This window comes from Balaenoptera acutorostrata, chromosome 2 (assembly GCF_949987535.1).
Source record: "Balaenoptera acutorostrata chromosome 2, mBalAcu1.1, whole genome shotgun sequence".
Classification (NCBI taxonomy): Eukaryota; Metazoa; Chordata; class Mammalia; order Artiodactyla; family Balaenopteridae; genus Balaenoptera; species Balaenoptera acutorostrata.
The window spans coordinates 70,275,470-70,852,185 of NC_080065.1; the positions used below are offsets into that span (position 1 = coordinate 70,275,470).

The 576,716-nt window shown below is 35.9% G+C and overlaps 1 protein-coding gene across 2 annotated transcripts; it reads right to left on the reverse strand.

Annotated features, from left to right (window-relative positions):
• Positions 1-3,458: 3,458 nt before the first annotated feature.
• EDIL3 (EGF like repeats and discoidin domains 3) lies at positions 3,459-441,069 on the reverse strand. 2 transcript variants are annotated; one of them, XM_007193038.2, is made up of 11 exons: positions 440,560-440,696; positions 305,904-306,032; positions 279,932-279,961; positions 232,986-233,114; positions 195,447-195,560; positions 161,600-161,781; positions 129,190-129,345; positions 127,625-127,769; positions 115,264-115,448; positions 41,752-41,907; positions 3,459-6,505 (listed from the first exon to the last, which is right to left on the reverse strand). In XM_007193038.2, exons 1-11 carry the CDS (start codon positions 440,624-440,626, stop codon positions 6,356-6,358), a joined length of 1,443 nt encoding a protein of 480 aa, XP_007193100.1. In that variant the 5' UTR covers positions 440,627-440,696; the 3' UTR covers positions 3,459-6,355. The 2 variants fall into 2 exon arrangements, with proteins under 2 accessions (XP_007193100.1, XP_007193101.1); XM_007193039.2 differs by lacking the exon at positions 279,932-279,961 and having other exon boundaries at positions 440,560-441,069.
• Between the last annotated feature and the right edge of the window lie 135,647 nt (positions 441,070-576,716).

A 576,716-nucleotide genomic window follows, 5' to 3' on the forward strand; every position in this document is an offset into this window, starting at 1 on the left:
GCTTTGCCCACCACAAAGAAAAACTTCACACAATTCTCTGTGTAGTATGTTTATTTGTTTTCTTAAAGTCTCTTAGACCTCCAACACCACATGCCTCCTCTGTCCCCATCCAGCCTCTAAAAGGCTCCTATTAAGAGGATCCCTCCAATTCTGGCTCTAAACTCACATTGGGCCACCAGCATACCTGTCAGCCAGGAGGTGCCATGTGTTTGGAAAACTGTTCAGGGACCATATTGCAGTGGCTTTCAAACTTTTAATGGCTGTTTCAGAGTAAGAAGAATAATTTGCATGGTGATCAAGAATACATATATACACAGGAATATAAGTGAAATAAAAATGTTTCGTGAAAGAACTTTTACAGTGGACTTATTCCTCCCTTCCCTTCCCCTCTGCTCTTCTCCTTTCGTAATATATTTAATTAAACAAAGAAATATTAGTCCTAACCCACCAATTTCTCTCCACTGGAAATTTGAAAAACATTTTACTATTGTTTAAAAGTCCACATCCCGAGCAACTTATCAAGGTATTTATACCACTAAAAACAGATTCCTTTCTGGGATGTGTCTTAGTCTATTAGGGCTGCTATAACAAAATACTATAGGCTGGCTAACTTATAAGCAACAGAAATTCATGGCTTACAGTTCTCGAAGCTGGGAAGTCGAAGTTCAAGATACCAGCATGGTTGCTTTCTGATGAGGGTCAGCTTGCAGGTTCATAGCTAATGTTTCACTGGGTAGAAGGGGCTGAGGAGCTCTAAGGGTGCTCTGTTATGAGAGCACTAATCCCATTCATGAGGGTCTCACTCTCATGAACTAATCCCCTACACCATAGTACCATCACATTTGGGGGTTAGGATTTCAACATATGAATTTGTGGGAGGACATAACTTCAGATCATAGCAGGATGCTTCTACTGTTAAAAAAAAAAAAAAATCCCTATCATTACCTAAAACTTGAGAACTGAGGAAGTTAAACTCTTGGAGTTGATTATTTAGTGCTTCCTTTGTGATATACCATTTTTAACCTTGGAGTTGATTATTTAGTGCTTCCTTTGTGATATACCATTTTTAACCTTGGAGTTGATTATTTAGTGCTTCCTTTGTGATACACCATTTTTAACCTTGGAGTTGATTATTTAGTGCTTCCTTTGTGATATACCATATTTAACCTCTCTGTTCAATTCTTTCCCAGGTCCAGGTGGAAGATGCCATTGGCCTTGAGAAGTGCTGTACTAATTATCTCTTCCAGAGCTGCTGGCCCGCTATGGTTCTCTTCCTGAAAGGCAAGTCCTTTTTATTATTTTTTTCTTTACATTTCTAAAAAGTGGGAATATTATAAAATATGTGTAAATCTGTTTAATTTGTCATTTAAGTCATTTATCACTGAAAATATTCCTTCTGTGTCATATTCATGAAGCCTACTCCCAGTAGTCTTCCTGTTAATCCTCTACAGTGTTTTGGCCTGATGCCTAGGGAAGTTCTCTCAAAGCTGTTTCCACACTGGTCGTGGGGGATGTATTGTTTGAATGCACCATCAGTCTCACTACCACTACTTCTTTCCCAGGTGGCAGCAGGTTGAGCTTATGTCACCATTCATCATCATTATTAACATATTTATATGTGGGCATATGAATGGTACTATGGGGATTTTACATAAATATGGAAAATATGGAAGAGTGTGGTTCATGCCCTTGAGGACGTTAAAATTAAAATTAAATTAGAGGCAGTCACCTATGCAATGCTTAATCATGTCATGTGGTGACCATTTGCTGATGCTCCTATGCCGTATTTCCACAGCATTAGTGTTTTCAAAATGGCTCAGTCAAGTCCTGCCAAGATATGCAAAAACAACTAAATGAGGAGCTTTTTCCAAAATTTTTTTCCTATTTCTGCTACCAAATTCGTCTAACAGAAATAAGTCTTTGAGTAAGTGCCACTTGCCTACTGTGGAAAATACTTTATTTGGTGGCAATGTTGAAATATCCAATATGGATTATAGCTACTTACTGCAGTAGAATCAAGGAATCCTGTTTCCCCCTTCAAAACCAATGGAAAAGTTGCTACTTACCCTAGGTATTCTTTCTTTGTCAGGACAATGACAATGCATTCTCTTGCAGGGTAGTTCAGATAGTTCTCAACCAGCAAAGTGGTTTAATCCACCACTTTAACTGCTCAGGTGAGAGGGTCCTTTTGCATCTCAAAGAAACCTTTGTGGCAATATTTTTCACAAATAAGTAACACACTAACTCTATTGTTAATATTGTTTTAAACTAGTCTTTGGGAAGAGAGAGAGCAAGGCATTTCTAACAGTAAAAATTAATGTTTATTTATCATCAAAATCTCCACTTAAAATCATGTACTCAAAGCTGAAGTGCTGTATGTTTTAAAATTTTAGGTTATATAGAGAGAATATTTTCTATTCATGAAGTTACCCTTAGTAGATTTTTAAAGTCAGACTTCCACAGGATCAGACTTTCCTCCTTGGAAATGTTCTTGAACCAGTAATTTTAAAAGTCTCATAGTTGAAAATTTTCTGTTGAATAATTATTCTGTTATCACAATGACTTTTTATCCTGTATAGATGTTGTCATAATTCTTTATTGGCCTTATTGAAAAAAGATATATATACAATTGCTTGTATTTAATATAAACACATTTGTGTGTGCTTGTGTGTGAAAATTAGGCCAACAATGGAACCCTGTTGAACCATTCACATTAAAATTCAGAAAAAAAAAATTCAGTTAAATAGGAACATGTATGAATACATAAACATATATAAGTTAGTATGAGAACTATCAGAGATTCACTGAAGCACAACTGAGTCAACATTTAATATCTCAAGTTTTTTTCCTAAATTTTTTGAATCTTAAGACAATATCTTAAAAGTGGGAAGTACTCAGACTCAATATTTTACTAGTGACTCTCAGAGAGGCTGAAACAGGGTTTATGAAGAAGCCAAGTGTTATGATTTTCTTTAAGCAGCTGCTAAAGTTACATGGATAAATATACTATTAGTGTTTGTGTTATTGCTTACTATTGACTAGATCTCTTCATTATACTCCTGAGAATCATGTACTTAAACAATAGAAATAACAGCAATAGCATCTGTTTACCAATAAGCAAATCAATCCTGGAGCACAAGACTTTAAATATGCATGAGGCAAAAAAATGACTGACTGGGTTATTAGTATTCCAATAAAATGTCCACAGCTAAAAGCAGGAGAAATGCACACATTTTAAAAAGTAAGTAAGTAAGTTTGGAAAGGCCAATTTGGCTATGTCAATGTACATTTGAAGGCTATTGTGAATTCCTTTTTTTTTTCTGTGCTTGTTTCATTTTTCTGTATAAAGAAAAAGTAAAACAGCATGTAATTAAGAGGAGTAGTGGGTATTGACATTCAGACAATTTGTGTGTTCTTACAAATGTGTTTGATTACAACTGCTTCAAAAGTAAAGTATCCCAGATTTTCAAAAGTTTATTTTAACTTTGAAGACTAGACAAGGTCATACTGATTTTACAACATCCTACATGATTTAAGTATATATACAAAGAAAAAATCCAACATTAGAATCTTACACAGCTTGAAAGTTTGCAAAGGTTATTTGTGTCTTAGTTATTTCTGTACTTACTGACACATCAGACGCCAGCAGTGAATATTATATTTCATAATTTGTTGACTAGTAAAGATACAATCATTAGTACCCTAAGTCTTCAAAATTCACATAAACAAACCCTTACAAAGCCATTCAGAAAGAGAAAGTCAACCCTAAAATTAGAATTAGTGATTATGATAAATGCTTTTAATAAGACATAGATAAACTGGATATGTTTAAAATTGTAATTTCATAGATTAGCATATTATAGTTACTCAATATGGTGAAGGCTAGGTGATTCTTCTGTGCCTTGTTCTTATGAGATTTTCCTTGTTTTACTGTGAATTTAAATAAAATAAATTTGCTTCACTTTGTCATTGATACAAATGACACAAAAGCTACATACTATTTCACAATAATTATTAACATTTCCACATGTGGGAATCCCTTTGTTGTTATTAATTTGGGGCATCATGGGATAAAGAGATATCCCATGATATGTCATGTTGGTGAAAAACATATAGAGCAGAGAGAAAATGCACACGCAACAGAAGGCCATTTGTATGTATTTCTAAAAGGTAACAAAATTTTAACAAACTCCCTTTGAAAATATTTTTTTGAAAAACTACCAATAAAATAAAATTTAAAACAAACATCGTAAGAAGCCATGAGTAATTTTGAGAAAGTAAATCATTACAAAAAATTACTCATAATTTTAAAAACTCACTCTGAAAAGAATCAAGAATTGTGCATAACCTGCAAGAGAAAATGGCTAGAAATTCAGTGGGACAGTAAATCTTTAAAGAAATAAGGGCCATTGGCTACATAGTGAGTGTGTGTATAGTAGCTTTGGACCTAAGCAATTATTTGTAACATGACCTTAAAATTTTTAGCAAATTAAAAATACTTAAATTCCTAATTTAAAGTTATCTTAAAAAGATGATATTGATGACATGGCAATTTCGTTTTTGAAAGAAAGATGCTAAAAACTGATCACCATTTCAGATGCTTCAAATCAACAATTTTATAATAAGAGCCTGAAGTAGAAAGCATATGGGCATAGGACAAATACATGGCCAGCCAGTCCTAATTTTGTTCTTATTAAAAATGCCATTATGATTGATTGATTGATTGACTTTCTCTTTAAATTCTTCACTATGATTGAAGACCACTCCATATATACATCATCAAGAAATGCTGTTAACACATTGACAGACAAGACAGTGGCTTCTGTTATGCAGCACAAATAATTAAAAAGGAAAAAAAGAACTTAGCAGTGTTGCACAGGATGTCAATGTTTTGTACACATACCATACTTTCTTTTTCAGGACACAATTTAAAACCCCAGTAATTCTGTATCTAAGCCTTATAAAACAAATACTTGTAAAGCTTATAAATTAGATGTTGAGGACTTTCATGGAGGCAGTGTGAGCCTTAATTTGAGAGAATGGCAATGAAACCTCCATTATCAATAACAAATTATGATAACTGCTTATTATTTTTTCAGGACCTTTGAAGCAAAATAGATAGAAATCAATTTTCACCCTGAAAATGGTTTACTACTTTGTCATTAGTAAACACTTCTCTTCTCACAAATGTCTATGCACTGTGCTTTCCTGAGAAACCACCACTAATTTCAAACCTCAATAAAATTCTAGTTTCACAGGAAGTGCAGAGGTGAACAAAGAAATGATGACTATGCTTGGCCAAGTTATGCAGCACTGTCAATATTTGCTAAAAACAAAAAAATTAAGTAGACAAATAATTCTTCTATTATTTTAAAGTAAAGATAAGGCTATGGAAATACCATCAAAACAAAGGTTTAAATTTTGTCTTGAAACAATGTGATTTTGTTGTTAATTTTGCAAAATGGTAGTCTTCAGGTCTTTATAAAGGAATTATTTGGAGATTACATAGTTATAGCTTCCTTCAAAAACAAGAGAATTGCAGGTTCAATCTACTGATACTAAATATGCTCAATCTACTGATAATCATGTTTCATATATATATGTATATATGTGTATATATATGTGCGTGTGTGTATATATATACACACACACACACACACACAAACATGATGAGGCTTTTAGGCAAGTAATAGGACAAAAGTCAATTGGGAAAAGTATGAACTTATTCAGGCAATATATAATATATAGAATATAGAATAGCACAAAGAGAAAGATCACATAATCTCTGATTAGAAATAAAAGTAAAATGAGAATTATAATTTCAGTTAGTACTGCATGTTACAGATTCTTCTTCAAATTTTGGTTATAAACACTGACAGTGTTTGTCAGGCACAGGGAAATAATTAGGATAATATAGACTCATTACAGAAGGGAAAAAAAACTTATTGCTAACATTGCAGTATTCTTTTTATAAGAATAAGTTGAGTATTGATTACGAAAGCTCTAACAACTCTTGCTTTTATTTGATAACTATGAGATTTTTTTTACCCTTGCTATCAAGAGTGCTACTTTCTTTGCCTAATATATTTCAACCAGTATGAAGAAGTCAGAAAACAATGAGAAAAGTAATTCACAGCTAATGTGATGTTGCTTAAGAAATGTAAATGATAAAAATCAAATTAAACCTTTGAAAAGGCAGGCTTAGACCTCCTTAAGAAGACAGTTAGTGGCCTACCGTAATTTGATCACTTTTTCATGAAAAATTCCATTCAGTTTCCAATAGATTTTGCAGAGTTCATTCCGTGGAGATACTTTTAGGGAAATAGAGAGGAGGGTTGTGGGCTGTGGGATCTCCTCACTCCTCCTCTGTGCAGCCCAGCAGCTCTGATCGCAGCGTGATCCTCCCATACCAGGACCAAGGAAGGATCCTTATGTGCCGTGCATAGATGGGAGGGTCGATGACGTTTTTTCTGTGGGTATCATTGTCAAAATTGCCCTGGAAAACCTAGTAAAGACGAACAGACTATCAATCATATGGCTTTCTTTTTCTTGGGAATTATTTTTATTATTTTCTTGTTTGGATCATTTCTCCCATATGTGAGATTTGATAACTAATCATGTTATGTTTTTCGAGACATATTGCAGCTTCTTTTTAATGATCATTTTTAAATTGACTAGCCAATGAATGTTTAAAGACTTAAATAAGTTGAAAATGTATTTTAACTGTCTGAGGCAGGAATACATAGATTTATCATTTTTATGTTTTTTTTTTAAAGGTCAGGTTTGGTTTTTTTTTAATGCAACATATCTATTTTTTGCTTCTGTCACAGGCTGCTGTTGGTTAGGCAGCTTGCTGAAGGTGGTCTCTTCTAAGGAGTGATCAGAGATCCAGGCTGTTGCAAATTACCACCATTTCTGAAAAATGTGGCATCCACATTCATAAGGGGCAACGAGAGAGAAAGCTGTTAGATTACACAGGATGTTTTAAAAAACCAGGTATGGAAGCAGCTTAAATCATTTCTGGATACATCTCATTGACCTTAACTAATTATATGACCTCAGCCCAACTGCAAAGGAGGCTGGGAAATGGAGAGGACCATGTGGATATCTGGTGAGCATAACGGTCTCTATCACAATGTCTTTGGCTTACTTCTCACATAGAGAACAAAATTAACCCATTATCAAGAGAGACAACCACAATCAATGCTAGTAACTACTTTTTTCTTGCCTTGTCTATTAATTCCTGGATCCATACAATACTCTTGTGACCATTGTGACCTATAATATCCTGACATGTTGGCATCCCATGACTTCTTCATACTTCTTTTGTTTCAAAGCTTTTTTGAGGTGTTTATGTCCATTTTTCTCCCAAGAGGCTTTTACAGTAAACTTTGAGAAGTGTTTGCTTTAGAAAGAAATAAAACAAAATCGGCAGTTGGCTGTTGGTACAGTGTGGAGTAGTGGCGTGTGGTCTGAATGACTGAGTTTTTCATATGTGCTTACTTTTGCTGTGAACACTTGGACTGCACCTAGACCCAGACTAAAAGGTACACCATCTCCCCTCCTTCAAAGAATCATCATCCAAGGACCTACCAGAGACCACAAGAAAACATGGGGAGAAGCTATCAGCATACATTTGACCAAAATTGAAGTTAATAAGGATGGAGACAAGATGGCGGAGTAGAAGGATGTGAGCTCACCTCTTCTTATGAAAACACCAAAATCACAGCTAACTGCTAAACAACAACTGACAAAAACCAAAAAACAAACAAAAAAAAACCCTGCTGGAACCTACCAAGATGGATATCCTACATCCGAAGACAAAGAAGAAGCCACAATGTGAGGAGGAGCCCATGAGAATCTGGTTTTGAAGGCCAGCAGGGTTTGACTACAGGAATTCCATAGGACTGGGGTAAACAGAAACTCCACTCTTGGAGGATGCACACGAGGTCTCATGCACACAAGGACTCGGAAAAAGGAGTGACCTCCAAAGAGACTGGGCCAGACCTACCTGCTAGTATTGGAGGGTCTCCTATGGAGGCAGAGGGCGACTGTGGCTCATTGCCAGGACAAAGACACTGGCAGTGGCAGCTCTGATGAGTACTCATTGTGTGAGCCCTCCTGGAGGCTGCCATTTCCTCCCCACACCTAGCCTTACCCAACAGTCTGTAGGCTCCAGTGCTGGGTCACCTCAGGCCAACCAACCAACAGGGTGGAAACACAGCTCCACCCATCAGCAGACAGTTTGCTTAAAGTCTTCCTAAGCACAGCCCTGCCAACCCACCAGTGATCAGGATACAGTCCCTCACACCAGGAAGCCTGCACAAGCCTCTTAGAAAGCCTCATCCACCAGGGGGCAGAGAGCAGAAACGAAAATGCAATCAAAGAAAATTAGACAAAATGAGATGGCAGAGGGATATGTCCCAGATGAAGGAACAAGATAAAACCCCAGAAGAACAACTAAGTGAAGTGCAGATAGGCAATCTACCCAAAAAAGAATTCAGAGTAATGATCGTAAAGATAATCCAAGGTCTCAGAAAAAGAATGGAGGTACAGATTGAAAAAGATGCAAGAAATGTTTAACAAAGACCTAGAAACAAACAGAGATGAATAATAGAATAACTGAAATGAAGAATATACTAGGGACTTCCCTGGTGGCACAGTGGTTAAGAATCCGCCTGCCAGTGCAGGGGACATGGGTTCAAGCCCTGGTCCGGGAAGATCCCACATGCTGTGGAGCAACTAAGCCCGTGCGCCACACCCACTGAGCCTGTGCTGTAGAGCCCAAGAGCCACAACTACTGAAGCCCGTGCTTCGCAACAAGAGAAGCCACCGCAATGAGAAGCCCGCACACTGCAACGAAGAGTATCCCCCGCTCACCACAAGTAGAGAAAGCCTGCACGCAGCAACGAAGACCAAACACAGCCAAAAATAAATAAAATAAATTAGTTGTTTAAAAAATAAATACCGTTTAAAAAAAAAAGAATATACTAGAAGGAATCAATAGCAGAATAACTGAAGCAGAAGAATGGATAAGTGAGCTGATTGATAGACAGAATGGTGGAAATCACTGCTGCAGAACAGAATAAAGAAAAAAGAATGAAAAGAAATGAAACAGCCTGAGAGACCTCTGGGACAACATAAACACACCAACATTCATATTATAAGGGTCCCAGAAGGAGAAGAGAGAGAGAAAGGACCTGAGAAAATATTTGAAGAGATAATAGCTGAAAAACTCCCTGACATGGGAAAGGAAATAGTCACCCAAGTCCAGGAAGCACAGAGAGTCCCAGGCAGGATACACCTAAGGAGGAACACACCAAGACACATAGTAATCAAATTGACAAAAATTAAAGACAAAGAAAAAAATAATAAAAGCAACAAGGGAAAAGCAACAGATAACACACAAGGGAATTCTCATAAGGTAATCAGCTGATCTCTCAGCAAAAACTCTACAAGCTAGAAGGGAGTGGCACTATATATATATAAAGTGAGGAAAGGGAAGAACCTACAACCAAGAATACTCTATCCAGCAGGGCTCTCATTCAGATTCAACAGAGAAGTCAAAAGCTTTACAGACAAGCAAAGCTAAGATTATTTAGCATCACCAGACCAGCTTTGCAACAAATGCTAAAGGAAATTCTCTAGGTGGAAAAGAAAAGGCCACAACTACAAATGAGAAAATTATAAATGGAAAAGCTCAGAGGTAAAGGCAAACATACAGTAGAAGTAGGAAATCATCCACACACAAATATGATATCAAAGCCAGCAATCGTGAGAAGAGGAGAGTACAAATGCAGGATACTGGAAATGTACTTGAAATTAAAAGACCAGCAACTTAAAACAATCTTGTTGGGGGCTTCCCTGGTGGTGCAGTGGTTGAGAATCTGCCTGCTAATGCAGGGGACACGGGTTCGAGCCCTGGTCTGGGAAGATCCCACATGCTGCAGAGCAACTAGGCCTGTGCGCTACAACTACTGAGCCTGCATGTCTGGAGCCTGTGTTCCTCAATAAGAGAGGCCGCTATAGTGAGAGGCCCACACACCGCGATGAAGAGTGGCCCCCACTTGCCACAACTAGAGAAAGCCCTCGCACAGAAACGAAGACCCAACACAGCCAAAAATAAATAAATAAATTAAAACAAAAAGCCCCACAGACTACCTTTATCAAAACCTCATGGTCACTGCAAACTGAAAATCCACAATAGGTACACACACAAAAGAAAAATGAATCTAAACACAACACTAAAGTCAGTCATCAGATGACAAAAGAAGAGAACAAACGAGGAAGGGAAGAAAAAAGACCTACAAAAAGAAATCCAAAACAATTAACAAAATGGCAGTAAGAACATACATATCAATAATTACCTTAAACATAAACAGATCAAATGCTCCAACTAAAAGACATAGACTGGCTGGATGGATACAAAAACAAGACCACTGTCTAAAAGAGATCCACTTCAGATCTAGGGACACATACAGACTGACAGTGAGGAGATGGAAAAAGGTATTCCATGCAAATGGAAATCAAAAGAAAGCTGGAGTAGCAATACTCATATCAGACAAAATAGACTTTAAAATAAAGACTATTGCAAGAGACAAAGAAGGACAATACATAATGATGAAGGAATCAATCCAAGAAGAAGATATAACAATTGTAAATACATGTGCCCCAAACATAGGAGCACTCAATATATAAGGCAAATGCTAAAATCTATAAAAGGAGAAATCAACAGTAACACAATAATAGTGGGGAACTTTAATACCCCACTTTCATCAATGGACAGATCATCCAGATAGAAAATCAATAAGGAAACAGAAGCCTTAAGTGACACATTAGACCAGATAGACTTAATTGATATTTATAGGACATTCCATCTGAAAGCAGCAGAATATACTTACTTCTCACATGTACATGGAACATTCTCCAGGATAGATCACATACTGAGACACAAATAAAGCATTGGTAAATTAAAGAAAATTGAAATCATATCAAGCATCTTTTCCAACTACAAAGGTATAAGATTAGAAATCAATTACAGGAAAAAAAACCTAAAAAACACGAACACCTGGAGGTTAAATTTGGTAAAGTTACAGGATACAAAATTAATACACAGAAATCTGTTGTATTTCTATACACTAACAATGAAAGATCAGAAAGAGTAATTAAGGAAATAATACCATTTACTATTGCTTCAAAAAGAATAAAATACCTAGGAATAAACCTACCTAAGGAGGCAAAAGACCTGTATTCCAAAAACTATAAGATGCTGATGAAAGAAATAGAAGATGACAGAAACAAATGGAAAGATAAACCATGTTCTAGGATTGGAAGAATCAAAATTGTGAAAATGACTACACTACCCAAGGCAATCTATAGATTCACTGCAATCCCTATCAAATTACTAATGGTATTTTTCACAAAACTAGAACAAAAAAATTTTTAAATATGTATGGAAACATAAAAGACCCTGAATAGGCAAAGCAATTTTGAGAAAGAAAAACAGACCTGGAGGAATGAGGCGCCCTGACTTCGGACTATACTACAAAGGTACAGTCATCAAAACAGTATGGTACTGGCATAAAAAACAGAAATATAGATCAATGGAATAGAATAGAAAGCCTAGAAATAAACCCATGCACCTACAGTCAATTAATCTGTGACAAAGGAGGCAAGAATATACAGTGCAGTGGAGAAAAGACAGTCTCTTCAATAAATGGTGCTGGGATAAATGGACAGCTACAAGTAAAAAAATGAAATTAGAACATTCTTTAACACCATGCATAAAAATAAACTCAAAATGGATTAAGGACCTAAATGTAAGACTGGATACTATAAAACTCTTAGGGGAGAACCTAGGCAGAGCACTCTTTGACATAAATCGCAGCAGTATCTTTTTTGATCCATCTCCTAGCATAATGAAAATAAAAACAAAAATAAACAACTGGGACCTAATTAATCTTAAAAGCTTTTGCACAGCAAAGGAAACCATAAACAGAATGAAAATACAGCCCACGGAATGGGAGAAAATATTTGCAAATGCTGTGACAGAAAAGGGATTAATCTCCAAAATTTACAAAGAGCTCATGTAGCTCGATGTCAAAAAAACAAACAACCCATTCAAAAAATGGGCAGAAGACTTAAACAGACATTTCTCCAAAGAAGGCATACAGGTGACCAAGAGGCACATGAAAAGATGCTCAACATCACTAATTATTAGAGAAATGCCAATCAAATCTACAATGAGGTATCACCTCACACCAGTCAGAATGGCCATCATCAAAATGTCTGCAAACAATAAGTGCTGGAGAGGGTGTGGAGAAAAGGGAACCCTCCTACACTGCTGGTGGGAATGTAAACTGTCACAGCTACTACGGAGAACAGCATGGAGGTTCCTTAGAAAAACTAAAATTAGAGCTACCATGTGATCCAGCAATCTCACTCCTGGGCTTATATCCAGAGAAAACCATGGTTTGAAAGGATACATGCACCCCAATGTTCACTGCAGCACTGTTTACAATCACCACAACATGGAAGCAACCTAAATGTCCATTGACAGAGGAATGGCTAAAGAAGATGTGGTACATATATACAATGGAATATTACTTAGCTATGAAAAAGAATGAAATAATGCCATTTGCAGCAACAGAGATGGACCTGGAGATTATCATACTAAGTGAAGTAAGTCAGACAAAGACAAATATCATATGATATTACTTATATATGGAACCTGAAAAAAAATGTTACAAATGAACTTATTTACAACACAGAGACTCACAGACTTAGAGAACGAACTTACTTATGGTTACCAGGGGGTAAGGGTGGTAGGGAGGGATAAATTGGGAGTTTGGGATTGACATATACACACGGCTATATTTAAAATAGATAATCAACAAGGACCTACTGTATAGCACTGGAAACTTTGCTCATTATTCTGTAATAACCTAAATGGGAAAAGAACTTGAAGAAGAATAAATACATGTATATGTATAACTAAATCACTTTGCTGTACACCTGAAACTAACACAACATTGTATACTCCAATATAAAATTAAATTAAAAAACTGAAGCTAGTAAATGTAAGCATATAAGGTATGGTAAAAAAGAAGGAAAATAAAAGAAACAAAACCAAAACACTGGGATCCTGATAGGAATGGCATTAAATTTTAAATTACTTTGAGAGAAATTAATGTATTTATAATATTTAAACTTGAACATTTTACCACTTTTAACCTATAGATTCTGAACATTTATTATTCATTTCTAACTATTTTATATTTATATTTTTTCTTTGTTCAGCTAGGATAGTGAAAATCTCTTCAAAGTTTTCTCTTTTAGCTTTATGAGGCATCTTACAATTGGAAGATAATTTTTAGCTTGCTTGAGATCGAAACATGCCTACCTAGTCAAAGAGAAACCTGAAAATAAAATTCGCCAAAGGGGAAAAAAGAAAAGAAACTCCATTATCTCATGACAGAATATTTAACCCATATCATTGAACATTCTGAAATTAAGGGGAATGTTTTAAAAATGGCCTTCTTCAGTTGGTTCAGTCTCACATGATCACAAAAAGTCCTCTGGAAAGACAAAAATAAAGATATTCTTCTCTAAAGCACTAGAGAGTATGACACATTAATAGACACAACAGACAAGATGCGGTAATCTTTCTGCTGGTTCCATGGAAAGATTATGAGCCATTGAGGGTGAATGCAAAGTGCCATCCCCATCTGTGGGGGAATAATTTTTCAACTTGACACAAAATATATCTCAAAGGCTGTTTCTGAATAAATATTTGAAGAAGGGAATACTGAACTGTGCCAAGTCTAGAATTCATCATCCTGGCATAACTGAATCTATGTTCTTTTAATACGAATTTTACCGTCAGCAATGTTCTGGCTTGCACTGACCAAAAAGGAACTAGTTTTGGACTGAAATGTGTTAGTAAATAACAATGTCTCTATTAGCAAAAGCTCACATGTACAGGATATACCATGCACACACTCACCAAAAATCTTGAGAGATGTTGTCATTGCAACAGCAGAAAATAAGAGAGTACATTCTATGGTTTCCAGACAATCTCTCTGACGTATGGGTTCAAATGCTTCACTGAGACTGTGGTGTTAACAATTTAATAGAGAATCTAAAATCCAATTTCATAGCCCGGCTAGAGAACTTAATGTATATGTTTGGCATAATAGAGTTTAAATTCATTAACTTTCATTGCAAATCTGCAACAGTTCAAAATATAGTGTTTTACCACTTTTGGGGAAGGAAATACAGGAAGAAATAATTTTCTTTTAAATCACTGGTCTTCAGCACAAGTTTCAATATGGAACTATCAATCCCCAAAGCAGTAGTTGAATTATTAGTTATACCTATCTCTTTACACATAATGGAGAATACACAGAGGGAAAGTACAGCAGCTCTGAAACTACATACAGCTACGACATTTCTGATTTAATGTGTGAAATTTATAGATATTTGAGTGCTCATTAAAAAAATTAAATGAAGTTTCATAAAACAGGATAATTAAAAAACCAAAAATGCCCACGGAAGAACAGCCTAAATCTGTATTGGAATCAACCAAACCAGGATCTAAAAGTACTAAAACTATACTTTCATTTTTGGAGGTCTCTCAGTGATGATACAGCAGAGAACACAAGGCACACATTTGCAAATTCTAGCATGACATCTTGTGCTTGCTGTGCAAACATGTGGCACATGTGCTGTTTCTTGTCTCCAACACTAGGAAGATCCTGCTAAAGCATGCTATTTCAATGCTTTACCTGGCAAAGGAATGCAAACTCAGTATTTTTAGTTAACTTTATAAAATCTGTAAAAATTCTGGAAAAGTGCTTTCACGTACACATTTTAGAGATTTAAGCACCTAGATTGAATTCAAAGTCTGAAAAGACTGATGGAGAACATTAAATCTCCATATAGAAGGTAAAACAGTGAACCTGAGAAAGAGTTGGGAAGTTTTTAGAAAGAGTATGCCCCTGTTTACAATAGCCAAGACATGGAAGCAACCTAAATGTCCATCGACAGAGGAATGGATAAAGAAGATGTGGTACATATATACAATGGAATAGTACTCAGCCATAAAAAAGAATGAAGTAATGCCATTTGCATCAACATGGATGGACCTGGTGATTATCATACTAAGAGAAGTAAGTCAGAGAAAGACAAATATCATATGATATTGCTTATATGCAGAGTCTAATAAAAAAAAGATACAAATGAACTTATTTACAAAACAGAAACAGACTCACAGACATAGGAAACAAACTTATGGTTACCAAAGGGGAAAGGAGGGTGGAGGAGGGATAAATTAGGCATTTTGGATTAACACATACACACTACTATATATAAAATAGATAACCAACAAGGACCTACTATATAGCAGAAGAAACTATACTCAATATCTTGTAATAACCTATAAGGGAAAAGAATCTGAAAAAAAGTTTTATATATATGTATGACTGAATCACTTTGCAGTACACCAGAAACTAACACAACATTATAACTCAACTATATTTCAATTAAAAAAAAAAAGAGTATGCACAAGTTTCAGTTTTAGGAGGAGGCTTAGCTAATTAGCTGGTAACAAGTTTGCTGAGATACTCAAACATGATACGCTTAGGAGTCTCTCAGGTTTTTCCCAACACATGGGACCTGGACAAAAAGGCATTCAAGGTACTTTGGAGAGGCTTCTACAGTTACAAACCAGGAGAAGATAAGAGAGCGGATAATGAAACTGCTTCAATGTGATTGAGATCTTGGATTTGGTTTTCTTATGTCAATTCTCCTGTGATACTAGATAAAATTCAAATCAGATTGTAGTGAGGATTCAGATCTCAACACAGAGAGACTATCAGATAAAATAAAACAATTAAACGTTGCTAGAAGCAATATTTTTTGTAAGATGAAGCTTGTCATTCTTCGGTAGGGACAATGGTCTGTTCAGGCCGGAGTAGCCATCGTCAGTAGCAAGCTCCCAGGCATCAGGGAGGAAGGCGAGCTTATCCTCCATGCCTCAGTCAGAGGGCTGGGGCACATCCCCCGTTCTTTTAGCGGTCATGTGCTATGACTCTGCCTTTCACAAGTACTGAGAAATCCTTTGGGGATTTCTTGCACATACTACTTATTTACTAAGTCATCAGGTTTGTAAAGATGTACTTCTTTCTAATATTTGTCTTAAACTTAACTCATTAAAATATTTTTTTAATTTAATTAATTAATTTATTTTTGGCTGCATTGGGTCTTCGTTGCTGCGTGCGGGCTCTCTCTAGTTGCGGCGAGATGGGGCTACTCTTCGTTGTGGTGCGCGGGCTTCTCATTTTGGTGGCTTCTCTTGTTGCGGAGCACGGGCTCTAGGCGCGTGGGCTTCAGTAGTTGTGGCTCGCGGGCTCTAGAGCACAGGCTCAGTAGTTGTGGCGCACAGGCTTGGTTGCTCCGTGGCATGTGGAATCTTCCCGGACCAGGGCTCGAACCCGTGTCCCCTGAATTGGCAGGCGGATTCTTAACCACCACGCCACCAGGGAAGCCCCTCATTAAAAATTTTAAAGAGATTCACATTGTTCTAACCTTTTGGAATTTATGTTCACATCATCCAAATAGCCAAGTGGTTTTAAGCATTTTTCTATAGTCTCCCTGAGCTCTTCAAGGCTAACAGGTCATTATTTTAGCAAGGTCTCAAGGTGACATTGCTTTATCCCTGTGGCCTTCTGGTCGTCCCCTTCTAGATTTCATTATTTCTCTTCTGATATGTAGAGACTAGAACCATATTTGGGATTCCAGATATTGTGGAAATAAAAAGGTTGAATCAAGCTATCTCAAGTTTCCTCTATTACTTGCATTTGCATTGTTAATGGTGTCAAACATAGCATTGGCTTTATTGAGTATACCTGTACACAGACCTGAGGTCCTTAATGGAGAAAGGACAGAGATAAAACCCATTTCCCTAGGGCAACATGTGTGTGTGTACTGGGAGGGGGTGCAAAAGCTAAGAATTATTTACTTAGCATATATAATTTCAATTATTTGTCCTTTCATCCAGAGTGCATATAAAGAAGTTAGAAAAAAAAGTCTTTTCTAGCTCTCATCCCTGAAACACTGTTTTTGTGGAATTCTGTCCATACAGTGGAAGAATCTGAGACTTGGAAGAGAAGGCATAGATCTGCTAGTGCCAACTTCCCTCTCTAACATTTCTGACACGGAACTTTCAGCTTATCTGTGGCAAGCCTCAGTATAACAAAGCAGGTATGTATTTAGACACTTTGAAATTCTACCTTCTTATTAGGTTGAAATATGCCTCTTTCTAACGTCCATCTATCAATCTAGAGCTTTATTCTCAACAAGCATAGAAGTCTAGCTATCAAAAGAAAAACACCACTGACATATTTAACAATAACACAAACCTTTCAAACTCAAATTCAATGTTTTAGGCTAATCATTCATGGCTCCTTAAAAAAGTCCACAAGTTAGGTGATTTTCAGACTTATCTTGATTTCATTTCATTGGATACCCTCTGGTTTAACTGTGGTTCTATTAAAGTGTGGTATTTGCTTGGACATAGTACCTAGTTATTATAGCAATGGCTCAAAAAATAAAGCATACCTTTGTTGTAGATACAATGCTTCTTTCAAAACAGTCTAAGATTTAAAACTATTATATTACATTTTGGGTCATGGTTGATTGATTTATGGTCAAATAAACTCTGAATTTTTTCATAAAATTTTTCCAAAGCCAGAATTTCCCCAATTTCTTGCTTGTAAAATGGATTTATAGGGCATGTAGAAATTTACATTTATCCCAATTTCATTTCATTGAATTCGTGGCATTTTAAAATTAGCAATTCCTAGTTAAAATTATGATCTCTTTTAAAAATAGTGGAAATTTGGTAGATATTAGGATTTAAGTATCTATTTCATAAAGTAACCATTTATATATTATGTGAGCATGAAATCTGATTTTTGTGGTTGATATAAAGGACTTACACTTACTAGTTTATGGTTCAGCATCACTACTTGAAGTTTTTGGACTGTTAAAAATTTCAGAGTTACAACTTGAATCAATGTGCTGATTTAAAGTCTTATGAAAAATTTCACAGAATTAGTATGCACAAATGACTTTAAACATAATATTTATCCATATGAATAGTGTTTATAAGAGGCTTCATTTGTTTCTGATGCTATGACTAGATTATTAATTTGCTTTAGGCTAAGCTGCATTTTAAGTTATATCCTGCTTTGCCTTATATTGGAGCATTCCGAAAATCAAAACTTTTCATTAAAAAAGCAAAATAAAAATTGTTTTAAAATGTACAGAAAATTGTTTTTTAAAAGTTTCAGTGAGTGGTGTAAATCTACATCGCGTTTAAAAAAACTTATTGGAAGTTTTGCACTTTGTGAAACTTCTGTTAGTGATTGGATATAAAAAGTTTGAACCTAAAGTTTGATTCTTTTATCCGACATAGACTCAGGCTATTATTCAGTGAATTCAATTTTCTAGGAAAATTTACCAGTACCCTGAAACCATTTCATGATTGAATGGCTGGTATATCATTCTTGATGGTTTTCTCTGCGATCAATTCCACTAAGCCAATGAAAATCTGTAACAAAATTAGCCTAAATATAAGTACATTCTTTCAGATGTAATAAGGAAACAAGAAACAAGTATCCAGGCAAATTCCAATATTCTAGGAAACGTTCCTTGGAAAATAGTGCATATTGAGAATCACATTCTAAAAAGTACACCAAAGCGGGGGAAAAGGCTTTTGTTGGAAAGAGTAGATTGTTAACAAGAGTCTGCATTGGTGATCAGTCTGCAGAAGAATAAGCTGGGGGAGAGTCCTCACTATAGTACATCCCAGCAGTGCTGCAGCAAAAATCCTCATTGGCAGAAAGGAATAGGAAGCTGTCAAAATGTCTTCTAACCCAAAGCATCTTGAATAAAACGATTGCCCTCCAAAAGTGCAGATGAGGTAAGGCCATAGCCAACAGAAACAATTCATCAGCAGGAGAACATTTCTGTATAGTTCAGGACTGTTGAATCTAGTATAGTCATAGTGTTTGCACATACACGTCATTCCAGTAAGGGTTGTACAGTTCATACAACTTTGTGTAATATGAGTGTGCAGTGAAAGATTAACTTTATCCAAGGTGGGGGGGGGGTGTTTAATCTTTGCCCTCAGCTCCTGGGCTGATAATCTCTATAAACCCTTGGAAAATCCTGCATGATAAGAGTGTCTTTGTGTACGTGAGGGTCTTGGGTCACACAAGATAGCCCATGATGACAATGTGATGTATGGTGGGGGCTATAAGCCACCTTGACCCACTGGAGGGCTGGAGATTAACTCAGCCATGCAGGTGGTCCACCATGTCTATATGATTAAGCGTCAATAAAAACTCTGACCATCAAGGCTGAGGTGAGCTTCCCTGGTTGGCGATACACGATTGCTGAGAGGAGTTACCACTGTCCAAGCCTCCACTGAGAGAGCAACTGAAAGCTCATGTTTGCAATTCTCCCGGATTTTGCCCCAAATGCCTCTTCTCTTGGCTGACTTTTATCTGTACCCTTTCACTGCCATAAACTGTAACTACGAATATAATAGTTTTAAGTGAATTTGGTGAGTCTGTCTAGTGAATTATCAAATTGGAGGTGGTTTTGGAGATCTTGCAACTCTCAACTGATGTAAGGAGCGAGGGTGGATTGGGAACTCCCAACTTTGCACTGAGTAATTAATGTTGAAATGTTATGGGTTCCACAGGGCTTTTTGATATTTGCAACATTCGTTTGTCTGAAAGAATTGTGTCCAGCACTTCCTCTACATCATATACCAGGCCTGTGACAGATACTCAGGCTTCAAAATTAATTGTGAACTTTTTTTTTTCTGATTCTTTGAATAAATCCTGACATAACAAGCTATTAAAATGTATTTATCGTGGTCCTGCATACACTTTCTAAATCCTCCACTCTTAGTTTCTACTCTCTATTTTACTCACTTTTCTTAATTTCTAGATGATATTTAATTCTTATGGACATAATATTATAAATACAGCAAACAACTGTATTTCTTTAATATTGTATCTCCAAAGGTTTATACGTTCTTTGGAGAACATTACTTTGGCCTTCTATGGGGATTAATTTGAAATCCCCTGAGAAACTACAGTCAGGTTTTCTGAAAGCTACAGAGCATGGTGACATATATAAATAATTCTGTACCATATTTCATACTGGCTACCAATTTTTATCTCTTTCAAAATATTGTTTTGTTCCATAAGCCCTTTTAAAAATCTGGTTTGAGATTTCTTTGCTTCCTAAAGCCCTCAATGAAATTATATGAGGCTTTCAAACTGCCTAACTGAAGATTTAACTTTAAAGGTCCAATTATAGAACACTTTTGTTTGATGGGGGAAGTGAAAAGAGAAACGTGGGGACAAGTTCCATGTCTTTCTTCCACCAGTGCATGAATCATTTTAAGCCATTAAAATGAATATATGCATTCCCTGAGAAAATTATTTCCACCCCGTGGTTGCTCTCAGGAGATTTCCTGTGGCTCTGAAGTTTGCTCTCTTTTGTAATTATGTTCTAGTAGGTCTTTGGCTTCAAGGAATGCTACGTTCCACTGAACCAATCCTGCCTTGCTTCATGCTCCTGGTATATGTAGCTCTCTGATTATATCCCAAGAAATTTTTTACTACACCACCTAGAATTTGATGTTCACTTAGAATTCTTGCTGCATTATTTGCCATCTATTGTTCTTTCTGTTTGTTAGGCATTTTTTTCAAAAGGCACCAATGTGAGATTCTAATAATAATTACCTCAAAATGCAAGTATGTTGTCTTTTTTTTTCCCCTACCCTGGCAGTAAAGGGCCTTTTATTGCTTTTCAAATTGTTATACATTCTCCTTCATTTTTCTGTAATTGATGTGAATGCTGGTTGGCTGATATTTAATTCTTGATTGGGAAAGAGAGCTGTGATATCTTTCTAAACTTCCTTGTTTCCTGCGTACTCTGGGGGTTGCAAGTGTTGGGAAAGAAGAGGAAATGGCACAACTTTGGGAGTATTTTTGAGAACATTTAACTGCTGGCCTCTCATAGATGCACTCAAATGATCCAAACTGGTATGAGATTAAGGGATATTACACCTCACTGTACCATCAACCTCTCTATAACTGACAAACAAGCATGGGTTATCCTGTGATTCCCTAGTCCACTATGAGAATGACAAGTTGAGCTAAAGAATTGCTAAGAAAATAAATAAATGGGAGCTAACCAAATTCAAAAGCTTTTGCACAGCAAAGGAAACCATAAACAAAATGAAAACACAACCTATGGAATGGGAGCAAATATTTGCAAGTCATGCCACCAGTAAGGGATTAATTTTCAAAATATACAAACAGCTCATACAGCTCAATATCAAAAATACCCCAAACAACCCAATAAAAAATGGGCAGAAGACCTAAATAGACATTTCTCCAAAGAAGACATACAGCTGGCCAACAGGCACATGAAAAGATGCTCAACATTGCTACTTATTAGAGAAAACAAATCAAAACTACAATGAGGTACCACCTCACATCGGTCAGAATGGCCATCACCAAAAGTCTACAAACAATAAATGTTTGAGAGAGTATGGAGAAAAGGCAACACTCCTATGCTGTTGGTGGGAATGTAAATTAGTGCAGCCACTACGGAGGACAGTGTGGAGGTTCCTTAAAAAACTAAAAATAGAGCTACCATATGATCCATCAATCCCACTCCTGGGCATATATCCAGACAAAACTCTAATTCAAAAAGATACATGCACCCCAATGTTCATAGCAGCACTATTTACAATAGCCAAGACATGGAAGCAACCTAAATGTCCATCGACAGAGGAATAGATAAAAACGATGTGATGTATATATACAATGGAATATTAACCATAAAAAATAATGAAATAATGCCATTCGCAGCAACATGGATGGACCTAGAGATTATCATACTAAGTGAAGTAAGTCACACAGAGAAAGGCAAATATCATATGATATCACTTCTATGTGGAATCTAAAAAAGTGATACAAATGAACTTAGTTACAAAACAGAAACAGACTCACAGACATAGAAAACAAATTTACGGTTACCAAAGGAGGGAGGTGGGGGAGGGATAAATTAGGAGTTTGGGATTAGCAGGTACACACTACTATACACAAAATAGATAACCAACAAGATCCTACTGTATACCACAGGGAGCCATACTCAATATCTTGTTATTAACTATAATGGAGAAGAAAAAGGAACTGCTAAGATTCAACCCAACCAGAGGAGAGGGGGAAGGGGACTGGGGACCGAGTTCCACCTCCATTCCTTCTGTGGTTTTCTAGCATAACCTTTGCACCAAGTAGCTGGAGACCTGGCAGCTTGAAAAGAGCCAGAAGAACTCCTCTGAGAAATTCATATGACTTTTGTTAATAGGTCTTGACCCTGGAAAAAGACCCAGAGAAAAATCAAAGCAAAAGTTTCTAACTCTGTCGACTGTTATCTTCCTTCCCTGCAACATGCTGGTATCACTCTAAAAGTCAGTAGGTAGAACACACTACCATATTTAAATTCTTTTATGATGAAAGTCTCCTTAAGTAACAAGAATATCCTAGGAAATATATCACATAGGATGATTGCCTATAAAGATTTATGAAACATAAAATATGCCATTCTAAACTGTGGCTATATATTTAAACTATCTGCTTCCTAGCCACTCAGATTTTGACTGCCATAAGAAATATTCCCACAGAAAAAATAGAACTGGAAAAAAAATCTCTGATTTTCAAAGATATCTCCAGGAGATATTACCAAGAGTAGTCAGAGAGTAAGGCCATCTAATTTTTCTTTTTATTCTAACATCAGAAATGTGGAAATGTCTTTCCCCTTTTCTATAAAAGTACAGAACATCCTCCTTCTCTACTGAAGCTCAATGCTCATCTTTCAGAATTTCCTAAATCATACCAGGCATTTTGCATTTTATCAGAACAATATGTGGTGTGACTTTAACCCCTTTATAGTAGCCATCTAAATGACATGGCAGTAGAGAAATTGGTATCTGATAATTTCCACCCCACATTAGGAACCTCTTCATCACTGTAAGTCTCTATGAAAAGCTTCACCCTATCTTGGTCAGAAATGACTTAGTACAGAGCTACATGTATGAGCACAGCAGTGATTTAAGCATTCAGCCACGTGTCTTCTAAGATAAAATGGTACTGAGGAGAAAGGAGTGTTAGGGAGTGGGAGAAGATAATCCTGGAGATGCATGAGGAGGTGGCAGAGGGGAAACTCAGAGCCTAAGCAGAGTGAGTGTGTGTGTGTGTGTGTGTGTGTGTGTGTGTGTGTGTGTGTGTGTCTAGGCATAGAAATAAGGCATTTTCCTTTCTCCTCTCCCCTGTGCATTCTCAGGAGACCAGCTGATCCAGCTGAGAAACTGGGGAGATCTTTAATGGAGATAGGGCTGTAAGATATAAGATATGGGATATACATATACTAAAAAAATTCACTGTTTATCTGAAATTCTAATTAACAGGTGTCCTGTATTTTATTTGCTAAATCTGACAACCCTAAGTGAAGAGCACAGGGAATCCTGGCCCTGAGCTGAGCAGGTGCAAACTCTGCTTTGGTCTGAGCTGAATCCTGAGTCTTGTTGTCTCAATGAGCTAAGGGTATACTGATTATTAAAATATACTTGATATCAGGAGGGAAAAGTCAACTTTGCTGTTACTTATAGATATTGATGAACTACCAAAAAGAAGAAGAAAATAAAGTACAATATTGTATGTAAAAGTAACATTTTCACTCATTCAGGAGGAATGCCTCCCTTTATTATTAATGTTTCATTTATCTGTGCAAAATTAATTTTGTTTCTAGTTTTATTGGAAAGTAGGAAATTAATTTCTATGTTCGGTCTTCTGGGGTTTGGTAATTTGTTCACAGTTGCAGAAAAACTGGGAGGAATGCCCTTTCATGCAGGTATAATTTCTGTATTCATCTTCTATTTTTTAAAGTTATCTTTTAATCAGCTTTGTGTTTCAAATTACACCAGAAGCTTTATAATGATGAGAAATGCGTTGCCTCTTTAATAAGGGCCCCAAGAGGTTTTGTACAGATGTGTATCTCAAGAGTGCACCATACATATTAATATGTTTTTTCTTTGAGTTCTAACAAAAGGAAGTACATGAGAATCACTGCCAAATGAGTCATTTTATAGGGTGGGGCAGATTCAGAAATCCTTTTATGGTTTCCAGTAAACATGGAACTGTGACAGGTATCTTTTATTCTTTTTCGGATTTAAACTATGAAAGAGTAGACATGAATATTAATTCTTTTTTTTAATTAAAGTTAGCCTTTATTATTTCCTTAAAGGAAAAAATATGCATATGTGTGTATAAATTCTCAATAGAGAGTGTACTTTAAAAGATATCACTTTGGCTGAAGTTAATGAGGGCAAATATCCTTCCTTGTTTTAAAACTTTGGTATTTTACTGTTTCATTTTAAAAGTATTAAAGTAAAGACTTAATTGCTCATGTATTGCAGCTGATGGTGTGATGGTGGACAGGAAAATTGGCATGTGTACCATGGACGATGTCCTTGAGGAATTTTTTATCTTCAAAATATATTAAACAGTAAAAATATTCATTGTTTGGTAATTATTTAGAAATGAAATGGATTCATATTTTTTGCTGTATTCTAGCCAAAAGTCAGTGCATAGTTCCAACAACCAAAATAATGACATGGTTTCTGTCTTAGACTGATTAAGTACTCATTTTCATAGTAGGAATGATAACTACCAGATTCACATTAAATAATATTTTGTAATTCTTCTAGTAAAAATAATAAAAATTTTTCTCAGCTAAGTTCTCCTGCTTTAATCAGCTTCATCAGTACCTTTTAATGAATAATAACATACTTGAATTTTCAACAATTTATTAAAGTTTGATAGCCTTGACCATTCTACTGGGGGCCTATCACCATTCAATATAGATATTTTTTACTTTTGTTGAAACTTTTGTAAATTCACAGCACTCAAAGTTGGCCTTTTGCCTGTCCTCCAAACAATACTTTTTATATCTTACAAATAACAGTGAAAACACAGCCATACAAAATCTATGGGATGCAGCAAAAGCAGTTTCTTAGAGGGAAGTTCATAGAAATACAGGCCTTCCTCAAAAAACAAGAAAAATCTCAAATAAACAACCTAATATACCACCTAAAAGAATTAGAAAAAGAAGAACAAACAAAATCTAAAGTCAGCAGAAAGAAGGAAATAATAAAGATCAGAGAGGAAATAAATAAAATAAAGATTTAAAAAACAATAGAAAAAAATCAATAAAACCAAGAGCCAGTTCCTTGAAGGGGTAAACAAAATTGACAAACCTCTGGCCAGGCTCACCAAGAAATGAGAGGACCCAGATAAACAAAATAAGAAAAAAAAAAGGAGAAATAACAACTGATACCACAGAAATGCAAAAAAAAACCCCAAAAAGAATACTATGAACAATTCATATGCCAACAAATTTGACAACCTAGAAGAAATGCACAAGTTTCTAGAAACATACAGCCCATCAAAATTGAATCAAGAAGAAACAGATAATTTGAACAGACTGATAACTAGAAGTAAAATAGAATCTGTAATTAAACATCTTCCTACAAAAAAAAGTCCAGGACCAGATGGCTTCACAGGCAAATTCTACCAAACATACAAAGAAGAATTTACACTGATCCTTCTCAAAAGTCTTCCAAAAGACCAAAGAGGAGGGAACACTCCCAAAGACATTCTATGAAGCCACCATCACCCTGATACCAAAACCAGACAAAGACACTACCAAAAAAGAAAATTACGTGCCAATATCTTTCTTTGATGAATATAGATGCAAAAATTCTCAACAAAATATTAGCAAACTGAATCCAACAACACATGAAAAGATCATACACCATGACCAAGTTGGATTGATCCCAGGTTCACAGGGATGGTTCAACATATACAAATCAATTAATGTGATACACCACATCAACAAAAGAAAAAACAAAAACCACATTATCATCCCAATAGACACAGAAAAAGCATTTGATAAAATTCAATATCCATTCATTATAAAAACTCATACCAGAGTGGGTATAGAGGGAACATATCTCAACATAATAAAAGCTATTTATGACAAACCCACAGCCAATATAATACTCAATGGTGAAAAGCTGAAAGCCTTCCTGCTAAAATCTTGAACAGGACAAGGATGCTCACTCTCACCACTTCTATTCAACATAGTATTGGAAGTCCTAGCCACAGCAATCAGGGAAGAAAAAGAAATAGAGGGATCTAAATTGGAAGGGAAGAGGTAAAAGTGTCATTATATGCAGATGACATGATACTACATATAGAAAACCCTAAAGACTCCACACAAAAACTACTAGAATTGATAAATGAATTCAGCAAGAGAGCAGGATACAAGATTAACATACAGCAATAAGTTGCATTTCCTTACACTAATGAGAAAGGGGATGTAGAAAAACAATCCCTTTTAAAAATCATATGCAAAAAAATAAAATCCTTAGGAATAAACCTGACCAAGGAGGTGAAAGACTTATATGCCGAGAAATATAAAACATTAATAAAGGAAACTGAAGATGATTCAAAGAAATGGAAAGATATCCTATGCTCTTGGATTGGAAGAATTAATTTTATTAAAATGGCTGTACTATCCAAAACTATCTACAAATTTAATGTGATCCCTATCAAATTACCCATGACATTTTTCACTAGAACTAGAACAAATAATCCTAAAATATATATGGAACCAATAAAAGACCCAGAATTGCCAAAGCAATCCTGAGGAAACAGAACAAAGCAGGAGGCATAACCCTCCCAGACTTCAGACAATACTGCAATGCTACAGTAATCAAAACAGCATGGTGTTGACACAAAAACTAACATATGGGTCAATGGAATAGAATAGAGAGCCCAGAAATAAACTCACACACCCTCTTCAACAAAGGAGGCAAGAATATACAGTGGAGAAAAGACAGTGTCTTCAGCAAGTGGTTTTGGGAAAGTTGGACAGCCACATGTAAATCAATGAAGTTAGAACAGACCCTCACACCATACACAAAAATAAACTCAAAATGACTTAAAGACTTAAATATAAGACATGACACCAGAAAACTCCTAGCAGAGAATATAGGCAAAACATTCTCTGACATAAATTGTACCAATGTTTTTCTTAGGTCAGTCTTCCAAGGCAATAGAAATAAAAACAAAAATAAACAAATGGGACCTAATCAAACTTTAAAACTTTTGCACAGAAAGGAAACCATAAACAAAATGAAAAGACAACCTATGGACTGGGAGAAAATATTTACAAATGATGCGACCAACAAGGGAGTAATTTCCAAAATATACAAATAACCCATATAACTCAATAACAAAATCCAAACAACCCAATCAAAAAATGGGTAGAAGACCTAAATAGACATTTTTCCAAAGAAGACATACATATGGCCAGCAGGCACATGAAAAGATGTTCAACATCACTAATTATTAGAGAGATGCAAATCAAAACTATAATGAGGTACTACCTCACACCGGTCAGAATGGCCATCATTAAAATGTCTACAAATAACAAATGCTAGAGAGGGTGTGGAGAAAAGGGAACCCTCCTATGCTGTTGGTGGGAATGTAAGTTGGTGCAGCCACTATGGAGGACACTATGGAGATTCCTCAAAAAACTAAAAATAGAGTTGCAATATCCAACAATCCCACTCCTGGGCATATATCTGGACAAAACTATAATTCAAAAAGTTACATGCACCCCTATGTTCATAGAAACACTATTCACAATAGCCAAGACATGGAAACAACCTAAGTATCCATCGACAGATGAATGGATAAAGAAGATGTGGTATATATATATACAATAGAATACTACTCAGCCATAAAAAAGAATGAAATAATGCCATTTGCAGTAACATGGATGGGCCTAGAGATTATCATACTAAGTGAAGTAAGTCAGAAAGAGAAAGACAAATACCATATGATATCAGTATATGTGGAATCTAAAATATGACACAAATGAACCTATCTATAAGACAGAAACAGACAAACAGACATAGAGAACAGACTTGTGGTTGCCAAGGGGGAGGGGGCTGAAGGAGGGGTGGATTGGGAGTTTGGTATTAGCAGATGCAAACCATCATATCAATATGTAGAATGGATAAACAACAAGGTCCTACTGCATAGCATAGGGAACTATATTCAATATCCCGTGATAGACCATAATGGAAAAGAATGTAAAAAAGAATGTGTGTGTGTATATATATATGTAAAAAAAATTTTTTTAATAGGATACAAAGATATATTGTACAGCACAGGGAATATAGCCAATATTTTTAATTACTTTAAATGGAGTATAATCTATAAAAATATCAAATCACTATGTGGTACACCTAAAACTAAAAAATATATATATTTTTATGTTTTAATATTTTTAATCGATGCATAGGGTCATAGTTGGTCTGACACTTGATAGTCCTCACAGTAGTAATACAAGCATGAACTAAAGAAAAAGTAATTCTTTTCCACTGAGGAATATTCTCATTATGCAACTGTGTCTCAAAATACGGAAGTCAAACATAAACATTAGATATCCAGAATTTTCAGTAAGGAAATTTTTATTAATTTTTGATGAGTGATGGTGGTTTAGAAAGGCAAAAATTAGGAAACTTTAAGGTTTCTGGTATTTGAGTATTGGAAAAAGTAAGGCCATAAAGCAGGCAATAATAAAAAAAAATATTTTGTACTTATGAACATTTCACTTGAATAACTATGTAACATATTCCTTGTGTTTTCCACATATATTTTTTCATTCATGCAGAAACATCTGTTAACTAGAAAGACTATATTGTTTCAAATTTTAAGGTAGTTTATCAAATTTTTTGAAAATAAAGAAGTTGAGTTTTCAAGACATATATAATTAACACAAAGAACAAACATATATTCGTTCCTCATTACTGCACTTCTCTGTATTGTTTTCTCTTTTCTGCATAAACTTCGATCTTACTGAGAATGATGTTTCATAGCATCTGTGCTGGATGTTATCTGTCACTAAATATGAGTCATAGTGGCAGGGATGTTTTTCTTCCTCCAACCCACCCCCAAATTGGTGAGTTTTATGGATTTTGTGCCTGATGTTTGATTTTTCTTTTTACTACCTGATGATATGTCCTTAGACAAGCACTCTGCTTTTGCTTTTTGTTTTAAATAAAGATTAAAAAAATCCAAATTCCTTCTAAGAAATTTAAACGCTTCATTGGCCAGAATGAACCATATATTTTACATTGCTAGTTTTAATATTATAGAATGTGAACTGACATACAAAAGAATTTTCTTTGCAACTTCAAAACTGATCCTTGAAGAAAGGCAACTAGGTTTCTAATTCTGTCTCCAAATAAACCTCATGTCTTTTTTAAATTAATGAGCTCCTTCAGATACATTGGCTTCTGATGGTTCCTGTGGCTAGTCTGTCACTCTAGCTTGTCTTTTGTTTCTAGCATGCAGATAGTTACTTGATTCTACACTTGTAGTTCTTTAAGTTAAATACTAACTATCTCCCTGCTCAACTCCATCCCATAAGCTCCATTTCCTGTTCCTCTTCCTTTCCTGCTCTGAAACCCTTCTTCACCCTAGGTTCAGGAACAAACATCTTTGGGTAGGCAGGCCGTTTGGAGGTCATGTTAAACACGGAAATGGAAATACAGGTCTCCTTATAGCTGATCCAGCCCTGTTTGCCTCTAGACTTGCATCCAGTCTTCTGCCTTGTTTCTGACCCAAAGCCCCCACTTCACAACTGACTCTAAGTAAGTCCCCATTATGTCCTTTGTGCACCTTACCAACTGCTTTCACACTACTTACTGGTGACAATTTGCTGCTTTCCGAATTTAAATGTGTTCAATGTGCCTGCCCTTTCCCAATCCAGCAGGCAGATCTAGGTCTGCAAACAACATTTGATGAATCAATTCTTCTCTGCTGGAATATTTCTTGAGATGCAGCCTTCTTGGTCAGAGGCCTTAGCAAAATTTACAGGGATCCCATTCTATTTTTGGCAAGATCATGCAGTATAAAAGCTATATAAGGAACTACAGGATTTCCTTGAATTTTGCAGTTGGTGTATATATTGAAATAACTGAACTTATTTTCTTTTAATCCCTGAATTCCATGATTTACCTCTGTCTATCTACTCCTGGGCAGAGCTATTTCATACAATTTAAAATTTAAAAGGGTGAGCTCATCATTGAACTTTATATTCTGCCAAAATGGAAATATTCTCAGGTGGTGTCCTAAGTTCCAAAATCCAATAACACCCACATTTATGTGACCATAGGCAATTTTGTATTCTTTACACCAACTGTATCCTAGTCAGGTCCCGTAATATTGAATTACGACAAGGAAGAAAGCAGATAAAATTGTAAGTAACAGTTGATACCAGATGGCGTTTTTTTTTTTTTTAAATAACACTGTCCTTATTTTTAGACAACGCTGAAACTATAGCCTTGTTTCTTTAACTTCCAATTAAGTCACTCACCAGATCCCTAAGTAAGTACACTACTGTGACTACATTACAAATCTCTAGCAAATAGAGGCACAACTCACTTGCTATTTTTGAATTTGAGTGTTTTGTGTAAAGTCAATTAGTTCTTGGAAATTGCTTTCAGAAAAGCAGCTCCTTTTCTTTCCCTCCCTGCCTTACTGGAAAACAGCAAGAGGACTCTGAGTGGATGAGACTAAGGGTCTCCATGCAAGATTGAGAGATCTGTCCTTGATCTTGCTATTCAGAAACATGTGGCTGGTCCTCCTTGAAAGACTAATTCACCCCCTTTCATTTTCCCCTCCTAGCATCCTCCTCACCAATTGCCACTGAGGATCACATTTATTTACTGCCTAGAGCATTCTTCAGGTTCTAAATTTCTGATCCAGATCAAATTTCAAAACAACAGCATGGGTATTGACTACCGGACTGATGTCTCTTTCAGTCTGCTTCACTGATGAGCTGGACTTTTAAGGCTTTAAATATTCAAATTTAATTTCAGCTACCTGAGAGTGCTAGCATCAGCAGGAAGGACAGCATGCCCTGTGGCATCTATAATTACTCTTGGATTTGAATATATCCTCCAATACAGATTTGGAGGCTTTATTAAGGAGGGTTATGCTGCTGTTTCTCTTTTTCACACTGATGTTGAGAAAAAAAGAAGTAGAGAAGGACCAGGAATTCTTTTTTTTCTATTGGAGAGTCACGAACTTTTTGAAACAGACATCTATGTGCTACTTCTTTCCTAGAATTGTTTTATCAAATGATACATTGGGTAAATATTTTGATTCTTCAAAACAAGCTGACTGAATCAGTTTTTCCACCTTTCCTGAGCTCCTTATTAGACTGGGAGTTCTTTGAGCCACTATGTCATATTCAGACTCCCCCCTGCCTCTGCCCCATACATCTAGCATAGAGTAGACAATAACTGCTGAACACAAATGTCACATTCTCCTAGATGCTTTCCCACATAATCTGTGTTCCTAACTACTTAAATCTATTTAAATTTAAAATTTGTTTAAAGCTAATACCTGTTTACTTTCTGATGTTCATAAGAGAATTGGCAAGCATATTAAATCTAAACTTACTTTTGGAAACACTGATTCATGTTGACTTCTACTGACAAATTAGAGGCCAACCAAAGTCCTAAAGAATTATAATAAATTCCACTCTCACTAGAAAAATACAAAACTACATTTAGTTTCAAAAGCTTAATTTGAGTTTTGGTATCAATTAGAATCATCTTTCCCACACTTATTATTTACATTAGCTGGGGTTTCTGTAAACATTTAAATTCCCAGTTCCTACCCAGAGAGTCTGAAGCAGGGCCCAGAAATCTGTATTTCTTTCTTTTTCTTTAAATATTTATTTATTTATCTGGTTGCATTGGGTCTTAGTTGTGGCACGCAGGATCTTTCACTGCAGCACGTGGGCTTAGTTGCCCTGCAGCATGTGGGAATCTTAGTTCCCCAACCAGGGATCAAACCTGTGTTCCCTGCATTGGAAGGCAGATTCTCAACCACTGGACCACCAGGAAAGTCCCTGTATTTCTTAACTAGCTCCCCCATGAGTCTGTTACGATCAGACAATTTTGGTAACCACTGAATTAGAGAGTTCCAAGATGTTGCAGAATAGTTCTTGATGAATATGTGGAATTCATCTTATTAAGAATCAATAAAAAACAGGGTTTGGGATTTTCTTTTACAGAAAACCCAGAGTAAAGTTGTAATTTTTTGACTTATGCTTTTAAAAAACCTGGGTAATTTCAGGGGGAGAGACAAAATAGACTATTACCAGCATTTTTTCTCTTCTCCCAAAGAAGAAAGCTCCAATGGTGTAAACTCAGGTTTACTTAAACACCATGACATTATGACTAATATATTGGTTGGGAAAACCCAATTTCATTTCTAATTTTTCCATATAAGTACTTTTCCTGAAATTTATTATTGTTTTACTTTGGCTTCTAACCTTAAAAAATAAATGCAGAAAGTGTCTATCAAATTTTGCAATTTTCCTGCTAACTGCAGTGAAACAGCCCCAAGAGTATAAAAACAAATATCACTTTCATGAGAGCAAAGGAACATTTGGCTTTTAAATAAAAATGTATCTGAATCCATGTTGTAGAGAAATACAGAAGTTAGTTAAATGTTAGAAAATATTGTAGACTAGAAAGAGAAAAATAAGAATGCAGGGATTGTATTGAGACAGTATCATCACATGCTCAATAACAAAAGATTTAATGGGGAATTTTGTCCAAAAATAGAATACTAAAGTAAATTACAATTCTTATGAAAGCTTGGAGAGAGTAATATCTCAATGAAGAGAACAAGGCACCTTTTTTTCTGCAAGTGACTTCTGGTGTGTATGTACACATACACATACACACACACATATATACATGTGCATTCATACATATGTATAGATACTCCTATGTATGTATATAATTTTTCCCTGTCATTGCTTTCTTGACATTAATCTTGTTTCTGGATCTATTGATACATTAGACTTCCACATACATACCCCCAAAATCAATTAAAACAAAGAAGTCAATAAAAACAGAAAGGCATAAAAAAGGAGTTAGAAAACTCTGTGAGAGGGCAGACAGCAGAAGCAAGAAGAACTACAATTTTGCAGCCTGTGGAACAAAAACCACATTCACAGAAAGAGAGACAAAATGAAAAGGCAGAGGACTATGTACTAGATGAAGGAACAAGATAAAACCCCAGAAAAACAACTAAATGAAGTGCAGATAGGCAACCTTTCAGAAAAAGAATTCAGAATAATGAAAATGAAGATGATCCAGGACCTCAGAAAAAGAATGGAGACAAAGATCAAGAAGATGCAAGAAATGTTTAACAAAGATCTAGAAGAATTAAAGAACAAACACCTAGAAGAATTAAAGAACAAACAAATAGAGATGAACAATACAATAACTGAAATAAAAAATACACTAGAAGGAATCAATAGCAGAATAACTGAGGCAGAAGAACAGATAAGAAAACTAGAAGACAGAATGGTGGAATTCACTGCCATGGAACAGAATAAAGAAAAAAGAATGAAAAGAAATGAATACAGCCTAAGAGACCTCTGGGACAACATTAAATGCAACAATATTCACATTTTAGGGGTCCCAGAAGGAGAAGAGAGAGAGAAAGGACCCAAGAAAATATTTGAAGAGATTATAGTCGAAAATTTCTCTAACATGGAAAGGAAAATAGCCACCCAAGTCCAGAAAGTTCAGAGAGTTCCGGGCAGGATAAACCCAAGGAGAAACATGCCAAGACACATAGTAAGCAAATTGACAAAAATTAAAGCCAAAGAAAAATTATTAAAAGCAACAAGGGAAAAACGAAAAATAACATACAAGGGATCTCCTATAAGGTTAACAGCTGATTTCTCAGCAGAAACTCTACAAGCCAGAAGGGAGTGGCATGATATGTTTAAAGTGATGAAAGGGAAGAACATACAACCAAGATTACTCTACCTGGCAAGGATCTCATTCAGATTCGACAGAGAAATCCAAAGCTTTACAGACAAGCAAAAGCTAAGAGAATTCAGCAACAGCTCTACAACAAATGCTAAATGAGCTTCTCTAAGTAGGAAACACAAGAGAAGAAAAGGACCTACAAAAACAAACCCAAAACAATTAAGAAAATGGTCATAGGAACATACATATCTATAATTACCTTAAATTTGAATGGATTAAATGCTCCAACCAAAAGAAACAGGCTTGCTGAATGGATACAAAAACAAGACCCATATATATGCTGTCTACAAGAGACCCACTTCAGATCCAGGGAAACATACAGACTGAAAGTGAGGGGATGGAAAAAGATATTCCATGCAAATGGAAATCAAAAGAAAGCTGGAGTAACAATACTCATATCAGACAAAATAGACTTTAAAATAAAGACTGTTACAAGAGACAAGGAAGGACAGAACATAGTGATCAAGGGATCAATCCAAGAAGAAGATATAACAATTATGAATATATATGCATTTAACATAGGAGCACCTCAATACATAAGGCAAATGCTAACAGCTATAAAAGAGAAAATTGACAGTAACACAATAATATTGAGGGACTTTAATCTCTTACTTACACCAATGGACAGATCACCCAGACAGAAAATTAATAAGGAAACACAAGCTTTAAATGACACAATAGACCAAGTAGATTTAATTGATATTTATAGGACATTCCATCCGAAAACAACAGATTACACTTTCTTCTCAAGTGCTCATGGAACATTCTCCAGGATAGATCACATCTTTGGTCACAAAACAAGCCTCAGAAAATTTAAGAAAATTGAAATCATATCAAGCATCTTTTCCGACCACAAAGCTATGAGATTAGAAATCAATTACAGGGGAAAAAAACGTAAAAAACACAAACACATGGAGGCTAAACAATACGTTACTAAATAACCAAGATATCACTGAAGAAATCAAAGAGGAAATCAAAAAATACTTAGAGAAAAATGACAATGAAAACATGACAATCCAAAACCTATGGGATGCAGCAACAGCAGTTCTAAGAGCGAAGTTTATAGCAGTACAATCCTACCTCAAGAAACAAGAAAAATCTCAAATAAACAATCTAACCTTACACCTAAAGCAATTAGAGAATGAAGAACAAAAAAACCCCAAAGTTAGCAGAAGGAAAGAAATCATAAGATTCAGATCAGAAATAAATGAAAAAGAAATGAAGGAAACAATAGCAAAGATCAATAAAACTAAAAGCTGGTTCTTTGAGAAGATAAGAAAAATTGATAAACCATTAGCCAGACTCATCAAGAAATCAACAGAAATCAGAATTAGAAATGAAAAAGGAGAAGTTACAATGGACACTGCAGAAATACAAAGGATCATAAGAGACTACTACAAGCAACCCTATGCCAATAAAATGGACAACCTGGAAGAAATGGACAAATTCTTAGAAAGGTATAACGTTACAAGACTGAACCAGGAAGAAATAGAAAATATGAACAGACCAATCATAAGTAATGAAATTGAAACTGTGATTTAAAAATCTTCCAACAAACAAAAGTCCAGGACCAGAAGGCTTCACAGGTGAATTCTATCAAACATTTAGAGAAGAGCTAACACCTATCCTTCTCAAACTCTTCCAAAAATTGCAGAGGGAGGAACACTCCCAAACTCATTCTGTGAGGCCACCATCACCCTGATACCAAAACCAGACAGAGATACTACAAAAAAAAATTACAGGCCAATATCACTGATGAATATAGGTGCAAAAATCCTCAATAAAATACTAGCAAACAGAATCCAACAACACATTAAAAGGATCATACACCATGATCAAGTGGGATTTATCCCAGGGATGCAAGGATTCTTCAATACATGCAAATCAATCAATGTGATACACCATCTTAACAAATTGAAGAAGAAAAACCATATGATCATCTCAATAGATGCAGAAAAAGCTTTTGACAAAATTCAACACCCATTTATGATAAAAACTCTCCAGAAAGTGGGCATAGAGGGAACCTACCTCAACATAATACAGGCCATATATGACCAACCCGCAGCAAACATCATTCTCAATGGTGAAAAACTGAAAACATTTCCTTGAAGATCAGGAACAAGACAAGGATGTCCACTCTCACCACTATTATTCAACATAGTTTTGGAAGTCCTAGCCACGGCAATCAGAGAAGAAAAAGAAATAAAAGGAATACAAATTGGAAAAGAAGAAGTAAAACTGTCACTGTTTGCAGATGACATGATACTATACATAGAGAATCCTAAAGATGCCACCAGAAAACTACTAGAGCTAATCAATGAATTTGGTAAAGTTGCAGGATACAAAATTAATGCACAGAAATCTCTTGCATTCCTATACACTAACAATGAAAGATTAGAAAGAGAAATTAAGGAAACAATCCCATTCACCATTGCAACAAAAAGAATAAAATACCTAGGAATAAACCTACCTAAGGAGGTAAAAGACCTGTACTCAGAAAACTATAAGACACTGATGAAAGAAATCAAAGATGACACAGATGGAGGGATATATCATGTTCTTGGATTGGAGGAATCAATATTGTGAAAATTACTATACTACCCAAAGTAATCTACAGATTCAATGCAATCCCTATCAAATTACCAATGGCAGTTTTTATAGAACTAGAAGAAAAAATCTTAAAGTTTGTGTGGAGACAGAAAAGACCCCAAATAGCCAAAGCAATCTTGAGGGAAAAAAAACGGAGCTGGAGGAATCAGACTCCTGAACTTCAGACTATACTACAAAGCTACAGTCATCAAGACAATATGGTACTGGCGCAGAAACAGAAATATAGATCAATGGAATAGGATAGAAAGCCCAGAGGTAAACCCACGCACCTATGGTCAACTAATCTATGACAAAGGAAGCACGGACATACAATGGAGAAAAGACAGCTTCTTCAAAAAGTAGTGCTGGGAAAACTGGACAGCTACATGTAAAAGAATGAAATTAGAACACTCCCTAACACCATACACAAAAATAAACTCAAAATGGATTACAGACCTAAATGTAAGACCAGACACTATAAAACTCTTAGAGGAAAACATAGGAAGAACACTCTATGACATAAATCACAGCAAGATATTTTTTGACCCACCTCCTAGCGTAATGGAAATAAAAACAAAAATAAACAAATGGGACCTAATGAAACTTAAAAGCTTTTGCACAGGAAAGGAAACTATAAACAAGACAAAATTACAACCCTCAGAATGTGAGAAAATATTTGCAAACAAATCAATGGACAAAGGATTAATCTCCAAAATATATAAACAGCTCATGCATCTTAATATTAAAAAAACAAACAACCCAATTCAATAATGGGCTGAAGACCTGTATAGACATCTCTCCAAAGAAGACATAAAGATGGCCAAGAGGCAAATGAAAAGCTGCTCAACATCACTAATTATTAGAGAAATGCAAATCAAAACTACAATGAGGTATCACCTCACAGCAGTTAGAATGGGCATCACCAAAAAATCTACAAACAATAAATGCTGGAGAGGGTGTGGAGAAAAGGGAACCCTCTTGCACTGTTGGTGGGAATGTAAATTGATACAGCCACTATGGAGTACAGTATGGACGTTCCTTAAAAAACTAAAAATAGAATTACCATATGACCCAGCAATCCCACTACTGGGCATATACCCAGAGAAAACCATAATTCCAAAAGACACATGCACCCCTATGTTCACTGCAGCACTATTTACAATAGACAGGTCATGGAAGCAACCTAAATGCCCATCGACAGATAAATGGATAAAGAAGGTGTGGTACATATATACAATGGGATATTACTCAGCCATTAAAAGGAACAAAATTGGGACATTTGTAGAGACGTGGATGGATCTAGAGACTGTCATACAGAGTGAAGTAAGTCAGAAAGAGAAAAACAAGTGTCGTATATTAACGCATATATGTGGAATCTAGATAAATAGTACAGATGAACCAGTTTGCAAGGCAGAAATAGAGACGCAGATGTAGAGAACAAATATATGGACACCAAGGGGGAAAGTGGCGGGAGGTGGTGGTTGTGGTGGGACGCATTGGACATATATACACTAATTATGTATAAATAGATAACTAATAAGAACCTGCTGTATAAAAAATAAATAAAATTCAAAGAAAAGAAAATCATAAGGAAACAGATGAAACCACACTGTGAGATCCTGTGCAAGACATCTGGCCTAGACTCTTAAAAATGTCCATGTTTTGGAAGAAAAAAATGACAAGAGAATTACTCTAAAGGAGACTAAAGAGATACGATAAATACATCATGTGAATCTTAATTGGATCCTCGATCAAAAACAGAAAGCTCCAAAGGGCATTTGGAGGACATTGGGTGTTTTAAAAAAAAAAGAAAGAAAGAAAAGAAAACTTTGTAAATATTTCCTTTTGAAATGTGCATATATAAAATATCTCACAGGCATATATTTTCCCCTGAAACACTCAATTCATTTATTATATTTATCTCCATGAAAGCTTGTAGTTGAATTACACTTTTAAATATCGAAGACTTTTTTTCCCTTGTGGAAAGCAACCATGGAAAACAAGACACAAATAATACTAAGAATGAATAGAAGATGGCTTATTCAACTTCAGAAAAATTAATTAATGAGTTGTGTAGGACCTCTCGAAAGAAGAGCACTTCTATAAAGAATATATGAAATGATACCTAAATTCCTAGTAATAATAGTAATAATAAAAACAAAGCACAATAATTACTTGGATATATATATAAACATATTTTTATTGGGATATATATGTGTATATACGTGTGTGTATGTAAAATGCCTGTATTTCCAAGTGCTGAAAGAACTCATGCAATCCATTTTCTCATTTAGTTTATAAAATTCCCTTCTCTGTAGGAATGGAGATGTTTATGTCCTGCATTTCCTTCTTATACATAAAGTATTTCTTTATTATAATAGCAACTACAGCGTTCTATGTATTGTTTATTGGTGTTAGTTGTTTCCTTTGGTAATAAATAGTAAACTTATTAAGGCTTTTCTTCAATGTACCAAACTAATTATAATATTAAAAACAGACTGGATAAATTTAATTTTAAAACTACCAGTTATAGTGACTGAGTTTAGCCAACTGTCATATTTATAATTCTAAAATGGTTTATTTTTTCAGAAATTTTACATTGGATAGGTGACGTGACATTGTCTCGCATGAGGATTCCGGCTTACATCCTTTTCACTGAACGTGTCAGTTTACTCTCATGACTTTCCAACTTGCCTAGTGGGAGTCTTTTTCTTTCTTTACAATAAGACTTATTTGGGGAATGGCAAAATCATGTGTTATAGTAAGTGTGGCTCCTAAGTACGTGGATTTATAACTATATTTTGCTTGTGCTTATGGAGGTATGTTTCCGGGGCTCTACATTAATTTGAAGGTAGACTGTGTAAGTTTAAAATGTATATTACAAAACCTAAAGCAGTGACTAAAATAACAAAAAAAGTTATAGCAAATAAGTCAACAAATGAAGCACAATGGAATCACTAAAAAATTCTATTAATTCAAAAGAAGGCTGAAAATAGGAAAAAATGAAAGAAAAGATAAGACATATAGGAAATAAATAGCAACATGATAGATTTATACCCAATTATGTCAATACTCATATAAATATAAATGGTCTAAGTGCTCCAGTTAAAAAGCAGAGATAGTTGAATTGGAAAAAAGGAAACAACTATATGCTGCATAGAAAAAATGCATTTTAAATATAAAGTAGAAATAGTTAGAAGTAAAAGGATGGAGAAAACATATACCAATGTAGTACTAATCAAAAGGAAGCTAGAGTACCTCTATGAATAGCAGCAAAGTAGGTTTCAGAGCAAAAATACCACCAGGAATAAAGAAGGTCATTTTCTAATGATAAAAGAGTTATCTGATTAAGAGGACATTACAACCCTAATCATTCATATATCTTTAAACAGACTTTCAAAATACATGAAGCAAATACCAATAACTGCCAGGAGAAATAGAGAAATCAATGGTTAGAGTTGGATTTTCCACATTGCTCTCTCTGGAATTTTTAGTACAAGTAGCTAGAAAATCAGGGAGGATATAGAAACCCTGAACAACACTATCTAATCACTTGGCCAACTTGACACAAAAGTTTTATGTACATTTCAGACTGAGATAATGAAATAAAATGCATAAATAACAATGTCCAGTCTATCAATTAGGGAAATTTTAAAAATGATTCACAAATAATCATTAAATCATATGCTTAATATAAATGGAGACAAGAAGTATTTCACCAGCACAATGGTTTACACCTCTTCCCTAAATCAACTTATATAAGGATTTAAATATTACAAATGTGCTTTTCAGTGAATATTGCACATGGATTATAGATGAGAATACTTATCTTAAAATTAATTTCAAGAACTGTATAATTTATGAAGTTTAGAAAATTTCATCTTATGGAATATATTTGCATTCTTTACACATCAAAATGCCTACTGTAAAAGGTGAAAACAAGAACTGAAATAGTTATTTGATATAAATCATAGCAGACATTTGTCTACACCTCAAAAAATTTGAAGACATTCTTACAAAATACCCAATATTCATTCAATCTAAGAGGCCACTGATTATAAAACATGCCATTATTTTACATTCTTCTAGAATATAGTAAGGGCTATTAGATTGTGACATTGAGATACACCAATTTCTGAGATGTTAAAACGCAGAATGTGTGTGTGTTCTGAGGTGTTAAGTGAATATGTCTGTCCTGAGATGCTAAATGGGCATATTCTGAGACATTAAAAGATAAAGAGTTGTGGTTTTATAATCTTAACCTAAAACACATCTCCCCTAAAATAAATTTTGTGTGAACTGAATTCATAATTTATAGTCTCATTGAAATAGTCACTCCAGTCTTAGTATTTCTGGGAAAATTAAATTCTCTACCTTGCATACTTGAAGAAAGAAAGATATTCCCAACCTTTCTATTGGTTAATAATACAACAACAGTAAGGAACTAAAGGGGTTACATAAAATGGAAAAATCATTATTAACTCAGAAATGCTTAACATGTATGAAAGTGTATTATATTTTCCCCAAAATCACTGAAATAAGAGATTACGTTTCTACTGATGTCTTCAGAAAGGTACAGTTCTTTGCACAGACTCTAAGCAACAAATTAATTCAATTTCATTAATCTAAGGCCATATTTTAACATCTGATCCAATTAGTTATTGATATTACCCTTGAGCACTTTCATTCTCCAGAATCCCACAGACATTCAGACCAGTAGCTACCAGTAGATACAAAGATGTTCAACATAGTAAGAACTTTTAGCAAAACAATTAGAGATCATATGGTGTAGAAGTTTAAGTGCATCAATATATACTGATCATTATAATATTAAAACACAGATTTTACAGGTCAAAATATTACTATGAATTAAAACACAATCAAGGAAACTGAGCAGAGAAACATCCCTATTTTAATTTCAATGAACTAGTATAATCATCAAATCTGTTCACTTCTATAATTATAATTCTACAATTCCTAATTATCAAAATAATCAAGGAAATAAAAAATGTTAGACAAATTGATCCTCTACTTCTGTATGTCATCAAACCACCAGAATGACTTACCTTATCTTTTCTTTGCTTTTCATCCTGGTATACTGTCCAGTGTTCTCCATCATTGCTGTAAGCTAGTTTGTAGGAGCCTACAAACTGCACATGACCAAAATCTTTAGCTCCTTGTGTAATAATGCCAGTCACTTTGGTAGGGACCAGAAGATCCACCTACAAAAAGGAAAAGACATACTTCAAATGCCACGATAGAGTCCATTATAAATTTGCAATTCTTTTGAACTCAGGAGATTAAGAAATATATATCCTAAAGCCAAAAATCCACTTGATTATTTGTATTTTGAAATAGAAGACTGAGTTTATTATTGGCTTGTGATTTTGATTATGCCACTGGGTAAACCTGGCTGAAAATTTGAACAACCATTTTGAGCATTTTTAAATAAAGTGGTGGTCTTTTCAGTCTACCAGTCAATTTTATATTAAACTGACTCATCTAGCATGTGGTTTTTGTGTAACTGAGATAGTACAAAACTGGCAAGGCTGATCTTCTTGAGACTGATCATCATCTCCCAGAGTTTGTGCTTATAAATCAATTTTCTGACTTTACTGGTCAATTTTATAGTAATAAAAATTATAGCTGTGTACATATCAGGAACAAAAAAATTTGATGTTTCCTAATTAAGCATTAAAAAGTCAACCCTGTTTCCATGAATTTTAATCAGTTCAGTAATATATAATTGAGTAATAGTAATCATTGTCCAATGAAAATCATCTTTCAGAAAACTACAACCCTAAAACTGTTGAGGAGGAAGTCAAGTATTCTTCAAAAATGAGAGAGAATTAAAATATGCATCCATGACTTGTGGGATCTGTGCTCACAATGTGCTCATTGTTGCAAAATATATATGAAAGGGCATAAGACCCACGGTGATTTAGTAAGCATTAAATTCATCAACTGCAACACTGAAATGCAAAAGATAGGAATGATTTTCATCAAAGAAGAATACATAACATTGAATAGTATTTCCCCTCTTTGTTCTCTAATTCATGCATCTTTTCTTATATCTTATGATGCTAATTAAAAGAAAAATTATAGGAAACTTTGTTTTCCATGTGGACAATTCTTATTAAGACCTTTACCATTTGTTGTATTAATGTTCCTTGATCTATAGCTTCCTCTCTCCTCCCACAATAGCCACCTACTTCTTCCTACTTCCTATGACTAAGTGCACTGCTACATCCTTGATCTTATCATCTTCAACTGTCATGATCTCATGTGTGACCTTAGTGGCTTTCAACCACTATGACCTTTTGTTTCTATTTCAGGCTCTCCATCCTGAGAGATGTTTGTAGCTACAAATAGACAGTCATGGGTCAGACACAGGTCATCAATGAGAAGAGAGGACTAGGGAGACTGCATTAAATAGACCATATTAAGTGACATAGATGCTCATCAATAAAGATATGAAAACGTTACCAATGTTTCATGGCATAGGATTATATTTCTTAAAAAATTCACATGGGCTTTTTGCCCTCTTTTTGTAACATTCATCAAAGACATTAGGCTCAAGCTGGACAATGGATTAAGACAGAAAACCACCCTTAATACTTTATTAAAACATTCTAGAAAGTTTATAAAAAATTATAAAATATAATGTTGTTACTACTTTCCAAACATGTATTATGTCACTTAAAATATCTTGCGTGTCCAGTGGCAATGCAGGATGGCAAAGTTATGATATCCTGGGAAGGAAACTGTTGCTGCCTCACATAATGCTAAATGCTTTGTGGTAAGTCTTCAGTGACTCCTCTTAATACTGCTTTCTGGTAGGATATCATCTCCACTTTAGAGGGAACAGTTGCTAGGGAGGTAACATAACATGACATGTGACCGAAAGATCAACAGTCAGTAAAGGAAGGATCCCAGATTCAAATCCATGTCTTTCTGATTCAAAGTTCCGCATATGGATTCTAACTCAATGATTTCTTCCCATTCTCTGTGACTATTTCAGAAATTTCTGAAGAATCTCAAAGCTTTCTCACCACACTCATCAAACGTACAGCCACTCTAAGCCCCAAACAAAAGCAATCCAGGCTTTACAATATTATGAGAGCACTGTCTTTAAACATGAATTTCCTCTCTGTTCTTTAGCTGTCTGGGCTTAAAAATGTGGATTGCTGTTGCTGTACTAAATCCAAATCTAATTGCGCAGAAACATCTAGGCCTAGCCACTGCTCTTCAAAGTGCTCTTAATGTTGCTGACACTCAATAAATGGAAAAAAAGTCTTACAGTACTCTGAGTCACTGTGTTGTCATCAAGGCTGTAAACATACAGGAACTCAAACTGACACCAAGAATACCTCCAGTGGATTCTTCAGTGCCTAAATGTCTATAAATCCTAAGCTAAGAAGATGCAGTGAGGAGTCTTGGAGCATCTCTCTTTCAGTGGTATTTCTTAAAGTCAGGGTTTCCTGCTGGGTGGAGATGTTTTCTCCTTAAGTTGTGTGTCTTGGCTCTTTCGAACAGATCTGTTTTTCTCCCACTTTAACGGCTCCCCTTCTCCAGCTTTTTTTTTTTTTTTTTTTTGATCCAGAAATGTTTTTCTTTTTTGTTCCAGTTAAGTCAACTCCTCGATTTAAATAGTCAGCAATCTGTTTCAAGCTGGATTTGGTCCTAAAATTTGCTACATTATAAACTTAGAATACCAGGCCTAAGCAAACCTTCTTTCAGTATAAAAATAATCAGCATCCCACACTTAACATGAGGTTGCTACAAGAGGGGTGTACAGATCTCACTCTGCGACACACTGAAAGGACACATCTCTCATGTTCATCATGCAAGATGATCCCAGAAAAGCCCACTCTTCTGGACCTATGCCTACCCCTGGCCCAGGACCACTCTGTCCTCTTGCAGATTTTCTGAGTTAAAGTTGTACTGCAAATATGAGTCTGCTATTTTAGACCCTCACCTCCCAAGGTTTGGCTCAGATAGAGCAGGTTATTTAGGGCACTAAGCTGGGACATGGGTAGACATTTGGCTTAATGCACTGCACTTCATGTCCGGATCTGTATTAAAAGTACCTAACATGTAACTGTCCTCAATAAAGGTTTTGCTGGATTACGCTGGAGCTACTTCCTAAGTATGTTCTGCAGACAAAACCAACCCGTGGCTAAGGATACTGCAGTGTATCACAGCGGAAAATGCTAGCTGCTTTCTTCTTGTTTCTCTACGTGGCATTACTGGTTAAGGAAACATCGTCATAGTTGTACCAACAATTTTTATTGGGAAGGCAACTAGTTTAAAATCCTCTCCAATCTTCAGGAATGTGATTGTGAAAGCCAGCCTATTCTAGTGAAGCTGAATGGTCTGGGTTCACAAACTGGCTCTACCCTTACTAGCTATATGCCTTTGGGCAAGCTACTTTACCTCTCTACAGCTCAATATCCTCATTTGAAAAAATGAGAATAGTCCCTTTATTAGGATTTTAAGGATTTTATGAGGATTAAATGAGTTAATATATGTGTGTAAAACAATATATAGGAGTATTAAAACTTTGTTAACAGTAAAACAATAAGTAAATCTGGGGGAAGAATCTAATATTGGTCTCAGAGTACCTTTTAGAAACACAAATATGGAAACAGGGAAATCAGGTGGCCAGATTGTCCTAGAAGCAACTTCTTGATCATAGCATATTTTGGCCACCTTCTCAGGATGTACACAAAGACAGTCATTTCATCTTTACTGGAAGTAGAGAAAATATTGAGCAACTAAAATTCACATTTATGGGTGAAATGGTTAATTAAGAATATAATTAATTTTATGGAATGTTGTGCATCTCTATTTAAATATTAAGATTATATTACAATAGGGAAATGGTCTCACTCTTTGCAGATGACATGATAGTATACATAGAAAATCCTAAAGATGCTATCAGAAAACTACTAGAGCCCATCAATTAACTCAGTAAAGTTGCAGGATACAAAAGTAATACACAGAAATCTGTTGCATTTCTATATACTAACAACCAAAGATCAGAAAGCGAAATTAAGGAAACAATACCATTTACCATCGCATCAAAAAGAATAAAATACTTAGGAATAAACCTACTTAAGGAGGCGAAAGACCCGTACTCTGAAAACTAAGATGCTGATGAAATAAATCGAAGATGACACAAACAGATGGAAAGATATACCATGTTCTTGGATTGGAAGAATCAATATTGTGAAAATGACTCTACTCCCCAATACAATCAACATATGCAATGCAATCCCTATCAAATTACCAATGGCATCTTTCACAGACCTAGAACAAAAATTTTAAATTTGTGTGGAAACAGAAAAGACCTCATATAGCCAAAGCAATCCTAAGAAAGAAAAATGGAGCTGGAGTAATCAGGCTCCCTGACTTCAGACTATACTACAAAGCTACAGTCATCAAAACAGTGTGGTACTGGCAGAAAAAGAGAAATATAGATCAATGGAACAGGATAGAAGGCCCAGAAATAAACCCAGGCACCTATGGTCAATTAATCTACAACAAAGGAGGCAAGAATATACAATGGAGCAGAGACAGTCTCTTCAATAAGTGGTGCTGGGAAAACTGGACAGCTACATGTAAAAGAATGAAATTAGCATATTCTCTAACACCTTACATAAAAATAAACTCAAAATGGATTAAGGACCTAAATGTAAGACTGGATACTATAAAATTCTTAAAGGAACACACAGGCAGAACACTCTTTGACATAAATTGCAGCAATATCTTCTTTGATCTGTCTCCTAGAGTATGAAAATAAAAACAAAAATAAACAAATGGGACCTAATTAAACTTAAAAGCTTTTGCACATCAAAGGAAACCATCAACAAAATTAAAGGACAACCCACAGAATGGGAGAAAATATTTGCAAATGATGCGACCAAAAAGTGCTTAATCTCCAAAATATATAAACAGCTCATGCAGCTCAATATCAAAACAACAAACACCAAATCAAAAAAATGGGCAGAAGAGCTAAATAGACATTTCTCCAAAGAAGACATACAGGTGGCCAAAAAGCACATGAAAAGATGCTCAACATCGCTAATTGTTAGAGAGATGCGAATCAAAAATACAATGAGGTATCACCTCACATTGGTCAGAATGGCCATCATCAAAAAGTCTTCAAATAATAAATGCTGGAGAGGCTGTGGAGAAAAAGGAAACATCCTACACTGTTAGTGGGAATGTAAACTGGTACAGCCACTATGCAGAACAGTATTGAGTGTTCTTAAAAAACTGAAAATAGAGTTACCATATGATCCATCAATCCCATTCCTGGGTATATCTGGAGAAAACTCCAATTTGAAAAGATACATGCACCCCAATGTTCAGGGCAGCACTATTTACAATAGCCAAGACATGGAAGCAACATAAATGTCCATTGATAGAGGAATGAATAAAGATGTGGTACATATATACAATGGAATATTACTCAACCATAAAAAAGAATGAAACAATGCCATTTGCAGCAACATGGATGGACCTGGAGATTATCATACTGAATGAAGTAAGTCAGACAAAGACAAATATCTTATGATATCACTTACATGTGAAATCCAAAAGAAATGATACAAAGGAACTTATTTACAAAACAGAAACAGACAGACTTCTAAAACAAACTTATGGTTATCAAAGTGGAAAGGTGGGGGGAGGGATAAATTAGGAGTTTGGGATTAACATATACACACTACTATATATAAAATAGATAATCAGCAAGGACCTACTGTATAGCACAGGGAACTCAATATTCTCTAAAAACCTATATAGGCAATGAATCTGAGAAAGAATGGATATGTGTATATTTATAACTGAATCACTTTGTGGTACACCTGAAACTAACACAACATTGTAAATCAACTATACTACAATATAAAATAAAAATTAAATTAAAAAATATTAAGAGAAAATTAGACTCCAAATTATAGTGGGTGATTTGTTTTCCTTTAATTATAAGAGTGAAAAAAGAAGATCTATATAGAAAGAGGCTTAAATGATATATAAGTAAAGAAAAAAGTATTGCATGAGTGTTATGTAGGAATATACCTTTTTTTGTTGTAAAACATCCTACAATGTTTTAGCAAAGCATACATATTTTTAGAGTGTCTAACTTAGAAAAACAGTGTAGAAAAACTAAGAGCATTTGTTTGAAAAAGGTCAAGATGAACTACATTTCAGATTATCTGCATAACACCCTGACAGATGGCTCCCTGGGAGGAGACGAGGCAGACCAAGGAAAGTCTGATGATTTTCATGGAGATGTTCTTAGAGGGGTGAAGAAAATGAAAAGTGATATAGATAAATAGGTGTTCAAAAAAAGTGAACAAAAAGACCAAAGAGATTTACCACAGAAATATGGTGCTCTGCTGCATCTACAATGCTCTAGTTTTTGCTTTTATGTTATATCAGTTATTTTGGATTACGTATTTTATAACTTCAAGGAACTTTGTAAAATTAATTCATTAAGCAGAAATAACTTTGAAGCTAATATAATTATCTATACTTAATAATTAAATTATAGGCAAAATATTTAGACTTTTTGGTTTCAATATAGAAGTTTTTACCTTAACATTATATGAAAAATTCTATATAATTGTAGCTACATTTAAAGCACATAAAGGCATACTTTGTTTTACTGCACTTCGCAAATATCGTGTTTCTTACATACTGAAGGTTTGTGGTAACCCTGTGTCCAGCAAGTCTATCGCACCATTTCTCCAACAGCATTTGCTCACTTTGTGTTTCTGTGTCACATTTTGGTACTTCTTGCAATATTTCAAACTTTTCATTGTCATATTTATTATGGTGATCTGTGATCAGTGATCTTTGATGTTACTATTATGACTCACTAAAGTCTCAGAAGATTGGTATTTTTTAGCAATATTTTTTAACTAAGGTATGTCATGTTATATTTTTAGACATAATGTTATCACATGCTTAATAGACTACAGTATATAAACATAACTTTTTTAAAAAAATTAATTTATTTATTATTTATGGCTGTGTTGGGTCTTTGTTTCTGTGCGAGGGCTTTCTCTAGTTGTGGCAAGCGGGGGCCACTCTTCATCGCGGTGCGCGGGCCTCTCACTATTGCGGCCTCTCTTGTTGCGGAGCACAGGCTCCAGACTCGCAGGCTCCTAGTCCTTTCATTTGGCCACATAATCTCATGTGGCTCACGGGCCTAGTTGCTTCGCGGCATGTGGGATCTTCCCAGACCAGGGCTCGAACCCGTGTCCCCTGCATTGGCAGGCAGACTCTCAACCACTGCGCCACCAGGGAAGCCCCATAACTTTTATATGCACTGGAAAGCCGAAAAATTCACGTGACTTGCTTTATTGCAGAGCTCTGGAATTGATCCCACAATATCTCCAAGGTATGCCTGTAATTAACTATACTTGACATTTGGACAACATTTTTGGTTATCAGATACTGGTCATACTTTTATTCCATATTTGCAGGCTAACTAGTTAATGTGATCAACTTATGATGAAATATTATCCAGTCTCTGTATCTCATACAATTTAGTAGCTCTAAGGTTATGGATTTAGAATCCTTAAAATACTATGGAGGCCTCATAATACACTCATTCCAGCACCCATGATTGCATTCCCCCTCTTACTAAAAAAAGTTTTAGTTTCCAATAATATTTAAAAACATTTAATAAAGCAATTGCTTTTCCTATATTGCATTTTAAAATTATGAACACTAATACAAAAAATATATACTATAAAATAACCTTTCAAAGAGAGCGGGAATGTTCTGTTTTATTGATGTTTTCTAGTGTGCCTTTTACATGTAAAACCAAGCATGATACATGTTTGATGCCATAAACAAACTTTTTATGCTCAAGAACGTGTTTTGTAGCATATCAGTCATATTGTAGACATTCCAAATATCCAGGAATCATCTGCCCTGGATTCAAAATTGAGATAATTCCATATTTAACAATTATCTACAATTATAACATAAACAACTGCATATGTCAACCTGAGCTGCACCCCATGATTGCTGTCAGCTCATGACTATGAACTTTTTAAAAGAGTTTGTTTAGAGTCATGCAGGTAGTTCAACTGCTTATCTTAACTAAGGATGGGAGGCAGCATAATTATGAACATTTTATATTTAATATTGTTATTTTAATAATCTTTCTCAATATAAAATACATGCTAAGAATAAAAATTGAGAAATACAGAGAATATTAAAAAACAGCTCTGTCTTACCATCAGATACAATCAATGATTTTCATACCCCTTAAATGTGGATATTTTAGACAAATTTGTTGTATTTATTTGGCATTTGAACAATATTATTGGTTACCAGGTGTTGGTTGCACTTTTAGTCCACATTTGCAGGTCAATTTATTCTTTTTTTTCCTTAATATTTCACTAGTAATTCTCTATGTCAATAAAATATTTTTAAGACTTTTTTTCTATCCTAACAAGTCATTTCAAGAGTCTATCACAATCATTTATTTACTGTAAAACATTTGCGCCTCCCTGTATCCTTAAATTTTCTATTAAAATTAAAACTTTCATAAAATCCTAGTCCTTTCATTTGGCCACATAATCTCATTTATTGGGTTGGCCAAAAAGTTCGTTTGGGTTTTTACATAACATCTTACGGAAAAATCCAAATGAACTTTTTGTCTAACCCAATACATAGGATAAATTCATAGAATTTGGTCAGAGAATATGGAAAATAGGTTTATTGCCCTAAACATAAAAGTAATAAACAGTTGTGATTATTTTAGATGGTATGAAGAGATATAAGGAATCCAGATAAAATAACCAAAACTCTATTATCTAGAGCTAATTATTGTTGACCTCTTAATATTCATATTTGCAGACATTTCCTATTCCCATATATCTATCTTCATGAAAATAAGCTCACAGTATGAATGTGGTTTTGTAATTTGCGTGTGTATATTTTTGTATGTAAGTAATACTTTGTAATGGCTGTGTAACAGTCTCACAGATACAGAAATAAATATGAAAATTATTTAACCAGTCCACTACTGATATTTTAAAAATTCTTGTTTCTAATTCTTCTTCATTGGTAAAAACCTAAAATGAACTCCTATGTGTATTTATCTTTGCTCATTGGCGCAACTGTTTCCTTATCGTCATAAAGGACCTGTCATTTGAAATGTGGTATGTACATTGTTTCATTTGTTTCTGGAAAAATTATACACTTCCAACTGTGGTATATGATAATTTTTTCTCTACATACTCACTAGTCCTATGTTTTATATAATTCTATATTTTTTACAGTTTGAAAAATGGCATTTTTATATTTAATGTATATAAATGGTGAAAAGTGGCATTTCATTTACATTCTCCTAATTGTTCAGTCTCATTAATAATGTATATTATTATTAATGTCTCTTTAGTATCCTTTATCACTTCTGGGATTAGAGATTTTCTTGTTGCTTTTAAAGAATTATATAGCATCAATATTGGCTTCTGTTATATTTATTGCATTTTTTCCTAATTTGCTATGTCATTTAATTTTTTTGACACGAAAGTTTTTAATTTTCCTGTACTCAAGTCTATCAGTCACTCCATTTGCAATTACATATTTTCGTATGCCTAAAAAGACCTTCTACTTAATTAGATTGGTGAAAAATGATTTACATGTTCCCTTATAATTTCCTCTGGGTTTTCTTTATAAGTTTTCTTCTTTACCTCCCTCCCTTCCTTCCCTCCTCCCTTCCTTTTAACATCTAAATCATCTTGGCTTTCTGTGTACATATGATGTGACATAAGGTTCATACTTTATTTTTTATAAAGATGTAATTCGGGCTTCCCTGGTGGTGCAGTGGTTGAGAATCTGCCTGCTGATGCAGGGGACACGAGTGCGAGCCCTGGTCTGGGAAGATCCCACATGCCGCAGAGCAACTGGGCCCGTGAGCCACAGTTACTGAGCCTGCGTGTCTGGAGCCTGTGCTCCGCAACAAGAGAGGCCGCAATAGTGAGAGGACCGCACACCGCGATGAAGAGTGGCCCCCGCTTGCCAAAACTAGAGAAAGCCCTCGCAGAGAAACGAAGACCCAACACAGCCATAAATAAAATTAAAAAAAAAAAAAAAGATGTAATTTTCTCAACACTTTTTCTTGAATAATCCATTTTTAAAATTGTTTTTTCCCCACTATCTGGGTGATAGTTATAAGGTCTGCTCTTTATTCTTGAAATCAGTACTATAAATTATCATTGTCATCATCATCATATACCAGGATATTCCTTGGTGAGAGTCTCTTTTATTGCTTTTGTATAGAATAAAGTGTATTCATTCAAGCTGTAGACTTGTTCCTGGGGGAGGGAAGTGTGCTCAAAAGGTTTTCTGGTCTTATATTTTAAAATGTTGCTTCTGCTTCTTTTAGTGTCTCCCACTAGAAGGTCAATTTTCCAAAGACGAGCTCTTTACTTCTAATTTTTCCTATTTATAATATTTTCTCACCCATCATTTTAAAATATTATTCTCCTTTGTATTTTCAGAGTTTCTCCACTTTATCCTCAATATTACGGATTTTTTTAAAAACATAAATTTATTTTTATTTTTGGCTGCATTGGGTCTTCGTTGCTGCACGTGGCTTTCTCTAGTTGCAGTGAGCGGGGGCTACTCTTCGTTGCAGTGCATTGGCTTCTCATTGCTGTGGCTTCTCTTGCTGCTGAGCTCTGGCTCTAGGCGCATGGGCTCAGTAGTTGTGGCTCGCAGGCTCTAGAGTGCAGGCTCAGTAGTTGTGGCACACGGGCTTAGTTGCTCTGTGACATGTGGGATCTTCCTGGACCAGGGCTTGAATCCGTGTCCCCTGCATTGGCAGGCGGATTCTTAACCACTGAGCCACCAGGGAAGCCCTGCATTTTATTTTTCTTAATGGAATTTCCACTGCTAAATTTTTAAATTTCCTTGAAATACATAATTTAAGATCCCTCCCTCATCATCTCAACTTTTGTCTCATTCTATTACTCAAGGAAAAAATATCTTTATATATATTCTACTAATCATTTGTTTCTGTAAAAAAATTTCTACTTTTACAGTTTTCTTCATAGCTTTTGAGTAATTTCTATCCTTTTCTTGTTCTGCATATTAAAAAATAAGCCTGATATAATCTTGTATTATTTTCCCTTACTTGAACAGAGAGAGAATAGTCCTGGTGTTTGGCAGCACACTGGTCATAAGCATTCCCCATTGTCTCTCACCATCTATCAGGCTGTTTTATGAATTCTTTCTGACCTTCAGATATAAACACTGCCAAAGGTGTTATTAACAAGGCCCAGCAGACATTTAGGCAGTATAGCTTAGCTGGTCTGAAGGATGAACCTCTCCTACTCTTGCTGTTTATCCTCTACATACAGGAAGGATAACCTATTTTCTTGATAATACAAAATCCAAAGCATTCTCCTATCACAAGTAAAATCACAGTGGCAGGCAACTTCGTCCCTGTTGTTCACTGTACACCTGGCATACACAAGGTATTTCAGTAAGTATATAATGAATGAATGGCTTCATATTTTAGGATTCAGTGAGCTAACATGTAGCCAACATGTACTCTATTCCACTTTTCCAGGTTTGCATTATGGGGTAAATGGGTGTGATGGGACACTGGGAAGTAGAGTGCTGACCACAGCTTGCAGTCTCTGGCTGTAGTAAAGTGACCTCAGGTCCCTCGGTCCACAGGGCAGCCTCTGGGTCTTGGCCACCCCTGTTCTGATTCAGATGTTGGAATCCTCACACTGTAGTTACAGGAAACTCTGCCCAGAGCCTGGAAAGTCACCGACTGGCTTATATTTGTATGCATACTATATGGATGATGGTAAGGGAATCAAAGGATGTGGCAGTCACAATTGAGAAGTTGAATGTAATAAAATAATGTAAGTGATTTCTTGATAAGCTCAACATAGGAACATTTAAAATCAAGTCTGCTTTTGCAGCTCTAGAGGAACCTTCCAAATGTGGTTCTTACAAAAATGTTTGAGAAAATTCATTCAGGCTTCACTAAAACTCTCTATGTAAAAATAGTTCTAAATGAAAGTCCAACTATGATGGTTTTCTCACTAAATCTCAAAGAAATTTAAAAGATAAAACAAAGAAATTGAAGACCACCCAAACAGGTTTAAAGATATACCATTTTCTTGGATTGGAAGAATCAATATTGCCAAAATGACCATAGAACCCAAGGCAATCTACAAATTTAATGTAATCTCTCTCAAATTACCAATTGCATTTTTCACAGAACTAGAACAAATAATTTAAAAATTTGTATGGAAACACAAATGACCCCGAATAGCCAAAACAATCTTGAGAAGGAAGAACAGAGCTGGAGGAATTATGCACCCTGATTTCAGACTATACTACAAAGCTACAGTGATCAAAACAGTATGGTACTGGCACAAAAACAGACACATAGATCAATGGAACAGGATAGAGAGCCCAGAAATAAACCCATGCACTTATGGTCAATTGTGGTCAATTAATCTATGACACAGGAGGCAAGAATATACAATGGAGAAAGGACAGTCTCTTCAAAAAGCAGTGCTGGGAAAACTGGACAGCTACATGTAAAAGAATGAAATTAGAACATTCTCTAAAACCCCATACAAAAATCAACTCAAAATGGACTAAAGACCTACATGTAAGACCGACTACTATTAAACTCCTAGAGGAAAACATAGACAGAACACTCTTTGACATAAATCACAGCAACAGTTTTTTGGATCCCTCTCCTGGAGTAAAGGAAATAAAAGCAAAAATAAGCAAATGGGACCTAATTAAACTTGAAAGCTTTTGCACAGAATAAGAAACCACAAATAAAACAAAAAGACAACCTACGGAATGGGAGAAAAATACTTGCAAACGATGCACCCAACAAGGGATTAATTTCGAAAATATACAAACAGCTCATACAGCTCAATATCAAAAACCAAACAACCCAATCAACAAATGGACAGAACAACTAAACAGACATTTTTCCAAAGAAGACATACAGATGGTCAACAGGCACATGAAAAGATGCTCAACATTGCTAATTGTTAGAGAAATGTGAATCAAAACTACAATGAAGTACCACCTCATAACAGAATGAGGCATCATCAAGAAGTCTAAAAATAATAAATGCTAGAGAGGGTATGGAGAAAAGGGAACACTCCCACACCATTGGTGGGAGTGTAAGTTGGTGGTGAACAGTGTGGAAGTTCCTTAAAAAACTAAAGATAGAGTTACCATATGATCCAGCAATCCCACTCCTGGGCATATATCTGAAAAAGACAAAAACTCTAATTTGAAAAGATACATGCACCCCAGTGTTCATAGTGGTACTATTTACAATAGCCAAGACATGGAAGCAACCTAAATGTCCATTGACAGATGAATGGATAAAGAAGATGTGGTGTGTATATAGAATGGAATATTATTCAGCCATAATAAAGAATGAAATAATGCCATTTGCAGCAACATGGATGGACCTAGAGATTATCATACTAAGCAAAGTTAGAGACAAATGTCATTTGATATCACTTATATGTGGAATTTTAAGAAATGATACAAATGAACTTATTTACAAAACAGAAACAGACTCACAGACAGAAAACAAACTTATGGTTACCAAAGGGAAAAGGAAGGGGGGTGGGATAAATTGGTAATTTGGGATTAACATACACACACTACTGTATACAAAATAGATAAACAACAAGGACCTACTGTATAGCACAGGGAACTATATTCAATATCTTGTAATAACTTATAATGGAAAAGAATCTGAAAAAGCATATATACATATATATGTAAATATATATATATATATAAAACTGAATCAACTTGCTGTACACCTGAAACATTGTAAATCAACTATACTTAAATTAAAAAAATATAAAAACAACCAAAATTATAAACATTTAGAGTTAATAAAATACTATTATAAGGATTGAATCTAATGCCCTTATATTAATTTACTTAAATCATGATATATAAAGAGAAATTAAAATAACTTGATTTTTTCTTTTTTAATGAGCAGATTTTTGTAATATTCTATACAAATTTTGTTTTGAAAAAATATTCTCAAACAATTATAGTTACAAGTAACTAAAATTGACATCAAATTAACAGGTAAGCTATTACCCAATTTCTCCAAAACCTATATCAGAAACACTAAAACATATGTGAAGAAAAATATGAAACTTAGAAAATTTTTAAGGAAAAGAATCATACTTTTCTCATTAGGCTACTGAAAGTGATTTTCTGCTGAGTTCATCAAAAGTAAGATCACCCTGAGAAAGTAGAACTAACATATCTTCTTTATTTACCTTTCAAGCCCGATTTTGATTAGGCTGGGAACTTTGATTTATTCCACAAACAATAATTCAGGGTGGTGACTAATTGAATTAGTCTGTAATTGATAGAGTAATTATTAATAGGTTAATGGAGACTTAATACAAGTCTTTGATAAAACAGCATGATAATATCCAATAAATGTTATTTAGGTACTTTAATTATAGCAGTGCCAAAGCCCAAATGAAGTAGAAAACAAAGAAAATTACTGGTAAATTTATGCATGTAATTTAGAAAATAATAACATAACTTTTAAGTAGGAATTGAAATAGTTTTTTATTTAGTGGTTTTGAAAGCACAGTGAGAGGAGAGCCTACGTAGAAACTGTGTCAGCATCTCTTTGTAAAGCTAAAGATTCATTGAACTGGCATACACTTCAGTAGCCAGAATTTGATTGGTTGTTGACTTGAAAGAGCTGTTGACAACTACTTCACTGAATAATAAGTTTATCAAAGGCATTTGTGTTTTGTATAACCATTATATATCTTATAGACTGACATTTACAAGCACAAAACATCTATACACAAATATGTGTATCAATATGCATATTTACATAAATCTTGTTCTGTGACAAATAAATGAAAATCATGAGAACTCTCAAAAGAAAACATCCACAGCATACAGTATACTGCAACGGCAAATCACATTGCATATCTTAAATATTTAGAGGCCCATGAAAGGTAGGAAAGTTGACAAGAACACACAACATATTTTTATGTACCATGCTTGCTTGAGGGAGCTGCGCATTTTATGTTGATATAAAGCTTTGCAATTCCCACAATTTGTAAATCATCTGTAGAGTCCTGTACATCATTTTGTTTCATCAGATCATGCGAGCCTTAATTCTAGATTTTTCAGTCTTTTTTTTTTTTTTTTAATGAATTTATTTATTTATTTTTGGCTGCGTTGGGTCTTCGTTGCTGCGCGCAGGCTTCCTCTAGTTGCAGCGAGCGGGGGCTACTCTTCGTTGTGGTGCGCGGGCTTCTCATTGCAGTGGCTTCTCTTGTTGTGTAGCACGGGCTCTAAGTGCGTGGCCTTCAGTAGTTGTGGCTCGCGGGCTCCAGAGCACAGGCCTTCAGTAGTTGTGGCGCACGGGCTTAGTTGCTGTGCGGCATGTGGGATCTTCCCGGATCAGGGCTCAAGCCCGTGCCCCCTGCATTGGCAGGCGGATTCTTAACCACTGCGCCACCAGGCGATTTTTCAGTCTTAACTGGAGCTGTGCACGTTTTATAGTGATTGATTTTTAGGCTAAAACAACAATGTAAAGAAACATAGATGTAATTTTTCTCCCCTTGTCCTTGCAAAAGAAAGTAGAAAGGGGCATGGCCTCTCAGGAATCAGGATGGTTTGGGAAAATGGACCATCAATGTCAACAGTTGAAAAACAGCCCGTTAGCACATTGCTCTGAAGTGATTGGAAAGGAAAGGGTGGGAGATGGCTCAGCAGGAAGAGAACTGACTGTAGATTACAGGGTTAAGAGCCATTGACACGGAAAGTGGACTGCCTTAAAGAGCTACTTATTAAAAAAATATTCTGTCCAGAGTGTACATATAGTATGGACAACAAGGATACAAATTATTTTCATTCAAATACATAGTAACACTGTCAGCATTTTATTTGTATAAGAAGGACAAGCCCGACTCTGGTGGAAATGGCAGGCAGGGCTATCTAGCCCATCACAACTCCAGTCACCACAAATTATAACTGTCATCTTAGAGAGCCTCATTAGAAGCCACAGTTAGAGTCCCTCATTGAATATGCATAAAGCCAACATGTTTTATTTCTTTATATTAATTTATTTATGGTAAAATATCTTTATCTATATTCTTCACCGTTATTGACATTAATTTCCATTTGTTTTGTTCCCAAGTGGAAATAAGGAACAGCTGTTGTATACTTGAAATCCCAATCTTATCAAGATTTTCCTTTAGGTCCCAATGTTAATTTCCTACTTATTCTCCTTAACACCGTATCCAAGGTCTTTTGAGCTTATTAAGTGGAAAAATATAAAACTGGGTGCTGAATGCTGATAAAATCTGAATAGTATCTGATGAACATATTTTAATTAAGCCCCACAGTACAATATGGCCTGGATATATCTTTAATGAAGGCCCCAATAGGTATATGCCTAACAGTTATAATGATATGGCTCAAGTTATAGGGTATACAACTTTCAAAAAATATGTTTTTTTTTGAATTTTTGCATTTTATTTATATTTTTATATAGCAGGTTCTTATTAGTTATCCATTTTCTACATATTAGTGTATATATGTCAATCCCAGTCTCCCAATTCATCACACAAAAAATATGTTCTTCTTGATTGCATGTGAACAAGATGCTCACACTCTCCTTCTTTCTAGAAGTGGCACTTTATTTAAGGGACTCTCGTATATATTCCTGTCTCAGAAAAAGGGTTCATTTCTTTGTGCAGTCAGCTCCAAACAATCTCATAGTTTTAAAATCACATTCTTTAACTCTAAAACTATTCATGCACTATATTTTCTATTACTGTAAAATAGCTTATAAACCACAGTGTTAAATTAGGTATGGAATTAATAAATCACTTGAAACAAACTCATCATATTAAACTTACTTATTTTTTTTGCATATGTAGTCAAGATTTTTAAAACTCTCCAAGTTATACCTCACTTCACTGAAGGCCCAGTTATAGATTTAAGTGAAGAATTTCATGAGACATCCCCCAATGGTTGAACATCTTTGCAATAACTATCTTTGATTTCCCATCTGAGACTTCAGGTGCAAAGCTTCTGACATTTTAAACATAATTTGAAAAAAAAAAAGAAGTGAAAGAAACAGAAAATTGAAGTATAACTCCCTTTTATTTGATATAAGTGCTTAAGGATCCTGAAATCCAAAGATATTTTAATGAAATTCAAACACTGATTTAAAGAAAAGAGGTATCATGTAGAAATTATTAGATAGAATAACACTAAAAGTATAATTTTAGAAAGTTATTTACAGTGGAACCAGTCAGCAGGGAAGTATAAAAACAAAAACAAAAATTAAAAAAAGGTTCATCCTCAAACAGCTCACAAGATTTGTCTCTTATCTTGTGGCTTGTCGTACCTAAACAGGTTATTTTGACATGTTTTTCCCGTCATGGAAAAATCTGGTACATTTTAAGAAATGCTGAAATACCTGTTAGTTTATAAATCAGAAAATAAGCTTTGACACATCTATATGGTAAACAGAATCACTATTCACCCAACACAAATGACTTTTAGAGCACTCTCTGCTCTAAAATGTCTTGCTCATTCCTGAAAAGTGCTGCACCAGAGGTCATCTGTTCCTCTACCTGTTCCCTGGCATAAATGCAACCCATTCACAACCAGACAGCTTCTGCCTATGACAGACTGGATATTATGATGAATGGAGGCTTACCCACATGGGTAACACATCACAGTACTAAGCAAAGATGTGCACGTGCGCACACACACGCTGAACGAGTATGGTTTCTACAATTTTTAAATTACATTGATTTGCTCCTCAAACATTTCCTTGCTTCTCTCTTCTTCCATCCCAGACTAAGTAAAAGGAAGAATGAAGAAGAGTTAGGAAGGCTCTTTCTGCTTGGTGTCTGTAGATTCTTTTTCATGCTAACTGAATGTTATATTCCCTGGTATGCTGATTACTCCAGAGAAAAATAATCAGAAATAAATATAATCAAAATCTCTCATAATCAATATAGGGCACTGCCCTAGTTTTCTGTTCTGGCATAATGATTTCTATAGTTTACCAAGACTTGGTATGGCATACCCACTAGGAAAAATGGAAGGTATTCTTTTGATTGGACAAAATATTCCTTAAGAATCCTCATTTTTTTCTTTACTCTTGGTTATAAATATGAAGTGTGGGCTTTTAGTGACAGGATTTAATTGAATTTAATTGTAACATCTGTATGTTGGTGCTGTGTCCAGAAAGCTTTGGGAAATGGATAATTTTTGTATACCAGCGTAGTAAATAAGGGCCATACACTCTCTGCTCTAAAATGTCTTGCTCATTCTTGTTCCTGAAATCAAGTTTTGGTTAAAAGAGAGAAAAAAAAAACAACAACAAACCTTATCTTTTTGAAATGAGTAAACTGGCCTTGATTTTACGTTTGCTTGAACTCTCTTGACGATTGCTTTATGTACTTTACCTGTCTAGTGCTAGGTAAAATTTTTTTTTAATTCATTACTTTACAATTCAGTAAATTAATTCATGCAATTTGAAATCTGCCTTTCATAGCTGTGTGTATAGTTTTGTATTATTATCTTAAGTACTAAGATCTGACTTGTTTTCTGTCACCCTGATGTTAGAATTGATGCATTTAAAAACTTTTAGGGTCAACTAAAGTTTACAGTGAAACATAAAACTTCATATTAAAAAGTATAGGGTTGCAATGCAGAACATGAAAATAAAAACTGGAAACATTATTAATGCTTATTGAAAAAAATGGAGAGGCTCATAAGTGCCCTGGTTTAAAAATATGCATATATTATAAAATGCTCAGTACCACTTCTTTTGATCTAAAAAATAACAAAGATATAATCAGCAAACCACTCCAATGATTAAAAAAAAAGAAAACAATCATTTGCATAAAAGATCAGTCATCAAGTGCTCACTAATACTTGCAAATATTTTTATATTTTTATGAACTGGTACAATTCCAAATAACCAAGACATAGTTTATATAACGAAGTTTTTTCATCAGATGGTTTATGATATAAAATTAAAACTAGACGACATGGATTTAAACCTTGAATCTGTTGTATACTAGCTTGGTAACCTGAAGTAAGTGAATTAACCTCCTTGAACACACTTGTAAAATGAGACACATAGTTTGCAGCAGTCCCCAACCTTTTTGACACCAGGGACTTGTTTCGTGGAAGACAATTTTTCCACGATGGGGGTGGGGGTGAGGGGATGGTTCAGGTGGTAATGCGAGCGATGGGGAGAGGCAGATGAAGCTTCACTTGCTCGCCCGCCATTCACCTCCTGCTGTGCGGCGCGGTTCCTAACAGACCGCAGACCGGTACCGGTCCATGGCCCAGGGGTTGGGGACCCCTGGTGTAGAGGATTTTCAAGTTTCCTTTGTATTTGAAAATCTCTGACTCCCTAAGCTAAATGTTAATCGATAATAACCCTATTACATTTCCTCTTCTACTCTATTTATCCAAACATTAATCCAATACTTACTGAGTGCCTACTGTGTGCTAAGCCCTCAGGTGACTAAAATTCCCTGTGGAGCTCTGGTGTCAGGGGAGAAGCAGACCCCAGTCTGCACAGGTTACAGCAGTGGTATAGACCCTTGAGGCATAGGAACAAAGTGCCTGCAGGGTATAGATTACAGCAGGGGAATGGACCCCTTGAGGCATAGGAACAAAGAGCCAGCAGAGCCCAGGTGAGCCTGAATGTTGAATGATTATTCTGAGTTGGACAGTGAAAAAAAGAGGGAGGGACATTCCAGACCAGGAGAAGTGTGCTTGCAAATGTACAGTATCTTTAAAGAGCTTTCTGTGTTTAGAGAAGGAGGAGAATTTTCTTGTGGCTGGAATGTATGACAGAAGAATTTCGGAGAATGAGGCTGGAATGGAAGGTTTGAACAACTTGTAAAGGGCTTTTCTTAGTCACTAGCCATAGGTAGTAAATGAAGAAATTTACGGCCTAAGGAATTTAGATTTTAACTTAAATGTGCTGTTTTAAAAGGAAACAGTTAGGTTCTTATCATGTACTCTACTTGAACAAATCCTTTAACATCTCTAGATTTTAGGTTCTTTGTCAAATGCCTAAGCCCACCCTTCAACACTATGTTTCTGGTTTTCAGTCTTCTTAGGTTTATCTCTCAATTTGGGGAGTCCCCAGCTATCAATTTTTATATAAACCACCCCATTTGCAAATGGCTTGGTTTCTTCTTGTTTCAGTGTTCAATAGCATAAAAGTCTACTGCCAACACATAACTTGTGAGTCCAGTGTGCAATTCAGTAGCATTATATGCCTTTTAAGAAAAGTACCATGTATTCACATGGTATGATGTAAATTTAAATCTTTTGACTTAGCCAGGCTACCAAATAGTATTCTATCTTTAATTTCTGGTGACATTAGTATGCTGACTTTTTAATGTTTACTATTTGTCAAAGTATATAGCCAATTTTTCATCTAGGGAGACATTTCCTACATCACCTTTTAGGTGTGCTAGAAAAAAGGAAGCTGCTAAAAATCAATTTTCCATTTCTGAAAAGTGCAGATCCTTTGTGTATCTGCAGCTTATATCTCAAAGTGTTTCTTCTTACAGCTTAATCTTTTAAATGGTCACTGCAACTTTGCCTCATTAACTATATATATGTCCAGTATATGCAGACTCATCACTTGTGTCCAAACCTCCACATTTTTCTTATAGTCTCTGAGGAGGGAAGATTACATATTTAACAAAGAGTCTGAAAAGAATAATGTAACACATTCTTTTTCATATTTCTTTGGGTTAAAAAATTTTGTTTTACAGATCCTATCAGGGAATATATGTCTAGATATCGCTATATATATCACGTAGAGTTTATTATATATAACATAGTAATTAACTATGTATCATATATTTAGTTTATTAAGAAAAATCTCAAATAACATTTGTTATAATATAACCAATGTCTATTTTGCTAGAAAGCAAAATAGAACTGGGGCTGGGGCCCCACCCTGGAACATGGTGAACATCTCCAGACCTCTCTTAGATATGGTATTTTCTTCTGACTATACAGGATACACTTGCCTGCAACTTGCTTTTTCCCACTGAAAATGACTCTCCTTGTTTAGATATTACCATTTCAAATCTACACTAAAATTTGTCATAAAGGTATCTTTGTAAGTTCTTTCTCATATTTGAGGAGAAACGTAACGGCAGCATTAAGGCAGCCAAAATCAACACATTTGTGTGTTGACATTTCAAGTGATTTATGTGCTTATCAGACTGCTCAATAAAATAATGCATAATTACCAAATCTACTGACACATAAAAGAACTAATCATATTTTCCTGACTTAGGCAATTTCTTTTTAAAAGGTAAATGAAATTCAGTCAGTTTTATGTTTATTAAATTCAAATGTATTTTCCTCTGAAATTAAAAAAAAAAAGATCAATTAAAACTGTGCTCCCACAAGAGCAAGAGGAAAACAGCCCTTCTTTAATGTTTTCCTCTAGATTTGGTATCTGTCCCATTTTGCACAGAGCTCATCTGTTCTAGCCAGGAAGTACATGGAAGAGCTTTCTCTGTAGAGCTGGCAGCCTGGATTCACTGGGACCTCAGTCCTTTTTGGCCTGGGTATCCCTGGACAATCATGTATCCTTTCTGAGACTGTTTCCTATAAAGTGGATTCATATCAGCTGTCACTAACCTCTTCATATAATTGTTCTCTGGGTCAAGTGAGATATGAAAATATTTCTATAAAAGTAAAATGCTATACAAAGATATATTTTTAAATGATTTTCCTTTATATTTATTTAGAAACATGTTTGTTCCTAAAGAGCAATATAAGCTGAGTTTCCTAAAAATAAAATGACACCAATTTAAAACCCAACATAAAGATGTAATAAAAAGCAATAGCAGCTATATTATGACCACCAAGGATGACATTTCTTAACCCTAGATCAAGAGCAAATATCACTACTTGTAGAAGTGGTCAGCTTTTTAAGTTGAGAATCCTTTGAGAGGGAGTATTTTTAAGTTGTGGGAAGATGATTTTAAGATAAAACTAAATCAAATATTAAGGCTTTTATTCACAAATTGATTTAGGGTTACGGAGTAAACTTCAGATTGCTTACTTTCACTTCATGAGGTTCAGGATAATTGAATCCCTAGCTGTGGAGTTACCAGTTCTTCCTTAGGTGCTTAAACACTATGAACTGAGCTTGTGGAGAAATATAATTTCTCTTACGTTTTAACAAATGTTAAGCAGAGAGAAGCAGCAGCTCCTCTCCATCTGCTCTGCCTCTTCCAGATACAAGAACAGATTAGTCCCATTAGATAAAGATCTGGAATCTCACTAACTTCCTTTTTGCTCCTCTCCCCCACCCCATGTGCGAGGGTTGCCTCTGTTCCCACTGTCCAAACGTGAGGCTTTGCTAACAGCTCTGCAGAATGGAGATGGCTCCCAGACAGAGGAGATATATTGCCAAGAGAAATGTTCTGATTTTTCTCCCTTGCTGATGCTATCTTGAAATATGTATTACTCTTTATTTTGGGGGAAGGGGAGATGGAATGTTCCTGATGGTTATTTTGAGCCTTTAGAGAGTGTGCTTTGGGATCAGTCCTTTGAGTGAAAGGGGACAAAGGACACAAGGGGATACAGGATGGCTAAAGAGAGAAATGGATCTTCTAAGAGGTATCTGACGAAAGTATAGACTTTAGGTGTGGCCCGTGGGCTTTTGGGTGGCCGCATGATTTCACCCTCCCTGCTGTCCACACTGTTGTATATTCCCCTCCACCGAGTGCAGGCAAGACCTGTGACGTGCCTCTAACCAATAGAAAATGACAAAGATAATGGGATTTCAGTTCCTGTTCACATCACATTGTATAAGACCCTTAGCAGATGGCAGCTAGAGTTTCTTCTAGTGGCTTTCTAAATTCAGAGACCATGTTGAGAAATCCACGTGGCAGGAAACTGTGGGCTACCTCTAGAACATGGCCTCTAGCAACTAAATGTGTCCTCTAGCACATGAGGGCAGCCTCCAGCTGGCAGGCAGCAAAAACAGCTGGGCACTCACACAGCAACAAGGAAATGAAGTCTGACAACAATCTGAATTAGCCTGGAAGCAGATTTTTCCCCAATCAAGCTTCCAGATGTGAATACAGCCCAATTGACACCTCGACTGCATCATTCTGAGTCCCTGAACAGAGGACCCACTTACTAGACCCCCTGACCCACAGAAATATGACAAAATAAACATGCATTGTCTTAGCTTGTAATAATTTGTTATTTGGCAACAGAAAACTAATATACCAGATAACAGGAAGAAGTCAGAAAGATGATGAAATGATTAGATGTCAAGTAATAGAGAAAAGGATGAAGGCAACAGATTAAGTGAAGAGCACAGGGGAATGGATAGCATAAGAGTGTTCTGTATTATTTACGAAGAGTAAAGACCTGTATTTGTGAATGTAATGTGAAGCATTGCTGTTCAGCATACCTTTAGAATGCAAAGTCATTTCAACTTATCCTGTATTTTTCAGATTCTGAATCTTTTCTTCCTATTAAACATTTATGTTGCTTACTTCTTAAATGCTGTCCCTGTATTGCATATTTCATTTCACAGCTTTGCTCAGAATCCCAATAGCAACTGGTCTACTCCCACTTTCTTTCCTTACCCAGTTGAACTGCAAAAATTCTACTTTTCCTAATAGCATAAACAGTGACTTTTGACATTGTAAAAGTCTCTTTTATTAAGGCTAAGAGTACAATGAAGTCGTTAAATCTTTTTTTGATTAGAAAAAGCTAGATGTACTTTCTGGTAACCAATCACTCTATCTTACTGTATTTGCCTCATCGATTCACCATCTGCTTCCAAATTTCATCCAACAACATGTTTTTTCTTCTTTGATCACAACTCTTATTTTCTCACTTTTATTTAAATTCACATGAACCTTATGAAAGTTAACATGTTCAGTGTTCTCAACACTGCACATACGATCAGAGTCTCTTGGCCACTCACTACCAATTAATCTTGGCCATGAGTTAAACAGCACAGGGAACACGGTATCTGGACAACTTGGTGTTGATGGCACTGGGTAAGGGGGTGAGGGGAAACGGGGTTGTATGTAATTGCACTCACAGTTACAAATAGCATCTCTTAGGCTTTGGCAAGATGCTGACATATACTTTGACTATCTGCCACCCTTATCATAGACAGAATGTGGGTTTTCCTTACTGCTATCCTTCCCCCTGATGTCTTGGCCAAAGGAGCCTATCTCCCCAGAGTTCCCCATGTCAAATTGTGAGTATACTCACATCCCCTGCTTCAGTGAATCTATTTGTCGTCCACATTTGGCAAACTTGTAAATTCAGATATGCTCTGCAATCTATTAGTAGGCCTTTGCAGGTTTCACAAAGCTTAGCAGGTGCAACACATAAGGATTCAATGATGCAAGAATGATGGTAGATAGGAAGTGCTATTGTTACAGTGCTACATTTCTAGATGGCAGTTCACAGCATGGACCTATAAAAGCACCGAAAGGTAGATTTTGTGTAACTCCAAGCCAGTTCATAGCAGCAAAGAATTGAAAGAATATGATAACTGTGTTCAGAAGTCCACTTTATAAATTCTTTAGTTAAAAAAATCCACATTTGTTCCATAGACACAAAATCATGATGCTCAGCTGTTCAGAGAAACCAGAAAGAATCCAGCCTCGGGGGGTCATCTGGAAGTGAGAGAGCCCTACTGCCATCAGTGTGGATTTCCAGGCTGCCTTGGGCTGTGTCTGCTGCTGCAAAGTCTTTTAAAGATACTCATTACAAAGAAACAAGCAACAAAAAAAAAAACTGATTTGACCATTATCAGGTCAATTTAGACAATATGCTTCATGAGCATTCATAATCAAGACTAAACACACTCTTAATCCTCAAAACTATCTTCATAATACATGGTCTTACAATCACTATTTCAATCAAAGATTCAAGACATTGCCATCTAGACACTAGTTAACAAAGTAGCAAGGAAGAGACGGAGGCAAGTAAATAAATAGCAAATTTTGCAAGCATCTAATACTGAAAATATGTTTATATTCAAGTTATTAAGTTCATAGCCAATTCCAGTTTTAAGGTACTTTATCAATGAAGACACTGTGATATATGCATGTATTTCAGGTTTTTTTTTTTTTTTTTTTCACTGTTCAATTATCTTAAAGTGTAGCCTGGGAAAATGGAAGATGTTTTATTATACATAAATTCATTTTTAATGGTACAGAAATATTATTGTTGGCTAATATTTTATTATCACATTCTGAAAGTTATGAGTATCAAACTATTTTTAAAATGATATTGTTTGATTACTTAGTTAATGATTATTTAGTTTTGTTTTCTGGGTCAGTAATATACAAACATAAAGCTTTAAAATTTTGGTCCAGATTAAGTGCCTACCCAAATCAACTACTGCTGAAGTATCTGTGGAATTACCAGTTGCTGTTTTAGAAGATTCAATTTACCTAAATAAGAGAATATCTTAAAATAGTCACTAATATGAAACATTAGGATGAATAATTCCATTGAGGAAGGAATAAAAGAGCCCAAGTGGTAATAAACGTCCCTAAAAGCAAAACCTTAATTATAGTAAAGCAATATTTCTTGCCTTTATAAAAGGCATGCTTCCCTTTGTTGAACATAAAGATTTCACAACCTTGTTAATATTATTTGAAATTTTTTTTTAAATCCATGAATAAAACAAAATCAAAGTAATGTGACAAATGGTGTTTTATTATAAACCACACATATTCTCCTCCATTTCCCTTTAAATTAAGAAACCCTAGAGGTGCACTACTTTCTCCTATCTGCATCCTTACCCTTCCATTCTGTAAATGATATCCTTTAATCATATTAAAGGGAAGAGTGGAGAGAATCTTCAGATCATTTCTATTGAATCCCCTCATCCACCTGCCATAGACCTTCTTAAATTCTAAACCAGTGGTATTCAAGCATGCTGAATTTTAAAGTAATCCCAACAGGAAACAAATTTCTTTGAAAAACAAAATGAGGAATGATTTATTTGCATATAATTTAGGTTACACCTTATTTTTGCAAACATAATCTTCCATGGAACCTGAGTCTGCAACTGGACTATTCAGAGTGAGTGAGGAGGGGAGCAAGGCTTCCCTAAACTCACTTTTGAGTCCTTCCTTTGCCCTCTAGCACCCACTTTGCACCCTCTAAGGCAGTCTGGAGTTCTGAGGTATATAACTAGAAAACTACCAATTTAAAATAGTTCTGACATCTTCTGTTATTGCTCATATTGTACCCTTCCTCTTCTGATTCAATTCTTGGCCACTCTACTCCCTAAGGCTCTCCAGAACTATGTGCAGTTCCCTCAAGGGGAATGTGGTAACACTGTTTCATAACATGGTTACTTTAAATTAGGACATAACTGGAAACCTTGCAAATTATATATCACCATCATTTTTGTATTTAAGCATTTTGTGCTTCCTTTATGGTGCAAATAGTCTTAGATCATCCCACAGAGCTAGGGGTATGAAACAATTTATAAGATCCTTTCAGATAATAGATTCTTTTTCAATAACTATATACCTGCTATACTTATATCATCAGCAGACTACGTTAAATAGAAGAGATTTTGATTACCAAGTTACTTTTTGGAAGAGTATTTGAAACTGAACTTACAGAAATCCACTGGGGACAATTTCACAACACTTTTTTCCCCCCATTTCATTTATTCTACCATTTCAGGCTATCCTGCAAAGGTTTTTATTCAGCAAAAAATAGTTTGTTTTAAAAGTTTCATTTTTTTCTCTATACTCAAACAAATGTAAATTGCATCAAAAGCACCCATTTAATAACTTTTTTTCCTATACTGGCTGACGGAAAGAAAGATCCGAATAAAGTCTTAAATTTGGAGTTTGGTAATTGTTATAGATTCCCTTTTTGGCTGGCATTTTATGAGAAAAAACACTGTTTACCAACACCACATTGCTTAGTTCTTTCCAAATCACTTATTGGCTGGAGAGAAAACCTGGATCTACTGGATGTATTTCCACCTAAATAATGTGCAGAGAAAAACATTTCTCATTTTGTTTTTCAAGGAAACTTGTTTCTCATTGGAATTACTTAAAATTTGGCCAAATTAGAAAATACAGTTATGTGTAAAACTCTTTCCACAATTTCTAACCCCTTCCTTCCTTCCTTCCTTCCTCTCTCCCTCCCTCCCTCCCTTTATATCTTATTTATCTGGACTGTTGGTAAGTGAAAAATACTGTCTCTTCCATAGCAGGAACAATTGGGATTAAACATATACACACACACACACACACACACACACACACACATGCACAGTTTGAGTTGTCTTTTCCCTTTCTTTATAGTGGTAATTTTACTTACAATACCTGTTTATTGATAAAAGACATAATGTGAAAATAAGCACTTAAGAATCCAGTGACACTTTTAAATGCATTTTAATTTAATTCCTAACCGCAATACCTATACACATTTTTAAAAATCCTGGCGACAACACTCAATATGTTAGGAATCCAAAGTACCCTAGCAAACCCTCCAGCCCTCCTCTCTCCTCTCCTGCTCCCTAATAACAGGTTTACAGGACTCTGGCTGGGAGTCACTACATTTGTATATAGGGGAGAAGGGTGAGGAGCTAAGGGAAGGCATTTATTCCACAGATGTCATTTTCTACAGTGTCCCTGCACCAGTATCTGGCATATAACTGATGAACAATTTGCAAAGTTATTTCTACAGCAGTCTAAAGAGTAGAATTATCTGGCAATAATAATTAAAACTGCTGAGCTGTTACATGCTAAAAATAAATGTCAGATCTAGGAAGTTGAAATTTTAATCCATTTTCATATACTCTTAACATTTTTAATAAAATCCAAACTCTGTAACGCATCACGTAGTCACTTTAGGGATTAAAAATATCATAATCTTGCCTGATGAGTCATTTTAATGGTCAGTGAAATTTGTATGCTATCTGTGATCTTACTTAGTGGATATGTTTCAATTTCTGCTTTATTACATTCCATTACCATGTTTTATTCATGTGCCTATTCCTCTCCTGCTCAAAATTTCCAGCTGAGAACAGAAAATGCCTTAACTTTTATGAAGGCTCATTCTCCCTCTTACCCAGTAAGCAAGGCTGTGAGTCTGATTATGTTCTTGACAGACGTATTTTTATCCATAATGAGCTAAGACAATGTGTACCTTAAATTTACCTTGGCTTCTGTAATTGATCAATTAGGAAGCATAAAGTATAGCTACTATGTTCATATTTTCCCCTGACCTGTTTATGAGTAATCTTAAGCTTCTCTCATTTCAGTAGTAAAATTTAATGATCCCGGGTAAACCTAAAGATATTTTGAGATGAATAATCTAGACGAAAAGAGGGCAAGGTAGCTCTGATTGACTTTAGCTGTTCCTACAAGCACGCCGGCCAACATATTATGTAAGTGCCGTCGGACAAGTGTAAACCTTTCTAATAATATTGGACACAGACTGATTAAGTAGTAAAATCTCACATTACGTTATTGAACAAGAATGTTCATGATGACTGTATTTCTGGATAACTATAGCTGTGCCTTCTACTTTGGTATTCAAGCAGAATGTACTCTGACTGAAAGGAATGCAAGTACCCCTTCTCTCACCCCGACATGTGGAAGGATATAGAACAGGAGAGAGAACATGGCTTCCAGAGCAGCACAAAACACTGATGGTACCAGAAAATGCACTCACCATAGAAAATGTGAGTATTCTCCAACTGAGAGCCAGCACTGCAGGTGATGAAGGAACAAAAGCAGGCAGAGCAGCAGTAACGGCAAGGACCAGTATCAGTGTGGGACACACTGTAGCAGATCCAGAGTGTTCTGGGCATACTGTGGGTCAGGAAGACTGAAACGGAAGTAGGCTTGTTCAGGCTTCAGAGGCGCTATTAGGTCTCTAACCGACTCGTGACCTTGCCTGCTAGTGAGCCTGCTGCCAGCGAGTACGGCGGCACCGAAGAAAAAGAAGGGAGTGGATGGTGGAATTTCTTGAGCCTCGGGGACCTGGCCAGTTCCCAGGGGTCTAGAAACTCTTATGATACACGAAATGAGATAAACAGCATTGTTGAAGAAACCTAGAGCTGCATATTTGCACGCAAACTGACGATATCAGTTTGCGGCCTGGTATTATAAGCGAGACTCCCCTAAACTGCAACTTGAAGTCTCACTCGCGGAGTGGACGCACTGCCTGGGACCTTTCCCGACTGGGACTCCAGATTGCTGTTTTCGGGACTTCCCAGCGCTGTCTGAGTCTGGATGTAGGTGTCGGCCCAATTTGGTGATGTACATGCTTTTACTTTTCTTTCCCTTTTCATTTCTGTTTCTCTCTTTTGAATGATTTTCTATTGAAGTTAAGTTGAAATTGTCTATTTGTGTGACGAGTCGTGTCTTTTTGCTAACAAATTCTTCGAACCCAAAACAAAAGTAAAACCTTCGGCAAAACGCTGTGATGGGGCTTCCCTGGTGGCGCAGTGTTTGAGAATCTGCCTGCTGATGTACGGGACACGGGTTCGATCCCTGGTCTGGGAAGATCCCACATGCCGCGGAGCAACTGGGTCCGTGAGCCACAACTACTGAGCCTGCACGTCTGGAGCCTGTGCTCCGCAACAAGAGAGGCCGCGATAGTGAGAGGCCCGCACACCGCGATGAAGAGTGGCCCCCACTTGCTGCAACTGGAGAAAGCCCTCGCACAGAAATGAAGACCCAACACAGCTAAAAATAAATAAATAAATAATTAATTAATTAATTAAAAACAAAAAAACCCCCCAAAAAAACACTGTGATGTACAAGGATGTTGCTGGTCCATTAGACTGAGGTAACATCACAATAAACAGGCAGTAACAACACAAGGTCATGAGTGCTGTGATATGTGGGAATACTCCACATGTTATAATAAAAGCAGCTTTCTAACCTAAAAGGTCAGGGAAGTCTTCCCAGAATGAGTGATATCTGAAGTGAGTTCTGGAACTTTCCTAGTCGGAGTGTCACCTACCAGACTGTTGCCATCATCTGGAAGCAATTTTTAGAAATACAGAATCTTGTGCCCAGTCTGGACCCATTGAAACAAATCTGTATTTTAACCAGACCTCCAGGTGATTTGTATGTATAGGAAAGCTTGAGAAGCACTGTTCTGGAAGACAACTTGTAAGCAGCCAAGTGAACAGGCAGGAAGACAGCCTTCCAGGCAGAGGAAACAACGTGGGCAAAGGGCTGGAGGGAGGACGGATCTGTCCTGTACCAGGAACTGCAGGCACATACTGGTTAGTATGGGCAGAAGGCAGAGTTTAATGTCCCATTAAATGACACTGGAAATGAGGCATGAGAAATGTGCAGAGGTTGGATACTGATAGGTAGATAATGCTATATAAAGGAGTTGGGCCTTCTACAAGATAATGATGAAGAGCATTGGTTTTGTATTTTAGTATGATCCCCTCAGCTGTTATATGGAGAAATTTTTGGCAGAGAGCAAGTATTGAAGCAGGGAGACCACTTAGAAGCCTACTGTAGCAGTTAAAGGGAAAAAGGATGATTACTTAAACTAGACAGTGGCAATGAGGGTGGGGAAAAGTACACACATATATGGGATAGTAATATGAAAAATGTGAACAGATTTAGTGACTAAGTGAATACAGAGAACCAAGAGGGTGTAGGTATGAGAGAAGGAGAAATCTCAGATACTCTTAAATTTCTGGCTTGGGCATTTGGGTAGTTGGTGGACCCAATCCCTGAAAATAAGGATTGAATTTGGATAGAAAAGGTAAGCAACTGGTCGAGCATGTTGAATTTAAAATATCTGAGGACATACAAGTGATATTATCTAGTGGTATTTGGATATGTGGGTCTACAGCTAGAAATTTGGGAGTCATCAAAATAGAGTTTACAAAGGATTAAGAGTGGATTATGTTACCCCAGGGGAAGCATGTAATTTGAATGGCAGAGAAGGCAGAAGGAGTGAGTATTGGGCAACAGAGAGAATATCCCTAAAAACATACCAGAAAGGATTAGCCAAAAGGTTAGAAGAAAGAGAACATATTATTATTTCCACAACAAGAAGGCACTTCCTACGTCAAATGTAAAATCTTGATTGCTGATATGATCTCGCTGAAAGTTTCAAAGTGATGGGGCAGAAGAGTGAGCAGGAGATGAGAGGAATGTGAAAAAATGAAGGTAATGAATAGTTGGTTGACTATTAATGGCAAGGCAGAGAGGGGATAACTTGGAGTCTCACGTTAAAAAGCTGCATCTGGGATTGTTAAATATACATATCTGAACTCGGTGGGCCCCCTCAGGTTGTCTGTTTTCTTTTTGTTTCATTTTAAACTTTTGGCCAAAATAGGAAAAATAAAGACAGCCATTTTCTTGATAAAAATCTGCTTAATGAGGCTTATTTCCATTTGACTTTGTTCATATTATACAAATATCGTAACTGGGAAATTATGGAAGTGACAATCAATAACCTGATGATCATTTGATTTAGGGCCAAGAACAGAAGGAGCCAGTGGGATCTCCTGACATTCTTTCTGAACTTGGAAGACTCAGACTATAATATGAAGAGTTGGTGTTTTCCCTCCCTGGGCCTTATTAAGCCTTTGTTTTGAATAACAAATATCTTTAACACATCAAAGTCACTATCAACCTGTGATATGATCATCTGTAGAAATAATCTGAGCATGCTAACATTATTGTCAGGTTATTAAGCAAAATTATAAGTAGATGAATATTTCATTTAATGAGGCTAACATTTGAGTTAAGAACTTGTGAGATTAATGACATTGAGAAATGTCAAGAGTAAAAAACACTGTCATGAATAGGCTGCTGCACACACATCGAAGTGAACCTTTATAAAAACACACGCGCCTTTATAAAGGGGAATTAGATGGCTGGAAACTGGAAGGTCTCTAGGAATTGCTGAAAACTACAACTGGAATCAGATACCTGAAGTGATGAGAAGGGAGAACTTTTCCGCTGACCAGGCAGGATGGTCATCAATGCCACATGCAGTCTTTCTTTTCACCACATTGGCCCTGACCCTGACCCTGACCCTGACCCTGGCGCTGGCCCTGACCCTGACCCTGACCCTGGCGCTGGCCCTGGCCCAGATGGCAGCCCACTACCACCAATTCAGGCACAGGGTCAAGTTCTATCCTGTTATTTATTTCACGAACAACAATTCGTTAGGTCAGGCATAATTATCCCTATTCCAAAAAGGTGGGAACTGAGCATAGTGAGGTTAGGCAGCTCCCTCAAGTCACACAGCAAGCAGGTGGCCTACCTGGGACTCAGTCTGTCAGATGCCAAGACTCATGCTTGTAACAGCGAGGTCCCTGCCTCCCAGGAACTCACTGAGTACTTATTTTCACGTGCATGGTTGGGTTGCGTTTGAAATACAAGTTTCACATCCGAACTTCCCATTTCTTCCTCTTTCTTAATAGTAGGGTATGCCTTTCTGAGTAATTTCTATATCAAATTAACCTTTTCCTACAATTACCTCACATGCATTTCTTTTTTTTTTTTAATTGGGGTATAGTTGCTTTTACAATGTTGTGTTAGTTTCTGCTGTACAACAAAGTGAATCAGCTATATGTATACATATACCCCCTCCCTCTTGGACCTCCCTCCCCCCCATCCCACCCATCTAGGTCATCATAGAGCACCAAACTGAGCTCCCTGCAGAAATCTGGGGACTTTATAACAATCATTCTTTCTACTCATATAATCTCATTCTTTGTAACATTTTGCTTGTACTTTTCACTCATACTATGTCAGGCTGTTCATTTTCTCCGGCTTTGTCTTCGTTTACTGTACTACGTTGTCCTCTCCTTCAAACATATTAATTCTTCCAGATTACCTTTCCAGGACAGGTTCTATTTCCTTCAAAATTTAAATGTGTGGTTGTAGTTGCTTTTACAAGTGTAAGGTACAGTTTCTTTCATATTCTTGTCTAGTTTCACAGGTATTATTTAATGTTAGTAATGCTGTATACTGTTTTGTGCTTCTCAGTTTACAAAGCATAGGCATTCTCTTGAGTAAGTATTCTTTTTCATTTACATATATAATATCCCTCATTGTATTGCTAATTCTATCATGTTCTTCATGCATTGACTATATCTGGGATCTGCTAGCACTGGGGGTTTTATAAATGCATGTCTAAGAGGCAATTCACACTTACATTCAATCACATTCTCCCCTACGGGAGAGAATTTCAGCTACACTTGAAGCCTGAGGCAGCCAGGAGTGCTTCTGGGAAACAGACCTAGACTTCAGTCAAAAGTAAATCTACCCCTGTGAGAAGGTGGCACATAACGAGAGTCTCCAGAACAGGGTGGGGGGGTCATGTGTGCAATGGGAGTCAGCAAGCCCCCCAGAAAATGGCTTCATATCGCATCTCAGTGTGGAAGGTTTCATCTATGCCCCAGGAAGAACCCTGGGGCACTGGCAGAGCCAAGTCTCTTGACTGTAGCCTGCTGTGCTACCAACTGCTTTATGTAACATTGCCTTTGCCTTTAATGATATTTCACATCATCTGCGTCCTTACACTTCTTTAGTCAGCTACATCACCATCCACTACAGACCCACAAAATGCTAAACTTGCTCTTCTCCTAATCTTCCCTATCTTGGTAATCGGCCAAAAACCTAGAAATCATACTTGATCTCTCTTTGCTCTCAAACCCTACATTCATTCACTCTATCAAGGCTTTAGAAATCCACCTTCAAAACTTAATCTGAGTCTCTCTACTTCTTATCTCCACTGCTGTCACCCAAGTTCAAAATCCTCTCTCATTTGAATACTGTACTGTTCTCTTAGATGATCCTAACTGGTCTCACTGCTTTTATTCTTGCCCTTCTATAGTCAGTCCTCTTCATAGTTGCCAACATCATCTTTTTTTTTTTTTTTTTTTTTTTTTAAAGTTTTACTTGATTTATTTATTTATTTATTTATTTATTTTATTTTTGGCTGTGTTGGGTCTTCGGTTCGTGCGAGGGCTTTCTCCAGTTGCGGCAAGCGGGGGCCACTCTTCATCGCGGTGCGGGGACCGCTCTTCATCGCGGTGCGCGGGCCTTTCTCTATCGCGGCCCCTCCCGTCGCGGGGCACAGGCTCCAGACGCGCAGGCTCAGCAATTGTGGCTCACGGGCCCAGCTGCTCCGTGGCATGTGGGATCTTCCCAGACCAGGGCTCGAACCCGTGTCCCCTGCATTAGCAGGCAGATTCTCAACCACTGCGCCACCAGGGAAGCCCGCCAACATCATCTTTAAAAACCATACATGGCTCAGATTCCTTCCTCCTGGTTTAGAGTCTCCAGTGACTTCTCATCACACACAAAGCAAAGCGGGTGGCCTTGTGTGGTATGCGCCCTGCCCACCTTTCCAACCTCAACTACACGTGTGTCTGACTTGCTTACACTGCTCTGACCATGGTGTTCTTCTTCTGTTTTCTCTAGTACACCAGTTTATTCCTGCCTTAGAGCCTTAGCTTTTGCCTTTCTCACCAAGAACTTACTTTGCAAGCCTTGCTTCCTCACTTCATTCAAGTACCTATTCTAACCTCAAGTCTTTAAAGAGGTGGCCCCTCTGACTATCCTACTAAAATAGCAACCCCACATCTATGCACGCACACATATGCACATGCACCCTTACTCAATTTTACCAGTTTTGCCCTGTTTGGGATTTACTTTATGGCATTTTTCACTACCTGGCATTATCATTAATTTAAACTCTTTGTTGATTGATTGGCATCCTCTCTGCTAGAGTGTAAGTTCCATGAGGGTAGGGATTTGGTGCATCTGAGTCTTCCCTTTATTCCCAGTGCTTAGCAGGATGCCCAGCACATGGAATGTACTCAGTAAATGTTGGTTGAATAAACTGTAATTATTCATATCCATCCTTTCAGGAAGAATTGAAAAAGGAAGGCCTGACAGGTAGGGTTCCCTTAAGAACCAGCATGATAGATGAGGGAAGAGGATGTGATCTGAAATTAGACAGACTATGACTTGGACTGGCTAGAATAGCAAGTCTGCCCTTAATTAGCTAACTGTGTGATCTTAGGCAAGCTACTTACCTCTCCAAACCTGTGGGGTTTTTTTAATTTTTCTTTGTTGACTTGTAAATAGTGATGATGAGACTTACTTTTCGTAGTTTTTGTGGAGATCAAGATAACGTCTACGGAAATCCTAGCATTCTGCCTACCACTGCAATTGGTTAATTCCTGCAGGACTGTCACCAGACAGGGTACAGTCCAGGTGTCACAACATTGACCTCATTCTGAGTTCAAGTGACAAATATCAATTCAATAAAACAAACTGTTTGGATTTAAACAAATGTTCATGCTCACATTAGAAATATAGTCCAATGGCATTTGGAATAATGCCTGTTTAATATTGACTGTACCAAGCCTTCTTTTTTTTTTTTTAATTGCATTTTAAAAAATTACACAGATTTTGAGCATAGTGGACCAGCTTCCCACTGAATTGAAAACATTCCATTTGTAACTGTAAACACAGTTTCTCAATTTGCTGTTCTCCATGGTTTAAGGCATATTTTAAAATTATAATTACTCTATCCTAACCTACTGAAAGAAATGATAAAGTAATCAAAGAAATTCCAAATCCTTCCAGATATGATTTAATTTTTTTCCCAACTGAAGAAGCCAAGCTCATTACTCTACAAATAGCTTTCATTTTCCGTGACTCTAACTGAATATATAAAATCTATTAGGTACATTTCCATTTATATGAAGATTTTTACTGTGTTCAGATAAAATGTGCACTTCCAATCTTACTAGAGTTTCCTCCTAATTAAAGAACATATGGCTGGCAGATTTAAAGAATTTAAAAACGTTTTAAATTGCTTTACAAATATAATTTTTAAATGATAAGAAAACCTTTTCAGGGAAGGATTTTTAACCTATTATGCTTATTTTATTTCTAAGAACAGAAGCTTAAAAAGTACATCTTCCATTTTAATGTAGTCTCATATACCAGTATAATATACATTAAGGGAACTTCAAAATTAAATTTCAAACCTTTAATCTAAAAACAATAAGGGGTATTGTTCATTACAAAAAGGAACCATTCTATTATGAAATCGCAGTTGAAGTGCTAAGCATGGTTTGTGATTTACAGCAGGGCTGATTAAGAGCTGGAATGGCTGATAGTTTAGTTTTTTTAAAAGAATTCTTTAAACATGAAGACTGAAACGATCTGATATTTATCAAAAGCCTTCAGGAATATTATGCTGCCAAGCACAGAGATTCTTCTTTGTGGGTCGTGATTGTTAATATATTAAATGAAGAAATGTTGAAGTATATCAGATAAACACATGATTCACTTATTCATTCTTTCTTTCATTCATTTAACACATATTTACTGAATGCTGACCACATGGTAAGCATGGTTCTGAATTTTGGGATTCATCAATGAAGAAAGAAGAATGTGGTGTATAGGAGAAGTTTAAAGTACATGCTCAACCCAAGTCAAATGATGCAAAATATACAAATATTTCTTCTAGAACAAAATATTTTGTAAATCTAACCCGTTTTCTGGGGCATAACTCTTAAATGGAATTAACAAAATGCTGAAGTACTGAATCAATTTGGTTGAAAAGTTAGCCAATCCAATGATGTTACATCATACAGATTGAATTGTAATAAACTGAAAGCTATTTTGTTCTTTCTCTGTTTTTAATGAGACATGATGCACCTTAAAATCAGCCACATCTACAGATATTGTTTTTGACTTTCTAAGCTTCAAAATCTGGAACCCTAATAATTGGACAGCTCTATACCTACTCTGTACGATAATATTTCATTTGGTTAAAAAAAATCTTGACTCCATTATGCTTAACAGGATTTTTCAATGTGCTACTTTCACTATTCTTCCGAGAGCACATAACTGTCATATCAGTTGTCTAGAACAGTTAAGTCACTTTAGAAAAGTCTTTGATCACATTTGTGACTAAAACTTAGACTCTCTAATGAAGTATAATGTGAAATGAAAAGCTGCTTTAACAAGAATCAAAGAGAAAAAAAGAAAAAGAAAAGGAAAGAAAAACTAGCTAACTACCTAACTAACCAAGGAAACTACTTTTCTCTGTCTGTGGGTCAGCTGGCTGTGGGTTTGGCTAACTGAAGAACAGATAAGGAGCTCTGGATAACCAAATAATACCAGAAATCGTTGTGTCCTGCATCTTGGCTACAATAAGATTTGCAGTTAAAAACAGAAGGAGGCACGGCAGAGTGCATAGTGACCTCTGTACCATAGAGCAGTTTTGTAGACCTGCTACTTCTGATGATTACAAAATGTACTGTTCTTCTTTTATAGATGAATGACCTAGGTCACTTCGATGAGCTGAAGAGTGATTTTAGTATGTGGTACACTTGGGACCCAACAGGGTAGAGCTAGTGACTGCTTCGTAAGCATGGCTTTCTGAGAAGTAGAAAACACTCTTTGTGAGTGAAGCACTTCTGAAGGGAAAAAAATCTAAGTTGAAGAGAAAAGCAGGTACATCACAATAATACAGTGGCATGTTAGAGCTGGATAAATGGTACAACTCATCTACTCCAAAGGGGAAGTGAGTAAGACTACTCCCTAACAGGTGGCATAGCTCAGACTGAAATGCTAGACTCTGGTTCTTAGGTCAGTATTTTAGCACAGACCCATACCTTCATTCTAGAATTTACTCCTAAGTTTCTTTTCTAGGTATAGGTCATCCATTTTTTTCCCCAAAGGTTGCAAATAAGAACTTGGAATCAATTAATAAAAGTATTTGATTCCTAAATTGAAAATTAAAAAAAAAATAAGATTATTTTTATACCAAAAATGCATGTTTTCCTAACAAAACTCTCAGTATGGTATGAAGAAAATCCCTTGGCTTAGATGAAGCAAATAATAATGTATATCATCAATTTATAGTGAGAAATATCACAAGAGCATAGGAACATGGCTGGCTGGTGTTGAAATAGGGTGAGGAAAATATGGTTTTCATCAGCACAAAAAACTCATGGAACTTCTATTAAAAAAATGAACCAGGCTGAGAAGCCTTTAAGAAATGAAAAGATTCATATGAATAGCAGAAGTTCTCTTAAGAAGTAAATGTTAAAATTGTGGCACAGCCTTGAGAGTTTTCATTTAGAAGTACAGCTTTTCTAGAGAACTACTTTTCTTCTATACTTTTGTCATCTGTTAAATCTGTTTATTACTGTGTGTGTTACAGTTCATACAGCAAATTTGCTCTAAACGGTGTGTGATGAGGTTTGTAGCCAAAGGAGAATGTTTAAGCCAAAGTTGAGCATAAGTCTAGTTTATCTTCATGCACACCAAAACCCTGGTTAGCTCTAATAAAGCTTATCTCATTTATTTCCCTTCTTCCTCTAAAGCCTTTTCTGATCCCAGTGTTGTGAAATGTGTGGAAATTAATGTTCTGAATTTATATTCCGTATTGTATTTCATATTTGACAGGTGCTGTAATTCATGTAGTTCAACAGATATTAATTGAGTGTAAAGGCTTTGTGTTAAGAATATATGAGATAACAGATGATTTAAAAGTCCTAAGATTATTAGAGCTGAAAAGGTTTCAGATTATTTGTCCAACCTTCTTATTTAAAAAAATACAGAAATTGAGAAACTGCCGAAGATTTCTGTACTTGTTGGTAGGGCTGAGACTAAAATGGAGGCCCCTTGAATTCTGATCTACTTTGCTTTATACTACACTTCAGGAGGCCAGAATCCCTGAACTTCTGAAGCTTATTATTTTGCAAGGATAATAAATAAACATTTTTATAGTTGGCTTAAGGAAAGGTAGAAATACAGGATGCTATAGGGGCTCAAAATATTATGTTGGAAACAAAGAGAACTTCAAACAAACAAGAGCATTATGGAATTTATTACAGTAAAGGTGTGATACCTGTAGTCTCTGCTGTCTGGACACATGTAATCCATTTGCAGTAAAGTTATTTCCTCCACTTGGATTGCTATACTTCTTGCTGAAGGCTACCCAACTGCTGCTATAGAAACAAAGTGTGAGTCAAGATGGGTGGTGGTCATAGAGAGAACTAACAACAGGAGTCTTGAAACTACCCTAAACTCTTCTCTTATATAAAAAGCCAAATTTAATCCTCTGAAGGATCCTCTGAAGGAGCTAGCAGATATCTTCTTTACAAAATTATAAATAAAGAGATGAGGAAACATTACCTAAATGAGATTAATCTGGCTATTTGGAGTTAAAGTTTTTGTGGAAGAATGTGAATTCATACCCAGACCTTACTGTTCAAAACTATATGCCCTTCTTTCACAGAACTAGAAAAAAAAATTTCACAATTTGTATGGAAACACAAAAGGCCCCGAATAGCCAAAGCGGTCTTCAGAAAGAAAAATGGAGCTGGAGGAATCAGGCTCCCTGACTTCAGACCATACTACAAAGCTACAGTAATCAAGACAGTATGGTACTGACACAAAAACAGAAATATAGATCAAGGGAACAGGATAGAAAGCCCAGAGATAAACCCACGCACGTATGGTCATCTTATCTTTGATACAGGGGGCAAGAGTATACAGTGGAGAAAAGACAGCCTCTTCAATAAGTGGTGCTGGGAAAACTGGACAGCTACATGTAAAAGAATGAAATTAAAACACTTCCTAACACCATACACAAAAATAAACTCAAAATGGATTAAAGACCTAAATGTAAGACCAGACACTATAAAACTCTTAGAGGGAAACATAAGAAGAACACTCTATGACATAAGTCACAGCAAGATCCTTTTTGACCCACCTCCTAGAGAAATGGAAATAAAAACAAAAATAAACAAATGGGACCTAATGAAACTTAAAAGCTTTTGCACAGCAAAGGAAAACATAAACAAGACGAAAAGACAACCCTCAGAACGGGAGAAAATATTTGCAAATGAAGCAACAGACAAAGGATTAATCTTCAAAATATACAAGCAGCTCATGCAGCTCAATATCAAAAAAACAAACAACCCAATCCACAAGTGGGCAGAAGACCTAAATCGACATTTCTCCAAAGAAGATATACAGATTGCCAGCAAACACAGGAAAGGGTCCTCAACACCACTAATCATTAGAGAAATGCAAATAAAAACTACAATGAGGTATCACCTCACACTGGTCAGAATGGCCATGATCAAAAAATCTACAAACAATAAATGCTGGAGAGGGTGTGGAGAAAAGGGAACCCTCTTGCACTGTTGTTGGGAATGTAAATGGATACAGCCACTATGGAGAAGAGTATGGAGGCTCCTTAAGAAACTAAAAATAGAACTACCGTACGACCCAGTAATCCCACTACAGGGCATATATCTGAAAAAGACAAAAACTCTAATTTGAAAAGATACATGCACCCCAATGTTCATAGTGGCACTATTTACAATAGCCAAGACAGGGAAGCAACCTAAATGTCCATTGACAGATGAATGGATAGAGAAGATGTGGTATATATATAGAATGAAATATTATTCAGCCATAAAAAAGAATGAAATAATGCCATTTGCAGCAACATGATATGAGACTCTTACATCTGATATTTTTCTAAAACCTTTGCCTCGGTGCAGCATCTGCTTTATTAGGCAACCATACAAATCCTTGTTGAGATTCATGAAGCAATGATGGCTAAGAAAACTTCCTGATATTTTTAACCCCTATTTCCCCAAGCTGACTAATTCCCTTAATGACAAGAGGGATGTCTGGTTCTTCTAATCTCTCTGAGTTTAACAAACTGGTAGGCAAGAGGGGCATGAATGAAATGCTCAGTGAATCTCTCTACTGCTGTCCTGACTCTCACATTTGTCCTTACACTCAACCTTGTTCTATTCCCGAGAATCACAAGGTACCATCAGTACCTGGCTTCTCTCACTCACTCCTTATGATGTCCTCTACCTTCAGCTGGAGTAACTGGGGAAGCTCATAAGTTTCCCCATTCAAAGAACTGTTCAGGTCTTCTGAGGCAAGCCTTTCTCCAGTGGTGTTAGAAAGTTATTAATTTTGGAATTACAAAATTTCAAATCTCCAAAAGGTAAAGGGAAACTCTGCCCCTGGGGCTGGTTGTAATGTATATCGCAAAGACTCATTCCTCTCTTAAAATGCAGAAGAGGGATATAACACAGGGAGTCTAACACACCTTTCTTGGGTTTTTAAGTAATTACAAGTGAAGGGTTGGATATGCAAGACCTATTTTCATCTGATTTGCTAGCAACATAAATTTGAAAAAGAAGCCCAAAGTAGGCTAATCATGCTGGTTCTAGCTGAATCTTTGGTTCTGTTCCTGAGTCCTTGGAACTTGTGTTCTAATTTAGTCTAGTTTTCTGGTAAGACTTTCTTGGGAGGTCCTGGGGCTACTCCACAGAGCAATGGGCTGGCAAAAGTGCTTTGCACCCAAAGGGCTCCTTGGCTAAATCAGCGTGGGGAACACTACAATTAATGGCCCTTCCCCGATATTCATGTGTATTAGTGTATTAAACTGTAGATTTAACTTTGTGCAGGAAAAAAAGGCTTTCCTTTTATAATCTCATGTATTTCCTTCAGTATTAGCTTTCTAAACATAATGCTTTGTAAAATGCTGTTTTGGTACAATATACAATATACCTTTTACATATACAGAGAGGTACTTCTTAGATGCTTACAACAGATTTCACCCTCATCTGAGCCTTATACTCAGCTATTAATTCCTTTAATAATTTAGGATACTTGAATGGATCGGGAATGACTCAAATTTATATTCACCCAAAGGAAATATGGATTAAGAAGATTGCTTTCTCATGGGCCATTTCTCCAGAGATAGTTTGCTGAATTAAGGAATAAAATGTCAGGTCAAACTCATTTCTTATTACAATCTAGCAATCTAAATGGCAGCCATTGAGATAAGTCCAGAGGGGGTTACATTTACAAGGGAACGGGTTTATTGACTATTTAAAATCAATCCTTCTTTGCATCTCTTCGACTTTTAGAGGAATAATTTTTACAGGGTTAAAGTGGTCATTCTCTTTTAAAGAAATCTTGGCCCTCGATATGGTTAACTTTGCAATGGGATGTAACAAGTTGGTTACACACATATACACACACACAAACACACACATACACAGACACACGCACACACAAACACATACCCCATGTAATGACATCTGTCCCAGTGATTCATCTATCTATATAACTAGCTGCTTCTCTCAACAAGAACAGTAATATTTGATGGGAAAGGTCTAAATATATACATAAATCATCTTCCCCTGTAGAACAATTGTATTAGAGAAATATCTTTCTAATTCTTCTACATTTCTTTACTAAAAGACTACATAAGTATACCAGTAAACAGTCACGGTGTACATGCTAACAGTTTCTACTTTTAGGTAGAATAAGGAAAAAAATTACTTGTATTTTTAAAAAGAGTTAAAAGTAAATCAAGGAGAAAAAAATGTTATTATGGGATTATATGAAATCATGTGTATGAAACTTTTGAAAATTGTAAAGCACTATGGAGTTTAAAGACTCATTCAATAAAAATACATTGAAATATTTTAAAAATTTTAAAAAAGGAGAAAAATGTCCAATGCAAAAGAAGTGCATTAAAACTAAAGATAAATAATAATAAATTTGGAAGAGAAAATGAGTGGATTTTAAAAATGAGCTAAAGAAATGACTGACAAATTCATTCTTTATATTCTAAGACTTAGTAAATTGTGGAAATTATTTATGCTCTTTATATCATACAGTAATGTATGGAGTGGAACATTAAGTACCTTTTGTAAATATTTAAGTTTATTTTAGTCCTATATGAGTTCAAGAACAAATAGATATTGGATAGCACAAATTTAGTCCAAGTACTAGTAACATATCATAAAATCTTGTCCTTTGGAATAAGATAGCTATTAAGCAATATTTTGATGTGAATGTTTCTAATGATTTAACAATTTCAAGATTGCACAAAAAGTTTAAGTATAGGCTATTTGCCTGAATACTGCCTCACACACCCTGTAATAACATGTTAAATGTAAATGCAAAAAATGTATTTGACTATTTAGATTGTATTCAAATTTGAAGCTGAAGAGATGTGTTCTTTATAAGAAACAGTTGGGTGTCAAGGTTCCTATTAACCTGTCTCATTAGGCCTTTCTTCTTTAGTGTATACTCTGGACCCAGTTACTAGCTAACATAGGGCAAAATGACAAATCATCCCATTATCAACCAAAAAAGACAAAACCTGAAAAATTATTTCAATATTTAAATCACTTGCAAGATTACAGTTCAAATGACACAATAGCATTGCTCAATTTAAACTTACATCTTTCTGTAAAGCTGAAAAGCAGATTAAATTTGAATAATTAATTTTAATGTTTTCATTTATATGAAGTACATTAAAATTTTACTTGCTCTGAGCTGTCAATGATGGCCTATAACCCAATTTCCAGGATTTAGAGATTATTTCCACACAGATTAGCCTTGGTGTTTATACCAGGCAAACCTTCTAAGAGGCAATGCAAAATCTGTAACTGTACTTCACTCCTAATTGGCCTGACTCAGGCATGCTATAACTAAGACTCTTCACGGTATACGATTCTCAAAGGTATTGTAGCTATTTTCTGGGAAATATCCTCTGTTAATTAATTTTCAATCACTTTTAAAGTACAATATAGTCCTTTAACATTATTCTTAACAGTCTACTTTAAATCAAACATTATTTCGTATAGCCAAGAAAAATGTTTTAATAAACTCTCCTTAGCATCAGTGTTTCATTTGCTTTTTCCTTCTGTCCTGTAATACCTCAAATTTTCAATCACTATTCATTCATTTAATGTCTGTGTGCTAAGCACCCACCATACCTAATGCCCTGAGCCAGGCACTTTTCAGAGTATAGATGTTTAAGTTCAGAACCTGGTCACTTTGTAGTTTATCACTTAGGCAGCGTGGCAAAACCTGGAGTAGGAAGAAAGGGACTGAACAGGGAGTCATAATCTATGGGTTTTGATCATGAACCTGCTACCTTCTAGCTGTGTGATGCTTTGAGCTCTAAGTAGCTGAAAAACTTAATCCATCATGGCTTAACTATATCGTGAAATTTATTATTTCACATAACACGAAGTCTTAAAATCGGGTTGCTCCAGGATTGGTTAATTGAGGGGCTCATTAGCCTCCCCAAAGACACAAGTTCTTCCTACTTTTGTCACCCTACGATCTTGAGAATGTTGATTTTATCCCTTCAACTGGCTTCCTTCAATATCCCAAGATGGCTGCCACAACTACATACCATATTACACGCCAACACAACATTCAACATTCAGTATTCAGCAAAACCATGTTTATTAAAGTAAAGGAGTTGTCCCTTCCTTTGTAAACTATATGCAAAAGACTGGGCTTTTGCCACCATGAGTTTACTATGTGTCCTTTGTACCCTTTGCCGCTTCACTCAAACTGCGTTAATCAGATTTTCTCAAAAAAATTGGGACTGAGCAATGGCTTATTAGTTTGGTCTAGTTGCCTGATGAAGATATAAATTCGATTCCATGAGAAATCCTAGTACCTTTCTACTCAAAGGGAGGTCCCTAGTCCCCTTCTACTCAAAGTGGCATCACCTGAGAGCTGGTTAGAACTGCAGCGTATCCGGCCTCTCTCCAAGATGTACTGACTCAGAATCTGCCTTTTAACATGATGCGCAGGTGATTCATATGCACACTAAATTTTGCATGGTATCACTCTTGTAGAATACAAGATTCCTGTTTTGATCCCACAGATGTTTTGAATCCAGATATTTCATCAGAATTATGCTAACATTGATGCTTTCATAAGAAAGCATTTTCTGCAGTAAATTGCTTTGAGCCAGTTTAATTCTTTAATCAGTTTTCTTTTCAGAGAAAATGTTTCTCTTTTTTATTTTCTTCAAATTATTTTATTGGATCAATTCTTCTTTAAATAAATTTTACAACATTCAATTCACTTATCTTTTATTTTTCATATAAAATTATAGTGTTTAACCTGCTGCCACTGTGTCTTTTTTTGGGGGGGGCATTTCTACTAAATCCAATTTTCCTGGCTTAAATTTATCAGTTCTAACATTTTTTTCAGAAATATTTGATTACTCTATTAATATTTAGACAATACAGATTTTACTATATTTGGTTTTAGCCACAGCTAATTTTATTTTTATTTGATTATTCTAACTGTAATTTTCTTTATGAATTAGAAAAAAATCATCTCCAAATACTTATCTTAAAACCAATTAAACAGCTGCAGCTATCCTGATATGTTGTCTACTAAGCACTTAAATGAATAAAAGGTCTTAATATTTAGGTTCAAAATGACTCATGTGAGAGCATCTTGCTTTAGCTCTGGTATCATTTGAACTCAAGCTAGATTATATTAGTTTATGTTTGTACAATATAAAGACATTATCATATAGAATAGTATGTGTTGGTTACTATATGAGTATCCACAAATAAAGATCCTACTGGATTATAAACTCCTAAAGAGTAAGGTCTATGTCTCTCATGTTTATTCCCCTAGAAGAATCTGTGGTACAAGTGTTCAAAACAATTGTTGAATTAGAGAGAAATAATAAATACACCAATCTTCAAACACATGTTATAAGAATTCAGAGAAGGAAAACTTGCTCCTATCTGGGTTATAAGAAGTTTTTATGGAGTAGTTGGTATCCTTCCAAAAGATAAAGCATAATCCAAACATGGAGATGGAAAATGCCCAGAGATTTTTTCTGGGACACTGTCCATTTTGAGTAAGTGTAAAACACTCATGAACTAGCATTAGAATGTAAATTTGGACAGGTGGGAAGACTTTGAAAGAGAGTCTGAACATTCTGATGAGTGAGATAATTAATCTGATAGTCAAGTGCATACTAGATGGAGATAGAGAGTGGAGCAGGATGAGAAGAAAGTAGTAAAAAACTGGAGAAATTAATGCATAGGAGATTGCACGGGTAATATGAGCCTGTACCTAGAAAATAGGAACTGGAGTGGAATAAAAGGGATAGATCCTGAAGACGCTTTGTAGCACTGGTGTCCATTGCCTTTGACCCTCTTCTCTTTCCATGCTGTACATTCTTCTTGAGGAATTTAATCCTCTGTGAAGTTATTTGCTAGGAACTTTCAAATTCTAGTTTGCTTTCCCCTAACTGTAGACAACATTTTAATCACTTCAGTCTACCTGCTGGGCATTTCTTCTACCATGTTTTATATGAACTTTGGTGTCCCAAGAATAATCCTCCATGTTCTTTTCCAAATTAAGATTTGCCTTCTCGGAAACTACCTGGTGACATGTAAGAACAATCTTATATACGACTGGTCATGCAGGGCTACTAATTATACCTCTTAATCTGCTCTTCCAGTTTTCTCCCTGCCAATTCCCACTCCTACTGCCCCTACTACACTCAGGGCCTTATTATCTTCCACTTACCTTTACAGTTTTTTTTTCCTAACTTGTCTTCCTGTCTTATGTCTCTATCCTCCCAGTTCATCCTTCACACAGCTAACAGACTAATCATTCTGATATGCAAATATAACATGTCACTCTTTGACTTAAAATCTGTCAATGGTTCCTAAATCTTGTCTTTGGGAAATGTAGTGAGTTATAATGGAAAGGGCAATATGATTTAGAATCGGACATGTAAATCTGAATCTTAATTCTACTATATATTAGTCGTGTGGCCTTGAGCAAGTTATTTATCTGGTCCTCAGTTTCAAAAAACTTTCCTTATAAGACTATTTTGAAAATTAAATGAAATTGTATACATAAAGTGCTTAGCACAGCACATAACGGGCATTGATTAAATACATATGTAAGAAAATTACCATTGAAAAATAGACAATAATAAATTGTAAAATATTCTGGGCAAAATCAAGATTGAATATTTTCTTATCCTAATATGGCTAAATATCATCAATTACCTAATGAGGAAGCAATGAAGTTAATATTAGGATCAGTGTTAATTGTTTAGGAAAACACAATTCAATTTAACTGTAGAATTACCTATTTTTGGTGAATCTTGGCTTATATCATAATAAAGTCATACATAAAGAAACCCTCTTTGTTATGTTGGTTATTGGTCTCTGAACCAAGTAAACCCAAGTAATATGTCTTGAAAATATCCTGGTGTCCTATATAAGCACATTAGGTTGGCTCTACTGCTTTTGGATTTGTGTCCAAGTTAAGTACCATTTCTGTCTGGGCATGCCACATGGTAACTGATGGGGAGAGAAGTGGCAAGATGTGGTCACCTTTGGAAGGAAAGAGAATTAGCAGTGATGGAAGTTGAGGAAGTGAATGGGATGAAATTTATCTTTTGGTCGTGGAGGGAAAAGAAATATAGGATTATGCTTTGAGTTATATTTTTCTAGAATTAAGAGATACCTAACCTTCTTTGTAGATAATGAGTAGGAAGAAGTGAGAGACTCAACCTGTCTCTCAGATTGCATATAACTGAAGAATCAGATGAGGTAGGGGGTGTAATCAGAGGTATACTTGATAAAGGATCCTTGATTTAAAAAAAAAAGGATATTTGATAAAGGTAATCCTTGATAAAGTTAAGTCTTGATAAGAAGGAAGAGTCCTATTCTATTGAAATAGAAAGAAAGGGGTCAAAGATTCTTGTAGTCGAAATAAATTTGTGACCATGAGTGATTTCCAGCCTTGTTTGCACATTAGCATGACTGAGGGAGCTTCAATAAAATGACATTAACGGGACACCATTCCGGGATTCTGATCTAATACATCTGGACAGAGGTTGGGCATGGGAATTTTTTTAAGCCCCCAGGTGACTTTAATGTGCAGCCAGGGCTGAGGACTACAGAGTTGCTTTGAGGTAGAGGAGATAAAATGGAAGGGAAATGATATTAGGAGATGATCTCAGTAGCTATGAGGAAAGTAGTGTTTTGCAGGATGAGGGAAGTGTTTATGGGATGGGGGCAGGGAAATTGTTGAAGGTTGTGAAAAAGCTTGCATTTCTTGTCGTACTCCTTCTGCCTACATCTGTATGTGCTAAGTAATGCTTAAAGACATCAAGAACACACCCTACAACGAAGAGGAGCTTCATGGAACCATCCATCCATCAAATTCCCAAGGTGACGTTTAGTGGAAATGGGGGTGGCTGATTTAGAAAGAGGTGGCACAAGGAGTGGCTTAGTGGCATATTTTTCTTATCCACATTAGAGGAAAACCCAAGAAAAAAAAATTAGAGGAAAACCCAAGAGAAAAATTTGCATAAAGAAATCCCAAAACAAAACAAGGGCACTGTTAAGAATGTGTATGTGTGTAGATTATACTTGCAGTATGTATTATGAATTTATACTTTTATTCAACAACTTATAATTCTGCCACATAAAACATCTAATATAGGAGAGCCCAATTAGGCAAACCTGATACATGAAAATAGACACAAAAAATCAATGGAGAGTTTACTGGAAATTTTAAACTTCAAAAAATATTTCCAAAGGTTTTTAATAGTCCTATATGTACATATGTAAGTATGTATATACATGTATGCATATATATAGTTATACCTATATATTCACACACAGTCTTTAGATATATATATAATATTGTTTATGTATAATTTTAAATTAGCATATATAATATCCATCTGTATTGAAGTTCTAAACAGAGACTTATATATTTATATTTCATGAAAAATAATAGAAATAAAAGCATAGAAATAAGCTACCTTAATGCTTTCACCAAAAGGGAGTATTCAACTTTCCTAAGGCTAAGGTGATCTTTATCACAGGTGTATCTTTGAGAATTGCCTTGGCAGCCTGCAGTTAGTTGGAATAGGAAACAAAATCTTAAAATTTTATGCTGAGGGACTTCCCTGGCGTTCCAGTGGTTAAGACTGCGCTCCCAGTGCAGGGGACACAGGTTCGATCCCTGGTTGGGGAACTAAGATCCCGCATGCTGCAAGGTGCAAAAATAAATAAATAAACAAACAAACAAAAACAAAATTTTATGCTGGGGTATACTAACAACATGCAATAACTTCTCTCATCTCTTTCCTGTAAGAAATGTAATATATACCAAAAGTGTGATAATACTGAAAGAACAATAAGAAAACCTTCCCTAGTGCTGGGCTGCATTAATTCAAGTCCGTGTCTAGAAACTCAGAGGCAGGGACACCCTCACAGGGCACTCTGCCCATCTCACTCCGCATTGATTAGAACAGTTACGGAACACTGTGATCAGTTCTGAGGACCACATTTTAAAAGAGCTAATATCTTGTATCTTGTAATAATCTATAATGGAAGAGAATGTAAAAAAAGAATATATATACACACACACACACACACACACACACATATATATATATATATCCGAATCACTTTGCTGTACACCTGAAACCAACACAACATTGTAAATCAACTATATTTCAATAAAAATTTAAAAAAAATAAAAATAAATAAAAGAGCTATTAAATAAAAAAAAAATTGTATGGAGAGAAAGACAAATGAGTTGGCTAGGATTACCATACTTTATTTACAATGTAAAGGTCAGAAAGTGGCTAGAAACTCAGGGAAGTTTTTTTTAAAGGAAGGGCAACTTATCAATTATAAAAACCCAGCAATGGATGGAGTTTCCTGTAACTGGAATTATCTAGGCACAGGCTCAATGCTTATATGTCTATAAAGTCTATGTTCAAAGGATTCTAAACATCAGGTCTGACTCATCACATCTGATTTTTGATCTGGATGACCTTAAAGTCTCTTTCTAAATCTACAATGCAATTATTAGGAAAAGAGACACATGCAGGAGACAACCAGTTAATGGTATAAAGGTGTTTGGGTTTTTCTTGTCTAAGTATTTTAAATATCTTATATGTGAAATACTTGATGTATATATATGTATTTGCATATCTAAATGCAAGTAATATTCTTTAAAAAATTACATTTGTCAGAAAGCTCAAACCATGTGTCTACAATTTTGTTATTTTTTTAACTTCCAACCTTGTAACCTCTACTTCATAAGCATTAGACATGAGGTTAAATGGCTTTCCCTAAGGAGCAGATGCATCAAGAGCTCTAAAAATATCTACTAAGCAAAGCAATTTTCTAAGATATAGCTGGGATATGATAAGTAGCCCAAGAGCATGTATATTGGATTTCTGTTTATTCTTAGGTCATATTTATATATTCATAATATAGAAGGGCTTAAAGGATATTCAGTTAAACATGTATCTTGAAGCACCTGACAGATTGTTGCGATGTTGTGGATTGCCAGTTTCTGGGATCTGGTTTTATCATGAACGAGGCAGCATTTTCTGTCCTCTCTAGGTTATGTCCAGGGAGGAATGCTAGGGCACCAATTCTGATTTCTAGAGTAGCAGAGTCACAGGCAACTTAACAAGTAGGGCGCAGCCGGGGCCCATGAGCTGTGGCAGCCTGCACTTCCGGACCGTGCCTTCCTTGAGTTTCTCACACAACCCCAACCATCGTTCTACTTCTCCCAGACCTCATCACTTCAAAAAATCCTGCCACAGACTGACTAGTTTCAGTAATTGTATTCGTTTGGTAGGGCTGTCATAACCAAGTACCACAGACTAGTGGCATAAACAACAGAAATTTATCTTCTTACAGTCCTGGAGGCCAGAAGTCTGAGACCAAGGTGTCAGCGGATCGCTGACTTTTCCCTGTGTCTTTACATGGTTTTTCCTCTGTGTATGTCTGTGTCCTAATTTCCTCTTCTTATAAAGACACCAGTTATATTTGATTAGGGCTTTCACATATGACCTCATTTCACTTTAATTACCTTTTTAGAGTCCCCGTCTCCAAATAGAGTCACATTCTAAGGTACTAGAGGTTAGGACTTCAACATACCAATTTGATGGTGGGGTAGACACAATTCAGTACATAACAACAATTTTAAAAAGTAGTAATACACTAAGCTGATTTTTTATGTGAAATACTTGTTTGACACCCTTTTTTTTCAAGCTTTGATCAGATGTTTTTGCCGTATGGAATCTTGGTAAATTAAAGAAGATAACTGCACTTTCAGGCAAAAGTCTGGATACTATTTTGAAGTTGTGACTTAGTTGATAATTCTACCTGTTCATTACTTATTACCAGAGAAGCTCTAACTAAAGATGACACAAAACCTTTTTAATAACTTAAAATATTACAGAGGAATTTCAGATTTGCCGGACTTATTAGCACAAAACTTCTTTAAAGTTTGTTAACACGCCCCATGAACCATAAGAGAGAGAAGTGCAAAGTGGTATTTGAAAAGTGTACTTCTTCTTTACATATGGAGAAATCAGTGTTTCCTTTTTCCTATGAAAGAACTTCTCAGAAAAGAATTCATGCAAGATTGCTAAGTGCCTTTCTTATTTAATTAAAAATAAAGTTTTATCTGAAGTGGATTAAACATAACTACTGTTTAATTAAACCAAAAACCTTTAAGAGGATCATTCCAATAAGATCAATTAGCATTCTGTTCCATATTGAACATAATAAGAAAGGCAATTCTTGTAATCCACTGGCATAACCTTTAAAATATGCTTGGCCTTTACGACATATCTATATGGCATTTCTTTAAAAATCCACATAGTTAAACAGAAAAAATTATATACTAAGTTTAATGTTAGTGCTCATTTAAAATGAAAGTTATTCAAAAAACAGAACTAATAAATCTTATTTGAGAACCGGTACTTCTGATTAACTTGAGAATTCTCCTTGAAAAATATATTCCCATAGGTGAAAAAGAAAAGAGATTTAAACCTTAGATTAGGGAACTGGAATACTGAACAAATACAAGAAGAATTTGAGTTTACATATTCCTTTTTAAATCTGAAGAGTTTTGAGTCAGGGTTTTTGAAATATTTGCTTTAAATTTCTGAGTCACACAGCTTAAATATACATAGCAAGATTTTATTAATGCCAATAGCAATTTGAAAAGAAAGCTTATATTTTCAAGTATTTGTATGAAACAGCGAGGAAAACTTCAAGAAACAAAAAAAGTATCAAAGTGACCTCTGACCACTGTTGCTTTGTGGTACAGTGATTATTAATGGAAATTTTAAAGTATGCCCTACACTTTAAGAAATATACATGACACTGTTTGCTGCCAAATATATGCAGTTATATTTTTCCATTGAAAGTATTTTGAAATGTGCTCTAAGACAACTAGGTGAGTGGTTGAGAAGATGTTTGAGTGTAACATTCAACAATGCTCGGGTGGGCTAAGTGACCCTTCAGAGGGATCTGGCCTTGGGCATGCTCACCAGGGAAAGCCAAGCCACTTGACAGGGTAGAGCTTCAGAATGCTCAGGTTTGAGCAGCTCCTTAGTTCCGAAGGTCATATTTTCAGGCCTTGTAGGGCATCAGCCCCAGCAGGTGCACCCATTAAGAAGCTGCCAGGGGTTGCCCTCAGGCTCTTTTTACATAATTAGCTTCTCTGATCCACTATTCCAGTATAGGATGTTTCTCTGGAGAGATGGTGCCTAACTCCTACACTTTCTTTACTACCTGCATATTGCACTGCTATGTCCCTTGCTATTTTGGTGATTCAACTTAATTATTTCCTGGCCAACACCCAAATTTGCATTTGAAAACTCCAATCACTTGACCAGTAAGAATTAGTAACGGGTCTTCTTCATCTTTTCCATACTTTCTTAAAAATTTTTTTTTCTTGTCTTGTTTCAAAATTGATCTAAAGCAACCTACAAGATACAATTAATTCAAAATTATTAAAATATTAATCCGTTGGCATGTGACACCTAGAGAAATAAGATTTGGGGAAAAAAAATGTATCTAGAGCTCTAATACACTTTCCTGTGAGCCACGAGTTACCTCTAGACAGTTGTACTCTGTGGGATACACTAAGTTAGTGATCTGGACTCTGAATTGTACTGGGACGACATTTTAACATGGTAGTCAGACAAAAAAGGGTCTGTTCTCTTAACCCCCATGGCTATTTTTCTGACACAGGAACAAAAGTTCCCTCTCTCCCTGAACAGTCCTTTCTGGAGGGGAGGCTCTTTTGGGAGGGAAGAGGGGGCACTGGCTGGCTTGTTGCCACTCTCAACTCAGCAAAATACAGGGCAAGATTCTGAACGCACTGGAAAGAGTCCAGGCTGTCCTGTTGGATATAAAAGCTGTGTGCAGCTACTGCATGAAATTAGAAGACCAGAAATTTGATAGTTATAAAGTCTCCAGCATTTAAATTTACTCATTTAAAAAGAGTAATTTGTTATGTATTTTCTAAATAATCAATTTTACTAAAATTAGAAGAGCTGCACATCGCAGGTGCATAATTACAATTGCCGTTAAACACAAACACAGATGCTCGCAACAAAATTAGATGCGATCATTTCATTGAGAAAAGAATGGCACTTGTTTCCCATTTTTCATTTTTGATTCAAAAAAAATTAAACTAAGCTTTGGTTTTTCTCAAAGACCAAAGGATATGTTGTATCCAGTATTTTAATTTTTTTCCCCACATTTTACTGGGAATTAATGATCAGGTCATTCTAGAAGTAACAGAAAGAAACTTTATCAGACTGTAGGCTAGGCCTCCTTTACTATAGTCATGATAATCATCACCACGTCATAATCAACTCTACAAGATAGGCATCACAAAAAGCAAATGTGCCTTCAACCAATCTAGAATGGCCCTTGTTATAATTTTGTCTACTGTATCCATGTGGGGAAAAGACATTGCTTATGTGACAGGCAGTGTGGTAACAACTTTCATGGATGTCCTTTCATTTCAGCTCCACAAAAATCCCTTGAGAAGCCCTGGGGTGGTGAATTCATTTGCCCTGCTGATAAAGACAGTAAGAAGCAGAGCTAGAATTGAACCACAGTAATTGGAATCTATCCTGGCATTTCATCTCCTCACTAGTCAATAAATCCTCAGAAGACCAAGCCTTCTCTAGCCTTGGTAAGACTAGCCACACCACTGTTATCAAATCTCAGCATATAGGTCCTGTAGGCAGAGTGAGTGACCCCTCTCTGCACTTGACCTATTGGAAGACAAAAGTCATGGAGATTTACTTTTATTTTCCTGTGATTTTGCTTTTTATCATAGACTGTAAGACCATACTGATGTTTCTAAATTGGGCTTATGAAATTAGAATGAATTTCTCAAACCAACATGACCTTAGGAATGATTAAACTGAATCGCACATCAGAATTCTCATCTATTCATTTAAGCATCTGTATAAATAGAGCTTTTTATTTTAGACTTCATGCAACTTTAGGGGCAACAGGGAGCAAAGTTCACCCTCATGTTGATATAATGTCTAAGTCTCAACAAAGCTATGCTGATTAATTTAGCTTTCTTATGCTAGAATCATAATCTCAATTCTCTTCTCCAACTCTTATTATAGAAACTTTTCAGTTTTAATATTAAATGATGTGGTTTAAAATTTTCTTAGCTAGAGGATTAAGAAATAAATCAGTTACATTTTAAAAAATGATGCTCCCTTAAAATTAGATTAATTTAATTCATAATAAATATTTATTAGTTACAACTAACTCCTGCTTATAGTCTAGGTCTCAGCTCAAACATCACGTTCACAGAATGTCTTCCCTGATCCACAGGCCAGATCAAATTTCTATTATATGTTCTAATAGAGTCTTCTCTATTCCCAGGATATCATTTTTCTTCTCTTTCTTGTTTACAGTTCTGCCTTTATGAGCAATAAACTTCATAAGGGCAGGAACCTTGTCTTTCTTCTTCACCTCTGCATCCCCAGAGTTTGGAGCTAGAATTCATTCAGTAAATATCTGCTGAATGAGTGAGTGATACTGAGTACTCTTGCAAAAATGTGCAAATTTTGTTTAAAAATCTCATAGGATAGCATAATAAAAAGTATTGAAATGAGAACCAATAATCACTCTTTGTGTCATTCCCTCCTGAGTAGCCTGAATTGAAGGTTCAGGATAAATAATGATAAACACCTAGGAGACCTCTATCCTGGGGATGGCAACTGGGAACACGACATGTGGCTCCTGGGGTAGGTACGTGTAGAGTCAGGGCAATCAAATCTGTGCTTTTGTGGAGGATCATTCTGGGTTCGGTCTGTATCAGATAGGGTCTTAAGGCACAACTGTAGACATGATACTTTTCCTCCTTGGATACCAGGCAGGTATCAGTAAGAAAGATAGGCATTTTTATTTCCATTTCTGGGATGATAGCCCATCTACTTTAGAAGTAAGGAAGCTGGACTTCAGAAGAGGCAGGTCAACTGCCAAGGGGCTTCTCTACTTTTTCATACATTGTAAGGCTAACCTTTCTAAACGCCTCATTTTAAGACATTACTTTGGAGTCATACTTTATTGCCAAGGCCAACAAATCTTAGACAGGTAGGGATTTTAAGGAGACATGCATTCAACATCGATAAGGGGATGACTCTAAAAGCCACTAAAGACTTAAGGGATTACAGTACAATGCGATTGCAAAAGTATAAAATCTTAGTCCTGTGAGAGAACTTATCTCATTTAGAGCTGCTTGAGAGCTAACAGTTTCTTCACTCCTCTTAAAGTACATCTTTCTCTTTCTGATGTTTAGTCTCTGCTTGTCAGGAAAAGATCCATGTCTTTCATTGAGAAGGTAAGGGGCTTGGCCAAACTTATAAGACCTTGCTTTCCCCAGCTCCCCTAGCTGAACCCCATCTCATTCAAAACTAGACCAAGCCTGACTTGAAGCAGGAGGTATTACACACCTTCTCTCCCTATCTGTCGGGTCACCTCAGGTTTGCAGTGTATCACTGTACAGGTTGTGTCCACACAGGGCATTCAGCTGAGGGGGCTGGGTTCTGCTCACCAAGTGCCTGGCCTCACTGGTCCACTCAGAGGAAGGGGCACTTTCACACAAACATACCTTATGGGCATGCAGTGGCCCGAGTTTACTCTTATTCTAGGGCTGTGATGTTCCCTTGTTTTCCCCCACCAGGCTCCTGTTCTGTCCTCATGTGTCAGCTCCCAGTGTCAGGCCAGTTCTACTGAACTTCGGTATCACTCTTGAGACAAGAAGTGGTTCTGCTTCAGGAACCGTGGTTTCACAGCTGAGGTCCTGCTCGGGACACATCTCTCCTACTGAACACTTCTCTCTTATTACACTACAAAACTGCTACAAGTGGTGCTGTAGTCACGGTGCCGATTCTTTGCTGGTACCTGGGCTACTTTGTGTGTGTGTGTGTGTGTGTGTGTGTGTGTGTGTGTGTATCATCATTCACATGTTATTTGCCTGATGTTTACATTTTGTTTACCATTCTTTGTTTTCCTCCTCACCTGAACGTGCTTAGTCATTTTCCAGAGCTGGGCAAGGCTCTGCAACAACCCCTAGTCCCAAGCCCCCAGCCTCAGCTTTTCAGCCATTCAGCACCTCTCTCTCTGCCCTCTGTTTTCAAATAGGACAGAATGACAAAAGCAAATTACAAATTAAAGAGCTTTGTTTTCTCTAAGTCATATCTCAAGACTGGAAAAAGCTGGGGCACTATCTCTTCCTTGAGGTACTTAATTTAAAATCAACTGAAATAAAAGCCCTTTTGGTTGTCTTGAGCAAATGAAATGTCTCCACGGGCCTGCAGAGAATGAATCAAATGACAATTTTGGATCAAAAAAGTAAAATCAAGTGGTGGATTGTGGTGAATGAGTGGGCATATGCTCCATTTAGGCCATTCAAATTAGAGATTAAAAAGGACCCAGTGCCATCTGAAAAAAATTAGGCTGAATTTGAATCCAGCCCACTGCTACTGGTCTGCAATCTGTGTCTAAACATTCTTTGCAAAGCTAGCTAATTTTGTGCAATTATTATCATTACTACTATAAAATGTTTGCTTTCTCACCTGGTTCTTATCAATTCTACTTCATTGACAAATATCTCCATCTGGGTGAGGTCCAGAGTAGCACTGCTGTGATGATCACTATCTGCATTCTCCTTATCATAAACTATTTAATGAGGGTTTACTAGGAACAAGCCATTTTGCTGAGTATTATACCTGAATTATATATTTTAATGCTTAGAACAGCCCTATAAATTAGTAAATACTATTACTCTTATTTTGTACATTCTCTCCCCTCTGGCTTCCAGACGTTTAAAGAATTTTATGGTTGACTTCGTTTTGGCTTCATGAGAAGCTGTAGCTGTCAGATGAATCTATGTGACAGTGATATGCTCCTGTGCCTAGTTTGATAATGTAAATCAGGACCCACTTTTTTTTTCTTTTCATTTCCAAAATTTTCCACTCAGAAAAAAAGAAGCATTACTTTGCTACCATTCATTGGCTAAGATTAAGTCACATGACAAAGCATGAAGTTAGTGGTTGAAAAGTTTTATACTTTTTCAGAAAGGAGAACTTCAGGGAAGAGCAGCAGCAAATCTTTTGAACAACAGTATAATCTTTCATGCTTTACCTCTTCAATAGGTATCATGTGTCTAGATAATCATGGGCTAGATTCGGTACTTGGCCTCAGTAGTTGTGGCTCGCAGGCTCTAGAGTGAAGGCTCAGTAGGTGTGGTGCACGGGCTTAGTTGCTCCACGGCATGTGGGATCCTCCAGGACCAGGGCTCGAACCCATGTCCCCTGCATTGGCGGGCGGTTTCTTAACCACTGCGCCACCAAGGAAGTCCCCTAATTAGCATTTTAATTCACGATATTATTTACAGATAAAAATTTTTCAAGTGCTGTATTTTTCAGTTGCATTTTTTCCCAAGACCTAATAGGTAGAATAATGTCTTCTACTACTATGTTCCCATAGAACTTCAAAGCCAAAAAACAAACAAAAACAACCCCAAAACAATCTAGTGGATAGACTTTTCTACTTAAGGTCTTTCACCACAAATTTTTCTTAAATACTGGCCATCCTCTTGTTGGTTACTATGGCCTGGCGGATAGAAGAAAAAAAAAAAAAAAAGGTGTCAATTGATATGAACAGTGAGCTCAAGAAAGAGCAAAGCATGTCGGGATTCTCTTCTCCACTAAACACTACTGGAGTGGCTCTCTGCATGTGGCAGGTTGGGAACAGTCAGTACCTATCCTGTCTCTCAATTTCACACTTGAGGGTGGAGTGGGCGCTCCAAGGAGTTGGTGGCCCCAAGGTGGCTGGGAGTTTTTAGTTTCTCCTTCAGCTCTCCATAAAGCCTCTCTAATAATCATTTTGTCATAAATTATGGTGTGCTTGCTCTACAAGGGCAGCTTAAAGAAATGTCTCCTACTTCTGTTTTTACCTTCTCTGTGACAGCTCCAACAAGATGCTTCCCTTTTACCAGGAAGTTCTGGGCTCTCCCCTGAAGAAAGCTGTGGTGAGTGAATACATGACTCTGTTGGCAGATCCTATTACAAATACCAGGTTAGACTGGCATTGTTCCCCAAAGGGAGTAACTTTCCAGAAGGAAAGATGGGCTGATAAAACAATGGATAATCTCACAAAGGGGGTGAGGGAGAGGAGTTTTATAGCATTTTCCAGATAGTTAAGTAGAACTATTGTGGGAAAATTCAGGAGTCTAGGCAACTTTTGAAATATATGAAATAATCCGACTGAAAGCTAGAGACACAAAGTAGCCTATGTTACCTCCTTACTTTGTCTTGTGATTAAATATAATATAGCCACAGGATTTGGGGTCAAAATTGGTTCCACTACTGCTAATCTCTAAATGTTCTGCCTTAATGCTAAAGAAGAGGCAGGGAAGAGAACTCATACAGGGCACTTAGCCTGTTCCAAGAACCCTGAATTATGGTTTTTTTGGTTTTTTTTTTTTAACATCTTTATTGAGGTATAATTGCTTTACATTGTTGTGTTAGTTGCTGCTGTATAACAAAGTGAATCAGCTATATGTATACATATATCCCCATATCCTCTCCCTCTTGTGCCTCCCTCCCACCCTCCCTATCCCACCGCTCTAGGTGGTCACAAAGCACGGAGCTGATCTCCCTGTCCTACGCGGCTGCTTCCCACTAGCTATCTATTTTACATTTGGTAGTGTATATATGTCCATGCCACTCTCACTTCGTCCCAGCTTACCCTTCCCCCTCCCCATGTCCTCAAGTCCGTTCTCTACGTCTGCGTCTAGTATCTCATGGTCATTGTTAGCAATATCTATTATTGTGCTGTACAAATCAAAGGACTAATTAACAAAAATCCATGATAATTTAAATTCCATAATTCCACTAGAGCTATATATATTTCACACCGAGAGAATTCAGTCTTCCAACAGCCCTGTGGAATGGGCATTTACTAAATTTCTCAGATGAACAAACTGATGATGGAGGTTGGGAGGGATACCATCTCCAGTGTCATTCAGGAGATCAAGGGTCAGGTCCTAAGGACTGTGTCTTTTTATAACATGAACTCAACTGAGCCAAGAATCTTTGAGGATCCTAAACGCCACCTAGTGGTAATTTCTACAAACTGTAGACACAATATCCCAAATGTCATTGAGAGTCACTTAGGGGCATTCCTGGCAACTTCAACACATTCACATGATGGAAAATATTATACTGAGTCCCTTTATATTGAAAGAGACTGACTTCCAGCATAGATTTCCTTGCTCTATGTGTGGATCTCAAAGGGTTCATCTTACCCCCATAAATCCACTAGACACAGAAGAGTCAGAATAAAGACTAGCTTCTTTTTTTTCCAGAACAAAATAGGGATTAATAATTTTGAAGTGGAGGACAATTTAAGCATATTTGTCCGGGAGTTAACAAACTATTAGATTTCTAATATCTATTCATCTGGAATATAGGCACAGTATAAAATAATTATAGGTGAGCAATTTATTAAAACCATTATCTATTGACTAAATCATCACTATATCACCATGATAGCTTAGTTCAGTTGGAGATTCCAGGGGAAAGAAAGCAAACTAGACAGTGTGAAAATAGGGTTGCTGGATTTAGCAAAATAAAATATAGGATGCCCAGTTAAATTTGAATTTCAGATTAACAACATTTGTGTATGTGTGTGTGTGTGTGTGTAAGTATGTCCCTTGTAATATTTGGGACACCCTTATATTAAACAGTAGTTCATTATTTATTCTTAACTAAAAATTCTAGATTTTTTATTTGGCAACCTTAAATTAAAGAAAGTGCTATATATAGTTTCACTGGTAACTGATTCATTCTGATTAATAAAATAATAGTAACACATTTTTATAGTAATTTTTTAAAGCACTTAACTATGTTAATTCATTTTGTCCTTAACACAACCCTATAAGATACTACTGTTACCATTTAGAAAATGAGACTATTGAGACACTAATGTGTAGAATTGCTCTTCCATAGTCCCCCAACTGGTTAGTGGCAGAGAAAGGGTCTGAACCCAGACAGTTCTGCTATAGAGTTTACCATCCTAACATTACAAAATACCTTTTCTTATCAAATATACCAATTAATTTAAAATTAACTCTATAAACTGCACATATATCAACACGTTTTGAAAACATTATTCAACAGGCTTTCAATAAGCATCTACTTTAAACAAAGCCTCTGTATGAGACAAAAACAGTAAACTTAATACTCTATTTTCACTGAACATATTTTACTCTCTTCAAATGTTACTTCAGAAATTGGTAGTATCTCACGGTAATTGTTAGGAATATCTGTTATTGCACTACACATATCAAAGGACCAATTAACAAAAATCTGTGATAATTCCATAATAACTCCATAATTCCATACACTAGACCTTAATTCTATCTATCTATCTATCTATCTATCTATCTATCTATCTACCTACCTACCTACCTACCTACCCACCCACCCAGCTACTTTTCATAGCCAGAGGATACTAGAGATACAGAAACCAACACAGATCCTCTTTCTCAGATTTCAGATCTGGTTCTATGTGAGTATGCTCGATATAACTTATTTCCTATAGAATTAGGAGAAACTAAAGATTTGTTGTTGGATTCATTCATTTAATAAAAGTCAGATCCATATAAGGCTGAAATTTTTGAATTCTGCCTACTGGTATAATGACATTTCCTTAATTTGAAGTATCTGATACTCTACTCCTAAGGTGCAGTTAGATACACACTCAAATAATTTTCAATTCAACATATCTAAGCAAGTCCCATTAAAATGGTAGCCTCTAAATGAATATATTTATCAGTCAAGCCATAAATTACCAATTCCTTTCTCTCCAATTTCACACAGTGCAAGAATCCCTCAATATATATCCAGAAATGTACATTCCTATGCCCATTCTAGACCCAAAAACATCAGAGTCTTTGGGAATGGCATTTGGGGCATCCACATTTTCAGCCAGCTCATGCCAGCTGATTCTGAAGCAGGAGGTCTCTAAACCACACTTTGAGAAAATGACTTTGACACCAACATGCAAAAAGATACAAGCAGCTGGTGGTGTGCTTTTTCCCAGTGAGGGCGTTAAAGTTGCTTTATTTTTAGAATTTCCCCTATTTCCCATTATGGAGCTTTGAGGCGGGTGTAGAGACATACATATATATACTTAGTGTTACATTCTAAGTACTCTTAGATCCATTACCTTGTATATACAGCTCCTTCCACATCACCAGGCATATACCTAACAGAACAGATGGGTCCTGTGGTACTCATGAAGGGCCATCAAACCCTACAGCTTTGGGATTAAAATCCATAGTGCTTCTCATGAAAGAAACAAAAGCTGAGCCTCAAATAGTTGGTAGCATGTTGGGAGAAGGGAAAAAGGTGACTCAGAATTTAACTGGAATGACAGTTATTCAATTACCCTTGCTTTTATTTTATTCATTTACTTTCAGCCCTCTTAACCATATTTGGTTTTGTCAGCTATGTTGCCTATAAAATGGTAATAATAATCATTATACAGTGCCACAATGATAATTAATACAATTTTGAATACAATCTACAAAATTTAATTTTAATTTTAAAACTATAGATATCATATAAATAGGTACTAATTAATAATTATTATAGGTAAATATCTCGATTTCTCTCTTACATTGGATAACCTTGGATAAAATGCTTTTTATCTGCTCTTAGCTTTCTCTATCAAAAGCTACTGAGCACGTAGAAGAGAAAATGTATGGGGCAACAGAAATCATATTCAGAGACTGCAGTCTGACTTAAGTGAGGAAAACCTGCAAGGAACGTATCTGTAAAATAATGATGCGTTCACAGTTCTGAGCTTGCTTTGCTCAACAGACGGATGCTACAAAATGTCCGTTGCATGTGTTTAGTGTCCTACTTTACTGTAAAACAGTAACTATCCTAATATGAATTCTATGTTAAAGTTTAATGCATGTCAGTTACAAAAGCTTCCATCATTGGAATGAAGAGAGAGACCTTTACACCGTGAACACAGAGAAGGCAAAGCCAAAGGGTATGAACATTTGCAGGAAGGCCAACTTTACAGTTTATTTAAAGATAAGTTCCAATGAAAATCTGTCATTTTAAATGAGAGGGAAACAGTTTTAAAGAAAATTATCAGATGCACTTTTCAACAAGTGGGAGAGAATATTTTTTACCACTTGAGTTGACAAACATTTGTGTGCTGTTGTGAACTTCTCTAGCTAATAAGCGCGTTAGCTTATAGGAACTGTTTCTTAAGAGGCAAAACTGTTCACATGTTACTTTCTGTGCTTAGCGTGGTCAAGGTACAGAGCCCATTTTATTCATGACATGGGTTGACTATGCTTCAGGCACACCTGGGCTAACTTTAGCTTATGTGCAACGTTCTTTCTGAAGAGGAAATGAAAATAATGCTTTGAATGCACTTAGGCAATTTTAAGTGCTTGGTTTGTACATATATGGACATAGAATTGATGAAATTGTTTGTGATATTGAGTAGGTCTATCACAAAAATAGAAGAATGAAGTGAATTGGAAAACCATATTTCCAAATACACATATTTTGCATATATTTTGCTGTACTGAAAAAAAAAACATGAAAATCACGAACAAAATTCACAAAAAAAAAAAGGCTACTAAGGTTAGACTTCTTCCTACATGATGTCAGATGCAAACAGCCATGAAAAACGGCACTCAATGGAAAAGAGAGAAACCGGAATTTTGAGTCAAGTTCTGATACTTACAGGATTAAGTCCTATAACCTCTATAAATTGTTTTTTCCTATTTTGGGACAGAACACTTTACATAAATAATTATATGTCTCCAGATTATTATAAAGATACAGATTATTAGAAAAGCCTTTTGAAAACAACAAAGTGCTACAGAAATGCAAATTAATTAATACAGAATATTCTAAAGTGGTTTCTGGAGATGTTAAGGTAGTTATTTTTATTTTTATTTAATTAATTAATTTATTTAAATATATAGTTGTTTATTTTTTTTAAAGATATTTTGATGTGGACCATTTTTAAAGTCTTTATTGAATTTGTTACAATATTGCTTCTGTTTTATGTTTTGGTTTTTTGGCTGTGAGGCATGTGGGATCTTAGCTCCCCGACCAGGGATCTAAGCTGCACCCCCAGCACTGGAAAGCGAAGTCTTAACCACTGGACCGCCAGGCAAGTCCCTTGGTAGTTATTTTTAAAAAGCACTCTGTGACCAAATAAGTTTGAAAAAATCACCAAATAAAACAAATCTCTTTCCTATAGGATTCTTAAGCATCCTATGTTAATATTCATCTGAATCAGTAAGAACAGAGAAGAGGATATAGACTTTACTAAATATATTTCAGCATAGAATCTTTTTTTTTTTTTTTTTTTTTTTTTGTGGAGAACCTTATAAGAAACAGTGTTTTTCAGGGTACATTTTGAAAAATGCTGATAAAAATGACCATTGGGGGAGAAAGGGAATCTAATTCGTTTTAAAGAACACACACCTTCAGGATGAAAGAGTGATATACGTTATCCTAATTTCATCAGTTCATAATCAGACTGAGAAAGAGAGGACCTTTTAGAAACTCTGGGTCTGCAGTCAGGGGGACTGGATTCCGCTGGTAGAACTATGTGAAGAAAAGATGTATCTGGAAAAATAGAAATTTTGAGTGCCAGGACCAGGAGCTAAGAGAGCTAAGACTGAGGTCAGCTATGGCCCTGTGAGAGCCAGAGCAGGGCTGAAACTCCACAAAGATGAAAATGAGCTGATGATAAATAGGCAATGAGCCTTCAGAGGGCAGGCTGGAGCCCTAATGCAAGACCAAAGAGGAGATAAACCAAAGAACAAGGACCCAGGAAAGCTCAGATGAGAAGAGGGCACAAGGGGAGGGCAGTCAAATGTGCACCAGGTTTTGCAGGGAGTAGCGGGCAGGCCAAATGGAGCGAGCCGCATTGGATGTCTAGACAGACCTAGGCAAGGAGCTTAAGTCATGAGTTAAGAAGTCAAAACTCTGGTTGGCCTTGATATTGAACCCACAGTCTGTCCTGGCCAAGGAAATTGATATCTATTTTCCTCTGAAATATATACTAATTCCAGAAAGTGATTAAAATATATACAAATTCCAGAAAGTGATTAATTGGTAGGCAGCTATGTCCTTAGGCGCATCATAAAGGATATGAGAGAATATTCTAACCAAGGGCTAAATACGGAAATGGGCAAGGGTAGATGGACCTACACTTTCCAGTAGACATACTATGCGAAAGAAATACAATAGCAGCATAAAACGGAGACACAAGAAACTTAAAAGTCATTTCACTGAGGCATGTTTTCCTCACAGAAATGCTAATTTAATAGTGAAAGAGAAAATGAATGCAATATTGCTATAAATAAATTTATTTTATGTCGACATTAGCTGGCAAATAAATACTTCACAAATGAAAGACACCTTACTCATAAATGTAAATGAAAACTGAATGACCTATTCATCATAGCACCATTGGCTTTGAAGAAAAATTACAAAGACCTCTAGTATAAACCAAAGTAAGCAGGCCAGGTGAGCTTAACTACAACCAAGAGTGTTGGGCCAAGAAGCGCTGTCTAAAATGTGGTGTGTGCACAAAGGACACACCATCGAGTTGTAGGAAGAAAGCTAGAATTTTCATCATATTTCCTATTTGTTTTATCTTAAACCAAAAAAATAGATATTATATTTTCTAAATATTTAACTTGTGTGTGTTCAATGTTTAACACCGTAAGGGGTATACAATTTTTACAGTGTAGAAGCACAGATTTAGAGGGCAAGCTGGATCCAAAGAGGTACCAGAAGCTCTCCTTCAAGAAAGGTATGGCCAGAGCTATGCTATGCACTGGACCCTGGAAGAGCTTCCGAATCCAACAAACATTCCCTGAAAAAAGGAATCCCCTCACTCACTAAATGGTTTACAAAATACTGTGGTAAAAATCATTGCGTGATGTGCTTTGTGACCACCTAGAGGGGTGGGATAGGGAGGGTGGGAGGGAGAGATATGCAAGAGGGAAGAGATATGGGAACATATGTATATGTATAACTGATTCACTTTGTTATAAAGCAGAAACTAACACACCACTGTAAAGCAATTATACTCCAATAAAGATGTTAAAAAAATAAAAAAATAAAAATCATTGCGTTGAGTTTCCTGGTGTATTGACTTCCCCTTGTACTGCTAATTGGCTGTGCAATCTTTAGCAAATCTCTCAGACTCTCTGTAGCCTCCTAAAACAGAAATAACTTAGTCACTGAGAGGGCCGCTTTCAAGACAAAATGAGATCACTGATTAAAGTTGATTCCCATTTTATTTGAAAGCCTTCACAAATGCTCATCTTACTTGAAACAGTATTCCCAAGTTCTAAATTTTACTCATTGGCATATTTTCGGTTCATATTTTTAGAGGGAAATGATTACTATTCCTGTAACTATATTTTGTTACTATAAAGATAGCTAATATGCCACAAATTAAAATTTATTTGCATACAAAGGAATCAGAAGTCATTCAGTTTTCATTATCATAAAAACACGAACGGGCCTGCTGTGCACATACAATTCTTTTAAATCCTGCTGTTCAGTTTTTCAGTGGTTTCAAATATGGCTTCTAAGTAGAAGCATCCAGCTTCCCACATTCCTGTTTATTGCTTTTGGAATGTTGAATCCGTAACAATTAGGGCATCAGTAATCACACCTGCAGGTGGACACAATGCCGAATGTATCTTTCAATTCCTTGCACCTGGTATTGTATTTTTGTTATAATAGGGGTTGCAAAAATATTTATTTGAATTAAAAAATTATGAAGCCATTTAAAATAACCTCCAAACCACAAAGCTTCCATCCAATTTTCATGTACCATCGGGGCTTGCCTTCCAAAGCTGCACCCTGCACTCAATCTGATCTACTCCTTCCTCTGCCACCAGAACTATTGCTTTTTTCATGATGTGCTATATGTAAATGCTAATGTATTAGTACTTCATAATGGCTTGGTAGGTCTCATTCCCTTGTCTTAGGGAATTCTTTTCTTTCAAGCTGTTTAAAGAGGGATATAAAACAAAGAAATGACTCAAAATGAGAATGGGTGGAAAGGTAGGGGAAAAATTTGGGGTATTAAGTAGATATAATATGCAGAATATAAAAGTTAACTTTTTTAAAGGTTAATTTTAAGATTATATGGCTATACCATAACACTAATTAAATTATACGATGTTGTTAACTTCACCAGAAATTATCTGGTAGGCTTGGTAATTTTCTGACTACTTTGGATTTGGCCAATCATCATTTAGATACTAGAATCTTAGTGGTGTGAGAGTTCTTGAAAAGGGAAGGTTGCCTGAGAGGTTATCTTTTTTTGTAATAGCTACATTTTAGAAAAAGAGCAAAAACTGATCCCAGAGTATTGCTGTGATTTGTCAGCCTTCAAAACCAGATGTTTGGAGTTCGAATTATGCCCTCAGTACAGCTACACTGACGTTTATGGCACTTTTCTTTGCCCTCTAAGTATTTTCTGTATAAATATCCTACTCAATTGTGTTTTGCTCATTAAAAGTTTTTTTCCTAATGGATCATGGATATTTCCTTTGATATTATAAAATTATTAAAAAATTTAAAGATGAATTCATAATCCAAGCAAAGTATAGACCTCCTTTGATTCATTTCATACACTCCAAAATATATTACCACTTATGAAAGATGGAAGATGTTTTACAATCCTGCATAAATTATTTCATTATTTGATCTCTTGTAGATCTGCTTTATAACTGAAACCTTCGCGCAGGCTTATGTTTACTAGATAAGAAAGACTGAAATAGTGAATTGGAAATCAGAATATTCCTTCATATTGCCAAATGTTTCCCAGTGGCTTAGAGGTCCCTTGATCCTCAAAAACCTTTCCTTTAGCTCTTCTGTAAATAAATTGTTCAGAGAGCAAGGGAAGTTAATGGCTTTAAAGAAGTTATAAAATTTATGGCTAGAATACTCCCTTTTAAAAATCTGAAATGGACTAAATTAAACAAGGCTTATTTAATTTGAAAACCTAAATTCAATTGCCTTCTTACACATTTCCACAAAACTAGTACTGAAATGAAGCTGTGTAGGGTTAGCTGCAATTTTGACAAAGGTCAGCATTAAAATGGGCAGTCTAACAACTCTATTAATTCTACTAATTTGGTTGAAATACTATGCAGACTATCTTAAATTAGCAAATGTCCCATGAAATAGACCAAAAGGTCATTTCCTAAGTGACACTCTGACATTTTTCTTCCTATTAGTCATTTATATTATGCTACCCTTTATGAAATCTGAAAAACTTTTCATGGATTCAATTATGGATGATGAATTATCCATTTTCTATAGTCACCACCAATAAATAGGGCAATGAGTATATACACAGTGTATTCACTATAAGAGAATTTCTGATGTCTTATTTAAAACAAGTTTTTAATCAATCCAAGTTAATTTATAGAGTGTTCTTTGTTTAGATGCATCTACTGTAGCAAAATATTTCTTCGTAATTTATAAGATTATCATCAGTAATGTTCCTACTCCTGATAGAATGTCACTAAACATCGCAATCTCATGCTGAATTTTAATCAGTTTGTATAATCTGAGCATAAATAAAAAGGAATTTACTCAATCTGTTGAAAAGGCCCTGAAAATGAACATTAAAAGCACACAGGGCTTCCCTGGTGGCGCAGTGGTTGAGAATCTGCCTGCCAATCAATGCAGGGGACACGGGTTCAAGCCCTGGTCTGGGAAGATCCCACATGCCGCGGAGCAACTAGGCCCGTGAGCCACAATTACTGAGCCTGCGCGTCTGGAGCCTGTGCTCCGCAACAAGAGAGGCCGCGATAGTGAGAGGCCCGCGCACCGCGATGAAGAGTGGCCCCCACTTGCCACAGCTAGAGAAAGCCATCACACAGAAACGAAGACCCAACACAGCCAAAAATAAATAAATAAATAAATAATTAATTAAAAAAAAAAAAAAGCACATAGACATTCTAAGAAGAACACGATTTCAGTAGAAAACATTGCCAAATGATATAATGTTCATTTTAAATTATTAATAAAATTATTATTACTCTCAGGTAAAGAATCTGTAAAACAACTGATGCTGCCTAGGTAAAAATATTTAAAATTTGTTTGCCAATGCAAATTTATGTAATCTATCAACATTGCTCACAGTATGCAACTGATCTAATGGTATATTACTTTATATTTCATAGTTTTATTGGAAATTTCCTTTTGGAAGAAGCAAAAATATGTATGCATATCTTCATTCCTGGTCATAATTGGTGGTGTCAGATGATGCTTTCCTGAGTTTTCAGAAGCCACCAGAAAGAGAAAGAAGGGAACTGTTGCTGGGTACCCACTATGTGCTTCCTCGGTTCTGTCATTTGTTTTATTTAATCCACCTTAAAACCCAACAAAATTTCTGGGTTTTGTTTAGAAACTAACCACAGGAGATAATAATAGTTTGCTTCTAAAAGATCTCTGTAAATTAAATGTCACTAATTTTATGACAGGGTTTAAAATCTAGTCCAACCATGTGTTAGGAATGTCCAACTCTGAGTTAGGAATGACTGCCTTATTACGTTTCAGCTTAGGTGTAGGTAAGACTTTTTGAAAGGCAAGAACTACAATTTAACCTTTGCAGGCTTTTGGAAAACACATTGATAGAACTTCTTGCTCAAAGTTTAAGAAACCATCAAACATATCAAGTGATGCAACAACAGTTTTTCAGAGGTCTGAGAAATGCCTCTCGCTTAGGAACGCCCGTGGACTTAACACATTTCTGCCATGTTCATATAGGAATAGCATAATGATTTCATGATTAACAATAGCTCAAGGAAAAGAATCAGTTAGGTAAGATCACTCCTAAAAAAACCCACGAGAACATTTGCTTGAGAAACTTCTGAGATTTTGACCCTAGAGAAGAGACTGGAAGAAACATTAGAGGAATAATAAGAATAAAATGTTTAAGTGATATTTGAATACATAAGAATTCCTTAAAAGAATGCATAAAGATTCCTTAAAATATATCACAATTGGGTAAAGGATTTTTTTTTTTTGGTTTCATTTTCAACAATTGTATTTCCAGATACTATATGATCAGCTTTTGGAAAAAACTATCAAACTGAAATAAAATTCTCATTATTAAAGAGTTACGTGTATAGTTGGCATATAAAAGAAATTTCTTAAAAAACAATTAGTAGGAGACCGATAATGAAGAAAGAGGATTTAAATGGCAGCCATGCTATTTCTCACAATTGATGCATTTTAGTTAAGATCACAGCCAAAATTTATAAGTTCAGAAGCATTAAATAAGGATAAAAATTGATTCTACACCAAAAATTTTAAAACAATCACCCTATACATTATCTATAAAAGTATTAATCTTATTTTCAACAAAGATACTAACAAGTATAACAATGTACAGTTGAACAGATTCTACTCTCTTGAGGAGAAAACACTAAAAATTGTCAATTCTGGAGCATTTTCTTGCATGATGTCAAAAAAGAAAAAATAAAAATAAATAAAGATGTCAATTTACCTTGCCTTGGAGATTCTGAATATGTTTTGACACAACAAAAAATAGACATATACTATGAACAACTGGTCCATGAATTGACAGAAAATCTGTCACCAACAGAATGAATCAATTTCAGCATGCAAGTGACTTTAAGAAGACAGATGAAAAGTCATCTTAAAAAAAGTGATGGATGAAGGTTTGCATTGAACATTACACCCTGATTCATGTAAAAATACTTGTTTTATTTTGATCTTTCTAAAGAAATTTGCCATTGGCAATACCGTTATGTGGGTATTTCTAGAGTCTACCAGCCTGTCTGAGTTACTTATGGGGTGTAAAATATTTTGTCTTATTCCACATGGCATTATGATTCACAAATAATGTTAGCCACACCCAGTTAATTGAGATATGACTGAAATGTTTTCAATTTAAAAAATATTATACAGCAACAAAGAACAAGTTTAACTTCACCATTCAAGTCTAACAAACGGAAAGGATATTTTCCATGGTTTCTTCTAATTAAGAACTTGAAAAGTTCATAAAGGCTATCAATTATGAAAATTTAGTTCCTTTATTAAAAAGGCCAGACCTTTAATATGAAATTTTAGATTTCTTTTTCAAATATTACTTAAAATTTTGAGGATATTAGCAGTTGGTCTCTTAAATTGGGGAGCAAATTATATGCATTTTAGGCCCAAATCACTAAATTGAATAGTACTTTGATCGATTCACTCATTCTTTCATTCAACGGTACTTATTGTGGGAATGTAAATTGGTACAGCCACTATGGAAAACAGTATGGAGGTACCCTAAAAAACTAAACTTACAGTTACCATATGATCCTGCAATCCTACTCCTGGGCATATATCTGGAGAAAACCATAATTTGAAAAGATACATGCACCACAATGTTCACTGCAGCACTATTTACAATAGCCAAGATATGGAAACAACCTAAATGTCCATCGTCAGATGAATGGATAAAGAAGATGTGGTACATACATACAATGGAAAATAGCCATAAAGAATGAAGTAATGCTATTTGCAGCAACATGTATGGACATAGAGGTTATCGTACTAAGTGAAGTAAGCCAGACACAGAAAGACAAATATCATATGATGTCGCTTATATATGGAATCTAGAACAAAGAAAAAGATACAAATGAACTTATTTACAAAACAGAAATAGACCCACAGACATAGAAAACAAACCTGTGGTTACCAAAGAGGAAAGGGATGGGGGAGGGATAAATTAGGAGGTTGGAATTAATATATACACGCTACTATATATAAAATAGATAACCAACAAGGACCTATTATATAGCACAAGGAACTATACTCATTACTTTATAATAACCTATAAGGGAAAAGAATCTGAAAAAGAATAGATATATGTTCACTGTGCTGTACACATGAACCTAGCACAGTATTGTAAATAAACTATACTTCAGTAAAACAAAAACGGTACTTATTGAATGCCTACCACATGTCAGGTGTTGTGACAGGTATTTAGTTAGGTACTGGACAACAGACTGAGAAAGTAGAAAAAGGCAAACGTGGTTCCGTCCCTCCTGGAGCAAATAATGTAGCATGAAGACACAACATCCAATAGAGCGTGATAATGTGACAGTGAGAGAATTACAGGGGACACAGTAGCATCCAGAAGAGAACTTAAGCCAGATTTGGTGTGGGATGGAGCTGGCAGCAAAGCCTTCCTAGAGGAAAGTGCATCTAAACTATAGTTGAAGGATTTAACCAACAGAAGGTTGGGGATGCTCTGGGCAGAGGTGTTCTCTCCATTCTTTTCCTCTAGGAAGAGCACACGTATAACGGAAGGGGCAGAGAGAGGTAGTGTTTGGTTTGAGAAACTGAAGCAAATTCAGAAGTGTGGTAAGAGGTGAATTGAAGCCAAATCACGCCAAGATTTTTAGGCTATCTTAAGGAAGCTGCACTTGATTCTGAGGCTGATGGGGAACAATTGAAGAGTTTAAATAAAGGAGTAAAAGAATCACATCTACAGTTTAGGGGGAAAAAAAATCACACAGGTTACAATTTGGGAAACAGGTTTTCAGAGAGTCAGACATTTAGTTCCAGAAGGCTGGTTAGGAGGCTTCTGCAAAAACCAAGGTGAAAGAGGGTGGCAGACTAGATCCTGGAAGTGGCAGTGGGGATGGTGAGAAGAGAAAGAATTTTGGAGAAGCTGAATCCTTTTTTCAGTAGTTGAAATAAACAGTACTCACTAAATTGGCTAATGTGAGTGTGTGGAGTTGGTGAAAATGAGGTTGTCAGGAAGATAACAGGCAGAGGAAGGGTGGCCTGGGGGACAGTGGGAAGCAGCCGCGAGAAGGATGAAGAAAAACAAAGTGTGGTGTTATGCAAAGCAAATAAAAGGAATGGTTTATGAAAGAGGTAATGTCTTCAGAGCAAGAAGAGTGTGTTGCTCGCTCATGTGCCATCGCTATTTATCATGGTATGTGACGCTTCAGAGGTACATCACAAACATTTGTCAAACGAATGATTTAATTTAGTAGTACTGCTACATACAGGCAAGGACATGAGGCTGGGTTCTGGGATGATAAATATGTCCTGTATTACATATATATATATGTATAAAGCCTACCTTCAAAAAGTTCACAGAATAGTAAAAGGAGAAAGACATACATAATTATATCCATTATGTATGGTAATGAAAGAACTAAATAAAGCTTCAGATCAATAAATATCCAGGTAGAATGTTAGGGGACAGTAAAGAAAAAAAGTGAATATTTCTGTAAGAATAGGGAAAAGTAGGGTCAAGAAAGAAGAGACTATTGGAAATTTCAGGTGACTTGGTAAGAAGAGTTTCATATGTGGCAAATCTGGTTTGATGAGGGGTGACATTTGCTATTGTAATTGTTTTCATGATTTCCAGAAATACAATGAATTACCACAGTTCTGAAACGTATACATGCAGCATAAAAATCAATAAGAGGAGAACGCGTATCTTTCAAATAAAATGACCTCATTATGGAATTAAGCTGTCTTACTTTTCTTTGCTACAGAAGACATTAACAAATTTGTGCATACTTAAAAGTACTCCATAAATAAGTGCGCTTCAAGAAGGTTGTTTTAAGAAGCACTGACTATAATCTTACCTCATTTGCAAATGATAAACAGACTGCAATGTCTATGCTTTCCTTCTACAAGCAAGCTTTCTTATGAGAATGTAATCAAATTGCTCCATTGCTTAGCAACCACAGATAAAGAGCTAATAAGTCATGAGTCATGATTCTATGGGAACAATCTGCTGGTCAGTGGCATGATTTCAAGGCGGTTTGGATTCCTGCTGTGATGCTTTCAAACCAATATTGACACAAAGCATTAGAATAGATGAGAGTTAAAATGCAAATCCTCTCATAATCAATCAAATTGACCTACATGTAGTGTGATTTGGTCCACTCTGCTGCATCGGTCTGACAGTAGCATCTATAAATCAACATCAGAGTAAAAAATAGCACACGAAAACGGATTCATAAGGAATTTTTGTTTTACCCATTTAGTTAAGCCACAGAGGAAGGCACATTTAAAGTAGTATGAAGATAATGACTCCGATATTTATCTAACCAACAGGAAATCTTCTAAGGAAGAGGAAAAGTGGGTAGTGAGACATTTTTAGAAAATATTACCTGTAACCATTGTGACTGGTCATTGTGGCCGGAGGTCCAGGCATTCACTTTGCCCTGCTTGTCCAGCCGAGCTTTCCTTGGTTCCCAAGTGAACATGTCCATATTGAGAGTTCTGAAGATGCTGGAAGCAGTGATCTGATAGTCCTGTATGTGTCCTGATTTCATCCCCAGAGGCTCAGAACAGCCTGGAAGAAAATGAGAAGGGCTCTATGAGAAAAATAATTTATCATACTGGGAAGTTGTCTGCATTCATTTTGGATAGGCAAGAGAGGATTAAGCATAATGCTATTCATTCTCCCAAAGAGAGAGCATCTAAATTCAAAAAACGGCTATAATCAGAAATAAATCGGGAACAAAATCGAAAAACAAGATAACCAATTCAAGCTATTTTGTCTGAATATATTTTGGAAAAATTGAAAACAAGACAGACAATTCAAACTACTTTTCTGTGATAGATGATTTTGCAAAATGAAAGCAATGCTGAAATGCTCTCTCCTGTCTTATTACTGATAGCCTCATGACGGTTTCCCGGTTTTCAACAGTTTCATTTTGTCTTTAAAAATGGAACATTTTCTCAGAGAGGATATTTGGTTTTCTTTTATTTGTTTTCATAATACTGAAAATGAAAATTCCCTCAGTACAAAGTCATTTTCACAAACTGCTCCAATGGTATATTCTAAACTGGACAGCATTTGTTTTCCAAGAAACCTGTTAATCATTATCACTGATTCTTATAATACCAACATGGCTTCTTCTGGAATATAGGAAACTAATAGTTATTCAGCGTATACCATATACCTGACATTGTGCTAGTGTAGAATTTAAACTAACAGATAACAGAAAAAAAAATAAGCTAATTCTAGCAAAAACCATTACTGGACAAGACTTTTCATAAATTTTTATGTTTTAATCATACTCCATAACCTCTAGTATTGGATATTTTTTGAAGATTTTCAAATCTGCCACATATATTTTCAGGTTTGACATGGTACAAAATTTGGGTTTGTTTGTCCTTGAAAAATCTTGTATGTGTGTATGTACATATATACAGGATTTCCCAATGTTGAATTGCAATTGTGACAAAATTCACATTCACAAAGCTTGTAATGGAAAGCATGATTCTATTATCATATTAGCCAGCGGCTGAGTCTTCCATATGTAAAATTTTACCTTTTGGCCAAGGAACACACAGGTAAGTTTGATCATCAAGAAAGCCAAGATAAAATAGGAGACTTCTGTGATCAATGTCATCTCTTCATGCTCTGCTAATGCCCTACACACTAGCTGTGTGGCCTTGTACTCATTATTTAACCGCTTTGTGCCTCAGTCTTCTCATCTATAAAATGGTCATAATAATCAAAATTATCTTAAAAAAAGTCTTCTAAGAAATTAGTTGATAAAATATTTAGAAACAGTGCTGGCATATAGCTAGCATTCAGTAAACGTTAGCTATTTTTATTATCTCCATAAAGCTTATTCCAACAGATGACAATATTAAGTCCCCAAATCAGCATACCAGTGAGTATTAAAAGAATATCCTATGATTGGCTGCAATTTCTGAAACTAGACCATTTTCAGTCCAGGCTCTAAGAGAGGTGGTTTAGAACTTTTCACTGATAAATATAATTCTTAATTGCAATTACTGGCTTTCTGTCCTAGTCGATCTAGATCAAGTCTTCCTTCTTGAGGCTCCTCCACATTTGCCTTCACCTCCACCTTCTAGGAAATTCCTATCCTATGCAAACATGACAGAGACTGACATAGAGGGCTAGCCAACTGGATGTCTTAGCTCAAGTTTTGTTGAGTTGCAGGCATAGGAGACCTATATACCCCAAGTTCCATGTTATAAGTAGTTATAAATCCTAAATACGAATTTTGAAAAAGAAAAATTTCATGACAAAAATCTCAAAGATTTTAGAAAGTCCTAAAGTCTTAATAGCATGCTCTTTATCTTCAAGCAGTTCTAAGGTAACGTGCATTGTCTGTATTATGGATTTCTGACTTTTTCTTCTGTTATCACCACCAACCCCCCACCTTGCCACTGGAATCTCTGTACAACTGCTTGGCTTGCAGAAGAGACACAAAGGAAAGAGACACAAAGTTGCTTTTCTCCTTTTTGCGATGTAACACAGTTTTTGAAGTATTGGATAGAAAAGGGATACCTTTACTTTGACCATTTCTGCTTAGTTATAGAATTCATTTCATTACTTACTCTGCTGTCTAGTACTCAGCCCAGAGGAAGTGCTGAATAATTTGTTCAAAAAATGAATGAATGACTATTCTACTAATTATGGTCATGATCCATTTCATACTAAACATCTTAAATCATATCTCTTTCGGAGAATTTAAGGGAATTTTCTTTGTAAGTATCTGGAAAAAGATTAACTGCTATCTTCTAGGCAGGCTGAGAGCTCTTATAACAGTTTATTGAATACAATAAGGCAGCCTTGGGCTTTACAGTGTTGCACTGGATTGTGGGAAATAGTTTGGTACATTCTGCTAATGTTTATTTCCAAGTGTTATAGCTAACCTCTCTGTCAATTTGCCTCCTCATCCATATGATTTTATATGTATAAATTAACTCTTTTACCAACATGGAGAGCACCTGAACAAAATGAGGTATTAACAACAAAATTGATTATTTCTAAAGTGAGGTGCCCTAGCTTTAAATTTTTATTTATTTATTTGGCCACACCACAGGGCGTGTGGGATCTTAGTTCCCCGACCAGGGATCAAACCCGTGCCCCCTGCATCAGAAGCGCAGAGTCTTAACCACTGGACTGCCAAGGAAGTCCCACTGTTTTTTAAATTTTTATTTATTTATTTTTTCATAAGCATTCATTAAGAGATATTATTCTCTGCATACAATTTCAAAATCATTTTGTGGGGTTGGGAGATGAGATATGGCTTCTTTTTGAAAACATAAAAATCCATAAAGGGTCAGGTGTAACCTCTTGTCAAACTTGAAAGTAAAATATATTCATATCTTAGGGGTGTAACTGTGACATGTCTGAGAGACTGGCCCTCATGAATCAAAAGACTGAAAAATTGGGGAAGGTGATGTTGTAGCACCTGAAAAGCATGGGACTTAACAGCAAACTTCATCATACTGTGGCTTCCTCTTGATTGCTTTATGATGAATGACTTACGGATGACACTGGCCTGTGGTGATATAGTGACATGCAATATAAACACCGTGCGGCAATAATTCTGCTGAGATTTACTGGTAGTCAATAAGCCAGTTCAAATTACCAAAATAAGGAAAACATCCCCATTACGATAATTAATGGTACTAAAACTGTATGTTGACTGCTTCATAAAAGACACCCATATATAATATGAAAATGTGATTCTTAAAATATCAATAGATTCACTCATCTGCCCAAATGTCTCTAACTCCTTTGAACGTAATGGGTTCATTTGAAGTTTGGTTGTTTTTTAATAGTAACTTCTATTTCCTTGAAAATCATTCCCTTTCTTAACGTCACAAATAAACCCAAGAAGGGAAATAGATAAAGTGTGCGCGTTTTAACCTATATGCAACATTTTGAAATGAATAAAAAGCTCTCAGTTGTCTCTTTGCAGGGATGTGTCCTATTTTTAACTAAACGGCACTTCTGTAAGTATAACGAAAGTCTCTCATACTTGGAGGTTACACTAAAAAGTGGGGCACACATGAATTTCTAGTTTTCTTAAAAACACAGTGGTTTGAACAAAATCTCAGGCCACAGTGGCAAAGATAGTTTGTAAATGTTGATGATAGAAATATAAGAATAACCACCAAAAATATAGCACAGTGAAATGCCTAGACAAGGTTTTCTGTTTAGTTCAGAATCTAGCTAGATTGAAAGTGAACGACTGTGAGATCCACTCATAAAGTCTTCATCCTTATATCTAGTCCTGATGCTCCTGGAAGACAAGGATTATTTAAATCTGAGTCCCTTGATCGATTATCTTTGTGTTCGAAAACCACTGTTTGTACAATAAGCAGGTTGTTAGATAAGAATGATCTAAGAATGAATTTATAGTAGCAATCTTGGTTTTAAAGTATTGTCTCCTTGGAAGCAATGATAAATTTACATGTTTCCTAAAACCTAAAAAAAAAAAAAAAAAAAGACAAAACTAAATTCTTATGGTAGATGTACAAAGATAAAGCTTACTTTTCTATGCCGTATAGCCTAAATGTAACTGCAATTTATGAGGTCAGGCAGATTCCAGTTTTTACTGAAATTTTGTCATAAAACATAAATCATAGTTACTATTAAAATCAAGAAGGCGAGAGATTAACCAAGATGGCGGAGTAGAAGGACGTGCACTCACTCCCTCTTGCGAGAGCTCCAGAATCACAACTGGCTGCTGGACAATCATTGACAGGAAGACCCTGGACTTCACCAAGGAGGATACCCCATGTCCAAGGACAGAGGAGAAGCCACAGTGAGACGGTAGGAGGGGCGCAATCAGAGTAAAATCAAATCCCATAACTGCTGGGTGGGTGACTCACAGACTGGCGAACACTTATACCACAGAAGTCCACCCACTGGAGTGAAGGTTCTGAGCCCCACGTCAGGCTTCCCAACCTGGGGGTCCGGCAACGGGAGGAGGAATTCCTAGAGAATCAGACTTTGAAGTCTAGTGGGAATTGATTGCAGGACTGTGACAGGACTGGGGGAAACAGAGACCCCACTCTTGGAGGGCACACACAAAGTAATGTGTGCATCGGGACCCAGGGGAAGGAGCAGTGACCCTGGGGGAGACTGAACCAGACGTACCTGCTGGTGTTGGGGGGTCTCCTGCCGAGGCAAGTGGTGGCTCTGTTTCACCGTGGGGATAAGGACACTGGCAGCAGAGGTCCTGGGAAGTTCTCCTTGGCGTGAGCCCTCCCAGAGTCGGCCATTAACCCCACCAAAGAGCACGGGTAGGCTCCAGTGTTGGGTTGCCTCAGGCAAAACAACCAACAGGGAGGGAACCCAGCCCCACCCATCAACAGTCAAGTGGATTAAGGTTTTACTGAGCTCTGACCGCCACAGCAACAGGGAGGGAACCCAGCCCCACCCATCAACAGTCAAGGGGATTAAGGTTTTACTGAGCTCTGACCGCCACAGCAACAGTCAGCTCTACCCACCACCAGAGCCTCCCATCAAGCCTCTTAGATAGCCTCAACCACCAGAGGGCAGACAACAGAAGCAAGAAAAACTACAATCCTGCAGCCTGTGGTCCAAAAACCACAGTTACAGAAAGACAGAGAAGATGAAAAGGCAGAGGGCTATGTACCAGATGAAGGAACAAGAAAAAACCCCAGAAAAACAACTAAATGAAGTGGAGATAGGCAACCTTCCAGAAAAAGAATTCAGAATAATGATAGTGAAGATGATCCAGGACCTCGGAATAAGAATGGAGGCAAAGATGGAGAAGATGCAAGAAATGATTAACAAAGACCTAGAAGAATTAAAGAACAAACAAACAGAGATGACCAATACAATAACTGAAATGAAAACTACACTAGAAGGAATCAATAGCAGAATAACTGAGGCAGAAGAACGGATAAGTGACCTGGAAGACAGAATGGTGGAATTCACTGCTGCAGAACAGACTAAAGAAAAAAGAATGAAAAGAAATGAAGACAGCCTAAGAGACCTCTGGGACAACATTAAACGCAACAACATTCGCATTATAGGGGTCCCAGAAGGAGAAGAGAGAGAGAAAGGACCAGAGAAAATATTTGAAGAGATTATAGTCGAAAACTTCCCTAACATGGGAAAGGAAATAGCCACCCAAGTCCAGGAAGCGCAGAGAGTCCCATACAGAATAAACCCAAGGAGAAACACACCGAGACACATAGTAATCAAAGTGGCAAAAATTAAAGACAAAGAAAAATTACTGAAAGCAGCAAGGGAAAAACGACAAATAACATACAAGGGAACTCCCATAAGGTTAACAGCTGATTTCTCAGCAGAAACTCTGCAAGCCAGAAGGGAGTGGCATGATATACTTAAAGTGATGAAAGGGAAGAACCTACAACCAAGATTACTCTACCCGGCAAGGATCTCATTCAGATTCGATGGAGAAATCAAAAGCTTTACAGACAAGCAAAAGCTAAGAGAATTCAGCACCACCAAACCAGCTCTACAACAAATGCTAAAGGAACTTCTCTAAGTGGGAAACACAAGAGAAGAAAAGGACCTACAAAAACAAACCCAAAACAATTAAGAAAATGGTCATAGGAACATACATATCGATAATTACCTTAAATGTGAATGGATTAAATGCCCCAACCAAAAGACATAGACTGGCTGAATGGATACAAAAACAAGACCCATATATATGCTGTCTACAAGAGACCCACTTCAGACCTAGGGACACATACAGACTGAAAGTGAGGGGATGGAAAAAGATATTCCATGCAAATGGAAATCAAAAGAAAGCTGGAGTAGCTATACTCATATCAGATAAAATAGACTTTAAAATAAAGAATGTTACAAGAGACAAGGAAGGACACTACATAATGATCCAGGGATCAATCCAAGAAGAAGATATAACAATTATAAATATATATGCACCCAACATAGGAGCCTCAATACATAAGGCAACTGCTAACAGCTATAAAAGAGGAAATCGACAGTAACACAATAATAGTGGGGGACTTTAACACCTCACTTACACCAATGGACAGATCATCCAAAATGAAAATAAATAAGGAAACACAAGCTTTAAATGACACAATAGACCAGATAGATTTAATTGATATATATAGGACATTCCATCCAAAAATGGCAGATTACACGTTCTTCTCAAGTGCGCACGGAACATTCTCCAGGATAGATCACATCTTGGGTCACAAATCAAGCCTCAGTAAATTTAAGAAAATTGAAATCATATCAAGCATCTTTTCTGACCACAACGCTATGAGATTAGAAATGAATTACAGGGAAAAAAACGTAAAAAAGACAAACACATGGAGGCTAAACAATACGTTACTAAATAACCAAGAGATCACTGAAGAAATCAAACAGGAAATAAAAAAATACCTAGAGACAAATGACAATGAAAACACGACGACCCAAAACCTATGGGATGCAGCAAAAGCGGTTCTAAGAGGGAAGTTTATAGCTATACAAGCCTACCTAAAGAAACAAGAAAAATCTCAAGTAAACAATCTAACCTTACACCTAAAGAAACTAGAGAAAGAAGAACAAACAAAACCCAAAGTTAGCAGAAGGAAAGAAATCATAAAGATCAGAGCAGAAATAAATGAAATAGAAACAAAGAAAACAATAGCAAAGATCAATAAAACTAAAAGTTGGTTCTTTGAGAAGATAAACAAAATTGATAAGCCATTAGCCAGACTCATCAAGAAAAAGAGGGAGAGGACTCAAATCAATAAAATCAGAAACGAAAAAGGAGAAGTTACAACAGACACCGCAGAAATACAAAACATCCTAAGAGACTACTACAAGCAACTTTATGCCAATAAAATGGACAACCTGGAAGAAATGGACAAATTCTTAGAAAGGTATAACCTTCCAAGACTGAATAAGGAAGAAACAGAAAATATCAACAGACCAATCACAAGTAATGAAATTGAAACTGTGATTAAAAATCTTCCAACAAACAAAAGTCCAGGACCAGATGGCTTCACAGGTGAATTCTATCAAACATTTAGAGAAGAGCTAACACCCATCCTTCTCAAACTCTTCCAAAAAATTGCAGAAGAAGGAACACTCCCAAACTCATTCTATGAGGCCACCATCACCCTGATACCAAAACCAGACAAAGACACTACAAAAAAAGAAAATTACAGACCAATATCACTGATGAATATAGATGCAAAAATCCTCAACAAAATACTAGCAAACAGAATCCAACAACACATTAAAAGGATCATACACCACGATCAAGTGGGATTTATCCCAGGATGCAAGGATTCTTCAATATACGCAAATCAATCAATGTGATACACCATATTAACAAATTGAAGAATAAAAACCATATGATCATCTCAATAGATGCAGAAAAAGCTTTTGACAAAATTCAACACCCATTTATGATAAAAACTCTCCAGAAAGTGGGCATAGAGGGAACCTACCTCAACATAATAAAGGCCATATATGACAAACCCACAGCAAACATCATTCTCAATGGTGAAAAACTGAAAGCATTTCCTCTAAGATCAGGAACGAGACAAGGATGTCCACTCTCACCACTATTATTCAACATAGTTCTGGAAGTCCTAGCCACGGCAATCAGAGAAGAAAAAGAAATAAAAGGAATACAAATTGGAAAAGAAGAAGTAAAACTGTCACTGTTTGCGGATGACATGATACTATACATAGAGAATCCTAAAACTGCCACCAGAAAACTGCTAGAGCTAATTAATGAATATGGTAAAGTTGCAGGTTACAAAATTAATGCACAGAAATCTCTTGCATTCCTATACACTAATGATGAAAAATCTGAAAGAGAAATTATGGAAACACTCCCATTTACCATTGCAACAAAAAAAATAAAATACCTAGGAATAAACCTACCTAGGGAGACAAAAGACCTGTATGCAGAAAACTATAAGACACTGATGAAAGAAATTAAAGATGATACAAATAGATGGAGAGATATACCATGTTCTTGGATTGGAAGAATCAACATTGTGAAAATGAGTATACTACCCAAAGCAATCTACAGATTCAATGCAATCCCTATCAAATTACCAATGGCATTTTTTACGGAGCTAGAACAAATCATCTTAAAATTTGTATGGAGACACAAAAGACCCCGAATAGCCAAAGCAGTCTTGAGGCAAAAAAATGGAGCTGGAGGAATCAGACTCCCTGACTTCAGACTATACTACAAAGCTACAGTAATCAAGACAATATGGTACTGGCACAAAAACAGAAACATAGATCAATGGAACAAGATAGAAAGCCCAGAGATTAACCCACACACCTATGGTCAACTAATCTATGACAAAGGAGGCAAAGATATACAATGGAGAAAAGACAGTCTCTTCAATAAGTGGTGCTGGGAAAACTGGACAGCTACATGTAAAAGAATGAAATTAGAATACTCCCTAACACCATACACAAAAATAAACTCAAAATGGATTAGAGACCTAAATATAAGACTGGACACTATAAAACTCTTAGAGGAAAACATAGGAAGAACACTCTTTGACATAAATCACAGCAAGATCTTTTTTGATCCACCTCCTAGAGTAATGGAAATAAAAACAAAAATAAACAAGTGGGACCTAATGAAACTACAAAGCTTTTGCACAGCAAAGGAAACCATAAACAAGACAAAAAGACAACCCTCAGAATGGGAGAAAATATTTGCAAATGAATCAACTGACAAAGGATTAATCTCCAAAATATATAAACAGCTCATTCAGCTCAATATCAAAGAAACAAACACCCCAATCCAAAAATGGGCAGAAGACCTAAATAGACATTTCTCCAAAGAAGACATACAGACGGCCACGAAGCACATGAAAAGATGCTCAACATCACTAATTATTAGAGAAATGCAAATCAAAACTACAATGAGGTATCACCTCACTCCTGTTAGAATGGGCATCATCAGAAAATCTACAAACAACAAATGCTGGAGAGGGTGTGGAGAAAAGGGAACCCTCTGGCACTGTTGGTGGGAATGTAAATTGATACAGCCACTATGGAGAACAATATGGAGGTTCCTTAAAAAACTAAAAATAGAATTACCATATGACCCAGCAATCCCACTACTGGGCATATACCCAGAGAAAACCGTAATTCAAAAAGACACGTGCACCCGAATGTTCATTGCAGCACTATTTACAATAGCCAGGTCATGGAAGCAACCTAAATGCCCATCAACAGACGAATGGATAAAGAAGTTGTGGTACATATATACAATGGAATATTACTCAGCCATAAAAAGGAACGAAATTGAGTCATTTGTTGAGACGTGGATGGATCTAGAGACTGTCATACAGAGTGAAGTAAGTCAGAAAGAGAAAAACAAATATCGTATATTAATGCATGTATGTGGAACCTAGAAAAATGGTACAGATGAGCCAGTTTGCAGGGCAGAAGTTGAGACACAGATGTAGAGAATGGACATATGGACACCAAGGGGGGAAAACTGCGGTGAGGTGGGGATGGTGGTGTGCTGAATTGGGCGATTGGGATTGACATGTATACACTGATGTGTATAAAACTGATGCCTAATAAGAACCTGCAGTATAAAAAAACAAACAAAACAACTAATACTAAACTTTCATTGGGTTATTTGTATGGAAATATGTTAATATAAATGTTTCAGACATTACATGAAATTTCTAAAAATGTTATATTTGTATTTGTATGGAAATATGTATGGAAATATGTTAATATAAATGTTTCAGACATTACATGAAATTTCTAAAAATCTTATATTTGTATGGAAATATGTATGGAAATATGTTAATATAAATGTTTCAGACATTACAGGAAACTTCTAAAAATCTTATATGTTCTGGTATAATGTTATAAGTAATAATCCTAGTTATTACTTTAAAATGTATATCTCAGAAATAACTAATTTTCTTGTCAACTGCATTATTATGAACTTTCATCAAATCTTTAACCATGGTCATTTTTAAGTCTTCTGTCATTTACAGACAGTTCTGGGTGTACTCTGATGATTTTGCAAGTATGTTCCTATAAAAGGGTTTCATCTTCAAGAAATTCATGGAAAAGACTCTGACAAGTACAGGTTTCTGGTAACTGACTGTACTGCTGAACTGAATGAATAAGCATTGTCAGAACTCTAATGAAAAACTGATGAACTCATAAAAGTGCTAACAAAAGATCAAGATGAAAAAAAAATTAATTACATGGGACTGAGTGAACTGATGAGGATGAGTATAATTTTTGTGACTTTCTGTCTGAATTAAAAAAAAAATCCCACAAGGACTCAGAGGCAAAGAATATACAAATCAATTTTCACTGCAAAGTAAAGGAGCTGTTACAGTGGAGGATTACTGGACTGAATGTCAATATTATGACATAGTATGAGTGTGTTTCATGTTTGGTAATTGCAATCATTGTTGCTTTTGTTGTGGTCATCCATGTACAATGCTTGGTGTCAGTCTATTTATCTCTTGTAAAAATAAAATACAGTGTGTGTGTGTGGAAAAAAAAAAAAACAAGAAAAGTAAAGGATATAGAGGACAGAGCAAATACAAGAATTAAAAACAAACAAACAAACAAACAAACAAACAAAAAAAAGTTCTAAAATCAATTGTATACAACTTTGTCAACGATATCTCAATTTTAAAAATCCATTGTAGGACTTCCCTGGTGGTGCAGTGGTTAAGAATCCACCTGCCAATGCAGGGGACACGGGTTCGAGCCCTGGTCCAGGAAGATCCCACATGCTGCGGAGCAACTAAGCCCGTGCGCCACAACTACCGAAGCCCACGCGCTCTAGGGCCTGTGTGCCGCAACTACAGAGCCCGTGCGCCTAGAGCCCGTGCTCCGCAACAAGAGAAGCCACCGCAATGAGAAGCCCATGCTCCGCAAGGAAGAGTAGCCCCCACTCGCCACAACTAGAGAAAGCCCGCGCACAGCAATGAAGACCCAAGGCAGCCAAAAAAAAAAAAAAAAAAAAAAAGAAAGAAATGGTTAAGCCACAAAATGTCTGGATTAGGATATACTGTCAAAATGGGAAGGAATAAAAAAGTCTATAATAGTCATTAAAATTTGAAAAAAAAAATAAATAAATAAATAAATAAAATCAAGAAGGCACATTTGGCTTCCCTGGTGGTGCAGTGGTTGGGAGTCTGCCTGCTAATGCAGGGGACACGGGTTCGCGCCCTGGTCTGGGAAGATCCCACATGCCGCGGAGCGGCTGGGCCCGTGAGCCACAACTACTGAGCCTGCGCGTCTGGAGCCTGTGCTCCGCAACGAGAGAGGCCGCGATAGTGAGAGGCCCGCGCACCGCGATGAAGAGTGGCCCCCGCTTGCCGCAACTAGAGAAAGCCCTAGCAGAGAAACGAAGACCTAACATAGCAATCAATCAATCAATAAATAAATATTTAAAAAAAAAAAAAAAAAAAAAGAAGGCACATTTAAATTTGACAAAAGTTTCCAATGAAAATGTGTTGTACTTTCTTTGACCGCTCAAAGAAATACATTGCCCCTTCTACATTAATTCTATTCTGTAGCATGTTATAGAACTTGTTTATCCTCTCTCTCTCTCTCTTTCTCATTGAACCAAGCCCTAGACATTCTGTACCAGAAATGAACATCTATGAGTGTTGAAAATTTGCAAGTTAGTAACACACTACATACAAATGTACTTTTTTTTCCTTTAAAGAGAGTACAGAAATACATAATATGAGACTCACCTGACAGTTCACATCCAAGAAGCTCCATTCTCAAAGTGCAGTGTCTTCGACAAACTTGGGGATAGAGTCTCACATACTGAGCTTTTATGGGGGGCGTGAAAGAGTTAGCATAGGGTGTGTTGTTATCAACATTTCCACGGAACACCTATGTAAAGAGATAACATAGAGTTTAAAATTAGTAATTGCAACAGCTTTTTTTAAAAACCTATTTTCATATATTGACCCTATATCCTACACAACGTAATCTCTCAAAGATTGGATTAAATAATCTAGGGGTCTGGAGCATTTAGAAAGCACCTTGCCATGAGAAGTGAATATAAATATAATTTTCTGTAAATTCAATATTTAATACCTTTCTGCAACCTTAGTATTTTATTTTCCTTCTACTGATATAAATAAAATATAATGCTTTTTTCCCTAAAAAAAAAAAAAAACAACAAGTCTATAGACAGAATCCTCATTAAAGCTGTAAACCACTGTGACCTATGGCTTAATCTATACCTTACTATGATGGTCATGTCAATTTAAGGCCAGTCCTTTAGACTACCTTAATCTTTCAACTTAATCTGGGACAGGGGTCTGTCTGCTCATTTTGCTACTTAGTGATTATAGTTTTTTTGTTTCATTTTGGTTTTAGGAACCAGTCTTCACTATTGCTTCCTGATCACTCAGTTTCTCTACTACTGTGATCAGATTTATGACATTTTAGGGTCTGATTCCTCAAGATTACTTCCTTATCAGTCTGTCCCAGATAAGAGACTCCTAATTCTTCATATATATCTCCAGTGAAAAGCTAATTTTCTCTAAAAATTAAGTGCTAAAATGTGTTATTTTTAATTCCTTTAAATCTCATTCTCATTTTACCCTCTACATAATCAGAAAACCTATTTAAATGCATTTAAGAAGGTAACTTAAAAAATCGTTCATAAAATGTAGGAGAGTCTAGTCTAATGACTCAGTTTTAAATGGAATGAGCTGCAGTGCTGATTTTTTTAAATTAAAAATTGGGGGTAAAATTAATTAAAAAATTAGAAATATCATATGAAAAGGCAAAGGAGACATAGAATATTATATCCATTTCTTCTAAAATATTTTATTCTGCTAAATAACAAAATTTTCTTCCAATATGAAGTATATAAAGATATTTATGTTTTCTATAACTTGGTGTTTTTCTTTAAAAATTATATTTTTTCTTTAAAAATAATAGTTTTGATCTGTATTTATTTGATTAAGGAGAGTGCTAATCTGTCAAAGCAATAAAATGAAATTGAAAGCTGACTGTTGTTAAAATAAAACTTAATTTCATACACAGGACTATGTTAACCTTGTGATAAAGTGTTTATAGGACCACCAATTAAAATCTGAGAAAGATTTCAAAGGTAGCTACTGTACATTGATAATTTGGGATAACACCATACCCTCTCCACACCACTGGTCCAATTAAAAGAACCATAAATTTATTTTCAACAGCATAAGACTTCTGCTGAATATTCAGCAATCATTTGGTAATCCATGATCACTTATGGGAGTTTACTTTCAAATTACTAATGTCATGTAAGTCTTACCATATCCTCATTGGTGCCTTTCACTGTGTACATTGCCCAAGTCTTTCCATCATTACTATAGGCAATTTTGTAGGATTTTGTATACTCTGGGCTTCCAATCCTCTTGGCTCCTTGAGTAATCACACCAGTAACTCTCATTTTTCTTTGTAAATTTATCTGAGGAGACAAGGCATAATCAACTATAATTTCATTGCTTCCAGGATAACGGTGCTGATGATATCAAATTTGAAAATGGAACATTTTTATTTATTAGTAAAGATTTTAAATAATACAAAACAAGCATATATCAAACTTAGCTTCAAAATGTCTTTCTCTGATGGTATACTTTTTTAAAGTAAAGCAATATGTAGGAACAAGATTTGAAAAGGGCCATGTGTCCCCGAAATATAAGTACTGAAAGCATTTGGTTGATTATGATATGTAAGTATGAGTTAGCAAAGTGAAAAATGAGAATGTTATCTTCTCAAAATAACCTCAATGACATTACTATGAAACTAATGTCAGTATAATTGTTAATGTGTCTCAACTGCTTTAGCCTTCAAGAAATTTCCATTAAAATAAAACATGCAAACCTCTTTGAGATCTTTGAGTATTAGAATAAGAAAAGGTAAAGACAACAATGATGGCAAAAAAACAAGTACAAAAGTATCTTCAGTTTCTCAATCTTTATACTGTAGTCTCTGCTATGGGTTGTGTAAGTACACACTGGCCATGGAGGGTTTTTCACCAAATACTTCTCATTTCATTATATGGAGATGTTCTAACTGATATTTTCTCCCCATTCCAAATCACCCTACAATAGTTTGCTGCAGCATAACTGTCACCTAATAAATTTTTCAACATTTTTCTCATACTTAAATAGAAATCTCCTTTTGACACAACATAATCATTCATTAAATGCTACCATGTAAGAAAAATACTTTCTAATCTCCAAAATATATAAACAGCTCATTCAGCTCAATATTAAAGAAACAAACACCCCAATCCAAAAATGGGCAGAAGACCTAAATAGACATTTCTCCAAAGAAGACATACAGACGGCCACGAAGCACATGAAAAGATGCTCAACATCACTAATTATTAGAGAAATGCAAATCAAAACTACAATGAGGTATCACCTCACACCAGTTAGAATGGGCATCATCAGAAAATCTACAAACAACAAATGCTGGAGAGGGTGTGGAGAAAAGGGAACCCTCTTGCACCGTTGGTGGGAATGTAAATTGATACAGCCACTATGGAGAACAATATGGAGGTTCCTTAAAAAACTAAAAATAGAATTACCATATGACCCAGCAATCCCACTACTGGGCATTTACCCAGAGAAAACCATAATTCAAAAAGACACATGCACCCGAATGTTCATTGCAGCACTATTTACAATAGCCAGGTCATGGAAGCAACCTAAATGCCCATCAATGGACGAATGGATAAAGAAGGTGTGGTACATATATACAATGGAATATTACTCAGCCATAAAAAGGAACGAAATTGAGTCATTTGTTGAGATGTGGATGGATGTAGAGACTGTCATACAGAGTGAAGTAAGTCAGAAAGAGAAAAACAAATATCGTATATTAACGCATGTATGTGGAACCTAGAAAAATGGTACAGATGAGCCGGTTTGCAGGGCAGAAGTTGAGACACAGATGTAGAGAACGGACATATGGACACCAAGGGGGGGAAAACTGCGGTGGGCTGGGGATGGTGGTGTGCTGAATTGGGCGATTGGGATTGACATGTATACACTGATGTGTATAAAATTGATGCCTAATAAGAACCTGCAGTATAAAACAAACAAACAAAACAACTAATACTAAACTTTCATTGGGTTATTTGTATGGAAATATGTTAATATAAATGTTTCAGACATTACATGAAATTTCTAAAAATCTTATATGTTCTGGTATAATGTTATAAGTAATAATCCTAGTTATTACTTTAAAATGTATATCTCAGAAATAACTAATTTTCTTGTCAACTGCATTATTATGAACTTTCATCAAATCTTTAACTGTGGTCATTTTTAAGTCTTTTGTCATTTACAGACAGTTCTGGGTGTACTCTGATGCTTTTGCAAATATGTTCCTATAAAAGGGTTTCATCTTCAAGAAATTCATGGAAAAGACTCTGACAAGTACAGGTTTCTGGTAACTGACTGTACTGCTGAACTGAATGAATAAGCATTTTCAGAACTCTAATGAAAAACTGATGAACTCATAAAAGTGCTAACAAAAGATCAAGATGAAAAAAAAAATTAATTACATGGGATTGAGTGAACTGATGAGGATGAGTATAATTTTTGTGACTTTCTGTCTGAATTAAAAAAAAAAAAATCCCACAAGGACTCAGAGGCAAAGAACATACAAATCAATTTTCACTGCAAAGTAAAGGAACTGTTACAGTGGAGGATTACTGGACTGAATGTCAATATTATGACATAGTTTGAGTGTGTTTCATGTTTGGTAATTGCCATCATTGTTGCTTTTGTTGTGGTCATCCATGTACAATGCTTGGTGTCAGTCTATTTATCTCTTGTAAAAATAAAATACAGTGTGTGTGTGTGAAAAAAAATTAACAAAAATAAAAATTAAAAAATAAATTACAAAAAAATAAAAAAAAAAGAAAAATACTTTCTTCATATATGGGCAAATATTAAAAATTGTTCTATTCACTTTAAAATGCCTTTATGATGTCTATAAAATCTTAAGCTCACTAGAAAAGCACTGTTTCAATGTTCTTGACAAATCGCCATAAAGCTCTCCTCTCCACCAATTACAAATCAGAATAATTTAAATCTGTTATACTATAATATTGTTAATAATTCAGAGACCATTTCCTGAGAAAACCAGAAAATCTTCAGATTCATGTAAGTGATAAGGATTTTCCACTCTCTGACGGGACTGTAAGAGTTAACATTTGAAATGGTGGAGGATGTGCATGAAGAAACCAGCGCCTCTAGAATCATTGTTTTTATATGATTAAAAACATGTCATACATTTAAAAAGTCAAAAATTGGAGTTATGAAAGCAATCATTAAAGAGTTCCCACCCCAGAGAAACACGGTGACTCATTAAAAGACCTACAATATTTTATTTCCCTGGATTTATAGATTTTAAATGTGTTAATGTGTTAATGTGTTAAGGGCAATACTGAATCTTGCCTGTAGCCAGTGCCCTTTCAAGCTTCTGAAAGTTTGCTAACATGGCACGGTCCACCTTCCTCCCTATTCTGAGTTTCCCTAAGTCTCATCTTCCCTCTCTGATGGTTCTTCCCCAACTAGTGCTCGTAAAACGAGTCTCTGTCTTACTCATCTGGAATTTGGATGAGTTAAAGAACCAGGGTGGATGGTCCCCAGCCTCTGACTGGCGAGCATGCCCACGTTTCACTCTTGTAAAGCAAACCTATAAACAACATTTTTGTTTTTAAATTCTGGGCCTGTGGTTCCTTTTTTCTTCAACAGTGCGAAGTGAGTTGACTCATATATCTGATTTTGCTTTTCTCATTTTAATACTTACACATCAAAATCACTGACATGAATACATTTTATGTCCCATTCTTGTTTGGAGGTACAAATAAAAGAATACTCCCCATGAAGGTAAATTTTACTTATTACTCTTTTATCTCAATTCGTTCTCTAAAGATGATTTTGTAATTTTAACTGTGAGATTTGGTAAAGGTTATCTCCAAAAGAGACTTTATCTGTATGTTAGGTAAATGAGCACATTGCTATGAAAGAGCCATATTCTTCCACTAGCATATGTATAGCATTTTTTTTTTTCCACATGGAGACTCTTCATAGTCTAAATCTTTCTAATATATATAACATAAACAGTGGACACTATGAATCACGTTTCCTCCCATTTTGGAAGCCAAATTCCACACTTGATACTGCTGAACATTCCTTTTTCATTATCTTTTATCTTGTTTCAATTATCTTGTTTACACCCCTTATAGATGGCCAAATTATCTCTGCTAGAGTTTTAGCTGATGAGCTGTAGACTAATTTTCTGAAGCTTAAATTGTGTAACAATCAAAAAATGAAAATCTGAGTACATGTTTCTCTTTAAGTCATATCAGAAATGGTGTTTTAAAGGATTTCTGTTTGCTCTAATATTTGCAAGCTCTGAATATATATCTCAAGGAGCTGGAATTCCAGAGAGTAAACAGCACCCAACTTGGGTGGTATCTACTTTTAGTAGGTATTTGTAATTAAATATCAGTACTGTTTTCATCAAATAAAAAATAACAACCAAAAAGTGATTCATAGAATACTGGTTCAGGGATTATTAGCAATTACTAGGTTTTAGGCTTTTGAGTTCTCCTGTATCTAGCATTATTAAACTTGGAATAATAAGGAATTCATATATAAAAGAGCTAAGATTTCACTGTCATAGTCATACACAAATTTAATACCAGGAATCTATATTACTGTGAGAAATAAACTAAACCTTGGGAGAAGGTTATCACATGATTTTAAAAACATCTCTACCACAAAATTTGCTGCAAGTAATCCCCTTTCATCCCACTCCAACATTATTTTGTGATCTTTTTGTAAAATAACATCGGCTAAAAGGTGATCTGACTTCTGTTTATTCTGCCTGTATGAAGGTGTAAATAAACTAAAGGTCTACTAAAGGGGGTTATATCAGAAATTCCAAAATTACTCCCTGTGGCCTTGATAGATGTTTGGATATGCAATAAAATATTTTCATTTATTTATCTGGTTTCAGAGAAATTACTGTTCCACTGGGTAGTAGGTATACTGCATGTCCTTAAAAAAACAAAAGTACTTTCTAAGGTGTTTTGAGTGAACTGTTTTCCCTGCATTAATGTAAATATTAAGATACGTAATCTGGATCTAGAATGCGTAGAACCCAGGCAAAGACCAGGCAGAAGGCAGAAAAATACTGACAGTTTCGGCCCTGGCTTTTGCCACTTCCCACCAATATATCTTGAACAACTTGTCTAAGCTTTCTGAAATTTAATTTCCTCCCTAGTAAAATGGATTTTAATAGAATTCTTACATGTGAAAATTACATGATATAATGCATGTAGAAATTTAATAACACCTGCCACCCAGAAAGCTCTGTGGTTGCTCTTTGGGTTGATTTTTAGTTTTTGTTGTTCTTTAAATGAAAAGGGGCATTCCTTTTCTGTGTCCTGCCCTTATATGAGCTAATAATCATAATAACCATATGAAAAAAACTTTGAAATCAACTTCCAAAGCTATGTACTAATAAGATATTTAGGGCTATTATGTTTAAGTGTGTGTGTGTGTGTGTGTGTGTGTGTGTGTGTGTGAATCTAACCATTAGATTCAACATGGGGGAGAAGGGGAAATTAATGAGTTCCTGACAGGTGGCAGGTTAAGATTTCAAAAAAATTTTTAAAAATCCCTAACAAGATAAAGGAGTTTTTGAAACATAAGACAGAAACAAGCATCTAAATAATAAAATAATAAAAACCAATTGGAAATACTGAGAATAAAAAATATAAAGTTAAATAAAGTTTAAAATGAAGCTGAACAAGTTCCCAATGGGGTGACTTCAAGCAAAGAGTCATAGTTGAAGAATAAATTAGTGAGCAGAAAGACAGGTTATGAAACCCTTTCTAAAAGGCGATGGGATAAAGATATTGCCCATATTGGCAGATGATATAACAATTTACTTTGAAAATTCAAGAGAAGTAACAAATAATAAAAACTAATTAAAAAAGTTCTGCAAGTTTGCTTAATATAAGATCAACATATAATTAATCAGGCTTCCCTGGTGGCACAGTGGTTAAGAATCCGCCTATCAATTCAGGGGACACGGGTTCGAGCCCTGGTCCGGGAAGATCCCACATGCCGTGGAGCGACTAAGCCTGTGCGCCATAACTACTAAGCCTGCGCTCTAGAGCCTGTGAGCCTCAACTACCGAAGCCCGCACGCCTAGACCGTGTGCTCCACAACAAGAGAAGCCACCACAATGAGAAGCCCAAGCACCGCAATGAAGAGTAGACCCCACTCGCCGGACCTAGAGAAAGCCGGCGCCCAGCAACAAAGACCCAACTCAGCCAAAAATGAATAAATAAATTAATTAATTAAAAAAATATATAATTAATCTATATCAGCAATTATCAAAGGAAAATGTAATATAAATAATCAAAATAGTCTGATACTGGCACATGTAAAGGCAGACTGATCAATAAAACAGAAGAGAAAAATCAATAAATAGACCCCAGTAGGTAAGGAAATTTTGTATATGAAATAAGTGATATTCAAATTAGTGGAGAAAAGATGGAATATTCAATAACTGGATTGGGACAATTTGGTAGACAACTTAAATAAATAAATTGAGATCAGTATCTGTCATTTTATCCCAGAATAAATTCCAGGTAAATTAAACACTCAAATGAAAAAAAAGAAAGAAAGAAGGAAAGAAAGAAACCACAAAGGACAGAGGAAATGTAGAATTAAGAATACTCTCAGAGATAAAAATGACTTTCTAATCATGGTACTGGTTTTACAAATGTTATTATATTAAACTAAAATTTTCTTTAAAAAGCAAAATAAAGTCAAAATACAAATGACAAACTGGGATTCATATTTTTATCAGAGCACAGGATTAATCAAAAATATTAGATCTTACCAATTAATAGGTAAAGCACAGACAACCTAAGACAAAAAAAATGGGTAACGGATTTCATTAGTTGACATCTAAGGAAATATATATGGATATTAAACATATGAAAAGATACTCAATCTTCTTCATGTAAATTGAATTAAATCTACCCCAAGGTACTATAATTCACCTTTTACATGAGCAAAAAGCAAAAAAAAAAAAAAAAAAAAAATTATTATATGGTATTAGCAAAAGTGTAAAGAAATAGGCAAGCATGTACATTCGTGGTGGGAGTATAAATGACACAGTCTTTTATGAAGGGCAATTTAGTGACTTGAAACAAAATGACAAATGCACATTTTCTTAAACTCGGCAATTTCATTCTAGGAATGTAGCCTACAAGTATAATCACACATAGGCAAAATGATGTAGGTACAAAGTTGTTCCCTGCAGCACTGTGTATAATATAACACAATTTCAAGCATTTTAAAATGTCTATCAATAGGGGTCTAAGCCATTTCATTATGGAGAAGTCCAGAAAATGAATACAATTCAGTTGTAAAACAAAAGGACAGGAATGAAGGAGCCGGGAGGGGACAGGGAGAGAGTAGAGAAAGAGAGGAGATCTTAGCATACGATTTAAGAAATTACTGCTTTCAAGTTTTGGTGTGGTATCAAAGAAGATGATCTACAATTATCTGGAACTTATGTGAAAAGAGTACAAAGACTTTAGTAACAGGACAGCGTGCACTGCATACTCCTCTTTACTGTAAAGGGCGAATAATAAATATACATATTTTCTTGTACATAATTATAATGTCTGAAAGCAAAAATAAGAAACTGGTTAACAATGGTTTCAAAAGGAGGTAAACAGATATCTGGAAGAGAGAATTAGGAAGAAGAATTTTTACTATACTCTTGTGTCTTTCAAAGCTTCTAATTTGTAGATGTCTTACCTATTCAAAATACAAATACAATTAGAGTAAAAAAAATAAGATGTTATTTATAATACCACAGTAATTATAAAATATCTAGAAATTAACCTCAAAAATAATTAATATGACTTATGGAGAATATTTTTGAACTAAAGGACATTATAGAAGACCAGTATAAATTTTAATGGATGAGACAATTTAATAAATTTATTCCCTCAATTTTGTTTGTAAATTCTGTGCAGTTTTCATCAAAATCCAGAAAAAAACTATTTGCCATGATAAATTTATTCTAAAAATCTATACTTTTTTATTTTAAATTATACATTGAAAAATAAACTTTCATTAATAGATAGCTACATGAATCTTGAAAAAGATGTAACAAAATGGGGGAAATCTGCCATGTATTAAGACATTACAAGACCATTTTAATTAAAAATAATGTGGTGCTAGCACATAGATAGAAAAATATCCGTGCAAATTGGAAAGGGGATCCAGGAAGAGTCCCACATATATATTGACACTCGAGGCAGCACTACAAGCCAGTGGAGAAAGGATAGATTATTTAGTAAATGGTGTTGAGAGAACTGATTCTCTATATAGAGAGAAATGAAGTTGGATTGGAATGTACTGAAGACCGAATGTGAAAAGTAACACTATTCATCTAACAGAAGAAAATGTAGAAACATAATTTTTGTGACCTCAGAGTTGAAGAAGCTGTTCTTTTAAGAAGACCAGAAAAGCATAAATGTGAAGGAAAAATGGAATTGGCTCCCCAAAGAAATTAAAGGTTTCTATTCAGCCAAGTACATGGTTGGGTAAGGGTAATAGAAAGGTGACAGCCTGGGAGAAGATATTTGTAATGTCAAAAGCTAGCAGGCTTATTTAGTGCACTAGTTCTATACTTTTAGGTCTTAAGACTCCTTTACTCTCAAAAGTTGTTGAGGGCCCCAAAGAGAAAATACACTGATACCTGACATTGTGGGATATATATATCAATGCTTATTATATTAGAAACTAAAATTGACAAATTTTAGAAATATTTATTAAAGTTAATAACTTTATTAATAATAGTAAAATAATTGATTAATTAATTAAAAATAGGAGTAACAAACCAATTACATTTTAACATAAACACCATAATTTTGTAAAATAATAAATTGTCCAAAGCCAAAATTTTACTGGGGAGAGGTTATTTTACATTTCTGTAAATCTCTTTAATATCTGATTTAAGAGAAGATAAGTAGGTTCTCATTTATTTTCCACATCAAATCTACTGCAAAATATTTTTTGGCTGAAGTATGAAGAAAAGCCAGCTTCACACAGATATGTAGTTGGAAAAAGGAGTATTTTAATAACCCTTAGAGATAAGTGTTTATATTCTTCTTTGCTACCACATCAGAACTTGACAAGAAATGGTTTCTTAAATTTAAGTTGCAGTGTGGAATCTGAAATCTACCAGTGGACTTCTCATATTCATTATGTTAAAATCCATTGGTTTATCTTGCACTTTAAATGGGTCTTTTACCCCTGCATGGTTTTGTAAAATCATACATTGGTCATTTGGAAAATATAGACTCACGGAGCTATGTGGACTCTCTAAAAGATTACACATTTTATTATATAATATCAAAAAGTCACATTCATTAATATCACCACCAATTTCATTAAAAAATCTTAAAACACTGGAAGCTCTCAAGCTCATGCTGGCAGTTACATTTTTTCCAAAATTCTAATTTTCCCTTGAAATTTCAAGTTTTGTCTAGCAACAAATACTGTCAGTTGTTTTCCTTAATATGGCAGGACTACTTTGTTCATTTTCAAGAAAATATCTGCCAAATATCCAGGTATGAATAGTCATGGTTTGTCAGTTGTTCTCTGAAGTAAACATAATGTTCAAATAAGGAGGGGGTAGTTCAGCTTGCGAATCACACAATCTCCCAAGTGCTTTTCCTCGAGATCATCCTCATAGTTCAGTACTCAGCAGAAGTGCTTTATGTGTGATACCCATGTCATCACGCAGAATATTAAAGACATGGCCAACATCGGCATTTAATAAAATTAATGATCGTTACTGTTTCATCAAGGACATTCTTAAATGAGCTGGAGTTTTCTTTTCTTTTTGGCCTCCAGCGTGTGCATAATGGGGGTGAATACAAAGACTACTAGTACAGTTTGATGCTGCTGTCTTGATTTGTGCTAAGACTCCAGCAGTTTTACTCACCATTGTTCTGTGGCAACAGTACAAATGTCAACACAGAGAAGATGGCAAAGAAAATCTTATAATTATTATGGAAATAGTGTTGACCTGTGAACTTCCTGAATGGGACTTTGGGGGTCCCTGCCTCCACAAGACATATGGGTACTTCAAGTTCAGTTGAGAACTACTGATGTGAAATATACAAGGGGTTATTACAAACACACACACACACACACACACACACACACACACACACACACTCCAAAGAGATGAAAAAAACAACAGAAAATGGAGCAAAGCATATTAAAGGGCAATTCAGAGAAAAGGAAATGCCGATAGTTAAATTTTCACTATTAATTAAATAAATGCATATTAAATAAAAAGAGCACTTTATAGCCAACAACGTATAGCCAGAATGGCAAAACAAGAAACATGAGATTATATCAAGTATTGCTGAAGTATTCCTCTGCTGATGGCGGGAGTTGTTATTAAAATTAAACAATTCCTGGGTATTCCTCCCCCAACCCCGCAAATTTCTGCATAGGTGCTCAATGAGAAATGCACGGACATATTTATTGTAGAATTTTTTATGTTAGCAAAGAAGAGCAGCTTAAGTGACTATCCCTAGAGGAATAGAGATTGAAAATATAAAATGTATGTGTGCACATGCATGTGTCTGTGTGTGCTTTTGCACACATACACAAAAGCATACTTTCTGAGAGTCAGAAGTGATGAACTGGATTCATACATAGCCATCTAAAAACATAAGAATGTGGAAAAAAACAGAATGAAATATACACAACACCATTTATGTAAATTGAAAAACAAACATGTATACAACATAACATCATGCACTTTCCAAAAATTCATGTGTCTAAATCAACCCAGGAAAGGTGAAATGAAAGATTACACATCAACCCTTCTAGGCTGAGTTTCTATAAGAGAAGAGGAATGAGACAGAAGGTGGGGAATGAGTAACTGTGCCAGGAAATAAGGAGGTTCATCCTCAAATCAGTGCTGGCAAAAGATATTCAAAGTGGGGGAAGGGATCATTGGTTCCTCTCATTTCCTCCTCTGTTCTCAAGGAAAAGGACTTAAGTATGGCCATCTGATGTAAGAGTACCATTATATACAAAAGTATTTTCTGAGACTCATTTCCCAGTATAAAATACAGTGCCATAAGCATTTCAAGCATACTTATTGTATAATAACATACTTAAAAGTGTTTATAGTTGTACTTTAGGCAAAAGCTAGTATTAAATAAGCAATTAGCTTTAAAAGTAGCTTTATGAATAGCTAATTGTTTTTCTCTACCTCAACCTAGAAGTTGTGATACACCTAAGTAATGCATTCCAGTGTGGGTCTGACTGGTAGCTGGTATCACAACATAAAAACAATATGAACATAAAATGTAAACAAATACAGCTTGCCAAAAGGAACTACTTTCTTATTTTATTAAACTGAAAAAAAAGCTTTCAGTTTTTTAAATGTTGTAATACTTGGGAAGTGGAAGAGGAAGAATTCCTTTTTGAAGAAAAGGAAACGTTTGCCAATTGAAAATTGTTAAAAGATAAACTGAGGCATATTAAAAATTGTAAGAGTTTATTTGATTGAAAAGTGATTGGAATGGGGCAGCACCAAACAAGAAGTAAAGAGTGTCCCACAAACAGGAGCTTGGGGGAGACTTACAGAGAAGAGGGGGAAGCAAAGCAAAGAAATTATCTGATTAGCTACAGTTTAAGGAGTTGCTCATTTGGGAAAGCCTAGTTGGCTGTTTGTGATTGGTTGTCCTTAGGTTTCCATTTCTTAACCTTGAGGAATTTACAGGCTTAGGTTTGTGTTTGCCTATGTAGGCTGCTAAGGCATTAAAGTCAACTCAGTCTAAAACACATAAACAGTGCATACAACTCAATATCAAAAAAACCAAACAACCCAATCAAAAAATGGGCAGAAAACCTGAATACATAGAAGATATACAAATGGCTATCAGGCGCATGGAAAGATGCTCAACATCACTAATTATTAGAGAAATGCAAATCAAAACAACAATGAGATATCATCTCATACCTGTCAGAATGGCTATCATCAAAATGTCTACAGGGGCTTCCCTGGTGGCGCAGTGGTAGAGAATCTCCCTGCCAATGCAGGGGACACGGGTTCGAGCCCTGGTCTGGGAAGATCCCACATGCCGCGGAGCAACTGGGCCCGTGAGCCACAACTACTGAGCCTGCGCGTCTGGAGCCTGTGCTCTGCAACAAGAGAGGCCGCGATAGTGAGAGGCCCGTGCACCGCGATGAAGAGTGGCCCCCGCTTGCCACAACTAGAGAAAGCCCTCGCACAGAAACGAAGACCCAAACACAGCCATAAATAAATAAATAAATAAATTAATAAAGTTCCTCTTAAAAAAAAAATGTCTACAGATAACAAATGTTGGCAGGATTTGGAGAAAAGAAAACCCTTTTGGTGGGAATGTAAATTGGTGCAGCCACTATGGAAAACAGTATGGAGTTTCCTCAAAAAACTAAAAATAGAGCCAGCAATTCTACTCCTGGGTGCATATCTGGAAAAAATGAAAACACTAGTTTGAAAAGATCGATGCGCACCAATGTTCATAGCAGCACTTTTTATAATAGCCAAGATATGAAAGTAACCCAAGTGTCCATCAACAGACAAATGGATAAAGAAGACGTGATATATACATATATGAATATTACTCAGCCATAAAAAGAATGAAATTCCGCCATTTGCAGTAACATGGACAGAACTAAAGAATGTTATGCTTGGTGAACTAAGTCAGATAGAGAAAGACAAAGACTGTATGTTTTAACTTATACGTGGAATCTAAAAAATAAAACAAATGAACATATATAGCAAAAGAGAAACAGACTCACAGATACAGAAAACAAACTAGTGGTTACCGGTGGGGAGAGAGAAGGAAGGGGGGGACATGTTAGAGGTATGAGAATAAGAGATACAAACTACTATGTGTACAATAGATAAGCAACAAGGATATATTGTATAACACACGGAAGTATAGCCATTATCTTGTGATAACTTTTAATGGAGTATAAACTGTAAAAATACTGAATCACTATTCTGTATACCTGGAACTAATATAATATTGTAAACCAACTATACTTCAATAAAAAAGGCAAATCAGACTAATGGTCTCCTTGTTTAATTAATTTAATAAGATGAATCAATAAGAGAAATAAATGCCTGATTCATAAATTATTAGGAAAATCATATTAAAATCAAACACTTAGTGGTTGTTTACTTCATGATTATTGGGGCACACAATCAGTAGTCTGTGAGTTGCTACGGAAAAAATGCAGATTTGAAGATTAGACAGCATATTACATTAAAGTACTATGTAAATAAATAGTACTTAAATAATGATACCCTATAGCAATCATTATGCATACCAATGTTTTAATAATTTGCACAAAATTTATGTAAATTGACCACTAAGTGCTAGTGAAGAGAGATTTTTAAATTACTAATTTTTCTTTTCTTAATGATGAGGGTTATGGATTATCATATAAATATTAAAAGTATCAAGATTAAGTAATAAAAGAACCTATGAGACAGGATGATGTTGATATATGTCCATCATTAGAATTGTTAAAACATAACTTGAGGAATTTGCTGTAACTGTGTATTAGCTATGAACACAATCATGCTTAAACTAAAAGAAAAGCACATTTCTTAAGGAAACAATGGCCAAACTACAACCATCTTTTAACTTAAGGAAATGAGTATTTCACTCGAATATCAGAACTGTCCTTATGTTGAATTAGAAACATTATTTTTTGTGTGGTTATTATAAAGGACATGTGTAATTAGAGAGAATTAGAGCACCCTTGAAATTGTAAATCGTCATTATTCATGACACTTTCATCTTAATAGAGATTTTATTTTATGTACTAACATTCTACCTCTGGTGGAGTGGAGATGCAAAAAGACATGCATTCAATTAGCTCCGGGTCTGGAAGTATGAAAAAAAAACATGTATATATATATACACACACACATATGTATACATGTATATGTATATTTGAAAATTCCAGATAACCATTTTATACTGATGGTATTTAAACTTTTAAATTTGTAAATGAGACTTTTTTTTTCCTCCACAATATTTTTCATAATCCACCTCATTTAAGTATGCTTTCACAGGTCACAGTAAGGACAATCCCTCCAGGAGGGCTGTCAGTTGGGAGCTGGCAATACAAATAAGCTTCAGGCAAAAAGAACAGGTAACCATCTCTTTTGAGTGATATGAGAAATAACTTGAGCCTCTGAGGCAGTTCTAAATATTTGGATTGTTCAGACGTCGCTTAAGGGCTTAAAAAAAAAAAAAACAGGAACATTATTACCAAAAGTTTCTAGTTAAAAATTACAGGGAATTAGACTCCCCTGTAATTCACATTCTCTTATTAACATAAAGTATTTTATCGATTGCATCTTTAACATCTTCTGTGGAGACCTGGGTGGTGGGAAGCATCATGAACGTGTCTAAGGAGGAAGACCTCTGAGGTGTGTCGGGATGAAAGGAGTAACTCAGACCAACAGTGCATAGGTTCATGGTTTTGAAATGACTGGCCTAGTTATAACAGAATTTCCCTTAAACAACCTCCCTATCACCAACGACCTGATTCACTAACACTTCATTCCCCCTGTTAAACACATGCACTGTTCTGCACATCCTGGCACTTTGGCTGGTCTCTGCCAGGCCCATTCTCCTTGTTGCCAGCTGAAACGCACACTAACCGTGAGTCAGTTGTGTTTGATCCTCAACCTGTTTTTTTTCCAAGTTGTGCCTGTTATTTTAATTATGTAATTTGATTAAACATAATTGCTAAATGTGACTGGGAAAGGAGAGGGTTTTTTTGCCTATGAAAACATGCAATAGCTTTGAAAAACCTCGAAAAGGCAAATTACTGAAAACAATTGCTATTATTGGGGAAGTAATTAATACCTAGGGTTCTATGCTTGAATAACTTTGCCAGTATGTTTAAGCAACAAATAAAATAAAAACTGCAATCAATAATGCTTCATGGGTGTGATTCATCTAAGAAACATGAAACAGAATTTAAATGCTTTTTTCTTTTAATCAGTTTTTATTAACTAATCTAATACTTAGTTCTGAAGCTCCAGATAAGAGGGGTCCTAAATTGCCCTCCACTGTTCTGGATGCTGGTCAGCCTTTGACATGTGTTCAATTAACCCAAGTGTCTTCTTTGAAAAAAAGATGGGACAAGAACACAAGCAAGTAAGCATAAAAACTAGAATCTCTTTATGACTCTTTGCACCTGGGAAAATTTCCAATCGAAGTGAAACACCTCATTCAGTAAATAGCACGCAACAGAAGGAATACACACACCATCAAGGGTGTAACCTGTTTGTTGTTCCACGAGTCCTGGCATAACAGTTTCCTCTGAATTTCCCCCTACTTCTGAAGAGCTTTCAGTATATTGTACTCTTCTCCCCCTTCTTGGTACTCGCTGTGGCTAAGGTTTCTTCATATCCTCCAGTATGTATATTCAGGAATGAACTGAACTGTGGCTATTTTGTTTAAAGACTTCAATCTGTATATTAAGTTTCATGTAATAGTATATATGAAGGTAGTGGTAGTCCAGAACCCTCATAAATAAAGTTTCATGGTCTGAGGTAGGGATTTTAATTCTTGTGCTCTGAAATTTAGATTTTTCTTGTCTTTTTCCTGGTTACTTTATATGGCTAGGGCAAGAATTAAAGGAGTCATTGTCTGTAAAAAGCCTGGTAATTTGAATAGATTCAGTAAAAAGATGGAAGGAAGGAAGGAGGGAAAGATGGAAGGAAGGAAGGAGAAAAACAGAAATCTCAAAGAGAAGATAGAAGATGGGGAAGAAACAAGAAGAATTAAAAGAGAAAATGATGACATTACATGAGTAGGAACATTAACCTCAATAAAGATACATTAGAAATAATAAAAATAAGGTCACTTTACTAATCTATATATTTTTAAAGAAGCCTGAGGTGATACCAAAAAGGAAAAAAAAAAAATCCTTGATGCACAAGCACATGAGCAGTGGACGCACCATGAAGGGGAGAGGAAAGAGGGAGGCTGTGGGCCAGAGACTGGACTTGCTTAAGTTCCTATAGGTGGCCAATGTCAACAGCAATAGCTCTTAGGCGGATGTGAAGAGGGCAATCACCTGCTCCACCAAGAAAAGAGAGAGGGGGGGAGGAGTGAGAGAGGGGGGATAAATTAGCATGTTGAAAAATTTTTAAAAGTTTATCAATTGAAAAAAAACTTTAAGGCAGATGTTAGGGGAGGTGCATTACTTCTAATAGCTGGCTCAGGAACGAGGGGGAGGAATTTCACTTTAAGGTCCACATGAATGCTCTCCTCCACTTCAACCACCTCGCTGAGTGGCCTTCAAAGTGAACGTGACTGAGGACAGTACTGAGGTAATAGGAAAAGAAAAATAACAACTGGATCTTCAATTACTTTAAGTATAGTCTTAGCCAAACCTGAGAATTCCCTGATGTTCATATCCCTAACCAGGACGATGAGGGTTGGCAGGTAGAGAAGAATGCATTATCCCCTGTGTTCTCTAATTTTTCTTATTTCAGCGTGTTGTTTGTAGCACACAAACGACAACAATGCCAACAGAACAGTTTCCAAGTTTTGCTATGAGAACACTCTATACCTTTCCCTTCATGAAGATATTATTGGTAGTGGCAGTAAGTGCCCTGAAATTTAAAATGCTGACATGGGATCAATCAAACATCAAGACAGAAACAAAATTCACATCATAAAAACTTAAAAGGTACTTCTGGGAAGCAGAATACTATGATACTCTTCATTTTTATGTACTGAAGGAAAAAGTCTAAGCAAACATATGCTCTAGCAAACGAAGTGGCACATTTTCTAGGATATTATTTTCTAGCATTGAGCAATATGAATGAATTAACCAAAAAGAGAAATCAGAGGACTAAACAGAAGGAGTGGAAACCTCTGGGACACAGATGCAGCAGCCATTACCAAGAAATAACTTAGTGTTCTATAGTCTTTGTGTACTTCTGGCTTTATTTTAATCTAAATAAGTACGCTCTTCCATCTGTGTTTCAAAAATAAAATTAAATAGTTTTAGAAATTAAATTTCATTGTCACATTGGAATAATCAGCAAATATTCTGAACAATAACCAAACAGACAACATTTCATGGCTTTTTTTGAGAACTTAACTTCATGATTCAAAAACTCTGTTTAAAAAGACAAACCAAATAGTGCTTGGTTATTTTTCCTTATTATTAAATTGTTACTCTAGACCTAACGGTAGCCGCTAGGAATGTTATTACCTGAGCTAACCAGATTATCTAATTTCAGACATGCTGAAAGTAAGTTTTTAATATGACTCCAAAATCGGACACACACTGGCAATATTCCATCGTCTCTTAAAGTGCTGCCTGATACAAAAGGTTCATTGCAGTCTATAACGAAGTCTCCCTGGAAGGGGCAAGTAATATCTTTTAATCCTTCTACCTGCTTATACACTTCTATGGGAAGGATTAATTTGTAATTTGCATTGTATTTCTATGGAAAGTATGGGTACTCCACTTAAATATCTAATTATTTTTAAATAAAATATGGAAGGTAAAATGCTCTACGCTGTTTGAACATTTTGAATCCCTTTATGAGCAAATAAATCCTGAAATTTGAAATCAGAGTTTTTCACAACAAACCAACATCTGGGACTGGCCTTGTTGAGTTTGGGACTTCTTATTAGGTGTTGGGAGAATGATGGTGCTATGGGAACACTGGAAAGATGAGAAACAAAGAGAAGCAAAAGCCTGCAATTGGAAGTCCTGTACTGCATATCTTTAAGATGTGCATACAGACCCCTCCTTTCTAGGTGATCATCAGTGGTAAGAACCACTAAGACCCAAAATTGCTTGCCTCCACCAAGGGGTATTAGAAGGAACAACAGAAATTCTGTTTCTTTAGGGTGGGAGAAGATCACTATACTTAAAATGTTTGTCTTCTGAAAACCCATGCTGGAAACCTGGTTGTGCCACTGTACTTCCTAACATGGCCTTGGGCAAGGTTCTTAACCTTCCTGAACCAGAATTTCTTCATCTGTACAATGGTAATGAGATGCTGTCTAACTCACAGGGTCTTCTGAGTATTAAAGGTGATGTTGACCCTTAGGTGCCTAGCATCTTTAGGGACTCTTTGATTGTTTGCTATCAGTACCACTCTTTCCAGGAAAGAGGAAAGTTGAATTTCTCCTTTACAAATGTAGGAAAACAACAAACAGAAGAAAATGATTCTTTAATTCACACCGATCAGGCATATTAGACTCCATTTCTTTAACTTTTACTTTTCAAAGTGTTTTTATACATATTACACTATTTCTTTGCTCTTTATATTAACTCTAAGAAATAAATTGTATAATTCTGGTCTCCCATATGGGCCAAGATGGGAGGATGATGGAGGAACTTTGGTCATCTATGCTCCCTTAGAAGTAAGGAGAAGAATACACAAAGGGCAAAGGTAAGCACAGAAAAAACTCTACTCCCCACACAGCACTCTTGTCCAACATGGACTCCTTGATAAGGTAGAAAGATAATATTTTTACATGTTTTCAAAGAAACACAGTTTCACCACTACCAAAAAAATCTGCATAGCAAAACATTAAAATACTTCAAATTTAGGAGGAAGAAAATAGAATATATCTCATTTTTTTAAAATAATAATTTTGCTGAACAGATGTTGGCAATTAGACAATCTTTAAAAAATGTAATGACTGTATTGTTCGTAAACTTTTGTTCCACTTCCCCTAACTAAATACTATAATACAATTTGATCTAACATTTTCGAAACCTTGAATTAATTATTTTTAAATGGAAAAATATCATTTTTAAATTTTTGTAATTTCATTAGAGTGTGACTGGAATTTAGAAAACAAGTTATTTTTTAATGGTCAAGAACTACACATACTAACCACTGACCAGATTTATTCCTATAAAAATTACATCCATAACTCTAGCTTTACAGTTCATTTTACGACCCATTATTCTAAGATTCATATGATTTTAAAAGTGACATAAAATTTCTGATGACAAAATACTATAATCATGTTATTAGGACATTCAAAATAAGGCAAACGACATTACACTTGATTTTTTTTTTTTTTTTTGGTAGCTTGAAGTGTAGATTTTCTCCAGTCTTAGATCACTTCTTCGTTTTCAAACCTTCAGTGGTTCGCCTCGCCACTACCAAATTAAAACATGCACGTCTTTCACTCTGGCATGCACTAATTCCTACCATGTCACTGCAACTTATATTTTCAGCTGCACTTCTGATTTTTTAATGGATTTAATTTGTCCCACATGTCTATAATGTACAAACATGATGATAGAGACAGTGGGAAATGGAAAGACAGGAAAGATCTTTGCACATGTAATCTAAAGAGGAAAAAACACACAATTAACTGTAATTCGAAGCAGAATGTTGCAAATGATAAAGGGACAAATGCGTTGTTATGGACATAAAAAGAAAATATCAATTAATAGTGACTGGAAACAGAAAACTAGGTCTAGAAAGGTCAAGTTGCCTCCCCAAGGTCACATGCCAGGATTGAATGGTCATCTCAGACCCAGAGGAGAGCAAGAGAGATAGCCCAAAAGGTCAAGTTGCCTCCCCAAGGTCACATGCCAGGATTGAATGGTCATCTCAGACCGAGAGGAGAGCAAGAGAGATAGCCCAGGAGGTGGAGCACTCCCTAAGCTAATGAGGGTCTGGCGAGGCTGGACAAAAAGGTAATTCTTCTGTTGTTCTGTCTGTCTATCTGGAAGGCCCCTTTCATCTATTGGAGCAGTCTGAAAGCTTATCTGCTCTTTTGCTCTTTAAGTCTCCTTTTAAATAGCTTCCTTTGCACTTACATGTAACACTTAAAAATTATTATTATGACACTAATACATTTGGCCTTGGATCTAATATTGAACATGCTATTTTCAGAATCATATTAGGTAAGATTCAGTTCAGATGTGAGTGACAAAAGCCCAAATTAACAGTGGCTTAAATAAGAAAGAATTTGGCTTCTCCCTTGTGTAAACATGTGACTAGGCAGAAGGGGCTGATATAGCAGGGCCCCGGCTGCCTTCTATCTTGTTGCCACTGTATGAAACCCTGATCTCATGGTCCAAGAGGGTGGCATCTGAGTTCCTGGCAGCAGGATGAAGAAAGGGATAAGAGGGGAGAAGAGGGCATGTGGGTGCAACCTCTCAAGGAAGATTCACAGAAACCACACTGTGATGATTTTGCTTATATGCCTTGGGCCATTTGTGAATCACCAGGCTACACCTAGTGGAAATGGAGGTTGGGAAATATAGCCTAAAAGACTATTTTTATATAGAATATACAGAATATTACACTAAATAAGATATATAATCTTATACAGAATAAGACTATATTCTGAGGTAACTCTAGACCTAAGGTAGCTATGCTTATTAGCTAGTAATCCTCTTGCTATGGAAATAGGTGAAAAGGATGTTGGGAGACAGTTAAAAGTCTTGGCTACAACTCTCAAAAAATATTTGTTAAATGAGTGAGAATGTACATTTATTAATCACTTGCTATATGGTCAATATGTGACAACATCCATTATATAATATTCACAACAATCTTAAAAAGCCACTCTATTTTTGTTACCACTTTAAATATAAAGAAGTTGTATCTTAGAGTGGTTAAGTAATTTTATCCAAAGTGACAGTGGCCAGTTGAATCCAGAACCACTGATCTTGAACACCATATTGCTTTACCATAGAATATAACTGCTTATGCAAATGTGTTTTACTTGTGTTAGATTTATAGGTAATGTGGCTTATCTTCACACTATTTATTAATTCACTTAATAAATACTGAGCAAAGAAAAATTGTTCTAGGTCTTGGGGATACTAATTATGATAGCATTTTTTCTTATTTATTAAAGGTTTAGTCACTGGGATTGGTGAGAATACAAAGTGAGACAACAGACAGTCCCGTACCCTCATGCAGCTTACTTAATAAAATAATCTCCTATATAGTCTTTAATTATAAGCAACAAGCAAAAAAGAATAAGAAGTTGTAAGAACATATATTATGAGAACTGTATCTAGTCTAGGGTGAAGAGTTGAGTCAGGGAAATCTTCCTTGATAAACTTGCCTCTAGAAGAGAAATTGGCACATGGGAAATGCTCAGTGAATACACTGAATGAATGAATGAATGAATGAATGAATTTATTAATTAAAAGGGAGTTGGAGGTCACTTTGGAAGATGTTTTTGCCAAGCCTGGGAAGTAGAAGGGAATACCCTTCAAGAAGTCCCATGTGGCTTGAACTCAGAATAAATTCTCCACACTTCCCAGAGCACTTCGTTGAGTTCAATTATTCATTGAATTAAATCAAACAGCTTTTTTTTTCCCTCTCAAATGTCCACACAATGAAGTAAAAATTTTTGCATAAGGTCATCTAAAATGTTTTCTTTACTTAAATAAGCTCCACATAGGCTCAGAAAACGTGTCTATTGCCCAAATAGTTTCTTGCAAATAGGAGCTGCTAAATAAATACTGATTCATCTACAGCAGATTCGAAACTAAGGAAAACATTCTAAAAAATTTGTAATGTACTCTTCTTTCAACATTTACATACATCTTTCCAAATCTGGGTTAATGCTCCTAAGAAAAGAAAAGCTAAGATCCATTGGCAATATCAAAATGTCCTATTTGTTGTTTTGTTTTACAAGATAATCACTTGAAAGAACTTCTTGAAAGCTACCGATATGTAAAAATACAGGGATTTGGGAGAGGGAAGGAGAGATGAATAGGTGGAGCACAGGGGATTTTTAGGTCAATGAAACTACTCTGTATGAAACTATAATGGTGGATACATGTCATTATATGTTTGTCCAGACCATACAATATCAAGATTGAACCCTAATGGAAACTATGATCTTTGGGTGATAATGATGTGTCAAGGTTGTTTCATCAACTGTAGCAAATGTATGACTCTGGTGGGGGACACTGATAATAGGGAATGTCTGGGGGCAGGGGATATATGGGAAATCTCTGTACCTTCCTCTCAGTTTTGCTCTGAACCTAAAACTGCTCTAAAAAATAAGTCTATACAACACTGTTAATCAACTATACTCCAGTATAAAATAAAAATTTTTAAAATTAAAAAAAAAAAATACTGGCTTAGGTTGGGTTCCTGCTAGGAAAACTAAGAAACATTTACATCTGCTTTTGAAATTCAGCACTCACTCTCATAGCAGTGCTAATGATAGTAACTAAGGAGACCTGAGTTTAACACAGCTTTCTTTTTAATCTGAAAAATGAAAATATAGCCTATTATTAAAAACTCAGAGAAGAATACTTCAAACTTAAAGTAGCATTAAACACATAATACAAGCAAAAATCTGAGAGCCCATTTGTGGGGGAAAAAAAAAAAGAGATCTTTGTTATTTTTTCAAGGACCAAAATAACAACAAAATAAAACAATCTACACTAAGTACACCCATGTTAAGTTGAAACAGCTACTATTCTAATTAAATATATCAATTTTGGGGAAAAAAGCAGCAGCCAGAGCAATAACAACATTAAAAACAAATACATGGAGAAAAATGTAACCAACATATAGTACAGAAATGAAATGTCCTGAAAAAGGCGTTAATGTGTAGAATGAATACACTTATCCCCAAGCTCAAAGTTCAGCTCTTTTCTTCCAAAGGGTCCTGTGCAATGGTGCTCCCAGGTAAGCTATGGTCTTATACACTGTCTGGATGAAAATGGAAATAGAAGAGAGAGAGACTTTTACCTCTGTGGGAGGATACTCTATTTTAGAGTTCTCATCTGTCCCCTCAAAAATCTACTTCAACTCTGTGGACAGGCATGGCCTTGTGACTCAAAGTGACCAGTGGTAATAAGGAAGCGTGTCACTTGGTGGTGGTGTCCACTTGATCCACTTCTACTTTCTATACAGAACAAACTCACTTTTCCAGCTTTATGCTGGATATTATTTTCTCTAGGTAAATCACCGAGGCCCAAAATATATGCATCATTTTCCAAGCAGACCAACTCCTTTTCCTGATTTCTACATTTCTGTTAATGGTACCAAAATCATGCTCAGGCTCAAAACCCTGGAATTTAATTTTTCTTGCTTTTTTCCTCCCTCCCCTCCCATAACACACAGTTGAATCAGTTGTCAGTGATGCACCCTCAAACCCTCTTACAGTTTGATCTTTTATTTTTATTTCAACAGCTGCCAGTCTCATTCAGGTCCTCCTCTGGGCAGTTAGCCATAAAAGCCTCTCAACTGGTGTGTCTGCTCCTAGACTCACCTCTGCATTAAACACAGCATTTATTCAATAAAATTTTACTAAAAGCCTTGTTAGCACTAGGCTTTGTGTTGTGTACACATAACACGCACCACACCACTGACATGCCACCTTCCTAAACTCTAGTTCTGACAGTATTAATAACCTGCTGAAAACTCTTCAATAACCATCAAGTGCCACCTTCATCCAGTATTGATGTATTTCACCTTCTGATGTCTCCTTACCTTTGTAGACCCTTATCCTCTTATTCCGCACCCTCCCGCCCCCTGCCCCCCCTGCCCCCCACCTCCCGACATGTATTCAAATTTTCACTATAGTAAACCAGTCCCTGTGGTACCTTGAGTTCCCTCCATCTCCTTTGTGACTTTGTTCATCCTGTTCCTTCCGTCTGGAATAAGCTCTTCAATGTCATCCGCAAAAATGGTGAATATACTAAATTCACCTTTAATAATTAAAATGTAAATGGCTTTTTGATGTTTTCATTATACTCTGGTTGCATAGAAAATAACTAATTCTTCCTTAAAGATTCCTAAGACCCAGCTGAGGATTTGAAAATACAACATTTAAAGCCTGGTCTTCCAGAGATGTGGATGTTTTACGACCCTTTTACTATTTAATTATGACTTAATTATTGAAGGTCTCACGTCATAGGCAAAAATCCTTTGAAAACGATTAAGCATTACTATTTCCAGTTCATGGAGGAATGGGGATTCCACTTAAGGCAGACAACTCATACAGGCAGGTTAATAATAAAATATCACCAAAGCAGCTTAAGTAGTTAGGTCCTAGAATTGTGATGTCTTGATGCCATCCATTACTTTGAAATATCCCACACTGATGTCTCATTTGGAAGAACAATATACTATTTTCCAACATCTTTATTTAATTAAGTTGCTTCTAATAGTGAAAGGGGCACATTCAAGGAGGAGTATATCTCTCTTGGTAGACTGTGAGCTCCATCAGGGTAGCGATTACTACTTTTTTCCCTAAGGATCACCACTACCACAATCCACCTGAGGTGTCTGCTTTTTATGTAGTCCCCTGGGTTCCAACTCTCACCTATTAATCCAGGAACTCTAAGGATGGAGACCATATTTAAAAAGCTCTCCAGGTAATTTTTATGTAGTTGACATTTGAGAACTACTGCCCCAGCCTAGAGGTGCACTGCTTGCTTATGGGCAGATATAAATTTTATAAAATACAATAGCTACTTTATAAAGCTTTAAGAAAATCCAAGACTCCCCCCATACCCACTACCAGTGCCCACCCCATACCTCCAAAAAATAAATAAATAAATAAAAGGGCACCTCCAAGAGCTTCCAAAGTTAAGGATAGTACAGAGGTTAGGAACAGCTTAGCACTGGCCTCTCACACAAGCTGTCTGTGTTTACATCCCAACTATGCAATTTACTAGATGAGTCAATTTGGACAATTTATCCTTCCGTGCCTAAATGTCCCTATCTGACTAATGGGTATAAGAACAATACCAAGTACATGGAATTATGGATTCAACATACACCAGGTAGTTGAAAGAGCATATAGTGCTAGCTGTTAGATGATTTTCAAGCTAATACATAATAGTATGGATAATGAGACTCAGCTGGATCCAAAGTGTAAGTGACTAGAGTAACTTTTTCTGCACTTACATCTAACCACATTCAGTTAGTTTTAAACAACAACCGAATCCCCCAAATTGAAATGGTTTCAAGTTAATTACTGTCTCAAAAAACTAAAGCTTTCAGAATCAGGCCAAGTGGCTTGGTACTTGGTCACATTTTCAACACAAGGAGGTTTTCAGTGAGGCCTTGGGGCAGAATAAATTTGTTCAGTGTCTACAGTGGAAATAAGGGTTTCCTTCAGCTCAGTCCAAATAGTAATCCCACTAGTTCCCAGACGAGAAACATAAAGAGACAATCAAACCTTTAGCTCAGACTCTCACTTTTCCCCTTGCTTCTCGGCCTTTCTACCCCGCCTGAGGACTCAGGACAGGCTGCCAGTAGCCCTCCTCTGCCCTTGCAAGAGGTGCTGCTGCAGCCCTTTCAGAACGAACTGTTGCACTGGAGGCAGTAGCTGACGCGGACTCATAAGCAAAATCTCCCATGGGCAGGTCTCATAAGCATGGTTAACACCTCGGATTGAAGCTGGATCCACAGGCACGGCAGACTCACGTTCACGAGCGCGTTTGGTAACATCGGAGCAAAGTTACTAGAAACTCTGAAAGATGATAAGAACTTAGGGTTCTGTCTCCTTTAGTCCTAAGTGCCAGAAATTGGGATATATAGCCCAGAGGCTGCCCAGATGGTCACGTGAAGAGATCTGAAGAGGGAACCAGAGTAAGTTTGCCAAGAAGGAGATCAAGGTAGATTGGAAAACCAGAGATATTAAACTTTGAATGTTTTGTTTTTTCCATGACAGAGAGTTATTTTCAATCAATTCAGATGGTCTCCATTTCAATCTACCAGTATCATAAACTAAAAAAAAAAAAAAAAAAAAAAAAAAAAATCACTCTGGTAATATTCATGAGACATTGGGAACTAAACGAACCACAAGACATTTAAAATCTCAACCTTTGTAAATACAGAAGATAAGTTGGAAATGTTTTTCTCATGGCCAAAATGTATAGCAAGTACGTATAATGAAAAAGTCTTTTATATATGAGTGTTTTACTGAATTATCTACTAACAGTTTAATAGATGCTAAAAATTGTGTTAAAACAACTCCCTGGAACTCTTCATATTCTATATTTTATGAATAATAGTAATACATTTAGTTGGGTTTTTTTGACATTTCTGTAAGGGCAAAAATGACATAGCATAAGCTTGGGAAATACTAGTACTTTAAATGTTTTTCTATGGTAAATTAATCTTAGAGAGAGACTAAGAGAGACATTAAAATAATATGATTATTTTAACAACAGTAATGTCTAAAGTTTCAAACTCTGGTGGTGTGATTATAATAACAAACTTATAAAAATTTTGCAAGAAGTTAAAATAGACATTTTTTCTTTAACATTTCTGGAACAAAACATAACCAGGCTAGGAGAAGATGAAAATTTTGGTGTTTGGCACTCAGGGTTTAATTAGCAGACTTCCTGGCAAACACCTTACAAATATTACCCACGCTCATCTAACGTTGCATATAAAAGTGGTTTGCAGTGGGTACGGAGGAAAGTATGGGCCACTGGAATTACAGAAAGCTTGATTCCTCTGCTGCCCAGATGCGTGAGGAATTCCTTATATTGTGGAGAGATGTAGCACATACGGCACCAATGGGATCATGCTTAGAGGGCACAATTCACATGTAAGTATATAACAGCTGAACATAGAGATGAGCTAAGTTGTTTGGACATTCTCAGTACCACTCAGTGCAGTATGATTACCATGTGAAAACAACCACTATTTCTCTCCCATCTATTTTGTTCAGTAGTCTCTTTTCTTCTATCAATTATCTGTATCTATCCAACACAGTTTGTTTTTTTTTTTAATTCAAGGTGCTATGGAAATAGACTTAAATCAGGTGTAATACTAACTCTCAAGTGATATAGGAGAAAGGTAAACAAAGACCCTTTTATGTTAAGTATATTAGCTGCTATGATTGAAATATATAGTTGTCAGAGTGGGAAAAAAGGACAGTGTAGTCACTTATGGCTTTGGAGATAAAAAGCAGGAATTTCAGGAATCACTTTATAGAAAAGGCAATAAAGGAGCTGAATCTAAAGAAGGTTGGTAGATGGTCAATAGAAAAACCATGAAGTGTATGTGCCTAACCACAACAGCAGCAAACAGCCAGGTGAAGTTGAGCAACAGCAAGAAATCCAGGTCAATGAGGTCTTGGGTGATGAAAGAGAGGAAGCAGCTTAGAGGAAAGAGAAGAGATTCCCAATGCAGCTTCTTTTATATTAGAGAACAATTGCTATCTGGTTAGTCATCTATTCCGTAGCTCAGAGAATCTGGAGTTAAGATCCAAAACACATCCATTAAAGCAAATAAGCAAGCAATATGCACTAGTATTAGTATAAATGTGGTAAATGACCAAATAATTAGAGACTAACTATATTTATTGTCAATATTATATATTGATAATATATTTATTATCAATATATTTATTTATCAATAAGTATATTGATAAATATATTATATCAATATAATATATTTCAGTAAAGATGCATCATGTCATTTTTACTTAATGCTAAGTGCCTTTTTGTTTTTAAACATTAAAAAGTAACATTTTTAAAAGCATACACAACTATGTGTGGAAGCTCATTTCTAATAAACAACTTAAAGGAAAATAGTAATTTTCCATACAAGGTTACTATTTTAAACAAAGATGATTAGAAGCAATATATTAATGTCTAGATGTAATTAACCTTAGAGAGATGTTTAGTATGAATGGGAGTGTATCTGAGAATGTAGTTTTTTCAGGAAAAAAACAGGCTAAAACATATTCTACTTGAATGAAGATGTAGTAAAGACAGATTCGATTCTGTGCAATTCAGGTTCTGTAACTAGAAAACAAGCTGGAAAAAAAAATCAACTTTTAAATTTTATGATTTTAAAAACAGTTTTTGTGTTTCAAGGAGCTCCAGGTGCCTATAAGTACCAAAAGTCTTCAAACATATTATATATAGGCTTTTGAAATGAAATACATGATTACTCTATTTTTTGCAGCATTTTAAATACCTAGTTCACAAAGTTTAAAAACCCCCACCACATATGGAATTTATATTCCAGAAATGTGAACTTGTAACATAACTTGTGCTCACATAAGTCTCTTTTGGGTCCATGTATTCTACACTAATTATTATTTTGTTTAAAATGCAGAAGTCAGATGGTCTTGCTTTTGGGTATTTAAACTTTTCTAACAAAGAAGAATCTAATAGCCATTTAAGAACACTAACTGTTGAAAATACTTACAAACTTTATGACTAATGAATAATGACTACTTAGGAATTGCTGCTAAAGGGGGGATGCATTTCTGACTAGGACATACAACATGGTTTTGCCTCCCTCTGGTTTACAGACTTTTTGCGGGTCACATAATTCCTACTATTCTTCTTCATTTTTCTTCACTGTTGTTTCCTCTCCTCCCACCCATGCAGTTATCACTACTTGCAGTTCCAACAACTAAGTGCTCAGATCATCAAGCAAAAGTGCATTTTATTTATTTATTTTTAATCTATCTCAGGCAGTACAAAACCAGACTTTATGAGCTGATGAGCCCTGTTTTTACAGTGTAGTCTGAGGATGACCTGCAATAAATAGGTCTGTGGGACAATCCAGAAGTTTTAATTTTTATCCAGTGACCTATGTGATTCCTGGGCACATTAAAGTTTGAGAAATAACTACTCACCACGCCCCCCCACCCACTAAACTCTGTGGGATATAGAAAAGGAACATATTAAGTTCATATTCACATTTTCCAAAAGGGTAATGAATTATTTAAAATAGATCAAGATCTATTTTTCTGTGATAAAATACTAGCACTGGAACAACTACTGGTAAATTAACTTTCAAAGGAAAATTATGGCTTTGCCTTAATATACCCATCAAATAGATCAGCATATAATAATATAGCTATGTAATACATAGTGTAATGGGAATTTCTCTCCTTTCATATTCTATAAATATGCCAAACTAGTTTTTAGTTTAACAAAAGCTTTATTAAAAATAGACTGTTTGGATATAATAAAATATTATGGTTCAAATAGAATGGTTAGCAGATGATGTAAGACCAGGCTACACATGTTATACTATTATGTTTACTTACTTTTCTATATCCTAGATTGAAAGCATTGTGAAGGCAAATACTATCTTTTTTCTAGTGCCCAATAGAGAACAGACCACAGGGTAGACACTCATTTAGTAAATGTTTGTCGAACAGATGAATAAATAAATGCCTGGAAATCCAATGTATATGCATCCCAGAAAGAACATATACAAACAAAATCACCTTGGAAATTAAAAGAAAAAAATAACAAACAATAAATGAAAACTACATGTAGCTATAAAAAAAGAAGAGAAAAATAACAGGAATAGAAAATATTTATCTTTTAAAATAAATAATAAATAATCATCCTGGCTGATCTGATTCAGTGAGCAAAGTTCCCAGAAGGTTTAGATAAGCTTTTAATTTTTATATATTACAAGGCATATTTCCATAATTGTGCAAAGTTGTTATTTCTGACATATCAGTCAAAAGGGAAATTGATATTCCAGGGTGCTAATGACCCAGTTAGTGTTGAAGGTGGTGGTTATTTATTACTTGGAAAAAAATCTGGGTGAGGAAATAAAGGTCAGAAAAACTTGAAAAAAAATTAAGAAAAAAAAGGCTTTTTGTTTAACTGAATTTACTGCACTAACCCCTTAAATTCAGAACCAATTACGAATATTGTGGTACTATCCATAATTGCATGCTGAGTGTGTAAATTTAAAAATGGCCATTTCAATTTTCATTTCATCAAGACAAGGAAGAAAATGAAATTGAATACTAATTAGGGCATGTGTCTCATACATCTGAAAGATTAGGGGAATACTGTGCTCATTATAAGTGAGTTTAAGTAAAGTACTCAAATGTTTCATTTGAAGGACTGAATATAAATAAAAGAATTAAATGACAAGGGAAATTACTAATGCTCAAACAAAGAATATTTGGTACATAATTAGACTTCCCAGAGCCTCCTAGATATGGTTTTCCTTTAAGAAAGGGATACACAATTTCTTTTTAGAAAAATAACTTAGAAAATAAGATGTTATTAGAGAATATAATAACATAATACTCTGAACACAATCATGAAGTACGTATTGAATAACAATGGTGAGTTTTCAGTTTTCCTCCCATCATATGCAAGATTTCCTCATCTAATATAAACCCTTTTATTTTACTTTTGTTTTTCTCTAAGAGTTCATTATCATCTTCACACCAAAAGAAAAACAATAATAACCATAGTAATAATAGTAAAAGACTGCCCTTAAAAGAAGTATTTAATTATTCTACTTAGGTTGATAAAGTTATATTTAATCTAAGTTCCTCTAAGAGTCTACCACTATCCTGTTTCACTGAGGTTATTTCTACCTATAATCACTGGGATAAAGAAAATTTAAAATTCATTCACACTCTGAAAGACTTCTGCAGTGTTAAGTAGGCAATAAACCGTGACAAAACAAATGAAAAATCAGGACATAAAACAATCATAAGGTGTTTCTCAGAGAAAAAAACTGCCTAAGTGTGTTATTTATGGCTTACTGAAATAGGAAATCACTGACGCTCACAAACAATTTGTCAAATAGAAACCCTGATGCAAACTTGTGACATTATCTCTCAATTGCTCTACAATTTCTGCTATGAATCATAATTTCTAAAGTTTTATCATGACCTCAATCCTATAAATACATTTCATAAGGTCAATTTAAAGAATGGTCTCTGGAATGATTTTCAGCAAATAGAATACAAGCATTTTTTGTTGTTTTGTGTTTATTTAAAACTTAACTGGAACTTCATTAGTCTATGATCAAAACTGTACAAAGGTGCCATTTCCACTCTCTGGAATTTTCTTTGTGCATGTGGCTGTAGATTAGAAAAATCATGTGCAACTTAAGAAGGAATTTCTGCAAATGCATGCAAATTAAATTCATAAAACAAAACAAGAATATCAGGCAACCACATGGAGCCATATAGATAAAAGAAATGTATACAGGATACGTAAAAATTCATAAGAACGGGCTTCCCTGGTGGCGCAGTGGTTGAGAATCTGCCTGCTGATGCAGGGGACACGGGTTCGAGCCCTGGTCTGGGAAGATCCCACATGCCAGGGAGCAACTGGGCCCGTGAGCCACAACTACTGAGCCTGCGCGTCTGGAGCCTGTGCTCCGCAACAAGAGAGGCCGCGATAGTGAGAGGCCTGCGCACTGCGATGAAGAGTGGCCCCCGCTTGCCACAACTAGAGAAAGCCCTCGCACAGAAACGAAGACCCAACACAGCCAAAAATAAATTAATTAATTAATTAAAAAAAAAATTCATAAGAAATCTGAGCAAACATATATCTGAAGGAGGTTTTGGCCCTGTTTTGAAAGTACTACAGAAATCATACTACTTGGCCGTAAATCAATTTCCCTTTCTATTAACTGCCTATAAAGCAGTCTCTATCTTCTGCTATAACATCACATCATGGATTCCTATCTTAAATTACCTCGGACTCAAACTATGTAGTCAACAGATAAAACAGACCAGCTACCTAAACAAATCAAAATTCTGTAATAACTCCCTATTCCAATGGCATAAAGCCCAAACCTTTTGGTATTCATAAATCCTACGGCGTGCTGAACTCGCACACTAAATTTGAACGCGTTCCTCTAGCAACCTAAACACAGGTCATGATTTTCTACATGGCGTTGCCCGGATTCTCACCTAGCATCTTGGATCATGCTGTTCCCTTGATATCTGGTCTCTACTGAAAGCCATCTTCCAAGGGCTATCTTAAAAGCTATCTTCCAGTGAGGCTTTCTCATGATAATTAATTACTTCCTCCTCTGACCCCAGGGTATGCTGGATTTTCCCTCTCTTTAGCACACATCAATGACTTGTTAGATGTTGTTAACATGCTCCCCACCAACAGAGGTATAATCTTTCACAGAAATCATGGTTTGATTACCTTTTCTGTCTCCAAATAGGTATTTTCCTGTCTCACTTCAGCTAAGGGCTCAAAAAATATTTAAGTAGATAAAATATAAGATGCAGGCATTACTGCCCTCCATCACATCTTTGGGAAATCACTTAGTTTCTTGGTATGTCACTGTTTTCTCATGTTTTAAAAAAATAGCTGACTGATGCTGATAAATGATAGAGTATGAATTGAAACACACTCAGCTATTGAAAGAGGGTGCTAAAGACTTTTGAGGTATTATCATAATCCATTGCATATTCTATATTTGCACATATGGAACTACTAATAAGACAGAGAAAGAAAAGACATAATTTTTATACTCTTGAAGTATCAAAAGTTGCTACTAAATGTTAACACAGTACTAAGAAACACATGGCGTATGTAAAAACCTCCCTCTTTGATATGTACCTTAAGATTGTGGTATTTATAACCCAAGAATTTTAACATTTTTAACCCCCTTAACACACTTTCCAATGGAATGTGCATGTTTCCCACAGTTTCAGAGTTTATAGCCCAGTTGGACTCTAGCTAAATCGTCCTTTCCTCTGTGACCATGAGGAAAAGTCACACTTTGGACACTCACTATCTTCTTTGTGAAATGACTCTGGTCATTCCTTGCCAGTAACCTTGTTCCATCCCATCTGTTACCTGAATCCATGGCCATCTGTCATTTTCTGCAGCTGTCCAGGCATTTATAAGCCCCTTCTTATTAAGACGTGCATAGTAGGGATACCATTTCTGGAGTCCAAAAAGAGCTCGGTGGGTAGATGAAGCTGTGATTTGCTGATTTGAAATGATTCCACCTTCAATTCCCAATGGGCCCGAGCATTCTGGGAACAAATGAGGAAAAAAAATTGAATGTATTAGAAATAATCTATATCAAAATATGGCTGTTAGATTTGATGGGAGATAGTTTTAAAGTGACTTCAACGTGGACCATCATGCCATTCAAGCCCCTAGGAATTTACCGACTTGTTACTGATCACGACATGAAGGAAATAATTCTTGCTCCTCATGCCACGCTCTTCTTCCTTTGCTTTGAATGTGGCACCTGAACAGACATGTCCCTTCTGCACTGCAATTCTGCATTATGTACTGTTATCCTTTGCGGATCTCGTTAACAAAAGTGTAATGTCCTTAAAATGTCTCTCTCATATTTTATATTCCTATTAGTATGCCTCACAAATCATAATTCCTCAATAAATATCTGTTGATCCATTATTTCTTGACTAGCCTACATCTGAGGTTTGTATCAAAATCATTTTCATACTGACTTAGCATTTCTCACTTCTATAAATTTTTTAAGTTAAAGTTTTATAACCACTGTCAGTTATGCTTCCACAAAAAGGGCAATGTGTAAATCTGTCAACATTTAAAATTATTATAATAATAACTTGTGATATGTTATAAGTAACAGGAAATATGTAGACAAATTATTTTTATAGAGTAAGCAGGTAAGCACTCAGACATTATATAGAGCTGTATAAATACCACTCAGTAAATCAAGATATTAAAATATTTACATTTCAAAATCCACAACTCTACCAATTGGGATTCTGCACAGACATTTTAGCTTTTTTCTTTTATTGTTCTTTAAATGTGCAACTTGGAAATTCACGATAAATTTCCTAATAAAAATTTTAAATACTAAGATTAAAGCATAATATACTCAAATAATATGTTCTCAGATACCAAATGTGTTTAGATTTTAAGATTAGAAATGAAGGTAAATCAATCTAAAAATTATATATGTACTATATATCATATACATTCGAATTTCTTAATTATTTCCTAAAATTTCACCAGAAAGTACATTTATTGTGAATTCAGTTTTGAAAATTCAGAACAAGTAATATGATATAATGAAAAGTAATACCTAGTTTTCTTAATTTCATTAACATTTCATATACTACATTCAACTTATTGCAAAATTAGATTTGTAAAACAAATATGATAATTCTATTATAAAATGCACTATAATACATACTAGAATTCCTGAAAATATGAAAGGAGCGTACTGCTATTATTAAATGTTAGTGTATATAAGTCAACTTGATCAGTGATTGCTACCAAGCATATTTTAGATTTTAATTACTATTGACGTCTAATGATTATCAGTAATTAAATGATTACACTCAGATTGAGATTGAAAATATGAAAGGAAGAACTTTGCCGCTGGACTATAATATTTTAAAAAGTTACAAAGATGTTTCTCACTGGTAACCATTTTTTTCACTAAGTGTAAACATGTTTCTTTTTTCTATTCCAAGCTCAGATAATAAGTAGTTCTAAGCACATTACTTACTAACATTTCCCCAATGAATTTAAAACCTTTAAACACTTTTTATAAAAACAAAAATGTGTGGATAAGTAATCATCTTAATCAGTTTTTATTAGTAAAGATGACATTAATACAGCAAAAATTGCATCTCTGTGATTGACAGTTGACAAATCATTCACCTGATAAGTTAAATTTAGGTAGTAAGATCTTTTCTTTTTTCTTTTTTCTTTTTTTAAATTTGATTCTTTTCACTTTATTTATTTATTTTGGCTGTGTTGGGTCTTCGTTTCGTGCGAGGGCTTTCTCTAGTTGCAGCAAGCGGGGGCCACTCTTCATCGCGGTGCGTGGGCCTCTCTTGTTGCGGAGCACAGGCTCCAGACGCGCAGGCTCAGTAATCGTGGCTCACGGGCCCAGTTGCTCCGCGGCATGTGGGATCTTCTCAGACCAGGGCTCGAACCCGTGTTCCCTGCATTGGCAGGCAGGTTCTCAACCACTGCGCCACCAGGGAAGCCCAAGATCTTTTCTAAAGCATTGTATTTAGAACTCTTTAGCACTTTATAAAGGTGCACTATATCATTTTGAAGTCATTAAATTAAGAAGCCATTCGTTTTTAGAATAGCAGTATTAGAAGCCACCGATAATAATCTGATTTCCGCATTCCTAAAAAATTAACGTTGAAAACTCAAACGTTGAGTCTTTGGCCTCTTGCTTTGCTTTGCATTTCAAATTTCAAGATCTTTACAGATTTCATAAAAGCACTAAGAAACTTTCATGATGCGCTTTGATTTTAAGCAACTGCAGGAGCCTGGCTTTTTAAGAATACTGCCATTAAAAGGAGTCTCAAGGATACTTGTCCTTGATTTGTACAATGTTTGGATGGAAAAATGCAGCAGGCAGGGAGGCCATTTATTGTAGGCCAGTCAGTGGCATGGCAGAGTTAGAGAGCCAGCTTTGATTAATTAAACTGCTTAGCCTTAGAAAGAACTGTGTACCATTTAGTTGTTTACTTCTAAAGATGTTATGCTGAACTGGATATCTTCACCGAATTTGTAACCATTTTAAACAAAATTAGACCTCAAACTACACTATGCAGTATGTCTACTTTGTCAGCACTCTCAACCTACCAACCTCCCCTTATTAGCTACTATATCAACAAACAGTGGCTGTGAACTGTTGCATTATCATATAGGCCAAACACCAATGAGCAATTTAAAAAATATATTTGCAATTTTTTACTCTGCCATAAGGCTCCCAATCTTTGTCATGCCCTCAATAGTCATTCATTCAGATAAAATATAATTAAAAAAATATATTGGCATGTTATATTTATATAGGGCTTCACAGCTTACAAAATATTTTCACATGAGCTATCTCATTGTTGTGATGTCAAACTGATGAATATTTCTTTTCTCAGTCCTCAATTCCACAATTTTTTTTTTTTTAAATAAAGTTTTGTAACATTCACTTACATACTATACTTTATGTTGCTGATCACTAAAGCCCAGCAGAGGGAACATGACTCTGGGGGGTTCTTGACCAAAGCATGAGTCTGTGAGGTATCAGTTTAATTCCTTAAAAATTGAGTGGTCCTCAATTTTTCTCATTTTAAAAATTGTGGTCATGGTGACCCCTAATTCACCAGCTGTGAGGTAAGGAAAGGTACACAGTGCTTTGCCTTTGTGACTATAAATTGGGAATAATAAGCTTGGTTCTACAAGGCCACTTGCATTTCTCTCTTTAGAGATGAGGTGATCCTGGCCTTTTAGCTCCTGTGGAGCAGGCACCAGATCTTACGCTGCTGTATCCTTAGATGCTCACAGTGGCTTGGCTTGTACACAAGAAGAGCTCAGTAAATATGTGCTGAATATTGGTATTGGGGGCTTTTTTTTTTCTCTCCTAAACAGCAAACTAATAAGCAAATCCAACTCTTACACTTTATTTCACACTGGAAAGTTGTCACAACACCAGCTTTTCTTCACTCATCATTTGGACTACAGTCAAATGGATGTCATCATAATAAAAGGTTCAAAATCCAATTTCCTTTTGCCTGTGCCATCCACTTCCCCAATGTCCTATTGAATGCAACAGTTATAAAAACTAATGAAGGAGTTGCAATTCAGAATGCAAATGATTATACACCTAAGATTAACTGACCTTAAGCAGGAAACAATAAGATGCTTAAAAGAAAGATAATATGGAGATATACACTGCTATCACTATCCATAAGTGAGGGAAGGATATGAAATGATACTTGAAAAACAATATTAGATGAGCATTCTGAAGTTTGAAAAATGCATCCACATGTGTTTCCTCACATAATCAAAATAATATTTCAAGGAAAAAAGATTATCACACCTATTTCATAAATGAGGAAACCTTTGAGGAGGGAAGTTAAACTCATAAAAGATGAGTCTGGAATTTAAGCCAAATGCTCTATGCACAAACAGAAAATAATGTCAATTGATAGAGTGAAGAGTTCAGTAATTCTTTAAAAGTTGGTTCTGAATTTTTTTTCTTCTGTGTTTTTATATGGGGATGTGTGCATAAACATACTAGGATAGAAGATAGGAAAATTAACATGAAGGAAACGTGCAGAATATTACTAGTGGTACTCAGGATATGACAGAGCTTTCACAAACTGGGATACCTTAAAATAGTAGACAACAGTCTGTGGCAGTGAGTCACAGAAGTAAATATTGAGGTATTATGGTGGTCTGTGTCCCTTTATAGGTGTTAAAAAATTGACCTACTACCATTATTGGCCTATATACTGCTTATCTAATATGGATAGGCTTATTCAGTCTTGACTAATTTATTGACCTCTTACTACATGCCCATCTATTCATCAATATATCCATCCATCCATCCATCCATCCATCCATTCTCCATTCATTAAATTCAGTTTTGAAAAATGCATATTCATTAAAGGCCTACTATATACCAAGCACTTTTCCAGGCAGTGGAGATACAGGGATGAACAAGGCAGAAAAAGTCTCAGCTCTCAGAGTTCACATTCTAGTGGAGAGACAAACTATATACAAACACTTAAATAAACAAGGAAATACCATAAAGTGATAAGTGAAAGAAAAAAAGGGGTGAACCAGGTGGGAGTATGAGATGATCAGAGATGGCCTTTCTGAGAGGTGACATAAATCTGATCTCTGAGTGAGAAGCAGGAGTCAGCTACTGCACTAGATTTACGGTACTGGTTTCCTGAAGGAAACATTTTAATATAACAGAGCAGAGGCTGTGATGTTGGATGCACAGGATTCCCTGGGAGAATGGGAGAGGGAATTATAAGCCAGCTTGGGCTTCAGGGAAAGACTTCCTGGAATAGAGTAGGGATTAACATAGTGAAGAAGAAAGGGAGGGCAGACAGAGAGATAGGAAACAGCCTGGTATGATAGGGAAGTAGAGGCAGATCAGTATTACTAGATCAAGACGGGCTGGTCAGAGGATAGTCAACGATGGGATGGAGAAGCAGAGATAGCCTAGATTATTTTGCTGAGAAGAAGTGATTCTATTAGTGATGGGGAGCTTTTGAAGGATTCTAACTATGGTGATATTGTCATTTAATATAAATGACCTAAGAGGGGACAAAACTGTGGCCAAATAGCAAGCTACTACCATGGTCCAGGTGAAAAATGATGCAGGTCTGAAAGAGAAATGGAAAAGAAGAAGAGTTCAAAGCATACTTAGAAGTTAAAATTGAGCAGAGCTAGTATTAATTAGATGTAGAATGGAAGAGAGAAATGGAGTATCTTCGAGGGTGACAGATAGTAAATAGCAGATAGTAGCTCCCAGTTAAGGGATTGGCCATGTCTCACAACTAACACCTTTGAATCTAATTCCTTCCTTAAAATTTTATCAAAAATTATTCTTGCTGGTGGGTTGCATTTGAGGGGACCTGTTTTAGTCCCACCTGCTATTACCATGCAGAACCCTACGGGCTAGATTCACATCAACCAGGCTGCAGGGACAGGATTGAAAATTGAAAACTTGCTTCTAAGCTGAGGCCACACCCAGAACTTCCTTGCCCCACGGCTCATCCATGTGTGTACATCTGCTGTCCCACAAAATGGGGAGCCCCTTTGTAGACAGGGATTATATCCCACATAGTACCCAGCAGCAAGCCTCATTCTTGGCAGAAAATTAATCTTAAAATAAATATAAAAGGTAAATAAACAGTAAAAATTACAGCTAACATTGTAACATTTTATTTGTGTAATTTATTTTTAAATTAAAAAATTATTCCACTTAGTCTCTCAAGAGTACACAGATACTGAAGCCTTTAGAAGTTGTTTATATGCTGAGTGAAGAGGGAGCGCATTTCTTCCATAAGGAAAAAAAAAAAAAAAAACAGAGTGGCAGTCAAGTGGGTTACTTCTCTTTCAACTAGTTGCCACAAAGCAACCAGGTATTTCTGAAATTGTCCACCGTTACCCCTAGAGTGGGACCAGTGGCAATTTGATCACTGTCAAATATGGCAGTAGGACATGGTGGTCTACATTTCCTGACCATTAGAGCTGTGTTTATGTATCTTTGGTATTGTGCTTGCTTTTGTCAGATTCAACAATAATCCTAAATTAATGAGTCCAATCAACAACGATTACCAGAGGCTTTTAGGTGTCATTTACATAATCAGTTAAATAACTGCTTTGCCTGAATTGTCTGAGTGGCTTGGAAATGTCTCTGACCTGAGGCCCTGCTGTTCAGATGAACTGAGCTAGTGAGTGATGTCACCTGGAAGGCTGAGCAAAAGCAACTGGGCCAGCTGGGGCCAAGCCTCATATGCTCTCCCCAGAGCCACTTCTCTGCCTTTGCCAAGTTCACGCGCAAATAAAGTAGCTTCAAAGTGAAGTCCTTCTCACTCTGCAAATTCATTTTCTGCAGCGTGGCAAAGAATGGTGTCTGCATTTTATTGATCTTTCAGCTGACAAGGAAGCAGTGCCTCAAGATGTCTCACGTCTTGTTCCTGAGTGTGCTGATTAAGCCTTTCAAATAAGGGAGATGCTTGGCTGAATCTGTAACAGGAACGTACTGCTTTCATTCGCTCTATCTCAGTATCCGGACATATTCAGAATGAAAGGATTTCAAATTAAAGCCATGTAAGAAACAAATCTTTAAACATCTCCAGTCTTCTCCTTCTCTGGGCATCTCATCTTACAGGAGTGTGAGACCTCTCCTGTGCTTAGCATAGCACGATAATTGTGCTGAACACGAGCACGGGCGAAGGAATGACCTCCAATACTGCAGAAGCAAATGCTGATTCAAGCAGAAACTTCCCTCTGTGCCACCTGGACCAAGGCCTTTCTTTTATTCCTAGTGTTTGCTCTATTTTGGAGTTGTCTTGATACTGGGTTCTAAATTGGTGAGGGAGAGATCAAGGCCACTATTCCTCACACTGGGGCTCAGAGGTTAACAGGAGCCCTGAAGATGTTTTGCTTGTGAGTCTTGTCACTTAAGCTCCCCCCGCACCCCCCCCCCACACACACACACTTGCTGATTTCTCTCAGGCTATCATTTTGCTGGTGTTGCAGACTGGTGTCAGAGGAAAGAGGACAAGGGATAGAACGACGACAGGAAGTATAAGAAAGGCTGATCTCGGGAATAGGGTTTGGAGGCACTGGTTTGGTGGTAGGAGACCAGGGAGATGGGAAGGAGCTCCCTGCACATGGTGTGAGAATGTGAAAGTGGACATGCACAACACAGCCTTCCCTTCACTCACAAACCCCTGAAGAGCACCCTGGGGGTCAGCCAGCCGCTCCTCATTGCACTGGAAGTGATCACCTTAACAGGACTTAGAGTGAAAATCCCATTCGGTGATGTTTGTTTCTCTCCACACTTAGAGAATGCTGCTTTGTATCAAGACATAGATTTCACATATGGCCACAGTAACATTGCTTAGGGAAACCAGTAGCTGAAAAATCATCAAAATGGTTTCCAAAAATTAGTTAAGCATATTTGGAATTCACATAAAATGAATGTATAGCTTGGAGAAAACTCTATCTCTTTGCATCAGATGGGCTGCTTACCCTTGATAAATGCTAATTTTCTTCACAATCTTGAAGATTGATTCTGTGATACGTGGCCACTAAAGAATTTCCCCCATTCTATTAAGAACTGTATTATTTTCAATATTGAGAAGCTCAGAGGTGCCCGAGATCAATGACGAGGAACAGCTGTTTGTGCATAGTTTTTCTCTTAGATAATACACTTCTTAAAGGTAGAAACCATGCCTTTTGCATTATTTATGTTTCCAAAGCACTTAGCACAGTGCCTTACAATTGGAAGTTCTCAATATTGTGGGTTAACATACATTAAAACAAATCATTGTTGTTTTGGAGTTACTTCTCTTCCTTTCTTGAAACTGAATTAATCTTCTTAATGTAGATATTATCACTCTAAGGATTCTACATATTGGGTGGGTGTTAAAATCAGAAATTCTTTCTTGGTATGCTGGAACACTTGAAATATATAATAATTAGCTCTTGGAGGTAGGGGAAGTATCTGGAATGAAAACCAGCCTTCATAAAGTTACAAATTCAATTCTCAGCCGTCTAGCTATTTTCCTGTAAAATGTGGTTATGCTTTTCTTCACACTGTATTATCTCAAGTCAATTATGATGTACTATCAGTTTAAATTAATTGTTTTAAATTCCAGAAAAAATTAAACTCATGAATAAGCTAAATTTGAATAGGAAACTGTCCATTAATATTTCCCCAAGCTAATTTTTGAGCATATTGATGCAGAATGATAGAGTTATTTAAATAGCAGGGCCAATGGACTCTAGTATTCAAAGGTCAAAATTTGTATTGAGGTAATTCACAAAGGTCAGTCAAATCTAATATTATCATCCTATCACAGCTAATAGCATTGCCATAGGACTATCAAAGAGCACATTTTAAGATATATTCTTTCAAAAGAGAAAAGCATACGGGCTTTTCAAGCACTGAATGTACTTTTGCAGCCAGGCAAGATTTCAGTAACTTGTACTCAGGCTTCCACTTACACTACACAATTCATCTTCTACCAACTATGAAGATAACGATGTGGTCGGATGAAACATTTGTCTGTAGTGTCAAAAGCCTGCAATTCAAAAACCTGCAGATGTATACCTATTCTTGCCTTCTGACAAAACATACATCTGCACAGGAAAGAGCTAAAAAGGGGTATAATGCCGAGGTAAATGCTAAAGGTGGGATTCAGTTGCTCCAAGAAACATGAGTCGAATAACCAAATGTAAATATCCAAACACTGCTATGCAGAAGACACTTTTCCACACTTATAAGTTATTTACATCTTTTAAGTGTCTTTGGTAAATGCATATAAGGATAAGTACTGCAAGGTGTTGCCTCTGATGTTTTGTTATAGCAATATGATTGGCATGTCAAACAGATTTTTATTTGAGAGATAAATCACTCTCCCATATCCAATTATCAGCTATCTGGTCATTTTTTTCCTGTACAATGCAGCTTTGCTTTTCTTCACGCTGGATGTTATCTCAGGTCAAGTATGAAGTCTCAGTGTTCCAGAGGTCAAAAGAAACTAAGCAAGAAGAGGATAAACAGAAAGCCATTGCAGATGGCAGGTACAGCATAATGAGCCCTCTCTAATGCTAGCATACTTTGGAAAGTTGGTGGAACAAAGGATGGAGGCCCAAATGGAGCCTGGAAGTACACAGTAGATGATTTGATTATTTGAATTCTAGAGATGTCTACATGTATATTCACTGCTAAAAATATAAAGAAGCATTTGTCATAGAGAAAATAAATACACAATAATCATAGAGTCAGAGAACTGTTAGTGTTGGAAAAGGGAACTAAAAGTTCTCGCAAGTAACTTTTTAAAGTCTGCTCTCAACGTCACAACCTCAGCTCCATTATTTTTCCTCCTTCCAAACTAAATAAAAAAGTAAATCATTTGTCAGCATTTCCAGTATAGAACTGAGACAGAAGATGAATTCTTGATGATAATGCATTTACTAATCGAACATTCCTAGAGAAGAAAGTATCACAAATGCTTTGCATATAGTATTTGCAATGATTTTTGTAGTTCTGAAAGGGAAAACCCAATGTAGAATTTTAAACAAAACAAATGTAAAGCTACGAAAACAAAGGATGCTTTATGAATTTTATAGAAAGAGCATTCTAGGAGAATTTAATAGAGTAACAATTTTATTATAAATCTGTAGAAGCTAAGCCAGCTTTTCATACATTAACTCTTATGTGAGATTCACATGAGATCTATTTTATAATGTAATGAATATAGGTCAGCCTATTAAAATAAGAAATTTAACTTTTTTTTTTTTTTTTTTTAAAAGGTTATTTGAATTTATTTATTTATTTATTTATTTTTGGCTGTGTTGGGTCTTCGTTTCTGTGCAAGGGCTTTCTCTAGTTGTGGCGAGCCGGGGGCCACTCTTCATCGCGGTGCGCGGGCCTCTCACTGTCGTGGCCTCTCACTGTCGTGGCCTCTCTTGTTGCGGAGCACAGGCTCCAGACGCGCAGGCTCAGTACTTGTGGCTCACGGGCCTAGTTGCTCCGTGGCATGTGGGATCTTCTCAGACCAGGGCTCGAACCCGTGTCCCCGGCATTGGTAGGCAGATTCTCAACCACTACGCCACCAGGGAAGCCCAAGAAATTTAACTTTTGTTTCTTTTCAAAGTAATTTTATATAATAATGGTAGACCCTGATATTTTGTTATGTTCAGGTTAAATATTCATTTTTGTTGGACAATATTTGCAGGAAAAACAACTACAATGTGTATCAGAGCTAACTAATAATGCACACATATATTTCAGAGAAGTAAGGTATTAAAAACCTTAAATCTGGATTTAAATATTTAACTGCTGAAAAGAAGATAGAATATTAGCTATGTTCAACAAAATATTCATAATGAGATACATTGCTACTTTCTGGTATGTTCAAACAGAATACGTTATTATTATGTAGTCTGACCTAATGATTAAATAAATAGATATGCTTCTTATAAACTTATGTTAAGAATAGATGACAAGGAGGGAACTTCAAGATGGTGGAGGAGTAAGATGTGGAGATCACCTTCTTCCCCACAAATACAACAAAAATACATCTACATGGGGAACAACTCCTGCAGAACACCTACTGAATGCTCGCAGAAGACCTCAGACTTCCCAAAAGGCAAGAAACTCCCCACGTAGCTGGGTAGGGCAAAAGAAAAAAGGAAAAACAGATACAAAAGAATAGGGATGGGACCTGCACCTCTGGGAGGGAGCTGTGAAGGAGGAAAAGTTTCCACACACTAGGAAGCCCCTTCACTGGCGGGGATGGGGGACGGGCGGCGGGGGGGGGAAGCTTCAGAGCCATGGAGGAGAGCACAGCAATAGAGATGCAGAGGGCAAACTGGAGAGATTCCTGCACAGAGGATCGATACCAACCAGCACTCACCAGCCTAAGAGGCTTGTCTGCAGGCTGCGAGCTGAAGCTCGGGCTTCGGAGGTCAGATCCCAGGGAGAGGACTGGGGTTGGCTACATGAACACAGCCTGAAGGGGGCTAGTGCGGCACAGATAGCCGGGAGGGAGTCTGGGAAAAAGTCTGGACCTGCCTAAGAGGCAAGAGACCATTGTTTCAGGGTGCGCGAGGAGAGGGGATTCAGAGCACCAACTAAACGAGCTCCAAAGATGGGCGCGAGGCACGGCTATCAGCATGGACACCAGAGACGGGCGTGAAACTCTAAGGCTGCTGCTGCAGCCATCAAGAATTCTGTCTGCAAGAATTCTGTCACTATCCACACCTCCCCTCCCAGGAGCCTGTGCAGCCTACCACTGCCAGGGTCCCGTGATCCAGGGACAACTTCCACAGGAGAACACACGGTGCCCAGGTTGTTGCAACATCACGCCGGCCTCTGCCACTGCAGGCTCGTCCGGCATTCCGTACTCCACCCTCCCCCCGGCCTGAATGAGCCAGAGTCCCCTAATCACCTGCTACTTGAACCCTGTCCTGTCTGAGCGAATAACAGACGCCCTCAGGTGACCTACATGCAGAGGCGGGGCCAAATCCAAAGCTGAATCCCAGGAACTGTGTGAACAAAGAAGAGAAAGGGAAATTTCTCCCAGCAGCCTCAGGAGCAGCAGATTAAATCTCCACAAACAACTTGATGTACCTTGTATCTGTGGCATAACTGAATAGACAACGAATCATCGCAAAACTGAGGTGGTGGACTTTGGGAGCAACTGTAGACTTGGGGTTTGCTTTCTGCATCTAATTTGTTTCTGGTTTTATGTTTATTTTAGCTTAGTATTTAGAGATTATTATCATTGGTAGATTTGTTTATTGATTTGGTTGCTCTCTTCTTTTATATATATATATATATATATATATATATATATATATATATATATATATATATTTTCCATTTTCTCCTTTTGTGAGTGTGTATGGACATGCTTCTTTGTGTGATTTTGTCTGTATAGCTTTGCTTTTACCATTTGTCCTAGAGTTCTGTCTGTCCGTTTTTTTGGTTTGTTTGTCTTTTTTTTTTTTTTTTTTAGTTGTTATCATTGGTGGATTTGTTTCTTGGTTTGGTTGCTTTCTTCTTTCTTTCTTTCCTTTTTTATTATGTTTTTATATTTTTAATTTTAATAATATTTTTTTCTTTCCCTTCCTGCCTTCCTTCCTTCCTTCTTTCCTTTCTTTTTTCCTTCTGAGCCAAGTGGCTGACAGGGTCTTATTGCTCTGGCCGGGTGTCAGGCCTGAGCCTCTGAGATGTGAGAGCCAAGTTCAGGACACTCGTTCACCAGAGACCTCCCAGCCCCACGTAATATTAAAAGGCAAAAACTCTCCCAGAGATCTCCATCTCAAAGCTAAGACCCAGCTCCACTCAAAAACCAGCAAGCTACAGTGCTGGACACCCCATGCCAAACAACTAGCAAGACAGGAACACAACACCACCCATTAGCAGAGAGGCTGCCTAAAATCATAATAAGTTCACAGACACCCCAAAACACACCACCGGACGCGGTCCTGCCCACCAGAAAGACAAGATCCAGCTTCATCCACCAGAACACAGGCACTAGTCCCCTCCACCAGGAAGCCTACACAACCCATTGAACCAACCCTACCCACTAGGGGAGACAGCAAAAACAACAGGAACTACAAACCTGCAGCCTGTGAAAAGGACACCCCAAACACAGTAAGTTAAGCAAAATGAGAAGACAGAGAAATACACAGCAGATGAAGGACCAAGGTAAAAACCCAGCAGACCAAACAAATGTAGAGGAAATAGGCAGTCTACCTGAAAAAGAATCCAGAGTAATGATAGTAAAAATGATCCAAAATCTTGGAAATAGAATGGAGAAAATACAAGAAGCATTTAACAAGGACCCAGAAGAACTAAAGAGCAAACAAACAATGATGAACAACAAAATAAATGAAACTAAAATTTTTCTAGAAGGAATCAATAGCAGAATAACTGAGGCAGAAGAACGGATAAGTGACCGGGAAGATAAAATAGTGGAAATAACTACTGCAGAGCAGAATAAAGAAAAAAGAATGAAAAGAATTGAGGACACTCTCAGAGACTTCTGGGACACCATTAAACACACCAACATTCGAATTATAGGGGTCCCAGAAGAAGAAGAGAAAAAAAGGGACTGAGAAAATATTTGAAAAGATTAGAGTTGAAAACTTCCCTAATATGGGAAAGGAAATGGTCAATCAAGTCCAGGAAGCACAGAGAGTCCCATACAGGATAAACCCAAGGAGAAACATGCCAAGACACATATTAATCAAACTATCAAAAATTAAATACAAAGAAAAAACTTTAAAAGCAGCAAGGGAAAAGAAACAAATAACATACAAGGGAATCCCCATAAGGTTAACAGTTGATCTTTCAGCAGAAAATCTGCAAGCCAGAAGGGAACAGCAAGACATATTTAAGGGGATGAAAGGGAAAAAGCTACAACCAAGATTACTCTACCCAGCAAGGATCTCATTCAGATTCAACAGGGAAATTAAAACCTTTACAGACAAGCAAAAGTTAAGACAATTCAGCATCCCCAAACCAGCTTTACAACAAATGCTAAAGGAACTTCTCCAGGCAGGAAACACAAGAGAAGGAAAAGACCTACAATAACAAACCCAAGACAATTAAGAAATTGATAATAGGAACATACATATCTATAACTACCTTAAATGTAAATGGATTAAATGCTCCGACCAAAACACATAGACTGGCTGAATGGATACAAAAATGACACCCGTATATATGCTGTCCACAAGAGACCCACTTCAGACCTAGGGACACATACATAATGAAAGTGAGGGGATGGAAAGAGATATTCCACGCAAATGGAAATCAAAAGAAAGCTGGAGTAGCAATACTCATACCAGACAAAGTAGAATTTAAAATAAAGACTATTTCAAGAGACAAAGAAGGACACTACATAATGATCAAGGGATCAGTCCAAGAAGAAGATATAACAACTGTAAATATTTATGCACCCAACATAGGAGCACCTCAATACATAAGGCAAATGCTAACAGCCATAAAAGGGGAAATTGACAGTAAGACAATCAGAGTCGGGGACTTTAACACCCCACTTTCACCAATGGACAGATCATCCAAAATGAAAATTAATAAGGAAACACAAGGTTTAAATGACACATTAAACAAGATGGACTTACTTGATATTTATAGGACATTCCATCCAAAAACAACAGAATACACTTTCTTCTCAAGTGCTCATGGAACATTCTCCAGGATAGATCATATCTTGGGCCACAAATCAAACATTCATAAATTTAAGAAATCTGAAATCGTATCAAGTATCTTTCCGACCATGCTATGAGACTAGATATCAATTACAGGAAAAAATCTGTAAAAAATACAAACACATGGAGGCTAAACAATACACTACTACATAAACAAGAGATCACTGAAGAAATCAAAGAGGAAATCAAAAAATTCCTAGAAACAAATGACAATGAAAACACGATGACCCAGAACCTGTGGGATGCAGCAAAAGAAGTTCTAAGAGGGAAGTTTATCCGACCTCAAGAAAAAAGAAACATCTCAGATAAACAACCTAACCTTATACCTAAAGCAATCAGAGAAAGAAGAACAAAAAAACCCAGTTAGCAGAAGGAAATACTTCATAAAGATCAGATCAGAAATAAATGAAAAAGAAATGAAGGAAACAATAGCAAAGATCAATAAAACTAAAAGCTGGTTCTTTGACAAGATAAACAGAATTGATACACCACTAGCCAGACTCATCAAGGAAAAAAGGGAAAAGACTCAAATCAATAGAATCAGAAATGAAAATGGAGAAGTAACAACTGACACTGCAGAAATACAAAGGATCATGAGAGATTACTACAAGCTGTTATATGTCAATAAAATGGACAACCTGGAAGAAATGGATAAATTCTTAGCAAATCACAACCTCCTGAGACTGAACCAGGAAGAAATAGAAAATATAAACAAACAAATCACAAGCACTGAAATTGAAACTGTGATTAAAAATCTTCCAACAAACAAAAGCCCAGGACCAGATGGCTTCACAGGCGAATTCTATCAAACATTTAGAGAAGACTTAACACTATCCTTCTCAAACTCTTCCAAAATATAGCAGAGGGAGGAACACTTCCAAACTCATTCTAAGAGGTCACCATCATCCTGATAGCAAAACCAGACAGAGATGTCACATAAGAAGAAAACTATAGGCCAATATCACTGATGAGCATAGATGCAAAAATCCTCAACAAAATACTAGCAAACAGAATCCAGCAGCACATTAAAAGGGTCATACACCATGATCAAGTGGGGTTTATCCGAGGAATGCAAGGATTCTTCAGTATACCCAAATCAATCAGTGTGATACACCATATTAACAAATTGAAGAATAAAAACCATATGATCATCTCAATAGATGCAGAAAAAGTTTTTGACAAAATGCAACACCCATTTATGATAAAAAACCCTCCAGAAAGTAGGCATAGAGGGAACTTACCTCAACATAATAAAGGCCATATATGACAATCCTACAGACAACATCATTCTCAATGGTCAAAAATTGAAACCATTTCCACTAAGATCAGGAACAAGACAAAGTTGCCCACTCTCACCACTATTATTCAACATAGTTCTGGAAGTTTTAGTCACAGCAATCACAGAAGAAAAATAAATAAAAGTAATCCAAATTGAGAAAGAAGACATAAACCTGTCACTGTTTGCACATGATATGATAGGATACACAGAGAACCTAAAGATGCTACCAGAAAACTACTAGAGCTAATCAATTTGGTAAAGTAGCAGGATACAAAATCAATGCACAGAAATCTCTTGCACTCCTATACACTAACGATGAAAAATCTGAAAGAGAAATTAAGGAAACACTCCCATTTATCATTGCAACAAAAAGAATAAAATACCTCGGAATAAACCTACCTAAGGAGACAAAAGACATGTATGCAGAAAACTATAAGACACTGATGAAAGAAATTAAAGATGATTCAAACAGATGGAGAGATATACCATGTTCTTGGATCGGAAGAATCAACATTGTGAAAATGGCAATACTACCCAAAGCAATCTATAGATTCAATGAAATCCCTATCAAACTACCAATGGCATTTTTCACAGAACTAGAACAAAACATTTCACAATTTGTATGGAAACACAAAAGACCTCGTATAGCCAAAGCAATCTGGAGAATGAAAAACGGAGCTGGAGGAATCAGGCTCCCTGACTTCAGACCATACTACAAAGCTACAGTAATCAAGACAGTATGGTACTGGCACAAAAACAGGAGTATAGATCAATGGAACAGGATAGGAAGCCCAGAGATAAACCCACGCACATATGGTCACCTTATCTTTGATAAAGGGGGCAAGAGTATACAATGGAGAAAAGACAGCCTCTTCAATAAGCGGTGCTGGGAAGACTGGATAGCTACATGTAAAAGAATGAAATTAGAACACTCCCTAACACCATATACAAAAATAAACTCAAAATGGATTAAAGACCTAAATGTAAGGCCAGACACTATAAAACTCTTAGAGGAAAACATAAGAACACCCTTTGACATAAATCACAGCAAGATCCTTTTTGACCCACCTCGTAGAGAAATGGAAATAAAAACAAAAATAAACAAATGGGACCTAATGAAACTTAAAAGCTTTTGTGCAGCAAAGGAAACCATAAACAAGACAAAAAGACAACCCTCAGAATGGGAGAAAATATTTGCAAACAAAGCAACTGACAAAGGATTAATCTCCAAAATATATAAGCAGCTCATGCAGCTCAATATATATAAAAAAAAGAACCCAATCCAAAATGGGCAGAAGATCTAAATAGACATTTCTCCAAAGAAGATATACAGATTGCCAGCAAACACATGAAAGGATGCTCAACATCACTAATCATTAGAGAAATGCTAATCAAAACTACAATGAGATATCACCTCACAGTGGTCAGAATGGCTATGATCAAAAACTCTACAAACAATAAATGCTGGAGAGGGTGTGGAGAAAAGGGAACCCTCTTGCACTGTTGGTGGGAATGTAAATGGATACAGCCACTATGGAGAACAGTATAGAGGTTCCTTAAAAAACTAAAAACAGAAGTACCATATGACCCAGCAATCCCACTACTGGGCATATACCCTGAGAAAACCATAATTCAAGAAGAGTCATGTACCACAATGTTCATTGCAGCTCTATTTACAATACCCAGGATATGGAAGCAACCTAAGCGTCCATCGACAGATGAATGGATAAAGAAGATGTAGCACATATATACAATGGAATATTACTCAGCCATAAAAAGAAACGAAATTGAGTTATTTGTAGTGAGGTGAATGGACCTAGAGACTGTCATACACAGTGAAGGTAAGTCAGAAAGAGAAAATCAAATACCGTATGCTAACACATATATATGGAATCTAAAAAAAAAAAAAAAATGGTTGTGAAGAACCTAGGAGCAGGACAGGAATAAAGATGCAGATGTAGAGAATGGAGTGAGGACATGGGGAGAGCGAAGGATAAGCTGGGGCAAAGTGAGACAGTGGCATGGACATATATACACTACCAAATATAAAATAGATAGCTAGTGGGAAGCAACCACATGGCACAGGGAGATCAGCTCGGTGCTTTTTGCCCACCTGTAGTGGTAGGATAGGGAGGGTGGGAGGGAGATGCAAGAGGGAGGAGATATGGGGATATATGTATATGTATAGCTGATTTACTTTGTTATACAGCAGAAACTAACACACTGTTGTAAAGCAATTATACTCCAATAAAGATGTTTGAAAAAAAAATAGATGACAAATATAAAGTTTTAAACTACAAATAATCCTATGACTGCCCATTAGGAAGTTTTACATTTTGAAGAAAACAGTCACAACTAGAATTTCATGTTTTTTCTTAAGCTTTTAATTAAAAGAGAACTTAATGTGTCTCATACTTTGGAATTATGTGAAAGACTAGTTTCTCCAGAAGCTTTCATCTAACTCATGTTGGACAGCTCACCAGGAATTAACCAGGAATCCAATAAAGGCCAATAAATCACAAACATAAAATAAAGCCCAGTCCTTAACCCAAAATGGAGATGGAAGAATTATCATGATTTCTAAAAATTCCTGTGCAAATGAGGAAAATAGTGATTTACTTTTTTAGGGATCCTTCACTTTAGTCTCATGCTTCAAAAAGTTACTAAAAGCAGTTATTTTGTAACTTAATGTCATTAGGATACAGCAAGATATGAATACTATTATTAATATACAGGAATGATAAATTACACAAAAATAAATAGAACCAGGGATATAAATTTTACCTGCATTACTAATATTTCATTCATTGAACAATTTTTTCAATTACCCAATACCTCTTTAGCTACAGAAATAAGAAATGACTGTGTGAACTATAAATTGCTCAGGTAGGGGTTTACGACAATATTTTCTTGGCACCTCAGTACTTTCAAAAGTTATCTGCTCAGCTAAACCAAAACAACAAAGAAAAAAAGACAATAGAAACACTCATTTTATATGAATAGAATTAAAGGTCCACAATTTCATAGGATCATACAGTTTACAAATGTAAGTAATTTATCTGGGAAATAAGGTAACAACTAAGTGTAATACACTGGTGACTTGTGATGTATGTAAAGTGACTTATCGAGTCTTAGAGAATTTTCTGTTATATCAGTTCTTCAAGACTTTTCATTGCAAGTTTGGTTAAGGGCATGAACAAAAATGCAGTTCCAGGTATCTGTATTTTTAAAAACCTGGGTGATACCAATATATAGCAAAGTATGGAAACTGTGAGTTAATCATCTTTACTACTGGGAAAATAACACCCACCTTAGGTTTGTGTCATAGGTTAGAAACAATATATGGTAAGCACATAGTAAACCATATGGCAATCAATATGCCCTTAGTGAATGGTAGCTCTTCCACTGTAATTGTTATGGTTGTTATTTTATTGTTAGAAAGCAAAAGTTAGAGTTAAAAGTTATGGTGGGAGAGATTGACTTCCACTGTAAATACCTGAAGAATCCAAGATTGAAAAATATACTGCCAGTTCAGCTAGGTTTTACATGCATTTACTTCTTATTCAGGAAATAAAAGAAGAGTAGAACATCTGCTCCCATTTCCCATACAAAATATTCTTTAATAAAAATTAAAATACATATATAAGCACAATTATTAATCATGAACAGTTACTGAAAATGATTCAAAATGTCATGTCACTTGGCGTCTCCTTAATATTATATTCATCATCTGATAATTCTGTCACCAAAGCATTCAAACTGTCAGATAAATCTCTGCCTGGGGGAAATGTAAACTATAGCTTCTTACAATGAATGAACACGAAATGATTCCCCACAGTATAGTGCCAGACTCACTGGAAATAAAAATAACCAATTAAATAATCTCTTTTTAAAATAGGTCTGTGACTGGCAGGCACTTTTCTTCATTGTGGTGAAAAATAGGGGTCTCTCCTATGGAAAAAGTCTCGTATTAACACTTTGATAAACCAGATTACAACTCTGAAAAGTGCCTTTATAATCAAGTTTTTTTTCCCCCAATTTAATATCCGAGTAATCCTATCTTTAGGTTAGATGGAGATAAAGTTTTAGCTGGTGGCAATTTTGTTGCAGTAATCAAAGAAATCTCATTTCCTCAAGTCCATAACTGAGAGTAAAGTAACAAACTTTTTCTCCCCAAATTGAGTAATACCTGATTCCCATATCTTCAGCATAACCATTTTTGCTTCATCATGACTTATTTTTCCAATCAATGTGAGAAAAATGTTAATATTCATTGCTTCAGATTTCCAAAGACATAAAGAGGATGGATTGGAAGAAAAATCATGAAATGCCCCTTAGCACCTAGCCAACTCTTTTTTTGATCTGATTTTGAGGTATATGAAAACCATGCACGAATACTGGTTTTTTCTGAAGTGTCAAATAAACAAAGTAAAATGAAGAGACAGTTTCAGAAGAAACTTCTTTCCTCCAAAGGTATGGATCTTTTCTCTCACTGACATTCCTGAAGAATAAAAATGAAGCCTGAACATATTTATTGCAGAGAAAAATATGTCAGGCATTTCGGCCTCAAAATGACCCCATGAATAGCAGTTTCATTCCCAATTTTAATTAAGGCAACTGAGGCTTGGAGAGGTTAAATAACTCCCTTAAAGTCACAGAAGGAAGATTTGACCCCAGGTGAATCTATTACCAAAGGGTCATGATAAACACTGTGATACAATCTGTTTGCCAGGGACACTGTTTGCTGCATTATGTCTTAAGCAGTGTGGAGAAGTGATGAGAAATGACAAGCAGGGCACTTGGCTATCATGTTTATAAAGACAAAGAGTGGTAACCTAGCTCACTTTGTGTTCTTCCTCATTGTTTCTGCCATGGCTTGTAGACTGAAGGGTCAACATTGATTGTTATTCATTAAACATTTAAAAAATATTTGTTGAACCTCTTCTTTGAGCAAGGCAGAGGCATGACATTTCATACTCCAGTCTTTTAAGGTTCAAGTGATGCTAATTTAAATGCTAATGATGTTAATTTAGCATCATTTTATAGCTAGAGATCCATAGAAAAGGACGATAGTGAACTGCCTACCTCAATGTTTTCTACGTCTTTATTTTTCTTCTCTCTCTTGCTCTTTATTTTCTCCCTACAGTATATGAACTGCTTTCAATGTTCACTTATAAGAAAGCCAATTATGATATAAGGCTTTATTCTCTGGTTAATGAAATGCCTCTGGCTAAATTTTGGAGGCAATTGTTTTCCATGTTAATATTTTCAAACAAGAAATTAGCATCTGGGTAAGTATCACAACATTAGTCTAATTTAGGATACAAAGGTTTGCGCATAATTTCCAAAAGTTGTATCATTACTTTATCAAGAACTTTGTGTTCTAACCCAGAATTGCTTTTGTAGTAGCTGTTAATTTTTGTTTTTCATAGCTTTATATTTTAGGTGCACAATAATCATTAGAAAAATAAACAGACACCAATTAAACATTCATGTGCACATAGACTTGGATTTCCCCAGTATATTTCTCTTTTCTCTCATATTCACTTTATTGTAGATCCAAGATTCATTATCTGTGCCAACAGATTAAAAAGTAAATATGAAGAAAATAAATCAATTGATTATATTTACTCCACATACCTTACAATCATTTTAAAATTCAGTTTTAACTCCCATTTTTCATAAGCATGGCTATTTAATAACATGAATTATTAACTGAAACATGATTTTTACAGTATTTATCTGCTATCAATACTCTCTGGTTAAAGTAGAATACTAAAAAAAAATTCATTTCAACCAGTAATAAAAACAGCCTGTAGACCATTTACTTGGCTAGCCAGCTCCTGGAACTTCAAAAACTGTATGTACTATTATATTCTTGGGAGTAGAGAGGCTGCTACTAGAATATAAAACAGTCATTCCTTTTTACTTATATGCTGTTAAAAAGTGTAAGACCAAGCCCATAAAATTTTCCAATATTTTTCTTTTTTAAAATTCAGTTAAAATTTGGATTATATGTATCTAGTGGTCTGTTCATTATGTTTAAATAAGTGATAACCTGCTTCCCATTTTTATGTTAATATAGATGAAGGCATCTCTCCTTTCTCTCTCTCTCTCTCTCTCTCTCTCTAACATTTTTTTCTCTCTCTCAAGAAATCTTAGCTACTCAACTGCCTGGGTTTGTCAAATGTCTAATCTATCCATGCAGGGAATTGAGGTGTTACAGAGACTAGGAAAGGAAGTACATTGAAGAAACAATGTCTACTCTTGAAAAACTTTAGATCTGATATGGGATTTGACCAACTAGACACATGTTAGACACACACTAGAAAGAATAAAGTAACAATAAATAAATGTTATAAGGGCAGTCTTTCGTAGTGTACTCTAACTGGTGGATTTAAATGGACTCTATTTCAGGGGCTTCCGTGGTGGCGCAGTGGTTGAGAGTCTGCCTGCCAATGCAGGGAACATGGGTTCGAGCCCTGGTCCGGGAGGATCCCACATGCCGCGGAGCAACTAGGCCCGTGAGCCACAACTACTGAGCCTGCGCGTCTGGAGCCTGTGCTCCGCAACAAGAGAGGCCGCGATAGTGAGAGGCCCGCGCACCGCGATGAAGAGTGGCCCCCGCTTGCCGCAACTAGAGAAAGCCCTCGCATAGAAGCGAAGACCCAACACAGCCAAAAATAAATAAATAAATAAATAATTAAAAATTTGCATAGGTTGAGCAGAACTTAATTGAATGATTAAAAAAAAAATGGACTCTATTTCAGAACGAAAAGAAATTAAAATGCTAATTTTGTTTTCCAAGTGTTCTTTTTTAGGCATATATGTAACTTTGTAATCAGAAAAACAAAATGTTTAAAAAAACATTAAAGGGGTGCTCTCTTCGGCAGCACACATACTAAAAAAAATTAAAGGGTCATTCAAAACAAGTGAAAGGTAAACAGTTTTTCAAGTTAGACCATCAGAGAGGCTATCACCTGTTGCTAAGTGCACAGAGATACTCACTAGAAACTACTTGATAGATAATTGTGCCTAGAAAAAGATAATTAATCTATTTTCTAATTAAGGTAGAGGTGTGTGTGTGTGTGCACGTGTGAGAGAGAAATGTTGTGTAATGATCTTATTGGTTTTGAATTATTCTGAACACATCTCCATATTTGGGAAGGGTAATCTGTGGGCAAATACACTGGCTTCTACAGATATGGCCTGACGTAAATAATGGTAAAGTATTCATACGATGGGAAATACAAATGGACAGCATGAATTTATGCATCATTTTCTTTAGTATTAATCCATATTTTTATTTTATTGATTTAAAAATCATTACTTGCAGAGCTTAGCTTAGATATAAATGCTTGCTAGTAGTATATTTTTTGGAATGGTCATGTTACTTAAATTTCTGTTTTATTATTAAGTTAATAGACTTTAGTGAGACAAAGATCCCATTATTGTGTACCATTTTCTTAAGTACCATTAACATATCAATGATTTTAAGATGCATCCCAAATTCAGAGATGTTAGTATAAAGGCATACATTTTAGAATTGTGGAAATGAGGAAATGTATATGATGAATGTTTATTTTTTCTTTTAGGGGTGCATGTTTTAATTTTTTTGGACAATTCCCATATTACTGGTATTAGGCAATTAGGCACTTCTACAATTGATACAGTTAAACCAGAACTATAAAATTCTCTCTTCCAGGTCATATTAGAAACCAAAAATCTGAGGGCTTATTATCAGACTGGGAAAATGAAAAAAATTTTTTTTCTTTTACATTGGCTTATCCATTTCATTGCACAGAATTTTATATATTACTGTGTAATATTTTCAGGCAACAGTGCCATTATCCCCAGAATATAAAAAAATTGTTTTACTTTTTATGACTAGACAAAACACCAGGACACAGTTAATACTTCTGTGGGGACTTTCGTAGTGTTCTGCATAATGAATGAACTCACTTAGGCTCCTATAATAAAATCCACCTGACCGCTCAAAAGGTTAAATGTGTATAAAAAGCTGGTATTTTGCTATGCTAGGAAGAAGAGTTAAGAGACACTAAATGAATTGTTTTTCCTTCTCAGATACAATTGTAAGCTTATTGCTTTTTTGTGTTATAAGTAACCTTTTCATGTGCAATCCATAGCACTATTTATTATTCATTAAAAGAAGCTACCCCAGGTAAAAATACTGTTGTAATTGAGGAATATTCAATAACTTGAAATTCATTATTCATGCAAAGAAGGAAAGAGAATTAAAAATAGGGAAAAGCAAAAATTCTGAGAATCTATGTGACCTGGAAACAGGAATAAAGACATAACGAGAAAGCAAGACAGAGGCCCAAGTGGTACATAAGCCTTCTTTATAGTTCACATGTAGTCTTGAAAATAGCCCTCTTAATGAAATAAATCGAGTGGGTATATTTTTCCTACAATCAAATAAAAAAGCCAGAAAAAGTACATCAGAGCAATATTTCAAATTTCTTAATGTCAATGACCTTGTGTTATATATTTTGATAGTTGTCTCAGCATCTAGCATCATGCTATTTTCATAGTCCTGTTGCAAAAGATCTAGGTTGTTAGATGTCCAGTCATTTCCACCTTTTTATTCCAGTCCAGCCCTCACAGATCTGTGCAAACTTATCCTCCATAAAGAAAGAAGTCCAAGTAAATGATAGAATCACATGAGTCTTGGAAGCGTACACTGCTTAAAATAACTCTAGGTACCTGTAAACTATGAAATAAGAACTAAATTCGAAAATAGACTTAATTATGCATTTAGTGACAATACCCTGATGCTTTAAAACTGATGTGAACATCAACTAAAAATATAACTTAATAGATTGGCTTTTTTTTTTTTTTTTTTTTTTTTCTCATGTAATGAGCAATCCACATTTACTTTGTACTTGATGCTGTGATTCTGGACCACTAGCAATTTTTGGTTAACTCATACACAAGTTGCATTCTTTTAAAGCAACTGTGTATATGCCACTGGCAACCCAAATAACTAAATTGATTATAAAATTTTACACAGATTATAATTGGTTTTGAGAAAATTAAAAAGGTCCTGGTAAAAAGCAGAATGTGCTCTACTTCAGACTGTAGCCCTTGGACGGGAGGGATATTCTTTAGTTTATCTCTTTTCTCTCGTCTTTTAAATATGGGTTAGTATCCATATCTAACTCAGAATACATCAATTCTCTATAGGGTTACAAACTTTCTAAACCTGCATTGTTGGTGAGAAGCAACAATGGGTTCAGTAAAAACTCAACCCTGCTATTAAAACACCTGTAAACACAGTGACAAAAATGTGGCTTAACAGTATCATCTTCTGCTATTTTGCTTATATTTTTTATACATGGAGCTAGAGAACAAAACTCAGAAGCAAGCCTAGAAATGGACATTCAGTGAAAATGGATCATTAATAACTTTTATTTCCAAAAGCTTCATCCATATTATCCAGGAGGAAAAAATATCTTTTGAAACCAATAAGCCAATAACTCAGGATTCTGAACCTTTTCTGCACTATGGATATTTCTATCAGTTTTGTAAAGCCTAGAGGCCCTTCTCAGCATAATGCTTTTGAGTTCATAAAATGAAATAGACAGAAGTACAAAGTAATTACCAAAATATTTTAAAATGTGTGATACAATAATACGTATGCTTATCTATTAACACATTAAATAACAGAGGTGGTGGCAGGACGACTATAATTTCTTATAGTGAAAACGGTAAATGGTATTTTCAGCTATGTACAACAAGTCCAATGTGGTATGAAAATATCTGTGATTTCTATTAGTGACAAAGTCATTGGTATTGCTAATACGATGATTCATTGTTGCCTACATTTGTAATGGATAGAAATTCTAAGTTTCAGGGAGCCATTAGTAAAAATAAACATACGATTTTTGTTTTCTCATCAAAAAACACAGACACCCTGAATTCTATCCATCCCCGAAGATCCTGTACCCTTGGTCAAAAACTCTGCATTAAGCACTTAAGGGGGTGGGACTGAGAACATCCTTTATATTAATCTCTGTAGGAAAGTGCTCATGTTTTGTTATACTGAAAACTATTAACAGTGGTAGAATCCAGGAATAATTCTAATGGGAAAGGAAAAGGCATTATTAAGTGACTGCTGAGTGGATATGAGGCAACATTTATAAATGAAATAGTCGTTTTATGGATATTCAAAAAGTTGTGTGTCTGCCTGAGTGTACCAAAAAAATATAAAGTGAATTTTATTTTGAACATACCACCACAAATATCCTCGGATTTCTTGGAGCTAAGAGGTGCAGTTTTAATTCTTCAGTGTTTTGTAGTTAGATAATAGTGCTGAGTATTTATAAGCTCCCTTATTATAACTATAGTTCTGTCCATTTTTCCTGTCAGAATAGTTTATTTTCTGTCCCTGCTCCTGTTTTCCTTGAATTTTAGTATTGAATTTACTGACTTTGCTCTGACTCTACTTCTTTTTATAGAACCATATTCCTCAAGTTCAATTTATTTTTAAGTTGGATACTTTATGTGTCCATTCCCTTTAGAGCTCTAAAAAGAATGTGTATTATTGACCAGATAAAGCTGTTAAGGTAACTATTATGAAATATATTTTTAGGTCCTTGGCCACCTTAATGGCTCTTTGAGTTTTAAGATATGTTCAAAGTCCAGCGCACTATAATCTGGGAGGAGTGGTCTGTGGCTATTATTTCTTCCTCAGCACCTGCTTGATCTGGAAGAGCTGCAATCTGGCATTCTCTTTACCACCCACCACAATTATTTAAGGACTAATAATGATTTCAGGATCCAAGTTAAAAAGTCTTTTCTTAGGTATCCATCTCCTTGACAAGCTCCTGTTTTGGAAACACTATTTTCTTTGCCCTCTCTAAGTCTTGATTCTCAATTTCTCTAATTACTCTTTTATTTTTTGTCCTTTTGCAGATAGAACTTCTTTATCTTAAATTCTATCTTTAGTAATCTTATATTCTTTATTCTTTTTAATATCTCAGTTGGCACTAACATTCCATCTTACCACTTCACCATTCTCATCTGATTCTTGAATCTGAGTCTTTGTGACCTATGCTTCCCTGAGTTATCACCCGCATTTTAATAACTAGCTGTCCTAGCTTACCAGGATGTGTCAATTGCACCTATAATTCAATATGCTTATGCAGGAAAGAAATCTGTTGGGCCCTTCTCCTTCAGGTGAAGAAGAATGCTTTGAAGATGAAACTCAAAACATGTACGAGGCTCTTTGTGTTACACGCTGCTGGAAGCTATCACTTCCACGTCTGCTTATGTAGCTGACAACTGCAGCCAGGGGCATGCTGGGATTGGAGTCCCGCCCAACTCAGCTCCTTGGGTGCCAGTAAAATTTTACTGCTACTATTTGAAACCCTTGGGATTTCAGGAAATCCTGGAAAACTGTGCACATCTGGTAAAAGATCAGAAACCATCTATGTTCTTTTCTTTCTCCTATTTGAGAAAAGCATTATTTATCTCAGCTGTTCAGTGACTGATAAAAGCAGAAACCACAGTGATTTGTGCTTGTAATTTCCCCATTATGAAACAACGATTTCAGCCTCACTTTGATATTCAGACCCAAAATTTCACCTAAGTACCCAAAAATGCCATGGCAACACATGTAAAGAATAATGACTAGCCCACAAATTACATTTTAACCATGTTTCAACTTTCAAGTCCTAGGGTGACTTCTTTTCTAGTAGTTTCCTTATAGAGAGATTTTTGGTTTTCTGTAGTGTAATATTGTATTTGAGTTCTACCTTTATTTTTTTTCAAGGGTGAGGATGGGGTGATGGTTGAAAAGATTGATATTTACAGTCTGAGAAAAATACAACATTTCTCAATCATACACTACCGTTCTAAATGTTATGAAGATGAAATCAAGTTATCCTGTTCCCAAACTCTCCTGATCTCTGCATATTTTATCTTACTTGGTTTCTGAGATAGGTAAGATATATTAAAATGAGTTTTAGCCTGGAGAATAAATGCAAAACTAAATTTTAATCCCTGGACATATGCAGTTTAGTACATAATGGGAATGTTACATATTTTGAAAAACAAGAAGGTCTTACTGAATGTTTCAGTAATTATTTGTAATCAAATACAAAATACAGTTAATAAGAATCTGATTCAATTTGTTAGATGTATTTAGTAAGTCCTAGGGGGTCTATTTGAGCATTCTGCAGATATTTTTTCTGTCTTTCCTTTTAGATTATCACTTTAACGTACAACAGGTGAACTTTCAAAGTGTGATATGTCTGAACAAAACTGTTGGGCAACATTTGGAAAAATATACCCAGAGGCAACTGATTGAAGATGGAACTTCCGTGTCAGACACAGAAAATCCAATTCGGTTTTGTCATTGAGTCAATTTTTTGTGTTTATTGTTGCAAAGACTTCATCCTGCAGTAATGTTGGAATCACTTCTTTCCTTGAGGGCTATTGATATTTTTGCACAGTATTCTGGTTTTTTTGTACTTATTGTCATGTCTTTAAAAAGAATGTGAGAAATTAAGTTAAAATAATGATCTATACTCAAGTATTTATAGTTATGGTTATTTCCACTTATATCTCTATATATTTATGGGTAGATTTTTAAATATTGTGTATATTGGATTAACATTATACAATTAATCTTGAATATAAAACTTTCATCAACCCATAGTCGATTTCTTTCTTTTTTTTATGTTCACAAAAGGTGACAGCCTGAGGTAAGCTGTCCTTCTCCTGTCCTATTGGAGTTCTGGATTAATTCCTATCCTATGTATTCAAGGAAAGTAATCTTACATTGATATTAGGCAATGCATTCAAAGACAAAAATTGTTGCAAATCACCATTTCAAAATTCTAAAACAGAGCAGCTATTTTTTATCTGGAATAAAACTAAAATTAGCATTAATAATTATTTTTCTTTGTTTTTTGATTTCTTGTTACACTTGCAAAAGTTAAAGCCTATTTTGGTGTTTTAAAAATCCCTTGTAGTTGCATAAAAAGATAGTTTATGAGATGGATGATTAATATATAAATATTCTTGCCATCAACTAGTCTTGACCCCATATTGTCAAAGCCTAAAAGGTAAGTGATCATTCTGAAAACCTCATCATATGATTATCATACAGCAATCAGAGCTCATCCACTTAATATTAAGATTCTTAAGGACAAAGGGTCTGTTTATCCTTGAGCATATTGTCCTTCTTGTAAAATTTTCATCTCCATAGCCTGCCCTCTGTTTGGTACCTACTATATGTGCTTCTGGCCTCAGTTCAAATGTTGCTTCCTTAAACTCCCCGAAACAGAACAGGCACCCCTGTCACGGCTCCTTCTTCTTTTCGTTCATGGTACTTATCATGTTTTGTCATTAGACATTATGTAATTCCTGTTTTTCTCTCCCACTAATCTCTATACTCCATGAGAATAGGAATTGAATTTAACTGCCACTGTCGCCCCAGCTCTAGGGGGTGGCTAGTGTTGGATACAATTTGGTAAATGAATTAATTCATTAATACATGTTCTGAAAATTCTGTACATAGTTAAGAAAAACTCAATAAATATTTGTGGCTAGTTTATTTATTGAACACATAATTATATACATTCAGTATGTTTTAATACTGGACTTAACACAATTTTATTAAATTTACGTCTTAATTCTCATCTTTACTTCCTTATAAACACCTTTTATTTTTAAAACTCTTTATTTTAATCAGAATCTCTTATATTTTGCTTTTGGATCTATGTCATAGCTGGATATAGCAGAATAGAAATTTAGTGTTAGGATAAAACTATAATCTCTGACCATCTATATTCGATAAGAAAATACTGAAATTATTTTTCCACTGTTAGTTGCTGTTCATCATTCACTAAAGTACCCCATCAAGTAACAGTGACAGCTTACAATAATTGTAAACATAAAGAAATGAACTTAGGTGTTTGTGGTTCAGAAGTATGTTATGATGTCATATTTTTCAAAAACTAAAGCAACTCCTATCTCCTATAATGGTTTTGGTTGAATTAACAATATTTGTTTATTAAAAATTATGTTAATGTCACTGGATTTCCTAAATTTATGTACTTGTAAACATGGTATGCAAGGCATTAAAGCTGACTTCTACACATTTTGTTCTCAATACACACAGTCAATTACTAAAGATAGGCAGTTGTTTAAAAATGTTAAATTTCACAAAATTATAACAAAAGAAAAAGGGGACTAAACTAGATTTAACTTTTTAGATAACTCAAAATCCTTGTGTCTACTTATTTATTTATGCAATTATTTGCTTTTTTACAAAATGTATTGACCTAGGTATTTTACTAAATGGTTGATTTATAGGTTTCTCATTCCAGTTCATCACCATTGTCCTTTCAAGCTGTTTATGAAAATGGCTATCTGAACACTTGAACTTACATCATTTAAAAGTGACAAAGGAATATAAATTAGAACTTAAATTAGAAGAGTATCTGTAATACTGTAATAGATATTATGGAAACATCTAAACGATTTTCACGTATCAATCAAAAGTAACTTCAATTAAAATAAAAAATAATCAAACTTAAATCCCCTGTAATAGAAAATGAAGAATAAAACTAAAAAATAACTGAGATTTCTCAGAGTCAATGATAAGTTGTATGAACCGTATATGGAAATCTAAACTGAAATTATATAAATCAAATGTATTATTGCCTTAACTCACCTGTAAATATTAATTAGGAAATAATTAGTGTGAAAATTACAGGCAGATCCCTTGCCAAGTATTAAAACATTTGTTGTTAACATCTGAACAATTATATTGTTACTGAAAATGTTTAATAGGTGATTGATACGTATAATAATTATTACCACATAGTTAGGCATTGTGTTATAATAGATAGGGTTAAATATAAATTTATTCCTTACAAAGTAAAAGTACTTAATAGCTATATTAATTAAAGACATACATTATAAATAAAGAAGTCACATAATTAAAAAAATAATATTAAAGTAGCATCTCAGCATAAACATCTTTCCTTTAATGGTTTAACTGAAAATGAATAAATATACTTAGGTTTTTAAAATGTAGAATCTCATTAATATTAAAAATATTTCATTTAATTACCCTGATAAAGGTAGTAATAATAAATTGATTCAAATTGAAGGTATGGTAAATATGAGAAAAATGCAGAGAAAAGGTTAAGATCTGAGAAAAACAAATCTTTTGATGATAAGTAGACAGATATCAAGATCAGTCTGTCTACACCCTGAAAAAAGCAACCTCCAAAATTACCACTTTCATATTTTCAAGGCTCATTAGTAGTAGTAGTTGGTCAGATCATAGCATTCATATGTCTGTTGATTATTTGAAATGAGTGAGAAATAAATATGTGATCTCAGATAAACTATCAAGATGTCTGCATGTAGAAATGGCCTAAAATGAGAAACAGATCCCTGTCTACCTCTCTTATTTCAAATCCATTTGCATAACCCCATTGCAAAATATACTAAAACTTAATTAACCCATCAGTACAAATAAGAAAGAAGTGGCACAAGTGAGGCAAATATAAGTGCAGCAGCCCCAAATTAGAATGACAGCTTGAATGTGAACACAAGGATAACGATACTTCGGTATGGGTGTCCTCTAACCCCCCAGCAGTTAGTCGCCATCATTCTCCTTTCCCTCTCTCACATGAAATATCTGCTGAAACAAATGGCTTGTCTCCCATTATTGCAGGTGTAAGCTGACCTAGTGGACCCCTGTGGGAGAGCATACAAAGCCTGAAGGAAGTTCATCAATCTTACTTCAGAGTGGAAGTACGCAAATTGGTTATAAGCTATGTAATGTCAACTCCTAAGATCTTAAACTCAATCAGCTGGGAGCTAGCATTACCTGCAACCTGCAGGTGCTTCTATATGCCATGTAGTGAGTGAATGTTCTACGTTCTCAATGCATATCACTAAATCATCACTGTGGCAAGATGCATTTTCTTACTGTGGATTTTCTAAACATTCTAAAAAGCCACAGAAAAAAAATAAAACCATAGCCTCAGAAACCTAGACAATGGGAAGAATCAGAATCCTTAATTTATTACATACTCTTATAAATCAATGCAGTAAAAACAAATACCCCACGAGGAACATATTTTAGAGTGTACCTTAGGTGACCTGTTCCGATATCTGTCAGGGCACAGAGATGAACAGAGGGAACGGTAGAATGTCAGAGCATACGATAGGTTAAGGGAGGCACCTCACTATCACATGCATGTTCAGAGAGCAGTCTGGATTTACATATAAATATTTTACAAATATAAAACCAAGTCAGAGAAAAACAAAGAATTTCATTAAATGCAATAGCAAAGACACTAGATGCAAACTAATGGCCATTAAGTTCAAAGTCTATTTCAATACATCCTTCCTAACCTATCAGCTTTCTTTCTTTTCAAGGGTATTTTCAGATGTGGTGACCTCAGTAAAATCTCTGATGGAGGGATGAATAGGCTTTAGTCATTGGTTTCAATTTCTAGCTCACATCAAGGCCTCCTTCCATTTTCAATAGGTAGGAAACCAACTGGCTGTCTAATTGCTCCTTGGTCAGTACAGAGGGCAAAGGCTGACCAGGCAGCCATATTCAGGTCCCATGAACCAAAAGAAAAAAGATGCAAGAGCTGGGTCTGGGTGGGCCAAGGACCAGTTGAAACTGAATTTAAGTTAACTTAGTGGGTGGTCAGTTAAATGCTTTATAGGAAGGTTGCTAGGTTTATGACTGGGTGGCTATTGGTCATCTAGTTGTATGATCAACCCGCTTACTCATACTGTCCTTTCCTTCCATTCATCCATGCCTGAAGCTTCCTTTATTAACTTATGCTCCATGTCCTTCTCCAATTATTTTTAAGCTTAGAAATATTTTCCCCCATCCAAGGTATTTCTTTGATATTCACAATTTCATTATTTTAATGAAGTTTTTCAGGACTAGGGTAATGAGAATCTCTAGATCATCATTTTGTTTATATATATAACCCAAATAAATTCTTCAATAATTATCCTTGTTTTATTTTATAAATTACCATTGTCAAGGAGGAAGAAAGAGAGGGAAAGTGAGAAATAAAATTGTTACTCTGGCTAAAGAGAGAGAGAGAGAGAGAGAGAGAGAGAGAGAGAGACAGAGTGTGTGTGTGTGTGTGTGTGTGTGTGTGTGTGTATGTATGTATGTAAGAGACAAAGTGGAGGTGGAGGGTGCTTTCAAGTTTATCTTGCTCAGCTCTATCCAAAGAGATATCATTCTCGGTTTAGAGGAAAATACACTGAACTGGGAATCACAAGACCTGGTTCTAGATTCCTTCCAGTCCTGGTTCTGTCACTAACTGTGAGAACCCGGCAAACCACATAGCCTATGTGTCTCAGTTTCTGTGTCTGAATTCTTATCTGCATTGGCCTTTTGAATTTGCATAATGTTATGATGTTCTAATAGTATTATATACATCAAAGTAGTAGCACTATGAAGTTTCTATAAGTGCCCAACAGTTATTAAGCTACATGACTATTGTTCTTGTTAGCGTGAATTTGTGCCCAATTCTGGTCTCCTCTTACTGACTATAATCCTGTTACTGCCTCTCCCTAGGTTTTTTATTTGTTTTGGAGAAGGTGGGGTGCTTTATGCCTCTTTGTAAACATTTCAGGCAAATTATTATCCTATAATCTGATCCATCATCTCAAGACCCTAATGTCTTAGGCTTTCAAGAAGACAAATAAATAGCATGTAAAACTCTTACTGATGTGTTGGCCAGTTCAACATGAACCCTCATGAATCTCTACCTTTTATTTGTGACAAAGGTGATCTGGTTAGAATGCTCTGAATTTACTGTTTGAAACAGAGTAACCACTCTGGGAGAAAATTAGGTCATATGCACAACTCAAAAGCCAAAATGTGATTCATGGGAGAGATGTACTTGGGTCTCTGAGGAACTGTTGACCTCCTTTGAGACCACAAGGCAACCACTCCTATGCCTATCATGCTCTAAGTGAGACCTATCCTGGAGAATAGATGCACATTAATAACATTAACAACAACAAATATGAAATGTGCCATTTCAATACATTATGAAATCTGGAAGCAAATTATTATTGATTTTGGCCCAGATTACATAATAAATGGAGGCTATGCAAATAAAGGTTTATATACATATGAATACTTACTGTATTGACAATTTCTTCCCATGAATTCTCCTGGGCACTCACAGGAATAGTTAGCAACAAGGTCTGTGCATATTCCACCATTTTTGCAAGGCTCAGCTTCACATTCATTAATATCTGAGGAAAATAGAAGAGAGGAAGAGAATTATTGGTGAAAAATGATCAGTTATTAGAAGGTTTTAGGCGTTTCAAATAAAACAAAGTCTAAATAATGCTGTGTGTGTATATGTCTCTACTCAATAATATAAATGGTGCCTACAATCGACAATTTATTAGCAATCAAATTAAATCCAGTTCAAATGGAATTGAGAATCCATATCCAACAGAACTAAACCACTCTCCTATCCTGAAAATAAATATGAATAGTTTGGGGAAATATTCCACGTATCCTTAGAATTAAATCAAACAAATTAACCCTGATAGAGAAATGAATTGGTATCACAAGATCTAGAAACCTCCCCAGCAGCAACCACTGCCAATTAACACTGTCTCATTTCACCTTAATTCATTAAAATTCTAACTGACAGAGATGTTTTAGTTTCTAAATAGTTCACCTTTGATGAATGCGATGAGAAGTAAATTGGAGTTAATAGTTAAATCGTGTTATATGCAAAGTATAATAAATGTAAATGATGATCACTCCCTAATCTCATTCAAGGGTTTCTAAAGTTAGGACGGCTAAAGGGACTTACCTTTTATATATCATTATTATACCTGATGCAAAATCATACGAAATATAAAACATTCAGCAAATTATACTAATTTCCACTCAAATTTTGGACAACACGGACAACAAATGGGATTTTGAATGAAAAAAGAATTAAGGACTAATTCAGTCAAATATCAATCACTGATATTTACACATCATTTCATCTAAGCTCAGCACCAAGCTAGGTTCTGTGGGAGCCAGTAAAGTAATTGGAGGACATGCACTTCTCCCCATCACTCTCCCTTCCTATCATCTATCTCAATTGAAATCCTGCTCTGTTCTTATTCCCACAACTCCTTCTTACATATCTAAATGGTGTTACTTAGGGACTGGCTGTTTATGTGCCTTTCACCCTTCCACCTAGTCAATCTGTGACGTTTACAAATGCAGCGCCTGTCCTGCACTGTTCGTTGTACCTCCACAAATGCCACACTCTATCTGGAAAACCACTAGTGCCCAATAAATATTTCTTGCTAAAATTTATAACAAAATAGTGGTGCAAACAATCTGAAAAAATTATTTCAGATGTGTAATGTGCCTTCGGATACACTACAATGTATCAAAAGTTATTCTGAAGTCCTGGGTTTTCGTAGTGCTTAAAACAATATGATCATTAAATTAGCCCCTCAATATCAAACAAGGACAAAATACTAGAAAACCTCTATTTTGCCCTTTCCTTTAACTTCTTTCTTATAAACAGCATCTCCTCCTGGAAGCAGATTTGGTCATCCTTTCATTCTAAGTTTATGACAAAGTTTGGTCTAAATTTCTTTAGGCAGGTGACCACTTTCTCTGAAAAAACCATCCCTTTTGGTTTCTGGTCAAGTGCTACAGTTTGAGAGTAGAGACAATTCATGACTGTGTTCAGAGAGAATCTGAATAATTTGAGCATTTTATAATATCAAACAATAGGATAAAATCAGAATCTGATCATCTCTAAAAAACAGCTGTGTACTATAAAATATAATAGACTCACAAATATTTGACACAAACTCTTAAGCAAGAAGGAAGGAAGGAAGGAAGGAGGGAAAGGAGGGAAAGGAGGGAAAGGAGGGAAGGAAGAGTATGTCACTTATTCATTCTCTCATCTGATGAAATATTTAGCTCTTTTTGTCTTAACAAAAATTCACTTTTTATTTATATTGGACTAACATGCAAAATACTTTCATTAAACTTTGAAAATAGCACAAAAGTCACTGTGCTACTTATTTTCTTACCAGATGAATGTCAGGAAATGGCAATGACTGGCTACTTTGGAACATGCTTAATATGTCTTTCCCTGTATCCTATCTACTACAGTTTGTTTTAGGTGAGATATGTCAGAGGCTGACAAGAAGTTAAATCTTCATGTCTTAAAGAATGCATTGCCTTATTTTGTAAAGCTAAACATAAAAAGCTACTCTTTTATATACTTATGGGGAAGAAACTGAGTACTAATTAATGTCTGAAAAAGAGCACATAAGGGAAATAGAATTTGATCTTAGATTTGAAGGAAAGCTTTAATTAGGATTAATAAAAACAGGATGAAGAGGGTATTGTATTTCCAAGCAGGGATCCAGAATGAGTCACAACTTTGAAGAGAAGCGTTCATGGTATGACGGTGTGTTCAAGTACACAAATAGCACAGTTTGTCTGGAGGACAGAGTGGGAAGGGGGGTGCTGGGAACCAAGTCTGAGGATGCAGATAGGGACCAGATTACCATGAACTCTTAGTGCCAGCTGAGGGAACTGGCCATTCTCTTTTGGCACTGAAGGCTTGGAGCCAGCTGCGAGGGTATCCTCTATACCTTTGTACCCTAGAAAGATTTAGAAAAGCCATATGTGGGTTGGACTTAAGAAATAAATGAAAGAAGGCTGGACAGAGACCCACCCAGGATTTGATGCTAAGAGGTACAACATATGTTTTAATTCTCAGGTAAGAGAATTACCTTACCTGAACATTTCTCATTTTATTATTGACCTATATCATGAGTAAAATCAAACCCAGCTCTTGATGCTTTGAAATGTTAATAGAAGGAAGCTTTCAAAGTTGATGATGTGAGATCAAGAGTTATTATATGTACTATTAAGGATATGCAGTTACAGTTGTTCTTTGCTTCCTCATTTCTTCTAAATTTTTACATGATAAGTAGTACTTAACACATGAGAATGTGAATTTAATTGAGACTAATCGACCTTGGAACGTCTATTTGTTCATCAGACCAGGTCTACAATCATCAACAATGGAAGTTAAAATTAAGAACATTTGTTTCTAAAAATACAGTTACACCTTTACCCAGAGGTTAACATGAGGTGGAATGAACTGGAATTGCATTTGCTGAAATGAAAATGCTTTCTAGCCATACTTAGTTTGTGATTAAAAAAAAAAAAAAAAAAGATCCTCTACTATTTGTGCGTTTTTTGCTTTTTTTTTAAACCAAAAAACTACCTTGATCTAAATTTATAAAAATAAAAACATTAAATGAGTTACATACTTTAATATAGTAGCAAAATAAGTAAAACATTTCTGCCTATGTACACATCTAGTAACACGTAGGCTCAGATAACAGATGCAAATTACACAGAAGCCTTTATATATCAGTATAATGCAAGAGTTCTTTCAGCGGTGAAGGCTATTTGCACTGTGATTAACACTGCAAGCAATCTAAATGGAAACAGACCTCAATTGGAATAAATCATGTTTAATTAAAGACTAGATATAGTGTATAAAACTGATGCCTAATAAGAACCTGCAGTATAAAAAAACAAACAAAACAACTAATACTAAACTTTCATTGGGTTATTTGTATGGAAATATGTTAATATAAATGTTTCAGACATTACATGAAATTTCTAAAAATCTTATATTTGTATTTGTATGGAAATATGTATGGAAATATGTTAATATAAATGTTTCAGACATTACATGAAATTTCTAAAAATCTTATATTTGTATTTGTATGGAAATATGTATGGAAATATGTTAATATAAATGTTTCAGACATTACAGGAAACTTCTAAAAATCTTATATGTTCTGGTATAATGTTATAAGTAATAATCCTAGTTATTACTTTAAAATGTATATCTCAGAAATAACTAATTTTCTTGTCAACTGCATTATTATGAACTTTCATCAAATCTTTAACCATGGTCATTTTTAAGTCTTTTGTCATTTACAGACAGTTCTGGGTGTACTCTGATGATTTTGCAAATATGTTCCTATAAAAGGGTTTCATCTTCAAGAAATTCATGGAAAAGACTCTGACAAGTACAGGTTTCTGGTAACTGACTGTAGTGCTGAACTGAATGAATAAGCATTTTCAGAACTCTAATGAAAAACTGATGAACTCATAAAAGTGCTAACAAAAGATCAAGATGAAAAAAAAAATTTTATTACATGGGACTGAGTGAACTGATGAGGATGAGTATAATTTTTGTGACTTTCTGTCTGAATTAAAAAAAAAAAATCCCACAAGGACTCAGAGGCAAAGAATATACAAATCAATTTTCACTGCAAAGTAAAGGAGCTGTTACAGTGGAGGATTACTGGACTGAATGTCAATATTATGACATAGTATGAGTGTGTTTCATGTTTGGTAATTGCAAACATTGTTGCTTTTGTTGTGGTCATCCATGTACAATGCTTGGTGTCAGTCTATTTATCTCTTGTAAAAATAAAATACAGTGTGTGTGTGGGGAAAAAAAAAAGAATCAAATGGGAATCCAGGAAAAAAAAAAAAAAAAAAGAAACCAGGCCCATTGCATTGGGAGCATGGAGTCTTACCCACTGGACCACCAGGGAAGTCCCCTTCACTTATTCTTTTTCTTGTCTACTTGTGAGACTCTTTTGCCTGTTGCTGATAATATAATAAAAACCTTGCAACGAAGTACTAAAACATAAAAAAAAAAAAAGACTAGATATAAATACTCACAGAATATAATGAAATGAAAGTTAAACATCTTTGTAATAAATCACATACATATTTCTTTGTCACAGATCATGACATTATCATTTCCAGAAAAAAGTCCTCATCTATTCCAAATATACTGGGATATAATAAATTATTTTATAACTAAGAAAAATTTGACATAGCAGTTCCATACAAAATAGGAATTTCCATATTTGGTCATTTTTATAGTTCATTTATAATAATAATAGCTATCATTTTTTGAGGTTTTTAGTTCTATGACTGCTTCCTGAGAATTATTTTTTAAAAATAACATCATTCAAAGCTAGATTTTATAATTAAGACACCCAGCTGAGCCCTGATTCCTTACTCTGAAAACATAAATTTTTGCTGTCCACCCTCTAGCTGACTGAAGCACAGTGGTAGGAGCTGAGCATGATTTCCAGATACAATCTCGTGATGTGTGTGTGTGTGTGTGTGTGTGTGTGTGTGTGAAGGAATTAAAAAGCAAAGCAAAACAAAACAAAACAAAACAAAGCAAAGCAAAGGAGGGAAGGAAGGAGAGGAAGAGATGAGAGAATAGATAGTTGGTCACAACAGCATGCATATCTTTGAAACAAAAGGTACTCTAAAAGGATGTCCAGACACTTTTTCTGTTGTAAATACTTACATAGATTCATTCATATTATATGCATAATTTAGTCTCTTTATCTTTACCATTATTTTGCCCTTAGCCCACCTTTTACAGATTTGGGAAGGTGTGCTGTAGTCTTCCCTATTAGGCTTGGCTTTTTGCTAACAGAAATAATGTCAACCCATGTACCCTCTGGAGATGTCACTGTGAGAAGCCTCCTCTAGTTATTGAAAAACACATACATTCATTCAGATCGTTCTGAGTACTCCTGAACTTATACACATGTGCATCATGAGAAGTGCTCAGTTACTCCTAGTCTTTTTTTCTGGATCTTTGTCAGACCCATCACTGTGCAAATTACAGCCCCAAAGCCCATGAAACTGACTTTGGAGTAGTAGGCTGTCAAAGAGTTTTTGAAAATCAAAATTATATTTGCTAGTTCCTTTATCAGTGCCTTCAAAAAACAGTAGCTTCTCTGGGCATGATTTCTCGCCACAGAAATGATGTTGCTTCTTTTCAGATCATTATATTTAAATATTCAGAAATCCCATTCTTCATTATAGACTCCACTAGCTGGTCAGAGAGGAAATGGAGATTTGCGGAGTCTAAATGCTACGGCATCCTGTGGAAACTTTCAAAATTCATCGATTAACTAAATAACTAATTAATTAATTAGTTTTCAAACTGGCTCCCATTTGTAATCTGCAGAACAGGAATGATTGCACATTGCACTCTTGGGCCATCAGTGTCCCAGTTCACCCTCGAGTCTCTCTAGAACTCCTGAGGTGGATGCCATCTGGCCCCAGTAGTTCAACTACATTTACTTTGCCAACTTGGCCTAGAATATTTTGAATATTGACCACCATTTAGACTAGGACATCCAGTCCTTTTGATAATCCAGTCCAGTTGATAATCTTTAGAGTTTACCTGTATGTAAGCTTCAATGTATTACTTATATAGTTATACTTGTATATATATCAATACTTCAGCTATGTAAGAGCCAAAGTAATCCATTTCTAAATAGAACAGCAGTTATGGATTTTAGGAATAAAATTACAAGAGATGCCCATTAAGCCAAAATCACTTAAGATTTTGAGAAAAATTACTAAGAGGAATAAAAGAACTGGGGGAAAATTTGCACTCTTATCAGCAAATTAATTCATAATGGTTTGGAATATACAGTATGCATGAAACTTACAGTAATCACTTATTTCACTTCATATGCAAGTTGTAAGTAGAAGGACTTAACACCAGTATATCATTTTGAGATGTATTTTTTATCAAGAGAGGCTTTTAAGGGAATAAATTAAAACTTACAATTCACCAGGTTAAATTATTTTTCTCTTCAATGACAGTCATTTTTAAAAAAAAAAACCACATAGACAGTAACTTATACTAAACATGATGAGCCACTAAAAGCATACAAGCAATGTCACATTTAAATAACGGGCAATGACACACAGTTACATTTCATATATACAGAAAAATAATTTCACTTAGTTCAGAATTAATTTCTTAAAAATAACTCTATAACATATTAAGTACGGACAAACAGCTCTTTAGGATGACAACTGATTGACAACAGTTAGCACATCCACCCACTTGTACTATGAGCCAAACCTTGTTTCAAACATTTTGCATATATCATCACACCCTCTGAGCTACTATTATCATAACTGTTTTCCAGATGAGTGAATTGAGACATTGAAAATACAAATAATATGTCAGAGTCACACAGGTGCTGAAACTGAGATTAAAACCCAGATAATTTGTCTCAGGAATATATGCTTTTCACCAGTTAACTTTACCACCACTAGGAAATATGAATTCTCCTTCACCTTTACTTCATACTTGCCTTCAAGGTACCACTCTATGCGCTGAGGAGGACAGAGAAGCCAGAATACACAGCCTTTGATCTCAAAATGTTTAAAATGTTCTAGTAATATTAGTATCACTGCTCTAGGCCAAAGACTCCAGTCCTAAAATCTTAGTTTGGAACACTTTTTTTCTCTAATTCCTTTATTCCTTTTAGTAATTTTTCTCAAACTCTTAAGTAGTTTGGGCTTAATGGGCATCTGTTCTAATTTTATTCCTAAAAGCCATAACTGCTTGTCTGTTTAGAAATAGATGTCTTTGGCTCTTACATTCTTTTATACTTGACTTTTAACTTTACATTCTGATGAAAAGAATACATTTATTTTTGTTTCTTTCTTTACAGAGGACATGGATCTATTTTATACATGTCAGCTGAAATTCTTATTTTTCAAAGAGGATAATCCACATTTTTAAAAATCATTATTTGCAAGATAGCATACACATAGAAAAGTACACAAACCAATAGAGTTAAATGAATTATTGTTAAGAGACAACCTGTTTAACAGTCACCAAGGTCACGCACAAGAACAACGCCAGCACTTGAGAGCCTTTCCATGCCCCTTCTATTCACAACTTCCCCTCCACCCTCACAAAGGTAACTGACCTCCTGCTTATTATGGCAATCACAGCCTCACTCTTTTCATGGTTTAGAGTTTTGCTACTTAAATACGCATTCCTAAATAGTATCTTTTATTCTTGCCTATATTTGAAGTTTAGAGTAAAAAAAAAAAAAGAAATCATTCAGTACGTGCTCTTTTGTTTGTGGCTTCATTCACAATGTTTTTGCACGTGGTTACAGTGAGTTCATTTTCATTGCTTTATAATATTTCACTATAAAATGCACGACAATGCATTTTCCCTTTCTATTGTTAATGGCATTTGTGTTGTTGCTATAAATAAAAGCATCCATAAGTGTGCTTGTACATAAGTATATTAAATTTCCTCTGGGTATACCTAGGAGTGAAATGGCTGAGTCATTTATATACTTTAGTGGATAATGCCAAACTGGTTTTTAAGTGGTTGCACCAACTTGCACTTCTAATCAGCAACTTAATTCATAGTATTTTTGAAGATACAATACACATGAAACTCGCAGGTAACCACTTATTTCACTTCATATACAAGTCGTAAGTAGAAAGGCTTAACACCAATATATCATTTTAAGGTATATTTTTATCAAGAGAGGTTTTTAAGGGAATAAATTAAAACTTTCAACTCACCAGGCTGAATTATTTTTCTCTTCAATGACCATGATATCTTTTAAAAAACATAGACAGTAACTTATACTAAAAATGATGAATCATTGAAAGCATATAAGCCATGTCACAATTAAATAAAAGGCAGTGATACACAGTTACATCTTGCATATAAAGAAAAATAATTTCTCTTAATTCTAGAATAATTTCTTAAAAATAACCATAAATCAACTCTTACCTACAGATATATGTAGACTCAGGTAATAAAATAAGAATAGTTCCTGCTTTTACATTTCAATATCTTTGAAACTTTATATCATAGGCATAATTAAAAATGATGAATTCTATTATACTTTAAAGCTACTCTAAGGATTAAATGAGGTAATTTATGGGAAGAAGATAAACTTTAAGGACTGTAAAAAAAGCTATTTACATTATTATAATATGGACTAATCGATATTTATATTGCTCTGTTGAATGTTTCTTCATTAGGTTGCTGGATAAAAATGATACTGCTGCTTTTGGGGTTATCATCAGAGTAAATAAATGGGTAGGATTTTCATAAATGTTCTACAGAAGAGCAGCTCTGCCTTGGAGAGGCATGAAAGATAGTATTTATCCCCATAATTGCAAAGCCCATGGAAATTTTGATCCACTGAATGGGATAATTCAACAGATACCCTCAGTATATTTCGTTCTAAAATGGTGACATTTACTATTTTCTAAACATTGACTCTCCATACATTCGGCCTGAGAGATTACTGAGCTCTATATCTGATAGACATACATTATGGCTGGTAAGGTAGAGAACACTCCTTTTAAAATTCTTAGGCATGTCAGTTTCCATCAAAGTAAAAGAGCTGGGTGGCTAGATTACCCTCAGTTCCAGAATCTCATCTACATAATTATAGGAGGTTTCCTGGCAGAGCTGGAGGCAACAAAACATCTGCCACACTCCAGGCCATCACGGAAGAATCTGCTTCAGGAACCAACTCACTTCTCAGCGCCAAAAAAGTGCTGCCTACAAGCTGTTAATTTTTATATTTTATTTTTTCTCCCATATTTATTGCTAAGGATGCCAAATCAGCATATTTTCTTCATTAAAAGTGACAACACATCGGGAGATTGGGACTGACATATACACACGACTGTATATAAAATATATAACTAATAAGAACCAGCTGTATAGCATAGGGAACTCTACTCAATGCTCTGTAATGGTCTATATGGGAAAAGAATCTAAAAAAAATGAAAGAGTGGATATATGTATATTTATAACTGATTCACTCTGCTGTACACCTGAAGCTGACACAACATTGAAAATCAACTATACTCCAAACAAAATTTTTTTTAAAAAGTGGTAACGCATTGGGATTCAGGAGAACTCCTGCTTCTGCCCAAGACAAAGTTCAGGGACCAGATTTGCCCTCCTGCCTGAAACAACCGAAAAAATAAAACAGACAAAACATATAACAGTTTTCAAGACACTGGATATTAGGAAATGAAGGATAGTAACAAACCAGGTGAGTTCTACAACTGCCCAGGTTTACTGCCTTAAGAGAGATTGCAGGCCATGGAACAGTGAGAAAGAATCCAGGTGGAACCTGGCCAACTCTATGAATTAAAAAGAGGGAGCTGAGAGTCTGGAGAGCCCAGGAGGCTAGAGTTTGCAGGACAGAGTGAGCGGAGAGGGCTACAAAGAGGCAGCCCACAGGGACCTACAGAGCATGTCCTGTACACTGCAGTGCTGCCTCAGGAATTCAGCAGAGCATGGAGCAGTCCATGAAAGTGAGGAAACTACTGAGGAAAAAACCATCTAAATGGACCAGAGGGAGCAATATTTGGAGATCACACCGGGCCAGGAAAACTGCCAGTTCCCTCCAGTGGGACTGGAAAATAAACTAATTCCTGGGGCACTGAGCAGAGGACTTAGAAGGGCCTTGCCTCAGTAGTGGGGAGTAAATTAGTCCGGGACTAAAGATCTCATTTGTCTCGCCTAACAAATCTCAGAAGTAACACCCAGAAGAATCAAACCATTTCCAAGAAATTTAACCATGTAAGAGAACTAAGCTCAAGAAGATATATAGGACTACAGCATATGAGCATTCCCACTCAACGAGGTAAAATTCATTAGTCCTGATGGGAATCACCAGTCAGGATTAATAGACATGTGAAAAAGCAGGAAGCGAGCCAGATTTTAGCATTATCAGACAAGGATTTCAAAACAGGTAGTATAACTGTGCTCCGTATATTGAAAATGTTAAGTACAGACATGGAAAATAGAAAAAGAGACCCAAATTGAACTTCTAGAGATGAAAACCACCACGTGTGAGATGAAAAATACACTAGAAGGAACTAAAGCAAATTAAATATTGCAGAAGAAAAGATCAGTAAATTTTTAAGATATAATAGAAACTATACAGAATAAGATACCGATAGGAAAAAAAAACTGGACATCTGTAAGTGTGGGACACATGTATATAGGTAACCTAAAATAGATGTGATTGGAGTCCCTGGAAAGAGCGAGCAGAAAAATATTTGAATAGACAATGGCCAAAAATTTTCCAAATATGATGAAAACTATATGACAGATCCAGGCACCAGAAATCCCAAGCACAAGTCAGTATCAATGTGGTCAAAATCTGGAAGAATATTCTCCCAACTGTTAATAGTATTCACTATCAGAGCATAAGTGTGGGTGATCAGATGAGTGGAGAGCAGATTTTCACCTGATGTTTAACTGTTTATTTTTTAAACTTTTTGAAAAAAAATTAGTGGGATTATGAGTAAATTTTTCTTTTGATTCGTAGTAGTATTTCAACCAATAAAAAGAAAAAAGAATAAAAAAAAAAAGAAATCCCAAGCACCAGAAACATGAGGAAAACTAGACAAAGGCACATCATGATTACAAAAGATGTAAAAGTCATTCTGTAGATAGACGTAGTCTTTTCAGTAAATGATTCTGGAACAACTATTTAAATAACTACATGAACAAACAGACAAACAAAACCAAAAACTCAGGTCCATATCTCATGCCATATACAAAAATTAACTCAAAATGGTTTGTAACCCTTAGAATAAAACCTAAACCTATAAAAAATTATAGGAGAAAATCTTTTGGGGTTCAATTTAGGCAAAGATTTCTCAGATACAACATCAAAAGCATGAGCCATCAACATTGATAAATTGTACTTTAACAAAATTATAAACTTGTGTCTTTCAAAATCAATTTTAAGAGAATGAAAAGACAAGCCACAGATTGGGAGACTATATTTTCAAATCAAACATCTGCTATAGCACTTGTAACCAGAATATGTAAAGAACTCTCAAAACTCAATAGTAAGAAAAAAAAATGACAAATAATGGACAAAAAATTTCCTTCAGAAAAAAGAAAAAAATATATATGAATGGGAAAACATATGAAAAGATGTTTGACATCATTTGTCAATAGAGAAATTCAAATTAAAATGAAAAACATACCACTACACAACTATTACCATGGCTAAAATTAAAAAGACTGACCATAGCAAGTATTGATGAAGATGTAGAGAAATTGAACTCTCATACACTGCTGGTCAGAATGTAAAATAGTACACTTAGTTTGGAAAATCGTTTGACAGTTTCTCCAATATTTAAACACAGAGTTACCATATGATCTAGCCAGTCCACTCCTAGGTAGTGACCCAAGAGAAGTAAAACATCATGTCCATGTGAAGACATTTATGAACGTTCATAGTTGCTTTATTTGTAATAGCCAAAAACTAGAAACAACCCAATGTCCATCAATCAGTGAATGGCTAAACCAATTATGGTATAGCCATACAGTTGAGTACTACTCAGCAATAGAGAAGAATGAACTATTGATACAAACAACAACATGAAGGGTTCTCAAAGTAATTATGTTGAGCGAAAGAGAACAGCTAAAAAAAGAGTATATGTATATTTGACTCTACTTATATAAATTTCTAGAAATGCAAACTAATCTATAGAGACAAAGAAAATCAGTGGTTGTCTGGGATGAAGTTGGAGGGACAGATGGAAGGGATTACAATGGGTAGGGAGAAACTTCTGAGGGTGATGGAAATGTTCAAAATCTTGATTAAGATGATGCTTGGATAGGTGCATATATATGTCAAAACGTATCACGTTGTGCATTTTAAATATGTGTATTTTACTGTATGGCAAGTATGGCTCAACAAAGATGTTGAAGACAGTGATCGTGTCAAGGTTCTTTTTACAATCCACTTATTTACTAGCTGTGAACTTAGTTCTACACACACACACACACACATGCATCCATGCACACACAATGCATCACAATAACAGGCCCACAGAATTAATGAGGGACATCAGCCTTCTGAAATTCACATCAGAGGGGGTTTGTTTTCTTTTATGCTTATACCTCAAACTGAGAGCCATGCAGCCCAAATGAAATGAGGCAGGCCTTATTGGAAAGATTGAGTAGTTTAATAAAACATACTAATAGAAGGAGCTGTATTCATAAAAATGACAAAAATACTAATTTTTTCATGGTAGTTCACCTCCTGCTTTGCAGGTTATTTTCATCACTCAAGAAAGGCTTTGCAGGAAGCCTTAAATGAAGACGAATGGAAAAAAAGTAACATAACTGCAAAATTTTCTATTGCTCATGTATTTTTGGTTTTAGATTGGATTTATTTCTGCTATGGCTGACTATCAGAATACTGAAGATTATTAAACTATAACTGATGTTACCCATACCTACCCTAATAGTTCTTATTTTCCAGAAATTTTTCTGCAGTAAGTTTATAAAGTATATTGATGTGTATGTTTCCTGCACTCTTAGGATCTATTTAAGAAGTTGTAATTTTCATATAAAAAGCATGAAATAACTCTTCTAGTTTTCTTTGCTCCTCCTATATGAGAGGTATAACTTTAACACACATGTACACATGCATATTTGACAGGATTTTTATTATTAATTTCTTTTAATATACAGTAAGATGGAAGTCTCAATGCCATTAATTACTTACTACGTAATTTCACATTTTAGAAGTAAGCCTTCAAGGCAACAATTTCCATCATCTGCAATGAACCTGATTGAAATAATTGGCTATTTCCATAACAAGCACTTTAACAAATGGTCTTATGTCAGAGAGGAGTGGGTCTGATTAGAAATTGCATTGCTGTATTATGCTATTATCAGATTAATGCAGAAAAAGAGTTTAGTTCCTTTTAATAAAATCCAATGACTTGTGAATTGAACTAAATATCAGTTAATAATAAGTATAAGTGTAACCCCATCTACTTAACTTAGTTGCTTAATTTGGCCCCGAGCATAATGATTTAAGCTTACACAGCAAAACTTACTTCCCTACCCTCGTTAAATCTCCTTCTGTGTTTCAGAGGATAAAGGAAGGCTTATGTAGTCTCAGTTAAATGTACTGCAGAGTTATCTTCAGAAGTGATGTTAATATTTTCCCAGAGTAGAATCCATCCACAGAGTACCATAATATTTAAAGTATTTTGGTTAAGTCATGCAGAGGAAGAGAACAACCAAAATCTACTGACGAATCTATTACACTGAACATACAAACATATTTTCGAAATCTGTAGATCTCTTTATACGTACTACCACTAAAGTATACTAAATTCATATCTTAAAGAAATTTAGAGGTTATTGTAATTATACATAGTTAAATACAATAGACACTTTATTTTTATCTACCTGCCATGTATATATTATATGTATAATATATACACACATAATTTTGCAGGTGTATAATTATTTAGTCCATGGCTTTTATATTATTCTATCCTATTCATTATCAATAGTAACTCATTATACAAGTGAGAAAATGATCTCCAGAAACCTCCTCTTATTCTCTGTGCCTTCTAAATTTTCTTAAATAATTATTTTCCTTCTTCTATTCATTATTTGCACAATCTTAACCAATATATATAAACCTGCTGTTTGTGCATAAGCTTTAGACATTAGAGCTCTACATCACTTTTCACATTTCTTTCCTGCCTCTAGAGTCCCACTGTTTTTCTTACTACCAAAATGTTATTTATGTTTTTCCAACACGTTCTGTTTTATGGTGGTATGTCAGTGAAAGCTACAGTTAGTCTGTGTAACAATCACAAACCTCTGTGGCACATAATATGCATATATTTATTTCCCAGTGAGAGGTGGTGGTGTCAGGAGATCTCAGGTGGGCTCCACAGAGGAGCTCAGCTTTGACCTAAAGATACTGCCATGCTCAGCTCCTCACTGACACCTGCGTTCAAGTCTGCTCCCTGTGTGACCATTCTGGGATCCAAGCTGAGGGTATAGCAACTGTCTTTTGACCTCGTCCATGTGACAACAGAAGTTCAGAAAAGAAAGTGAAACATGCAAGACCTCTTAAGGCCTAGGCTCATTCAGTTAGCCAAACCAAGTCACATCTCTAAACTCAAAGTCAAGGAATGACAGAAATATATCCCTCCTTCACAGGAAGATCCAAAGTCACATATGACAAAGGGTGAGGATATATGGAGGGATGAAGAATCGGGGCAATAATGCTGTCTGTTGTATATTAATTCTCCAATGTCTTGTGTATAATTAATTGTAAGAACTGGAAAATGAAAAGCATTTGCAATAACATGATGATGTCAATATTATTCACTATAGAACCAAATAGAAAAATGTTACTGTATCTCACTAAAAATGTACCTCACAAATCTACTTCCTTTTGATATATTTTATGAATTGTTTAAAATCATGTCTCATTTAAATGCTTCATATTTACAGAGGTTTTTTTCTCTTTCTCCCATTTTTTCTGGAATATTTGTTTTTCTTGTTGCAAGAAGTATAAAGGTATTCACCATATGATCACAATCTTTCCATATGTTGATTGAAATTCATTCCCATGCTTCTTGAAGACGTTCTTGGGGAGCCCTCTGATTTCTTGTTCTGAGTTGGGCTGACTGCTTTCCAGGCATGCTGCAAGCTACCTCCTGGGACTTCTTTTCCTTGCTCCCCTTTCTTTCCTTTTATACTTTCTTGGAGGCTAAGCTTCTTTTTCATATCCACTTTTCGTTTGCCAGAGAACATCTTCAGGTAATTTTCATGAAAGGAGTAAGGAAAATATTATTTTGTGCCTTTGTCTTATTGTCCCCGCACCTGAATAAAATCTGGCTGGTAATAGAAGTCTAAGTTCAAATTCATGTATCCCCAGAAATGTAAAGGTACACTCGTTTCTTCATTAAATTCTAATATAAACTGTCCCTGTCTGAGAAGTTTGAAGTCAGTGTAATTTTTGCGTCTTTAGAGTTAACATGGTACCCCTCTTAGGCACTTGGGGATTTTCTCCATATCCAGATTTCATTAGAATTTATCTGGATACATCTTGCTTTGTGTTCACTGTGTTGGTACTTCTTATTTCAATAATGATCCTCCAATTTCTCTATTTTCCCTGGATCTACAAAATTAGTCCTATGTTCAATTTCTTAAATAGATTCTCCATGTTTGCTAAACATATATCTCGTTTTTCATTTCTTTATATTTTGATCTAAGTTTTGCAAGACTTCTCCAACTTTATTCTTCTACTGCATTAATTTTTTTCCAATCATATTTTTCATATCCATAACGTTTTTTCAATGCGACATTTTCTAGTTTTATGAATATCATATTTTCTTTATGTTTCTAATTAAGACGTTTTAAAAAGTTCTCGCTGATCCATGGATCATGCTTGCTTCGTCTTGTATCAGTTATTCTATGTGCTCATTTTGGATCTTCTGTTTTGCGTAGTTGACTTCAGTGATTGACTACTTCTCTGAATGAAAAACTAGATTGATTAATATACTTAACTGGCGTGGTTTCTTCAATCTCTTTATAAGTTTATTTTTACCAAGTCTTCCCTCCTACATGGAGGGACTGACTGGAAACTCTAAGCACGCGGGAACGTAAGGAAGCAGGCAGAAAGGCCCCCTCCATTTACCAAATGAAAAAGGTTTTATTCAGTGATACCTACTTCCACACCAGGAACCCAAGCTCTCCCCAAGGAAATTCTGATCAAAGTTTTTAGACAGCAATCTCCCAGTTTTAGACTCGGAAATTATGCTTTGTATATAGGGCGGTGGGTGGCGGGAAATCAAAGGGTCGCTGGGGTCGCTGTTGCAGAGAGTTCTTAATGAATGAACCTGCTTTCTGTCCACTCGTCTCTCTGTACCAGCTGACTCCAGGTGACTCCTAGCCTGCACTCTTCCCCTAAAAGAAAAATAACCTTTGACACTATTTCAGACTTTTCCCGATCAAGGATGTAGGTTCTTGGCCCCTTCTCTATTAACATTATTCGTTCCCACATTCCGTCATCTACAAATGTCTAAAATCACTGGGGTGCTAATAGTCCCATCTCACTATTTTTGTACCATTAAAATCCTATCCCTTGAAAAAAATCTTCACTGTCACTTCCATGAGATCTGAGGATCCGAGAATAAAGGGGTGGTAAATACGTATGTTCAGTTTGCCATCATGAAAGGCTAAATTTAAATAAGTAACTAAATAACTAAAAATTAGGTGGAAACACGGAAACAAGAGGAAGATAATCCATTGGGGCATCCTTTTCCCAAACAACTTCACTAAAATGTTCACTATTTATTTTAACAGTGTAATACTTTACACTATTACAAGGTTGTTAATAAAATAGCTTTTTATACACTTGGAAACCAGCCTCTTACTACAGTCCCTTGGACTTAAAGATGGCCCTCTGGGGAGGGTGGTAGCCCCACACACAAAAGCATTTCTTCTGACTGTTCAGTAAAGTTACAGGAGAGCATATTCCCTGAGACAGCAATAAGTTCAGTCCCAGAGTTTGTTTAGGAAAGCTTCAGGAGAAGTTATTCCTTTTTTTCAAATCGAGCATCCACTAGATAAAATCTTCATTATATTCATTTGAGACACCAGAGTACCATCAGCACATGTCAGAGACAGGAAGAGAAGTCAACAGTTGGACTTCCTCCTTCTCCAGTGCCACCCTTATCAAAATTTTTGTGCCAGAAATTAACCATGATCCATAATTTTTCTATAAGTTTCCCTGCATGAAGAAAGAATGGAGGATTCTTAATAAACCTCTGAAAATATCTTTTTTACCATTTGATTCTAATAAAAAGTTGAAGAGTATTTGACAAGAATCTCAGTATAACCCTTTGCTTCTTCCTTTAAAACGAAGTGGGGGATTTACATCATTGACTCTAAAACAGCTTTACATACAATCCACATGTGAAATAAGGTGCCCAGCAAATAACATTCAAACTACAACGAAGACTCAAGATGAAGAAAGGGGTTGGTGATTGTGGGGGGATAAGACACTCAAGCCTTTTCAATTAAACACACACACACACACACACACACACACACACACACACACACACACACATGAGTTACACAGTTTCTGGAATTATTTACTTAAACTCTATTTTCTTGAATATTCACATTCTGCACATTCAACTAGTTTTAAAATTACAAAGCCTGCTTCTATGTTTTCCTAAAATCAATTTCTTGGACCCCTTCCATTCTGCCCACACCATATAACTCAGTGTCGCTGACAGTGGCAGAGCTGCCAATCTGTGTGATCTCTGTAAGGAAGCCTGTGGAGAGAATGGTCTAGAAGATGATGAGTATTTTTAATTCTTTTGAAGTCTTTTTGGCAAATTTGTTTTTCCCATTTAATTACTCCTTATTAAGATGTGTTATGAATTAAAAGTAGTGGCATATAGAAAAGTAAATGCATAAGTTACTAAATGCATAAATATTCAGAAGACGTAATTAAAATAAAACAATACTTCAGCCTTACAATCTTGCATATTTTGGTGACAAATAGAAGTGGTGGATGTTTCTGAAACTTTCTAGACCACAATAACTAGAATATATTACTGAACAAAGAAGTGTCACTATAATGAAGCAGCATGCTGCATGTAACTAAAGTATTAAAATAGTACACAGACAAAACGGGTAGGCACAACAAGCTTCATTACATACGAGGAAAGAGAAAAAAGAATACCTTTGTAAAACCAGCTGTCCTAATAAGTAAAAGTAAAAATAAATTGAAATCTGACTGGTTTATAAATCTACCAATTATATCATACAGAGTCAAGTAACTTTTGGCATTCTCATTTCTCTACTTTTATCTAGCAATTCACGAAAAGAGGTAACCTTAAGGGTTTTACCAATTTACTTCTTAACTCTCAAAGTGAACACTGCTCTGATATTTTAAAGAAGAGTATCAGCATTGAAGAAAATTAAAGTGAATACTGGAAAAATAATTTATCCAATTCCCACTAGCAAAACACAAGAAAGTTCAACTGCATTCATACATATCCAAATATGTCAGCATTTTCTCAGAGACATACCTTGAATTATCCTACAAAACAGAATACCTGGGAGATGAAAGAGCATTCATAACATCAACACAGAAATACACTGATTACTAAAACATAATTTTAAAGTGCTTCCAGCATACACAAGATACTTTTATATTCCATAGTTATGTTGTGCATAGTCCTTATTATAAGATAAGCTTTGCATCTATTTGCTATTTATCCCTCAATTACATGGTGAAATTGGATAGTCAAAAATAGAAGACATATAGAAATGTTTGGTTTTATATCCTAAAACCTTTTATCTTAAGATGCTTAAGATGTGCAAAAAAACTATTACTTTGAAAACAAAGTATTTATGATAAATTCTCCATTTTTAACTGTAACAAGGTGTTTACCTTAATTTTTGAAACATTCAGGTCAAGATGCAATTGTGTCATTCCATGCTTTTGTGTTTCAGTGTCATTCTCAGTATATTGATCTAATAATCAGACTCTACACCCCAAATATCTCTAGTCATTTTTATATCCCCCCTAAACTATTATAAACACCCATAAAATTATCCCCTGTAGTGCCTATAACAAAGGAACAAACAGAACAATAAAAAGACACAATGTACATTTTTATTCTATTTTAATGATACCCCCGTTGCCTATACATGTACAGCCAAGTGGAAATATTTTAGCCACAGGCATCTCTAGAGATTCACTTTTTGCCACTTCGCAATACAAATTAATGGGTAGAACCTTCCATTCACAAAATAAGGTAAAAGGCAACTAGCTATCCATTATAAATAAACAGTGCATTTATGAGTTAGCTCATCTTAAATCATTGTATGAAAACTAGGGTGCAGACATTGTTTACAAGTACTGTATTTCTCCGAGGGCTGCATAAATCTCTCTGACTGAGGTTTTATATTGTTTCGATAATCCTAAATGGACTACAAATTGGTAGGTAGAAAATGGTGTCTTTGAGGTTAGCTAGAAGCAGAGGAAATGGGTCAACATAAATATAATAAGACATTCATTTGTCTTATAAGTTGAAGCGTACATGAGCTCAGATGTTGTATTTTTTTCTTTCAAAAAATGTAAATACTCTTTAGTCCTTTCTAATCATGACTTCAAAATTCTTGATCATGTATCAAGTATTACTAAATGAATATATTTTTTACAGTATAGAATGTATGCAGGAGATATAAATTTTAAAAGAATGAGAAAGGTTGCAATACAACTTTTAAAGCATCTTCCTAATTGTGATGGTTTCATATTACCATTAATATCTCAAAACATGGTATCTACTCTGGGTGAGTTCATCAATAATAACGGTAGATGTAAAATATATATCATGTTGACAATCTCAATTTGGGGGCCAATCTCCTGTTAGCTATGACTAGTTTGACACAAATTATCTCATAATTTTTTGTGCTTAGGTCATAATAGAAGAAACCTTAGCTACCATTTTCTTCTCTTCTTGCATCATTGGTAATTTCTCCAATCTGACTTTTCTCTGTAGATTTCTTTTTAGGCCAATTGTGGATTTGGTGAGGGTTAATTTAATTGAAAATAGATAACATAAGCAGCCACACTGTGCTGATAGTGTGCTGCTCTGTAGAACTCCTACCTTCCCACAGAACCTCTGCACTGGTGTCCCTCTGACAGATAAACCCAGTGAGGTGTCTCTGTCAATCCACATGGCAAATAGTAGTATGATTAATACACATAATTGTTAACAATAAGAAAACATAAAAGTTATCTTACTTTCTTTGCACCTATCAGGATTGTCTCTTGCACTCTTCTGGGGTATATGCACCTCAGTGTGGAAACAACTACACTACAGGTAAAGTGTCTAGGAAGATGGATCTGGGGCGTAACATATGTCCTATTTCTTTTTTAATCATAAAACCATGCTCAACTACTTATGACTCGTAGAGAATAACTAATAGTTAATAGAATTAGACTTTTCTTATTTCAATTCTTTCTAGTCTAATGAAGTATTCCAAATTTAAGAAAAAAATTGTTCTTCAGCTAACTTCAGGACAATTGCCTTTTAAAAAACTGGGTTTGGTATGACTAATCTTGTACTCAAGCCTATGTATCTTGGACAGGTGCTATGATCACAGGGTGACTATAAGAGAATGATCCACCCAAACAAACAAACAAACAAATGAACACTGGGTTCTTTATTAACCAAAGAGTTTCCTAGTATGTAAGATTTAAAACAAAATAAAAACATCCTTTACCTAATACTAGATATTTATTTCTATCTATCACTGAATCAAATCTTGAAGCAACTTCCATAGTTTTTTCTGGTTACTTTTGGGTAATAAAACTATCCTTAGCTTACTTTCAGTTAATAAACAGTCACTTATAGTTTACATACTAAAATAAGTCCACTCTTTTAGCATCTAAAAATCCATAATCATACCCAATTTGGAAATTTCTTCCCCAGCTTAGTCTTACCTTAGGCTGGGAAAATTGCCATGGGGAAGGAGCAGGCCCTCCCTTAACATTTGCAGTGTCTCTTACATGTCTAAATATTTAAAAATCATAAATAAGGTTAATAAATTGTAACATATATATATATAAATTGTATATATATATGTATGCCTGCCTGGAGAGGTCCAAAGACAAGAGATTGTGACTGAAGCTGCCTCTATGTGATATGGAGCAAGGGCAACGTACTGTTTGAGGAATGGACGGCACTTGTAGAATATGGCAGGGAAGGGATGTGTATATATAAAGGATATATATATATTCTCCTACATTTCTAACACTGTGGAACACTAGGTTTCAATTGAGAATCCCAGATACTTCAGAGTTCCAGAAAACAAAGTGAGAATGCTGGGGGAAAGGACTTTCAACCCACCCTTCTCCATGGATACCCAAGCTCTACCTCCCACCCAGCAAATAGCTACCCAATGGCCTGTCACTGAGCTGAGGTGGGGTATGCACACTAGTGACACAGTCCATTCATGGCAGGGCAGATACGGAGAAGAGGCATGCGTAGGCCCTGGAAGTATGTTGGATGCCATTTGACAGAGTATTCTGGGGTCCTGAGTACCTTGAGCATGGTCTAGAAGAGGGGAATCTGTCTCCAGGTGGGCATGCTCCCTGTGCCCATTGACTCTTTGCCCCACGGAGAGGGTTGATGCCAGAGGAAGGCCAGAGCAAGGTCGCCAGTGTGAAGTACAGAGCCCGGGACCCTCCTGGCAGTGTCCAAGGAGAGAACTGGGAAGGAAGTGAGGGACACACTCTCTCTCATTCCACCCCATCCTCTACTCTCTAGCTGTATTTTGGCCTCTCCAGTTTCAGAGCAGATGAGATGAAAGTCTTCCTTGATATTCAGGTTGAAATATGGCATTGGTGACCCTGGATGTGGCAGATGTGTAGTTGTGAGCTCATTCTCTTGTGGGGCGATTTTGTGGGTTCTTTGAAAATATCTCGTCACTAGGAGTTCTTTGCCTCTAGCTTGCCTTCTCGGATGGGTCACTATGCTCTGCCCCCGGTTCCCTGAGGACCACCATGTTGGCGGGTCAGAGAGCTTCCCTGGGCTTTCTACTTAGGCTCCATTCCTTTTAAGACAGCACAGTTGCTTGGTTTGGGGTCATATCTGACCCACAAGAAATCCACACACATCCTTTCCCTGCCATAGTCTACAAGTGCCGTTTATTCCTCAAACAATACCTTGCCCTTGCTCCATATCGGTCACAGTCTCTTGTCTTTGGACCTCTCCAGGCAGGCATGAAATCACCAGTATGTAAGTCAATATAAGAAGTCATTGCAAAACAAACAAACAAACAAACAACAGCAACAACAAAAAAACGAGTATTGTACTGCTTTCTGATCTCCCATGGTTTCTTTTTCCTTTATTAGTGATAATGTACTTAATATATACCATGTTTTTTAACAGGAAATATTTGGAGGAAAAAAGGTTGTCTGCTTTTAAAATCTACCAAGGCTCATGAGTTTTGTACTTGAGAAACTTTTAAAAATAAAATGGGAAAAGAAATTAGAACCTCAAAGAATGATTCTGCTTTCAAATGACAAAACAAAATCATTTCCAAAGTCCCTGAAAAACAGAAAATGACCAAAAGGTTCATTTTTAATATACTCTCTGAACCATTTGAGAATGGCACGCCATAAACTACAGCAGAAAGATAGCTTGCAATAAATATTTTTCTTCAATTCAATCACTCTGAATAGGAAAGAAAAAGATTATGCTCTCAGATAAAACGTCATTTACATTCTTACAAGACCACACTTAAAGAGAAATTGAAATAAGTCATATTGCCTATGAGTTTAAAATATCAATTAAAAAAACCCCCCAGAGTCCACTGAGAGTTAAACTACACCAAGGAAATAAGACAATTTTACATCTCTTTAGTTTCTGATATATAAGACCATCAACACAAAAATATACTAAATACCTTATATGACTTTATAAGTTAAAAAAATAATTGACAGTACAGGAACTTATCTAAGCAGACTTAAAAGATTAACCAGTGTATCTAGAGGTAACAATCAGCCATCCTGAGTCAATCCATCTATACCACTTAGGGTAATGTTGACAGTAATGCATTAACATGGACATTATGTTATCTTTTACTGAGAGAACAATGCACGTAGCAAGTTTTAGCAAAAAAAAAAAAAAAAATTCACAGGTGTAGACTTGCAGATATACAATGAACTTCATCCTAAATGAAGACACAGAAAATGATTCTAGAAAATGCTAGCCATATTGCCACCAAAAAACACCTTATTAATGTCTAAGTGGACTCTACTGCTTGCTCTATTCAAATATGGTAAATCATTTATACACAGCTCCTTAGAAATTTGGAGTAATTGCTCTGCCTCTAAAAAGGCTGACTTGGACCTCTGGAACTGGCCATGAGGGATTTATCTTTATTGCTATACATGCTGTACTGTGCTGTGCTGTGCTGTTCTCATTATATATGCCAAGCCAACATGGAAGCATTTGGAATAATTATTTATTTTTAATATATACCCTGCTTTTCTACAAAGCAGTTGAAACAGCTTGCAATAAAATCTCTACAAATTAAAATAGTTGAAAATAAAAATAGATGTCCAAAACCGATAAGTAGAGTGGGAGCAATAGGAACTTAGGATAGAATACTTACTGGATTGGAACACTAAGTTTGTCTAAGCCAGCCAAACAAAACAGCTTTTATAGTTTTCAGTATCTGATGACACGGAGCATCTTTGTACCTCAGAAAAGAAAAACACGTGCTTCCCTGAATTTATATAAAATATACAAGTAGTGCATTGATAATGTGTCCTCATATCTATTCACTCAACAAATATTTATTATTGTACACCTACTATGTGACAGGCACGTTGCTAGATATAAAGGGTAAATTGATATGTAAAACATACACATAACTCTGCCAAGTAAGGGCAAGTAACCCCAACAGGTCTAATGTCTAGAGACAAAACAATTGCAATTATCTCTGTTGTAATTCACCGTGGTTTTCTCTAGGTTTCTATTTTAGTATTCAAACAATAAGGAAGGGTTTACGGAGCTCTTCCTAGTCACTCATTTATTCATTAATTCATCAACTATATTTTGAGTACCTACTACATGCAAAGCACAACTCTAGGTTGTGATCAGGAATCGAGGATGACTCAGGTGGAAAGTGTCTTTAAGCTACCTAGGGAGAGGAGAAACACACAAATCAATACAAAGCAAGGTAGAAAGAAGAAAGAAAAGTGCCATGCAAGGTGGAGAGTAGGAGGGCTTTCTTGCTTGAGGATGGACTGGGAATCATGGAAGTGCTCCTGGAGGATCCGGGGCTGGTTTTATAGACAAGTGATGAGGGGAAGGGCTCCCGGCACAGAAAGCACATCAGCAGAGGCAGCGCGATGGGCAGTTAAGGAATGTGAAGGAAGAATGGCAAGTGCTCACTTGGGTGACACATTTGGTGAATAAAGGGGAACAAAGAAATAAAGTAGGGAAACTAGGTCAGGGCTAGATTTTAGGAAGAGAAGAGGTTCAGCTTATGGAGCTGGTACCCCTAACTGTGTCGCTTGCTATGCAAAAGCTGGCAAAGGAAACACACAGCTAGACTCTTGCCCTCAAGGACTTCACGATTAATATGTGCATGGCCAGGCAAATGCCAGATGCTTGCATTTAATTATTCTCATTTACCTTTCATCTACCACATGATGTATAGAGCTCTATACAGAAAGCAACTACATACCTGCCACAGCTCTGGGGAGGGCACGGATTCAAGACCATCTGATCAGAACCACCTCTCCCTGTGCGTACCTTTTATGTGTGACTAGGGTTCTCAGGACCCATTTCTCCCACAAGTGTAACTCTTGTGCCACGTTCCTCTCTAAGTACTGCTGGAGTCTGCCTTACAACATTACTCTTGAAGGATTCACTGCTTAGGCTGCGAAAACATAGCTCACAAAGCTCTTGAGTTCAGTCTGAAGAGATGCAGCATTAAAGCATATACAGCAGCATTGGACTGAGCTGGTACGAAGGTAGAGGAAGAAAAGTGACTCCAAGAAAAACAGTGTGCTGACTGTATACCACAAATAATGGCCAAGACTCTCGTAGCAAAAGAGGCAAATGGCTCTCTAGATAATCTTGATGGAAAGCATCACTCATCACTCCTTCACCTCTCAGACAAAGGGGTCACTACAGGCAGGGCAACATTAACATAATCACTGTTTCTGGGAGAACTGTAAATGCTGAATCAATGCTTGTAAACAAGTAGGCATGGGTGGACATTCCTCTGTGTGTGTATTTGCATTAAAACATGAATTTGTGCAGATGCAAAGGATCCCTGAAATAACTTTCCACCTCACCCCACCCTTGCTTCCTCCATATTTACCATTCATTTGGCAATAACCCCCTCACCTTCAGTGTCTCTACCTCACTTCGTTTTCATCTGTCCTCTCTCCTTTGCCTAAAGTTTCAACCCTCCATCTGAGCTTTCACTGTCATTCCCACTCCCACCTCTTCCAGATTACTGAGTTAAACAATATTAACCAAGTTTTTAAAATTATCTAACAATTAGTTATCAAATAAATTGACAATCAATGTATCGACAATCTATTGGCCTTCTCCAAAAGGAGGAAAAAATGGGGTGTTCTCAAACTTGTTTGGCCATAGGAGTCTTGCTAGATGACATGTTATTTTTCTCCACAGTAATTTCACAAGCTATTGAAGGCAAATTCTTAGAGTTTTTTGTTCTTCCATGGAGCCCAGCATCATGGAAGACAGGGTATTAGTAGATGATACATTAATGGGTTAATTGTGTAATAGACTAATGGTTTAGTTATTCACTTATTCATTTAACAAATATTTACTGAGCACCTACTAGGAACTTTTTAGGCATAGAGAGCAGAGCAAAAAGTAAACAAATCAAGCCCTTGCTTTCAGGAAGCTTACTTTTTAGAGAAAAATAAATAAATAAATAAAAAATAAATATATAATATGTCAGGTGGTGAGGAGTGCTAAAAAAATAAAGAAAAGTAAAAAGGTTGGAGAGTAGAGATAGCAGAGGAAGGTTTTACCAAATGACATTTTATTCAGGGTAGTTGGATAAGGGCACTCTGGAGAATCACCACTTGTGCAAAGATCTAATACAGAAAAGAAAGGGAGACAGTCTTGTGATTCTCTTGGAAAGAGAGGTCAGGTAAATGGACACAAATGCAAAAGCCCCAGATTGGAAGCAGGCTTGGATGTTGGAGGGCAGCCAGAACGGTGTGACCCCAGCTGAATCAGCACCATGGAGCATGGTTGGGAATAAGGTCAGAAATGGCTGGGAAGAGAATGCATCAGTCTCTTGTGGTAAATACAGGACTTTGGATTTTACTCCAAGTGCACTGGGAAACCGTGGAGGGTTTTATACACAAAAGTGACCTAACATGAGCTGTGATCTAAGAGGACCACTCTGGTTGTTGTTTTGAAAATAGCCTAGGGACAAGTGTAGAGACAGCACAATGATTAAGAGTCTGTCCTAGTGGATAATGGTGCCTTAGGGAAGAAGTGAAGGTGGTAGGATGTGATCAGAATGTTATATAGTCTTTAAGTAATCACAGAGCATATAGAAGACATTGAGTATAGATAACTCTTCTAAGGCGCTTTAATGAAAAGCAGACAAATGGAACCAAAGTACTAATGTGTTTTGTTCTGTCTCTCATTCTCTTTCTCTCTCTCTCCCCTCACACCTCCCCTTCTGTCCCACCCTCCCTCTCACTCTTCCTCTCCCTCTATTTCTATGTCTATCTCTATCACTGTGTCTATGCCTAGCTCTCTCTTTTCTCCTTCCTCTCTCCCTAGCTATTGAGAAGGTGTATACTCTCAATGACAAGATTTCACTTTCTTAAATTGAGGCATCTAGGCTTCCTATTCTCTCTGCTGCAAAATTCGCTCATATAAAAATCAGTGTTTATTTTAGTACCAATTTCTTCTATAATGATTAAAGAAAAAGTATTTTGAAAACTAGTCGGAAATAATAATGAGAGTTTATAAATGTACAGACTTCTAAATTGTCCGTAACACTTTCACATATATTAAATTGTCTGGGCATCATTAACTTGGACCTAAGAGTAGGCAAAGGGCCCAGTTATTTTTATTTTACAAAGAAGGAAACCAAGGCTTAGCATAATCATTAGTTCAAATTGATATGACTTGTTAATAACATAGAAAGAATTCAAGTTTGACTCTCTTCTACATTTAAGTTCTTAACCCCCTTAACAATCATGCCTTTACTATTCAAATTAACTATACTCATTTTATTTAGCAAGAGTCAAAAGCAATTCCTTTACTTACCACCGAAAGAGTCTTTTTCATGTGGTTGGGAGGAAGAATACTCATTTAGAAATGTTTTAGTTTAAGATGTATCTTATACATTGATTAAAACCTCCTGAATATCTAAGAATAATTTACTTCCAAGGAATATATTGCCTCAAATTTCTCTAAACTTATAGGCTGCAGCGTGATTGCAAAATCAATTAGGAACCGTGAGAGCAAAACTGATCAAGTTATATTCTAAAGGCCGATGTTAAATACCCACTCAACGCAATTGTGATTTCTGGATTTCCGATTAAAATGTAAATGTTGTCCTCTTTTTCAAAATCATTATTGTATTTTAGTATGTAATTGTATTAGTCTTGATTTACATATCACTTCCGTTATAATGTTTTCTTTAAAATATACTGTACTATATTATTATGACTCAGCTAATGTGAAAGATAAAGTGACACAATGTATCTAAATATAACCAATTTTGTGAGTCATTTAAAAATATCAAATTTTGAAAATTCAATATCTTAAATAACATGGTACACATTTAAAGCATTGATTATATATGTATATATGTATTTGTGTATATATACCTTTTTTCTTTAAAATTCTAGATTCTATCCTAATGATGCTGTTAAAGGCTAAAAACAAATGTCAGTAACAAGGCATAATGAAAATTATAATAATATATTATACTGCCCAAGTTCATGACAAGAAATTAAGTAAAAATAAATAATTATAATGCTATTGAAATTAATTAGAAAAAAACAAGTATTTACGACCCCAGTGTAATCCACTTGAAACGATTTTCCAAATCTGAACGTTGTTCAGCTCCCCTCAAGTCCTCATTACCACCTCAATCCAAGCCACCAACTTCTTGCCCCCAGCAGAGCCTATTCTTCACCAGTGGTCAGAGTCATTCTCCAAACAAATGAATTAATATACTCCCTTGTTCTCCACCCTCCAAAGGTGCTCTTCCAATTTCAATAAGATAAAAAGTCCTCTCTATGGCTTACAAGGCCCTACCTGATCCAGCCCTTGACCAGGCCTCCTTTCTGCCTCCCTTCTCATCATTCATTGTGCCCTAAGCACACACCCCTCTTGGGACCCTAGCACTCACTACTCCTTCTGGTTTACTTGGCTGACCCCTGACTTCATTCATATCTCTACTCAGGTGTCAATTCCTGGGAAAAACCTTCGGCCATGCTCTAAAATAGCACTCAAAAACCTCTGCTCCTTAGTCCTTATCCTTATAATATATATTATTATTGTTGACATTACATGTTACTACTACATTACTATGCATTATACATTATATTGCTACATTTTTAATTACATTTTTATTAAAATAATTGTAGAGTCAAATGCATTTGTAAAAAATCAGACAAAGAAATATCATGTACACTTTACCCAGTTCTCCACAATGGTTAACATTTTGCAAAGCTGTAATATAAAAGCACAACTAAAATACTGCTATTACTATATCAATCTTATTCAGATTTCTCCAGTTTTACTTATACTCATTTGTGTATATGTAAGTAATTCAGTACAATTTTATCACATAAGTAGGTGTGTGTATCTATCATCCTAGTCAATATAACAAATAGTTCCAATACCACAAGGATACCTCATGTTGTCCTTTTAAGGACTCACCTTCCTCTATTCCCTCCCTAACACTTGGAAATCTGTCCTCCCTTTCTAAAATTCTGTCTTTTCAAAAATGTTTTACTTGGAATCATCCAGTAGGTATCCTCTTGGGATTGGCTTTTCTTTTTTTTTTTTTTCACTCAGCTTCATTTCCTGGAGATTTATCTAAGTTGTATTTATCAACAGTTTCTTCATTTTCATTGCTGAGTACTTAAGTATCCCATGGAATGTATGTACCAATGTTTGTTTAACCATTCACCTGTTGAAGGACATCTGGGCCAATCTGAGATTTTGTTTATTACCAATAAAGCTGCTATGAACATCCACATACAGACATTTGTATGAATTTAAGCTTTCATCTCTCTTGGATAAATGCCCAAGAGTATAACTGCTGAGCAACATGGTAAATGTGTATGTCCTATTTTTTAAATTATTTTTTTCTCCATTAGAATGGAAGTCCTATGACACCAGGGACTTGGTTATTTTGGTCTCTTTCCCTTGTTCCTGGCACAGAGCACCTAAAACCCTTGTAGTTTCCTGGGTGATAGGAGTGTCTTTTGTTCTAATGAGGCAACTGTGGGTGGTCTCTTGGGTGAGGGGTGGTCACCAGAAAGACCAAACCATGATCAGAAGCTTGAAATTTTCAGCCCTGCCCCCCATTTTCTAGAGAAGGGAGAAGGGCTGAAAATGGAATTAATGATCGATCATGCTTACATGAGGAAGCCTCCATAAAAATCTCAATAGTACGGGATTCAGAGAGCTTCCAGGTTGGGGAACATATCCATACTGGGAAGGTGACACACCCCAATTCCACAGAGAGAACCTCCTGTGCTTGGGACCCTCACGGACCTCGCCCTGTGTATCTCTTCATCTAGGCTTTCACCCGTATTCTTTATCACATCCTTTAATAAACTGGGAAATGTAAGCAAGAGTTTCCCTGAGTTCTGTGAGCTGCTCTAGCAAATTAAGCGAACTTGAGGAGGGAATGTCCTATTTGTAGCCAAATCTGACAGAAGTTGTTGGTAACCTGGGGACCATCCGGAGTGGGCTAGGGGCAGTCTTGTGGTACTGAGCCCTCAACCTGTGGGATCTGACACTATCTTCAGGTATCCAAGGACAATAACACCCACCACCACCACAGATAGAGAGAAAAAATGGATGGCTGCAAGAGGCAGCGGGTGAGGGAGTGGGTGAACGGGGTCAAAAGATACAAACTTCTAGTTACAAGACAAATAAGTGCTGGGGATGTACCGTACAGCATGGTGACTATAATTTTAAATACTGTATTGCATATTTGAAAGTTGCTAAGAGAGTAGATCTTAAAAGTTCTCATCACAAGAAAAAAAATGTATGTTGCACACCTGATATGCATATAATGTTACGTGTCAATTGTATCTCAATTAAAAAAAAAGAAGGCGCAGTTAGGTCAGGAAGTTGAGCAGTTGTGTCCGTAAAGGGATGTGTGATGCTCTGGGAAAAGCCCTGTGACTCTCCAACCCCAGGGAACACAGTAGGACCCAATGTCCTTAAAACGGCTTAACTTGGCCTGATGGTTGCTTAGACCACGTGCAGTTTCAGGTGCCTGGGCGGCCACCAGCAGAGGAAAGTGCTGCAATATTAGCAATATTTAGCAATATTTTCAAGGTGGAACCGTCAGCAGAGCCAGGGAGCTCATACTCGTTCCTAAGCATGTGGCAGCCTGGCAAAATAGTAAGTAAGCTCTCAAAAATTACTTGTCAAATGCATAAATAAATAACCTCCTGGCCTGAGTGAGGCAGACTTCAGGAGAGAATGAGGCCCCACAGGGGTAAATGGCACTGGAAAATGGTAGCTAAGAGCAACAGGAATTAGGAAATCAAAGTTAAACATTGCCACAAACTGAGAGGCCTGGGAAGTTTGGATTACATGCAACAAATTTCTTTTCTTAAACTGTATTTGTGGTACCATCTCTATTCCTGGAGAGATCCTTTATGAAATCATGAGTGAATCAGTTCTAGAAGGTCAGGCCTATTAGTATAAATACACCACCTTCATGAGTCTAACCTTTCTGGCAAATTTTAACATATTTTTGTTCAGAACTTATGGTTTCCTGACAATCAGATTTCTTTTAATAAGTAACAGGGAAAAAAAAGAATGTTTAACTGTCATTTAAAGTAGCAATTTTCAAATATTTTGAGTTCGACAATATCTGAATATTTCATTGCAAAAAATCACAGACTGTGTCTATATTTGAATAGTGTTTCTGTGTAAATATCTAGTACATAGCTCTGCCAGGACAGTGCTCTTTGTGAGACTCCTGAAAGGAGTGAAAACAAGAAAATGAAAATGCCTTGGAACGCTGACTATTGCCGACAGATTAAGGGATAACATATTTTAAGAACAGTAAGCTAATATCTTCCTTTGGCCTGATTCTTTCAATCAGTTGAGGGCTCTTGCTGTAAGATGATTTCCATTATATTAAGTAAAGCTTGAATGACAAAATTCAATAAGGTTGCCTGATTATACATTTAGTGTGGAGTTATATTTGTGTATCCTAAGCTTCGTTTCTCTGTGAGTATTTCTCTGCTTGGTATCTTTAAGACATAGTAATTCCTGGCAGTATAGTTCTAGAACACTGACTCCCAGCCTTGGCTGCACATTAGAATCATCTGGGGAGGTTTTAAAACTCCTAATGCCTAGACCATACCCCAGACCAATTAAATATGAATCTCTGGGGTGGAAGTCAGGCATTAGTAGTTTTCATAAGTCTCCAAGTGATTCTAATGTGCAACCAAGGTGAGAACCAGTGTTCTAGAATTGTTTGTGTCAGTTTTACTAGGGTAATTGTTAATAGGCAGACCTGGGTCCAAAATTACTTCTATTAAATTAGAATCTCTACAGATGAGCAAAACAAATCTGAATATTTATCTGTACTCCCAGATGATTCATATGCACATCAAGTTCGAGAACCTTTGGCTTACAGAGTTAAGGGGTCTAACATTGACCTGCAAAGTTCTCAGCGAACAGAAAAATCTGAATTCTCTACAGTCAGAAACCTTTTGAGGTTGGAGGCAAGTCTATTTTGGAAGTCTCCTTAGAGGTCTATTTAGCCACTGTGGTTATATAGTTTGCAGGTGTCAGTAATAACTCCAGGTTGTTTCCACACAGTTTTGAAGTGAATACTTTATTAGGACAAATTTATCCTCTAGTGGGAAAGCTAAAATAAAGAGGCCATCAAGCTAAAATTAGAAAGAGTAATTTAACAAAATAATAATTACCTCTTAGAATTAAGGATGTAAGGGAGGAGTTCTTATAGAAAAGCATAAAGTTCCAAATTAGGTTTCGCCACTGCCCTACAACTCATTTTTTTTGAAAAAAAAAATTACAATTAAAAATTTTTTTAAGAGAAGGGAAAAATTAAAGACCAATAGGAATCCCCATTATATTTTAAAATATTCATCCATTAGGAATTTGTTACCCTTTAAGATATGTAAAGTATGTTCTAAAATGCCTCATCTTATTCTAACAAATATCCTATTTAGGGAAGCAGGACAAAGGATTATTAATTTTACTTTTTATAGACATATTATTTCCAGCACATAATACAGTGTGAAGTTCTCAGTAAGTGTTTATTGAATTGAATTTAATCATTGGATGAGAAAGCTGAATCAAAGAACCTTTAAATACTAACCAAGTCTTCATCAATTGATCAAGATAGAACTGAATCAAAAATCCAAGTCTAATCCAGAATTCTTTCCCTAAAAGCAAGTTTACTCCCATATAATTTGGAAATTAAAGGTCATTCTTTTAGCCAGTAGTCCTCAAGTCTGGTGCACCTAAGGACCATATGGATACTTTTAACTATATCCAGGGTACCATCCAAAGATTGTGATTCAATAGGGCTGAGGTGGAACCAGATTCTAACAAGCATCACCTATCAGAAAACACATGTAATTGTCAAATATGTAATTAATCCAATTAACAGTGATTGTCAAAACAGCAAATACCATTGGCTAACTCTGAGAAAAGTGAAAAATGTAATTTAAAAAAGTAAAATGACTCATGTGCCCAATAAATATTTGTTGAATGTATGAATCCATTAGTCAATAGTATAAAATTAACACCAAACTGGTTTACAACATTTAGCATAATATACAAAGAGGAAAATTTTAGATTCTGTGATTTTTCTGGCCAACTTTCTCAGTTTGAACTTTTTGGCCAATAAAACCCAATAAAAGGAATTGAAGGTTGCAGAGCTGAGCACAGGTAGGGAAGAATGCACAGAATGCCTTCACTAGTAAGATGGGCAAAGAATTCTAAGAATGAAGAAACAGTCCTTCCCTAAGGCATTAGATTTGTAACTAGGCAACAAATAAAATATGATTACTTCTAGCCAGCCCAAAATGCAGCTCCCACCAGAAAAGTGCTTGCTTAAAAATGCCTTTCAAAAGTCTAACCTCTAGACAATTTTGGTGTTCAACTCATCCTATAATTTACATCTTATAATTGACACACACACGTATGCATATATATACATATATGTACATATACATATATACACATAATTACATATATATGTATATGATACACATTAATGTATGGCATTTTAAGATCATGTATAATTTGATAATTCTATATAAAAACCAATACTAATCATTATTAGTTATAAAGTTATAACCTCATGCTATTTTCATTACCAAAAAAAGCATTTGTAATGGCTAAAATCCAAAACACTGACAATAATCAATGCTTGTGAGAATAGGAAACTCTCATTCTTTGCTGCCAAGTATGCAAAATGGTACAGCCACTGTGGAAGGCAGTTTGGCAGTTTCTGACAAAACTAAATGTACTGTTACCATAAGAATTACACTCTTAGGGCTTCCCTGGTGGCACAGTGGTTGAGAGTCTGCCTGCCAATGCAGGGGACACGGGTTCGAGCCCTGGTCTGGGAGGATCCCACATGCCGCGGAGCAACTGGGCCCGTGAGCCACAGTTACTGAGCCTGCGCGTCTGGAGCCTGTGCTCCACAACAAGAGAGGCCGCGATAGTGAGAGGCCTGCGCACTGCGATGAAGAGTAGCCCCCGCTTGCCACAACTGGAGAGAGCCCTCGCACAGAAACGAAGACCCAACACAGCTAGAAATTAAAAATAAATAAATAAATAAATAAATTACTTTAAAAAAAAAAAAAAAAGAATTACACTCTTAGGTATTTACTCAAATGGGTTGAAAACTTATGTCCACACAAAAACCTGAACATGAATGTTTATAGTAGGTTTATTCATAATTGCCAAAAATAGAAGCAACTAAGATGGTCTTTAATAGGTGAATGAATGAACACACTGAAGTACATCCATAAAGTGGAATATTATTCAGTGGTTAAAAGCAAAAAGAGCCATCAAGTCACAAAAAGACGTGGAGGAAACTTAAATACATACTGCTAAGTGAAACAAGTTACTCTGAAAAGTCTACATAGTATATGATTCCAGCTATATACTGTAGGATTCCAATTGTATGACATTCTGGAAAAGGCAAAACCACAGAGACAGTAAAAAAAAAAAAAAAAAAAATCAGTGGTTGCCAGGGGTTGGGAGTAGGGAGGGAGGGATGAATAGGCAAAGCACAGATTTTTAGGTTAGTGAAACTATTTTGCATGAGGCTTTGGTGGACACATGATATTATGCATTTTTCAAAATCCATAGAACTGTACAGTACAAATAGTAAACCTTAAACTATGGACTTTACTTAATAATAATATATTAATATCAGTTCATCAATTATAACAAATATACCCGATTAATGCAAGAAGTTAATAAGAGAGAAGACTAAGGAAGGGGGCTATACGGGAACTCTCTGTACTCTCTGCTCAATTTTTCTGTAAACCTAAAACTGTTCTCAAAACCAAAACCTAATTAAAAAAATATATATATATGTAGGTAATATTAATGCTAGCACTGGAAACATTTTTTCTAATTTGTAACATACTGACAAAACAGTTGTTAAACTAAACCTATTAACTATGTATTTGTCACTCCTATATCATGAAACTTAAAATTCTTTAACTATTTAGCATATTCCAAAAGATATTTAATTCACATTCTGTCATATAGAACTAAATTAATAAGCCCTGCTATAACTGGATGTCTGAAGAATTTTTTTCAATTCTTTTCCCAAATGAAATGTTCATATCATATTGGTCTATCTCTGATTTTCACTGATTTTCAATATAGTTTTTATTAGCAAAAAAATAATAAATATTTTGCCTATAATGCAGTGTTATGTAACTGAATGCAGAAGTTGCTACCTTAACCTATGAGATGACTAGTTCTAGCTACTGAAAGCCTTGTGCAATTTTTTCTCAAACTTCGATATGTGTGGGAGTCAACTGGGGATCATTTTTAAAAACAGATTCTGATTTAATTGGTTCGAGGTGGCACCTGGTAATCTGCATTTCCAACAAGCTTCCAGGTAATGCTGACGCAGGTCTACACTTTGAATAGCAAGGTTCTAGAGTATATCTAGACTATAAGATAATTACCACTGTGAAACACAAACCCAAATCCCTAGCAGTTCTTGCAAGGGACTAAACAGCTGCTTTTTTTTTGGTTCTCCCAACTGGAAAAGCTCTCAGGGCTTCCAGCACTTCTAAATTTGCTTTCCCAGTATATAATCCTTTTCAATTTTATCTGTAAAGAGGAAGACCTGATAACCTTTGTACAGTAAGCAAGCTACCCATTTAGTCATAATACTCTCCTAGTATGAGAGTATTGTATGTATGAGCCAGAGATCAGTTATTTCTAGTTCAATTTCTCTAGTTATATGTCTTCAAGCACAGAAAGGTCAAGTGACTGGCTCAGGGTCACTTATCCAATAACTTAGAGGTCAGGTCTCAAATCCAGGTCTCTGATTCCAAATCCAATCCCTTTCCCTCATTCTCTGCTGCTTCTAATAGTGATGCACTTCAGAGAAGAGGGACCAGTTTGTTTAGACCACAAAATCCCAGTTCTAAATTGAATCCCTCAGCCTCCAGCTTCCCATAAACCTTAAACATAGGTTTAAGGTCTTATAGAACCTGAGTCTTGAAGGAGGGATAGGATATTGAGCAGAGGGAGGGGAATAAGGGAATGGCGAATGTCCTAGCGTGAGTAATGAATATATAAGCCATGAATACTAGAGTGATGATTAAGACCATGGTGTTAAGAATGAGTAAGGCAAAATTGGATATGTCAGCCAGAGCCAGATTTCCAATCATCAGCAAAAAATGTAGAGTGCATCCTGGCTCTGAGACTTTGAGAATATTGTGTACTTTTCTGGAGACCTGCAATGGCCAGGAATTTGTAGAATTTCTGTAGAAGCCTGTTATAATACACATAATACAGCCTACTGTAATACCTACACTGCTTGTAACTGTCTCTAAGGGCTCAGATCACCAACAAGGGACTGAGAAGCTCCTGATTTTTGTCAGGCTGAGTCCAAAGTCACCACAGCTGATTTTTCCTTATTGTAGCATCACTGCTCAGCCTTCACACATGAATATCTCAAAACATCTCTGGAAAGACAGAGATGGGAGCCCAGAATCTTGGCTGCCTTGACATTTACCTAGTCACCTGAAGAGAATATTACTAACTTATTGGCAAAGCTTTGTGACATAGTGTCAGAGCAGCATCCAGAGGAAGACAGTCTGGCAACCCCACTTGAGCCCCCCAATCAAGGGCTGCTTGCATAGAGCACACACACTTACAGAGGAATCCCCCCTTGAAATGAGAATAGAATTTTCATAATGGGATGCTGTTTAGTGGCAAGGACTGCACCCAAGGTCATATCATCCTAACTTTTTTTTTTCCTGTGCTGCAGGGCTCTAGGGTGGAGAATGTAAGAGTATACAAAGGCAGATTTTTACTGTTAGAAATCCTTAGAAGGACAGTAATGTTGCGCCATATTTCTAAGAAGAAATCATCACAAGTGGACATATTTTGTTTAACTTCAGGTTAAATAAGAACAAGCATAAAAGAGAGATATGCAGATAGCACACTTGTTGAACTTTCAAAGATTTTCACACTAAAAATGCTGACATGTGAGAAGGAGGAAACTGGCTTATAGATAGGACAGAGTGGGCAGTTTTCTTTTCTGGGTATCATCTCTGAACTGAATCAAGAGAATAATGTCTAGGAAGCTTGAAGAATGCAGCTTTAGGACAAATGTGAAAGAAAGAGACACATATCAGTTCAATATAAAAGCAGCATTTTGCAAGTATGGCTGAACAACGATGAAAAGGGCCAACAGAAGACTGCTAGCCCCCCACACGCCTGGGAGGATAGAAACACAGTCCAGGAGTCAGCGGGGAATGTGATATATTCAGTGGGAGAGAAGTAGCATTAGCCAATGGCCAGGGCTCTTTGCTGCTCAAAGATTCTATCATTCTACTACAAACAAGAACGATAATGACTTGTATATTTTGCCATCAATGATAGTAAAAGCACAATGACTGTGGATGACTTACTGTGCTGACAGTGAATCCCATTAAATCCTCGGGGACATTTACAGACATAGCCTATGAATGTATCCCCTCGGTATGCTTCACTTATTTCACAGGTTCCTCCATTATGGCACGGATTAGGAGTGCAGGGACCTGAAAGACAGAAAAAGAATATTGCTGCATGATGCATATGCTTTAAAGTAGACATTGGGTCAACATTTTGCAATTAACAATTTTATTGAGAAAAGTGTTCTGGATATTAGTGCCACAGGAAATGTAGTAGTTGTGGGAGTGCTAGAGATCAATGGCCTGGGTTTGAATCCTGGTTTCATCACTTTCTAGCCATGTGGTTTAGGGCAATTTATTTAACCTCTCCTTACCTCAGTCTCATCTTCTGTTGAATGCAACACTAATACAATCTACCACAAAGGGGGATGATAGAGTTGAAAAGAATTCATACATATAAAATACCCAGAACAGACACATATGAAACACTCAGAAAGTATTTGCACTAAGTAAAATATTATTAAGGTCTCTGAATTATAACATCTCTTCTGCGTGTTTAAAAAGTAATAGTGAATGGCAATTTCTAGAGTTACGAACACAGAAGAGCTTTTGTATCCTGCTGGTGCAAGTAGCATAAACTTGTGAGTGACTATAACCACATGGGTCAAGTGGAGTGGAGAGCTGGTTGCAATACTTTTTTCGACTGTGAGTTTGTGGTGGGGCATACTTCGGGAGAACTACAATTTTTGCCAATGTATAGGAAGTAGCTCATCGAAAGTCGCAAATATAGAGAAGAGACACTGAGAGTTATTTATTTATTTATTTATTAATAAATTTGTTTATTTTTGGTTGCGTTGGGTCTTTGTTGCTATGCGCGGGGTTTCTCTAGTTGCGGAGAGCGGGGGCTACTCTTCGTTGCGGTGCGCGGGCTGCTCATTGCGGTGGCTTCTCTTGCTGCAGAGCACGGGCTCTAGGCACGAGGGGTTCAGTAGTTGTGGCGCACGGGCTTAGTTGCTCTGCAGCATGTGGGATCTCCCCAGACCAGGGCTCGAACCCATGTCCCCTGAATTGGCAGGAGGATTCTTAACCACTGCGCCACCGGGGAAGCCCGAGAGTTATTTTCAAGCTTTGAGAAAGTAACTTCACCAGAGTGACTGGTACTGTGAGAGTCAATAGAACTGTGGTGCTCCACCTCCCTTGGAGAGAACCAGCTGCCGGCACGGTGGAGGTGTAGAGCTGGGCCAGTCCTGCCTGACCCTGGGACTCCTCTACTGCACATTCTTTACTCTGGGGTGCCCCTTTGGTATGGCTGAGATTTTTTCAACTGGCATAGCATCCAAGGCTTTTTCTTTGCAATATTCCTTCCTTCCTTTTCTCCCTTCAGAGTTGACAGGCTTGTGTCACAGTCTGAAGGCTCATCCTACCTACTCTTGCTCTCTCTCCCGTTTGTCCATCACAGTTATTCCCCCCCAATAAACCTTTTGCACGTCTAATTCTGTCTTATATTGTTGGTTGGCCTCTTGGAAGATGCTAATTGACTCAGGGCAGAACCCAGATTGGAGTTTGTGAAGAAGAGAAAAGTTGAAAGAAGAAAAAGTTCTCCCTGGGAGATGAAGAAAGGCCAAGCAAAATATATAGTATTCTCTAATTTTGTCCTTTATTTTTTAATTGGAGAGATTAGAACACACTAGTTTATGTGATTATGTGAAACAAAAATCGATTATGTGAAACAAAAATCGCTGAAGAGAAAGTTAAGACGTACATACTAGAAAAGGAAAGCAAGAGTAATTAAACCAAGTGTCTGACTCTGTATGTAGAGATGAATTCCAGAGTCTGGAGGAAGATTAGTAAAGAAGAAAAGCAAGTGGTTTCAGCAGAGACTAGAGAGTAGGTGAAAGTGTTGGCACAAGAATGGTGATAACCAGAGTCAACTGGGAGGGGGTTCCATCAGGCAAAACTATTAAATAAGGGGTCCCCAACCCCTGGGCCATGGACCGGTACTGGTCCGCAGCCTGTTAGGAACCGGGCCACACAGCAGAAGATGAGGGGCGGGCGAGTGAGTGAAGCTTCATCTGCCGCTCCCCATTGCTCCCCATCGCTCCCCATCGCTTGCGTTTCCGCCTGAACCATCCACCCTCCCCACCCTGTCCGTGGAAAATTGTCTTCCACGAAACAGGTCCCTGGTGCCAAAAAGGTTGGGGACTGCTGTATTAAAAGGTCACAGTAGTAAATGGCTACCCAAGTGTGGGTCAAAGCCATTTAACAACTTGATGAGAGAAAAGGAAATTCAACATCATCACAAAGTTGACAACAGAAAGCACTCAGAGGTTGGGCAACGCTATCCTGCAAGACTTCATAATTCTATCACCTCCTCCAGTAGCTGTTTGACAGTTTCTTCCAGTTTAAAATTTCGTGAAATTCAATGGTTGTAGAATCTAATAAAGATATGCATGAAATAGGCAACAATGTGGCAAACTCTGGTGTCTAGATCCTCAATTCTTGGTAGGGCTGACTTTCAAAGAGTGAAAAGAAATCAATGTATCTGTGATTTTTCTCCAGATATCTTCATACCAATTAAAAATAATACATTTATTCAAGTAGTTAGTTTAGTGCTATGCAGTACTTGTCAATTAGACCAACTAACACCTGTCCTTGAGGTGGTATGTTGTAAATGTTTGAGACAGGAAGAAGGTGTTAACACCAGTGGTTATTTTTTTTCCATCACAAAGAGATGCAAACCATGCTACAGAATCCCTCCCTCATTCTCTTCTTTCTCACTTTCTATTTCCTCCCTCCTCTCAAATTAATTAACATTAACGATGCCTGACAACTTACAAATTCCTTTCACATAAATAATCTCATTTATTCCTCCCAGCAACTAGATGACGTAGTTGTCCTTACCATTCTCTTTTACCTTTTTCAAAAACTTAAAGACAGAAAGATTAGATAATATTTCCCAAATGAACATCTACAAGTGATGCATTTAGGTCTCAAGCTAAGAATCTGTGATCCTAAAACCTACATTCTTTACAGAATCAACCAACTGGGGAGGAGTGAAAGAAATAAAAGTGACATTAGAGGGTTGACTCATCAGTTTACTCAAAATAAGAAAATACATGACTTAGATTTTTTTTATTATCTGATAACTGATAGCCATGCATTTAATTTCAAAAAAGATATTAATAATTATAGCTTGAGAATTATATAATTTTAAACAAATAAGGAGCGTTGGAGATCACCTAATCCAATCTTTCAACTTTACAGATGAGGAAACAAGCCTAATAAGAATTCAGTGATTTCTCAAAAATAAAAAACCAAAACCTCAACTAATATGAGGAATGTTGAGTTTAAGGAATTCTCTCTAGTAGGAAAAACGTTATTAAAACCAAAAATGATTAAGCTATTTCTGACCCCTCAAGAGAGTGATATTATTTATATCAGAAAGAAAATAAATATTTTCCATGTTCCCTTCTACTTACAGAGCTGGGTGAGGGAGGGATAAAAAGCAAACAACTGAAATAGTAAGGCCTCTGCCAGTCCTTGGGAGCAGTTAAAGCCGTGATTATGAGGAAAGTGGTCAATGGAAGTCACTTGGAAGAACAAGGAGCAAATATGAGCCTGGAATAGATGACTCTGTTTACTCATGCTTCCTGCATCTCTGGAAAATTAGAACTTGGCTAGAAGCTGAGGATGAGTTAGTGGCTCTGCCATATAGAGGGAAGAACTTAGGAATGAATGGGGACAACCCAGCAGGGGAGACCCCACAAGCAGAGATAGAAGTAAATTTCAGGGAGCGAGGGGAGTCAAGCAGTATGCTGTGAGGCTGTAATATGGGAAGAAAAGTAGCTGGTAAGAAACTGTGATGTCTAAAATTCAGGTTTAAGTTGTTGGCACTGCTGCAATGTGACCTGTCTCTGCTGGACTATCCAGATCTACAGTCAGACCTGTGTGTGGTATTGGGGGAAATCAAGGGGAAAGAGCTGTGCTATTCATCTGGCTCATCCTGGCAGAAGGGAAGAAGTGTTGCAGGACACGACGCCCGAGGGACTCAAGAATCCAGTGGATACAGGAACCTGAAGACCAAGCTGACAGAGGTATCTAGTCCTAGACACTCTAGATATTTCCTGAGGGCACAGGCAAAGTCTGCCCAGCAATCTTGGTGCAGCCTCTGGGATTCTCCAAAGATACGAGTTAGAGAGTTGGAGCTCATTTTATTTATACCCCCAAAGACATCATGACCTCAGCTGACATCTGGGTTTCAGAAAAAGATTATCTGTTAGCTGCTGTTATTTTTCCTACTCTAAGAAATTCAATGATTTTCATTTACAGGGCGAGGATGAGGTAAGGCAAATGGGGCAAGGATTTAACCTTTCTAGAGTGCTTTATACGCTAAGCAACATGAAATACATAGTATTCTTTATGATGCTCTGTAAGAACATATCTTTGTTCTACAGGCAAGAAAACAGATTTGCGCAGAGAGGTTAAGTAACATGTGTAACTGCAAAAGCCAAGATTTTAACACATTCTGCCCGACTACAAACCTAAGCCCTTTCCATTAAGCCATACTTCCTGCCCCGTTGAAGATCTGTAGATTAATATGTTAATCTTGACAGATGACTACAGAATCAGCATGCACTCACTAAGCACATTCCTATAAATAATACAGGACTCCAAAGGCTTCCTAAATGGAAATATTTCAAAGTATTTTCAGCAAATGGGTCAGTGTGTTAGGTATTATGAATATAGAGAGGCTCTGCTATGCTAACAGTACTCCACTTCAGCTATGTTTGAAATCAGCTGTCAAATGCATTTCCCCCTATTATTTTGTAATAATATATTTGGTATGTGTATACTGTTGCTTATACTGTGAAGATAAGAAGTTGACCCTGCCCAACATACAGATTTTTTCTTTTTTGTCCCTAATAATTATACCATGAAACTGATGTTATATGCCTTGTATACATTCTTTTGGAGAACTCATGGTAGAGTGTTGAAATGACTGGTTACATGATACTTTTCTCCATTAGACCCTTAATTATTTGTGGTAAGAGTCATGGTCAGCGCACAGTAGGTTTCTGATAAATTTTTAATAAACAACGATATGGGACTAATGAGTGATAAACATCATATCTTTTGCGGAGACCCCATTAAAGCTTACAAGGTTTATAAGCTATAAATATCTTTTGGCATTTCAATTGGTAATTAATTAGGATACTTTCTGTAACTTTTCTACACCTTTTAAGGTTCAAGTCCTTTAAATTTATAATTAGTTTCCAATATTTTTTGTCTCTAATACGGTTTAAGCTTCTAGAGTATTACATTTGTAATATTATAACTGTAAATAACAGATCATTAGAATGTAAACTTTCGCCTAATGATTATACCTGTATTCTAATTCTTTGGCAAATATATAATCAAGAAAAATTTAACATCATATAATCTGATTAATAGTGTTTTAGTCTCCTAATTTAATAATTCCTGTATAAAGAAAGACATTCACTTAAAACATTAGCAAAAAGAAATAATCAGAATATAACTTAGCACATAAAGATAACAAATGTAGCCCAAGTTCTCAACTCACAAAATTTTCTTGGTAGCCAAAAAATTTTATGTTTTATGTTAAATAGTGACAATTAAAACATGTATCAAGAGTTTCTAGGTTTCTTTCCCCAGATGATAAGTGAGCTCGTCATATGAGAATTAGACATCCTAGGAAACTCTTGTCTGCTTTTAAGTTTTCCCCTGCATCCAATAATCTTCTCTATTTTGATACTGAAAGTAAGTAGGTCTTAAAGTCTTGGCACACTGAAAAATAATAACCATCACCTATAGCATATACCATTGCTTGTACTGTGAGAATAAGAAAGAAACTGACCCTGACCTTGCTCAACGTAGAAGTGTTGTTAATTTGTTTTTTCCAGTTAAGCTTAAATAACATCTATTCATTAGGCATCTATTATGTGCTGAGTTCTGCTAGTAATTTGTGATAAATGTTTTGAATGGAATTGTCAGCAGCTGGATGAGGAAGCTAACAACAAAAGAAAATACTTATTGATCCAGTTTATGTATCTCATTTTTTAAACGTAATTTTAATGGCTATCTTTCACTGCGAATATACTATGCTCAGTATTAACATTTTTTGTATTTATGTAATGGTTTCTGAAAATTTAATTCTAGAATTTCCTTAGTGATAATCATATTAACAAATGTTTGTAATATGGCCACATTCTTAACTTCTGCTGCCAAAACTTTGGAATATTTAGGACACCTCATATATTTTTTGTAACACGTCAGCGCTAATCTATAACTTATACATCGCTTTGAAAACAATTTAACAGCAGAGCAAAATTTGAAATCAAAGTAATGTTACTGAAACACTCAGAGCTTGTAAAAACAAGGGCCATCTCAATTCGTTTCCATTTCAAAAGTCTGCTTCTTTTTGTATTACAGGTGTACAGAAGAAGTATACACACGTGGTTATGAGCTTCAGTTCTGATTAGTATTCATAAAAGTCGAAATTATCTGATTAGACAACACTTGGTAATGTCATTCTTAATGAAAGTATAAGCGGACTTGCAAGATACCAGAGGCTTCAGGGAGTTTTAAAATCGATAACACTGTAATACTTTTGTAGGTAATCTTTAAGTAGCTCCTAACACAATGGGGATAGCATATGATCAATATTAGTGAACCACTGAAGTCAACAGCATGCTTTTCAGGCATTTTTATGCAAGTTCATATAAATATGTCAACAAGATTAATTGCTCACAAAAGCAATAGATCTGTATATGGTTTGCTGCTTTTCTGCATCTACCTTCTCCCAATTCCAACAGTAGAGAGTTGAAGTGATTTCTATATGTGTAACGTGGTTAGCTTTTTACACATTTAGAGACTATGCCCCAAATCATGAAATTCTCATGGTGTGTAAGCAGATTATTAGAAAGTAAATAGGTTAACACTCTCCTTGACACTGTGTACACAGACCTGGTCAATTTTACAAATTACACTCTCAAAACATTGGTACTTAGATATTAAAAATAAATGTACATTTTAGATTACGTAATAAGGAAATGCCAGTAAGACCATTGCAAGAGCTTAGTTTCACTAGTTGTTTTAGCAATGCAAGCAAATAGGAATAGTTATGACCCAAAAGTTCACTCCAAACTCTCTTCTTAAAAACACGCTAAAATTCTATTATAGTGTTGCTTTTATATTTAATAAGGTTTGAACATTTTGGCAGTTGCCATTTTGAGCCATTGCCACTCTATTTTAAACTAGTTGAAAAAGAAGGAGTTATTCTGGGAACGTTCACATGATTGATGCTTTCAAACCATTTTTTACACTAGTTGCTCCTCTTCCTCCTCCTCCTTCTCCTTCTTCCTCTTCCTCTTTTCTACTCCTTTTTAAACGTAAATTGTAAATTCAGCCATTTGAGGAAAAACTTGTCAATATTTTCCGGGTATTTTGTATATGTATAGAGAGGTAAACTATAAATAAATCTAAAACACTCCATTTAAGGGGAGAATCAGCAAATTTAACAGATTGTTCCTTAAATATAAAATATTTGAATACATTATGAAAACTGAAATCTGAGGCTAAAGAGAGATTTTTCTTTTAATACCTATTGAAAAACTTTCTCCTCGAGAATTAATACCGGACTCTCTTCATATATAACTGTCTAGAGGAAGGCACTGAGATGACTAGTGGCTACAAAGGTGGTTAGGGTTCCTGTGTTAGTTTCCCAGGGCTGCTTTAACAAATTGCTACAAACCTGCTGGCTTCAAACAGTAGAAATTTACTCGCTCACAGTTCTGTAGGCTAGAAGTCTGAAATCAAGGTGTGTCGGCAGGGCCACACTCCCTCTGAAGACGCTAGGGCAAAACCCTTCCTTATCTCTTCCAGCTTCTGGTGGCTCTCGGTGCTCCCTGGATTATAGCAGCATAACTCCATTCCCTGCCTCCATCCTCACACGCCTTCTTTCCTGTGTTTCTCTGCTTTCTCTCCTCTTCTTATAAGTATACCAGTCATTGGATTCAGGGCCCACCCTAGTCCAGAATAATTTCATCTCAAGATCCTTAATTACTTACATCTGCAAAGCCCTTGTGATGGGCTGAATTGTGTTCCCCCCAAATTCATATGTTGAAGCCCTAACCTCCAGTATCTCAAAATGTGACTATGTTTGGAGATACAGGCTTTAAAGAGGCAATTAAGGTGACAGGAGGCCATAATATGGTCCCTAACCCAATCCAATCTCCCTTATAGGAAGAGGGAATTTGGACACACAAAAGAGATATCAGCGATGTTCCAGTACCAGAGGAGAGGCCATGTGAGGACAAAGTAAGACGGTAGCTATCGACAACCCAAGGAGAAAGGCCTCAGGAGAAACCAAACCTGCTGACACCTTGATCTTGCACTAAGAAAACAGTGAGGAAATGCATTCTATTGTTTAAGCTACCCAGACTGTGTTATTTTGTTTTGGCAGTCCCAGCAAACTAATACAGACCTGATTTCCAAATAAGGTCACATTCTGAGATTCCTGGTAGAAAGGAATTTTGGACAGGTACTCTTCAATCCACTGTAGTCCCTAAGTAGTTGTTTCTTGTAGCAATGAAGCTGACTAAGGAAACCAGAGCCCTCGTCTATTGTTAGAGTTGGCTGACAAAGCACTCATATTTAGCAACAATTAACACCTTAGCTAAAACTAATTTCACTTGGCTCTCATCACACAGAGTGGTAAAAAAAATTTGATGATTTTGGAGATCAGGAGAGCAGTTAAATTTGGAGCAGTGCCTAGGAAGAGTGCAGAAGTGGCTATTTAGGTGCCATCAAGGAGGGCCTGTTGCTGAACGATTGAAGAAAATACTGAAGAAAGAATTAAGATTTCTTGGGGTTGATCTTTAGCCATTTACTCTAGTTTAGAGTTGGGCTTGCCAATGGTAGCACGTTTTTTATGTAGTCAGCCAACACTCTGAGGAAAGCCATTATACACGTTATTTCTATAAACACATGTAATCATTTGTGACAATAGTTGATATGTCCTCTTTTCCCAATAAATAGATATCTTATTAAATATTAGTATGACTTTTAAAAATTATTAACAAAATATAGCAAGAGGATCTATCATTTACAAAGTGATAACTATTACTATAGCTCCATCTTACATTTCTTCCTCTGTCCATTCATCCTGCACTAATGCCAAAATAAGCTTCCTAAACCACCATGTCAGCTCAGAATGTTTTATTACTCAAACAGAAATCTGTCTCATTAGTCTGTAGTCACAATGCATATACATTTTTTTAATCCTTCAAAACATGCTGTCTGTTTGGGGACATCTTTTACCTAACCAATAATATTTGCTTCCTGATTGATTATTTGATGTTATCATTAACAGAACAATATGTATTGAACACAAGACAAAAGATAAGGTTGCCCTTTGATTTCCTTTCTAAAATAAAGGACGCTAATTCTGGCATATTATGCCTATGAACATTAAAGATAGTGTATAGAAGCCTTTTATAAACTACTGAATGCTGTATAAAATTAAGTAATTATTACTGTTGAAGTTAGTAACAGAAGCCCCAAGTGCACCTTGAAATCTTGGGTCAATAGGATAAACATTTCTAGAATCTACAGGAAACATGGATATCTAAAGTATGGGCCATCATGATAATCAATGTCATGTTTTCCTTTTTTTCAGATAGCCACTAGAGTAAGAGAAGGGATTTCCTTGTGAAAATTCCTATGAAATTTTAGAAACCATAAGTGCAATCCAATCTAATTTAAAAAACTGACATTCAAAAATTTTTGATTAATCTAGGGGAAAAAAATCTCTTTCTGCTTCTAGTGACTGTAATAAGCCAGCTCTGGTTATTGCCAATAAATAATAAGAATTTCTCTCTAATTCCTTAAACAGCCCTTTAAAATCAGGGAGCTGTTTCCAAACAGAACTCAGCAAATCACCTGTTTGAAAAGTGCATCTGTCAGAACTTACATTCCATGCATTGCAAAATGCAATTCGAGCTCCAGAATACACATCAGCAGGTGGTGGAAAGTGATAAGGTATCATTCAAGTTTGCCTTGGTTTGTTTCCTCTTCTACATGTCAGTAGGACGGGGCATGGAGTAAAGACAGAGGAGAGACCAATGTGTTTCTGTTATAAACAAATATCTGAGCCCAGGTTTCAGGAGCATCAAGCAATCTCACTGTTTCACATGGTGTCTCTAAGCAGCTACAAAATTTCCACGTTCTTCATCAGTCTTCCTTTGACAGCTCTTCACCTTTTTCAGGCTTCTACTGAACTTGCCGCCTGTACTGCATGATTAGCATCTCACTGTATACTGCTTCCTTCTCTAATTATTTTATGGGTCTCTTCTGTCTCCCTGACGAGATTATAAACACTCGTGCACAGGAACCCCTACTCATTGTATTTTTTTTTTATCCCTATATATGCTGATAAAGTGCTAGATACTCTGATGTTGCTTCATAAATATATGATGATTGACTGAAAATCAGTATTAATTTTAGGAATAACAGCATATAATCTAAACTACCTTTCATAGTCTATAACAAAAACCTAAAGTTTAGAGGTTGGTTGCATTTTCACTTGTAGCCCTTTCTCATCCACACTTAGCAGGTTGCAACAATCCAATTTTAAGCCTGGAGCCAAGCTCAATTTTGTTTGCTGAAGGCTGTGGTAATTTGTAAAATATCAGATTGTGGATAATCTTATAATTACAAATAGGTATTAAAAGTAGGTGAACTCTTTCCACAAAACTACAGCTCTTTCTTTTGAAATTTAGCAAAGTGGTTTCGATTTTGAAGGCAATAACAGGAGGAGGGGGAAAGGATTTCTATATTTACTTTTGGAATCTGCCCTCTGTGACTGCCATCTTAACCATGAGGCAGTGAGATCCCTGTAGCTCAGGGATCCAGCTACACTCAGATGGGAAGAGCACCTACCCAGACTGCACAGCTGAGAATATTGAAGCACAGCTGGACAGGCAAGTTACTGTTTGGATAGCCTCCTTAGGTCTCGCATGCGGCTTCTTTGTGGCAGACTTGAGAAGGCGTGAAACGAAGCAGGCATGGATTCCGGCCAGCTGGCCATCTGTTCCTTCACCCACTGTGATAATTTGGTCTTGTAGAATTTTGTTAAGTGAGCATTAAGTAATGACCATGTCAAACAGAGTGTGTAATGAATGCTTCTTAATCACTGGATAAAAGCTTAGGGGATGCTTGCCCAAACACAGAAAAGGTCACCAACACAAATGAAGAATTAAAAACAAGAGAGCAATGAAACAGATGCAGAACAGCAATAATTAACTTATTTTCCATTTTCACTTTTAATCATATTGAATCCATGTCAAATGGAAGATAGAGGTCTCATAGGGAAGCTAGGTAATAGCATCATGGTTCCTACTATCCCACTATGCATGTATCAAACTCAGGAAGAATTTTAAAATGAAGAAAACACGTGAGGGGATTCAGCATCCTGACCTGAGTTGAAAGCACTATGGTTATAATCATTAACACCAAACGTTTCCAAATAATTCTCCAGAATAAGACCAAGTAGTCACTGATTGGAAAAATACTTTCTGTATTGTTTTTTTTTAAAGATCAATTGAAATATCCTATTCTGAGAAAGCAGCTTTTTTTTTTTTTTAATTTTTTTTATAGCTACTTTATTTATTTATTTATTTATTTATTTTTGGCTGTGTTGGGTCTTCGGTTCGTGCGAGGGCTTTCTCTGGTTACGGCAAGTGGGGGCCACTCTTCATCGCGGTGCGGGGACCGCTCTTCATCGCGGTGCGCGGGCCTTTCACTATCGCGGCCCCTCCCGTTGCGGGGCACAGGCTCCAGACGCGCAGGCTCAGCAGTTGTGGCTCACGGGCCCAGCCGCTCCGTGGCATGTGGGATCTTCCCAGACCAGGGCTCGAACCCGTGTCCCCTGCATTAGCAGGCAGATTCTCAACCACTGCGCCACCAGGGAAGCCCGAAAGCAGCTTTTTTGCAAAGTCATAAACCTTTTTAATTCTCCCAATGGAATGATGTACTAGATAAACTGTATTATTGCGAAGGTCTCCTACTGCCTGGAATTCTGAAGTCCATAAGTTTAGACTAATCTTGGATAGTCAATGTTAACTCTACTGTTTATAAAAATGAACCAGAATGCTTTACCTGATTAAGTTACCATCTTATCACCTAAAGAAGATAATATCTATTCCTAATATTCTGCTTATATGGTTCCCCAGCTCAGAATGCCTTTCTTCACCTTACTGTCTCTTCCAAATCTCTCCTTCCTTCTAAAACCTCCCCAAGTTTCATAACCTCCGTTAATTTTTCCCTATCATTTATTCTTATTCTCTTCAACAAATTTTTTCTGTTACTCTCTATTATAGTCATTGTTTCATTCATTCCTTCATTCATCCTTTCATTCACAGAATTATTTGGTTCATATTTAGAGCTCATACTGTGTTCCAGACACAGTGCTAGGTACTAGGGTTATAATGGTGAGCAAAACAGATACTCTTTCTGCCCTCATATAACTTCAATCAAGTGGAAGAACTGACACCAACCAAAAAAATCACATTAAAAATGTAATTTTTTAATGAAGGAAAGGTATACAGTATCCTGAGAACCTATTAATAGGAGGTTTCCCGAGGAAGTTACACATAAGCTAGGAACTAAAACCAAGTAAGAGCTAAAGTAAGGAAGGAGATGAGTTTTCCATTCATAGGTCTGTGGAAGGGTCTTCAAGGAGTCCAGTATAGCTGGAGTAGACAGAGCAAAGACAGAGATAGATAGGGACCAGATCAGGCAGGCTGTCAAACATCATGTTAAAAAAAAAAAAAAAAAAAAAAAAAAAGAAAGAGGGCTTCCCTGATGGTGCAGTGGTTGAGAATCTGCCTGCCAATGCAGGGCACACGGGTTCGAGCCCTGGTCTGGGAAGATCCCACATGCCGCGGAGCAACTAGGCCCGTGAGCTACAATACTGAGCCTGCGCGTCTGGAGCCTGTGCTCCGCGACAGTGAGAGGCCCGCGCACCGCGATGAAGAGTGGCCCCCGCTCGCCGCAACTAGAGAAAGCCCTCGCACAGAAACGAAGACCCAACACAGCCAAAAATAAATAAATAAATTTAAAAAAAAAAGAAAGAGAAAGGACTTTATGGGGATACACTGACATGTTTAAGCAATAGGATAATATGATTGTAATTTCAATTTTAAAGATAATCTGTGTGCTATATGGACAATACTTTGGAAAGTATCAGCATAGATGAAGGCAGACCAGTTAGGAGTCTTCACTCTAGTCTCAGTGAAGCATGATGGGAAGCCTGGATTAGAGTGGTGGGCTGGGGGATATGGAAAGAAATAGATTTGAGAAAGAAGGGTCAAGGATGACTTTTGTGTTTCTAGATTTCACATCTCAATGGTGCGTGCCATTCCTTAAGACAGAAGTACTGGAAGGGGGTCTAGATTGGAAGGGAAGATCATGAGTCAACTTTTTGGATCTGTTATTCAACAGGAGGTATCAAGAAGGCAGAAAAGAGTGTGGCCTAGAGATATAAATGTTAGTGTCCCCAGTATAGGTGGAAATTAATGGGTATGGATAGTCACCTATGGAAAGACTAGAGATAATACGGAGAATCGAGGACCAAGACTCAAGATATGCCATGACTTAATGGCTGGATAGAAAATGCAATGTTGGGCTTCCCTGGTGGCGCAGTGGTTGAGAATCTGCCTGCCAATGCAGGGGATACGAGTTCGAGCCCTGGTCTGGGAAGATCCCACATGCCGCGGAGCAACTGGGCCCGTGAGCCACAATTACTGAGCCTGCGCGTCTGGAGCCTGTGCTCCGCAACGAGAGGCCGCAACAGTGAGAGGCCCACGCACCGCGATGAAGAGTGGCCCCCGCTTGCCACAACTAGAGAAAGCCCTCGCACAGAAACGAAGACCAAACACAGCCATAAATAAAAAAATAAAAAAAAAAGACTAGCTTTAAAAAAAAAAAAAAAGAAAGAAAGAAAATGCAATGTTCAGAGAAAGCAACTGGAGAGGTAGGAAAAAAATTAACAGGAAATCAAGTGAAATGATTATGACACTTAACATATTGCTTTACATTATTAATGAACTATTTAACATGTATACATTTTATAATTCTGAGTAGATTTTAAGGTTCCAAAAACATGACATTTCTGTTTTACACTTCTTTTATAAACCACTCGGTGTTTTATATACCATTTAGCACACAACAAATACTTGCCGGATGTATGAAAAATGTTCACAACTTTATGGACTGAATATACTGGCAAAGTATGTTAGGGATTTAAGTGACATTATTCTATACCAAGAGGACATTCTGGTCGATCCTTTTGCTTATCTAGGGAGTCACTTTCATATAACTACAGGAAAAGTCAAGTTTGATAAACTGCCAATACTTTTTATTGCTTCCAAAATAAAGCTTATTTGGTCTATAGAGGTAAAAAAATTTTTAGCAATCTCAATTCCTTTTAGAATCCACAAAAGGAAAAGAAAAAACATGGAGAACTAAAAGAGTGATATGAAAATGAAGAAAGGCAGGAAAAATACATGTTGAGAAAATATACATGTTTTCCGATTTACCTAAAGGCCTTTGGCTGTTTTTGATTTTCCATGATCTCTCTGGTGCTACTCTCAGTGTTGTATTGTCATTTCACTAACCTTAGAAATCCTTTTGTTTAACTACACTTCTAAAACTGGTTGCCGTAAGAGCATTCTGACAAGAGAACCCAGTTAATACTGCTATAGTATTAGGCTGAGAAAAACCTCTATCAAGATTTGCCCATAGGCATACAGAATGAAGTAAGTCAGAAAGAGAAAAACAAATACCATATGCTAACACATATATATGGAATTAAAAAAAAAAAGGAAAAAAAAAGGTTCTGATGAACCTAGGGGCAGGGCAGGAATAAAGACACAGACGTAGAGAATGGACTTGAGGACATGGGGAGGGGGAAGGGTAAGCTGGGACAAAGTGAGAGAGTGGCATGGACATATATACACTGCCAAATGTAAAATAGATAGCTAGTGGGAAGCAGCCGCATAGCACAGGGAGATCAGCTCGGTGCTTTGTGATCACCTAGAGGGGTGGGATAGGGAGGGTGGGAAGGAGACGCAAGAAGGAGGGGATATGGGGATATATGTATACATACAGCTGATTCATTTTGTTATACAGCAGCAACTAATACAACATTGTAAAGCAATTATACTCCAATAAAGATATTAAAAAAAAAGATTTGCCCATAGGGATAAGAACTGTGTGGGTAAAAAAAAAAACGGAAAGCCATTTAAAAATAATAACATCCCACTTTATGTAAAGTTCTTGTCTGTTCGCTTCCTAGTAGACATGAAAATGTAGCAGGCAGTTAAATATTTGAGAACTCTGGAAATCCACTTAAAAATGTGTATAACAATTTATTATCATTGCAAACCCAATTTAAAATGTTGAGCTATTAAACACAATTCACTTTCTAACCCATGAGTGAAAGTATTAAATGTATGCAGTACAGATCTGCATTATTATAAAAATCTTTATTTCCACTTCTCCATCATTATGCATTTAAATTTGTAAATTCCATGTTACATTAATCACATGAACATAGATGGGCAATTTTTAGATAGAAAGCTATGGTAATCACTGTATTCCCTATAAAAGAAATCATTCCTGCTGATAATTTTGTGGTGAATTTTGTTAAAATCTGACTATAGTTCATAAAATGGTAAGGTTTCCTTCACAGAAGTTATTAGATGTTTAAGCCCTTCTCAGCTTTATCAAAATAATAAAAAATTAAATACTACACTTTAATAGCACTGTCTTTGGACTCTGACATTGTACTCAATACTACATAGAATATGGCCATATAACCATTAAAAGAAGTGGCAATAACCCATGTTTGACTGCACTGTGATTTAATATTTATAGTGTTTTCATGATCCAAATAAAGTATGCTGATTAAAATGATCAGGATGTCACCATCTGGAGAGACAAAGAAGCTGAGGTTCACATCTTCAGTATAAAATGCCTCAGGTTATTTCTGCCTGTTGCACTTTCTTATTTCCAACACAATTTCTGTTAGATGAAATATTACAGTACAGAGAAATTATATGCAGTAGTCAATAAATGAATTAGTCAATGAGTGAATACCTTAAATAATTAATTCAAGAAGTTATTACCAACATGCTATTTAAATATAGTAGGTCTGAAATTTAAATACAGTAGGTCATTCTTTAAGGTCAGCATATCAGATATAAAAGATTTTCAGAGCAACCAATAATTTACTAGAAGTGACAAGAATGTGTAGCTGCTACTTGGTCACCATGGTATGGCTTTTAGAGTAATTTTTCCTGCAAAAAGCCTTTTAAAATAATTTAGGAGTCTGATTGAAGTAGGTAACAAACAATGAAGAGACTTATGATTGTTTATTTAGTGCTTCAAAAAAATCAGTTGTAAATGTACAGACATGGTAATTTCCAAAGGAGCAGCTAAACAATGTCTTCACACCATTGTACAAGATACTATGGAACTTTGATAGGAAATACATGTTGAATTCTAATGAAGATTGGCAAGCAGCAAAAATGTCTCTAATTTGAGTATTCAAGGATAACCGTATTGTTCAAGATTAAGTACGTTTTAGATGTGGACTCAGGCTCACCCTCACAACTGTAGTAGGAATGTTATTACACTGTTTTAATATTTTTCTGAATAAAATAATTTTGACCATGCTTTATGTCACTGAACTTGAGACGGGGGCTCCAAATTTTCCTTGATCTATGTGTTAGAGGGGAACCTGAAATCTTGAGAATATCAGCTCTTTACACAGAAGCTACCCTAGTGCACCTCTGGGCTAAAAAGTGCAGTCTTTGATTCAGACACTTGTGGTCATCAGGCCTCTCAACCTCCCTAAGAGGAAGTCCTTCCAAACTCTGCCTATGTTGCCCCTTGGAGCATAAAAGGTGTATATGCCTTTACCCTGCATCCAGCTCCTTAGGAAATGCTATTGGTTCTATCTTCAGGATATCACTGAGTGGCTATAAAGCCAGGGAACACAGATAAACACTCATAACAAACGATATATTGATATTACAGTACAAAACAATGAAATAATTTGTGTCTATACGGCCCCTGTTGCTGTATTGAACATGACAGTCAGGCTTCCACTTTAGGAACTTTGCACCGGCTGTTCCCTCAACCTAAGAAATTCTTCTGCTAATTCCTTCACCTCTATCAAACCTTTGCTCAAAATGATGTTACCTGTTTTCTACTCAAAATTGCAAACCATACCTTTACCCCCAATATTCCTATTTCTCCCTTACTGTGATCTAGTTTTCTCAAAAGCATTTACCACTTTCTAATATAACCTATTTATTTTTATCTATCTATCTCCCTATCTATCTATCTACGTATCTATCTATCTTTTTGGTTTTTGCTTATTGTCAGAAAGTCCCCTTGCTAAAATATAAGCTCCGTGAAGACACAGAACTTTGTTTTCTTCACTGATATATCCCAAGTGTCTGTCAATGATGTACTCAGAATATTTTTGCTGACTGAATATTGCATTTAAGTGGCTAAGTTTTCCAAGTATTTGTCAGGAAACAATATTAAACTTATTAAATACTATCAAAGCTGGATTTAGCCCTGCATTATGCCAAAAAGGCCATTATCCATGTACATAGGATCATTCTGACAAACAAAAAAGTGCTTTTATAGGATTATTTTTGCTGTAATCCCACTGACCTACATAAAAACCAAACAAAATGAACGAACAAACAAAAAAACTTTTCGGGAAAAAAAACCAAAACAACCCACCCTGCTTTATTTACTGTGAGGAGTCATGGTATCCGGGATCCAAGGAGCATCTCTGAACTTGAGACCAAGAATAGTTTTGTGTTTCATGAGCGACAGATCTAGTTTATTCTTAAGAACAATTTAAATTTATAACATCATTCAGTCATCAGAAACTTATTAGGCAGCTGCCATGTGCCAGACGCTGGGTATAGTGAACAATATCAAAAACAGCCAATGGCCACAAGAATCCTGTATGCCAAAGAAGATTACAGACAAGTAACTAGAAACCTTCAATATAATGAATTAGGTGCTAATGTATGGCAAGTACGGAAAGCTCTGGGAGAATGTAGGAGGAATACCTAATTCAATATCGGAAACTCAGTATGATATCCTAGATAATGAACATTTAAAGCTGAGATCCACAGGATGAATAGGAATAGGTTGATAAGGAAGGTAGGTTATAGCCCTCCAGGCAGAGGAGGGCTTTATCATGTATGAATACTCAAAGTAAAAAAAAAAAAAAAAGCATGACTAATTTGTAGAACTGAAACAAATACAGTGTCATTAGAGCCTGAAGTGCAAGAGGGAAACTGGTAGGAGAAAACGTCAGACGGATTAGCAGAGCCTAATTATGACAAACCTCACAAGTCAAATAAGGGATTTAGACTTTATCCTGAAGATAATGGGAAGTTAAGAGTTTTAAGCAAAGAATGACTAATCAGATGCACACAAACTGAATGTGTAGGATTAGCTACTTGACGGAGTTACCAAGGGATGATTTCTATTTCCTCTACAAAGTGTATGTCTGCCTTAATAGTAGAAAAGATACAACCTGCAGCCACTATAGAAAACAGTATGGAGGTTCCTCAAAAAACTAAAAATAGAGTTGCTATATGATCCAGCAATTCCACTCCTGGGCATATACCCAGACAAAACTATAAATTCAAAAAGATACATGCACCTCTAACTTCATAGCAACACTATTCACAATCGCCAAGACATGGAAACAACCTAAACGTCCATTAACAGATGAATGGATAAAGTGGATGTGGTGTGTATATATACACACACATATACACACTATGGAATATTACTCAGCCGTTAAAAAGAATGAAATAATGCCATTTGCAGCAACATGAATGCATCTAGAGATTATCATACTAAGTGAAGTAAGTCAGAAAAAGAAAGGCAAATACCATATGTTAACACATATGCAGAATCTAAAATATAATACAAATGGACATATCTATGAAAGAGAAACAGACTCACAGACATAGAGAACAGACTTGTGGCTGCCAACAGGGATGGGGGTGGGGGAGGGAAGTATTGAGAGTTTTGGATTAGCAGATGCAACTATTATATATAGGACGGATAAACAACAAGGTCCTACTGTATAGCACAGGGAATTATATTCAATATCCTGGGATAAACCATAATAAAAAATAATATGATAACTGAGTCACTGTACAGCAGAAATTAACACAACATTGTAAATCAACTATCCTTCAAAAAAATTTAAAAAAAAGATAGTGGGAGGTAGTGTGATAGGAAACATAGCAGAAGAATTTTAAATAGCAACTTGTGGGGCTTAGGAGATATGTGAGGAGACAATCAGAGGGTCTGTAGGTAGCACTGATGTTCAGTTGATGCTGAAGACTAGGAAACTGTAATGGCGGCACCATTCTCTGCATGACATGACATTTCCTCTGCTGTACTTAGAAGAGAAGGATGATGATACCCTTAATCCAAAGTTAGGAGCTTTCTAGTTGTATGCGGCTCAGGAACGGCAAGGCAAAGGAAATGAAAATGTGTGCAAGAGAGTGGTTTTGATGATGGAACTTGTGGTCTTTACTAGTAAAAGGAGGGTGGTCAGGCTCTAAGGAGCTGAAAGAGAAGGCTGGAGTAACACAGGGATTGGAGGTCTGAGATCAAAGAAAAGGTGTAGTTTAAGAACTAAATCAGTTCTGGATCTGAAGAAAAAAACAGATAGTACTGAGTTAAGTCACATAATAAAGGCATACGCACATTTTGAATATACGTTTACAAAATGTTAGAGACCTGTTAAAGATTACCAACGTACTGAGCCATTCTTGACTTGATCAGAACGAGGAAAAGAGAATTAGCACGAAAGTAACATTCTATGTAACACTGTGTCATTCAGGGTTATTAATGTCTTCTTTGCCCACCAAGCTCATCCAATGACAACCAGCAGTAAGTACCTTACTTTTGGAAACATTGTGTTAAGACAAAGGACATTTCTGGGAAGATGCCCAGCATGTCATGGGATTTGTGTGCCGTGGAATGGGGTTCTTCAATTTCCAGAACAAGGTGAGCAGCAGAAATTTGGATGTGACCAGAGTAAGCAGAGCTGTATGAGAGCATGGCCTAGTGAAGCTCACGAACCAGAAGGCTTCCAGTTTTAGGAGTCACCAAGACATGATGGTTTCTGAGATGGAATGAGATTGCCTGGTTGTAAGATTTCCAGACTGATTAATTCCCAACAGGATCCCTACTTGATGGAGAGACTCAGACCTCTGTGTAAAGAGCAAATTGCAACTTGAATTGATTTTGCTCCTGAAAAAGTCTGTGTTCAGTGGGTAGTGATGAGATAGTCCAATGTGTTAGGATCTTTTATCTGTTGAAAACATATAAAGTTAAGGAAGACGTTTAGAGCCAAAGTCATAGCTCACCTCTATCCTACACGTCTATGCCAAGAGTGTGCAACCCCTTTAGACACAGACCTCACCCCAACTTCATCTTAATTTGACTGCTTTAATTTTTTTTCCTTTGTCACATGTAACCAGAAGAACATACATCCTCACTCTTTCTAACCACTTTTGGAAAGAGATGGAAAATCCTTATACTACATATATTGAAAGTTCAAACATCACAAAAAAGGAAGACAATAGGCCCCAAAATGTGATCCAGCCCAAAATGAACACCTCTTAGGTAAGTAGAGTGTTTTGCCTGACAGTACTTTCTAATGAACTTGTTTTCTTATACTTAAATAGGTCTTTGCCATTACCTGGAAGCATGAGATTTGCAATGGGAGAATTGAACAAGGCGACAGATTTCAGAGCAAGAGGGAGGTTATTTTCTTTTTCTCTTTTTTTTTGGTTGTTGCTGTTGTGTCCTTTTTATTTCTTCCAGGGAGCCTCAAATCTCCAGTAAAAATTTTGCAACAGGAAGCTTTTGTGTCAGTGGGATTGAAGAGGCTTTAGTGGTGCACAGTAAAAGGAAATGCTAGCTTCCTCCTATCATACCTCAGCTCAACTGAGGGCTCCATTAGCAGCAGCATTTGGAGGAGCCCTGGAAACTTATCCTGTGACCAACTACGAAGTGAGCAAGGGCTGATAGCCAAGCTGAGAGCAACTAAAGCAAATAGTATCTAATGACTGAGGAAAACAAGCCCTTCCCAAGTCTATAGATTTGGGATTTCTAATAGTATATTGGTACAATTCCCCAAGAAGCTTGGAAAAGTAGGGGAACTGGGGTGATTACAATCAGAATTACATCCAGGGATTAATTTTCTTGAGTGAGTTTATTTAGAATATGAATTATAAATGCTGTATGATTTATATCTGAATTTAAAGATGCCTCTGTAAAATCATTCTGAAAAAAAGGCAGAGTATTAATTAATCAACCTATCTAATGAGTTCCAAATTTCTCAGGGATTAAGCATGATTCTATGTAAAGATCTTCAGCACACATAAACAATGAAGCATATTCGTTTTCAATAAAACAAACCAGACATAAAAATTAATTAGTATTTATGAGTAACTGAAGAAAATATAGCAAACTTTCTTCCCAGTTTAAAAAAAAAAATCACAAGTTTCAAAATCAGAGTCATAATATACACAAAGAAGAATAGCTATATTATCTTAAATTATTACATATTTTAATTGATGATATTTGATGAGATTTCAAATTTAGAAGTAGGAGTATATTTTCATATGACACATCCAAATAATTAAAGTTATTACATAGTTTTGTGAAATATTATACTTTTATACTTGTCTTAATAAAACTGAAGTGATTAGTCATATAAGTACTCTAATGAAACTGAAACTCATTTTAAAAGAAATAAAAAAAAAATGTTTAAGTCCATATCAGGCCAATGTTAGCAGCAGACAGGCATTACTGATTATGTATATTTTGATAGTAAGAAAAAAACTTCCTCGGAAAGTACTGGCATAATGGGAAAGAAACTGAAAAAATTGTCTTATATGGGTAAAAACTGAGTGACAAATCCAGTTGATATGATTTCTACTAAAATTCATCTTCACAGGAAAGCCTAAGATAATTATTTATCAAGCATAAGGCACTTAGGCATGGAGCACAGTAAAGCTGGGTGTTTTGTAACATTTTAATAGAACATATTTGTTTGGGTAATGAAAAAAAATTAATTTATTGTGTATTACATCTCAAAGAAATAATCTGTGATATGAATACTAATTCCCAAATATATACCACTTGTGGTGAGAGCAGCTAAATAATTAGTTTATAATCAAATTTTCTGCTTTTATCAGGGGTATGATCCAAGGGAAAGAAAGGCAGATGTTTCCGATCTTTGTAAACATACAGATAGCTAAACCTGTTAGCAAATGTTTGCTAGGAGGAGACATCTTATCTATGAATGTTTTTAGCGGTATATCTCTAGTTTAGGATTATTTCTGGTAAACAAATCTTCAATCCAGAATTTATAAGGCATAGTTCCATGGCAAATGTCATATAAGCTAACAGCTACATGAAGATAGACTATCATCTAAACACCCCCCGTAAACGTCGTAATCCATGTCCAAACTTAGAGACCTCATCTGTTTTTCTGGGTCAGACATCATGTGTCCAGTGAAGGAAAGAAAGACCTGGGGAGCTGTCCTCAATGTCCTAAAGCTCTCTGTTTCACTCGTGCCTCTTGACTGCTTGTATCCTTGAAATCATTAGTAAGCTTTGATATTGGCTAAGATCTCTGATTTGTGTTAAGGCTGATTTGACAATCTAATCTTTTGAATTAACTCTACTTACTCAACCTTCCTAGAAAAGTTTTATAGTAAAAGTGAAACACTTGAAAAAGTACAAATGCCCACAAGTTGAGGAATAGTTAAGCAAACTTCAATATAACATAACTATGAAGTATTAACAGAATAGAAAATTGCCAATTAAAGATATGAAAACAACTTAGCTATATAATAAAATCTACATAAAATTCTATTAAATGCAGAAAGAGCACAGTTTTTGCTACAACAAAGTAAAATGTGGTAAAAGTAAAATAACAGGCACTGAAAGAATAGATTTTTTTTAAATCTGTGGATTTTCAATGGAGAATTTTGTTGAAAAGGGTTTGAAGAAGGGGAAGGTCAATGTAGGCAGGAAACCAGTGTGCAGCCCTTGTAATTATCAGACTAAAATAATCAAGACTTCACAAATATTCCAGGTCTCCTAATAGACACATGGTAGTGTTGTACTTCCCCACCCCTTTCCAAGTTAGTAGTGGCTATGTGAATTTCTTTGACCAATAATGTGAGAAGTAATGTGTGTCATTTCTGACAGATATTTTCAGAACTAATTAGTGGTTAATCATGCCTGCTTCACACTGTGTTAGTGATTATAGAAGCAACTGTTGAGATGTAGCCTTTGTGGGACCAGGGCCCCGAGTACCATGAGCAGAGATCCCTTACTGACCCACACTGGACCTGTGTGACAAGCCACTGAGATCTGGATGTGGCTTATTCTTGAGGCATAATGAAGTTCATCCTGACTGATTCAGCAAAAAACAAAAAAACAAAAAACAAAAACAGTAATGGGAGTCTAATTCCTTCACTGTTTAACATTTTGTAGACCACAAAGAGCTAAGCAAAATTTGTGCAAACATAGATTTTTTAGTCCTATAGGATATCAGTTGGGAGTATTTAGTAAGGGGGTAGACTTAACAGTATTGCAGAGTAAGGACGAGATGATCTTAACAGGTCATGTTCAAGAAGAGAGTGAAATAGAAGGTGACTTGGATGTTTTATGCCTGACAGAGAAATTGGTAATGCCATTGAGAGAGGTAACACATGAAAGCAGGGGGGAAAAAAAGTTTAGAATATTCATTTTTGCACATAGACCATTAGATGTGTCTGGCTGATGTCTGAAAATGGAAATATGAAATTCAGGAGAGAGGCCAGGGCTATAGAGAAGAGGGAGAAGAGAAAGCAGCCTCCCATATTTTATGAGCTGAGTATTCCCCTAGGTATTTTACATATAATATCTCCAATAATAATTACAATTTCACCATTGCACTGAAAAAACTGAGTCACTAAGAGGTTTAGCTACCCAGATTTGGGAATACTCTATCCATGTAGGAATTAAGAGAAGCCTGGGGGAGAAAAAGGGGCAAGGAGATAGTAAAAGCTATATTCAAAAGACAGGCAAAAGAAAGAGGACACTAAGTAAAAACAGACAATTTTAAAGCCAAACAAAAATACAGAGCCACTGAGGTCAAGGGGGAAATGTCAGGAGGTAAAAGACTGTTGTTCACGTTGAATACTGCAGAGAAAACTAACTAGATTCATTATCTTCAAACTACTGAATTTTGACTCAAAATGGTTAACTTATGAGAGGCAAAAGCTGAAAAGTATCCAGCTTTTAATATATTAATATTCTGCAGAACATTAAGCTGAATGAATCTCAGAGATGGGTTGTTTTATGAGCATTACACCTCAAGTTTGCCTAAATTAAAATCTAGGGAATTAAGTAAACACTACCACTAGGAATATTTTTTATTTCTTTAGATAAAAAAATCTCTAGCAAAGATGACCCAACAGATGAATGAACCCCTTGACAGGCCTAAATCATATAGGTAAATTAATTCCACAAATTGCTCTCAAAAGGAATTTGAATCTCAGTGCTGATTTTGGTATGCCAACAGCACATGTTCCTGGTGGGTCATAATGCTTCATGAGATGCACGGGAACCTCTGAATCAGATGAATATTCAAAGTGATTTTCAGAGAAATCCTAAATTAGAATGCACTTCAATGATTTAATTGAAAGGTCACATAGGTGAGTGACTATTATAAAATCTATAACATAATGGAAACATTGTACTCTCACAAGTGGCAGTTAAGAACTTTAGGTCAAGGGCTCATCAAATTTCTAGATTTATAAGAAGACAATATTCTTTACTTATAAAAAGTGTTCACATTTCTCTAAGGAAAAGAAACCTCCTTTTTTAATATAACTTAAGACAAAATACTTGTATTTCTAATATTAACTATCTCAGAAAAGAGGCAAATTTTAAGTAAAGCAAGTGCACGTCTGTAGATACATTCTTTTTTTAACATTTGAATTGTTACAGGCTTTTGCCAATTCCTTAGACATGATCGACAATTCTTGCAGATACTGAATTCTTCCATTAGAAAACAGCTTGGACTTTACATGTTTGTTCCACTTTTGTTGCTTTGTACTTTTATTACTTTTATTTTAAAATAGGTGTGAAAGCAAAACATCAAACACGATTTTACCTTACTGAAGAATGTTTACAGCATTTTTGGGACAAATAAACCCAATAATCATTATTATAAAATTTATTTAAAATACTTCATTAGAAAGTTATTAGTTGTCCAAGGACAAATTACACATTTATATAGTCCTATTAGTCAAATTCATTTTCATATATATATACTTCAGGGAGTAATGTCTACTGTATATCCCCTGAAAGTAACAATATAGAATACAAGAGATTTTAACATTAAAATATTTTGAACACTATTTATCCTAATTATATTTGGTACAGAATTTATTTCCTTTATTTTCATCAAAATGTAGGTAAAAATGTAACTGAATTTTCACAATCAAGATACTATCTTTTTAGAACCAACTTCTATACTTTTGATGTTCAGCCCCTTCTTTAATTAAAAAATGATGTCTTTTTCTTCAATTCTATCATAAAATTTGCAAGCATCTCCATTAAGAGTCTAGTTTTAGTTATTATCCAATTATTTTCTGTCTCTAGGTCTACATGCAACCTGTTCTTCCCTTATTGGCTTGAGTTCCAATTAACTTGGAAATTCAGCAGGCCCCTTATGACTGTGATATCAGTATCCTCCAAAGGTCTTCTGCTCTTCTTTGAAATAACATATTAGTGATCTCAAAGTAGCTCTTAAAATTCTCTCTTTTCTATTGTGACCATTTATAAGCATAAGTTAATTGGTCCAAGGCCAACTATCAAAAAATGGCTATATGACCTAAAAGGGAAATGTTACTTTTGTATCATTTTTAAATGCAATGTGTCTTATAAGAAGCCTTAATAATTAAAATAGTAAATTTCTACATAGTCATGTCTATATGTTTGTACCTATCTGTGTCCCACTTTTCTTCCAGGAAGGATTTTAGACAGCCCCAAAATAATGTAAAATAAGCTAGAAACATTCAAATAATGAACAAAAATAAAGATGAGCAGTAATGTAACAAAGGAGCAAGAAAAACAATGAAGGCAGCTGTGTCATTGCAAAAGACTACATCTCTTTCACAGAGGCAATAGGAAATGTGTAAGTCATAATATTTAAAATCTTGTAAAGAAGCTGTGTCCACTTGAAGAACTTGACTCTTTAATGACAGATGGTGAAAAGTAAGGTTATTCTTAACTTCTATCAATCATAGGGTAGAGAAGCTGGCAGTGCCATAAACACTGAGCAACAGAAATAGACGCATTTATTGGGTATCCTGTTCACTGATAAATAAAGTGGAAGAAATTCCGTTAAAATGTTTTCCTGACACATTTTTCACAGCAATCTACTGGTATTTTCTGCTCTATCCCTCAAGTTACTCAACATGATGATTTCCCAAGGGTCATTTCCACATCACACTGAGACACTTGGCTTTTGTTACCTGAATCTAGAAAGAGCTTAGACTCATGCCCAAGCACATTCTAATTCACCCTTTACTGCCACCACCTTCAAAGAACATTTTCTAGGTATAAAAAATACCTTGCCTTAACAACAAGATTTACTATATGTTAAAATTATCATGAAAGTAAAAGCTTAATACTAACAGTTTAAAAGTTCTGTATTCATTACAGTAAGGTTAAGCTTTGGCTCCCAAATTGCTAAAATGAATCTGAACAAAAGACTGTTCATATTTGCCACAGTAAATATTTCTTTTCTACTTAAAATAGATTACCCATATTGAACTTTTTTCTGCCAATAAATAATAAAACTAAAATAAAAATAAAGTAAGGTTTAATTTTATGTTTTCTCATTATGTGTTATTTTAACTAACCTGACTGGATAAAATAAATGCATTTTAGGCTTCTAAAATCTGGGGCTCTGCTTTTCTTTTTTCCTTGCTTTTACAAATGAATGAATTCAGCATTAAAGTTGGAGAAATTATAAAACATCAAGTAATTATAAAATTCTGTCAAAATAATTAAGAAGAAACTTGTGAATAACACTTTTCTTCTTTAAAATGGAAAGGAGCTACTTTACAATGTGGTTAAGATGTTGCATATCTCTGTTTGTTTCCCCTGCAGATGTTACTAAACATGCCTGTTTAAATATATATTATTATAGTTACTATCTAATTTTATTTACTTAGAACCCATTTCTTAGAACATACAGAGTTTCCACTGATACCGAGGTTATTTCCACTTCACTGAATTATATTAGGCTTGACAATGCCTATAGGCTTTATGAATGCTCTCTGTGCTGCTTTATTGAGTAAAGTATGATTTCATCATTATATTTTTATGAACAGTTTTTAAACAAGGAAATAAAAAATATTCGAGGTGTAAGAATAGTCTACCATTCTTGCAAATCTTTCATTATACATTAATATGTTCATTTACTTAAAATTTTTAGGTCCCAAAAAAGGACAACCTAATTCATTGTACATTTATTTACCACATTTACTTTAGCTGTTGAAGTATGTTGAATGGTGTCCCCCAGAAAGATATGTCCATGACCAAATCCCCAAACCTCTGAATAATACCTTATTGAAAAAAAGGGCCTTTGCAGATGTAAGGGGGAGGACCTTCAAGATGGCAGAGGAGTAAGGCATGGAGATCACCTTCCTCCCCACAAATACATCAAAAATACATCTACATGTAGAACAACTCATACAGAACACCTACAGAATGCGGGCAGAAGACTTCAGACTTCCCCAAAGGCAAGAAACTCCCCATGTACATGGCCATGTGGCTGACAGGGTCTTGGTGCTCTGGCCGGGTGTCAGGCCTGAGCCTATGAGGTGAGAGAGCTGAGGTCAGGACACCGGACCACCAGAGACTTCCCGGCCCCACGTAATATCAATCGACAAGAGGTCTCCCAGAGATCTCCATCTCACTGCTAAGACCCAGCTCCACTCAACGACCAGCAAGCACCAGTGTTGGACACCCCATGCCAAACAACTAGGAAGACAGGAACACAACCCTATCCATTAGCAGAGAGGCTGCCTAAAATCATAATAAGTTCACAGACACCCCAAAACAAACCACCAGACCTGGTCTTGCCCACCAGAAAGACAAGATCCAGCATCATCCACCAGAACACAAGCAGCAGTCCCCTCCACCAGGAAGCCTACACAACCCAGTGAACCAACCTCACCCACTGGGGGCAGACACCAAAAACAATGGGAACAACGAACCTGCAGCCTGTGAAAAGGAGACCCCAAACACAGTAAGATAAGCAAAATGAAAAGACAGAGAAACACACAACAGATGAAGGAGCAAGGTAAAAACTCATCAGACCAAACAAATGAGGAGGAAATAGGCAGTCTACCTGAAAAAGAATTCAGAGTAATGATAGTAAAGATGACCCAAAACCTTGGAAATAGAATGGAGAAAATACAAGAAACGTTCAGCAAGGACCTAGAAGAACTAAAGAGCAAACAAACAATGATGAACAACACAATAAATGAAATTAAAAATTCTCTAGAAAGAATCAATAGCAGAATAACTGAAGTAGAAGAATGGATAAGTGAGCTGGAAAATAAAATAGTGGAATTAACTACTGTAGAGCAGAATAAAGAAAAAAGAATGAAAAGAATTGAGGACAGTCTCAGAGACCTCTGGGACAACATTAAAGGCACCAACATTCGAATTATAGGGGTCCCAGAAGAAGAGAAAAAAAAAAAGGGACTGAGAAAATATGTGAAGATTATAATTGGAAACTTCCACAATAAGGGAAAGAAAATAGTCAAGTCCTGGAAGTGCAGAGAGTCCCATACAGGATAAATCCAAGGAGAAAAACGCCAAGACACATATTAATCAAACTATCAAAAATTAAATACAAAGAAAAAATATTAAAAGCAGCAAGGGAAAAGCAACAAATAACATACAAGGGAATCTCCATAAGGTTAACAGCTGATCTTTCAGCAGAAACTCTGCAAGCCAGAAGGGAGTAACAGGACACATTGAAAGTGATGAAAGGGAAAAACCTGAAATCAAGATTACTCTAACCAGCAGGGATCTAATTCAGATTCAGTGGAGAAATTAAAACCTTTACAGACAAGCAAAAGCTAAGACAATTCAGCACCACAAAACCAGCTTTACAACAAATGCTAAAGGAACTTCTCTAGGCAGGAAACACAAGAGAAGGAAAAGACATCCAAAAACAAACCCAAAACAGTTAAGAAAATGATAATAGGAGTATACATATTGATAATTACCTTAAATGTAAATGGATTAAATGCTCCAACCAAAAGACATAGACTGCTGAATGGATACAAAAACAAGACCCATATATATGCTGTCTACAAGAGACCCACTTCAGACCTAGGAACACATACAGACTGAAAGTAAGGGGATGGAAAAAGATATTCCATGCAAATGGAAATCAAAAGAAAGCTGGAGTAGCAATACTCAAATCAGACAAAATAGACTTTAAAATAAAGACTATTATAAGAGACAAAGAAGGACACTACATAATGAGCAAGGGATCAATCCAAGAAGAAGATATAACAATTGTAAATATTTATGCACCCAACATAGGAGCACCTCAATACATAAAGCAAATGTTATCAGCCTTAAAAGGGGAGTTCGATACTAACACAATAATAGTAGGGGACTTTAACACCGCACTTTCACCAGTGGACAGATCAACCAAAATGAAAATAAATAAGGAAACACAACTTTAAATGACACATTAAACAAGATGGACTTAATTGATATTTATAGGACATTCCATCCAAACACAACAGAATACACTTTCTTCTCAAGTGTTCATGGAACATTCTCCAGGATAGATCATATCTTGGGTCACAAATCAAGCCTTGGTAAATTTAAGAAAATTGAAATAGTATCAAGCATCTTTTCTGACCACAATGCTATGAGACTAGATGTCAATTACAGGAAAAAATCTGTAAAAAATACAAACACATGGAGGCTAAACAATACGCTACTAAATAACCAAGAGACCACTGAAGAAATCAAAGAGGAAATCAAAAAATACCTGGAAACAAATGACAATGAAAACCCGACAACCAAAAACTTATGGGATGAAGCAAAATCCATTCTAAGAGGGAAGTTTATAGCAATACAATCCTACCTGAAGAAAAAAGAAAACTCTCAAATAAACAACCTAACCTTATACCTAAAGCAATTAGAGAAAGAAGAATAAAAAAACCCCGAAGTTAGTAGAAGGAAAGAAATCATCAAGATCAGATCAGAAATAAATGAAAAAGAAATGAAGGAAACAATAACAAAGATCAGTAAAACTAAAAGCTGGTTCTTTGAGAAGATAAACAAAATTGATGAACCACTAGCCAGACCCATCAAGAAAAAAAGGGAAAAGACTCTAATCAACAGAACTAGAAATGAAAAAGTAGAAGTAACAACTGACCCTCCAGAAATACAAAGGATCATGAGGGATTACTACAAGCAACTATATGTCAATAAAATGGACAACCTAGAAGAAATGGACAAATTCTTAGGAAAGGACAACCTTCTGAGACTGAACCAGGAAGAAATAGAAAATATTAACAGACCAATCACAAGCAATGAAATTGAAACTGTGATTAAAAATCTTCCAACAAACAAAAGCCCAAGACCAGATGGTTCCACAGGCGAATTCTATCAAACATTTAGAGAAGAGCTGGCACCTATCCTTCTCAAACTCTTGCAAAATACAGCAGAGGGAGGAACACTCCCCAACTCATTCTACGAGGCCACCATCACCCTGATACCAAAACCAGACAAAGATGTCACAAAAAAGGAAAACCACAGGCCAATATCACTGATGAACAGATATGCAAAAATCCTCAACAAAATACTAGCAAACAGAATCCAGTAGCACATTAAACGGATCATACACCACGATCAAGTGGTGTTTATCACAGGAATGCAAGGATTCTTCAGCATACACATATCAATAAATGTGATACACCATATTAACAAATTGAAGGAGAAAAACCATATGATAATAGGTGCAGAAAAAGCTTTTGACAAGATTCAACAACCATTTATGATAAAAACTCTCCAAAGAGTAGGCATACAGGGAACTTACCTCAACATAATAAAGGCTATATATGACAAACCCACAGCCAACATCATTGTCAATGGTGAAAAATCGAAAGCATTTCCACTAAGATCAGGAACAAGACAAGGTTGCCCACTCTCACCACTATTATTCAACATAGTTCTGGAAGTTTTAGTCACAGAAATCAGAGAAGAAAGAGAAATAAAAGGAATCCAAATTGGAAAAGAAGAAGTAAAACTGTCACTGTTTGCAGATGACATCATACTATATGCCACCAGAAAACTACTAGAGCTAATCAATGAATTTGGTAAAGTTTTAGGATACAAAATTAACTCACAGAAATCTCTTGCATTCCTATACAGGAATGATAAAAAATCTGAAAGAAAGATTAAGGAAACACTCCCATTTACCACTGCAGCAAAAAGAATAAAATACCTAGGGATAAACCTACCTAAGGAGAGAAAAGACCTGTATTCAGAAAACTATAAGACAATGATGAAAGAAATTAGAGATGATACAAACAGATGGAGAGATATACCATGTTCTTGGATTGGAAGAATCAACATTGTGAAAATGACTATACTACCCAAAGCAATCTATAGATTCAGTGTAATCCCTATCAAACTACCAATGGCATTTTTCACAGAACTAGAACAAAAAATTGCACAATTTGTATGGAAACCAAGAGACCCTGAATAGCCAAAGCAATCTTGAGAATGAAAAAGGAAGCTGGAGGAATCAGGCTCCCTGACTTTAAACTATACTACAAAGCTACAGTAATCAAGACAGTATGATACTGGCACAAAAACAGAAATATAGATCAATGGAACAGGATAGAAAGCCCAGAGATAAACCCATGCACATATGGTCACCTTAACTTTGATAAAGGTGGCAAGAGTATACAATGTAGAAAAGACAGCCTCTTCCATAAGTGGTGCTGGGGAAAGTGGACAGCTATATGTAAAAGAATGAAATTAGATCATTCCCTAACACCGTACACAAAAATAAACTCAAAATGGACCTAAATGTAAGTCCAGACACCATCAAACTCTTAGAGGAAAACATAGGCAGAACACTCTATGACATAAATCACAGCAAGATCCTTTTTGACCCACCTCCTAGAGAAATGGAAATGAAAACAAAAATAAACAAATGGGACCTAATGAAACTTAAAAGCTATTGCACAGCAAAGGAAACCATAAACAAGACGAAAAGGGAACCCTCAGAATGGGAGAAAATATTTGCAAATGAAGCAACAAACGATTAATCTCCAAAATATACAAGCAGCTCATGAAGCTTAATATCAAAAAAAGAAACACCCCAGTCCAAAAATGGGCAGAAGACGTAAACAGACATTTCTCCAAAGAAGATATACAGATTGCCAACAAACACATGAAAGGATGCTCAACATCACTAAGCATTAGAGAAATGCAAATCAAAACTGCAATGAGATATCACCTCACACTGGTCAGAATGGCCATCATCAAAAAATCTATAAACAATAAATGCTGAAGAGGGTGTGGAGAAAAGGGAACCCTCTTGCACTGTTGGCGGGAATGTAAATTGACACAGCCACTATGGAGAACAGTAAGGAGGTTCCTTAAAAAACTAAAAACAGAACTACCATATGACCCAGTAATCCCACTACTGGGCATATACCCTGAGAAAACCATAATTCAAAAAGAGACATGTACCACAATGTTCATTGCAGCACTATTTACAATAGCCAGGACATGGAAGCAACCTAAGTGTCCACCAACAGCTGAATGGATAAAGAAGATGTGGCAATATATATACAATGGAATATTACTCAGCCATAAAAAGAAACGAAGTTGAATTATTTGTAGTGAGGTGGATGGACCTAGAGTCTGTCATACAGAGTGAAGTAGGTCAGAAAGAGAAAAATACCATAGGCTAACAGATATATATGGAATCTAAAAAGAAAAAAAAAAGGTTCTGAAGAACCCAGGGGCAGGACAGGGATAAAGACACAGATGTAGAGAATGGACTTGAGGACACAGGGAGGGGGAAGGGTAAGCTGGGACGAAGTAAGAGAGTGGCATGGACATATATACACTACCAAATGTAAAATAGATAGCTAGTGGGAAGCAGCCACATAGCACAGGGAAATCAGGTCGGTGCTTTGTGTCCACCTAGAGGGGTGAGGTAGGGTGGGTGGCAGAGGGACACAAGAGGGTGGTGATATGGGGATATATGTATATGTATAGCTGATTCACTTTGTTATACAGCAGAAACTAACACAACAATGTAAAGGAATTATACTGCAATAAAGATGCTAAAAAAAAAGGAAAAAAAAGAAAGTTAAGGATCTTCAGATGAGATCATCATGTATTACCTGGGTGGGTCTTAAATCCAATGACAAGTGTCCTTATAAGAGACAGAAGAGGAGAAGCCGCAGACAGAAGAGTAAAAGATGATGTCAATATGGAGGAAGTGATTGAAGTGATGTGGCCACAACCATAGAAGCCAAGGAATGCTAACGGCCACCATGAACTAGATTAGGCAGGGGAGGATTATCCGCTAGAGCATGGCCTTTATGACACGTTGGTTTCAGACCTCCCTCTGGGCTCCAGAACTGTAAGAGAATAACTATGTGTCGTTTTAAGCCAATGAATTTATGGTAATTTGTTACGGGAACTTTGGAAAACTAATACAGCTGTAGTCAAAGTGATTAAGGAATGATATAAATCAAGAGATGTGACTGACATAACTGTAATTTACACAAATCCAAGAGGATATAGTAGCTGCATACGTGTACTATCACACAGCTTACATATTTTGTATATTTGAAAAGCACTGTGCTCATTTAATTTCTTTTTTTTTCTTTTTGTTTTATGATCCTAAGGTGTGATGATAATTTTAATGATATGTATCTACTGGGCACAATACAGATATTGATCCCTGATTCCGTCTTCAGCATTGCTGGGAATACAATAGAAGGATGAATTACAATCAGCAGTGAGTCCCCAGTCCAGGTGGAGAAGGAATTCCAATGCACTTCCAGTACATAATAACGGAACTCAAATCCCTTTAACGATAGAAACTATTGTCTCCCCAACCTCTATTCTATCCCTTCTTTCATACTCACAGAAACATGGTTTATTTAAAAGGTAGTAGTGAAGATCCTGTGATCTAAGAGAATGGACTCCTTCCCCAGTCATGCTAATCTCAGTTACCTGCCACAAAGAACATTCCTAACAGATACACAAGTTGAGATTTGGGAAAAGAGACATCAGTGTGGGTTACAGCAGATGGGAGATGTAGGACATGAGATGACTGTGAAAAGATAGATAGGTTTTGGAGATATAAAAGGGAAAGAAAAGTATGCCCTAGACAGACAAACATGAATTAAAGCTTTGAAGTGAGAATGAGCACAGCACGTATGACTTGGAATAACAGAAACTGTTTGTCTCCTAGGGAGAAGAAACACGGGTGTGATGGGTCATAAAAGCCAGGCACAGGTTTCATGGAGTGAAATGAAAGAATGTCTTTAAGAGGCCAGCTTTCATTGGTTTCCTCATTTTCAGAATAAGAATAAAATTAGTGGGAAGCAATAGTTTTGTCTCTCTATCTCCCACCACCCCCCAAACTGTCAAGGAGCACAGAAATTGAATGATATAAACACAGGAGACTGAAAAAAAAACCCCACAGTCTGAAAACTCAAGTTACTTAAAAATATGCTAATCTCCCTCTTCTGTAGCTCTATGAATCTTGAAAGTTAGACAAACTTGCTTGAGCATTCTGCCTAAAAGTATCAGATTAAGGAATGGCATATCATAAGAAACTCAACATGGATCAGAATTCTCAGTGGTTTCTTCATGATATTATAAATAAAACTTACTGCAAAACAATGTGTTTAGATAGGTAAAGATGATGAAGGTTAAAATTCTGGGGGATAAATTCCCTATTTATTCACTTCCTGATCATACTTATTTTAGCTTTGTTTATATTCATGGCTTAGTACCTGCACAATTCTTCCCACACATTTTTAAACACTAAGTTATGGAATGAAATAGATTTCAGAGGGCCTCAGTCTCAGAAAGGTATCTCAATGTCTTTCAAACAACATCTAAAGCCTTGGCACAAACTATTAGCTGATGTGCACAGTGGTTTTTATTTCTTGTTTTTATTTTTGAGAACTGGATTGCTCACTCTTTTTCAAGAGCCTCTAGTAAGTTTTCAAAAACCATCAACAATATTGTAACATATTATTTAAATTAGGTAAGAAATATTGGATATTTTCTCATTTAGATTTATGTTTAGAAAAGCAGAAAATTAGATGCAAAATATGGGACGTATCTCTAAATCTTGGTGAATTCTAGCAGTTGAAGATCTGTATTGGATAAATAATTAGAAACAAAAAGATGTATCCCAAGAATACTATACCCAGGTACATTTTATTTTATTTTATTTTTAAATGTATTATTCAAAGACTTAAAAAGTCTACCACCCACACAACGTTGAAAATAAAATTACCTGAAAATGTCTGTAAGCTTATTAATGAGACATGCATTGATAACAATGCAATAAGGAGGAAGTTATTGTACCAAAAAATTGCAGGCCCTTTCTTATTCTACTTGGAGTCCAAACCCAGGAAGCCAGTGGCCTTGCTCACATCCTTTCTGCTGCCTCCTTGACCTAAGCCCACCCACTCTTCTACCCGTGCTCAGCACTAGATAGTGCTTGTTGCCAGGTTTGAAGCTTTTAAAATCACTGCTGCAGGTTCCATTCAGTAATTCCTAACAATGGCTAAATTACTGACATTGTTAGGACACCACACTCAAAGAAGTACTAAACAAAATGTATTTTATCCTACTGCAACCAAAACAGAAAAACAAAGATCAATGTAATGGCTTTTCACTGCCAAGGGATTTAAGTAATTTTAAAGCATCGTTAAGATTCTTATCAAATTATTAGTGTTATCCTTTTATTTCTTAAATTGGGAAATATATCTATCACCCCCTCTCTCTTTATATCATCACACAGGGAAGAACTATGTATGTTCTTGGGTTAACAGTGCTTTAAAAGCAGCATTAAATCAGTATGGCTGAATTTATTCATTAATTCAACCATACAACAAATGTTTATTAAACGACTACCATGTACCGAACAATTGTTCTAGCAGCAAGGGATTCAGTATTGAATAAAATAGACCAAAAAAACCCCATCCCTGGGGGAGTTTATATTCACACTGGACAGAAAATAAGCTACATAAACTGGGCAGACTGTGCTAACATTAAAAAATAAAGCAGAGCAGGGGACCATGACAAGGTGGAGAAGGTGTGACCTTTTTAGAGACAAAAAGAAGGCCTTTCTGAGAAGGCATCTTTAGGTCAAGACATGAAGGATGTGATGGAGGAGTCATGCAGATACTTGCAGGAGAAGCTGTCAGACAATGGACCTATGAGTGCAAAACCCTGCCCAAGACGGGGATGGGCTCAGGGTTTGTGTTTGTTGCATGAAAAGGAAGGACAGGGTGGCTGTAGAGGAAACGCAGCCAGGGAGGTAACGAAGGGTGCAAATTACATCCAGTTTCAATCCTAAATCTACTGCAGGGTTGATTGAGAGGTACTAAATTAGCCTTAAGGCTGAAGAGTGATGGGATCTCATGGTCTTGTAGGAGAATTATCCTGGCCTCTCTGTTGAGAAGGACCTGCAGAGGGGTCAAGGGTACCAAGAAGAAGACCACTCAGAAGGTTACTGCATGATAAGCCAAGTGTGAGAAGATGGTGACTTCGACAAGAGTGATGGTATATGTGATGGCAAGAAGTGATTAGATTTTGGGTATATTTTGCAAGAAGAGGCTAAAAGGGTCTGGTGAGAATGGGATGTAGTGGGTATTATCAAAGTTGACCCTGAAGATTTGGATTGAGCCACTGAGATGGAGAAGACTGTAAGAGCAACTAGATTGAGGCAGAATGTTTTCTGAAAATGCAAATATTCAATGTGGATGAAGGTAGTCAGAGGGATTTCCATTTCCTATTTTATTATTTTAAAATTGTCTACAAGGTCCATAAAATTACTATAGTAATCAGATTATCATTTAAAATAACAGGTAAAATTTTGCATGTTATTAGGTATAGCTTTATAATATATGCATGACAAAAAACTTGAATAACTGTGCATTACTTTTACAAATGAAAGAAATATATGTTATTTAAAACTATTTATAAGTGAATAAAAGGCAGTTTGCTTCATTAGAATAAGTACAAGTTTCTCCAGAGAAACTTGAAATTGAATCCTCCTTTTGTCGCTTGCTTATTATGTAACCTTGGGCATATTTATGCTTTAAAATTCAGTGTTCTCCTCTTTAAGTAGGAATATATATATATATGTATATATATATATAATTAGCTTCATTGCTTTATTGTGAAAATTAAATAAAAAACTGCACCTAAAACGCTTAGCACATTGCCTGACAAATAATCATAATCAAAATAACAGTATTATTAATATGGGAAACAACACTGATGATAATAAAAGTAAAAAGAACAGCTTAGATTCCTTGTACTTATTATAGGATGGGCATGATGTGATAAACACTTTAATGTATCATCATGTTTGATCCTTCCATCAAACATTTAAGGTGGGCACTATTATTAATCCATTTTACAGATGATGAAAATGAAATCTGTAAAAGGAAAATTCTGTACAGGTAGGAGACAGCTATTTATCTGAAGATAAAAACACCTAAAGGTATAGGTTTAGGCCTTCGGGTACATGGGGTTTTATCCTACCCATCATGAACGGGAATGCTTAATGCCTTCCTTTTTTTTTTTTTTTTTTTTTTTTTTTTAAAGTATATATCTATTTATTTATTTATTTTTGGCTGTGTTGGGTCTTCGGTTCGTGCGAGGGCTTTCTCCAGTTGCGGCAAGCGGGGGCCACTCTTCATCGCGGTGCGGGGACCGCTCTTCATCGCGGTGCGCGGGCCTTTCTCTATCGCGGCCCCCCCCGTCGCGGGGCACAGGCTCCAGACGCGCAGGCTCAGCAATTGTGGCTCACGGGCCCAGCCGCTCCGCGGCATGTGGGATCTTCCCAGACCAGGGCTCGAACCCGTGTCCCCTGCATTAGCAGGCAGATTCTCAACCACTGCGCCACCAGGGAAGCCCCTTAATGCCTTCCTTGAGCCAACAAATCCCTGGAATATTAAATTAATACTTCTCAGTGCTCTATTTGTAATAAACTTTGAGGTGAAACTTGGGACAGCAAAAAAATTGACCCAGACAATTGGAGATGGCCTTAAAGATGAATCCATCCAATGCAAGGAGTACTAGAAATTAAATAAGGCTTGAAGTCTAAGTGTACACAGATAGTGGGGTAACATGCATTGTTATTAAACATTGCAAATTATGCTTGGTCTATTTTCCTGAAATAGGTTTTTTGAAAATTAAAATATTTTGTGTTTATATAATTTTTACTCACTTTCTGTGATGGTTAAATTTTATGTGTCAACTTGGCTAGACTGTGGCACCAAGTTGCTTGGTCAAATACTAGCCTAGATATCACTATGAAAGTATTTTGTCAATGTGATTAACATCTACAATCAGTTGACTTTAAGTAAAGCAGATTACCCTCCATAATATGGGTGGGCTTCATGCAATCAGTTGAAGGCCTTAAAAGCAAAATGTGAGGTTTCCCTGAGAAGAAAAAACTTTGCCTCAAGGCTGTAAACCATAACTCCTGCCTGAGTTCAGCCGGCCTTCCCTATAGAATTCAGACTTGCCAGCCCCACAATCACATGAGCTAATTCCTTAATATAAATCTCTTTATTTTATATACATATATATCCTTTTGATTCTGCTCCTCCAGAGAACACTGACAGATACATTTTTCCTTTCCATGTATATACCTTTATTACTATTTTTAAGTTTACCTTAAATATGAATATTTCTTAAATATGAAATAAGAAAAATACTATCTACATATAACAGAAATTTAAAAACCAACTATTTTTCTCACAATTCAATGTCACTATCAAATATCTATCAATAAGGAAGTTTTGTTTTATTAAAAAAGAAGTAAGCAGTATTTGTTCTTTAACGAATGCCTTAGTGAACTGACCAAAGATAAATCTTTAGAGGCAATGATTTCTTCCCTATTCCACTGAGAATCTACAAATAATGACTTCTTTCTATTTTTTAGAGATTATAGCAATAAACTTTTTAGTTTTATATATTGGGTTTTAATATTTAAGCCTGCTTAGCATATATTTATGAACAAGAATATACTTGACAATATAATTAGAAACGTTGCTCCAGGCACTAGAGGGAAAATAGCCATGTCTATATAAAAAAGGAGAAAATTTGCTACAAATGTAAGGTGAACAAAAACGAGGATGTGAAGCTTTACTTTAGACCCCCAAGGAAATAAAGTGCTAAGATCAAAATGCAAAAGAGTGTTACGCTCATTAGAGAATAATATGGTTAGATATCATTCCTTTCCAAAAGCATGAGTTGTAGAATAATTGAGCATAGTCTGCCATGCAGAATTAAATTCTATAAGAAAACAGGAAAGAGATCTAAAAGAATCTGTAGCATAATTAAGAAAATCACAAAATCCACCATAAACAGAAGTAATGTTTTTGTAGGACTAAGATTGAGTATTTCAAAAACAAGACAAAAATATCTAATCACTGTGTCCTGTGTTTAGCTGCACAGATATATAACATATTTGTTTTAAACTATATATATAGTTTGTTTATAAAACTATGAATATATATATATATGTAATATAGCCTTAAGTCTTTATTACTGCTAGTCAATGTTCTATTACATGTATAGATTATTAGTTCTTAGGTGTATTTCCTCAGTGGCCAAACTGATCATTTATAAAAGATTAAACATACTAAAAGATTTAGAAGGAGCTAGTAAAAATGATGAAGTTCTGCTGTGCTGAATCAACACTGTCTCCACCTCTGATGGGCATCACAGAGGTCACAAGAGTCTACTATAAACTACTGTATCCAGGCAGTAACCTGTATCATCACTACCAATTGGGCTCTGATATTAATAGGCCAGAAATGCAATTTTACATTTAAGTAAATTATGAAATTTTAACTTTATAAATATGTGAAGAACAGTATGGCTTTTGCACTTTAGTGTTTTAACATAGCTGATTGTTAAAAAGATTTTCCTTTTACATTCATCTGAAAATTCCATTTTTTCTAATCATATTTTTTGTTATTATATGAGCTAACAGTATTAATAACTACTTTTATACAAATTCAAACTCAGTCTCTTTCTTTGATATTAAAAAATGACAAATGACAATTAGAGCAATTAAAAATCTCCCTTTAAGCAAGAGAAGAAAAAAAAAAAAGAAAAGAAATCAAGATTTGCTTCTGAGGTGGTATAAACAAAAAATAGTAAGTTGTGGTTTTATTAATTTTAGCCACGGATTTATCGTACAACTACAATATCTCAACTGTGTCACTTTCTGACTGATTGATCCCATTCAGTAACATTTTCCATTTCTAGTCCTCTTTTAATTCTTACAATGATTTCACTAATTTGATGAAGAAATGGTATTTCTAGAGAGGTAAAATAATAGCTAATAAGACAAAAAAAATAAAGAGGAATGAAGAAATTTATATGACAATAAGCCTAATTTGATAGACCTTATAGTTAATAAGTTAAATTTTATATGGATTAGTTCATTTGTAGCAGTCAATTTTCTAATGTAAATGTCTTAATTTCTTAAAGAACACAGACAAAGGCCTTGGTGTAATCAGTTTATCAAGTCTCTCCTTATTATGAAATTTAAATGGAAGATAAATAGAAATTGGATTTGTGCAACATGGGAGAAGCAGCCACTGACTTAACTCTATTAAAGAGTGTTATTAAAGTTATAAATGGATCTGTATCTTACACCTACAGATACACACACACACACACACACACACACACACATGCACATTCTCTTAATATTTGCAAATCTTTGTTTTTGAAGGCCTATTTTTTAGACCAGTGTCTGATGAATATAGTAGCACAGTTCTGAGACTATAAAAGGGAATAACCGATGTTGCAATATCTGAAGGAAATTTCAAAAGAGAGTTACCAAAATTATTTGAGCAACAGCAACATAATTGGATCACATATATCACCTCTAAACAGGACTCATTTGGAGGTACAGTACCTGTTATGGTTTCTTTAAAAAAATGAATCTCATTAGTTTATAATTAGATCTTAGTATATAACCTAGTTTGAAGGAATTTCTTGTACAGTTCATAGATGTGTTTTTGTACTCAATGATAAGATGTTTAAATACCTGAACATAAGATTCAACTAAGATAAATAAAAAGAAGCTTCTGGTAGTTACAGAAACAGGTGTTAGGTGAAACGGCCCTTGTAACTCAGATACTACAAATATGTTGCTCTGGGCTAATGCATCCCATCAGAACATTTGAAGATGAAAATAATTAACAAATGGATGGTCCATATTCAATAAGGGGGTACATCTCCATGAGTAGAAACACAGATGTGACATATCATGCATCCCCTCTATAAGTCAACACCGAAAAAGCAGTTACTAAGCACTTGCTTTTTGCATGGCAATTTAGAGGTTCAAATAAGAGAAATTACGCATATTTGAAAAAATGACTAAAGACAGAGTGAAGCATAAAAATATTGTAAACAGAAACATATGGTAACAGAGTAGAGGAATCACTTGTCTGTTTTAATGATGGCAGTTATAAAAATTCTAAACATAAGTCAAATCAAATATACTCTATTGTAAAGAGAAAAGCACATATCATTTTGCAGCATTATAACACAAGTAAAACACTATCTAATATCTCATTAATTTTCTCAGAGTTATACTGTCCCTTTCTAATTTTTTTTATACTATGTGTTAGTCCAGACAGAAACCTATTATTTTCTCTAAAAAATATTCTGGACAATGAGAATTTTTCATGATTACTGAATTATAATTAATCCAATTATGTGTACCTCTGGGGTAAAAATAACTTAGATTTGCTATATAATATCCATACATTGCAAATATTTAATAAATAGTATCATTCAGTAGCATCCACTAGGCACCTGCACATTTAGATAAACCATGTATATATTTGTTTTTAAAAATATTAATTTTTAACTTATAATTCATATATTAACAACTGGTGATCATGAGCCTGTGACCATCTGGCAGCAAGAAACACCCCCATTTACTTTATTCCTTCTACTGTTGAACTCTGAGGAGTAGCAGATCTATTACAAATATCTGAATTATTTAATTTAAAGAAACTGAAGTATTATTAGAAGAAGTTACAGTCCAATTATGCCATGAAGCTGAAGGAAGAATGTGAAACTGATAAAGATATCATGTGGGGACATATGAAAGTTTAATTCAGGTACAATTTCTGTGGCAAACATGATTGCATTTCACTGATAATTTAAACAGAATGGAGAAATAACAGAAAGAAAGATCAATTAAAGAAGGATCAAAAAGATAAATTAAAGGAGTCTGAGCTTAGGAAAGATCATTCTAGATAAACTGTTGATGGAAGGAGATGAAAGTAAAAACAGAGACTATCAACAATATATTAAATATATTTTGGGTAATAGTTTAAAATAAAAGATATCTTTTGATAAATATTACTGAAAAAGACACAAACAGAATAATAAATATTTAATTGAGAAAAATAGTTGTTGAAAAAATTGGGGGCAAGAAGTACCAAAAAAGCTCTAAAACAACAAAATCACAATCCACTTTCCACAATTATTCATAGTCCTTATGAAATCAAGCCTTTACAAATCTCATAATACCTTGTCAAAAGTTTTACTACAACTACACAATAATACTTTTTATTATACACCTTGATAAAATTAACAGAAGAACATTTGGCTCCCATTGGCAGTTTTATATAAAAGGAATGTCTGCTTTACTAAATGCAAATTTTCTTAATGTTAACGTAATCTGTATGTGAAACTATTTAGTTAAAATATTACTTAATACATTTGCTCTATTCTAATCATCTGTGCTAAAATCACAACAAAAACATCTGGTCATATATGAAAACAAAAATATTTTAAAAACATAATTTAAACTCTATGATGTTCAGATCACTCTAGAGTCAAATAAATATTTGGGGAAAAATGTTCAGTTGCATTTACAAAAGAGTTTCTTAGTAAGAAGAGACATTATTAAAATAACTTTAAAATAAGAAAATTACACCAAGAAATAGTTATTTGTATTACTTACATTAAATTAAAATTAATCTTCATCATGCAAAAATAATAATTCTTTTGCAAAGTCACCAAAACTGCTTGGCAGGCAACATAGCTAGGAATGAGGTGTAAGAATATTAGAGGAATGAAACTGCTCTAGAAAAGCATAGGCTCACAAGGACTGGTACTCACACCAAGAGAAAATTCAGCCAAGGCTGAGAAAGACAGAGTCTTTGAGCAACCCTGTCAACACTAAAGCCTCAAGTCAGGGCAAAAAGAAGTCAGAAACTAGGCAGAGGAAACTCATAACAACACATAAGTCTGCTACTGAGTCATGTGATTAGGTTGCTCCTAAAAATAGGCTACATAATACTGACTAGAGTAGGAGAAAATTATAGGGAGTTCTTATCATCCAAATCAGGTTATAAACTATCTAACAATATTATGAAAATGAAACATTAACTGAGAGTTTGTCTTCTGAGATTCCATTTCAAGGCAGTGATAATGAATATAATGCAATATGGCATCCTTGCAGTTTACCAAAGATATTTGTAAGATGTCTATTTCATTTTCTTCCATTGAACTTTTGATATTTTGAACCACTTTCACAGGTAAAAATTCCTGCCCAGTTCTAGAAGAAGGTAGAAATCAAGAAGTCTCCTACTAGCTGGGGGAATCAGGCTCCCTGACTTCAGACTATATTACAAAGCTTCAGTAATCAAGACAGTTTGGTACTGGCACAAAAACAGAAATATAGATCAATGGAACAGGATAGAAAGCCCAGAGATAAACCCACACACATATGGTCAACTTATCTTTGATAAAGGAGGCAAGCATATACAGTGGAGAAAAGACAGCCTCTTCAATAAGTGGTGCTGGGAAAATTGGACAGGAACATGTAAAAGTATGAAATTAGAACACTCCCTGACACCATGCACAAAAATAAACTCAAAATGGATTAAAGACCTAAGTGTAAGGGCAGACACTATCAAACTCTTAGAGGAAAACATAGGCAGAACACTCTATGACATACATCACAGCAAGATTCTTTTTGACCCAGCTCCCAGAGAAATGGAAATAAGAACACAAATAAACAAATGGGACCTAATGAAACTTAAAAGCTTTTGCACAGCAAAGGAAACCATAAACAAGACCAAAAGACAACCCTCAGAATGGGAGAAAATATTTGCAAATGAAGCAACTGACAAAGGATTAATCTCCAAGATTTACAAGCAGCTCATGCAGCTCAATAACAAAAAAACGAACAACCCAATCCAAAAATGGGCAGAAGATCTAAATAGACATTTCTCCAAAGAAGATATACAGATGGCCTACAGACACATGAAAGAATGCTCAACATCATTAATCATTAGAGAAATGCAAATCAAAACTACAATGAGATATCATCTCACACCGGTCAGAATGGCCATCATCAAAAAATCTAGAAACAATAAATGCTGGAGAGGGTGTGGAGGAAAGGGAACACTCTTGCACTGTTGGTGGGAATGTAAATTGATACAGCCACTATGGAGAACAGTATGGAGGTTCCTTAAAAAACTACAAATAGAACTACCATACGACCCAGCAATCCCACTACTGGGCATATACCCTGAGAAAACCATAGGTCAAAAAGAGTCATGTACCAAAATGTTCATTGCAGCTCTATTTACAATAGCCAGGACATGAAAGCAACCTAAATGTCCATCGACAGATGAATGGATAAAGAAGATGTGTCACATATATACAATGGAATATTACTCAGCCATAAAAAGAAATGAAATGGAGGTATTTGTAATGAGGTGGATGGAGTTAGAGTCTGTCATACAGAGTGAAGTAAGTCAGAAAGAGAAAAACAAATACAGTATGCTAACACATATATACGGAATCTAAGGGAAAAAAAAAAAAAAAAGGCCATGAAGAACCTAGTGGCAAGACGGGAATAAAGACACAGACCTACTAGAGAATGGACTTGAGGATATGGGGAGGGGGTGGGGTGAGATGTGACAGGGTAAGAGAGTGTCATGGACATATATACACTACCAAATGGAAAATAGATAACTAGTGGGAAGCAGCCGCATAGCACAGGGAGATCAGCTCGGTGCTTTGTGACCACCTAGAGGGGTGGGATGGGGAGGGTGGGAGGGAGGGAGATGCAAAAGGGAAGAGAAATGGGAACATATTGTATATGTATAACTGATTCACTTTGTTATAAAGCAGAAGCTAACACACACACACACACACACACACACACACACACACACAAAAAGAATGAATCATGGGACGTGATTAAGGTCCAAGGATGCATTGGTTAAGGGACAAGGCAAGGGTGTCTGTTGCACATATTACTTGGTGATAAAGGAATATGATGAGTTTAAAAAAAAAAAAAAAAAAGAAGTCTCCTACCAATTGAAATAAGTTAGGTCTATGAATTGAAAAGACCCTATTCTGTACCTGAGTTCCAATAACTGGGCTACATTCCCCATTTCCTATACAATCAAGCCCCATTTTTGTCCATTAGCTTCAGTAAACATTACCTGCTCCTGTCTCTCAGGCCTAACTCCCTTCCTCAATTGCCTAAGAAAGAACCTGGTGCTGAGTTCTGGTCTTTCTCTTCCAACCAGCATCTAACCCCTCCATCTCAGGGCTTTATCCCTTTTTCCTGATGTTGCTAGTCTGCTTGCCTGGGTCTTTTATTACTTGCTAACCAGATTGGCTGTGGTGCCTGCTTTCTCCTTATAAATGTGCCTGGTCTTTGACCCATCCCACTGTCCTAGAACCAAGCTGAAAACACCATGCCTTCTCTACCATTTGCATTCCTCACAGTATTTAGTTCAGACCTGAGCCTGTTCTTTTTTTTTTTTTTTTTTTTTTTTTTTTTCCTGAGCCTGTTCTTGATCAATGCTGATTAGATGGATGAGAAGCAGAGTCATGATGCCAAGTTTCAGTATCATTAAGTTATAACTGCAAAAATTATTTTCTTAACGAAAGTGAGTATTTGAGGCAACAACATGATTTTTATGCTTAAACTTAAATGAATATCATATTCAATGTCAGTCATATTTGATAATGCAGTATTCTATCACGGTAAGTCATATTTCTGAAAGTCTGTTTCATCATTTTCCTCTTTTTAATTTCAGTCTCCTCATTTTATTATTTTTCTACATTTTATCATTTTAGTTTTTTCTCCCCATTTTATGACTTATTGGCATTTTTCTCAATGTTTTAATTTTCCAATTTTCCTTATTCTGTAATAGTGATGTGATTTTTTGTGTTATGATTTCCTCTGTGACAGTTCATTTTCAATTATTTTCTCTTTTTATTTAAAACTCATAACCAACATCATTTAGACTGGGACAGCGTAATGGGTTCAAGAAATAAAGTAAATAAATAAAACTGTGCCAGTTTTGTGGTTGAAACCTGAACAAATACATTTCCAACGGTCTATATTACTAAGGGCATTAAATTAAATAGGAATAATCTTTACAGCATAGGAACTTTACCTGCTGAAGTTGGCTCTTCTTCATCTGATGCTATGATAGAGGAAAAGAGATGGGGTGGGAACAAAGAGAGGAAGTGAGTGAGATGAGAGGGAAGGAGTGAGGTGAGAGGGAGAGAGAGACGGGGCAGAGAGCGAGAAAGAGAAATTGAGATTGAACATAAATATATTTCACATTTCTAAATAATGACTAAAAGTCTCTGACTTGAAATTTTGTATATACATCAGAAATTTTTCATTAGATAATTAGATAATGACAGATAAATGGATAGTACTTACATTAAATTAACATTTAAATACTCTCATACTTTAAAATAAGCAAGCATTAGAAAAGACCATTCGGTTGTCTGAATTTGAATTTTCCTTTTGCAAACAAGGTTGAATTTTTTAGCTTGAGTGGAAATTATTATAATTATTATAAATAATATTGTTTAAAATATAAATTATATATAACATAAATACCCCAACCATCCACTTTGTGGGAATTTTCTATTAGCAAAGAGGAATTAAAAGGTATTGTTGACAGTCAAAAATTCTGTTCCATGAGTTAGAAATTATAAAAAGGTAGGAATTATTAAACCTTAGAGTGACTCAGAATCACTCTGAGTGTTGGTTAAACACAAAGATTCTCTCTCTCTCTCCCCATCACATACACACACAAACACACTCAACTCATGTGTACCACAAACTTCAATATTCAGTGGTGGTGTTTCTGTGTTGAAGGCCACAGGAACCTGCATTTTAAAGGTTGACCCCAAGCACACATGGATAAGCACGGATATTACAAAAGGAGAGGTCACGTTACGAAAACATAACTTTATGCTAAAGCAGTGGTTCATGACCCTGCATCTATACAAGAATTGCCAAACTCTGGGCCCACCTCAAAATGATTCAGAGTGTGAATCATTTTGATTCCTTCTTTAAAAGGGTACATTTTTGAGAGCAGCACAACTCCAAGGGTAATAATCTGCTGTGTGTATGTGGAGGACGGAGCATGGTGTTGCAAAAGTGAAGTAGCTTCACAATTTTGCCTAGAATGCACGTCTTCATCTTTATACTAACAGACATGCTCTGTGAGAAGATATTTCTGCTCTGTGCACAATTGCAGCTTTATCAGAATATTACTGTTGAATTATATTACTCTAGCCAGTACTACTTCATTTGATTCATGAAGTTTTAAAATAAAAATTTACTCAGCTGAATTGCTTATACAGGAGTTTTGTTTCCAGGTGATTTGTTCATCAAGGTATCACTGTGTAACTAGGGAGCAGTCTCCACTATTTTCCGTTAGGGTTACATCTGCACAGAGTACACATTAGACAAGCTTACTCTGTGTCCTGACAGTATTTTCCTCTCACACTGTTTGGCTTGTCTCCTTGGCACCAAAAAAAAAAAAAAAAAAATAGAGCAAACACACTTGGCACGCATGGTGTGGAGAACATAAATATTTAAAAGCTGTTTGCTGCTTTATCATGTCCAAAGTACTTCACAACATGTTCAAAGAAGAAAACTGTTGGTAGCTTCTAGGAACTCCCTTTTAGGAAAATACCACAGGGGCTTGTAGAAGTGCTGACTTGGATGGGTCATTGTTGGTAAATGTCTGGAGATTCAAAAGGAACAAGAATAAAAAAGCTTACACTTATAGCTGGTCACTTTGTGCACGTGAACTGAATTTATAAAGCAACTGATGAGATGAAATATACTCTTATTTGATAGATGAAGATACAGAGATTCAGAGTGACTGAACAATTTGTCTAAGGTCAGTTTGAATTCAAGCTCATGTGACTTTAAAACCAAACTCTTTCCACTGTGCCTTACTGTCTCACAAAGTGCTAATTCAGTATCCACTAAAAGAGAAAAGGAAATGGGAGAAAGGGTCATGGAATAAGGACTGGCTAGATTTCAGATAATGTTCCTTGGACTTAGCCTAAGGGAAAAAACAAAAACAAAAACTGGATGTAAGGGCTACAAGAGAAATCCCTTTAAGAAATGAAGTGGTCCCTTGGAAACTTCTTCAAGTCCCTGACAATCCAGGAATAGACATAGGCAGGAGAGGGATTGACTAGGAGGTTAAACAAAACATCCCAAGCCTGTGATGCCTAAGAAAGAAATATCAGAAGGGCTAAGATTTTATTCCTCCATTATATATGGATAAGCAAGAAATTTTAGGAAATGACTAGCAAGCACAGAAGTAAAGACAATTCTAAACTTACAGGAGTCACAGCCATTAGATAATCTTAAAGCCAAAGCTCCTGGGGTGTACTAACCTACACTTGAGCCTATAATACCTGAAAGCATGTTTCTAACAAATCAACAATATTAGAGGGACTTCCCTGGTGGTCCAGTGGTAAAGAATCCGCCTTCCAAAGCAGGGGAGGCAGTTTCGATCCCCGGTCGGAGAACTAAGATCCCACATGCCGGGGGGCAACTAAGCCCGTGTGCCACAAGTACTGAGCCTACATGCCTCAACTAGAGAGCCCGCATGCTGCAAACTACAGAGACTATGCGCTCTGGAGCCTGTGCACCACAACTAGAGAGAGAAAAACCTGCACGCCACAACTAAGAGCCCTTGCGCTGCAACAGAAAGATCTTGCATGCCACAATAAAGACCCGATGCAGCCAAAAATAAATAAATAAAATAAATAGATATTTAAACAAACAAACAAAAAAACAGTATTAGAATCAGCAGGTACACAAGTCTGCACAGAATTGTATTTCTTTGAAACATCTCCATAGTGGTACTTCCTCATAACTTGCAGATGTAACTATATTCATACTACTAAACATATTCATACTATTAACCAATATACATACTATTAAAATACACACACATATTCACAAAGGCACATACAGGGTTAGGATTGGTATTAATTCACCATTTCAGTTATTGCTGGCAAAGATGGCTTTGTAGGCTAACTGCATTACCAAACAAAGCATCATGAACTATTAACAGGTGGCAGCAAGAGCCCCAGAAGTACAAATAAACCTCAAAGTGGACATTAGTGGTCTATTTAGTGACATTTAAGTGAAATTACGGATTATAGAAGTAATTTCATTATACCTAAATGATTCCTTACTCTTCCTATTTGCTTCTTGGAATTCATGAATCAGCAAATAAAAATACACACACACACACACACACACACACACACACACAGGTCTGTGTCACATGCAAGTTCCTCTAATCCTGGAAATTAAAAACACATGCACCAAAAGAAATAAAAGCACACTGACAACTCTGTATTGTTCTGCCTGGTGACAATGTAGACGAATGTACTGAAATTATGGTGATGGTAGGAAAAGAGAGAGTAAAAGTATATATCTAATACACAGAATTTAACTCAGTGTGGTCCTCTCATTGCCCATAACAGAATCACCTGGGATTTTGTTAAAATGCCACAGATCTAATAAATTTGAATTCTGGGTGTTAGCCCAGGTTTTTGCATTTTTAAAAAGCTCAGCAGGTGACTGTTATGAACACTAAGTATTGAGAATTATGTCTCTATCCATAAAAAGTTTATTGCAGAGCCATGGGTCCAATTGTTGGAACTGCAGCAGTAAATTAGCAGGCTTGTAGAAAACCCTTTGCAACGTACTCTGTGGTTGTTTGGCCGACTTTCAATGCTCTTTCTCTTGTAACATCTTCAGGTTTATTTTGGTATCTACATTGATGCCTTGGGGGAAGATGACTCTTCCTTTGGATTTAGAGAGAGAGTCTATCTCAGAACTAAGTAAATCTTTTCCCTTTTCCTGGCCACAGTTATTGGTCTAGGTAGGTATATGATCCAACTGGAGACAATAATGTGTAAGGACAGGTTTGTAGGTGTTTGGGTGAGGAGATCTCTTGGAAAGACACTTTCTTCTGCGGAAGTGTCTGCAAATAACCCTCTCTCTCACTTCTTTAGGTAAGGACCAGGAAGTCTGTGGCCCTAGAAGCAAATTGTTAGACATCTTGCAACCATGATGGGAGCCAGCTTTAGAAAGAAGCCAATTCTCAAAGACTGAGTAGATAAACAAAACGAAATTAGATTACTGATGATATTATTGAGCCACTGAATCATATCTTGACCTTACTCTAGACTTCTAGCTCTGAGGAAAAATACTTGCACTTTATTATTTATTTAGTTTTAGTTGAGCTTTCTCTTATTTGCAACTAATGGCATTCAACTGCCACGGTAACCAATTTTGTTGTTCCCATTTAAAAAATATTAGAACGCCTGAGAAATTAATCATCTCTGAGGCAGGCGAGACCGGAAATACATACAGTCTAGGGCTGTGCTTTGAGGGCAGCTGGGCTTTCAGCAAATTTTTATTTTAATTTTTCCACAGAGTTTACCACCACATTTTGATACAATAAACCTATTCCTCTGCTTCTGAAGTTGGTCACAATTTTTTCAGGACAGTCTGGCAGTGTACATCTTCATGAACTGGGTTGGTGCTTAACCGAAGGAGAAGAAGGCATCCTACAGATTTTCCTTCCCTTCCCTCTTTCCTCCCTCCCTCACCTTTCTCCTTTGCTCACAGGATCAACTGTCAAGTACAATAACTACACAAACCCAGTGAGTTTTGTATTACCCTGATATACATGTGCTAGCAAAACACACATACTTCTTCATTGAACAGGCTCTAGTCTCTTCATGTGGTCTCAACCATTTTGATATCTCCTGGGTTTTTTTTCTTTTTGTCTTATCCTTGGGTGTTTTAAGGAAACTTTCATACCTTGGAAATTCTATCCATTTAAAACAATTCTATACCCAGCCCAGCATCGCTCACCATCAAATAGGAAAAGCTCATTATGAAATATATAAAATACATTTCTTAGCATATGATAATCTATCTTACATAGAGATGTTAGTTCATATTGACTTATGGATCATTTTGTTTGCTATACTATAAATCTAGTTAATTACGCACAAATATGCTTTGCAAATATACAATTATCTATGTAATTTATGATTTCCATGAGCAAAGCAACAAGAAGTATGTATTCTTGTACTCTCACAACGTTTTAGAATGTTTTTATTCAACTGCAGTGATGCAAAAATAATGATGATATGTATGCATGATTATTCATGCCTGCCTAGAGGTTAAATGCTATAAATGTGTGTGTGTGTGTGTGTGTACGTGTGTGTGTGTACTAAAACAAAGAGTAAATGAACAATTAAAATGTGAATTCAGTCATTTAAGTAAGTTGTGGAGTTGTCTCTAGAAGTATACAGAGAAATATTCAGAAAGAGGTTTTACTGGTTTACATGATCTTTGTTTTATTGTTTATTGATTTGTTTGTTCTTGGCCAATGGCCCAATGAGGACAAGCCTCAGGACTTAAAAGTTGCTATTACCAACTCCTTTTTTGCGAAAGTATGAAGAGAAGTGTTAGTCTCTCCTGGCCAAAGACTTCAGACAGCATACTATGTGGTCAATTCTCCACTCTCAGAACTGCAGAATAATTGGGTCACGGTAAGCAGCAGCAGTCAATGGATTTGCAGAGAAAATGTTCAGAGAATTTCAAAGTCTTGTCTATTCTATCAGTCTTCCACATGCAGTTTGATTCTTGTGCTAGATTTGGAGGACAGCATTTATTTGAATACAGTTAATAATGTATAGTACATAAAATATAATTATGTATACATGTAGTTAGCCTGTAAGTATGTATTTGTATGCTTCCTAGTCTCTTCCGTTAGACTAGGAGTTTCATGAGGGCAGGAATGTTTCTCTTTTGCTCACCCTTATAACTACAGTTTTTAGAATAATACCTATAACACTGCAGGGCTCAATAAATATTTGTCAAAAGAAAGAAAGAAAATATGTGTAAATATTTAATACAGTCCTCTGTGTTACTCAATAAAATTTAGTTGCTTCTTTATGTTACATTACTAGACTTGCCAAAGAGAAAGCCTTAAATGTCATCTATATTTTTGTTATATAAATTTATATATAATCATATATAATAACTTATATAACTATATAATCATATTTTCTTTCTTGGGGCAGGAGAGAAAAGGAATAATATTTGAAAAGACAATGATTGCTCTAATGACCATTTCATCATCTCATGAAAAAATAAATCTGTGATTTTAAATTAACTCAAAAAGCATCAAACTATAGTTTATTAATTAAATACATTCATTAAAATAGAACCACAAAAATGCACTTTCTAAAGTTTAGTAGTAATATAGCTCACATGAGTTTTACAAGCTACTTATACAGTTAATCATGTTAACAGCAATTAATGCATTTGTGATTTTCTCATTTTAGAAAGCGGTACAAATGGGGAAAATAATAAAGAATGAATGAAAGCTTTGGTTTCATTTTTTTCTACTAAGTAAAAAACATATGTAATTTACAAAGTATTCCCAGAGAATTGGGTAGCTGGGAAGTAATATGCCTGAAGTAACAGGCCTATATTCATACCTCAGCTAGTATTAAAGAGACTTTGGGGACAGAATTAGGACACATTTTGCTACTTAAAGGAAGCACTAGGTTTCCTTTAGGCTAGGTGATTTAACATTACAAAAGCCTATAATTCAACATTTCATGTATTTATACAACTGTCCTCAAAAATCCTTTGTTTATTCAATGTGTCCTCCCTCCCTATCCAAATTCACCTCATCATTGTAGAATGAATGCAAGTCTCACCACCCTCATTTCTTTAGTATTTATTTTAGTTTCCCGATTTAGTTGCCTCCAAACATCCCCCACTAGCTTTTAAACTACAACCTAAAGCCAGTTCTAAACAAAATGGCAATAATATTTTCCAATCTTGTTCCCAAGCTGGACATTATCCATGCTCCTTCTTTCAAAGGCAGCAGTTATGTTTCAGTTCTGTATAGTGCACATAATTAGTACTGAGTAAATATTTTTGGAAAGCTATCCAGTTTTAGACATGAGAAAATGAAGTCCAGTAAGTGAATTTAATGGCTGTTTTACATTACTGGGAGCCATCTAAAAAGAGAATTGGGAATTAAACCTAAGGTAGCCAAAGAAAATTCATGGCCAAATAGAAGAAACTTGTGAAGGATAAAGCAGGTCAGAAGTTAATATAAATGGCTGCTCACATTTATCAATTTCCAATAGAATTAATTCATAATTTTTTGAAAACTTAATACAGGAGAGGAGGGAATAGTTCTGGAAGAAGAATGCTGTTTAATGTGACAGGAAAGCCATGCAGCTGAAGTTACTTGCTTATCATATGTGAATTTCAGATGGTTAAACACCTATATTGTTCTGTTTCACAGCAACTGACAGAAGGAAGCTAATACCACCAGGCTCATATTCTATGGATTTCTGCTTTATTTACGTGTGGGCAACTGCTCACTTCACCCTCAATTCATTCCCATAAGTCTGGACAAATGAGCTAATCTAAAAAGTAAATCTGTTAAAACCAAAAGAACCAAAAACGAAAAAATAATGGATAAGTCAGCAATACTGGCACAAATCCCAGAGATAGCATCCACTTAAGGAAACCACGGAATCATTGCACATAAAATGTTAATGTCAGAAGAGATTTTGTGATTAAGGGGTTGGCAAAAAACCCATTGTTATAATGGGTTAAGATCTGTGTTAGAAATATATTTATGATATTTATTAAATCATCTAAATTATCAACTAAAAACTCAAAACAAACTGAATTTTGAAGTAAAAATACTTAAACATCAGAATACATATATAAAAATATATGTAATTATAATTAAATATTTATACTATAAATAAAACTAGGATTATATAATATATGATGTTCTTTAACTTGCTTTCATTAATATATTGCACATATTTTCTATCTCAATATTATCAGTGAATATGGACAATAATAATATTTTATTTTATGGATAAACCATGATTTATTTAACTAAGTCTCTACTGAATGACATTTGGATGGATTCAGGGTTTTTCTCTTAGAAATACTATTTCAATGAATAATCAGACTCCATTTCAACAGTGGTAGAACCATGAAACAAAAATAAATGACCAAATAATTTCATTTAATAAATAAGAGCTCATAATCTTAAACACAATATAAAATATTCATTTTTTATAAATAAGGCTTTTAAAGGATCCTCTTTTATGCTGTCAGCCTATCTTTAGTAACATGCTTCTTAAATATATTAGACAATATTATATTTGTGACAGCATAATATATTATGCTGTCAGCCTATCTTTAGTAACGTGCTTCTTAAATATATTGGACAATATTATATTGCGACTTATGAAAGTTACCTCCCTTGCAATAGAGTTACTATTAATGGAGATCAAGTAAAAGTTCCAGTGACCGATGCCCAAGCACAAGACACAAGAGACAAAGAAATGGCTGAGCTGTGGGCTTGACGAGATGCAGCCTTAGACTAACAGATTTCCCTACCCATCACCCTCACCCCACTAGGGGGTATGTAGGGCTGTATACTGAATATAATATTCTTATATTAAATAATATAAAACTTCAACGTTTAAAAAAATTAATGGTGACTACTTGAAGACAGAAAATTACCTTATTACAAAATATTGGCATATAATGTGTGTGTGTGTGTGTGTGTGTGTGTATGTGCACAAGCCAGTATTTAATGATACGGTTATTTCAAACATGACATTTATACCATTTATGAAATCTGAGAAGTCTTTTGGTAAAATATCATTCTTTTTTCACTACTTATATTCCAAAGAGGAATTCAGAAATTTTATGATGGCTTTGAAATGATGGGTTCCCAAAATACAGATCCACACATCTGGCTTAATTAAAATATCTTTTGAAACTCAAAAGATGAAGGGAAAGAACAGTGGAAGGTGTAACTTGAATAGAGCTGAGATACCTCTGGTGGATCTATCTGTTTCTCTTTGGTCAAGGGGAATTCTTTTTTTCATGTAGCTTGAACTCATCCCAAGGACACTGACTATAAGTGATAAAGCACAGGCTCTGCTTGCCTATACAGAGCTCAATTAATCTAATGTGCCACTGACTTATTCAGCACTGAGTTAATGACTGCTATAGAGGATTTTTTTCCTGCCTGTTAAAATAGAAGCTAAAATTAAATGTTTTCTTTTCAGAATCATTAGGACCTTCTTGAAAAGAAAATAGTCAGTGTATCTACATTCAGGTGTTAATCAAATGACATTGACAATGTAATTTCCCTATCTTCAGAACTTGTCTCCCTAGGATGAATTTTTCCTTAATTGGAATGTCTTTAAGGATAAAAAAAAGTGATAAAAAAAGTGGACAGGTCTAACTTTAAGGCAATGAAATTGAATAACGGTACAAGGCTATTCAGGGAGGGCCCAAGCCCCATTCTTCTTATCTTTGAGGTTATTTTCAAGTTGTGAATGCACACTATTAACTTCTACTTTTCCAAACTGTCAAGAAACAGTCTAGGAAACAGCCTGTTCAGAAAGCAGGATGTAAGCGACTTTGCATAAATAAAAGTTTAAATCCAAACTGAAATTAAAGGTCACTTAGTCCAACCTGCCAATCAAAAATCTAAACATTGCTTCAAAACTTCTAGTGGCAGGGAACTCATAATCTCACAAAGAAACACATCATATCACTCTCCTAAAGACAGCATCTGGAAAACAATGGAATAATGTGGCTTTCTTTGACATACCAGCCATTCAAATATTTGAAGACAACTAACATATTCCCTATAATTCTCTTCTTAACTGAGACAAACATCTCCACTTAATTTCATAATCGTGACGTACAACCTGGTCATCATTTTTATTAACCTCCTCTTGATAAATTCAAATTTGTCAGGGTCTTTTAAAACATAGCAATACGAATGAAATCTTACAGCAACAAGATTTAGATGTCCAGATGAGATCTAACTAGCACAGAATACAATGGCGTTATTACCTGCCTTCTTCATGCTGCTGAAAGAATTAATTTCCTTTCTCCCCTTCCTCCAGCCTCATCTTACAGATCAATTCCTAGAACACTGGGGGCTACTAATCTTATCTTCTTTCTATCTGAGGGCAAGATTGGGCAGGAAAAAAAAGGGGGAGGGAGACATGTGGTGAAGGTCAAGAGAGAACAGACTGGCTTGCAAGCCAGTATCTAAAAGTACCTTAGCAATAGGAAAAATTACAAAAGTTTGAAATCAAGCAAAGCCCTAAATGTATTTTTCCAATCTTTCATTTTCTCTCTAGCAAAGAATCTAGTTTGCATATATTTCATATGTAGTTGATTACGTTCACAGACAGGAAAACCAAACATTTGTCTTCATTGAAACAGTTTCCTTAGTGTCCAGGACTAGGTGTCCATCTAGATGGATATAAATATTTTGTGGTTTCTCATGGGATTTTCCACATGTCAGTTGACATTTCTGTTCATAGGAGGGTCTCCTGAAAACTATTTTTGAAACTTTGCAGTTGCTTCTTTCAGCAATTAATTTCTGGTTAGAAATTCTAGGTTAGAAATTAACACTAATTTCAGTCAATAAGCCACACTGAGCCTTTTCCAAATCAACTACCTATTAGACCGAGTCTTAGTGAAAACAATCATGATAATTAATGAGTTGAAAAACAGGTTTATCTTGGAGGCAGAAAAAAACATAATGGAAAAAAAAAAAACAGTACAATTTAATCCTCAAAAGAAAAGCCTGAGGTACTACTTAAAAATTATCACAAATTTTGTTAATAAGAGTTTTGTGTTGTTTTGTTTTTATAATGTTGGTATGCTTCAATTATACATTATCAAAAGAGATTACAGAATCATGTTCCTGGGATGATATTGTTAATAACATTGAAAACTATATTATGGAAATAGTTCAAGAGGATGACCAAAGGCCCTATACGGTGTAGACCCAAACCACCTTCCTGTCTGGCTCCTCAGAATCTCTGCAAACACCAAATAATCTAGGCAACCACTAATGCTAATTCTTCCAGAAGGTTCCCATGTCTCTCATCTTTGTGCCTTTTATTATCCTGTATTTTGCTTAAAATGTTCCCACCAAATAATTTTACTGGTGAAGTACACTTCCAACCCAGCCCATCTCAAAAGCTATCTCACCCATTGAATCTGATTCCTAGGACTGGAAGTAACCTTTCCTCCTCTTGATACCTACAGCACTTTGTTCTCCTCTCAGGATGATTATTTTCTGCATTGTGTAATGACATTTGGTGTGTGTGTTTTATAGTCTTTCCCAAATTTATCTCAAGGTCAAGCTCTTTATCTTGCGGGCATACACAAAGGGGAGGTTAGGCCCTGGGGGTCAGGAACAGCTCTCCAGAGGTGCTCAATAACATTCATTACATGGAAGATTCTACTGTTCTTTTCTGCTCTGTGATTCTACCTTTATGCAAAGCCACAAAGAGCTTATTGTTGATGTATCACATCTGAGAATCTAATATTAATACGTTGTCATAAATTCCAACTTTGTATTTATTATGCCTTTACAGGATTCCCATTTTGCAATCTTATAAAGAAAAATCAATTCATAAGTTATTTGCTGTAAGCATAAGGAAAGCTCTATTCCTGAAAGGCCAATTCCTAATTATATAAACATTACTTACATTACTCATAATTTTCAAATAATAAAATATAGGGTTCTCTTTTTTCCCATAACAAATGAGGTGATCTGTCAGATTATACACTGAAGAAAAGAAAATTTTGAAAAATTAAAAGCTGACAGCTAAATTGCCCCCAGTTTGCATATTCAAGCACAAGCAGAAAAAATCCTGACATAAAAATAATAGGTCAGGATTTATTGGACATTTCAATAATGTTATTAATGACTGAAATGATGGAAGAATATTCAGGGACTTGGAAACTTGATTCCTGCATATAACCTTTGAATTGTCTATAAGGTCTATCTATTTTTATTTACTTATTTTATAACTGCTACATAGCTCTTTTATAAGTCAGGAACTATTCTAAGAACCTTACATATACCAATTCACTTAATTTGAACAAAACCCCTTTGAAGTTGGTACTATTATTACCTGGATTTTACAGGTAAGGAATGAAAGCATCAAGAGGTTAAGCAACTTGGCCAAAGTAACAGAGATAGTAAATAGAACAGTCAGAATTTGAATTCAGTATGGCTGAGTTCTTGATCACAACATCATGATGCAATTCTTTAGAGAATGTGTTCCTACAGAATTCCAAGAGCATGCTCAGCATGACAACACTGGAATAGATGTTTCAATACTATCATTATTGTTATTGTATCTCCAGGTTCTCTCACTGCTTCAAAGTATCCCTCCCCATATGTGTAACAGGTACACTTTAATTTGGACACAAACACTGGACTGTAGAAAAAGCATGGGACACAATTTCAGGTTTAATGCCTGTTCTGCCCACCTTTGAGCAGGAATTCATGACCTTGGTATAGTCATTGTGTTTATCACAGAATCCTTTTCCCATTTAACACTGAGATTGGTATTAGCTCAACTGGTTATTTCAAGATTATTGCAAGAATAATGCATACATTAGCCTTTTAATGGATAGAGTCCTCTAAAAACACTATTAAAGGGAAAAGTGAAAGAAAAAATGTCATTGGCATTATGGTGATTGGTAAATTTCATAAATGCCCCACTTCAATGTTTACTACATAATGACCTGATAACCAGAATGTCTGGCTGTGAGGTGAGACTTACCACAGAAGTTTTGGGTCAGGAAATCGTTGTGGAGATAATATAGCTCAACCTCCAGAGTTGAATAATTAATGGAAGCTGACCTCAGAGCCCAGAGCATGTTGTGTGATGCACCCTGATTTATGCCATTTATGCCATTCAATCAATGACATTGATTGAAATAGAGCTGAGTTGACACAAACAACATGTGTCTTGTTGTTGAAAATATGTAGTAGCTACTGTGTTGATGTGTAGCAGTAATGAGTTCTATACTCAATTGCTCTCTAAGATTTGGATGAAGCACTTGGGGGTCTGATTTCTCAATTAAATTTTTACCACGTAGAGACATTGTGGGGATTTATCAACATACTATGCAAAGAAGGTGCTAATTCTTACTTGAAATTTGCTATATTTTCCCAGGATTAGTACTTAAGAAAACATCCTTATCTGTGGTTCTATCTTTTACTGAGGAACTGAAATTGTGTCCTCCTACTTTATTTTCCAAGCTTTGATTAAAATAAAATAAACAGAAAATATTGATTATTGTCCATTTTAAATCATAGTTCAGTGAATTTTATTCTTTCAGAGGGAAAAATTAAATTCTGAAAAGGATTCTGCCCCAATTCTCTCTCATTATATGACTTATTTAAAAATTATGTGTTGCCACTGTCCTTTAAGTAATATGGATTACAGAATTTGCCTTCACATAAATACTTTGATATATGTTGAAAAATAAATTGTCCTAGAGTACAAAGTTACCTTAAGGTGTCACCCAGTTTTCCTATGACTTCAGGCCAAATAAGCCTTCACACACAATGATGTCTACTTGAAACTCCTTGAGAAAAGTTTCATGCCTTCTATTTCATTGTAGTAACCCTTATGCTTTACTCTAGTAATTTCTTGTAACAAACAGTAGGAGCCTAGCACATAGTAGGTGCCAATAAGATTTGTTGATCAATCTAATTTACTAATATTAAAAACTACAGGGGGTTCTAATAGTTTTAAGAAATAAATATCAACCTATCAAAATACAAATTTCAATGAATTCTTAATGCTTCATCTCTTTCTCTTCATTCATGTAACTAATGGTAAGTGGAAAGAAGAGAGCAAATGTACCCTCATTCATCCAAGAGCCTTTCACTTTCCATTAAAGTCATAATAATCTTTCCCCCACTTCCTACCTTTATCGAACCTTCTTAGGCTTTCCTTACCGAGTCATTCTAAGTTTGTTCCATACTCTAGATGCTCTAGAGCCATTTTTAAGGTTTCTTTGATAAAATGCCTGCTCCCTCTCTCATTGGTCTTACTTTTAGAGAATAGCCTTTTCCTCACAGTTTTTACCAAACTGGACTTTCTGTATGCCTATCTATAGTTTGTCCTTTTTAAATGATTTATGCCCTTATATAATAACTGTTTAAGTGAAAATAAAAGGGGATGTAGTCTTCATATGGTAATTAAAAAATATATTTGATAGGACAACAATCTTTTCTTTTGCTCTCCAAGTGTATTTTTCTTCTCTAATTATATAAATCAAATAACTCCAAATCTACATTACTGTGATTAAGTAGATCTAAGCCCATTAAGCTTTCTTTTCATTAAAAAAACCAACATGATAAACTGTTTACCTTTCCTATACAATACTTATGATAGTAAAGATTCTCAAATAACTCTTATCCCAACCATTTACTTTTAAGAATTTAGTCTAAAGAGACAATGGTGAATGTACACAAAATTTAGTTAGAAGAATATGTACCAAAATGTTTATAATAGAGGAAATTTGCAAGTAACTTATATGTTCAAAAATAGGGGCTGATACAGATTCCCAACAAACACATGAAAGGATGCTCAACATCACTAATCATTAGAAAAATGTAAATCAAAACTACAATGAGATATCACCTCACACCAGTCAGAATGGCCATCATCAGAAAATCTACAAACAATAAATGCTGGAGAGGGTGTGGAGAAAAGGGAACACTCTTACACTGTTGGTGGGAATGTAAATTGATACAGCCACTATGGAGAACAGTATGGAGGTTCCTTAAAAAACTAAAAATAGAACTACTATACGACCCAGCAATCCCACTACTGGGCATATACCCTGAGAAAACCATAATTCAAAAAGAGTCATGTACCACAATGTTCATTGCAACTATATTTACAAGAGCCAGGACATAGAAGCAACCTAAGTGTCCATTGACAGATTGAATGGATAAAGAAGATGTGGCACATATACACAATGGAATATTACTCAGCCATAAAAAGAAACGAAATTGAGTTATTTGTTGTGAGGAGGATGGACCTAGAGTCTGTCATAAAGAGTGAAGTAAGTCAGAAAGAGAAAAACAAATAAATATGGAATCTAAAAAGAAGAAAAAATGGTTTTGAAGAACCTAGGAGCAGGACAGGAATGAAGACGCAGATGTAGAGAATGAACTTGAGGACATGGGGAGGGGGAAGGATAAGCTGGGATGAAGTGAGAGAGTGGCATGGACATATATACACTACCAAATGTAAAGTAGGTAGCTAGTGAGAAGCAGCTGCATGGCACAGGGAGATCAGCTCGGTGCTCTGTGTCCACCTAGAGGGGTGGGATAGGGAAGATGGGAGGGAGGTGCAAGAGGGAGGAGATATGGGGAGGTATGTATACGTATAGCTGATTCACTTTGTTATACAGCAGAAACTAACACACCATTGTAAAGCAAATATACTCCAACAAAGATGTTAAAAAAAAATAGGGGCTGGCTGAATAAAATGAAGGCAAGTGATGGAATGTTAGCCTGATATTTTAAATAATGTCAGGAAAGAATTTTTTATGAAATGGAAAGATTTTAATTTCATATCCTAAGTGAAAAAGAATCATCAAAGAATATGCTATGTATAGTATGTTTTATGCACACATATATATACACATAAACACATGTAGACAATTTTGTATAAAGGTGTCAATTTAAATTGCTATCACTCTTTATATGACTGTATATGGCTATAGATACAGACATAGATAGAACTTTAGATGTAGGTAAATGATAGAAAAGATAATGAAAGTATATATAACCTAGGATTATGATACTTTTTATTTACTTCTTTTATTTTATATTTCCTAAGTTTTCTTCTTTATTACTCTTGTAATGAAATCAATAATTCTATGTAAAATATAAATTCTTAAATATAGCTGGCTATGTCAAGATAAAAACAATGCACACACTGTTCAATTTTCTTCCTGTTAGTGGTATTTAGCAACTCAACCTAAATTATGTTTTCATTTTCTTGTTTCTATTGTAATCATAGGAAGAAGATTTTGTTCATTCTCCAGCAACATATCAATTTCCCTGAAATGATAAGATTTTAACACCTTGTCACAATTTGTTAAAAACAATGTTATTTTTTAATGACTTGCTCTGTTTAGGATATAGTGGGTTGATGGGTACTTAATTCAATTGAAAGGAAACAAACAATAGCTATAATTGTTAAAATCAAGCAATAGATTAATGGTGAAAAATCAATGAAGAAGATAAAACCAAGTAACAGTATAGAAGGTTTTAAAGATTGTTGGGCATGTTTTCTCTATTTTATAAGTCATTTGCAAGTCTCCTGTAGACCTCTTTTCCATTAAATTGGAAGAGAAAAATTTCCCAGAGTTTAATGCTAAATATGTCATTTAGCCTATCACTTTAAAATAGTAATTTTCATAAATATGCAGAATTGTACATTTTGGTAGTGCCACAACTGACTTCATGACACTCCACTTGGAATCTGAATAAAAGGAAAAATTAATGTCACTTTGCATTTTCACTTTTCTAATTTCTTCAATGTATTTCCTTAAAATAAACAGAAAATAATCAAGCTTTTCCTTTTAAAAGTTTTTAATTTTTCCTCCCTTATGAAAAATAGAGGATTTTTTTGGATAAAAATCAGTGTTACTAAAATTTTTGTATTCATAGCTAGTAACATAAAAATAAATATCCACAAACATATCTATATGTTTACCAACTTTTTGCACTGCCAATAAAAACTGTTAAAAAATCAAATAAAGAGAAAAGCAACTAACATTCTATGGTAAATTATAAAACTGGCTATAAATTCTTCCCCTTCTTGCATCCTCGCCTTTGCAATATGAAGCGGCAAATCCTCCCATCAAAACTGTCGTTAGCTAATGTGACACAGGCTGAGGTTTGATAAGTGCTTGTAATTGTGATTTGATCTTTCTCACTGCTCTTGGGACCTTCCCACCACCACTATGTAAGGAAGCTTGATCTATCAGAGACAAGCCATACTAGCCAAGCCATCTTCAACTATCCAGTACCAGTGAACCAGAATACCACTTAAGTGACTTTCAGAATTGTGAGATGAATTGTTGTTGTTTAAAGCCGCTAAATTTGTGATTTGTTAAGCAGAAAAAGCTTAATGATACACATCTACTATCCCTTCATTCACGAAGTATTTATTCCGGTTTAAATGGTATACATCAAAAAAGAATTAATTTGTTACATTGTCTTTTCCTGAAAATAAAAGCCTTACCACAAATTGGCACTCATCTTTTGACTGGGCAAGAGAGGATATCTGTACTTGATATTTTCTGAAGTCCTTTGATGTTATATATGTGTTTTCTGAGGTTAGTATATAAATGTTAGGGCTTGGAATTGCAAGCTAACAAACTCTGATTATTATAATTAATAGTAAATTAGAACCACTTTAAAATTAATAAGCTGGTTTATAAGCTACATTATAGAAATTTAAATATATATAAAACAAAATTATTTTTCTATAATATATGCAAAATAAACGGCAAAACATTTCCCTTAAATTATTAATTCTGTCATCTTAAGTGTATAATTCTATTTATAAGAACACATATTTAGTCATTTTTATTAACAAAAAAGTAAGTAAACATAACTCTGAAAATAAATGCCTTTGACTCTTATTGACTGAGAAATTTCTAAGCTATCATCCATGGACTAGCAGCTTTTGAGAAACTATTTTAGTGTATGCAGAATAGCTCTCATTATGATAATTTCTAGAAATATGGATTCAATCATGAGCTACCTTTCCTTAGTCCAAGAAGTAATCTTAAGGGGAAAAAAAATGACAATTACTCATAATTTCATCTAATATATGAATAATTTAACCGAAATTTACCAAACCTCTCATTTGGTAAACAAAGTTCAGAAATCTAAAAGTAGCCTCACTCTACCCAAGAGATCTACTTAAAGCTTATCAATATTCTGATATTTCATGCTCACTAACGAGAAGTCTTTTAGACAGACTCAGTCTCTACTACAATACTTGAAATTCTGACACCGGTCATCTTCTAAAAGATAAACATGAATATGGTTATGCATGGTGCAAGACGTACAGTGGAAATTGGTGTGTATTTTTTTTTTTTTTAATTTTTACGAGATACTTCGTGTTTCTGGGGCAAATGTAACCAATTTCTCATAACGAAATGGAAGCAGAAGGATAGATTAGCAGTGATGAGAGCTGAGGGCCACAAATTTAAAAGAACCCGAATTCATGTTAGAAAATGGATACCAATTACCGAAGGGAAATAAGTTTCAATGTAGAACGATAGAAGAGGACAGGAGAAGACAGAACAGGATAAAGCACCTTCATGTTTATTAATTTTTGTCTAAATGAGAAAACCTGATTAGAAGCCAATGAAATGACAGACAGGATAAAGAGGAAGAACTAGAAATGAAATGATATGCTGTTTCCCTATACTGAACTACTCTCAGAAACACAGGTACTTTGAATTCTTTCTAAAAGTGATGATGGATTTTAAATTACTACAAAATTCCAATGTTTATGTCCTCTGTTGTCAGACTGATAGTTTTAATAGGTTAAGCGTATGCTAAATATCATTAAAATATCTATATGAGTCATCTGATTTAGTTTATTCTTAGTAAAACACAAGCTTAGGTTTTATATCATATTTCTGAATCATAATGCCATTATAGTTCTATTTTAAAGGAAAAACCCCCTTGGCCCAAATTCCTCTTTAGTTACTGTCATCACTCTGCCATCTGTATGCAATGAAGGTATCTCAGCTCTTCTCTCTGTTCAAACATCAACCTTTCAGTCTTTCCTGATAGTCCTATCCAAAAATAACCTCCTTTTATTCTACCTCACACTTGTCTTTATTTTTTTAATAGAGCTTACCATGATAAGTGTAGTGGTTTACTGTCTAGTTCCCCTTTTGACTAGAAGATTTGTGAAGGCAAAGCCTCTTTTTTAATGGTCATTTCCTCACTGCCAGGAAGAGTGTCTAACACATAGTATGTGCTTGCTAAATATTTGATGGATGGGCAAATGAATAAATTGATGAATGTTTGTTATAGTCATTTTTAAAACTTAAAGACTACTTTTTACAGCAGTTTTAGATTCACAGCAAAATAGAGGAAGTTATAGAGATTTCCCATATGGTCTCTGACCTTGCACAAGCACCTCTCCCATTATCACCACTCCCCACCAAAATGGTAAATTTGCTACAACTGATGAATGTACCTTTACCCATCATAATCATCCAAAGTCTATAGGTTGCATTAGGGCTTACTCTTGGTGTTGTACATTGCATGGGTTTGGACAAGTGCAGAGTAACATGTATCCAATGTTACAGTATCATACAGAGTATTTTCATTGCCCTAAAATCTTTGCTCTATTGCTATTCATCCCTACCACCCTGCCCCAGCATCCACTGATCTTTTTACTGTCCCCAGTTCTGCCTTTCCCAGAAGGTCATAGAGTTGGATTCATACAGTATGTAGTCTTTTCAAACTGGCTGTTTCACTTAGTCATATGCATTTAAGCTTCCTCCATGTCTGTTCATGATTTGATAGTTCATTTTTTAAAGAGCTGAATAATACTCCATTGTCTGGATGTACCACAGTTTATGTATTCACATACTGAAGGACATCTTGGTTGCTTCCAAGTTTTGTCAGTTACAGATAAAACTGCTATAAGCATCCGTGTGTACGTTTTTGCGTGGACATAAGTTTCCAATTCTTTTGGTAAATACCAAGGAGCATGATAGCTGGATCACATGGTAAGAGTATGTTTTGCTTTGTAAGAAACTGCCAAACTATTTTCCAAAATGGCTGCACCATTTTTGCATTCTCACCAGCAGTGAATGAGAGTTTCTACTGCTCTACATGCTTTCCAGCATTTGGTGTTGTCAGTGTTCTAGATTTTGGTCATTCTGATAGGTGTGTAGTGGTATCTCGTTGTTTTAATTTGCATTTCCCTGATGACACATGGTGTGGGACATCTTTTCATATGTTTATCTGCCATCTGTATGTCTTCTTTGGTGAGGTGTTTTTTAAGGCTTTTGGCTCATTTTTTTAAATCAAGCTGCTTGCTTTCTTATTGTTGAGTTTTAAGAGTTCTTTGTATATTTTCGAGAAGAGCCAAGATTTTTTTTGGAGAACAGCTGTTTTTTCCAAATATACTCGCCCAGTTTGTGGCTTACCTTCTCATTCTCTTGACACTGTCTTCCACAGAGCAGAAGTTTGATAAAGCCCAGCTTATGAATTCTTTCTTTCATGGATTATGTCTTTGGTGTTATATTAGAAAAGTTATCTTCATACTCAAAGTCTTCTAGATTCTCTCTCATGTTATTTCCTAGGGGTTTTATAGTTTTGCACTTTACATTTAGGTCTATGATCCATTTTTTTAAATTGAAATATAGTTGATTTATAGTGCTGAGTTAATTTCTGCTGTACAGCAAAGTGATTCAGTTATACATATTATACACACACACACACACACACACACACACACACACATATATATATATACACACACACATATGTGGTCCATTTTGAATTAACTTTCTGTGAAGGGCATCTATGTCTATATTCATTTTTTTGCATGTGAATGTCCAGTTGTTCCAGCACCATTTGTAGAGAAGACTCCCTTTGCTCCATTGTATTGCCTTTGTTCCTTTGTCAATGACCAGTTGACTATATTAATATATATCTATTTCTGAACTCTCCATTCTGTTCCATTGATCTATTTGTCTATTGTTTCTTGATACCACACTGTCTTGAGTACTATAGCATTACAGTAAGTCTTGAAGTCAGGTATTATCATTCCTCCAACTTTGTTCTTCTCCTCTAATATTCTGCTGGCTATTCTGTATCTCTTGCCTCTCCATATAAGCTCTTGAATCAGTTTGTTGATATGTACAAAATAACTTCTTGAGATGTTGATTGGGATTGCTTGAATCTATAGATCAATTTGGGAAAAACTGACATCTTGACAATACTAAGTCTCCCTATCCATGAACACAAATACCTCTCCATTTATTTAGCTCTTCTTTGATTTCATTCATCAGAGTTTTAAATATCTAATTATTTAATTTTTGTGGACGCTAACGTAAATAGTACTATGTTTTTTAATTTCAGATTCCACTTGTTCATTGCGGTTATATAGGAAGATGATTTACTTTTGTATATTAACCTTGCATCCTGTAACTTTGCTATTAATCCTCATTAGTTCCAGGAGGATTTTTTTTTGTTGACTCTAGGATTTTCTAAATGATTATGTCATCTGTGAACAAAAACAACTTTATTTCTTCCTTTCCAATCTGTATACTTTTATTTCCTTTACTTGTCTTATTGCATTAGATAGCACTTCCAGTACAATATTAAAATGGAGTGGTGGGAGGGGCCATCCTTGCCTTGTTTCTGATCTTAGTGGGAAAGCTTTGAATTTCTCATCATTAAGTATGATGGTAGCTGTAGGTTTTTTATAGATATTCTTTATCAAGTTGAGGAAGTTCCCCTGTATTCCTAGCTACTTTTTAAAAAATTTCCTCTAAATCTTCCATGTGCCACAACCTAGCTCTTTCCTCACACCTCCAGCAAAATTGATCTTGGCAAGATCATCCATAAGTCACATGTAATCAATGTAAGTGTTTACCTTGGTCAACTTCTCCACAGTATTTGACATTGCTGACCACCTATTCCTGTCTACCCTTAACTTTTGGGGCACAACCCTTTCCTGGTTTCTCTTCTATCTCCCTAACTACTCCTTCTCAGTCTTCTTTATAGCTTTTACTTTCTCTACCTATTGCTTAATTGTTGATGAACCTCTCATCAGTTTCCATTTCTTGGTCTTCTCTTCTTTTCACAAGTTATTCTGCTTCTGGACAGATTCATACAGTCCCTGAGCTTAAATCACTGTCTGTATAATTATGACTTCCAAATCTATGCCGGACTTCTTTACGAATGTCTAGCAGATTCCTCAAATTCAGTATGTGAAATACTCAACTCATTTTCTGCCTTCCAATCCAGTGTATCCTCAATTTTCACTGTCTCAGTAAATGGACCCAAGTTGCTCAGGCCAGAAATTTGAGATGTTTCTTCTTTACTCCTCCCTTTATGCAAACCCCTTTTATCCAGTAACCCCATAAGTCATGAAAATTTATCTGTTGTATCCTTTAAATACTTACTGACTCTCTCCTCTCCATCCTCTTTGTTACTACACTGACCCAGGCTAAGATCATCAAGTCTGACCTGGTCTCTGCAGTAGCCTACAAATTGTCCCCTGCCATACTCTGCTCTAATTTTTTCCCCATATTGCAGTGACAGTGATATTCTAAAAGTACAAATCCTCTCTATTACTCTTAGAATGAAGTCCAAATTCCACAAAACATCATGCAACCCTGCAGAATCCGCCACCATCACCATCTCCAGACTCATTAATGGCCATCATGTCTCTCCCCTTTTAAGCCACAGTAAATTTCTTTCAGTTCATGGAATTATGACTTTTCTTATATCCTGGTTTTCCTAAAAATTATTTCCTCTGTCTGGAATACTTTTAGCTTTCTGCCTGGTAGATTAAACTTATTTTTTAGAATTATGTCAAAATATTATTTTTTTCAGGTAGGCATGCATTCTCGGACACCTAGCTTAAAAGAGGACACCTGCTTTATATTCTAATGGCTCCACCTACTTCTCCTATCACAATACCCATCATATTTATCTACTTATTTATTTATCTGCTTTCCTAGCTAAACAGTAATTCTGGTAAATTTGTTTACCAATGCATCTCTACCATTAGGTAACTACTACTTAGTCAGTGTTAAATAAGTATTTCTTTAAGAATAAATGAAAACTAAGATTTTATTTTTTTTTAAAGTCAATCACTTACTCTGTCCTCTTTGGTTGCATTAATATACTATGTAATTGAGTTTTAAAATTTATATTTGTTATTAGTTTACAGAAATACTCTGATAGCATACAGAGGAGAATTATACCATGGCACTTGGACAATTTAATAATTCCCAAGGTTTCCATATATGAATGTTAGAATGTTCACTAGTAATAGAAATTTTTCTGTGAAATAAATGTGTCAATATTTGGCTCCAAACTACACAGTGCCATTCAAGAACGTGAGCAAGTAACTGGGAAGTAATTAGGGTCTTAACCACATGGTGCTTATCTAGCAGTCCCCTGGAGAAGGTGGCATTGTCCACTGCACGTCTATGCAAACACTGGTAAATCTGGCTCATGTCTTCAAATCAGAGGATGCTAACTAGGCTTTTTTCCTTTCCTTTGTTCATAGAGGTGCTTTCCTATAGCCTTTTGTGGATATCAGAAGGGAGTTTTCATAACTCTAAGAGGCTAAGAACATCACGGTCTATAGGTATGTCTGTATGATAGGGATGTGTGTGTGTGCTGGGGGGGGGCAGACAAAGAGACAGGGAGTGATAGAGAGAGATAAAGTATGGATATTGGAGTACACAGCCAGATCAAGAATTAAGTACAAAGAAGAGCAATGCTGCCTAGTGAATGAAGTTCACAAATCTGAGCAAGTTAATTTCTCCAAACTTCCACAGGTAGCATAGGAATGTAAGTGATGTGAGGATTGGTCACAAAGGGAGTAAAGTGTTTTGTGCTTACCTGACACTAGATGCTTTGAGAGGGAAGAGTAAAAGTCCAAAAATGGATGAGGCTCTCTTTGAAATAAGTAGCGTCAAGAACTTATAATAAGGCTACTGCAAAGTAATGAAGTTTGAGGTAAAATCAAGAATCAACTTTTATCTCTGAGAGTGGCATAGGTTTGAAATTCCCCTCTCCAAATGCACTACAATAGAGTATATTTTTGATTGTAGAATAAATAGAGTAATAATAATTTTTAAAGTTAGATCAAAATGCAAGTTTTAATAAGGTGATTTAGAACTTCATATGATCACAAAATATATATGGTTCAAAAAGGCTAGCAGCATATCTCCATCTTTGCAAGGATTAATGTTAAAGTAAAAATACAGCAATGGTGACAGTTCAACTCTTTTGTCTTTTATGATATCACATCAAAATACCTATAGCTTTTGAGGTTTTTCTGGTATAAAATTCTAGTACTACACTCTGCTCTTCTGCACTGGTGCTACCCAACAGCACGGAAACAACAACAGCAATGTCCCAGAAATGTTCCAGAAAAGTGGTAGATTTTTTTAAATTAAAAAGGCAGGATTGTCTTTAATGATCTAACGTTCATATATTTGTACCAATAATTAGTTTTAAAGACACAAAAAAAATAAGGTAGGCTGGATATTAAAGGCATTGCTAGTAAGTATTTTTATTCAATAAATACTTAGTATTCCCTGATTATATGCAAGAGTTAACAAAGAGGTAGAAGAAATGTGAGGTGTTTTAATAACAGAGAATAATGAATCTAAGTAAAACTTAATTCTATAAGCACTTGATTTCTCAAAGTCTCATTGAACTAAGAGGAATATGGCAGTATGTTTAGATTTTAAAGTGTTGCAGCCTATAGTATCATTCTTCTGATAAAATGAAAAATGTTGAATTAATGTTTAAAAATATGGCCCGAAGTATTCAAGTATTTAGTTCAAAATTCTATAAAGATACTGGTTTCTTAATTAGTTAAACACATTTGCCTCTTCAGTTCCAGATTTGGCCCTTACAAAGTAGCAACAAAAACATTACATACTACAAATCTAAGGCACTGCCGATTTGGGGTCAGTGGGCTTAAAATATAACTCTAAATTTTTATTCTATTCATATATTCCTGTTGGGAATATTTATCATTCTAATTTTCTTCAGAGATATAGACTTTTGTGAGGATAGAATTCTCATATTAAACTCTGAAACTCACTGTACATATTTGGAGACTTGGTCAAAGTGGTTACAACAGTTTTATTTCTATGGCACTGAATCAAATCCCCTAAAATAGCAGCAAGTTAATAAAAGCCTTAAAAGAGAATTGTCTTTGAAATGAATCAAATGAACATAGTACTTTTCAGCAATAATATAATTAACTTTTTTGAATGTAATACATTCATACCAATGTGACATAAAAATAAAAGTAAAACACATTTAAAAAATAAAGCACACTAAAATGCAATTAATAGTGGCCAAAAATGGCTAGTTAGTGGTTTTATTTAATTATTCTTTCATTCATTCAACCAAGTTATTGGGTATTGGGCTCCTACTACACATAAAGGAACTAGTTAGGTGCATTAGATACAATGGTGAGTAACTCACACTGATCCCTTCCTGTAGACAGAACTACTTTCCTTCTTGAAAACTATTTTTGAAAAGCTATGGACATCTCTGACTTTTCCAAGGTTTATGCTGGCTGACTGAACTTTAATCCAATACATGTTTGGCTTTCCTATATTGAACAGATATAGGTCACTTTTTTCTTCTTTGTATTGACATGAAAAAAATTTTCTTCCAACTTAACCATGGTATTACTTTTAAACAGAGAAAAAAATCTCTATACAAATTTATGTAGTGTTAAGTTATTTAAAGTACCGATATCTTCTTAATGGAGAACTATTTGGAAATTATGGAAGCTACCCTGAATCCACAACTATACATGCCAATGAAGTACTTCACAGATGAAAAACATTTTGAAATGTGATCACTGACTAATATCTGCCAAGCGTGTTTTTGAGACTTTGAAGAACAATGCAGCTGGAATATTTTTTCTTTCATCATGTATTTATAGTCTTAGAAAAGTTATGATTAGAACAGCTACAAAATACTGATGAATATTTTCAATCACTAAAATAAGTTCTATTTTATTCAGAGTGACTATCTAACTTGAATAAATTGACTTGGGAATTGCTTTCCAGTGAAAATAAAATTTAAATGTATATTAATATTAGAAAAATAAATTTATTATATTCAAGTAGTACATGTAGTGCCTTTAAAGTATAATGTTAATCACTAAAATATATTTTTAAATTTTTTGAGAGCACTATGAATAAAAATATACTTTAAATATAAAATAAAAATGTTAAACTTGAGAGGCCTACAGAGGAGTTAACTAATTAGCAACACGTAAGAATCTTATACAGAGTACCCATAATGCACTGACAGCCAAATTTGTCAGTCACTCATGAAAACAAAGAGGATAACTATTGAAATGCTTAAATCTTACACTTACCAACCTCCACAACACTAGAACAATTGGGATCTGTGAAGCCATCTGGGCACTTGCAGGAAAAGGAATCATCAGACAATCCTGGCACACAGATACCTCCATTTTCACACGGATTGTGATCACAAATATCACCTGAGGAACAAAGAAACAGATATTGATTGACTTTTCTTGCCTTAGGCAGTGAACTGTACTATTTCACATACCCCACTCATCTTCCTTCGGTAAAGTCACCATAGTACTTAGATTTACAGGTAAGGTAGGCAAGACCCATTTGAAACCATGTGCTTCTAAGAGAGATGGTATGTAACATGGTAAAAATTAAATTTTACAATTCAAACACTGCATATTGAATTGCATACTAAAAGCGATTAACTCAGGTTGGGTCCCTTCATTACATGTAAATGAAATATTGTCTAATTTGTTAAAGAAGACTAACTGAAATATCAGTGGTTGACTGGTTTATTAATTATTCCAATAAATAACCTATCTATATCCACACGCTTTGCCCTGTAACTTTGCAATTTCTCTCAATAAAGGGGTGGGGTTTATTTCTTGATCCCTAGAGTCTGGGCTTGTCCATGTGACTTGCTTTGGCCAATAGGATGTTAGGAGACCTGAAGTCGGCTGAGGTTTGAAAAAACACTTGAATATTTCTGCTTCCTCTCTTAGAACCCTGCAACCGCCCTGAGAATAAAATCTCTCTCTTGCTTGAGAGAGTTGAGAGAAACAAGGGAGGAAAGAGAAATAAGTTGTGCGGTAACAAAAACCTAAAATATGTGGCCTTGGCTTTGATACTGGTGGCAGATGGAATCCGGAAAAGCACTGAAAGAATGGCTACAGGAGGCTAGAAGAAGGGCTCTCCCTGCTATACAGAGAGAAGCAGTTGGTAAAACTATCACCTGAGGATACTTGGTTGATAGAGAATGTACCTAATAAACTTTTGTATATGAGTAATGAGATTTGTAGGCAGAATGTTAAAGTGTCACTTGACTCTTAATAGCTGTATCTGATAAGGCACTACAAGAAAGAGACATGCTAAATAAAGAACTGATGACTTTGAAAGTAAAGAAAAGGAATAGAAGGCACCACGACTTGCGATAGAAAATAATTTCTCAACTCCAGCCTCTCAAACCAGTGAAAGATCAAATCCAGAGCTTTGTCAGAAAGATGGCCTCAACATAAATATAAAATGAAGGATGTAGCTACAAGACCTTTGTGAAAACATTTCATATACTTCAGGTGTAGCCTGAAAGAATCTCTCAAATAAAAAAGGAATTCTAGAAATCTTAAGGATGTTATCCCTGAGCAGCCTTAAAATACACAAAGCAGCACTGATTAAGTCTGGAGTGAAAAACAGGCTTCAGAGAGTCACGGGTGTGCCTTTATTTATTTATTTTTTAAACATCTTTACTGCACTATAATTGCTTTACAATGTGGTGGTAGTTTCTGCTGTATAACAAAGTGAATCAGCTATATGTATACATATATCCCCATTTCCCTTCCCTTTTGCACCTCCCTACCACCCTCACTTGCCAACCCTCTAGGTGGTCATGAAGCACCAAGCTGATCTCCCTGTGCTATGCAGCTGCTTCCCACTAGCTATCTATTTTACATTTAGTAGTGTATATACGTCAGTGCTACTCTCTCATTTCGTCCCAGCTTACCCTTCCCCTTCACATGTCCTCAAGTCCATTTTCTATGTCTGCATCTTTATAAATGTCCTGTCTCTAGGTTCATCAGAACCTTTTTTGGTTTTTTTTTTTGATTCCATATATATGTGTTAGCATACAGTATTTGTTTTTCTCTTTCTCACTTACTTCACTATGTATGACAGACTCTAGGTCCAACCACCTCACTACAAATAACTCAATTTCGTTTCTTTTTATGGCTGAGTAATATTCCATTGTATATATGTGCCACATCTTCTTTATCCATTCAACTGTCGATGGGCATTTAGGTTGTTTCCATGTCCTGGCTATTGTAAATAGTGCTGCAATGAACATTGTGGTACATGTCTGTTTTTGAATTATAGTTTTCTCAGGGTATATGCCCAGCAGTGGAATTGCTGGGTCATATGATAGCTTTATTTTTAGTTTTTTAAGGATCCCCATACTGTTCTCCATAGTGGCTGTATCAATTTACATTCCCACCAATAGTGCAAGAGGGTTTCCTTTTCTCCACACCCTCTCCAGCATTTATTGTTTGTAGCTTTTTGATGATGGCCATTCTGACTGGTGTGAGATGATACCTCATTGTAGTTTTGATTTGCATTTCTCTAATGATTAGTGGTGTTGAGCATCCCTTCATGTGTTTGTTGGCAATCTGTATATCTTCTTTGGAGAAATGCCTGTTTAGGTCTTCCACCCATTTTTGGATTGGATTGTTTGTTTTTTTGATATTGAGCTGCATGAGCTGCTTGTATATTTTGGAGATAATCCTTTGTCAGTTGCTTCGTTTGCAAACATTTTCTCCCATTCTGAGGATTGTCTTTTCATCTTGTTTATGGTTTACTTTGCTGTGTACCTTTTAAGTTTCATTAGGTCCCATTTGTTTATTTTTGTTTTTATTTCCATTTCTCTAGGAGGTGGCTCAAAAAGGATCTTGCTGTGATTTCTGTCATAGAGTGTTCTGTCTAGGTTTTCCTCTAAGAGTTTTATAGTGTCTGGCCTTACATTTAAGTCTTTAATCCATTTTGAGTTTATATTTGTGTATGGTGTTAGGGAGTGTTCTGATTTCATCCTTTTACATGTAGCTGTCTAGTTTTCCCAGCACCACTTATTGAAGAGGTTGTCTTTTCTCCATTGTATATTCTTCCCTCCTTTATCAAAGGTAAGGTGACCATATGTGCGTGGGTTTATCTCTGGGCTTTCTATCCTGTTCCATTGATCTATATTTCTGTTTTTGTGCCAGTACCATACTGTCTTGATTACTGTAGCTTTGTAGTATAGTCTGAAGTCAGGGAGCCTGATTCCTCCAGCTCCGTTTTTCTTTCCCAAGATTGCTTTGGCTCTTCGGGGTCTTTTGTGTTTCCATACAAACTGTGAAATTTTCTGTTCTAGCGCTGTGAAAAATGCCATTGGTACTTTGGTAGAGATTGCACTGAATCTGTAGATTGCTTTCGGTAGTATAATCATTTTCACAATGTTGATTCTTCCAAACTGAGAACATGGTATATCTCTCGATCTGTTTGTACTGTCTTTAATTTCTTTCATCAGTGTCTTATAGTTTTCTGCATACAGGTGTTTTGTCTCCTTAGGTAGGTTTATTCCTAGGTATTTTATTCTTTTATGTTGCAATGCTAAACGGGAGTGTTTCTTTAATTTCTCTTTCAGATTTTTCATCGTTAGTGTATAGGAATGCAACAGATTTCTGTGCATTAATTTTGTATCCTGCTACTTTACCAAATTCATTGATTAGCTCTAGTAGTTTTCTGGTCACATCTTTAGGATTCTTTGTGTATAGTATCATGTCATCTGCAAACAGTGACAGTTTTACATTTTCTTTCCGATTTGGATTTTTTTTAGTTCTTTTTCTTCTCTGATTGCTGTGGCTAAAACTTCCAAAACTATGTTGAATAACAGTGGTGAGAGTGGGCAACCTTGTCTTGTTCCTGATCTTAGAGGAAACAGTTTCAGTCTTTTACCACTGAGAACAATGTTGGCTGTGGATTTGTCATATATGGCCTTTATTATGTTGAGATGGCTTCTCTCTATGCCTACTTTCTGGAGAGTTGTTGTCATAAATGGGTATCGAATTTTGTTGAAAGCTTTTTCTGCACCTATTGAGATTATCATATGGTTTTTATCCTTTAGTTTGTTAATATGGTGTATCACATTTATTGATTTGCATATATTGAAGAATACTTGCATTCCTGGGATAAACCTCACTTGATCATGGTGTATGATCCAGTTAATGTACTGTTGGATTCTGTTTGCTAGTATTTCATTGAGGATTTTTGCATCTATGTTTATCAGTGATATTGGCCTGTAGTTTTCTTTCTTTGTGACATTTTTGTCTCGTTTTGGTATCAGGGTGATGGTGGCCTTGTAAAATGAGTTTGGGAGTGTTCCTCCCTCTGCTGTATTTTGGAAGAGTTTGAGAAGGATAGGTGTTAGCTCTTCTCTAAATGTTTGATAGAATTCGCCTGTGGAGCCATCTGGTCCTGGGCTTTTGTTGGAAGATTTTTAATCACAGTTTCAATTTCAGTGCTTGCGATTGGTCTGTTAATATTTTCTATCTCTTCCTGGTTCACTCTCGGAAGGTTGTGCTTTCCTAAGAATTTGTCCATTTCTTCCAGGTTGTCCATTTTATTGGCATATAGTTGCTTGTAGTAATCTCTCATGATCCTTGGTATTTCTGCAGTGTCAGTTGTTACTTCTCTTTCATTTCTAATTCTGTTCATTTGAGTCTTCTCCTTTTTTTCTTGATGAGTCTGGCTAATGGTTTATCAATTTTGTTTATCTTCTCAAAGAACCAGCTTTTAGTTTTATTGATCTTTGCTATTGTTTCCTTCATTTTTTTTTTCATTTATTTCTGATCTGACCTTGATGATTTCTTTCCTTCTGCTAACTTTGGGGGTTTTTTGTTCTTCTTTCTCTAATTGCTTTAGGTGTAAGGTTAGGTTGTTTATTTCAGATTTTTCTTGTTTCTTGAGGTAGGATTGTATTGCTATTAACTTCCTCTTAGAACTGCTTTTGCTGCATCCCCTAGATTTTGGGTCATCATGTTTTCATTGTCATTTGTTTCTAGGTGTTTTTTTATTTCTTCAGTGATCTCTTGGTTATTTAGTAGTGTATTGTTTAGCCTCCGTGTGTTTGTATTTTTTACAGTTTTTGTCCTGTAATTGATATCTAGTCTCATAGCGCTGTGATAAGAAAAGATTCTTGATATGATTTCAATTTTCTTAAATTTACCAAGGCTTCATTTGTGACCCAAGATATGATCTATCCTGGAGAATGTTTCATGAGCACTTGAGAAGAAAGTGTATTCTGTTGTTTTTGGATGGAATGTCCTATAAATATCAATTAAGTCCATCTTGTCTAATGTGTCATTTAAAGCTTGTGTTTCCTTATTTATTTTCATTTTGAATGATCTGTCCATTGGTTAAAGTGGGGTGTTAAAGTCCCCTACTATGATTCTGTTACTGTCGATTTCCCCTTTTATGGCTATTAGCATTTGCCTTATGTACTGAGGTGCTCCTATGTTGGGTGCATGTATATTTATAATTGTTGCATCTTCTTCTTGGATTAATCCCTAGATCATTATGTAGTCTCCTTCTTTGTCTCTTGTAATAGTCTTTATTTTAAAGTCTATTTTGTCTGTTATGAGAATTGCTTCTCCAGCTTTCTTCTGATTTCCATTTGCATGGAATATCTTTTTCCATCCCCTCACCTTCAATCTGTATGTGTCCCTAGGTCTGAAGTAGGTCTTTGTAGACAACAGGTATATGGGTCTTATTTTTGTATCCATTCAGCCACTCTATGTCTTTTGGTTGGAGTATTTAATCCATTTACATTTAAGGTAGTTATTGATATGTATGTTCCTATTACCATTTTATTAATTGTTTTGGGTTTGTTAATGTAGGTCTCTTCCTTCTGTGTTTCCTGCCTAGAGAAGTTCCTTTAGCATTTGTTGTAAAGCTGGTTTGGTGGTGCTGTATTCTCTTAGCTTTTGCTTGCCTGTAAAGGTTTTAATTTCTCCATCAAATCTGAATGAGATCCTTGCTGGGTAGAGTAATCTTGGTTGTAGGTTTTTCCCTTTCATCACTTTAAATATGTCCTGCCACTCCCTTCTGGCTTGCAGAGTTTCTGCTGAAAGATCACCTGTTAACCTTAAGGGGATTGCTTTGTATATTATTTGTTGCTTTTCCCTTGCTGCTTTTAATATTTTTTCTTTGTATTTAGTTTTTGATAGTTTGATTAATATGTGTCTTGGCATGTTTCTCCTTGGATTTATCCTGTATGGGACTCTCTATGCTTCCTGGACTTCACTGACTATTTCCTCTCCCATGTTAGGGAAGTTTTCAACTATAATCTCTTCAAATATTTTCTCAGTCCCTTTCTTTTTCTCTTCTTCTTCTGGCACCCCTATAATTCAAATGTTGGTGCGTTTAATGTTGTCCCAGAGGTCTCTGAGACTGCTCTCAGTTCTTTTCATTCTTTTTTCTTTATTCTGCTCTGTGGCAGTTATTTCCACTATTTTATCTTCCTGGTGATTTATCCATTCTTCTGCCTCAGTTATTCTGTTATTGATTCCTTCTAGAGAATTTTAAATTTCATTTATTGTGTTGTTCATCACTGTTTGTTTGCTCTTTAGTTCTTCTAGGTCCTTGTTAAAATTTTCTTGTATTTTCTCTATTCTATTTCCAAGGTTTTGGATCATCTTTACTATCACTACTCTGAATTCTTTTTCAGGTAGACTGCTTATTTCCTCTTCATTTGTTTGGTCTGGTGGGTTTTTACCTTGCTCCTTCGTCTGCTGTGTGTTTCTGTGTCTTCTCATTTTGTTTAACTTACTGTGTTTGGGGTCTCCTTTTCACAGGGTGCAGGTTCGTAGTTTCTGTGGTTTTTGTTCTCTGCCCCTAGTGGGTGAGGTTGGTTCAGTGGCTTGTGCCGGCCTTCTAGTGGAGGGGACTAGTGCCTGTGTTCTGGTGGGTGGGGATGGATCTTGTCTTTCTGGTGGGCAGTGCCACATCCGGTAGTGTGTTTTGGGGTGTCTGTGAACTTATTATGATTTTAGGCAGCCTCTCTGCTAATGGGTAGGGTTGTGTTCCTGTCTTGCTAGTTGTTTGGCATATGGCATCCAGCACTGGAGCTTGCTGGCCATTGGGTGGAGCTGGGTCTTATGTTGAGACGGAGATCTCTGGGAGAGCTCTTGCTGACATATTACGTGGGGCCGGGAGATCTCGAGTGGTCCAATGTCCTGAACTCGGCTCTCCCACCTCAGAGGTTCAGGCCTGACACCTGGCTGAAGCACCAAGACCCAGTCAGCTACATGGCTCAGAAGAAAAGGAAGAAAAAAAAGGACGAAAAATAAAATTGAATAAAATTAAATTTAAAAAAAATTTTAAAATACAATAAAATTTAAAAAAAAATAATAAATTTACAAAAAGAAAAAAGAAGAGAGCAACCAAACCAATAAACAAATCCACCAATGATAACAAGCACTAAAAGCTAAACTAAGATAAACATAAAAATCAGAAACAAATCAGTCACAGAAAGCAAACCCCAAGTCTACAGTTGCTCCCAAAGTCCACCGCCTCAATTTTGGGAACATTCATTGTCTATTCAGGTATTCCACAGATGCAGGGTACATCAAGTTGATTGTGGGGATTTAATCCACTGCTCCTGAGGCTGCATGGAGAAATTTCCCTTTCTCTTCTTTGTTCGCAGAACTCCTGGGGTTCAGCTTTGGTTTTTGCCCCACCTCTGCATGTAGGTCGCCCTCAGGCATGTTTCCTGCCCAGACAGGAGGGTGTTAAAGCAGCGGCTGATTAGGGTTCTCTTGCTCACTCAGGCCAGGGAGAGGGAGAGGTATGGTAGTCATAATTGGAATGCGGGGTGAACCTGTGGCAGCAGAGGCCAGCTTGACATTGCAGCAGCCTGAGGCGTGCCATGTGTTCTCCCAGGGAAGTGGTCCCTGGATCTTGGGATCCTGGCTGTGGCATGCTGCACAGACTCCCGGGGGGGTCAGGGTGTGTGGATAGTGACCTGTGCTTGCACACAGTATTTTTGGTGGCAGCGGCAGCAGCATTAACGTTTCATGCCCATCTCTGGGGTCCAAGCTGATAGCCTCGGCTTGCGCTCGTCTCTGGAGCTTGTTTAGGTGGTGCTCTGCCATCTGTGGGCACACAGGGAAGGAATCCCCTGTCCTCGCACACCCCAAAACAATGGTTTCTTGCCTCTTCAGCAGGTCCAGACTTTCCCTGACTCCCTCCCGGCTAGCTGTGGTGCACTAGCCCCCTTCAGGCTTTCTTCACACAGCCAACCCCAGTCCTCTCCCTGGGATCCGACCTCCGAAGCCCGAGCCTCAGCTCCCAGCCCCCACCTGCCCTGGCAGGTGAGCAGACAAGCCTCTCAGGCTGGTGAGTGCTGGTTGGCACCAATCCTCTGTGCGGGAATCTCTCCGCTTTGCCCTCTGACCCCCTGTTGCTGCGCTCTCCTCCGTGGCTCCGAAGCTACACCCCCCCCGGCCATCCCCCGTCTCCAACAGTGAAGGGGCTTCCTAGTGTGTGGAAACTTTTCCTCCTTCTCAGCTCCCTCCCAGAGGTGCAGGTCCCGTCCCTATTTTTTGTCTCTGTTTTTTCTTTTTTCTTTTGCCCTAGCCAGGTACGTGGGGATTTTCTTGCCCTTTGGGAAGTCTGAGGTCTTCTGCCAGTGTTCAGTAGGTGTTCTGTAGGAGTTGTTCCCATGTGTATATGTATTTTTGATGTATTTGTGGGGAGAAGTTGATCTCCAGGTCTTACTCCTCCACCATCTTGAAGGTCCCCCCACGGGTGTTGCTTTATTGCACAAAGAGGATGTGAATCAGATTTAGAAAAGCCCATATAGTTTCTAAGGGAGCTTTATAGGTGAAGGTGCCACCTCCTGGATTAAAAGAGAATGAGGCTTTTCAAAATTTTAAAAAGCAGTGAGGTCCCAACTTCCTTACTGCTTGGTATTTCTTAGGAACTTTATTCCCTTATAGGAGCTTTCCCATGAATTATTTCACCTCTTTTCCAGACTAATTGCTTTAAAATTTTAGAAAAATGAAAATGGAGGTTAAGATATTTGTTAAATTTACAAAGCAAGTCATTAGCTATATTAAAATGATAGATAAAAATACTACATTAGCACTGGAGCATATATTAGAAAAGGGAGTCATGAAATAAGTGAATAAATGAATGAATGAATATGATTTTTTTGAATACTATAGAATTTAGCATGGCTGGACCCTGGAGTATTTGATTGTCAATGGCTGAGAAAGTATAATTATGTCAGATCAGGGAAGATTAAAAAGTGGCATCATAATTTGTAAGATGAGGAGCCAATGAATGTTTTTAACATATATTTTAAAGTTTTGACATGTTCAGATCTATTTTAAGAAGACTATCCTGGCAGAATTCTACAGAGTGCCTTTGAAAGTGGAGGTTGATGACTGGTAAAGATATTTCAATAGACCATCTGTCTATCTCTTTATATATTTAGCTAGTGAGCCATTCAACCATCCCTCCGTTTGTCCATCCATTTGTCCATCCATCCATCTATTCCTTGAGCACCCATTTTATGATAGGCACTGACGTAAGTGCTAGCCAGACAGAATTAAGACAGTCCTCACAATCAATAAGTACAGAGCCCAGTGTGGGAGATTAAAAAAATGGGAATGATTACAGCACATAGTAATAAGAGCTGTGATTAGTATACATGATCCTAATCTTAGGACCACAGGAGACTTCTAAACAGATGCAGTGCTGTTAGGTGATGCAGAAGAGGAAGGGGGTATATGCTCAACATTCCAGGCAAAGAAAATAACATATACAAAGGAAAAAGATCGTGGCTTATTCCAGGAACTTCAAGTAGGCCACTATAACTAAAGCATAGACATCTATGATGAGTAGAGAGAAATGAGCTCAGAAGGGTAAAGGCCCTGTATGCTGCACAAAAAATTCTGAAGTTTATCTGTAAGCACTGGAAAATCATAAAAGGACTTTACATATGGGAAAGTATATTATCACATTTGTGTTCTGGAATGATGACTCAGGCAGCATTGTGTTGAATCAAATGGAGTAGTCTAGGCTGATGGCAGAAGGACTAAGCATTAATCTTTTGAAGTAGTCCCAGCAAAAAATAATGAGGATTTTCTTAACCCTCTTTAGAGATAGCTGTGGACAGGGAAAGCAATGCAGGCACCATTTAAATCCAATCCAGTTAATAAATACTAGGTAATAAAATAGGAAATGGAAGTCCTCCCAGATCACTACCCCCCCATTAGAAACAAGGCATTATTGTTGAGATTTTCTAGAAAGAGCCAATTACCAGTTTAAAAGTGTGATTCTGCCTCTCTGCCTTTGGTGTGAGCAAAGCAGCACAGCTTTGTACAGTCAGACTAACAACACTGCCATCTTCTAACTCTGTACATTGCATGAAGATGAGTACTAACACTCAACCTTTATTTAATAAGATGTCAGTCATATTTCTGTGTATTGTGCATACTACAAAAAGAGGAGTTCTACATTCCCCAGACCAGGATCTGTTGTTGCAGCCATTTCAACAGATCAAGTAACATTGTAGATGTTTATACTGATTTATTCACACTGACAGAAGCAGCCTCTACAGGAGAAAAGGCAAGGGATGAACAGTATCTTAGAGGTTCTGGAGAATACAGACTATATATATTTATCCAAAATCAAGACCTCTCATTCTGATCCCTCTCACTCCTACTGCCAGGTTCCTGCAAAGTTTATTAACTGATGTGAGCTTACCCAAGGTCACATGAGGCCACAATGTCTGGTCCCTTTGGTTATCCCATCATCACGGGGAGTTTTGGTGTCCTAAGAAAACTTTCTTGGTACTTGTGCTGCCCTTTCTGGAATTAATACTTAATCAGTTTTCTACCAGGTATGTGTGCCAGTCATATGATGCTTCTGTGGTCAAAATGAGACAGGACAATCTGTTCACCTCTCATTATATCTCGTAGATACCAGCTGCTGTTTAGCTGACCTTTTTTCTCTCTTGTCCTTGTACTTTTTTTTCTTTCTTTTTGCTTACTACTTATTTATAAGAAATTAATACTTGTGAAAACTCATATTTTATCCCCAGTATTGATATTTACTCAGTGTCTTTTTGAAACATAGGAAAGAGGTAATAGGTATGACCAAAATGTACCAGGTAGAATCAAGATGACATTGTGACCAAATTGATGTGGGGTTGAGGGAGAGCAAATAATCTGGGTTGATTTCTAGAGCTCCTGTCTGTATGACTACGAGGCCATCTTTCATAAGCAAATATAATGGGCTTAGTGTCAAAGGAATTATTGTGTTTGAGAAGTCTGTGGAATATTCAAAATGAAAATGTCTCATAAAGCTATTGAATAAGCAGATATGCAATCGGAGAGCTTTTGCTAAAACAGGGATTGTTAAGTACGGACGTGAATACTGTATTCCAGTGACAGTCATTAAAGGGAGGACAGAGGAGGGGAGTGGAGCAGAAAGGAAAGGAAAGGGGAGGAGAGGTCCTTGGGCACACTAACAAATAAGTGAGAAAAAAGAAGGGAGATTCTTCAAGAGAGAAAAAGGAGGAAAATAGTGATAGGTCCTTTCCACTACCGTATGAATATCCAGTTTATTCACTTAGGCTCTATTATGTCAAGGTCTGCCTGAGATTAAAGGCTCCCACATGTACCTGTGATAAATGGACAATGTCAGCAAAAAACAAAGTTTTGATGGGCACAACAGAGCCCATCAAATATAATTAGGGTTATTAGAGGCTGTGCTATATATCTGTTTCCCCACACCTAATTATCAATAGCACCCCTTTGTCAGTTGGGTTCTCCACAAAGAGTACACCAAGTTTACTGAGAAGTAATGCCTAGGAAAGATAAAATGGGGAGGAAGCAGAAAAGGGAAGGAAGAGCCTTCATCTTGTGATGCAGATCTGACATCTGTGAAAAGAAAAGGGTGGAGGGCGGTTATTGAATGAGGATTGAGCAGAGGAGCCTCAGTCCATAGCGCAGACTTGACGAAGTCTTAGCCAATCTACCAGGGAGCTCCAGAGCAAAGATTACACTTTAGAGGAATCCCCCAAGGGCAGAAATGACCAGGCACTAGTGCCCTTCCTGGGTTCAATCATTGGCTGGAGGAGGCTTAAGGCTCAATCATAAGGCTCAAGTGGGATCATGAAAGTGCTAGAGAAGAAGGTCACTGGAAGCTAATTACATTCTTTTCAGCCAAACAGCTTGTTCTTTCTTGAAAGGATATTGGAGTCATGCACCTCCACAGGTACCATAGTCCCCTTTCACTCTGAAAACTGTCCTGGTTTGGATAAGTTACATAGTTACTTTTGTCAAAACCATCATATCTTAGCCTGCTTTTTTTCTCTCTACACCCACTATCTCAGTGGGTGGTACAGATGTAGGCTGATACCTTAAGTAGAAACAAACCCTCTCTGGCTAAAATTTCAAGTCTAATTAAAATGCACTGTAGGGGCTTCTGATTCCCTGTTATTTCAATTAATCTGAGAAAGCATCAGTTTAGGTAAGAATCCTGATTAAAATGCAATAGGCTTCTGGATTTCAAGTTTTGTTGTCTCTTTGTTTGTTTCCCAGTGGATGTATTGGTTGAGTCTTAAAACTAAGATGGCAACCAGTACAAGACGGCAGGCTCAGGAAAGGAAAATAGGACAATACACGCTTTCATGGTTCTTTATTTCACTGTCAGCAGGCTCCTAAAATATACCTCCGCATATTGTAATCTGTGTGCAGTGTTATACCCTGATGCATCTTGGCTGGCTGGCCTCACCTGCTTTAGATTAGGACAGATGTGTTTAGTTTGAATCTAACTATGTTTTATGATTCCATCTGCAGTTTATGGCAGACTCAGGCAAATTAAGCTGATGCCGATTTGCCTTTTGGCAATAGAACGAAGCAACTGTTTTTCCCAGGGGCTAGAAATCATTGCAGGCTAAATTTAACTTCCCATTTGCCTCCTCTTCCCCACCCCCTTCCCCCGCTCTCCAGGGTTCTGCTTGGACTGGGACCATCCTGTCTGTGTTCAGTGTCAGCTTCATTCTTCTCGTTGACCCACCACCTGCTGCCAGTCACCTCCTGTTCAAGGTGATTCAGGGACTGTCTTATTTCACTTTATTATCAATTTGCCTGAGCTTTTAGCCAGGATTGCAAAGTGTGTATGAATCTATAAAATATCATATAGCACTGCACAAGACAATGCAGATAAAAAACCCCCGAACACTAAAAGTTGTACCATTATGATCGTGGTTGTGTTTTTTCTGTGAGCTCAGTATACAATCGTGCAACTTGTAATGCCAAGTAAAGGAGAAAATTCTATGTTGGCACTACTCTGGGAATCAGGTGGATAGAACAGCTAATTTCTCTCATTGATATATAAACTCTTGGATGGTGTGTGCATTCAGTTTTCTTTATATGTTACTGCCTATCTCCAGTTCACAGATCAGAGGGTCACTGATCCAGTTATCATTATTGATATTCCAGCAACCACATTAGACATTGGGAATGCAGCTTAGATGAAGACATACGGCTCCGGCATTCCTGGAATTTATAGTCTAGTGGAGTGGATGCATAATGAAAAACTTAACAAATAAATAAGCAAGGTATTAACCACTGTAATAAAAGCCATGTTAGGGGTGGGGTGGGTCAGCGAGTAGAGAGGAGAACAAACTGGACGAAAAAGGCTGTAAATAGAACTGGTTACTTAAGATAGCCAGTCAAGAAAGGATTCTCTGAAGAGGTGCCACTTGAGCTGAAGGATGAACATTCGCTAGTCATGTTAAAACCTAAGGAAGAGTCTTGTAGGCAGAAGGAACAGCAAGTGTGTAGCCCGAGTGATAGGCAAGACAGTGATGAATTCAAGAAATGTGAAGGAGGCCGAGTATCTGCAAAACAGTAACTAAGTGTCACTAAACTTATTTTGTCAGCAACACAGTTTTAGTAAGAACCAAATTATAATTTAGAGCCCTACATTTAATTCTCTGTCCTCATGATAATCAAGGACATTTCTGCTAAGCTTATTCTTCCTATGTTATCAAACATCTACTGAAAATATATTATTGTATTTACATATTAATGTACTTATGTATTTATATACTGATATCTTTTTTAGATATTAATATATTTACACAGTATTGCTAATGTACTCCTGTATTTACATAGTATTGTAAATATATTAATAATTTATTTGGATATAGGCATGCATCTCCATTTGCTCTGTTCCTTTAGCAATGCTAGAAGCCACCTAGAATATGTCTGTACCTTCATCCCTGCCCTCTGTTCATTTCTGAAAAAAAAATTGGTATACAGATGTAAAATTAAAAACAAAAAGGTAGGGCTTCCCTCGTAGCACGGTGGTTGGGAGTCCGCCTGCCAATGCAGGAGACACGGGTTCGAGCCCTGGTCTGGGAGGATCCCACATGCCGCGGAGCAACTGGGCCCGTGAGCCACAACTACTGAGCCTGCGCGTCTGTCTGGAGCCTGTGCTCCACAACAAGAGAGGCCACGATAGTGAGAGGCCCACGCACCGCGATGAAGAGTGGCCCCCACTTGCCGCAACTGGAGAAAGCCCTCGCACAGAAACGAAGACCCAACACAGCCAGAAATATAAAAATAAAAAAAAAATTAAAAAACAAAACAAAACAAAAAAAACAACAAAAATGTAGTAACATATCTCTCAAGTATGTAACTACACTAACACAAGATATTATTTAATTTCTTCAACATCTCTGCAAATTAAATGTGAAGAATATTACAATACATATTTATATGTGGTAAAGTAAAAGAGACTATATTTTTGTTTGTTTTACTTTTGATCTTTTTTAATGGAATTATAATTGACATCCAATATTGTATTAGTTTCAGGTGAACAACAAACACAGTGATTCAATATTTTTATACATTACAAAATGATCACCACAATAAGTAACCACAGTTACTACAATATTATTGACTATATTCCCTAAACTGTACAGTTATACCCCTGTGACTAATTTATTTTATAACGGGAAGTTTGTACCTCTTAATCCCCTTCACCTATTTCACCCATCCTGCCACCCTGTTCTCCTCTGGCAACCACCAGTTGCTTCTCTGTATCTATGAGTCTGTTTCTGTTTTGTTTCATTTGTTAATTTGTTTTGCTTTTTAGATCCACAGTTAAGTGAAATCATATCATATATGTCTTTCTCTATCTGACTTATTTCACTTAGCATAACACCTGCTAGGTCCAAGCTTACATGGTCAATTAATCTATGACAAAGGAGGCAAGAATATTCAATGGGGGAAAGACAGCCTCTTCAATAAAGGGTTTTGGGAAAACTGGACAGCTACATACAAAAGAATGAAACTGGACTACTTTATTACACCATATACAAAAAGAAACTCAAAGTGGATTAAAGATTTAAATGCAAGACCTGAAACCATAAAACTCCTAGAAGAAAACATAGGCTGTAAGCTCTTTGACATCATTCTTAGCAATATTTGGGGGCGGGGGTGAGATGTCTGCTCAGGCAAGGGCAACAAAAGCAAAAATAAACAAATGGGACAACATCTAACTAAAAAGCTTCTGCACAGCCAAGGAAACTATCAACAAATGAAAAGACAACCTGCTGAATGTGAGCAGATATTTACAAATGATATATCTGATAAGGGGTTGATATCCAGAATACATAAAGAACTCATGCAACTTAATATAAAAAAAAAAAAAGAAAAAAGGAGACCTGAGTAGACATTTTTCCAAAAAAAAAAAAGACATACAGATGGCCAACAGGCACATGAAAAGATGCTCAACATCACTAATCACCAGAGAAATGCAAATCAAAAACACAGTCAAAACCACAATGAGATACAAGAGACCATTTAAATTTATGTTCCACAACCAGGACAATGCAGGTCTGTGTACTACAACCTCATCTTCAGTTTATTGCTCTCCCACTGAACTTGGCAGCTATACTATCATTTCATTTAAAAACTGAAAGAAAATAAAAGCTTTGCCTTCAAACGCACAAGTTAGAATTTGAACCAACCTGTAAACAGAGTACTTGGCAAAATGACCCAATTCTAGTACACAAGTGAGCAATAACTCTAGTTTAAATGAGAATTTGCATACTCAACCTGGTAAAACTCACAGAAAATGTTAGCACCCTTATGACTTACTGCCAGTGAAACTGTACAGAACAAAATAAATGTCACTTTGAATCAACAATAGGCCTCTCAATTTACTTTGGTGCCTCTTGAGAAACATTTTATGCTGAATATTGACATTTTATTTGTTGTATGCTCTAATGAGTCTGATGCATAGATTTTGATTTTAAAGCCTTCTTTCACAAGCTAAAGCTTGATAATGTGTCCAGTTATAAATTTCAAAAAAAAAATACAATTCAAAAGGTATGATGTGATTGTTAGCTTCATTTGTGCTTTAAAACTAAATTTTAGTTGATATTTCAGACCATCCTGCAATTTGGAAGAGTAGAGAAGGAAATAAGATAAAAAAGTCAATAAGAATAAGTTTATTCACGTTGAGAGGATCTGTCATTTTACCAGAAAATCACGAGACATACTTGTAATAAAAGACCATCCAATTCTACACCTTAATGTTCACAGCGCCCCCAAATGACCACGTGCAGTCATGGAAGACACAAATCTAATGAATGAACAAAGAAACTTTGTAGACTCACTCAGAGCCATACTAAAGCTAATTTAAAGCAGGATGTTTCTTAGCTGTTAGCCTGTGGTTTATCCCACTATTTTTAATGACATTTTTTCTCTTTAGATAACTTTTTAATGCTAAGGAAATAAAGTACTGAATAGAATTAGAAGAAAATCAGCAATAATTTTGAGTGTTGACTATTTGAATTTTACATCCTTTAACACACAGCTTTAATCAAGGCTAACTGCTTGAAAAGACAAAGATATTTTGGCTCTACATTTTGAAAAAAAGTCTTTTGGCATATTTTGTATTTTAAAACACTCCGGAGAGTCCCTTAAAATAACAAAATCTAGAGTTTTTAGAATTGAAAGGGACATTAGAGATGATCTAACCCGGTGGTTCTCAAACTTTGCTGAATATTAGAATCACAGGGGAGCTTTTAAAATTCCTGATGCCCAGTCCAATTAAGTCAGAATCACTGGGGTTGGAACCCAGCCCTCCACATTTGTTAAAGCTCATCCAAAGATTTCAATTTATTAAAGAAGAAGGAAAACGAATAAGAGAAAGTGAGGAAAGAAAGAAAGAAAAGGAGGAGGAAGGAGAGATGGATGGAAGGAAGGAAGGAAGTTTGTATCTTCCTACCTTCAATTGAGAGGAAGGCAAAAGAGGAAAGAAATTTATTAGACTAGCTTTCTTTGTTGGTTCACTATGAGTTGTGAAAAAATATTTGCAGGAAACTAGAATCAGCAAATTGAAAATAAAGGCACACAGCATGTTAGGGAGAACAGAACAGATAATACTTACTACTAACATATATTGAATTTCCATAGAATACTTAGCTGGATTTCATAAATCACCAGAAAATTCAACCATATAATGAAATTTCCAAGTGTTTTTTGACTATATTATTTCTACCTATGAAGAATATCTGTCTAGTTAATATAAACTGAAGTCCATTTACGTGACATTAAGTGGTAATTGCTTCACATATTATGGGGCCCCTGACAGACAATTACCTGTTCTTTAGAGTCTAACAAAAGGCATAAATAAGTTGACAGGTAGTTACCACCACATGTTAGGTCTATGAAAAAGGAAGTGCCTGATGCCAAAGGAGCACAAGAGGGGACACCAAACTCAGCATTGTGAGTTAGGAAGCCTTCCCAAGGCAAGTGATCTCCAATTTAATACAAGAGGATTAGCGGAAACCAGCCAGACAAAGGGGTGGGACCAGAAAGACCATGCAGAGGGGAAAGCACGTGCAGACTTAGGGAGAAGAGCCAGAGCATGTGCTTAAGAAACAGGATGAAACTCACTTTAGCTAGAGAGAAGAGAGAAAACAGAAATGGCAAGAGATAAGCCTGAAGAATAGGCATTGCCCAGGGTATGCAGTGTCTTTAAGACACTCCCAAGGAGTCTGGGCATTCCTGAGCATAAAGGACAGCCATTTAGGGGTCTAATCAGGAGGGTGACATGATTTGGACTTCAAATAATTCACCCTGGATGCAATGCAGAGAATGGATTACAAGGAGGCAAAGTCTAAGGGTGACAGACCAGTGAGAAAGAGGCAAAGTTTATTCTGGCACAAGGGATTGCCAGCTTGCATCAGAGTACTAAAAACTAAATGGAGAGAAGTGAATTCCAAAAGACATATTGAGAGACAAAATTTATAGATCTAATATGATGGCTGAAAAGAAAGAGAAGAACGAAGGAGGTAACTCATACATCAAAATTTAACAAAAGCTCTGCCTTCCATTTTGATAGAAAATATGGTCTAAGGAGCAAGTTTGGGGATGGTGGTGAAGGGGGATGATGAATTCTCTTTTGGAAATGCTTGGACTGAAATGTCTATAGACATCCATGTGGAGATATTTAGTGAGAAGCTGAGATTATGAATTTGAACCTGTGGAGAAAGATTCAGGTTAGAGATAGAGAAATTAGCATAAACTTGATCTTTTAAATCATGGGAGTCTAAACAAAAATTCTGAGAGGTGTTTTTGGAAACATGGTCTAGAAGCAGACACATATTTCTACCTTGTAAACTCTCTTAAGTTTGGAATCAACTTATTCACCAAATTCTCCCCGTGCCAAATACCAGTGCCTGGCGTATAGTCAGTGTTATTCAAATAAAATGTTATCCAAATGAAAATGGGGTGGGAGACAGAGGCTAGAAGTGTATTTAAAATGGCAGAAACCTGACAGTGTTTGGTGCTGATGGGAAGCAGCTACCAGAAGAGAAGAGGTTAAAGATGCAGTAGAAAAAAAAAAAAAAAAAAAAAAAAGATGCAGTAGAGAAGGAATACTCAGAAGAGTAGGGAGTGAGAAAACACTATGAAGGGTGGGCTTCAGAGTACATGTGGAAGGAATTGCCTCTGGCGTGAGGAGGGAGATGACAGAATATGAAGTTTCACCTGGATGTCTGTATGTTTGTAGATGCTGTTAGACAAACTGAGGGAGCTCCTACCTGGCATTTTCTCTGTGTAGTAGGGCTGCTGAAAATGTCATGGGGTCGGAGGGTTGAGAAGAGTAGAAAGTAAGTAATATGTACCTGCAGTAAATAGAAGGTTGCTGCCTGGAATAGCATAGAAAAAAAGACTGAGGGAAAGCACTGAGGGCCCAGCTGGACTTGGAGTCAAAAACTGATAGTTGCAACATGTACCCAACCATGTGTCTGGTTAGAGGACAACAGCTAGTGTTCGTACAGGAAGGAGACACCCTGATCCAGCTTTGTTGTTTTACCAGCTAGGTGTGATGAAGGTCAACAAAACAAAGGCGTGACACCTGACTACTTTGGATTTTTTTTTAAAAGATGCATAAATAAGATAGCTTATTGAATTTTATGCTCTAAGATTATATATTTTTATAATTATGCAAAAATTATAAACCCAGTTAATTGTTCTTTCAGACTATCGCAGTTCTTCAGTTGACAGCAAAGGACAAGCTAAAAGATAGAATTTGATTGCTTTATATAAATAATCCAGTATATCCTGATGATAGCACTTAGTCCATCAATCTTTGTCAAGAGCACAAACTCACACTGACTTTACAAAAACCATCAGGTGATACAAAGAAGATGAAATCCAGTGCCATGTCCAATGGTGGAAGTTTCACATTGTCTTCTTATTTAGATCTTAGATTCTGAATTCTTCCTTTTCTAAACGTAAAGCCTCATGGCCACAATAGAAACATAACCTCCAAGGAAAATGAGTAGGAAAACGAATTGGCTACATTGATCACCTGTCAAGCATAGTGACCCAAAGAAATAACGGGACATTTTATTTATCACTAAATAACCCATTTAATCTTTTTTTTTTTTTTTCAGGTAGAAAGGATATGCCATGTTAAAATTACAGAAAAAATTTGCAAAGTCTACTTTTGTGTTTTATTTAGAATCTTCTTTTAAAAAGTCATAATTTAAGACAGTCATAAAATGACAGTTTCAAACTACAGCATGTAAAAGCTGAAGCAATATATTTCACTGTTTTAAGGGCAGCCCCAACTAGTCACTGCTAGAATGTTTAAAGTAGTCAATCATCTCATTACATAACATGTTTATAAACTGTGCCACTGACCCTGACTATATATGTTCATCCATTTGGTGGGTGGAGAAAAGAAATCACAGAAATTAAAGCTAGTCCTCCTTCAACTAAAAATAAGCAACAGACACCTATCTAACTTATAGAATGTAAGTCATATTTTAAAAGTCTGATTTAGATCTTGATTAAATTTTGTAAAAAGTGAATGATTTCATATTCACCTTTTACAGCAATATTTTCACATGAAAGCAACACTTTATAGAATAGTTGCTGAATGCTCTAATTCCAGATAATCTCTAACATTTCAGAATTTATACCTTTTATCCACAGACAAAACAGTCTTAGGGAGCAGAAACATAAATCACTTTGATAGGTCACTCTCTGTAGATAGCTTCCTGATAAACATGAAAACAAATGAGCTCTTTAATTCTTTTGACAAACATGGAATCTGCTAGTCAGATTTAATGGCTATATGGCCAATGTGTTTTCTTAATGCAGGGGAGTTCCTGACAATTAACTCAGTGGAAGTCAGAAATTATGGGCATTCTTGCCGTCTTCCCAGTTTTCATCAGGTATCAGGTTATTGCTGTTAGCACACCAATTTGCATCTTTCTAGGGAACAACTTGATTGTAAGGAGGAAAGCAAAGTGCCCTTTCTTCAGGAGTTCTAGATGCCTTAATGGAACTCCATTTAGAATATTAGTGCTTTTATACTAAAAAAGACCAGGGAAATAGTTCGAAGTGAGACTGTGTTATCCCTCTGGCCTACCAAATAGAGATGTGACTTGTTAAAAGAAGCCACTAAGCACAGAAATGGACAACTCTTTGAGAAATTGAATGCATTAAAAAACCCACTGTGTCTATTTTATCAATAGTCTGGATTCTGCTTTGGATCACACCGTGTGAGGTCTTACCTGGTATTCAATCTCTGTACCCCTCCTGTCCTCATTGTTGTGATCATTTGATACCTACCAGCACCTTCCCAGTCCCTGAACCAGCCCTGATATGAAATGGGAGGGTTTTATGCAGCTCTGGCCAAAGGCTCAGAATCCAGCATCAGTTTATCTCTCTGCTATTAGTGAGGCTTTGACTTTGTCTCCCTTTTCTCATTGGCTGAATTACTGTCTCTGCAATTTTGTCAGTGACTCTCATATAAGAATGGTATGAATGCAGTTTAGAATAATCTGGGGTATGGGGCTTCAAACTACATAAACCTTTGGGAAACTCCTTGTCCCAAGCCTCATAGAGCTCCCTTTTGACATAACTGTCTTGGTGACATAACTGTCTTGGTGACATAACTATCCTTAGTCCTAAAATCACGCAACCTGTTCCTGAAATTTTTTTTTCTGATACAAATTACCTGCTTGCTTAAATTTCCATATTTCATATATCCTTTGATATTTTTCATTCTATTACTCAGCTGATCTGTTAGAACATTTCATTATTTTATAGTAATATTAGTTAATATTTTTGTGCCTTATGTGCCAAACATTATACTAAATACTTTATGAGTATTATATCACTTAATCCTCATAATATCCCTATGATAAACTTTGCTGATATTGCTAATAAGCCTCATTTTATATATGAAAAATTAAAATTTACTAAAGTTCCAGAATTTACCTAAAGGCATAGAATAACAATGGCAAAATAAAATTCACATGCAGTCAGCATGGCTTCAGAAATAAGAAACTATGCATGTTGGGATGGTTTTCCTTGCCCTTGTTTTCCTTCACCTTTCTGCTCACCACTTCAAGTTCTTTATATTTTTCAAGTTCTTTTCATTCTCTGACTAGAGGCCAATTATTTAGTATTATTGTGTGCTGCCTACCTTCTCATCTTTGGATAATTTCAGCCTCTTGGAAAATTATGTGGATGAACAACATATGAATCATTGTTTGAGTCAATGATAGCAAGTACTAGAATAATATCTGGTTTATAGTAGGTAATATATATATATATATATGGGGAAAGAATCTCATATATTTACATTTGAATGAACTTATGTATAAGCTCTCTTATCACAAGAAATACAATGATGACAAACAATTACCTGAAAATAACAAAACACTTGCAATAGAAATAAAGCTTTTAGAAGCTTGAGGTAGCATATATCAGCAGTAATTTGCCTAGAAAGAGGTCATTGTCCCTCCTATTTAATGACAGATGTAGATTAGTAATCACTAAAATAGAGCTAATAGCAGGAGTAATGAATGACTTCTGGTCTGTGTGGCTTATGATTGTTTTTCTTCAAGTGTTGAAGGATATTTTAAGGAATAGAATCTTTTGTGCTTTTTCTCCATGTAAACATCAGTCCCCTCTGAATCCCTGTTATGTTTACAAAGATAAGATTATAGCCAACCTACATATGAAAGTAAAATGGTTCACCATTGAAAACTTAAGTATAAGAGCATACAGATTTTTAAAAATGCAGTTAACGTTTCAGACACTGATATCACTCTCATTCTATTGATGCAGTCTGTACTGTATACAAACATGCTTTGAACATAAAGCTTTTCCCTTAGGTTTTAAGATAACAATAATGATAACACCTCCATTTTATTGATCACCTACTGTGATCCAAGCACTTTCATTTTTAGAAAAAAAATTAAAACAATTGCCTATATTCAGAGCATTTGAAACCTGGCAACATAATTTAGGACCCTGAACTATTAATCACCATTTTTTAACATTCTATGGTAAAATTCAACATTTTTTTTTCCTAAATTCTAAAAACAGTATATGTCCTAGGAAAAATTGGATAGCCACATGAAAAACAGTGAAACTGGACCCCTTCCCTGCGTTTCATTCTTGAACCCTAGAAGTAGCCACCGTTAGCTCGTTCTTTTGTGTCCTTTCTGAAATATACAAATCAGTACTCTCTTTTATGTTTGTTGTACACAAATGGACAGAAATGGCACTTATACTGTGACTATAACCATAGAAGTAGGTGTTTGCTTCAAAAATTTTATTAATATTGCCTAGTATCCTTTCAAAAATATTATCCCAATCTAGAATATCACAAATAGCATATTGCTCTTCTTTATGGTTCATGTCATTGGGCTGGGACAGTTTGCAAATTAACTTACATGATTGTAAGCAATATATACACATATGGTTTCCATTCCTCCTTAATAGGAGCAGTTTACAACTTAGTTCCAACAAGATAAACTCTGAGTTTTTGTCACCTGGAAAGAAAAAATAAAGGAAGATCTGCTTAACTGCTTAACTAATCCAAAAGATATACAAATATGGAGGCTCTTAAAGCTTTAATTCTATTCTGAATGTGGGCCACGTAGTTAGTAAGATTATTGTTGGCCATTTTCCCAGACCCAGGGTTAGGAAACTCAAGAGGCATATCAGTACACACTAAAGGGTCTCCAGAGGACCTACCTGCTATCCTTCCCCCTTTCTCCCCAACCTTGAGGTTAGAATAACTTTACAGGAGATCATTAGAATTTGTAAGCAAAGTGTCAATACACAAATGCTGTTGGATCTTGTCAAAAGCCTGCGTTAAATGAAAACGCAGGAACTGTTCTATGAGCTCTTTCTAAAGTTGGAGAGAGGAAAAGAAAGATCTGGAAAGGTATACGCAAAAAGATCAAGAGCGGCCATCTCTAGGTAGGCAGGTCATCAGAGTATTTAAATATTCTTCATTGTGTTTATTTTAATTTTGTAATGTTTGGACAATTATGTGTACTGCTTTTTTGTAATAAGAAAAAAACTTAATTAAAAACTCATAACATTTAAAAATGCAATTAGCATCTAGTTAGAAACAGAAAGGATAACTACCAAGGTTGAATTGAAAGAAATAGAGGTTAGTGAGCATTATGATGGGCCATGAATGTTTAATGTTTACTTAATGCAGGGAATACTAAAAATGTGCTCTTTAGGAGCTCAGCCTATTCTCATCATAGACACATTACAGGTGTGAACTCTCAAGGTTTATTATAGCTGTTAAACTCATAAGCATGACGATATATAGATATTTGTCAGTAAGTATGCTGATATTGTTTGCTTACTTTATGTAGTGTTCTTTGTCAACTTACAACATCTCTCTGATAAAACGAATACATAATTTAATTCTAATTCATTTTTTACTTTGACTGATATGTATTCTGGGAGGTTAAAGTTTTTATTTGTTTAATTTTATCTAATTTTGAAAATACCAACACCAACAACTATAAAAGCTAACTGTTAAGTACTAATTATATACCAAGCATTGCTCTGTGCTCTTTATAGATATTATCTCAGTACTTCACAATAACCATATGACATGGATACGACTATTATCACTATTTTGGTGATTAAAAACAAATAGTGAATAAAAAGTAAGGTTAAAGAACTCACTCAAGATTCCACATCTAGTAAGTAATATCGCCTATATTCAACCCCATTCAATCTGATTTCTTATTCTCTGATCTAGAACCTGACAAGGAATGAAGTAATATCCATGGAGTAGGCAGACATGAAAATATTATAAGAAATATAACTAGCGGTCTAGATCACTTATACAGCCCAGTCCTGAAAAGAAGTCTTAGTCCTTCATCCATCCCTTGAGTCATTCAAAAATAATTCATCATGTCCCTACTAGATTCAAAGCAGAGGGTTAATTAGTGTGAATTAAATTACAAACTTATGACACAGTCTGAGTCTTACCGAATTTATTCTTCAAATATTATCTAGACAACTTAAAATTCACCTTTTCTGGGTCTTCCTAAAAGAAGAGAAATAGACAAAATTGACTCTATTTGAAAGCATTACATTACTAGTATGACACTTAATGTGAAACTAGAATGCCCCTTTAAGTGTCACTTAAAATAAAAAAAGGGACATAGTTTATTACAGAAGGAAAATTAATGCTGATGTTCAGAGGATCCCTCATGAATGATTTATATGCCTTTCATTTTCCCCATGAAGCCACTAGATACTGATGTATGTATTGTAAGCTTGTAAGCCACTGAGATTTAGTTTACCTCTGGAAAGAGACTCTATTTTATGTTCATTTCAAATCCCTTAACAGGTTTCTCACTTTGATTAATATAATTATGTCTCATGCTTTTTAAAGTAATTACATAATTACTATATAAGCTACATTCTAATACTATTGGGAGTAGAGGTCAATTTTAGTAACTTTATTGACATGATAAAATCTAGAAGCATTTTCAGGGTCAATATAGAAACTCTTCAGGCAGAATGACATAACTCATAGCAGTCAAAGGAATTACACACTGCATCCTCAATTGGGGAATTACTCAGATTTGGATACTCCACTACCACTATTTTCTTGGAGCTTTTCTTCTTGATTTAAAATTTTTTTAAATTTAGTTTTGTTCTTTAACAATAAAAGGAAGGGAGGCAGGAAAGGAGGGGGGGGGAGCGGGGGAGAGAGAGGGAAAAGAGAAAAAGGGAGGGAGGAAGAGAGAAAACCTGTAACTACTTACAATTTCTACAGTTTCTATTGTTTAAGGGCATGGAGTTAAAAGCTCAAGAAGCATCCAAGCCTGTGGCAAGCATCCAAGACACTTCACGCGTTGGCTTCTGAGTAGACAGTGACTCTACCTATGTTCTCTGCAGTTCTCTTGGCTTTGTTTGTCTCTAGTCCCTGGTAAGGTATCAGAAGGGCTTCTCATACAGTGCCCAAAAGACCAAAGCAGTAATAGGACTTGAACCCTCACACTAGGATATCCAGAAGAAGAGAATCTCTTATAAACACTCTTTACTAAGAGCAAGGGGATTTCTTTCCCAGAAGACATGGGAATTTTCCCCACTACTTATCGGTCCTAAATGTGTATATACAGTACATATTTCTGATTTGATTCCTATCTTTACGGGAAGTCTTTGTGCTAATGTCCTTAATCAGAATTCCTGAATCAATCACTCAGCCAAAGAGAAGGGGTCTTTTTTAGAACAATCAGGCCCATTTGTGGGACAGGCAGAACATGAATCTGCTAATGATGAACCCAGCCAGACTCCTGGGGTCAAATTTAGCTTTCCTGCATACTTGGGCCAGTCCCTTAACCTCTGTATGCTTCTGTTTCCGCATGTAAAAAGTGGGGTTAATAATAGTGAGTACTTGACAATGTTGTTGTGAGAACTAAATTAGTTGATATTTATAAAATGCTAAACAAAAAAGCTCACATTTAACAGGTAGTACTTTATTTAATTGACCCATAAAATTGATTTGAATAGTGAGAGACACAACACTGTCGCAGTGCCCTGACAGTTCTCAACCACACATTGTTTCAGTTAACTGTTAATGCAAACTCCAAGCCTGGCATTTCTTTAATTTCTAGTTTTATTTCACCAAGGTTTCTACTATAATCCTCACATATAGTGCGTTTTCATGGTAGCAGTCCTAGGGCACTGCCTTCTTTCATGCCTCGAAATAGTTCTACACACCCATCGTCTTGTATTTCCAGGTCTTTATAATATGGAAAGAGGTTAGGCCACCTCGCTTCATTCCTGTACAATTATTCCTTGATTATAATCTTAATACTAGTTCACATTCTTCCCAGTGTGAGCAAGTATGTTTTATAATCAAAATAAGGCCAAGAGCTTGACAACAGGTGGAGATGAACTGACCTATTTTTCTATTGTCTTTGTGCCATGCCTTTGTTTTTGGTGCATATCTGCTTTTCCTCAGAATGCTGTATTTCTGATTTAAACTGTGTTGTTTGAATTTGAACATCCTAAAATATTCTAGTATCATTTTTACTCCTCAATATTTAACCTCCCTACATTCACCATTTCCTAATTATATTCCAGCCCAATTTTTACAAACATTAAGAGAAGGCTTTTAAGTAGTGCAGGAAAGAGTACTTTATTTATTTATTTTAATATGCATTAGAAAAAATGAAATTGACATATGAAACTCACTTTATGCATATCATTGCTAACTTTAAATGTGAGATGATTTTTTAAGATATTAAATAATTTTTGTATAAAAATGTTGGTAAAGAGACATAGTAAAAATTCTGGCTATCATAACGATGACTGATATTTGGAAATACTATACACCACTGAAAATCAACAACAGCAAGAACAACAACTACTACTACTACTACTACACACACACACAACCACACACACACACACACACACACAGAAAGACCTTCAGAGCACAATAGTCATCAGAATGGTAATAAAAAGAGTAATAATAAGGTAATAATTCATTGCATTTTGAACCAATTTAATTCTTTGGGCATATGATCACAAACATATATTTTATTTCAATCTCACAAAATAACCCTTTGACTTCATACATAATACATCAATAAAATTTCAGAGATAAAGAGGACCCCAAAGGCTGTATGATCTATCTCCCTTGTCTTTTAAGTGAGTAAAGGGAAGTCTAGAAATGTAGTGATGCACCACCCAGCCAAACAGTTTCACATTTGGGACTGGAATCTTGTCAACCTCCTGATCCCCGAAACAGTATTTGGTTTTTATTTAATTTTACTGTACCACACCCCCTACCCCATAGTTATTCTTATTTTAGGGAAGGAAAAACTTAGGCTCCGGTGCTAATAAGTGACTAGAACCCAGTTTTGATAAGTCAAGCCCCATGATGTTTCTACTACCTGCTACACCACAAGGTTGAGAACATAATAAAAGCCACTCTCCAGTTTACATTCAGTAAAGATTTCTTTTTGTCAAATGTGCAAAATAATTGACTATCACAAAAGTCTTACACCAGTTTTTGATTTCCTACTTTAACCACGCACTTAAAATATAGTCGGTTCATTTAGTGGCACAAGAAGGAAATCAGAAGCATCTGTATAAAATGTGTTAACATACTCTTAGCAATCACTCTCAATTATGTATAACATAATTTTTTGGTTTCATTTACAAGTTGAATTCCTGTTGAATGTCCTTCCACTTCTTCCCAACTGAACTGGTTTTGGCGTGTGATATCTGTTAGATATTAAAAGAATACTCTGGAAGTTCTTTATTTTTATTCCGAAGGCAATCTAACGAATGGTGGGAGGTGATAAACTGTAGTGTTAATGAGTGATTAAAGAAGCATCATTATTCACAGACAGCGGATATGAGAGAATTGCAACAACTAGGCAAATATATTAACTGAGTCCCTTGAGGGAGGTGGTGAATGATTTTGACAAATACGTGCTCAAAAACAAAGATCTGATAGGTAAAATGCAAAAGTAAATCTTAAGCATCAACGTTTTTCTTGTCAGATAGAACTATTAATACTAGCTCAGTTTGCAGGGTAGAAATAGAGACATAGATGTAGAGAACAAACGTATGGACACCAACGGGGGAAAGTGGGGGGTGGGGGGGGGATGAATTGGGAGATTGGGACTGACATATATACACTAATATGTATAAAATAGATAACTAATAAGAACCTGCTGGGCTTCCCTGGTGGCGCAGTGGTTGAGAGTCTGCCTGCCAATGCAGGGGACACGGGTTCGAGCCCTGGTCTGGGAAGATCCCACATGCCGCGGAGTAACTGGGCCCATGAGCCACAATTACTGAGCCTGCGCGTCTGGAGCCTGTGCCCCGCAACAAGAGAGGCCGCGATAATGAGAGGCCCGCGCACCGCGATGAAGAGTGGTCCCCGCTTGCCACAATTGGAGGAAGCCCTCGCACAGAAACGAAGACCCAACACAGCCATAAATAAATAAATAAATAAAAAATTAAAAAAAAAAAAAAGCCTTTAAAAAAAAAAAAAAAGAACCTGCTGTATAAAAAAATAAATAAAATAAAATTGAAAAAAAAATACTAGCTCAGGGCCTCATTACGGCAAGACTGAACTACTTTTTATTCACTGGATTTCTTTATTTGCTGCAGGGAGGTTTCCTAGTTTGCATTGTTCATGCATGAATATTCAGTAAGTTTCCCCTTGTTGGTGGGATCTCAGTTTCTTACTACCCTGAGTCTTTTAAAACCAGCCCCAAGTTATCTACAGTTTTCCTTTATAAACCTGTTTGAGCCTTTACAGGCCGGTCCTTTGCCATCTCATCCTATTGCACGTTATCTCTTTTGTTGGATGATTATTCATATTCATCTGTTTGTAAAACTTTTGGTTTGCTTAGTTACACAGAAAATCCCAAAATAAGAAATATGGCTCTCTAGTTCCAAATCAGTTTTAGAACACTACAGTGTGAAGGTGTGCCAAAATTTACACTCAGATGAATTTAGAAAGTATCTACATTTTCTTGCTTACGAATTTTCAGTGCAAATTCAAGATGTGTTTCCAGAATTCTCAGCTCTGGTTGTTAATTCTCCCCCCATTAATCTCTAACTGTGCTTTAATTGCTTTTCTGTAACTTTTTAATCCTTTTCTTCACAATCTGTCAATATGAATTTGCTTTTCGATCTGTTTATTTTATTTACCAAAATCTTTATTTCCTCCTTGGCATTAGTTTGCTGCTATACCTTTTTACTTTATGTTCAAGTCAAATAATGTTGGTTTTACATAGCACATTCTAAGAATAAATAAACTGAATCAAAAACATTTTTCACCATTTAAACTTTTAAAATATATAACCTATAATAATCACAACTTTCTTATTCTCTTACCTTGGTCCATTAACACCAGCAGTCTATAAAACACTTCCTCTCATATAAAGTAAGCCATTTTTAAAATTAAAAAGCTGATGTCATTTTTTGCTTAATTAAAATTTCAATTATTGATTACTGGCTATTTTATGTTATATAAAGAATTATATTTATTTGAAAAAAAATTACCATTCATTTACCTTCACTTTCAAATACATAACTACTACAGTTATTAAGACCAGTATTTCAAATATCTTATATGTTTACTTCTTAACAGTTCATAAAACATAGTTCAGTATTACTGTCATAATTTTAAAATTCATTCATTCATTCCACATGTATATTTCAAGCACCTACCTGCGCCTAACATAGTGAAATAGCAATTTATAATGTCACAGGTATAGTTTCTACCATTTACATGGAGATTTTGTAATATATTTTCTTTTTTTTTTGAAAACAGTGAACTAATAACAATCAAATTAAAATCACTTAATTTAGAAATCAGTTTCAATGCAAAAAATTGAACCCCTTACTTTGCAAGTTAATTCACATCATAATGAAGTTATTTTTAAAAATGTATGCCCTTCTATTAGTACTATACCCCTGAAGTATTATCCCTGAAGACTCAACCTTTTAATGTCTCCATCAATGTGATTAGAATTCTAATAATACCTGATTGTGTGTAACATATCTTCCCCCAAGTAACTCAAAGCACTTATACAAATCTTTTTTCCCTAATAGCCCATATCAATCACATCGTCTAGGTTATTCCTTTGATTTTAGATAGAAAAGCTGTATGGGAATAGACAGAAAAGGGAATGTCTGAGAATGATCTTAAGGATGAATGAGAGTTTATAGAACAAGAGTAAATGGAAGGCTAAAGAAAATTTAGTGCAAAAAGCGTAAAAGAATGGATGCATAATATAACAGGGTGTGAGTCCCTCTCATGTGTCTCACAAAGTACTTCATTCATTCATTCATTTAAACCACTGCCTCTGTTACTACATTGAGTGTATGCACTTGAGCATATGGATTGAGTCTACTAAATATTTGTGTTTCTAGCATCAACCTTTGCACGAAATAGAGACTCAAAAATTATCTGGACTTTTATAGAATCAGGTGGATAAAATTACTTCCTCAAAGACACAAACTTACACATAAAGGTTGAAAATTCTGATCTTCTCATTTTCATCCTTTCAACACAAATCAGCATATCGAGGACCTACCATGTGCCCAATCTTATGACAGGGATAAGGGACGAGAAAGACTGTCTGATGTCCCCAGCACTGAGGAAAGGAGCCATTAACATACTTGTAAGTCCACTGTTACTCCCTAAGTTCTAACCTTGCCTCAAAGAGCCAAAATTCTTCATGGAAAGAAAAAGAACAGTGCAGAATGTCAGTACATAATATTTTTGCCTTGATCAAGTGCTTTTCATAAGTAAATGCAGATCTGCTAACTCCTCTCCTGGGGGAGTAGAGATTCCCCATCCTCCTAGAGTTCTTCTTGACATCTCTGACAGGAAGTCACCAGTAATTGTCCCTACCCAGGTTCCCTGCTCCTCTTGAGAGCACACAAAGGACAATATTTCATAATACAAGGGCTGTAGGCTCTAAGAGCTATATCCACCTCTTTCACATCCCAGCTCTACTACTTTTAGCCTTGTCACCTTGGAAAAACCTTCTCTGCCTCAGTTTCTTTTTCATTCTTAAATTGGGAGGCTTAACTGGGAAAACAGAATAATGCATGTAAAGCAAAGAGCACCACGCTTAGTGCATAATAGGCATTCAATGGCTACAAATTCCCTTCTTCCCTTCTTTTGATGAAAGAAAACTCATTAATAAAGGTTAAGTCCAACTCCCTCCAGTGAGAAGAGAAGGAATAATTTAAATAAATGTGGAGTAATCACATCAAAACACTCTCTTAACTATTAGTAAACACAATCAATAAAAGAAAACGAATGCTTTCCTTTGAGAAGTTCCCTCAGCATCCCACTGACATGCTAAAAATTGTTTTCTTATATTTTCCTTAGGAATCCAGCCATATAGATTAGTGTAAACACTGCAATCTGCATTCTACATATGCATTCTTTATCTGCATGCAGTGGTATTTACAGAGATTACTAACACTGTGTGCTCCTAAACCTACAATGGCAGCTGCTTTAGGAACAGATTATACTATACTATACCTATCTTAAAACTGTTCCTTTTTGTATCTGTAGTCAACGCTAGTATTTGCTGAGCCCTTTGCTTTTTGTAACACTGTCTCCCCTGTTCTACTTTTGGATGGATACTTTGGTCTGCAAGGATCTCTGCCCTTCACCACTGCTCTATCTTGTTCTCCTTGTTACTCGTGACTCGCTGCCCACAGCGAAATCACAGGGCTAAATCTTCTTTCAGATATTTCTCCTGCCCTTTCTGCTGACACCTTCTCTTTCCCAGCTCCCATTCCAAAATTGTTTGAATACTCCACTGCTGCACGTTCTCCCCAGACACCCAGGGACTTTGTACTAAAATAAGCATCCCTTTATTGCCAGTGGACTGATACACACCAGTACTTAATCCCCAGGGTCTCTTTCCTGCTATTTAATGTACCACTGCTCAAGATTTGATGCTGTCCAGTTTTCAGAGACGACTGAAAGCTGCACATTCTCGTTGCTTTATGGGCTTGACTCTTTGGCCACATTGCTTTTCATTCTTCCAACATGACTGGTATCACTGAAGGACAATGGCTAAGTGAGGGGAAGGCAAAATGTAATGTTCTTGTCTCTTCACTCTCAACATGCCTACAAAGAATTGTTTCCCTGTGGCATCCAGGATTCATGTCCCTTTTTTACTCTTCCCTTTCTTTCACCTTTACTGGGTAGTAAAGGGTGTGTCATTTACAAATGTCATGAGGGATAACAATAGCATCTCCCAAGAATCCTAGCAGACACATTGAGAACATGAAGCCCAAATAGAATGTGCTATGGTACAGAGAACTGGATCTCTGGTCCAGAGACCTATGTTCAAATGCCAGCTCCACCAAGTATGAGATGTACAACCTTGTACCAATTCATTAATTTCTCTAGGGTTCAGTTTCATCTCCTTGAAATTAATATCATTAAATAAGATAATTATCATCCAGCAGGCCTCTATTCGACAGTGGCCGCTGTTTTACCAGTACATTGTAAAAGCCCCTCTCTACAGTGTTTTCTCTTCATTGTCATGCTATTTGTCTGTATAAATTTTTCTTGGTAGACTGTATTCTTACAACTATTAAATAATGTTGTTGTCTTTTCTTCACTTGTGAACTATTGTCTGCAAATATATTTTTTCTATCACTTTTTCACATTATTACTGTTGTCATTACACTGTGGTTAAGAATGTGAGCCCTGGAATTCTGTCCTCATAACAAACTAGTTTTGTAAATTTGGGAAAATTGTTTACAATTTGTGCTTCAGTGATCTTTTCTGTAAGGAAAAAAAATCTAAGGACTTAACTCACAAGGGTCATTGTGAGAGATAAATGAATTCATGTTTGCAAAGCCCTTAGAACTGTGGCTGGCACATAGTAAGTGTTCAATAAATGACCACCCTCATCAACTGCTAACATTCCATGATCTAGTTAATAGATTTGGAACACTTCCTGAAGTGTAATATGTTACTTTTTTCTTATCACTTTATTCTCATTCAATTCTAATTCTTACCTTTATTGTGATCATTAGAATTCAAATCTGACTTTTATGAGTTCTGGTGTTTTATGCATAGGCTACCATCTAAATCAGTTTAAAGTGGAAAGCAAAGTTGACTCCAAATAGAGGAGGATGGGGTCTATCTTATATGATATCACTTCATCCCTAAACACATTATTCATTTGACTTTTAATGCCTTTTGTAACCCACATTCCCTGTCAGGAATGGGTGGTCCACTAGAAAGCACTTTAGGTCTCAAATGACTTTTGTTTCCATCTCACTCTAATGCCATAATCCACATAAAACATTCAGCAAAGTATCTAATCAGTGGTTTAAAATGGTAGCTGTTAGTATGACTTGTGGGCGACATGTGTGATCACAGTGTGGAAATGGCTTGGTCTTCTTCTGCATGGGCAGTTGTGTGTACAGACCTGACTCCCGCTTGTTCTCTTCTGATTATGACAACCAGATGCTCTCCAGTCCTGGCTCTGCTTATAATAACTTGTAACCTCAGGCAGTTCAAGTTCTTTTTTCAAAGTATGAAATATTTCAAGAAAACAGAAAAGTGTGACTAATATAATCAATACCCATGTATTTATCTGCCACCTAATTTTGCCAAATTTTAACATTTTTGACTGTTTCACTTTTTTTTTTAAGAGGCAAAGCATTAAAGACATGGTGCTAAGTTCATATTCACCCCTCCTTGATTCCATTTCTTTCCCTTGCTCATTCTAAAGAGGAAACCACTAATATAATTTTTATATTTATAATTTTAATACATGATTTATACTTCTATATAAATATGGATCCACACAAATCTAGAGTTTTATATTACTCTCTAAACTTTACATATAATATTATACTAAATGTACCCTTCTGCATTCTTCGCTTTTTCTTAAAACTGTAGTTTTGAAATATACTCATGTTTACCCACAAAACTCCAATTAGTACATTTTAATTGCTTTATTGTGTTCTACTGTACACATATACTGGAATGCATTTACCTTTTCCCCTGTTGATGGATATTTAGGATTTAGGTTTTTCCAGTTTTGTTTTGTTTTTGCTAATACATTTTAGTATGTTTCTCCTTAAACACTGTGCAAAAATGTCTTTTGGATATATATCTAGAGGCAGAGTTGCTGGGTCAAATGATATGCATGTACTAAACTATTTTCAAGTTGCTCTGCAAAGCAGTGGCACCTACTAATATTTCCAATATCAGTGTATGAGTCTCCGTTATTCCACATTCTTGCCAACACTTGGTGCTGTTGGGCTGTTTATCCTCTGCAAACTGATACGTATAGTACCACCTCTCTTTAATGCTTTAGTTTGCATTTTCCTGATTACTCTTCAGTTTTCTTCTATTTAAGTTAAGGAAACTGACATCTGTAATTAAGTATCCAATACTGACATTCACTAACTGACTCTCCATTATGTATTTTTCAGTGTGTTTCTTACACTTTTTTGAAAAACTACTACATATTGATTATATTTTATCAATGAATTTGTTCTTGGGATTACCTGATCAAATATCATGTGAGAGAGATAAAACGGTACAAATTAACTTCAAATAAACTGTGTCTGTTTCTTTCTGTTCTTTTTTTTAAACCTACATGTCACTGTGAAAGAAGATAAGCTGGTGAAATTCCATATTGGGTTGCTATGTTCAGTATTCACTTATAAGGGCAAACATGGAATATAAGAAACATATTAAAGAATTGACTATAAATACCCACTAAGCAGGGCTACAGTTTCTTCCCAATTATGCCATCTTGTGATTATTTAATAAATAGCTGCTGATGCTACAATAATCATAACATTATGATTGTAATCATTATAATAATTGTAAGATCAGTTAACTATTCAGGTTTATGTTCTAAGAGTTAGAAACTGCTGTGATTATAGTTGACTGCTCTTTTCAAATAACAATTTTCTTCACCCTAACTCTATTTATCTTTCACGAGAACAAACTGAGATAACTGCTTTGCCAAGGTGTCTTTAAGGATTCCTATTTTTACAGCTAAATATAACCCCAGGTTTTCCTTTAAAGGCCATTTTAAAGTAAACCAGGCTACAGCTTAATATCCTTCAGAGGTGCACCATCCACTTTAAAAGGAAAATCTCAATTATTTAGAATTAGACACAAATTCTTGTCCATTTCTGGCCATACTGAACTACTACTACTTGCAATTCACAAATCTTTCTCAATCTCTCATCCTTTAGCAACACAAGCATTATCTCTTCAGGAAACACCTTTTACATATATTCTTAGTTTCCTAGCATATATTCCTAGATTTCTTCCTACTTCTCTGGCCATTGTTTGTCTTTTTTTGTCAGTTGATTATCCCAATTCATATATCTCTACGGCACCAAGTTTATTATATTCAAAATTGAACATATGTTCCCTCTAACTACCCCAGAGCCTTCAGGGAAGAGCTCAACCATTCATCCAGCTACACAAGACAGGACTGTGTACAGGAGCTCTCTCCTCCCTCATCCCCAGCATTCAATCTATGACCGCCAAGTCCTCTTCATCTTCTACCTTGTAAATCACCTTGGAATCCGCTCCCTTCCCTTCACCTCCGCTCCCAACACCAGCAAAACACCTCCGCACTTTCCACACACACTTGTCAAGAATTCTCCCCGCCACGCTTCTGAGTCTTCACCTCTTTTTTTTTTTTTTTACTGTTTCTTTATTTATTTTATTTATTTATTTATTTTTAATTTATGGCTGTGTTGGGTCTTCGTTTCTGTGCGAGGGCTTTCTCTAGCTGTGGCAAGTGGGGGCCACTCTTCATCGCTGTGCGCGGGCTTCTCACTATCGCGGCCTCTCTTGTTGCGGAGCACCGGCTCCAGACACGCAGGCTCAGTAACTGTGGCTCACGGGCCCAGCTGCTCCGCGGCATGTGGGATCTTCCCAGACCAGGGCTCGAACCCGTGTCCCCTGCATTAGCAGGCAGATTCTCAACCACTGCGCCACCAGGGAAGCCCGAGTCTTCACCTCTTAACTACGGACTGACCTTCCCAAGCTGGAGCCCCTTTCCCTGACCACCCTCCACACCCATTTCTGGTGAAAGAACTCCTCCCAGAAACCCCATGGCAAGTCTCCTACGGCACTGGTACCATACACATGCACCTGTTCTGTGTACTGGTCCTCCCCCACTAGGCCACAGCATCTCTGTGGACAAAGGCCTATCCTTCATCACTTTATCACCAGCACCTAGAATGGTACACAGTGCCATTGTCATGTTCAAAAACCATTTGCTTGAAGAATTGATTATGATAAATCTAACGAGATGGGCATTATCAAGGAAAATAGTCTTAGGGTTACTTAGTTGCTTTTCCTCTTTTGTTGCTTTTGACGAAAAAATGTTTCTGCCTTATATAACAAAAATTCTAACTTCTAAAAGTCTTTAAATAGTTTTGTCCTAACATCGTAAGTAAGAGGACTGCAATAAAAACAAAAGTATTGAGGAATTCAGACCAAAGAGCATAAGAGGAGACAGATGCCACAGCTCATTGCTGTAATGCTACCTTTGTTTCCAGTACAACAAAGAAAACGCTGTCCCATTCCTTCCTGAAAGATATATGTTTTGATTAGCTGCTAAGCATCAGTTACCATCCAGAAGACAATGGGAAAAATCTATAAAAACTATTATTTTCAGTGACACTCTGTGTACCAGTGAAAGCTCTGTGATGGGTTGAAATTTAGTTTAACAAACAAACCAAACAACTGTCACAAGAAGTCGATATCTACAAGAATGTTTCTAAAGGCACCTGTAAGTGAATCTACGTTTAACAGCACTATGATGAGAGTATAGTTAAACTATGTACATAATCTGTGTAACAGTGAAATTGAATATTTCTGAATAAGTAGGCTCCTTTTAAATGTCAAAAAATTGTGAACTCTCACATAATCTGAATTGCATTTTCAAGGTTCATTGATTAAGAAAAAGCTAAATGACAAAATGCTATTAAGTAAACTAAATTTAAATGTTCTAATCCCAACAGTGTCCACATATCTTTCAACAATAATAGTGTGTGTGTCTGTGTGTGTGTGTGTGTGTGTGTGTGTGAACTTAGCCTTCAAATGCTACTTTGCCTACATAGAGACTTGCTAATCTGAAACCAGTTGAGAGCTACTGATACCTCATATACAAGCATTACCAGTTAGAAAGCAGGGACCATGTCTAGGAGGCTTAGCATCTTTTGTGCCTAGCACAGTGTCTGCCATATAGTAGGTATGCAATAAATGGCTATTTGAATGAAACAAAACACTTTGCCTTTACAATATTAAAAAATTAATATGGTTCTTATTACCTAAGACAAAATACATTCATAAAAGGAAACCATAATGAAAAGATAATCTTATGTTAGACTGAGGCTTCCAGGTTGTTGAAAATAAATTCCACATGTAGCTACTAAGATGTTTGCATCCATTTGGTATAAATTACTGCACTTTCAGTGATAGCTGCTGCTTCCACCATGGATTTAATGAAGGGAAGTGATGGACTGTGGAAGGCCTCAGGTAGAAAGGCTTAACAGGAAAAGTGTCAGGGTGATTGTTCTGTCGGTGGTATGAGGGATCCAGTGGCACTGATTAATTTCAGTACTTTATATGGGAATGGGGAGACACGCAGAGCACTAAATTGGAACTATATTATATATGGAGTTCTTTTTACCTGTTGACCATAAGTGCTGGCAGCCAGAATTTCAACCTATATGATTCCACGGGAATTTTTTCCCATGGATTTTCCTAAGATGAAACTCTTGTCCTGTATCTTTAAATTCTTGTTTTAGCTTTAGGCTCTATAGTCAGACTGCATAAATATTCTTGAGCCATGCTTTGAGAAGCCAAGCTCTCCAGACAATAGCATAGGCAGTAGACTGCAGTTTAGGATATTAAAAATGTTTTTAATTCTGTGATATCACATATTTTCACAAAAACTGATGTGTGTTTTAGCTTGCTACACTCTTTCCATTTTATACTTTTAAAGGGAAAGGGTCATAAGGAGTAACAGTCTGTCCCTGATTTAAAAGAGAAAGACATAGCTATCCAACCACATGAAGGAACAGAAGATTTATAAATGGAAAACAGAATAAATAAAATACACTTTAAAGTATAAAAAAAGGCGATTCAGCAATAAATCTTGCGGTACAGGCTGATAGGCTGTGCTTAAGGTCTTATCAAGCCTGTATTGAAGGAATTCAGCAGACAGCCACACTCTGGATCAACACAATATATTTAGCATCTATTCTTCGAGTGCTTGCTTGTTTTATTTTGATAAATGTAAGCTAGAGATCCACAACGCTATATATTTAGTTGGATTCTTTATACAAAGAACCCTTTATTGCCCTTTTTGTATATTTTATAACTTATTAGGTTAAATAGGGCAGCAGAATACCGAGAATAGTGTAGACTCTGTATTCTCTCTAAAGATTTCAGATGCAATGCTTTCTCTATTCATGGTGTTTCTCTTGCCCTCATAAAACAAGGCCCCGCACTTCAGGTTAGAATCAATTAGGCCGATCCTCAGCTGTTCATAGGTCAGAGTTCCCAGTGGGGCAGCCCGTGCGGTACCTGCTCTCCCCATTGGGGCTTTAGGCTGAACTCTCGGAACTCCGCCCACTGTTACACCCTGCACAACGTCCCAGCCAGGATAGTGCCTAAGGCTAGAGAACACTGTAAGAATCCTGCTTCCTGGTGAAGGTAACAATTTATTGGTATGCTGGGGAGGGGGAAATGTCCCCCTCTACCCCTCTTGAGTTCTTGTGCCTGGACTAATAATAAAAATGACACAAGGCAGATTAATAGGAGAAAAAAAAAGTTTTAGTTCATGCACAGAAATGGGGTCTAAGAAGTGGCCAAAGCAGGCAGCTTTTATACATTTTAGACAAAGAAACAATAAATTTATGAGGAATTGACAGGACAAAGAAACAGGTTTTAGGTGCCCAATTAGCGAGGAATCTAAACAGAGTTTGGGCTTGGGGTAGTATAATAAATTAAAGAAGTAGCAATGTTTTTTATATAGGCTTCTTGGCTCAAATTCCCTATCTTTGGCGATAAGGGTGTCCTTCTAAATCCACAGGCAGGGAGCACACCTCTGACACGAGAGACTTATTTCCCGCTTTCAGGGAGACAGAAGAGGGTCAGAGTATCCCTCTTGTGTTGACCATTTCTTAAATAACTTCAATTCAAAATAATCAATATGTCACTGAGGCACATTTTGGGGTAGGCTACTCTGGGCCCCAACAAGTGCTCTTCTGAAAACAACCCCCTACCTAAGATGTCTATGACTGAAGACTATCCCCGGAAATGAGAGAGGAAGGCAGCCACATAACAGCAGACACAGAGACTTTTGGTTGGTGATGATTCGCATAATATTGTTGAAAGATGTAATATATGCATATGTTTTATAAACTTAGAGTTCTACTGATTTTCAACCTGTGTTTGTCAACTAGCCTTATTTCTATAAGGTGTACATAGTAATTTATTTTCCAAAGAAAAATGTGCTATTTTGATCCTTTATACAAGCTTAGTTCTGGATGTAATATGATACGTGACATTATTTTAAATGGAAGACTTATTAAGAATATAAGAGATTGATGTCTGACTTCCAAAGGTGTTGGTCTTATCCATGGCATATCTTTACATCATCATTAAAAGAACTGAGTTGAACAAAAATGAAGAAAATAATAATACTGCTTTTCAGATTCTGACTACTGAGGATATTACATTTTGAGGTGAGATCACCATGTAAATATTTGTCAAAATGATTTCCAATGTTGTTTGGAATTCTGGTTGAATTTTTAAATTAATCAACAAAATTACACAGGCTTAATAACTGGGGATTGGAATGCAAGAATGTCTGCATCTTAGAAGGCCTGATTTCTACATGGTCATATGGGAAAATGAAATGAACCCTTTAAAGTTGAAAACACTACTTCATGCAACTGTCAGTTCTTAGTCTTCATCTTACTTGACCAGTCAGGAGTCTTTGACATAGTTAAGCACTGCCTCCTCTATAAACTATTTTCTTCACTTAGTTTTCAATACACTTCTTTGCCCTGGTTTTCCTCCTACTTCTCTGGCCATTTCTTCTTTGCAGGCTCTTTCTCTTCCTCCCTAACTCTTAATTTCAGAGCGCTGCGGGGCTCAGTCAGTCCTTGGACTTCTTGTCTCTTTTATCTATACTCACTCCCTTTATGATTTCATCCCGTCTCCTGGCTTTAAACACCACCTATAGACTGATGACTTAACATTTTTACCTCCAGCCTGGTACATCCCATTAAATTCCAGACATGTAATTACAAACTCCCTTGGATGACTAATGGGCATCTTAAATTTAATACGTCCAAGATCCTGATCATCTACGTCAAACCTACTTTTCCTGCTGTCTTTCTCATCTCAGTTAACGTCAATTCATTCTTCTAGTTGCTCAGGCCAAAAGCCTTAGAGGCATTCATGACTCATTACTTTCTCTCATACCCACAAGCCTATCTGTCAGCAGTTTCTGTTGCCTCAATCTTCAAATTACATCCAGAATTTGACCACAACTCACCCCTCCACTGGTTACACTCAAGTTCAATCCATAATCATCTTTTGTCTGGATTATTGCAATAACCTCCTAACTGGTTTCTTTACTTTCATCCTTGCCCCTTTCAGTATTTTCTCATATGTCAGCAAGAGTGATTCTGTTAAAACATGTCAGATCATGTTACCCCTCTGCTCAAACTTCTCAGTGAAAGGATATATTCGAAAACTTTAACAGGGTATATAACATGGCTCTGACAGACTGAAATAGATGCCAACGTCAGTCTAAGACTGGATCAGTACCTACTAAAATAAGCCTCACATCCAATCCCAATGTGGGTGTGTGAGGGGGGTCCCCATACCAACAAGCAATTCTCAGACACCAGCTGGGTGTCCTAAAACTCAACTTAATTCTGACAATATCTACTCAGAGATAACATCAGATCCCACAGGTTAAGGGTTCAGTCCTACCAGACTGCCCCCTCCCAACACACTTCAGATGCCAGTCACAAGCACAGGTTGTCCCTGTGCTTCAAACTGACTGGCTATTATAGATCGAAGGTTCCAATGACCCCCTCCTTGGGTTCCATTAATTTGCTAGAGCAGCTCACACAGCTCAGAGAAACACTTTACTTACTACATTACCATTTTATTACAAAAGGATATAACTCAGAAACAGCCAGATGAAAGAAATGCATAAGACAAGGTATGCGGAAAGGGGTAGAGCTTCCATGATCTCATGGCGTATACCACTGTCCCTCAAACATCCACATGTTCACCACTCCAGAACCTCTCCTAACTTTTGGTTTTTTATAAGGGCTTCATTGCACAGGCATGGTTGATTAAATCATTGGTCATTGGCAACTGATTCAACTTCCAGCGCGTCTCTCCCCACTTGGAAGTGGATGACCTGAAAGATCTAACCCTCTAATCATGTGGTTGGTTCCCATGGCAACCAGCTTCCATCCTTAGGTTACCTAAGGGTTTTCCAGAAGTCACCTCATTAACATAACAAAAGACACCTTAATTGCTCTTATCACAGGACATTCCAAGGTCTGTGTCAGAACCATAACAAATATATATTTCTTATTATACACCACAAGATTACACTTACCAACTAAATATCAACCATACTCCAATGGCTTCCCAGATTCTCATTATCTCTCTGACCTCATCTCCCAATCTTCTTTCTCTCCATCTCTCAGTTTGCTCCAGCCCACAGACCCCTTGCTATTTCTCAAATATTTCAGCCATGCTTTACCTCAGGATCTTTGCATCTAAAAAACTTCCCTCTGTTAAGAATGCTCATGATCCATGCATGAGAAGACCTTGTATCCTTGCCTTATTTAATCCTTTACTCAGATATTACCTTCCCAAAGGCCTCCGCTGACTACTCAACTTAAATTGTTAAGTTCCTTGCCCCCAAATCCAGGCATTTCCTTTATAATACTTATCACCAACTATCATACTACTAATTTTACTAAAACATTTTGTTTATTGTTTCTCTTTTCCACTAGAATGATCACTCACAAAGGTAGGATTTTGTTTTTTATTGCTATACGCATTACTTAGAACCAGCCTACATATAGTAGGTGCTTTAGAACATTACTTAATTTTAAAATTAAAGTTGAATGATTGAATGAATCAATAAATTTGAAATGTGCAGTATAGAGCTAAGAAATGCAGATCAAGGCTTGGAGATTGTGACTAAAATATTCCTGCCCTACCCTGGAATGCTGCATTTTAACAATATTTCTGTTTTTTCCAGGCAAACTGCTAAATTCAGTAGCTCACATCCTTTAGATTTCTAAGCTGGGCATATAAAAACAATCAAACAAATAAAGAGAATAAGTTCTACAATGTAAGCTTGGCTTTTGGTTTTAAAGTTACATACTTAACATTCTGTTCCTTTATCTAAATAAATATACTTAAACTTAGCCATTAACAACAATAGAGTGTTTTGTTAAATATTTCTTCCTTTAATAAAAGAGCTTAATTAGGTAGACAGATTGCTGTTTGAGTTATCTATACTATGTCTTCTTTTCAGAACATACCCTTTTCCACCTCCTCATTGGTGAGAGATGCTAGCCCCTAGGTCTCTGTTCTTTGAATTTTCTCTTCATAAGCTCTTTCTGGTCAGCACTGACACATGCTCAAATTGTCAAATACACTTTCTCTCCTATGAATCATTCAATCACTTCTTCACTCCTTGCAAGCTGTTAATAGGTCTCCAGTTCCTCACCTTAAAAGGAACCAAGGACCACTTGGTTGTGAATCTAGTGGGTATTTCTCGGTCCATATCTTTCTGACTTCCTGTCAGCAACTAACACAGTTGACCACTCTCTGATTCTTAGAACACTTTTCTCTTGATAGCATTCACTCCCTTTTATCCTTCCATCCCTCTAATCTCTCTAGGTTATTCTTTCTGATGTTACTTCCTTGTCAGAAACAAATAGGTTTACTGAAGTTATTAATAATCATTTCAGACACCTCCACCTTTCAAGTTAAGGAACTACTTAAGCACTAAAATATACTGAGGAAGTGAAAACCTTAATATATGAATTGTATACTCTTCCAGAGAAACATCCTGACTGTCCCACATAAGTAATGTCATTGTAATACCCTAGTGCCTAATGAAAAGAATTAAACACAAACTTTTCCTGTCTTCTAAGTAGTATGTTGTAAAAGATATATTGGTGGGCTTCTTGGATCCCCTGTCAGGAACAAAGCATTCATTTTTCCCCAGTTGGGAGTATTAGCTCCTACAAGCTCAAAAGTTAGTTCCTTCTCAGTAACTGCCTGGACAAAGGAGCTGCCTCACTGGAGACTGCACCCCCTCCCTGGGGACAGCAAACATCCAGGGACTGGTTGATGCTGGAGTACAGAAGCACAGACCCTGGCTTCAATGCCAGACAACTTGCAAGGGCCATCTCAGCTTCAGAGCTGCCCAGGATACCATCTGAGACTTCTTTTACAACCTCATCATGGTCAACCTCTCCTTCTGCCCATTCCTGCTTCCCTTACTCCCTGCAAGTATTCTTCCTGCAGGCAAACCTCCATTTTAGAGTCTTGTGTCTGGGGAGCCCCATCTGGATATACAGCATCTCTAATACTAAGATACTGACTATCTATGCTATTTCAAGTAGCTCAGTTTCGATCCTAGAACAGACTGCTCACTGAACACTTGCTATTTTGGCTTTCCTCTGACTGCAACATTTAAGCTAAAATATTCTCCACCAGGGAACATTATAACCAGGATAGCTTGCTCATATTATAATCTGCCTGATAACCCAATTTAAAATTCAATATATGGTACCAAAAAAATGCAAGGTAATGCCTGTCCAACAGCGAGGCTACGTGACATTTAGAATCATACAAGCTACTTGGTAGCTGTTTGTAGAACTGAACAGAACTAAAGAGAGAAAAGAGCTCATAACTTTATATTCAGCTAAATCAATTAAGAGCTACTGTTTCTCCTTACTAAATTGATTTTCATTATCTGTACCAGAATGTTAGACAAATGATAAGAGACATTTAATTATATCTTAACTCTATTTACACACACACACACACACACACACACATAAGCACACACAACTGGTTTGCTCAAATATAGTTAAAGAATACTAGAACAAAGGAATCATTTCACTTTTTAAGACAGAGGTTATCAGACTGAATTTTTGGAAATCCATTTCTAAATATACCTTTTGAAAAGGGCAGAAAGCAAAGCAACTCTGAAAGACAGAAAATAATAGGATACTCTGTGTGTGTATATGTACATATACACAGATATATCTATACATAACTTATAGAAAAACTATATAAATATTAAAAAATGAAACTTTAGACAAAATTCTACACAAGGATTATAAGAGAAGTGACAATCCATCAAGAAGTAAGAACATTCATTATCACGTACACACATAAACACATAGCCCATGTATACAGAAGATAATAACTAAAAAAATGTATAGCACGAAATATAGAAAAAATTGAATTATACTTTATAGTCCTCCCTCCACACATAAAAAAAATATACCATTGGTCTTTTCAGATACAGTTAAAAAAAAAACTCTGAAGATGAACTAGAACTTTACTTCCAATATGGTAGCACTGGCTGCAGTGGCTATGCGAATTTAATTAAAGTTAAAAATAAAATTACAAATGCAAACTCAGTTCTTCAGTCACACTAACCTCATTTTAAATGCTCAATTAGCCATGGGGTAATTGAGTAGCTACCTCACTATATTCATCAGACACAGAACATTTCTGTCATTACAGGAAGTTCTATTGGGCAGTGCTCTTCTAGAGTACAGATCAAACTTTTAACAGAGAAGAAAGAGGGATTGGGGGGAGTCACTGAAGATGAAGTTAAATTTACTTTTAAAAATGAATGACCACTCCTCACAGAACTGATGACTTCAGTGAATGATTCTATGCATGATAATGTCTTGCATATTTACATTTACGTAAATTTTGACCTACATCATGATATGTCACAGCTGGAAGAAAACTTATACAGACCAGACAAGTGTCTAACTAGACTCTTATTGTTATAGCAAAACAGAATAAGAAACTTTGCATCCTGATACACAAGTACTTGGGGCCCAATTGTGTCTCCCCAAATCCATAAGTCCTACCCCTCAGAACCTCAGCATGTGACTGTATTTGGAGATATGGTCTCTAAAGAGGAAAATAAGCTAAAATGAAGTCATTAGATGAGCCCTAGTCGAGTATAACTGGTGTCCTTATAGGAAGAGAAAATGTAGACACAGAAATAAATGTACAGAGGGAAGACCACCTGAAGATACGGGGAGAAGACAGCCATCCACCAGCGAAGGAACAAGGCCTCAGAAGAAGCCACATTTGACGACACCTTGATCTCAGATTTCTAGCCTCCAGAACTGTGAGAAAATAAATTTCTGCTGTTTAAGTCATGTAATCTGTGGTACTTTGTTATGGCAACCCTAACAAACTCATACATCAAGCTTGACATCTTTCTGCTACACCATGTTCATACCTGTTCACCAACAGTGACTGTGAATATCAATGTGGTGATCATATTATTCAGGAAAAAACCTTCAAAATTATAATTTTCAAAATTTAGACCTTGTTTTCAGAATAAAACATTAAAAGGCCCTCAGAGTTTCAGAGTCTATCTCATGCTGAATAGGATATAGTGTTCTGGAGCCAGGAAAGCATTCGCTCTCTATTAAAGCTTTTTTGTTCAGTTCTCTCAGCTGTGTGCAGAAGAGGACAAGAGCATGGCACAGATTTACACGGCAGATTGTCAAGCCAACAACAATGATACAAACTCTTCATGGCAGAAGAGCAGCTATCTGTGTTTATCATTAATGGCTGAAGGTAGAAAGAAGTATGCTACAATTGCATCCTCACTATTTTAAAATATTTTTGAGAATACCCTACCATTAAAATATTTGGCTCTCAGACTATATACTCTTAGTGATTTCACAGACTGATGAATATATCAGATACTAGAAATTCATGAGTATGTTGAGTAAACCAAGGGTTACTGCTAACAACACAATTATAACAGTTGTATATTTACTTAGTAAACACAAAGCACTTTACCAAGTCAATTAACTTTATTTTTCTAACAATCCTATGAGCTAACACTATCATTGTAACCAAGCAGGATGCTATGGGGCCTTCCTGGGACAGACCCCTCCCATCATGTCCTCTGCTTGCCTCTTGTTTCTAGAAAAACTGTAGTCTCCCAGGCTTCCCCTGGCTCAAGAATCAATGATTAAAAGGATGTGAACATGTAGTGACAAAAGTAGCAGGTGGGCCAGGAGAACTGGTAAGAATGTAAACAGTAAATCAGCCATATGGCAGTCACAGAATCTTTAGTTCCTCTCTGAAGTACCTAGATAACAGTATCTGATGCGCATTTCCTGAGTTGTTTTACAGATACTAAAACCCCCACCAAAGGGAAGAAGTTAACTACTTAATGAACATGAGCCCATAGCCCTCAGACCTACTGGCGCCTGAGGATTGATAATGTGAACCCCTATGACACCGCCCTGTTACTTCACCATCGACCAATCACAGAACTGTGCATGAGCTGTCACACACCCTGTGACTCCCTTCCCGCACCTTGCCTTTAAAAATGCTCCCCTGAAACCCATCAGGAAGTTCGGGTTTTTTGAGCAATAGCTGCTCCAGACTCCTTGTCTGGTGCCTTACAATAAATGCTGCACTGTCTTTCACCACAACCTGACATCAGTAGATTGGCTTTACTGTGTGTGGGCAAGCAGACCCAAGTTTGGTTCAGTATCGTCATTACTGAGTTATACAGTTCGAGGAACCTGAGGTACAGAGGTGTTGAAAAACCTTCTCACGGTTACTGAAGCAGAGCCAGCATTTGAACCCAGGTTCCCCAGCTCTAGAGTCTGTGCTCTTAACCACTGAGGCTCTGCTAATACTCGTTTTCAAGTAAAGACTTACCCATGTGTGGGGAAAATGAACCATGTCCAGTTCAATCCATATGCGTCCCAGTAAAATCTTTACATAAAGACAAAATTTTAAGCTAGCAAATCTATAGCCTTTAGGGATACATTTTCAGGTTGTAATGTGGTAAAGAAATCAAGAAAAGTGATAACCATACAAATGAAGATACAGTTTCCTTTGCCAGTTGGGAAGAACAAGGGAGGGGAGGGCTGTGGTTAGTAAGGGGCACCAGAGATAGCATATCAGGGCTAGGGATTTTTAGACTAGGTGATGGTTACATGAATTTTCTCTTTTAAGTAATTCAGTCATCCTAATGTATACTTGTTTTTATTCACTTTTCTGTTTCTATATAATTTTTCCCAACAAAATTTTAATATATAGACATACAAATACATCGTTTGCATTTTTTGGAAACAGAAGAATGTATATCCCATCTGCAAGTATTTATATGAAATACATGAAGTATGGCAGCATGTAAAATATAGGTCAAAATTACATACTGCAAAGTAATAGATTCCTTTTAAAAACAGCACAGGGAGCTCTATTTAATGCACTCTGGTGACCTAGATGGGAAGGAAATCCAAAAACGAGGGGATATATGTATATGTATAGCTGATTAATTTTGCTGTACAGTAGAAACAAACACAACATTGTAAAGAAAGTATACTCCAAGAAAAATTAATTTAAAAAGAAAAAAAAATCAAGCAGGACACCTTAAATATAAACAACTTTATTGTCAATTTTACCTCAACAAACCTGAAAAAAAAACTAAAAAAAACCCCCAAAACTGCATGTACCATAATGACCATAAAGTGACCCAACATCAGATAGAAATGCTGTGAGAAATTCCAACTAGCCATATATACTATACAAATACTCCTAAGAAATAAAATGTTTTGAAACTAATTTATCATCAGAGCGTAGTCTTTTAGCGGATGTATAATACATACATACATACATATATACATGTGTATATCTCACTTGAGTACTATACCAAGTCAACGGATTCCTATTTAGAAAAACCCTGCAAAACAGTCATACTATCTGAAAGCATTTTAAAAAGCCAAGTGGATCTTCCAGTTAGGAAATATATTAGCTAACATTTACGGTTAATCTTTATTGAGTACTTACTATGTGGCAGATGGCATGGTAACACATTAAGTGTACTACCTCCCTAAACCTCAGCAATGAATTAGGCACCATTACCATCCTCATCCTACAGAACTTAGAGGTTAATAACCTGAAAATGTTACACTGCCAGTACATGCTGATTATAGGATCTAGAGCAAGGAAGACTTCTGAGGCATCACGTTACTTCACAGAAGCAATGCCAAAATTGAAGTGTGCAAGTAAGTTGAACACAATGTACATTACAATGTAATGCATCTTAATATTTATACATTTCAATAAAGTGTAAGTTTATCTGGAGCTCTTATCTAGTTCCCATAGATATTGAGCAGGGAATTCAATACAACAAAGGTAGCCAGAAAAGAAAAAGGCAGAAGACACAACAGTCATGAGAAAATAGAAAATTTTAGTATTTTTCTCTCTTCCTATGCCACACATCATAAGAAAGAGGAAATTAAAGGAAAATGTCATTGTCTATATAAATTTTAAAAATAACAACTCTGTAAATGTGAATATGTAGGCATGTCTGTTTTAATCCATACATTTAACTAGTATGTCACTTGAAGAAAAGATGTTACCCCACCCTAAAATAATATTAAATTGCATTTATGTTCTAAGAATATGAAACACCAGAGGAAATCACCTAAAGTAATTCAGACAATGGTACTCATGCATAATGACAAATTTAGCAATTATTACCGAAGCAACAGTAAAGTCTGTCATTATAACGGTGGGATATTAAAGCATACCTAACATAAAGATTAACTAAATTAAATTGTTAAGAGTTTAGGTATTCTTGTGAATATTCAACAAAGATTTCATGGTAAAGTGGGAAGAAGGCAGACCTACTAATTTTCCTAAATGTAACAACTAATTTTTGAAAGCTACAGAGTTCATTGCTTCATTTTAAAAATAGCAGTAAGAGTAATAATTAAGGATATGGCTCTTTAATTTAAATATATCACTCTTAAAAGACAACTACAAATTTTCCTAAATTGTTTATAATACAATAAGGCAAACTGATATCCACTGCCACTGTCTATTATACAAAAACATGGGTTGAATCATTCCTCTATGTTTCCTAACTGCTACACAAACACCATTTACTATATTGTAATAGAAACATTTTGAATGCCCAAAGACTTTGTCTCCCTGTGAACCCTGACTTAGGATGTCAGCAATCATATAGGGAAGGAAGACTTATCATAGGCATTAACGTAAGTTAGTGTATCTTTACTTCAAAGTTGGGTTTTACCAATTTTCTACCTGGGCCACATTTACAGACAGTAAGAAAGAGGTAAAGTAAACCTCTTCTAGTCTTAGTCTCCTCATTTGTAAAATGAGGATAATCAGAGTTACTACCTCGATTTGTTAAAAGGATAAATTTGTACTACACGTAAAGCAACAAACTCTGTATGTGACACATAGTAGGCAATTTATACCCATCAGTTACTTTCCTTCCTCCAACTCCAGCAAGGATTAGGTAGTCACAGAAAAGATATTAAACTCCTTCCCTCCTTCCTTGCCCCAGGGCATTCATCTTCCTTTCTACATCGTTGGACCTCCAGGCAGTAAAGTTCAGACTAGCTAAGTAGGTACCTTATTACTGTGTATCAATGTTTAGTTAGGTATTTTAGTGATGTTTATGGATAACATTATATTCTAGAATAAGTTTGTTCTAGTCTGTATTTCCCACAGGATCTAGGAGAGTGACTCATACTCAATGAACATTAAACATGAATTTTGAAATGAAAATGAAACTATATTTGTACCTGAAGAGCACAAGGTATTTATTTCTTATTTTGAGAAACTTAATGTGCCTTTAAACTGATAAAACTAATCATACAAGTTAATTTTTATGTCATCTAAATTTGAAACAAAATGATGTTTTACAGCAAGGGACCTAAGGTAAACTTGTCACCACCATGTGATGCATGCCCTCTCTAATTCACTCCAGTGGAGCGATTGGCTCCAGGACTCTGAAGAAACTGCTCTTGCCAAGGTCACGTATAACCTCCGAGTTGTGAAAGCAATGGTCACATCCTCACTGACCTATCCATCCTTCTTGAAACCACTCTCCTCTCATGCCTGCCACCATCCACTTGTTCCTCTCTTGTCTCATTGAATACTGATTCTTAGTCATTCTGGTTGGGGCCCCACTGGGTTCAGCCCTATGGTTGCTATTTCAAGGACTACCTCATTCTCTCTAGAAACCTCATAGAGCCTCATTTGCAAGCTGCCTACTGGTCACTATAACATCTAAATCTGCCATGAAGAGGGGACCCATAACCAGAAGATGAAATATTTAACAAATGTCTAGAAAACCTACGAGCTTGTGATGAGAAATTAAATACTGAGAGGGACAACTTAGTTCAGAATACTCTGTTAACAAGTTGCAGTGGAGATAAGGAGGATCCGCCTCTGTAATCCACTAACAGGTAATGGATAGAAAGACAGGTACAATCCTCATCACATGTGGTAGGACTCTAGTGTCCAAAATTGTTGAACTAACAGGTGGTGGTAGACATACATTTTTAAAAGCATGTAGGCTAACACGAGAAGAAGGAGCTAAAGCAGGTGACAGTGGTGATGCCTAGAGCAGCAGGATAGGGCTGGACGGCAGGGGATTGCTATTTCCTCTATGAGGACTTTTGACATTACTTGATATATTTTTAAAACCATATAAATTATTAATTAAATATATTTTCCATTATATGTATATATAGTTGCCTTGAGATCCCCATTCCCTATATATCCCTATACAAATGTATATTATCATTAAAACAGACCCAGTAATTCTACCTCCTTGAGTTGATTTTTTTTTCTACAGCAGAAAATATTTTATTTATCTTTTGAATCTATCCTCCATTCTCTCAATATAAATTTAACTACATTTATATGGAATTGTTTCATTTTTATGACTATAATTATTGTTCTCTGCTGTTCTAAGTAGTCTCAATTTAGTATATTTATTTTCATTTACAAAGTTCAGGGGTTTTTTTAGAGTTAGCAACAGCCTTTTTTTATTTTCATGTGTTTAGCGATCTTTGTATGTACTGCCTCTATTTCAATTACATCTCAGAATGTATAGGGGGTAAACACAAATGATAAGTTAATCACCAGAACCCCACAGCACCTATATTTTTGTCTATAGAGCAATCATTATTAACCAATACATTTGGAACATTCTGTATATCATAACATGTTGGAAATTTATATTACCACATGCTATGTCTCTATTTTTCTATCTATCTATCTATCTATCTATCTATCCATCCATCTATCTTTTAAAAATCTACCCTTTTGGTCTGAATTTACCATTTCCCAGTGCAATAATTTTCTACTGTTGTCATAAAAACTTACCACAGATTTAGTGGCTCAAAACAACACAGATTTATTATCTTAGAGTTCTGTAGAAGTGTGACATAGTTCTCACTGGATTAAAATCAAGGGGTCAGCAGGGTTGCATCGCCTTCTGGAGGCTCAAGGGAAGAATCTGTTTGATGCCTTTTCCAGTTTCTACAAGCTGCCTGCATATTTTGGCTCTTGGCCCCCTTCCCCTATCCGTAAAGTCAGCAACATTGCACCTCTCTGACTACTGTGTAGTCACATCTTCCTCTCTTCTGAGCTCAGCTAGGAAACTTCTGTGATTTTAAGGCCCATGTGATTAGGTTGGGTCCACCTGGATATTCCAGGATAGTCTCCTCATCACAAGGTCCTTAACCTTAATCATACCTGTGAAGTGCCAAGGAAAGCAGCATATTCATAGGTACCTCGGATTAGGAAGGATGTAGACATCTTTGGGAGGCCATTATCCTGTCTCCCACACCAGTACATATTACCAATGCAATCTTATCAATAAAAGCTCTTAACCATGGGTATGCTGTATGGTCTAAGGGAATCATTTTATTTCCTGAGTTAAATGTCTATAATTTCAAATTATTTTATTTTATTTTTTCAAATTTTTATTGGAATATAGTTGATTTACAATGTTGTGTTAGTTTCTGCTGTACAGCAAAGTGAGTCAGTTATACATATACATACATCCACTCTTTTTTAGACTCTATTCCCATATAGGCCATCACAGAGTATTGAGTAGAGTTCCCTGTGCTAATCAGGAGGTCCTTATTAGTTATCTATTTTATATATAGTAGTATATATATGTCAATCCCAATTTCCCAATTTATCCCTCTCCCCCTTCCCCCTCCTTTTAAAAAAAATATTTATTGGAGTATAGTTTCATTACAGTATTGTGTTAGTTTATACTGTACAGCAAAGTGAATCAGCTATACGTATACCTATACCCCTCTTTTTTGGATTTCCTTCTCATTTAGGTCACCACAGAGCATTGAGTAGAGTTCCCTGTGCTATACAGTAGGTTCTCATTAGTTATCTATTTTATACATAGTATCAAGAGTGTATATATGTCAATCCCAATCTCCCAATTCATCCCACCACCACCTTTCCCCCTTGGTATCCACACGTTTGTTCTCTACGTCTGTGTCTCTATTTCTGCTTTGTAAATAAGATCGTCTATACCAACTTTTTCAGATTCCACATATATGCGTTGATTATATAGAAAATAAAGTGTATATCCTTACAAAAAACATAAACAGAAATCCATCCTTAAGAAATATTTGTTAATTAAGAATGAATGTACAGCATGGGGAATACAGTCAATATAGTCAGTAATAATGTAGTATTTTTGTAGGTTGACAGACAGTAACCAGACTAATCGTGGTGATCATTTTGTAATGTATAGAAATATTGAATCTCTTATGTCATGTACCAGGAACTAACACAGTGCTGTAGGTCAATTATACTTCAAAAACAAACAAACAAACTCATAGAAGAAGAGATCAGATTTGTGGTTACCAGAGGTGGTGGATGGGTGGAGGGAGAATTGAATGAAGGTGGTCAAAAGGTACAAACTTTCAATCATAAGATAAATAAATAAGTACTAGGGATGTAATGTACAACACAATTAGTATAATTGATGCTGCCGTATGTTATATATGAACGTTGTTAAGAGAGTAAACCCAAAGAGTTCTCAGCACAAGAAAAAAAAAAACAGGGGTAGAACCTAGACTAGAACTAGAATCCAGGTATGATGAGTCCAAGCCAATCACACATGCTCATAGGCACACATACACACACACATATACGGCTCATAAAATATTATAGAAATTTTACAGAATCATAGGGAATCAGAATGTCAAATGCAAACTCATGAAGTAAAATGAATCCAACAGCATGAAGTATAAAAGATAGTTATGACAGGACAAATTTTAGACTTGTCAATTTCAAAATAATCCTTTAAATCAAGTCATATGTAATACAGCATACTCTTATTCTTGCAAGCCTTAGTATCTGCTTACTGTAGTGGGCCAAGTACAGAAATAGAAAGGTCAGATCCATCCCTGCTAAAATGTCAGCCTCCATCTTGTCATATAAATCACAGTTATCATCACTTTAACAAAAGCCTGTCATACTCGTAGTAAAGAATGAAACTACAACTGTAAATCATCAAGTTGCAGGCCACTGTGACTTACGACTTTGTAAATAAATCATTAATCCAATAAATTCTACATTTTAAAAAATCATCAAGACCAAGCTCTCCTTTGTGATGATCTTTGCTGATCCTTTCATGGAGTATCTCTAATTCTTTGGCACTGATTGGTCCAAAGCAGATAAAGAGAATTTGAGGAAGAAGATGAAAAAGTAACAGGAATTCTGTTTCTTCACCTGGTATCCAGATGTGTGTGTTTTGTGTGGGATTATTTTTTTCCTGACTAGAGAGGCCATAGTTTTCATCATATTATCAAAGTAGTGTGAGACACAAGAAGTTAAGATCCATCCTAAGATGAATTTAAATAGCTGCAGAAGCCAACAATAAACTAGTTTTTTTTGTAACATTTTCTCTATCAAGAGTATTAACTATGTAGAGTGTATATTTGTATAATATCTGTCTTAAAAATCAGTCTTTTAATGCAATTAAAAATCTGATTGGTAACTTCCTGAGAGATTTAGTATTAATCATAGAGCCTTCATTTTATTTTTTTTTATCAGTTTGATTTGAATGTTTTACTCCTTTTTTTCTGCAGCTTACATTACCACATTAACAGTTGTACATGATTTTTTTTAACTTGAAATATCAAGTACTTTAATTTTAAAAGAAACCTTTGTATTCCGTAGATGGTTCAGCATGGATCTATCCTCTTCATTTCTCAAAAATGTCCATGAAATGTCACTTCCCAAAGTCTTTCCTATGTTATCTATCTCTATTATACGTCTTCTATTCTAGGCGATCTCATTGTCTTATCTACTGGTGACTTTGAGCCCACAGGGACAATAGTAAAAACTAGTTCAATCAACGTTAGAAGGTGGCCAATCCTCAATATTTGTGGAGAAGATAGATTATCTAGAAGAAACCCAATGAATATCATTTATTTTTTACTCAGGATAAAAATATTTCATTTAATGCTTCCTATGAACTTTGAACTGTGCTATCATGATGCTTACAATATATGAAGCTCCTAATTGAGCCGTCTCAGAGACAGAGATGATTTCTTTTCTATAGAGAATTTCTCTACCTGCACTCTGGGTTTCATCTCTTGCCACACCTGCCAGACTTTTATTTCTGCAGTCATTGCCCCCAGCACTTTTAATTATTCTCTTATCATGAAACTTTTCTTTTGAGCTCCTATTTGTGCCCAGGTCTTTCTTAACCTTAAAAATGAAGGACTGTACTTAAGCCTCAAAATTCATCGTTAATATCTTCAAAACAGTGATCTCTGTAGTCTCCACTTCACTGACCCATCTCAGGCCCTTTGAGTGGAAGAAAGTCATTTAATCATACATTAATTTACTGTATCCAGTGAATAGGCTAGACATCGTGCTTACTAGAGCTATCTCCATCATAGTTTGTGGTATGAGCCACAGTCTCTAAAATCAAATGAAAAATACTGATACTTTTCCTTCAAGCAATTTTCTGATCAAATCATGAAGATCTTTCAGGACAGTGTGGACCACTGAACAGGTAGTGCACTGCACAGCTCCGGAGGTGCCTTATATAAGGATGTGAATGGTGGCAGCTGCAGTTGTATAATGTAGGGGCCTTGGTCTCTTTAATCTTGTGCCTCTCTTACGTAAATTCTCCCTCTGTCTTTCGTGGCAGCTGCAGTTGTATAATGTAGGGGGCCTTGGTCTCTTTAATCTTGTGCCTCTATTACGTAAATTCTCCCTCTGTCTTTCATGGGTCCTGCTTGGACTGGTCTGTCTTTATCCACACAATCCTGTTCCTTTATAAATAGCTGAATAACAAAACACGTCACCTAGCCCCCATCTTTGAGTCATTGCCTGTATAAGCTTTGTGCAACACCAAGGTGAACCTGTGCACTTATGCTCTAAAGTGCCATTTTCCATTTTCTTTCTGGTATCCACTCTCTGCTCTCTTTCTTAGCTGTTTGGCCAGAATCCTCCCCACCCCTATTTCTTTTCATTATGTATAATATTTAAAGACTGGCTTCAGTGTGTTTGGAAATGCTTTCTGCTACTTCTGTCCTGATTTCACTGTCCTCACATCCCATTAAGAGAACTAGAGAACCAAGAACCACCTTCAAGCTAAACACACTACGCATCCTAGCCTTGCTCTCCTAACCTGCCTTATAGACATCCACAATTAATTTAGTGATTAACATCCATGTGGGCACATAATAAATAGTTTAGATTTTCATTATTTCTATGTTTTATTATTATTAATATTAAAATATATTGTTAATATATTTTATTATTTATTTTATTATTATTCCTAAAGTTAATAATTAAACAGTTAAATTTTTATTAGGTATAAACTATTTTTAATAGTTACAACTTAATTTTTACAGTACAGAAAAGCATAAGGTGACAATTTAAAATTCTTTCTATTCTTCCCTCTCTCAAATACGACTTTCCTAATGCAACCACTTGAACGGGTGTGTTTTTGTGTGTATATGTGCGTGTTTATTTGTGTCTGTGTGTGTCTGCTTGAGATAAAGTGGATCATGCCATATAAACTGTTTTGCAATTAGCTTTTCCACTCAACAATATATCTTAGGCCGCTTTTCATGGCACCTTATATAATCTATCACTTTATTTTTAATGGTTGCAGAGTAATGTATTCATTGGTGTGTACAAGCCATAACTTATGTAAAAATGTGACTCTAAATGCTTTTGGAAAAATCTGCTATAGCAGTAAATATATGAAGATATGCAGAAGTAGATGGTCCAGTAAACAATATAGCTCATGTTTAATATTTTCACCATTGAGTAACAGGGATGTTTTCTAGGTAAAAACTGAATTGGTAACAGAATGTCTGGTTTTAACATTAGGCAACAAGCCTGACTACATTTTTTGTTATGTGTCAATGGACTGACAAGAATGTTGAATTTAGGATTTTTCAACTCAAAGTCACCTAGGGTACACCAAAATTGTGTTAGTTAGAATGTGGAGCTTTCTCAATGTGTTACAGAACATCTGGGGCATTTCTGTCACTTAATTGACATGCACGACAGACCACAAAATACTGAATGCCAGCTCGCATTTTGTAGTTTTGAACAGGCAGCCTCTATTCCACTCTTCTTGCTTTAGTGAAGCTGACACAAAAATACCAGGGAAAAAGTTCTTATTTTATGTATCCTAAATGAAAATTTGAAACCAAACCTCAGAACAAATTGTTATAAAGATCAATTAAGTGTGCAAGGTGAAATTATGTTTTGAATATCATATTGAGGATCTGATGGAATATTGAGGAATGATACATATTGTCTTGGGATAAGTCTCATTGAAATCCATTAATTAGTTTTATATCTTTATGACTAAATCTTCAAAAAGTTACTTCAATATAAACAAATCTAAGCAGCCAAAAAATACTACCAATATGGATACAAGGCAAGGAATCCCAGGGATGATGAAAACTATCATGTTTTAAAATTAAAAAAGAAAGAAAGAAAGAAAGAAAGCCCTCACTTTGTATGTGGTAACATGGTTTAGAAATGTGTCAGAAACAAGGATCTCAGTCACTGAAAATAACAAAGAAAAATAGTCCTCATGAATATAATCCCAGATATGGGAAAATATTTTTTAATATAACTTTAATGTAGCTAAAAATAAATCTAAAGCTCTTAGGAGGGCAAAACACTGCATTAGTTAGTGGCTTGGAATATTTTGGATAAACTAACAAAACAACTCATAGTATTTAAGACGGTGAATAAAATTAAGCAGTCAGAAAATAAATCTAGAACTAACAAATTCAGGGCTTAAGCAGTAATTAAATAATCCTGACTTCATCATTCTTTAAAAAGAAAAGAGGACTTCCCTGGTGGCGCAGCGGCTGAGAGTCTGCCTGCCAATGCAGGGGACACGGGTTCGAGCCCTGGTCTGGAAGATCCCACATGCCACGGAGCAACTGGGCCCGTGAGCCACAACTACTGAGCCTGCGCGTCTGGAGCCTGTGCTCCGCAACAAGAGAGGCCGCGACAGTGAGAGGCCAGCGCACCGCGATGAAGAGTGGCCCCCGCTTGCTGCAACTAGAGAAAGCCCTCGCACAGAAACGAAGACCCAACACAGCCAAAAAAAATAAAATAAATTAATTAATTAATTAAAAAAAAAAAAAGAAAAGAGAAGATACATTTAAATGCTATTAACATTTTTTTTAATTCCAGTGACTTCTCCATGGGTACATATGTGAACAATTATATTAAACATCTCCTCCCTCTCAAATGGTAAAACTGCTTCTTTGGACCACCTTGCAACTATTTTCTGTGCCTATGTTGTACACAATTTGTTCTACGAAATTTAGCTCTTAACAGTTTTTGTGGAATCACTCCCAAAGGCACAGATTAGCTTAGTTGCCCTAGGTCCCAGGAGCCTTTTTAGATATAGGCTGTAATCTACTAGCTAAATGAAGCAAAGTCTCTCAAAAGCTCTCAACAGAGTTTCATTTGGTGCTACACTGTACAATTCCAAGCTGTGAGTTCTGTTACCAGTTACTTAAAAATAACTTCAAGATACACTGTCTATATGTTTTCTTTACTTTTGTCACATGTCCTTCAAATTCTCTCATCTGTGAATTTGAGCACATTCTTCTTCAGATTTATGAAAGCAATAGAGTTTCCTTTTTTGTGATGAGAATTGTTGTTTCCTAACTTTCTGCTTTTTTAGACAAAAGCAAAAAAGCAAGCTCAGGACATTACCCTAGGAACAGTCATCAGGCACAAGTGAGCCCTTTTCTTTCTTTTTTTTTTTAAATAAATTTATTTATTTTATTTATTTATTTTTGTCTGTGTTGGGTCTTCGTTGCTGTGTGCGGGCTTTCTCTAGTTGCGGTAAGCGGGGGCTACTCTTTGTTGCAGAGCATGGGCTCTAGGCACACGGGCTCAGTAGTTGTGGCTTGTGGGCTCTAGAGCTTAGGCTCAGTAGTTGTGGCTCATGGGCTCTAGAGTGCAGGCTCAGTAGTTGTGGTGCCCGGGCTTAGTTGCTCCACAGCACATGGGATCTTCCCGGACAGGGCTCGAACCCGTGTCCCCTGCATTGGCAGGCGGATTCTTAACCACTGTGCCACCAAGGAAGTCCCAACCCTTTTCTTTTTACATTTCTTTCACTGTTGGCAGAAAAGTGTTAGAGTCAGCTACTATGTAAAAAGGTCACTGGCTTGGGTTGAGCATTGGCTAGAAACATAAGATGAAGACCAATCAGAAGAGCAACCAAACTGATGATGCATTTGGGATTGGATTCCTTAAAGTCAAAGTTTGATTAATATTGGAAACAGTAACATATGAACTAACTGAAGTCTAATGCTCATAATATACTTCTAAAATTAGGGCACACTTGATTGAAAACACCACACTGGTAAATATTACTATTATAAATAACAATAATTTTACTCTCATTTCCCACCTTCTATAAACTAAATAGAATCTTCCTTGAGATCTGGGATTATGGCAAATGGGTAAAGTATATTCTACAGTCAAATTGTCCACAACTCTCTCTTGACCAATACAGCTCAGATGGTATCGGAAAAAATTTAGAGCTTAGTGAATAAGTTAGTCCTAAATCATGAGTCAAGTGCTAAACACAAATCCATTTCTAGTGAAAGCAATTCTTCCCAGTGCTTCTGCTTTATTATTTTGTGGTGGCAAAACTTTCAGGGTTGTAAGGCATGCTCCCTGAACAAGTAATTTCCTGAGAAGATTTAACCAGCAGCACCATCTTCTGTAGCCCTTTTAAGTCATATTTCCAAATTGAGTTAGTGATTATGTACAAGGCTCCAAACCCCAGCTTCACTACTCGCCTGCCATATGACCTTACACAAACCGTTTTACCTCCTTGTGCCTTAGTTTCCCTATCTGCAACAGAAGAGTAATAATAGTACCACTTCAGAGGAGGTTTATGAAAAATATATGAGATGATTCATGTAAAATACTTTATATAATACTTGACGCCTAGTGAATACTCAGTACGACTTAATTATTATTCATATACTCTTCCAGTAAGCATCAACTAGGTATCCATCTCTTGTGTATTAAGTACTAGAAATTTAAAAAAAGACAATGACCTATCATAACATGAGAATACGAAAAAATGACATGATCATAACAGATAAATAATCTAGTTAGGGAGGTCCAATTAAAGAACAAAAAGAAATACAAGAACACACTTTAAAAGCAGAAGATAAATCCAAAGTGAGTGACAGGAGAGAAGTAGGGTTAGTCAAAGGTTTCAAAGAATAAGTGGATCCCACCTGTGTCTTGTGTTAAATAATACCTGCAGATTAATGGAAAATTGGGAAGGATGTTCGAGGCATAGAGACCAAAAAGAAGTCACAGAAAAGAAAATAAACAACATGATATGCATAAGATCAGTGCTGAGGTAATGTGGATAAGGAAAAATAGAGAGCCTCCACAAAAATAGAGGGGATGCTTGATAAGAGGCCCCACAAAACAGAGAAGTAAGTCATATGCAGAAATGGCATATAAGCTACGGTTATTTAAGAGGTATTTATACTAGCTCTATGCATATATACCCATGAGCAATAAAAAAAATCACTATAGGTTCTTGAAGAGGAAAATAACTGGCCCAAAGTTATGTTTTAGAAAGGTTATGTAGCAGCTGTAGGCTTCATGCTCTGGGTTGAGGAAACACGGGAAGCACAGAGGTGGCAGTTGAAGCTTTGAGAGCAAATGAACTCTCTCCGAGGGAGTTATTAGAGGGAAAGAAAAAGCAGAGGGCAAGGCCAAACTTGACGGAAGTCCACAATTAGCTAGAGCCTGTACAGGAAAGAGAGATATAAAAACTACAGGAGGAGAGATGAGAAGGTGCCGTATATAAAAATGTTTGGTCTCTAGTGCACGAAGCAGTGAAGAGGTAGAGGATAATGTGAATTAGGAGGGGAAAAAAAGACAAATTTGGGCTTGAAAAGAGTGGCTTAGTGTAGAAAATGAAAACAGAAAGGTAGTTTGAGGCCAGAACTTTGTAGGATTCTTGCATTATCCTTTCACCCACTAAAAGATTTCAAATAATCATGATTAGATCTATATTTCACAACAATAACTCTGGACAACCGTGTAAAGGAAATATGGAGGGCAGAGGAGGTTGAAGGCAGGGAGGCAATTTCGGGGTCACATGGGATACTCAGTGTGAGAGAAGTGGATACAGGAATAAAGTGGAGAGGAATTTAAGAGACAACTGTGATGTTGCATCAGTCTGACCTCGTGGCCTCCTAGCTTTCTGGCCTTTATTACTAATAAATGATCCAGCCTGGGCAGACAGAGGAGAGATTACAAAGTATGTTTTGGAAATGCTGAGTGTTAAGGGCCTGTAGGATATCTGGTAGGCAGGTACGAACATGTATCTGGAATGTAGAAGAGAGAAGCAGAAGCTGTTTGTGTACAGGACTGTAAAGCTTACGGTGATTTGTGCACATGAATCGTCCTAATGCCTCTGGCGCTCACTCCCCAAATGAAATCTCCGAACCAGCTGCAGAACAGTCTAAACTAGTGACACCTTAATTGCAATTGGTTTTTATATGAGAGATACATGTCCTCTACTGTATTTTAAGTTAATTCCATTGAGAATTATTTCTTTGGCCAGGTATAAAGATAAATTTAAGACTCGTTTTTGGCTACTGATTTTTTAAAAATATTGAAAATGATAAAAAGTAAATTATTAATTTAGTATTCAGAATTTAAAAAATAGAAATACTTGGTATTCTATCAAGACAAGATTCATAATATTGGATGCAAGACTAAAAAATTATCTTTTAAAAATAATATCATTTGTATAAAGAGATCTCTATATTTGATATATATTTGATAGTGATTTTAAAAAATTAAGTTGATACTTCTTTTTCTAGCAACGTATTTTTCAAATAAAGATTCCTCAGGAGATGCAATATAACCTTTAGATCATGCAAGTGGGCAAAATTCTATCATCAGTCACTCAGCTAATTCATTTTAAACCCAGGAAAACAGTTAATAATTGTTTATGTAGACTAAGTGATTTTTATCGGACATACAAAAGGAGATACTATGTTCACATTTTGTCAAATAAATTTCTTTTCAGAATTTATATAAAGATATAGGACTTAATATGACGTGTTTATATTTCCTTCTATGAGCTATGTACTGGTGATACATATGGAGACCACAATTTTTACCTGAGCTCAAACTTACATGATATGATTATGTTGAAGATTTTCCCATTTACCTTCTCCTGTCCCTTTATATGAAATCTTTACTCTTAAAAAATTGTCGCTGGGAATTCCCTGGCGGTCCAGTGGTTAGGACTTGGCACTTTCACTGCTGTGGCCCGGGTTCAATCTCTGGTCGGAGGACTAAGATCCAGTAAGCCTCATGGCAGGGTCCAAAAAAACTTGTTTTAATAAAAATAAAAATAAAATTAAATTAAAAAATAAATAAAATTTGTTGCTGGTTTGTTTGTTTGTTTCTCAAGCCAACGCGTCTGTGCTTACTTGGTAGTAATCCATGTTCTTCCTCAGACCCTTATGTCCACACTGGCACGCCATGCTATCATTGCTTTCCCTCAGTTCCAGAAAGGTCTTACAAATGCGATATAGAAAATACCCATTAAGAGAGATTTTCATAGAAAACAAATAACTGAATTCTGACACTGAGACCACACAATTTAAAATAGTTCTCTAAAATCATTCTCTTGACAAAGAAATAACTGAACCTTGATATCTAAACATTTTTCATAAAATACTTTTTAGCTCAGAGTAGGACTAAAACAATAGTTACTGTTGTGCTGGATGCTAATGATGATCAGGTCACATTAGAAATCTCCGTAATGGTGGGGAGTCATTTACCCAAAGTAACTGAGAGAAAACAAATATATTTTTTAATATGGGGGAGAGCACATTAAGGGCAATGTGAAGTTTTAGGTTCTGCTGTCATTATGCAAAAACCATGTATTGTAAGAATGGTATGCTCAATTTCCTTTATGTTTAGACCGCAATTTAAAATTATTTGAAGAATTTACAGAAAAAAATTAGTTCTATTGCACCCCAAAGGACAGGCAAATGTTGGAAAGTAGATCAGTTATCTAAGCACTAAGGTGAGCGACACAGCCATCTAGGGTGCTAATTCTAAATCTTCTGAGGTCACAATTTTCTTTATGCTTATACAAGTATTTGCTGTGTCCTAAGGTCTTGCTCACTCAGGTGTCTGTCCTTTTAGGCCAAAACTTAAAAAAATAGATGCACACATGCAAGCGCACATGTGCATACATATACCCAATGTACTCTGATGTAGTTACAACTTGCATAAAGTGCAGAAATCATGTGTGCAGCTCCATGTTTACACAGGCGTGCTCCCTTATCACCTTCCAGATAAAAATATAAGGCACTTTCCACACTCCAGCCTGCTCCTCTGTACTCTTACCCAGTCAACAATCATCTCCCAAAGGTAACCACTCCTGTGACCACCATCATCATAGATTAGTTCTGCCTGCCCCTGGATTTCATATAAACAGAATGCATTCTTTTGAGTCTGGTTTCTTTCACGCAACATTATGCCTATGAGATTCATCCATATTGTTGCATGAAGTAGTTTTTCTTCATTGCTGTAGAGTATTCCTGGGATGAATATACCAATTTATTATCCTTTCCACTGTTGGTGGACTTTTGGGGTTTTCTCTAACTTTTTAAATTCATAAGTGATGCCACCTTAAACATTCTTTTACAAGCCACGTATTATAAATTGCTTGGACTTAGGTTATGTTTAGTTAGTTAATTAACATGCATTAGCATCAGTAGATATTGACAAAAAGCTTCCAAGAAGTTACCTACTGCCCTCTCACCATTCAATGCATTTCTATTGAACGTTTTTACACTTTTGGTAGGATGTTTCTTTTTGTTATTAGGTTACACTTCTTGTCAGCTGTACAAAATAAACAAGCAAAGTGCTCTTCTTTTAAGTTAAGGTGTCTCTTTCCTCAACAAATGAATGATTTAAATATAAACAGTAATTTTAGCAGATAGAATGAGGAAGAAGAAATCCATAATTTAAAGTAGTTATCAAATAGAATACTGGATTATCTTGAATAAATATATTTTGAAAGAAAAATGTAATTTTAACAAGCCTCAGCAATGTTTTGAGTGGCATTCCACTCCTGCCATAAAATTATATGAATTATATGATAGTAAAGGTCTGGTTTTTATGACAGGGCCCACAATACTGAAAACACACACATATATTTAAATGCACATATAAAATTAAATAGGAGAAGATTAGAATTCCTTGTCACTAAATGAAATATAGCAAATATCAAATAGCTACCTTGGCACTGTCGGTCAGGTTAAAAGACATAATGTACCAGTTTAAATTCAAATGGACCACTGCAGCTCCATAATGAAAGGGAAAAAATAAATCATTCTACCATTATAGATGAAGAGAGTTAGTTTTATATATAAGTAAATATTGTTTCTTTAACTTTTTAATGAAGACTACTAATATTGCAATACAATAAGAAAAGAGACCTTGGCTTTGCTAAGAATCTGGGCCACACAACATAGAATTAGGCCTACTCCCTCCATAACGGGAAGGAGCTAGGCTGCCATTGTGGAAAACTTCGATAGAATCCTGTGGCTACCACGTACTAGTGACATTAACCTTAGGCAAGTGAAGAGTAGCAGAATATGTTATTGCAAATTACAACTGTAGAAGCTCAGGACAGGCTACTCCAAAATATGCCACTTTAGTATATTGATTATTTTGAGCTATAGGCACTTGAAAAACAGCAGATGCAGGGAGAGGCTTTCTCTGAACTCCCTTTATCTGTCTAAAGACATATCCTCCAAAGGGGACTCAACTGTCATAAATCCCCTCCCGGGGAGTTTCATCAACCAGGGAGGACTGACTTTTATCACAGGAGAGGAGACTAAAGGTTGACACCACACTCAGACAAACTGTCATAAATTATCACACCTTCCATTTATTCTTTTAACGGTCCATTTATCTCTCCTAAAAGTCATTTACTTTCCCCTAAGAGGCCTACATTCCCCTCCCCCACAAACTTCCCCTATTAAGATGATATTTAAGCCTGAATTCTAAAGCCACCTCTTTGAGTTACCCTTTTTCCCCAAGTATCTCGCATGTATGCATGAGGTACACAAGTTAGTAAATTTCTGTTTTTCTCTTGTTAATCTATCTTTCATTAGAGGGGTCTCAGCTAAGAAGTCTGAAGGGTAAAGTGAAAATTATTTTCTGCCCCTACACCAGTTATTTAACCTTTCTGATATTCCATTTCCTTTTTTCTACAATGTATGTAATATCTACCTAGAAGGGTATTTTGACATTAAGTAGAAGGTGATCCCAAAGAGACAGGTACACTTCCCAGTACATTTCAGTGGTTCTCAAATTACACATTAGACACGTGGAAAGCTTTTTAAAACCCCAAAGCCCAGACTACATCTCAGATCAATTAAATCAGAATCTCTGGGGGTAGGACCTAGACACCAGTATTTTTTAAATCTCCCAAGTCGTCCAATTTTGCAACCAAATTGTAGATATTTACACAAGATCCATATACTGAAGGTACAGAGAATATAGGGTAGATACCATTTAGTGGGATCTGGGAGTTGAGAAAGGAAAGAAAAGGAAGACCACAGTGGGAACCAGAAGGGAGTCCACATTAGGACAAAGTAATCTGAGATGCACAGATCATGGGGAAGGGTGTAAGGCAGTGACTCCAATGACAAATCTCTGCCATCATAACTGTGACTTACTCTGCTAGGCCTTTACAGTATCAGAAACATCTGCTTTATCTTCATGCCCAATTTGCTTTATCTTTTTCCTTCTTAATTTAGCGTCTGACTTTCATATAATAAATGCATGCAAAGGAAAAGTCTATTTTAGGTTATGGAGATTCTTTTATTAGTACAGATGTACAGAAATATAAGTTAAAAGGTTTCTTAGATTTCATAAATTTCACCATGCTAAAATTATGAGGCCAATTTACCTTTGCAGGAAAGAACACCAATCTTTCTCCAAAAACACTTTGAAGATAAAAGGGAATCATTTAATCTTTTCCACTATCTCTCTCCTGATCTATAATGTGAAATAGTTAAAATATATAAAATATAACTTTTCTATGACGTCCCAAAGAAGACATTATAGAGTGTAAACTTTTGAAAAGTCTAAAAGACAACAAGCTTTAAAATCTACTCGTAATTTAATGAATATGTATGCTTATTCAATTTTCTAAATGAATAAGCCTCAAGAATCAGAGAAGGATTAAAGCAGAAAAACATAACTGGCGAAACAAAATGTTTTTGTTGTTGTCGAAGTAGAATTACTCAAGGTATGGAAAGTGGAAAAGTTGTCAAAAGGACAATTTTTGAGAACACCTACTGAATGCTGGCAGAAGAACTCAGACTTCCCAAAAGGAACAGAAGCCTGAGGGCAGCCTACACACTGAGGTGGGGCCAAAACCAAAGCTGACCCCCAGGAGCTGCGTGAACAAAGAAGAGAAAGGGAAATTTCTCCCAGCAGCCTCAGGAGCAGTGGATTAAATCTCCACACTCAACATGATGTACCCTGCATCTGTGGAATACCTGAAGAGACAACAAATCAAACCAAAATTGAGCCAGTGGACTTTGGGAGCAACTGTAGACTTGGGGTAGGTTGTCTGCAACCGACTTGTTTCTGATGTTTATGTTTATCTTAGTATAGTTTTTAGCACTTGTTATCACTGGAGGATTTGCTTATTGGTTTGGTTGCTCTCTTCCTTTTTTCTTTCCTTAACTTTTTAATTTTTTTATTTTAATATTTAAAAAAAAATTTTAATTTAATTTTATTTATTTATTTATTATTATTATTATTTTTTTTGTCCTCCCTCTTCTTCTGAGCTGTGTAGCTGACAGGGTCTTGGTACTCTGGCCTGGTGTCAGGCCCGAGCTTTTGAGGTGGGAGAGCCGAGTTCAGGATACTGGACCACCAGAGACCTTCTGGCCCCACGTAATAACAATCAGCAAGAGCTTTCCCAGAGGTCTCCATCTCAATGCTAAACCCAGCTCCACCTAATGGCTGGCAAGCTCCAGTGCTGGACGCCCCATGCCAAACAACTACCAAAACAGTAACACCACCCCACCCACTACAGAGAGGCTGCCTAAAATCACAATAAGTTCACAGACACCCCAAAACACACCACTGCATGCAAGACTGCCCACAAGAAAGACAACATCCACCCCACACACCAGAACACAGACACCAGTCCCCTCCACCAGGAAGTCTACACAAACCACTGAACCAAATTTACCCACTGGGGTTAGACAACAAAAACAACGGGAACTATGAACCTGCAGCCTGCAAAAAGAGACCCCCAAACACAGTAAGTTAAGCAAAATGGGAAGACAGAGAAATATGCAGTAGATGAAGGAGCAAGGTAAAAACCCACCAGACCAAACAAATGAAGAGGAAATAGGCAGTCTACCTGAAAAAGAATGCAGAGTAATGATAGTAAAGATGATCCAAAATCTTGGAAATAGAATGAAGAAAATACAAGAAACGTTTAACAAGAACCTAGAAGAACTAAAGGGCAAACAACAATGATAAACAACACAATAAATGAATTAAAAATTTCTCTAGAAGGAATCAATAGCAGAATAACTGAGGCAGAAGAACAGATAAGTGAGCTGGAATATAAAATGGTGGAAATAACTGTTAGAAAAAGAGCAGAAAAAAGAAAAAAGAATGAAAAAAAATGAGGTCAGTCTCAGAGCCCTCTGAAACAACATTAAACGCACCAACATTCGAATTATAGGGGTCCCAGAGAAGAAGAGAAAAAGAAAGGGTCTGAGAAAATTTTTGAAGAGATTATACTTGAGTTGAAAACTTCCCTAACATGGGAAAGCAAAGAGTCAAGTCCAGGAAGCACAAAGAGTCCCATACAGGATAAATCCAAGGGGAAACACAACAAGACACATACCAATCAAACTATCAAAAATTAAATACAAAGAAAAAATATTAAAAGCAGCAAGGGAAAAGCAACAAATAACATACAAGGGAATCCCCAAAAGGTTAACAGCTGATCTTTCAGCAGAAACTCTGCAAGCCAGAAGGGAGTGACAGGACATATTTAAAGTGATGAAAGGGAAAAACCTACAACCAAGATTACTACACCCAGCAAGGATCTCATTCAGACTCAACAGAGAAATTAAAACCTTTACAGACAAGCAAAAGCTGAGAGAGTTCAGCACCACCAAACCAGCTTTACAACAAATGCTAAAGGAACTTCTCTAGGCAGGAAACACAAGAGAAGGAAAAGACCTCCAAAAACAAACCCAAAACAGTTAAGAAAATGATAATAGGAGCATACATATCGATAATTACCTCAAATATAAGTGGATTAAATGCTCCAACCAAAAGACATAGACTGGCTGAATGGATACAAAAACAAAACCTGTATATATGCTGTCTACAAGAGACCCACTTCAGACCTAGGAACACATACAGACTGAAAGTAAGGGGATGGAAAAAGATATTCCATGCAAATGGAAATCAAAAGAAAACTGGAGTAGTAATTCTCATATCAGACAAAATAGACTTTAAAATAAAGATTATTACAAGAGACAAAGAAGGACACTACATAATGATCAAGATATCAATCCAAGAAGATATTACAATTGTAAATATTTATGCATCAACATAGGAGCACCTCAATACATAAGGCAAATACTAACAGCCATAAAAGGGAAAATCGACATTAACGCAGTAATAGTAGGGGACTTTAACACCCCACTTTCACCAATGTAGAGATCATCCAAAATGAAAATAAATAAGGAAACACAAGCTTTAAATGACACATTAAACAAGATGGACTTAACTGATATTTATAGGACACTCTATCCAAAAACAACAGAAAACATTTTCTTCTCAAATGCTCATGGAACATACTCCAGGATAGACCATATCTTGGGTCACAAATCAAGCCTTGGTAAATTTAAGAAAATTGAAATCGCATCAAGTATCTTTTCTGACCACAACGCTATGAGACTAGATATCAATTACAGGACAAAAACTGTAAAAAATACAAACACATGGAGGCTAAACAATACGCTACTAAATAACCAAGAGATCACTGAAGGAATCAAAGAGGAAATCCCCAAAAAACCCAGAAACAAATGACAATGAAAACACGACAACCCAAAACCTATGGGATGCAGCAAAAGCAGTTCTAAGAGGGAAATTTATAACAATACAGTCCTACCTCATGAAAGAAGAAACATCTCAAACAATCTAAATTTACACCTAAAGCAATTAGAGAAAGAAGAACAAAAAAAACCCAAAGTTAGCAGAAGGAAAGAAATTATAACGTTCAGATCAGAAATAAATGAAAAAGAAATGAAGCAAACAATAGCAAAGACCAATAAAACTAAAAGCTGGTTCTTTGATAAGATAAACAAAATTGATAAACCACTAGCCAGAGTCATCAAGAAAACTAGGACAAGACTCAAATCAACAGAATTAGAAATGAAAAAGGAGAAGTAACAACTGACTCTGCAGAAATACAAAGGATCATGAGGGATTACTACAAGCAACTATATGCCAATAAAATGGACAACCTGGAAGAAATGCACAAATTCTTAGAAAAGCACAACCTTCTGAGACTGAACCAGGAAGAAATAGAAAATATAAACAGACCAATCACAAGCAATGAAATTGAAACTGTGATTAAAAATCTTCCAACAAACAGAAACCCAGGACCAGATGGCTTCACAGGTGAATTCTATCAAATATTTAGCAAAGAACTAACACCTATCCTTCTCAAACTCTTCCAAGATATAGCAGAGGGAGGAACACTCCCAAACTCATTCTGTGAGACCACCATCGCCCTAATACCAAAACCAGACAAAGATATCACAAAAAAAGAAAACTACAGGCCAATATCACTGATGAACATAGATGCAAATATCTTCAACAAAATACTAGCAAACAGAATCCAACAGCACATTAAAAGGATGATACACCAGGATCAAGTGGGGTTTATCCCAGGATTGCAAGGATTCTTCAATATATGCAAATCAATCAATGTGATACACCATATTAACAAACTGAAGGATAAAAACCATATGATCATCTCAATAGATGTGGAAAAAGCTTTCGACAAAATTCAACACCTATTTATGATAAAAACTCTCCAGAAAGTAGGCATAGAGGGAAATTACCTCAACATAATAATGGCCATATATGACAAACCTATAGCCAACATTGTTCTCAATGGTGAAAAACTGAAACCGCTTCTTTTAAAATCAAGAACAAGACAAGGATGCTCACTCTCACCACTATTATTCAACATAGTTTTGGAAGTTTTAGCCACAACAATCAGAGAAGAAAAAGAAATAAAAGGAATCCAAGTCGGAAAAGAAGAATTAAAGATGTCACTGTTTGCAGATGACATGATAGTATACATAGAGAATCCTAAAGATGCTACCAGAAAACTACTAGAGCTAATCAATGAATTTGGTAAAGTATCAGGACACAAAATTAATGCACAGAAATCTCTTGCATTCCTTTACACGAATGATGAAAAATCTGAAAGAGAAATTAAGGAAACACTCCCATTTACCATTGCAACAAAAAGAATAAAATACCTAGGAATTAACCTACCTAAGGAGACAAAAGACCTGTATGCAGAAAACTATAAGACACTGATGAAAGAAATTAAAGATGATAGAAACAGAGGGAGAGATATACCATGTTCTTGGATTGGAAGAATCAACATTGTGAAAATGACTATACTACCCAAAGCAATCTACAGATTCAATGCAATCCTTATCAAACTACCACTGGCATTTTTCACAGAACTAGAACAAAAAATTGCACAATTTGTATGGAAACACAGAAGACCCTGAATAGCCAAAGCACTCTTGAGAAAGAAAAACGGAGCTAGAGGAATCAGGCTCCCTGACTTCAGACTATATTACAAAATTATAGTAATCAAGACAGTATGATAGGCACAAAAACAGAAATATAGATCAATGGAACAGGATAGAAAGCCCAGAGATAAACCCACACACATATGGTTATCTTATCTTTGATAAAGGAGGCAAGAATATACAATGGAGAAAAGACAGCCTATTCAATAAGTGGTGCTGGGAAAACTGGACAGCTACATGTAAAAGAATGAAATTAGAGCACTTCCTAACACCATATACAAAAATAAATTCAAAATGGATTAAAAACCTAAATGAGGCCAGACACTATCAAACTCTTAGAGGAAAACATAGGGAGAACATTCTATGACATAAATCACAGCAAGATCCTTTTTGACCCACCTCCTAGAGAAATGGAAATAAAACCAATAATAAACAAATGGGACCTAATGAAACTTAAAAACTTTTGCACAGCAAAGGAGACCATAAAAAAAATGAAAAGACTACCCTCAGAATAGGATAAAATATTTGCCAAGGAAGCAACTGACAAAGGATTAATCTCCAAAATATACAAGGAGCTCATGCAGCTCAATATCAAAAAAACAAACAATGCAATCCAAAATGGGCAGAAGACCTAAATAGACATTTCTCCATAGAAGATGTACAGATTGCCAACAAACACATGAAAGGATGCTCAACATCACTAATCATTAGAGAAATGCAAATCAAAACTACAATGAAGTATCACCTCACAACAGTGAGAATAGCCATGATCAAAAAATCTACAAACAATAAATGCTGGAGAGGGTGTGGAGAAAAGGGAACCCTCTTGTGCTGTTGGTGGGAATGTAAATTGATACAGCCACTATGGAGAACAGTACAGAGGTTCCTTAAAAAGCTAAAAATCGAACTACCATATGACCTAGCAATCCCACTACTGGGCATATACCCTGAGAAAACCATAATTCAAAAATAGTCATGTACCACAATGTTCACTGCAGCTCTATTTACAATAGCCAGTACATGGAAGCAACCTAGGTGTCCATTGACAGATGAATGGATAAAGAAGATGTGGCACATATATACAATGGAATATTACTCAGCCATTAAAAGAAACAAAATTGAGTTATTTGTAATGAGGTGGATGGACCTAGAGTCTGTCATACAGAGTGAAGTAAGTCAGAAAGAGAAAAACAAATACCGTATTGTAACACATATATGTGGAATCTAAAAAAAAAAAAAAAAAAAATGGTTCTGAAGAACCTAGGGGCAGGACAGGAATAAAGACGCAGACGTAGAGAATGGAGTTGAGGACATGGGGAGGGGGGAGGGTAAGCTGGGATGAAGTGAGAGAGTGGAACTGACATATATACACTACCAAATATAAAATAGATTGCTAGTTGGAAGCAGCTACATAGCACAGGGAGATCACCTCGGTGCTTTGTGACCACCTAGAGAGGTGGGATAGGGAGGGTGGGAGGGAGATGCAAGAGGGAGGGGATATGGGGATATATGTATACATATAGCTGATTCACTTTGTTATACAGCAGAAACTAATACAACAGTGTAAAGCAATTATATTCTAATAAAGATGTTAAAAAAAAAAGTATATGTGGAAAATAAAGAATCAGAGAAGTCTCAAGAAAAATATATTCTAACCTCATTATTTCAAATAGTTCAAATAACTTAATTTAAAACATAAATATCTTATGATTTTGTGCTTTTTATGGTATTTGTAGAAACTGGATAATGAGAAATGTGAGGTGAGTTTACTAAATGTTCACAATACATGAAGGTTTTTCTATTGCAATTTTTCCTTTTATTTATCTCTGATTTAACAGAATATATGGCAATGACTAGAAAGATAAAAGGTGAACTGATCTATTTCCAGTGAATTTGATCATCTTATACCAATAACCCAACTGCAAATACTCATTATGTTTCTCAATGATTGAGATAATAGCCTGGATTCGACTCCGCACTTTGCTGCTTACCTTATGTATAAATGATCTGAAATCTCATATGTGAGCTACGTCAAAACTACTGTAATTATGAAAGTTCTATAATCATGGCAGTTTAGAGTCGCAGCAATCCAGAGAAATCATGCAGTTCATTCAACTCCTAGTTCTTCATATTAAGAAACCAAGATTTCGATAATTTAACTCATAACCAATTAGTTACAGACCTGAGACTAGCACCTTGGTCTGATGATTACCAAATCCAGAGTTTCTCACTTGTTTATTTTCTGTTACACCATGATATCTCCTCCCATGCTAGAATTTTTTTTGAAGATAAACTACTTCACTGATATTAGTGTATCTGTGATATGAGCTATATCAAGTAGCTAATTAAAGAAATTTAATGTAACTAATACTTTTTAAAAAGTTGCCTGTAATTGAATTTCTTTTTAAGTTCAGTAAATAAAGTATACCGATTGAAAGAATTACTCTAAGAACCCTGTAAAAAATGACTTTGCTATCTGAAATGCTTTACTTAAAAACATGGAGCAACAGCTCTGGCATATCTTGTTAGAAAGGCAGAAACTCGGGCCCCGTGCCAAATCCAATTAATCAGTATCTGCATTCTAACCAGAGGCCTAGGAACTTAGATATCCACTGAAGTTTGAAAAGTATGGCAGCCAGCTCGGGCTGCACCCAAGGAAAGTGACCGTAAACACAATCTAGTCAGCAGCAGGAATTTTGAAGAACCAGAAATAGCAGTTGAGACTTGCAGACTTTATGAAAATCTCTCAACTGAGGCTGAATTAGAATCAAGCCATTCTAAGTCTCTTACTACCACACCATACAATAAATCCTGTGCACTACCGACTGCCTCTAGGTAGATCCAGCCCTCCTTATGGACTGTAGAAGCAGGGAAAGCAACCTGAACCTCAGAATGCTACAATGATTCCAAGCCATCTCACACCAGATACAGAAGGAAAAAAAAAAAAAAGAACTTCCACCGAGATTTCCTCCACACAGGGATACCAGCAGGAAGAAAAGCTAACACAATAGTATATACAGTTTTCCCTCAGTATCCACAGATTAGTTCCAGGACGCTTGATGATACCAAAATCCACAGATGCTCAAATCCCTTACATACAACGGCGTCGGGCAGTTGACAGGCCCACTGTACATACAGTTACACCATTTCTTGTGGGTCTGAGGTTTGCTGAAGTTATTGACGTAGAATCCATATCAAGAAAGGAATTCTCTTCTACTTTGCTGAGAATGTTTGTCACAAATGATTACTGAATGTTACTAAATTGTTTTCTGCAACTATAGATATGTTAATAAGGTGAACAAATTCTAAAAGTTTGAGCCAGACTATATGCATGGGATAAATTCACTTTGATTATGATGTACAGTATTATCTTTTTCCCCACATTGCTTTAATTTTTGCTAAAATTTTGTTTAGGATTTTTGCATTTATTTTTATGACAGACCAATCTGTAACAGTTTCTTCTCCAGCTGTTCTTGTCAGGTTTGGGGATCAAAATTATAAAAGCCTCACAAAATAAGATGAAGCATTTTATATTTCTCTTTTAGGATGACTGCTCCTAAAAGCTATGCATTTCCTTTTTAACAGTTTGAGGAGTATTCAGATTTTCTATTTCTCATTCACTGAATTTTGGCAAATGTATTTTTCTAGGAATTTGTTCATTTTATTTCTCTAATTATCTTCTTATTCTCTGCAGTATCTGCAATTACGACCATATCTTCCCTCCAAATGTTGTTTATTAGGGCCTTGCCTTATAGAATCTTTAACACCTTATCTTAGGAATTTCAAAGAACCAACTATTGATCTTATGATCCTATTAGGTATATTTTATTAATTTGTGCTCTTAATATTATCTCCTTAATTCTAATTTGTTTGGATTATTTTTTAAAACTAACTTCTCAATTATAATGCTTATACAGTGCTCACCTTTTTCTTATTTCCTAATATCTCTATTTTATTCTTCATAATAACTCTAATGGCTATATATTTCCCTCTAATTATTTATTTAATGCATCCCAAGTGGACATATATTTTTATCATTCATTTCAAAGTATTTTATAATTCCCACTATTACTTCTTTGACTCATGAGTTTTGTAAATGTGTTTTTAAAAATTTCCAAACATATGGAGTTTTGTAGCTATTTCATGTTATTGATTTTTAGCTAAAGTTATGCTCTGAGAATACAACCTCATAATATTTATTCTCTGAAATATGTTGACATTTGCTTTATAACATAGAAGGCTAAAAATTTTGGATAATGTTTTATGTATTCTTAAAAATTATATGTATTCTCTATTTGTTGGTGGCAGTACTCTATATGTGTCCTTAGATCAAGTATATGTTGTACATATTTGCTATATACTTACTTTTTAAAAATTTGCTTGTTCTATCAATTATTAGGATATGAGGTCTAAAATCTGTCTTGACAGCTGATTTGTCAATTTATCCTTTTCAATTTTGGCTTTCATATTTTAAACTATTATTGGTTGATACACTATCAGAACTGATATATGACACTGGAGATTTAACATTTTATCAATATGTAATAACCCTCAATCTCTAATAATGCTTTTCCTTTAAGTCTATTTTGTCTAATTAAAAAATTGCTTCATTTTGGTATTTGCCTACTATATATTTTTTCATTATTTTACTTTCAACATTTTGTATCTTTATATTTTGAATGTATGCCCTGTAAATATTTTGCTTTATTATTTCTTGGCAATCTTTTCTTTGAATTGGAGAGTCCATTCATTTTGACTGAGATCACCGATATGTTTGGACTAATTCTACCATCTTAACTTATGCTTTTAATTTGTCCTGCATTTTTTTCCTCTCATTTGTACTCATCAAGATTCTCCCTACCCTCACCCTGATTCCATTCACCGCCCTGTTTGGGATACACATTTCTATTTCTTTCCTTTTAGTTATTATTCTTCAGTTGTTGCTTTAGTTTAGTTGACTAGAAATTTGAAAATCTGTCTTTTATTCAATATGTTAGGTTAATCAATATTTTTGTCCTCTTTCAGACTAATACAATGATCTTTAAATCTTTACCTGTGATCATCCACCTCTAGACTTAAGCACAATTGCTTTCCAGGGCTTTGCTTGTAACTTGATTTTTCTAACCTGAAAGAGATTTTATATTTTTGTTATGATTTTATACAGTCAACATTTGATTACATTTTCCTCCATGTTTACCTTTTTTATTTGCTCACTATTCCTCTGAACAGACTAGCCTAACATGATTATGCTCCTTCTTCTGGAAGTGTGAAATTTAGCAGTTCCTCTAGATTCTGTTGGTACTGAATTCTCCCAATTTCTGTTTTTCTGAAAATACCTTTATTTTGCCCTCATTTTTGAATGTTAAGCTTATAGGATATAATTTCAGACTGCAAGTACTCTTAGCTTTTATAAAACATGATTCACTATCTTCAGTCTTCAACTATTGCCATTATAAAGTTAAAAGTGAATCAAATCTTTTGGTCATCTGTATTTTCTCTGGCTACTCCTAAGAATTCTTCGTCTCTAGCATTTTATAGTTTCAGTATGCTGTATTTAAATGTGGATTCTTAAGTTTTTTGCTTTCATGTCCTGTGCATCTAAAATCCTTCATACTTTCTAGAAAGTAGTTCAGCTACTTTTATGTTCAATGTTGTTTCTTCATCATTTTCTAAATTTTCTCCCTCAGAAAGTTCAATTAGACATATGTTGGAATTTGTCCTTCATTCTTAACTTCTCATTTTTCCCTCTCGATTTCTCTTTGTTCTGCAATCAAGATAATTTCTTTAGATATATTGTCCTATACCCTAAATGTTTTTTCATTGTGTCTACTCTTCAGTTTTTCAGTTTAATGAATCCATTTTTTAAAAAGAATTTCAATTATTGTTTTTCCTTTCCATAAGTTAAATTTAGTTCTGTTTCAAATATAACTGACCAATTTTTATAGTCATTTCTGCCTTTGTCACACTTTCAACTCCATCTTTTTTGGTTGGTTTGTTTGTTTAAAGAGATTAAAGATATTTATTTTATATTCTGCATATAATAATAATAAAATTACATGCATAATTTCATACATAATAAAATGTACAGTCTGTGCAAACTTGATTCCTCATTTTTAAAACTTTTTTCACATTAGATTATTTCTCTATATATTTAGTGTTATTTTGTTTATTTTTTAATTCATGTTCTTTGGAGCTTTTTCTGTGACAACACTTAGAGTTAGGTAGTACATATTTTTTCCCTGTAGAGCGGTTTTGCATTTACTTCAGTTACACACTTTGGACACCAAGTTCCCAAGAGCACTTTGTATTAAATTTTAGCGTTGCAATTTTCAGAGCCATGCAGTGAGTGTCAATGGCAGTCCCAATGCCCAATGAAGGAATTAGGAATTTTCAGGGAGACACTTTATTTTTATTATTTTACCTTTTTCCACTGACTGGAAAGATTAAGAAAGCTGTGTTTCTTTCCACTTCGCCCATTGAGGGTGTAACCCTAATTCATCTTAGTTTTATATGAGGATAGTGCGTGGAGGTCTTGCCAGCGCACGGGGGCACTCCAAGAATGCTGGGAGGTAGTGTGTATTTCTTCATTAGATGAATAAACGGATGCTGCTCAAAGAGAATTTATTTCTAATATTAAATTTACCACTTTGATAACATTTATTAATGCTCTTTAGAAATACTATTTCCTTTTGCTGCATTAGAGTAAAAAAGGAGCCAACAATGAATAATATTTTTTTAAAAGGACAGGTAACATAGAAAATTTTCTGAAACGTAAGTGTAGAAGTGTGTCATGTGCAATTAAACATTTCAGCCTTTCTCAGTAATCCTCTTCTACAGAACTAGATGTTCTATATATAGAACGTGTTTCTTAAAGCTGTGTCTTAAGATGAAATCAATCCAAGCATATTAGATTTTGTGAACATTTATACCATGGTGAAATTAGCTATACAGAAAATCCTTCCCACCACTATCGTCTACCTCCCCTCCATCTCTATGCTCTGACTCTTTAGATGTGGCTATTGCCCTAAGAGAAGGAGCTTTAATAACCTCAAGGGAATAAACCTTTGTATATTCCCTTTGAGTGGTGCAATTCACCTAACAACAAATGCTTCAGGTGACTTTTGATTTCTGAAACCTGAAAAAATATTTCTGAAACGGATACATGATTCCTATATGCCTAGGGTCTCTTCATGTATATTATTGGCTCTACAGAAATACAAAGTTCACCCCACTATCTCCTTACCAGGCCTCTGCTTCAGTGCAGAAAATGACAAATTTCTTCAGCTCAAAGAACACCAGGAGGACATTCAGCTGAGATAAAATGCCTCATATCACTCCATCAGTAAAAGAAGTGCAGTACCCTGAATGAAGTAAAATTCAAGTAACTGTCGGTGGTTCACATTATCTCTCACTGCATCTGTAAGGTTATTTCAGTTGGGAAAAGGAGAAGAGGCAGATACTTGTAAAGTTTCCTACAAGCACTTGAAATTTTCCTCAGGGAACTTTCAACTTCGCTGTGTTTGACTCTTCAGAGCATGAGTATCCTCTAAAAGAACTACAGTTCTTTGCCACAGTCATACCAGTGCTGGGAAGCAGGCAGCACTGAACCTCTATCACTACTTATGACATTCACTATCTGCATACTAAGTGATTTTATGCTAAGTACCCCTATTCTGCACATTTCCTCCTTGTAATATATGCAAGAGTATATCTTCTTTGAGAACAGGAAAACTGCTATTTGGTTTCTTCTTCTTTTTTTTTTCCCCCCAATAACAAGAGAGAGAAAGGCATGAAAAGGAAAATGACCATTGTTTTTTTCTCTTCCATGGCAACCTCTTTGTTGAACAACCTAAATGCCCTATCTACCAGCTGAATGTTACCAACATCCCACACTACAAAGAAGACAGGAAAAGTGAAGTAAAAGTTGGGCAATTTCCATTATATGTGTGCTGATGTTCTTCTATAATACTAAGATTTATCTTGAATATTCAAGATAAATACTTCAGCTCTGTTTCTGAATTTTGTAAATGCACAAAATACGCTCTTTAGATGCCTGACTATGAATACATCTGTGCCTATTACACAGTGCTTATCATGAAAGGCTCCCAGAATTGTATAGCTCCTCTGACTGCATTCCACAACACTGTACCAGGTATTAATTTAGGTAATTTTCTTGGAAGTTAGCATATTGATTATACTTCCTATTGTCTATACTGCTTGTCTCTATTTCTGCATTTGATAGTCTCTTGCTACCTTAAAATTAATAAGTTATTACTGGTATTATTTTGCCTCTTCATTCTACTGTATAAACTTTTCACCATTTTTATAATAATGCTAAAGACAGTTTTAAAAACAATAATAAATACAATAATAGCACTTTTCAAAGCATTTTCACATATACTATTCACAACAATATTGATAGATAAGAGAGATTATCTCCTTTGCACAAAAGGAAAGAGACTTAGAATTATCAGGTGACCTGTCCAAAATTATACAATTTGTATTTTTCTACACATTACTTATAGATTTTTTAGAAGAAATTCCATTGCAGAGACTGCAAAATTATCATCAGTTTGATTTCCAAATATCATATTAAAATATCTAAATACCTAAATACCTACATTTCTAATTACTTACAGCTGTCAATAGAAAGTGAGAACATAATTTTCCAGAGATATATATTATAGATGATTATTCAGTTCTAATATTAACTTTCAAATAACTAATTCATTCCAAATAAACGTAAAATACAAGTAAGTATGATAAGCTGAGAGACTAAAATTCCCAGAAAAACTACCATTTTCTCCTGGAGTAACTAGTTGCTTTTTCTTTTCAGTGCAAAGAGAAAAGGTTTAGTTCTAAAACTGGCCTTGTAATTCTGGGAACTCAGAATGTAGCAGAGTACATCTTGCTTTCATTCAGATGACAATAAACAAGCATGAGACAGATAGACCAATATAGGCAGGCTGCAGCGCACACTACACTGAGTTGCCAAAAATGCTTCCTGAGAGGTACAGCTTGTCACATTAATGTTTAAGTACTCAAGTAATTTATACAACAAAGTCTCAGGATGGTTAATTTCAATGTTTAAACTAGTACAATCCATACTTTCTATGTATGTACATTTCCTTTTCCTTAATTGTCAGAAAACTCATTTTATGAAAATAAAGATGGAATTAACTTAGTATATGTAGTTGTTAGGATAGAATTAGTGTAAGTACAGCTAGCTCTCAAATTCATACTTGACATCTTATTTTTTAAAATACACGAAGGAGGGACTTCCCTGGTGGCACAGTGGTTAAGGATCTGCCTGCCAATGCAGGAGACACGGGTTCGATCCCTGGCCCTGCAAGATCCCACATGCTGCAGAGCAACAAAGCCCGTACACCACAACTACTGAGCCTGCGCTTTAGAGCCTGTGTGCCTAGAACCCATGCTCCTCAGCAAGAGAAGTCACTGCAATGAGAAGCCTGTGCACCGCAACGAAGAGTAGCCCCCGCTCGCCGCAACTAGAGAAAGCCCGTGCCCAGCAACGAAGACCCAACGTGGCCAAAAATAAAAAAATAAAAAAATAAAATCAATATATAAAATTAAAAAATACATTAAGGATATGCATTTTATATGTAGTCGTGTCTATTCCCATCAGAACAAACTGAAAAGAACACAATTTTTAAAATATTTTTCTTATTAGGATGATTCCTCACATTCAGCTATCTTCCTTTATCTGTCTTTATAATGAATAGAGTCAGTAAAATATCTAGATGAAGACACAGACATAAAAAATGTGGTCAACATTTACAACAGAGATCAATTATCAATAAAATTCTCTAGTTCTTTTGTTTTATTTATAATCCAACTTCTCAGTTCTGCTTACCTTTTAAGTAGACAGGGCCACTAAGGAGGCTCCTGCAGGGCTGCGTGCAAGCCTGTGGTCAAGCTCATCCTTCCTGAGTAGCAGAGCTGCCTTCAGTTAACAGCAATAATGAGCATGGTTGATTCCATGAAAAATGGATCAGGAAGGGGTTGGCATAACAACTCTTACAGCAAATTCTCTGTTATTTTATTTCATTTTGTTTCCTCACTGATATTTATCTTCAAAAGATTTTTTATAGAACAGTTATATAAATGTCCCTCTGTATACTAGTTTTTTCTTTAACAGTAGGACCCACCTGGGTACAGGGACTGTTCATTTTTTTAACGCATACACATACTCAGAACTGAGTATGGATCCTCAGTCAATACTTGAAGAAAAGAGAAGTAAAATTATTAAATGAGCTCCCCCAAATTACTGAATTATTCACCTATAGAGTTAGGGGCAAACTGGCAAATATGTTATAAGGCTGAATACATCTGCTCACTAGGAAACTCACTGAAAGCCTCTCCAGACAATCCAGTGGAGGAGTATTCTCTGACTGATAGAAGAGAGAATCTAATATCAGATTCTTCTAGGAAAATAAAGTGTACAGAGTACTAAAAAGGTCGATTGCTTAAATCAGGTTAAAGCTGAAAGCCATTACAAAGTTCTCAAGATAAACTTCTGGTTATAGAATTTTAACTTTCAGTGCAAGATTTCATGAGCTGAAGTGGCTGCTTTCCTGACTACACTTAACAGGACACCTCTCCCTGCAGGCACACAGGATACATGCCAGACTCTCAACTGGCAGAGACATAAGGTCCTGAGAAAGGAGGACTCAGGGCAGTATTGCTGTATTACTATTACTGGTGTTTGGCACTGATTCAATCAAAAATGTAATGGCAGGAGTACAGCTTCAATAAGTAACTCCACAGTTCCTCAAAAGGCTATGATGAAAACAAAGAGCTTCTTATGGTAAAGATCACCTTGAAAATCCCATCAGCCTATTGCAGAATCAGGGTAAAACCTGACAGTCTACATCCTTCTTATTGCACTGAGGACAAGGATAGTCAGGCTGTGTTAAATGTGTGTCTACACATTCATAGGCAGATGATGTAGGTAGGTAGGTGGTAGGTAAGTAGGTAGGTAGGAGTGAGGGAGGAGACAGAAAGAGAAAGAGAGAGAGGTGTGAATGAAAATGAGAAGAGTTGAGAAGCATAAAGGGATAGAGGGAAAGGAGGGTGGCCAGTAAGAAAAGGGGAAACATGATAATATTAAATAATAATAATATTTGCAAAAGGAGGGCACAGAATTTTACTAAAGCTCAAAGATAACTTCCTGTTGACTTATGATTATGTAATTTGGTACTTCTCCTTACCTTAGGTTGTGAATTAGTACATTTAAAATAATTTCTTATATTTAAGTTGCAAACAATACAGCTGATCACCAAGAGCTGAAGCTATAATAAGAATTTAGCAACTAAAGCTATGCACTTATACCCACTCTCACCTCTTCTATTCAACATAGTATTGGAAGTCCTAGCAACAGCAATCAGACAAGAAAAAGAAAGAAAAGGTATCCAAATTGGAAGGGAAGAGGTAAAACTGTCATTATATCTGCGTATAATTGTCATTATATGCAGATGATATGATACTATATATAGAAAACCCTAAAGACTCGACACAAAAACTACTAGAACTGATAAACAAATTCAGCAAGGTAGCAGGATATTAGATTAACATACAGAAATCAGTTCTATTTCTTTATACCAACAATGAAATATCAGAAAGGCAATGTAAAAAAAAAAAATAATACCTTTTAAAATTGGAATCCCCAAAATAAAATACTTAGGAATAAATCTCACCAAGGAAGTGAAAGACTTATACACTGAGAACTATAAAACATTAATAAAGGAAACTGAAGATGATTCAAATAAATGGAAAGATACCAAATTACCCATGACATTTTTCACAGAACTAGAACAAATAATCCTAAAACTCATATGGAACCATAAAAGAGCCAGAATTTGCCAAAGCAATCCTGAAGAAAAAGAACAAAGCAGGAGGCATAACCCTCCCAGACTTCAGACAATACCTCAGAGCTACAGTAATTAAAACAGCATGGTATTGGCACAAAACAGACATATGGATCAACAGAACAGAATAGAGAGCCCAGAAATAAAACCACACACCTACAGTCAATCAATCTTCAACAAAGGAGGCAACAATATACAATGAAAAAAAAGACAATCTCTTCAGCAAGTGGTGTTGGGAAAGTTGGACAGCCACATGTAAATCAATGAAGCTAGAACACACTCTCTCACCATACACAAAAGTAAACTCAAAATGGATTAAAGACTTAAACATAAGACATGACACCATAAGACTCCTAGAAGAGAACATAGGTAAAACATTCTCTGACATAAATCGTACCAGTGTTTTCTTAGGTCAGTCTCTCAAGGCAATAGAAATAAAACCAAAAATAAATAAATGAGACCTAATCAAACTTACAAGCTTTTGCACAGTAAAGGAAACCATAAACAAAATGAAAAGACAATCTACAGAATGAGAGAAAATATCTGCAAACAATGCAACCAACAAGGGCTTAATCTCCAAAATATACAAACAGCTCATACAACTCAACAACAACAACAATGAAAAACCCGACTGAAAATTGGGCAGAAGACCTAAATAGACATTTTTCCATAGAAATACAGATGGCCAGTAGGCACACGAAAATATGCTCAGCATCACTATTAGAGAAATGCAAATCAAAACCACAATGAGGTACCACTTCACATCAGTCAGAAGGGCCATAATTAAAAAGTCTGCAAATAACAAATGCTGGAGATGGTGTGGAGAAAAGGGAACCCTCCTACACTATTGGTGGGAATGTAAACTGTGCAGCCACTGTGGAAAACAGTATGGAGGTTCCTCAGAAAACTGAAAACAGAATTACCATATGATCCAGCAATCCCACTCCTGGGCATATATCAAGACAAAACTATAATTCAGAAAGATACATGCACCCCTATGTTCATAGCACTATGCACAAAAGCCAAGGCATGGAAACAACCTAAATGTCCATCAACAGATGAGTGGATAAAGAAGATGTGGTACATATATACAATGGAATACTACTCAGCCATAAAAAAGAACAAAATAATGCCATTTGCAACAACATGGATGCAACTAGAGATTATCATACTAAGTAAGTCAGAAAGAGAAAGACAAATACTATATGATATCACTTACATGTAGAATCTAAAATATGACACAAATAAACCTATCTATGAAACAGAAACAGACTCATGGACATAGAGGACAGACTGGTGGTTGCCAAAGGGGAGGGGGGAGGATGAAGGATGGAGTGGGAGGTTGGGGTTAGCAGATGTAAGTTTTTATATAGAGAATGGATAGACAACAAGGTCCTACTGTAGAGCACAGAGAACTATATTCAATATCCTATGATAAATGATAATGGAAAAGAATATTTACAAAAAAGACTGTATATATATGTATAATTGAATCACTTTGCTGTACAGCAGAAATTAACACAACATTGTAAATCAACTATACTTCGATTAAAAAAAGCTATGCATTTCATTTGCTTAAACACTGTGATTTATCCCCATTTGAAAATTAACATAATTTGCCTTTTGAAATTGGGGTAGAAAGGAATTCAGTTTTTGACAGAGGAGAAAATTAAGAATGAAAACTGATTTGAGTGAAAAATTAATCAAGATTTCAAATAATAAATATATGCATTAACACATATTCTATTTAATTTCAAAGGAACAAGCTATTAATGAACTAGGTAGACAGAATAAAAGAAAATCTGCATAATACTCTTTAGTCCACATCCTTTTAGAAAGGAATGAGATGAATATATTTTTATAAATAGAAATAAATACTATTTCTATAGGGACTTCTGAAGATAAGTTATATACATTCAGAAACCATTAAAATCCATTAGTGAAATAATTATAAACATTAGAATATCACTAAATAATACATTACTTATATCTGCAAATTGAAATTTATGTATAATAAATAAGATAACAAAAAGAAAATGCACAGCTTTCTAGGGAGGAACAAAAGGAAATATTTTCTCCCATTTTATACCATGGGTATAAAATTAACATTTCACTGAGAAATATTTTAGAAAAATAGTCCTGAGAAATGGAGATATGCATGATACGGCGATTAGTTATGATTTCCTTAACAACAAACGGACACAAAGATCAAAAGTACAAACTTAATGAAAGAGTTACTTCACACTGAAAGATAATTGCTGTGTCAGAAAATAAATCAATAGAAACTAAGTGTTTTTAGGACATTCTCTCATGATAAAATTTTGCTTTTAATTTTTTTTTTTAATCTTTGAAGCTTATACTCTTCATTAATCAATAGGGCCACAAATACTAAAATCCATAAATATTATATCAATATATTCTATTTCTTATAATAACATACTCAATAGGAAAAAGATATTGACACAAAATTCCCCCCCAAACATTAAGAAAAATCAGTAACTTATTAGATTCGAAGTTCTTATTTGGAAGAATTTCTGAATGCTGCCTGATGGAAGGTAAAGAAACCAAAGACACCTAGGATGGAACCTTTAGGTGCTCAGGGAAATGGAGCAACTACCATGACTTACAAAGTGCAATAATTATACAATATGTTTCTTCCTGACCAGAAGAACAGAAGTAGGTATCAGTAGGCACTGAGTTTCTTTCATCCTGAATCTTTTCACGTAAGAATGATGCCCTTGTACAGGGGCCATGTGGGATGAATGAAATATTTTATTCTTCAAATAGTGCAACTAAAAAGAGGGAAGACTTTTTTCCTACAGAACAAGTAACCAAGTTCTACTACCTTCTTCATTTTAAATTTAATCTGAACATCCCATTCAGAATTTGTTGCCAATTTGCCCTGATTTATTCTGCCTTTTCAGTCTTTGGCGTTCAATTTCCTCCCTGCCTTTCAGATGGACATACTTATTCATTAATTTGGCAGATATTTATTGAATGCATTAAATGTGCTGGGCAAAAATGGTGAAAAACCTGGTTCCTGCATCCATTGAGCTGAAAGTCTCATTATAATGAAACCTCAATCTTTTTTAATGAGACCTTTACAGGTTTTTAAAATTTATTTAGATTTATCTATCTTTTGCCTCAAGAATCATCTTCTATAAGTCCTCCTAAAATGATCTCCTTTACTTATTTTATTGAGGTAACACTGGTTTATAACATTATGTAAGTTTTGCATATACAACATTATAATTTGACTTCTGTATTATACGCTACAGTGTGCTCATCACCAAAAGTCTAGTTTCCACCCATCACCATACAATCGATCCCCTTTATCCATTTCCTCTCCCCATTTCACCTTGCCCATTCCCCTCCAGTAATCACCAATCTATTCTTATATCTGTGTTTGTTTTGTTCATTCATTTTTTTTTATTCCCCATATGAGTGAAAACATACAATATTTGTCTTTCTCTGTCTGACATTTCACTAAGCATAATATCCTCAAAGTCCATCCACATTGTCACAAGTGGCAAGATTTAATCATTTTTATGGCTGGATAGTATTGCATTGTGTGTGTGTGTGAGTGTGTGTGTATGCATATATACATACACCACATCTTTATTCATCTGTCGTTGGGGACTTAGGTTGTTTTCATACTTGACTATTATAAATAGTGCTGCTATGAATAGTGGTGGGGGTAATATATCTTTTTGAATTAGTGTTTTCATATTCTTTGGATAAATACGCATAAGCAGAAAAGCTGGATCATATGGTAGTTCTATTCTTAATTTTTTGAGGAATCTCCGTACTTTTTTTCCACAGTGGCTGCACCAATTTACATTCCCACCAACATTCTCTCTAACACTTGATAACAGCCATTCTGACAGGTGTGAGGTGATAGCTCATTGTGGTTTTGATTTGCATTTCCCTGATGATTAATGATGTTGAACATCTTTTCATGTCCTGTTAGCCATCTGTATGTCTTCTTTGGAAAAAATTCTATTCAGAACCTCTGCCCGTTTTTTTTAATAGGGTTGTTTTTTGTTATTGTTGAGTTGTATGAGTTCTTTACAATTTCTGATATTAACTTATCAGATATAAAATTTGAAAATATCCCATTCTTTTGTTGTCTTCTGTTTTGTTGACGGTTTCCTTTGCTGTGCAAGAGCTTTTTTGTTTGACCTAATCCCACTTGTCTATTTTTATTTTTGTTTCCCTTGCCTGAGGAGACATACCCAAAAACATACTGCTAAAACCAATGTCGAAGTGGGCACTTTCTTTTCTTCTAGGAGTTTTATGGTTTTAGGTCTTATATTCACATCTTTAATCCATTTTGAGTTAATTTTTGTGTATGGTATAAAATAGTGGTCTAGTTTCATTCTTTTGCATGTATGTGGCTGTCTAGCATTCCCAACACCATTTATTGAAGAGACATTCCTTTCTCCACTTTATTTTTTTGGCTCCTTTGTTGTAAATTAGTTGCCTATATATGCATAGATTTATTTCTGGGCTCTCAACTCTGTCCCATAATCTGTGTGTCTGTTTTTCTGCCAATCCAATCATCTCTTCTTTTAAATTCTCCCTCAGTAGATACTGGTTGTCTGTTTCTTAACATTTTAACTAACCACTGATTAATATCTGATCCACATGCCTTTTTTGTGCAATAAAATTTTAAACTAAGTTTGAGTGAGAGGACTCTTAAATCCTCTCCCGCTCTATTCTCCAGGTCAGAGAACAGTAAATAACTGGGAGATAAAGTAAATATAAATTTTATATAAAGTAATTCTTGTTACTTTTCATTGTAATACTTATTCTTGATCCTCTCAGTTACACCAAAATTAAAGAGAGGTCTTCTAATTTCCCAGTACTTCACAAGTGGAACTTTGTAACTGCAAATACCAGCAGTATATCAGCCCTATGAATTCATTCACTGAGGTACTATTGTCCAGTAGAGCATGTTGGTGAAGAGCTGGGCTCACTATGAAGATGTGAATCTTGTTCCTCCTCTCACTAAATGGTTGGGAACAAAATGGTTTTGTCTTCTCTAAACTTCAGCTTCTTCTTCAGACAAATGAGAATAATAATGCTACCTACCTTGGAGAAAGAGTTTGAGGATCAATGAGAAGACGAATGTAAAATGCAGCTTCTAACTCATAAGTAAGCCTCTGGTAACCGTCAGCCCTTACCATTGTAACATGACACATTTCCAGTGATTTTAGCAGGAGCTGACTGTGTGGGGATATTTTTCCTCCAGAATCTGTTAAACTGGACATTTTCAGATATATTTACACTACAAATAGTAACTATTTTACAGTATAAAGCTATCTAGCATGTACAAAATGACTTCACTGTAAAAAACAATAACAGTGACTAGCACTTAGATGTTGAACCTCCAGCCAGTCATAACTGGCTGGTCCCCAATAAGGCTTAATACTTAAACCACAGTAGTAAATGATGTGACATTTAATGACCAACATAGATCAATTTACAAAACAAATTACCTTGGTTATTAAAAAATTGAACCCAGGAGTGGGAGAAAATAGAAGAGGGGTGAGGCTGGGAAATCAAGTTATGTTATGCCAAAAATCTTAACAGAGAAATGTGGAGAAATAACCCTGATCTTACCTGCCTCGCAAGACCTGAAGCTACTTCTAAGTGAACCATCCAGTCAGCCCAGCCATCGGGGCAATGGGGCTCCTCCTACTTTAATCCAGCTGAGTCCTGTGACGAAGCTTAGCCCTGGGCTCAGGGATGCTGTTACTCTCGCAGAGGCTGACTGGCTCATGTCTTCCCTCCTCTCAAGTACCAGCTAAAGCCTGGCATCTTAAAGCGATGCTATAGTGAAGGACAACCTAATGGTGACGGTTCCTTGCACCAGTTTACCTTATACATATCCTCTTTCTTACTATCTTCTTTCATGTTATCATTCATACCTAAGAGGCTTGAGCTTGATATTTTGTCCTCCTTTCTGACAGGAATAGTGTATTTTAGAGCAAACTAAGAGTACAATTTACAGTTTCTTATTCCATTTTGTTAGTAATAATGTAATTCTAACAGAAACTAGATATTATTTTTAAAAAGGAATCCCATTTTCTTTATAATTCCAAATTTAATAACAGTATTTCACTAAACCCTGCACAGTAATTTTTTTAATTCTTGCTCTTAGTTTACACAGTGACCATTTTTATTACTCCCCATCACTCCTTGAGTTACTTTTAATTTTATGCCCTTGGTTTGTGATCTTGTCTATACCTCCTTTTGGCATAGCCACCATATATTCAAAATGTTTAGTCTGAATTTACTTGTCCATTCTACACAGTGCATTCTAGACAATCTCTTCGTCTACATTAAAATTTTTTTCAAATGTTACAAGTGTTCACCTTTCCTTTCTCTGGTAAGGGCTTTGCAGTTTAATTTGTCCCTGCTTTCCAAATCTGCTCCTTATTCCTCTTTCTGACCTCCTGTCACTAGGATCTCCTTTCTTCTTTTCATTCTCTTTTTACTAGCATTATTATATCCTCCAATTTACCCCAGGTTATTTCTCCTTTTATCATATGATATCTGTACTGGAAGGGAAGCCCTAACCCAGACACTGAATGTGTTAAGTAGTACCATTCATTGGAAAACATGTGCAGAACAGCTATTTTGAGTCATCCCTTAAATAAGAATCTAAAGATATTTTAAAAAATAGAAAACAAATAAACAAACAAAAAACTAAGGCCTTGGCTTCTAACTCAAAGCATACACAATCAAATGGAGACCACAACTTGTAAATAAATAATTACCATACAAGTGGCATTAATTTTTACAAACAAGGAAGGGGTGCATGCCTTGGGAAGGAAGTGGAGGAAAGGGGGAGGGGTTAGGGAATATTTGAACTGACTTTGATATTCAAATAGAAACTTAATGTATGGGTATGAAATCACAGGAACTGGGAGTGCAGCATTTGAGATAATGGGGCTAGCATGTTCAAAAGCAAAGAAGTGTAAAAAAGGCTTCATGTGTTTAGGTCTATATGTAGTTGAAGAACATGAAGATAGAAGATGAGACTGGAAAAGTCAATGGGGATCAAATCATGAAAAACTTCATACGTGATTCTTATGACTGAGACTTATTCCTGTGCACTACAGTCTGTCATTGAAGGATTTCAGGCAGAGGGGATATCTGCACTGTGAAGGGACAGTATGAAGAATGGATTCATGGGATTGAAACATGATTCAGAATTGATGGGTAGTAATTATAATAATGCCAGAAAGACATAATGAGAGTCTGAACCAAGGCAGTGAGAGTGGTGATAGAAAAAAGGCGAAATACAAATTATTTTTAAAGAAAGGGTATTAATGAAGCTCAGTTACTATGACTGGGAGAGGAGAGAGGGTGAGGAAGGTGATTCATAAAGAATCCTTGGACCCAGGCTTGGTTCACAAAGTGGATGATGGTGTCTTTAATTTAGAGATATTTAGTCCATAATTAAGTTGACATTACGCTAAATATCACAATAAAAATAACAACATTCTGTAGCTTTATTACTCTTATATAGAGTCACAGATGTAGAGAACAAATGTATGGACACCAAGGAGGGAAAGTGGCAGGGGGCAGGTGGTGGGATGAATTGGGAGATTGGGATTGACATATATACACTAATATGTATAAAATAGATAACTAATAAGAACCTGCTGTATAAAAAATAAGTAAAATTAAAAATAAAATAAATTAATTTAAAAAAAAACTATATAGTTCCAAAACAAGACGTAAGGACACGTCTCCCCTGTTCTCCCTTGAAGTGAGACCATATCTCAAAACTCTAAGATAAATTTCTAAAAAACATCTTCGAAGTTTAAGGGACTTGTTCAATGTCACAACTAAATTCTTGTCTAGGCTGGGGTAGGTCTTTTAATCATAGGGACTCCATACAGTTGCACAGGTTGTTCATGGCACAAGTGTGCCAGGACAAGCAACCAAAGAAGGGTTGAATTCCAGCCTGCGTTCCATTGGCTTAGTCCTGTGCACGGACCCAAGCCTGCATATAAAACTTTGAAGAGGTACTTTTTCCTAATTCGTAGAAAAGATACCAAGCTGTGTACCCTAAGAACTCTGTCTTCTTGGAGGGGTGAATTCTTCCAACTTGCACAAAGGTACCAAAGCCACCTATGGTCTTGTGGTGGCTCTATATCCACTGTATTTTAAGAACTATCTAGGTACACATTGATCTGCTTTGGCAAACAGTATAGGGAAACTATCCCAAAGCTAGAAACAAGAAGGGAGGGCACGCGATTCACTCTGAATTTATACGTAAGAGACTATGGGGTTGGAAATTCCCTGCATTTGGTTCCAAATGGTAGCTACATCTTCAAATTAGAGAACAAAGGCAACTAATAATAAAACCATTGCTTTTCTAGTGTGAATAAAATTAATTTTATATATATATATATACACATACATATATATATTGCCCCTTTCTGTTCTGAAACTAGTGAGAAAAATATTCCACACTGAGGGCCTGGCTCTAGAGCACATACACACAGAATATGATTCAGATATAACAAAGAATAAAACCCCCTTTTCTGGCACTATGTAGGTTTTATTTTACATTACCTACAAATTTATGACTCAGTGACTATATTCAGACTGACCTTCAATATTTTACATAACTATTTTTGGTCATGGTAAATGATGAACCATAATCAGGAGACGGATGTCTTCTATAACGATGCAAATATTTCATTTTTACTATAGAACTGGAATATTCAATTCCATACTGAATTAGAAATCATAATGATATGCAACACTATGCAAAAGCTATGAGGTTGCTCTTTTTTGTACCATAATAAAATATGAGGTTATTAGTCATCAACTTTAAAAGAACATGCATTTTTCTTTCTGTTTGCATCAAGCATCTATGCTTCTCTAAAGTTTCATGGCTATTAAAATACTAATCTACACACTTAGACACATAAATGGTCAAATAATTGAATACAGAAACATATTTAGAAAGCTAACTCTAGATTTATGCAAATCAAATTCTTTTTTTTTTTCCCCCAATAATACTATCCAGGCTAGAATCTCCATAACAAACTACCACTTGAAGTTATACACTAACTCTTGGGAGGATGAGGACTAAGGAGACCATCCCTTAAGAAGCCCATTTCTGACTAAATATAGCTGGCCCTGTAACTTGCTTTGGCTAGCAGAATGCAAGCAGGTGTGAGAAAAACAGAAACATTAAAATGTGCTTCTGCAGTTTGGTTAGCTTCTTGTGCACTCCTGTCATTTGTCATGAGAAGACCGTTCCATGAAAGATATGAACATAAGAAGTAAACATGAATTCAAGTTGTAGCCTGTGGTCAAGCCCAGACAACCTAAGGCAGGAAGGGGAACTACGATTCTGGGCCTAGTCTGGATCTGAGCACCAGTTGATCTGCAGACACGTAAGCAAAAGACTAATGTTTTCTGTACATGTGAGCAAAAAATTAATGTTTCGTGTTTTAAAATGCTGAGTTTGTCAGTGTTTGTTATGCAGCAGGAATTTGGCAGTAGCCAACTAATATAGCAGCCATATAACCTTGAACAAGGTATTTAGTTTCTCTGGATCTCACTTTCTTCATTTATAAAAAGAAAAATGGTTGGCACATAATGATAATACCTAAGGTCAATGGTGGTTGTAAAATAAAATGCGATAAAATATGTAAAATCCCTAGTATAGTCCCTTAACTATCTTATTTCACATAAGCAGTTGGCAAATTGGCCCTGGCTCTGCTCTATGTTGATACTATTGAAGCATTAATTTTATCCCTTTGCCTTGATAAATCTTGTGACAAAACCCAACATCACTGTGTTGGGGAAGTAAAAACTCCTCTCACTTTCATGCATTGTAAGTTCACACGATGAAGAATTGAGAATAATAATCCAATCCACCAAAACCTTTCCCTAGAAAAAGAGATTACTGCATCTCTTTTCCAAGGTTAAGGCAGCTCCTCAGGTCTGGCTATATGGGCATGCGACCTATGAAGTCATACAGGACCCTACACTCTGAAGTGTCCCTCACTTGGTTTAATGATCTTCTGTTGCTGCTTTGTCTTGATCATTTTTGAACAAGGAGTCCCATATTTCCATTTTGTACTAGGCTCTGAAACTTATGTAGCTGGACCGGAAACTCAATATTTCTGCCTTCCTATCCCTTTTCTTCCTTGCTTTTCTTTGTGCTGGGGCTGCGGTAGGTGCCAGGGAGACAGTAAAAATGAATGACTAGGACCTACTTTACCTTCCTGGACTGTACAAGAAGCCATTTATCAATTCATCATCATGGTTAAAAGCAAAGACTCTTAAGTCATGCTGTGTGGGATCAAATTTCATTCTGCCGCTCTTCACCTGTGTGACACTGGGAAATTTACTTAACTTCTCTGTGTTCCAGATCACTGTTTGGATAATAGGGATAATGTAATAACAGCCTCTACTTCATAAGGTTGTTGTAAGAGTTAAGTAGCAATAGTTGCTGGGACAGAGCTTGACATGCAGTAAGCATTATGTAAATTATACTGGTATTATCTGCATCATTATAATTATTTTATGTTTTAAGAAAATACACTAACTTTTATCTCCTTTAACTTCTCAGAAACTCTTATCAGTCACCCTGTAGTTTTTATATTTAATCTTCCTCTTAACTGGGTGCCTTCCCTCTGCCTATAGATTGGCTCAAATTCCAAGAAGTTTGTATATGGATATTTTCCTGTCTACTTGTATGGTTGACTTATTCCCTTAAATATACTGTGCTTTAAAATACTGGAATAACTTTTTGAATTTTTGTAACATTTTACTTATTGCTTTTAACAATTACCTTTATAAAAATCCTTCATGTTAATGTGTGATACGCATGTTATTTAATCATAACTCCATTATGGACCAAGAATGCACAATAAAGTACACTTGAAATATACCTGTAATTGGAGTAACTTCTAACTCTGACGCTAAAAGAAAAAAAATAAGAATTTAGGAAAGATGAGGAATGAGGAGCAGTATATCCTGGAGGGTTTTTTCTTTTAGTCTTAATCCGTGAAAATATACTTAATGATTGAATTTCACTTTTGTTCTAATCTCTAAAAAATAATTATTTTAATTTCTGTAAGTGTAGAAGAAAATTTAAAAATACATTAAAAAGAAAGACATTTTAGTATGGAAGAATAAACATATCTTTAATAATAGTTGATTTTCTTAAGTATATAAATATTACGTTTCATAACATTCTAGGCTACTGAAGGATTTTTTGTTGTCGTTACTTTGCTTTTATTGATACTTCCTTTTATTCACTGTTCAGATATCACATTACAGGTACCATTACTGCTATGAAGAAAACTTACTCCTGATTCCCAAGCAGATTATGAACAATACATTTTACTAAACTTATAATTTCATGGTCTTCATAAATGTAAATAAAACTTTTACATTAACAACAATAAAAAAATAAAAAACAATTTAAAAAAGTCAGTGGTTTAGAGCACAGACTCTAGAATTAGGCAGCTCTGCTACTTATAAGTTCTATACCCTTGGAAAGTACCTCTGTTTCCTTATCTCTAAAATTGGGATAATAATAGTCCCCTTCTTATTTGAATAATGTAAGACAAATGAGTTGATATTTGTAAGTTAATTAGAGCATAGCTAAACAATGTGAATTAGTGTTATTACTCATGTGATTTCACAAAGGCAACATTATTATTTATATTTTTCTATAACAGAACTATTATTCCAAGTAAAATGCGTGTCTCTGGCTTTCAGATTCATCTGGAATTAGAATCCTTACAGTATTTCAATTGTAATGGCATGCCCATTGTAAATCTAACACTGGGTGGACTTATGCTTGGTCCCTCACACCTGCACATGCCTTCCAATTGTTATATAAATACAAAAATGCACTCTCACTGTTATTTTATTCAACATAGTTTTGGAAAGCCTAGCCATAGCAATCAGACAAGAAAAAGATATAAAAGGAATCCAAACTGGAAAAGAAGAAGCAAAACTGTCACTGTTTGCAGATGACATGATACTAAATACAGGTAATCCTAAAGATGACACCTAAAAACCTTAGAACTCATCAATGAATTTCATAAAGTTTCAGGATACAAAATTAATATGCAGAAATCTGTTGCATTTCTATACACTAACAACCAACTACTAGAAAGAGAAATTGAGAAAACAATCTCATTCACAATCACATCAAAAAGGATAAAACACCTAGGAATAAATCTAACTATGGAGGTAAAATATCTGTACTCAGAAAACTATAAGACGCAGATGAAAAAAAAATGATGAGGACACAAACAAATGGAAACATAGACCATGTTTATGGATTGGAATTAATATTGTTAAAATGCTCATACTACCCAAGGCAATCTACAGATTCAGTGCAATTCCTGTAAAAATACCAGTGACATTTTTCACAGAACTAGAATAATTCTAAAATTTGTATGGAAACACAGAAGACCCCAAATAGCCAAAACAATCTTGAGAAAGAAGAATGGAGCTAGAGGAATCAAGCTCCCTGACTTCAGGCTATACTACAAAGCTACAGTAATCAAAATAGTATGGTATTGGCACAAAAATGGATACATAGATCAATGGAACAGAATAAAGAGCCCAGAAAGGAACTCACACTTACATGAACAATTACTCTATGACAAAGGAGGAAGAATATACAATGGGGAAAAGACAGCCTCTTCAACAAATGGTGTTGGGAAAACAAGACAGCTACATGAAAAAGAATCAAACTGGACTACTTTCTCATATCATCTATAAAAATAAACTCAAAATGGATTAACGACTTGTAAGACCTGAAATCATAAAATTTCTAAAAGAAAACACAGGCATTACACTCTTCAACACTGGTCTTAGTAATTTTTTTGGATATGTCTCCTCATGGAAGGGAAATAAAAGCCAAAATAAACAAAAGGGACTATATCAAACTAAAAAGTTGTCAACAAAACAAAAAGGCCACCTACTGAATGGGAGAAGATATTTGCAAATGATATATCCAATAAGGGGTTAATATCCAAAATATACGAAGAACTCATACAACTCAACAACAAGAAAGCAAACAATGTGGTTAAAAAATTGGCAGAGGACTTGAAAAAACATTTTTCCAAAAGACATACAGATGACCAACAGGACATGAAAAGATGTTCAATATCACCCGCCATCAGGGAAATGAAAATCAAAACCACAGTGACATATCACCTCACACCTGTCAGAATGGTTATTACTAAAAAGACAATAAATAACAAGTTTTGGTGAGGATGTTGGAAAAAAGGAACCCCCATGCACTGTTGATGGGAATGAAAATTGGTGCAGTCACTATGGAAAACAGTGTGGAGTTTCCTCAAAAAATTAAAAATAGAACTACCATATGATCCAGCAATCCCACTCCTAGGTGTTCATCTGAAGAAAAGTAAAACACTGCTTTGAAAAGATAACATGCACTCTTATGTTCACTGCAGCATACTTACAATAGCCAAGATATGGAAGCAAATTAAATGCCCATCAACAGATGAATGGATAAAGAAGATGTGGTGTATTTATATACAATGGAATATTATTCAGTCATAAAAAAGAATAAAATCTTGCCATTTGTGACATGGATGGACCTAGAGGGTAGCATGCTAAATTAATTTGTCTTTCTCAGAGGAGGACAAATACTGCACAATTTCACATATATGTGGAAGCTAAGAAAACAAATGAACAAAAATAACAAAAGAGAAACAGATTCATAGATACAGAGAACGAACAGGTGGTTCCCAGAGGGGTGGAGGGTTGGAGGATGAGTGAAATAGGTGAGAGATTAAGAGGTACAAATTTCCAGTTATAAAATAAATGAGTCACCAGTATTAAATGTACAGTGTGGGGAATATAGTCAATAATTATGTACTATCTTTGTACAGTGACAGTTTTATTTTTTAATAAAAAAAAAATTCTAGCCTTTCATCGCCAGTACGATAGAGCTCAAACAGCCTAGAGGGGATGATGTGGCCCGTGAGCTATACTCCATCAATTTTCAAAGCTCTACTTACTATTTAAGTCTGCTCCCAATCTCACAAATTTTCTTTTAGTTTCTCAAAGGCACCATATTTCCTTCTGCCATAGGGCTTTGCCTGATGTGCTCCTCGATGCCCCATCGAAAACCCTCCCCGCCACCACTGCACCACTTCAGTTATGTCAATTCCTCCACTCTTCATGGCTCAGCTCAAAAGTCAACTCAGGGAAGACGTATGTGAAAGTGGTCCTCAGCCCTGCCCCCATCGAGGATTGTGCTCTCAAAGCACTGAAGGGAAATATAATTCGCAACCCCAAAATAAACCTTTTTGACATGAAAATTATAATCGGCTGATTATTTTTGAAAAGCTGCAGACACAGGGGAAGCTCTGAAAAGCAAGTATAAGTTACCCTTTTATGAGAGACGTTTACAATTATAAGGGAAATCTCCATTTTTAATAGTGTGTGCCTTTCTCTTCTCCTGGGAAGAGAAGGAGGACAAAACCTCTAGAAATTCTTTATCCATGGTGAAGGGAGTGACTTAAATCTGCATCACAACCATACCCTCGTTTACTGAGCTCTTCTTGCTAACCTCCCAGCACTGGCCTTCCCCTCCCCACATCTTCTATCTTTAGCTGAAGACGGAATATAAGGTGGTGACTCGGGCCATTTTGCAGAGTTTCTCAGTTTTCCTGGGTTTCTCCCATGTATACAGGAGGTAAACCTGTTAATCTGTCTTTTATTATAGGGGAAGTCTCCACCAAGAACCTGGAAGAATAGAGGGAAAATTATTTTTCCTCCCCTATGGCACCCATTGCATTTCTTTTTCAGTTTACATTCATTGCCTGATTAATGTTTATCTTCCCTGACAGATCCATCAGGCTTGGTACCAGAACACATCTTCCTGCTAAAATAGGTTCTCAAAAATATTTAGGAACTTCTACACATTTATCTTTCCTTTTTCACATAGCTCAATATCTTACACATAGCATGCACTCAACATGTTTCAGCAAACCTTGAATGAGCTCCTGCTATGTGCAATATTCTAGACTGGAGATAGAGCAGTCAACAAAACACACAAAAATCTTTGCATCGATAGGCTTTATATTCTAGTTGAATGAACAGCTGTTTGACAACTGTGCCTGACTATAAAAAAAGAATTCACAATAATCCAAACAGAGCTGAGCCTCATAGAAACCAAGGGAAAGTCAAAAAATGTTTCAGGTTAACAGAAAAGACAAGTGTTTCAAACATTTCTATAAGGTTTGTTAAATATTTCCGTATGTTTTTTTCAAGGTAAGTTTGAACAGCTTCTATTGTCATTTATTGTATGGGTCAGAAATCTCACACAATCACCTCAAATCCTTCTAAGAATAGACCCTAAAAAAATAAAATGATGATCAGAGGAAACTAATATAATCTGAAATGGGGTCAGCCAGAAAATCCCATTTCAACTAATTACTTTTTAAAACATTTTTAACTTTCTGGTGGATGAAGAAGTTTTGAAAAATGTCCTTCTTTTTGCCACTGGCACACAGGCATATTTCATATGAAAAACCCAACGGACCACTTAAATATAATATCCCTTCTATGTACCCAAATGCCCCTGTCATAACAAGAAATTTAATGCAAATATTATAGCTTATTTTAAGACAGCTTCTTTCTCCCTAGAAGCTCAGTATGCAGTAACCGCATAATCAATGCATGCTTTTTCCTTATACAATTCTTATGCATTTAATAAAAATAGCAGCCTTTCTCCCTTTTTTAAATGAGGAAGGTTTACAGTCACTTTGTGCTCTCTTTTGGCCCTGAGGGGTGAATTGATTTCTTTCCTTTGAAAGCAATTTGATCAATAAAATTTATGAACCACCATTACTCAGTTTGCTAGAACTAAATAAGCCTTTCTTTCATCTATTCTTTGAACACAGAACAGCAAGTCAATCTTTGTATCATGAATTATCTATCCTTCATGACTGTTCAGTATTACATTTCAGTTTTAAGTTTAAATACTGACTTAGAATCAAGCTGTCTGGCAGAATATTATTCCTTATTTTTCATTGTTTCCTCCTCATTTCAGAAACTTTCAAACTTCTAGAGCTGAAAGCAAACTTAGAAATCATCTATCCATACATTTGTAATCAAGTTCCCTTTCAAATTTAGATAGTACTTTTTATAATGAAAGAGTATTTTCACTGAACTTCTCAGCTGCTAAGTAGCCATGAATTCTATTTATACACCCTCCCTATTCAAAGAACCTTAATGTCCTTAACCAAGGTGTTGAAAGTAAAGTCAGGACTGTAATCCTTCACTTATTTGCTGTCCAAATTCCTTTCCACTTTCTCATGAGTTACTTAAAATCTTCATGATCCCAAACTATAATTTTCTACATTTGCAAAACTCAGACTCATGATAAACATGTATGTTGAATTTTTTAATGGCTAAAATGCAAGGAACAACCGATTTTTAATGGCTAAAACGCAGGGAACAAATGCAAGTATTTGCCTGTTCTTTTTCTTCTTTAGAGATAAATTTAAAGAGGTGTTTAGAAGTCATTTAAATTTGGCTCATTTAAAATTTGAGATGTGCACTGTCTTTGCCTACTAATATATATTTTTTAAGTTGGAAACTTTCATCTGATAAAATTCAGCACTTGAAATAACTCGTTTTTCTTTTAACTCTAGCTGAGTTCTTATTACATTTAAATTTAAAAAAAAAAAAAATGTGCTTGGCATAACTTCTCTTCTTGGCCGCGTTCCTGAACTGCTGTAACAATGGGTCAGGTTTTTGAGTCCTTTTAACCTGAAGTAAAAATGGTTTTTTGACATTCATGTTATGTTGTTAATGAATTGCTTTTTTTCTTTTTGGAGGAGAAATAAAATTGTCTAGTTTTATCTATTTTAAGATGGGCCAGCTCCTCTGTACTGGGGCAGGAAGTACACTTGGATTTACTTTCATTTTTTGGAAAATTGTGAGAATTAACAAGTGATATAATATTTCCATAGAAACTTCTTCCTACCTTAGGACTTCAGAAAGGCAACCAAAACCAAACAACTATTAAGGTATAGTCCATACATATCACATGAGTAGCTGTAAATTTATTTAAACGTTTTTGTCCACAGGAGGTGAAGAATTGAGATTGATCTCTATGGATTCTGGTTTGCCTCTAACTCATAATCTCTAGCAGGACCCTTTGGCTTGGAACAGAACCTGGGAAAGAAATAGGGGTGTCTTCTCTCCTATGGGAAAGCTCTAAAGTTGATCCTAAAGGCCCGGGGCCTCTGGCCTCCATCACCTAAGTTTCACTCTGCAGCCAAGGCTCAGGAAGAGTTTCAGACTGGGGTCCCACCAGGAATCTGACATGAAACTCTTCAGTATTTGGGAAAATAGAACAATATACTTTAGATGAATGTTCCTCAATAAAATAATTCTATTAAAAAAAATGTAGTCCATCTATCTTTGAAAGCTGCTACCTGTGGTAGCAGAGGCTCTTTAGCTGTGGAAGAGAAGCCACTATTTGGGGGGGGGGGGGGGGGGAAGGAAACATCCAAAATGCCTACAGAACATATGCCAGTCAATTTTTGGTGTGAAAATTCATTTTAATATATTTTGTTACAACTGGCATATTGTAGATACTCCTATTCATATGTTTTGTTACTATAAGGAAATAAATCACAAGTATTTGAAAATTTTGACTTGTATGACTGAGTAACATCCTACACCTGCACTGCCCAATGGTATCTACTAGCTACATGTGGCTATTGAGCACATGAAATGTGGCTAGTATGACTAAAGAAATACATTTTTACCTTTTTGCTAAATTTATGAATTTTAATTTAAATATAAATCTAATAATGTAGCTATTAGAAAAATTTTTAACGTTAGCAACAACTTGGATATGTGATTCTCCTCTTTCAAATATAATTTTATGAACTCTAAATACAGATAAAGTATTTTTGATGAAAACTTAGCATCTAGATTGAGATGTACTGTTATTGTAAAATACACTCCAGATTACAAGTACTTAGAATAAAGCATAGAACGTAATATATATCATTAATAATTTTATACTGTTAAGTTTTTAAATGAGAATATTTTTGACATACTGGGTTAAAAACATAAAACTATTTTCTAAGTTTTACTGAGGTATAATTCACAAAACTGTAAAATATTTAAAGTGCACAACGTGGTGATTTGATATATATACATTTGAAAGGATTCCCGATGCCCCCCACGCCCCTCAATTGAGTTAATCAACACGTCTATCACCACACATATTCACTTTTTATTTTGTTCTGATCAGAACATTTCAGTTCTACTGTCTTAGGAAATTTCAATTATACGATACAGTGTCATCAACTATAGTTGCCATTAAACTATATTAAAATTCATTTAACCTATATCTTTTTGTGTTTTTTAATATAGCCACTAGAAAAATTTAAATTACACACATGCGGTTTGCATGACGTTTCTATTAGATAGAGCTTCCTTAGACTACCACAAATCATTTGCTGTGTCAAATGCTAGGGCTCTTGATTTAAACGTTTTATGTTGCTTCAAAATTATAATATCATTTTCAACCAATCAGTCATATCACTTACCCTTAAAGTAAACTGGTGGCGCCATTCTAAAAACTCTTGGATTGCTTATGAAGCATTTTAAGAGGATTATGTATTTTCACAGAAGTATTTGAATGACCAAGTTGTTATTCTCTCATCTTTTCCTGTGGCTCATTTTCTTGGCCCACACAGATAATATTCTACAGGCTCTACAGTAGAAATCTATTCTGTAACATTTCCCATTTCACCTCAGAGGAAATACCTAACCACTGAAATCTTTCTGTAATTACATTATTGGGTAACACACCACTAATTCTCTTGCCATAGAAAGATAGAACCCTACTAAATAGAGACATCTGAAATACATATTCTGCCAAGGAAATGTCATTTGAGTTCACCAACTTGCAAAAAGAAAGAAGAATTACTCGAATATCCTTTTCAAAGTATCTATTACTCTTGGGGTAGTTTTTAATGAGAAAAATAAACAGTGATAATAAAAAATAGGATACCAAAAAAGCCAGATACTCTCCAAATCTAAAAGCTATCGCTTCTATGTGGAATCTTAAAAAATGGTACAAATGAACCTATTTACAAAGCAGAAATAGAGTCACAGATGTAGAAAACAAACTTATGGTTACCAAGGGGGAAAGGGGGGCAGGGATAAACTGGGAGATTGGAATTGACATATACACACTACTATATATAAAATAGATAACTAATAAGAACCTACTGTATAACACAGGAGACTCTACTCAATACTCTATAATGACCTATATGGGAATAGAATCTAAAAAAGAGTGGATATAGGTATGGCTGATTCAGTTTGCTGTGCAGCAGAAACTAACACAACATTGTAAATCAACTATATTCCAATAAAAATTAATTTTAAAAAATTAAAATTAGAAAAAAAAAAAAAAAAGGAGACACACAAAAGACATGATCTCTCTCTCTGCCATGCAAAGATACAGCAATAAGGTGGCAGTCTCCAAACCAGGAAGACCTTCACCAGGAGCCATATTGGTCAGCACCTTGATCTTGGCCTTCCCAGCCTCCAGAACTGTGAGAAATACATTTTTGTTGTTTAAGCCAAAAAAAAAAAAAAAAAAAAAAAAAAATTAAAGTGGAGCTATGGCTCTCCAATTACAGTGTTGCCAAAAGCTGACTGAGTTATCATGTAACAAAATATCTACAATCTGAGAATCTCCCACAGATGGTCTACTTTAAAAAAAATATACCACAACGTTATTAATTGCTCCCTAATTAGTTGGGACTCAGGATGGTACAGAAAGAGATAATGTGTTTAAATTTCATTTTTAATTTATATGGATAAAAAAAATCATTAGGTATTGTGAATACACATACACACACACACACATAATTAAAGAAGCATTTTGCAAAGTTTTCCAAAAATGAAATGTAGTCAGATGCAAGTACACAAAGAAGAAAAAAAAAAAATTCCAAGCTAGTAAGGCTGGTTCAAAACCTCTAAAAATAGGTACAGATTGAAGAATCTCACTCAGCAGATCCCTATGCAACCAAAGCAATGTTTCATAAACTACTGAAGCAGATGATTTCAGAAAATTCTCTACTGGAAAACGTTCAAAAAGCAAAATGTCTGTTTTAAAAACTGATGCTTGTACAAATTTTATTTACTCTATTAAGTGCACCAAATTAATTCTATTATTTTTCTCTTAAATCCTTATTTCAAGGTCATCAAACTTTTTCCAAAGAAAAGGCAGGTAATGAATATTTTAGGCTTAAGGGTCATACTGCTTCTGTTGATATTACTCAGCTCTGCTGCTGTAGTGCAAAAAAACAGCCAGAGATAATACATAAACCATTGGGCATGGCTGTGTTCCTATAAAACTTTATTTACAGAAACAGCCTGCGGGGGCTGATTTAGTCTAAGGGCTATAGTTGACTGATCCCTGCTCTATATCTCTGAACTACTGGTCTTGCCAATTTAATTTTGCTTATCTTGGTATTTTCATGAGTACTCTCCTTAAGAAGGTGAGTACAGTGGACATGTTTGGTTTTGCCTGCTGGACTTCTATTCCTTGTCTTCTGTTAATAGGCCCTGAGGTTCCTTGGAAACTCCCCTCTCCACTAGTCTCCATGTTTTAAGTGGCTGTGAGGGTAACTCAGGAATGATGAGGTGAAGCAACAAGGATATCAGAGCCAGTGATACTTACTGCAGGACTTTTGTGAAACTCTCCTGAGACAGAAGAGCTTATCCCTTTTCTACTAGCGTTGAAACTAATAACCTGTATGCTTAGAGCCACTGATAACCATCTTGCTTCTGTATGGGGAGAGCCTGTCTGAGAATGAAACCAACACAGAACCAAGGGATGAAGTGAGACTGAGTCTTGACAGCATTATTTAAACCCCTGGATCCAGCTGTGTGTGAAGCTGGAACATTTCAATTCCATGAGACAATGAACTCTTTTTTTTGCTTGAGCTGGTTTAAGTTCGTTTTCTGTCTTTTGCATGCAACAAGTACTAACAAAAATACATTGATAAATTATAATATCTTAAAGTTTCTAAGCCTAGCTCTGGGACTTAAGCTGCACAGGTGAGCCTTGGCTTCTTTTATGACCTGTAGGAGCTCCCAGATTGTAACATGGTGTCCCTGTGTTCACAGTTCTGTTCTAGGCAGCATTAAATATATATGAATGGAAGGAAAATAGTAAATATGTGAATGTATTCAGATCCCATCAAACACAAAACTCTATTTTTATCTGTCCTTTTTATCAGAAAACTCATCTCATATTGCTCTAAATTTACAGATCTTGTATCATGAAGCAGAGGACAAAAACTGAATATGTATAACAGGAAAGAAATGTTATGCTCCATTTGGGAATAGCTAATTGACATCTCCAGTAATATTTGCCTTTAATTTTATTATAATGCATTGTGCTAACATCATTAATTATAGTAACTAAAACTAAGTGCAGGTGACTTTTCTATTGATCTTCTTTACCTAATTATACATAACCATATTTTGGCTTTTTTTCCTATCATCTTAGATATAATCTCTTAGCTTCTAAAGATACAATCTCTTAGCTTCTAAAGACAGGGTTGGATTAAGATTAATTTAGGAGAAAAATTTTAGTAAGCATTAAGATCTAATATGCATTCAATAATAGGAATAATTATTTAATTTGAATTCACATATTGCACTGTCTATCTTATAATCATCTTTATATTCACTGTTTCTCCCAATAACTGCAATTTCCTGGAAGGTAGATATGTGTCTCACTAGTTTTAGCCCCTGCAGGGCTACTGGAGTTTCTTCCATGTTGAAAGGACTCAATATCTACTTAATTGAATTACTTTTCTCTATAAGATACATTTAAAATGTTTGCTCACATGTATATTTTAAAGACCCGGAATGTTAACGTTACTATTTTGCATGAATAAGATAAAGATCTTTCCGACTCCTGCCCCTATGCTGTTACCTCATTCAGGTTCCCCAGAGATAAACCCTGACACTAGGTTCAAGCCCAGGAAGCAATGGTGAGGGACTGGAGAAATGATTCATGGAAGGAAAGGCAGCCAGGAAAGAGTGCTTACAAAGGAAGCTGCTGCAGAGGGTGACTTGGGCTAAATTTTATGGGGGAAAACTCGGTAAAAGGTGGAAAATGCACTTCAGAGACTTATACCATTTGGAGAAGAGAGCCAGGCTATTTACACACCAACTCCCTGAAATTATCGCTTGAAGACTAATCCGTAGGGGGTGTTCATTCCCTGTCATCTCCGTTCTACCTGTTCCAGAAAAAGTCTTTAGGCATGGAAATAGTATGGCAGCTGGACATCATCCTGAGCACCACAAAATGCAGGGCCTAAAGGATTTAGGTGGGTCACTGACAGCATCTGCTACATCCATCTTTTCTTTCTCCTTTCCACTTTGCCTGTGCAATATTCTAAAAAAAATACCTATTTTATCAAACTTCCTTATTCAGAAACTTTCAGTGATTCCCTCTCTTTGGTTTTACCCAAATCTAAAATCTCTCACCTGATTTACCTGTTCTGTTTTTTTTTTTTTTTTGTTCTTCTATGGCAAAACCAAACCAAAGCAAACCTAACAAAAACTATCCACAAAAAATTGTCAATTGGGGATGCTGCATGGTTAGGTGGTGGATTAAAGATGCATAAGTTGAAACATATTAATGATTTCCAAATGTGCTAAGTTTATCTCTCTGACCCTGTTACCCAGAAAAGTCACCAACACATAGAAGGTCATCAATGTCTATTGAAGATATAAATATCCCAATATTTTCAGAATATTTAAAGTACCACTTCAACTCCTACAAAATTCAATTTCTAGTTAGCATTTGTTAGCAATGTTACATTTGATACATCTTTCATGTTTCATTAAATAAAAATCACATTTCATTATCTCAAACTATGGAAACTCAATCATCATTTTAACAAATAATACAATTCCTACTTATGATATGTCACAGCCCCAGTCCATAATCTTAATAACTCTTGCATATTATAGCTCAAAATTTCATCTAAAATATGATGATATCTCTTCTCTTTACTAAGTAATATAGCAGCCTTTTTAAGAGATAAATAATATTCTTGTTAACTTCTATTGCCAAATTTAGAAACATGTTCTACTACTGTTATTTATAAAAAAATAACAGCTTCTTTCCCAAGCATGGGTCTCGAGGCAACAGTGCACCAGACATCTCTGAAGCCTGTGTTGTGGAAAAATCATGGTCCAGAAGAGTCTAATTAGTGACAGCCCTTCCACCTGGGTTCCCTGGCCCTGCTCGGCCTTAAGCAGCTTGTTTCTTCTTCCTATAACTATACGTTAGGGTGAATTGTAATGAAGTGATCTAGTTAGTAGATAACAAAAACTAACCCTCTTATCCTAAAAGGTAACTAAGAGTAGTAATGTACTTACCCACTTGCTGACTCAAAAGGTACATAATTCATTATTGACGAAAAGAACTAAGGATTTGTGACTTACATTTTTAAATAAACTTAAATTTAAATATTTTAAGTATTTAAATATTTTAAATATAATTTGAATTTAAATTAAAAAACTTAGGATCGTTTTGAAAAATAAAAACAAGTCCATTTTATAAAGCAAAATTCCATTTTCAAAAGAATCATGTTCACATGTTTCCAGTCATTTTTCTATGAATAGACACAAAATAGAATAATACTACATATTATGCTGTTAAATGAACAGCACCGACACTCTTCCATGTCAATAAATACAGCTCATAACATTTTAATGACTGCATATTATTTTATAGCATGGATATACCATTCATTTAAATTCTCACTTTCAATTTTTGTATTATATGTAATATCACAGATTTTTATATGTACATATATCTTAGCAAATACTTTTTAATGAACTTAAAAATATATATGTAATTTACTGTGTACCAGGCACTGTTCCAAACACCTTAGCAATATTAACTTATTTAATCTTCACAACAGCTCTATGAGGTAGCTATTACTCTTGCTTCAATTTTACAGATGAAGAAACTGAGGCACAGTGGAAGTGGAAGATCCTGGTGTCTAACTCAGGCAAACTAGCTCTAGGATTTGTGCTCTTACCCACTGTAGTAAGTTATCTTAGTGTATTTATCTCTCAATATTATGTGACTAGTGATTAGTGGTTATTTCTTTCTCAATATTATGCCTCAACTTTAGTTACTATATTAAATTCCTTAAACTCTTATGTCTATTGTCAATTTTCCCACCAGAAAATTTAAACCAATTTGCACTCTCTCCAGGAATCCATTACCAGAATAACATTAGATATTAACAAACTTTTAATTTTTGTTTTACTGACAGGAGCAAAGGCTATATTATACCATTTTAATTTGTACTTATTCGTTTACTGGTAAAGCTGAGTATTCTTTGACACATCTATTAGTCACTTTAGATGGACGCCGTATTGAGGTAAATAAGTACTTAAATGAGTTTGGTTTTGCAACCACTTAAAAGATTTAGGACAATCTTATATATACTTAAACTTCTCAAAGTTGTATGTACTGAAACCATAGGCCAACCATTTATCTGACAATTCACAAGAGATTAATAAGACTTAGTCTTGAAATAACAAAAAATAATAGTACTAAAGTAATAGTATGCTATTATCGAGCTTTTTAAATAATAGTGAGCCAGAATTATCTTTAAAGGGCTGCCATACTATGTATCATTTAAATTTACAAACAAAAGTACTCCAAGAGCAGAGGTCCTGCTTCTGATTTGAATATTCACCATTATCTCTTATTCTAGTCCAGCAGTGTTCAAGAGAAATATAAAGCAAGTTACATATGCAATTGAAAATTTTCTAGTAGCCACTTTAAAAAGAAGAAAGACATTGGGCTTCCCTGGTGGCGCTAGTGGTTGAGAGTCTGCCTGCCAATGCAGGGGATACGGGTTCGGGCCCTGATCTGGGAGGATCCCACATGCCGCGGAGCAACTGGGCCCGTGAGCCACAACTGCTGAGCCTGCGCGTCTGGAGCCTGTGCTCCGCAAGAAGAGAGGCCGCGATGGTGAGAGGCCCGCGCACCGCGATGAAGAGTGGCCCCCGCTTGCCGCAGCTGGAGAAAGCCCTCGCACAAAAACGAGGACCCAACACAGCCATAAATAAATAAATTAATTAATTAAAAAAAAAAAAGAGGAAAGACACAAGAAAAATTAATTTTAATAAAATTATTTATCATTTGAACATGTAATCAACATAAAAATTAAATGAGATATTTTACTTTTTTGTGTGTGTCAAGCCTTTGAAATCCAGTGTGTGTTTTACACTCACTGCACATATCAATTCAGACTAGCCACATTTCCTATAATCAGCAGCCATGTGTGATCAAACTACAGTATTAGATAGCACAGCAATAGCCTTTTTCAGCTAGAGCATCCCCCACCCCTTTTAAACCTTTAAACTAGCTCTTTGGGGGTATTAAAAAGATGTTCATAGGTCAGCAAGGACAGGTGGTTCTGGGAAACTGTATGATCTTATTAGTGCTATTTGTATATTTTTTATCTATTTTGACTCCACTCAGGATTGTTGAGACAATAAATTTGCAGCATCATTCTTATTTTGCAGTATTATCTGATTCAAAATCTATCTACAATCTTTGGCATTACTTTAAGAGCTCCTGTTGACAAACACTGTGTTCTGGTCCTAGGTATGTTCCTAGTCAGGTGTGCGGACTTGAGCAACCCAAGTTGCCTGTTCTTCATCTCTATAGGAAACAAATAGTGCAGGCAACCATGAACTAGGCTTTCAGCCCTACAATTCTGTCAGGGCTCATGTCCTATCTCGCTGATGATGAGCTGGGTGATGATGGGAAAGTCAATGAAGCTTTCATTTCCCCTGTTTGTCAAATGGAGGTAATACTCACCTACTAGAGCTGTTGTTAGGGGTAAATTACATACTGTTTACTCCGTATTGAACTTCAGTTACATTTAACAATTATTAAATGTAAATTCCCTTATCTACAAAATGAGGATTGGATTTGAACAAGAATGCTCACCAAGATTCCTTCCGATTAAAATACTCAATAATTCAGTGAAATGTATTAAACCTTGGCCTGTGGATAACAGAAGTAAATCTAAAGAGAACTCACCCCCCTCAATTGCCACCACAGGGGAGGGTAGGTTAGTTTTGTTTCCCTAATGGCTGTACAAAGACAGCCTGGGTAGAGGGCAGGACCAGGAGTCCCTGCAGCAGGCCTAACTGGGAAGAGTACTTCTTAGAGGCAGCAGAGTCAGGGGTGACAGGCAACATATGTAACAATGGGTAAACCATGAACACCAACCAATCACAACAGTTGTTGCAACTAATCAAAAGGAAGGGCAGTTTACATGGAACTGCCACACTGGTATCTCCCAGTGAGTATGGACGCTGGCAACGAGGCAGGTTGTAGGGAAGAGTTTGAGCTCTGACAACTTACTTAATGTGCAATCTTGGGTAAATAACTTAAAATTACAACTCTGGGCATGTGCATAATAAATACTTGTGTAATAAGGACCTTGTACATGAATCGTTTGTGACTCTAGTGAAAGCCAAATGAAGTAATGTCAACTAAAACACAGGAGGTACATAATAAAAGCCAAAGCCTAGTCTAGTCTTCCATTTGACCTCAGTGGGCATGAAGGGCAGATGCCAATCTTGGAACAGGATTCTGGGAAGCAAGCCATGTTGGGGCCTCTTCCCTTGAGCTTTTTATGTTGATAATGCTTGGAAAGCAAGAAAGGAAGGAAATACGTTTCTAACTGTCAGCGACTCCACCAAAAATAATTTTTAAATATTCAGCTAATCAATGCTAATTAAATAACTATCATATAAAAAGGCATTTAAAAGTAATTAATTTTATAGTTTCTTAGGCTTACATGCATCACAATTCCCCAAATATGTATAATTAAAATACATTCAAGACATAATTTGGTGTAGAATCCCATCTTATATCTTATATAATTTTTGTATCCTAACAATTTTCTTCATTTTCTTATGAGAATTTTTACATCATTGTACTACCTCTAGGTTCATGTTTGCCTCATATTTTTTAAGTACCTAATTAAAAATCACCTATCAAATTCTGTTAAAATGATACTCTGGATATATAGATCTCTGTGTGAAATGAAAAATGCTTCCAAATCTCAGCAGATGGTCCATTTATCTCAGGCAATCTTAAATATAACAATATTTTAGTACTGAAATTATATAGACAACTTTTAGGATAATTTTTAACAAAGTTACAGGAGTATTAGTATAATTTCACATCAAAATTAAGAAAAAGGAACACAATCTTGGGAGAAAATTGTAATCCAGTTCATCACCACTATTAAGTGTTTTAAATGAATTGATAGACATATTTTTAAACATACTGTCCTCTAAATTAGTTTCTAATTCAGATAATTCACTCTATGAATGTTTTAAAAATCTTACCCAATCACATAAAAATCATGTGAAAATATATTATTCCCAGGATTCAGGATGCCAAAGCAAGAATGGTGATAAGGAGGGAATGGCCAGGATTATGTAAGTGGGAGAGATGCTCTTGCATCAGTATATTAGTTTCCTGTTGCTGCTGTGACAAATTACCACAAAGTTAATAATTTAAGACAAAATAAATTTATTATCTTACCTACCATCTGAAAGAAAGAAATATAAATGGGCTTCACTGGACTAAAATCAAGGTGTTAGCATGACTGCATTCCTTTCTGGAGGTTCTAGAAGAATCTGTTAGCTTGCCTTTTCCAGCTGCCAGAAGCTACCCACATTCCTTAATTTGTGAGGCCCCCTTGCATCTTCAAAGCCAGCAATAGCCAGTTGAGTCTTTTTCACAATCCTCACTTCGACTCTGCCTCAAACATCACATCTCCTTCTCTGAATCTCCTGGCTCCCTCTTTCGCTTTAAGGAGCCCCTTGTAATTACCTTGGGCCCAACAGATAATCCAGGATAATCTCCCCATCTCAAGATCCTTAATTTACTCATATCTGCAAAGTTTCTTTCTCACAGCTTCAAGGGATTAGGACCTGGAAATCTTTGGGGGACCATTATTCTGCTACCACATCAGATAAGGGTTATTACTTCCTCGTCTATATTATCTTAGACCTAACTGGTCATGCTTATTTTCTTCCGAGTAGTCATTATATCAATGATTCAGGAATTGAGTCTTCAAATATCATTTATTTGGCTTTTCTGACCTTGAGAGAACAATCTTTCTGATGTCAGTTCCCACTTTTAGTGGCAGCCCCACTCCCACCCCCAACCCCTGCCCCAGGACTCCCATCAGGTTCTTATTCTTCTGTGAGTAAAATGGGAAGGACAGGATCACTAGGAACACGGGCAGAGTGTTCACCCATTTCTTTCTCTCCAGGGCTGCTGAATCAGTCATGGCGGCCACAAGGAAGCAGAATTCACATAGAAAACCCAGACTAACCACAAGAATACTCCATGCAGCCAAGGAACATTCTGCACAGGCAATAATTAGCTCTGGTATACCCTGGAACCTCATAATTTGGGGGTTTAGAGGCCAGTTCCAGTGAATGCATTACAAATGGAGACTGTGTTCTGGAAATACACCTGGCCTTCTCTAACTATTTAATGCATCTTCTCTTCTCCTTAGACCCTAAGTGGGGCACTCTTCTCTAATCCTGTGTAAGCCATAAGGCCACAGAAAAGTGTTGCTCATAATCACGAATATCTACAATAATGTCACGTGAGCAGGTGACACAGAAGTTGCTCTGAAACAGCACAAGGTTCCCTTTTGAAATTGCTTTCACGTATTGTGCTATAATATACTGAAGAACCTAAACAGTGGTAGTTTTTCATCATTTGAGGTTATACACAATTTTTAGAAGAAGTAAAACATCCCTCAGTATCAAGCCCAGTAAACTAGTTAAAAATAAAGCTGAGTTTTGGGACAGAATCTAACTGTGGCATGAAAAAGATGGTACTCATTTTATCCTGTGGCTTTAAAGACAGTTCCAAAAGGAGTTTAAGATACCATTTGAACAACTGTGGTATCATTTGGAAAAAAAGGAATAAACATCCCTGGGTGATTACCCCAGGGATGACAGCATTCACGTAGGTATGGGAATTTGGGTTTATTAAGAACTGCCATTTTAATGTTCCTGCTGCTGTGCTCCATATGAATTAATTTTTATATTTTTTAGCTTGTGGTTTCAGTCTAAGATGACTTAAATATGATGAATAAAATTTTTATCAACCATTTGATTGACTAAAACATTACCAGGCATGTCTGCCTTTATAGCATTTCATAAAATGTGCAAGGCAGCTATACTCAACACAGCAAGAATTTGGATAAATGTCCTCTCTAGTTCCCAACTTTTGCCCAAAATTTGATCACATAAGAATTTAATTAGATAAGTGATATAACACGTTGCTAATCATTTAATGTAAAAGCACAAAGGGCATTTCTAGAATATGCAATTTTCTTTCTGAAATAAATAACAAACCCGAGATTTTAAATTCCAACATTATGGCCCTCTAGTTATATGGCTCATGTATACTGAGGCTGCAATTTTAAACAGGTTGGAAGTTCCCTGAGAACTTGGAAAACTACAAAATAAAATTGCCAGTTGCTGGTTAAATTATAAAATCCCAACAGAAGAGATTGGGTTTTCAGGATAGCAACAGTTGACATGGAACTAACAGAATGTATAATTGTATCCAAAGAAAGAATGCCAGAATGCTTTGGTGGATCAACAGGATTGGGGAAAAAAGGTTATTCATCAGTTAAAACACCCAAACCTGAGAGGCAGAGGCTAACCTTGGCATTGCCCATCCAAGCACTGACCAGGAGAATGGGGGCTGCAGCACAGACTGTGGGACAGGTTTATCTCTGCTGTGGTCAGATCATCTCAGCCTCAGACCATTAAACATTCAAGTTGTTCAACTAACTCCTTTTATCTAAATCCATGATAAATAAGGCGTGAATGACCAGAAGTCTCCTGTGTCTTTTTGTAACCTCAGTGATTATAATTAGCATTATGGAATTAAAAATTCATTCTGATATAACAGTTTTAAAAATTATACGTACACCTGCGAGATGAATCTCTTCTCAATGCACCTACTGGACGTGTTTCTAGGACTGAAACACTAAACTATTACTACCAACTAAGGCTGAACAAATACCAAGTGAAAGCAGCTCAAGGCCTGGGGGAGTTGAAGATTCACAGGGGAGCAGCTCACATAGGGGCAAAATGATATAAGCTGAATTGAAAAGTAAGGGAAGGCAAGAGGAGGGTTAATAGAGGGAAAAGGAGAGGTTTTATGAGGTCAAAGAAGAGGTGTTACAGGTGTAACTGAGTAATTCAGACTCTAATTCCTTTCCAACAGTTTGGACCCTACAGAAATGTGTGAGAAAACATAGGAACAACTATTTGTACAGCCTTCTCCAAATTCAATTAATTCAGTAGGAACCCAGCTAATTTACTTAAAGACTGAAGTTTGACAAATTAAAGGCCAAGGTGTTTGAAGCCTGGGAATAGAGTCACTGCCCTCAAAAACATCTCTTAATGTGAAGTGAGTAGATAAATCGAATGCCCTTTATCAGTCATTTCCTATTAAATTAGTAAAGAAGGAATAAGTAATGCCATCACTAGGTTATAACCTCCAGAATGGTAATTATCTAAATAAGAACCTCAGTAAACACTGAAAGGAAAAAAGACCTCAGCAAATTTCAAAGTAGTGCTTGGTATAGATCTGAGAAATCTTATCACAGATCCACATGACAAAAAGTAGTCTTTTAGAAGATTTTTATTTCATTTCACTGTGATCATATGTGGTATATCTAACTCATGGGAGGAGACTGGATATAAATACACTGCTAATAATGGCCTCTCAAGCAGGAAGAATGCAATCCCTTTTCCAATAACTCAATCTACCGTTCAATTATCATATAAAGCAACAAAAATAAGTTACTTGGGGAGTGGCTTACAGTTATATAGCAAGATTTTTCTCAGAATATTTTTTTCCTAAAATGTTCTAGGTGCCATATTAACATACTAAATATTTTCGAATGTGCTGGAAAGGTACCAGCAATGAGTGGCTCAAAAGCATATGTCTTGCCTTTCAGTATAGCTTTGGTCCACTTTCCTAAGTCAATTCTGCAAACAACTGGTAATAGAAAAAAATAGACAATTGATGGGTTTTGCTCAACCTGTTTCAAAGAAAATCACATTCTTTTGGACTTGGTTCAAGAGATTCAGTCAAAGCAAAAGCTTTCTGGTGATAACACTCTTCTGGAATAAGATCATCAACACATACACACACGATCTTTAAGCTTCTAAAGCAGGATGAAGCCTCTGTACGATGTCTTCCCGCCTTAGGAGCCTGACTACTCTGTAAAAAGCTAGAAATAACTAAAACTACCATTATCTTTATAAATAGAAGACGCACTTACCTATTCAAGCTGGCTAAAGTACAATCTTTATTTCTAGGAGAATAAGATGCTCACAGGTACTCTAAATTTCTCTGATTCCATTAACTACTTCCCAGTGTTTTAAAGGTTTTGTCATTTCAGCTTTTAATAGGTCTAATGCTATGAATCTCAGTTTATTTTTCTGGAAACTTGCATATTTATATACTTCAGTTTAAAAAACTTCATTATTAGAAATGCTATTTTTTTCCCAACAGCATTGTCATGTTATAAAAGTATTAATAAAATGGTTTTCTGGGAATTCAATTTGTCTACCAAGTATATCCTATGTGCAAAGTGCTTCTGTAAGCACTGTGAAACACACTATGGTGCTGAATGATCTCCACTTTTTATATTTAATTCCTGTTTTAAAACAAGATAAAGTATGAGTAATCAATGTAAAAATGCTTTATATTTTATAAAACTCTACAAAAATAAAAGGAATTAGTCCTTTTGTTAAATATGGATCCATACAGATATATAAATGAACAAATATAATATCTTAATTGATTGGAAGATATAAGATTGTTAATATGACCATTCCTCTCAAGGTGATCTATGAATTTAATGCAATTTAAATCAAAATCCCAGCAGGCTTTTTTGAAGAAACTGATAAGTTAATCCTAAAATTTATATAAAAGTACAAAAGATATAGAATAAAATATATTTAGAAGAAATTACATAAATTCAACCCTTACAATATAGCTAAAGTAATCAAGGCAACCTGGTATTGGTGTAAAGATAAAGAGATTAAAGACACAGAATAGACACAACCAAGGCACCAAGTCAATTCAATGGAAAAATCAGTCTTTCCAACAAATGGTGCTGAAATAACTGAATCTCCCTATGGAAAAAATAAATCTCAACCCACACCTCGTGATACATACAAAAATTAATTTAAGAAGGATCATAAACCTAAATGTAAAAACCAGAAATATGAGATTTTTAGAGGAAAAAATAAGACAATATATTTGTGACATTGGGCCAGGCAAAGGCCTTTTAGGACATTAGAAACATTGACTCTAAAAGAAAAATATCTATAAAATGCACTTCATCAAAATCAGTAAGTTCTACATCAAAAGACACCATTAAGAAATGAGTATCAAGCCACAGACTAGGAAAAATATTTGCAATATGTATCTGGCAAAGTACTCATATTCAGGATATATACAGAACCAGTACAAATCAGCTTTAAAATACCCAAACAACAGTAACAAAAAGTAATATTTGCAAAAGATTGGACACTTCACAAAAGACACATGAATGTCAAGAAACTCATCTGTCCTCAAATCCTTAGTCATTAAGAAACACAAATTTAAAATACAGCGAGATACCATTTCATATCAACTAGAACAGCTACAATCAAAAGACTAATACAGTTGACCATTGAACAACAGGGGTTTAAACTGTGGGTCAGTTTTACGTGGAGGGTTAGTGACCCTAACCCCTTCATTGTTCACCAATTGTAGAACAAATTTTGGTGACGATATGGGAACAATTGGACCCCTCATACATAGCTGCTGGGAGAGGAAAATGATACAATCACTTTGGAGATCTGTTGAATAGGTTTTTATCAAGTTAACATATATGTATCTATGACTCAGCAATTACATTCCTAGGTATTCATCCAAGAGAAATGAAATCATACGTCTATGGAAAAAAAAACTTTCCATAAGATTTTTCAGATTACCCTTATGCATAATAGCTAAAAACAGGAAACAACCCAATTGTCCATCAACTAGAGAACAAATAAACAAATTGTGCTATATTTATATGAAATACTATTCAAGAATAAAAAGGAATGCACTCATGATATGTGCAATAACAAGGATAAATAAACTCATCATGTTGAGTGAATGATGCCAGACTAAAATTCTCTCTCTCTCTCTCTCCCCCTATACTAACAATGATATGAAGTCCAAAAACAGAAAAAGTTAATCTATGGTGACAGAAATTAAAAAAACAGATGTTGGAGAGAGGAGGGGTAAGGATGGAATTTGGCTGGATATAGCATGGGAGAATTTTCTAGGACTATGGAAATATTCTATATCGTGTTTTAGTCAGTGATTAAATGGGCATATACAATTTTGAAAATTCATTGAACTAGACACAAGATTGTTATGGTGTTCTGCATATCAAAAAATTTATAGTACCATTTTGTTACTACAAATATATCAGCAATTTTCATAAACCTAAAAAACCAACAGTGACCATTCCAACATAAGACTAATAACCTAAATTGGAAGTCACAAATACTCTGGTTACACAAGAGTTTTCTGTATGTTGTTCCATAGCAGCAGTTTGAGTAACACCCTACAATAACAAGCTTATATAGATACATAACAAAATGAACTTAATGTAGGATATATATAAGCCAACTTCCCAAATGAGCAGTAATGTCAAAAGAACCAATTTTTAACTATAAACATGTATTAGTAGGTTTCCTGGAATGGTTTCCACTTAATTTCTGGACTATCAGTTTTAAAAGCACATATCAGTAATATTTTTTTGCCTTACTACACACCTTGATTATTACAACAAAAGAAACAACAGTGTTTAAGTTCCTGGAGTGCAACCAAAGTATTCATCAATTCATTTTACTTTAATTTCCTTTTGTAGGAGTCAGGGAACCAGCGAACCATCTGAATAAGCTCTAAATTGTTAAACTGTATCTTCCTCATAGTCAGTGTTTTCCTACAATTTCTAGAATCAAAAAAAAAAAAAAAAAAGAAAAAAAGAAAAGGTTGATCCAAGCTACACTGTTCTGGAGTGATGGTTTACATTCCTCATATTGCCAAATGACCTAAATATTAAGTTTTCTATAATGCAGGTACTTTTTAAAATGCATACTTTCAGACTGATATACTGACATAAAAGAGCCCAAGAAGTCACTGTTAAACTTTGCATGCTCCAGCGAGCTCTGATTATAGGCTTTACTCCTAATAATTGCTTTCACAAACAATTGATCCTGGAAGAGTTCTTTATGTCTCTTATTATCCCAAAGTCAATTGACTTATTAATTTATAACATATTCCCAATTAAAGTTAAACTAGCAACCCCAAACCACCAACCCTAGATTGGTTTACTATGCAGCTGCTATCAGTAATAACATTTTAAATATTTCAAGGTACTCGAATTATGGGGAACACAAAACTAAAAAAATAATCTCTTTAAAATAATCAAGAAATGTTAATTCAAATTGATCTATACCGCTTCCCAAAGAATATACAGAAATTAGTTTTAGCAGTAATTTTGCTTATATTTTTGTTTTCCTATTTGTAAAGTTGACTTCTGAATACATTTTATTTTTAAAGTAATCACCAGGTGAACTCTATTACTAACTAAAGAGGTCATTTATTAAGGTATTAAGGTATTTATTCCTCCAATTTAATACTTTCCTTTACAATAAAGTATTAAAATTTTACATATATATACAGTATATATAGTATACATTTATATTTACCAGGGGGAAATCTCAATAATGTGGTTGCACTTTGGTAATAGAATCTAAGCTAATTCTTGTATTGAAAGGTATCAAGAAATTGCTAATTCAAAAATAAGTTATGTTTTATGATCCATATATAATTTTGAAATTGAGCTTTTTAGAAACAAAATAAAGCATGTTTTTCTAGAAACAGTTCTATAACACTAGCTAAAATATTTTAAATAGTGTCACTGCTACTATTTTTAAGGAAATTTGTATTAAGCTATTTTTGTGGACTGGCATTGGGACAAGAAGAAGTTGAAGGTTTGGGTAGCAGGAACACAGCAAGAATGCAGCAGGAACACAGCAAGAATGTAGCAGGAATACAGCAAGAATGTAGCAGGAACACAGCAAGAATGCAGCAGGAACACAGCAAGAATGCAGCAGGAACACAGCAAGAATGTAGCAGGAACACAGCAAGAATGCAGCAGGAACACAGCAAGAATGTAGCAGGAACACAGCAAGAATGCAGCAGGAACACAGCAAGAATGTAGCAGGAACATAGCAGGAGAGAAGATGACCCTGATTCCTTTGGAGGTGGCAATTTTGTCAGGAGGGTGAGAGGATGATTTAACTTTTTAATTCTCTGCATTTGCATGAACAAAAAAATTTTCTAAGCCAGCCACTCTAGATCTCAACCTAGGGTTGAAAAAGGCAGGTGAAATCAGGGACATTTGGGGATACCAGATATAAATATGCCCATTTTAACATGTAGGAGCTGTCTGATCACCACCAATTAAGTTCTCATAATGCAGTGGCTACCTACATATCAGATTTGTCATCATTTCTCGTGTGTTTATGTTCCTTTTCCAAACAACTGTAATCAAAAGTTTTCATGGCATCTGGATATGTTCAGTTAAACATACAAAAACAAATGAAGGGAGTATCATATAAAATATCAGGAATCATCACGACTTCTAATACTAGCTTACTCTATAAAGGAATAGAAAACAAAGCAAGAATTTGAAGCTACCACCAAACCAAACAATTTATAGGACAGTTTTCAGGTTCCAAAATCATTCCCAGTATATTGCTTCATTTTCATTTTGATCACTATAATAAGCCCAAAAGACAAATAGTGTAGAGGCTATTACCTCTATTATTGCCAAATAAAGAAACCAAGAGATTAGAGTTTGCTAAAAGTCACAAGGCAAGTACTTGGTAGAGCCACGAGTAAGTTTTTTGAGACCTAAACTAGTCCACACTGTTACAGCAGATGAAGTTATACAAACCTGTATCTACATGAGATTATGTATAAAAACAATAGTAGGATTCTGGTCCCATGATCTTCACTCCTTGATGCTGTACACATTAAATATGTTATGTTACATGGCAAAAAGGACTTTGTAAACGCAATTAAGATCACTAATTAGCTGACCTCAAAACAGGTAAATAATCCTGAATCTGTGTATTACCACTGCTCCTTCATGGAGACTCTCTTATAATACTCAAAATCATGTTTTTAACTGTGACTTGACTTGGAAATAGTCCATGTATAATATATTTTCTTGATAAATCTCAACGATTTTAACCATGTAAATCTCATGTGGAATCCTGCTTGCTTTGGCCACGAGCTGATTTTTGTCATAAATGTTACTTTGAAAATACGTACAAATTGACCTAGTAGTCTTATACCCTAAAATCATTAATGTCTATTTCTTAATTCATCTGAACAAACTGAGTCATTCTGTAGGAAACCATATAGTTCTACATTAATTCTTAAAACATGTTTGTATATCTATTTCTTGTATTTAATTTAAAAGTATTCCCTGAATGGAAAGTTTTTTTTTGTTGTTGTTGTTTTTCTGGCATTTCTTTTCCCCCAAAGAGGGGACAGTATAAAAGTCAATTATTTAAAATGCAAACAGAATTATTTTATTTTAAAATCTTTAGCCCAACATGAACTTAATTTTTACCCATTTAGATACATAAGAGATAACAGTTTTCTGAATACTAAGTACTGACCACAGAGACCACCAGTCATGAATAAGCAGATTAAAAAACCTTCATGCTGTAAATTTCCCTATATACCATATTCACAATTGAGGCCTCTAAAGCAAAATGTGAAATAAAAATAACCTAAAGTATTTTAGAAGTTTCTATTATAGCTTATAAATCAGGACACAACTCACAGTCAATATTCAGAGTAGAGAGTAAGTACACCTAAGTGGAAAGAATATAAAGGAAGCAAAGACCTCCTGGTGAGTTAGGAGATGTTGAAGGCTATTCTACTGCAGACGATACTACAGATTGATTATGTCCCCTCAGAATCCACATGTTGAAACCTCATCCCCAATACGATGGTATTTGGAAGTAGGGTCTTTGGGGGGTGATTAGGTCATGAGGGTGGAGGCCTCATGAGTACTGTTAGTGCCCTTACAAAAAAAGCCTCAGAGAGCTCCCTTGCCATGTTGACCACATAAGGTCACAGTGAAAAATGGCCACCTATGACCCAGGAAGTAGGCTCTTACCAGACACTGAATCTGCTGGCAAATTGATCTTGGACTTTCTAGCCTCCAGTACCGTAGAAACAAATTTCTGTCTTTTATAATCCACCCAGTCTATGGTATTTTTATTATAGCAGCCCTAATGGATAAGACAGTTAAATACCCCCTGAAATATAAATAAAGCCAGAAACATAACCAAGATTCATTTAGCATAAATTCAAGAATTGCTAGACTTTGTTGATCAGCCAATTTGTCAGATCCATCCAGGTTCCCATCCCCTCCTTATACCATTATCCTCGGGAATGTGTCCCAAGGTAACTGCCCCCTTTACAGTAATACCCACAACCACAATTAAGAAAATAATAATACATAATGTTTATTGAGGTTTATATTGTGCCAGGATCTATAAGCACATTATGTGGATTATATCTTTTAATCATTACAACAACCCTATTAGATTCCTACTGCTTTATCCATAGTCTACAAGCTAGACAAACTGCAGAAGGCTTCAGAGCTACTGACTGTTTGATCCAGGATCCAACTCCCAGTCTATCTGATTCCATTCTCTTAACAACACATTATATTAATATACCTGTAAGTTATATCTCAGTTAAAAGACTGAAGTCTTCTTGATAAACATTGCACCAAAAAGTAAAATAATAATTAAATGAGAAAAAAAATGGATTGGTACTCCATTCATTTACCAGTTAATTTTTTATCATAATGTGTGCCAAGCATTGTGCTATGGCACTGGAAATACTGCAGTGTCATCATCATCATTATCGTCATATCCATCACAGGACACAAATATTGTTCTAAGCATTTAACCTGTATTAAATCCTCACAATAATCCTAGGAGTCAGGCTGTATTATTACTATACCCATTTTATTTATTTATTTCTTTTTGAAAACTAAGGTTAGTCATCTACTGAAACTGAAAACTCTTGACTCCTGAGCCTGGGAGCTTTATCTTGTTTTATGTTTTCACTTTGTGGTTATCACACTGTATATAGATTACTGTAATATGTTTCATTTTGCATAAATATGTAACTCTTCACAAACATTTTAATGCTATATATAATGTGAGTAAATTAGAAAATATTCTAATTTATTATATGATACATGCTTTATTTTCTAACAGTTTTTTTAAGTAGTGTTGGAACATACCCAACCATTTGGTTGGAGAAACAAAGGGCGATTCTTGTGAACTTAAATATGATGCCAAAAGCAGAATTCACAAAGGAAAATATGGATTATTTTACAAAATAAATTTGTTTTACCTTTTGCATATTAAACATAATAAATATAATATAAAGATAAATGAAACTTGAGACAACATACTTGCAACATGTAAGTCACTTCCTTAATGTGTTTGAACAGTTAGGCTTGATATAAGCACCCTACATAAAAATGAAATCCACTCCTGAAATCCATACCCTCTCCTTTTAATCTACAAGACAATTTCCTTAGTTTATTCTCTGTTCCACTTCATTAGAATGTAAGCTCTATGTGAGCAAGAATTTCTGTCTGTTTTGTTCACCGTCTGTAATTGCAACACCCAGAACAGTTCTTGGCATCCATCTCTACATAATAAAATGTATGTGAATAAATTATAAAACTAGGTGGTATGATCTACTTTATGGTTAAAAACATTACTTTGAGATATTTATTTATTGAAACAAGTCTCTAAATATAGACACCAAAGTGTTACCATTACAACTTTTCTTCAATGAGTATATACTTCAGGTTAAAAAATAATTAAAACTAAAACAAAGATGAGGAAGTAACTGTCCCTCAAAAAAAAAAAAAAAAAAAAAGCCAAGGTTTCTTTCTTATCACATAAGAAAGACCAAAGCATTAGATTTTAACATTTTTATTCTACATAATCCTTTGCCGTTGTATACCTTTTTTAGAAAGACACATCATCTTCAGAGCTTTTAGACTAGGAGTTGAAATCACACAATTATTGGGGTCACAAGCATACAAATTGTTTTAGAACCACCGAGGCACTTAAGAAAGGTAGAAGTATAGTTGCCCAAAGGGAAATAAAAAGCAGTTTGCAGTGACATAAAGATGGTCATTACACAAACAACTCTAAACAGAGCTGTTTCGGAGGCTCTTGACTCCTGGGCAGACAGTGCCCAGGTGCTGTCTTTTCCCCTCTGCCAAGTATATCTGGGTTCAGCAGGTGTGACTACGTGGTGGGAGGAGGTAAAGAAGTTATGGCTGGAGGAGCTCATGGGAGTGATCACCAAGGCACTGGGGCAATTAGCATATCAGAGGGCTACCTGCAGCTCCTCCACCTGACAGTGAAAAACCACCAAGTGCTTTGATTTTGTTGCATATACATTTCAACTCCTGATAATAAAATGATAGTCTGAAGCTTACTGTTTATCTTGCATATACAATTACAACTATTTTATTGTAATTTGATAATTTAAGGTAAAACCTGAATCTTGATTTTAAAGTGTTTATAAATTAGAGATGAAAACAAGTTGGTAATTTATTTAGTCAGCTCTTAGAGTTTGCCTCTACTTATGTATTTATTGCTTTCTAAAAGTGTATCACTTGTGCCATAAATCACACGTCAATGCATCTGTGCAAGTAGATAAGAATTTATTAAATTAGTTAATGGGTCTATTAAAGGAACACATTTTTTGTTTTAACCAGAGAAAGATTTATACACCAGCAGAGTTGTTTTTCATTCATGTTTTTCACTCCTTCATGCATGCATAAACTCAGCCAACAAATATTGAGTGTCTACTGTGTACAAGGCATCACGTTTGGAGCTGGATATAACCATTAGGGAATAAAACAGATGTTCTTCCAGCCCCCATGGAGCTTGCAAGAATACATTACGAACAAGAGAGAAAATAAGATAATAAACAAGTGATTATATAAATGTGATTTTTGAAAAATGCGTAATTTCAAAAAAGAACAGTAATAGAAGCTAGTGACAGGGGTATATTGTTTGTATCTATGTGTATGTTGACGCCTCAGTACTTGGAGAAGGTGATCACAAAGATTCTCTGAGGTTGTGCAGTTTAAGCTGAGGAATGATCTGGGAGCAGAAAATGGCAACATATAGAAGGAGATAGCTAGAAATAAATAAAGAAATAGGAAAAATACAGAAATAGAGACAGATGATGGTTTCAAGAAGATAGTGAATACTTCAAAGGGCCCAAAAGAAATAAATATGCAAAAAAAGGTAAGGATAAGAATTTATACATTGTATTATTATTTAGCTGATATGTACATGATATTAAAATAGCAATAAGTAGCAGAATAACAATTCACAGTGAAGAAATCAGGTTATTCTGAGATTCTGTGGGCAGAGAATACATCATACAGTAGTAATGGTCATCATTCTGAATGCAGAATGAAGAAAACTATAAAGTAAAACTCCAGTGAAGGCTAGTGCAAAACAAAATTATGAAATAAAATGACATAGATAAGTATTACTTGGAAAAAGGTGGTCTGATAGAAAAAATTAACCAGCAAAGCAATAGATTAAAAATTAAGATTGTATTTGCAAAATTAAAAAGTACAGACTAATGTGTGTGGTGTTATTTTAGGGAAGCACATCCCTGGAATTCTCTGTTGAGTTTTTGGCAAGCCTGTTGCATAAATATGTAGGCTACTTGGACAGATTCCAAATGACACAACTAAAAGGATGAAAGGAATGGCTTACAAGGACAGATTAAAGGAAAAATATGTACGACTTTAGCATCTCAGAAACTAAAGAAGAAACATTATGGCTTACAAATATTTGAAACATGTAAATTGAGGGAAAAGAATTCTTTGTGTACAAGGTTGCACAATTACGAGCATATTAAAAAGGAAAAAAAACTTCCCCTAGTAATAATGTTGTTTTCCAGTAAGAACCATTTGGACAAATAATCCAAGATGGGCAAGGATTAAGGCCACCAAGCAGATACAGACATTCCTAGTAACTTAAACTCTGTAGACCTCAAAATACATAGAGGCCTATCTGAATAGGACAAAGTAGGACATCTTCCCATTACCCAGCTATGCTTTAAATTTAGAAGGGATCCTTCCTCGGATTTAAGGCTTTTCTCTGCCATTGTGCTAAAGTGAAGAGTCCTGGACTTGGGTCTACAAAACCTAGTTTTGAGTGTTTATCACTGGGAATAGAATTATTCTGTCTATAGCTTCATCTGTCAATGGGGATAATAATAATCCACTAGGTTTTTGTGAGGTTTAAAAGAGCTGTTGCATATGAAAACATATTTTATGTGCTTGAAAGCATAGCTCTTAGTTGATATATCAATTATCATAATGAGCTCAATGTGTCAAAAGGTGTAGGATGAAGACTGTCAAAGTGCATGATGCCTGGGACTAGGCTATTACATCTGTCTTCCTGCTCTGGAGAAAATCAGCTCTCCTCTGAGTTACTGTCTAACCTGCAGTTCTCTTAATTGGTTACCGTTTTCTCTCCCATAGCTTATAGAGATGTGGGAGGAGTCCCTCTTGTTCCTCAGTGCAACTTCCTGAACATTCTCTCCTTCTGCTCAAAAAAAAACAACAGCAAAAAAACCCTACCCAGTTTTAATTTCATGCCATAGATCTCTATTCCCCAATACTACCCCCCTATTATAGTTATTTCTTCATCTCTGTACCTCTCTCACTCCTTAAAGATTTCTGTTCCTGGTTCACTATCATTCTCTCCAACATTTCTCCTGGTATAATTTTTTGGGGAATTTCAATACCCACATAGATAATTTTTCCAAGTGTTTTGATTCTCCTCTTCCAATGATCTTGTCTTCTACCCTCCTTCAACCATAACTCCTATGGTCATACTCCCAAATTTATAATTATCAATATCTGTAATTATAGTATAATTACTGCAATGCCTCCATCACCTTACTCCTCATACCATCACTTTCTTTCTTGCTCATTCCCTTTTGGACACAAAACTCAACCTTTCAAATTCACCAGGATTTCCAGTGGATCCTATTACCTCTTGACAGAACTCCAGTTTTCTCATGGCCAATGAGGGGAAAGGGACGTTGGAAATTACCTTAGTTTGAGACTTAAAGAAGCAAAAATGATGAAAGCACGTGGGCTGAAAAATTCACAAATGGTTGAATACATCTTGAAATGGATAACCACAAAGACCAGGTTGGTAAAGGAGATAAGAAGAACTGAAAATTACAGCAATGACAAGAGTGGGTTTACTGGGAATGAAGGGCAAGGAGAGGTAGAAAGACAGAAAATTCTGGCAAGAAATGGAAAGTCTGAGAAATTTAAAGTACTAGTAAATGAGCAAATCATGTGATGAGAAAGTCTAATGAACAGCATTGCCAGTAGGTACCTAAGAATGGAGCTGGGAATCATTAGTGTTGGGAACTTCCAGGAAGTTTAACACCAGAATATTAAAAGGGTCACAAGTATTTAAGGGAACAAATAATAGAGAAGAAACAAGGTTCTGAAGCCTTTGAGGAAGTTCAGGATGTTATGATGGTTAGTAATTGGCTCCAAAGAGGAAAGGAGATGTTATAGGCTGATAGCAGGAAAGTGTGAATGTCGTACTAAGAGGCAGTTAGAATAGTTTCCGAAAAAGCAAGTAGTACACCAACTCCCCCTTCTCATCTTGTGGGTCCAAGAACTGAGAAAAAAGCACCAACTATAACTACCTAAAGCAAAGTGGTATAGCAGAAAAGAGTAAAAGATAAGCTGGAATCACAGTCAAGTTCAAACTCTGTCAATGGTTGCTTAAATTATAGGACATGTTGAATTATAAATGATGTGACTTTTTCAAACCTCAGGTTCCTTATCTGTTAAATGAGATTAAGAATGCCTTCTCCGCTTATGTTTCCTAGAATAGACAAGGGAAATGCTTAAGAAATTTTAACTATTGTTTTTATTATTATTATTATTATTTTAGGGGAATAAATATAATAAAGCATGTAGAGGTCCATTTCAACTATAAAATACCATACAGATGTACAGAAGAAGATATTAACAAGGTGATCTCATATAATGTAATTTTCATTATTTTGTAAAATACTTAAAGTTAATCCAATTCTAGTTTTAAAAAATAAATATCTTGGTTAAATAACGCTTAAAAGAAACCAGAAGATATAATTTTATAGCTGATATGGTTTGAGACCATTTGGTGCTTTTGTTTGGCTCAAATTTCTTAATGGGGTTACACAGAAATAAAATTAAATGAGGATGGGATGTAAAGTAAATAAAATACCTTCATTAAACTAGCAGAAATAAAAACCTAGTTAACCTTTAAAATCACCATGTCCTACATTATGTATCTGTTAACCTTTAAAATCACTTTTTCCTACATAACGTATCTGAAAATTATAGAGAAAGCATGCTCTTACATATCATACTGAATAACAGTGGAGCAATGGAATCCTAGAAAACCAAAATAAATTCTAAAAATCATGTTGAAATAAAATTGAATGGCAAGGTTTTGAGTCACTTCCCGAGTACTCCTCTTCTTTTTCCTGTCTTCACTATTCATACTAGTGATGCATTTTTCTGAAAGACACATTAACTCTTTCTGACCAAACAGAGCATATGCCACCCTTTATTTCTGAATGTGAAAAGAAAAGATGTATTGACACTTTACCAAGTTGAATTTGAAAAATTTAAAAATTTTGTCCCAAGAAAATAAATATAATTTACCCCTTCTAAAATATCTACCTGTTAAATAGAAATTGGATATAATGTGTGTGCTTTACAAATAAGAAAATCATTTAACAAAATATTTCCATGACATACAGGATGTGTCACTCACTGAAATACAGCATAGGTCAGTAGTTAAGAGAGCAGGCTCTAGATTTAAACTGGATCCTATTTCTAACAAGCTACTTAGTAGATTATTTATTTGGGAGATTACTTAACCTCTCTGTATCTCTCTTCTCATTCATAATCATAGTGAGAATCAAAGATGGTACTTAGAACAGGGGAACACATAACATGCACTAAATAAATACTACACTTACTAACTATACTTAAGAAAGATATCCGAATGAATGCTCCTTGTTAAGTTATCTAGCAAGATGCTTAAATAGACATGGTGGCAGTCCCCAAATAAAGAGGAGAAAGGAAAAAACAAACTGTCTGAAAAATTATTGTTTCTAGATAAAAATTAAAGTTAGCTGGAAATGTTAGAACCTTGTATCTAACAAAGAAATCGATCACTCAGGGGTAGTTTTTCTTTTAACTGAAGATGCACAGCAAACACAGCACTTCTTGTCATGCCTGCATGTTAATATTATGTGTTTAGCAATGCTCTTGCAGGAGTATTGAGAAATATTTTCAAAGTAGTTCACTCTATAACATATATTGTAAAAAAAAAAAAAAAAAAGTTAATATAACAAAGTGAGAAACAAAGCTTTTAAAGTTCCTGGGACTACTTTGGACTTATCTTTTATAACATACTGCTGTTTAAAATATGTTGGTATCTCTCACAGAACACTGACGGGGGCGAGGGCGGGGAGTGGATAGCTCCATTCATTTGGATATATATTGAGTGTTTCGGTGTTGTTGTTGCTGTTGTATAGTTGTGTTGTTTGTTTTGCCTTGCACTGCTCTAAGCCCTGGCTCTGTAGGAAGTACAACATATGACACAAGAATTTATAAATAAATATGAAAGCGTTTTGAATGGTAATTTGCATTTTGTTTGCCTACAGACAATTTCAAAATAGTGTTGACAATACAAAAGTTAAACTATAGAACGAAAAAAGATGAATAAACAAACAGGAAAAAGTGTGTGGATAAAATTAGAGTTCAATTAGCATTTGGAGCCAAACATGTGAGGGGAGAAGGGTATCGGAGATGTGAGCAAAGATAAGACTGATGCCTATAATTGGGAGACTGCTCTATGCTACTGGGAGGGATTCGCCAATTTATTTCAAACAAGAATATTCTCCAATGTTCCCACTTGACTGTCCCAGTCTTTTCTGCCCAAGGGTCATGAGCCCGTTTGACCTGGGCTGTCTTCATATGATCTCCAGTAGCAGTAAAATGTAAATGGTCATCCTGACCTCAGTACAAGAAGAGATTTAAGAGGATTATTGTGCATTCCCAAAATAAATGTCTTCATTAAATACCAAGCATAAACCTTAAAGAATGCATGGTGTCCTAACCTATTCAGAGACCACTTTCAATCATGCACAAAGTCATTTAACAAAAAGAGATTAAAACCTTGGCCTTTCCGTCTGTGGGCTGTTATACTATATTAAATTAGTTTTAAAGAGACTGATCAGTTTGATACAGACCTGTTTTAGAAAATAGAAAAAAGTAAAGCTTAGATCTAGAGTCAATTTTCTTTCTCCATAGTAACAATCACATTCAAAAGTGCTTTAGTACTCAAAAAGCCTTCACTTAAATTCTTGAACTTAAATCCTCCATTCTACTTCATGCACTATTAAATCTTCTGTTGAACAAATCCTACACAGCTTCTATCAGCATAATAATGCATATTTTAAAACAAAATAGTAGTACATTTCCTTCTAAAATATAACCAAATAATTGCAGGGCATCTTATCTGCATTCTGAGATCTACTTCTTTTCTACAAAATTGAGTCCTCTGTTTTGTAATTTGTACCTTCATTCATTACTTTAGGAGGAAAATCAATAAAAAAAATGTATAACAACATATTATCTGAAATGATGGGAAAATAAAATTTCAAACAAGCACATTCTTCAGATATGTCTCTTTCACCTTTAAACAGGTTTTTCAAGCTTAAACATTTTGGACAAAATCTCCTCAATAATGCACATATTTCACTGCCTTTGTATCCCCCAAATGTTGAACATATTGCAGTGAGTCTTTGTCTAGGATGCAAGATCAATATTGGCATCAAATACAAGCATATTCTCTCACAGGGTAATGCCTTTTGGCCTTTAAACACAGCCCCTCTCCCACCCCAAATAAATGTCTCTAGTTTTTTACACTGTAAGGTAGCTCTGCTTTTTATATATACTTTTTCAATCTCCTCTTTGTCTAACAGCTGCCATGTTTTATTGCTCTGATTAAGTTTGACCTATTGCCTCATATGTCTTTTATTTTTTGAATTCAGTTTATAGAGAGCTCTGGAACTTAAAAACCATGAGAAATAGACTTTTCTATATGATTTAAGGCCGAAATGCATTATCTATTTTAGGTGGTCAGGAGTTTTTGATGTTGTCTCCTAGGTTCTCAGCTCTGTGCTACAGGCAAAGCAAGATACTTCTCTACAAGCGGGGTGGATATAAGTTATTGCCCAGTTGATAGTTTTAGGCAGGACACTGTGATCGTATCAAGGTGTAAAATCCTGAGTTGCTCCATAATTCAGATCCTAATTTATTTCTGTTTATGTTTTAAACCTCAGGATTTAGTAGTAGAGGCGTTACATTGTCATTATTTTTTTCCTCACAAGAAAGCAAATTGCAAATGCCACAGTGTTTTAGAGATTTGCAACCTTTTAATAATGATGACAGAATTTTATAGTGGATGCTGTGCCCTAGTTGCTATCCAGCAAGGAAGTGTTGAGAGGGGGGTTATTTAAGGAGGACTCTGACACAGAAAGGATACCACTGGAGACAGGCTGCTTGACATGATATCAGCGACTTTATAAGAAACAGAGAGAACGTGTAGAAATGGTGTGACGGTGAATCTGTAACACTGTTTTAAGGGCTATATCAGCAGATGCTAGAACTAACTTTTGAGGAATGGTTATCAGTTAAGGATCAATTAGAAACAAATAATGTCAAGTCACTGACAGCTATTGAAACACAATAGGCACATACATAAGGAATAATAACTGGCTTAAATGGGTAATGACAAAACTTTATCATGTCATTTAGTCTCTTTTGGCCCTGTGACTTAAGTTAGAAACTTACAAGTTTCAGGAAACACACACTTTACCATTGTGACAGAAAAGGATAAGCTGTAATCTCCTCCAGTACTTTAGATCTGTACATATAAATAGTTGAATATACATCCACGTAAATCAATATAACAAGTACTTACTTCTATGCATAAAATTTACAGTTGGTATGGAGAGTAAGCTTAAAAGTATGCCAAACATTTCAGTAATAATTGTTTTACTACAAGCTCCTCATAGCTCTATGTGCATTTCCTTGGAAGTTACTCAGGAACCCCCTGAGAAATAATGGCTCAACCTAGACATATAGTTATTTGTGTGTGGCAGTTAGAGCAACTCTGCTTCCAAGTAAAAATCCTGTGGTACAAGCAGCAGGTCCTTACAACTCACCCTCCCTATCTTTCTCAGGGGAGCACTGAAAACTTTAATAATATCAGTTTCACAGAGAGTAGAAAGTCACTTTATGTGGATTTGCAGATTAACATTTACTACTTTACTTCCCCCGCCCGCCACCCAACATCTTTCCTTTAAAAGATCTCCATTGATTATCCTGACACCTGCTGGCAAGGGCATAGTCAATGATCCCAGTCTACTTTTCCCTTCAACAATTCTCCCAAAGCAAAGACTGTTTAGAGGTATTTTCAGTAACAATTAAGGGGTAATTCATTCAGTGTAAGTATTTATAGTACTTAATTTTTAGCATTATCACACAACCATGAGAAAATTTTCAATAATCCATTTCACATAGCCAACAACTTAAGTCTTTATATATAAATACATGTTTGCTTTGATTAACCAAAAGATATTATAATCATTATAAGGGCTGTGATTTAAAAAACAAAAACAAAAACATGCTAGACATCTTCCTTAAAAGACAGGTAAGAAGTAATAGGAATGGCTTGGCTTTGGTTTTCTACTATTTTTTTTTTTCATCATAATAACATCAGTTTGCAAACTACTTAGGAAATAAACTCAAACTCATATAAACTCATAGGAGTAAACTGATTACAAAATTTGCTGTTTGTTTCTCAGTACCCAAGCGTTCTGATTTACTCTGATTTGAACTGAGTTCTGAAACCCACACTGTTTTTTGTGGGTTTATTTGGCAAGGAATATAATGAACCTACTACAGCATAAATGATACTCAAAGCTATTGGCGCCTGCAAGCATGTTCAATAAACAACAAATATCAGAATTACTTTCTTAGGCTTTAGGAAACTCTCAGATCAGGCGAGTTTTCAAAACTGTACACAAATGATAACATATACAGTCCATCCCATTATTCAAAACCCTTCAAAAGATGAAAAGTTTTAAAAATAAATTACCTAATTAAAATTTTTATCTTAATTAATATCAGTGAAATTAAGAGTGTGGACTACTAATTTAGAGTCTAAAAACTGTCAAACTTATACTTTGTAATGGTTTTGAGCAACCAAGCTTTTTTAGTCTAGTCATGTATATGGTATTCTCATTTTGTGAGAAGGAAAAATCATATGTATCTGACAAGAAAGGAAAATTTTATGAAAATATTTATTAAAAATACCCTACATCCTGAATACATGTTTTATATAAACACTGATCTTAAGATATTTGAGAAAAATACAAGAGAGTTTTAATTTAGAGAAGAGCTCAGAAGTAAAATACATTTGCCTGGTTTTGAAGATCTTTGTAAATTCAAGACTACAGAGGGGAGAACAGACCATTTCAATTTTTGTAACCCTTAATTTGTATTATTATAAATGTTTTCCCCAAACAATATAAGTTTAAAACAAAAATACATTTCAATTCTAAGAAAATATTTCAAAAATAATTAGAAAAAAATTTCTTTAGGACCAAAAGGGAAAAAATGTGTTTTGCATCATAACAGTGGTCAGGGCTTTGCATTAGTGTCAAACTGTACCAGCAGGATACTTTATCTTCAATTACTTATTATTTTTAATTCAGTGTTTCAAAATTATTTTTTTTAATGTTTCACCTGGAATCTGCAGCTAGCATTTATTTTTAAAGTATAAAATTAATGATCATGTAGGTCAAGTAATGAAGACACTAATGTGTAATAATTTTTTTAAAGTACAGTAGCCTGTTATTTCAGCATCAGTATTGCTATACTAATCATAGAAGCATGGGTGCTTTTACCTCGAGTGAGACTGTTCAGGTACTAATTGATCCCCATGTAGAATTAACTAAAAATCGCCATTGATTAAAAAAGGAAATGCGAACGCCAATGATTTCATAGTATTTAGGACATGTCTAGACATTTTTAAACAGTGCCATTTGCTTAAAGACTTCAGACACAAACTGCAAGCACAGGGACAGATTGCATAAGATGTCACGTGCTTGCTGCAACTGTATGCATGTAATTGGATTTTTTAGAGCAACCCATAACAATGAATAATTTAAGAGTTAATGAAATATTCAATCTGACTGATCCATTGGTTTAATTTTAAAATAAAAACGACTAAGAAAAGGAATTACATGTCCCTATCAAATCCCAGTCATTAATATGCGTAAATTGCAACCCATACAGGGAAACACCAATTTATAAAACGTACATTAGACAAATGATATCTGGGGAGGTGGGGTGGGAGAGGTGCAAGGTAAATTCTCATCGTCAACACTGGCCTCAATAAGTTTGCTCAAAGTTTAATTGTTTGGAGATGTCACGCAAGCTGTACTCTACCTTTCTGCAGAGCTGAGGGAGAATAAATTAGAAAGGTGCAAGTTTAACAAAAAGAGCTCGTGGAAAATGGTCCATTTCTTTCCTATCCCTCTCCTAACAGGCTGTCTGGACAAAAAGAGAAATCTACGGAAGAATGTGGAGTACACACTGCCCAGCATTGTCTAGGGGACGGAAAGAGAGCCCAGGCAACACACCAAGGTTGGATTGCCTGGCGGAGTAAGCTGTGCCCTAGGCGTGTGTATCTTTAGACAGCAGAGCTTCGGGCTGCAGCGAGACGGGACTCACCGCGCCCGAGGGCTCCAGCAACCAGACCTAGGAAGGCTAGGGCGGTACACAGTTTAGATACACTTTCTCCTCCTCCACCTGCGCCGCCCTCCGCCTAGGTGCCAGGACCGATGATGGAGGCGATGGTGTCAAGGAGTAGGTGCCTGTGAGTGGGTGAGTGTGTGTTTTCGGTTTGGGGTGGGAACGGAGGCGGGGAAAGGAGGAGGGGAGGGGAATGCCTGCCGTTCTCCCCCTCCTTTCCTGCTGAGGGATCAAAGTGCAGAAGGAATCCAGACGGGAAATGAAAGAAAGGAGAAATATCGGCGGTGGAAGCACTGTCCTTTTCGTATAGCTGGGGCAGTCCGCGGTGCAACTACAGAGCCATTACCATTCCTTAACCTTCAGTGGAGCGGCTGGCTTCCTCTGCCTGATAACCGGAAGGGCGCATAGTAAACGCGGGCGAGGCACACACCTACTCGCAGGGGGAAATAGCCAAGTTCTGGGGGAGGGAGGGAGGCCGAGGAACGGTGCGGCCTGGATAGCTACTGGTAGGGCACCGAGGGCATCTGGCCAGGAACACCCGGCTTCTTAGGCAAATAGTAGCCCAAGAGTTCACAATTTTCCTGTGAAAGAGACGGATGGGTGCATGGATGAATGGTGTAGAATATTCATTCAGCGTCTAATCTCAAATGGATGTGAGTCAATGCATTTGTAAATCCAGCCACCGTTTTCGAGAGGCACAGCATTTTAAACCCTGTAGTGCACTCAGCTCTCCACTTGAAGCAGCCTGCGGAGGGTTTCATTACCCACTGAACACACAGAAGGAGCCGCCTGTATATGTGGGTGCAGAAGGGACTCGGGTCCGCCTCGAGCAACCTACCCAGAGTCCCTGCAGCTCCCCCTGCCCTTTCCAGGCGCCAACTTCAACCCCAGCGCGAGCGTAGATGGAACCAAGACCAAGGCTTGTCCTGACAGGCCATCCTTCCCAGGGACCTGGAAGCCGACTACGCAACTCAGCGGGAGACTTCTCAAAGTCCTGTGTTTTTTTGTTTGTTTGTTTGTTTTAACAGACTGGTTTATTTCATGCAATTCATGAAAACCACCACCAGACCACCTCTTACAACTTTTCCGCTCTTGGGCGGGGGCGCCAGGGTAGTCTTGCAACGCAAGATTCCTTATTACCAAGAGTTAGGCTCCTACCAGGAGGGAATGCTGAGCAAAGCTTGAGGCCCTTTGGGCTAGAGGAAGGGCGGGTTCCTGGGGTTTTTCTGCTATTGGTGCTGCGCCTCCAGGATGGGGAGATGGGAGAAAGCCGAACTGACTTATCAGACCCGTCTCCACCGCACCCACCGCCCAAACTCCCAGCACCGGGTTCGGATTTGCAAACTGCTTGGCGTGGGCCGGGCCCCAGAGCACAGCACCCTGGAGGCGGACAGCCCAATGGCACTCCAGCCTCTTCCCCTTTCCACTACTCCACTCCCGGGGCACGCTCGCTTCCCTCGCTCCCCAGAGAAAGCCCCGTCTGGAGCCGGGAGCCGGCATCACCCACACTGCCCAGGGAGGGTTCGCGTGGCTACCCGGGGGCCAAGTAAGCCGTGGAAGATCTGGTTTCCCTCCCGCCTCCCCTGCGTCCCCGTCCTTCCTCGATCTCATCTGGGTACCCCACACCCTCTTCCCAGCTCAGCCCCGCACACTCCGCTCTGACTTTGCGAGCACTTTTCCTGGGCACGCAGGGCAGGGCGCAGCCTCCTCGGTGCCGCGCACGGCGCTCGCCACCCCTGGAGCGCCCGGGGGACCTCCTCCAGCCCCCTGCGCAGCGTTTCCCAGGGGACTCTCTGCCTGTCCCGCAACCGGCGCCCGGGGCCGTCGCCTCACCTTTGCAGAACTGAGGGACACCAAGGCTGAGCCCAACCAGGAGCCAAGCAGCCACCGAGCGCTTCATGATCCCGTCTCTCGGACGTGACCCCGCCGGTCAGGGGTCCTAGTGGAGGGTAGTGTCGCTGAGGTGGCACCGCAGGGCAGCGGCAGACCCCGCCCCGACAGAGGATTCAAGAAGATGTCTTTTTTCCTGCAGCGTCTCCTTAAACAAATTCTCGGAGAGAGCAAGAAAGAGTGGTGAGCAAAGGGAGGAATCTTTCTTCCCCTTTTGCCTGCGCTCCGGGGAGTCGCCAGCGGGCTCAGCCTCCTCTGCGGGTGGGTCCCAGGCGAGGCGCGGCGGGCGGGTCCGGGCGCCGGCTCCGGCGGCGGCTCGGGGTCACCCGCGCTGGTGGACCCGCAGACTGCGTGCTCTGCTCGCGCCGCCGCGGCCGGCTGCGGGGCTTCTGACTTAAGAGAACAATGAAGCGTGAGCAGGCGGGGAGCGAGGGAGCGAGCCGAGAGCGCACTGTGTACAAACAGAGTCGGCGTGCGTGTGAGCTTGAGCCTCGCAGGCGCCCGCCCGCCCCGCGCGCCCCTCCTTCCTATTCCCTCCGGCGGCCTCCCCCTCTTTCTCCCCCCACCCCCCAGAGGTGGCTCCTTCTGCTGGAAGAGAAAAGGGAGACAACCGCAGCCACACCCTGGCACCTGCCGCCACCTCTGAAGTTCCTACAGTGCCTGTACCTTCTGCACACACGCCAGAGACTCCGGGGTTAAGGGAAGCGACCCTTGGTGTCTGAGATTCTCTTGGTTTCCAGCACTGACTTTATAATTAACCACGTTAAGGAATCCCCTGAAGTCCTGTTCTCAGTATAGCCAGAAAAAGAAGTCAAGAGATTTTGAAAAGTGGCTCTTGGGGCACAAAGCTGCCCGAGAGACAGAACGCTGCAAAGTGACTTGTCCCGGATTCCAGGAAATGCAACGTGGTCAGCAGCCAGACTCTAATCAGCTGAGACAGGGCTGCTCTGCTGCTGTTCTGGCTGCACTTTGGTTGGCTCTAGGGTTGGGGAGAGAGAGCCCTGTGGGCTCATCTGTCCACCGGGGCAAAAAGGTGAAGGCACAGGGCAAGCCAGTGGGAGGCATACATCTCCTCAAGGAGGACATCTGTTTCAGATGAGAAATAGTAGGGCGAGTTTGGGGACCGTGCAAGAAAATAAAAGGCAAAGACAGATTCTTGAAGCATCACCATGGTAGATCAAATTTCGCTGCTACCCACCAAAAGCAATATAAATTGACTGGCTTTTGCAGTCAAAGTGGCTGAACCAAACTACAGCCCATGGCTTACAATAGTGTTTTCTCCTCTGTTTTCCATTTAAAATATTTGCTTAGGGTACCTGGATTCAGCTCTGGCAGTTGCAGGTACCAAAATGAAAAACAGCCTTTAATTTTTTTTTTTTTTTTCCTTCTAGAGAGGGAGGTAGGGAGAGAGACAGAAACACCAACAAAGAAACATTGAAGGAAACATTCTTGAAGGCAAAGATTTGAAAGGAGAACGTACTAAGAAAAGGATAGCAGAGGACAGTTGGTCATGCAATTCATCTCCTTTTGCCTCCTTGAGTCCTTTAAACTTCAATTTCTACCTTCCTTTGGAATTTGAAGTGAGATCAAGGATGTAAGGCTGATGGAAAAATAACATTGCATACTGCCATCGAGAAGTTAAGGTACCGCTGGCAAACAAACAAAAAAACAACAGCAACAACAAAAATTATTTGAAAACAAGGTTTGTTCAGATCACATGTTTGGTGGGGGTACAAGAACATTTTTTTAAAATGATTTTGCTAAGGGAAAGGGGAAGAATCATTTATTTACATTCTGTTTTCTTGCTTAAAGCCACAGATGTTAGTGTAAGGTACCACTGTCCAGAGCTGCAGCAAAGCAGTTTTAAACAAGCAAATTCCAACTTTCTGTCACATCACTGTAACTTAATTTTAAAAGTATGCTTTTTATCAGTCATGGGGTGGCATGTCCATCATAAAGTGTCTCTAACTTTTTGAAGTGAGATGTTTAATATTAGTTTTAAGGTATTATTTCTAAAACATAGTACTAAATCTCAAAAACGAACAGACACACACTACTATATATATGATAGGTAACCAACAAGGACCTACTGTATAGCGCAGGGAGGTCTACTCAATATTCTATGATAACCTATATGAGAAAAGAGTCTAAAAAAGAATGAATATATGTATTTGTGTAACTGTATCACTTTGCTGTACACCTGAAACTAACAAGACATTGTAAATCAACTACACTCCAAGAAGATTAAAATAAATAAATAAATCATAAAACCAAATCAGAGACCAATGACTCTGTGATATTAAAGAAAAAAAGTGTGCCAAGAGTTTTGTTTATTTTCCTATTTATTCCCTGTTTATTTCCACTTTTCTGACAATATATGACCTCAGTAGGCATGTTAGAAAGTTAAATAATTTTTTTGGCAACAGTGTATGTTACTAAAATTTTCTTTCTTTTAGCTTAAGTTCTTAAAAAAAAAAAACTCCAGGAGAGCATAAAACTACACTAAAATTCATATTCTATGACCAAATGCCTAGAATTGTGACTATAAATGCCATTCTGTATTACCTGGTAGTCGACTTGTAAAATATGTTGCCAGTTTAATACCTCTACTTTCTTAAGTCCCATTTCCAATCTAAATTTGGTACATAATCTTAGATTCATACCTCCCTGTACATAGTTACCCCTTTTCCCTCACTTATTGATAATCATCATGTACTAATAAGCCTTTCATTTTGAAAATTCCAGGCACTTTACCTAATTTACAGTTATAGGACTCATTTCACTCTTACTAAACTCATATACAGCCTGTCCAGAAGTGGAATATAAGAAATGTTAAAGGACCACAAGAAATAGACATTTTATAAAAGGAAAAGAAAAAGGGCAAAATTCTGTTAAGAATTTTTACCTCACATAAAATGCAAAAGGACCTTTACTAATCACATATGATCCAACCTACAGTTTTATAGCTTCTCCAAATATATGCCTAGAGCATCAAAAATGAATCTATACATCACTTGAAGACAGCAGGTCCCAAAATATTTTCTGCAGGCTCACTTTCCCCAAGATGTTAATGGGGAAAAAAAAAAGTTTCATAGTCAAATAATTTTGGGAAACATCGCCAATCAAAGCAGCCTCTTAAAGATTCATGGTGAATGTTAGCATATTAAAAACTTTGAAAGGTCCTGTGATTAAGAAACTTTTTCAAAAGTGTTAATCCAGCATTTTACAAAGTTTGTGGGGTTTTTTTTTTGTTGTTTTTTTTACTAAGGTAAGCTTTTTCTCTGCACACCTGTTAACATATTGTATTTAGCGCTATAAGGAAAATAACTTGGGAAATGTTGTCTGAAAATAAAGCAGAATAAAGTATCAGCAAAACAAACAAAAAAGAGACTGTGGAAAGTTTACTAGTTTTCAAGAACTATTCTTATTGGCTCCTTGTTTAGATTCTGGAACAGAAAATGTCTGAATTGGAATACTGTCTCTACCACTTTAACTCTTAACATAGGCAATTCAGTTAATCGCCAAGTCTCAATATTCTTATCTGTAAGATGGAATTAGTAATAGTGTCAAACTCATAGTGGTAAATTATTGTGGTTATAAAAGGGCCTAGGCCAGTAGTGGGCACACGGTGGTGGTGATGATGATGATGATGATGATGATGATGATGATGATGATGACAGAGACAATAATCACATACAGAATTCCAAAAGAATTTTCCTCAATAGCTGATTATCTCAATTTCCCATCCCCCACCCCCCATTAAATTATCTGGAAAAAAAATTTTTAACTCATCTTTTAATTTGTCAATCAGCAAATAAAGGTAGCATTTTGTATTCCTGTAATTATTGAAAGATATTTATAAATAAACTAGATATAGGAAGCGTCTTAGATTATTTGATCAAATTACACTCAGTACTACTATTAATTTTAAAAATCCTTTTGTGCTTAAAAACTTTATTTTGCATTTCGAAAACTCTATTTTCTTTAATATCCCAAATGCCTCTGAATTTAAATCTCAGTATTGTGGGATCCAAAGCAGAAAACCCAGTCAAGCCCACCTGGACTTCTGACTTACAGAACTGTGGGCTAATAAATTGGTACTTTAAACTGCTAAACTTGTGATAACTTGTTAAGCAGCAAGAGAAAAGTAATACAGTGAGTCACTATCATCATCCCTTTTTTAGAGAGAAGGAATGCGGCACAGGTTGGCTATGTAAATTGCCTATGGTCTCAAGTCAGTGTCAGTCTGAATCCGGAAACCACTTTACTCCACTGGTAAAAATCATGGAGGGTCAGCTGTATGCTAAGCACTAATGCATCTTTAAATATATTGCTTCACTAAGTCATCCCAACAACATTTATGAAGTAAATATTATTATTATTTCTATTTAACAGTTGAGGAAACCAAGGATCAAAACGTGTAAGTAATTTGCCCAAGATTAAGGCAGCAATGAGGGATGGAGCCAGGAGCCATGATCTGAGCCCTGGTTTGATTCCAGGAGCAATGTTCATAACCATTATGCTGTAGCATCTATTTAGTCAGGGGTCTAACTTATCTCATTCATTTATATTTTCAATTTAAGTGGCTATAATTGTAACTGTCATTTTTTTAGTACAGTCTGCTTTCTCTTTGACCTTGATTTATCATTTTAGAGTATACTCTGCTTGAGTGTAGAGTTCCAAGTACATTTTAAAATTCTCTAAAATATTTGCATAACTCATAACACTTTTTTTCATTGCTCTCCATAAACACCAAGCTAATTCTTTCCTCCAGTCCTCTGTTCATGCTGTTGCCCCGATCTGAAAGGACTTCTTACAAATTCTACTAGCTGAATTCCTGTCTCCCTGTCAGACCTCCCAAATTATAGCAGCACCACAGAACCACGATTTCTTAGAATTAGTACTTATTTTTTTCTAGTTGTTTCATTGGTGCTAGCCTTATCTTTCCAAATAATTACAAACGGATCTTGCCATGAAGATAACTGCATTCCTTGGATATAGCTGAATGTTATGTTCTAAACTTCTTCAGTCTTTCCACTATGAACACTAAGGAAAATTCATTTTTAAAAATGCACATTTTATACCAAATTCAGAGTTCCCAGTATTTCCCTGCTTGATTCCCTGATGGGTGCTGTTTCCAGAACATATGCAGGGCCATTACACAGGGGTGAGCCTTTGCCTTCAGGGTCTGACCCTGGTAAGAGAAATTTCTGGTGCCTCTAATTACTTCCCTCCAGTTTCCTGCTCAACCCATTGAGCGACTTAGTTTTCAGCTCCCTAAAATATTTTTTAAATAACTAATACATGCACATAATAAAAGCTCAAAGGTACAAGTGGGTGTACAGAGAAATAAAGGTTTCCTTCTTGATGACATTCCCTCCTTACACAGGGATGCTTCCCCAGGGCCAACAGCTGGTAGCTAGTAGCTATTGCTGTGTATCTTTCAAAAGATATGTGTATATATACGTACACACATACAAACACACACCTATGCACATGTGTGTATATAGAGTATTGTACACATGCTTTTGAAAAAATTTGCTAAATTATACAAACATTATGTATCTTACATTTTTTCAACAAAAAATTATATATTTCTGAAGTTGCATCAAAGACTGGCATAGTATTTGCATAACACAAATCCTTTTTGATAGACATTTCTTTCCAATCTTTTGTGATTGCAAGCAATGTTGCAGTGAATGCACATCTTACACACATGTGCAAGATAAACTCATTAGAATAGACTGCTTGAAGTGGCATTGTTGGGTGAAAATTGTGGGACTTCACTGGTGGCACAGTGGTTAAGAATCCGCCTGCCAATGCAGGGGACACGGGTTGGAGCCCTGGTCCGGGAAGATCCCACATGCTGCGGAGCAACTAAGCCCATGCACCACAACTACTGAAGCCCATGTGCCACAACTATTGAAGCCCACACAACTAGAGCCCGTGCTCCGCAGCAAAAGAAGCCACCACAATGAGAAGCCCGCGCACCGCAACGAAGAGTAGCCCCCTTTCGCCGCAACTAGAGAAAGCCCGCGCACAGCAACGAAGACCCAACACAGCCAAAAATAAATAAATAAAATAAATTTATAAAAAAAAGAAATGATTGTTTAAAAAAATAAATAAAAAATAAAATAAAATTGTGGTAGATATTGCCATACTGCCATTCATAAAGGATGTATGAATTCATCCTTCCACCTATAATACATCAGAGAACTTGTCTTCCTTACATCTCGGATGATGCAATGTGTTTGCAATTTGCGGTCTTCTCAATCTTGCAGATGAAAAGTGGTATCTCATGGTTTTGAATATTTTTTGAGTGGTTTTAGCAACTTCTCAGATACTTAAAAATAATTTACATTTTCTTTATGTTACCTACATTTCATGTGTTTTGCTCTTTTTTCTACTGGGTTGCTGACCCTTTTCTTGATTGGTAATCTGCATATAATAAAGAAGTTAGCCCACTGTGTGTCATATTTATGACAAACAATTTATCCAGCTAGTTTACAGCTGCTTTGTTTGATTTTGCTGTGCTAAAATGTTTTATATTTGGAGTGATGAAATTTAACCACCTTTGCTTTATGATTTCTAGGTTTTATTTTTTTGCTAAGATAGACCCTCACCATTCTGAGTTTATAAACATATTCTCATATATTTTTTCATAGTACTTTTATGGATATTATGTTTTCATGTGTGTATTTACAATTCTTGCTCAACTGAAAATTATTTTTATTTTTTAATTAATTAATTAATTTATTTATTTATTTATTTTTGGCTGTGTTGGGTATTTGTTGCTGTGCTCGGGCTTTCTCTAGTTGTGCCGAACGGAGGGTACTCTTCGTTGCGGTGCACGGGCTTCTCATTGCAGTGGCTTCTCTTGTTGCGGAGCACGGGTTCTAGGCACGTGGGCTTGAGGAGTTGTGGCACATGGGCTCAGTAGTTGTGGCTTGCGGCCTCTAGAGCACAGGCTCAGTAGTTGTGGTGCATGGGCTTAGTTGCTCTGCGGCATGTGGGATCTTCTTGCACCAGGGCTCGAACCCGTGTCCCCTGCATTTGCAGGCAGATTCTTAACCACTGGGCCACCAGGGAAGCCCCATAGGTATTTAATATTTGTATGTACTTATTTAAATGGTTTTTTTCAGTTATATTTTGTAACTGGCTGTTTATAAGAAGGCTATTTGTGTGTGTGTGTGTGTGTGTGTGTGTGTGTACTTATAGTCACTTTATTAAAGTCTTTTACTGTTTATCAGTTTTTTTAGTTTACTCTTTTGGATTTTTCACATATACAATTATATCATCTGAAAATAATATTAGTTTTACCCCCTTTTTCAGATTTTCATACTTATTTCTTTTCCCCATGAAATTGTTGTAACTGCTGCCAAATAAATGCTAAATAAGTGGACACACTTGTACTGTTCCTGACTCTGATGAGACCAATCTAGTGACCTTTTATGGCATAGCACATGGCCTCTGGTCTCCTGGGTCCAGGTCAGGCGGTACAGTCATTATCTATATACCAACATTTGCTCGAAAAATAACTTTAAGGGGTGAAGACATTACTGTCAGTGTAGAAAGGAAATAAGAGTTCATGAATGTACAGGATATGATAAAAAGAAAAATTATGTTTTCGTTAGCAAGAGAGGCTTGTGAAGATTCGGCAGGATTGGATGTCGTAAAATTTGAGGTTGCATTTGACAGAAATCTGGAATGCAATGTATGTCTTCTGATTTAAAACAAAATGATAAAAAATTCTTTTGTGCCCACCATATCCATAGCTATTTAAATATATGGTTAACTGGGGGGAAATCATAGTATAACAGTCCAAAGGACAATTTTAGACTATTTCCTCTTTTATCTAGTTTTCATTGGCATTTCCCTCTCTTTTTCTCTCCAGATATTTATTTATTTAAAATATACAAGACTTCTGGTTTGATACATCAAACATAGTAGCTGGACCAAAACTAAATGAAACTTAGAGAAAAATGTTTCTGTCTCCATAAACAAATGAACACATAAGATCTTCTTTGATTTTCCTGGTTCCAAAAGACTACAACTTAATGAGAAAACTCTGTCAGTAAAAATTTTTCACAATCACTGGTTCATTTAAAAAAAAAATAGAAAGTTCAAATGGAATATATTTTAATAGATGGTATTTTGGCAAACACAATTTGAAATATGGTATGTTTCCTCAGCCATGGGGAGAATAACATTCGATTTCATGTGTTTAAAATTGACATTGATTCTGTTACTTTTATCTGAACACAAAATACTCCTAGCACATTCCCTAACATACATAGTAATTTTAAATACTTCACTAAAATAAAATATCATGCATCTCTCATATTAAAGTTGTAATTTGTCTTAAATTATTATTGTATTAACATAATATGAAATACTAGATTAAATATTTTTAAACCATACTTTTCCCATACAAACCTATACAAAACCATAATGCCTATATTAAAATTGGAGGATTCAGGAAATATCATGGTTCTCACTGTGAAGAAAATTATAACATCTTGACCTTATGCCTTTGAGGGTGAGCAAAACAAAACAGTAATTTAAACCAAAAGATTTTTAATAAGGTTTTAAAAACACAATGGCAGCATGCCTTTTTTGTTTTATTGGATGATCTTGGGAACTTTAATTCATAGGGAAGCTTTTATTTTCAAGAACAAAATCATAAAGCATGTATAAAAACTATGAAGCAAAGTTTCACCATTGTCTCACTAAATCCTTAGAGAACTGAGAGATTTATAGTTTGATTCTAATCATTATATTTTTCTTAAGGAATAATACATAGGAATGCAACTTGATTTGTAATGCAATTTATGATCTGAAATATAATGAAATGGATAGTTCAAATTGAAAAGTTGCAGCTGATATAGTAAAAACCCATTGTAATATGGGCCTTCAGTTATCTAATCATCAATAAAAAATTTTAAAAATTAATTTTCCACTTAGCTGAATTATTATTTACCATTTTATTGTAAGGAATACATTCCTGAATGTTTGCTATAAAATAATGTAATGAAAAAAATTAACATGAATTTGAAAGTAGAGATTATAAAGTAACCTAAAAGTCAGGGGTTTTTTTTTGTTTTTTTTAATGATGAGTTTAGAGGATACCTGAAACTGTCAAACTGGAGATGAATAAATTAAAAGCGTACTCAGATGGAAGGAAGGTAGGTACTCTTGCCAAAAAGTTTTAAAATTGCATCTGTCTAATTTTAAAAATAAAATTAACAGGAATATTGATATGTAAACTACTTTCTAGTCTTCCTATATGAGTAGGATACATCATAATAGTGTGTAGCGTGAGGGGTGGAAATGTTTCTAGTATTGCCTATGATGATCTGACTCAGCATCAGCTGAAAACACCCTTGTATTATTTTAACATTTTCCGTTCCTGTATTAAGTAATGTGTCACTCTGGGCTATGGCTCAAGCTGGTGACTCAGTTCTGTCCCCGACTCTGCCTGGGAACCTTGAGCAATGACTGAAAAGGCCCAGAAATTTTCCCCTTGGAAGAGTCTTGGTTTTGATAACTTAAGTACATAAACTATTGATCTACAACTTTTAGCCAGTTTCCTTAAAATAAAAGGAATTGCTAGCCCCTTTACCTTTAATATTTTTTAACCATAGCAAAATCTTTTATTGTTTTATCTGCTTTATTTTCTACTTTACTTATATTTGTATTATTATAATATTTCTTTTAGCTTTTTTAATTTTTCTTTTTCAAATGCAGAAGAATAATCTTATGAATTCTCTGAATAGCTTACATCCCTAACAAGGGAGGTGGCCGGTCCTTTTGCTTCTAATTCGTTCTGTAAAATCCTTTTTTAGTGCTATAAAACAGCTCTCCTTTTCCAATCCCAGATGGCACCTTTGCCCTAAAAGGCAGTCTTGTGGAGGAAGTGAGTAGTACGGAGCTTAAATCCCTGCTCCTGGCAGTGGCTGGCACTGTTGGCTGAGGATTCCTTCCCACGGGAGCAATAAGCACCAACTCATAGACATCCCAGGGTAACGACTAGAGTATTGTTGCTTTCTCATGTCTAAGATCAGTCAGTCCTTAATAAACAAATCTATGAATTAAAGATAACTTCCTGACAGTGACCAAGCCTTACATTCAGCCCACAGTATGGGGTGAAAAGGAAATTGGAAATCTTCATAATTCCTTTTATTCTATTTACTTTGTCTGGCACTTCCAAGCAAATCTAAATAACTCTCAATGCTATGAACTTCCAGTGGCATTCTAGTCTGACTACAGCACCAGAGGTGTGCAAACAGGAGCATCTGAGCAATGGATAGAAGCACATGATAAACTGGCTAGTCTCTGCCCCCTGCAGGAATCTCCCAAATCCCTGAGGCTGAGAAGGAAGATAATAGCATACCTCTTTGTATAAATCTTTAAAAAGAGTAGTGATTCTGTCCCTATGTCCATTTAAACAATTTTGTGGTTAAGAGGTCTAACAAAGCAAGTTAATTTCTAGGTTGATTTTTGTCTCTTCTTTGAAGACAGACAAAGTAGAAAAGGAGGGTGGAGCAAGTGGGGAGGGAATGCAACGTCCTCCTGGAAAGACAGGGAGAAGTATTCCTCTCTAAGGTTAAGGATATCCTCATGGATACCTTCTGATATCTGGATAACTGGAGCTCAGAGTACACACTGGAATGCGAGGGGTTGGTGATGGGGAGGGGTAGGGATGGGTGCATGGAGGATAGTCCTAGAAGGGTCCGAAGCAGAACACTCAGCAGAAGTTAGGCAGCGAAACACCTGGAGAGCACATTACAGGAAGCAGAAGCCTCAGCAACCATGAGAGAAGAAATTGGAAAAAAATCAGAAGTGGGCATTAGCCTGCCTTTCACTTGCATCCTAAAAATAAAAAGATTTTGTTAATTATTTTCTGCTTATTAAATTTCATTCTTCAGAATAAGCCTCTATTAAGAATTCTTGCAAGCAGGAGTGGTGGTTGTTTTCCTAAACTTTACTTCATCATCGATATGTCAAGAGAAGTTTGATTCTCTCAGAAAATATGTCCAGATGTACTATGCATATATGTCTTCAGATAAACAGGGAGCTGTTTTTGCATTGACCAGCTACCTCACAGAATTAGACCAATATAAGGGGTCTAAACATTATACCCTATTTTCTTAATTTGAAACATCATCTAATAACGTTTTTATCCGTTAAATTTTCTGATCAGTCTGTTTCTTTGATCAATCTGCAGAGTTAAACTCATGACGAGCATTACCAACTCCTCTGTCACTTGGTACTATTTTCCTCCTCACTTTGAGCTCTAAGTTTTTTCAGGAGCTTAGGTTGTCTCTCACTCACTCTCAGTTAATTTCTCTTGTATCAGCAATGAAATCTACTTGTGGGATGTTCAATCACTCATCTATCATACATTCTAAAAAGTATTAAGGCATTTTACTACACAGTTCCATTTAAATCACTAAATCAGTAAATTTAAGATATTCTTTTGTTGACTAGTGGTACTGTGCAGCCCAAATATTCCACTAACAAACAGGTCTTGACTAAATTCACCAGAATACACCCCCATACTCCACTTATACACCCCTAACACTGGTCAGCCAAGACTGCACAGTCACTTGAACCCAACAGACATTGGAACCCATTCTGCTCCAGACACCAGCAACAGCACAGTCTTATTAAGGAAAACAGAGCCCAGATTAATCCTGATGTCTTTTCTGTGAACATCTACTTAATCTATTATTTAAAATAAAAATTCACACTAAATGCCTACTATGCCAAAGCAGGCACATAAGGAATGAAAATAGACCCAACAGAACACAGTAAGGAGTGGTGGCAAATTGGAAAATGAATGCAATCTAAAGGGGGTAGCAGCTACCCAACTACAGTTGGTTGTTGCCTTGGGGATTATGGGCCCAGAATAGCCAGAATCCAATTTTTCAAAACCTGATGCGTAATATGAAATTTCCCAATTTTTAATATGCAGGAGTAACTCAACATTTCTGCAAATCAAATAAAGTAAACATACTTCTAGTAATTGAATTTTTTTTGAAAATAAAAATTGATTTTCAAGCTAATTAGCTTTCTTATCAAACCACATATAATAGGAAACCTTTAGGTCAGTATTTTAATCTATAATTTTTGAATAAGTAAAAAACAGTTAATGAAAATATGAAAGAAGTTAGTGACAAATCTCCTTGTCTACATAAAAATGAAGATAAAAACTTCTGTACATCAAAAAATCATAAAAATAATTAAAAGGTAAATATCAAAGCATGAAGAATAATTTACTGTGATGACTGATTGTCATATACCGCTAGTGGGAATGTCAATTCCTTCTATCTTCTAAGAAACAATTTGATACTATAGATGAGGGACTTAAAATATAAGTTTCGGCCCAGTAAAACAATTTCTAAGAATTTATCCTAAGGAGTTAATTTAATACAGTTTTATATATGATTATAATTCAGTTAAAAGAGTAGTTATTATTAAATTATTAGATCAAGTATAGTATGTCACATTATTTATTATATCAAATATCTGAAACAAGTTAAGTGTCCAGCATTAGGTAAAGTTTAAGTAATCTTAACCAATTTAATAAATATAGTTTTATACTTTTCATAACACAATGGTTTTAATTTTTAAGACATTAAGGTAAATGCTTATGTTTAATCTAGATTTTTTTTAAAACGCTAGAAAAAATTCACCCATAAGTTCACCTCTGCTTCTTAATGACTGCTAACATTTTAGAATATACCTTTCCAGAATGTATCCTAAATGTTTACAAACAGAGTATATGAATATGTATACATTACATCTCTCTCCCTTTCTCTCTTTTTTTTTTTTTTTTTTTTGCTGCACCCTGTGGCATGTGGGATCTTAGTCCCCCGACCAGGGATGGCATCCGTACCCCCTGCATTGGGAATGCAGAGTCTTAACCACTGGACCGCAAGGGAAGTCCCTCTCCTTTTCTATCTTCGTTTTTCCCTCTCTCTCATTAGGCCTTAAACAATGTATCGTAAATATATTTATTGTTCATTATGTATTTAAAACGTAATTTTAAATGGTTATATAAGTGTATTTTCATTTAGAGTGACCAAGATTATTTTTAAATCTTAAAAAGCTGAGACCTATCTCAAAGCTTCAAAGATCACAAAATAAAACATTTTATTAACATAGCCTGACACATGTCTTATATTCTGTCAGTTCTTTTGGATGTATACTTTTTGATCACTTTTTTATTTAAGAAGAATTTAAAAATATGAGTACCTATAGAGAGAATGGAAAAAAATTGATTTTTTTCTCTAGCATGATTAATCAAAAATAATTAAATGAATAATTAGGTAATTTTCTTTATATGTCACAACTCCTACTCAGTAATGTCAAAACCTTTAGAACTGGTATTCTAAAACTGTCAACTTTTTTTTATAAACAAGGTGTAACATTTCAAGGAACATTCCGCAGACTGGATCTCTGGATCTATATTTGTCAAACTGTGTTTCTCTTCCACTATCCACATACAGTTGGTGCTGGTTACTTCTATAGGGTTTAGTCTTGTATCTTGTTGTCACAGTCTGGGTTAGTCAGGCTAGGAAGTGGTGGTAATATTCATGGAGTTATTGCTATACAACCGTGAGGGTTACTTACTACAAGTAAAAGTGACTGCAAGCCATATAAATACATGGCATTAAACCCAAAATAAATGAGTTCTAAACTCAACCTTTTCATACGCATATCCCCCAAATTCCCATGGTTCCTCCAATGCCACCCCCCAAAAAAGGAAGGTGCTGACAAAGGGAGAGTTGGACTAGAAATAGAAATGGTTATAAACCTTCCTTTTCAAAATTTTCAAAAGCATATGACCATATGAACATATTGCCAGGTCCCTCCCAGGGCCCTGGAAGGAGCTGGTACAAATGAAAGTCCCTGAAACTTAAGCCTCACTAGCACCAAGGTAAATATGCCTCTAGCGAGAACTGTGAGCAACCTATGAAATTGCTCTGTCCTTCTCCAGCATAAATTAGTCAGCTGCTCAGTAATTTGTGGAGTAACTTGCATTTTCTGTTACCAATTTGGAAAGGAAAGGTAGAATAAGTGACAAACTGATGCTAGAAATTCTGGTTCATGGTGGGCATCATATAAACCAACCAAACTGCTTACGAGAGGTAAGCACATTTTATTCAAGAGAGAGGGAAACTTTATCCTTTTATTCATCAGAGCTTTGTTTCTAAAAGTTAATGTTAATGCTAACAGGCTAATTAAATGTAAATATTTGATTAATTAAATAATGGTACTCCCAGCAATGGGATACAGTAACTCTTAACATTGTATCATAGACAAATATTCACTAATACAGAAAAATAATCATAATTCAGTGATCAAAAAATGCAATTTTCAAAATTGTATAAAATGACATAATTTTTATAAAAATATGTTTGTAGTTACATAGGAAACATTTTAGAAAGTTTTAAGTATTAGCAAAGGTTATCTCTAAGCCTGTCATTATAGATATTTTAAAATTTAATTAAAAATGTTTAGTTTAAAAATTTTAAATGTTACATACATTGCCTTTTGAAATATATTGTAATGTGATAAAAAATATTTTTATTTAAAAAGCAATAAAGTATATGATGCTTAGTATATAAGCCACACAATAATGTGAAAGTTTCAAATAACAGAAAACCATTTTGGTTCACATAAACCTCCTTTTATTCAGGGCTTATTTTTACACCAGTTATTTGACTCCAGCATCAGTCATACGGCATTTCTGTACTTCTTAACAAGCCCATGGGTTTTCTACTTTTTTCAAGCGAAATCTTGATGAAGCAGTTGATAATCTGAGGCTTGCCTGCTATATTGTGAAATCCCTCTATGTTTTTAATAAAGGCATCCTCTCTGCTCTACCTAAAGTATGTGTCAAGAGTGGATAAATAACACTTTTTAAACACAGAACAATATATTTATTAACTAATTACTTATTAGAATTACTAATTATTTATATAACTATATCTTTATGATAACATATTAACTATTTCTATGACTCGCTTATTTTTATGTCAAGAATACACCCAGGATTCCAGTAAAATTTGTTTTCCCTATTTTCAAAGATAAGGAAAAGCAATAAACTTTGAAATTAAAAGGCAAGTGAATAATAGAAATAAAATAGAATTGAACTAGTATAATTATCTGATTATATATCTTACAGTCTATGTTGTGTGTGATTGTTTAGGAACACAATGTTACTAATCTTTGAGATATTGTAGCCAGTGTGGCCTGCAGAGTTTAGCACTTCAATTTATCTTATCTTTAATATGGATCTGTGGCCTCTTAGGGCTATCAGCTATCCTATGAAAAGGCCCTCCTTTGCTACTTCTATTTGTCATTAAACTTTTGTTTTCAATCCATCAGCACACTTTTTACTGAGTTCCTGTTTTGTTAAAGCAAGACTCTGAGGAAAAGGGAAAGAAATGTAAGAATCACAACCTGCCGTTCAAAAGCTCAGAGTCTGTATGCAAGTGGAGAATCTGTGACATCTGAAGATAATCAGGAGAATTTACAAATACTAGTTCAAGAATAAATATTGAGGGTTTTCTGTTGTTGTTGACGTCATCGTCATTCTGCTGCTTATGTGTTTTTGCCAACAGTAAAATATAACGTTTAAGTGTCCAGAGATGAGAGAGGAGACAGGGCAGTGAGTAGCATACCATGTGTGTCTATAATATGGCTGGGGGTGTAGACTGAACATAGAAAGAAACAAGAAGGAAACACCAAGTTCTGTAAGACTTGGAAATGAATCTATTACTGAAACTTTTATTTGAACATACATCAGTCAGCATTATTGTTTTTAACTCGCAGGTAACCAAAAACTAAACCCACACGGGAATTTCTTGTTCATGTGATTACAATTTAGGGATCTTTCACAAGCCAGGCATGGCTGGATTCAGGGATCAAAGATTGTTACAAGCACTGACTTTTTCCCACCTCTTGGTTCTGCCCGTTACTGTGTTGGCTCCAGTCTAAACATGTTCCATGTGGTGGAGAAATGGCTACAGCAGTAGCCATCACATCATCCCAGGGTGTACTACATGCAAACACATCTCTTCTTCCATAAATTTGAGCAAAATTCCATGGTGAATGCTCTAGATAAAGGAGCATGCCCATCTCTGAACCAATCTCTCTTGAATAGAAAATGAAATGTACTGCATGGCTGTGGCCTGGGTCACATACCCCTGAAATAGGGGATGGAACCAGCTCCACCGAGGCACACAGACTGAAGGCAGGGGCAGGTCACTCCCCAAAAGGAAGTTCAAAGAAAGTGAAATGGTTTTTAGATTTTCAAAAAACAGTAGGCGTACATTTCATGGGGTAAGATAAATATCAGCTGGGGCATTGTGGGGCTTCCTCTGTAATACTTTTATAATTCATATAGTTGAATGTTTTGTACCAACATACGGAAAAATGTTAATGAGGTGGCCAAATAACATTTAAATGTTATTTAAGAAGAGGACTTCAGTGTTTGGAAGAGTGTTAGGAAGTAAGTACAAATGTAAAATGATTTTTAAAAATTCTATAGGGAAATGTAACAGTAAAAATCAGAACTTTTAAAACTACTTCACCATTTCACCCAAAAATTTCATATCTTGAAATTTATTTTAAGGGAAAAAATAGTCAAGTACGATACATATACACATGTTTATTGCACATTGCCAATATGAAAAATGGGAAAATCATTAAGTAATAATAAAAAATTATTCATTATAAATTATTTTTAGTTTATAAAAAACTAATAAATTTTCTTATACCCATGTAGTCAAATACTTTGGATGCATTGACTACTATAATTTGTATTTGTTTATATAAAATATTACATAAAATAAATCAGATTAGAAAAAGAGTATATGTAGTATGATTGTATTTATACACACAAATGTTTAAAGAAAGTTTGGAAGTATATGTACCAAGAGATTTAAAAAAATAGTTATATCTATATTGTGGAGTTGAAGGCAATTTTTCCTTTGGCTTAACTGTATTTTTTCTTTTGTAAAATTAAAAAAAAAAATTGTAATTTAAAAATAAATAATGAGAGCTCTACCCACCACCAGAGCCTCCCATCAAGCCTCTTAGATAGCCTCAACCACCAGAGGGCAGACAACAGAAGCAAGAAAAACTACAATCCTGCAGCCTGTGGAACAAAAACCACATTCACAGAAAGACAGACAAGATGAAAAGGCAGAGGGCTATATAGCAGATGAAGGAACAAGATAAAACCCCAGAGAAACAACTAAATGAAATGGAGATAGGCAACCTTCCAGAAAAAGAACTCAGAATAATGATAGTGAGGATGATCCACGACCTCGGAAAAAGAATGGAGACAAAGATCGAGAAGATGCAAGAAACGTTTAACAAAGACCTAGAAGAATTAAAGAACAAACAAACAGAGATGACCAATACAATAACTGAAATGAAAACTACACTAGAAGGAATCAATAGCAGAATAACTGAGGCAGAAGAACGGATAAGTGACCTGGAAGACAGAATGGTGGAATTCACTGCGGCGGAACAGACTAAAGAAAAAAGAATGAAAAGAAATGAAGACAGCCTAAGAGACCTCTGGGACAATGTTAAATGCAACAACATTCGCGTTATAGGGGTCCCAGAAGGAGAAGAGAGAGAGAAAGGACCAGAGAAAATATCTGAAGATATTATAGTCAAAAACTTACTTAACATGGGAAAGGAAATAGCCACCCAAGTCCGGGAAGCGCAGAGTCCCATACAGGATAAACCCAAGGAGAAACACGCCAAGACACATAGTAATCAAATTGGCAAAAATTAAAGACAAAGAAAAATTATTGAAAGCAGCAAGGGAAAAACGACAAATAACATACAAGGGAACTCCCATAAGGTTAAAAGCTGATTTCTCAGCAGAAACTCTACAAGCCAGAAGGGAGTGGCATGATATACTTAAAGTGATGAAAGGGAAGAACCTACAACCAAGATTACTACCCTGCAAGGATCTCATTTAGATTTGATGGAGAAATCAAAAGCTTTACAGACAAGCAAAAGCTAAGAGAATTCAGCACCACCAAACCAGCTCTACAATAAATGCTAAAGGAACTTCTCTAAGTAGGAAACACAAGAGAAGAAAAGGACCTACAAAAACAAACCCAAAACAATTAAGAAAATGGTCATAGGAACATACATATCGATAATTACCTTAAACGTGAATGGATTAAATGCTCCAACCAAAAGACACAGACTGGCTGAATGGATACAAAAACAAGACCCATATATATGCTGTCTACAAGAGACCCACTTCAGACCTAGGGACACATACAGACTGAAAGTGAGGGGGGGCTTCCCTGGTGGCGCAGTGGTTGAGAATCTGCCTGCTAATGCAGGGGACACGGGTTCGATCCCTGGTCTGGGAAGATCCCACATGCCACGGAGCAGCTGGGCCCGTGAGCCACAATTGCTGAGCCTGCGCGTCTGGAGCCTGTGCCCCGCGACGGGAGGGGCCGCGATAGAGAAAGGCCCACGCACCGCGATGAAGAGTGGCCCCCGCTTGCCGCAACTGGAGAAAGCCCTCGCACGAACCGAAGACCCAACACAGCCAAAAATAAATAAATAAATAAATAAATAAATAAATAAGAAAATCCTTTAAAAAAAAAAAAAGAAAGTGAGGGGATGGAAAAAGATATTCCATGCAAATGGAAATCAAAAGAAAGCTGGAGTAGCTATACTCATATCAGATAAAATAGACTTTAAAATAAAGAATGTTACAAGAGACAAGGAAGGACACTACATAATGATCCAGGGATCAATCCAAGAAGAAGATATAACAATTATAAATATATATGCACCCAACATAGGAGCACCTCAATACATAAGGCAACTGCTAACAGCTATAAAAGAGGAAATCGACAGTTACACAATAATAGTGGGGGACTTTAACACCTCATTTACACCAATGGACAGATCATCCAAAATGAAAATAAATAAGGAAACAGAAGCTTTAAATGACACAATAGACCAGATAGAGTTAATTGATATTTATAGGACATTCCATCCAAAAACAGCAGACTACACTTTCTTCTCAAGTGTGCATGGAACATTCTCCAGGATAGATCACATCTTGGGTCACAAACCAAGCCTCAGTAAATTTAAGAAAATTGAATTCATATCAAGCATCTTTTCTGACCACAACGCTATGAGATTAGAAATGAATTACAGGGAAAAAAACCGTAAAAAACACAAACACGTGGAGGCTAAACAATACGTTACTAAATAACCAAGAGATCACTGAAGAAATCAAAGAGGAAATCAAAAAATACCTAGAGACAAATGACAATGAAAACACGACAATCCAAAACCTATGGGATGCAGCAAAAGCAGTTCTAAGAGGGAAGTTTATAGCTATACAAGCCTACCTCAAGAAACAAGAAAAATCTCAAGTAAACAATCTAACCTTACACCTAAAGGAACTAGAGAAAGAAGAACAAACAAAACCCAAAGTTAGCAGAACGAAAGAAATCATCAAGATCAGAGCAGAAATAAATGAAATAGAAACAAAGAAAACAATAGCAAAGATCAATAAAACTACAAGCTAGTTCTTTGAGAAGATAAACAAAATCGATAAGCCATTAGCCAGACTCATCAAGAAAAAGAGGGAGAGGACTCAAATCAATAAAATTAGAAATGAAAAAGGAGAAGTTACAACAGACACTGCAGAAATACAAAGCATCCTAAGAGACTACTACAAGCAACTTTATGCCAATAAAATGGACAACCTGGAAGAAATGGACAAATTCTTAGAAGGGTATAACCTTCCAAGAATGAACCAGGAAGAAATAGAAAATATGAATAGACCAATCACAAGTAATGAAATTGAAACTGTGATTAAAAATCTTCCAACAAACAAAAGTCCAGGACCAGATGGCTTCACAGGTGAATTCTATCAAACATTTAGAGAAGAGCTAACACCCATCCTTCTCAAACGTTTCCAAAAAATTGCTGAGGAAGGAACACTCCCAAACTCATTCTATGAGGCCACCATCACCCTGATACCAAAACCAGACAAACATACTACAAAAAAAGAAAATTACAGACCAATATCACTGATGAATATAGATGCAAAAATCCTCAACAAAATACTAGCAAACAGAATCCAACAACACATTAAAAGGATCATACACCACAATCAAGTGGGATTTATCCCAGGGATGCAAGGATTCTTCAATATACGCAAATCAATCAATGTGATACACCATATTAACAAATTGAAGAAGAAAAACCATATGATCATCTCAATAGATGCAGAAAAAGCTTTTGACAAAATTCAACACCAATTTATGATAAAAATTCTTCAGAAAGTGGGCATAGAGGGAACCTACCTCAACATAATAAAGGCCATATATGACAAACCCACAGCAAACATCATTCTCAATGGTGAAAAACTGAAAGCATTTCCTCTAAGATCAGGAATGAGACAAGGATGTCCACTCTCACCACTATTATTCAACATAGTTTTGGAAGTCCTAGCCACGGCAATCAGAGAAGAAAAAGAAATAAAAGGGATACAAATTGGAAAAGAAGAAGTAAAACTGTCACTGTTTGCAGATGACATGATACTATACATAGAGAATCCTAAAGATGCCACCAGAAAACTACTAGAGTTAATCAATGAATTTGGTAAAGTTGCAGGATACAAAAGTAATGCACAGAAATCTCTTGCATTCCTATACACTAATGATGAAAAACCTGAAAGAGAAATTATGGAAACACTCCCATTTACCATTGCAACAAAAAGAATAAAATACCTAGGAATAAACCTACCTAGGGAGACAAGAGACCTGTATGCAGAAAACTATAAGACACTGATGAAAGAAATTAAAGATGATACCAACAGATGGAAAGATATACCATGTTCTTGGATTGGAAGAATCAATATTGTGAAAATGAGTATACTACCCAAAGCAATCTACAGATTCAATGCAATCCCTATCAAATTACCAATGGCATTTTTTACGGAACTAGAACAAATCATCTTAAAATTTGTATGGAGACATAGAAGACCCCGAATAGCCAAAGCAGTCTTGAGGGAAAAAAACGGAGCTGGAGGAATCAGACTCCCTGACTTCAGACTATACTACAAAGCTACAGTATTCAAGACAATATGGTACTGGCACAAAAACAGAAACATAGATCAATGGAACAAGATAGAAAGCCCAGAGATAAACCCACACACCTATGGTCAACAAATCTATGACAAAGGAGGCAAAGACATACAATGGAGAAAAGACAGTCTCTTCAATAAGTGGTGTTGGGAAAACTGGACAGCTACATGTAAAAGAATGAAATTAGAATACTCCCTAACACCATACACAAAAATAAACTCAAAATGGATTAAAGACCTAATTGTAAGACCGGACACTATAAAACTCTTAGAGGAAAACATAGGAAGAACACTCTTTGACATAAATCACAGCAAGATCTTTTTTGATCCACCTCCTTGCGTAATGGAAGTAAAAAACAAAAATAAACAAATGGGACCTAATGAAGCTTCAAAGCTTTTGCACAGCAAAGGAAACCATAAACAAGATGAAAAGACAACCCTCAGAATGGGAGAAAATATTTGCAAACGAATCAACGGACAAAGGATTAATTTCCAAAATATATAAACAGCTCATTCAGCTCAATATTAAAGAAACAAACAATCCAATCCAAAAATGGGCATCAGACCTAAATAGACATTTCTCCAAAGAAGACATACAAATGGCCAAGAAGCACAAGAAAAGATGCTCAACATCACTAATTATTAGAGAAATGCAAATCAAAACTACAATGAGGTATCACCTCACACCAGTTAGAATGGGCATCATCAGAAAATCTAGAAACAATAAATGCTGGAGAGGGTGTGGAGAAAAGGGAACCCTCTTGCACTGTTGGTGGGAATGTAAATTGATACAGCCACTATGGAGAACAATATGGAGGTTCCTTAAAAAACTAAAAATAGAATTACCATATGACCTAGCAATCCCACTACTGGGCATATACCCAGAGAAAACTGTAATTCAAAAAGACACATGCACCCCAATGTTCATTGCAGCACTATTTACAATAGCCAGGTCATGGAAGCAACCTAAATGCCCATCGACAGACAAATGGATAAAGAAGGTGTGGTACATATATACAATGGAATATTACTCAGCCATAAAAAGGAACGAAATTGAGTCATTTGTTGAGACGTGGATGGATCTAGAGACTGTCATACAGAGTGAAGTAAGTCAGAAAGAGAAAAACAAATATCGTATATTAACGCATGTATGTGCAACCTAGAAAAATGGTACAGATGAACCGGTTTGCAGGGCAGAAGTTGAGACACAGATGTAGAGAACAAACGTATGGACACCAAGGGGGGAAAACTGCGGTGGGGTGGGGATGGTGGTGTGCTGAATTAGGCAATTGGGATTGACATATATACAGTGATGTGTATAAAATTGATGACTAATTAAAAAATAAAATTAAGGGCTTCCCTGGTGGCACAGTGGTTAAGAATCCGCCTGCCAATGCAGGGGACACGGGTTCAATCCCTGGTCCGGGAAGATCCCACATGCTGCGGAGCAACTAAGCCCGTGTGCCTCAACTACTGAAGCCCACACGCCTAGAGCCCGTGCTCCGCAACAAGAGAAGCCACCACAATGAGAAGCCCACACACCACAACGAAGAGTAGCCCCTGCTCGATGCAACTAGAGAAAGCCTGCGCGCAGCAACAAAGACCCAACTCAGCCAAAAATAAATAAATAAATTAAAAAAAAATAATAAAATTAAATTAAATTAAAAATAAATCAATGTGCTTAAAAAAAATAATGGTAAGAAGAAGGATTGGAAAATTTCCTTTTTATTTACAAAGTAAAACACAACTTTAATGACATAAAAATTTGTTTTATTTCTTTAAAATATATGAGAAATATGGTATTTCAGTCTCAAAAAGAAAAATGACTTGGCTTATGTGTGAATGCTTGTATATGTATGTGTATACAAATATCATATATGCATAACCCTCCATCTTAAAAATAAACTTGCAGATTTTATGTTATATTGTTAGTTTTATCCAAATACCAGCTTTTTCTTCCCATGACCAAATCACTGAATTACATAAAAAGTATGAAATGGAGCACTGCCATTGTGCTTTATAAATTTAACTGCATACATGAGCCAAAAGACTTTGTAATTTCCAAGTCAGAAGAGAATTACTAGCATTAAAAGACTTCCAGTCACACATTTCTTATTCTGAAATCCAGCACTTGATATCAGCATAAGACAACTTTGAAAGGTTTATCACAGGATAGTGCCAATATCTTACAGAGTAAAGCACATCACATTTCCAAATATTTATAATAGCTGACATGAAAAATAAATACAACTATCTAAATCCAGATAACTCTTGTTTAAAAAGGAAAATATAATTCAAAGAGGTGTGTGAGAGAATCACAGAATTTCAAATCTGGAGCAAGTAAGTCTTGGAGAACATCCAGTTTTGGCTTTGTATTTTATAAATATAAGAAACTAGATACCATGATGCAAGATGACACACCTAAAGTTCTATAGGTCAGTGGAGGGAAAATTCAAGACCAGGTCATCTGACTCATCGTCCCTTGCTCTTGCAGCTATGCTACACTCCTAAAGCAACCAGAAATGAACCCAGTACTTGTCGGATTTTCCTCAATGCAGGTGTGGAAAAACAATGACTTGCCTTGTGGTGTCAAGGAAAGGATGAGACTGAGTCAAACAAGTTGATCTTTCTCACAATTTATTAATTATGTAAACTTGAGCATGTTAGTTAAGCTCTCTGAGTCTTGCTTTCTTCATCTCTTAAATGGGATGAATAATATTTACATAAAAGTGTTTGTGAAGCTTGTAAGTTTGGGAGGTAATATGCATGAAGAGCCTAGTATCTACCAGGTTTTGATCAGACTGTCCTATTGATTCTCTTTTAATCTTGTTATGCTATCTTGCTCAGGATTAAAACTGATCAATCTGCCATGGTTTTAGGAATACTGATAAGGTGGTTGCCTACAGTACTCTACTTTAGATGACCCTTATAAAACTGTTTTTGCAGCACACAAGATGCTGATGCTTAATTCTCTATTTACTGTATTTAGTCACCTCCTTTATTTTATGCAAGAGAATCTAATTTTTTATTACAATCGGAAGGGAAGTTTTGTTGGTCAATATAAGAAATGGGATGACAAAGGAATTCTGTCAACCGTGCTTCTGTCTGCATTTTCAGAATGCATATCTGACTGTTTTCAGGTGTGCTTATCTGAGTATTTCTTTCATTAGGTTTCATAATTATTTAAAGAAGCTTAATTTTTTATTTTTAATTAATTCAGACAGTTTACCTAAGTTGTATGTTTCACTGTCATTTAAAAATACACATAAAAAATAACCTTTTATCTTCAGAGGGCATTTTGTAAAATTAATATCTTAGATTACCTACTGATAAACTATTCCTCAAGAAAAAGCTATTTTAAGATATCTTCTTGAGCGGTAAAGGTTAGTGTGTAACTGTGATAATCTCAAGCTCTAACCATCACCTCAGGGGGTGTATATATCCCATTAGAATCAAGGAAATAAGCCAAAACCTCAAAGAGACCTAACAAGTATGATACCCAAAGTGAAGGGCATCTCCAGCAGTCCAGGGAACTGTAAGAAGCTTCCATGATTATCAGCGTTTGCAAAAACCATTAGAATAACCACTGGCACCAAGACATACTTTCTACATGGAAGAGGAAGTAGTACTTGATATAGGATGGAGAGAGCTGTGGGTTCCACTATGGAGAGATCACTCTAGAAAGGGCTTAGGTAAGAAATACTAAAATGAAGTTACCAGGAAACAGATTTTAGCCATGTAAAAGGAAGAAGATTTTAATATTCAGAGCTGTGCAAAGCTGCCAAGGAGATGGTGAGTTCTTTGTCACCCAGTTCTTCATGAAAGGATTGATATATTTAAACATGCTCTATTACTTCCCTAAAATATGAAAACCCCTTATTCATATTATTGCAAGGCAAACATGATGAAGTCTAGTTTTTGAAAATGATACTTAGATAAGTTTAAAATCTTCTTTATTATGAGATTAAGATTAATTTCCAACATTAAAATATAATGCTGTTTAACTTGCCTTTCAAAAATCAACTATTGATTCAGGATTTAAAAGTAAATAGCTTTATGTTTACCTGTGCAATGATCTTTAAAATTATGATCCTTACAGATGTTTCTCCTTACACTGTTTAAAATTAAAATAACATTATACCCTACTATTGAATCAACTAAAACAATTATAAGATTTTAATTAATTTCTTAGATCATTCTTCTACAGTAACATCACCAATATTAAATTACATGCATGTTGTTATGTATATGTATCTGGGTTGAACGCTCACATGCATTCATACACATGTGCTCTACAGTTGAGTTATTGAATAAATATGAGAAATTCTCCATATACAATTGAATTTAGAGAAGGGATATATGTTGAATTAGAATTGCAGTTCACGCTTATTAAATCAATCATATTATTTCTAGGGAAGTCTATCAAAAAGTAATAGTTTAAAATAGTAGTGATAATAATACATTGACAAGTAATTTGATAATTCTTATATGCCCTTTATTAAAATCTTTACATATGTTGCTTACAGGAGATATCTTTTGTTTCTTTTATTACATAAAAGAGGTAAGGAATCAAGAGTGGATTGTGGAGGAAATTATTATCCCCATAAAGGATACATATTAAAAGATTAGATCAAACTGTTGCTGTACTTGAAATGTTTAAATCTGGATAATTCTTTTAATTTCTCTGGGCTTTAATACCCTCATTTATAAACTAAATTAGTTCAACATTCATGTGCAAATACAAGCATGCAAACAACAAACATAAAAATGAACCAAGGAAAATAACAAAAAAAATCTCACAATAAACAAAAAGTTTACTATATTTATTATACCTACTCGATACATACTATGTATCACAGCAAACCACCAAAAACGCCTACTTTGTTTATTGCACCAATTCAATCCATACTATGTGAAAGGCTGCTTGGTACTGAAGATATAAGGTTTAAAAAACAAAACAAAACAAACAACAACAAAACAGCCAGCTTCCTGACCTCATGGAGCTTTCTTTTATTGGGTTCTATGACTTTAGTTTTTCTCAGCTTTACTGAGATATAACTGATATATAATATTGTGTAAGCTTAAGGTGTACAATATGGTAATTTGCTACACATATTTATTGTAAAGTGAACATCACAATGGTTAGTTAATACTTCTATCACCTCACATTATTACCACTTTTTGTGTGTGTGATGAGAACATAAGATCTACTCTCTCAGTGACTTTAAAGTATATAATAGAGCATTATTAAATTTAGTCACCATACAGTACATTAGATCCCCAGGACTTATTCATCTCATAGCTGAAGTCTGTACCGTTTGACCAACATCTCTATTTCCCCTCTCCCCTAGTGCCTGGTAATCACCATTATACCCTCTGTTTCTACGACCCTGTCTTTTTAGATTCTACAAATAAGTGAGATCATACAGTATTTCTCTTTGTCTGTCTGACTTATTTCCCTTAGCGTAACACCCACAAGGTCCATTTATATTGTCTTAAACGGCAAGGTTTCCTTCTCCCCACCCCCATACATGCATACACAACTTTTTTCTTTATTAAAAAGTCTTACAAATAATAAATGCTGGAGAGGTTACGCAGAAAAGAGAACCCTCCTACACTGTTGGTGGGAATGTGAATTGGTACAGCCACTATGGAGAAGAATATGGAGGTTCCTTTAAAAACTAAAAAGAGAGCTACCATATGATCCTGCAATCCTACTCCTGGGCATATATCCAGGGAGAGCCATAATTCAAAAAGGTACATGCACCCCAACGTTCATTGCAGCATTATTTACAATAGTCAGGACATGGAAACAACCTAAATGTCCATTAACAGATGAATGGATAAAGAAAATGTGATATCTATACACAGTGGAATACTACTCAGCCATAGAGAAAAGAATGAAATCATGCCATTTCAACAACATGGATGGACCTAGAGATTATCATACTAAGTGAAGTAAATCAGACAGAGAAAGACAAATATCATATGATCTTGCTTATATGTGGAATCTAAAAAAAAGATACAAATGAACTTATTTACAAAACAGATATAGATGCAAACACATAAAAAACAAACTTATGGTTTGTTTGTTAGGGGAAAGGGGGGAGGGATAAATTAGGAGTTTGAGATTAACATATACACACTACTACATATAAAATAGATAACCTGCAAGGACCTACTATATAGCACCGGGAACTATACTCAGTATTCTGTAATAACCTATAAGGGAGAAGAATCTGAAAAAGAATAGATATGTATGTATGTATAACTGAATCACTTTGCTGTACACCTGAAACTAACACAACGTTGTAAATCAACTGTACTTCAATAAAAATAAAGCAGATATTTCAAAACTTCCTCAGTTAAGGAAACAGAAGAGACAAGAATGAGTCAAGATTTCAGTCATCACATATTGCATTAATTCTCTGACTCTTTGACAACTGAGATATGATGGCTTATGTTAAGGCAGAGAAGTCTATTTTGACAGAATCTATAACCTTCCTTTTTGAAGATTCTAGGTCCTTTATGATTTAATCCAGCAAATGTTGATTCCTACTTACACTTGTTTTCAGGGTATCATAGAAACCTATTAATATTTAATTAATGTTTTCTGGGTACACTGACTCACAATTTACTTCTTTCTAAAGTGAATATTCTGGGCTTCCCTGGTGGCATAGTGGTTAAGAATCTGCCTGCTAACGCAGGGGACACGGGTTCGAGCCCTGGTTCAGGAAGATCCCACATGCCGCGGAGCAACTAGGCCCGTGCGCCACAATTACTGAGCCTGCGCTCTAGAGCCCACGTGTCACGACTACTGAAGCCCGTGCGCCTAGAGCCCGTGCTCCGCAACAAAAGAAGCCACCGCAACGAGAAGCCTGCGCACCGCAATGAAGAGTAGCCCCCGCTCGCCGCATCTAGACAAAGCCCGCACAGAGCAACGAAGACCCAATGCAGCCAAAAATAAAATAAATATAAAATCAATAAATAAATAAAATAAGATGAATGCTCTCTTCTCATGGATATTAAGAGAACATGATAGAATGAATTTCACTTTCAATTTTCCAAACATTTTGAAGGCTACTCCGTGGAGGCACCACTGAGCCTCTGAATATCTCTGGGGCCTAGGTGCGATCTCATTTATCACTGTGTTCCTGAGGCTAACATTCTGCAGTTCTGTGGCAGAACGAGATTATTCATTAGATGTTGGCCTGCTCAATGAATGATCAGAGGACAGTGGTTAAATCTAAATATTTATCATCCACATTCCTGGTAGCTGTATGATTCTGAGCTGAAAGATCTGCCCCCTCCTTATGTCTTCCAAAACCTTAACATGAAAAATATTGACATGCTCAGTTTGCCCAGACAAAGTGAAATATATTATACGATTGCCTTTGAATAAAAACCAGTGAGGGAAAACTTATTTATAAAACATATGTACTGATTTTGTTTATCAAAATTGTGACATACAAATATGTTATTGGAGGAGAATCAGAATGGAAAATGGGAGAAAAGTACTTCTAAATTGTAACACTTACACCAGAGTGTAAAACTCTCTGCAAAAAGTCTGGAACGGATTAAAGGAAAATCGAATATTATTCCAGCACTGTAGCAGTTTCTATGGCCATGCTTTCTGTCTCATGATTACTGGGCTGTTATTCCGCCAATGCATGGGCCATATACTTAACTGCTTTGTCTCCAGGAGGAGAGAACACAGGGGCATCCTAAATGGAAAGAAAGAGGAACTTTCTAGTGCCCATTATCTTCCACTGTCCTTTGACTTTGAAAATGATTCCCCCGCTGGATAGGTTAAAAAAATTTTTTTTCAGAACATATTGATTTGAAAAAGCACTTTGTGGTTTACTTGTAGAAAGTGCACTTAGTACTAATAGCATGCTTGTTCCTTGCCCCTGATGTTGCAGAAACAGTTCATTTTTCCAGAAATAAAGACAGAAATAGTTTTATTTTGGAATAGACTGTATTTTTCCCCCATGTATTTATATTTGGCTTGAGGCCTAACATCTTTAAATTAGCCTTCAAAATTAAAAACTAAAAATAAACAAACAAAAGGAACAATAGTAATTCTAAAGAACATGACTTAAGTATAATTCACAATTGTAACAAAGTCTATGAAAATTATCTTCAGATGCTGGAGCATAAGCTAATTGAAATATACATTCAAAATGTCTTCAATGGTGTATAAACTTTACCAATTTAGACTACTGCCAAATATAATAATATAAAAATATATAGCAGTCAAACATTAGATATGAGTTATGCTGTTACATGATTAATTTTGCTGTTTGTGAGATTTTTATAGAAGAGGTCTCTGAGTTGGGTATTTAAATACATAAAACAAAGCAAAGATATTCTGAATTGCCATTTTCTGGAATAATATTTTCCAAGGCTCCTCAGTGTGATATTATAACTGACCACACAATGTGTACTCTTTAACCAAAATGACTGAGGAAGAAATCCAGAAGCATAATTACAGCTGTTCCTTTCCCTTCCTTCCTTGGCTTATTCCATTCTAAAGGAATTAGGTGGACAAAGTAAAGATGGCTTTCATGTAGAAAGGAAGGCTGGCATCAGGAGTCAGAGCCCAGCCCAGATAAAGAGGTTGCCCTGCTGGGGGCAGCATGCTGGCACAGAAATGTTCCAGAAAGAGGAAACGTTTTTTGTATTGTACTTGCAACTCTTCTGTAAGTTTGTTTTTTTATTTTTTTAAATGATGCAAAGAAATATAATTACAGAAGTTTGTGCTTGCTTAACAGAGATAAAATAAAAATCAATAATTATCTAAAGTGTAGATTGGATATGTCCAATAAAACTTCTCACCAAATTAGTTTCTTTTTTTTTTTTTCCAAAGAAACCTATGTTTTTAAATACTTTTTTAGATTCTGTGATGATGGTAGAAATCATTATTTACCCTGGGTTTTTATGTATCACTGAGCAATAGGTAAATAACTCAGTGAATACCGACTGACGGAAAATTATAAACTATTGACTTTCACTATGCAATGAAATCAAGTAACACTACTTGGAAACGTAGTTATGGTACAACCTTTTGGAAAAAATCTAATCAAAACCTTAAACTTAGAAATCTATCCCTTTTAGACATTCTTGTTTTCTTTGTCACTTTGTATTTGATATGTAGAAATAAAACTGTTATAATGATTAAGAACTTAAGAAATGGGTTAAACTAGATCATCGTAGTATGAGTTGATGGTCGTCAATGAACTACAGAAATAAGCATTTAGTGTGGATAATCTTGTCTTGACTTTGAAGTATTACAGAGACACAGCATCATAGCTTTCTCTCAGCATTTACTTGAGTAAACACAAGTAAACACAGCTCTAAAATCTTTCTAAAATTAAAGCAATTTATCAGGAGTCTGACTACTAACCTGACCTTTGTTACTAACCTATTTATGGATCTTATATTTTTCAGAGAGTTAAAGTGGATTTTTTCTATGTGGCGACTGGTAAAAGCTTCATAAACTCATTTAAAAAAGTGATTTAGCTTTACCATTTGTTTAAGTATTTTTAACCTTAGGGTAAAAACAGATGAATTCAACTTTGTACTAAAGCATGTAGTAAGACACTGTGGACTTGAATAGCATATATGTGGACTACAGTGAATGGGAAGTTTTTAGTTGTTTCCATTTTCTGTAATTCCTTGCTCAGTAAGTATGGTATATTAGGTTTTTTTTTTTTTTTTAAGCAAATATCCAATGCCTCTTCCTCACACTGCCATGGGAGAGCATATTTTTCTACCTCAAAGATGCTGGGTTGGTTATATGACTTTCTTTGACCTGTGGGGTGTTAGTGGATGCGATGCAAGTGAAGGTGTGAAGAATGTTTTGAGGTTGGGCTTGCTTTCTTGGCTTCTGCCTTCTGCAGTGAAAACATGCTTCAGATAGTCGCTGACCCAAGAAAGATGAGAGTCTTGTAAAGCAGATAGGAATACACATGTCCTTTCTTTAGAGCTAGTGATAACATTAAAATAAAGTTCTTTATCAAGCAAGTACAATAGTGTATTAAGTATCATAGGGAGAAAGAGAAAAATCTACAGTGGCAAAGAGAGCAAAGGCACATTAAGAGTAAAGAGCATAGAAAAATATGAATTTGTGTTTGGGCATATTTATCTATAAATCAGTAAACTATATTACTATATGTCAAGTCTTTCTGTGGGATAGTAAGGATTTAATGAGATTTTGATTAAGGTAGTCACTGAGTCAAATGAAGACTTGTTGTGCCTGAATAGGCCCGTAAGTGTTGATGAAAAAGCAGGGAATGTGCAGAAAAACAATATACAGTACTCCTTAATTTAACAAGCTGCTAACAATAGACTTTAATATTTTATACAGTTTATACATTATTATAATAAAAATGAAAATCTCATTAAAATTTTATTTATTTTAAGCTTTCATACTCTGTGAAAGTTGTAGCTATTTCTAAGAACTCAACAGACAAATAATTGAGCTTTTGTCTGTGTACAGATGTCAAGTTATTGCTGAGGAGGGGATATGTGTGAGGGATATCTCATCCAGCCACCTTGCTGACACCACTATACTAAATGCTTTTTACAACTAGATATTTTAAAAAGCCTCAGAAAAGTTCATACTGATGTATCAGAATAGATATTATAATGTCATCTAATAAGCAGTTTTATGCCGAGCAGTTGCAGGAAAACATTACTATATAATCCAATACGACATTATATATTCTAATATAACAAAGTATAAAAAATTATATTGAAACTTATATCCTTTCATTCCTTTATACATCTAACAGTATTAACAATGTTGATGCTGATTTAGTTGTTTACATAATCCATATAATTATTCTAACTCTCCACTTCAATTTTCAATTAGAAATCTAATTAAACTGCAAATGGAAAAGGATGCATATTGACACTAAACAGTAAAAGTCTGCTTTGAAAACTGTTTTGATGTCATCCAAAAAACTAAAATAATTATGTATGATATTAAAATTTAACATAAATGTATTATTCCATTATTAAATTACCACTTAACTGAGTCAGATTGAATTTATTAATTTGATGTACAAGGTTTCTTTGCAACCTTTTTATTTTCAACAATTATTGAGGAATGATATATTTCAATAAATATAATCTTTATAATGTAGCACAAGTTCTCAAATTTTCATGTCTTCACTCTGTTTGCAGGCTTTTCTCCAACTTTTAAAGATTTTTCTGTTTATTATTCATTTTGCTTTTTTGGTAAAATTTTAAATATAAATTTTCTTACTGTAGAACACTGACAAAGATTAAGAAATAAAAATTATTTTATTAATTAAATTAAATTCACAAACACACATTCAATTTTAATTTTTCACTGATTTTGTGATGGCTTTAAATTAAATTTATTCATTCATTCACCTAGTAGTTACTGACTGCCTTTTATGCATTAGGCATCGTATTAGGCAGTAGAACAAAATGGTGAGCAAAAATATGTAATATTTTACTCTCATGGAACTTAAAATCAACGTAAGGACAGATAATTAACCTAAAAGTTACAAGAATGAAAAATTTTGCATTGTGATAAGTGCCACAAAGGAAAAACACAGGGTAAAATGAGAACTCTTTGACTAATTAGGGAAGTCAGGGAAATCATTCATGAAATGATAAGTCAGCTGAAGTTTAAAGAAAAAGTAGGTTTCAACAAGTCACAAGAGGAGAGGATGTAACATAAGCATAGGAAATCATAAGTGAGGTGGTCCTAGGCAGAAGAAATTGTTGGGATATGTGTTGTGGAAGGGATGAGTAGCTACTACTTTCATGTGTATTTAATGATAATATTTTCAACCATAAATCCAATAAAAAAGACAATCAGTTTGGTGATAATTTCAGGTTATAATTTGTTGTTATGCTAGAGTTGTAGTCTATAGCTGGTGTCTTCTACAAAGTCAGAATTACAAAGCATAGGAATGACCTCAATCAGAAGACTGCTAGGCTCATTTCTGAGGCATTTCTCTGACTCTGGCTGTGTATGGCAGAGAGAACCTTTGAAGTATGTAATGGTGTATCAGTTGTTTATTGCTAAAACAATGCTGCATAGCAAACTGCACCCAACATTCTGTGACTTAGAATAGCTACAAAATAAGTGTAGCTCACAAATACGCAGGTAGGCTAGGGACTTCCTCTGGCCTCAACTGGGCTTACTCATGGGTCCTTTCTTAGCATTCCATCTGCAAGAAGGCTCTTATGGTCTTGACTGGGCTTATTTATATGTCTGTCGGCTGGTGTAGAGTGGCCTCAGATGGGACAAGTGAGGAGATTCAGGTCTACACCAGTCGACTTATGTTCTAGCAGGCTTGGCAGAAGAACAAGAGAGGAAGTGAGAATGCACAGCTGCTTCCCCAAGCCTCCACTTTTTGCAAATTCGCTACTTTACCATTGGCCAAAGCAAGTTACACGGCCAGGAACAGTCAGTATGGAAGGCCATTAACCAAAGGCATGAGTGAAAAGAGGAGTAAAAAATTGGGGGTATTAATTCAAGCAATCAACCACCAGTGGCATCTGGAACAGCAACTGTGATGTCAGGAAAATAGGAGCACTCTGCTTTTGGAGAGTTTTCTCACAGGCTTCAGAGCCTGACAAAGAAACTCAAAGGTCAGTGTGCCCAGAGGGCAGAAGGCCAAAGCCAGCAAGGTGGGAGCTGGAGCTAGAGAGGTTAGCCCTATGGAGGGCCTTATTTCTGAATTCAGTTATTATTATTATAGATTTTTTTCCTGAATGAGTGAATGAACAATAAGCTTTTCCATTAGGAATAATTAAGTGACAAATTTACAGAGAAACCAAAATTAGTTTCTTTGGTATGTAATTTTCTAAGAGTAACACTGAAATTTAAGTAATAATTTTAATAAAACAAAAATTATAAAAAGCTCATTGTAATACTTAAGAACCTTATAATTCTACAACTTAACATATATTTAAATATACTTTTCTTTCTAGTTCTTTGATGTTTTCAAATGGAAAATGATTTCCCTACTTACTTCAGTGCAAAAGTTGATTTGCGTTTTAAGGAGAATTCAATTGTGTCTGTTTTTCATTTTTGTGTTTAAGATAAAATATGACTTTTACATGGCTTACTCCTCTTCTAGTTTTCCTAAAGTGTACTATTCCAATTTAATATTTCTTTTGATTCTTAACCTTTACAGCATTTACTTTTAGCTGAGTTTGGTAAATTTTTGAAGTGTGATACACAGCAGAAAAGCACACAAAACGTATGAGGACACCTCACTTCTCAAACTGAACATAACTGTGTAAGGAACACCTAGATCAAGGAACAGAATGTTATCAGTACCTCAGACACTCCTCACCCATTCTCTCCCAAGTATTACCTCTTCCTCCCAAAAGACAACCTCTGTTCTGATCTCTATCACCATGAACTAGTTTTTCTTTTTTGAACTGTATATAAATAGAATTATATAGTCTGATTTATCTTGACCAACTTTGTGATTGTGACCTTAACTCATGCTGCATGTAGCAGTATTCTGTTGATTTGAATTGCTAGATAGAATCCTATGCGTGATACACTACAATTTATATATTCCATTAGTGACGATGTTTGGTTATTTCTAGTTTTGTGGTTATGACAAAATGGTGCTTTATTGGTACATGCCTTGTACATGCCTTTTATTACATATATGTGCACATTTTAAATAGTTATATACCTATGAGTTTATACTTATTAGTATTGTGTTCATGCCTACAAATACATGACTAAGAGAATTGGGGGATGCACCTAGGACGTATACCTAAAAGTATTGGGAAAATAGAAGAATATTATGTTCACCTTTAGTAGATAATGCCAGATAGTTTTTCAGAGGGCTCGTACTGATTTTCACTTCCCCCACTAATGTATGAAATTTTTATTGCTCCAAATACTCTCAAATACTGGCACTGTCTTTATATTAGCCATTAATTAATTTTATTCATTCTGATACATAGGTAGTTGAATATAACTGTGGTGTGCTTTATAATTCCCTGTCAGGTAAACAGGCTAAACACCTTTAATTTGTTTTCTGGCTATTTGGATACCCTCTTTTTTGAAGCACATCTTTAAGTCATATTTTGCTTTCAGACTAGAAAAGTGACTATTTTTCTTTTGTATTGTTTGTCTTTTTATTATTGATTTATAGGAGTTTTAAAAAATATATTATGTATATGAATCTTTCATTGCGTATTTGCATTATGAGTATCTTTTCCCCAGAGTGTGGTTGCATTTTTCATTCTTTCATTGGAGTCTTTTTATGAACAGAAGTTCTTAAGTTTAACGAAGTCCAATTCCTCAGTCTTTTATGTTTACTACTTATTGTGTCCTCTGTAAAATACTACTATTTATTAAGTATCTTGAAGATACTCAATATTTTTCCTTTAGAAGTTTAGTATTTCATCATTCACATTTAGATTTAAAGTCTATCTGGAATATACTGGATTTTCTGCATACACAATCAGGTCTTCAACAAATAAACATGAATTTATTCATTCCTTTCAACTAATGATTTTTTTCATGTTTAATTGTACTGGCTAGGGTCACTGGTAAAATATTAAATAAAAGTAGGAATAATAGTAATCCTTTTCATTCCTAGTCTCAAGGAAGAAGCTTTCAATTTCAAACCTATTCCTAATTTGTTTAAACATAAAATCATAAATGATTTAATTTTTAAAATGCTTTTTCTACATTTATTGAGATTAACATATGATTTTCTTTTTTATTGACATTGTGAATTATAATTAAAATTTTCATACTGTTTAATTTTTGAATTTTAAAAAAATTTTGCTTTTCTGAAGTAAATTGACCCTCTAAAATATATTACTAGATCTGTATTATGGTTTCCAGAGAGAACAACACACACACACACACACACACACACACACACACACACACACACATCCTCTCTTTCTGTCTCTCTCTGGATACATACACACAAACACACACACATGAAGAAAGAGAAAGAGAGAGAGAGAGAACTACTGATTATGAATAACATTTTGCAATTGTTTTCCTTAAAAATCAACTTGCCTATGACATTCCCCGTAAATCTCATGAAGTTTACTAACAGAATTTTTCCAGACTTCAGTGTCTGAACTCCAGTGATACTCACCTACTCTTAGCACCAAGGAAATTAATCCATGAACCTAAGATTTCAAAGTGTTTTTCAAAATCTCTTTATCCTTTACCACCATGACATCACTACAACTAAGGTGACCAGATGTTAAGGGTACTTTTAACATGACCTATTCACATTTCCACAGACCTTCTAATCTCGGTACTTTTTTCAGGAGCAACAGTCTATAGCAATCACAGAACATTTGTTTCTTTGTCCTGATATTCTGAGCTGGCTCCACATTCCCTAATGAAACCATTCAATTATTTTCCAAGATATATCTTCCTTTTCATTAAGACAGACATTCTGTACATCCTCTGTTTCTTATTATCTTTATTCTTTTCCCAACATTATTCCAGCCTATCACTTATTGAAGCAAAAGAAAAACAAACAAAAACCTACTTATTTTTTAAGCAACTGATCTGTTTTTCTTTAAAATTTTACCCAAACTCACTCCACATGTTACCCAAATTTCCTTGGATTCATAATTGAAAAGAACAGGTATTTTTTGAAATAATTTTTTTTCAATAAAATAGAAGTTATAGGCCTTTTGCTTAAATTATAATAAATGAAAATGTTTATTAATTCAAGGCCATTTCATAGTGAATCTGCATAATTTAGTTCATTAAAAATATGTACTGATCACAACTATTTTCTAAGCACTTGAGAGAATAAAAGGTGAATAACACATGATTGCTGCCCAAGCTTGTTATCTAGATGATGATACAGGTATGAACAACTAATATAAAAACATATTAACAGCTGTAAACTATTCAAAGTGGAAGGATAGAGGGATATAATGAAATCAGAAAATTAATATTAACCCTGAGAATTTTGGTAGCCAGTATTTTTACATCAATTATGCAGAATTGCTGCTAAAATTGTCAGTCCTTCCATATTAGCCAAATAGATGACCTGAGTCTTTATTTTCTTCTCTTTGGCTCTCGTGAGGACTGTAGAGTCATAATCGTTTTTTCAGCTTTCAGGAGGGAATTAACACGTCCATTAAATCTCTAATCCATGAGCTTGTTTTCCAAATTTCTAAAAATATCAAACATTTAGCTCATGTTTTTATAGAAATTAGAAATTATCTTTGAGCAGCTGCATTTTTCCCCCACAACTTTCAAATTTGTTTTAAATACTTTAAAATTAACAGACACTTTTATTTCTCAGCATCTCAGTGAACGAAAGGAGAATAAATGGAAGTTTTGTAGTAGCCATTTCTCTTGCCTGTAACTAGTGTAAGACCATGGGTCCATACAGAAGGAACTACATATAACCATCTCAATTTCAGAATTTGTTATATTCTTTATTCATATATATTGACTTCTTTTTAGTTTTAAGAGGATGAATAAAATCTTATTTCTACAGAAAATAAGAGTGTCATAAAAGACAGGGCTGCAGTTGGTTCTTTCCTTTAGATGTAGGTGGAAAAAAAGCAGAGGAATCTACATAAGAGAGGACTGACGGGGGAATAATAATCTAGAATCTTCCAGGGAATTAAGGCAGACACGTTAATTCATTTAACATATACTGTAATTATTTCAAACAGGTATTATAATGCCTAATTTTTAGCTCACACTCCCATCCTGACCCAGAAGGCAGCCTTTTATCCACATAAGAACCTGTTATAGCTTTGTCAGACATGGGGAGATTTCTGTTTTATTTCATTGCAAAGGTCTTCATCTTCTGGGTTATTGAAGATGAATTGTTCTTATGCTGTTTCTTAGCAGTTCCAGCCCTTGTGATGACTAAAATGTAGGCCTAATTCTTTTCTTATTACCATAATAGTTGCCTTAGACTGTACTTTGTAGTGATATCGATGCCAGTACCAATACAACACCAACACCATTAAGAGCAGGACACCACTATAAACACAAATATCAATGCCAACACCAGTATCAATACAGTCATAATACCAATGCCTCTAATTTATTTCATGTCAAGGACAATGCTAGTGCATTCTATCTGCATTAAATTCTCACAATAAGTATATACTGCAATTATTAGTAGTATTCTTATTTTAAGGTGAGGAAACTGAGCCTCGGAGAGGTTGAGTAACTCACTCAGTGTCCTAGAGCTAGCGAAGTGGCAGAGTCAGAACTGGTTCTCAAGTCTGTCATTGCAACAAATATTATACACTAAGCCTTCTTCATGCTAGCTCTGAATCTTTCAAATTAACCATGTATTCTCCATTTCCCACCACCCATGTAGGTTTTCTTCTTAAAATCATACAGCTGCAAGTCTCCTTTCAGATTTCAGAAACAAATGAGCATATTCATTAGTTTAATTCTAACTTTCCAATCAAATTGCAGAAATATTCATTGCTGATTGTTCTTTTAACAATATGTGAAATTGCTCATCTAAGTCCCTTAACCTTGTTAAGGTTTCATTGGGCCTCAGTTTTTCAGCCATAGTTGAAGAATTTACTAAAATATTTTTGAAGAAACACTTTTATACTTAGATTGTTAGCATTGGGACTTAGGGTCATAAGTGCACTTTGGCAATCTGCCAACACATCCCTCCCATTTGTCGTGATTCCCAATCACCACGGTGATGCAAGCATCATCACTCTAGGCAAACTTTTGTTCATTGTTCAGCACAGTCAATGGATTTGGTTTTGCCTCTTAATTCATTTTCCACCCGCTGGCCTTTTAAATGTTCAAAATCCCCACTTTAAAAAAAGAAATATTCAGGTGTCCCTGTAGCTCCCCATTACCTCTAACAAGTTCTATAAAAGCAACAGAGAACATTAATGGTGTACAGACTCATTTCCTTTACTTATCTTATATTAACCTTTCATAACATAACAAAAGAGAAAAAATATAGGATTTCCAGGTGCATGGCCAAATACACATTGATAAGATCAAATCGAGGTGGGAACCTCATGCTTTGCTTATCTCAAAGCAATCTCAATAGCCATTTACTCTAGTGTGGTCAACTCACATTATGGTCTCTGCTCCCATTGTCCAACTAATCATCATGTTGTCCTGTCTCTAATTCCAATTGGCAATTGGAAGTAGTCCATATTTTCAGTTATATCCCAACTTAACTAAGTAACAACTAATATATTCTTTTAGGGTTTGCTCTCCTTTCTGATTAGCGTCCCATTTATCTTTGCTTTTACAGGCCAGCTCCTTAAAAGAGTTGTTTATTCTATCTCCACTTTTTAAATAACTCCCAATTCAGTGCTCAAACTTCTCAACAAGGATATAACTTCACATTCCCCATACCCTACTTTTACTTTACTCTGTTTTTCCACATGGTACTACTTCTCATTTGTAATTTACTAGATAATCTACTCATTTTAACACTTATTGGTAAATATTTCTCTCTCCTCATTAGTTATAAGTTTTGTACAGATAGGGATCTTCTTCCCCTCCGACAGATATTTTGATGCAAGTATCTAAAATAGTGACTGGTACAAATTGACATTCAATTAATACTTGATAAGTGTGAATGAGCGAATGACCCAGGATCTCATCCATTTCATTCTATTCATGAAAATTTTAAAAATCATACTTAATATGTTACTATTTAATCTATAGAATATTAATAATAATCAATAAAATATTAAGTTCTTTGGTGGTAATTACAAGTAAAACATTGAGTCCAAGATGGAAGAGTTTGTGTAGAGTGTGATAGCTAATAAAGGTGGTCACACAGTGGTAGAAACTGTGATTGGAAAGATTATGATTTGATGAACGGGTTCTATAAATGGAAAGCATTTCAGGTATCAGAAATAGCATGAGTAAACATAGAGTGGTGGAAATGGATGCGGCATTCATGAAGGCAGTGAGAAGACAGGACTGGAGGGCTAATGTTAGAGTAGAGATAATGTTAAATAGCTGGGGAGGAGCAGAATGCAAAGAGCTGTGGGGTCTGACCAAATACTTTGATTTTAGAACAAAAAATAAATGAGCAAATAAGCTGTTGATTATAGAAGTGGAATGACAAAAGACGTGTTTTAGAAAGTTTAAGCACTGACATCACTTGCTATTTGTAACTGAAGGTGTGTGGGATACTAATGGAAAGTGCAATTAATACATAATTTTTAGTAACTACTTCATGCCGGGCTCTGTCCTGTGTGCTTTAAATATTTTATTTAACAAAAAATTATAATGCAATAGGATGACGTTATTTTGTAAAGTACATTAGCTTCCTCCTCTTACGAGCAAAATTAGTTCACATTTCATAATACACTACATTTGCAGATATGGTCTCTTGATTTCTCTGATATATTTCAGTGTTTTATGAAATTGCTCTGAATATACTGATAACTGTACTGAATCACACCTGTTTCTTCTTTATGTCAACCAGAATAGCTGCTAAAGTGCCCTGTATCTGAAGCATTTAATGTGTCTTATAGAAATAATTTAGTTTGCATAATGCATGTATATATTTATATGTATGTGTATACATGTACATATATAAACATAATGAAGAAATATATCTATTTCAGTATATTACATTTTTAAAAAGTGTCAACAGTATAAAGTTACAAGATTGAGTTGGTAAAGATCAGCCAAATTATTTTTTATTGGAGTATAGCTGCTTTACAATGTTGTGTTAGTTTCTGCTGTACAGCAAAATGAATCAGCCACACATATACCTATATCCCCGCTTCCTTGGATTTCCTTCCCATTTAGGTCACCACAGAGCACTGAGTAGAGTTCCCTGTGCTACACAGTCTGTTCTCATTAGTTACCTATTTTATACATAGTACTGTATATATGTCAATCCCAATCTCCCACTCCATCCCACCCCCTCTCCTCCTTCCCTTGGTATCCATATGTTTGTTCTCTATGTCTGTGTCTCTATTTCTGCTTTGCAAATAAGTTTATCTATACCATTTTTCTAGGTTCCACATATATGCATTAATATACGATATTTGTTTTTCTCTTTCTGACTTACTTCACTCTGTATGACAGTCTCTAGGTCCATCCACGTCTCTACAAATGACCCAATTTCACTTATTTTATGGCCGAGTAATATTCCATTGTATACATGTACCACATCTTCTTTACCCATTCCTCTGCTGATGGACATTTAGGTTGCTTCCATGTCCTGGCTATTGTAAATAGTGCTGCAATGAACACTGGGGTGCATGTATCTTTTTGAATTACAGTTTTCTCAGGGTATATGCCCAGGAGAGGGATTGTTGGGTCATATAGTAGCTCTATTTTTAGCTTTCTAAGGAACCTCCATACTGTTCTCCATAGTGAGATCAGTCAAATTTTTATGTAATATTCCACATATCCATTTTAGACAGTTGACAGGTGCTTAATTGGATTATGTTACTATGTAACAGTACTTTTGCATAAGAACTCCATAATGGGGACTTCCCTGGTTGCACAGTGGTTAAGACTCCACACTCCCAATGCAGCAGGCCTGGGTTCAATCCCTGGTCAGGGACCTAGATCCCACATGCATGCTGCAACCAAGAGTTCGCATGCCACAACTAAGGAGCCCATGTGCCACAACTAAGGAGCCTGTGAGCTGCAACTCGACCCGGGGCAACCAAAATTTAAAAAAAAGAACTCAATAATGACAATGATGGAAGAGAGTAGAGTGACACTGTATCAATTGATCATTAAGGTCTCCCTTCTTCCAATCATTTTCTATGTACTTTTAAAATATTTGGGAGAAATGATTTTCTTAGTCACATCACTATAACTTTTGGCTGTTTTTCTAAGAAATATAACATTTGCCCTTGTTAGGATTTTTATTCAGAAAATAGGTACATATTTTTCTCAATGTCCTCTAAAAACAGTGCAGGAGATGTGAGTTAGACATAAAGAAAACATTCCTGACAGCGTGAGCTGTTAAACTTTTGAATAAATTATAACTTTTGGAAGGTTAGAAGACTTTAAAAATGAGATGAATCATCATCTTAATATCATAGCATAAAAGCACATAAGAAATGTCATTCAAGATCAGACCAGTGTCTATTCAGCTGCTGCCACATAAATACCTGGAATGTAGTAGTCCGTCCATAATATTCATCTTAAAGGAATATAACTCAAGTATTGTTAGTTTCACTTCATACATTTCTTGAGGTGTGAATTTAATCCACCTTATTCATCTTTTTATCCAGCACAACCTATTTTAAGATATCAGAAGAATTTTCCTTATTCTTTTTCCTACCTATGACATTCAGGCTTTGTGGAAAGTTTCACCATTAAATAATTTTAATGCATTAGTTAATTCATCTGATAAATATAATTCGAAAGATCATTAATCAGAGTTTATAACATAGAAGGAACTGAGTTATGCATTCTATGAACTCAATATAAATGGCACCTTTTCAATCTGATCTCTGTATTTATCAGTTAAGAACTGCATTCAGTTGTGAGAACAGAGACCCATAAAACAGTAGCCAACCAAGACAGGGAATTCTTTTTCAAAAGAATATACAAAAATAAACAGAAGTCTGGGAATGGCACAAGTCCATTGTGTCATCAGGACTCTGGATTCTTCCATTCTTCCACTTAGCCTTCTGTAGGATATACTTATTGTGTCATGGTCATAAGAGAGCAGCTAAAGCACCACCCTTCACATTTGCATTCCAGGAAGGAGGAAGAAAAAAGGCAAAGGGCAAAAACAACCCACAGAATGGGAGAAAATATTTGCAAACGATGAGATAGACAAAGGATTAATCTCCAAAATTTACAAACAGTTCATGTGGCTCAATATCAAAAAAACCCAAAAAACCCAATCAAAAAGTGGGCAGAAGACCTAAATAGACATTTCTGCAAAGAAGACATACAGATGGCCAAGAGGCACATAAAAAGATGCTCAATATCACTAATTATTAGAGAAATACAAATCAAAACTACCATGAGATATCACCTCACACCAGTCAGAATTGGCCATCATCAAAAAGTCTAAAAACAATAAATGCTAGAGAGAGTGTGGGGAAAAAGGAACCCTCCTACACTGTTGGTGGGAATGTAAATTGTACAGCCACTATGGAAGGTTCCTTAAAAAACTAAAAATAGAGCTACCATATGATCCAGCAATCCCACTCCTGGGCATATATCCAGAGAAAAACATGGTCAGAAAGGATACATGCACCCCAATGTTCACTGCAGTGCTGTTTACGATAGCCAAGACATGGAAGCAACCTAAATGTCCATCAACAGATGAATGGATAAAGAATATGTGATACATAAATACAATGGAATATTACTCAGCCATTAAAAAGAATGAAATAATGCCATTTGCAGCAACATGGGATGGACTTGGAGATTATCATACTAAGTGAAGTAAGTCAGACAGAGAAAGACAAAAATCATGTGACATCACTTATATGCAGAATCTAAAAAAATGATACAAATGAACTTATTTACCAGATAGAAACAGACTCACAGACTTAGAGAACGAATTTATGATTACCAAGTGGGGAAGGGTAGGGGTGAGGGATAGATTGGGAGTTTGTAATGCACATATACACACTGCTATATTTAAAATAGATAACCAACAAGGACCCACTGTATAGCACAGGGAACTCTGTTTAATTCTCTGTAATATACTAAATGGGAAAAGAATTTGAAAAAGAGTAGATACATATATATATATATATATATATATATATATATATATATAACTGCCTCACTTTGCTGTACAACTGAAACTAACAAAACATTGTTAATCAACTATACTCCAATATAAAATTAAAAAAAAAACTGCCTGCCAGACATCAGCCTCCTTTTAAAGAATCTTTGCCTATAGCGTACCCAACAAATTTGACCAGAACTTAATCACATGGACACCTGTACTGCTGCAAAGTGGCTGGGGAATATCATTACTAATTTGGGAATATTTCTTCCTCAAATAAATCAGAGTCCTGTTGAGAAGGAAGCAAATTAAGCAAATTAATGGATATTAGATAAGAAATGAAAGGTTTATGCCACATTCCTTATATATGCAGCCTATGTTCATTGCATTGAACTTTCTCACCATTCCCACACTAAATATCTATTTTCACATTTCCTTACTTTTGCTTGTTCTTTGCTACTTATTCCCTCTGACTAAAACGTGCTTACCCTGTTCACTACCAGTTGAAATCTTAACTGTTTTCAAAAGCACATGTCAGATAGCACCTTCTTTATGAAACCTTTTTCACCTTCTTCCTCAAAACTCAAAAGAAACCTTTTTCACCTTCTTCCTCAAAACTCATTATTCTCTCTTCTACATAGTCTCCTAAAGGTTTTCTTCTTCTCATACTGTGCTTACACAGAGTAATTTGAATTATAACAGTTTTACATGTTGTATTCCCTTTGGATCTATTTTTTTCTGGCTGCTTTTTAAAAATCGAATTAAAATACACATAAAAATTTACCATCTTAAATATTTTTAAGTGTACAGACCAGTGGTATTAAATACATTCATATTGTTGTGCAGCCATCACCACCATCCATCCCCGTAACTCTTGTACCTATTCAACAATAACTCCCCCTTATCCCCTCCCCCTGGCCCCTGGGAATCACCATTCTACTTTCTGTCTCTATGATTTTTGACTCATCTAAGTACTTCATATAAGTAGAATCATACAGTATTTGTCTTTTTGTGACTGGTTTATTTCACTTAGCAGAATGTCCTGAAGGTTCACCCAAGTTGTAGCATGAGTCAGAATTTCCTTCCTTTCAGATATTTTTAACTCTTAGAGATCAAGGACCCATTCTATTTATTCTTGTGTTACATACTGGTGCCTTAACTATAACAGTTATTCAATGTATTTGCTAAATTAAACATATAGATCTCAGTTTAAATAGTTTAGTCAGGGAGACAACCTGTTTTCATAAATAACATAATAAAAGAAAGAAACTGGGAATGGTCTGACAGAGGGATTATTACATCTGTATAAAGGGCAGTGTAAGTTATCTCTGTGTTAAAGGTTTACACTACATGTATATATTCCCTACTGCCTTGATCATTTTGGACTTAATGTTTGTCATTGATGTCGCAGTTCCTGACTTCAGATTTTTGTTTCCTCAACTATTCTCTTTATCCACATTTTCTTCAATCTGCTTCAGTTTATGACATCTCCTTTGTTCATAAATATGTACTATTCTCTCATAGTCGAACAAGAAACCATTTTTTTTCCTTGATCTTAATTTGCTCTTTACCTGCATGGATTTTAAATCTTATGTTTACTAACTCCTCTGGTTATTTTCTGTTTGCCTTCCATATCTAGTCTTCTATCTTTCTCCACTATGAATGTATTACATCAATGGATTCCCGAGGCTTCAGGTGTCCCTTAGGTCTGGCAAAGAGGAAATTAAAGGGAAAAGGGAGAATAAAAGTGAAGTATTCATTCTTCCAACTCCCTCCCTGGGAGGTTAGTTTAGTCCCTTGACTGAAAGTCACTACTCCTTTCAAGACATCTGGGTTTCTGTAACCATTCTGTCCTCCTATCCTTAGGGCTTAGCTGTGGTGACAGCTTAGCCATGGTTCCCCCCAAATCTGCTCCCACCACTGTAATCATTCCCTTTATAGACAAACTCTTTTAAATTTTGATGGGAACCAACTCTACCCATTTCTTCACCATAACTTCCTTCCTTAAAGCTTTGCAATCTGGATTACCTTTTTTTCTCTCCTTTTTAGGAAAATCACTTATTGCTACTTGACAACGAGGACAGATAGAACTCTGAAGATTTATTCCAAGACAAGTACCCTTCCCTTTAGAGAAACAGTGCTCATTAGAACATCTGTGAGAGAGGAGGTGGATGCAAGCTTTGGATAAGGTCATAAGTATATGACATAAGATCAGTGTAAGATTAACCCTACTTATTATTTATCGGAGGAAAGCAAGGCAACATGGTCAAGTTATTTGAAACAATTTAAAGCTTTTACACTAACATATTTGAATTGGATGCAAGCATTTTCATACATTCTATGAGAGCATGATCTTTAAAAACTAGCGCTTGGCTATACCATTTATTATCTAGATCGATCAATGGAGAAATTAGTGAGTTTATTAAAATATGTATCATTCAATCTTATTAACTACAAAGTAATATTTACCCTAGAGCCCTGACAAGATTTTAAATTGTAGGTAAATTATCATAGTACCTAAAATATGTAAGAGTTAAATATCTTAGATATCTAATACCACATAAATGTTTCATTAGTTTTAATTCTAATGCACTTTTAAATTCTATTGAATTTTCTTATTTAAATAATGTAACAAACTAATCACCAAAATGAAAACTATAAAATATTAACTTGTGATTAATTTTATGACATATTATTTGATGGTATTGGATATTATAACAAAATTAACTGGTAACTTAAAGAAATTTAGCCAAATTATTCTATATCTCTAATTGGGCTTTTAGAATGACAGTGAGAATAATATAAAAGTAAATTAGAATCTTGATCTGACTCTGTTTTTACTGCATAGATATGGTCAATAGAAAACACTGGTAGGAGATAAAATAAAATAAAGACTAATTAAATTTTTAAAATCCTCTTTTCATGTGTATCACTAATATAATAGTTCCAGACTAATTAACAGCAATTTGCCTTTAACTATTTTGACCTGGTCCCTCATTTCTCTTATTCTCTCCTTTGAGAACTACATGGAGAATGTACCTAGGGAACAATACCTAAAAGATACACATGGAATGCTAACTGTAGTTACCCTTGTGTGGTAGGTTTTCAGATGGTTTTATTATTGTCCTTTTTGTTCATTTGTACTTCTAATTTTATCTACAAAGAATATATGTTCCTTGGAAAATTAAAATAGAAATAATCCAAACCCCCAAATGCTAATTTTATTAATATCTTATCACAATATTATATATACATATGCAAACCAGTCAGAACTAGACCTGAGCTGTCTCTTCCTATTAAAGTCAATGTTTCAGTTTCACTGATTTTAGAATACACTTGAGCTTAACTTGATTCAATTTACAACACACTGCTGAGTACCTATTATGTGCCCTACATTCCCTGCTAAGCCCTGAACAAGGATGAGGAGATGCAGTCTCTACCTTAAAGGCAGTCACAAAGATATCATGAATTGTAGTACAAAGTCAGAGAAGAATGAAGTCTACTCTAGGATTGTACCAATTAAAGCACAGAAGAGGCTATTATTACTTTTCTACTTTTTGGAGGTGAAGGATTTTAACAAGATAGCAATATTTTCCGAAATCTTTAAGGATGAGTAAAATCTTAGCATATAAAAAGGATAGAACAGCATAGAAAGGATGTGAGGATTTTTAATTTGGACAAAAGAATATTCAGGTGACAGTACATTTTGGTGCCCTTCAAATATGAAAATGACTATTATATGGAAGAGACTATAGATGCATTCTATGTTGCTTTAGCCAGCAGGACTAGGACATATTTTTGTTTTTATTGGCCATTGTTGGTTACCTCTGTGATTTATGTCAATGCCTTGAGAAAATACAAACCTTACAAACACAATATTGTTAATGAAGAAAATATGCACCAATTTATGAATATCACTTTTTGACGTGGTTTCCAGGAATTCATTCTGCTCTCAACATAGAAGTTGCCTTTACATATACATGTAAATTAAACCAAGCTGCCTTGGTTTAATATGTTTATTAAGAGTGGGCATCTTTGCTCTTTGTTTTATGTGCAAAGTGACATGATGTCAATTGTCTGTAACATTATGGATGTAAATGGATACAAGAAAATTGGAAATTGTTATTGAGTAAAATCTACTGAACAATTTATGTCAATAAATGTAAAGACAGTCTGGCAGATCGTGCTCTTTCTGCTACTTTCATCAATGAACTTAATAGAGAGTGAAATCAGAGTCAGAAACTGTCAAAGGGAGAGATGAGAAAGTTTACTACAGTGAGAAATCAACTATGAAAGTTAAATCCTGTGCTATGAAGTTCACAAACAGATGAAAGTTTAAAGACAATAAAATACCCAGGGTTATGGACCTAAGCTTGAATGTGGGAATCTGGGTAAGTTTTGTGATTTGTGAGCTTCCATTTGTGCCTCTTAAAGCTGAAAAAAAAAAAAAAATAGAGTCTACTTGGAAGTAAGAAAGAAGAACCTTACAGAGAGTAAGCTGACCCCATGGGAACAAAGTGTTTGATTTGAATGGAATGTATTCAGTATGCTTTTGTTTTTATTTGTCTCTTGCCAGAAAGATTTCACAGTCTACAGTTTAGGAAACATAAAATGAAATAACATAGCTCTTGGAGAAGGGAGTACTTCTTTCAAAATCAATTACAGATAAGCATAATTATTGAACTTGGATATGTTAGAATTCTAACAGAATGCAGTGCTATGAATTTTTTTTTGAAGATCAACTTTTATGTTTTGCAAATCTCTTAAACTATGATCAGAAAATATCCTACAAAGATGGACAGAGCATAATTAAATTTGCTGTTAGCTAATGTTATTGCTGTAACTGGGATTAAATATCCTGAATATTCAAACATTTATATTTTATAAATTTTGACAAAGAAATACCAAATGTTGGTACTGTTCTAGGTACTAAAAAGATGAGACAAAGAATAAAACAGTTGATATTGAAGGGCAGTACCATAGTTGTAGAGGGCGTCAGAAATTAGACTGAATTCATTCAACAATTACTTATGGGCTGCTATATTCCCATCATCATTCTGGGTGCTGGGGACAGAGTAAGAAACATGAACAAAAGAAACAAAACAAATGATCATAAAACTTATTGCAAAGGGAAGAGTCAGAGGGCATTACATGTAAAGAACTTAATTTGATGGCAAGAGGATTAAAAAAAAAAGTCTCAGAAATCTAACCACTTCCATTTGCTCAGTGAAATGGGAATGAAGATAATCAGTAGAGAGTATGGGAGAAGACTGTTGATAGTGTGAGGACAGAAAGGAAGGTGTGAAGTACTCATCTTAGAAAGGGTAGTAGGATTGGTTGGAAGCACTAAAGACCTGTTTAAGGTTTGTGATCATAAATTGACTTAGAGCATACTTGTATGTATTTCTTCAAGCAGATGTAGAATACAAAGTTAGATTAAACCAGAGTTGGGATTTTTCTCAGAAAATATAATGGAGGGAGATAAAGAAAGGTGTGGAGGGTCTGTGCACAGGAGTAATAATAATGATTGGTGTAGAATCTAAGTCAGATAAGGAGGGGGTGGAGGAATAATAGGGTTGAGGAGGAATAAAAAGATGGTAGGATCAATGAATTGGAGGTTTTGATGGAGTCAAAGAATTGTTGTAATTAGGACACTAGAGAGAGTGAGCTGAAAGATAAAATGTTATGAATGGAAAGTTGGATGCTTAAGATTGAGAGTATGGAGTTGTGGGCAATTATTAGTAAAAAGTTCTAGAGCCTGATTGTGGGAATGAATTGACTGAGGAAAGGAGAAGAGTATCATTTTTTTTTTTTTAAGAGTATCATTTTTAATGAGAAAGTCAAGGTTGCCAAAAACCAGGATTTTGCCAAGATCAGCTACAGAGAGGTTGAAATCATCAGAAAGTATTTGCACTTATCCTAGGCCATACTTTGAGAGAACTAATGTAATGTAAATCTGTAATGTTCACATATCTTTACTCATTATTCCTTTTTCTTAAAATCAAAGCACATAAAACTATTCTAACACACTAGGCATTCAAATCTATTAATATACATGCATATACATATGCATGTATCTCAAATATTGTAATACGAGGTGCTCTTTTTCTTGAGCCAAGTCTAACATTGGCATGGGAACACAAAGGGAAAATCATTCTGATTCTGGAAAGCTTGTAGATTATAGTAACTCTTTAATCTAGATTTTCTTGAATATATGTAGAAGTAAGTACAGCATACATCCCTCATCAAAACTTCTTAAAACTTCTATTAATTTTTTGTCCATTCAGTTTTTCCTAACTTCTTTTCCCATCTGTGCTAGTACACTTCTTTTTTAATTGTCTCACACTCTTCACTGTGTGGTCACTCTGATGAAGCTGTAAGCCACCCTGGAGCTCTTAGTACTTCTGCCATTTGTATCTTCCCCTCTGTATGCAGTGCAGATCATACATTTTATTTAAAAGGCATGAGAGGAAAAAAGTTATAAGTAAGCACTTATACTTTCATTTATTTAGTCTCTGTCAAATATCTTTATGTATACCTAATATGCATAAATATTTATTTGTATGTGTCAGAGGCTGAGAGCTTATTTAAAGACATGAGATACAATGATTTACCTCAACTGTTGAGAATCAGAACTGTGGTGGAGGAAAGCTTCATTAAATGATAGATCTTCACGGGTTGCATATTCAGGTAAGTTTTGGAACATGACTATAAATAAATGAATGAGGAATCGAGTTTGACATTTGCATGATGAAATATGAAGCACATTTTCAATAATTTCAGTGATCCCCTAAATATCATTCAGAAATGTTAGCTGACCTAAATTTGCATTTGGCTAATGACTTTCTCTGCAAAGCATATGACAAGCTGTCACTGCCATAACTCTAGTAATACATCAATAAATTCTACCTGAGTTTTTATATATTCATACCTAAAGCAATGGAAAAATCCCTGGGTAGAATAGAAATTGACACAATTTCTTACAGGCTCAAAAGAGAATATTAATCTTTGAAACATTCATGTATAATATTTGAATAGAATGCAAAATGTAGGGCTGTATATATCTGTTTAATAAAGAACATTTAGCTGTATCCTATGGTAAAAATCCTCATTTATTATTTTTGGGTATAAACAAAATAACCTTCAGAAGTCTATAACAAAGTTTTTCTGTAAAAATACTTGCAAAGCAAAAGGATTTCAATAGGCAAGGATTCTTTTTTTTTCCCCCTAAACACAGTTAAACCCTTAGTAAACAACACTAATGTGTTTCTCCCATATCTGCTTCAGTTTTTCAATGGCAAATTATTAACAGGAAATAGATACGAGAAAAAAATCTTGAAATACATATTTCAATTTTTAACTCCAATGCTGTGAATTGAAATTCTTATTAATTTATATACTTGAATAGCTATTAGCTCATAATTAGGTGTTCTGATCACTGAATGACATGAGATCATTTTAAACTGATCTTTCATAAATGGTTTGGCATTTGCATAGAAAATCAGCGCGGAATAGGTGAGGGTCTAACGCTCTAGGCAGAGATTATTTGATTTCAAGAAAATGAAGCAACACAAGGGAGCTCAAACAAAAAAGGAGAAATACTTGGTAGGTGCATACCATATCATCCAGAGGCATAAAAAGAAGCCGGATCTCCCCAGGGCCTAGAGTTAGGCAGTTGCCATACATTCATATCTTCTCTTTCTCTCATGTACACCTCTGTGGCCCTATCTCAGGCTACACAGTCTCTCATCTCTGTTAAACTTTACACATCTACTTCTTTTACTCTCTCTTTCTAGACCAACTCCTTTAGCTTACTCACAAATGGCCTACATATGGCTGTCCTAGTGGAGGCTTTCACACAGCCTCTAGTTCAAGGGCTCAACAGAGTCAAACTAGATACTATGAGTTGCAAATTCAGCAGCCTCATCAGGTGAGTACCCCAGAACCAAGGAACTGTGACATGGAGAGGGGTACACAGACAAAGGGTGATGGAGGGAGGTCACATTGGGAGCATACTCTCTCAGAATGGCCCAAGGCCAGTGGCACAGAAGATTAAAAATCCCATCTATTTGCTATTTTGCAAAGGTCTAGAAAGTCTCTTGGCCCATATACCCTTCCACAGTTTCCTGCAGAACTCCCCAGAGTTCCTATTCAGAAATCAATTCCTTTTCTGGGAAAGCATATTCTCTCAGAAATTCAAAAATCTTAGGGGAAGGTTACATGTGATAAAACAGAACTGAAAAATACATGTTCATTTGAAGGAACTCAGTCATCTGCTTATAATAGTTATAACTGCAAGGAACTTGAGAGATCATCTAATCTCACTCCTTGTTTTATAGGTGAGGGAAGTAAGGTGCAGAAAGTTAAGGGCTTGCCCAAGTCCATGTGGTTGGTTGGTTTTTTAAAGGTCAAGGCTATAGTCCAGTTTTATTAACTCCAAGTCCAATACTACTTCTATTGTACCAAAGTCTTTCCTTTTTAACAATGCACTTTGACCAGTGTACCAAGGAAACTGAAATTTTGCTGTATTGAAAGTTCCTGTATTAGTTTTCTATTGCTACTGTAACAAATTACAACAATTGTGTGGTTTAAAAAACAAATTTACTATCTTGCAGTTCTGGAGATCAGAAGTCTGATGTGGGTCTCACTGGGCTAAAATCAAGGTGTCAGCAGGGCTGGCTCCTTTATGGAGGCTCTAGGGGAGAATCCATTTCCTTGCCTTTTCTAGCTTCTAAAGGCTGCCCACACGCTGTCTGAAGGCCCCTTCCATCTTCAAAGCCAACAATGTCAGGTTGAATTCTTTCACATCTAAACACTCCAGTCTCTGCATGCATCCTCACATCTCCTTCTCATCCTCTTCCAATTTTCAAGACTGTTGTGATTATATTGAGCCCACCCAGATAATACAGGAAAATCTTTCTATTTTAAGGTCAGCTGATTAGTAACCTTAATTCCATCTGCAACACTAATTCCCCTTTACTATACCATCAAATATAATCACAGATTTGGGGGATTAGGACATGGAAATGTTTGGCAGGGGTGGGGTGGGGGTGTGGGAGACCTATTATTCTGCATCAAAGGAGATGATCCTTAAAATGGGTCATAGAGATGGAGAGATGCTTATCAGGGAACAGGTGGGTGGTCTGGAAGACAGTTTCCTTGGTTTCTGCCACAGCTGCCATCTGGGTCCTCTACCAGCCTTCTGAAGTTTCTCTATCACTTTAGTTAGCCCCACATCCTTCTACTGTACCTCCTAAATATAGGCCTTTCTCAAGATTCAATTTCAGGCTGTATATTAAGTTACATCTGTCAGAAAATGTACCTAATTTCAGAAGGTCCTCCTACACCCTTATCCAGCCCATCATCAAATCCTCTTTATATTACTTCTCATTACTAACCATTTCGTATTCCAGCCCAGTGACTCTGATTCTCTCCAGTTATCTGTGGGAAAAATTAGTATCTCTATTTGTTTATGTGGAAAAACAAAGAGATAATTGCTTTGGTGACTTCACATAACCTAGAGCAATAAGACAGTGACACAGCTGAGAATAGAGTTCAGTTCTTCAACTTTCAATTCATGTTTCCTACAAAGCATAACTCAACAACCAGAAAAAAAAGTCCCACATGAATTAAACATCCTTCTTTGAATTGAAATAGTTTTTCTCTCCAACATCAACACCTTCACCACAGGATATTCTGTGAACTGAAAAGAAAGACCCTGTGCTAATGCTGTGTCACGCTAACACTACAGCAGGCATATTAACTTCTCATTGGAGAGCTATTTAACTTGAATAGAATCTGAGCAGTTACAATGGTAGGAAGATTTTATGTAACCCTCATTTTTCTATTAATGAAAGCTCTACTGCCTTTTAGATCTGAAAAGGCAAGACCTCTGCCATTAAAAAAAAAAAAAAATCAGTTATCTGGAAGACATATTCACAAGCAGTTAGCAAATACTGCATTGGATTTAAATGATACTAGGCCACAGAAGAGGTGCAGTGATGAGAAGAGGGAATTGATAGACTGTATAAGTTGAAAATAATACTGACTTTTAAATGAATATATGATTAAACTTGAAATATATAAATATTTTTCTCTTACATGTTAAAGCTTATCTTGGAAAGAGTTTAAATTTCAATAAAGAATATAAGATTTAAAGGAAATGGCCAAAATTTTAGCTAAAATTCAATGAATATAATTTTCTTGCTTATAAGATTGATTAAAGTAGCAGCACTTTTAAAACAAGAAATTCATATATAATCTGCTATCGAGTTTGAAAGGACCCTACCAATGTATCATTTGTCTACTGAGAAGAGGTGAGGGTCTTTGCTTTCACCCTGAAAGGACCCACAGTAGTTTTTAAGGGTTGCATTTTTATGCACAGAATAGCTTGCTCCTCTGTGTAAGTAGATATACTTGCAACACATTCTTGGAGCACATTTTCTTCACCCATTATAGAGTGACCACATTTTAAATTGCTTTAAATGAGTTATGATAATTCTTGTGCCACAACTTTGGCATTTCAACAGGTAGCTAAGCTCTGGTTGAATTATGAAGATTAAGTTGAGTTATTTACATTTTCTGTTAACATGGATAAACATTTTGAAATTGATATACTAATTTGAACTCTACCATTCATTCACAACAATGCACTGAGTGTGTTTATTCTGTTCACCTGCCATGTTCCAGACAGCTGAAGATGGATAAGATGCCTTGGGGTAGAAAGCATACACATGGATAATTATTCAATAATGGAAAACTTAGGGATAGACATATATAACCTGAATCTTTAAAAAAAAAATACCTTGTAGGAATTATTCTACAAGGTGAAGAGTGGAGTAAGAGCATTCCCATCATAAGAAACTTCATTTGAAGACCCATGAAGACAGAAAACAATATCATGTAGGTGGAAAACCAGAAGCAGCTCAGTGTAGCTGGATCATAAATTTCAAGCAGACGAGGGTGAAGATACGTCTGGAGAGATAGAAACAGTCCGGGTCAAGATTAGTTAGTTATGGCATACAAGGTGGTCTGGACTTTATTCTATAGAAACTAAAGAGCAATTGAAGAGTTTTAAGAGATAGTTTCTGTTTTAAATAGGGCACCCTGACAATGGGAGAGAACAGAGTTGACAGCCCAAGATTAGAAGCAGGGAAAGCAGGTAGTTAAGAGAGTGTTGAAGAGGTGCAGGAGAAGGATGTTTTGAACCTCAGCAAGGACAGCGATACTAACGATGAAGAGGTGGGAAAAGTTTAAAGACATATTTAGGAAACAAAACTGCCAAGCCAAGGGGCAACTGTCAATTCTAACAGGCTGTGGGGCAGAGAGAGAGACAGAGGAATCAAGAGTAATTATTCTTGGGTTTTTCACTTGAGTGACTGCTAGATGGTGTGGCATCAACTTCATTAGATAATAAAAAAGATGACATGCAAGAGGAGGAGGAGGATGAGAGATGAGAGAGAGGGAGGAGGGAATGTTTACAGATCATTGCACTTGCAGGCAAACTGGCTCCTTTCCCATTACTGGATGCTGAATGATAATGTAGTGACATCAGAAAGTGTTCATTATATTTGAAGAATTTTAATACAGGATGTGTATTCTCAGCTACATTAGCATATTTATTATTTTGATTTTCACTTTGGAATACTATACCATTTTATTAGAATTTCTTCTATTTTTTCAAAGTTTCTTTGTATATGAAAATACGATAAGCTTGAACATTTGTAGAGAAAAACAATAGTGAATCAGACTGATTTTTGAGGCATTCCTTCATTCTGTCCCAGAGTTAACCTTTAAGATGTAATTTTAAAAGTTTAAGGATATTCATTAAGCATCCTTAAATTTATTAATGAGTTAAGGATTTGTCAGACAATTCATTTAATCCATGGAATTATGGCTGAAATAATAGCTCAACCTACCTATCTGATTCATGTTCACTCTGAGATTAATGTTTATGCTTCTTAGACTTGGTCATTACCTAATCAGTAAGATGCAGTGGTAAAACCCAACCCAAACAAAACTAAACAAAAAAATCATCTAACCAAAAATGCTACCTCGTAATGTAATAACCTCCATTTCATTTCCAAGTAGCAATAACTTAATGGTGTGTTAGACTGTGAAAAGGATTTCAAAGCCTGCCTAAATGGAAATAAGAAAGACCTGTGTTCTATTAACTGATCCTGGAACGATATACACTTTTATGTGTTCTTCCTTCATAAAAATAAATTCTAAAAGGCTATATTATACCACATAATGTAGAAAGACCTGATGACACAAAATTTCCAACAACACTAAAATAAAATACCTCTAGATTTGTCACATTTCTGTGACTCCAAACACTAAAAATTTCTTCATATACATTTATAACACTATACCCTGTAGAATTATACTTGCAGTACAAATGTTAGGAAGTAGTATATACCATGATTTGTTATGCATATGATGGCAATGATTTATCTGTTATGATATAGTTTATTTTCACTAAAAGGAATTTTCTATAGGGCTGGCACAAAGGTGGTCCATAGGAAAAAAGGCCTTTTAAACTTCCAGGTTATGGCTTTTAATTCTTCGTAAATTACTATGACTACAACGTACTAGATACCCAAGTGACCTAAAAGACATGCTTCCCTAAGCACTTAAAGAGTACTATACTTTGGCAGTGGAAAAATATGACATTTTATGTTTAATCAATTACAACTAAGGGTGCTTTTTATATTTCCTCCTGATTTTGCTAAATATTCTTAGAATACTACTTAAATCTCAAAGGAATGAATGCCATCCACCGGAAATCATTAAACTACTTAAGCTAAAAGGATTTAACACTATTGAATAATTAGAAACATGGTCTATCTATACAACTACACCTTGTCAAGGCAGTTTAGTGGAAGACTGGTTTAACTTCTTAGTAAGTTTCAGGTTTAACTTCCTAGTAAGTTTCAGGTTAGGTACTGGGGTCATGAATATCAGAGTGATATTTGAAATTTGGTCTAGAGACAGATGTGATTTCTCGTTTTCTTTGTAAAGTAGATCATAATTATTTTTTTCAGACTTTGTTTTGTAACCATTGTCTTTGTAATAATTTTGCTCAACATTTTTTTTTTCTGAACTGGTTTTACCATGTTTCTCCATAACTATTTGAAAGCAATTGAACTAAGATTTTCCTCAGAAGTGGGAAGTAATTTTAATGCTACCATGAGAAGAAATAGTGATTCCAGGACACCAACCAGTAAGGCCAACATCCCTATAATCCTACTACAAGAGTGAAATTCATTTAAGTGAGTGTCTTCTGGGAAAATTTGGCAGAATCATTCTAAAATACTTTTAACATGAGAAATAACATATACTTGTTAATTTCCTAGTTACCAAAGGGCCAGGTTAAAAAGATTTGTTGCAATCGAGGGATTTTTCAAGGTTATGATATCACCCATCAAACATCAAGACGTGAGATGCACAAGACTGAAAAAATTCAGTAACTTTCATTTCTACATTCAGTAGTGAGTCCCTAGGAAATAAGTAGATGTCCTTGACACTGTACTACGGTTAGTTTCTGCTGCTCTAGGGATTTTGCTGAACACTGTTTTAACCTTTATGGGCATGCAGTCATCAACAGTGCCAGGGAATGGTGAAGTAGGTACGTGAACTTATTTGGTCTTGTTTACAGTAAGAATTCAGGACTCAAGAAAACATGGACTCATGATTAGAATGAATGCTTATTGTTTTTATGTGTTTAAATAATTGAATGTGGTTGTTTTAAAAATTAGAGTAGAATAACTTTGGAGCAAAAACAATTTTGGCTTATGAGTAATGCTTGATTTTACTTGAAATTAAATTATTAGATTTGAAACAGTGGGTTGTGGAATTCCAGTTTATTATTTCTTCATAGAAGTATATTTCCACTTTAATAAGAAAATCAATGCAGTTGAGTCATGGAATTTAAGCATCGTTAAAGCCAAAAATGTATTATGGTTCATAATCTCGGGTTTCACATATGAATCTACAATAATTATAAACAGTATACAAATACTCGGTGAAAGGACAAGTTCCTTATGATGGAAACATGCTTTGTTATGATTCGTTATTGGGAGACAACATAAAATGTAAAACATACCTCAACAATTGAATTTTTAATGTATATATATTATAAGAAAAAGTTAGGTATTTTTTGCCACATGCATTCCATAGCCATAAGTCTGATTTTAATAGAGACATATAATGGTCTCACATGGGGTCCCAAAGTTCACGCTTAAAATAATGCTTACCAAAACCTTTATTTCGCTATTCAAATTTTTCCTGAGCCTGTTATCCATAAATTGAAGTGAATATTTTATATTAAATAGGAATGTTAATGCCTCAAAGGACTATGTCATTCGACTATACTCTGTATTCCTTGTCTGTCACATAGTAGGATCTCTATAAACACTCACCAAATGAATAGATGATTTCACATACAAGCGTCCTGAAGTATTTACAATTCATAACCCTACATTATCTCATTAGCTGTGTTAAAGTGCTTTGGCACATTATGCATTTGATACAAAATCAGAATTGTGAAAGTTCTTTTACATAATAAATTTGGTCTTTTTTTAATCTATAATTTAGATAACATATAATTTTACAAAACATAATGACGTATCCCTTCCATGTACAGCTAGCCAGAGGTTTTGTTAATGATTCATTTTCCCAAAGATGGGCATCATTTCCTATCAACCAAAATAATTTCTAAATAGGCTAGGTTCTTACTAGGTAACACAGTAATTGAAAATATAACCCTAAGTGGGTTTAGGATTTTTAAGACTCATATCCCTAGCAATGAGAACTCCTCAATACAAATACAGAGTGAAATTTGTTTAAAATCATAAAACTCATACATGAAATAAACTGAAGCATTATCTCGCTTGATTTGTAAATATTTATCAGCATTTTAGTAAAAGAGTTTATTACCTTTACTATTTTGACCATTTCACCACTATTACATTCCTTATCACAATGAAATGTAGCCACTAAGGTGAGGACAAAAGATTACATAATTTTTTAACATAACTGTAAATAACAGTATCGTGAAATTTAGAAAGAAAGCTAAGAAAGTGTCAACCTCAAACTCCATGTCAACAAGAGTAAATTAACCTCCTTAGCCTCAATTCCATTAGGAAAGACACTTCTAATATCTATTTATACTCTAAACATCCCTCGCATAATGCATTTATTACAATTACCGTTAGCACTATTTCCATCATCATCATTATTATTTTTTTTTTTTTTTACTAAAAGCTATAAGAATTTAAAGCCTCCAGGACTTATTCTAGCAGAAGGCATAAGTTCATAACTCCTCCTCTGGCCTGATGGATATCTCATCTTCTAGGAAGTAATCCAGAGACTATGGATGGTGACTTTTTTTTTTTATATTATGATCATTTTTTTTTTCTCACTGAGTCATGACACAGCAAAAAAAAAAAAAAAAAAAAAAGAGTACAGTGAGTGAAAAGTATATGAGAAAATATTTCCCACAACACAGTATTTTCACTACATAGTAGACTTACTCTTCACAAATTGAAAAATGCATTATTTACATTTTAACCTGACACCTACACAAATATGATTTAACTTATAAATTACATTGCAAAAATTTGAACACTATGACAAAATGTAAATGATTTATTCCAGATTGCATAAGAATGCAGTTGCTAAGCCTTGAGTAGTATAACTGAGATGGACGAATGCCTACTGAGAATATGTTTTTTCATTTATTTGGTCAATCATTAAGCATTTTCCTAAAATATTTTCAGCAAATTAAATTTTAAATGTTTTCCATTAATACTAAAACTAGATAATATCACCCTTCACAGAAATTCGAGGTTTAAGTTAAGAATAAAATGTCTTAATAGACTCACAGACATAGAAAACAAACTTATGGTTACCAAAGGGGAAAGGGTGGAGATAAACTAGGAATTTGGGATTAACAGATACATACTACTATATATAAAATAGATAAACCCCAAGGACCTACTATATAGCATAGGGAACTATATTCAACATCCTGTAATAATAACCTATGATGGAAAGGAATCTGAAAAAGGATATATATGACTGAATCACTTTGTTGTACACCTGAAACTAACAAAACATTGTAAATCAACTATACTTCAATTAAAAAAAAAAGAATAAAATGTCTTTCCATATACAGTAACTTTGTCTGTTAACCTAGCATTTTATTACACTGGCATACAATTAGTATCACTATTTTTTCCTTATCAGCACTTTAGGTTGCTCTAAAGAATTGTTGTTTCAAGGTATTTCAGTAAAGGAAACCTTGAGGCATCTGTGCTTTGAAATTTTATTTTGGGACATTTCATTTTGACATATTCATGTCCTTATAACATAACTACCAAACTTTGATTTTCTGTGGTGGTGTCAGGGAATGAATATATATATAATATATATATATTTACTCTGCTATAACTTGGCATCTGGTAGTATGTTCTACATGTAAAAATGTGCCGTGCTACAAAACCAAAAAAGTTAGAACCTAATAGGTGGGTAAATAATGACTTCCAATTTTGTTTTCTAAAACTTTTGTACTTTTAAAAACAATTTTCGTACCCTTGAAGTAATGTAGAGGGAAAATTGTATTACACATTCTATAATGAGTGATCCAATGGTTCTCAAACATTTTAGCAGCATACTTCTTTTCTAAAAAAATAAATAAAACCTACAAAGTAGAGGTGGAAGATAATTTTAATAGCATTGTCTTCTATGCTGTGCATGTGTGTGTGTGTTATAGTAAAGGCCTGCCAGTTTCTAACTGAAAGACTGGATAATTGAGTTCCCAAGACTCAGATTCTTCACTTGTAAAATGATGTAAATAATAGTTTACTCACTGAGTAGCTGTGAAGATTAAATGAGACAATGCTTGTGCAGCTTCTACCACTCAAAGCAATAATTACAAATGAAATAGGTGAGTCCCTCTGGTGAAGCATAAATTGGAGCATCTAAAGTCCTGCTCTCTTAGTTTTATTCTTGTTCCCTTCTGGGCATGATTCATGGTTCAGAAGATGAATTTTAAATACTTTCTCCTCCTCAGTCCCACATTAAATAGAGGTTTTATCTACAAACCAGAAAACAGTGGTTCAGATAAATGTTAAGTATTTTCCCTATTACATGCTAGATTCTTCCCTACTGTCTCATTAAGACATAGAATCAGGATCATTTCCTTGATTACAAGAGCCCACACATTAGAGCAGCTTTACGGTTACAGTACAATTAGGAGCTAACACTCAAAATGACTCCTGCCTCATGGATAATGGCGGATAATGGTGGGTGGTATTTTAACTCTAACTCCTAATAAGTACTAAGGGAAGGGTAACATTTGCTATTGACTGAACCCCATGGAGCATCAGAGAGTCCAGGATTGTCTGCTCCCATTTTCCAATCTTAGGAGGTAACTCACGTGTCATGAGGGCAAAAAAGAAACCCTGGTTTGGGATAGATGACAAGTTCCTGTTCTTTGTTATCTGAAAACATTCCTCCTCATTATCTAGGAGACTGACAACCAGAATGATTTCCAGAGTTAAGGTGCCCACATATTACTATCAGGGAAGGTTTTATGTGACAACATGGGCATTACACTAGGCAATTGCAAAATATTGTGTCTAGCATAGTGGATGCAGTTGTAGGTCAACCACTATGCTAGACATAGAGGCTGGGAAGTTCTTCTGGATACAGCTTGACTCCCTCATGCATCTGTGGTCTACAGGTGAGCAAGGAAACTCTTTTTCTAGGATGACAGAAGCAACTGAGTCATATGTTTCTCATCTTCCAAAAAGGCTATCCTGGACCTAATCACATCGTTTCCAAAAGCGATACATGCTACTGCCATCCCCGGATCCCTAAAAATCTCAACCAATTATGGCTCCAGGCTCAAAACCTGGAATTTGCAATCGACATCAGTTTTAGATGCAGCTATTTGGATATACCTCCTTTCGCTCCAGACACCTGTGAAAGATGAACTGTCTTTCTCCTAGACACCAACAGATAATTGAGAAACAGGAACAGACAAACTTCATAAGGACTCCCATTTGGGGAGGGAGGTGGACAAAAGAATAGTGCAGTCACTGGTCCATGACAATTCAGAAATCCAGTGAGACAGATGTTACCAGGCCTACCCATTCTAAGAACAGGGACCATTTTTTGATAAGGGCCTGGTTCTGATCCTTGGAAATCACTTCTCCAGCCCATTGTTCTGAATGGATTTCAGCACTAACTTTTGATATCCTCTCACTTCTACTATATCTTTAAGGATTTTTCCTAGTCTAGTTCTTGCTAAAAGAAACATAGGGACCCAAAGGTCTTTTCTCATTTAACTGCCTCAGTCCCCTTACTTCTAAGCAGGCAGTGCTTTTGCTAGTATAATTCTCTTAAAAACGTGTGGTTTCCAGTGAATTTTGTTGTATGAATTCTGTTCACCAAAAGCCATATTCTCAAATTCTCTCTACTTTGATGAGGCATGTCAGGCTGCTGGAAAGGTCCCTTAAAGACTCTTAGAAACACTTTTTTTTTTTTTTCCTAGTTGAGAGGGTCTAATAGACACTATCTGAATTCTTTCAGATGTCTTTAAAAAGGGGTCTTATAGTCTATACCCTTGATTTAGTCATTGCCCCAGATCTTGTTTATTTTGAGAATATTTTATCAGTTGAAGAAACTAGATATGAAAAAAAACCCAGTTTTTATTTTCCAACCCAGTTTCAGGCAGGTTGGGAATCTCTATTTCTGGGGTTTGTCTAGCTGTTGACTGCAGTAAGGGGGGCAACTGGGCAAGAGTATCACATGCTCCAGCAGGCCAACTCTGGTCTTGTTCACATGGCAGTGTCACAGTTCTACGTGGGAATAGAAAGAATAAGGCCTCAGAACTGGTACATGGTCACTTCTTCCACATTCTAATGGCCACCTCAGATTCAAGGGGAAATAGACTCTGCCTCCTCGTGGAAGGAGTGAAGAGTAGTGGTCATTTTTGCAATCTGCCATAGGGATGATAACTAAACTGTTGGTTGGATTTCATGCAGCAACAGGCAACCTGGAATTGACTGCTACCATTTAGTGTTCTTTGTGAGCATCCCAAACACCATGAGAACCAGAAATAAACAGTGGTTGGCCAAAGCAAAGTTTCTGTTCCTACTATCTGTTAAGAATTCCCTCCATTGTCTCATTTAGTCAAAAACCAGGATCATTTCCTTCCGGCAAGGAACAAAGGGCAGATCTTATATACTCTCCTGGGCATTAGAAATGGCAAATGCAAAGTATCATGCACAACATAATAGTTAAAAATAGACCCTCCCAAGACATTAATAATTGTGACTTTTAGATTACTGGAGTCAAAAGAAGTTTTCAGAGAGGAAAAATGAAAAGATCTCCAAAGAACGATTATAATCAGAATGGCTCAGATTTTCATATCTGCAGCAGATCTTGATATGGAATGGGCTTCAGGAAACATTTTCAAGAGATAAGAGCAAGGTGTAGAACATTATGTATAGTTAACCACCATTCTGTTCAGAAAAATAAACATTCACATACACATCTGCATATATGCATGAAGACAAATATGTATTCATATATATGCACACACACATATACGCACATTATACCCACATGCACATACGTTTGTTTCTTATTCCTGTAAGATCTTCAAAATAATGTTTTAAATATTGGTAAAACTGGTAACCTCTGAGGAAAAATGTGGGTGCATGTGGACTGAAGATGGAAGAAGCATACTTTTAAATATTAACCTTTTTATATTCATTGATTTTGTATCAGGTCTAATTATTAACTCAAAAATTAATATAATATAAAAATAAATAACTTCCACCAAAATGATAAAGTCATATAAAATTGTGACACTCCTGGAGAACTGAGGTTATCTGGTGAGTCCTTGCTCAGCTCTGCAGTTTGCCCTACAGCTTAACTTCAGTTAAGTGACACAACCACTTTATGGGCCTCAGTTTTCTCATCCGAGGTCCAATAATATTTTGCCTAATAACATTTACAATTCATGTTTCTTATAATTTGTATTAAAACATGACAACCTTATGTAATTTTCTGTTCTATCTAACACAAATTTATGTTTTGTTTTGCAATTAAGTAAACCAGATAGCACCTAGAACAGTGCCTGGACACTAAACAGAGGTGTAGTGTAGAGTGAATGACTGAATGGAAATCGTCTCAATTGTTATTAGAAAAATCTGCTAAGAGTCTGACATTTTAGGCAGAGTTTGAAGCTGGTTAAGCTGTCAATATGCAACTGTGCTCTCATTAGAAGTGCACGTTATGAAAGTGCTCACCCTGTTTGAACAGTCCGGAAAGTAATGTTCTCACTCAGAGAGAAGCTGTTATTTGTATGTCTCGTCTCCTCTCCCTCAGTGGCTGCAGCAATACATGTTTAGTCCTGAACTTATTTGTGGTTAGATCCCAGACATCATTATTCCAACTAGCATCCATATCTCCAGAGAATAAGGGACAAGCTGCCTCATACAGCTACAACCTGAAAATTTCAGATTCTGAAGAGAAAACCTACACCAATTTGTCAAAAGAAAATCTGACTTGTTTGTTAGAGCTGGAAATCATTTTCTTACACATTTATAATAGATGTCTGTTTCTGATTCAATCTGAAAAAATATACCCCACCAGGATTTGTACGGAGGTTTAAGTAACATTAACTATTTTTAACTGATTAATGAATAAAAAATATATTGCAAGAAATATATCTAAAAACGAACTAAATGTTCCCCTGCTCTGTAACTGCTTTTCTGTGGGTGACATTTGTGATAATTAATTTTTCATTTCATAGAACACATAATTTTGCAAAAAGTTCTGAAAGCTACGTTCAAAAGTTATGGTTTGAGGGGAAAATCACCTTAAAATTGAAAATTGTCATTAATTCTAAAGTTGAAAACGTTTTGTGTATCTGATCTTAGACCATCTCAAGTTTTCTATATATTTCAGTAGAGGAGAAATCCATATTGTAAAATTTCCCAAGCTGACGTTAAAATAGGAGAACTAAAAATGTACATGCACATTCATTCATTTATTCAACAGCTACTTACAGTTAAGTACAGGCACTATATTCAGTGTTTGGGATTTTAAAATACATATGGCACATTAATTTTTCTTGAGTCTTGAAAGCTTCACATATAGGAACCAAAATGAATATAAGCAAGAGTTTAAGCATTTTTTTTTTTTAAATCATGCAAATCTAAACTTCATATCCAAGACAATTCCAGCAAACTTTGCTCAGGAGAAAAACTACTGAACACACACTACTGCAATATTCCTAACTAGACTGATAAAATTCAAATCCACCCCATAGTCCACCTATTTTCCAGCAAGTCATTCATTAAACCCTTCATTCCAGAACTGTTTTAGGCCTTGGAGATACAGCAGTGAGTGAAACAGACACAAGTTGTCATCCTCATCTACTCTAATCTCCTAAAAGCCACAAATCTCCTAAGAGCCACAAAGCACAGAATTGATAAAGGAATTAAATTGAAAGCATAGGGCTTTCCTGGCTGGGTGAACTTGCACATTGCCCAGCACTAAGGGGAGGATGAATAAATGGTCAGTGGGCTTTGCCAGTAACTTACTGGGCTATCAGTAAGCTGGAGGTTACGATTAAGCCATTGCTATGATTATCAGACAAAACTCCTCCCACTTCACACCTTTGCCCCATCGCTCATTCTCAACTCTCCAGATCACTTTATCACTTTATCTAAAGTAGTACTGTTCATCCCTACCACTCATCCCCTGCTTTGCCCCACCCAGGTTCACTTTTAATCACAAGCCCACGTTTACATCCTTCATAGGATATAAATTTTCACAATCTATATTTATCTTGAATTCCTGGTTAATCTCCATCTCCCCCAGAAGAAGGCAAACTCTGTGAGGGCAAGGAACTTATCTGTCTTGTTCACTGTTGCCAAGGACAGTCCCTGACATATGAAAGAATCTCAGTAAACAATGAATAAAGCAAACTATGAAACATTTTAGAGATACACAGAATAGAGAGTGAAGAGGCCTGGAGGTCATGAGTGGAGAACTCAGCTGACATACAGAGAATACATAAATCAGGTTAATGCTAACGCAATGGAAAGGGAGATTATAATCTCTTGCTCTTAACACAGAAAAATATGTTGAACCCATAAGAGTTTCTGCATATGACCCAACCTGATTATATATCCTACACTTAACTTCTGTGAGATTCTGCCTCTTTTCTTGCTCCATATAGATCTCGACATTAAACTCCTTATCGTTAGCTAATCTGGATGAGTCTCTCTCTGGGTCAAATAATGAAACCAATCTACTGGCAATACCTTATTTGATTCATGAGTTATTCCCTGAGAGACCTGTGTCACAGTATCTGGGATACAGGTTAACTTTAAAAAATCCTCTCTTCAGAGAATTGACATTTACACCAGTAAGAAATGAAATTATTCTAGTTATGTGAAAAGGTTTACCCTAGTTTAGTAATTCAAAATCAATTCAGGCTATGTTGATTATTTTGTGTGTGATCTGGAGTCATCAGAATATTTCCTGATAGTAATTTATATCACAATCATAAAACCACAATATCCAAGTTGGGTCCCAGTCATCAGCAAGAGAAAGCAATTTAATGAAATATAAAAAGCTTTTTGGCTACTCTGAGCTCAACTGAGTTATTCTCATCTGACAGCCAGTTCCAGTTATGAGACTTAAACTCTATGAGGAATTTGAAGGTTTATTATTTTAGAGATTACCTAACCTCTCAGGTGGCCACAAAGTGGCTGAAGATTACTCCATTTAGAGATAACAGGCTCTAATTTTTATATTTAGGTACTAGAAATGGAGTATTTTATCAAGTGCTCTACATTCTAATGGAACTTCTTAGCATCGACTGTACTGAGGGCTAAACATTCCACTCATAAAACACTGAAGCTATTTTTGGATTTACATAAACTTCAGGAAAATTTGCCATAAGTTTATTTCTTCAGGACGATTGGAGGATTTGTGAGACCTGTGACTTGCATATAACTTCAGAGATGAATTTTTATAAGCAAGTAATGTAGGTAAAGAAAATTGGGTTAGTATTTTCATTTCTAAAACTTACAGACCTTTCATAAATAATTGAAAAGAATGCTTTCGATTGAATAGTTTTACTTCTGGAGACCTGGTGCAATGAAATAAATGGTGAGCAAGTTGTTGGACATGTTGATTCTAGTTAGGGGCAGATGTGGCAGCTGTAACTGGGTGAAATGAGACTTCTTTCTCAAATATGGGCTTGGCAAGGAGACCTTCTCCTTCTGGCAGGCAAAGAAGCAATGTCCTCATCACCTCCCACACAAGTACACCAAACTACTTGCACTGGTCTTTTCTGATGTCACTACAGATGCCTCTTCCCTATCTCAGGCCAATTTTTTCACTTGCGTTCTGGATCCAATCCACTCTTGCCTTCTTAGAAACAATGATTTTGTAATAATATTCTCCTCTATGAATTTTTCCTCTCAAAAACCCTATCCTCAAACAATTAACTTATATTTTATCTTAACAGAATTAAGCCAATAACACTTTGAATTATTTTAGAAATGTAAAAAGGCTTATCCTACAAGTATCAGCATATAAATAACTAGCAGTATCTTCCATCCTAAAAACAAACAAAACCTCTCTTGGCCCAGTGGTGTGCATATAGTATATGCTAGCAAATGTTGAATACTCTTTCCCTCACCTCCCAGATCCATGTAGAATAGATTCTATTTTCAAAACATTCATTCACTTCCTCTTATATTACCATCTTTATCCAATCTCTTGCTTGGAGCTTATGTATCCCTCTTTTCTCCCTGACTCACCTCTTCTCCTTCTAAAATCTATTTTCCAAACCTTAAAAAAATGAAACAATATATAATGTTTAAGTACTTATTGAGTGCCAGATATTGTTTCAAAGTACTTTAAAGTTTAAACTTACTGAATCTCACAGTGAACCTATGAGTTACTGTATTATTGTTACATTCACTAGACTAGGAAACGAAATGCCTAGATGTTTAAAATTCATTGACCCATATCGTATAGCTGAGAGAAAGTTAATGCATAGCTCATAGAGACCAGGATTCAACCCAAAGATGTCGAGCACCTGAGCATGAGCTGATAACCAGTATTTATCTGTCTTCATGGAAAATCCGACCATCTCTGTCCTCTAACAGCCCCTCATTCTCCATCCCCCCCTCAAGTCCTCATTTTTTTTCTTTTTATTAAATTCTAAACGCTTTGTACTTGCTGTCAATGTTCTTAATGATCTACCAATGCTTACCTCTCTGTATTAATTTCCCATGACCAATTACCCCAAACTGGGTATCTTAAAACAATAGAAATTTATTCTCTAGCAATTATGGAGGCCAGAAGTCCAGAATCAAGATACTGGCAGGTCTAGAACCCCTCTGAAGGCTCTACGGGAAAATCCTTTGTTTCTTCCAGCTTCTGGTAGCTTTCAGCATTCTTAGGTTTCCTTGACTTGTAGCCACATCCCCTCAGTCTCTGCCTCTGTCTTGTACTGCCTTCTCATCTTTCTCTTATGAAGATAATTATCATTGGTTTTAGAGTCTACCTGATAGACTCTATCAGGATGATCTCATTCCAAGATTCATTCTTTGTATCTGCAAAGACTCTTTTTCCAAATAAGATAACTTTCACAGGCTATAGGACTTTGGACTTGGACATACCTTCTTGGGGGCCACCATTCAACTCACTATACTCATTGGACTCATACTGTGTACTTAACCTTCTCCACCGTTAGGCTCCAGGCACACTGGCTTTATTTCCAGTCTTAGGAAATAATAAGCTCACTCTCTGCTTGGACTAGCCCTACTCTCTTCTTAGAATGATTTTTCACAGAAACTTAAAGGCAGTCTGCTTTTCATCATTTAGATCCCAGATAAAATGTTGCTCCCTCAGAAAGGCTCTCTTCCCATGCAACTGGGAGTAACCATTCTGTCACACCCTCAAGTTACTTTGTTTAAATTCTCTACAAATCATTCACCTTCATCTGATATATGTGTTTGCTAATTTTTTATTTGCTTATTCATTCATTTATTAAAAAAAAAAAACAAAAACTTGTCCCTCACCCTCAAAATCAAACGTTTAATAAAAATGGTAACATTGCTTGTCTTGCTTGCATGGTGATTCCAGGGCATTCAAATGGTAATATGTGAAAAAAAATTAGTAAAGAAATTACTAAATTAATAAATTTTGTGTTTTATGTGGAAGAGCAGAATTGTGTGCTATTCCCATCAGAAGTAGAATAACAGCATAGTATCTAGATAGTTTGTTAACGTGGGATGGAAATCTGGTGAGGTTGCTTTCTGCATCTATGAGAAGTTGTTTGAAAAAAGGTTTTCCTTTGTGACAGTGCCAGTTACTGAGAAAATGATTACCTCTCTGCAACAGACTATGTCCTAGTGGAGAAATCAATGAAAAGCAGAATTTTAAAGATTTTTTTCCTCCTCTATTGTTCATCTTTCCAGATGCACAAGGGAGAATCGAAGGTAGTGAAATTGGGTTTAATCATGAGATCAGAGAAGAAATGTTCAAGATCTAGTTAAGTCATTTATGTATTCATATTATGTATGGATTAAATGTCTTTTTTTTTTTTTTAAGTGGAAAGTTTGAGAACTTCATTGATCCCAGACCCCCCCTCCAAAACCCCACTCTTTCATTCACTATAGCAAACCTGGGGCAGCTGCATGGAACTACTAAGTCAACCAAGAGTATATCCCTTTTTCACAGTGCCTAGTACAGTGCCCTGCACAGAGTAAATGATTCCCAAAACAATGTGTCTCCAAGGAGCTTACAAGGGAAATAATGCATAAGCATGTGTATTAACCTAAAAAAATCATCAGTTTTCTGAGAATTAGCATCCTTATTCATCCTAGAGATGTCATAAACCAGGGATTAACCAAGGTTAGGGTTAGGGATGGGGTAGAGAGGGTTGCAGAAGCTGATAAGTATAACCATTAAAAATATTTTTTAAAGCCTGTAGGTTTCTATTTGATAAAATATGGTCAATCATTTTGCCAAACAGATAGGAAAAAACTATTAATTGCAGCTTTCACATCTGTGGGCACATGACTGGATACATACATATGTTTCTTCAAGATTTTTATGGAAACACTAAGAAGTGAAGAAGAATTAATAAGAGGAATATGATATGAAAGGCTTGGCAACCAAACTATGTTCTTGCGAAATAAAAGGAAGTATTAAAAGAAAAAACAAAAAACAAAAAACACAGCAGGATGGAAGGACCACTGCAGAATTCTGAAAAATATCAGTGACTGTGTCAAGAAATCATTAACCTATAATGATTATCTAAACGTTGTTGACTCAGTTTGGAACTGTTCAGGCATTCAGAAAATTAAAATTAAAAAAAGGTTTGATCATTTTAAGAAAAGCTATTAAGGAAAATAAAGAATCAAACTGAAAATTTCAGATGTTTGGTAGAATATCAGTAAATAAGGTAATAAAACATAATGGCTACTATTCAAAGGAAAGTACTAAGTAGCAGATAGGTACCCAGAATCACACTGGAGAAGAAACAGCGATGGAGCAGGCACTTCTACAGAGAATACAGACATAGCACGGGGTCCCCGTGAGCATGTGGTATTCAGTGCTGGCTGTGGAGGCACTTGGGAACTGGAGGTAGACATTTTTTAAACAGATAAGGTACTATGGGCAGCAATTAGAGTGATAAAAAGGTTTTGACTTACTTACAGAAAAAAAAAAAGAGCCCTGATTTGTAGCATTTGCCAATTTCTGTGGTGTAACTACTCCCACTACAGCTGATTTCAGGCTACCAATGTGATCTCTCTCAGCACAGAGATGCACACTAGCACTCCATTATATAGAATTTCTTTCACACAGATACAATAGATATAAGTAACTTCGAGAGCATAGATGACAATAAAATGTAAAATAATTAGGGAAAAAAAAAGGTTTTGACAAGGGAGCAGCCTACTGCATATGACATGTTGACATCCTCTGTCTCAGAAATGAATCAGCATTTAGAAATTGCTGTCTTAGAGAACTTGGCAATGAGAAGGAGCCAGAAGGAGGTCAATCCAAGACTGAGTTGTAAGCAAGTCTTGTAACATATGTTGAGAAAAGCCAGTGTAAGGTAAACATCGATAATCTTTATTTTCTAGACAGACTTTATTAAAATATTATGAATATGTCAGATTTTGCTATTATAGTTTAAGTAAACTTGTCTCAAATCACGGTTTAGGTCATCATGATTTGTTATAACAATCATGTTATAACAATTCTTTAAAAGTTATACCATTTTTTGGACAACAAATAATTTTTTTAGTACAGCTGACCCTTGAACAACACAGGGATTAGGGGTGCCAACTCTCCAGCAGTGTAAAATCCACATATAACTACAAGTTGGCCCTCCCTATACATGGTTCCCCTGGATCGGCGGTTCCATGTGTGCAGATTCAACCAACCACAGATCATGTATTAATAGTACTGTAGTATTTACTACTGGAAAAAACACGTGTACAAGTGGACCCATGGAGTTCAAACCCCTGTTGTTCAAGTGTCAACTATATAATGTTTCTTTCACTTCAAAACACATCAAATAAATATGTTATAAAATTAATAATTCAACATTATGCTTTTAGACAAAAACAATATGTACCAATTAACTTTATACTACTTTACTAATTAGAAAAGTTCACAGGAACAAAAATTAAGTTGTGTTGCATATTTGAATGAACCCAAATGGCTTGCTATGTACACTTATACTAAGCAAGAGTAATTAAGAGCTAGCAACTTATATAACTTCCACATGTTTTGAAGTGCTCTTTTGCTTTTATTTTGGTTTTATTTTGCCATAAAGTTTTTCTTTTCCTGTGTTACAAGTCTGTTTTAAATGTAGTTCGAAAGTACAGTAACCAAGAGCCCCAACTGGTTTTAAAAAACGCTGAGAACAGAGACCTTCAAGATGGCAGAGGAATAAGACGTGGAGATCACCTTCCTCCCCACAAATACATCAGAAATACATCTATATGGGGAACAACCCCTACAGAGCACCTACTGAACACCAACAAAAGACCTCAGACTTCCCAAAAGGCAAGAAACTCCCCATGTACCTGGGTAGGGCAAAAGAAAAAAGAAAAAACAGAGACACAAGAATAGGGATGGGACCTGCACCTCTGGGAGGGAGATGTGAAGGAGGAAAAGTTTCCACAAACTAGGAAGCCCCTTCACTGGTGGAGACAGGGGGTGGGCGGGGTGGGAAGCTTCAGAGCCACAGAGGAGAGCTCAGCAACATGGGTGCAGAGGGCAAAGTGGAGAGATTCCCGCACACAGGATCGGTGCTGACCAGCACTCACCAGCCTGAGAGGCTTTTCTGCTCACCCGCCAGGGCAGTTGGGGGCTGGGAGCTGAGGCTCGGGCTTTGGAAGTCAGATCCCAGGGAGAGGACTGGGGTTGGCTGCGTGAACACAGCCTGAAGGGGGCTAGTGCACCATAGCTAACCAGGAGGGAGTCCAGGAAAAAGTCTGGAACTGCCTAAGAGGCAAGAGACCATTGTTTTGGGGTGACGAGGAGAGGGGATTCAGAGCACCGCCTAAATGAGCTCCAGAGATGGATGTGAGCCATGGCTATCAGCACAGACACCAGAGATGGGCATGAAATTCTAAGGCTGCTGCTGCCGCCACCAAGAAGCCTGTGTACAAGCACAGGTCACTATCCACACCTCCCCTCCCGGGAGCCTGTGCAGCCCGCCACTGCCAGGGTCCAGTGATCCAGGGACGACTTCCCTGGGAGAACACATGGTGTGCCTCAGGCTGTTGCAACGTCATGCCGGCCTCTGCCACCGCAGGCTCACCCCACATTCCGTACCCCTCTCTCCCCCCAGCCTGAGTGAGCCAGAGCCCCCTAATCAGCTTCTCCTTTAACCCCATCCTGTCTGAGCAAAGAACAGATGCCCTCAGGTGACCTACATGCAGAGGCGGGGCTAAATCCAAAGCTGAACCCCAGGAGCTGTGCGAACAAAGAAGAGAAAGGGAAATCTCTCCCAGCAGCCTCAGGAGCAGCGGATTAAATCTCCACAATCAACTTGATGTACCCTGCATCTGTGGAATACTTGAATAGACAACGAATCATCCCAAAATTGAGGCAGTGGACTTTGGGAGCAACTGTAGACTTGGGGTTTGCTTTCTGCATCTAATTTGTTTCTGGTTTTATGTTTATCTTAGTTTAGTATTTAGAGTTTATTATCATTGCTAGATTTTTTTTATTGATTTGGTTGCTCTCTTCCCTTTTTTTTCTTTATAGATATATAAATATATTTTTTCCTTTTTCTCTTTTTGTGAGTGTGTATGTGTATGCTTATTTCGGTGATTTTGTCTGTACAGCTTATTTTTTTACCATTTGTCCTAGGGTTCTGTCTGTCCTTTTTTTTTTTTCTTTTTAGTATAGTTTTTAGTGCTTGTTATCATTGGTAGATTCGTTTTTTTGGTTTCATTGCTCTCTTCTCTCTTTCTCTTTTTTTCCGTTTTTTTATTTTTAATAATTAAAAAAAATTTTTATTTTAATAAGTTTATTTTATTTTATTTTTTCCTTCTTTCTTTCTTTTTTCCTCCCTTTTCTTCCGAGCCATGTGGCTGACAGGGTCTTCATGCTCCGGCCAGTGTCAGGCCTGTGCCTCTGAGGTGAGAGAGCTGAGTTCAGGACATTGGTCCACCAGAGACCTCCTGGCCCCCATGTAATATCAAACAGTGAAAGCTCTCCCAGAGATCTCCTTCTTAACACTAACACCCAGCTTCGCTCAATGACCAGCAAGCTACAGGGCTGGACACTCCATGCCAAACAACTAGCAAGACAGGAACACAACTCCACCCATTAGCAGAGAGGCTGCCTAAAATCATAATAAGTTCACAGACACCCCAAAAAACACCACCAGACGTGGTCCTGCTCACCAGAAAGATAAGATCCAGCCTCATCCACCAGAATACAGGCACTAGTCCCCTCTACCAGGAAGCCTACACAACACTGAACCAACCTTACCCACTGGGAGCAGACACCAAAAACAATGGGAACTACGAACCTGCAGCCTGTGAAACGGAGACCTTAAACACAGTAAGTTAAGCAAAATGAGAATACAGAGAAATACACAGCACATGAAGGGGCAAGGTAAAAACTCACCAGACCAAACAAATGAAGAGGAAATAGGAAGTCTACCTGAAAAAGAATCCAGAGTAATGACAGTAAAGATGATCCAAAATCTTGGAAATAGAATGGAGAAAATACAAGAAACATTTAGCAAGAACCTAGAAGAAATAAAGAGCAAACAAACAATGATGAACAACCCAATAAATGAAACTAAAAATTCTCTAGAAGGAATCAGCAGCAGAATAACTGAGGCAGAAGAACGGATAAGAGAAAGATGCAGTCCTCTTGCTCAGCTTTTAAAAAATTTTTTTAACATCTTTATTGGAGTATAATTGCTTTACAATGGTGTGTTAGTTTCTGCCTTATAACAAAGTGAATCAGCTATACATATACATATATCCCCATATCTCCTCCCTCTTGCATCTCCCTCCCACCCTCCCTATCCTACCCCTCTAGGTGGTCACAGAGCACTGAGCTGATCTCCCTGTGCTATGTGGCTGCTTCCCACTAGCTATCTATTTTACATTTGGTAGTGTATATATGTCCATGCCACTCTCTCACTTCGTCCCAGCTTACCCTTCCCCCTCCCCGTGTCCTTAAGTCCATTCTGTACATCTGTGTCTTTATTCCTGTCCTGCCCCTAGGTTCTTCACAACCATTTTTTTTTTTTTTTTTTTAGATTCCATATATATGTGTTAGCATACGGTATTTGTTTTTCTCTTTCAGACTTGCTTCACTCTGTATGACAGACTCTAGGTCCATTCACCTCACTACAAATAACTCAATTTTGTTTCTTTTTATGGCTGAGTAATATTCCATTGTAGATATGTGCCACATCTTCTTTATCCATCCATCTGTTGATGGACACTTAGGCTGCTTCCATGTCCTGGCTATTATAAATAGAGCTGCAATGAACATTGTGGTACATGACTATTTTTAAATTATGGTTTTCTCAGGGTATATGCCCAGTAGTGGGATTGTTGGTAGTTCTATTTTCAGCTTTTTGAGGAACCTCCATACTGTTCTGCATAGCGGCTGTATCAATCTACATTCCCACCAACAGTGCAAGAGAGTTCCCTTTTCTCCACACCCTCTCCAGCATTTATTGTTTGTAGATTTTTTTTTAAACATCTTTATTGAAGTATAATTGCCTTACAATAGTGTGTTAGCTTCTGCTTTATAACAAAGTGAATCAGTTATACATATACAATATGTTCCCATTTCTCTTCCCTCTTGCATCTCCCTCCCTCCCACCCTCCCCATCCCACCCCTCTAGGTGGTCACAAAGCACCGAGCTGATCTCCCTGTGCTGTGCGGCTGCTTCCCACTAGTTATCTATTTTACATTTGGTAGTGTATATATGTCCATGACACTCTCTTACCCTGTCACATCTCACCCCACCCCCTCCCCATATCCTCAAGTCCATTCTCTAGTAGGTCTGTGTCTTTATTCCCGTCTTGCCACTAGGTTCTTCATGGCCTTTTGTTTTTTTTTTTTTTTCCCTTAGATTCCGTATATATGTGTTAGCATACTGTATTTGTTTTTCTCTTTCTGACTTACTTCACTCTGTATGACAGACTCTAACTCCATCCACCTCATTACAAATACCTCCATTTCATTTCTTTTTATGGCTGAGTAATATTCCATTGTATATATGTGCCACATCTTCTTTATCCATTCATCTGTCGATGGACATTTAGGTTGCTTCCATGTCCTGGCTATTGTAAATAGAGCTGCAATGAACATTTTGGTACATGACTCTTTTTGACCTATGGTTTTCTCAGGGTATATGCCCAGTAGTGGGATTGCTGGGTCATATGGTAGTTCTATTTGTAGTTTTTTAAGGAACCTCCATACTGTTCTCCATAGTGGCTGTATCAATTTACATTCCCACCAACAGTGCAAGAGTGTTCCCTTTCCTCCACACCCTCTCCAGCATTTATTGTTTCTAGATTTTTTGATGATGGCCATTCTGACCGGTGTGAGATGATATCTCATTGTAGTTTTGATTTGCATTTCTCTAATGATTAATGATGTTGAGCATTCTTTCATGTGTCTGTAGGCCATCTGTATATCTTCTTTGGAGAAATGTCTATTTAGATCTTCTGCCCATTTTTGGATTGGGTTGTTCGTTTTTTTGTCATTGAGCTGCATGAGCTGCTTGTAAATCTTGGAGATTAATCCTTTGTCAGTTGCTTCATTTGCAAATATTTTCTCCCATTCTGAGGGTTGTCTTTTGGTCTTGTTTATGGTTTCCTTTGCTGTGCAAAAGCTTTTAAGTTTCATTAGGTCCCATTTGTTTATTTGTGTTCTTATTTCCATTTCTCTGGGAGCTGGGTCAAAAAGAATCTTGCTGTGATGTATGTCATAGAGTGTTCTGCCTATGTTTTCCTCTAAGAGTTTGATAGTGTCTGCCCTTACACTTAGGTCTTTAATCCATTTTGAGTTTATTTTTGTGCATGGTGTCAGGGAGTGTTCTAATTTCATACTTTTACATGTTCCTGTCCAATTTTCCCAGCACCACTTATTGAAGAGGCTGTCTTTTCTCCACTGTATATGCTTGCCTCCTTTATCAAAGATAAGTTGACCATATGTGTGTGGGTTTATCTCTGGGCTTTCTATCCTGTTCCATTGATCTATATTTCTGTTTTTGTGCCAGTACCAAACTGTCTTGATTACTGAAGCTTTGTAATATAGTCTGAAGTCAGGGAGCCTGATTCCCCCAGCTCCATTTTTCGTTCTCAAGATGGCTTTGGCTATTCGGGGTCTTTTGTGTTTCCATACAAATTGTGAAATTTTTTGTTCTAGTTCTGTGAAAAATGCCAGTGGTAGTTTGATAGGGATTGCATTGAATCTGTAGATTGCTTTGGGAAGTAGAGTCATTTTCACAATGTTGATTCTTCCAATCCAGGAACATGGTATATCTCTCCATCTATTTATATCATCTTTAATTTCTTTCATCAGTGTCTTATAATTTTCTGCATACAGGTCTTTTGTCTCCTTAGGTAGGTTTATTCCTAGATATTTTATTCTTTTTGTTGCAATGGTAAATGGGAGTGTTTTCTTAATTTCACTTTCAGATTTTTCGTCATTAGTGTATAGAAATGCAAGAGATTTCTGTGCATTAATTTTGTATCCTGCTACTTTACCAAATTCATTGATTAGCTCTAGGAGTTTTCTGGTAGCATCTTTAGGATTCTCTATGTATAGTATCATGTCATCTGCAAATAGTGACAGCTTTACTTCTTCTTTTCCGATTTGGATTCCTTTTATTTCTTTGTCTTCTCTGATTGCTGTGGCTAGGACTTCCAGAACTATGTTGAATAATAGTGGTGAGAGTGGGCAACCTTGTCTTGTTCCTGATCTTAGTGGAAATGGTTTCAGTTTTTCACCATTGAGGACAATGTTGGCTGTGGGTTTGTCATATATGGCCTTTATTATGTTGAGGAAAGTTCCCTCTATGCCTACTTTCTGCAGGGCTTTTATCATAAATGGGTGTTGAATTTTGTCGAAAGCTTTCTCTGCATCTATTGAGATGATCATATGGTTTTTCTCCTTCAATTTGTTAATATGGTGTATCACATTGATTGATTTGCGTATATTGAAGAATCCTTGCATTCCTGGGATAAACCCCACTTGATCATGGTGTATGATCCTTTTAATGTGCTGTTGGATTCTGTTTGCTAGTATTTTGTTGAGGATTTTTGCATCTATGTTCATCAGTGATATTGGCCTGTAGTTTTCTTTCTTTGTGACATCTTTGTCTGGTTTTGGTATCAGGGTGATGGTGGCCTCGTAGAATGAGTTTGGGAGTGTTCCTCCCTCTGCAATATTTTGGAAGAGTTTGAGAAGGATAGGTGTTAGCTCTTCTCTAAATGTTTGATAGAATTCACCTGTGAAGCCATCTGGTCCTGGGCTTTTGTTTGTTGGAAGGTTTTTAATCACAGTTTCAATTTCAGTGCTTGTGATTGGTCTGTTCATATTTTCTATTTCTTCCTGGTTCAGTCTTGGCAGTTTGTGCATTTCTAAGAATCTGTCCATTTCTTCCAGGTTGTCCATTTTATTGGCATAGAGTTGCTTGTAGTAATCTCTCATGATCTTTTGTATTTCTGCAGTGTCAGTGGTTACTTCTCCTTTTTCATTTCTAATTCTATTGATCTGGGTCTTCTCCCTTTTTTTCTTGATGAGTCTGGCTAATGGTTTATCAATTTTGTTTATCTTTTCAAAGAACCAGCTTTTAGTTTCATTGATTTTTGCTATTGTTTCCTTCATTTCTTTTTCATTTATTTCTGACCTGATCTTTATAATTTCTTTCCTTCTGCTGGCTTTGGGGTATTTTTGTTCTTCTTTCTCTAATTGCTTTAGGTGCAAGGTTAGGTTGTTTATTCGAGATGTTTCCTGTTTCTTGAGGTAGGCTTGTATTGCTATAAACTTCCCTCTTAGCACTGCTTTTGCTGCGTCCCATAGGTTTTGGGTCGTCGTGTCTCCGTTGTCATTTGTTTCTAGGTATTTTTTGATTTCCCCTTTGATTTCTTCAGTAATCACTTCGTTATTAAGTAATGTATTGTGTAGCCTCCATGTGTTTGTATTTTTTACAGATCTTTTCCTGTAATTGATATCTAGTCTCATAGCGTTGTGGTCGGAAAAGATACTTGATACGATTTCAATTTTCTTAAATTTACCAAGGCTTGATTTGTGACCCAAGATATGATCTATCCTGGAGAATGTTCCATGAGCACTTGAGAAAAATGTGTATTCTGTTGTTTTTGGGTGGAATGTCCTATAAATATCAATTAAGTCCATATTGTTTAATGTATCATTTAAAGCTTATGTTTCCTTATTTATTTTCATTTTGGATGATCTGTCCATTGGTGAAAGTGGGGTATTAAAGTCCCCTACTATGATTGTGTTGCTGTCAATTTCCCCTTTTATGGCTGTTAGTATTTGCCTTATGTATTGAGGTGCTCCTATGTTGGGTGCATAAATATTTACAGTTGTTATACCTTCCTCTTGGATCGATCCCTTGATCATTATATAGTGTCCTTCTTTGTCTCTTGTAATAGTCTTTATTTTAAAGTCTATTTTGTCTGATATGAGAATTGCTACTCCAGCTTTCTTTTGATTTCCATTTGCATGGAATATCTTTTTCCATCCCCTCACTTTCAGTCTGTATGTGTCCCTAGGTCTGAAGTGGGTCTGTTGTAGACAGCATATGTATGGGTCTTGTTTTTGTATCCATTCAGCCAGCCTGTGTCTTTTGGTGGGAGCATTTAATCCATTTACATTCAAGGTAATTATCGATATGTATGTTCCTATTCCCATTTTCTTAAATGTATTGGGTTTGTTATTGTAGGTGTTTTCCTTCTCTTGTGTTTCTTGCCTAGAGAATTTCCTTTAGCATTTGTTGTAAAGCTGGTTTGGTGGTGCTGAACTCTCTCAGCTTTTGCTTGTCTGTAAAGGTTTTAATTTCTCCATCGAATCTGAATGAGATCCTTGCTGGGTAGAGTAATCTTGGTTGTAGGTTTTTCTCCTTCATGACTTTAAGTATATCCTGCCACTCCCTTCTGGCTTGCAGAGTTTCTGCTGAGAGATCAGATGTTAACCTTATGGGGATTCCCTTGTGTGTTATTTGTTTTTTTTCCCTTGCTGCCTTTAATATGTTTTCCTTATATTTAATTTTTGACAGTTTGATTAATATGTGTCTTGGCGTGTTCCTCCTTGGGTTTATCCTGTATGGGACTCTCTGTGCTTCCAGGACTTGATTAACTATTTCCTTTCCCATATTAGGGAAGTTTTCAACTATAATCTCTTCAAAAATTTTCTCAGTCCCTTTCTTTTTCTCTTCTTCTTCTGGTACCCCTATAATTCGAATGTTGGCACGTTTAATGTTGTCCCAGAGGTCCCTGAGACTGTCCTCAGTTCTTTTCATTCTTTTTTCTTTATCCTGCTCTGTAGTAGTTATTTCCACCATTTTATCTTCCAGGTCACTTATCCTTTCTTCTGCCTCAGTTATTCTACTATTGATCCCATCTAGAGTATTTTTAATTTCATTTATTGTGTTTTTCATCATTGCTTGGTTCCTCTTTAGTTCTTCTACATCCTTGTTAAATGTTTCTTGCATTTTGTCTATTCTATTTCCAAGATTTTGGATCATCCTTACTATCATTATTCTGAATTCTTTTTCAGGTAGACTACCTATTTCCTCTTCATTTGTTAAGTCCAGTGTGTTTTGACCCTGCTCCTTCATCTGCTGTGTGTTTTTCTGTCGTCTCATTTTGCCTATCTTACTGTGTTTGGGGTCTCCTTTTCACAGGCTGCAGGTTCGTAGTTCCTGTTGTTTTTGGTATCTGTCCCCAGCGGCTAAGGTTGGTTCAGTGGGTTGTGTAGGCTTCCTGGTGGAGGGAACTAGTGCCTGAGTCCTGGTGGATGAGGCTAGATCTTGTCTTTCTGGTGGGCACGTCCACGTCTGGTGGTGTATTTTGTGGTGTCTGTGGCCTTATTATGATTTTAGGCAGCCTCTCTGCCAATGGATGGGGTTGTGTTCCTGTCTAGCTAGTTGTTTGGCATAGGATGTCCAGCACTGTAGCTTTCTGGTCGTTGGGTGAAGCTGGGTCTTGATGTTGAGATGGAGATCTCTGGGAGATTTTTGCCGTTTGGTATTACGTGGAGCTGGGAGGTCTCTTGTGGACCAGTGTTCTGAAGTTGGCTCTCCCACCTCAGAGGCACGGCCCTGATGCCTGGCTGGAGCACCAAGAGCCTTTCGTCCACACGGCTCAGAGTAAAAGGGAGAAAAAATAGAAAGAAAGAAAGAAAGAGGCTATAATATAGTGAAGTAAAATAAAGCTATTGTAAAGCAAAGCTATACAGACAAAATCTCACCCAGAAGCATATACATATACACTCACAAAAAAAAGGAAAAGGGGAAAAGTTAATATCTCCTGCTCCCAGAGTCCACCTCCTGAACTTGGGATGATTCGTTGTCTGTTCAGGTATTCAGCAGATGCAGGCACATCAAGTTGTTTGTGGAGCTTTAATCCGCTGCTGCTGAGGCTGCTGGGAGAGATTTCCCCTTCTCTTCCCTGTTCGCACAGCTCCTGGGGTTCAGCTTTGGATTTGGACCCGCCTCTGCGTGTAGGTCGCCTGAGGGCGTCTGTTCCCCGCCCAGACAGGACGGGGTTAAAGGAGCAGCTGCTTCGGGGGCTCTGGCTCACCCAGGCCGCAGGGAGGGAGCGGTACAGAGGAGGCGGGGCGAGCCTGCGGCGGCCTAGGCCGGCGTGACGTTGCACCAGCTCGAGGCGCGCAGTGCGTTCTCCCGGGGATGTTGTCCCCGGCTCCCGGGACCCTGGCAGTGGCGGGCTGCACAGGCTACCGGGAGGGGCGGTGTGGAGAGTGACCTGTGCTCACACACAGGCTTTTTGGAGGCGGCAGCAGCAGCCCCAGCGTCTCACGCCCGTCTCTGGGGTCCGCGCTGATCGCCGCGGCTCGCGCCCTTCTCTGGAGTTCGTTTAGGCGGCGCTCTGAATCCCCTCTCCTTGCGCGCAGCGAAACTAAGAGGCAAGAAAAAGTCTCTTGCCTCTTCGGCAGCTGCAGACCTTTTCCCGGTCTCCCTCCCGGCTAGCTGTGGTGCGCCAACCCCTTCAGGCTGTGTTCACGCTGCCAGCCCCAGTCCTCTCCCTGCGATCCGACTGAAGCCGAGCCTCAGCTCCCAGCCCCGCCCGCCCCGGCAGGTGAGCAGACAAGCCTCTCGGGCTGGTGAGTGCTACTCGGCGCCGAGCCTCTGTGCGGGAGTCTCTCCGTTTTTTCCTCTGCGCCCCTGTTGCTGTGGGGTCCGCGCTGATAGCTGCGGCTCGCGCCAGTCTCTGAAGTTCGTTTAGGTGGTGCTCTGAATCCCCTCTCCTCGCGCACCAGGAAACACAGAGGGAAGAAAAAGTCTCTTGCCTCTTCGGCAGCTGCAGACCTTTTCCCGGTCTCCCTCCCGGCTAGCTGTGGTGCGCTAACCCCTTCAGGCTGTGTTCACGCTGCCAGCCCCAGTCCTCTCCCTGGGATCCGACCGAAGCCCGAGCCTCAGCTCCCAGCCCCGCCCGCCCCGGCGGGGAAGCAGACAAGCCTCTCGGGCTGGTGAGTGCTGCTCGGCGCCGAGCCTCTGTGCGGGAATCTCTCCGCTTTGCCCTCCGCACCCCTGTGGCTGTGCTCTCCTCCGTGGCTCCAAAGCTTCCCCCCTCCGCCACCCGCAGTCTCCGCCCGCGAAGGGGCTTCCTAGTGCGTGGAAACCTTTCCTCCTTCACAGCTCCCTCCCACTGGTGCAGGTGCCGTCCCTATTCTTTTGTCTCTGTTATTTCTTTTTTCTTTTGCTCTACCCAAGTACGGGGGGAGTTTCTTGCCTTTTTGGAGGTCGGACGTTTTCTGCCAGCGTTCAGTGGGTGTTCTGTAGGAGCAGTTCCACGTGTAGATGTATTTCTACTGTATCTGTGGGAAGGAAGGTGATCTCCGCGTCTTACTCTTCCGCCATCTTCTCCCTCCCCTCTGTTTGTAGATTTTTTGATGGTGGCCATTCTGAGTGGTGTGAGGTGATACCTCATTGTAGTTTTGATTTGCATTTCTCTAATGATTAGTGATGTTGAGCATTCTTTCATGTGTTTGTTGGCAATCTGTATATGTTCTTTGGAGAAATGTCTATTTACGTCTTCTGCCCATTTTTGGATTGGGTTCTTTGTTTTTTTGATATTGAGCTGCATGAGCTGCTTGTAAATTTTGGAGATTAATCCTTTGTCCGTGGATTCATTTGCAAGTATTTTCTCCCATTCTGAGGGTTGTCTTTTCGTCTTGTTTATGGTTTCCTTTGCTGTGAAAAAGCTTTTAAATTTCATTAGGTCCCATTTGTTTATTTTTGTTTTTATTTCCATTTCTCTAGGCAGTGGGTCAAAAAGGATCTTGCTGTGATTTATGCCATAGAGTGTTCTGCCTATGTCATTTATATTAAAATCAAGACTTTTTTTAAAAACACTAATTGTACTTTTCAGAAAGCATGATTATTTTATATCCATTTTTTTCTTCTGAAAATGCATGTAAAATACCAATGAAGAAATACTACTTGACTTACAAAATCCAGCTTTTACAAAAGGCATCTTTTTAGAAATATATCTTGTTGCATAATGCAAAAATACTTTAAAGTTGGCTTGGAACATCAAAATCATCATACATAAAATAATCCTCATTATGTTGTTGAGTGAGTCACAGATATAATTACAATTGGAAAAAGTGAAGGACAAGTGATTTTTCTCAGTATAGCAAGTCATATTTTCATCATATACTTAGCCTATTATCTTGATGTAATCAATCCCATGGGGCATTTGAATTGGTTGGTCCAGTTGAAATAGAATTGTTTGAAATGAATGTATTTGAAGATATTATATTTCATAGTTTGAGGAATTTTGAAATGAAAGAGAAAACTCAAGTTCAGTGTTGTAGGAGAAAATCAGGATGTGATTTGAACCTACCGGATAGAGAACTAAGATATATAATTGGCTTCCTTTCGCCATTTAAAAGAATATTTAATTTTTCTGTTTTTTGCTTTGGGGCTTAATTGTGTGTTAAAATTTCAATTATTTAATTTTGCTGTTTGAACTGGGAAGAGTAAGCAGTGTTGAAGGTGAAAAGAGTAGCTATTTAATGACAACACAGGGAGCATGAAAATTCACCTGCAATTATTTTCTCCCTACACCAATGCAAAGAGCAAACAAATGAATTTTTATAATTTAGACCAGAGAAAATAGTTGTGGATAAGTCTATTAGTTTTCTATTGGTGTGTAACAAATGACCACAAACTTAGTGGTTATAATCAACACAAATTTATCATTTCAGTTTCCTTGGGTTTGGGGTCTGAGCACAGGCTCTCTCAGTCCACTGCTCAGAGTCTCACCAGGTTGAAATCAAGTTGTCAGCCAGGGCTGTGATCTCATCTAAAGCTTTAGGTTCTCTTCTAAGCTCACTGGCTGTTGACAGAATTCAGTTCCTTGAAGCTATAGGACTGGGGCCCTCAGCTCCTAGAATTGTGACTGTTCCCTGTCTTGTGGCCCCCTCCACAACTTGGCAGTTTACTTCTTCAACACCAAGGGGAAATGGACTCTGTTATTTTGAATCTCTTCTGTCGCTTACCTCTAGAGTTTTTTTTAGTGGACTCTCTGATTAGGTGAGGGCCACCAGGATAACCTCTCTTTTGATTAACTTAAGGTCAATTGTTTAAGGACATTCATTATTTCTGCAAAGTCCTTTCACTTTCTCCATGTAACCTTTTCATGGGAGTAATAGTCCATCATATTCACAATGGGCCTACCCACAATTAAGGGAAGTAGATTATGCAGGGCATGTACACCAGGGGGCCAGAATCTAGAAGGCCAGTAGAGCACTGTGCCTACCACAAGAGCCTTCCGCAGGATGACTGCAATCTGTATCATTTTCAGTTTATGACATGTAGAAGGGATACTGCCAGGTGAAATTAGATACTATTTCAAGTTAATTATTCAACAAACGGTATGTCTCTAAAAAATTAATACAAACAAGAAAATTCTTAGTAAACTTTATAATTACAGAAATATAAATTAAATTAACCACTTTTTATTTAATCTAAAAATGTTCAAAATGCACTGAAACATTATGCACTTTATATTTTTGGTATAAAAATATAAATACTATTTTTATGAGAAGGTACTTCTGTGTTGTATCACATGCCTATTTTGAATTAGCCACATTATTAGTGAATTGAATTTTTGAGTTAGGTTCAGCAGTAAGACTGTTTCTATGTTTTGCCTTCATTGTGGCATATTAGGAAAACTGTTTCATACTGGTAAACTTTCAGAATAGGGAGGAAGACAGAAAACTGACATTTACAATGCCCTTGAATTAGCCTGTTCCCAAAGTCACTTATCATTTCATCTTAGGCAGCTTACCTCCCATTTGTTGGAAATCAGTGGATGCAATTTTGCATCCTTTATTTGAAATATTCTGACTTCCGTACTTTTGATTTGAACACAGTTTTAGAACCATAACTTTACATTTAAAATATCTTACTGCCTTGGATCTCAATGTAGAATATATTTTTATAAAATGAGAAGTAAATACATAATAAACAATAAAAATCGCACAAATATTGAAATTATACAAAAAGAAACTAACAATAATAATTAAGCCAATGATATATATAATCTTGAGAATTAGACATGTTCCCTGGCATCCATACACAAATAGAGCATTAGGGCTTCCTGTTCATGTGTTATATTATACAGAACATATAACTTCTTAGCTGCTCACTCCTTAAAGACTTAAAAACAAAGTATTAAAAAAAAGTTCAGTCTTTCCTTAAGAATATATAATAGTAATTTTAGAAAAAAGCTATTCCTAGCATCTATTCTATTTATTTCCTTTTACATTAATTTATGTAGTTTTAGGGACCCCTAACATCCCTATCAAGTCTAATGCAGACTTGTGCTGTACCAGATCAAGTCCTCTTTTGGGGGGTCTTCCACAGGCCCATGACCCCTTTGTGATAGTATTTATTGAAATGCATATGAATTTATTGTAGGCTTTGATACTGTCTCAGCCCAGGCATTAGAATCAGACAGAACTTAAAGGTGATCATTGTGGCTCAGACACTGACCAGCCAGTGATCTTGGCCTGTGATTTAATCTCTCTGAAGGCAATTTCTTCAGCTCTAAAGTCAGATACTGCAGAAATGATCCATGAAAAATGATTAGCATAATGTCTGGGACAAATTATGATCTGAGGAAGTAGTAGTTATTACTGTCATTATTAGAAAATGGGCATCTTATACTTTCTGATAATCAAAAGTGAAATTTTGGCTCCAATTTTGGCTCTTGCTTTGTGAAGCACTGGAAAAGAATGTAACAATGGTTTAAGCAAAATAGTACAAGAACTCATGCTCTTGCATAATGAGTTACTGGTTAAACAAATGAAAGGACTGTGTTTGTTTGACTATCTGCATGTCAGTCCCATACTGACCATATTCTACCTTGTTTCTGCGATTTGGGAAAATGGGCATCATTTCAACGCTTTATGTTAAGAGCTAGAAGAAAAATTACATTATGTCAACATGACCCACTCCCAATTTGGGACCATTTTATTTTGGTAGTATCTGTGGTTTCATTTTAAACTTGAGGAAAAACAAACAAACAAAAACCCCCCGAAACAAAAACCATGGTACATGTAATTGAGGATTTGAGACAATTTAGAAATCATCACTTCCAATTAAAAAAAAAAATCCCTCTATCCAGGACAGAGATTATTTAAATTTTGCCAGATTTTAACTCCAGGGAATGTTGTTGACATTCTCAGCCTGCCATGGTTCATCAGAACATGGTGTGTCTTTAGCAAAGACAGATGTCTGCCCAAACTTCTGCACTAAGTGCTTTGCGTGTCTCCTGCCAAGCACTTGATGTTCACACAGACATCAATGATCACTGTCATTTCTGTGCCAAAATTTCCTTTATGCAATAACACTCACAACTAGAGCTTCTTAAATCAGTATACTATGTTCTGGTCACCATCTTGGCTAACTATTCTATATTTACTCAGTGAAACAATTTTTTAAAAAATACTGCTCCTTCATGCCATGAGACTGCTCATGTCCAACCAAAAGAAACAAATATATTATTGAGATAATGCTAGGAGAGTGGGCTGATTGAATCATTGACTCAGTCACTATGTTTTCATTAGAGCCTACTCTGTTTACAGATGGTTTGAAGGAAACTGGAAAACAAATGGTTTTTGTCTTTGAGAAACTAAAAATTCTGTTCATAAATTTATAATCTAGTGTCTATAGAGAACACTATTTTAAAAATCAATACCCGGGACTTCCCTGGTGGCACAGTGGTTAAGAATCTGCCTGCCAATGCAGGGGACATGGGTTCAAGCCCTAGTCCGGGAAGATCCCACATGCCACAGAGCAACTAAACCCGTGCGCCATAACTACTGAGCCTGCACTCTAGAGCCTGCGAGCCACAGCTACTGAGCCCACGTGCCACAACTACTGAAGCCTGCGCGCCTAGAGCCCGTGCTCTGCAACAAGAGAAGCCACAGCAATGAGAAGCCCGTGCACCACAACGAAGAGTAGCTCCCACTCACAACTAGAGAAAGCCCGCGAGCAGCAACAAAGACCCAACAACACAGCCAAAAAAATAATAAATTTATTTTAAAAATAAAATCAATGCCCACCATCCAAATTATCCTATTTTTGTTTAAATTGCATTCTTGTTCCTTCACTCCTCAGGCTTTATTCTTAACTCTTTCCAGTTATATGACCTTAGTCAGTTTGTTAACCCATTCAAATTTCAGTTTCCTTGTTTATAAAACAAATATTAATGTAGATAACTCAAGAATTTTTCTAGGGAAAAATATGATGACCGTAAAACATCACTTCCTAGTAGAGACAAAGAGCTAAATAAGCACTAGGAATCAGAATAATAATTATGGTTTTCTGAATAATAATCACAACAATAAAAATTACAATGATAGTTTTTTGTTAGTTGTTCATGATTGAATTTCACTGTAATGCTGACATTTTAAAACAAACATTACATATAATCATAGCCACAGAATAACAGAATCTTGGTGTTTGAACATGGGAGATCAAATACTACAATACTAGTAGTTTCACAGATGAAGATACTGAAGTCTGGAAAGGCCACGCAACTTGCTTGTTAGGGGTGGGGAGCCTAGCTCTTCTTCTACATCATTCTGCATTACAATTACTGAACACTTACTAGGTCTAAGTAACGCACTAAAGGTACCAACATTATTTCATTTAATTTTCACAGCAATCTTACGATGCCTGCATGTAATGGCTACTATCTCTATTTCTATCCATGTGGAAACTGCAGTTTCTCTGCTCTGATTGGCAGATCCTGGATGTGAACATACATAACCTAAATCTAGTACCCAAATATATAACCACTTTGTCATGTGGATGAGTTTGTACATATGTCTGTCTCTCAGTGTGTGTGCTTAACTACACAAATGGAACGTATGAATTAAAAACACGTATGTGGTGATTTTTATAGATTTTCATTTTTTTTACCCCTCTTTCTAAGGCTTTAAAGAGTATATATTTTAAATTTTTAAAATCTTTTACAATGTCCATTTGCAATAATGGTTCAGAATATGAGAAATTAGATAACTTAGGGGAAAGAATTCAGAAATATTCACTGTTCAGATGACCTTCAAGTTAATATCTTTAAAACAAGAAGCAAAAGAAAATTGACATGAATAAATAAATCTGGGATAGTATGCAATAGGAAGAAGTTCATGTTCTTTAAGAAAAAGAGGAAGAAAAAATACAACAAAAAGAAAAAATACAACAAAAACCAAGAAATGATACAGACATGCAATGGGAAAAGAGTGGTTTCTTCTACACAACAGGTTAAATATATTGTAAAAATAGTATTTTAACAAAAGTTGAATATGGTGTAGTAACATTTTGACAAGGATGTAATAGATGAGTTCAGTGTTAAACACTCTACATTTATAGTCTACATTAGTCAATCACTAATGGCAAAGATTGGAAGAGAATCCTCTATGGAGCTTATGAGTTTCTGAACATCTTGCAAATAGAAGCACTGAGTGCCATTTTTCCAGAATATCTTTTCAAGGCAATATTTTGTAGCAAAAAGCATTGGAAGCTAGAGATAGATTGTACCTCTACCTCCCTCTGGTGTAAAAGATTCAGGTTCCTTAAACTCAGATTTCCTCTCCTGTAACACAATCCACCATATGTGCAGGTGTCACCTACCCTTTTTCCATCCCTCTGGGAATTTGGACTTGAAGAATGGACACCAGCTATGCTCATGCTCAATGCTGCTTGCTGTGTTGAGAGATAAATGCTTCTGCCCCTGCATCCAAGCATCTCATGTCTTCTACCAACATTCAAGAAGTTGAGACTTTTTAGCTTGCAAGTAGAGTAAGATGTCAGACTTTTTCACCATTCTTGACACTGAGGTTCTCAAATTATGTTAACTGACTGATGTGTGGGCACCTTTGGGCCTGTCTAACTATACTAGGCACTTATTTTCTCCACAAAACAAGTTTTATAGTGGGAGACAGGTTTCTCAGTTATCCTTAATATTCTTTACATTTTTTCCTTTACAGGGAAATTTATTTGAATATATTTTTAAAGGCCTCTGCTTTCATTCTCCTTCCATCATGTAACTTCACTTTTGTTCCCTCTTCTGAGTTTTGCCTTTATAATAGAATAATATTCAGATACTTATTATGCTACATAGGAGAAACTATCAGTTTGGGTATGGATTTCTTCACACTGTTTTTATATATAAGCATTCTTAAAAGTCTCACATCTGCATTATAATAATTTTCACTTTTTGTGACACTAAACATTTTTTAGTTCCTAGACATAGACAAAAAACCTAAAATGATTTCTTCATACTCATTCAGAAAATTTGAAAGAGAATTAATCTTTGTCAAAATCCCAGCTACATACCAGTCTGGGTCAGTAGCTGCTAGATGTGGAAGGTACATCTGGAGGGCGTTTAAGTCAGGAAAGGAAGAAACTGCTGAAATTTTGCCTAGTCTCATCACTGCATTTGAGTATCTGTTTGTTTTACATGATCATGAACATAATGAATTATTTTCTCTCGAAGTTGAAGAAAATTTATATGGTACTGATGTTAAAATTTTCTTAGCCAATAAAATTTCATCTGGTGAAACTGTAAGTTATTAAATATGAGTGGCTAAAATTGCATGTTTTTCTATATGATTGGCTAAAATGTCATCAGTAAACATTCATTTAACATCATTTTTAACATGCTCTATGCTAGGCATTAGATAATAAGTTAAAAAGAAAAATAATTAAGCCAGCATGTTTCTCAGTCAACTACAAGCGAAAAACAAGGGTTAGCCAAACCAATCATAGAATGTTTAACATGAAAAACGTTAAGCCTGGAGTGACTTTTAGGACATTCCATTCTAGGAGTATCTCTGCTCACAAAATGAAATGAAATATATATGTCTCTATCTTTGAGTATCCAAGATACATCTGTATCTTCTGAGTGTTCAAATTACTTAATACTTCTGCACTCTAAAAAATGTGCTTTTAGCATATGTAGTACTGACTGAAATAAGTCGTCTCAACAATATTTCATAATTTAGGAAGCCACATTTAGACTCCATGTACCTTATTGTTCATGATCATTTTACAAAGGTTGCCATTGTCCAATCTATTAAGTTATGTTTCTAGGCAACCTGGTAAAATAAGTGACAAAGGGGATGGCAGCTGTCTGTTTTAGAAACTATAGTCAAAATTTATTTTAAGAGCCATTTAGCAGCATATATGTATAAAATAATTAATACACTTAATTTTACCTATATACAGGTTGTAAATACAATTTTAGAAAACCCTACACATCTAAATATAGTAGTTAATGATAGTAAATCTCAATAGTCTCAAAATATATCATTATATCTATTATATCTTCACATAATACGTATTTGATTATTCTAATGTATTGTTAATACTGATTGACCAACACCTTGATTATTATGAATTAGAGACACTTTTGGCTGTATCCAATCACTACAGTTTTCACCTATTGTTTAATCCTGAAGTGGACACGAGATGGACACAAATATATACAAGAACTAAATGTGGAAACAGGGCTTTTTCTAATGTTTTTATAGAACAGAGTAGCCATTTAGAAACAATGAAGGTGGATACAAATATATCTGCTACCTTATGAATACATGTCAATGATTTAAATGTAATTAACCCAAAAATATACAAGAAAGAACTAGATAAGTACTTTCTAAGCCCAGAATATAGAAAACTGTTCTAACAATGATACCACATGAAGAACCAAAGTTGATCATTTTACCAAGCAATGAATAAATTTGACTAAAATACAGACACATATACCAAACATACAAATGTCAAAGATCATACGTAAGCAAAGTCAAAAACCAAAAACAAACTGGTAAAAATTTGCAATTCATGTTATATAAAAAGGCCTAATTTCTCTAATATATATTTAGGCAAGTTTGGATTTCTCAATCAAAGATCATACAATAAGCTAAATCAAAAAACAAAATCAAACTGGTAAACATGTACATTTCATGTTATATATGAAGGGCTATTTTTCCTAATATATTTAGGTAAATTTGAATTTCTCAATATAAATTTATAAACTAATAAGAAAGGGACATACCATGCAATAAAACTGAGCAAAAGATGTAAACAGAGAATTCACTGCCAAAGAAACAGCAATAGCTCTAAAGCACATTATAGATGCTCTACTTTACCCAAGAGGAAAGCACATGAAAATTTCACTTAGGACTCATTTTCTCATCCACCAAACTTGTAAATATTTTGCTATTTCTTTTCATTCCCTGAAAGTCTGAATTTCCTAGGACATATACATGTTGGGGTCATCAGTGGGGGAGTTGTGGTGTGGAGGTATGGAAATACATGATGCTAATTCCAATCTCCTTTTTAGGATTAGTCATTAGAGAGCAAAGTTTCTATTGTGGTCATTTTTGAACCACTGTAACGTTAGTACACTGTTTGCAACATATGAGGCACTTAAAAAACATATGTTGAATAACCACAGTGGTGGCAATTTTTATGAGAGCATACAATAAAGGGCCATGATGCCCACAGAGGTGCCTTGTCGAGGGGTCCAAGATGTCATTAAATCTGCTCTGTTTTCTCGCTAGGAATTATGGAGAGTGGGTTGTATGTAGAGGTAAGACTTAGCAGGAGCAAACAGATTACAGATGCACAAGTTCAAATGTCAGTTTCATTTGAGAGATTCTAATCAACTGGAAGGGACCTTGAGTTCAATGATTCAAATCGCAGGAGTGAGTAGCATGTTGGATGATATCTGAAATGCAATTGACAAGAAACAATTGCAGGAGAAATATAAAACAAAATAATGAAAGAAAATTAGAATCTTCTCCTGAAAATGTGATGACATACCTTCAACCATTAAAAAAAGTCATAATGGAAGCTGCTATTCTTACCTGAGAGATCATGTGTTCCCTAATGACTTAAAAGCGTGAAGATTTGAGTTCCTGCTAATATATGAAAAATTTCCTTAAAGGAGAGTTCACTCCTTATAAATAAAGCCTATTTCCCTTTTCTGCGTTAAAAACAAGTGTTTTTCTCATATGCTTTTAAAACGTTGCAAAGTAGATTTTCTTTTCTCTTTTTCTTTTTTCTTTTTTTTGGTATTTGCTGGTTACCTTGCATACTCTAGGGTTCTGTATCCTTCAAAGACTGTAAACTACTTTCCCTGCTCTGTTAAATAAAGTCTTTAGGATTTGGTTAATTGTTGCCTTTTAGGTCATAATTCTTCTTCAGGTCACTGAAGTTCTTCTGTAAAGAATATTTATGACTGAGTAGATTTCAAAGTTAGGACCTGGAAATCCAAATTTACGAGACAGAAATAATCTTTCAGAAGCTTACAGAACCATGAATCCTTTAAAATATTTTCATAAAATTTGGGGTAAGCTCTCTATGCCACATTGCCTTTTTTTTTTTAAATATTTATTTATTGATTTTCTTTTTATTTTTTTTTGGCTCTGTTGGGTCTTAGCTGCAGCACACGGGATCTTTGTTGAGGCCTGCGGGATTTTTCGTTGCAGCACGGGCTCTTCGTTGTGGGGCACGGCCTTCTCGCTGGTTGTGGCGTGTGGGTTTTCTCTCTCTAGTTGTGGCACGCAGGCACCAGGACGCGTGGTCTCTGTAGTCTGCAGCACACAGGCTCTCTGGTTGAGGCGCGCAAGCTCAGCAATTGTGGCATGCAGGCTTTGTTGCCCCGCAGCATGTGGGATCTCAGTTCCCTGACCAGGGATTGAACCCGTGTCCCCTGCATTGGAAGGCGGATTCTTCACCACTGGACCACCAGGGAAGTCCTGCCACGTTGCTTTTGAATAGTCTGGTTTTCTGTGGCTCAAGAGGGAAAAATAGTTTTAAATATAGGTATAGAAAGGTAGAGAGAAGTAGAGGTCACCTCCTTCCCAATATGTGTGTACAGAATGGATTGAAAGACAAGTCTAGGAATCACTGATGCCTGCCAATCTGTAGCTAATTTTTGAGCAAAGGTGTTCTAAACCCCACGCACCATCCATCACACCTTCCTCTCCTGCCATTTTTCTGTAAACTGCTCTTGTGGTATTCCCTTTAAAGAAGGCACAGCCCTCTTCTTCCCTAGTCCAGGGAAAGTGGGCTAGAGAGTGCTTCATTTGCTGAAGGTGACTTGAATTCTTTCTAACCAAAATGCTCATTTAGGATAAAATCAAAGCACTCAAAATCTTATTTGTAGAAGTTACTCATCTGAGGTTGCTGTCTTGAGGGCTGCAAAATTTTCAGTTGCTTTAATTAAGCCCATTTTGTTCAACAGTTAGGAGAAATGGGGTTTCTTTTCTGAGGCTGATGAGGTGGATTCCTCTTCCTTGTCATGTTTCTGTGTTGATGATAAGCTTCATAGCTGGAAATCATTTCCATGTTTTTCTTGCTTGGGATCTTAGCAAATTGTCCCTCTGGATTGATAGGAGGTTGTTATATGTTGTTGAAGGATAGTTTGTATGAGTTAGAACTTCACCAAACTTAAACTATGGTATTCAGAATTCATCCGTGCCATGTGGAGCAGTGTTATAAAATATATTGATCTATATCACTGGATGTATATCATTTCAGAAACTGATCTCCCCCTTCTGTTTGTGTTTAAAATATAGGGAGGAACATTCCTCATCCCCTTCTATGTTACCATCCATACTTTTAGATTTTATTCTCACCTGTACCTTAATATATACATTTTACACGCATGCTTCCTTTACATGTACATACACATATATGTGAGTATATATGTATATATAATAAGAAAAATATCCAGAAAATATGTAAAAAATAAATACAATGCATGCATTTACTGATTTAAAACATATATTAAATGTAAAACACATCTATATCCAAACTTCAGAACAAGTCAAGATACTAAAAAACTGAAAAATCGTAGTATTTCTCTTCTTTTTTTAACCCCCAAAGAATTAAGGAACAACTGCTGTGATCAGAGTACCGTTCCTTCTTTATAAAAGCTTTATAAAAGGCCAAGACACAAAGATGAAAACTGTTTGATTCTATGTAAATGATTGTCCTGTGGGGAGCAAAGTCTTCTCCAAACCCAAAGCCCTAGACATCTGTCCACATTAGAAAACTCCTACAGGTTGGTTCTAGAGAAGCAAAGCTTCTGAAAGCTGCAAGAGTCTCCTTGAAGTAGAGGAAACGCTTCTCTTCTGAATCATCTACTTAGAATTTTTTGTTCTCATTTTTTTTTCTTCAACTTCCCTAATTTTGGTGCTTTTAGCCACTTTAAGAACATGTTTGCTCATGTGCAAACTGCCTGCCCAAGCCCTAATAAGAATGGAAGGATTAACACATTAGGGACATTAAAATCTTTCTCTTTAGTAGGGCTTAGAAACTGTATCTATTTAAATTGTTGTCATTTCAAATGCTCTGAGAAACATACATCTTGATATAACTACCAGAACTCTATTCTAGAATGGTTAGATTAAAAATAAAGCAACTCTGTGGAAAAAAAAAAAAAACAAAAAAAAAATTGCAAGAAGAGATTAATGAATTATGACTCAGAAAAGAAAAAAAAAGAAAAGCAGAACTGAAAAATCATGAGCTGGTTCTTTTAGGAAAACTAATAAAATGGTGAAATCACTGGAAAATATATTTAAGAAACCAAAAATTACAACGTAAAATTAGAAATATCAAAGGTAATACAGCAAGAGATGTACAGCTTTTTCTAAAAGAGATTATTATATATTTAGATTTAACTTCCGAGACTGATAAGCCTTGTTAGTTTGTTTTATATTTATCCTAGATCAAACACAGCAAGTCTGAAATGAAAGAGAGGAAGGAGAATCAGAGTTGTTACAGGAGAGTCACCAGAGAGGTAGGTACAGAACAACACACAGGCAATGTCCCTGCCAAGGGAAGACGATGCCTACCTAGTGCTCTGCTTGATAAGATGCGACAGCTAGGAAAGGAAGCTACTCTCTTGGGTAGACATTTTGGTAGGTGGTGGCTAGACAATTAGCAGGAAATTCCAATGCAGTGGGATAAGCATTACATTGGTGGTGGGTGGAGAGGAGGAGAGGGAGCTGGGAACCGGGAGCAATTAAAATGGATCTGCTCACAGTTGCCTGTGATGGCACAGGAGCCAGGGAAGGATGAGAGATGAGACTTGAAGAAGTAAGCAGAGCCTAAAGATTGGGACTGACATGTATACACTGATGTGCATAAAATTGATGACTAATAAGAACCTGCTGTATAAAAAAATAAATAAAATAATATTTAAAAATTAAAAAAAAAAGGAATGTAGGAATAGTCCTACTGAGGACTGTTGAGAGGATTAAGTGAGATGATAAATTTAAATGGCCTAATCTAGTGCCCACCATATAGTAACACTCCATAAAGATTAGCTAGTATTATCTAATGCTTATACATCATGAGCCAGCAGTGCTTTAAAGTAATTAGGGATGTATAATTGACACTCATCTTTTCCTGTCAAAACAAAAAAGAAAACTCCCTTCCTTGTTCACAATTTTTGTTGTCCTCCATGGGCACTTACCCTATACTGTTTTGGATTTTCCTGTTTATTTCACTTCAGCTTAATAAACATTTATTTGAACAGCATTGGGAATACTCAGTTATAGAGTTTATGACACTGAGTAGAGCAGATAGAAAACTATGCACACTCACGTGACCTCCCTTAAATCAATTTTTAATAATTGTGTTTAAAAAGTCAAAGCAAGACGTAGACGTAGACGTAGAGAATGGACTTGAGGACACAGGGAGGGGGAATGGTAAGCTGAGACGAAGTGAGAGAGTGGCATGGACATATATACACTACCAAATGTAAAATAGATAGCTAGTGGGAAGCAGCTGCATAGCACAGGGAGATCAGCTCGGTGCTTTGTGACCACCTAGAGGGGTGGGATAGGGAGGGTGAGAGGGAGATGCAAGAGGGAGGGTATATGGGGATATATGTGTGCATATAGCTGATTCATTTTGTTATACAGCAGCAACTAACACACCGTTGTAAAGCAATTATACTCAAATAAAGATGTTAAAAAAAAAAGAAGTCAAAGCAAAACAAAATATTCATTCACCCTTGAAAAGTGCAAGAACCAAGTACACCTTGAACTGTGCATACATATTTAATAACTGATTTGAAATCAGAATGTCCTTATGCCTCCCCAGCCTATAGGTCCAATAAGGTCACACTAATATAAATTCCCAAATGTTGCTGGCTTGTTTTTTGCATAATTTGAGGAAATCAATGTCTACTTCAAAACTCTCCCAGTTGTTTCTGGGAGTCTCTAGAATTTGTCTAAGGGGAATCAGGAAGAAATCTGCTCTGGTTCTGTGTTCTTTTGCAGAACTGCATGCCAGTGACTGGTGATGGTCACTGCTATTCCTTCAGTGGCAATACCTCTCTTCCCATGGCAGATACCCTGAACCCTGAGCTGCCAAAGCTGTGCAGATACCTGGGGCAGAGAGTGGGACCGTTTTCAAATTGTACATGTTGGACATGGTGTGCTAAAGCTGGTCCAGCCAAAGGACAAAACGAGAACAAGGCCTGCAAGGAAAAAGTTTATTATACTCACAGGTCCCAGAGAAGGGAGTAAATGTATGTGACTCAGGGCCACAGGGGATGACACCAGCATAGGTCAAGAGGCAGAAGGGAAGGAGCAGGGGGAGTTTAGGCCATGGCCTTTACTGGGGGTTCTGTAGGAAGGTTAAGGCAAGGCAGGGTCAACAGTTTAGGACTGGCTAATATGAATAATTCCAGTTGGCTTGGGCTAGACGGCCTCTAGTTGCCTGGTAACTGGCCCTGGGATGGTGAAGGCAGAGGAATATCACCTCCTGCGGTGCATAGGCCAGGGAGAGAAAATATGGCTCTAGACTGGTTAATTTGCATATCAAAGGCATGTTCCCCACTGGGCCCTTTGCTATATCTAAGAATTGCTTAGCAGAGAGGGACAGTCTCTTCCCAGCAAGAAAGGTTGGTTTTCTTTGTTTGTTTTATTTTGTGTTGGTGCTTTATGATGTTAAAACATCATAATATACAGAAAATAAAAAACTACATACCATATAGGCAGAGAAGGACCACTTCTCAACTCTGGATTATATATGTCAGCATATGGGCTCTGAACCAGCACTGTTTGTGTCAAAACTTCAGAATGTCTGTTCTGAAAACAGTTGTTTTAGCTTCTGCCCGTAACCCTTCCCCCTGTGTTAGTCCAAGCTTAGATATGTTCAACTCTCAGAATACAAAGGGTTTAATTTATGTCTCTTTTTTCTCAAACTTTCTAAGGAAGGCTAGCTTTAATGATTCCAAGATAGTTGTCTGGCAATTCTTTCACTAGAAAAGAGGAAAAAAATATAACTTTACTCTCTGGCAGGGCAGCCTTTGTTAGAGTACTTGTTATACTAGCACGCCCTGAATACCAGCTGAGCCTCAGTCTCAACTCTGACTAAATATTTATCACTGTTATCAACATAGCTTTAGAGTCCGACCACAGAGCCAGAAGAAGTCACAAGATACGTGTGAAATCCAGTGGGAGGTGATCTTAATAAGTGTAAAAGTTGCGGACTTGCAACACAGGAAAAAAACGTGTGGAAAGTAATATAGCGTTCTTGCTAGCTACATGAGGCAAAAGGATTCAAAATTATATGAAAGAATATATAAGGGTGTGAATTGTACAAGGAAAAGGAGTCTTTAGATGGTGAGAAAGCATTAACATATTCTCAAAGCCAACTAAGTTAAAAAAAAAAAAAAAGAGGTCTAAATAATTAGCAAAAAATGACACCTATAATCTGGGAATGAGCTTGAAGATTCAAATGAAAATACGGTAATATGTAAATTAACTCTGAGGGACAGGAGCTGAAAGATCAGCCCTTTGGTATCACATAGAATCCTCCTTATAGTAAAAATAAATTGCAGTCAACCTGGGGTCGGGTGGAGGTGGGGAGGCAACAACTACGAATTTCCTGCTAAGCACCTCTTGCTGTATATAACCCATAACAGCTGTGACTGAGAGTCCAGTTTATGTGGGACGGTGATACTGTTCTTTAGTGAGTCTTTTAAATGTAAAAGGTTTAGAATTGATCACAGAAATAACTAATGGAGTACATTTGTGATGATGAAGACAATTTGGCACGTTTAAGTATCCCAAAGCTTACTCTGTTGATCCAAATTTAAAATATGTAAACGAGTAATTATTATAGATTTGTCATTTTATTTGAAAAATGAAAGATGATTTTGTTGTTAATAGTACACAAATATTTAAGAATCATAAAAGAGGTAATATTTATAAGTATAATTTATTTGATACCTAAACATTTCTGGAAGATTTGAGAAGATTGTTTTTTATTTAGAATAAAGAAAAATTTGAATAGATTTTATTCAGAAATACAGATAAAATATTAATGAAATAAAATTAACCAAGCTATATTTAAGGCTACCTTAAAGATGATAAAGTTTATTAGAATTATATATTAAAACACACTAGATTTAAAATTAAAATTGACTAGATTCATAAACTAGATTTACAAATTTCCAATGATAATAATTCTAATATGGATTTTAAAAACTAAATTCAAGTGGTCTTTTTACTGTACCTGAACACTGAAACAACTTACTGTGAAAAATATATACCTAGTAAAATATTCTAATAAAAAAGAGGTAAGTAAGATTAATCTCATACAGTTTGGCAAGTTGATGAAAAGACACCTGTTTTTAGAAGTCTACTTTGTGAGAATTTTCTCTCTAGATCATCAAAAACTTAGTGATATACATTATTTAAGACTTGTTTTTACAGTTAACAGGTAACAACTTTTTAATGTATGTAAAATACTTTCAAATAACAGCTTGGGAGATTTTCTTTTTTAAAGTATGCTTGTTTAAGTGAACTCTAAGTACTTCCTGAAGATTTATTTTCTGAGGTTGGAGGAAATGTTGATTATATTTTTCCTCATTGCATCTCACAGTATTTTATCCCTTTTAAAAATTTTTTATCTACTTTCAGACTTGACTAACATTAGAGAACGAAGGATTATTAAATGGTAGTGCCTTTATAATAACACTATTGACTTGGGAATAATTTCTGTCATGACACTGATTTGTGCTCTCAGGCTCATTTATATCTCTGACCCCCTGGGCTACATCCCCTTTCAGCAAAGGATCTGTGTTGACCTTTATTATGTCCATTATGGATACAAAAAGCAAAATGCTCAAAGCACAAAATCAGAATTGTTTGGTAAGAATATAGAAAGAATAGCCAACATTCCAAGGTAAATTTATGCATGCTCTAAAATTAAATATACATTTAAAGCATAAAATAGCAGTTATTGGATCACTACAGTTATGAGGAGGTGTTTAAAAATTACCATAATGTAAAATAAGTCACTTCAGTATTTACTGAACTTTTATTTTCATATTAAACAAATAGATGAAGTTACCTTAAACTCTTAATAGCTGCCTGAGATAAAGACACAAACTCTGATACCACCAGCCAGCAATGGGCTCACGGAACAGAGTTTATCATGTCAGTTGAGACCATTCTAAGCTAGCTAGCCCCCAGTCAAGGAGCTAGGTGACCACCTACAGATCAGCCAAACCTGGCCTGTATCAGAATTGCCTAATCAACCCATAGACTTTGGAGAAGTAATAATGATTTAAAGCCACTAAGTTTGGGGAAATGTGTCATACTGATAACTAATTAATATATAAACCACATCTAAGTATTTAAAGTCATTAAGTTAAGCTAGCTGTTAAAGAAAATGTTTTATTTTCTTACCATTATAATAATTGGGAGGGCCAGGCTTAAGTTTAGAATTCTCAAACCTTTTGTTGTTCAAGGGTATAACTTAGAGGCAAGGGGAGACCCTGTCTCCTGGCTCTATCCCCAGCCAGGGCTCTGTCCCCACCTTCTCTTACTACTCTCAGCTCCCTTTTTCTTCATCAACAACCTAATGCACACATAAGTGGATACTTCATTCCTATCTATACCAGGGCATCTATTCTACAAAAGTGTGCACATGCAGATGTGGCAGATGTGGTCAATCATTGGAAGGGGAAACCCAGGAAAGAGGTCTTACAGGCTTTACAAGGAGATTTGGGGCTACTGGGCAGAGATTTACAGGGGACAAAGTACCCTAAGCATGATCTAGACAGTGGAGGAGGGCACAAGCTCCAGATGAGCATATCACTTTGCCCTTGCCGATCCTTTACCTCATGAGAAGAAAATTCAGAATTATGGAGTCCAGGACAAGCCCTTCTCTGGACCAGATCTAAGGAGGCTACTGACTGTAAGAGCAAGAGAACCTGACTGAAAACAACAACTGTGGTCCAGTAAAAAAAATAGAACTTTTCTCTCCCACTTCTGCCCCTTTATTATAACACAAAGTTTTGAAAATTAGATAGGACATAAACTCTACAATTAAGTTACACTGAAGAAAGATTCAAATAGTGTTTGAACTAACTTAAACCAGGGTTAAAGTCTTTGGGAAGACAAGTATATAATCCAGTTTTCTCTATTCCTATATCTTATTCCTCCTGAGAAGTTTCAGCTTTTGTTTGCAATGATATATTCCTATGTTCCCTTACTTCTAGGATATAGACCTTCAAGTTTCGTGACTAAAAGTCTGGAGTATTTTCCAAAGCCCTTCCTCCTTGCCAGGTCCTTAACTCGAATTTTTTGTCTCCTAGCCCCATTCAACTCTCAAACATTGTGCTCGACATCTCAGTCTCCTTAACGGATGTGTCAAATTAGCAAATGTATCAAGGGGGCTATGGGAGAGTGAGAGACAAGTGCTTGGAAACTTGGATTTGTATCACAGTACTTTTCTTTTGGATCTTCATCTCTCAAATCTGGTTGCCATTATCTAATGGTTTTTAATAGATATCTCATATACTTTTTATAGCTTCTTGACTTGTTTTCTGCAGAAGGATTAGTCTGATTTAAGCTAATTCACCATAGCTAAAAGTGAGAAAAGTCATATTTTCATCCAATTTCATTCGTGACCTCAACTTCCTTTTACAAATTATCTCATTGAACTTCAGGATTTATATCTAATAAATTGTCATTCACTGTTCAATCATTTTAATTATGTATTTATTCTGTTATTAAATTATTTATTCTAATGTCACCACTCCATACACATCCTTGAAAGCTGTATGTGAGAACACAATTTCTGTCTTTTTATGGATAAATGTAAACTGATTTGCTTCCTGGCACAAAGTCTGCATCTGTTTTCTGAATATTAAAGTATTCCCAAATATAAAAAAGATAAGAGTACCACACTAAAAGTCTATATCTTTGTGGGTCATTTAGGAAAGCTCAACAGACAAAAGATATTTGTTTAGTTTTGAAAATACAGGCTCAAAGCTCAAAACTCACAGGAGTTACCCTGGAAAATAATCAAGATGAACAAAGTATGGGTGAAACATAGTTATATCATAAAACAAAGGAATGGAAAAGTTATTGAATGTTCAATGTGACTGAAAATTGAATGGATGATTTGCAGGAAGATACAGGTTAGAAAAAAATAGGTTTTGTGATAATACTGAGCATTAGAATAAGAAAAACTATAGAAGTGAGATTATTCCTAATAGAATTTCCCAGGATAATTTACATGTATCCATTTTAGGATCACAATTATTATATTTCCATCGATTTTTAAAATTTATAACACTTTTCAATGTTATAGAAAAAGTAGCTAAATAGTAAATATTCCTGATCATGTCATGTTATTTCTTAATTGGCCATATGATACAGAATATTTTTTCAGATATTTTCCAGGTTTTTTTCAGATAGTTTTGTCAATTTTAAAAAGATGAATTTTAAACATGTGATGAAATCCATTCTACAGCAAATTGAGTTGTAGCTTTAAGACACTTAAAAAGACTAGATTAACAATTTTTTGATTTAATGTATTTATTTCTTAGGTAGTGGGGCAGTTATAAAAGTCAACTAAAACAACAGTATGTAGTATATTCTTCAGTGAGTTAAAAATGCTGACAAATGGAGCAACACCAGAAAACTTATTGAGTTATAAACAAACATGTATTTGAAGCATCAAATATATGCTTGAGATGATACAGAAATAAGTTAATCATTTGTATAAAAATCTTCCTTTGAATCCTTACCTGGTTCACAATTTTCCATTAGCAAATTATATTAATAAATTCAATTCATTCAGATTTGTCTAAACTCTTATTGATTCTGTTTCCTAAGTATATCATTTAAAGCATTTCTGACATTGAACAAAGTGAAATTCAATGTTTAATGACACTGCAATTTCTTTCAAAAATATTTTTCTAGCAAAAATATGACAGTGATATGCAAATTAATTATCCATCTAAATATTTTAATTTTATAGTAAAAAGTCTATACCTATTGTCATCATTTTAATAATTAGAAAGATAAGTGAGGGCATGCTAATAATAAACTATTTTTTATGAACCACAATGTAAATCTTTTAATATTTTAACATACTAATGTTGAATCTATGACTCATTTATTGTGCATATTGTACCTTAGAATGTATTTTAATTTTTAAATTGTTTTAAATTGAAATTCAGATCAATACCATTACATTAAACTCCTCAAAGTAACATCTCATTTTATTCCTTTAAATAATGTAATCTGTAAAATTCCATTTATGTTAAAGTAAATGAACTATTGAGTGTGGCTAAGCACATTGTGTTTAGTTCTGGGAACCATATATCAAAAGGATTTCAGGTAATCTAAAACATCTCAAATAAGGAAAAATTTTGGGAGGGTGAAAGTCTAGAACCTATGTTACACTAAGAATCATAAGCAGGGCTGCTTAGTATGGAAAAGAAATGTTCAGGGCTGTCATATGGAATAGGAATTATATCTCTTCTAGATGGCCCCATTAGATAAAATATAAACTAAACCCATGCATACCACTGAGAAACAGCATTAATTCCACATAAGAAAATGTATTCCTTGTCTAATTTATTTAAAGATGAAATGAATCTCTTTGAGAATTCAAGTACAAGATTTGTGAGGGAGATGAGAGTAAATTTAGGAAAAAAGTGTAAAGCCCTTGAATGTCCATTCCAAAACTTATAATCTGCCATAACGATGATCAGAAAAATCTATGAACAATTATACAGTTTTAATCACCACTGAAGCTATGCAATGATTTAAATCATCTTATACTCTAATAGTGGAGAGTCACATTGTTACCATGTTTTTCATACTAAGAAATTTACAGCTTATCTAAGGATTTTTATGTAGTTAGAGTGACAGAGTACAGCTCATGTCCATAGACAATGGCATGCTAGTAGAGTGATTAAGATCACTGGTATTGGTATGAAAGAAGACCCACTATACCACATTAAATTTTGAGATCTTGAAAAAATTATGTAATTTTTATAAACCTTTGTTTCCACTTATGTAAATTTGGGATTGGAGAGAAGAAAGTTCTTATGAAGCTTCCTATGAATGCATGAAGGAGAGATAAATAATAAGAAATATGATATAGTACAGGAAATTGTTAAAAGGATTATTCATTTCCAATTAACTGCATTACCTTTTGGCGCTTTATGAAATGTCTGTATGTTAATATTTTTGCTTCTCTAATATTTCCTTTACATTGGTATGAATTAAAATATTAGTGCTCAAAGCATAGCTTTATTTCCCTATTATTTGTACAACTTCATTGAATTTTTATTGTATTTAGGCTGCCTGAGATCTTATAAATTGTTTCTTGATTAACATTTAATATAATTTACTAATTTTATTTACTAATTTTAATACTAATTTGTTTTTAGAATTCTTCTGTAAGCTTCAGGAAGTTTTTTTCTTGTTTTTTGTTTTGTATTTCAATTATTTCTAATAATAAATATATGTAAGGTTTGAACATTGTGTGTACCATAAATGCTAAAAGAGAATAAAATAAAAATACATTTTAGAGACTTCTAATCATACCAAAAGTGATTTTCAATAAAGCGGTATGCTTGGAAATATACTATTTATGATTTCTCTAAAAACTCAGGAAAGGCCATAAATTAACGGAAAAAAGTTGATATTGAACTAACTAAAATTGTATTTCAGATACATTTTGGCATTCTAGACTAATTCTATGTGACTTGAATTCTTGGTAGTAAATCCCACATATTCTTTTTCAGTAAACTACAAATATCACAGCAAAGCTAAGGCATGAATTTTGGACCATCTGTGAATAATAATTCATTTTAAAATATTTAATGATTCAAACATGTCTGAATACCAATGCAGTACATGATTTAGTCTAATATTACATCAATATTTTTGACTTCTCATAGAATCATTAACCTTTCAAAGCAGAGGTATTTCTAATAGCTCTTCCCGGAAGAATACTTAAAGTTCCTCCATGATTTGAATTTATTATGAAGTGGTTATATGCTGGTGCTTGGACAAGTTATGATATTTTGTGCCTATAGAAGAAACAAGCATCAGGTTCTCTAACGCAATCAGGTTCATTGTAACTCCTGAAGTACTTCTGACAATATTCTGTGTTCTATTCTTTTTATTAGAAATATTTATTCCTGTCAGAACTTTATCCATTATGCCTTTTTTAATAGAGCAAAGAAAAATATTATTCAACTCTCCAAAGTTATATATAACCTTAAAAAGGATATTTCCCTTGTCACTAAAAAGAGCCTGTGAATGTTATTTAATTTTGTCAGTGTGCCAACATCAGGAACTTGATATTTCTTTAATTCATTTGATTTGCCTTTACTTTTGCTAATGAAATAAGTAGCTTTGTGAAAATGAAAGTCATTTTAAGAGCTACTTTCAGAAAAGGAATGCTTATATTTTCAGTTACTTTAAAGAGGTTTACTCACATACACAGTGATTTAAAGTAGCAAAATAGCTACTGATTTAGCAGCGTATCTTCTAAAGATTTAATAGCATTTTTAATCAAGGAATACACAAATATCCATCCTTATTTTCTACACTAGAGAAAGACATATACCTTACTGACAGTCAAAATACATGAAGCTGTCCTGGATGAAAATGACTATACCCAAAACAAAATAATAAGCACCTCAGTTACATAGTTATTCCTCAACCCAACATGAAGTAAAATTTCAAAGGATCTTTTTCTTTTTCTTAATTTTTTTTTAGGAGCCTCCACACTGTTTTCCATAGTGGCTGCACCAATTTGTATTCCCACCATCAGTGTACATTCTTAGCAATACTATTTTGGGTATGTCTCCTCAGGCAAGGGCAACAGAAGCAAAAAAATACACACATACACAAAATGGAATATTACTCAGCCATAAAAAAAATGAAATTCTGCTGTTTGCAGCAATGTGGATGGACCTAGAGGAATATTATGCTTGGTGAAATAAGTCAGAGAAAGACAAATACTATATCACTTATATGTGGAATCTAAAAAATAATATAAATGAATGTATTTGAAAAACACAAACGGACTCACAGATATAGAAAACAACCTAGTGGTTACCCGAAGGGGAGGAGGAAGAGATGGAAGGGCAAATTAGGGGTATGGGATTAAGAGATACAAATTACTATATATAAAATAGATAAGCAACAAGTATATATTGCATAGCACAGTTATTATAATAATTTTTAATGCATTATAATCTGAAAAAATACTGAATCACTATGTTGTACACCTGAAACTTTTAGGGATGCAAATACTGATCAGTGGATTCAGATACTGACAGCCTTATTTATTGATTATTAAATTTCTCATCAACCTTTTACTTATTGAGCTGAATTTTCACTAATAATCATTGCATAGACTATTTCAGTAAGGGTTAAAAATGGTGATTTTTCTATCATTCTTTTTATCTTTAAAACCTGGAGTTCTTCTATAGTATTACTATACTTTCCTTCATCAACTAATTTATCACCTTGAAATAAAGTACTTCTAGGAGGTAGAATAAATGATTGATTCTTTACCTAAAATACCAAATGCTTAAAGAGATAATGTATAGATGGCCTCATTTGGTTACTAATTTGATTGATATGCACTGAGAAATGGAATATTTCCTGCCATATCAGTAAACAAAGGATGTCACAGTCATCAGCAATTGCAGCCCTCCAACGTGAGCCCTGAGGGAACTCAGGAAGGAAACAATACCTGCCATCTAGCAGCCATCAGACTGCAGCCACTCCCTATGGTGAGCCCTGAGGAGACTCAGGATGAGAAAATACAGGATGCTGGCCCCTGAGAGCTGAGGTGCATATCGAAGGAATGATTTCAGTGAACCCAGACTCTTGCAACTTCCCATACATAGAGAAGCACTAAATTCCTTAAGTTGACATATCTGGTTTCTTTAATTAACAGCAATCTTTTGATGTTCCGACTACCTGCCCTTTGTTGCAAAACTCCTACATATCCTAGCTCCCTCCTTGCCTCCTTGGAGCAGTTTCTCAGAGCTATCTGAAATTCTGTTTCCTGGGCTGCAGTCCTCATTTTGCCCCAAATAAAACTTAACTCGCCACTCTCATGTTGTGCATTTTTTTAAGGCTACAGTTAGCACCGTAGGAAAGAATTATATATATATATATTTATTTATATTTATATATATATGTATTTAAATATGTATATACACACACACTTGTTTTCAACTGAAAGACTGGTTTTCAAAATATGCTCTATGAATCATCCTTAGGAATCCATGAGGACTTAAATGCCAAGATTTTACATTATGAGGGAGACCACTGGTCTTGCAATATTGCTCTCCTAGTTTGAGGAAACAGGGGAAACCTGTCTCCTTTTCTGCATGTTTTGTAGATTCTGCTCCTGCTATTAATTGTGCATCTCTTTCTGTACCTCAAGTTCAACTGCCCCAAACATGAGTGTCTAGGTAAATTAGTCACCATTCTCGTAGCTTTTATGCTGAATCATTCATCCAGGGTGATCAGTCTAAGATTAGGTATCCCAATGGGAGAATTTTAGAAGCCCAAAAGTAATATAAGAACATTTGCTTACCTAACCAATTTATTTATTGAAAAAATTAATTTTATTTTAGAAAAATAAAACATTCCAAATGCTTTTTATATTGTAAGCAAGTCCAACATTAAAATATTTACCTACATTATATATTATATGCCAGTTCATGAAAAAGAAGAGAAGGGTGAAGCACAGAAACAGTAAAAAGAGACACGAGACAGAGGGAATACAGATGGCTGCTAAAAGGTGCACCTGGAAAGAGAAATATGGAGAAACAGGAAAAATATATATATAGTCTTGTATGAAAGGCTAAACAGGAAACTTTAGCAGCTTTGGTTCATGCCACACATTTGTTCATCTTGTCAAAAAGTGATAATTCCTGAACTATCAGTGAACTTTCTAGCAGTTTAAACCAGTCCTTTCTGTAATAAGATTCTCTTAATTTATTTTCAATTACTTATTTTTATTTACTTTTAGCACAATTCTAAAAGTTTCGCATGTATATGAAGGATTTCTGAAATATATCTAAAAGGGAAATATTTTAGAGTTAAACAAATATACTCTATGTTATCAAGTGATACATACAGGTCAATGTGTCAGCTTACAAGAACCCAAAGTCATTATCTGGCTGTGTTATAAGGCAAAGGTTGACTCATTCACTAACATTTTTTTTTTAGTATAAGAAAATTAATCCCTTATCTAAACAATTTACAGAATTTTTTTTTTATAATTTTGAAAATCTACTTCTATTTAAATTTAAGATCTACTGTTCTTAAAATCAGTAATACTAGGGGACATTACCAACTAACGGTAAATAAGGTTCTACAAACACGAGTGCTGAAACAGGAATTTACAAAATGATTCTGTGATTGAAGATTGTTTCTAGGACTAGATACAACTTCTTGTAAGGGAACTAATTATGTAGAGATCTAAAGTTATTTTCATTTATGTAATTCTTAGACTCAAACTGTTGCATGAAGCTGTAGAAAACTCAGGGGTAACACTGGCATGATGAAAGGATTAAAATCAGAATAGAAGTAAAAAATAATAATATAGTATGTGCAAAAAGTTGGATATAGATATGATCAGCCACACACACAATAAAACACTTACAAATCATGATGGCCAAGATGACAGAGGGCCAAACAAGATGGCAGGTCAGATCTTAAATGGTTTGCAGATATGGAGAAGCAATAAGGAAATCATGAATTGAAACTACTTCAATATGGAACAGAAAACCTTGTATGAGGTTTCAAATTTTGTTTGGATTTGTCACAGACTCTGAAGATAGCAGTTCATGAGTCATTAGATATAATAGATAAGGGGAGAGTTTGGCCATAGAATTTGGCATATTCTATACAGCAGACATAGAAGTCTAATAGTATGGAGGTGAACAGAGTGTAAAGTAAGGAGAGTCCTTAAGACAAAGTAATGATCTTTAGTGTGGTCTTATTTCAACAACATATCATTTATTATATGGTATTTCCATGATGTTGTTGAACAGTGAATATTTACTGATAATTTTTAAAAAGATTTCTACAGTAATTATATTATCTAAAATTCTTCTCTCATGTTTCAGATGAGGACTCTGGAGCTTAGTGGGTGTACCTGGACTAAAATGACATAACTAATTAGTAGTAGATTCAGGTTTAAAACTTTTTGTTAGGGTTTTGTGTTAATACCAGCAACCATGTCCCTATCCTTTGGCAGTAGGAGACATGTAAATGAAGAAACCCTAGATGCAGTAACACCTCTGACCTTCATGCAAAATATATTGATTGCAAAATTGTAGTATAATTGAGGCGCCTGTATGGTAGGGATATGGGGCAGAATTTTATCACTAGAATCTTGTTAATTCCTCTGTCTTTTATGGCTTCTTGCAGGGGCACTATATGTACAGGATTTGAAGGCCAATTAGAAATACCCAACCTTAATTCCAACGTGTCTCCACTTCTGTACTGCTAGAGAAAAAGGCTAATGTCATGTTTATTATCTTTTGCAATATTACTTTTTTATTTCTCTAAAATTATATCCAAATTGTGAAACCAATACATTTCTGGGCCAGATTAATGCAGAAGCCAAGACAACTTGCCTTCAATTTTCAACAGAGGAAAACACCAGAGCATCTTATGATATACCCGACACTTGCTCAATATTCCACTATATCCAAAGGTAAGTTGTTCTTACAAACTTTTGTGATGTAAGATATTTAAAAAGAGCATAACTGTAAGTAGTGGCAGTGAATTCTAACAAGTAATTATATGGCTCTCTGTCCTTACCTTTAGTTCATCCTGACAATCATTCCTCCTAGAAATGATTTATAGTATTCATCTAAAGTTTCCTGCACTTGATGTCATCTTGAGAATTGGAACGATTTTATTCTTACAGAAGTTTGTACTGAAATGTATTCCATTTTAGCTTATATTCAATTTTGCCATTATTTGACCTGGACCTGAGTGTACTTAATGAACACTGAGTAGACAAATTCTTATATATGACTATCTTGATTAACTTGATCTTTCAGCAAAATATTGCACAAATTGAAACCACACTCCAATATGTAATATACTTGAAGTCTGAGGCAGTTATTCTATTACTGTTTACTAGAAAAAGTAAAAGGTTATTCTATGCTAAAATGTTACTTAAAGCTTAAAACAGTCTCACTTAGTTTCACTTTTGTCAAATGCCTATCTAAATCTTAAGACATAGCTTGTGTCCCTGCTCTTACACTACTCATTTTCTTTTTTCTTAGCTTACAAATGTTTCATACTACATATATTTTCTAAATTTTCCCCCAATTTTACTCGAGATCACTAACATCCTCATTGTGTGTGTGTGTGTGTGTGTGTGTGTGTGTGTGCATGCACGTGCACTAGTGAGGGAAGCCCATTTGAGAATGAGAACTGTGTTAGATACAGCAAGAGGGGCTGCAAGAGTTGACTTCAGGGACTGGCATCAGCCGTCACCATTTCTTCATTATATAAATAAAGTAACACACTAAGTGGCTGTTCATCTGTTTTACCCTTAGGACCAACTTGACCCATTGCTGTAGATGCTTGTGGGTCAATGCACCCTAACTGTCACTTTAATCTTGCTGTCCATCGATGGAATTGCATCTACCTTGTAGCTTATAGCTATGAGTTCACAACTAGCCTCTCCCATCCGGGTTTACCATTAGATTCTGATATTTGATAGGAGCCTCATCACTGCCAGCCTCTAGAGGTCAGCTTCTACTGAGCATCTCCGTGATGCTGGGACCACCATCACTAGTACATTTCTCATTTCCTTAGTGAAGGCAGTGTCCTCTGGCAACTCCTAAGGCAAAGAGTGAAGTGATGGGTTCTCAGGCCATATATAATTCCATTCTAACATTCCCACACCCCAAAGCCCCCTGATGAGGAAGGAAAAAATAATGTAAGAAAGGAAAGAGAAAAATGTTGAGTAATAAGAACTATAAAGTGAATTAAAATATGTAACAGATAGGTATAATTGAATTGTTACTTCAGATTGGATGATCTGGTAAGGTCTCTCTGACGAAATGATATTTAATCTGAGAACTGAATGAAATAAAGGAGCCAGTCATTTTAAATTAATAGAAGGAAGTTTTAAGAAGAAAATTCTTCATCTATAGATTCAGCTCATGTATCTTTCCTTATCTTAAAATTTTATATTTTCAGTTCCTTCTGGATTTCTTCACAGTGACCTCAAATATAACCAATGAAAATCTGAATCATTAACACCTCCTACCCCTACCAATAATCTTGCTTGCTGTATTACTTTCCTAGTTCTGCCATAACTAATGACCACAAACTAGGTGGCTTAAAACAATAGAAATTTATTGTATCACAGTTCTGGAGGTTAGAAATCCAAAATCAAATTGTTGTCAGGGTTGGTTCCTGCTGCAAGCTCTGAGAGATAATTCATTCCATGCCTCTTTCCTTGTTTTGGCAGTTGCCACCAGTACTTGGTGTTCCTTGGCTATTGGCTGCATCACCCCAATCTATATACCCATCTTCAAATGGCCTGTTTTCCTGTGTGTCCTATTGTCTTCTTTAAGGATACCAGTCATTGGATTTAGGGGCCACTCTAATGCGGTATGGCCTCAACTTGATATCTACAAAGACTCTATTTCCAAATAATATCACATTCACAGAATTCAGAGGTCAGGACTTGAATATATCTTTTTGGGTAACACAATTCAACCCACCACACTTGCCATCCTATATTCCCAGTATTAGTGATGGAATATCTATCTTAGCCCATTGCTCTCCACATTTAGTCACCATGTATTCTCGAGTTTTTTAGTATTTCTTGAACGTCTCTAAGTCTAACCATAGCTTGTAATATTACTTTAATTTAGATCCTCATTATTTTTAGAGCCTTCAGAAAAAAGCCTTCCAAAACATCTCTCTACCGCCAATATTGTCTTCTCTCACCCATCCATTCTTTCTAAATCCATTCTGCAGCCAGACTATTTTAGAATCCAAAAAAATCAAATTTACTTGAATCATGTCAATCTCCTACTAAAAAACATTAAAGGCTTCCCTTTGCCATCAGTAAAAAATATGTGTGTGTGTGTGTGTGTGTATAAATAAGCAAAAGCAAATAAAACAAAAAACAGATCATAAAAAATTTAAATATGTTTTAGGGTAATAATTAAATTCTGCCTTTGAAATTAGACAGACCTTCATTCAACATCACTTCTTATGCACACTGTAGTGTGGGTGGCTACTATCTGAATCTCATTTTCCTCACTTGTTAAATAGGGCTAAAAGAATTGGCTAAGCAGAATTGTAAGATTGTTTTGAACAACAAGGGCTCACTCCAATTCCTGGCACACCATGAAAGCCTAACATATAGAACTACCATCTACTAACTCTCCAGGTCCTTCTCCAAACCTAGTATACAGTGGGGTTAATATCTGAGGTCTCAGATGACTTCTGTGCCTTTGTAATAAAGGGTAAAATAAACTCTCTCAAAGTAAGAGCTGTATCATAAACTGTGATACTAATTATGAGGGTTTTATGTTCTTTTATTGGAGTGCTCTGCAATTTTGAGTTTTAAATGGGGTTTGGGACCCTTGGAACATTTAAATAAAGAGTTACTCATGAACAAAACAAAACAAAACAAAAATCTCATGCCAATCTCTTCTTTCTCTTTGCCTAGTGTGTTCATTCAGCGGAAAGTCTTCCATTTCCTACCTTGTATAATCTACTCCCTTGCTTCTTGACCTTTCACTTGACTTGCAAAGCTGTTTAACTCCCCACCTTTAGTGGGTTAATTTCTTCACACGTGTTTAATCCTGGACACAGGTATCAGCTCTACCAGGAAGCTGAGTTTGACTTCTTAGTCTTAATTAGAGTTTCTCCTTGTGCACACTCCTGTGCCAGCAATTATCAATGTCAACTGCAGTTGTCCTCCTGCATTTCTGTCTGCTTTGATATGCTATCACTCTTTGAGAGCAGGGACCACACCTTATGCTCGTGTCTATCCACCAGCACCTAGCCCAGTGCTCTGTGTTCTTGGAATAGGTGAAAAGATGAAAGAATGTTTCTTGAGAGTAGTGATTTATCTATCCCTGGAATAAGGATACATTTATTTTACTAGAATTAAGCCCCATGGGAGCACTGACATCATATACTTAGTTTATTTCTGTATCTCTCAGTTTAAAATAGAGGTGGGCATACAGTGAATACTCAACAAATACTTGTTGATTGTTTAATGGGTAAGAGAACCACTTCATTTAAATTAGCAAAAATGGAAAGGTATTTGTCAGAAACGTTCACTCTTACTCTAAACAGTAAACAAATTTATCCAAATACAGGAAGAAAAATGCAGAGCTATGTTGGGGAATAAATGTCTATTACTGGGGCTTCCCTGGTGGCACAGCGGTTAAGAATCCACCTGCCAATACAGGGGACAAGGGTTCGAGCCCTGGTCCGGGAAGATCCCACATGCCGCAGAGAAACTAAACCCATGTGCCACAACTACTGATCCTGCACTCTAGAGCCCGCAAGCCACAACTACTGAAGCCCATGCTCCTAGAGCCCGTGCTCTGCAACAAAAGAAGCCACCGCAGTGAGAAGCCCGCACACCGCAATGAAGAGTAGCCCCCGCATGCAGCAACGAAGACCCAATGCAGCCAAAAATTAAAAAAAAAAAAAAATGTCTATGACTTGGCATCCAGGAGACCTGGCTCCTGTCTCGGAGTGGTGATATATCTATGCACTTCAGACCAATTCTTTCATTTTCTTTAGGTCTCAGTTTCCTCCTTTGAGAAGTGAAGGTCCTGGATTATTATCTCTAAGGTCTCTTCTATGCTTAAATTCTTTCATTTTTAAATAACCAAGTCTTATCTAGATAATCTATGATTCCATAGCATTTTTCATGAAGGTATAAGTGAGGAGAATTGACCTATATAGTCCTTGTGTTAAAAATAAATCCCACCCTGACAATTTGCAATAGAAATAATCTGTGTCCTAATTAGTGAAGAATTTTTCATCTGAAATGATGGAGTTCACATTTCCCTGTTGTCTGTTAAAAAATGTACAGTAGTTTTGCAGTTAAGTATTAAAACTAAATATGCCCATAAAAATAATAAAGATATTGTTATCATTATAAAGTATTAATGTTTCAGCACTGGGAAAGATGTGAAGGTAATTAGCTAAATCCTTACCCTTTGCAGACAGAAGGATGGAGACACAGAGGCTGTACATGGCTGTCCCAAGTAACCATGGGGTCATTTCAGGGCAGCAAAGTATGAGAATACAGTCCTCCTAATTTTTTAAGGGGTGCTCTTTCTGCTACACTAGGTTTTTCTATCTTCAAAGTGCTAATTGATAATATAATTTCACGAAGAAAATAAAAGCAATCAGAAACAAACATCCACAAGTACCTACCACATCCTCCTAGATACCAGCATCTGTTCCTGGATAATCAGTGTTCTACCTTCACTCCTATCACTATGGAGGGACTCTCCTTGCTCTACGAAGCTTAATTCCTCCACTTGTGTATAAGACCCCTTTCCCTCTAGCTTACTCAAGGGTGTCATTCGAAAGCATCAATTTTTCACATTGTAAAGGATGATTCCCCTTAGCATACAAATATGCTCTTATTTTTCTCACGTTAAAACAATTTGTTTTAACCGCACTTCCTCTGCCCTCTGATACCTCTCTCTCTGATTCCCTTTACAGCAAAACTTCTTAAAGGAGTTGTCTCCACACCTGCTTTATCTTCAATTTCTCTTCTCCCTTGCTCTTTAAAATTTACTCCATCCCAGCTGAAACTGTTGCTACGGTAAAAGCTGTTCTGCACATGGCCAAATCCAATGGTCAGTTCTCAGTTCTCATCATATTTGATATATTACCAGCATTTGACAGACTATAACACCTTCTCTTCTTTGAAATGCCTGTTTCACTTGCGCCAATGACACCATATTATCATGGTTTTCTTCCTACGTCTTTGGCCACTACTCAGAATCCTTTGCAGTCTTCTGCTTATATTCCAAACTCTGATTATTCGTGTCCCAAGGTGTGGAGATGGAGGGGGGACATGTGACAAGAAATAAGAGCAGTCTTCAGGAGCTGAGAATCACCCTTGACTGATAGCCAGCAAGGAAATGGGGACTTCAAACCTACAGCAGCAAGAAACTGAATTCTGCCAATGATCGTATTAGACTTGCAAGCAGATTCTTCCTCAGAGCTGCCAGAGGAGAACTCAGCCAAGTTGATAACTTGTGAAGGTTAACGTTGTGCCTCAACTTGCCTGGACTTAGGAATGCCCAGGTAGCTGGTAAAACATTTCTGGGTGTGCCTGTGAGGGTGTTTCTGGAAGAGATCAGCATTTGAATTGATGAACTGAGTAAAGCAGACCGTTCTCCCCTACATGGGTGGGCACCATCCAACCCACTGAGGGCCCCAATAGAATAAAAGGAAGAGGAAGGGCCAATTCCCTTTCTCTGTTTGAGCGAGACATCCATCTTCTCTTGCCCTCAGACATCACTGCTCCTTGTTCTTTGGCCTTCCAATTATTATCAGACTTACACCATCAGCTCCCTGGGTTCTCAGGCCTTTGGAGTTGAACTGGGTTATACCATAGACTTTCCTGGTTCTCTGGTTCCAGGGAGCAGATTGTGGGATTTCTCAGCCTCCGTGATCATGTGAGCCAATTCCTGAAATAAATCTTCTCATTTATATGTGTGAGTGTGTGTAATCATACACACCTTAGTTTAGCCTTTGAGACCCAAAGCAGAAAACTCAGGCACACCATACCTGGACTTCTCACCTAGAGAACTGTGAGCTAATGGTTATTTTAAGCCACTATGTTTGTGGTAATTTGTTAAATAGCAATAGTAAACTAATATAGCACTTAATAAATATGTGTTGAATTGATAACATTACATTTTATCACTACAAGCCTTTCAAATATTTGGTATTTTTATTGTGCCATGAATGCTGATTTTATATCATACAAACAATCAATTTTTCTATTCCCTGAAACATCTCTTTTGTTTCTGATCAAATATATAGTATTATTTTTCCATTTCACAGCATTAAAAAATAGCTATTTGATAATATTAGAGATCCACTCAGTATTATGTATCTTAGATTTTTAGGATTAAATGATGTTTATATTTTCATTAAAGTTTTTGCTAGTCAGTGATGTGTTTAAATTTTGAAACTTATAAAGATAGGTTTAGATTTTAGCCTTCTTACAGTCCTGAGGTCAAATGTTGTTTTTTTTTTTTTTTTTTTCCCTGCACACCACTGGATACTAATGACAGCTGTTCCATTTTTACTTTGGTTGATCACAATTTGAAAATGATTGAGCACGGCAAATTAGAGAGCATATGAATAATAGGTTTTCACCCAGCACTTTTCAAATTCCCATCTATTCTGCAAAGTCTCACTAACAGGCAAGTGTTACATTTTAATCACACTTTCTGACACAGCTTTTCCCTTTCCTATTGAAAAATAAATTAGGTCTTCTTCCCATCTGCATACCCTATCATAAAAACTAAGTGGTATCTTACTGTTTGATGTTAATTTGATATGAAAACCATCATTCTTTGATAATGTTTTCAATTTTCACATCTACAAGAAATGTTTGGCTTATTACAGTTTTAGAAATGTTTCACATTAACAGGTAAATATAAAGATCAATTAGAGAATAGACTTAAATGTTCATATCATATGAAAAAGCCAAGATAAAATGTGATAGTAGGTAGCTGAATTTTTTTCATCATTTTCTAGAGAGTGAAAAATATATTGTCATTTGTTTAATTGTTCTTCTGGTTGTCATCTGTAGACAAAAACATAATGATACTAGTAATTTAAAAATAAAAAGGTTCATGCTGGAGATGCCATGCTGAGGCAGAGGCAGTGTGGATTTTATGTCTTAAATAAATTGATAGTACTCTTTTATTACATTAACATTTCTGATAAATTGTTGTTCAGAGTTCTCTTGACTGCTTATGAAAACAATGTAAATGGTTTTCTCTGGATAACCATTACTACTCAGTAGGAAAATTTCTCCTTTTTCATATTAAAAATGTAGTAAACCTGCAACTAAAAGGAGTTAGCAATTTTTTCCTGAGCGTTGACTAAAAATGAAAGTAGCAGAAAGCTAATTCAAAGAACACTGTTTGGTCAATTGCACGAAAACCTGATGTGATTTTACCTGTGAGTAAATGTTACAAAAAGTGGAAAAATGGAAGGTCAGAGGTCTTGCTCTCAACTGCAGCAATAAGTCATGTTAAGACATGCATTATGGGGACTTGCTCTATGCCCAACTTCACTGTATTTGTCCCTCCTTCATCTTCCCTAGAAAAGTGCTTTCCTCTCTTCTGACATATTCTTTCTCCATGTCTTTTAGCAAACTAATTCAAATCCTTTGATTTGAATAGGTGAAAGGAAGCACCATCTTTTCTCTTGCTGGGCAAGCAATAAAAACTAATGAGGAGACATCTCAATTATCAGGCTAGACATATTACAAATTTTTAACATTTTGCTTATGTATTTTTTTTTCTCTACGGGTTGCTGCTAAGCTATCCATCTGTAAGATAGATTTAAAGTACTCAGTAATTTATTATAAAAGGAGAACTTTCTACTTGTTCTTTAAAATCAGGTGTTTGGGGGTACTTTTATGTGTTTTTGCTTTTGTTTTTGGCCAATAACTGAAAAACCTTAAAAAATGTCAGGGGGAAATACTACCAACTATTTTTTAAATTTGGATTCAAAAAATTAAATGCATTCAGAGAAAGTGTGAAAATCATGCTGTAACCAGTTACCAAGTTTAAAAAGGGAAAGAAGAGAGCCTCCCATCAAGCCTCTTAGATAGCCTCAACCACCAGAGGGCAGACAGCAGAAGCAAGAAAAACTACAATCCTGCAGCCTGTGGACCAAAAAACCACAGTTACAGAAAGACAGAGAAGATGAAAAGGCAGAGGGCTATGTACCAGATGAAGGAACAAGAAAAAAACCCCAGAAAAACAACTAAATGAAGTGGAGATAGGCAACCTTCCAGAAAAAGAATTCAGAATAATGATAGTGAAGATGATCCAGGACCTCGGAATAAGAATGGAGGCAAAGATTGAGAAGATGCAAGAAATGATTAACAAAGACCTAGAAGAATTAAAGAACAAACAAACAGAGATGACCAATACAATAACTGAAATGAAAACTACACTAGAAGGAATCAATAGCAGAATAACTGAGGCAGAAGAACGGATAAGTGACCTGGAAGACAGAATGGTGGAATTCACTGCTGTGGAACAGACTAAAGAAAAAAGAAGGAAAAGAAATGAAGACAGCCTAAGAGACCTCTGGGACAACATTAAACGCAACAACATTCGCATTATAGGGGTCCCAGAAGGAGAAGAGAGAGAGAAAGGACCAGAGAAAATATTTGAAGAGATTATAGTCGAAAACTTCCCTAACATGGGAAAGGAAATAGCCACCCAAGTCCAGGAAGCGCAGAGAGTCCCATACAGAATAAACCCAAGGAGAAACACGCCGAGACACATAGTAATCAAAGTGGCAAAAATTAAAGACAAAGAAAAATTTTTGAAAGCAGCAAGGGAAAAACGACAAATAACATACAAGGGAACTCCCATAAGGTTAACAGCTGATTTCTCAGCAGAAACTCTGCAAGCCAGAAGGGAGTGGCATGATATACTTAAAGTGATGAAGGGGAAGAACCTACAACCAAGATTACTCTACCCAGCAAGGATCTCATTCAGATTTGATGGAGAAATCAAAAGCTTTACAGACAAGCAAAAGCTAAGAGAATTCAGCACCACCAAACCAGCTTTACAACAAATGCTAAAGGAACTTCTCTAAGTGGGAAACACAAGAGAAGAAAAGGACCTACAAAAACAAACCCAAAACAATTAAGAAAATGGTCATAGGAACATACATATTGATAATTACCTTAAACGTGAATGGATTAAATGCCCCAACCAAAAGACATAGACTGGCTGAATGGATACAAAAACAAGACCCATATATATGCTGTCTACAAGAGACCCACTTCAGACCTAGGGACACATACAGACTGAAAGTGAGGGGATGGAAAAAGATATTCCATGCAAATGGAAATCAAAAGAAAGCTGGAGTAGCTATACTCATATCAGATAAAATAGACTTTAAAATAAAGAATGTTACAAGAGACAAGGAAGGACACTACATAATGATCCAGGGATCAATCCAAGAAGAAGATATAACAATTATAAATATATATGCACCCAACATAGGAGCACCTCAATACATAAGGCAACTGCTAACAGCTATAAAAGAGGAAATCGACAGTAACACAGTTATAGTGGGGGACTTTAACACCTCACTTACACCAATGGACAGATCATCCAAAATGAAAATAAATAAGGAAACAGAAGCTTTAAATGACACAATAGACCAGATAGATTTAATTGATATATATAGGACATTCCATCCAAAAACGGCAGATTACACGTTCTTCTCAAGTGCACACGGAACATTCTCCAGGATAGATCACATCTTGGGTCACAAATCAAGCCTCAGTAAATTTAAGAAAATTGAAATCATATCAAGCATCTTTTCTGACCACAACGCTATGAGATTAGAAATGAATTACAGGGCAAAAAACGTAAAAAAGACAAACACATGGAGGCTAAACAATACGTTACTAAATAACCAAGAGATCACTGAAGAAATCAAACAGGAAATAAAAAAATACCTAGAGACAAATGACAATGAAAACACGACGACCCAAAACCTATGGGATGCAGCAAAAGCAGTTCTAAGAGGGAAGTTTATAGCTATACAAGCCTACCTAAAGAAACAAGAAAAATCTCAAGTAAACAATCTAACCTTACACCTAAAGAAACTAGAGAAAGAAGAACAAACAAAACCCAAAGTTAGCAGAAGGAAAGAAATCATAAAGATCAGAGCAGAAATAAATGAAATAGAAACAAAGAAAACAATAGCAAAGATCAATAAAACTAAAAGTTGGTTCTTTGAGAAGATAAACAAAATTGATAAGCCATTAGCCAGACTCATCAAGAAAAAGAGGGAGAGGACTCAAATCAATAAAATCAGAAATGAAAAAGGAGAAGTTACAACAGACACCGCAGAAATACAAAACATCCTAAGAGACTACTACAAGCAACTTTATGCCAATAAAATGGACCACCTGGAAGAAATGGACACATTCTTAGAAAGGTATAACCTTCCAAGACTGAATCAGAAAGAAACAGAAAATATGAACAGACCAATCACAAGTAATGAAATTGAAACTGTGATTAAAAATCTTCCAACAAACAAAAGTCCAGGACCAGATGGCTTCACAGGTGAATTCTATCAAACATTTAGAGAAGAGCTAACACCCATCCTTCTCAAACTCTTCCAAAAAATTGCAGAGGAAGGAACACTCCCAAACTCATTCTATGAGGCCACCATCACCCTGATACCAAAACCAGACAAAGACACTACAAAAAAAGAAAATTACAGACCAATATCACTGATGAATATAGATGCAAAAATCCTCAACAAAATACTAGCAAACAGAATCCAACAACACATTAAAAGGATCATACACCACAGTCAAGTGGGATTTATCCCAGGGATGCAAGGATTCTTCAATATACGCAAATCAATCAATGTGATACACCATATTAACAAATTGAAGAATAAAAACCATATGATCATCTCAATAGATGCAGAAAAAGCTTTTGACAAAATTCAACACCCATTTATGATAAAAACTCTCCAGAAAGTGGGCATAGAGGGAACCTACCTCAACATAATAAAGGCCATATATGACAAACCCACAGCAAACATCATTCTCAATGGTGAAAAACTGAAAGCATTTCCTCTAAGATCAGGAACGAGACAAGGATGTCCACTCTCACCACTATTATTCAACATAGTTCTGGAAGTCCTAGCCACGGCAATCAGAGAAGAAAAAGAAATAAAAGGAATACAAATTGGAAAAGAAGAAGTAAAACTGTCACTGTTTGCGGATGACATGATACTATACATAGAGAATCCTAAAACTGCCACCAGAAAACTACTAGAGCTAATTAATGAATATGGTAAAGTTGCAGGTTACAAAATTAATGCACAGAAATCTCTTGCATTCCTATACACTAATGATGAAAAATCTGAAAGAGAAATTATGGAAACACTCCCATTTACCATTGCAACAAAAAGAATAAAATACCTAGGAATAAACCTACCTAGGGAGACAAAAGGCCTGTATGCAGAAAACTATAAGACACTGATGAAAGAAATTAAAGATGATACCAACAGATGGAGAGATATACCATGTTCTTGGATTGGAAGAATCAACATTGTGAAAATGAGTATACTACCCAAAGCAATCTACAGATTCAATGCAATCCCTATCAAATTACCAATGGCATTTTTTACGGAGCTAGAACAAAGCATCTTAAAATTTGTATGGAGACACAAAAGACCCCGAATAGCCAAAGCAGTCTTGAGGCAAAAAAATGGAGCTGGAGGAATCAGACTCCCTGACTTCAGACTATACTACAAAGCTACAGTAATCAAGACAATATGGTACTGGCACAAAAACAGAAACATAGATCAATGGAACAAGATAGAAAGCCCAGAGATTAACCCACACACCTATGGTCAACTAATCTATGACAAAGGAGGCAAAGATATACAATGGAGAAAAGACAGTCTCTTCAATAAGTGGTGCTGGGAAAACTGGACAGCTACATGTAAAAGAATGAAATTAGAATACTCCCTAACACCATACACAAAAATAAACTCAAAATGGAAAAAAAAAAAAAAAAAGGGAAAGAAGTTAAAATTTTGGGTAGAGAAACTCCGAGTCTCACTTTTTCTATCCTCAACAGAAAAAGGTTGGAAAAATGATATTGAGTTTTATGACGTTCTGAAATCCCATGACTCTGCTAATCAGTTTAGTCTTCTGACAATTTAATATGCTGTAAAAGTGAACTTCTTTAAACTCATCTTTTACAGCTTGAAGAAATTCTTCAATGTATCTTTATTATTGTGTCCCTATAACAATAAAAATGGAATAAAAATAAATAGAAATGAAGCTAAAAGGCATAATTCTGCAAAAGAATAAAATTTGATATGCATTTGTAGCTATGCTAAAGACTGTTTTGAATGCACTTAGAGCCAATAAAGGAGAAGAAAACTCTCTAGAAGTTCAAGGCTCCAGAATGACGCCTACAAACTCAGACAGTCTGGCTGAATTTATATGGAGCAGAAACGGCATAGAGTTATGAGAGCCATTGTAGGGGAAATTCTATTAGTCTTTTAGCTGAAACAAGCCAAGAGACAAAAATATAATGTGATCCAGGGAGGGATCGAGGTTGAGTGAATGAAGGTATGTTCTTAGTGGAGAGTGGTGTAGGTGTATACAAGAAGCTGAGAAAGGCTGAATAGATACGGGGACAGGTCATAATGCTTCTTTCTTGGGAAGGTGGAAAACTGCTTATAGGTTCCTTCTAAGCAAATCCTAAGGTCAGAAGTTTCTTGTGTGTTCTCCTGCAGGCTTTTGTATGCCTCTTATTTCAGAAGTTCAATTTATAGTGGATAAATAATGCCGTATTTTAAGGGTTTTGATTAACAAAAAGAAATTTTCATATTTGAGGAAAACAGTGACTTTTCCATGGAAAGTAAAACAAGCATTATATCATCTCATTAAAAAGTAAAACAAAACAACAACAACAAAAAACAGCTTTCAAAGTGCTTCCCAGAATGCCAAGCTGCAGTGCAGGGAGGGAATAGAAGACAGGACTTTGAAGAGTCTCTTTTGAGGATACCACCAAACAATGAAGGATTCTTGGACAAAACATATTTTATCTGGTTAATTTACTCAAACTTTCTGCTAAGACACTCTTTCTTCACAAGAATATTTCCCAACTAATGCTCTTTCCTCGACCACAACTCCTGGCAGAAACTTTCATCCTCTAAATTTGATCTTACTCATACCCTCTTTTAGCACTTACTTGTCAGAAGTGTAATTATTTTTCACATGGTCGTATCTTTTATAAGACTGTGTACTTAATTGACAGCAAGTGGCTGTGTCTGATTTATATCTGTTCTCATTGCCTGAGACTTATGCTAGTCACACTATAGCTATTTAGTAGTCAAGGAGTAAATGATTACCAGTACAAAAAAGCATTTGTCATCCCAACTATGAGTAAGACTTGCACAGTTTATATGTAAAAGCTTAGTCTCATAGGACATTCTAATTTATTTTTTAACTAAAAATGTATGTGGTTTGAGATAAAATTTTAATAACTTACAGAAACCCTGGATGCTTATCAAAACTCCATGAAATCTTTAGAGATTCACTTATCACTTAATTGATAAATCTAAAATCTTCCCCAATCTGTTCTTCATTGTTTAACATGCATAGAGATAGCTGTGTAAATCTTAAAAGCTGAATTTATTACGGACTTCTGAAATGCCTATTTCCAAGTACATGCTTTAATTTTGCCCTGTGGTTTACTTAAAGAATTAACAAGCGTATTTTCTGAATGGCTAGAAAAGGCCCATCACACTTAAATTGTCTTAATATTAATTATAATGAACTCTAAATTTTAGATAATATAATTTTAGGGTCTATCAGCTGATTAAAATTCAATTCTCTTTCCTAAAATGACTGGCATACATTCAGGTGTGAAAGAATATTAATGTTTATCAAACTAAAAGCCTAAGAATTTAAAACTAGGCTGTTACTTTATGTAAATTTATAGCCAGTGTTACACGAAAAGTCAACCATGCATTTACGTGCCTTGGCGCTTATTCCTGGGAGCTGTGTGATTCTTTACCCCTGAAGAAATTGTATTTATCATGAAAGTAAACAAACAAACAAACAAAAGATTCTTCAGAAAATCAGAATAGCCACTGTACTGTAATTGATGATGGCACTCCTGCACATCGGGATCAGGCAGCCATATTTGTAGATCCTGGTTTTGCCACATAGTAAGGTTATTTAACCCTCTGTGACTCAATATCTTGATCTACAAAGTTAAAGATGCAGTATTTGCAGGACTGTTGTGAATATTAAAGGACCAGAACATAAATAAAGCTCAACAAATGTTGGATGTTATTATTACTTTACTACCTAGCTTTCTTTTTTTTTGTCCCCTCTCCTCCCTTCCACTTAGCCAATTCTGCCAATTCTTCTTACTTTTTCATGTCGTCTTCCTACTTCCTTGGGTTTGACAATGATCCTGTTATGCACTGTCACTCCCCTCCAAAAAAGAATTTGGAGTTAAATGTTTACTCGAAATAAGATACAAAACTGAAAGAAAAAAAAAAAAAAAAGACCTGATTTTCTATTTCTTTGTTCATCTCCCTAATCACAAGATCTGTCTCTTTCTCTCCTCCTTCCCCTTTTACAACCCCCTTTAATTAGGAAACAAGGTGGATATATGAAGTAACAAATTTAAAATTAAGGAAGATACTAAAGAATATAAAATGAATATTGGAAAATGGATAAAGGGTTCAAAGATTTAACAAAATCTCTGAACAAAAAATTTAAGGAAATTGAGAACTATCTTCAAACTTTAACATGTTTATACTGCAGGAAAAATGGCCCAACCAATGCCAAGGAAACAGATGGGCTCAATATAAAAAATGGATTCATAGACTGAAGAGTCCAACAATGAAGAAAGCTTTTATTTGGGAAAAGTGGTATCACCAATCAGAATTTTAGCCTTGTCATTTTAGCCCTTGTCATGCTAGTCTTGAAGTACTTCCAGGGTGTTTCATTTCCTCCTTATCCAAATATTGCCATGTCCAGTGCAGAGAGCAATTTATTCTCTGTCATTCCCTATCTGTGCTTCTGGTCCATGGTTAGATCCAGCATTAGAGAGGCCATATTTAACAGTAAGAAACAAACAAATTATGTATTCAAAGTTACATGAAAGAAGAATGCTTAGAAATTGCAGCTTTCTTCTTTCTTCTATATTACAGAAGTTATGTTAGCATATATTTCCAGCTAGATTAAAGCCACAGGAAGTCAATCAAACTCTACTGGGTGAAGTTATGGAAAAGTTCCAGGACCACTGTGTCAACTGAATTTTACTAGACTTTTGGGAAGGCTATTCTCAGGAAACTCCAGTGAGATTAGAACACTAATTATTACTCATTTTAACTAATCAGAATTACATCTTGGAAAAGTGCTTTGCTGATCTTCATTATCTGAAGCCATACTATAAGACTTTCCACTGACATAGGACATTAACTCCTCCTATATTTACTATAACTTAGTTGGCTGATGACAGTCTACTTATCTTTATACTTTTTGGAGAAATTTTTAAATTTTCTATCTCATTACCAGCATCATGAGGAAAAGAGTAAAACATACAGTATAATAACTCAAATATTACTAAATGGTACACTTGTGTAAATATCTAAGAGAATTAAATGTGGTGGGGACGACAGTGAGTGCTTTAAAGAGAGGACGTAGTTAGCCTTTCAACTAAATATAGTGCTTCATACACTGACTTTGTGAGAGTCAGTACATCAGAGCAGTATCAGACACTTTAACCTGTCCTCTTATTTTTACCACTTTTAGACCTTTACAATTGTTCACCTAGCCAAAAATAAAAAGTGGAAAAATAATGGACCATTGGCCTTCCAAATCTTTAACTATAAATTTGAGGTATAAGCAAAGGTCAGTAGCAGTTTCTTTAGGCTTACAGATAATTCTTGAAAAGTTCAAAAGATGTCAGGGTGGAAAATATGTGAGAGTCCCTATTTCATTGAATTTACTGTGGTTCAGTAAAACTTATATTTCTGGGGGTTCCTGAAAGAAAGCTGGAGTATCTCTCATAAAAAGTTATAGGGATTAAAATTTGGACCTTTGTGGAGAACTCTGTCATAATGTAAAACTGTATACTTATGGGAGAAAAAAAGATGCAAAAGTTGAGTACTATATATTTCTGTTCCTGTTTTATATTGACATTTCTGTGAGATATTATCCCCATTTTCAGATGAGGTACTTGAGAAAAGAGAAATGAGGGAGGTAATTTGTCCAAGATAACAGAGCTAAGAAAACATGGGAAAGAGTCTGAAATCAAGATGGGAAGGAGGATAGGAGGCTGTGAAAAAGAAGCTCATCAAGCTCATTCAAAGCCATGAGTGTTTTCAACAGATAAACACAAAGTTCCACCAAAGAAATATTTTCATGAAAAAGGCAATGGAAAATTTCAGTTCTTTGAGATAGACCATTTTGTCTAAGTATGTTTTGAAATTTGTCACCAAAACTTTTGAAAGTAAAAATTGGATATTTTTCTTTGTGAGGGGCAAAAGCAGTGAGACACCAACCCATGTATTATGTCCAGCAGATGTGAGGCACACGGGAGCCCAATGCCCTCCGGGTATTGGCACCATAGCCCCTGCCCTACTGTACCAGGTCATCCAACGTAGGTGTCACCAAGGAGAATCCCCTGCTTCCAGGGTGAGCAGCCCACTCCTAACTGCTCTCCCCAAGGCCCATGCGAGGGCTGGTCTCCAGACCTAGGAGAACCTGACTCCAGCCCTTGATAGTTCAGCAGAGGTGGCTATGACATGAGCACTGCTTTGGGGACAGCAACAAGGACCTCCAGACACTGCCAAGACCTGAAGCACCGAAGTTTGTGCTCCATAACCAGCCTCAGCTGCTGCTTCAGTGTCTGTAGGCAGCACTTCTAGTGAAGCAACAATAGGGCCCCCAGATCCCAGAGCAGTTGAAGTAGATTTACGTATCACCCAAGATATATGGTAACTGATTCATTCGTACATTCAGCAGACAGCAATTCTTCACCCCCTGCAGCTGTTCTACAATTTTTAGCAAATATTGTTGTCAGTAGCTTTTCTTCCCCATGTCCAACCAGATTTTATTTCATGAAAATTTAAAACGAAATCCTTCATATCTATCCTTCATAAAAATTGGGAGTATTTGTTCTGAATTTTTCCAATCCTTTCATATATGATGATGCATACTAAAGAAAATTCAGTTTTTTCTTAGTTATTATGCATCTGTATTTAGTCTTAAGATTCTGCAGCTTTTAATTTTAGTCAATGAAGCTTTTCAAACATCTAGTAGTTCACATTATTTCCTTCTTTCCAGTAATATATATTGATTTCGCTTTCAAATAGTAATATTCTATCGTTATCATTTAATATATAATGTGTAACTCCCAATACTTTAGTCTCATTTTGCTAAAAACTTATGAGTAATTCTACTTTTTAGAATTTATCTTCTCTAACCTCAAAATAGTACTATCATTTATTTTACTTTGCAGAAAACTCAACCTGTTCTGGAAAAAACCATTCACAAAATTCTGCCGTACTGCTGTAGCAAGGCCCCATATACTATACATTTTATAATTCTATAGAATCACAAAAGACCCCAACTAGTCAGAGTGATCTTGAAAAAGAAGAACAAAGTGGGAGGAATCACACATCTTGATTTCACACTGTATTACAAAGCTATAGTAATCAGTCAGTATGGTATTGTCATAAAAACAGACACAGAAATCAATAGAACAGAAATACAGAGCCCAGAAATAAGCACATGAGTAATCAATTAAATTATGACAAAGGAGCCATAGATAGATATACAACTGGAAAGGGACAGTCTCTTTAATAAATGATGCTGGGAAAATTGGATGCCACATGCAAAAGAATGAAACTGGATCACTATCTTACCTCACATACAACAATCAACTCAAAATCCATTTAAGGACTAAAATATAAGACCTAAACCATAAAACTCCTGGAAGAAAACATAGGCAGTGAGATCTTTGATGCTGGTCTTGGTGATAATTTTTTAGATTTGACACCAAAAGCAAAGGCAAAAAAACAAAAGTATACATGTGGGACTATATCAAACTAAAAAGCTTCTGCATAGCTGAGGAAACAATCAACAAAATGAGAAAGCAACCTACAGAATGGGAGAAAATATTTACAAATCATATATGTGAAAAGGGTTTAGTTTCTAAAAAGAACTCATACAACTCAATATAAAAAAAAAATGTGATTAAGAAATGGGTAGAGGAATAGAATAGATATTTGTCCAAAGAAGAAATACAAATGACCAAAGGGTACACAAAATGTGCTCAACATCACTATCAGGGAAATGCAAGTCAAAACCACAATGACACATTACCTCCCACCTGTTTAAACAGCTATCATCAAAAAGACAAAAGATAACACATGTTGATGATGATGTGTTGGTAGGAATGTAAATTGGTACAGCTACTATGGAAAACAGTATGGAGGTTCCTCAAAAAGTTAAAAATAGATATGATCCGGAAATGATCCATATGATCCAGAAATTTTACTTCTGAGTCTATAACCAAAGGAAATGAAAACAGGACATTAAAGAGATATCTGCACTCCCATGTTCATTGCAGCATTACTTATAATAGCCAAGATATGAAAACTACCTAAGTGACCATCATGGATGGATGAATGGATAATGATGATGTGAGACACACACACACACACACACACACACACACACACACACACACACACACAGGAATACTATTCAGCTATGAGAAAGAAGGAAGGAAGTCCTGCCATTTGAGCTAACATAGATGGACTTTGAGGGCATTATGCTAAATGATATAGCGAGACAGAGGAAGACAAATGCTGCTTGGTGTCACTTATATGTGGAATCTAATAAAAAGTCAAACTCATTGAAACAAAGAGTAGAAAGGTGGTTGCAAAAGCTGGGGGCTGGGGGAAATAGGATAAGGTTAGTAAAAGGGTACAGACTTTCAGCTATAAGATGAATAAAGTCTGAGGATCTAATTTAAAACATAGTGATTATAGTTAATAGCACTGTATTGTCATGACACTGTATTGTAAAATAGAAAATTGCTGAGACAGTAGAACTTAAATGTCTTCACCAAAAAATGAAAAAGAAAAAAAATTTTTTTTAAATGTTGTAGTTCTGTTCAATTTGGTGACATTGGGTTTATCAATTTTCTATTGCCACTTAGCAAATTGCTACACAGTTAGGGGCTTTAAAATGTATACATTTACTATCTCACAGTTTCTGTGGGTTGAGTCAGGCATGGGTTAGCTGAGTCCTCTGCTCTCAGAAGGCTGCAATCAAGATTTTGACCAGATTGTGTTCTCATCTAAAGGCTCAAGTAGGGAAGAATCTGTTTTTTGGCTCATTCAGGTTGTGGGCAGAATTAATTTCCTGGCAGCTATATGACTGAGGGCTCTGGCTTCTTGCTGGCCCTCTCAGGTCCTAGAGGCTGCCCACAGTTCCCTGCCATGGGGTCTTTTTCCCGGGCAGTTTCCAACATGGCCTCTTGCTTCTTCAAGGCCAAGAAGGGAATCTCTGGCTCCAGTCTGCTAAAACAGTATGTTATGTAAAAAGAAATATTTTTGCCGTATTCTATAGTCTAGAAGCAAGTCACAGGTCCTCCTGCATGCTAGATGAAGGGATCATACAAGGGTATGACTCATGGGGGGGTCACCTTGGGAGTGTCTGTCATATCCTTCCAATCTCATGATTAAATGACCTAGCGTGATCACTTGACAGCTAAGCATATATTATTTAATGTATCCCGTGAGATTTTTTTTGTATTAAAGTATGCATCCCCAAATGGTTCGAGACATACTAAAGGACTTCCGTTCTCAGAAATATTTTTTAGCTATTTGAATACAAGTGCTACTAACCCATTTACTGCATTTTGTAAGAATAACATTCCAGTTAGCGGGCTTCCCTGGTGGCGCAGTGGTTGAGAATCTGCCTGCCAATGCAGGGAACACGGGTTCGAGCCCTGGTCTGGGAAGATCCCACATGCCGCGGAGCAACTAGGCCCGTGAGCCACAACTACTGAGCCTGCGCGTCTGGAGCCTGTGCTCCACAGCAAGAGAGGCCGCAATAGTGAGAGGCCCACGCACCGCGATGAAGAGTGGCCCCCACTTGCCGCAACTAGAGAAAGCCCTCGCACAGAAATGAAGACCCAACACAGCCAAAAATAAATAAATAAATTAATTAATTAATTAAAAAAAAAAACATTCCAGTTAGCTTACAATTCTTTTTCTTTTCTTCCTTTTTTTTTTTTTTTTTTTACTATTATGGGCACAGTAAATTAAGTTATAATGTTCTCCGTTTTGCATTTATTCACATCCTGAGGTCTTCTCTTTTTGTAACAAAATGCATTTTTGATCTTGAGTAATGGTTTCATCTACAATCCTTCTATCTGTGTTTCCTTACAAAAAGGGAGAGTGAGAGGGAGTGAGCCTTGGTGCTAGCAAACTCGGCATTCAGAATAACAAAGATAGGCATTGAAAGGCTGGGCTGGATTGACATCAGTAGCAAAAACAAGGCATTATTTATGAAGCCTGCCTGGCTATAATTATCCAGTGGTAATTTTTATTCCCTGACTCATTCCTCTTTTAGCATACACATTTAATAAAAACATTATGGAATAAAAACCAAAAGCAATCTAACGCCAAAGCATACTTAATTATTGCTTAGCATGATGAAAAATGTTGCAAGAACAAATCGTTGGGACTGGGATATTAATGGGGCAAGCCATGACTTCAAAGTGACTGCAAGTGTGTAGAATTTGGTACACCAGGTAAACAAAGCAGCAGCTTTTGCCTTTGTATAACACAGAAAGCCACACCTTTATCTAATCGCCAGGCTAAATCTTCCCCCTTTTCAGTAAAACTGTAGTGTTGGTATTTGGAGGCAGTTTCCCTGTGGAAATTACCACAATGGACCAGACAGCTGAGGTAATGACGTAACCAGGGTTACTGAATATTTTACTGCTTGCATTAGCAAGAAGATTATATAGTTAATCAATCCACAAATACTTCCTGAGTTCTTATTAAATGCAAGACACACAGGGGCAAACCTGCCTATAATCAAATGAAATAATGCAAATGATAGCACGCTGTAAACTACATCTCCATTAAAAATGTGTCATGATTATTTAAAATAATATAAATTATTATTATATTATTTTGCAGCCTGGCCCCCAAGTGGCAAGATAGTGCTTTTAATCTATTCTGTTGGGAGTGACCCAGAATTATCTGGACTGAAGTACACTATGCTTAAAACCAAGCATACTGGGCTTCCCTGGTGGCACAGTGGTTAAGAATCCACCTGCCAATGCAGGGAACACGGGTTCGAGCCCTGGTGCGGGAAGATCCCACATGCCGTGGAGGAACTAAGCCCGTGCCCACAACTACTGAGCCTGCACTCTAGAGCCTGTGTGCCACGACTACTGAAGCCCGCGCACCTAGAGCCCGTGCTCTGCAGCAAGAGAAGCCACGACAGTGAGAAGCCCGAGCATCGCAACGAAGGGTAGCCCCCGCTCACCGCAACTAGAGAAAGCCCGCGCACAGGAATGAAGACCCAACACAGCCAAAAATAAAAACAAATTAATTAATTAATTAAAAAAAATAAGCATACTGGGAACGGGGTTCAAAGATTAACGGTGATGGATGCTCACTAAATGTATTGCAATAATAATTTCACAATATATGTAAGTCAAACCATTATGTTGTACATCTTAAACTTGTACACTGATGTATGTGAATTATATCTCAATAAAACTAGAAAAAATGGTTAACAGAAAGCAAGTCAGATTCTTAGAAAGTTGGTCCCAATATTCCATTATTTTCACTATATATAATAGCAAGATAAAGAGTCTTTGCTCCCCACTGAAAAAATGGACCGACTTGGATAGAGAACAGTGCATTTGTGAATGCCCAATATTCCAGACAAATCTAGTTTATTAATCAGTGCTCTAAATTAGAGATGTTTTTCTGCTATGCAAAGTGCATTAAGCCTCAAAACCATCATGTTATCACCACACTTACCTTTGATTATAAATTCATAGCTTGGCATAACATTGGTACATTTTATATAGAGAGACATTGAAAAATGGCTTTTATACATTTCATTGGTTATAAAAGGAAAGTTATGATTTAGCCTTAAGCCAACTTCCCTGCCTTGGGCTCTAGGCATTTTTTTTTTTTTTCTTATTTTCTATTTTCTATTTCTTTATCATTTACGGAGAAGCTTTTATTCTTCATTTCTCTTCCACAAATAGAGCCCTGAAGTCAAGCCAGCATTTTTAAGAGACAGCACTAATCCCAGTTACTTATTAAGTGGGTTTTGAATACCTATAATTCAATGGTATCTTTTGACTTGTCAAGTTTGGTGTTGCCTTCAGCTGGAGGGCATACACAAGCTTGGTTTTTTTTGTTTGTTTGTTTGTTTTTTTGCCTTTCTGCTTTGCAATCAGCAGCAGTAATATCAGAACTTAGACGACCAACAACTCTCAACACAGCTGGCTTCTGGTGCTGCCTTCATGTTCTTAAGTGAAGGAGGGTAAGACTTGCAAACCATTATAATAATCTTTCAACGTTCATGTTGCCATTTTGATGCTAATGCAGTTTTCCTAGAGAATATTCCCCAAACTACAAGTTGCACAAAAGATGCATTCTCCTGACATTCCTCTTCAGTTCATAGGGTGTCTCAAATATAAAGGCACATAAAATAGTCTTCTTGCAGTGAAGTCACTTGCTTCTATACTTGCCAGTTAGAATTTCATGTATATAAGGAAAATTTAATGTGTCTTTAAATTTAATTTTCACCTTCTTTATAATGCCTCCAAGCTAAAACTCAAGATACCATTTTTTAGCATTTTTATTATATTTTTTTAATGTAGAAAAGCCTGGAGCCTAATTAATACCCCGTAAATTCTAAATAAACCTACTATACGCTAGCCAAAAGCAGATGGGGACTGAGATCCAACCCTTCAAAACAGCTTCATAGAACCCAACAATCCACCTGTCCAGAGATTACTTGGCCAACTTTTTTACAACAAATGTTTAAAATCCAAAGCAGTTTTGGCTTCAGGGAGAGCATCCTACAACATGAGCGATTCCATGGTTATTTGGTGCTTTTCTCAGAGTGCCCTGCTTTTTGGAAAGTTATTGACCAAGAGCTGTAGATGTTAGACACCACAGGAAGAGAGCCACCAAGGCCAGACAGGAGCAGGTATCACCAACCTCAATAAGACAAAAGAATTAAAACTTAGAAATGAACTTGCCCCGAGGAATTCTATTTAAAAATAAAAATGTAGTTTGGTGAAAGATTTTGTAGAGTTCTTCCACAGTATAGTGAAGGAATATATAGGGTTGTTGGGCTGCACCCTGCAGGCCTACAAGCCCTGAACTTGCCCAGCTTCAAGACTGAAGAAAGAGCCTGGAGTCAGCAACAGAGACACCAGTGGTTTAATGGAGAGGGGCAACTTTTATTCCCTGCCGCATTCCTCTTTTAGCATACACATTTAATAAAAACGCTATGGAACAAAACCCAAAACGAAAGTTAATCATTTTCATCTTCCTATGTACCAGCAATAAACAAGTGGAATCTGAAATTAAAAACACAATGCCATTTACATTAGCAGCTCTGAAAATGAAATACTTAGGTTTAAAACTAACAAGGTATGTACAAAATCTATATGAGGAAAACTATAAAATCCTGAAGAAGAAAAAATTTTTAAAATCTAAATAAATGGTGAAATATTCTATGTTCATGGATAGGAAGGCTCAACATTGTCAAGATGTCAGTTATTCCCAAATTGATCTACAGATTCAATGCAATCCCAATCAAAATTCCAGCAAGTTATTTTATGGTATTGACAAACTGATTCTGAAGTTTATATGAAGAGGCAAAAGACCCTGAATAGCCAACACAATATTAAAAGAGAACAAAGCTAGAAGACTGACAACACTTGGCTTCAAGACTCACTATTAAGCTACAATAATTAGGACAGTGTGTACTGGTGAGAGAACAGACAAAGGGATCAATGGAACGGAATAAAGAGCTCAACAATAGACTCCCATAAATATAGTCAACTGATCTTTGACAAAGAGGCAAAGACAATATAATGGAGCAAAGATTGTGTTTTCCACAAATGGAAAGCTAAAACAGCTAGACATTCCCACGCAAATAAAATGAATCTAGACACAGAGCTTACACCTTTCACAAAAGGTGAATCGCAGACCTAAATGTAAAATGCAGAACTATAAAACCCCTAGAAAATAATATAGGAGAAATCCTAGATGACCTTGGGTATGGGCATGACTTTTAGAATACAACATCAAAGGCACAACCTGTGAAATAAATAATTCATAATCTGGAATTCATTAAAATTAACAGTTCCAGTTTGCAAAAAACAATTTCAAGAGAATGAGAAGACAAGCCAGACTATGAAAAAATATTGGCAAAAGACACATCTGATAAAGAATATTATGCAAAATACACAAGTAACTTTTAAAACTCAATAATAAGAACATAAACAACTTGGCTTAAAATGGGCAAAAGACCTGAACAGACACCTCACCAAAAAAGATGTATGAATGGCAAATAAGCATTATGAAAAGGCACTGCACATCATATGTCATTAAGGAATTGCTAATTAAAAAAAAAAAAGAAGATACTACTACATACCTATTAGAATAGCCAAATTCTGGAACACTGATATCACTAAATGCTGGTGAGGATATGGAGCAACAGGAACTTTCATTCATCGCTGGTGGGAATGCAAAATGGTACAGCCACTTGGAGGACATTTTTGTGGTTTCCTACAAAAGTAAATATACCCTTTACCATACAATCCATTAATTTCGCTCCTTGGTATTTACTCAAAAAAGTTGAAACATTTATCTTCTCAAAAACCTGCACATGGATGTTTATAGAAGCTCTTTTCATAATTGCCAAAACTTAGAAGCAACCAAGATGTCCTTCTGTAGGTGAGTAGATAAATAAAGTCTGGTATATCCAGACAATTGAATATTTTTTAGCACTAAAAAATGAGCTATTAAGCCATGGAAAGACATAGAGGAAACTTAAATGCATATTAGTAAGTGAAAGAAGCTAACCTGAAAGGCTACATACTGTATGATTACAGCTATATAACATTCTGGAAAAGGCAAAACTCTAGAGGCAGTAAAAAGGTCAGTGGCTGCTACTAGTTGTGGGTCAGGGGAGGAAATGAATAGAGCACAAAGGATTTTAAGGCAGTGATAATACTCTGTATGATATTATAATGATGGATACATATCATTATCATCTTCCTAAACTGATAGAATGCATAATACCATGAGTTAATGCTGATATAAACTATGAACTTTAGGTGATTATGATATGTCAATGTAGGTACTTTAATTGGAATTAATGTACCACTCTGGGGGATATTGATAATGGGGAGGCTATGCATGTGTACACAGTACACAATACAGGGAGTATATAGGAAATCTCTGTACCTTTCTCTCAATTTTGTTGTAAACATTAAACTACTCAAAAATAAACATAGTCTTAATAAAGAAAAATTACTTTGAAGGCAAATATAATACATGGTATGCATCCTTACAAAATTTGTGATCCAATTATAGAAATACATTGTGAGCCATGAGAAGTTAAATAACAAGTGCAATATATGATATAGAATATTTCATGGTTAATGAGTCCAGAAAGAGCTGTGAGTTCAGAACAAGGAAATCTCTTTGCCCAGGAAGATTCAATGGAAAAGATGAGACTGAAATTGATTCTTAAAGGATAGTTTGGTTAAAGGGAAGGGAGAATGATGAGCCTGGGTTAGAGATTAGCTTATAAAAAAAATTCATACCACTTTTTAAAAGCAGTGCCCCTTTCCTTCATGTTCTGAGATTAGTGTGTGAGTTTGCTGCTCTTGAAATGATGTTAGTGTTGCTTTTTCAAAGGATTGGTGCAAAATTTTTTACTTAGTGTGGACAATCTTTATAATATTACAGTATTGTGTTTAAAAATAAATTTGATGAATAATTTATTGATTTCATGAGAAAATACCACTGTAAAGGAAGTTCTATATTAAAGCTTGCCTATTCCATTTTAGTTCAACATGAAAAGGCAGGTCATTGATTCAATGTAAACATCACAATATTATATTCTTGAAATTCCAAAACATCATATGAATAAAGGAAACAAAAAAATTTAAGCAAAAAAATCTGTAATACCTTGTGAATTTCTTGAAAGTAACTGGTTTTATTTATTAATGCTTACAGGAAACCTAGCACATAGAAGACACTCAAAAATCTTTTTCTATTTTGAATTTAAAATAATTCTAAGTTAAGTCTAATCTCACATTAAAGTCTTTTTGTTTTTTTTTACATTTCTGACGATGATCCTTAAATAACCAAATCACAACTATTATACTATTTAAATTTCATTTACAACACAGTACATAAATGCATGTTCATGCATATTTAAATCTTAAAGGTTTGCATGTATGCAGATTCTAAAATGTGGTCAAAGATAATTGTTACATATCGTTTATATTGAAGAGGTGGCAGCTTGTGGGCAGAAGAACTAGCTTTGAATGCACTAACTTTTGTGCATATAAATTTATAGACTCCAGCATATTTTGATTATGGAATGGGGCTTCAGATTCTTTTAAACTTAATTATCTGAATGACAGATAATTTTCTCACATACATTATGTCATCCCACC

Coding starts and splice junctions, on each gene's coding strand:
- EDIL3 (XM_007193038.2), bottom strand. CDS start 440,626: ATGAAGCGCTCGGTGGCTGCTTGGCTCCTGGTTGGGCTCAGCCTTGGT. Junction 129,346..161,599: donor ACAGATGGCCATGGATTCAG/GTAACAGATGGG, acceptor TTGTCTCCTCAG/ATAAATTTACAAAGAAAAAT. Junction 115,449..127,624: donor TCTTGGATGTGAACTGTCAG/GTGAGTCTCATA, acceptor ATTTTCTTCCAG/GCTGTTCTGAGCCTCTGGGG.